General features: G+C 39.5%; 9 protein-coding genes, 4 long non-coding RNA genes and 2 pseudogenes across 45 annotated transcripts in view; 7 read left to right on the top strand and 8 right to left on the bottom strand.

Moving 5' to 3' along the window:
- HNRNPLL (heterogeneous nuclear ribonucleoprotein L like) overlaps positions 1 to 17,784 on the bottom strand; it is a 42,027-nt gene extending 24,243 nt beyond the window's left edge. For 2 of the 4 annotated variants that reach the window (XM_021087606.1, XM_021087608.1), the window contains exons 1-3: positions 17,245 to 17,781; positions 5,386 to 5,504; positions 1 to 108 (exon numbers count right to left, since the gene is read on the bottom strand). The exon at positions 1 to 108 is cut by the window's left edge and continues 130 nt beyond it. In XM_021087606.1, the coding sequence (XP_020943265.1) occupies positions 1 to 108; positions 5,386 to 5,504; positions 17,245 to 17,430 (413 nt within the window). In that variant the 5' untranslated portion in view covers positions 17,431 to 17,781. Of the gene's footprint in view, positions 109 to 5,385; positions 5,505 to 17,244 lie in introns of all 4 variants that reach the window. The other 2 variants (XM_021087609.1, XM_021087607.1) reach the window with 2 other exon arrangements.
- On the top strand, positions 17,960 to 68,559 carry LOC102164129. 3 transcript variants are annotated; one of them, XR_002342764.1, is made up of 6 exons: positions 17,960 to 18,093; positions 22,367 to 22,506; positions 25,701 to 25,837; positions 27,128 to 27,315; positions 58,905 to 59,056; positions 68,229 to 68,559. It is a non-coding gene; the product is annotated as an uncharacterized LOC102164129 (long non-coding RNA). The 3 variants fall into 3 exon arrangements; XR_002342766.1 differs by having other exon boundaries at positions 25,687 to 25,837; XR_002342765.1 differs by lacking the exon at positions 25,701 to 25,837.
- LOC100520555 lies at positions 79,669 to 81,318 on the bottom strand (annotated as a pseudogene).
- GALM (galactose mutarotase) lies at positions 88,293 to 153,593 on the top strand. Its single transcript, NM_214406.1, is given in 7 exon segments — positions 88,293 to 88,538; positions 98,307 to 98,461; positions 105,321 to 105,527; positions 112,955 to 113,036; positions 149,388 to 149,529; positions 151,340 to 151,514; positions 152,435 to 153,593. Coding segments are annotated over 7 exon segments (1,029 nt in total). The 5' UTR covers positions 88,293 to 88,348; the 3' UTR covers positions 152,513 to 153,593.
- Positions 162,328 to 171,685, bottom strand: SRSF7 (serine and arginine rich splicing factor 7). Of its 9 annotated transcripts, XR_002342763.1 has the most exons (9): positions 167,276 to 167,451; positions 166,092 to 166,272; positions 165,693 to 165,869; positions 165,063 to 165,510; positions 164,740 to 164,814; positions 164,541 to 164,651; positions 163,571 to 163,624; positions 163,004 to 163,039; positions 162,328 to 162,627 (listed from the first exon to the last, which is right to left on the bottom strand). XR_002342763.1 is itself a non-coding variant. In XM_003125210.5 (8 exons), exons 1-8 carry the CDS (start codon positions 167,301 to 167,303, stop codon positions 162,573 to 162,575), a joined length of 717 nt encoding a protein of 238 aa, XP_003125258.1. In that variant the 5' UTR covers positions 167,304 to 171,685; the 3' UTR covers positions 162,328 to 162,572. The 9 variants fall into 9 exon arrangements, 6 of the variants coding, with proteins under 6 accessions (XP_003125258.1, XP_005662656.1, XP_020943262.1 ...); XR_002342762.1 differs by having other exon boundaries at positions 164,740 to 165,510; positions 167,276 to 167,455; XR_002342761.1 differs by having other exon boundaries at positions 165,404 to 165,869; positions 167,276 to 167,440.
- On the top strand, positions 190,627 to 193,930 carry LOC100624062 (tetratricopeptide repeat protein 39B-like). Its single transcript, XM_021088421.1, has one exon. The coding sequence runs from the start codon at positions 190,955 to 190,957 to the stop codon at positions 192,710 to 192,712; it is 1,758 nt and encodes a 585-aa protein (XP_020944080.1). The 5' UTR covers positions 190,627 to 190,954; the 3' UTR covers positions 192,713 to 193,930.
- GEMIN6 (gem nuclear organelle associated protein 6) lies at positions 199,328 to 242,020 on the top strand. Of its 10 annotated transcripts, none has more exons than XM_003125214.4 (5): positions 199,373 to 199,905; positions 200,044 to 200,187; positions 203,204 to 205,048; positions 205,338 to 205,436; positions 241,330 to 242,020. In XM_003125214.4, the coding sequence occupies exons 2-3, from the start codon at positions 200,063 to 200,065 to the stop codon at positions 203,577 to 203,579; spliced, it is 501 nt and encodes a 166-aa protein (XP_003125262.1). In that variant the 5' UTR covers positions 199,373 to 199,905; positions 200,044 to 200,062; the 3' UTR covers positions 203,580 to 205,048; positions 205,338 to 205,436; positions 241,330 to 242,020. The 10 variants fall into 10 exon arrangements, with proteins under 10 accessions (XP_013851651.1, XP_020943256.1, XP_013851649.1 ...); XM_003125215.4 differs by having other exon boundaries at positions 199,375 to 199,671; XM_013996196.2 differs by lacking the exons at positions 205,338 to 205,436; positions 241,330 to 242,020 and having other exon boundaries at positions 199,359 to 199,472; positions 199,710 to 199,905; positions 203,159 to 203,848.
- Positions 228,710 to 229,686, bottom strand: LOC100519305 (annotated as a pseudogene).
- On the bottom strand, positions 237,954 to 312,260 carry DHX57 (DExH-box helicase 57). 3 transcript variants are annotated; one of them, XM_021087593.1, is made up of 24 exons: positions 312,163 to 312,260; positions 302,790 to 303,007; positions 297,030 to 297,188; positions 295,747 to 295,932; positions 294,614 to 295,452; positions 292,590 to 292,768; positions 290,879 to 291,000; positions 289,015 to 289,210; positions 287,861 to 287,985; positions 283,754 to 283,887; positions 282,017 to 282,071; positions 280,430 to 280,635; positions 263,956 to 264,072; positions 260,410 to 260,506; positions 259,201 to 259,374; positions 258,385 to 258,585; positions 256,961 to 257,237; positions 251,789 to 251,884; positions 251,625 to 251,708; positions 249,755 to 249,892; positions 248,778 to 248,852; positions 245,544 to 245,678; positions 241,449 to 241,649; positions 237,954 to 238,640 (listed from the first exon to the last, which is right to left on the bottom strand). In XM_021087593.1, the coding sequence occupies exons 2-24, from the start codon at positions 302,999 to 303,001 to the stop codon at positions 238,497 to 238,499; spliced, it is 4,152 nt and encodes a 1,383-aa protein (XP_020943252.1). In that variant the 5' UTR covers positions 303,002 to 303,007; positions 312,163 to 312,260; the 3' UTR covers positions 237,954 to 238,496. The 3 variants fall into 3 exon arrangements, with proteins under 3 accessions (XP_020943252.1, XP_020943251.1, XP_020943253.1); XM_021087592.1 differs by having other exon boundaries at positions 311,903 to 312,214; XM_021087594.1 differs by having other exon boundaries at positions 302,911 to 303,007; positions 311,903 to 312,189.
- On the top strand, positions 312,255 to 318,457 carry MORN2 (MORN repeat containing 2). 5 transcript variants are annotated; one of them, XM_003354856.4, is made up of 6 exons: positions 312,270 to 312,382; positions 315,115 to 315,173; positions 315,273 to 315,323; positions 316,292 to 316,398; positions 317,085 to 317,221; positions 318,220 to 318,457. In XM_003354856.4, the coding sequence occupies exons 5-6, from the start codon at positions 317,085 to 317,087 to the stop codon at positions 318,320 to 318,322; spliced, it is 240 nt and encodes a 79-aa protein (XP_003354904.2). In that variant the 5' UTR covers positions 312,270 to 312,382; positions 315,115 to 315,173; positions 315,273 to 315,323; positions 316,292 to 316,398; the 3' UTR covers positions 318,323 to 318,457. The 5 variants fall into 5 exon arrangements, with proteins under 5 accessions (XP_020943260.1, XP_020943258.1, XP_020943257.1 ...); XM_021087598.1 differs by lacking the exon at positions 315,115 to 315,173 and having other exon boundaries at positions 312,258 to 312,382; XM_021087602.1 differs by lacking the exons at positions 312,270 to 312,382; positions 315,115 to 315,173 and adding an exon at positions 312,458 to 312,558.
- Positions 322,042 to 399,578, top strand: ARHGEF33 (Rho guanine nucleotide exchange factor 33). Its single transcript, XM_021087591.1, is given in 19 exon segments — positions 322,042 to 322,392; positions 327,966 to 328,035; positions 349,168 to 349,278; positions 350,921 to 350,970; positions 360,179 to 360,343; positions 360,670 to 360,791; positions 362,754 to 362,896; positions 366,976 to 367,035; positions 369,499 to 369,723; positions 375,307 to 375,436; positions 379,675 to 379,807; positions 382,302 to 382,385; positions 383,475 to 383,558; positions 385,186 to 385,334; positions 386,312 to 386,476; positions 387,685 to 388,304; positions 388,307 to 388,488; positions 390,530 to 390,669; positions 397,554 to 399,578. Coding segments are annotated over 17 exon segments (2,607 nt in total). The 5' UTR covers positions 322,042 to 322,392; positions 327,966 to 328,035; positions 349,168 to 349,253; the 3' UTR covers positions 397,684 to 399,578.
- Positions 347,801 to 377,616, bottom strand: LOC110260027. The gene is made up of 3 exons (XR_002342758.1): positions 376,178 to 377,616; positions 367,470 to 367,566; positions 347,801 to 349,228 (listed from the first exon to the last, which is right to left on the bottom strand). It is a non-coding gene; the product is annotated as an uncharacterized LOC110260027 (long non-coding RNA).
- Positions 379,478 to 386,382, bottom strand: LOC110260028. The gene is made up of 3 exons (XR_002342759.1): positions 386,298 to 386,382; positions 383,946 to 384,082; positions 379,478 to 379,786 (listed from the first exon to the last, which is right to left on the bottom strand). It is a non-coding gene; the product is annotated as an uncharacterized LOC110260028 (long non-coding RNA).
- Positions 405,057 to 561,546, bottom strand: SOS1 (SOS Ras/Rac guanine nucleotide exchange factor 1). Of its 5 annotated transcripts, XM_021087586.1 has the most exons (23): positions 561,360 to 561,546; positions 496,429 to 496,554; positions 490,472 to 490,603; positions 488,326 to 488,490; positions 486,503 to 486,712; positions 482,902 to 483,045; positions 468,211 to 468,321; positions 468,038 to 468,136; positions 448,148 to 448,275; positions 446,698 to 447,353; positions 436,653 to 436,734; positions 435,764 to 435,886; positions 435,158 to 435,261; positions 433,407 to 433,629; positions 432,159 to 432,278; positions 426,799 to 426,961; positions 426,187 to 426,304; positions 422,068 to 422,240; positions 421,485 to 421,601; positions 420,201 to 420,465; positions 412,975 to 413,019; positions 411,144 to 411,262; positions 405,057 to 409,982 (listed from the first exon to the last, which is right to left on the bottom strand). In XM_021087586.1, the coding sequence occupies exons 1-23, from the start codon at positions 561,444 to 561,446 to the stop codon at positions 409,491 to 409,493; spliced, it is 4,002 nt and encodes a 1,333-aa protein (XP_020943245.1). In that variant the 5' UTR covers positions 561,447 to 561,546; the 3' UTR covers positions 405,057 to 409,490. The 5 variants fall into 5 exon arrangements, with proteins under 5 accessions (XP_020943245.1, XP_020943246.1, XP_020943248.1 ...); XM_021087587.1 differs by lacking the exon at positions 412,975 to 413,019; XM_021087589.1 differs by lacking the exon at positions 421,485 to 421,601.
- LOC110260029 lies at positions 491,098 to 492,820 on the top strand. Its single transcript, XR_002342760.1, has 2 exons — positions 491,098 to 491,218; positions 492,306 to 492,820. It is a non-coding gene; the product is annotated as an uncharacterized LOC110260029 (long non-coding RNA).

The following is a 576,716-nucleotide window of genomic DNA, read 5'->3' as shown; positions in this document are numbered from 1 at the left end:
GCTATGTACACGGGTTCATCTGCAGCAAACGTCACACATTCTTTGGCACTATCTATGTTCTCAAATTCCACTAGAGCCTGCCGTTTAAATGGCATCATCATCACATAGCTGAAAGGGAGATTGGGAAAGAATAATATAGCAAGTTCAGTTAACATTATTTCCCCAATCAAGTAGAAGCAGATTTTAATAAACATGTGTCAAATCATACAGACCAGTTATCTTCACTACCTGTATCCAATGCTAGTCAACTCTTAACTTGTCCAAATAAACTGTGGTATTTGGATACCACAGGTATCCACAGGTAGATGGTGCACATTTGAAAACTCCTCCTATGATTGAAAGCTTTTATCTACATCATGCCCTCCTCAAGCACAATGCTGTTAGTATTAATAATGCTATCCAGTTTATTTCTCAGGCTGCTATTCCAAGCAGTATTAGACAATTCTAGATACAGAAATCAACAGAGATTTAAAAATAAAAACAAAATTCGATAGAAGGTTAGTGTGTGGGACCCCCTCAACAACAGAAATACCACCTCTACTGAATTTCCCAAATAAGTAGGTGCCATACTAAGAAATCACTACACTTTCATTTGTCTTACTAAAAACAGAGAATCAAAAGATAAAAAGAAGCAACTACAAATGGACCACATTTCATATAAAAATCTCTAAGACTCTTAAATATTTTTAAATATTAAAGAATCTATAAAAAGGTTCACTAGAATGTGGTAATCATAGATGCTATGAGCAAGATGGTGAAGTATATACTCTTCATTGTATACTCTGTGGGAAGGGGAATATATTTTAATACATGAAATAAAAAATAAAGAAATGAAGGAAGAGAAGAGAAAAATCAGAACAGATCAGAACGGGAAACAAGATATCCTCTAGTCAAAGGAACAAGAACCTTAAACATATTTTAAAATACAATTAACATGCTTTTTATGACAACAGAAAGCCAGAGAAAAAAACATCAGGTCAGGTACTCAGTTACAGCGCTGCTTTTTAATCAGGCAGCCAGGCCATACAGCTATACTTCAAAAATTGGCAAGTGGTTTCTTATTAAGAAACAGAACACTTTGTAGCCTGGTAAATTATATAATTTCTTAGGAATTTCAGCTTCCTCATTTAAACAACTTGGAGAATTGTCAAAATTATATTTCCTGCATACAAATTTCTTGCTTTGCCTCATTCATCTTTATACTCTCAGAATCTAGAAATGAAGCCTGCATATGACAGGTATTTAATAAGTACTCGCTGGTCTATGAGACTTTATCAGCTCTCTCAACCCACATCACTCAAAATCAAAGAAGAAAGCATAGACACAGTAACTCCTGGAATTAAGTTTACCAAATATAAATGCAAGATACAAATTCCATAAGAGAAACATTCCTTTTAGAAACACAAACTCCTTGCTGAAGTTATAAAATCCTGCATACGAAAAAAAAACCAAAACAAAAAAAAAAAAAAAAAAAAAAACCAAAACAAAACATGAAACCAGGCCTATGCTGAAGGAATTACAAAATAAAAAACATTTTCTTATTTTTTTTGTCTTCTGTCCTTTTAGGGCCGTACCCATGGCATTTGGAGGTTCCCAGGCTAGGGGTCTAATCGGAGCTACAGCTGCCAGCCTACGCCAGAGCTACAACAATGCCAGATCCGAGCCACATCTGTGATCTATACCACAGCTCACAGCAATGCCGGACCCTGAGCTAGGCCAGGGATCAAACCTGCAACCTCATGGTTCCTAGTCAGATTCGTTTCCGATGTGCCATGATAGGAACACCAACATTCTCCTTTCAGTTGGTTTAATATAAGTTGGTTTAATAGCTAAATGATACCACCAAGTAAATACATTAATAATGCTCTCTGGCTCTTTGGAAACAGAAAAATTATAAAGATCAAAAATAAATTCTTTATTGGCCTATTATAACAGACTTATCTGTTTGTAGCAATAACTGCTTTCTATAACTTCAATAAGAAGTGAGCTAAAGGAAGAGTTCCCATTGTGGGTCAGCACGTTAAGAATCTGACTAACATCCACGAGGATGTGGGTTCCATCCCTGGTCTCACTCTGTGGGTTAAGGATCTGGTGTTGCAAGCTACAGCGTAGATCGCAGATGAGGCTCAGATCTGGCGTTGCTGTGGCTGTGTTTATAGGCCAGCAGGTGCAGCTCTGATTTGACCTCTAGCCTATGAACATCCATATGCTGCAGGTGCAGCCATTAAAGGAAAAAAAAATTAGGTCTCAAGAGTTTTGTTTTAAAATTTAAACTGGTATAGCTAAACCACTACCTAGCATCCTCTCCTTTAATGAGAGGGGAGAAAGGAGGGAAGGAAATTCAGTACAGATTTTAAAATAAAGACCAAAAAAAGCAATTTCATTATCCTGACACAATTATTCTCAATATCTTGTTATGGTTTCTCCTAAACTTCTCTGCTATGCATCTAGATAAGGATAAACTTACTATAAATTAAACTTGGTGACACATTTTTTTAACATGACCACTTTCTATGTAATCTTTAACCCCCCCCCAAACATACCATTAAAATAAATCAACAAAAAAATAAGGAAAGGTTCTATAAATTAAACATTTTGAAGGTAAATACCTACTTCACCTAGGAGGCCACCCAAGGTTCTTTCAGCTTTAGTAGCAGCCACCAGCTATTCAAGGTCATTTCATACAACTGAAACTCCTATTATACATATTTGCCAATTAAGCTCTTAATTATACATTAATTTGTTCCAATTATTTCACAGCTTTTCTATCCACAAAACCACTAATCTTGAGGGCAGAATGACATACTATGCAAATTAACTAAACATTCATACATGGGACACATTACCATGGACCAAGTATCAAAAACAGTACAGGGTCAGAATGTCTCAGCAAAAAAGAATCTGACTCGTATCCATGAGGATGCAGGTCCAATCCCTGACCTCCTCAGTGGGTTAAGGATCTGGCACTGCAGTGAGCTGTGGTGTAGGTCACAGACATGACTTGGATCTGGTGTGGCTGTGGTGTAGGCTGGTGGCTACAGCTCCAACTGGACCTAGCCTGGGAACCTCCATATGTTGTGGGTGTGGCTCTAAAAAAGCAAAAACCAAAACAAAACAACACAAAACACCCAAACAAATAAACAAATAGTACAGGATCTAAAGATGGACAGACTGCTCAAAAGTAATTCAAATTACTCACAAACTTCAATAAATAGTTCTATTTCTTTAATCAAGACATGCAAGTCATAGTCATATATAACATCAAAATATCAATAGTTATTATTCCCCTAAAGATTTCAACTGTATTTGCTCATCAACTTGTTTACTGACATTGCTTCAGTATTTCTTGACTATAAGAAATAATTTTAAGGGAGTTCCCTGGTGGGCTAGCAGTTAAGGATCCATCATTGTCACTGCTGTGGCTTGGATGCCATCCCTGGCTCAGGAACTTCTGCTTCTGCATGCGATGTGCACAGCCAAAACAAACAAACAAACAAACAAAGAACCCACCAAAAAAACTACCAACTTTAAAACCCAACAACTTTTAAAGCCCTAAATATATAAGAACAAAAGAAAAATAATCCAGAGATAACCATCTGTTTATAACTCCATGGGACAATGCACCACTTAAAAGGTCCTTACAGGAGTTCCCGTCTTGGTGCAGTAGAAATGCATCCAACTAGGAACCACGAGGTTGTGGGTTCGATCCCTGCCCTTGCTCAGTGGGTTAAGGTTCCAACCTTGCAATGAGCTGTGGTGTAGGTTGAAGACATGGCTCAGATCCCATGTTGCTGTGGCGTAGGCTGGTGGCTACAGCTCTGATTAGACCCCTAGCCTGGGAACCTTCATATGCTGCGAGTGCAGTCCTAAAAAGAAGAAAAAAGAAAAAAAAGTTTTGGCATTCCCATTATGGCGCAGCAGAAACAAATGTGACTAGTAACCATGAGGTGGCGTGTTCGATTCCTGGCCTTGCTCAGTGGGTTAAGAATCCAGCCTTGTGGTGAGTTGTGGTGTAGGTCACAGATGTAGCTTGGATCCTGAGTTGCTATGGCTGTGGAGTAGGCCAGCAGCTACAGCTGCAATTCAGCCCCTAGCCTGGGAACTTCCATATGCCTCAGGTGAGGCCCAAAAAAGATTTAAAAAAAAAAAAAAAAAAAAATGCCATGATGGAAGGTGTTACCTAACACTACTCCTTTTAAGAATAATTCTTCTCTGTTGGACATCTCTGATCACTCCTGCAACATCTATATATGCACCATCCTTTCATACTCAAAACTCTACATACATTTTTATAAAACTGAAGCAATCAAGGGATCTCAGCAAATATACTGAAATTTCTCTCCTATTTATATATTTTGACTTAGTCTCTGTCTCTGATACCTATAACATAAACCCCAAATATATCCATCAATGGAAAAAAATAATAAACTCTAGATTATCCATACTAAGAGAACAACAGCCAGGCATACTCCAATAATAATTTAGAAACTTCTGAATGTCTATTTTTGGCAGCAGATTCACTTTTCTAATTATTTTTTTCATAATTTAAGTCAATATTCTTAAGCATACACCAGTTATGGGAAAAGAAAGAAGGAGCCTGAGTAAATACAAAACACAAGAGGAAGACGAGCTAGGAGGATAAAACACTGACTGCTCATGATCTGCATAAGAACTCACAGCAACATAAACCTAAGTAAATAATGCCTACCTTTAATCTAGTCACTTTTTCCACACACCTTTTTTTTTTTTTTTGGTCTTTTTGCCTTTTTTAGGGCCGCACCAGTGGCATGTGGAGGTTCCCAGGCTAGGGGTCGAATCGGAGCTGTAGCCGCCAGCCTACGCCAGAGCCACGTCTGTGACCTACACCACAACTCACGGCAACGCCAGATCCTTAATCCACTGAGCAAGGCCAGGGATCGAACCCGCAACCTCATGGTTCCTAGTCGGATTCGTTAACCACTGCGCCACGACGGGAACTCCCTAATCTAGTCACTTTTTATTGCCAAATTATTACCAAATAATTCAAAACAAACAAACAAAATCAGTATTTAAGTACCACTATTTGAAACTCTCAAGATTAAAAATGTGATTAATTAACCCAGTGGTTTAAAGCAGAGTTAAGGAATCATGGACTCATTGGACAATAAGACTGAAGATGCAATAATCAAATTAATACACAAGCTGGTTGAGAAGTGAGGAGTGATGATTGATCTACAAAAATTCACCCATGCGTCATCCCTGAAAGACTTAAAAGATTTCAAAGAAATATAGTCATAGACAAATAATATATACCATGGTTAAATATCAAAGCTTGTAGTAATAAGCAAGCAAATTTGTTCCACCATACTGTTTTCAGAATCTGCATGAAGTCCCCATTGGTCTTACCATATTGTCCCAAATTTTTCCAGAGCCTCCACGAGGTCTGCTTCCACCACAGATTCACAGAGTCCTCGAACATGGACAACAGGTGAAACAGAAACTTTATGATGACTTCCACCTGCCTCCTAGCAAGATAAAATAATTTCTAATTAAAAACCTTAAAAGTCAAAATATTTCAGTAAATCCATCTTTGCATTAAAATCCATCTTTGCATTAAAAAGCAAATATTTTAAAAAATTGCAATCACAAGTTAGCAAAAGGACCTGACTAAAAAATAAAAATCATCTATTAAATGTTTGGTATGAACATTTTGACTTCTTAAAAGGGAGTATTTTCTCTTAATAAAAAGTACAAATAAGTTACTTAATATTTCAACTTCAACTTATATAATACTGTACATCAACTATACGTCAATAAAAAATAAGTTATTTCAACTTCAAGGAAATCTCAGAAAAAGACTTCAGCAGATACATCATGCTACAACTGGAAATATACTTTATCATCATAATTCCACAATTTCACTTCTATAAAATCAAAATCTCGAGTAGTCCAAATGAACAAAAAGTCTCAATTACAATTTTTCCTCTAATATAAAGATTATATATTTGGTTTTTCCTGGAATATAGATTAATATAATCTTATGTCCTTGTTTAATTGGCTACCTAGTCCTACTAAAAATTTTTTTTTTTTATCTTTTTTTGCCTTTTCTAGGGCCACTCCCACAGCATATGGAGGTTCCCAGGCTAGGGGTCGAATTGGAGCTGTAGCCACTGGCCTACACCACAGCCACAGCAACACAGGATCCCAGCCACATCTGCGACCAACACCACAGCTCACAGCAACGCCAGATCCTCAACCCATTGATTGGGGATCGAACCCGCAACCTCATGGTTCCTAGTCAGATTCGTCAACCACTGAGCCATGACAGGAACTCCTAGTCCTACTAAAATTTTAAGTTATTGATTTAGTACTCTTGACAAATTTATACAAGGTAATATCTTTGCTGAACAAACAGTGCTCAAAAATGGAAACCTTCCTGGACTTCTGTGTATCTTTGAGTATGCCCAGCTAGAAGTTTTACACAGTCTTAAACTTTACTCTAAAAGGAACTATGTATGAGAATTATCTTGAAAATGAAAACAGCTCTCATTTACTTACTCAACTTCTATTAAGACAAAGATCTATATTTACAACTAGCCACTGGGCATCTATCTCTCTTGTATCACTTCAGAAATGACTTCAATAGCAACATTAAGTATCCATCAGTAGATGAATGGATAAAGATCGAATCTGTAACCTCACGGTTCCTGGTTGAATTAATTTCTGCTGTGCCATGATGGGAACTCCCTTTTTTAAATAATTTTTTTAAAAGAAAGAAATTACTACCATGTACAATTCATTTATATATATAAGAAAACTATTATAGATAGATTTTTCTTCTAAAAGTATTAATGTTTTACCAGTAAAATTTAAGAAAAATTTTAAGAAAATTAAATCCCTTTCTAGTTATAGAGACAACAATTTTTCTTATCTTTTAATTTTTTTTTCTTTTTTTTGTCTTTTTGCCATTTCTTGGGCCGCTCCCGCGGCATATGAAGGTTCCCAGGCTAGGGGTAGAATCGGAGCTATAGCTGCCGGCCTACGCCAGAGCCACAGCAACGCGGGATCCGAGCCACGTCTGCAACCTACACCACAGCTCACAGCAACGCCGGATGGTTAACTCACTGAGCAAGGGCAGGGACCGGACCTGCAACCTCATGGTTCCTAGTCGGATTCGTTAACCACTGCGCCATGACGGGAACTCCTCTTATCTTTTAATTTTTTTAACAATTTTTATTTTTTCCATTATGGCTGATTTACAGTGTTCTGTCAATTTCTACTACATGGTAAAATTTTTCTTTCTTTTTCTTCCTTTTCTAGGCCTGCACCCATGACATACGGAGGTTCCCAGGCTAGGGGTCTAATCAGAGGTGTAGCTGAAGATGCAAGAAAACGGAGTTCCCGTCGTGGCACAGTGGTTAACGAATCCGACTAGGAACCATGAGGTTGCGGGTTCGGTCCCTGCCCTTGCTCAGTGGGTTAATGATCCGGCGTTGCCGTGAGCTGTGTTGTAGGTTGCAGATACAGCTTGGATCCTGCATTGCTGTGGCTGTGGTGTAGGCCAGTGGCTACAGCTCCAATTCGACCCCTAGCCTGGGAACCTCCACATGCCGCGGGAGCGGCCCAAAGAAATAGCAAAAAGACAAAAAAAAAAAAAAAAAAAAAAAAAAAAAAGATGCAAGAAAACAGTTTTGTGCCCTGCCAATAAAAAATGTCAGAGTTTGAAGAAAAAAATTAATTTAAATATATAAAGTAACCATGAGACTACTCTTACACTTCTCAAATCCAACAAATAAGTTCAGTCCTTTGCAAATACTAATTCAACCCTTGGAATTTCATTTGAACTGCTTATGCTGAGTCTTTTCTATGGTTAAACAGATATTCACTACATGCCACTACATTTGAAATGATTGTACCCGATGTATACCAACACCATTAGCAACCTATTCGCAGCCTTAACAAATGACTGCCTCAGTGGAACTCAACAACCAAAAGCACATTATCATCATTAAGCTCTTAAATATTACTGGGTAACAATAATGTAGAAAGCTCTAAATACCTAAAAACCTAACTTAGAGGATACACTTAAAGTATAAATAAGGAGTTCCCGTCGTGGCGCAGTGGTTAACGAATCTGACTAGGAACCATGAGGTTGCGAGTCCGGTCCCTGCCCTTGCTCAGTGGGTTAACGATCCGGCGTTGCCGTGAGCTGTAGTGTAGGTTGCAGCCACAGCTCGGATCCTGTGTTGCTGTGGCTCTGGCGTAGGCCGGTGGCTGTAGCTCCGATTCAACCCCTAGCCTGGGAATCTCCACATGCCGCGGGAGCGGCCCAAGAAATAGCAACAACAACAACAAAAGACAAAAACAAACAAACAAACAAAATAAAGTATAAATAAGTGTTACTCTAAAAATAATTAAACAATAATAAACTGCAAGAAATTAGACAGTCATCTCCATTGTTCCTTAGAAATCAGCTGGCAAAGGACTAAAAGCAAAAAAAAAAAAAAAATTGGCATAGGCTCTTCAAAAAGTAGTAGAAGATTTCAGATTGAGACTAAAGAGAAACAACAACCAAATGTAACATGGGAGCCTTCATTTGATAATAGATAAAAACTATTATAGGAGTTCCGTAGTGGCGCAGTGGTTAACGAATCCGACTGGGAACCATGAGGTTGCGGGTTCTGTCCCTTTGCTTGCTCAGTGGGTTAACGATCGGGCGTTGCCATGAGCTGTGGTATAGGTTGCAGACACAGCTCGGATCCCATGTTGCTGTGGCTCTGGCGTGGGCCGGCAGCTACAGCTCTGATTAGACCCCTGGCCTGGGAACCTCCATATGCGGCAGGAGCGGCCCAAGAAATAGCAAAAAAAAAGACAAAAAAAAAAACAAAAAACAAAAAACTATTATAAAAGACATCTCAGGGAAAATTGGAGAAATTGAAACATAGACATCATATTAGGTTGTATAATAAAATTATGTATTGTCTTAGGTACCATTATGATGATAATGACTATGTGATAAGAATACCCTTATTCTTACGAAAGCTGTGATAGTCAGGGTTGAACTGTCATTATGTCTGCAACTCACATTTCAAATAGTATGGGGGGTATGCATATAAACACAGATATACATATATAGAGAAAATCCCAAAAAGCAAAATATTCAAAACTGCTGAATCTAGGTAAAGAGCATATGTAATTAAACATTTTACATTTAAAAAGCTAGGAAATTGTTTCATTATATAAAATTCAAGACCTACAGAAAGGTATGAAGAATAAAAATATAATCATTAACTCACTACCAATCAGTTGAACACATCTTTTCCTATCTCCCTTCCCATCACGAATAATAACTTTCTTGAATATAGTGCTAAAAAACATGAGTATTTTTCAAACTGGTCTTCTTTACAAAGAAATGGATTACAGGACCAATTTAAAAATCTCTCCAAAGATCTGATTTTTATATATTATTAATTATATTTCCTAAATGAAAGAGATCAAGATATAAGTCCTTCTCTAAAAGCTGGAAGATGTTAAATGCAATCAATATGATACTTAGGGGAAGGCATGATTATCTCAACCCCAAAGCTGAGAACATATCCCATACCCTCTGTATTTCCCTTAATCTAACTCAATGACTGCCTTTCATGAGTACCTTGACACATCTCTATCTTTAAATTATGTCCCCTTTTCTTGAACTTAAAATTCTCTCATCCTTTCTGTTGTTTATTTTAAAAAGGAAAAAACCCTAGGATTGTTTCCAAATATAAAACTGATATACTAAAAATATCTTTTCAAACTATTATTTTTACCACCCCAAATATAAAACTGATATACTAAAAATATCTTTTCAAACTATTATTTTTACCACCCCTCTTCTTCCCCCTCAAATACTAACACATTTCTTCTATCAACATTTTATCTCTACCTATACTATGTAATGGTGATAAGAAATCTGAAATCAACAGATTATTTTACTACTCTAGAATCACCTCCTTTAAGTATCATACTATGCATCTGAATCTAAATTGGTGAATAAGTCAGTACTCTTTACTCCCATCTATATATTAATACTTTAATCATGTCTTCTAAAACTGAAGGAGTTTTTTTTAATCCTTTCTCATACAGAAGCCCAAATTCTTTCCATTTCAAATGTTTAGTTATCTAGGCTCTCTTTCAGTCTATTTATATCTGACTTTATTAGACTAGAAACAATATTCCAAATAAGTACCCAGCAAATGGAAACATGCCTACAATTTACATATACTTTCTTCATTACTCAATCCCTTCTTTAGGTAAACTGGGTCAACTATAACGGAGGTATTATTTGGTCCTCACTGCAAAGTATGGACCAATTATAAACTTCTAGCCCTTCAAAGCCTATCTCAAAGACAAAGTCCAATAATGCCAATCCTGAGTGCCAATTTTGACTACTGCAGATTGAAGACCATGTTCGACTAAAGAGAAGGGAAGCTCAGCAGCCTATAAGTGAAGTTTCTATCATCTCTCATATAACAGAAACCTGTAAACTCACAAAGGCCAGGCACAATGACCTCAGGCCTTTTGTTTTCCCAACATCTCCATGCATAACATGTGTTTAACAGCCATTGAACAACCTCTTCCGCCCTCCAACAAATACAGGATTAAAAAAGACCAACTTTGGAGTTCCCTGGCGGCCTAGAGGTTAAGGATGCGGCGTTGTCACTGCTCTGGCATGTGTTTGATCCCTCACCAGAGAATTTCTGCATGCCGTAGTCACAGCCAAAAAAAAGAGACCAAAAGAAAAAACACGACCAACCTCAAATTCAATTAATTCATCCCCCAAATTCCCCAAAACCAAACACACAAAGACCTATTCCAAGTGATTATCCTTAAACACCTCCAACAACAGGAAAACAAAATTCTTACTAACATGCATTCAAATTGGTCTCCCTATAATTTTTTCTTTTTTCTTCTTCTTTTTTTTTTTTTTTTTTTTTTTTTTTGGCTTTTTAGGGCTGCATCCACGGCATATGGAGGTTCCCAGGCTAGGGGTCCAATCAGAGCTGCAGCTGCCAGCCTATACCACAGCCACAGCAGCAAGGGATCCGAGGCCTGTCTGTGACCTACACCACAGCTCACCACAGCTCACGGCAACACTCAATCCCCAACCCACAGAACAAAGCCAGGAATAGAACCCTCAACCTCATGCTTCCTAATCAGATTCATTTCTGCTGCACCACAAGAAGAACTCCTCCCTGCAATTTTCTATACATAATGGCCTTTCTTTCTACTCCTCAGACCAGCATTTGCATCTTTGGACATTTACTGGCTCTATGATCTTATGCTACTTACTCAACCTTCTCTTTTTCCTTTTCAGGGCTATGCCTGTGGCATATGGAAGTTCCCAGGCTAGGGTCGAATCAGAGCTGTAGCCACGGGCCTATACCACAGCCAGGGCAATACCAGATCCAAGCCGTATCTGTGACCTACAACCTAGATCATGGCAATGCCGGATCCTTAACCCACTGAACGAGGCCAGGGATCGAACCTGAGTCCTCATGGTTTACTAGCCAGATTCCTTTCCACTGAGCCACAATGGGGACTCCTACTTACTTAACCTTTCTTAACCTCAGTTTCGCTTTTAAAAAAATAAGAAAACAAAATCCTCACCACTTAAAATTACAACAAATAAATTAGACAAATATAAAAGTCTAGCACAGTGCTAGATGTAGTTCTTGAACAAGGGTCCAATAAAAATTAGTTGCCACCTCCTATCCTTATCTTCATTTCCCTCTTCTACCATAACCTTCCTATTATTTGTCATGATTTCTTAAATCACAATTAAGTTTACTCTTCAGGCTGAGTACATCTCAGATTCTCCTGTCATTCCTCTTATGATGTGATTTTGAGTGCCTTCTCTATTCTGGTAATAATTTCCTAGATACATTAGAATTTATCTGGAGTTCCCCTCGTGGTACAGCGGAAATGAATCCAACTAGGAACCATGAGGTTTTGGATTTGATCCCTGGCCTCACTCAGTGGGTTAAGGATCCAGCATTGCCGGGAGCTATGGTGTAGGTCACAGATGCGGCTCAGATCTCATGTTGCTGTGGCTCTGGTGCAGACTGGCAGCTTACAGCTCCAATTAGACCCTTAGCCTGGAAACCTCCATATGCCATGTGTGTGGCCCTAAAAACACACACACACACACAAAAAGAAATAAAGAAAAAAGAAAAAAAAAGAAAAAAAAAAAAAGAATTTATCAACATAGTACCAAGAAATGAGTATAATGTTTTCAGATATTTAAAACTGTCCTCCCTTTTACTTGGGATACTTCATATAGACCAAGAACAAACTAGTTTAAAGGACAGCTGTAAACATCTTTTTATTCACACTATGTTTAGAGTTAACTAGTATGTTTTTTTCTTACTAAATTAAACTATCACATTTCTTTACTTGGTCTTTTTCTTTTTCCTTTTTTTTTTTTCTTTTTGCACACTCGCAGCATGCAGAAGTTCCCGGGCCAGGGATCAACACAGGCCACAGCACTGAACGCCAGATCCTTAACAGCTAGGCCACCAGGAAACTGGGTTTTGCCTACCCAGAACCCATTGCCCGTTCTTCTGGTTAAATGCAAAAACAAATAAAAACTCCTCAACCCCTTATTATTCCACTAGTTGTCTCAGTCAAACAGTCATGACACCCTAACTTCAGAGGCAGTCCACTGATTGGTTGGGGATAGCAAGACATAAAAAAATAGCTGATCAGAGGGGATAGATATGGGCTCTAGGGGAGAGACTGTGTTCTCTTTATTTGTCAGCTGTAAGAATGTAAGCCTAGGAGTTCCCATCGTGGCACAGTGGTTAACGAATCTGACTAGGAACCATGAGTCAGTTGCTGGTTCGATCCCTGGACTTGATCAGTGGGTTAAGGATCCGGCGTTGCCGTAAGCTGTGGTGTAGGTCGCAGACGCAGCTTGGATCCTGCATTGCTGTGGCTCTGGCGTAGGCCAGTGGCTACACCTCCGATTAGACCCTTAGCCTGGGAACCTCCATATGTTGCAGGAGTGGCCCTAGAAAAGGCAAAAAAAAAAAAAAAAAAAAAAAAGAATGTAAGCCTAGCTTTATCACTACACAGAGGAAATAGAGATGGAACACAGGAAGAGAGAATCTAGTCCCTATGACATCATCTAAATCCCTAGATCCTGCCATGCCCAAACTAATGCCACACTTGAAATTCCTAGTTATATGGCCCAATAAAGTCTCTACCCCTGTCCCCTTTTCATTTTATTTAAGCTCATCTGTGTTGTGGTATAGCTGTAATTGCAGGCTTTGGAAATTGTATTCAATACCATATAGAGGGAAAAAAATTAAATGACGCAGAATCACAGATTTTCAGATTTTTTTTTAATATACTCACTACTAAGAACAGCACCTAGCACATGATAGGGCTCAAGTATTACTTTTTAATAAGCTAAGAGATCACAGTGATAATCTAATCCAACCATCTCATGTGATAGGTAGCAAGTTGAATTCCAAAGAGGTTAAGTCGCAAAGCATGTTGGCAGCAGAGCCAAGACACCTGCTTTGGTTGAGCTTATGGCTCTATTAACAGCACTTTTCACTATATGTACTAATATGAAGAAATAGTCACTTGTTAAAACCCAAAAATAGGAAAACCTATTAACTTTTCATTTACATCCCAAAACTAGGCTTAAAATTGTCGCTCTAACAGCTTAGCTAAATGTGACATAGGACATTACTGTCACAGAAGCTTCAAGGCTCTAGCACTTACCTCCATGGTACACAACCTTGAACTTTTTTTTCTTCAGAACGTAGTTACTATGCTCACTGTCACGGTCCCTAAACTTTTACTGTGGGAGCTAAGCTAACAAAGAGACTTCATTCTATCTTCCATTCTACATTCATCCCAGTAAGTCATCATAATATTCCTACCATCTCTGTAATTCAGACCAAGTTTAACAGTATATCTTAAATTCAAACTAGATTCTCTACATAAAGCATATTCCTTTGATTGGAAATCCTAGCATCTTTATTTTTAGCTTGGCATTTTGCTATTGTACAAGTCTATTGATTAAAAGATGAAAAACTTAAATTTTCACCTCATCAGCAAACAAATCACTTTAACAATCTTTGATTTACCTGTTTATTCACCAGCAGAATAGAGTAAAAGAAAAACCTGGAAGTCTCTAAAGTGAATTAGCACTCCATAAATCTTTACTGATACCCATCTTTATAAAAGCAGATCTTTTCTGGGTAACCTACCAATTCAATTTCTCAGTTAATTTTGCCTAGTGAAGCGCTAATAGTTAGAAGTCAAGCTGCTTTCTTAAAAGCAAGGAGATACAGAAATGTACTGTTAATATGATCCTGAAGATCATGCCTGCTAAATTTAAGAACACAATTCACTGCACAAGAATAAAGTAACCGTATAAATACTCAGCATGATATAATCAAGCACTCCACAGACAAGTTTTGTTGAAGACACAGTCCAAAGAATTTGAAACAGTCTGGGAGTTTTTCCTCTTCAAAGTCCTAGAAGACACAAATTTGAAGGGTGTCTTTTCTCACACCTGAACTATAAACTCGTTTCTCCTTACACCTTAAGACATCATGATCATTCACAATGATTAATTCATTTTTAAATCGGGAGCATCTGTAGAAAGTTTTTCTTAAATACTTATACTCTTCTTTAAACATAATTATTATTAAAGCACTTAAGGAAACTTATGAAAAGCCAACAATGTAAACACCTGAAGTCTTACTGTACTTCTACAAACTTTCAACTAGAGTTGGAAAGATGACCCAGGACTGTACCTAATCTGTATTTACTTAAAGTTTGATCACAAATGTATTTCTTCTGGGGCTGGGCTGAGGCTGAGCCAAACTCTTTTCAGTTAGATGAATTACCATATTTCTGGATAATGATGCACTCTATAGAGAGTAAACTTCTATTCAGGGCATTCCTATCCTAGTAAAATTTTATTATGTACAGGTTTCCATAGTTGCAATGATTTCAAAATAGTACCCAAAATCACAAGAAGAAAAATGTTTTAAAAACAGGAAAAATAATCCTTCATTAGATTTCACAGTGCAGTATTGGTTCTACTGTTAAATAAAAGCAATTCACACAGTGGAAGCTCCCATCCTAGCTCAGTGGAAAGGAATCTGACTAGTATCTGTGAGGCCACAGGTTCGATTTCTGGCCTTGCTCAGTGGGTTAAGGATCTGGCCTTGCTGTGAAGCTGTGGTGTAGGTTGCAGATGCGGCTCAGATCTGGTGTTGCTGTGGCTGTGATGTAGGACAGTGGCTATGCTCAGAATGGACTCCAGGCTTGGGAACCTCCATATGCCTCAGGTGCTGCCCTAAAAAAAAGACCAGCAAAAAAGAAAAAAAAAAAAAAAGAAAGAAAAGAAAGAAAGAAAGAAACACACCGGCAGTAAGATAAAATTTGAATTTATAACTAATTCTGCATATATTAGTTTCTGCCTGGGTAATTTAAATGCTGTATTCCATTAATAACTGAACTACAACTTCAGGTATGGAAAGCATGGAAAGTTCAACTTTCACATTTTAAAGACTAACACAGAATAGTAAACTGACTTTCCCAAAGTCACAGAGATTATATGCCAGCTAAGACTCCTGACTCTCCCCAAGACCTATATCCACTGCTAGATACAATTAACTAAAGATGTATTAATTGTAAACTATTTTCTTCCCAACATCCAAAATAATATACTACTGGCTTAATAAAGTTTTCAAAAACATTTTTTTTTATAAACTGGTTAAAATATCTTTCCAAGACACTTAATGGAAGACATTTCATGCTACTGCACAAAAACTCAAGACTTTCAGCAGAAGAAATACAATGATCCAATGCATCTAAACATCAGTTACAATATTCTTGTTTCCAACTTCCACATAAGATTTGCTTTGAACTGAAACTTCCTAAGAAGAAATGCACTTCCTTTATTTATACTTTTAAGTTACATTTTGAATATTCCAAACAGCTAGGTACAAAAGTGGAAAGAAAGCAGTATCTAGCCATAAGAAAGCTTTGTTATTTAGAGAAAGAAAAGTTCCTTTTTTAAATGTGTTGCAACCTTACCCTATTTGGAAACTAACATGAGGGCTACTGACCGGAATTTTTTTTTTACAAAAAAATGAAAACAAGAGCTAAATAACATCTAATTTGCCTCTTGTAAAAGGTGAGAAACATCTTAAAATATATGTGAACAATTTCGTAAATTTCGGCTAAAGTGAGCTTTAAAAAAATCACAATTAAAATGTTTCAACTGTTAAAAGAACATCTAATCATCAAGACAGCTTAAGTGCACCAAAAAGAACAAAAATGTTTGCTTTGTTCCCTTAAAATCTCCATCCAACGGAAGCTGAGTTACCACTTGCTGTGAATAAAACGATTTTCACATTCCTTCTGCCTCCAGCTAATCTTTCTGATGAGAGAAATAAGAATCTAGGAACGTGTGTTTGATGCAGTCCTGAATTCAGTTCCGCTTTTCGTGGAGCGATTTGGAACAAACTGCCCGTGAAGAACTGAGGTGATTTTAAGATTCATTTTACTTGGAAGTAGTGGTGTGCGAACACCTACCAACATATTTTCTCACCGAAGAGCTAAAAACTGTACTGAGCAATAATCATGAAACTGGGGAGCAAAATATGTGCGCCAGGCCAGCCAAGAATAAAAATTTTCTAATTAAATCCTTGGAAGACGCGGAGGGGGGGGGGGGGCAGTGTGAACGCCGGAGCGTAATCTGTCACTTAGCTACGGTTCTCCTCAAAACCCAGGCGAAGAGAGCCCCGGGCGGAACCGACGCCACCATCCTGTGATCGGGACCGGCGCGCAGATGCTGGAGCAAGGGACTGAAGGGAGCGGGTCGTCGGACGCGGGCCACTCGCCCGCAGAGTTAAAACAAAGGGCTAATCGTGCACCCGAGTTCCCAGGAGCGGAAGCGGCAACGCCTCCCCAGCCGCCGGGCCCCGCGACCCTTCCCAAGTTCAGGGCCGGCAGCGGACTCGCGGCGGGGCCTGCGGCCAGGCCGAGCCTAGATTCGCGATCCAGGTGCTGGAAACAGGTAGGGCAAAGGAAAAAAGACGCAAAGAGAAGAGCCGGCGCTTCCCAACCTGGTCAGCGCAGCAAAATGGGAAAATGAGGCGGGCGGAAGGACTCGGGGCCGAGTCCCCGCCGCGGGGCCCTGCTTCCCGGGGAGCCGCCAGGCACCGAGGACCCGGCGCCGCGCTTTGTTACCGGCTGTGAGAAGCTCCGGCCGCCGCTGCCATCGCCCCCGCTCCGGGGCGTCGCTTCCCGGCGATTCTCGCCTTCCTCCGCAGAGTAGTCGATTTCTCCCTCCTCGGTCTTGAGGCGCTTGGCCTGGCTCTCGTATTCCCGGTCCTCCTCATACGTCTCCCTAGGGGAGGATGAGGAGGAGGACATGGCGGCGGCCGGAGAGACCGGCCGGCAGGCGTGTGGGGGTGGCGGCGGGGCGCGGGCCTCGGACGCCGCCGGCCAGTCCTCGCCACCCGCAGCGCTTCTTCAGAAAAGGTCTGTGCGGCCGGGCGTCCGCGGGGGCCGCGCGCCCTGGAGCCGGGTGGGTGCAGAGAGCGGGCAGGATGAAGGGGGCGCTCCAGGAGGAGGCTCCGGAGCGGCCGCTCCCCTTTATCACAGAGCCAACATTCAGCCTCTCCCTCTTCCTCCGTCTCCAAAGCCTGCCCTGGGGAGCGAATCTAAGGATCGGGACGCGACCGTTGCTTCCGGTCTTCCCTCCTCCCCTAATCCGCTCCTTGCCGCCCAGGCCGAGCCTCCACCCCCGCCTTCGCGGCCGCCGCAGAGGATCAAATCCAGCAGCACCCCGCGGGAAGCGCCCCCCAGCCCGGGCCTTGCTCTCTATTGGCAGAGGGAAAAGTCGACCAGGCTTCCAATTGGCTCTAAAGGCCGTTCGTCAAAAGCTGCCCACTGTCAGGCCTCCTCCCCCCCCCCCCACTCCGCGCCTTCAGAACTCGCCGCTGGCCTGCGAGTGACGACCGAGCAGCACCTGCAGCGCAACGTCCTGGAGCGGTTGCTACACCGCGGCCGTTAGCGCTGTTGGGCCAACCGGAGGTGAGGCGCGGGGCGAACCCCGGCGGGCCAGGAGGCAAGCAGTGGGACCGGGGCTGCGGGTGTTAACCGCCCTCCCGCTAATTTAAATGCTTTTATTACTTCTCTTCAAAAGAGAAAATCCCTACAGATGTACCTCACACAGCCCTAAAGCTCCGGGAGGTGAAGCGAGCAAAGGGCTTAGAGCCGTGAAAGTAGCCTTCTCCCATTGTTGTGTGCAAAATCTCATCCAAGTGGACGGATTCTCTCCCCGCCGCTAGGTAGATGTTCGAGAACAGTCAACATGCACTGAAGTGCGGGTCTAAAGAAGACGCTCCACACGGGCGACTGTCAGTTCGATCAGTTAGTACTCGTGGGTCTTCTGGACTCTTCTTTCCTGACAATTATAACGAGGGGTCTTGTATCAAGTCCCTGCCCCAACTAAATGTGCTTTAAACCTTCCATATAAAGTTTCATCCTTCATCTCAACCTTTTCCTTTCTGGGCGATCGATTTATTTCACATTATCATTTATCTTTTAAAAGACACGAAAGCCTATCAAAGTTGTCCTTTGGACCACACACAGCTTGTTTCCTCTGTGGAGCCCTGAGGCCTCCTCAAGCTTCTGGTTGCCGCTTTCCCCTTTTGAAACGGTGCCCTTTATAAGCTACCTATTAGGATATTCTGTTTTAAAAACTAGACGCGCTTGGAGACAGGAACTGGGCTTTTCTCATCTTTGCAAACCCAGTTCCTGTAACAGTCCCCAGCACAAGTTACATGCTCAACAAGGCTGAATGAGTGGGCCTTGGGAAATAAAGGTCCATTATCTTTCAGGAGAGGAACTGGCAAATCTAACGCAACCTAACTGCCTTCTGTGACTTAATCCTTGGAGAGTTGCCTGGGATCGAGTCATTTAAATGTTTCTGATATCCTTGGCGGTCAGATGCTTCCCAAAATGTGGCTCTTCCTTTCCTAATGGTGTGGATTGTTTCCTCCCCAGCCTATTCTCTCTCCTTTCCAAAGTTATTTCCTAAGGGAAAAAAAAAAAGCCATTTTTATTTATTGTTGACAGTGCTTTAATCTACAGTGTTTTGTACTTAACAATTTACACTGCCTGTCATTTTGGAATCCACTTGCAAGTTTTTTCACAACACGATACAGCTATGATCAAATTTGTGTGCGCCTACAGGTGTACACTGACAAAATAGAACTAAAAAACAATTCGAATTTTTTTTAATTACAATAAAATGGAAATAGAAGAAATATCAAGGAGGGAGCTGCAGAGCTGGCTATACATGAGGAAATCTGGACAGAACACGGAACAATAAGCAGAGCTAGAAGGCCTTATCCAAACTTTCAAAATATTTCACGTGATAGTGAAAATATTTAAATGCTCAAAGCCTGCTTCCAACCTATGAATTATGCCAGGTTAAAATGCAGCTCTCCCAGCAACCTGGCCTTGTGGAACCTTGCTGCTATATGCAGTATTTACTTCTCTAGCAGTAGGTTAGTGTCAATATGTACTAGTATTAAACTTAATTCTGGAGTTCCCATCATAGCTGAGCAGAAACAAACCTGACTAGCATTCATGAGGATTCAGGTTCGATCCCTAGCCGCACTCAGTGGGTTAAGGATCCTGCATTGCAGTGAGCTATGGTGTAGGTCTCAGACATAGCTTGGATCTAGCATTATGGTGTTGTAGGCCAGTGGCTATGGCTTGGATTTGACCCCTACCCTGGGAACCTCCATATTCCATGAGTTCGGCCCAAAAAAGACAAAAATAAATAAACTTAATTCTTTTTTCGATCCCTTCAAATCAAACTGTTTATTTATTTTTGCTTTTTAGGGCCGCAACTGCGGCATGTGAAGTTTCCCAGGCTAGGGGTCTAATCAGAGCTACAGCTGCCAGTCTTCTCCACAGCCACAGCAACGCTAGATCTGAGCCGCCTCTGCGACCTACACTTCAGCTCATGGCAGCGCCAGATCCTTAACCCACTGAGCAAGGCTAGGAATCGAACCTACAACTCATGATTCCTAGTAGGATTCGATTCCACTGCGCCACAGTGGAAACTCCTCACACTGTTAATTTAAAAGACTAAGAGTAGGAGTTCCTATTGTGGCTCATGGAAACAAACCTGACTAGTACCCATGTGGCTGTGGGTTTGATCCCTGGCCCTGTTCAGTGGGTTAAGGATCCATGCACTGTGGTATAGTCCAGCAGTTGTAGCTCCGATTCAACTCCTAGCCTGGGAGCTTCATATGCCACACCTGGAGTCCCCCCAAAAAATAAAAAATAAAAGACTGAGAAGAAAACTCTGAAAGCATGTTTAAGGGATGTAGGTCAGTGCATTGACTGTGAGTGACCTTTGAGCTTGTTACAGATGAGTTGTTCAGTGACAGTAAGTTCTTAGATATGGAAAAGGCTAACTACTCATTACTAGAATGTGAGAAGAGCTAAAGAAGGAGAGCATAAAGTTTATTCTGCATGATTTAATTTAAGGGAGATAAAGATATTACATACTTCCCTGTAGCCGGAAATGCCTTTGAAGCTCAGAAACTGGTCCCAAATGTGTGAAAATAATCAGTTATTTAACTCAACCTGAATCTCTTTTGCACTACCTTATATACAGCCTCAGGACTCAGGCCAATTGTCTGAATGCTTGATTGGATTGGCTGCTGTTTATTGGGGTAGGCAGCAGCCATGAATTCCCATTGACACAACTCAAAAGGGGACTGGGGGTTATGCTAGAGTGGGAGGTCCAGGGAAGGTCTGGGGAAACTCATAGTCAAAGTCCTTTATAATCTAACCCCAAATTGCTGTTTAGTTTTAAATCTCATTGCCAACCTAGCTAAAGTAAATTATAAGACATTGTACTGGGCGATGAAGAGACTAGAAAACTATATGAGCTGATTTTTGCCTTCTCAAAGCTTACAGTTTTAGTTGAGGAAAGAAGGCACATACCCAAGAGATAGGCTACAAGGCATAGCTAACATACATGTGACAGTAATAGCCACTTACAATATACCGGGCACTGTGCTAACCACTATAAGAGTCATGTCAATAAATTCTGACAGAGACCTCCTAACAGAGGTATTATTATTACTATGCCCATTGTACAGTTAAAGAAAGTCTAGAAGTTAAGACCTGCCCTAGAGCCACAGTTAGTAACTAGAGAGCCAGAACTATAACCCAAGCATCTGATTGCAGAGCCAGTACTCTTAGTCAAAAAGAATGATTTAAGTATTGTAGGGTTTTTGTTTGTTTGTTTGTCTTTTTGCCTTTTCTAGGGCTGCTTCTCGTGGCACATGGAGGTTCCCATGCCAGGGGTCTAATCCAGGCTGTAGCCGCTGGCATACGCCAGAGCCATAGCAATGCAGGATCAGAGCTGCATCTGCAACCTCCACCACAGCTAACGGCAACACCAGATCCTTAACCCACTGAGCAAGGCCAGGGATGGAACCTGCAACCTCATGGTTCCTAGTCGGATTCATTAACCACTGCGCCACGACAGGAACTCCTAAGTATTGCCGCGTGATGGTGAAATATACTGCCACAGATACACAGTTGGAATTTAGAGTCACTTATCATGATACTTATTCATTCCCTAATTTCTACCAGGACTTATATAGCTATAACTCTAGGAAGACATAAATAGATTATAATTATTACTTTTTTAATTGGCATAATGAAATTAATTTAGCTTCCATATGAAATTACAAATATAATGAATGCACTGTTGTATTCATTTTAAAATGTAATTTCTATAGACAAGACCTAGAAATCATAAGGAAAGTCACCATTGATGCATCATTTGAACAACTGGAGATGCAAATTATAAGATTTTCATACCCAAACTCAATTTTCAATATTGCTATTTCACTGAACATACAAAACTTTTGTTTGCTGCCTCCGCTTCTGCAAAAACCAAATAAAACTTCACCTTACTCCTGAGCAATATTTCCAAGGATTGGCACCCCAGAGGTATATTTTAATTAAGACATGTTTGACATGAACTCCAGGTTAGAACAAAGTCCATTCAGAGACAAATCAATTAGTTCCTATGAAAGTTTGTCAAATCCAGAGTATACTATTTGTCATACCACTTTCCTTGTTAGATGGATATCACCAAGAATGAGCACTATGGCTCTGTTACTCAAAAAACCCCTTAATTTTGATCCACATTTGGTTATGGTGAAAAGAAGCCACCGTTCCAGGAGAATGCGCCATGCAGGAAGTGCCTCAAGCACTATTAGCTCTCTGTGTATTCAAGTGTAACCACAGTGGTATTCTCTTTCAGATGCTGTCGTCAAGCACATCTGCTTTGGGGCTGGAACTACCACTGTATTTGGCCTCTTAAAAAAATAATTTGTGACAAATCTGCAAAAAGAAATACACTTACCCTAGAAGGATATCTGGTGTATGGCCAGATAATGACAGGTAAAATTCAGATTCTTGTTGTATGTTATAGCCACTTACCCTTAGTCTTAGAAATAATATTTAAATGATTTTCACCATTCTCTCTGACTCATATGGATTGGTAGTGTTTAGACATCTTTAAAAATAATTTTAATAAATAGAGTAAAATCATAGCATCTGTCCCCTGTTGAGAGTAAATAGAATTTATCAAAATAAATTTATCTTGCTTAGGAATATAGGTAAAATGAAATTAACTGGTGGCTAGCTGCTCACATTTAACAAAAAGGTATTCAGTGCTACAAATCACACCCAATTATAAGTGATCAGTAGCATGTAATACCTTTCCATTAATATGAGCTCTCAATTCTTTTCTTTTCTTTCTTTTTTTTTTTTTTTTTTTTTTTTTTTTTTTGGTCTTTTTGCCTTTTTAGGGCCGCTCCCACAGCATATGGAGGTTCACCGGCTAGGGGTTGAATCAGAGCTGCAGCCGCCGGCCTACACCAGGGCCACAGCAACATGGCATCCATGCCGCATCTACGACCTATACCACAGCTCACGGCAATGCCAGATCCTTAACCCACTGAGCAAGGCCAGGGATCAAACCTGCAACCTCATGGTTCCTAGTCAGATTTGTTAACCACTACGCCACGACGGGAACTCCAATTCTTTTCTTTTTTGAGTAAAAAAAGAAAAATCTTGGATATGGCCTATCTTACCCCATCAAGGAAGTTTCCATGGTAAGCAAGTTACCAATAACCCCTCATTCTTTCCTCATCTTTGATCTTGAGACTACTATAAAAATGACAAGGAATGCTAATGATAACATATAAACTAGGTTTTTTTTAGACCTTAGGGGTTTTTTTTGTGGGTTTTTTTTTGTTTTGTTTTTTTTTTTTTTTTTTTTTTTTGGTTTTTTTAGACCCTAGTTGTTTTGACTTTGCTGTCTTTAGCTTTCTTGGCCTGGCAATATCTTTGCATTCTTAACTATGTCAGGGGACGTTTTAATCAAATGGTACAGATTTTAGACAGATTTGTATAACTATTTCTCTTGTTGCTATTTACTTTCCTAAACCATTGCAGCACTTTCCCCACCCCCATCCCTAAGACCAGAAAAGTAATAGACCACCTTTAAGGCAGAAGAAAAGTATCTTGCCTTTATGTCTTTTTTTTTTTTTCCCTGTCTTTTTGGTAACCACAAGTCAGCTATTGGGTTTTGCCTAGACCTGTGCTGTCTTATACAGTGGCCACTAGTCCCATGTGGCTATTTATATTTTAATTAATTAAAATTAAATAGAACATAAAATTCAATTTCTGAGTAACACTAGCCACACTTAAGTGATCATTGGACACATGAACAGTTGGCTGCTGCATTAGACAGTACTGCATTGGACTGAACTGTAACATAAAGGATGAATGCACCTCATTTGTCCGTCTTCAAAACCTAAAACATTGCCTGGTACTTAGGAGACACTAACTAGGCATTTCTTGATCTGAATCAATCTTCTCTTTCACATAACTCAGGAGAAAGAAACACATAAAATCAAGCTTGTGAACTTTGCAAATTGTGTCTATTCAGGTATCTCAAAATCTGATCCATAATTTGGTTTACTCATCCATATTTGAAGTGAGATCATTTGTAAGATATAATTCTGTTTTTCAAACCACATTTGTGTACTGAATGTACCAAAATGTATTTTTTGTAAATCAACAATTGCATTAAATATGAGAAGGGCACATTTAATGAAAGATTTCCTATTGTGATTATTTTTCAAAAGTGAAAATTCCTTTCCTAAAGTGGGTAGTCACTCTCTTATTTATCTTTAAGAATACCATTATATGAAAATAAGAATTTTTACTGAATTGAGAATGAGGAAATAAAAATAGTTGTCTTTATAGGTGCTGCATTCAATGTTGAAAAGTTTTGTAGGATAAAGTTGCTATTACCAATTAGAAATAAATAAGCAGCACTGTGTAGCACTTTACTATGTATAAGGCAGTTTCCCATACTTTGCCTCATTTGATTCTCACAGAAACCTTATGAGGTAGGGCAGGTCCTTACTGCCTCCATTTGTAAGATGAAGTTTGGAAAGACTAATCTTTTTTCTCTAAGTTTCCATTTTCTTTTCATTATACCAAAGGGGACATATGAGCTATCTATGGTGATTTGATTGGAAATGGAACTTTTAATTTCTCTGCTGTATTTGGATGGAACTGCTTTCCTAGAAACATGTTTTTTAAAGCAACATATAATTTGTGTGAATTAAAACTGTTGTTTTACACATCTGATAGATATATATATATATACATATATATCACAACACCTGCTCAGAGAAGGCCAATAAATATTTGCTAAATAAATCAACGAAAAATAGGTGGTCCTGAAAATAAATTGAGCAGACTATATCAAAGTTCAGTTGCAGAGAACAGAATACACTCCATTTAGTTTAAGCTAGAAGTATTAATATAGTTGAAGAGAATATTTGAGAATATTAATGGAACAATACTAAAAAACACACCTCAGAACTAAGATACTAAAAGAGCTGTGTTTTGGAGTTCCCCCCTTTGCTCAGCAGAAACGAATCTGACTAGTATCCATGAGGATGCAGGTTCGATCTCTGGCCTTGCTCAGTGGGTTAAAGATCTGATGTTGGCATGAGTTGTGGCATAGGTTACAGACTTGGCTCAGATCTGGTGTTGCTGTGGCTGTGGCACAGGCCCTGCCTCAACTGTGAGCATGGGATGCCACATAACGGAGCTTCAGAGTAAGGGACTCTTTCTCCAAGAAACGAGGGGGCACAGTGTGCACAGGAGCATGGGAGCCACTGGCCCTGCCACGTACCGCGTCAGCCCGAAGCTCCCGAGCCACTGAAGGCTCAGCAAAGATGCCGGCTCAGGGAAATACCTGTTACTTCATGATGCGGCAAATGCACTGAATTAATAATTCATCCGTGGGGCTGTGTCCCCAGTGGACGGACTCCATGGTGCTGTGAACCAAGGAAGGCGGTAGGGATGGCTGCTCTCCCCGTCACTCCCATTTGGGGAATCTGTGTTCCCCATTTCTGAAATCTCAGGCCCTCCTGGGCTAGAGGTCCTCGTTCCTGCCCCTAGCCTGGGAACCTCCATATGCCACGAGTGCAGCTCTTAAAAGACAAAAAAAAAAAAAAAAAAAAGCTGTGTTCTTCCTCACTAAAAAACTAACAGCTTCAGAACTCTAGCACCACAGCTACTGTCTGGAAATTACCAGAATCAAGAAGCTGCCACTTCCACAGCCAGCTCCAGAATTTCACCATACTAACTGTAATCTGAACCAGCACAATGGATGTACCACCCATGCTTCCTGATGTTCACAAAGGTAATGACTGAACTGTGACACCTCTGGTACCTCTGCTATTATAGAAGAAAAATTGCCTCTATAACTATGCCTATTGGAAAAACAGAATTCCAGATCTTACATGGAATGGTTGATTGCTGAAACCTACATACTACCATGATAATAGCTGCCATTGAGTCTGGAGAATGTGATTTTTGGCTTACCAGTCCTCTGCCGTGCAATAAGCATACTTAGGAGTTCCCGTTGTGGTGCAGTGGTTAACTAATCCGACTAGGAACCATGAGGTAGAGGGTTCGGTCGCTGCCCTTGCTCAATGGGTTAAGGACCCAGCATTGCCATGAGCTGTGGTGTAGGTTGCAGACACAGCTCGGATCCCGCGTTGCTATGGCTCCGGCATAGGCTGGCGGCTACAGCTCTGATTCGACCCCTAGGCTGGGAACCTCCATATGCCGCGGGAGCGGCCCAAGAAATAGCAAAAAGACAAAAAAAAAAAAAAAAAAAGGAAGCATACTTAAAGCTTGAAAGAGGATGAAATGGCTGTTAGGTACAAGCTTGCTTATCTTCCACACTCACCTAAAAAAAATGAATGTTTGGTTTAAGTAGACTAAACTTTTTATGCTGCCATTTATAGAATACTGATTATTATAAATATATGTATAAATATATATGAATCTCCATGATGACAGAATAGTTATGGGATCAAATCTCAGATCTCAGGCAGTGCCATTTTAGCAGAACTTCTTCCAAGGGAAAAAAAAATTTAATGATTGGCTATTTTGCAATGCCCAGTAAGTTCATCTTCCCATTTATCTAGTAATATTACCCATTGTTTTCTAGGTTGGTGCTCTCAAACTTTAATGTGCAGATAAATCATCTGGGAATCTTAGGATAGTACAGATTTGATAAATTGGGTTAGAGCCTGCAATTCTGCATTTCTAACAACCTCACTGGTGATACTGATGCTCCTGATGTAAAGACCACATTTTGAATAGCGGCATTTTAGATAAGCCCTGTCCAACCAGGTTGCCCTGGGGTATGCTGAGATAATGATTCCCTTCAACTTTTGGGGCAGTTAGGTGAGGCCAGGTGCAGGCAGAGTCTCCAGGCCAGATGACTATAGCTTACGTCAGTGTGCAGTGCAAATATTAATATTTTCCACCCATGCTGAGATGTGGGAAACATTTGAATAAATGTTGGAATAAATATGTCCATAATTGAGTCTTGGTCAAGTATTGGCCAATATGTGTGCTCTTTTTGGAATCCTTTATTAATTACAGATAATTTTTAAAATATGAAATATTCTTGCAACAGATTAAGAGAACTGAAGATAGCTATAATCAACTTACATATCACCAAGTCAACTCTTCTGTTGAAGATTTGCAGTGAGAAAAGAAAGTGCTAATAAGCATATTATCTCAACCTAAAAGAAAAGTCCTAAGACGGCTTCAGCTGTTCCGCTAGTGACACCAAAATGGCCACAGGAAGGGAGAAGAAAGAAAGTAAGTCTGTATTATTGTTTCTGTAGTACGGTGCTTTTTGTAGAAAAGAAACGAAAATTTACAAAAATGGTATTTGGAAATGTTTCTGCAATGTGTACATCTGCGGTTCAGACATTATATATACATATATGTTTGGGAGTTTTGAAGGTTTGGTTTGGTTTGGTTTGGTTTTGTCCTGCAAACAGTAAGACAAACTCTAGTCCTTTTGAACTAGATAGGGCAACAGTCCTACCGAATCAAATTGAATTCTTTTCACAGGTGCTAACATTTCAACCACTTCTTAAACCCATTTTATACCCTCTATTTCTCAACCATTATCAACCACCTGGAGGTGGAACAATACAGTGGTAATTGTCCAGTGAGCAAGGAAAAGAGAGAATTTTATAACTACAGCCCTATATGGAGAGCAGTCTTATGTGCATTGTGGTATGTGGTTGAATGGTCAGGGCACCTTGGTTATTGTATACCCAGGAAAGGAGGGTAAAGAAAACTAGGATCACCAAAGATAAATTTCACCTCCTTCACAACTTTAAAAGGTTAACTCATTGCCAGTGACCTCCAGATTATCATGCCCCAGTCTTAGAGATTCAAATATAGGAAAGAGAAGAATGGATTAAAGAAGACAATTTAGAAATGAAATGGATTGAACCATCAAGTCTCTGTTGATTGCTATTTATTTCTTGGTATTTTGGAGGGATGAGTTATAATATGCCAGACTTCACAGTTCAATACTGGGACAGATACACTGACTTATGATTCAGCTGACAACATTGCCACATTGTGGAAGAATCTTATTTCTTAGACACCCACGGCTAAAAATTTCAGTTCTCTTCTTCTGCAGTTTCAGCTGTAAGTACAGCCACTCAGCTAAAGACTATGATTCCCAGCCTCCCTTGCAGCTAGGCATGGCACATGAGAAAGTTCTTGCAAATGGAATATGAATAGGAATGATGGTGCAACTTCTCCATCATGTGCTTAAAAAGAAATTATTTAACTTCTATGAGCTTTCTTTCCCTCCTTTATGCTGCAGTATGGATGTGGCACCAAGTTAACTTCCACTATGCACAACAGTGAAAGGGGTAGCAGAAGAGCAAGACTGAAAATCCTGGGATGATTTTTATGGATCAGCACCCCCCCCCATGTACTTCTAGACTGTTACATGAGAGAGGCGAACTTCTATTTTGCTTGCGAGCCCTATTTGGGGACCTCTTGTTTATGGTAGTTTCTAGCCTATACCTATCATATCCATGTTAGACCCTCCAGGGAAGGAAACTGGATTACTGGAAATCCCAGTTTGAAAAAATACTTTATATATTATTTTATATTTCTCAGCTTTTGTGCCATATGTATTCCCTAGTTATTAAAAATTCATCAATCAATTCATTGATTTTTAATGCCTTTGTGTCCCTGTTAAACTAAACAAAAACCAGTATTATGTTGCTCAAGAGTGCTTTTTCATCCTGGCTGAGAGGCAGAGCCATGTGTTTGTTCCCAGACCTTCAATATCTTGGCTTTTACAACCAACCTTAGCAGATAATTCTAGTAGAGTCTAATAGCAAGAGAAATCATCTTTAAATTGTTGAGTATAATGATAACTATAAGAACCAATCACAACATGAATGCTAATGGTTTTATGGGAACACACAGATTTCTATGCTATCATCTGCCCTAATAAAGTCAGTCACATTCAACTAGTCACTTCAAGTGTTATGACTCCTACCTGTCAGTCCATTCAACAAATGTCTTTCATGTACATTTTCAACCTAATGCTCTGGTGGATATGAAGATTAATAAAACACTGTCACAAACCTTTCCCCCTCAGAACATAAATATCAGTAAAGAGATATCTGCTCCTGAAATCATATTGTCTGTTCAAAAGGCTAAAACTGTGAGGTGTAATCCTTCCCCAGCACCATTACTTCCCACTTACAAAATTTTATAGAAACTGTAGTAAAAGCAAAAACTTTTAATTCAATTTAATAAACTTAATAATTAATGCACTTTGCCAAAGTTTACATTTATATGGTTCTTATACCAAATTTAAGAGCCATTAAAATGATAATACACTTTATCAAAGTTATTTTACTCGTGAGAATTTAAGTTTAATATAAACTAATTTAGAAGCCATGTATATGAAGATGTTTGTAACATTATGATATCTGAGAGTGGAGAAATCATTAGATAAACTATGATTGTCAAATAAAGTAAGAGATAATTATAAGAATCTTTTGACAAAAAGATTTATTATTTAATAGAAAGTTTTTAAAAGCATAATACAAACGAGTGTGTGTGTGTACAAAGGTTTCTCAACCTTGGCACTACTGACTTTTTGGATTGAATAATTTTCTTTTTAAAGGGCTATACATTGTAGTATGTTTAGCAGCATCCTTGATCTCCACCCATGAGACCCAGGTAGCACACACCTGCTTATGGCAGAGACCATCACAATTGTCTCCAGATATTTCTAACTGTACCATAGTGGGGAAGGGGCAAAATTGGCCCTGGTTGAGAATCCTTTTTTTTTTAGTCTTTTTGTCTTTTCTAGGGCTGCACCTGTGGCATATGGCAGTTCCCAGGCTAGGGGTCTAATCAGAGCTGTAGCCACCGGCCTATACCAGAGCCACAACAATGAGGGATCCGAGCCACGTCTGCAACCTACACCACAGCTCACAGTAATGCCGGATCCTTAACCCACTGAGCAAGGCCAGGGATCTAACCCTCTACCTCATGGTTCCTAGTCGGATTCATTAACCACCGAGGCACGACAGGAACTCTGAGAATCTTTATTAGATGAACTACATGTATAGCATATATTCTGTGTTCACAGTTATGTATACACAAATAGACAAAGCTGGAAGGAAATTTGGAAAAATTTTAAAGCCATTTTTAATAAAATGATGGAGTTTGGGAAGCTTTTAAACATTCTCTTTAATATTTTGCAATATAAATACTAAGAGGGCCAGAGTTCCCATGTGGCTCAGCAGGTTAAGGAGCCAGCATTGTCATTGCTGTGGCTCTAGTCACTGCTGTGGCATGGGTTTGATCCCTGGCCCAGGAAATTCCACATGCTGCAGACTTAGCACAAGAAAGAAAGGAAGGAAGGAAGGAAGGAAGAAAGAAAACCACTCTTGTAGGAGTTCCCAAGTGGTTCAGTGGGTGGGTTAAGGATATGACATTATCACTGCTATGGCACAGGTTCAATTCCTGGCCCAGGAACTTCTGCATGCCATTGGCATAGCCTAAGATATATATATATTAAGAGGGTCAAATAAAATTGAATACTATTATGATTCACAAATTCTTTTATGGAGCTGTAATCTTTAAAGATTATTGTACATTTTATTATTGAGATAATTTTAATCTCCTCACTATAAGCATATCATCAAAAGAAACTTTATTTAGAGGGCTGCAAAATCATTTTTATTAAAACCCATAAAGCCAAATTGATGTGTAATTCAGATGGGGAAGAAGAACAGAATGACTCGTTAATACTGGATGGGATTCTTATTCTACAGAATGTTTCTTGGACTTAGCCCATGTTCAGAAATACCACTGATTTCAAAGGAAACTTAATACAAGAAAAAAAAAATGAATTCAAAATTATTTCATCACAGATCCCCATCACTGGATTTGAGTAAGAACTTAATGTATGTTTGGCTTCAATGGAAAAGTATTGACAATATACTGAAAATATGTTAACAATGCTCAATTTTTTTTAATGTAAAAAAAATGTAATAGGGATTACAACATCTAACATTTACAGAATACTCGCAGCATTCATCCTCTCATTTAATGGAAGTGAGCATAAGAAATAGAACTTTCAGTTATGAACATGTGCTCAGTAACACGCTGAGTATAGAATATAGAACAAAGAGAGTGTAGGCTACTCTCTAGGTTTGGGAAAGAATAAAACCATTGTCAACTTTTATATAGCCATTCTGTTCCCTGTTCCCTTAGTAAAGATGATTAAAAACTACTTTTGAAAGTCTCAATGACAGTATTCTGAAAAGCAGTCTTTCTGAGAAGCGGATGATCCAAAGGACCTACACTTTGACATACACCCTCTCTTGTTCTGGACATAAATTTGAATCTGTAAACAAGCACAGGGTTGTTTGACTCTTAACTTAGAGAGTTATGCCTAGAGGCTTGGGGGATTTGAAAGTTAAGGAAGAAAAGAAAAAGATTATGAACGAGAATCTGGAAAGAGTAGAGCAGAAGGCATGGCCTCTCACCCTTCCGCCTCTACTCCATCCTGACCCACTAGGTCCTGTGGACTCATTAGGTCCCTCAAGTGTTTGAATCAGAAGTTGAAGAAACTTTCTCATGATACTTTGTCAGACTGGCATATAAAGTACTAATTTGAGAACCAAGTAATAAAGAACAGAATGGGCTAAGGCATTGTTTTCATTTCCAAATAGGTGGAGCAAAGCAATTATAGCAAGTACTGTATAGGATTCAGCAGCAGAAAAGCAAAATTTGCATGGTGGGTCCCAGCAATGGGTTGGTGCCTCCTTCAAACAGAGTTTTTTTTTTTTCCTTTTCAGGGCCATAGGAGTGGCATGTGGAAAGTTCAAAGGCTAGGGTTAAACTGGAGCTACAGCTGTCAGCCTGTGCCACAGCCATGCAATGTGCGATCCAAGTTGTGTCTGCAACCTATACCACAGTTCATAGCAACACCAGATCCTTAACCCACTGAGCGAGGCCAGGGTTTGAACCTACATCCTCATGGATACTAGTTGGGTTCTTAACCTGCTGAGCCACTATGAGAACTCCCTTTTTTTTTTTTTAATTTACATTCCTACTAACAGTGCATGCACAAGGATTCTCTTTTCTCCATATTCTTTTTTTTTAATGATTTTTTTTCTGTCATAGCTGGTTTACAGTGTTCTGTCAGTTTTCTACTGTACAGCAAGGTGACCCAGTCACACATACATATATACATTTTTTTTCTCGCACTATCCTCCATCATGCTCCATCACAAGGGACTAGATATAGTTCCCAGTGCTATACAGCAGGATCTCATTGCTCATCCATTCCAAAGGCAGTAGTTTGCATCTGTTAACTCCATGTTCCCAGTCCATCCCACCTTCTTCCCCTCCCCCTTGGTAACCACAAGTCTGTTCTCCAAGTCCATGGGTTTCTTTTCTGTGGAAAGGTTCATTTGTGCTATATATTAGATTCCAGATATTAGTGACATCATATGGTATTTGTCTTTCTCTTTCTGACTTACTTCACTTAGTATGAGTCTCTAGTTCCATCCATGTTGCTGCAAATGGCTCTTTCCTCCAAATTCTTGTCTGTCCTTGTTATCTTTTGCCATTTCGTGAATAATCATTCTAACAGGTAGTTTTTACTCACTGTGGTTTTGATTTGCATTTCTCTGATGATTAGCGTTGTGTTGTTGCCTACTTCACAGTTACATCAATGTCAGATCCGAGCTGTGTCTGCGACCTACACCACAGCTCACAGCAACACTGGATCCTTAACCCACTGGATCAAACCTGCATCCTCATTTATAGTAATCGGGTTTGTTACTGCTGAACCATGACAGGAACTCCCAAACAGATTTTGAATAAGGAATTTCCACCAGGAGAGTGGGCCACCATAGGAACATGAGCAGATTTATTCCTAAACACGTGCAAGAAAACCATTCACAACTCCCAAATTAACTGGTGAAGATTTTGTGCGGGTAAGTTTTTGAAATCTTTTAGGTGGACATATATTGTTGATGAGACTTTTTGGTTCCCAAAAAGGTGTGAGAATATTCAGACTATATCTGATTTACAAAAAATACCTTGCTTGTTCCCACTTTTATATTCCTTAGATATTCTTCACTTTATAAAATAAACATTTTAGAAAAAGTTGACTATTTTCTGATGGGTAAAACCCTATTTTCTCATAGGTGGCCATTTTAGATATAATTTATGTGCATAGTAACCACTATATTCCTTTCCAGTCAGGAAAATATTGGATTAAAAACTTTTGATAAAGAAGGACACCGAGGGCGTTCTCTTGTGGTGCAGCAGGTTAAGGATCTGGCATTTTCACTGCAGCAGCTTAGGTCACTGCTGTGGCGCAGATTCAGTCCCTGACCCAGGAACTTCTGCGTGCTGTGGGTGTGGCCAAAGTGAGGGGGGCATTGAGAAAAAGGCTAGGTCGGAGAAGCCTGGGCAGTAATAAGCCCGTAGGGGCACATCTACTCTGAAGTTATTCCTCTCCTCTTAGTCACTACCATGGTCTCTATCTTCATAGCTACCACATTTTTTTTTATTACTCATTGAATTTATTACATTTATAGTTGTACAATGATCATCACAATCCAATTTTATAGGATTTCCATCCCACAACCCCAGTGCCTCCCCCCAACCCCCAAACTATCTCCTTTGGAAACTGTGAGTTTTTCAGATTCCGTGAGTCAGTATCTGTTCTGCAAAGAAGTTCATTGCTACCACATTTTAAAGCTCAGATTTATGAAGCTTAAAGAATGAGGCTGTAGGATTTCCTGTTGTGGCTCGGCAGTAACCAACCCATCTAGTTTCCTTGAAGACTAGGTTTCGATCCCTGGCCTGCTCAGTGGGTTAAGGATCCAGCGTTGTCGTGAGCTGTGGTATAGGTCATAGACGTGGCTCGGATCCCACGTTGCTGTGGTGTGGTGTAGGCCAGCAGCTGCAGCTCCAGCTGGGATTCGACCCCTAGCCTGGGAATTTCCATATGCCATGAGTGCAGCCCTTAAAAATACAAAAACAAAAAACAGAATGAGGCTGTAATAGCATCATTTTTGCAGGTATTATGATCATCACACTAAATAAAAATTTACTTATTATTATTCCATGATTATTCTAAAAGCTTAGAATGTTTTCTATTGAGTGATGTAACCTCTGTTAGGGATCATGGTGGCTAGCAGATGGGATAAGATTCTGTTCCATCAGTGGTAACTGAACCTGTCTTGTTCTTAATAGTCTAGTTCCTTTCCCTTATACTAGAGCTCTTCTTTCATGTAAGAACCCAATCTAGGTATCTTAGTTGGGGTTGAACTCTCACTCAGGCCCATATTACCATCATCACAAAAATGTATAAGTGGCCAGGCCAGGCTAGCTAGAGTTCCCCATTTCCTTAGTGTCATTGCTTGTTTCAGAGATGTATATGTGACCTTAGCAAAACATATCAGAATCACCTTCAGGAGTTTTTTTGTCAGAGCTGTTGGAAAAGACTGCTCTTTTTGCTGAATTTGCTAAGCTGGGAGCATAAGCGTCTGGGACTCAGGAAACCCAGAAAGAAACTACAAGAGATAAGTAGAGCTAGGAGACTGGGAAACAGCCTGATGACATCATGAGCCCCCGGATCCTGTTATGTCTGAAGCCAGATCTATGTTAACTCCTCTTTCTTCTCCTACCATCTGCTCTTGAGCAGTAGCCTCAATTGCTCCAATCCCAGACCAATTTACCCAGCTCACCAGGAGTAAAAACTCCCACTATTTTCCCAGTCTTAGATTCCTAGGGTTTCCCTTCCAGGCATTGATGCCAATGAAACAACTGTTGAGACAAGAATATACAAGCACATGATTCATTATCTTTGTTAACTTTGACCAGTCAGAGAGAAAGATATCAGGTTGAAAGTACCTTGAAGCTCTCACAAGCCCACAGTGTCTAGATAATCCTTTTAACAAACAAATTATTTTCCTCGTAATATTACTCTTTTATCTGTGGTTATATCACTTCCAAAACATCTCTCCAAATCACTTCCCAAACTCCTTTCTGGATAGTTCCCCAGTGTTCAGATAGCTGAACTACCTGTGGCTTTGCCCCTACTAGTTGTTTACTTCATCTGCATGTGGTCTTTGTCACCTTCATAAAGAGGGTGTTCTGTTGCCAGAATAACTGTAGAAAAGAGCACATCACAAATTGAGTGAAGTTTGAATCACATCAGGTTCAGTAGTTCCCATTGCATTCTTTGCTGCCCTTGCTTTTGTGTTCGTGAAAACATAGGCAGTCTTCAGTTCCTACTCATTTCTCTTCTTGTTTTGTCTCCCTCTAAAGCTTCTAGCTGAGGAGTACCTGCTGTGGCACAGTGGGTTAAAGATCCAGCATTGTCTCTGCTGCAGCTCAGGTTCTATCCCCAGCCTGGCGCAGTTAGTTAAAGACCTGGCATTGCCACAGCTGTGACATAGGTCACATCTGTGGCTCAGCTTCAGTCTCTGCCCTGGAAACTTCCATATGCTGCAGGTATGGCCAAAAAAAGAAAGAAAGGGAAAAAAAGCTTCTAGCTGACATGTTCACTTTGTCCTGAATTTATTAATTTATCTTATTTTACTTATAATAGTTAATGTAGATAGCTTGTGTTCATCCTACATAATAGATTATTTCTGAGTTTCTCTTTTAAACCAAAATTGTTTATTTAACCCCTCCCCCAAACCTCCCAACTTGCTTGAGCCAATAAATTCTTCTTTTGTTAAAGCCTGTTTACACAGGGTTTCTTTCACTAGAAAGTGATTCAAGATCCCGCCACAATCTGCTCAACTAGAAAACCTTTCTTGGGAGTTTTTATTCCCACAGCCAATTATTGGGATGCCCACCACCATAATTTCTGGAATTCAAAATTAACTAGATAGAGGAAGAAAAACATGGCAGAGTGACCACATGCCTGAACCTCCTCTCAACAACCAATAAAATAACAATAAAGTAAAAAGGCACTACTCCCAACAAGTTAGAGAGGAAACAGAAACAAAAAAATTTTCAACAAACTTATGGAAGATGGAAAGTGACTGAAGTAATATCTAACTTAATAGAACAGAGAAAGTTGAAATCTAAGCATCTCAAAGGGAAATTCCAATGAATAATGAGCTAGAAGCTGAAAGTCTCAGTGTTTGGAGACAGCAAGTACCACAAAAGGTAGAAGTGAAGATATGACTCAAATTAATGGGATTGGTGGAATATATGTGTGGACAATGGTTGAACCTCTAGTCCCTTTCCAACTATTCCCCTTCCAACTTCAAGGAGTCAGATAAATATTACCCTTTCCACTTACCACTGCCCAGGAGAATGAAAGTACATACTCTGGAGAGATTAAGCCAAAAGGCTATAGAATTAGAAATTAAGCCACACACAGAGCAAGAACAAGTCATAGGGTTGAAAACTGGCATATAAGATACATAATGAACTGTAGAAGCCTCAGGCTTCCTACTCCCAGTGTGCCAGCAACCAAACATATGCCTAGTCCCAACCCCTGCCCAGTCAATTAAAGATTCTCCTCTAGAGAAACTAGACAGTCCCAATGGAGAGACCTCCAGTCACTGAGAGTAGAGGATCCCTCAATAAAAGGCTGGTTCACCACCCAATCACCCTATGCCAAAGTCTTTCAGGCAACAAACCTTGTTAATGTTTCCAGAGCTTCCAAAGAACTTTTTATGAGTCAGTCTCAAAAATTAATGGCCAGCCAAGGAATCCAGACATTTGAGAAAAAACTGCAACATGAAAGACATATCCCAAAACAAACAGAGAAAAATGAAATTCAGGTTTTGGAAGACAGAGAGCTTTTGACCCTGGGAAGAGTAAAGTCTAGTTATAATCATTGCTTGTAAGGATATTTGATCTGCAGAATTAGCACTACCATGCCCACAAAGTCTCATGTCAGCTAGGATTACATTCATTAGCAAGTAACGGAAAACCAGACTACAATGGTTTAAGCAAATAATTCATTTTTCTCAAATAATAAGGTGGAAGTAGCAGCCACAGGCATTGGTTCAGTATCTCAGTTATGTCAGAGATGACACCCCAATGATTTTCTCACTCTTTCCTTCATGGCCCAAGGTGGCTGTTGCACTTTTCAGACACCATTCACTGTTCAAGGCAAAATAGGGAAAGAAGGGGACAAATACGGTGCCAGCTATGTCTGTTGCCATTGTGTCGTCTTAATGGCCTACACATCACATACACCACCTCCACCGCCACCATTTTGCCTAGGACACTCCTATTGACACTAGGATGAGCTATTGCTGCCTTACCAAAATCAGGATTGTCTCAACAAGAAAGAAGAGGGAAATATTAATTGAATAGGTAAATAGCAGTGTCTATTGTAGTCCAATAAATCAAAATATACTTCTCTGGAATGTATACTTTTATGAAAATTGTTATGCAACATCTCAAAAGGACATAGTGATTTTTAGGTGGCAATGTATTGGAAGAAAGATCTGGAACAGTTCTTGAACCTAAAGATGGAGATTCTGGTATCTTCTAGACCACGAGAGTTTTAGCCTTTCTATAGCTGACATCACTTAATTGTCTTTTCTGTAATAAAGGCCAGGAAGAATCCACAGTGCCACAAAAATATGCAGCTAAGATAATAAATTAACATAAAATTTTTAGCCTTATCTCTCTAACTTAAATTTTGGTGTTTGACACACCTTCTTATGTATGGTGAATGTCACCTCTCCAAGAGCATCAAGGACAGAACCATCACAACTGCCATAAGAATTCTCGTAGGTGACTGTATGTAATTAATATCTACAATAAGTTCCAAACATGGCTATAAGAAATATACTGTAGGCTTAAATGTGAACCTGTCATTGTGTATCAGCAGCTCATACACTCATGTCCTACATATGCTGTGATAAAACTTTATTCGGCTATATCCTGCTAGAACTCCAGTTACAAACAGGATCTTTTCAGGAATCTTTGTTTTGTTTCTATCAACAGTGCCTAGAACAGCAGATGGACTATAGTAAAGCTCAATAAATATTTATTAATTGAATGAATGAATCTCCTGACTTCCTCTTCTTTCTTCCCTATTCTACCTCCTACCCCTTTTGCAGAAGGAAACCACACGTCAGGCACGTGAGTGTCTTTACTGCCAAAGACGAGAGTTGCCCCCTAGTTCCTATTCCATGTATAGTATTTTCACATTGTCCAGGCAGCAAACAGGCATTATCAATCGTATAGCTGAATGTCTAGAATTTTTTGTATTGTATCCCAAGAAATATGATGAAGAAAAATGATTTGCTTAGGCTTTACCTCTGCTCCTACTGCTTGTAAAAAGCATGTTGTCATGATTAAGAATGGATCCTTGGTGACCATTGCCATTGCAAAGCTCCTGTCCTCCTTATGTTTAAGTTTGATGGAGGAGGGGGCGGGGTGGCGAGGATAGACCAATTAAGAAACAGACCTAAAGCAGGATATTTTAAAATTTTGATGTAACCAAATCAAAATGGCCCTGTATAAATGCAGAAGCACTATTTTGAAAATAATCCAAGAAAGGATGCAACAGACACTCTTGACTTTGGCCCATCCTCAGCACTACTACTGAGACATTATTTACAAATTTAATGATGACTTTTGGGGGGTTTTTTTTTTTTTTTCTTTTACTTTTCTTTTTAGGGCCACACTTGGAGCATAAGGAAGTTCTGGAGCTAGGGGTCAAATTGGAGCTGTAGCTGCTGACCTACACCACAGCCACAGCCACAGCCACAGCCACACTGGATTCGAGCTGCATATGCGACCTCTACCATAGCTTGCAGCAGTACTGGATCCTTAACTCACTGAGCAAGGCCAGGGATCAAACCCGAATCCTGACAGACACTACGTCGGGTTCTTAACCTGCTGAGCTACTATGGGAACTCCAGTGATGACTTTTTTGGAACTGAGTATAGTGGCTCATGTTTAAATTTATTTATTTATTATCAATTTATGTATTTTTATAGTCCCTCCCCAATCAGAGTCTACTTTATACTAGATCAAGATCAACAGAATCAAGTCTATAGAAAGTAGAAATATCTATTCTCTAGTGTTTCTCACCTTTTTTTGTTTTTTATTTTTTTAATTGAAGTATAGGTGATTTATAGTGTTATGCCAGTTTCTGCTGTATAGCAAAGCGATCCAGTCATACACATACATTCATACCCTTTCTTATATTATCTTCCATCATGGTCTATCTCAAGAGATTGGATATAGTTCCCCGTGCTGTACAGTAGGACCTCATTGCTTATCCATTCTAAGTGTAATAGTTTACATCTACTAATCCCAAACTCCCAGTCCATCCCATCTTCCCCTTGGCAACCACAGGTCTGTTCTCTATGTCTGTGAGTGTGAGTCTGTTTCTGTTCTTTGGATAGGCTGATTTGTGCCATATTTTAGATTCCACAAATAAGTGATATCATGTAGTATTTGTATTTCTCTTTCTGACTTATTTCACTTAGTATGATAAGCTCTAGTTGCATCCATGTTGCTGCAAATGACATTATTTTGTTCTTTGTCATTGCTCAGTAGTATTCCATCGTGTATACTACCACAGCTTCTTAATCCATTCATCTGTCGATGGACATTTAGGTTGCTTCCATGTCTTGGCCATTGTGAATAGTGCTGCTATGAACATATGGGTGCATGTATCTTTTTTTTTTTTTTTTTTTGTCTTTTTGCCATTTTTTGGGCCGCTCCCGCGGCATATGGAGGTTCCCAGCCTAGGGGTCGAATCGGAGCTGAAGCCACCAGCCGATGCCAGAGCCACAGCAACGCGGGATCCGAGCCGCGTCTACAACCCACACCACAGCTCACAGCAACGCCGGATGGTTAACCCACTGAGCAAGGGCAGGGACTGAACCCGCAACCTCATGGTTCCTAGTCGGATTCGTTAACCACTGCACCACGACGGGAACTCCGGGTGCATGTATCTTTTTTAAAATTTGTAATAGTGATTTTAAAATTTTTTTCCATTACAGCTGGTTTGTATGTATCTTTTTGAATTTTAGTTTTGTCTGAATATATGCCCAGGAGTGGGGTTTCTGGGTCATACAGTAGTGCTCTATTTAGTTTTATTAAGAAACTCCATATTGTTTTCCACAGTGGTTGTACCAATTTACATTCCCACAAACAGTGTAAGAAGGTTCCTTTTTCTCCACACCCTCTCTAGCATTTGTTATTTATAGACTGATTAATGATGACCATTCTGACCAGTGTGAGGTGGTACCTCCTAGTTTCTCTAATAATCAGTGATAGCATTTTTTCATTTGCCTGTTGGCTATCTGTATGTCTTCTCTACAGAAATGTCTATTTAGGTCTTCTGCCCATTTTTTGATTGTGTTTTGTTGTTGTTGTTGAGTTGTATGAGTTGTCTGTATTTTTTTGGAGATTAAGCTCTTGTCAGCTGCACCATCTGCAACTATTTTCTCCCATTCCATAGGTTGTTTTTTCATTGTCTTTTTTTTTTTTTTATGATTTCCTTTGCTGTGCAAAAACTGTTTTTCACCATTAAGAACAAACAAAAACTCCTCTTTCAGTTAATACAAAAATGCCGGCTCCTACAGAAATCCATTTTCCTACTATTCAAGGAGATTTTATCAAGCTTTATTTTCTTTAGTTGTAATGTGAAAATTGCTGAATAGACAATCAAAATCTCTTAGTATTGGCTTTTAAACAGTCTCTTGGATGACTCAGTCATGAGGGTAGAAAGATACTCAGAAGATACTCAGTGATAGGTGGTTAAGTGACAGGATGCAGGATTCTGGGCCAGTAGGGGAAAGGGGCCTCCACTCCAGGTGGTGTCCAGGATCCTTCATGGTCACTGCTGTGGAAGGAGTAGTTTGGTCCTATCCGTGAACTCTTAGTGCGGATGTTCATTCCTCTCTGGCCATTTGGAGTATTGTGCTGCCGCCACTGATGGAGTTAAATGGCTTTGCCCATTTCCTTTTAGTCATGAAGTTTCCACACAGCTCTTTGTTCCAGCACAGGCCTCTATTTAATGATGTGCTGCTAAATATTTTACAACTGGCTGTCACCAAATTACCTCATGTCCTTAGGCTCTTAACTTCTCAGGGTACTCCCAAGCGTGTTTCTTTTGGATCTACCTGTTATTCTGGCTATGCCCCCATGGACCCTTTTGAATCTCTGGCTGCCATGAAAGAGAACTCAAAGATCTCATAGTGTTTTCTCTCTGGTCTCTAGGTAAGTAGCAATGAGAGCCTTCTGGGTAGCCAGAAGTGAACAGCAACTCTGGAGAGTTACACTGAGTAGATTCATGGTGGTTTCCCACCCCCACCTCCATAGCCCCCTTTTCAGGCAACACTGTCACTGGCCAAGTCAGAGAGAAGCTAGAAGAACAGAAAACTTTGTTTTCTCTCCTGACCTCAGTCTCCAGTAGCCACATACCCATGTTAATCAACTCTCTACACTTTTTCAACAAATAATTGTCTTTCATGTACAAAGTATTCACTGGGTATTTCAGGCAGTGTAATAGTGAACAAACCACTATCCTCATTTGTTTTTTAAGATTATAATTTGGAATAGAAGATGAGATGTATACACATAATATGATTTTTAATGTTGCCATCTTAGTTTTTAAAGATAATGAATCAAACCTCTTGTGTGGTGTTACACCTCAAATTCTATGCAAGCATCTCTCATAGCTCAAGAGCAGTTTGCATTTGTATGGGCAAATTGTAATTTCAAAGTATAGATGTCAATTACCTTTAAAAGATATATAGACAAAACATGAAAAAAATGAAAATGGTTCATTTGTTAGGGTAGTGAAATTATGAGTGACTTTTCCCAATTGTTTTGATATACATAACCATTATATAATGAGGTTTATTGATTTTTTTTATATATTTAAAAAGGGTAAAAATTGTTGTCATCAGCAACCTAGACCCAGAGACTTGTTCACAAGTTAGCTGATTCCTAGTTCATCTCTGAACTAATCTGAGAATCTGAAAATTCTATAAGGTCCCACAGAACACTGCCAGCTTTACTTGGTCATAGCAACATATTTTTTAACTATGTTGAGAGTGTTTTATAACATGAAATCTAGTTTTAAAATGGTCTTAGAAGTTCCCATTGTAGCTCTGCGGGTTAAGGACCCAACATTTTCTCTGTGAAGATGCGGGTTCCATGCCTGGCATGGCCTAGTGGGTTAAGTAAGGATCCAGTGTTGTTGTAAGCTACAGCGTAGGCCACAGTTGCACGTCCAATTCGACCCCTGGCCCACGAAATTCCATGTGCTTTGGGTGCAGCCATAAAAATAAATAAATAAATAAATAAATAAATAAATAAAAATAAAATAAAATGGTATTAAACCTTTGAAAAGTGATGGGCTCAAGTTACACAATTATACAAAAATCAGTTGCATTCTGTACACCAACAACAAAATCCTGAAAAAGAAATAAAGAAAATAGTCTCAGGAGTTCCTGTTGTGGCTCAGCGGAAATGAATCTGACTAGTAACCAGGAGGACGCAGGTTTGATCCTTGACCTCGCTCAGTGGATTAAGTATTTGGAGTTGCCATGAGCTGTGGTGTAGATTGCAGATGCGGCTCTGATCCTGTATTGCCATGGCTGTGGTGTAGGCCAGTGGCTAAAGCTCCAATTAGACCCCTAGCCTGGGAACCTCCATGTGCCTTGGGTACAGCAAAAAAAAAAAAAAAAAAAAAAAAGTAGTCTCATTTCCAAAATCATCAAAATTAAAATTATCACTTAGTAATAAATTTAACCAAAGAGGTGAAAGATCTGTACACTGAAAAGAATCTGATGAAAAGAAATGGAAAAGACACAATTAAATGGAAAGGTATCCTGTGTTCATGGATAAGAAAAATTAATATTGTTAAAGTGTCCATACTACCCCAAGTTGTCTATCTATAGTTTGAATGCAATACCCATTAAAAGTTCAATGACACTTTTCACAGAAATAGAACAACTAATCTAAAATGTGTATGGAACAACAAAAGACCCCCCCAAAGGCTACAGCTATCATACAAAGAAAAATAAAGCTGGAGGCATCACAGTTTCTTGATTTCAAGCTGTATTATAAAGCTATAGTAATAAGGGTATGGTACCATCATAAAAGTAGACACATAAACCACTGGAACAGAACCAGGAGCTCCCTCCTCCCAAAATGCTTATGTGGTCAATAATTGACGAGGAAACCAAGAATACTCAATGGAGAAAGGATAGTCTCTTCAATAAAGGGTATTGGGAAAACTAGATAATCATGTGCAAAAGAGGGAAGTTTTCTATTTCTTTCCTATCTTACCACCACTCACAAAAACTAACTAAAAATGGATTAAAGGAGATCCTGCCATGGCACAATAGGTTAAGAATCTAACTGTAGCAGTTCTCATTGTGGCTCAGTGGGTTAAGAATTTGACATAGTTTCCGTGAGGATGTGGGTTCAATCCCTGGCTTTGCTCAGTAAGTTAAGGTTCCAGCATTGCTGCAAGCTCCACAGGTCACAGATATGGCTCATATCTGGCATTGCTGTGGCTGTGGTGTAGCCTCAGCTGCAGCTCCATTTCTACCCCTAGCCTGGTAACTTCCATATGCCGTATGTGGCCATAAAAAGAAAAAAAATTTAATTAAAAAAATTTTAAATGGATTAAAGACTTACAAGACAAGTCCTGAAACCATAAAACTCCTAGAAGAAAACATAAGGATAAAGCCCTTTAACACTGGTCTTGGCAGTGATTTTTTGGATATGACACCAAAAGCAGAAGCAGCAGAAGCAGAAATAAACTGATTGGGACTACATCAAACAAAAGTTTCTGCACAGCAAAAGAAACAATCAACAAAATGAAAAGGCAACTTATGAAATGGGAGAAAATATTAGCAAACCACCTATATAATGAGAGGTTAATATCCAAAATGTATAAGTAACAGATACAGCTCAATAGCAAAATATAGTTATAAATGAGCAGAGTAAATAAATAGACATTTCTCCAAAATTCTTCTCAAAAAGATGTGCAAATGACCAAACAGATACATGAAAAGATGCTCAACAATACTAGTCATCAGGGAAATCCAAATCAAAACCACAGTGAGTAAAAACTACCTGTTAGAATGATTATTCACGAAATGGCAAAAGATAACAAGGACAGACAAGAATTTGGAGGAAAGAGCCATTTGCAGCAACATGGATGGAACTAGAGACTCATACTAAGTGAAGTAAGTCAGAAAGAGAAAGACAAATACCATATGATGTCACTAATATCTGGAATCTAATATATAGCACAAATGAACCTTTCCACAGAAAAGAAACCCATGGACTTGGAGAACAGACTTGTGGTTACCAAGGGGGAGGGGGAGAAGGTGGGATGGACTGGGAACATGGAGTTAACAGATGCAAACTACTGCCTTTGGAATGGATGAGCAATGAGATCCTGCTGTATAGCACTGGGAACTATATCTAGTCCCTTGTGATGGAGCATGATGGAGGATAGTGCGAGAAAAAAAATGTATATATGTATGTGTGACTGGGTCACCTTGCTGTACAGTAGAAAACTGACAGAACACTGTAAACCAGCTATGACAGAAAAAAAAATCGTTTAAAAAAAAAGGTAGTGTCTGATATATTGAGAGTCTCACATACCAAGCTCTTTGTGAAACTCTTTACATATATTAACTCACATAATCCTTGCAGCAATCTTGGCAAGTAGATACTCTTATTATCCCATTTACCAATGAAGAAAGTGAGACTAGAAGGTTAAATAACTTGCCTAAACTTACACAGCTAGTAAAGATTGTTAGGATCAGGTTTTCTTATATTGTGAGTAATAGAAAGCCATTTGAGCTAAATTAAACTCCCCCTTCTACACAAAAAGGAAACTTAAGATCAGAGGGGTGTTACCAGGAACTTGAGAGTCAAGAAGTAACATCAGACACTGGATGGACACGAGTCAGGAAATGGAAATCTGTTAGAGGCAGTGCGAATGCCCAGAATTTACATGAGGTTACTTTTGTGGTTGGTTCATCTCTCTCTTTCTCTCTCTCTTCCTTTCTATCTTCCTCCCACAAGGTTTCTTACTTCATTCTCTGCATATCTTCCTCCTCTGTTTCAGTCTTTTCTGTGGTCTAGGCATTTTCTCTGCTTTTCCATATGTGCATGGCAAAATATAGTTGCTCCCCAGCTTGCAAGTTTTCTTGTTCTAAATCCAAGTGGTCACTATTCTAAATATTAGAAGAGAGAATCCATTTGATCTTGTCTCTTCCTCTGATCCAATCAAATATTCCATTCAGGCTGTAGCATAGTACAAACATGAGTGTAGGGCATACTTCTGGGGGACTTCTCAGAGGAGGCAGCTGTGGTCTGGTCAGACTTCCTAAAAGATACATTCCCCAGTGCTTGAGACCAGGTTAGAACCCTGGTCTTTCTGACTCAGAGCTAGAGTTCTTAACTACCATATTAACCCAAAAGAAGGAAACTGAATGCTTACTGGATTTCCATGTTGTTAAAATCATAGCAGATAATGTATTTGTGATGTTTTATTTAGTAAGTGGGATAGAGATTCATTATAATATTCTATACACTTTTGTATACCTAAAATTTTTCATAATTTAAAGACAAGGCATCATAAAACATTGAGATTTTAGGAAAATATTCAAAAGGCGAACAAGAACTTTAATTTTTAGCAATATGATAGCCTCGCAGTATGGAGTCCAGTGTAACTCTCCCAGTAAAGAACATCTAAAAATACTGGATAAACTACTTTTCTAAAAAAACGCAGAACAGTTTTTTTGTTTTGCTTTGTTTCATTTTTTGCTTTTTAGGGCTGCACTTGCAGCGTATGGAAGTTCCCAGGCTAGGGGTCAAATCAGAGCTACAGTTGCCAGCCTACGCCACAGCCACAGCAACGCCAGATCTGAGCCACATCTGCGACCTACACCACAGCTCACAGCAACACCGGATCCTTAACCCACTGAGCAAGGCCAGGGATTGAACCTACATCCTCATGGATCTTAGTAGGGTTTGTTACCACTGAGCCATGATGGGAACTCCCACAGAACAGTTTTTTAAATGCATAGTTGACCTGGCTAGGATAGAAAGGAAATTCAGGAGTTCCCATTGTGGCTCAGTGGTTGGCGAATCCGACTAGGAACCATGAGGTAGAGGGTTCGATCCCTGGCCTTGCTCAGTGGGTTAAGGATCCGGTGTTGCTGTGAGCTGTGGTATAGGTCGCAGACGTGGCTCAGATATGGTGTTGCTGTGGCTCTGGTGTAGGCCAGTGGCTGTAGCTCTGATTGAACCCCTAGCCTGGGAGCCTCCATATGCCACAGGTGCGGCCCTAGGAAAGACAAAAAAATAAAAAGAAAGGAAGTTCAGAGGTGGGGCAGGGGGAAGCAGAAACAACCAAAAAAAGCAAGTGGTGAGTGTTTGCCCTGAACATCTGCTAACCCCTGGTGACCTAATACTTGAGCTTTAATAAACCTCTTGAGTATGAGGGCAATAGGAGAGAAGCATGAGTCCTTCACAAGATGAGAGATCAGAACAGAGACCCTCAAATAAAGCTAGAATGCTATGAAGATGACCCACTAAATGGATCCTCTAAGAAAAAATTCACCCAGGAGTTCCCGTCGTGGCGCAGTGGTTAACGAATCCGACTAGGAACCATGAGGTTTCGGATTCAGTCCCTGCCCTTGCTCAGTGGGTTAAAGATCCGGCATTGCCATGAGCTGTGGTGTAGGTTGCAGACATGGCTCGGATCCCGAGTTGCTGTGCCTCTGGCGTAGGCCCGTGGCTACAGCTCCGATTCGACCCCTAGCCTGGGAACCTCCATGTGCCGCAGGAGTGGCCCAAGAAATAGCAAAAAAGACAAAAAAAAAAAAAAAAAAAAAAAAAGAAAGAAAAAATTCACCCAGCAGTGTATGAAGGGAAGATCTTTATCTCTCTTAGCACTGAGATGCCCTAACCACAAACCATGTACTCACATAAATCCTAGGCATGCACACAGCCTATATGGCCCGAGATACCCCAAACTGAAAACTTAGCTACGTGGTCCTAGATTTTCAATGCTCCTAAGCACTTAGCAGATACAAAAAAATTTATCTGTGGTAGGACACATTTTAAATCTAAGCTTCAGAGAATTCCCACAAAGTTCCAACGAACATGATTTCATAACCAAAATCACAAAACATTTGAGAAAACAAACCATCATACTGAGAGTCATCGGAAACAACAAACAGCAAAATCTATTACAAATATCAATGAAAAGATTTATCTTTTTCATAAATAGGATATAATAAAGATGTCTGGGCTCTCCAAGGATTTAGAGATTCAGTTCTGAACCACATTCCCATCAGGTTTTTTTTTTTTTTTTTTTAACTTTACAAGTTTCTTCTAGTATTTAGATGGAAGAGCAAAGTGCCAAGTATAGCCTAGACACTCTTAAAGAACAGGTGTAGAGATTTGCCTTACTGAATATTAAGACATTATAATATTAACTGACTCACAGACTTTAAAAACTTACGGTTTCCAAATGAGACAGGTTGGGGGTGGGGGGATGCACTGAGGGTTTGGAATGGAAATGCTATAAAATTTGGTTGTGATGATCATTGTAAAACTATAAATGTAATAAAATTCATTAAGTAATAAAAAATTAAATTAAAAAACTATAATATTAAAGATTTTGTGGTATTAACTTAGAAATAACCAACAGAACAGACTATATAACCCAGAAGTAGACTTACATGTGGAGATCTGATATATAATAGAACTGGCATTGCAACAACTTACAGAAGCATGCATACCCTATGATTACATTGATACAAAAGTTGAAAATAGGTACAGTCAAGCAATATATTATTTAGGAATTACCTGGAAAAACTATTTTAAAAGCAATAAATTAGGAGTTCCCGTCGTGGCGCAGTGGTTAACGAATCCGACTAGGAACCATGAGGTTGTGGGTTCGATCCCTGGCCTTACTCAGTGGGTTAAGGATCCGGCGTTGCCGTGAGCTGTGGTGTAGGTTGCAGACGCAGCTCGGATCCCGTGTTGCTGTGGCTCTGGCGTAGGCCGGTGGCTACAGCTCCGATTCAACCCCTAGCCTGGGAACCTCCATATGCCGCGGGAGCAGCCCAAAGAAATAGAAAAAAAAAAAAAAGGCAATAAATTAAATTCAAACTTCGATAACCCCTTCAAAAAGATAGGACTTGAAAAAGATAGGATTGGAGAATTTCACATAGGTGCCATCAAAAGTGGTTAATCTCCAGTGTTGCCTGGTAGCTTAGTGGTTAAGGATTTGGTATTGTCACTGCTGCAGCTTGAGTTCAGTCTCTGGCCTGGGAACTTCCACATGCAGTGAGCATGGTCCCCCCAAAAGTATTCTGCTTCTTAAGCTGAGTGGAGAGTATAGAGGTGTTCAATTTATTCCAAATCTTTGCACTGTAAAAATTTGCTATGTATTTGAAGTTCCTGTCATGGCTCAGTGGTTAACGAATCTGACTAGGAACCATGAGGTTGCAGGTTCGATCCCTGGCCTTGTTCAGTGGGTTAGGCATCTGGTGTTGCCGTGAGCTGTGATGTAGGTTGCAGACTCGGCCTCGGATCCCGTGTTGCTATGGCTGTGGTGTAGGCCAGCAGCTACAGCTCCTATTGGACCCCTAGCCTGGGAACCTCCACATGCTGTGGGAACGGCCCAAGAAATGGCAAAAAGACCAAAAAAAAAAAAAAAAAAAAATTTTGCTATATATACTTTTTTATCTTTATAGTTTTAATTTAAAAGTAATCTGAGTTCACTTTTAAAATCATTAGATTAAAAATTGGAAATGGGAGTTCCCGTATGGCTCAGTGGGTTAAGAATCTGGCGTGTCACTGCAGTAGTTCATGTTGTTGCTGTGACACAGGTTTGATCCCTAGCCTGGGAACTTCTGCATGCCATGAATGTGACTGAAAAAAAAAAAAGTTTAAAATACATAAATAGTAGGGTTAAAATATACATCGCTATTGTATAAAGCTCATATAAGTTGATCTTATAAATACTAAGAAAGACATGTTAGAAAAATGGAACAGAAGTCAAGAGTAGACAAATTCAAACAAGAGGAAATATAAATATCAGTTAAACACATGGGGCAAACAACAACAACTTCCATCAACCTAAGTAAAAGTAAAAAAACAAACAAAAAACCCCTAAAATTTAGTATTTAAATAAATACTATCATCTCTCATACTTAAATGTTAAAAATATCATATCAGGGGAGTTCCCGTCGTGGCGCAGTGGTTAACGAATCCGACTAGGAACCATGAGGTTGCGGGTTCGGTCCCTGCCCTTGCTCAGTGGGTCTACGATCCGGCGTTGCTGTGAGCTGTGGTGTAGGTTGCAGACTCGGCTTGGATCCCGCATTGCTGTGGCTCTGGTGCAGGCCGGTGGCTACAGCTCTGATTAGACCCCTAGCCTGGGAACCTTCATATGCCGCAGGGGCGGCCCAAAGAAATAGCAAAAAGACAAAAATAAATAAATAAATTTAAAAATATATATCATATCAGGTTTGGGGGGGGGCTTTTTTTAGGGCTGTACTTGCAGCATATGGAAAAGCTGCAGCTGTCAGTCTATACCACAGCTGCAGGAACTTGGGATCCAAACCATGTCTGTGACCTACACCCCAGCTCACGGCAACGCCAGATCCTTAACCCACTGAGTGAGGCCAGGGATCAAACCCTCATCCTCATGGATCCTAGTTGGTATCATTAACCGCTGAGCCACAAAGGGAACTCCCATATCATATTAGGTTTTGATAGTACACTGCCGATAGGCAGGCAAATTGATACAAACTTGTGAAAAGCAATTTACCAATACCTATCAAGAGTCAAGGAGTTCCTGTTGCAGTGCAGCAGAAAAGAATCCCACTAGGAACCATGAGGTTGCCGGTTCGATCCCTGGCCTCACTCAGTGTGTTAAGGATCCTGTGTTACCGTGAGCTGTGATGTAGGTCACAGATGCGTCTGGGATCCCATGTTGCTGTGGCTGTGGCTTAGGCCAGCATCTGTAGCTCCGATTAGATCCCTAGCCTGGAAACCTCCACACACCACAGGTGCAGCCCTAAAAGGACAAAAAAGACAAAAAAGAGAGTCAAAGTGTTTGTATCCTTTGGCTAAATAATACCATTTCCGGTGATCTATTCTATAGAAATAATTCTAATACATCCACAATTTTTTTCTTTTTCAGCCAAACCCATGGCATATAGAAGTTCCTGGGCCAGGGACTGAATCCAAGCTGAGGTTGCAATCTACATCACAGCTGCAGCAATGCTGGATCCCTAAACTACTGAGCCATAGCAGAAACTCCCAGAAATATTTTTGTTACCAAAAGAATATTAAGCAGTTCCCTTTGTGGTGCAGTGGCATCAATGGTGTCTGTGCAACAGCAGGGACACAAGTTTGATTCCTGGCCCAGATAAGTGAGTTAAGGATCCAGAGTTGCCATAGCTGTGGTGTAGTTCACAATTCCGGCTTGGATTCAGTCCCTGGACTGGGAACTCCACATGCCACCAGGAAGAATAAAAAGGAGTATTTACTAAATGCTTGTGGCGCGTGCCAAGTATGGTGGTAAACTGTATGAAATAGGTAGTTATAATCCCCATATCACAAATAATTGAGTTGGACTAAGTTTCTTCTCAGATTGCTCAAACTGGAAGTGCAGGGGCCAGGATCCAAACCCAGGCAGTGTGATTCTACAGCCCATAATTTCAAGTGCCACACTATGCTATAGCATTGTGTCTAATTGTCAAAAGAAAAAAACTTTTTAATTATTCAATAGAAGTGTGAGACAATTATTCATGGGAAAAAAAGTGAATGGAAAAAAACTGGCAGCAAATTAAATGTCCAGTGACAACCCAAAAGAAAAAAAATCCAATGAAATTCAAATAGCAAAACAAAATATGGTATATCTATATGCAATAGCAAGGGGGAGTTCCCCTTGTGGCTCAGCAGTTAACGAAACCAACTAGCATCCATGAGGACGTGGGTTCGATCCCTGGCCTCTCTCAATGGTTAAGGATGCGGTGTTGCCTGTACGTTGTGGTGTAGGTCGCAGAAGAGGCTTGGATCCTGCATTGCTGTGGCTCTGGCATAGGCTGGTGGCTACAGCTCCAATTCGACCCGGGAACTTCCATATGCCGCAGGTATGGCCCTAAAAAAGACGAAAGAAAGAAAGGAAAGAAAAAATGCAGTATCATGTATTGCTGTTAAAATTAAACTAAGAATCAAAATCTTACTCATGGTGAATAAATAATATATAGATAAGCAAAGAAAAACAAATTCTTACTTCTATTTTAATTTAATATTAATATATTCACATTATCAAAACATCAAAAAAGTACTTAAAAATACACACAGTGGACAGAGTTCCTGTTGTGGCGAAGCAGAAACGAATCCAACTAGGAACCATAAGGTTGCAGGTTCGATCCCTGGCCTTGCTCAGTGGTTTAAGGATTTGGTATTGCTGTGAGCTGTGGTATAGGTTGCAGACATGGCTCAGATCCCAAGTTGCTGTGGCTCTGGTGTAGGCCGGTGGCTGCAGTTCCGATTCGACCCCTAGCCTGGGAACCTCCATATGCCACGGATGCCGCCCTATAAAAACAGAAAAGACCAAAAAAAATATATATATATACATATATATATAATATATATGCACACACAATAGAAAGTCTCACTCCCATTCTGTCCTAGATCCACTTGGTTCCCATCCCCAACCCTAACACAGGTCATCAGTATTAGAAGTTTCTCATTTAGCCTTCCAGAGGATTGTTTCTGGTGAAGGACAGTCGTTATTCTTTGTTCTCTTACATTTTTATATAAATAATAAAATACTATATACATTTTTCCAGTAACTTGATTCCTTCATTTATTGTAGCTTGAAGATCTTTCTGAATCAATACAAAAAGCACTTATTCTTTTTAATGGTTGTTTAATATTCCAAAGTATAATTATACCATATATTATTTAGTAAGACTTCTACTAATTGACATTTGTGTTGCTTCTAATTTTTTGCTATTACCAGAAAAAAAAAATGCTGCATCGAATGCTATTTCTTAGAATACCTCTAGAAATCACTATTAAAAGTGGAATGCTGGAGTTCCCACTGTAGCACAGCAGAAAGGAATCTGACTAGGAACCATGAAGTGGCAGGTTCAATCTCTGGCCTTGCTTAGTGGGTTAAGGATCTGGCATTGCCATGAGCTGTGGTGTAGGTCACAGTCAGGGCTTGGATCCTGTGTTGCTATGGCTTCAGTGTAAGCTGACGGCTGTAGCTCCAATTCAACCCCTAGTCTGGGAACCTCTATATACCTCGAGCGTGGCCCTAAAAAGCCAAAAAAAAAAGTGGAATGCTGGATTCCAAATGTATATCCATTTGTATTTTTTTTTTTTTTTTTTTGGTCTTTTCTAGGGCCATACCCGTGGCACATGGAGATTCCCAGGCTAGGGGTCTAATTGGAGCTGTAGCCACCAGCCTACACCACAGCCACAGCATCACCAGATCCGAGCCGTGTCTGCGACCTACACCACAGCTCACAGCAATGCTGGATCCTTAACCCACTGAGCAAGGCTAGGGATTGAACCCCCCACCTCATGGTTCCTAGTTGAATTTGTTAACCACTGAGCCACGACAGGAACTCCTCCATTTGTAATTTTGATGGATGTTGCCAATTCCTTATAGACTAACATCCTTATGCTTTTAAGTCTTCCCACCCAAGAACACACTCTGCCGTTCCATTTGTCCCAGGCCTCTCTTGTTAAGGACAATGTATTTTGGACACATTATCTTTCCAAAAGCAGTATAGATACACAAAACTATATATATTGATGATTTCTGTTATGTAAAAAAAGATAAATTATGTTATCGTTAATTAATCTATCAGTGCAGATGAGCCTGTGGTTTATTTAGGTTACTTCTGTATTATTTTTTATCCTTTTTTTTTTTTTTTTGGTCTTTTTGCTATTTCGTTGGGCAGCTCCCGCGGCATATGGAGGTTCCCAGGCTAGGGGTCTAATCGGAGCTGTAGCCTCTGGCCTACGCCAGAGCCACAGCAACACGGGATCCGAGCCGCATCTGCAACCTACACCACAGCTCACGGCAACTCCAGATCGTTAACCCACTGAGCAAGGGCAGGGACTGAACCTGCAACCTCATGGTTCCTAGTCGGATTCGTTAACAACTGCATCACAACGGGAACTCCTATTTTTTATCCTTTTATGCACTTTTCTTTCTTTTTTTTTTTTTTTTTTTTTTTTTTTTGTCTTTTTGCCTTTTCTAGGGCCACTCCCATGCACATGGAGATTCCCAGGCCAGGGGTCTAATCAGAGCCACCGGCCTACGCCAGAGCCACAGCAAGGAGGGATCTGAGCCACATCTGCAACCTACACAACATCTCATGGCAATGCCAGGTCCTTAACCCACTGAGCAAGGCCAGGGATCGAACCCACGAAAGGAACTCCCTTTTATGCACTTTTCAATTCCTTACTTTATTTTGTTTTGTTACAATGAACATTATTACTTTCTTTATGTGTGTGTGTCTTTTGTCCTTTTAGGGCTCCACCGCAGCATGTGGATGTTCCCAAGCTAGGGGTCTAATCAGAGCTATTGCTGCCAGCCTACACTAGAGCCACAGCAATGCCAGACGAGCCATGTCTTTGACCTACACCACGGCTCACAGCAAATGCCGCATCTTAACCCACTGAGTGAGGCCAGGGATCGAACCGGAAACCTCGTGGTTCCCAGACAGATTCATTTCCTCTGCGCTATGACAGGAACTCCAAACGTGATTACTTTCTAATAGAAGCTTTAACAATGGTCATCAGGCCCAGCCTTTGACCTTAAGTCTGCCAAGATGAGACAACTAAAGCAAAGAGTTTAAATGACAAGTCTAGAAGTTCCTTTGTGGCACCGTAGCTTAAGGGTCCAGCATTATCACTGAAGTGGCTTGGGTTGCTGCTATGCCTCCGCTTCGATCCCTGGTCGAGGAACTTCCACATACTGTAGGCATGGCAAGTAAACAAACAAACAAATAAATAACAAGTCTGGGGTCACAGTAAACTATTTATCTTATCCTCCCAGTGTCGGGGGGGTCCCTCCCCCCGTATCTTGCTGCTTCATTTGGCAACAATGAAGGTTTTAGTTACTTGCTCAAGTTTGGGAAAGTGAATTTCATAAACTCTGTTACTTTGGAGCAGAGCTTGGTTTAGTGCTGAGTTTTGATACAACTTTAGGCTATATTTTATTTTATTTTATTTATTTATTTATTTTTTTTGTCTTTGTTGCTATTTCTTGGGCCGCTCCCGTGGCATATGGAGGTTCCCAGGCTAGGGGTTGAATCGGAGCTGTAGCCACCGGCCTACGCCAGAGCCACAGCAACGCGGGATCCGAGCCGCGTCTGCAACCTACACCACAGCTCACGGCAACGCCAGATCGTTAACCCACTGAGCAAGGGCAGGGACCGAACCCGCAACCTCATGGTTCCTAGTCGGATTCGTTAACCACTGCACCACGACGGGAACTCCTAGGCTATATTTTAAATATTTAGTGACCATGTCCCAAAGGTAAATGTCTCCCAAGAAGGCCCATACATTGCCACAATGTTCCTGAAGACTAAGGTGAAAGCAGTTGGATCTGGCCAGCTCTTCCATCCTACATCTTCATTGCCCAGGCATCTACTTGGATCTTCAAAACTAATATCTGACGTGTACTACAGAAGAAAAAAAATGTTTTGAAGGCTTTTGCATGGCAAAATCTGGCCCAATTTTGTGACCCAATAAATACATCAGAAATTCTGCACTTCCAGGAAAGACATTATTTGAAAAGGTGAAGCATAGTGGAGGATAGGAAGCAGGTAGAACCAGGAATACATAGTTTTCTAGAAGCCTAGAAAGGAAACACAAATTTTTAGGGTTTTTTTTTTTAATTAAAAATCTCAGCATAGTCAATATCTGTTCAAAGAAATAAGATTTAACATCAAGAGTTCCTGCTGTGGTGCAATGGGTTAAGAATCTGACTGAAGCGGCTTGGGTTGCTGCAGAGTTCCAGGTTCAGTCCCCAGCCCAGTGCAATGGGTTAAAAGATCCAGCATTGCCGCAGCTGTGGCTCATATTCAGTCCCTGGCCCAGGAACTTCCATATGCCATGAATGCAGCCATAGAATTAAAAAAAAAAGAATAAGGAAGAGAGAAAGAGAAAGGAAGGAAGGAAGGAAGGAAGGAAGAAAACGATTTAACCTCATTCCTCAGGAAAAAAAAAAAAAAAAACCCTATAAATCCATGAAAGCTTGCCCAGAGGATTAGGTAGTTTAAGATGAAATTGTAAAGAGTGTAGATGAACAAATTCTCCCTTTGTCCTTAGTATGTCTTATATCAAGTGACAAGTTCATGAAAGACAAATAAAGAAGAAGCTATACCCTTGCTCTGACTTTGACCTTTCTCAAAGCAGAATGTGGTTTTGCTAAAATAAGAAAAGATTCTTATCAAGGTCATGTTGTACTTGGTTGTTACCTTACAAAATTTGGCAAAAGTTTTGTCCTAAATCTATCAGCAGTGCTGAAAATTCCCTAGAAGAATTTGTTTAAGTTGGTGATACCACTACTGATGCATAATCTCCTTTTAGGAAACTTTATGGTCTTGGGAAACCACAGTTTATAGACTTATAGATTTTATATTGGACAGTTTAAAGAATTTCTCAAGGGAGAAATTCTAATATAGAAACTCATTGAAGGAAAAATTTACAGAAATTTTCCGGTGGGGGAAATTTCCTATGTGGCATAAATGACTTCCCCTTCTTTACCCAATTCTTATAAGAATTCTTTTTTATAGACCAAAATCTTTTGAAATTCATATTTGGAGAAGAAGGAAAGAAGGAATAAAAGTCTTCAAATTCTGGGGAAAATAAAAAAGGACTACCCTTAATTATGCTAGGGACTCATTCTAGGCAAAAATGTAAGCAGTTTCCTCTCCTATTATACCTCTCAGAATCCTCTCCAACTTGTCCACTTTGTATTTGTTCAAACTCTTCTTCCCAGCCAAATTTCAAACATGGAAACATAAAAAAAACTTCATTATAATGATTTTCCTTTCCAAGGGATATTCACATTTCCAAAAAAATTTCTGAGGACCAAAAAAATCTAGAGACCAAAAGAGACACAACTCTAATATTGGTGATTTAGAGACTATAAGAGGCTGGTGGAGAAACATGGGAGAGACCCATACCAGCATTCCTGACCATATACACAGGTTCATTATATATACCACCTACTTAAGGTTAGTCCCAGATCCCCAAAATGCCCTAGGAAAAGAATCTTTATTATTTTTACCTTTAAATAAAGGAAGAAGGAAAATATTTAAATGGACAGCATATAAGTTTTACTTTTGTTTTTCAAAGCAAAAGATATGTTTAGGCCACAGCTCCAACTCATATTTCATTATTTCATTTAACATATTTATTTACATCCAAAATATATTTAATCATTAAAGCAGATTCATAAATTATTCATAGAAAAATAATAAGCAAAGATACTTGCTATACCTAATGTGTACCTCAGTACAAGAAATACTTAATCCTCCTAATTATAAGTCTTTTTTTAAGGTTACTCATCAGATCAATGAATTTTCCTCGATCAGGAACAATGAAAACCCTTGCTCACTATAGCAGATTGTCAGAGTTTCAATCTGATTTTAAAAAGTGAGGTGCATCTAGGACAGATTCATAAACTCTACAGGATTTTTTTAAAAATGTAGGTGTTCTCTTGTGGCACAGCAGGTTAAGGATCCAGTGTTGTCACTGCAGCGGCTTGAGTTGCTGCTGTGGTATGGGTTCTATTCCTGGCAGGGAACTTCCACATGCCAAAAGTGCAGCCAAAAAAAGAGAAAAAAAGATTAAGTAAAGAACATTAAGACAAAAGGTAAATGAAGGTTAGAAAGTAAAACCATGATATGGTTAACACATGAAAGCCATGCCACGAGGATTCTCCTGTAAATAAAGGTGGACTGTGTGTTTATTTTTGAGCTTCTAGCAGCCAAACAAGAGGAAAATTAGATCAGTTAGAAAATCAAAAGCCAAGCTGAAGTTGTAGTCACAGAGCACAAGATAAAAGGGTGCAGATGTTGTCAGATGCAACACCATACATTTATTTGAGCACTTCTATGAATCTGTTACCAAGGGCCAAGATGTAGAATTGCAGTAGGGAGAAGTCAAGATATACTTAGGAGAGAGCAAGCTCTGTACTAAATCTGGTGGCTTGAGGGGATTCATAGACCATAGTCGGCAAGGGTTAGCCTCTGGAGGATACAGCTGCCACCTGGCTCACCCCCATCTAGCAGGGAAAACTGAATATTTTAAGGTCCAGAGAAACCACCAGAAACTTCATACCAAAAGAGAATGAAAAATATTCATGATGCAAAATAAAGAAGATGGTGTAAAATATGAAAAATAAACTTGAAGGATTCACAGCATATTCATGGTTGATAATTGCAGGGGATGAAGCAGAGATGGGAATGCGGTGATGAATGGGGATCAAAGGTCCTTCATATAAATGTATTAGAGGATATTTTATCACATACACAGAAATAGACATAAAGACTAAAAACAAATATGCCTAAATGCTAACCATTCTCAATTCTGGGAAGTGAGAAAACTTTGTACTTTATATTTATCTGCATTTTTAATTCCCTTAAAAATATTTTTAAATAGAAGAGATTGCAGTTGGGTACACTGGTAAAAGAGTCTTAAAGAAGATGAGTTTTGAGGCAAACTGTAAAAAATGAACTCTGGATGGCTTCAAGGGAGAGTTGCCAAGGTCAAAGACTGAGCAGCTTTCTGTTTGGAAATAGGCCTTGTTTTTTAGAAGCTAGTTAGGGATATAAGGATTACCTGTGTGAAGCACCCAGCCAGCAATACAGAATCATGCAGACTCAAAGTTGTATCACTTATTACTAATAATGGAGAAAGCAAAAAGAAATTACTTCAGAACTAATAATTCAGAGTTTTTCATATGACTTGCCTTTAATTTTCCTCATTCATCATTACCTTTAGCTATTGTCATTGCCATGTGACTGATTCCCTTTGAAGGGTCAAGAAAGGAGGAAAGATGGAAGGAAGGAAAGAAAGAATGAATGAACGAACCAAAGAAAGAAAAGAGAAAAGAGGGAGGGAGGAAAGAAGGAGGGAAGGAAGGGAAGAAAGAAAAGAGGAAGGGTTGGAAATCCTGTGAAATCGGATTGTTATGATCATTATATAACTACAGATGTGATAAATTCATTTGAGTAATAAAAAAATGGAAAAAGAAAAGAAAAGAAAAGAGGAAGGGAGGGAGGAAGGAAAGAGAGGGAGAGGAGAGGGAGGGAGGAGGAGGGAAAGGAAGGAGACCGAAGAAAGGAGAGGAAAGAGATCAAATTTGTGTGAGCAACAAACTGATGGGCAGGATTATTGTGCATACTAGAAAAGAAAGAAAAAAACAGATAAGTCACAATAGGTTCCACAATATCATCTTTGAAAATAAGAAGTTTTATATTTTTAGTGACAAAGGTTACCCTAGAAGGATACATGGCAAGTCTCACCCATGATTAAAATATACCTGAACATTTTTTGGCTCTCTGGAGTTGTCTATTTTTATAAGTACATGGAGTACGTGGTTATAACAAAAGTCCTCCCCCTCATGTTCCTCAATCCTGTTTGTATCAACTCAAGTTCTTGATGATCACTTTTGTGTTGAGTCCTTCTTCTCAAGGATTCTTCATTATCTTAGTATCTTTGGGAACCACATATCAATTAACAGCATAAGCCACAGGACACCTGGCAATAGATTCTGTTACCACAGCTGCAGAACTCATCTATGCTATAAAATTGCATTTCAATTTTGTCTTTTAGAGTTTGAATGAAGTATGATTCCATTATGATGCTATTGAGCACATCTGTAATGTGAGCATTCACAATCCCTCCATGATAAGATGGCCCTTTTTTCCCCTGAACTGTCGAAGACTGAGATCTGTTGCCTGGTTTAAAACAACCTATAATATGAGGTAAGAGTCAGATGCTTTAAGTCTTGTAGATCAAAAATCGTAAAACCCATACTGGCCATATTCTTTGAAGAAAATGCCTTTATTTTCACTCAAATACTGTGTTAGTCCTTATTGAGGTATGTCTTTTGTAGACAAAATTTAAAAAGAAATTCTGATGCAGATAAAATGTTTAAATGAAGGGGGACAGTGAAACATTCAAATTGCTCTGAAACTAAATAATGGTAAATTGTATCAGCTTCCAACAATTATTCAGTTCTTATGAAAAGTATTTACCATGGAAACCACTGCTCTTAAATAGGTCCTGAGCTGTACACACACACAAAAAGGGAAGCACAAGAAAATTTGTCTACTAGACCTGCATTTGTTCAGTTTAGAGGCAATAAGGTAGCCTACGGTAATGTGATAATACAAATGTAATACATGTGCACCATGCTTTCCTCTCTAAAGAACACCTCAGATATACCATTTCATAGATGTGTTCGTGATGATGCAATCAGTTAATTATCTAGATCACCTTCCTGACATTTCAGAAAGGATTCCCAAACTAGTTAACTGTGAAATAATAGATCTTTAACAAATGGTATAAAAAGGTCCTTCCTCTCTTTGGATTACTGAAATGATGTTAAATTCTTGAAGGCTCTTCTATACCACAAGTCTCCTTCCGTATTTTATTTCTTCTTGTAAATGAAAATACGCAAAGGTCTTAAGGAAATAATCTGATATATAGACAAAGATATAAAAAACAAAGCCATACAGTATAGCACTACAATAACCTGTAAATTAGAGCATCACCTGGCTCTCGTATTCTTATTAGGGCAACCAAAGAGTAAAGGAGTAAGAGCATGGACTCTGGAGCCACACTGCCTGGTTTTAAACCCAGGCAATGCCAGTTCCTGGATGTGTGACCTCTTTATCTCTTAGTTTCTCAACTGTAAAATTGAGATGATCATAATACCTCTGTATAGAATTATTGTAATATTTATTCAAGTCAATGCATGCATAGAGCACATAAACAGTGAAGCATATGGCAAGTGCAATGGAGTGTTTGCTATTATCATCATCATTATTATTATTATGCACATACTATGATCTTGACACAAGTTCCTTTATATGGATTAGGTTGTTTTACCATTGCAGAAACCCTATACGGTATTATTATCTCATTTTACAAATGGAAACTCAGACTCAGAAAAATGACATAATTTGTCCAAATCACACCAACTAGTAAGTGGTAAAACCCACCATTACATAGCTAACTAAATAAATAAATGTAAGATTCTGCATCTGTTTTTACTAAAAAATTGGAGGGATATTTTCAAAGAAAGATCTGATATAAAACTTAGACTACATGGTTTACAAAATTTCATATTAGGGAAAGACTGGAGAGTAGTACAGCCCAGAGCATCTGTTACTAAAGTACAGCTGAGGTCATTGCTAGTGCTCCCTGGGAGAGAGAAACAACATATGTGAAGGTATCATAGGCAGAGAAAACAAAGGGTAATCTCAAATAGGACACGCAGGTCAGAAATCACATGGCAGGTTCATCAGATCATACTGTTAATATGCAGAAATGCAACCTAATGGCTTCTCATTTGCACATGTCTATACAGATAGTCCAGGACACAAATAATTATTTATTAAATGACAGCTATTGATTCTCTAGAAGAGGGTCATCAGCTATGACCATGTGCTAAATCTGGCCCACTACTTGTTTTTGCAAATCAAGTTTTATTGGAACACACCCATACCTATTTGTTTATGTATTGTCTATGGCTGCTTTTGAACTATAACAGTAAGAGAAGAATAGTTGTGAAGAATATCAGATGGCCCTTAACTTCTGAACTGTTTATTATTTGGCCCACTAAAGAAAAAGGTTGCCTGAAATTTCTGCCATGGGTCAGTGGTAATGAACCTGACTAGGATCCATAAGGACTCAGTTCAATCCCTGGCCTTGCTCAGTGGGTTAAGGACATGATGTTGCTGTGAGCTGTGGTGTGGGTCGCAGATGCAGCTCAGATCCAGAGTTGCTGTGTCTGTGTCTGTGGCCCACAGCTGTAGCTCCGATTCAACCTCTAGCCTGGGAACTTCCATATGCTGTGGGAGCGGCCCTAAAAAGACAAAAAAGAAAGCAAAAGAAAAAGCTTGCTGATCCTTGCTTTACAGCAAGGCAGGAAATGACAGCCTATTTCATATGTACAAGGTTTTAAAATCTATATATCCATGTGTATGTTGTATATGAGTATGTAGATTTTTAAAAGAAAACATCTTAATTAGAAATAGATATTTAAATAGAAGATGCTTATTTTTGTAAAGAACAGTCCTGCATGCCTAAGGTTTTTATAACTGTGATAGTCACATGTGTTTTATGAGAAAGTTTAGGAGGAAACAGTGAGCTCTGTCTTGGATAGGACGTACGGTGTACAGTGGTAGTGACACATCCAAGTTTCTACTTAGAATATTTGCTAGACATATAGAGATGTAAGTCTGCTGTCTGGGAAACAAGGCTCGAGTTATCATTCAAAAGGTGATCTTTTGGGAGTTCCCATTGTGACTCAGCAGATTAAGAACCTGACTAGTATCCATGAGGATGTGAGTTTGATCCCTGGCCTTGCTCACTGGGTTAAGGATCCAACGTTACCACAGGCTGCACGTTGCCACTAGCAGCACTGTAGGTCAAAGATGTGGCTTGGATCTGGCATTGTCATGGCTGTGGCATAGGCCAGTGGCTGTGGCTCTGATTTGACGCCTAGCCTGGAAACTTCCATATGCCACAGGTGCAGCCCTTAAGAAAAGAAAAAGCGATTTTTTTTTTCTTTTAGTTCATAAAAGCACTTGTAGGGAAAACATGAAAAGAAAAAACACCCTTTGACCCAGTATGTCACTACCACTTTTAGGTACAAATATGAAAGAAGTACTCACAAGACAATATATATGCAATGTACATTGCAAAATTGTAATTGTGAAAATTTGAAAACAAACTAAATTTTCATCAACAGGAAAAAGGGATAAATGAATTATAAATACAACTCATGTTAACCACAAAGCACTAGTGAAAACTGGTAACTTGAGGAGTTCCCGTCGTGGCGCAGTGGTTAACGAATCCGACTAGGAACCATGAGGTTGCGGGTTCGGTCCCTGCCCTTGCTCAGTGGGTGAACGATCAGGCGTTGCCGTGAGCTGTGGTGTAGGTTGCAGACGCGGCTCGGATCCTGCGTTGCTGTGCCTCTGGCGTAGGCCGGTGGCTACAGCTCCGATTCAACCCCTAGCCTGGGAACCTCCATATGCCGCGGGAGCGGCCCAAGAAATAGCAACAACAACAACAACAAAAGACAAAAAGACAAAAGACAAAAAAAAAAAAAAAAAAAAAAAAAAACTGGTAACTTGAACTAATCTCACAAAAAAGTTGAGCAAAAAGTCAGGTTATGAAGACTATTTAAAGTATATAATATAATAATATACAATAGCCAAGATATGGAAACAACCTAAATGTCCATCAACAGAGGAATGAATAAAGAAGATGTGGTAGGAGTTCCCGTCGTGGTGCAGTGGTTAACGAATCCGACTAGGAACCATGAGGTTGCGGGTTGGGTCTCTGCCCTTGCTCAGTGGGTTAACGATCCGGCGTTGCCATGAGCTGTGGTGTAGGTTGCAGACGCGGCTCGGATCCCGCGTTGCTGTGGCTCTGGCGTAGGCCGGTGGCTACAGCTCCGATTCAACCCCTAGCCTGGGAACCTCCATATGCCTCGGGGAGCGGCCCAGGAAATAGCAACAACAACGACAACAACAATAACAACAACAACAACAACAACAAAAAAAAAGACAAAAAAAAAGATGTGGTACATATACACAATGGAATATTACTCAGGCATTAAAAGGAAATAAATAACAACATTTGCTGCAACATGGATGGACCTAGAAATTATCATGCTAAGTGAAGTCAGTCAGACAATGAGACACCAACATCAAATGCTATCACTTACATGTGGAATCTAAAAAAAGGACACAATGAACTTCTTTGCAGAACAAATACTGACTCACAGACTTTGAAAAACTTATGGTTTCCAAAGGAAAGAGTTTGGGGGGTGGGGGATGCACTGAAGGTTTGGGATGGAAATGCCATAAAATTCGGTTGTGATGATTGTTGTACAAGTATAAATGTAATAAAATTCATTGAGTAATAAAAAAAATTTTAAATGAAGTATATAGTATAATATATAAATTATAAAGAATAATGGAGTATAAAGTATAATAGAGGTATACCACTATACATTTTGGCATAAGGCCAATAAGTTGAAATCAATATTTGTAATTATATCATAATTGCATCATAGTCTATAAACAATATTTTTTTCTTTTTTGGCCACCTCATGGCATGTGGAGTTCCCAGGTCAGGGATCAGATTGAGCTGCAGCTGCAACCTGTGCCTTGCAACCTATGCTGCAGCTGTGGCAATGCCAGATCCTTAACCCACTGTGACTGGCCAGTGATCAAACCTGTGTCCCAGTGCTCCAGAGACGCCACCAATTCCATTGCACCACAGTGGGAACTCCAACAGTAATTTCTTTAGAACAGTCAGATGCTATTTTTCTCCTGCAGCCACTGATCTCCCTATGTGTGATACTAAATAGACACTCATTTTCACCTGAGGTCAGCAGGAAAGCATTATCTAATTTTTCCCTAACACTTTTTTCCTTTTCTTTATATACTATATATATTTTTATTATGTTTGAAGCAAAAAATAATCTATTATAACTGTTGTACATGTCTTTGGAGTTTTCCCCTCTGGGTGAAACTTTGAGATGGCAAAATTGACATTCTACTTTAAATTTATCCTCATAAAAAGAATATTCCCAAATGAACTGTTTCTTGAACAATTCATGATCTAAACAGAATTTTAAAACTCCACATTAAATAGAGTTCTTAAAGATTATTTAATGTTTTTCTACTGGTTCATAAACAATTGTACAATTATTAAAATTATGATATAATCTAATCTCAATTATCCTGACTTACTATTTTTATGAGGGTTTACATTTACTGACTCAATGAAAATCTATTATTTTTCCAACAATTGTTTAGCAAATGCTTTCTTAATAGTTGTACTAGGAGTTCTCATTGTGGCACAGTAGAAACAAATCCGACTAGGAACCAAGAGGTTTCGGGTTCGATCCCTGGCCTCGCTCAGTGGGTTAAGGTTCCGGCGTCACCATGAACTGTGGTGTAGGTCTCAGACGCGGCTCGGATCTGGTGTTGTTGTGGAGAGCTGGCAGCTACAGCTTGGATTCAACCCCTAGCCTGGGAACTACCACACACTGTGGGCGTGACCCTAAAAAAGCAAAAAAAAAAAAAAAAAAAAAAGTTGTACTAATTGCTCCTCAGTTAGTAAATAGGAAATCCCTATTTATGTAGATATTGAAAAGTTCTTAATTTTTTACCTAAAAATAACAGGTTTCACAATCATCATTATTATTGAGACATATTCCTATTGCAATAGTAAATATATAATTTTCCTTCAATGACTGATAGGATTTCAACATAGAAAAGCACACAAAGAGATTTTTCACTCCAAATTATATCTAGAATACTAGACTATATTTGAAAAGCAATTTCCAGGTACTAACAATAAATACAAATAACATGTCTTGTTCAAGTAACTGGTATAGCTGCACTGATTAGCTATAAATTTGCCTACAAGATCATGTGATCATTGATCATGGCTTGATCAATCTGGGTGACAGAAATGAAGCAGGATTTGGCTGTTTGGGCTTCCCAAAGCCAAAACTGATTCTGAGATTATAGTGCTTCCTTCACTTTGAAAAGCTTAAAATATGCAAAATTTGATTTTGTTTAGGGATGTTATAAAACAAAATTCACTTGAATAAAATTTAAAGATCTTATTGACTGTATTCAGCAATTCATGAATCAAGCAGCATCCAATCCAGCAGACAGAAAGGGGCTCCAAGGAGCTGTACAAAATGAAAGACTTTTACAGGCAGAGGGGAGTGGCAACAAGGAAGTTGTCTTGGCAGAAAGGCAGATTGGTTATTGCAGGGTTACTTTCCAGGTGTCTCTCAGGCAGGTTTACCTAAGTAGTGCTAATCAGGCAATTCCTGGTGACTGGTTTAAGATTTCATTTCTGGGAGAGCTGAAGTGTAGTTAAATTGTAGTTTGGACACATGCAATTTAACATAAGTGACTCCATTTGGGGCCTGTTGTCTTTTTTTTTTTTTTTTTGGCCATGCCCACAGCACTCAGAAGGTTCCAGACCAGGGATCAAACTCACACCACAGCTGTGACCCAAGCCATAGCAGTTACAATGATGGATCCTTAACTATTAGGCCACCAGGGAACTCCCAGTTGTCTTGTTTTTAACAGGGATTACATGGATATGTATCACAATTATAAGAGCACGTCAGGTATGAATTTGGTTCTTCTGTGGGAGTAAAGCATGCAGGAAATAAAAGATACATAGGAGAGTTAATTATATTTGTAACGTCATTTCTTAAGCGAGATTTGAAACTTGAATGCTATATTTTTTTCTATCTTGTTTTTGCATGCCTCAAAAAGTTAATAACAAAAGAATTTTTTTAAAAAGCGGAGAACTGTGCTTATGAAGAAACTTATAAAGTTCTAGAAATCAGAAATATTACTGTCCCATTTACCAACTTTTTAAATTGGAAAAAGATTTTAAAAATAGGCATTTAACTTTCCTATAGAGAAGGAGTTATTGGTTCTTAAAGCATCCACTTAGCTGTTGATTTATTTAAATCTCAAAAAGATAAAAATAAACAGAAAGTTAACTGTATACCATTTTTTCCATTTTTAAAAATTGAAGTATAGTTATTATATGAAATATTATATGTTACAGGTGAAAAATAGTGATTCACAATTTTTAAAGATTATATTCCTTCTATAGTTATTATATAATATTAGCCATATTCCCTTTGTTGTACAATATATCCTTATATCTTATTTTACACATAATAGTTTGTACCTCTAATACTCATTTTTAATGGCAAACTGGTACAAAACATTTTCCTGATATTGTGATAGTAATTAAAGACAAAAAAAGTAGCTAAGAGGAAAAGAAACTTGATTGCGTCTGAAACCAAATGAACAACTTCCAAATCTGCAATCTTCCTGGGTAAGATCTCTACTTTAAGTAGTATGTAACCCAATATTGAAAGCTGTCTCATTAAAATATTTCCTTACTTCTGTTTGGACACAGTTTTTCTTTTCTCAGTATTATCTGGCACAAATTTTCTGTTTCTCTCCACAACTCCTCAAACCTCTGGTCAGAAAGCCCTGGCCCTAGAACTCCTTGGTAATAACTGTTTGCTCAATACCTGTCTCAGTTCCTGTTTTCCCTCTCATCTAGATACAACAGATACCAAGTAGAGCAGGATATGACAGTTAGAGGGAGTGCTGCAAACAATAATGAAAGCAATTACTCTGAGTCTTAAACCCATTTGCTCATTTCCATTTCTGTAGATAAATGATATTATCTCTTGCAAATAACACACAATGGGATAGAGTGTATACCAATACCAGGGTAAAAGGAAAGGCACCTGTCTCCGTTATCACTGTCGATCAGCAAATGTTTGGCCTCTTCAGGCCTTGGAGTTTTGTTTTGTTTTTTAATTAAAGACTTCACACCAATAAATATTTTAAGTTTGAATTTTGAGTTTTGTAACTTTAATTTATACCTTTGTAAATTTCGCTTATTTTCTTAAAGGCTGAAATATAAAACAGACAAGACTTAGGACACAGCATGATTCTTTAGGACAAAATGAGGAAAGGGATAAGGTGCTTAAAAATTCTACTTTCACTGAGTGTAGTACTGCCTTAGTTCCATCATAAAAAAAACTCTGCTATAGCAGATGAATTGCCTTTCATGATATATTTAGATCAAATTACCTACCCTGCAACTCATTTTTATAGTACTTTCTACTGACTTTCCAACCAAAAATCACTCTTTAAAAAATTTGTGCTCAAAGTAAATTAGTCATTGCCTAGGTCTGAGGAGCTGGGGGTGGGGATGAGAGTGACGGCTACTGGGTGGAGGTTGGGGGGGGTCACTTTTTAGGGTAATAAAAGTGTTCTGAACATAGATTTGGTGGTGGTTGCACAAATCTGTGAATATACTAACACCATTGGATTGTACACTTTATATTAGTTTTTTGTTTGTTTGTTTTTGTTTTTTTTCTGGCTGTACTTGTGGCATGCAGAATTCCTGGGCTACGGATCTAACCCAAGACACATCAGTGACAACAAGTCCTTAACCACTACACCAGGGAACTCCCAATTTTACACTTTAAATGGATGAATTTTGTGGTTTGCAAATTATTTCAATAAGCGTTTGTTTTTTTTTAAATATGTTCTTGAGGAGGAATCTGAAGGAGGGGAGTGCCATAAAGAGATGTCTTTTGGATTTTAGTAATGTCTTTGCTAAAGCTCCTAGGCCAGGAAATGACGATCAGACCTGAGGTTTTTGATCCAATATAATCGTAATGTTTTCTCTCCCCACTTCCCATCAAAGTCCTTCTTTTGTAATTTATCACACAAATAATCTAACCCTATGGAGCCCTGTAATAGACACTGGGGATTAGCAACCCCAAAGCCATTCACAGTGTCCACTTCTGCTGCTAGAGAGCAAAATACTGTTGGCCCTCTACATTACAGGTTCTGCATCCATGGATTCAACCAGCCTCAGATTAAAAATATTCAAAACAATAAAAATTTCTAGAAAGTTCCAAAAAGCAAAACTTGAACTTGCCATGTGCTGGCAACTATTTACATTGCATTTACATTGTATTTACAGCGATTAACATATCATTTGCATTTTTTAGGCATTATAAGTAATCTTATAGAAATTAAAGTATATGGGAGCATGTGTGTAGGTTATGTGCAAATACTACACCATTTTGTATAAGAGACTTGAGCATCCGCAGATTTCAATATCCAAAGAGATCCTGGGACCAAGTCTCCCAATGATTGTATTCCGTTTTCCATTTTTGCTACTAGAAGCAGCCATATGACTCATATACATATGTAAGCAGAACTCTCTCAGATAAAATTTCCAGGGAAGTTTTATTTCCAGATGAAAAGGGATAATTACGACTGACAGAGCCCTTTTGTTCCTTTTGTCCCTGTTGTCTCTTCCTACTTGCAGCTTAGAAAGCAGACATGCGGCCTGGAGATGCAATAGCCAGTTGGTGACGTGAGGGGACAAGCATGAGAACAAAAGTTCATAAGCTAAGGAAGGTTGAGAAGGAAGATTGAGAGTCTTGCTCCTTGTCAGCATTTCTCAGCAGCTGTACTAATGCTGGACACTCAGCTCTGGATTTCTTATTTTGTAAGAAAAAGAAAACTCTTTTTTATTAACACTATTACTCACTGTTGCAGACAGGTATCTTGTTATCTTGTTACTTGCAACCAAAAGCACTTTTGTTTGTTTGTTTGTTTGTTTTGTTTTGGTTTTTTTTTTTTGATTTTTAGGGCCACACCTGCAGCATATGGAAGTTCCCAGGCTAGGGGTCAAATCAGAGCTGCAGTTGTCTGCCTATGCCACAGCCACAGCAATGCTGGATCCAGGCTAAGACTTCGACCTACACCACAGCTCATGGCAAGGCTGAATCCCCAACCCATTGAGCGAGGCCAGGGATCAAACCCTCATCCTAATGGATCTTAGGTTCATTAACTGCTGAGCCATGAAGGGAACTCCTCAAAGCACTTTTAACAAGCCAATTATAAGACTTTTATATTTTAAAATTATCTAAATATATCAGTGTTATAGTGGATTTATTTTACTGTCCAGGGGCAGCTGCTTATACACAGAAAGCACCATTTATAGTTAATCTGAGTTTATGGAGTTTTCTTGTGACTCATCCTGTTAAGGATCCAATGAGCTTCTGCATATATATGTATGTGTATATATATATAGTTAATCTAGATTTAAATTGTTATAACTTTATTGAAGATGTAAATTTTCCACAAGCCTTGAAGTTTAATTTTAAAAATTTTATCTTCTGGGAACCCTCCTGCACTGTTGGTGGGAGTGTAAATGGGTACAACAACAATGGAAAACAGTATGGAGATTCCTCAGAAAACCAAATATAGAACTACTATATTATCCCATAATCCCATTCCTGGGCATATATCCAGACGAAACTTTCTTTCGAAAAGATACATGCACCCCTTGTATGTACCTTGCAGCACCATTCACAGTAGCCCAGACATGGAAACAACCTAAATGTCCATTGACAAATGAATGGATTAAGAAAATGTGGTATATATACACAATGGAATACTACTTGGCCATAAAAAAGAACAAAATAATGCCATTTGCAGCAAGATGGATGGAACTAGAGATTCTCATACCAGGTGAAGTAAGTCACCTGGTATGAAAAAGACAAATACCATATGATATCACCTATATGTGGAATCTAAAATATGGCATAGATGAGCCTATCTACAGAACAGAAACAGACTCACAGACATGGACAGCAGTCTTGTGGTTGCCAAGAGGGAGGTGGAAGGGGAGGGAATGGATGGACTGGGAATTCAGGGTTAATAGATGCAAACTGTTTCATTTAGAATGGATAGATAGGAGTTCCTGTCATGGCTCAGCAGTTAACGAATCTGACTATCATCCACGAGGATGCAGGTTTGATCCCTGGCCTTGCTCAGTGGATTAAGGATCTGGCATTGCCATGAGCTATGGTGTGGGTTGCAGATGTGGCTCAGATCCTGCATTGCTGTGGCTGTGGCATAGGCCGGCAGGTACAGCTTTGATTTGACCCCTAGCCTGGGAACCTCCATATGCTGTGAGTTTGGCCCTAAAAAGCAAAAAAAGCAAAAAAAAAAAAATTTTTTTTAGAGTGGCTAGACAATGAAATCCTGCTGGATATAGCACAGGAAACTATGTCCAATCACTTGTGATAGAACATGAAAGATAATATGAGAAAGAGAGTGTGTATAGATGCATGACTAGGTCACTTTGCTGTACAGCAGAAATTGACAACAATATAAATCAACTATAATAATTTTTTTTAAAAATTATCTTTATTTTAGATAATAAGTGCCATTCTAGAGATTTATGCAAAGATGAATAAAAAAATTGTTTCACAGATAAGCACTTGAGTTAGGCCTTAAAGAAGGAAGAGAAAAGAAAATTCGAGAAAGAATAATACATAAACTCAGAGGCATGAAAAGGCATGATGTGTTAGATGGGTGTGGGAGGCCAGAGAAGGAGAGATGAGGCTGGAAAGAAAATTGAAATACAAATTTTCAATCTTATATATAAGACTAAGCAGTTTAAAATTTATCCTACAGCAAACTGGGAAGCTCTTAGGAGTTTTGAAGGGAGTAACATGATTACGTTAGACCAACTTTTTAAAAATTTTAAATGCCTCACTTTATCTTTTAACATACCTAAAGGGCTCATTTATTATCAGCATTTCCCTGCTCTTTTTGGGGGAGAGTGGATTTTTTTTTTAATCAAAATTTGTTGATTTATAATGTTTTGTTAGGTTCAGGTATACAGCAAAATGATTCAGTTATACATACACACACAACACATATATTCTTTTTTCATGTTCTTTTCCATTATAGGTTATTACAAGACATTGAGTACAGGGGTTGCCATTGTGGCTCAGCAGAAATGAATCTGACTAGGATCCATGAGGACCCAGGTTCGATCCCTGGCCTTGCTCAGTGGGTTAAGGATCCAGCGTTGCCATGAGCTGTGGTGTAGGTCACAGATGCGACTCAGATCTGGCGTTGCTGTGGCTGTGGCCTAGGCCAGTGGCTATAGCTCCCATTTGACCCCCAGCCTGAGAACCTCCATGTGCCTCTGGTGCAGCCCTAAACACACACACACACACACACACACACACACACACACACAAAAGACACTGAGTACAGTTCCCTGTCCTATGTACAGTAGGTCCTTGTTGATTATTGTATATATAGTAGTCTGTATATGTTAATCCCAAACTCCCAATTTATCCCTCCTCCAACCTTTCCCCTTTTATGACCATAAGTTTGTTTTCTAAGTCCGTGAGTCTGTCTCTGTTTTGTAAATAGGTTCATTTGTATCATTTTTTGAGATTTTAATATGTGATATCATATGGTATTTGTCTTTCTAACATACTTCATTTGATATGATAATCTCTACGTCCATCCATGTTGCAACAAATGGCATTATTTCATGCATTTTTATGGCTAATATTCCATTATATAAATATACCATATCTTCTTTATCCAGTGATCTGTCAATGGACATTTAGGTTGCATCCATGTCTTGGCTATTGCATATAATGCTGCTATGAACATTGTGGTGCATGTATCTTCTCAAATTATTGTTTTCTTGGGACATATGCCCAGGAGTAGGACTGCTATTTTTGTTTTTTTAAGGAACCTCCATACTGTTCTCTGTAGTGGCTGCAATAATTTATATCCCCACCAACAATGTAGGGGGGCTCCCTTTTCTCCACATCCTCTCCAGAATTTATTTGTAGTCTTTTTGATGATGGCCATTCTGACTAGTATGAGGTGATACCCTAGCATTGTGATGCTTTAAACCAGATTGGACATTTAGCTAGTCATCACTACCAACAACTAACCAGTAAGTGGGAAATGAAGAGAAAACCAGATTGGCTATGGACAAAATAATAGGAAAGTCACTTTCTCTGCACAACAAAGGTAAAGCAGGCAATTCTGAATCAGAAGCACACAAAAAAAGCAGAGTAGAAAATACAAATATTAACTGGTTATATGTAGCCTGCCAGTGGAAGGCACTGAACCCATGGGACTTTAGAAATCTGGTTATCAGAGATAACTTCCACGTATGAAGCAAGTACATTTTGGAGGGCCTGGCCCCAACCCAAACTCTCCAGCTCTCTGCTCCAATCCTTGCTTATCAAATGGCCTTTGATTATTAATTCATCATCACTAGTTCTTCAATATTAGAGACTGGCAGTGGAAAAGAAAGGAAATAGAATGGGCTTTTATACATCATTCTTTTAAGAGTGTATCTAGAATTAGATCCTGGGGCTCTAACAAGACTGAGTTTCTTGCCTGAAAGCTGTGGACCGGACCCTGGTCTCATGGGTGAATCCAATCCTGGTGCTCACTTAGCCAGGTTTCTCCAAGTGACACCATTATTTCCCTGTCCTGCCCCTTCTATCAATGTCATGTCACACCACGGACTCCACTTGAGTTGAATAAGAACCTACATGGAAGCAGAACACAGTCTGGCCAGATGCATGCATTTCCTGTGCCTGCCCCAGGGGACACATTCCAGGTGTTGTGGCCAAGCTATCCACTCATGACTGATCCCTGAACCAATTCCTATCACCTGGTCCACGTCCTTCTGACCAACTCTTAAAAGTTCTGGCTGGTGGTTTTTATATCCCTTCTCCTACTTATTTCTCTGGTGCTCCCATTGGATTTGACCTTAGCTGACTCAAAAAGCCTTGGTCAAATCACCTTTCCTATTTTGGCCTGTCTCTTTCCACCCCTACCCTGAACTGAAGGGCTGCTTTCTTTCCCACCAGGCCTGCCTTGACCTTGCTGAGAAGACTTAGACCCACAGAACTATCCAGGGCCCACTCACTCCTCCTGTCAGAATAAGAAAATATTGGAATCAACCGCGCTAGGTTCAGCATGAGGTATGACAATCCCAGCGATTTCCAGAACCATTGTCTGGGCTCTTCTACCTCTGGAGTTGAGTTCAGCACAAAGGCAGGGAAACACTCAGCTGGACTGGTCTCTTTTCTGAGAAAGTAGCTGCTTTAGTAAGTAGCATCTGTAGACTGAAGCTTTTCCTACTTGGCAGCCCATATCTGCCCTGTCAGCTGTCACCATTTCCATAGCACTGATTATGGAATGACTGATGATACTGTGGCTGCAGCCACTCCCAACTCACAATTAAGTCATAGCAGCTCAGCATTTTCACTTTTAAATTACTTACCATTCTGAGGTAGGTATTGGAGCCAGGTAGGCCTGAGTTTGAATACCAGCCATACCTACTCAACCCCATCTTCTCTGAGTCTCAATTTTCTCAGCCATGAAATAACTGTTATACCTCCATAACTGTTATACCTCCCTCACAGATAAGCCACATAAAAACATCTAGCCTACTGACAATGTTAATTCTGATTCCATCCTGAGGCAGAATCTCCAAGATCCTAAAGATCTGTTTCACCTATGAGTCCTTTGTACTCAGTTGTAATTCTCCCTTGCCCTTAAGTCAGGAGAAGGTGGTAACCTCAGTCAGACTTGGGACTCTGACTGGACAAGCTTCTGGAAAGGAATAGTGTTAGGGTGGGCGTAACACTAAAGGAAATGCTTACTCCCTGGCTTTTAAACCTCAGTGGGCATGACAATCATTTAGGGAGTTTACAGAAAATACAGATAAAGAAGTGGGGTTAAGGATCTGGCATTGTCACTGCAGTGGCTCAGGTTACTGCTGTGGTGCAAGTTCAGTCCCTGGCCTGGGAACTTCCACATGCTGCAGGCATAGCCAAAAACAAAAACAAACAAACAAACAAAAAATACAGATACCCAAGCCCTTCCCTCAGTGACTGAGAGTCACTAAGTCACTGAGAGTCAGACTCAGCAACCTATATTTTAAATGTTTCCCAGAATATTCTAATATGCATCTACGTTTGAGAATTACTGCCCTATCTGGAAGTTTCTCTCTTCTTTTATCTCTGACCTAGTTATTCTGGTAGAGTGGGTGGTGGGGCCCAGTTGAGGGCTAGGTTATAATTAAAAAATATTTGGTCTTTGTCTCCAGTTCCTGGCTCAAAGCTCCCAAATCCTTGGAACTTCTTGAGTGATAAGATAAGCCTTGGGGTGGGGGAAGATGTTGGGGGAGACCTACACTAGATAGCTTCAGGATGGGACTGAGCGGAGAAAAACCAACCTAGTGATTAAAGGACTAGACTTTCAGCTCTATCCCTTGATCTCCTCAGGGAGGGGAGAAGGGTGGATTCTGAATTCAGCTACCAAGGGCCAGTAATAATCATGCCTAAGTCCTAAAAAACAAATTCCATGAGTTTCCAGGTTGGTGAACACATTCAAGTGCTGGGAAAATGGAACACTAGCAGAGAACTTGGAAGCTCTGTACCAATCCCACTCCCACCTTCGTCCCCTATAACTTGCTCTGTCATCTGTAGGGGAGCAAAATTTGCCACTACAAAATATCTCTTTGGCTTATAGGTTATTTTGAACTGAAAACTATCAAGGCCCAAAAGACTCAGAAGAACCTTTGACCTTCCCCCTAGCTACCTAAGGAATGTAGATAGAGAACAATTCCAGCAAGAGAAGTATCGCCCTAGGTAACTATAGTATGAACTAGGTATGATTGATAGGGAGGAATCTAGCAATGACTTCTTGTTAAAATTCCTCTTTCTGGAGTTCCCGTCGTGGCGCAGTGGTTAACGAATCCGACTAGGAACCATGAGGTTGCGGGTTCGGTCCCTGCCCTTGCTCAGTGGGTTAACGATCCGGTGTTGCCATGAGCTGTGGTGTAGGTTGCAGACTCGGCTCGGATCCAGCGTTGCTGTGGCTCTGGCGTAGGCTGGTGGCTACAGCTCCGATTCGACCCCTAGCCTGGGAACCTCCATATGCCGAGGGAGCGGCCCAAGAAATGGCAAAAAGACAAAAAAAATAAATAAATAAATAAAAATAATTTAAAAAAAAAATTCCTCTTTCTGTCTCATTGTCTTGGCATGGCCCAGCAAACATTTGTTTACTAACAAACATTTGCTTTCCCATCTCATGTCAATTGCCTTCCTCCCCTTTAAAGTGCCAAACCACTACCCCCAACATCCTCTTTTGTCTTTGACCAAAGATGGTATTTAAGTGAGGGCTTCCGTCATTTTGGTGAGTTACTCAGTTTCCCTGGGACTCTCCTATGTATACATGTTATTAAACTTTTGTTTGATTTTCTCCTGTTAATCTGTCTCATTTCAATTTAATTCTTAGCTCAACCAGAAGAATCTAGAAGTGTAGAGGAAATTTTTTTCTTCTATGACACTTCTCTTCTGTTTGGCTGATCCTGAGTTATATCCTTTATAATGAAGTGGTAAACATAAGTAATGTAATTTTGTGAGTTCTTTGAGTCATTCTACAATATTACAAAAGCTGAGGAGAGCTCATGGGAGTTCCCAAATGTGTAGTCAGTCAGGCAGAAGAATGGGTAGCCAAGGTATCCCATTTTCAGCTGATCTGTGCTGAAATGTGAGACTGAGCCCTTTAACTAATGGGATCTGACCCTACCTCTAGGTATATAGTGTCAGAAATGAATTGAATTGTTGGGCATCCAATTAGTATCATAGTATTGGTTGGTTATGTGGAAAAACAACACACAGTGTCAGAAGTGGTAACAGAAAAAACCACTACACAGGTGCCTAACATATTCTGTCTCTCCCTGACCTCACCCAGCCCTTGTATAACCACACTTCTTTATAGAATGTGGTTGAGCCCAGAAGAAACAGCCAATTTCTCTACAATTCTCTGACCTAAATTCAGTGTTAACTTTTTGAGGAGGAATAGCTGTGGAGCTAAAATTTTTTCTCTTCAAGCCTACTCAAAAGGAGGGCAGAATTTGCCTACAGGCTTCTGATGCACCGCTCACCCAGAGGGCAGCCTCCGAGTCAGCAAGCAAAAGGCCTGCTCTACAATAAGGTGAAAGCTCATTTGCTGGAATCATTTATGGACCAGCTGACTGCTTTGACTCTGGCTGGACCCCGCCTGAGCTAGTCACCTTTTGAGCCTAGTCATCTAGTGTCTGCCAGACCCCTTCCATCTAACTAGATTCTCTTCCCCATTCCTCTTGGCTATTTATCAGTGGTCAAGCCTTTCCTCCTGCCCCAAAGTCGCTGCAATAAACTTAGTCATTTCCACTAGCATGTGCCCCAGGGGTCTAGGTAAAGTCTTCTCTGATAAGCCTTCCTATGCTGGCCTCACATCTGAAGTTCCAGCTGTGGCTGCTGTCCTCATGTTTGTTGTTAAAATGCTATCCCCTCCCTTCCATGCCTCCTCACTCCTTCTTCCTAGAGAAACCACACAAGTTCATCAATTAGTATGACTCATCTTGGTATACTTGCTGGAGTACCTGAAACCATTGCAAAGAGGCCTCATTCTTAATCTTTCTTAAAATATGTGATGATATTTGACAGAGATTTCTTATTCACTACAAAGTTAACCTGGTAAATGATTGTCTCACACATCTTCAGGTAGAAAGACACAGTCAGTTTGGTAAGAGATGGCACAAAATCAAGGGACATGAACTGACCAAGTGCTTCTACTTTGAGCAGAGGCTCAAGTCCTCCATGAAGGAGAATCTTCCCCAGGACTAGAGAACTATACTGTAGAGCTGCCAGTAACTAATGGAGAGTACCTACCAGCTACAGGGTCATCCCAGGGACCTCACCTGGGTACAACCTGGTATAGTGCCCCAGGCAACTCCCAGTCACTAGGCCTAGCAAGTTCCTTACTGTAACTATAATGGATCAACACTAACTCTTGGAAATCCCTCCCTCCAAATGTGGTTTAGTCTCCTCTTCCCTGACAGAAATAGTCCCTGTCCTGGCCTGACTGATTTGGTGGTCTCCATATCTGTTATGGAAGCCGCTTATGTGAGGGTTGGGGGGAAATCCTGTGGGGCTTGGGCTCTTCCTCAGTTGACAAACCCATTACTATCAAAATGATTCCCACCCCACACCATCCACCTTCTGGGCATAATAATCTTCTCCAACTAGAGCTTGTCCAGACCTTGACACTTTGATCCTTGGAGTCTCCAGCACCACACTCACAAGTGCACCATCATCTGGAGTAAAATCCCTGTCTTCTTCCAGATCCCTGCAAATCATATGAGGCCTTTTAGTTCTCACTTTGGACAGTGCCTATAGAGTATTTGATACCTGTAGTCCCATCCCAGGTGTGTACTCATAGATATCTGGCTGTGATCAGTTCACACCAAAGGCACAGGCTCAAATTCTCATTATATACAAATGATGGGAGGAACAATGGCTATTAGCAGCCCTCTCAGGACCCTGGAAAACATATATTTAAATGCCATCAACTTTTAAGGAATAGCGGCAGAGTGCTACTTATTCTCCAATGTCTTCTCCTTTATACAACACTAATAGACTCCCTAGAATAAAGATTATATATTTTCCATCCTACCCTGAAATTTGATAGGATTATGGGATATGAAGAGAAGTAAAGTATAGAACTTTTAGGATGTGTCCTTAAAGGGAGGGGGACTGCCCTTTCTGCAACATTCCCTCTCCCTGACTCCTCTGCTCCACCATACTCCTCTAGATGTAGACGTGGTGACATACCTCCTTGGCCAAGTGGCCACACCCTACAAGCAACAAGTTAGAGGGAGTCTAGGTCCCGGAAGACCACATTGAGCAGAACAGCCATCCTAACCTTGGACCACCTGTTGAGATAAGCAATGGTGTGAGCCTGAGCATCCCTGAACATCCCTTTTGGATATGCCAAGAATGCAAGACCTTGACCGCTCTTTAGCCTACTGTTTCTGAGTTGACTTTGCAGTGGGCAGTTTGCAAGGGATAAAATAACATTTTCTCCCAAAGAGCAGTCTTACTTACTACTCACTATGAAAGTGGTAGATTCCAGTTAAAATACAAACTCAATATAGGTAGAGTATCCACCTTAGTCCCTCCATGTTGCCTCCATAGGTCTTAAGGGGAATGGGGAACTAGCAACAACATATCCATGTTGCTTGCTGTGCAGTGAGTAATACAATCTTTTGTCGCAGACTCTGGAATCTTGTATCTTTTGCCAGCATCCATGAAACAGTAATTTATTAGCTTGCAAGTAGAGTAAAACCACAGAATTTCACATACAAACCACTGGATTGTTTTTAGGAAAGAAATCAACTTGTATCTCTATTGAACCACTGTTACTTTGAATCTTTGTTACAGTGAGCCGAATCTAATCCTAACTAATGAAAGAGTAATTTTTCAAAGTTCTGATTTGAAAGAAAAAAAATACTACATATTGTCAGAAATTGATCTTTCAAGCTGAGCAAGTTATGATCAATTCAAAAGCAAGAAATTATAAAAGTGTTGGGACCTCTTGAACAAGTGGCATTGAATATAGGAATCAAGAGCACACTGTGGAGTTCCCTTCGTGGCTTAGCAGCTAACGAACCTGACTAGGATCCATGAAGATTCAGGTACCATCCCTGGCCTTGCTCAGTGTGTTAAGGATCTGGTGTTTCTGTGAACTGTGGTGTAGGTCACAGACTCGGCTCGTATCCTGTGTTGCTGTTGCTGTGGCATAGGCCAGCAGCTGTAGCTCCAATTCAACCCCTAGCCTGGAACCTCCATATGCCTCTGGTGTGGCCCTAAAAAGCAAAAAAAAAAAAAAAAAAAAAAAAAAAAAATTACACTGTGACTGATTACCAGATAATGGAAGGGACTAAATCAAAGCTTACTGAATCAGGCTGGCAAAATCATGGGAGTGAATTCTCCACATTCATTTAAGGTAATCTTAAAATGTTTCTAGAATGCTACTTTCTGCCAAGAATTATAAACTCGGAGTTCCCACTGTGGCTCACAACCAGTATCCATGAGGGTGCAGGTTTGATCCCTGACCTTGCTGAATGGGTTAAGGATCTGGTGTTGCTGTGAGCTGAGGTGTAGGTGGCAGATGCAGCTTGGACCCTGCGTTGCTGTGGCTATGGGGGACATCGGCAGCTGCAGCTCCGATCTGATCCCCTAGCCAGGGAACATCCATATGCTGCAGATGTGGCCCTAAAAAAGAAAAAAGCATTATAAGCTCCCAAGCCAGGGATCAAACCCATGCCACAACTGTAACCGGAGCTGTTGAGTGATCCTAGTCACAGGATTTGAGGATAGAAAGGACAATGTTTGAATAGTATTGCTTAGGACACTTGTTCATTTATTAGAAAGAGTCCCTTCACACATTGTGGATGGAAGAAGGCAAGAGTGTAGGACCGTGGCATGTGCTGGGTGTTGGCCAGAGCAGATGGGCTGGTAAGTCAGGAAGGGGGTAAGACCACCCGCTCCTCCTGCTGAACCACCGCCCCCAGGAACACACTCCCTATATCTTTCAAACGTGGAGATGATTTCTTGATCTCAAAGTATGGGGAACCAGGGTTAGCAGTCAGCTCCTGCCCTGTTTCAAGCTACAGGACAGCAGTGTGATTTCCTGCATCCCTGGGCTGGCATAAGATTATGATAAAAGTGAGGTCTTAGGGCACTGGCTTTAAAAAATATTGTGACCAGTCCAAGTCCAGAGTAAATGAAAATGTGATTCCTTAGAAAGAAACTGCATCTCCCTGTTTTTACTTATACCCTTCAATCAGTATTTTAAAAAATTAATTTTTCCCTTTGTTCTTAATTTTTAAAATTCCTACTCTGCTTTTTTTGTTTGTTTTTGTCTTTTTTTTTTTTGTCTTTTTAAGGCTGCACCTGTGGCATATGGAGGTTCCCAGGCTAGGGGTCCAATCGGAGCTGTAGCCTCCAGCCTACGCCAGAGCCACAGCAACACAGGATCCAAGCTGCGTCTGCGACCTACAGCATAACTCAGCAACACCAGACCCTTATCCACTGAGCGAGGCCAGGGATCAAACACGTGTCCTCATGGATGCTTGTCGGGTTCGTTAACCTCTGAGCCACATCGGGAACTCCAAGACTCCTACTCTACATAAAAGAAATCGCTTCACTACCACACCTGGGGCTCTTCCCACCCTCCTCTGGAGCCTTCACCACTCCTCCCTCTCCATCCTTACCCTGATCACCCCTCCCCTCTGCCCAGCACCTAAGAGCTGGGATCACACCGTGGGTGATGAGCAGTGGTACAGCCTCCCCTGGCCTTCTGTTACCAGGATGTGGCTTTGGAGAAGGCTGCTAGGATGCTTGCAAACAAGACATCAGGGGTCTGGGATGTGTTGATGGCAGAGTGGATGCCCTGTTTACTGTAGTACTCCGCCAGTGGGGTTGTCTGAGTGTGATAGGCCTCCAGGTGGATTTTCAAGGCCTTCTCATTATCATCTGACTGGCGATTCAAGGGTTCCCCAGTGATGTCCTCTTTCATGGGCTCCTTCGTGGAGTTGAACTCCTCGTGGTAGGAATGGCCACTCTTGGGGCGAATCAGTCTTCCTGTGATTCTCTGGATCAGCAGAGAGTCTGAGATGCTGAATTCAGTCACAGAATCAAGCTTCTCTTTCCTCTTCTCCATGAGGTCATCAAGCATTTCTGCCTGCTCACAGTCCAAGGGATGCCACCTGGAAGAAAACCATTTTTGCATGGAGGGGCCTCCAAATTCTTCCCAATGAGCTCCATGACATTTCATTGCTCACCAGTTTCCCAGCATCCATAGTTGACTTCAGCTTTTTTCCCAGCTCTGAGCGAGAAGCTACCATGGCCCTCAGCATGTCCCCAGTGGCCAAATGACAGACACAGAAGTTTTCAGCCAATCTGGGGTGCCTGAGTACCTTTACCAGCCCCAGGCTGCCCCAGCAACACAGCCTGGATGCATTTGGGACCCTCTTGGGTTGGTTCAGCCATGGGCACATTGGGAGCCGTGGCTGCCAATGTCTCTCACTCCTCACCCATGATTTTTGATATAAATTACCTGTTATGAGAAATGGAATCTGAATAAATTTGGAGAGCAAGTCCCTGATCTGCCTTGTCCTGAGACAAGGCAGGGATTAATGTGCTTCAGGCTAGGCTGGATCTGATCTAGCATTCTTTCTAGAATGTTGGTGGCTCTTGCCCTTTGAAAAAGAGCAGGGCAATTGAAAATGTTAAGAAATATTCAAGCAAGATTGCATCAATACCACATTAGTCGAGAGACCAAGATAGACAAAACAAGAATAGAAGTGAGGATGTGGCAACATCTGCTACTGAACCTACTAACAAAATGTTGAAAATTCTTCATGAGACAAGGTATTCTGATGTGTCCAAGTACTCTAAATGCTTGAACTCTCTGCAAGAATCCCCTCTGTATTTATTTTTTATTTCTAACTTCTAACACTAATAATATTAGCTCCATTACTTTTTTTGGTGGGCCCACATTGTTTTTACCTGTCAGCGTCCATTTTCTCTTTGGCAAATAGCATCCAAATTTTCCCTTGAGGAATCACCCCTCCCCACTCTCCCAGTCCATATTGTTGAGTGAGCCTGACTCCACCTTCCAAGTACCAGGTAATTGACTCAAAAGGGCACATGACCAAGTGAGATTCAATACTAGGACTTTTTGTTGTTGTTGTTGTCGTTGTTTTTGCTTTTTAGGTCCCCACCCATGGCATATGGAAGTTCCCAGACTAGGGGTCAAATCAGAGCTATTGCTGCTAGCCTATGCCACAGCCATAGCAATGCAGGATCTGAGCTGCATCTGTCACCTACACACTACAGCTCACTGCCACACCAGATCCTTGACCCACTGAGCAAGGCCAGGGATAGAACCCGCATCCTCATGGATCCTAGGCTGGTTTGTTAACCGCTGAGCCACGACGGGAATTCCAATACTGGGACTTTTATTGAAATTATTGAGAATGTGGAGTTTGGTTTATTTTAAGATTGTTATCATAAGATAATATAAGCCTGGGGATGCTAGAAATTATAGAAAAAGCAATCCTGAAAATAGGGCCAACACAATGGAAAACACAACCAAGAAGAAGAGAAATTTCAAGTCCTACCAACAGTTTTAGCCCCAATCCAGCCATGCCTGAACATGCCTAAACATCTCTAGATGTTCATTTTTCACTATGTTAGCCAATAGATTCCCCTTTTTGGCCTAAGCCAAGCTTGAGTTTGTTTATATATTCCAGAAATAAAAGAGTTCTGACTCTTGAAAGTATTGCTGTCACAAAAGACACCTCTAAGTGGCTATCTAGTCTATATAAAAGCAAAGGGTGTACTCAGGTTAGTTGTGGCTCCAGAATTTCTGTAAATCAGGGCCACAATCAAGTCAAAGAGAATGGATAAGGGGCTTATTTTGAAGATGCTTTATATAATTTTGCTTCAACATCTATTATTCATATCAAAGAATGGGGTAAAGAAAGGATCTCACCCTCCCAGGCCAGTCCCTTGGCACCACCACTGACTCAAACTCAAGAAACGTCAATCAACAATGTTTCCAGAGCATTATGAGGATCTGATCCATATCTGACTATCAGTGCTTATCAGAGGCATTTTGATATAGTGGAAAGTGCTCTGAGTTCAAATCCTAGCTCTACAACTTACCAAGCTAAGTGACCTTGAACTAATGGCCTAAATTTGGAGATACCTAGTTTGTTTTGCAATTTTTTTGTATTTGATATAAATGATATATCTTCATCCTTCTGCAACTGATTTGTTTACTTCTCCCTTAACATTACAATTATGAAATTCATGCTCGAGGCCCTGTGGAGCCCTAGTGCATTCATTTTCCTGTTATGTCATATTCTGTTACATAGATCTACCACAGTATTTCTATACTGATTCACAGTATTTTTCAACTGATGGATGTTAGGTTGTTTCCAAATTTTCATTCTTTTACATACTACTGCTGTAAATATTCTTATGCCTATATGCAAAATATCACCTAGGGAAAAAAATTATCTATGGGATAGAATTGCTGGGTTATGGGCCATTGTTGAGTTATGTGCAATTTGACTTCATTAGATATCGACAAGTTGTTCTCCAGAGTAGTTTTATCAGGTGAGACTTTTGGCTTTATATGAGAGAAGTTTCACAACCTTTCTAGCATTCAGACAGTCTTTAAAAAAAAATATTTTTTAGGAGCTCCTCCTGTGGTGCACCGGGATCAGCAGCATCTTGGAAGTACTAGGACGAGGGTTTGATCCCTGGCCTGGCACAATGGGTTAAAGATCCAGCATTGCCACACCTGTGGCTTATGCGAGACTGCAGCTCATATCTGATCTCTGGCCCAGGAGCTCCATATGCTGTGGGGCAGCCAAAAAATGAAAAAAAAATTTTTTTTAGTGACCTATTAATCTTTTATAAGTACTGAGATACAGCAGTGAAATTTCCTGCTCTCTTGGAGCTTCATTTTCTTGGCAGGAGGCATAACAATGCATTTTATAATGAATATACCATAGGTCCAGAGGGGAAAAGTGCTTTGTTTCCAAGGTCTTTGGGTGCCAAGGACTAACTCTTCTCCTTGGGCCCTTCTTTACCTACAGTATGTGAATACAATGTCCTCTTTAATCCAATGTAACCTAACTCCAGAAACTGATTTTTTTTTAAACTTGTAATTACCATAAAAGTTAGAAGATGAATATTTTTCATTGGTTTAATGTTTTAGAATTTAGTTAGTGCTTTGGAATCCATGTTCTCAGTTGATCACAATAATGGGCAGCATATAAGGAAGTAGTTAAATTCTCCTATTATTGCAGTCAAGCTGCCTGGGATCAAATCTTGGTTTCCTGACTTGATCTTGTTCTTGAACAAGTTACTTAACCTCTCTAAGTCTCCATTTCTGTATCAGATAATAGTGTCTGACTCATAGCTTATCATGGTGCTCAGTAAATTTTTAGAATATTTACTAGCAGTCAATTAATAATTGGATGGCCAATCCTGTGATATTATTCCCGTTTGTTTGTTTTTGTCTTTTGACTTTTCAGGGCCGAACCTGTGGCATATGGAGGTTCCCAGGCTATGGGTCCAATTGGAGCTGTAGCTGCCAGTCTACCCCACAACCATAACAACACGGGATCTGAGCCACATCTGTGACCTACACCACAGCTCACAGCAATGCCGGATCCTTAACCCACTGAGCGAGGCCAGGGATCGAACCTGCAACCTCATAGTTCCTAGTTGGATTCGTTTCTGCTGCGCCATGATGGGAACTCCATTATTCCTATTTTATAGATGAGGAAACTGAGGTTCAGAGTGATGGAACAAACTGCCCAGACAGTAAGTTCTGGTGCCTCTTGAACCCAGATCTTTTGGCACCTGAACCAGTTCACTAAAACATTGTATATATGAATTTATCATTTACTCATTCAATAATTAGTTATTGAGCATCTAAAACTGCCAGTCACTGTGCTTGGTGCTAGGGAATTCTAAAATATTTCCAATATGCCTGACCATCCTTGGGCAGGTCTGAAATAATAGCTGTCTTGAGGCCAGCCCCAGTACTTTGTTTCAGCCAGCATGGACTATGAATTGAATTTTGAAGATTTTGCTGAAGTTTTTATGCAGGATAGAGATGAACACTATATTACATTAGGCTGTAAACATCTTGAAGGCAAGGATATGTTTTATCTACCAACATACAGCCAGCACTTAGCACAGTGCCTGGCATATACTCATTGAATATTTGATAAATGAACAACCTGACCTACAGCTTAATTTTGTTTTGTTTCGCTTTTTGCTTTTTAGGGCTGCACCCACGATGACATATGGCGTTTCCAGGCTAGAGGTCGAATAGGAGCTGTAGCTGCTGGGCTCTGCCATAGCCACAGCAACATCAGGTCCAAGCCACGTCTGTGCCTACGCCACAGCTCATAGCAACTCCGGATCCTTAACCCACTGAGTGAGGCCAGGGATCAAACCTGTGTCCTCATGGATGCCAGTCAGATTTGTTTCCACTGAGCTATAATGGGAACTCCCACATACAGAAAAACTTAATCTATCTTCCTTAACAACTTCTCACTTGTCCCCATAATGCCTTCCCTTCCCCAGCAGCTCTTTCAAAATTATTGATGAAATAGCAATGAATTGAACTATGAAGAATTCTACCTCTGGTGAACTTGATAGCATTCTCCCAGGTACTCTTGGCTTCCAGATACAAGTAGTTTTCATCTGAAACCAAATGTAGTATTATTTGGGTTACAAAAAAATATGTAAGTCAAAATATTGAGCCAGGGAGCTGAGTAAACAGTAATAACAACAAAATGCATTCATGGAAAGATAAGGAATGATCTAAGACAGTGCATACTGAGCATCCAGTGAAGAGAGCTGACAATAAACACTGGAGTTCATAACAATGCAATGAGAAAGAAAATAGGAGAGTGGTAATGTACCAACCTGACCACAGAGAAACTGTTCTAGGTCTCTTTATTGACAGACTATGAGGATTTGGTTTCATTATTATGTATCAGAGAGCTTCCTCCACATAGTATCCAGTCAATAGCTTAAGGCTTTGGAGTCATTTTCATGGGCTTAAGGTCTGATGGATCTCAGGAGCAGCCCACCTGCAGTTTCTGTGTAGAAGGAGGTGGGGCTGAGTGACCAAGAGCCCAGATTTCTCATTCCTAACTCCCCTAACACTAAGCTTTGGGGACTAACCTCTGGTTGAAAAGAAAAATAGACTTTTTTTTTTGTCTCTTTAGGGCCGCACCCGCAGCATAGGGAAGCTCCCAGGCTAGGCCACAGCCACAGCCACAGCAACTTGAGATCCGAGCAGTGTCTGCAACCGACACCACAACTCATGGCAACACTGGATTCTTAACCCACTGAGCAAGGCCAGGGATCAAATCTTTGTCTTCATGGATACTAGTCAGATTTGTTTCCCTTGAGCCACAACAGGAACTCCAAGAAAAATAGACTTTATTCTTTAGCTGTCCACATTGATACTTCACTCTGGTTGAAAGAAAAGGTATCCACTTTAAGTAACTCCTCTTTGACATAAAAATCACAATTCTACTCCCTTTGCCTCATAACCTTACCCTCGCTCCCTATCCCCCAAATAAAAATAAATACCCCTTAAAATCTGACAATGCTTCATTCCCAAGATTACTACCTTGCTTTTAATTCAATTTGAGATGGAGAATATTTCCCTAGATTTAATCTGTTTCTTCTTCTTTTTTTTAAGTGCATGGGTAATCCTTTAAAGTATCACTGTTCAACTAGGAAAATAAGATATTTGGTCAGAAAAATCAAGATTTGGGAGTTCCCATCGTGGTGCAGTTGTTAACGAATCCGACTAGGAGCCATGAGGTTGCAGGTTCGATCCCTGGTGTTGCTCAGTGGGTTAATGATCCAGCATTGCCGTGAGCTGTGGTGTAGGTTGCAGATGTGGCTTGGATCCCACATTGCTGTGGCTCCGGCATGGGCCGGTGGCTACAGCTCTGATTAGACCCCTAGCCTGGGAACCTCCATATGCTGCAGGAGCAGCCCTAGAAAAGGCAAAAAAAAAAAAAAAAAAAAGACAAAAAAGAAAAAGAAAAGAAAAATCGAGATTTGTGTCTGACAGCTGACTTAGCACAAGATAATACTATTTAGGACAATATTCCAAACCCTCCAAAGCCAAAGGAAGATGAAATTAAGAATTGTAGCTCTTAGAGAGACATCATAGTATGTCTCATTTTCTACCAAGCCAAGCTACAAAACACCCACTAGTGACACTTGGCTTTAGCTATCCAAATGCATTTATTTATTCCTGTGACAACTTGAGCTTGGCAGAACACTGAGAACTGGTGGCTGAGAAAGGAAAATTCAGTCTTCCTGCTCAGAAAAATTCTAAGACATCCTTGTAAACACAGCATTGCCAAGAGGGCTTATGTATGAATCAGCCGTAAATGTTAAGTGGGCTGATGAGGGTTGCAGAGTTTATGAGAATTCTGATGAAGCAGCACTAAGAGTGTCTGTCAGTTATTGTACGAGTGTGGTGCAGTCTATAATTTGACTTGTTTAGGTCTTTTTGTTATTATATATTATGCTTCACTGAAGCTTGTTGCAAGCTCTCTTTTTCCTTTGCTATCAGAATTGCCCTGCTTCATGAATGAGAATTGAGGCTTTGTGGCAAGAATGTTAAATATTCCTTCAAACTCCAAATATGGAAAGGGCTGAGAGATGGTTATGTTTTATTAGCATCTGATTCCAGGAACATGATCCCAGTTCTCCTAATTTCCTAGTCATAGATGAATTTTGGTGTTCACCACGGTCTAGTTGGATCCCCTTTAAAGTACCTAGGAACCAGATCAAAGTGATGAGTATGCAGATGGTCAAGTAGAACGTTGTCAGGCTTCCAGAATCTTCCCTGTTCCAAGGCTCAGTACTATCTGGACAGATTTAGCAAAGAAATACATTTACTGTATTTTATCTGACAATATTATTAAGGCCTTTGGTAGCTCTATCTTAGTCCTGTACCATCAGAGGGGGGAAAAAAATCTGAGATTAGTCATCAAAACCTGGAGCAATACTTCTCAAAGTCTGGTCCCAGATAAACTACAGTAGACTAACCTGAGGAATCTGTGAAAAAAGTAGATTACTGAGTTTCACCCTCGACTCACAGAAACAGAAATTCCAGGAATGAACCTGGGGATATGCATTTTTGATGCTTTTGAGGCACATCAAAGCATTAAAGGATTATTTAATGTCTTTCTTCTCCCAGCAGTACATACGCAAAGCCTTTTTCTGCTTGTAGAAAGGAGATAATAAAAGTACAGTATCTGACATTAATGATGTCCTTAATAAATATTCATCCTTAATCCTTTCTTAAAGGAACTTTGGGCTTCAGGAACAAGAGTGGGTGTATAACCAAGGTCCTTTCCCAGTCCCCTGAAGGAAAGAAAGTCAGAGGCCACCTTTGTTCACCTCCATATAAACTAGGCCCTAATCCATCTAGACATGACCCTCTCCGGGCTAGCAGTCAGGAGAGCCTCTGGGCAGTGGCTCCAGCAATACATGTTGAGAGCTGTTTGTGTGGCAAGCAGAATGGATCTTCAGTCAGTGTGCAGAGAAACCTGCAATTATTTACCCCTTCTCTTAATTACTACTGTAATTCTTTCCCTTCTGGATCAAAGAGTTAAAAATCAAAATTCCACACACAACCTCCCACATTTCCACCCCCCTCCCCACTCTTCCTAATTTTAATCTCTGCATTTTCCAGCATTTTATCTGAAAGTCAGTCACGATTAATGAACAGATCACTGCACGTTGAGAACCTTGTGCCAGAAAACGGGGTAGAATCCAGCAGACTCAAGATTTGGGTTTAGAAAGACTACAGGCCCCAACATGCAAGTTCCCCTTTCAAAGACTACCATTCCCAACATGCAGTGCAGTCAGGGTTAGCAAAGGAAAAGAACTGGCTGGAAATTCCCAGCTTAGTAGGAAATTTTGCCTTGGTGCCACCCTCAGGCAAAGGAATGATTTCGAAAGGCCCCGGAGGATATTTTTCGCAGAAGTGGTCACTCCCTAAATCCCGGCAAGGAAGGGGAGGAGTCTGATCCCTGTCCCTCCCCTTCTCCAGTAAACTTCTGCCGCTCTAGGTTTGGCGGCGGGAGTTCGAGGGACCTGGAGCAACTACACACCCCAAGCTTTCCTAATGGTTTCAGTTACAAGATCCGTGTTTGGAGACCTCCCCTCGGGGGCAGGGACGGTGGAAAAGTTCCAGCTGCAATCAGACCAGCTGAGAGTGGACATCATCTCCTGGGGCTGCACCATCACGGCCCTGGAGGTCAAAGACAGGCAGGGCAGAGCCTCAGACGTGGTGCTTGGCTTTGCTGAATTGAAAGGTGGGTTGGATTCCGCCCCGGGCTGCGGAGGGGCCCCAGGCCCATCCGTTAACACCGCCTCACACTGGAGACTCGCGCTGCAGGGATGCGGGGCCGAAGGGAAGTACTGAGGAGTGCTTGGATCTGACTCACTCACTGTGTTGCGATCTAATGTTTGGAAAAAACGAACTGCTGTAGGACTTGGTCTCTGGTTGTACATTCAGGCCTTTGTCTTAATTTTTAGAAAGTCAGTTGAGGGTAAAATAAAACTGCAGCAACTCTGGAATGATCTTTGAACTGCTTGATCTCTGAGGGTGAGAGGAAAGTGCAGGCCGGAGGGGGTGTGGCTCCCAGTTCTTCCCTTGTGCCCTTTTTGAAGAAGGAAAAAAATTAAAAGACATGCGTCTTCTACTTCCTTCTTGTTTAGATTCTCTTCGAGGTCTGGTGGTTTCAGAAATGCTCCATAACATAAGCTCAGCAGGTGCAAACAGCTTATCTGCTTTCGTCTGTGGGTACAGTGTCCCGCACCCCTTGGCTGATCAATACCCATATTGTCAAGAAAAGAGTCTCTTTGTAACTGGGATGGATTTTATTTTGTGGGAATCTGTAGGCAATTAAAAAATGTGTTAATTCATTCAGACACTGTTGAATCAGTTATCTGATCAGCGAGAAAGACAAGGTCCCCACCCTCATGGAAATTGCAATTTATTTTTTAATTTTTTTTTCTTTTTTTTTTTTAGGGCTGCACCTGAGGCATATGGAGATTCCCAGGCTAGGAGTCGAATCGGAGCTACAGCTATGCCACAGCCACAGCCATGCCAGATCCAAGCTGAGCCTGTGACCTACATGACAGCTCATGGCAACGCCAGATCCTTAACCCACTGAGCAAGGCCAGGGATCAAACCTGAAACTTCATGGTTCCTAGTTGCATTCGTTTCCATTGCACCACGATAGGAACTCCAGAACTTGCAATTTAGATGTGGAGATAGACCTTAGCCAAAAAATTGCACAAATAAATAGTTACAACTGCACTTTGATCAGGGCAAAGGAAAATGGGCATAGTGCTTGCTATTTCTTGGCACACCTGAGTAGCTAGACAGAAAAGGAGGTCTGAAAGTTGGCAAAAGGCAAATGCTTGAGAATTAATTCTCTGCTCCTTGGTAGGGGCTTGGACAAAATTTGTAAGAGAGGAGGTTTGGGGTTTTCCTTCAGGTGTCTGGTTCTTTAGATATGTAACATGGCTCATGGTTGGAGATCAACAGAAAATTGAGAGTATTGGTTTTCCCTTAAGAGACTGAAATTGGCTTCCTATTTCCTTAACAAAATATATCACGAGTATTCCTGAGGATTCTATTCCTTGCCCTCTGGTTGATTGTCTTTTTTTTTTTTTTTTTGTCTTTTTTTGTCTTTTGTTGTTGTTATTGTTGCTATTTTTTGGGCCGCTCCCGCGGCATATGGAGGTTCCCAGGCTAGGGGTTGAATCGGAGCTGTAGCCTCTGGCCTACGCCAGAGCCACAGCAACGCTGGATCCGAGCCGCGTCTGCAACCTACACCACAGCTCACAGCAACGCTGGATCCTTAACCCACTGAGCAAGGGCAGGGACCGAACCCGCAACCTCATGGTTCCTAGTCGGATTCGTTAACCACTGCGCCACGACGGGAACTCCTGGTTGATTTCTTTAACTGCTTTGGAGCCTCCACAACTTGGCTTGGAGAAGATAACATAACCTTCAGCAGAATTTCTTTTGTAATTTCAGCAAGTTTATTAGAGGACACTCACTAGTAGGAAGCTGCAGGGGCTGGGAAAAATCAGCTTTACTTCCCCTTGCTCTCCACATCCCCTTCAGGTGTTCATATCTTCTGTCTTCAGAGTCAGAAGGCAAGAGAGTTGACAAGTGACAAAAGAGTCTTTTTTTTTTTTCGTCCCGTGCCTGTGGCACGTGGAAGTTTCCCTGGGCCAGGGATTGAACCTGTGCCACAGCAGCAACCCTGACCACTGCAGTAATAATGCTGGATCCTTAACCCACTGCGCCATAAGAGAACTCCAAAAGAGGATTCTTTAGAATCATTTTTTGCTGAGTCACCTCTCTCTGTTAGAAGCATAACCATCTGCTAAGGCCAAAACAGAATCACAAAGAGATAACTTGACCAGTATAAAATTGCCCAGTGGAGTTGAAGGAGAATTGGAGAGAGAACCTAGAATTTCTGAGCCAGTAGAGCATTGGCGATGATAAGCTTTGAGCAACTGACTTATCAGCATATTAACTACCTCCCCCATATGTTACACACACACATTCATACACACACTTCCTAATCATTTTATTCCTTTTTTTTTTTTTTTTTTTTGGGTCTCTTTAAGGCCGCACAGGTGGCATGTGGAGGTTCCGAGGCTAGGAGTCAAATCTGAGCTACAGCTTCCTGCCACAGCCACAGCCACAGCAACTCAGGATCTGAGTGGTGTCTGCGACCACAGATCACAGCCAAAATGGGATCTTTAACCCACTGAGTGAAGCCAGGGATCCAACCCACATTCTCATGGATCCTAGTCAGGCTGTTAACCGCTGAGCCACGAGGGGAACTCCCAACTCATTTTAATTCTCTTTTTTTTTTTTTTTTTTTGTCTTTTGTCTTTTTGTTGTTGTTGTTGCTATTTTTTGGGCCGCTCCCGGGGCATATGGAGGTTCCCAGGCTAGGGGTTGAATCGGAGCTGTAGCCACCGGCCTACGCCAGAGCCACAGCAATGCGGGATCCAAGCCGCGTCTGCAACCTACACCACAGCTCACGGCAACGCCGGATCCTTAACCCACTGAGCAAGGGCAGGGACCGAACCCGCAACCTCATGGTTCCTAGTCGGATTCGTTAACCACTGCACCATGACGGGAACTCCTCATTTTAATTCTGATTTAAGAGTCACATAGATCTTTTTAAAATTAAACTATACCTGATTTCGCAATTAAAGTATAGCTATTCACAAGCATAGCTGATTCTCCATTATGGTGTATCCCAGGAGATTGAATATAATTCCCTGTGCTATACAGTAGGACCTCATTGCTTATCCATTCTAAATGTAATTGCATCTACTAACCCAAACTCCCAGTCCATCCTATTCCCTCCTCCCTCCCCCTTGGCGACCGCAAGTCTCTTCTCTTGTCTGTGAGTCTATTTCTGTTTTTTGTTTATTTGTTTGTTTTTTATGGCTGCAACTGTGGCATATTGAAGTTCCCGGGCCACCTCTACTGCAGCTGGGGCAATGCCATATCCTTTTAATCCACAGTGCTGGGCCGGGGATTGAACCCACGCATCCACAGCCACCCCCTACAGTTAGATTCCTAACCCATTACCACAGCAGGGAATCCCTCTTTCTGTTTTGCAGATGGATTCATTTGTCATGTTTTATATCGTCATATGAATCTTCTTTTTGGAATTCATATGAATCATGTGCCATGATGACATGGCACCTGGGAAGCACCAGTTTCTTTTTTTTTTTTTTTTTAATTTAATTGGAATATAGTTGACTTACAAAGTTACTTGTACAGCAAAGCAAGTCAGTTATACATATACATATATCCATTCCTTTTGGATTCTTTTCCTATATGTTATTACACAGTATTGAGTAAAGTTCCCTGTGTATACAGTAGGTCCTTGTTATCCATCTATTTTATATATGGTAGTGTGTATATATCAATCCCAACTCCCCACCACCACATTTCCCCTTTGGTAAACATAAATTTGGTTTCACAATCTTTGAGTCTGTTCCTGTTTTGTAAATTCTATTGTATCATTTCTATTAGATTCTACATATTAATGATATTATATGATATGTCTTTCTCTGTCTGACTTACTTCTCTTCACCTTATTTCCACGTCCATCCGTGTTGCTTCAAATGGCATTATTTCATGCTTTTTTATGACTAAGTAATATTCCATTGTATATATGTACCGCATTGTCTTTATCCAGTCTTCTGTTAATGGGCATTTAGATGTTGCTTTCATGTCTTGGCTATTGTAGATAGTGCTACGTTGAACATAGGGGTGCATGTATCTTTTCAAATTATGGTTTTCTCTGGATATATGCCCAAGAGTGGGATTGCTAAGGTCATATGGTAGTTCTATATTTAGTTTTTTTTTTTTTTTTTTTTTTCGTCATTTCTTGGGCCGCTTCCTGCAGCATATGGAGGTTCCCAGGCTAGGGGTTGAATTGGAGCTGTAGCCACTGGCCTACACCAGAACCACAGCAACGCTGGATCCGAGCCGCGTCTGCAACCTACACCACAGCTCATGGCAACGCCAGATCCTTAACACACTGAGCAAGCCCAGGGATCGAACCCACAACCTCATGGTTCCTAGTCAGATTCGTTAACCACTGAGCCACTACGGGAACTCGTATATTTAGTTTTTTAAGAAACTTCCATACTGTTCTCCATAGTGGTTGTGCAGCACCGGTTTCTTATTAGGCATACAAGTGCTAATTTTGTGAGGGCATTAATACAGTTGTCTCTGTGAGTCTATAAGTCTTGTGGGAGCCTAAGTGAAAGAAAATATTATCCCCAAATGTTCTTAATAGGGAGAGAAAAAAAAATAGATCCCCTCAGATTACAATGGTCTAGCTTGTATTGATGGTATTGCTCTCCATGTCATGAACCTCTCTTGAGAAAGTTGAATAGCATTTTCTTGCTGGGATGCATCACCGGCGCCATTAAATGCCAGGTCAAATCAAAACATCTAAAATATCCTAGGTGCTAGATTAAGACAGACATTTTCAATCCTATGCTATAATTTAGATAATTTAATTATTTTAAAAGGAGCACAAGCTGTTTTCAAAAGAGAAAAAAGCCTTCAGAATATCAAATAAAGGCTTTTCTTTTTCTTTCTTTCTTTTTTTTCCCCCCGCTTTTTAGGGTTGCACTTGTGGCATATGGAGGTTCCCAGGCTAGGAGTCAAATCAGAGCTGTAGCTGCTGGCCACAGCAACACCAGATCCAAGCTGTATCTTGGATCCAGCGTTGCTGTGAGCTGTGATATAGGTCGAAGACAGCTCGGGATCCTGCATTGCTGTGGCTCTGGTGTAGGCCAGTGGCTACAGCTCCAATTCAACCCCTAGCCTGGGAACCTCCATATGCTGCAGGAAGCGGCCCTAGAAAAAGGCAAAAAGACAAAAGAAAAAAAAAAAAAGACTTCATATGTGTCACTACAGGAAGCATAATTGTCTCAATCAGAATAGTGTGAAATAGTGGTCTGCTACTTTTTTGATCAGTTCTAATCTATTAAAGCCCACGTTGGATAACTGAATCACCTTGTTGACAGCAGAAATTATCACAACATTGTAAATCAACTATACTTCAATGAAACGTTCAAAAATGAAAAAGTAAACAAATAAAACCCATGTTAAGTAGTTCCTACTGTGGAACAGTGAGTTAAGGATCTGGCCTTGTTTCTGAGGCAGCACAGTTTCAATCACTGGCCCAGGAACTTGCATGTGCCATGGGTATGGCCATAAAAAAAAAAGAAAAGAAAACATGTTACGAAATTGGTGACAGAAATTGTCTTTAAGAAGGACTCTGGGCAGTTGGGGTACAAGGATAGGAAGGAGGCTTAATTTTCACTGTATAGTCTTTTAAAATGTCTGAATATGTAAGTATTATATAAACAAACTGAGGTAAATAATTTAAAGCAATTAGATGACAGAGTAAGGGGTTATCTTAATATTACCATGCCCCAAAGAAGTTATGAGCCACGGGGAAGAGCTAAACATGGATAATCCCATGAGACATGGTCCTTTTGTAATTGCCAGGTTAGATGTGAATGGTCTCCAATTTCCCAGATAGATTATATAAACTACTTGGATGATGGCCGTGACTAGAAGTCAGAATGGTTCAATTTCTCCCTGGGAAAATGAGATCGGTAGAATTCTGAAGAGGCAAATCATATGATCTCTTAATTATAGGCTACAAAAATCAGTAGTGCCTCCTGTGAGATTTTTTCTGCCATTTTTTGTACTGAAAATACAAAAAAATGACAGAATATTTCTAATGTTTTCTTTCTTTTTTCTTTTTGTCTTTTGTCCTTTTAGGGCCACACCTGCGGCACATGGAAGTTCCCAGGCTAGGGGTCTAATTGGAGCTGTTGCTGCCGGCCTACACCATAGCTCACAGCAACGCTGGATCCTTAACCCACTGAGCAAGGCCGGGGATTGAACCCGCAAGGGATCGAACCCGCAACCTCATGGTTCCTAGTCAGATTAGTTTCTGCTGCGCCGTGACGGGAACTCCTTTTTTTTTTTTTTTTTTTTTTTTTTTTTTTTTTTTGTCTTTTTTGCTATTTCTTTGGGCCGCTCCCTCAGCATATGGAGGTTCCCAGGCTAGGGGTCGAATTGGAGCTGTAGCCACTGGCCTACACCAGCGCCACAGCAACGCGGGATCCGAGCCGCGTCTGCAACCTACACCACAGCTCACGGCAACTCCGGATCGTCAACCCACTGAGCAAGGGCAGGGACCGAACCCGCAACCTCATGGTTCCTAGTCAGATTTGTTAACCACTGCGCCACGACGGGACCGGGAACTCCTTTTTTAATGTTTTTTCATCTGCTTGTTCCACCTGCAATCATTATGACTTCTTTCAAAACCCGTGATGAGAATATTTGCTTATAAACCCCAGGTATAAATAACCTACCTATACAATCAATGTGATTCCTTCCCCTTCATCTGCCGCCAGCTACCACCAACGCCCAGCTATTACTGCCCATGAGAGCCATTATGGAAAGATTAGAAAAAAATAAACTTAGTGCTTTTAGAAAACTTGAGTTATAGGAAAGGGTGGAAGGAAAAGTGAAGAGTTTAGGGGCTGCAGTTTAATATTACAGATGCCCAAGAGTGTCCTTTTAGGAGCATTGAGGATTCCTAGTATGTTTTTTTTTTTTTATTCTATCTTTTTTTATGGCCACATGCACCTGTGGCATATGGAAGTTTCCAGACTAGGGGTCAATTGTGGTAACGTTGGATCCTTAACCCACTGAGCAAAGCCAGGGATCAAACCCGCATCCTCATGGATACTAGTTGGGTTCTTAACCTTCTGAGCCACAATGGGAATGCATATTTTTATTTTTATTTTTGGCCGCATCCACAGCATGCAGAAGTTCCCAGGCCAGGGGTTAAACCCATGCCACAGCAGTGATAGTGGAAGATCCTTAACCTGCTGAGCCACCAGGGAACTCCTTTTTATTTTTTTCTTCTTTTTGAGGACTCCTAGTTTAAATCTCTGCTTTGTCCCTTAAAGTTGTGTGACCTTGAGCAAGTTATTAACCTCTCTAGACCTGTTTCATCACCTGAAACAAATGGGCAAAGATTAAACATGCTGTTGGCTGTGAAGGCATCTGACTATAGTGAACAACTAATAATTTTAATCTCCTCTCCCTCCTTTGCCCCCAAATATCTTCCCTCATACCCTTTGACCTTTTAATTTCACTTTGTTAACACTACAAAAAATGGCATGGATATTCATGTCCCCATATTCATCTGGGACAACCAGCAGCCACTTAAAAATATATAAAATGTTTGGAATGCTTAAAGTGCTTGTCAGTTAAACTTGTGTTTGTTTTCCTCGAAAAGCAAAAAGAAAGTCATTCAAGGTATGGAGGTTTTGACTGAGAATTGTGGGCAATTTTATTTGAGACTTTATGGCACTCTTGCTAAAATCTGAGCTGTCTAAGGTGGGTGTCACAACTGGGCCCCTTGGGATGTTAGAGGAGTGGGAAGGGCCATACCCTGTGGTTAAGCATTTATATATATGTATGACTGGGTCACTTTTGCTATACGGCAGAAATTGGCACAACATTGTAAATCAACTATAATCAAGAGAAAAGTTACAAAACAGTATGTATAGTTTCATTCTCTTTATGTAGATTGTATATATGCTTGTGTATTTGTTTGTGCTTATATGTAGTTAATTTAAAAAACAAAAACAAGCAATTGGAAGGGTATATCCCAAACTCTTCCCAGTGATTATCACTGGGAAGGAGAGGAGTTGAGACGTGAAGGGGAGGGCTTCCATGTTTTATTCTTTATTAAAGTTACCAGATTTAGCAAATAAAAATACAGGACACCCAATTAAATTTGAGTTTCAGATAAACAATGAATATGTTTTATGTGTATGTCATGTATGATAATATGGACATACTTATGCTAAAAATTATTCACTATCTGAAACTCAGATTTAACTGGGAATCCTGTGTTTCCTCTGAAAAGCCTACTATCTCTCCCTCTCTCTCTCTTTTTTTTTTTTTTTTTTTGCTTTTTTGGGCCACACCTATAGCATATGGAGGTTCCCAGGCTAGGGGTCAAATCAGAGCTACAGCTGCTGGCCTATGCCACAGCGACACCAGATCTGTGCCACATCTGTGACCTATGCCACAGCAACGCCAGATCCTTAGCCTACTGAGTGAGGTCAGGGCTTGAACCCGCATCCTCATGTTTGCTAGTCAGATTCGTTTCCACGAAGCCACGACAGGAATTCCTGGAAAGCCTACTCTTTATACTTGTGTACTTAATGCTCATAATGGGATATTTTCATGCACTAATTTTATGTTTTGTTTTTGTTTTTTGCTTTTTAGGGCCATACCCGCAGCATATGGAGGTTCCCAGACCAGGGGTCAAATTGGAGCTACAGCAGCCGGCCACAGCCTCAGCCACACCAGATCTGAGCCTCGTCTGTGATCTACACCACAGCTCATGGCAACGCCGGAGCCTTAACCCACTGAGCGAGGCCAGGGATCAAACCCATAACCTCATGGTTCCTAGTCGGATTTGTTTCTGCTGCGCCATGATGGGAACGCCACTAGTTGTATGTTTTTTTAAAAATCAAAAGAAAAAGAAGCATAAGATAGTCTCTTTTCAAGATCACACAAAATATAATTTTTAGTTAAGAAAATTGACCTCAAAGCAGATTACAAAGCATCATGTATGTGTGAAGACTCCAGTTTTATATAGTAAGAAAAACACAGGAGTTCCCGTCGTGGCGCAGTGGTTAACGAATCCGCCTAGGAACCAAGAGGTTGAGGGTTCGGTCCCTGCCCTTGCTCAGTGGGTTGACGATCCGGCGTTGCTGTGAGCTGTGGTGTAGGTTGCAGCTCGGATCTCACGTTGCTGTAGCTCTGGAGTAGGCCGGAGGCTATAGCTCCGATCTGACCCCTAGTCTGGGAATCTCCATATGCCGCGGGAGCGGCCCAAGAAATAGCAAAAAGACAAAAAAAAAAAAAAAAAAAGAAAGAAAACGAAAAACACATGCAGAGTTCCCAACTGCGGCACAGTGGGTTAATGATCCGGCTTGTCTCTGTGGAGGTGCTGGTTCAATCTCCTGCCTGATGCAGTGGGTTAAGGATCCGACGTTGCTGCAGCTGTTGTGTAGGTCACAGCTCTGGCTCAGATTTGATTCCTGGCCTGGGAACTGCCACGTGCGCAGGGGCAGCCATGGTGTCGGGGTGGGGTGAAGCACATACACACATATACTAAAAGATGGAAGGATGGACATAAGAATATTAGCAGTCATTTTACCCTAGTGATGACATCAGGATGATTTAAGTTTCTTCTCTGTGTTTTAGAATGTTCTTTTAAATGTTCCTAAAGAACATGACTTGCTTTTGGAAGGGGAAAAGGTCATGTGCAAAACACCATTTTTCCTTGCCTCCTTGCCATTGTGGGTATGCCCAAGTTGTTAGTCCCTGCAGTTTCCCTCAGAAGAAGTGGTGTCCTCATCTTTGCTTTGAAGTTTTATAAAACAGTCATCCCATGTCCTTGCAGAGTACCTCCAAAAACATCCCTACTTTGGAGCAGTGGTTGGCAGAGTGGCAAACCGAATTGCCAAAGGAACATTCACATTGGATGGGAAGGAGTATAAGCTGGCCATCAACAACGGGCCCAACAGCCTGCATGGAGGAGTCAGAGGATTTGATAAGGTGAGTCAGAGGCATTGGACAGAGTCCTCACCTGGCACACTTCACTAAGTACCTCGAAGCACACCTTCTATTTTCTAGGCACAATCCTAGGCCCTAGAGCAAATGTATGGTAAGGTTATAGAGGAAAAAAGCTGCTCCTGTGGTTTGGAGAAGCAGATGTCCTGGCTCTATTCCAGAACCCATCCTTTTCTAGCTCATCTGACTGTAATAAGCAGGGGAGCCCCAAGTGAAAGGACGACAGCACTTGACTTAGAAAAAGCAGGGTACGCCTTTCTCACAGTTTTGGGATCAGAGAGTTAGGTTGCCCTTAGGCACAGAAAAGTGGGTTAAAAATAATACCCACCACTTGCTGCTCAAGGCATTTGCATGTACTGTTTCCCACTCTTACTGGAACCCTTTATTATCACCAAGTGAGAAATCTGAGGCTCTGAAAGACCACCCAACTCCTAAGTTGGAATGCCTGACCCAAAGCCCTCATTCCTGTACTACAACTGCTGGTGTCCTCCATGGCTGCCGTAGGTGCCCACAGACCAGTACACGCCTTGTATCCGTCTATGAGCCCCCTTCTCACATCCAGGCCTACCCTTCCCCTGAAGCGCCTCGTGCTTCCAAATCACTTCAGAATCTCTCCAGTTCCCCCTTTCCATGTTAAAACTCCATTCCCCAGGTGAATCCCTAGAAAACAGCTTCTAGAGAACAAATAGAAAAAAATAGCTTCTTCCTGAGGTAGGAATGTCTGGCCTCCTGATTCCTAGCTGGGTGGGGATCTGCAGGGTAATCCCAGTAACTCTTGTACTTGTCTAATTTCTGAGAGATATTTTGGTACTTAGCTAGCCTTTAAATTATACCACCCAGGTAATTTCCTAGAGAAGAGCCAGAGAAGACAGGAACATGTATGGCTGTTAAGAAGCAGAATTTTGGGAGTTCCCATTGTGGTTTAGCGGTAACAAATCTGGTAACAAATCCAACTAGTATTCCATGAGGACACGGTTTCAATCCCTGGCCTCCCTTGGTAGGTTAAAGATACAGTGTTGCTGTGGGCTGTGGTGTAGGTCGCAGGCACAGCTTGGATCCCACATTGCTATGGCTGTGGTTGTGGCTGGCAGCTTTAGCTCTGATTCGATGCCTAGCCTGGGAACTTCTGTGTGCCTTGTGGGTACAGACCTTAAAAAAAAAAAAATCACAATTTCTTCTTTTCTGCCTCTTATCACTGCCTGTCCTGTTGAAGGAAGTTGGTTACTCTCTGTTTCCCGTGCCCTACCAGCTTCCTGTCTGCGGCTTAGAGCCAGACTTCCCAGTATTCCCTTTTCCTCTGTGATGGGACTCCTCATGCCTGGAAGGCATGAAGGCAGAGGGTAGCCTTTCTCCTGGCAAAATTAGGACAGAGGTTCTCTGGAATATGTCAGGTCCATGGATAGACCCCAGCCAGAGGAAGTTAGGCCCAGCTCTGTTTGGCCAGGGGTCTTCAGAGGAGCTTCAGCACCTTGTTTTAACTTGGTCCTGCTGCCTCTGGTCCACTGTTGTATTTTGTGTGGTGTTGCTTAATGGGTATGCCCCGTAAGAAGAAACATAGCAAGACAGTAAGGATACATGTCCTTCAATGCAGTGTGTCTGCTGGGCCGCTTCTTTGTTTTTTTTTTTTTTTTTGTCTTTTTGCCATTTCTTGGGCCGCTCCCGCGGCACATGGAGGTTCCCAGGCTAGGGGTCTTTTCGGAGCTGTAGCTGCCAGCCCACGCCAGAGCCACAGCAACGCGGGATCCGAGCCGCATCTGCGACCTACACCACAGCTCACGGCAACACCGGATCGTTAACCCACTGAGCAAAGGCAGGGATCGAACCTGCAACCCCATGGTTCCTAGTCAGATTCGTTAACCACTGCGCCACGACGGGAACTCCTGGGCCGCTTCTTTGAATGCTGGAACATAATAGGATGGGGATCCACTCCAGCAGAATGAGAGCCAGACACACAAGTAACAGTTATAGGCAACAAGCCCCATGATACGGATGCTGAGGGTATGCTATAGGAACTGGGTATGGACAAACTAATAGCAACTACGGAGGCAGAATTTGAACTGCCCTTGAAAAAAAGAACACTTCATTTAGTAATTGGATGCTGGAGAGAATGTCTGTGTAACAGCCTGTAGAGGGGTGGGGAAATAACTGGAATATAATTATGGAGCTATTGAGAGTTTTTGGGTACTAGGGGTTTGTTTCTGTTTTTATTTTGTTTGTTTGGCTGCATCTGAGGCATGCAGAAGTTCCTGAGCCAGGGATTGAACCTGCAGCGCCGCAGCAGTGACAACACCGGACCCTTAACCCGCTGAGCCACCAGGGAACTACAGGGCACTGGGTTTTCATGTAGCAACATGAGCAGTATCACATGAACTTTATTTTGGGTTGTATTTGATCTCAACAACTACTGAATGATTACTAATTTGAAAGTACATGTTTTTCTATTTATAAAAACATTTTTTTTTAAAGATGAAATTTTCAGCACTTTTTTTTAAAAGATGCAATTTGAGTAAACTGACAGGACTAGAATTGTAAGGAGATCTTGAGATGCAAATTTGGAAATTTTCAGGAAATTTGGAAATTACAAGGTCAGAGAAATCCTCACATGAATAGCAATTATACTTTCCACAGAATTATTCGTACCTGATAAAATTGATTTATACAAAATCTTTCCGTTGTATCCTTCCTCTGAAGGAGAAAAACTAGGTTGCAAATGAAGACTATTTTATTTCAAATATTTTATTCCTAAATTTTCCATTTAGGGGATTTCTTTTTCTTTTCCTTTTTTTTCTTTTTTTTTTTTTTTTGCTTTTTAGGGCTGCACCCACGGCCTATAGAGGTTCCCAGGCCAGGGGTCAAATTGGAGCTACAGCTGCCGGCCACAGCCTCAGCCACACCAGATCTGAGCCTTGTCTGTGACCTATACACAGCTCATGGCAATGCCAGATCCTTAACCCACTGAGCAAGGCCCAGGGATCGAACCTGCAACCTCATTTTTCCTAGTTGGATTCGTTTCCGCTGTGCCATGATGGGAACGCCTCTTTCTCTTTTTTAAATCACACACATACCAGGCTTTATATTTTAAGTGTCTTAAAAGTTCAATATTTCCGGGAGATAATTAGGGTGTAAAATTAATTTTTTAATAAGGTCAGTGAATTTGTTTCAAATACCAGCTGCTTTCACTATAGGTGAAGGCAGAGACCTCTGTTCCCACTGGGCTTCCCTTCCTGGCAAATGCAGTCAGTGAGAGAGAGCCAGACCACGCAGGAGTAGATGGGCAGAGCCTGGGCTCGTGGGCTGTTCTTGTGGCCTACAGAAGTTATGATCTCCCAACTCTATTTATTTATTTATATTTTTATTTTGTCTTTTTTGGAGGGGGGGCAGTACCTGTGGCATGTGGAGGTTCCCAGGCTAGGGGTCGAATCGGAGCTGTAGCTGCCACCCTATGCCACAGGTACAGCAACACCAGTTCCGAGCCATTGGCTGTGCGCATGGCATGCAGGAGGTCCTGAGCCAGGGACTGAACTCTTGCCATGGCAGTGACCCATGCCACAGCAGTGACAATGCTGAATCTTTTCATTTTTTTATTTTTTGTCTTTTTAGGGGTGCACCTGCGCATCTGGAAGTTCCCAGATTAGGGGTGGAATTGGAGCTGTAGCTGCTAGGCTGCACCACAGCCACAGCAACACTGGATTCAAGCTGAGTCTGTGACCTACACTGCAGCTCATGGCAATGCTGGACCCTTGACCTATTGAGCAAGGCCAGGGATCGAACCTTCGTCCTCTTGGTTGCTAGTCAGATTCGTTTCCACTGAGCCATGAGGGGACCTCCCCAACTCTATTCAGAATGATAGTGTTTGGCCTCAACTCTGCTATTGAAAATGAAGACTGGAATACAACATTCACTGAAAGTAAGATGGGGGATAGTATAGACTGTCAGGCTACATTTGAAACCCAGCTCTGTCACTAATTACATATATGACTTTAAACACGATTTTTTTTTCCCCTTTAAACAGTTGCATGAAATGTGAAAGGGTTCTACTCCATCCCCTGGAATGTGGGAGGTGGAAGTGGGCAAGTTAACTGCGCTGACCTCAATTTTCTCATCTGCAAAATTGGAGTAATTGTATTAGCTGGAGCCATGTGAAATTGCCAGTATTTAACAGTTTTGACCTACAAAGATGGTAATTTCATTTGGTTCAACCACATCCTTACCTTATAAAATGATTTGTGTAAAGCACCAGGTCAGTGGCTGGTGAGTACCCAACAAATAGAGGTCTCATGTCTGCAAAGGATCCCTTTGCTAGTGACCCCAGAGCACCCTGCAGGAACTGGGGGGCCACCTCATCCTCTGATGGCATAGAATAAGGGAGCAGGCTCAGGATTAGACCACTTGATTCAAATCCACTGTCTTACTAGCTGTGTGACCTGAGACAAGCGATTTATTCTTTCTGAGCCTCCACTTTCTCATCTTTAAATGAGGGTAATGGCACTACTTTAAGTCAGCCCTGAGACAGATAATATAGCGTCTGCGAGTTTCTAGCAAAGTGCCTGGACTCATAATGGGCACTCAATAAATGTTGATTTTCCTTCCTCAAGTGTAATTTTGAAGCCTCTAAAGCAGAGTAGAGAGAAACTGCTGTTAATCCAAGATTCTTTTTTTTTTTTTTTTTTTTTTTGTCTTTTTGCTATTTCTTGGGCTGCTCCCGCGGCATATGGAGGTTCCCAAGCTAGTGGTCTAACCGGAGCTGTAGCCTCCGGCCTACTCCAGAGCCACAGCAACGCGGGATCCGAGCCGCGTCTGCAACCTACACCACAGCTCACGGCAACGCCGGATCGTTAACCCACTGAGCAAGGGCAGGGACCGAACCCACAATCTCATGGTTCCTAGTCGGATTCGTTAACCACTGCGCCACGACGGGAACTCCTGGGACTGATTTTTTAAGATTATTTTTTAAAATTATATTCGCAGATATTGCTGTGTGACATTTATCTGAATGGGAAGCCGTGATAAAATATATATATCAGAGTTCCTTGAGGGCCTAGCAGTTAGAATCAGCGTTGTCAGAGTTCCCATCATGGTTCAGCGGTAACAAACCTGACAGTATCCATAAGGACTTGGGTTTGATCCCTGGCCCCGATCAGTGGGTTAAGGATCCGGCATTGCCGTGAACTGTGGTATAGGTCACAGACTTGGCTAGAATCCAGCATTGCTGTGGCTGTGATGTAGCCCAGTGGCTACAGCTCCAATTCTACCCTTAGTCTGGGAACTTCCATATGTAGCAGGTGTGACCCTAAAAAGACAAAAAATAAAAAAAATGAAAAGATTCACCATTGTCACTGCTGTGGCATGGGTCACTGCCATGGCAAGAGTTCAATCCCTGGCTCAGGACCTCCTGCATGCCATGGGCACAGCCAATTATCTATCTATCTATCTATCTATCTATCTATCTATCTATCTATCTATCTACCTACCTACCTACCTAAGAAGGTGAAGAAAATATAGTAGACACATGTATAAATTTAGAACGAAAGAGTATGGGGAATGTGAATAGGTAAAGGAAAAAAAATTTTCTCTCAAAAGCCACTTTCTGTATAAAAGAAAATTTTAGAATAATTAAAATCTGGAGTTCCCATTGTGGCTCAGTGGTTAGCGAACCCAACTAGTAACCATGAGGTTACGGGTTTGATCTCTGGCCTTTCTCAGTGGGTTAAGGACCCAGCGTTGCCGTGAGCTGTGGTGTAGGTTGCAGATGCAGCCCAGATCCTGAGTTGCTGTGGCTGCGGCTGGTGGCTACAGCTCTGATTCGACCCCTATCCTGGGAACCTCCATATGCTATGGGTGCGGCCCATGAAAGACAAAAAAAAAAAAAAAAAAAAAAAAAAAAAAAGAATTAAAATCCAAGCTATTATTCAAACATCTTAAAGATTAGATAACCATTTCTCTTCCTAGAATAAGTCGTCTTTAAGTACATATTTAAAAATTTTTTGGAGTTCCCATTGTGACTCAGTGGGGAAAGAAGCCAACTACTATCCATGAGGATGCGTGTTCAATCCCTGGCCTTGCTCAGTGGATTAAGGATCTATCTGGTAGGAGCTGTGGTGTATGTTGCAGACATGGCACGGATCCTGAGTTGCTGTGGCTATGGCATAGGCCGGCTGCTGCAGCTCCAATTAAACCCTAGCCTGGGAAATTCTCTATGCTGCATGTGTGGCCCTAAAAAGCAAAAGAAATAAAATAGTTTCAAGAGTACTACATGGTGATTCACAATTTTTAAAGGTTATACTAAATTTAAAGTTATTATAAAATATTGGAGCTCCCATCGTGGCGCAGTGGTTAACAAATCCGACTAGAAACCATGAGTTTGCAGGTTTGATCCCTGGCCTTGCTTAGTGGATTAAGGATCCCGCATTACCTTGAGCTGTGGTGTAGCTCGCAGACTCGGCTCGGATCCTGTGTTGCTGTGGCTCTGGTGTATGCCGGCGGCAACAGCTCCGATTGGACCCCTAGCCTGGGAACCTCCATATGCTGCGGGAGCGGCCCAAGAAAAGGCAAAAAGACAAAAAAAAAAAAAAGATAAAATAAAATATTGGCTATCTTCCCCATGCTGTACAATATATCCCTGTAGTTTATGTATTTTATGTATAGTAGCTTGTACCTTTAATATAACCCTACCCCTATGATAACCCCACTGGTAGCCACTAATTTGTTCTCTATATGAGTCTGTTTCTGTTTTGTTATATTCACTAGTTTATTTTTCACATTCCAAGTTGTTTCTAAATATTGAAATGTGGCATTTAGCTTGGGCTTGGAGTGACTAAACAACTTTGAAAACACTTTCTTCCAGGTCCTCTGGACCCCTCGGGTGCTGTCAAATGGCATCGAGTTCTCGAGGGTCAGTCCAGATGGTGAGGAAGGCTACCCTGGAGAGTTAAAAGTCTGGGTGACATACACGCTGGATGGTGGGGAGCTCGTGGTCAACTATCGAGCACAGGCCAGTCAGACCACCCCAGTCAATCTGACCAACCACTCTTATTTCAACCTGGCGGGCCAGGTAGGTGAACTTGCCTCTGCTTACCTGCTATAGTGTAAAGTGTCATTTTCTCTTTTCCCCTGCAATGCGCTTTGCGGAATGACCTGGGCAAGAGGCTGGAGAAACTCAGTATGGAATTACTCTGGCAATGGGGTCACCCCTGTGATGAGGAAAGTCCCCAGCAAAGCTTCTGGCTCATAGTAGGTGTTCAACAAATGGAAGTTATAGGAAAATGAGTAAAATGTGCTGCCTCATGTGAACAGACAAGTCACTGGCTATTTTAAGAACTCCCTCTCATCTCACATAAATATGCTTATGTTTTCTTCCTCTATTCCACTCCTACCTGCTCCAAAAAATTACTTCCAATTAGGGCACTTTCCACCCTTGGATCCCCAAAAATGTGCTTAGCCCAGCTCCTTTAGATATGCTGCCAGTATTTGTCTTGCTCACATTGTACAGCCCACCCTGAGAATGGTGTGGAGACAGTGACAGCCCCTCTTAGGTAATTCCCTCTAAACTACCTCATTCCCTCCTAATGGTAGTATTTCAGCTGTTTGAGGAAGCTGTTACATGAGACAGAATCAAAAGCTTAGCTAAACTCTGTAGCTTCTGTCTCTGACTTCCTCTTCATCTGAAGAGTTTGTCATTGTTCAATACACCAGAATCACTTTGGCATCATTTCCTACCACAAGATGAAGTTCACAGCCAACTAGTAATATCTTGCACTTTTACACTTTTTAGGTGTTTGCTGATGATCTGCTGATTTTTTTCCAGGATCTTTTCAAATAGCATGAGTTAATTGGTTCTTACATCATTTCCAAAGTTCTTCCTTTGAAAATAAGAAAGGTGATTCTTCACTTCCTTTTTCGTTAACTTCAAGAACTTTCACCCTCCTTCTTGAGATCTTAAAGAGAGACCAAAAAACAAAAACGAAACAAACATGCCTAAACATAAGAGGTTATGCAATCATGGGCATAAAGACACCCAGTTTTTAAAATAAGTTCAGAATGAAACTTTGGAGAAATAGAACAAAATAATAATGGTTTTATATATGGGTAGTATGTCATGGTGATTATTCACTATTTTCCACATTTTTATCTACTCAAGACATCTTATTTTATAACCAGGGGTTGGTCTAAAGGAACAGATTCAGAAATAGAGAAGTTAGACTTGAAGTATTAGATCTGCCAACATGTTCAAGTGAAGGAGATAAAACGGGAACATGTGAACATAGAATCACTAAGGCTCTTTCTATTTACCTGAAAGGAGGACCTTCCTGACCAGAATTTTCCCCCCTTTCAAGCCTACAAGGACTTGGAGTGACAGGTATTTCTGAATTTCTTTCCAGAGGCTGAATGTTTTCCCAGGTCATAGACCTGTCCCACAAGGGTGGTCAGGGTCAACTCCCTTCTGTGTGCTGTCTCAGCAACTGCAGCTCAAATCTGCAGCCACTAGCTTCAGGCAGAGGGTGGGTGGGGACCACCAGCCTTTTGGAGCACCCAGGTAAGCGTTGATGGGCAGTCATTGGGCCTGGAGTCAAGGGGTCTCTCTGCGTTTTCAGAACATCTCTTGCCCTACCCTCCCTATGTGTCTTAAACCCTCCCCAGGGAAATAGCTCAAAATTGGATATTTAAAGTAGTCAGCGCATCTTATATATATTTTTTTAAATTTAATAAGCCGTATTTTTGTCCTACTCAGGGTCAGACTTTGACTCATTGCTTCTAAGTTTGAGTGTTAGAGGCCTAAGGGGAAAAAGGTATTATGTTTATCAAAGAATGGAAAAGGCATGTAGGTTGCACTTTGGTTGGGGTTTTTTTTTGGGGGGGGGGCTGTTCCTTTCCTATCTAACACAAAACTGGGAGAACTTTTTTTTTTAACTGAAACTTTGCTTAAAGAGCTATGAAAGCAGGCCTGGGGCAATTTGAGATGAAAAGCAATAGCTATGGTTCTTGTATGACTGAGTAGGTATGTCTTCAAGGACCCAAGTTGTTCCATGATTCCATTCTGCTTCTTTATGTTATGGCTTTTGTCCTCAGGCTTATCCTCTCATGGTCAAAAGGTGGCTGCCACAGCTCCAGAAGCCACTTCTTCATATAGTCACATCCAGAGATTTAAAAAAGGACTTGATCTGTTTTTCATATCTCCAATGTTCTATTTTTAAGAATAAGGAAAACTTTACCCAGAAGCTCCTCGGCAGACTTCCCCTCATATTTTGTTGGCCAGAAGTATGTCTTATGCTCCGCATAACCCAATCACCAGGAAGGGCATTAGACCACCCTGGTGGGCTCAGACAAATCAAAGTTTGCCCTCAGGCCCAAGGTGGGGGTCCTTTCCCTGAATATATCCTCACATAGGATAAATCAATGTCAGTGTTCTGCCAGGGGAAAGAGAGTTTGCTAATAGGGAGGTGAGATGACTTTTGGGTAGTAACCATAGTGTCTGTAGCATCCTGCTAGCAGTGATAAGAGCTGAATTAAGGCAGTGGTAGTGACAATGGACAAAAAGTCTTTAAAGCCCCAACCAAACCACAGTGAGCTCTATAAGTGGTTAATGTTACAAACAGCAGCAGCTAAGCAAAGTTAACCAAAGCAAACACTGAACTCAGAGATGGGTCTCAGTTCTGTCTGTGAATCAGCATGCCTTGCCAAGTTTTCATCAGCCTGGAAAGGAAAAGAATCCAACAGTAATATTCCATCAGAATAGATCATTACATTACTCCGTGTCAGAAGAGTCATATAATGAAAACTGTACTTCCTTTACTGAAGGAATGTTACTGCTGTTTAGTGATCCATTGATCAAGAGAGTGTGTGCCTAGTCAGTATTCCTTTCCTTCTCCTTTCAGCTTCTTCTTAACATTTTGGGGTTTTTTGTCTGTTTGTTTGGGCTGTACCCACGACACATGGAGGTTCCCAGGCTAGGGGTCAAATCAGAATTGTAGCCACTGGTCTATGCCACAGCCTCAGCAACCTGGGATCCGACCTACACCACAGCTGATGGCAATGCCAGATCCTTACCCCACTGAGCGAGGCCAGGGATCGAACCCGAGTCCTCATGGATGCTAGTTGGGTTTGTTAACCACTGAGCCATGAAGGGAACTCCCTTCCAAACATTTTGGACTCAACTTATTGGTGTGTGATTTTCATATTGAATCATTTTCTTCCTGCCCTAGTACCAAAAAACAGACAGAAAAATGAAATTCCTAAGAAGCTCCATTTATAATAGTAAAACAAAGAAATTCCTCCAAAGTCTATCAACAGGAAAGTAGATACACAAATTGTGATATAATCATAGAATGGAATACTACTCAACCTTGAACTGAGCATTGAATAGATAGAGCCAAAGAAACAGTTAGTCCCAGAGCTCTCTTAGGTGCTGGCAGTATCCTGAGGGATGATGGCAGTAGGGAGATGATGACATTAGGGAGAGCCACACAGAGAGGCCTTGCTAGGCAGGGGTACAGTCTCCTCCCATTTTGGACCTGCCTTCCCAGGTCAGATCAGGGACCAAACAAGTGTCTAGGATAGTGGGGGCTGAGGAGGTACCTCTGCCTCAGCCTTGTCTTCCACACACTCTTACCCCTGTCCAGCACTTATCTGCTGGGAAGCTACAAGAGAATCATAGTTCTTCAGAAACAGCCTCCTGGTAGTGTAAATAAACCAGTTTCTGTCATATGTAGACATTGATTCTCATGGCCTCTAAAATCGTGATCTTTTTCCTCAGGACAACTCCATTTGATGGTGTGGAGCTAAGTCTTCTGATGGTGGAATATATTTTCAGTTAACCCAGAGGGCTCTGCCTCTCTGCTTACTTTTCAGAAACCCCGCAGAGCCTTTAGTTTAGCTTTGCTCAGGGTTTCGTTGAGAAGATTGCTTCAGCACTGTTGACCTTTTGAGCCAGATAATTCTTTGTTGTGCAGGTGGGGAGGCTGTCCGGTGCATAGTAGGCTCTTTAGTAGAATTCTTGGCCTCTTCTCACAACTACTTCTCTGGTGGCCTTACCACCCCCAGGCATGACCATCAAAAATGTCTTGAGATATCTGTGGGGCAAAATCATCCCCAGTGGAAAACTGCTGGTTTGGTTTAGTTTTGAGCTTTCATTCAGCAAAAGCCCTCACCTGGTTTCCTTTCCACATCATCTGCTGTGAAGCTTTAAAATACTGCTATTAAGCATGATGGAGGACAATGTGAGAAAAAGAATGTATATATGTATGTGTGACTGAGTCACTTCGCTGTGCAGTAAAAAACTGACAACACTGTACACCAACTACAATGGAAAAAATAAAAATCACTTAAAAATAAAAAATAATAAAATAAAAATAAAATAAAATACTGCTATTAAAATAGAATCCTTTTTATTAGAAACATATATGTGTATTTTCCGGTTTGCAAGCAGCAAAACATGTCTTTACTGAACAAGAACCCTGGACAAAAACAGGGGCATCATCAGCCCAGTTTTACACCAAAGGAAATGAGATTCTAGAAGGTTTAGTGACTTCCCTGGGCCACTCATTGAGAACTGGAACTGGACCCTAGGCCTTTCTGACCACTCCGTGTACCAGCCTTTGACTCTACCAGGAGGGCATCTTTTTTTTTTTTTTTTTTTTTTTTTTTGGTCATTTCTTGGGCCGCTCCCATGGCATATGGAGGTTCCCAGGCTAGGGGTCGAATTGGAACTGTAGCCACCGGCTTACACCAGAGCCACAACAACGTGGGATCCGAGCCGTGTCTGCAACCTACACCACAGCTCACGGCAACACCGGATCCTTAACCCACTGAGTAAGGCCAGGGATCGAACCCACAACCTCATGGTTCCTAGTCGGATTCGTTAACCACTGAGCCACGACGGGAACTCCCAGGCTGCATCTTTATGGAGGAGATGGGACTCCAGTTCTGACTCCTGGGCTTCTGCCACGTGGCAGGGAGTAGGTCCTCTGGGTGGGAAGTAGGCCAGAGAAAGGGTGATGTGGGCCACCCCCAGTGAGCCTGGAGGTGATGCTTTGGCTGTCCAGCACCTGTGTTTACAGGTCACTGGCCCTTGCTCTTTTTTTTTGCCTGGCAAGTGGAGCGAGTAGAAGAAACCCCTTGCTAATAAGCCAAACTCCAAAGAGCTTTCAAACCCATTGTCTCTCTGACTTTTCACCTTCATAATTCCATTCAGAAAAGAAAATACCCTTGTCAGTTGAATCATTTGAAATGATTTTCTCCCATTCTGTAAGGTATCTTTTTGTTTTCTTTTTGGCTTCTTTTGCTGTGCAAAAGCTTGTAAGTTTGATTATGTCCCATTGGTTTATTTTTGCTTTTACTTCTGTTGCTGTGGGAGACTGACCTGATATCTATATCTATGAGTCCGCTTCTTTTGTTGTAATTTTTTAGTTTCTACTAAATGATCTCTTTGGAGTTCTCTCCCTACTTTATCCCTCTCATTGACATTGCATCCTGTTGACTTTGGTCTTTGAGAAAAAGACCTTTATAATAGATTTTTTTTTTTTTGGTCTTTTTTTTTTGTTGTTGTTGCTATTTCTTGGGCCGCTCCCGCGGCATATGGAGGTTCTCAGGCCAGGGGTTGAATCGGAGCTGTAGCCACCAGCCTACGCCAGAGCCACAGCAACGCGGGATCCGAGCCGCGTCTGCAACCTACACCACAGCTCACGGCAACGCCGGATCGTTAACCCACTGAGCAAGGGCAAGGACCGAACCCGCAACCTCATGGTTCCTAGTCAGATTCGTTAACCACTGCGCCACGACGGGAACTCCCTATAATAGATTTTTTTATCTCCTCCATTTATTCTTCTTTCTCTTACTGTCCCCTTAGGGCTGCAGCTCCTCAAGAATCTATCCTCAGACCTCTTCCCTCAAATTCTTTAAGTCTCTCTGAGACCTCTCATCCATGCCTATACCTGGAATTATTAACTATGTGCCAATGACTCTTAAATCTGCGACCTCTGCATTTCTCTGTGAAACCAAGGTTGAACCCACATCTACCAATATCAAAAAGACAGACATTCCCGCCTGTCTTATGAATACTTCAGAGTAAATCCAAAACCAAACATTATCTTTTGTCAACAAATCTTCTCTTTACTACTTATTAAGACTGATGTTTATGTCCCTCTAAAATACATATGTTGAAATCCTGACCTCCAAGGTGATGGTGTTAGGTAGCAGTGCCTTTGAGAGGTAATTACTGACAAGGGCTTAATCTCTAAAATATGCAAGCAACTTACACAACTCAAAAGCAAAAAAGCCAACAACCCAATGGAAAAATGGGCAAAAGACCTGAATAGACATTTTTCCAAGGAAGATATATAGATGGCCAACAAGCACATGAAAAAATGCTCAACATCCCTGGTTATTAGAGAAATGCAAATCAAAACTACCATGAAGTACCACCTCATACCAGACAGAATGGCCATCATTAATAAGTCCACAAATAACAAATGTCGGAGAGGGTGTGGAGAAAAGGAAACCCTCCTGCACTGTAGGTGGAAATGTAAGCTGGTACAGCCACTATGGAGAACAGTATGGAGGTACCTTAGAAAACTATACATAGAACTACCATATGACCCAGCAGCCCCACACTTGGGCATATATCCACACAAAACTTTCCTTAAAATAGACACATGCAGCCGCATGTTCATTGCAGCACTATTCACAATAGCCAAAACATGGAATCAACCCAAATGTCCATTGACAGACGATTGGATTAGGAAGATGTGGTATGTATACACAATGGAATACTACTCAGCCATAAAAAGAACGAAATAATGCCATTTGCAGCAACATGGATGGAACTAGAGACTCTCATATTGAGTGAAGTAAGTCAGAAAGAGAAAGACAAATACCATATGATATCCCCTATATCTGGAATCTAATATACGGCATTAAGGAATCTTTCCAAAGAAAAGAAAATCATGGACTTGGAGAATAGACTTGTGATTGCCAAGGGGGAGGGAGTGGGGTGGATTGGGAGCTTGGGGTGAATAGATGCAGAATGTTGCCTTTGTAATGGATTAGCAATGAGATCCTTCTGTGTAGCACTGGACACTATGTCTAGTCACGATGTAGCATGATAATATGAGAAAAAAGAATGTATACATGTATGTGTAACTGGGTCACCATGCTGTACAGTAGAAAAAAAAATAGTGTATTAGGGAAATTAAAAAAATTAAAAATTAAAAAATAAAATAAAATAATGATATAGAGAAAAAAAAGAAAAGAAAATACATCCTAGGGGTCACATTTGAAAGTTTCTTCCAAAAGTATTGGCTGCTATTTTGCACCCCTGTCTACCTAAATTAAATGAACATATTAATCATCATCATAAGTCTAGTGGGATTTCTAAAGTTTTTGCAAATGCTTAAAAACATTTCTTCAAGAGAAGTTATAAAGCAAATATATAAAATAAGGCTGAGCATTAAATCTTCTTTTGTTTCTCTTCTTTTTGCCTCTCAGGGTTCCCCAAATATATATGACCATGAAGTCACTATAGAAGCTGATGCTTTTTTGCCTGTGGATGAAACCCTAATCCCTACAGGTTTGTTAATTTAAATGTTTTTATAGGAGCACAGAGGTGTTAAGAATTCTACTGCAGTGTCTCAGGTTGCTGCAGAGGCACAGGTTCAATCCTCAGCCTGTCTCAAGGGTCAAAGGATCAGGCATTGTGTGGCATAGGTCACAGCTGCTGCTTGGATTCAGTCCCTGGCTTGGGAACTTCCAAATGTCACAGATGCAGCCATTAAAAAAAAAAAAAAAGGCAACAGGCATAAACTGAGATAGTCCCAAACACCCTGGGTCAGCTGGTCATCTTAGCTGATCATTAGACTCCAGAAGTTCTCCATGAAAATGTAAATCTGTTACTCCTTGGCACTTAGAGATAAATTAATCTAAGCATTAGCTCACAAATGCAGGACCCTAATGGAACATGATGTGGTTTTTGACAGAATAGGAAAGGGTGGGATGGGCCTTACCCTGAGGAGGACAAATGCAGCTGCATCACCTCTGAGACATCATTTGGGGGGTCAGGTGGAAGGGGAAGTCCAGCGTATCAAAAGGGAAGGTGAGGTGTTGCCAGAGCTGGATTTCATGGGTGGGTGGGTGGGTGGGTGTGTGTGTGTTTGTCTCCTGGATTAACTGGATTGAAATCATCTTGGTTATTATTATTTGGGATCAAAAATACCTTGGTTTATATAGGCAAATCCATAGAGATAGAGAGTAGATTGGCAGGTTGCCAGGGGCTGGGAGCAGAGGAGAATTGGGAGTGAAAACGGCTACAAGATTTCATTTGAGGATGTTGAAAAGATTCTGGAATTAGATAGTGGTGATGGTGCACAACCTTGTAAATATACTAAAAACTGCTGAATTGTACACTTTAAAAGTACACATTATAGTATTCATAATGTGAATTATATCTCAATTTTACAAACAAAAGAAAGAACCTTGGTTCATGTGTTACCTCCAGAATTGAGGGGTGTAGTTTTGTGCGAGATTGTATGTGCACCCTCGTCTATCTCTAGGGGACAGATGAGTGACAGCAAAATGACTGGCAGGGGTGCTGTTTTTTTGTAGTAGTTTATAGAAATTACCTTGAAGCAATTACCCCCCAATGCAGTAAATAAATATTCTTATTGTGGTTTTGTTAAAATCAAAGATCAGATAAATGTAAAGACACACTTTGGGAGTTCTCGTTGTGGTGCAGCGGAAACGAATCCAACTAGGAACCATGAGCTTGCAGGTTCGATCCCTGGCCTTGCTCAGTGGGTTGGGGATCCGGTGTTGCCGTGAGCTGTGGTGTATGTAGGTCACAGACACGGCTCGGATCTGGCATTGCTGTGGCTCTGGTGTAGGCTGGCAGCAACAGCTCTGATTAGACCCCTAGCCTGGAAACCTCCATATGTCCTAAAAGGACAAAAGACAAAAAAAAGAAAGAAAGAAAGAAAGAGAGAGAGAGAGAGAAAGAAAGAAAGAAAAGACAGACACACTTTCTGCATCAGCTCCTCTTCTGAAGGAAGAGCTGCCCTCATGCTGCCCCTGACTGATCAGGTCTCCTGCCTGTGTCTGACAGCAACTTTGACTTCTAGGATGTGTCACATGTAACTTCATAGCTCCTTTGTCACATGGCTTATGTCCTCAGGCCTGTGTTCAGGGTGCAGCTACTTGTGAAAAGTCAGGAAGCCCTGTCCTTTCTGTTCCCACCTTGTGTAAGGGTGCTACTACTTTAGTTGTCTAATAAAGAGCTTAGAATGATAGAATATGAACAATTAGAAGCCAAGGCACTATCTTGGTTTACATCACAAGTAATAAGTCTATTGACATTTTAATCCCCCTCCTATGATGCACTGAAAAAGCACATCAATTGTGTGGTATTCTGTTAAAAATGCAAAACCCCAGTCCATTCAGAAGAAAACATTACATGAACCCACCTGAAGAACAGTCTACAAAATAATTGACCAGTACTTTTCAATGATATCAACATTGTGAAAGACAAAGAAAGTCTGATTTGCTGTTTCAGGGAGATAAGGAGATATAATACCTAAGTATAACATGGAATCCTAGGCTGGATCATGAAACAAACAAACAAGAAAACACTTTAGTGAGAACACCGGTCAAATTCTAATGAAGTGTGTAGTTTAGTTAATAGTGTTATTTCAGGTTAAATGTCTTAGTTGTGATCATTGTACCATGGTCATGTAAAATGTTAACATTCGAGAAAGGTGGATGAAGGGTACACAAAGATATATTATTTTTGCAACATTTCTATGAGTCTGAAGTTATTTCAGGAGTTCCCATCGTGGTGAAGCGGACCAGGAACCATGAAGTTGAGGGTTCAATCCCTGGCCTCGGCTCAGTGGGTTAAAGATCCTGTGTTGCTGTGGGCTGTGGTGTAGGTCACAGATGTGGCTCAGATCTGGCGTTGCTGTGGCTCTGGCGTAGGCCAGCAGCAATAGCTCCTATTAGACCCCTAGCCTGGGAGCCTCCATATGCCTCGGGTGCAGCCCTTAATAGATAGATAAATAAATAAATAAATGAAAATAAAGTTACTTCAAATTTCCAAAATTGAAAAAAGAAAAAAAAAAAAGACCCAGGGATCTAAGTAAGATTTAATACTTTAAGGTTACCAGGCACTCGCCTTGCTTTAGGTAAGGGTTTTTGTTTTATTTTGGCTCGTTTGTTTGTTTATTTGTTGTCTTTTTAACCCTGCACCTACAGCATATGGAAACTACCAGCCTACACCACAGCTCACGGCAAAGCTGGATCCCTAACCCACTGAGCAAGGCCAGGGATGGAACCCAAGTCCTCATGGATACTAGTCGTGTTCGTTACCCCTGAGCCACAATGGAAACTTCTATTTTTGGCATCTTTATAACAATGAGGTTGTGTTTGTGGATGCTAGTTCAGAATTTTTAAGGGGAAAAAGAATGTGAGCCTGCCTACCAAGCAGCAACTTCAGTTAACAGCAGGAATTAGAAACTCTCATAGGGAGTTCCTGTTGTGGCTCAGCGGCAATGAACCCAACTAGTATCTATGAGGACTCAGGTTCAATCCCCAGCCTTGCTTAGTGGGTTAGGGATCCAGCTTTGCCATGAGCTGTGGTGTAGGTCGCAGACAGGGCTCGGATCCCGTGTTGCTGTGGCTGTACAGGCTGGTGGCTGTGGTGTAGGCTGGCAGCTATAGCTCCGAGTCGACCCTTAGCCTGGGAACTTCCATATGCCAAAAGTGAGGGCCTAAAAAGCAAAAAGAAAGGAAGGGAGGGAGGAAGGAAGGAAGGAAGAAGCTCCCATAGACAAGGTAACAACAAAAATAATTAGAATAATAATCCAAGATAAATGGATTAAAATTTTTTGGCTTCACAGTGTTGAATGTTTTCATGGCTCCAGGACTTTTATGTTTGTCTTGGTAACATGTGTTATTTTTTGATACTGATGTGGCTCAATTAATGGGCATAAGTGAGCTGGCACATCTTGTCCTAAATGTAGAATGATTACGTTAGAACTTAAGTTATTATTATTATTTCTTTTTTGTCTTTTTGTTTTTTCTAGGGCCGCACCTGAGGCACATGGATGTTCCCAGGCTAGGGGTCGAATGGGAGCTGTAGCAGCCAGCCTGCGCCACAGCCACGGCAATGACAGATCCTTAACCCACTGAGCGAGGCCATGGATCGAACCCGCAACCTCATGGTTCCAGTCGGATTTGTTTCTGCTGCACTACGACTGGAACTCCAGGACTGATGTTATTAACTGCAAGAGAAAAATATCAGCAGCTGCTATTTTGTGATTGATAAGGAAGAAAATAAACTAAGTAGCTTATAAATAGAGGTGATGAAATAAGGGCATATTCTTTTCTATATGTTTATAAAATTTTATGCTCTCCTGCTAAGTTTTAATCAGATGAAAATCACAAAAATACATAATTCATGCCAGGTAAAGATGATTTGTCATGACTGTAAGAGATAATTGTGGCAAAGCACAGTAGAGCTTTACATGCAGTCTAATGGACAGCATAGAACGCACATTCACCTCAGTTCTGTACCATAAGTGACTTTAGGATCAGATTCTATACCCTGTGCTAAATTGAACGCCTGCAAAGTTGAATAGACTATACGAGCTCTGGGCTCTCAGAGAGGCAAGAGCCTGTGTTCTAATCTTGGCTGTGTCATTAACTAGCTAGGGGACCTTCAGTGCATGTATAATACTTAGCATTTAATCTCCATAGACTCATTGCCCTTTCTGCAAATAGGAAGGAAGTTGAATTCAATCAGAGTTAATAAATTTTCATAAATCAGATCCATAAACTTTATTTTATTTATTTATTTTCATCTTTTTTTTTTTTTTAGGGCCACACCCATGGTATATGGAGGTCCCAGGCTAGGGGTTGAATCGGAGCTGTAGCTGCTGGCCTATACCACAGCCACAGCAACGTGGGATCTGAGCTGTGTCTGCATCCTACACCACAGCTCATGGCAATGCCAAATCCTTAACCCACTGATCGAGACCAAGGTTTCAAACCCATGTCCTTATGGGTACCAGAGGCTTCGTTAACCACTGAGCCATGATGGAAACTCCCATATATTTTATTTTAAAAAACAGTTTGGGAAATACCTGGGGTTGCCTAAATTTTCCTTTTGCCAGGCTAGAAGGCTGTTATAAATAGAGGGCTATTAAAACTAATTGGGAATGTATGTATGTTATATTTCAATTTCTAAAAAAAAAAAAATTTAACCATTGGTATAATAATAAGGAACAGAGGTAAATAGGCTAAATTTATTAAAAAATAAACCAGGAGTTCCCGTCGTGGCGCAGTGGTTAACAAATCCGACTAGGAACCATGAGGTTGCGGGTTCAGTCCCTGCCCTTGCTCAGTGGGTTAACCATCCGGCGTTGCCATGAGCTGTGGTGTAGGTTGCAGACACGGCTCAGATCTTACGTTGCTGTGGCTCTGGCGTAGGCCGGCGGCTACAGCTCCGATTCAACCCCTAGCCTGGGAACCTCCATATGCCGCGGGAGGGGCCCAAGAAATGGCAAAAAGACAAAATAAGTAAATAAATAAATAAATAAATAAACCAATAAAATTACCATTCATAATCACCATTTTTCATAAGAGAAAGAATGTTTTAACACCACAAAAGTAGGGAAAGTTTAATCCTAGAATTTAAAAAAGGCCCTTTAAATTGACTTTATCTTACTTTTTTTTAAAAAAGTGATAGCTGATTATCCATATATATATCTCAGTTTTCTGTGAACCAGTGAAATTTTTATCATAGACTGATGATTGAGTCCAATAATTGGTCTGTAAGGTTGCTTGTAACTTTTACATTCTGTGATTTTACTGCTATTTCCACCACTCTTCAAAATTGTTAGAACTCTATCACTAACGTAAATAAGCTGTAACAACTTCAGAGCTCATGAAAAATTTATAATTCTCTTTTACAAATCCATACATCAGCCCCTCCCACATATGTTACATCTGTTTGCCCAATGACTCTTAAACTGAAATTATACAGGTTTTTTTCCTTCCTCCTTCTCAGAAATGCTTAAGAAACAAATAATTGTATGATTCCTTTGGAACGTCCTCCAAAAATGGGTGGTAACTTCTACTCTGTCATTTAGTGATGTAATAATTCACACGTCTGGCCCAGTTTCAGCCAGGAGCAAATCTCTAGGAACTCATATTTTGTCTGACTCTTAACATTGACTCCAAAGCTCATGAGCAGATGGCTTAACTGAGACCAGTCCGAAGTCATTTGGTCATTCAGAAGTGCCTCCTATGTGCCTGGGCTTGCCAGGAGTTGGCAGTGGCAGACCCTGCCCAAATATTATTCATTAACCTGGAAAATGTCAGGGTAGATACAACTAAGAGACTTGGAATAGAAAGAAAGCACTGCCTGGGGGCTCCTCGATAGAGATGAGAGTGAAATAAAACCTGGAAGGGAAAGTAAAATTTTGCCAGGCAGCGAGGAGAAAGGTATTTTGGACAGAGATGAACAAGAATGGGCAGTACAGGAAATAGCGAGACTCTCTCCAGGGAAGAGCTGGGCTGCTGAAGCACTTGGGGCATGCTTTTCATCGCAGAAAATGGATGGGCTCATAGAGGTTGGCTGGGGCCTTGTCAGATCTGCACCAAGCTCTGGTACATCTGCAATCCCTGAGGTGGCCCTGGATTACCCTATGCTGACCTTAAGTTCAAGGTCACACAGGGCAGACACACAGGTGTACCGGATATTCAGCCAGAACTGGACTGTACTGAACCCCAAGTCCACTCTTCTGAGACATGCTGTAAGAAACCTGTTAGACAAGCCACACTCTGTTGAGCATTCTGAGAATTGACATGCAGTATCTAGAGACTGCGGTTATGTTGAATTGAGAAAAAGGAAGATACTATTTATCTGTGAGATGAGGTGGGGGTTATGACAATAGAATCTGGTATTTCAGAGAGGGCTTTATAAATAAAAAACCCACACCGCAACCCTGTAAGGTAGGTTCAGCTCATTTTTCTTATTTATCAGATGTGGAAACTCTAGCACAGTAGTTTCAGTAACTTACTGAGAACCACTCAGTTAAGGCGCCATGGAAAGCTAGGATTCAAACCTAGGTAGTCTTGTATTAAAACTCTGGCTTTTAACTAGACCTGTAATCTACAGACTTTACAGTGTGGTTAGATGGAAGAAGGGTTCTGGGGAGGGGGAAAGGAGAGAGAAAAAAGAAAAGTAAATGAATTTCTTGATTATATAGAGAGCCAAGATCACCATATAGTCATAAAATAGGAAGCCAGAAACTGAACAAAAAAGCTTTGGATGGTTGTCAGTTCTCATTTCTTCTGCCACCTTTTATACAGGTGGCCTCCCAGCTTCTCTCACTGTTTTCCTCCCCATTTCTCCTTCTCAATATATTTCTGCCTCTCTATAAAGAAAACAGAAAAAAAAGCTTGTTAGAACTGTATTTAAAAAGAGGGGAAAAAGACACAGAGGTCAAGTCTCCAGCTTTTATGGATGTAAATTTATACTTTATTTGTTTTCAACTCCTTTTTGTTTGCCCTTTATGAAAGCTGTAACCTGAGCTCTTCTCAAAGGAAATGCTGATGCAGATCTAAACTTTGGGGGTGTTTTTACCTTGGTTACAGACTCTCAGTAAATAATTTATCAGGTGATGGGAAAACCCATTATGTGAGAAAATAGCACCTTTTATTCTATAGTAGCTGTAATACTGTGGCTGAGGTACTCAGTAAAAAAGGGGACCTTCCCCCCGTGTGTGTTTTGGGGAGAGATGAAGTCCTGTCCTCCATTTTGCTTATTGTAGGCTTGCTGATTGGGCATTATTACATAGAGGAAAGGGATATCTCGATATAGCGTTTCAGAGAGCCCAAGCAAGCACCATACAATAAGATCCCCTTGTCTTAAACCTATAGCATCGGAGTTCCCATTGTGGCGCAGTGGTTAACGAATCCGACTAGGAACCATGAGGTTGCGGGTTCGGTCCCTGCCCTTGCTCAGTGGGTTAACGATCCGGCGTTGCCATGAGCTGTGGTGTAGGTTGCAGACGCGGCTCGGATCCCGCGTTGCTGTGGCTCTGGAGTAGGCCGGAGGCTACAGCTCCGGTTAGACCCCTAGCCTGGGAACCTCCATATGCTGCGGGAGCGGCCCAAGAAATGGCAAAAAGACAAAAAAAAACAACAACAACAACAACAACAACAAAAAACCTATAGCATCATTTAGATCTCTGTCTCAGGCAGGGCCCACAGATCTTGAGCAGCCTTGGGCACCTGTTTCAATCCTGACTTTGTTCCTGTTGACAATTTGGCAGGGGTAGAGGGCATATAAAATGTCTTCAGCCCTTTCTACCAATAAAGCATGGAAGACAACAGCCTGTACTATGTGGCTTCTTTGTTCTTCCCCTTTCTCTGCTCTGGTAAAAGGGTGTCTTTTTTCCAAAGCTCACTGGAAATGCCTCAGCAAGGGTGAGACATGGTCCTTCCTCACAGGTGCCTCTCTCCTGCATCAATAGAAGGTCTCTGCAAGACAGAGAGCTCCCTTCACCTGTAGACCAGGAGCAAAGTTGCCACTAAGCTGTCAAGACTGGGTTTGCATGTCAGCATTAGTGTAGCTTTGCTTCTTCTGAGCAATTGTTTTTCTCTACTTTAAAAAAAAAAAAAATGCAACCCCTATAGCATTAGCTGCTGCTTAGGATGGGCTCATACCCTGTAACTGGGGCATCTTCAAGTCATCTTGAGTATGTTTTTATGTTGTTGTCAGGGCTGTCCCTGTAGTTTCCCAGAAGTGGAACTCCTGAAAACCGTTTACTAGGAAGGACAAGTATATAGTGGTTGTCCACAGAGAGAGAACAGTCTAGTGCCAGATTTCTGTGCTGACAAGACAGATATATAGCTTCAAGACCCGAGTCTAGTGTCTTGTCCTGTGGCAACAAGAGGAAACCAGTCCCTGGTGCCCTGCTCAGGTACAAAGCCAGCTGAATTTGAGCAGATGAGAAAATTCAATCTTTCTGTTTCTCCAGGGATTAATTCATTCCCAGGGTTGTAAATAATACCTTTCATCCTTTCGTCTAACAGAACTGTGAGACTTGGAGGCGATCTGGGCCACCTGCCCAGCAAGACTTTATGATGTATACAACACAGTGCAGAACTAAGTGTGTTTTAATAGGCATTTATAGAATATAGATTTTTTCTTTTTTTTTTTTTTTTTTTGTCTTGTTGTTGTTGCTATTTCTTGGGCCGCTCCCGCGGCATATGGAGGTTCCCAGGCTAGGGGTCGAATCGGAGCTGTAGCCACCGGCCTACGCCAGAGCCACAGCAACGTGGGATCCGAGCCGCGTCTGCAACCTACACCACAGCTCACGGCAACGCTGGATCCTTAACCCACTGAGCAAGTGCAGGGACCGAACCCGCAACCTCCTGGTTCCTAGTCGGATTCGTTAACCACTGCGCCACGACGGGAACTCCATTTTTTTTTTTTTTTGTCTTTTTGTTGTTGTTGTTGTAGCTTTTTTTCTTTTAATTTTCTGTTCTTTACTCGTAATAGTAGATAAAGAATCAAGAAAGCAGAAATGAATGCTTTTATTAGTCTTTTGCATCTTAAAGTAACATTGTAAAATCCCATCTTATTCTCTTTATTGAGAGGAGATACCTTTTATTTTTATAAAAATTTACCCAATCTATTCTGTTCCCAGCCCATCTGTGTTCACTTGCTGTTCTTACTGCTCTTCATTTTTAAAGCTCCTTCTAAAATTACATGAAAGCAACCCCATTTTGACAAAATTAGAATTCTGGTAGAAAAGGCTTACCACAAGGCTGTGGAGAGAAGCTCAGCAAGACATTTGTATTTTATTTCAACCTCTCTGGATTCAACCTACAATTCATTTGATTTTATAATTACTTCCCTAGGGCAGATCTAAGTCTCTGACCTGGAGAAATAAATTCCAAAGTAGTCTTCTGGTTCAAAGGTGGTGCAAAGAATACTGTTTTTTGATCTGTGTGTTTTAATCTTTGTGGAGCTTCTTACAGAAAACTCCTTTAGACTTTATATAATTCTAAAATTGTGGACATAATATTAATTTCAACTCTCCATCATTATGCTTTCTATTTCCTTTTCATCCCACGTCTCCACTACACCCAATATTGTCATCAGGTCCCGCTGATTTTTTTTTTTTTTTAAGTAAGGCTTAATTTTTTTAGAGAAGTTTTTGGGTTTTTGTTGTTGTTGTTGTTGTTGTTTTGTCTTTTTAGGGCTGCACCCATGGCAAATGAAAGTTCCTAGGCTAGGGGTCGAATTGGAGCTACAGCTGCCAGCCTACACCATAGCCATAACAACTTGGGATCTGAGCCCCATCTGGGACCTATACCACAGTTCAAGGCAACACTGGGTCCTTAACCCACTGAGCAAGGCCAGAGGTTGAACCCACATCCTCTTGGATACTAGAGTTCATAACCCACTGAGCCACAACAGGAGCTCCTCAATATGTATTATTGATTATATGACTCTGTCTCCATCATTACTGACCCAGTGTAGGCTATCTTTTCTTCTCTAGATCAGTGCCTGGCTTATATTATGAGCTTCATAAATTTGGATCAGTGAATGAATAAATAAATCTGGACAACCGGTCTCTAACTGGAGGGAAAAAAATCTCTTTAGATTTGTCCTATATCTGGTTACTAAAGTTATCTATCTAAAATTAAAATCTTGGGAGTTCCCTGGTGGCTCAGCAGGTTAAGGACCTGATATTGTCACTGCTGTAGTGCAGATTGGATCCCTGGCCTGGGAACTTCCACATGCCTCAGGTGTAGCTAAAATAAATTAATTTAATTTAATGCAAATCTTACTTTGATATTCTCCAGTTTAAAAAAAAAAGGTTTTTGTCTTTTTAGGGCCACACCCCATGGCATACGGAAGTTCCCAGGCTAGCAGGGGTCGAATCAGAGCTGCAGATACCAGCCTACACTACAGCAGCGCCAGATCCAAGCCACGTCTGTGTCCTACGCCATAGCTTACGGCAATGCCAGATCCTTAATCCATTTAGCAAGGCCAGAAATCGAACTGCATCCTCATGATCACTAGTTGGGTTTGTTACTGCTGAACCACGATGGGAACTCCCTAAAAAACTTTTAGATGCCTTCCAGACGCATCCCCCGCTGTGTCTCACTCACATCTCACCCTGTTTTAATACCCACCTCCCACCCACAGGGACCACCCAATGCCCTTTCCTTGCTACATGTACCCCTACTCTTTTCAAGGCTCATACTTTCTCTTTAGAAATGTTTCCCCACTTCCTGGAAAGAACAGATTCTTTGTTGCTCTTTGCATTTTTGTAATGACGTAAACTGTTTAGAGCTTATGTGCCCACGCTCCTTTATCTTCCTCTCCATTAAGTCTACCCCAGATGAACTATCAGAATTTACTAGTTACAGATCCAAAGTGGGGAGCTAGAAGGGAGCTGCAGGCTGAGTCTCTTTGGCTTGGAGCTAGAGAACATATCTATGCTAAACAGAAAAATGAAACCAAGTAGTAGCCAATCTGTACATGCTATGAACGGCTACTCTTTCCTTTCCCTCTCCACCCCTTGTTAGTCTTTTTCCATCCTTCTCTCTTCTTTACATTTGTTTTAAACAGAGTGTATTAAAGCGGTACCGTATGATAACTGGGATTCAGCAAACCTGGATGCAGCAGGTGTGCTACCCACCAGCAGTGCTCTCAAGTCAACCACGAAAACCCTCTGGGCCTCATAACCTAAACTCTAAAATCTCATTAGATTAGTTACGTTAGTTGAACTCCAAGTTCCTGTCAGTTTCTAATAATGATTCAAAGACCACATGGAACCTCTAACCCAGATAATTTTTCTTGGCCACACCCATGGCATGCGAAAGTTTCTGGGCCAGGAATCAAACCCCGCCACAGCTCCACAGCTGTAACCAGAGCCACAGCAATGATAGTGCTGGATCCTTAACCCACTGAGCCATGAGGAAACTCCATAAGCCAGATATTCTTAGCCAGGGCAGGGTTCATACTTGTATATCTGGGAAGATGATGAAAGAACTTAAAGGGATTCATAAACTCCTGAAATTCTGTGTAAAACCTTGTGTGAGTTGGTTGCATCATCTTGGTCTACAGAGGGGTTTTCCAGTCTTTTTTCCTCTCTTGAGGTAACAATAGTTTATGGTTGCCTTATTATATATTATTGTATATAAGGATAGTCATCATTTTTGAGACTAGCAGTGGTATATTTTCTTCTTTGTAATCTTCAGGGTAGTTTAAAAATTTTTTTTCCTAATTTATCACCATTAAATTCCCTGAAGGGAGCTAGAAGTCTAGCTAGAGAAGGAAAATGGCAAACTAAGAAGAGTAACTTCTCCAAGGTCCTACCCGGAGGAGCTATAGCAGCCAAGACTCTGGGTCAGAAAACCAGCTTTTCTTTCTGCTTGATCAGATCAATGAAATTGTCTTGTAATACTCACCAGCCCTTGTTCAGTCAGGACTGCAGGCCTGGACATCAGTCTGTGGAGTGTGGGAGCAGGCAGGCATGCCGGCCGCTCTATAAGTGGGAAGCCAGAGCATGGTGTTCTATTTGAGTAACACTAAAAAAAGTAAAAACTGGTGATAATTGAATCTTATGGATTATTATTTACCCTGGAGCTGTTTCTTGTATGACAGACTCTCCCAGATGATGTTCAAGGAAGTTCAATACAGAAACTCCAAGGAACTCTCCTGGTAGCAATGAACCCCTCCAAGGGGATGCATTATTGAATCCCTCTCTACAAAATGGCCCCAAGAATGGCTTTATGAGGCTTCAGAATAACATCCAAAGCCACTCATGTTCCCTGCTAGAAAATATCACTGCTACAAGATTGGCAAGCGTGAGCCAGCATGGTGGGAATTTGGCAGGAAGAAAGCTCAGAAATTAGCACTTGGCTAGGTGTTGTATAATTCCTATGAAAATTCCAGACTAACATCAAGTAAGTTTGTCAGAAGGGGAGTTATTTTCTAGAACTCTCACTACCACCCTTGGAGAGCTGGTAGTTTAACACCCACCCTTCCCACACCCCAGGTCTGGACAGATGCCTGGCTCTGGTTCAAACCTGGTGCATAGCAATCCTTAGAGGTCGCCCCATTCTTAAGGGGATGAGAGATGACTGTGGGCTTTGCACCATGGGCCTGAGGCTGACTCAAGTCTCAGACCAGACTTGCTTTCAGTTCAGCTAGCATTTGTGGAACATCCACTGATTGCTAGGTGCTGCCTAAGGCACTGGCCATAGAAAGATGATCAAACACTGTCTGTGGCCTTGAAAAGCTTACAGGGAGTGGAGAATCTAGTGTAGTCAGGGCAGTGCTAGAATTATTGCCCTTGGGCCTAAGGGGAGCATAAAGGCAAGGATTTGAAGAGGCTTTCTTGAAAGCACCCTGAGCTTCAGGAAGCTTCTTAGTATCTGTGAGGATCTAGCCACAAGGAGAGTAAGAGTACTAAGCACAGAATGTGGGAGTGGAGTAGGCTATTAAGCCAAAAGCCACAGAGACAGTTGGGCAGAGTGGAGGCTAGGGTGAGACAAGGGAGGTGCAGCACTGGGGTGCAAAACTTAAGGCAGCACTCACTTTCAGGGTCCTGCAGGTACAGAGTCAGCCTCTGAGAGTGACTGTATCCTTAAATTTTGCACCCTAGCTCCTTGCTTGCCTCACCCTTGTCCCGGCTTTGTAGTTGAGTACAGTCATCATGGGCGTTCTGTGCCATCCTAAGGAGGAGCTAGGATTTTATCTTTAAATCATGGGAGACTTCGAAGCATTTTAAGCCAGGGAATTGACCTAGCGAGACTGGCATTTTACAAATACTAACCCAGCAACTGTTGTGGGTGGGGTTTGACTGGAGCCAGAGATGGATGAAGAGTCTATTTTAATAACCCGAGCAAGAGATGAGGAGGATCTAAATAAGATTTCAGATGGAAGAAATATAGTCTTATAATATTAAGAGGTAAAAACCAGGAGGCCTGAATTGAATATAGAAAATGAGGAAGCAGGAAGGCTGTGTGATGACGCCTAGGTTTCCAGGACAGCTTCTGGGCAGTAGGAATGGAGATAGTAAGTAGCAGGAATAGAGGAGGAGGAGGTGGGATGAGGGATGGGAGTGGATGGAGGAACTATGGATTTGGTCTCAGAGATATTTGAGATTAAGGTGCCTGTGGGGCATCCAGGTGAGGATGTCCAGTAAGCAGTCAGACAGATGGGTACAATGTTTGAGGAAAAATAAGAGTGAGAGTATATTGTAGATTAAGCCATGTGGATTTCCCAGAGAGGAACTGCAGATTGAGAAGAACAGTGGTCTGAGGGCTGAACCCAGGGGAATCTGAGGAAACCCCCCACCAATATTTAAGGTGCAAGAGAGGTTCACAATAAAGATGTCAAGTCAAGTTCCCCTTGTGGCTCAGCGGTAAAAATACCAACTAGTATCCACAAGGATCTGGGTTCAATCCCTGGCCATGCTCAGTGGGTTGTTGTTTCCTTGAGCTGCACTGTATGTTGCAGACAAGGTTCTGATCTGGCATAGCTGTGGCTGTGGTGTAGGCCGGCAGCTGTAGCTCCAATTCGACCCCTAGCCTGGGACCTTCCATATGCCGTGGGTTCAGCCCTAAAAAGACATACATACATACATACATACATACATACATACATACATACAGGTGTCAAGTCAGATGGGCAGAGGAAGAAAGCAAACAAGGAGAGAAAGTGTCTGAAAGTCTTGGAGTGACCGGCTGTGTCAGCATTCCAGATAGGTCCAGCCCAGGCAACCTGGGAAGCATGCCTGTAGTGGTTGTAGTGGCTGTCATTGCGGGCCCATTTTAGAGTGTGACGGTAGAATCCAGACTGTGGCAGTTGGGGGAGTAAACTGGAAGTGAGGCAAGAGGATCAGGGACAATAAGCCAATGAGTGGTTCCCAGCTAAGGCAACTTTTTTTTTTTTTTCCTGGATGCACCTGCACCCATGACATATGGAAGTTCTGGGGCCAAGGACTGAATCCTAGCTACAGCTGCAGCTCTGCCACCGCTGCAGCAACACTGTATTCTTAACCCACTTTGCCTCAGCAGAAACTCCCAGGGAACTACTGAATATGGAGTCCTGGGCCCACTCTAGAGATTCCCATTCATTTACTGCAATGTGGAGCAAGGGAATCTGAACTTATAAAAGCTACCTAAGTGAGCTTAAGAAGCCACTGGTGTTGAATCTGCTTTCTAAAAGCTCTGAAAGGAAGAAGAGGGTGCCTCCATCGGGTGGAGATGCAGGGTCAAGGAAAAGGTTTCTTTAGTGGGGGAGGAGCTGGTTGAGGACAAGTGAAATGTTTGTCAGGTGGTGCCAAGAATCTAGGTGAGGACTGAGACTGTGAATTTGTGGTGGTCTCACTTGGTGCTTTTGGAGGGTTTTCTCCAGTTTCTCTCAGCATCATGGAGTCAAGAGCAGAGAAAGTGGTTTGTGGGATGATCTCAAGTTGGATTTTGTCTGGAAGGAGGGGAGGAGAGGACAGGCTTCAAGGCAGGTCAGTAAGGGTGTTACTAACCAAGTGGCTCAGGTCATAGGCAGTGGATGTGATAAAGGATGTAATAAAGGAGCAGGTAATAAAGGATGTGAGGGCCTTGATGGACGCCTCAGGGACCAGGCACCATGGTGGCACTCAGGAGAGCAGGTCTAGTGGGAAGGCTAGGAGGCTGCAGACAGTGGCAGCAAATGCCTGGATACCATCTTGTTGGGAGCCTATGATGGAAAGATTCTCTGCGTGAAAATGCCTCCTGTGGGCCCAACAGTGAAGGGTAAAGTTGCTTCTCACCTGAAAACATCATGTAACAGTGTTTTAGCATTTTATGCCTCAGATGGCATGTAATATCCAGAAGCAGTGCTGTCCCCCCGCCCCCCCCTGTAAGTAAAATCAAAAAGCGCTCAGTGGAAAGGAAAAAAAAAAAAAAAAAAACCAACAGCAGTAGAATAAAGCCGCAAAACCAATGCATCGGCAGAGTAAAGGGGAAAAACTGCAGCAGAGACAAGCTTTGAGGTTGTGTGATCTATGAAAATTTATAGAAATGTTACCTTAAAAAAAAAAATCCCAAGGTACTTAACTTGCCAACCACTGGAATGAAGTCAAAATTCCCACCCAGGGTGTTACTTTTAATTATCATTCTCTTTATGTTGTTTCCTAAAATAATAACAGGCATTCTAGAGATGATTTACCAAGATGGCTTAATTAGGTGTCAGATGAGTACCTGTGCCCACGAGCCGGTTACTGCTGGCTTCCGTATGCAAATTTGACTGACTGTTCTGAACCTGACTAAAGAAACAGACGTAATTGGAGCAGCTGGGCTAGAAGCACAGCTGGGCCATCCCCATGGAGACCAGACTCTTCCTATTGCCCCAGCACTCCTCCCACCCCCTTTTTTTTTAATACTGAGATGAATGCACAGCACATGTGAGCCTAGGTCTGTCTTAGATGGTCTCCACATCAGTGCTTTTCACCTTTAATGTGCGCACAAAATCAGCTGGGGGCCTTGTTAATGTGCAGATTCTGACTCAGTGTGGGGTACAGCCTTTGGGTCCATGTTTCGAACAAGCCCTAGGTGATACCTGTGCTCATGGTCCTGGGTCCATGCTTTGAGTAGCTGTTGAAAAGGCTCTAAACTGCTTTGTGTAAACTCAAATGATGTTTGTTGCTTTTCTCCTTTTTGGCATCTATTTGCCCATTTGCTTGCCTCCCCAACAACCCTTGTCCTCCTGCTGCTCCTTAGCTACCTTTATTCCCCATCTGGCTCCACTTCACACTCTCAACTCTGGGCCTCTTGTCAGAAGCCATTCTTTAAAGGTCACTCTGCAAAGAGCTACTCTCAGCCAATAGACTTCCTAGGTAAGACAAGCTGAAAATTTGATTTAAAAAAGAGAGAGGAAAGAACTAACCAGATATCACAGTGTGTCCCTGGAGGGAACAACCTGCTTTGTTGTGTTTGTCACATGGGCTGTTGGACTTACGGCCCTGGAATGTCACAGATGGAAAGGACCTTATCTTCCTCAGCCACCACCCACACCTATTGAGTATTTGAATCCCAGAACTGTGAGCCTCACCACCACCTGGCGGCCTTCGGGACAGGGCACTCACTGCCCATCCTGGGGTAGCACGTCAGAAAGGCCTTCCTGACATTGAGCCAAAATCTGTCTACCAGAGTTCCTGTCATGGCACAGTGGTTAATGAATCCGACTAGGAACCATGAGGTTGCAGGTTCGGTCCCTGGTCTTGCTCAGTGGGTTAAGGATCCAGCGTTGTCGTGAGCTGTGGTGTAGGTTGCAGACGCAGCTCCGATCCCGCGTTGCTGTGGCGCTGGCATAGTCTGGTGGCTACAGTTCTGATTCGACCCCTAGCCTGGGAACCTCCATATGGCGCGAGAGCGGCCCTAGAAAACGCAAAAAGACAAAAAATAAATCTGTCTACCTAGAGCTGACCCCTACTTGGCTCAGTTCTGGGCCTTAGGTCCCTGCAGAGTAGACCTAGGGAATTAGGAGGACCTATCTTATCACCCTCAAGTCATTTCTTCTTGAGTCAGAACATCTCCAAGTCATCCTATGATGCCTGTGCTGCAAACAGTAACCAAGAACTGTCACCACCTCATTATAGTCTCTCTGTGACTCCCATCAAACTTACTGCCAACCACATCCTTTAAGTCATTTTCACACATACTGTGGCTCAGCTACTTCTCCCTAGTTGATAGTAATTGTAGTAACTAGACTAAACGTTTACGAGAGTGTTTAACATGACAATTGAGAATACCGGCTCTGGAACCAGTCTGGGCGTGAGGCACTGCATGAAGAACCATCTACATGTTAGTTACCAACCATCACCACCATCGTCATGCTCACTGTGCTGAGCACTTTCCGTATATTAACTGACCTAATCCTCATGACAGTGTCATGAGGGAAGGGCTGGTTTATCCCATTTTTACAAGTGAAGAAATAGAGCCACAAAAGACTATTTTTCACCTAGGGTTAGAGTTACAATCTAACCCTAAGCTGTGTCCTTTGGGGGTTTTTTTTGGTGGGGGGTTTCAGTTTCAGAACCCTAACTGTTCCTGTTATTCATAAATGCCATCTTGTAATCAGTGCTTTATCTCCACTTTATACTATCTTTTGGATTCCTGGTTCTGTCAAGTGTATTTGCCTTCTAGCTTCATGCTGTCTGTCGTATTTTGAGAATACGTTGTATATCTTCATCTAGATCATCCCCAGAACAGAGGCCATTTCGCAACTCCCTCTAACTGTTCTCTGAAGCCCAGATGCTTCATCACCCCAAGTTCCCTGAGTCTGTAGCCTTATGGCCCAGTCTGAGAAGCCTAGGGGTGGCCAGGAGGGACTTGTGTTTGAATGCATCTGTATTTGGTTCCTGGGGAGCTTGCTTCTTCCTTTCATGTCTCTATTCCAGAAATCTTCCCTGGACAGAGAGCTGCTTCTAAATTTTTAGCATGTGATATTGATCTTATGGGCAGGGCCAGATGCAAAGCCCAAATAAAACTCAGGTTCTGCAGAGCACACGTCCCAGAGAGGATAATAACCACATCCTGCAGTTAGTGAAATCGAGCAGGCCAGCCCTGCGTTTCAAGGCTGCCTGCCTCCAATACCACAATATGAACACACAACTTCTATGTTCAGACTAAACCATAGGAGGCTGAGCAGTTATGACAGATGTAACGTTTTTTGTTTAGGAGGAGCTTGGGGCAGCAAGTTCAGTTGAAGGAAGACTGGGGCGCTGTGCATCTTGAAACTTAGATTGTATGTTTGTCTGGGGTGATTTTCAGGAAGGGGGAACACTGATGGAGATCATAGAGGCCAAATCCCCCACATAATGCCATTTCTTGGCACTGCCACTATGTCAGCTGACCAGAAAGTCTGGACTGGTTTCTCCCCTCTTTCCTTTGCTGGTTCTGTTCTCTGATCCTGGACCATTGGTGTAATTTGGCTATCTGTGTTCAATTACTATCCTTTTCATGGTGTCAGGATATCAACTGACCCATCGCTGCAGCTCATCTTGGCTTCCTGTGAACTGTGACTGAATCTTGTGACTGTTGGGGGAGTGCAGGAGGCCAGGGGTCTCCCATGAGCCCAGGCTCCTGTTGTCTTGCCTGAGCTTGCCTAAGCTGCTCTGAAGCAGCAAAACAAGCAGATGGGAAAATTCTTCTGCCCCAAAATGTTCCCCTTTTGAAATCAGCAAACAAACCCTAAACACTGTCTCTCTGTGTGGTCAGGCAGAAGGTCTGTCCCTCTCCCACAAGAGCAGTTAGTGGCCATTGGCAGACTGAGCCCAGTGGATCCAGGAGGATTTGAGAAAAGTGGTCTTGATTCTCATAAATCACATCTGGTCCTAGCAGCGCACCTGCTCTTGGGCAGTGGGTGTCCCCAGGATGCCCGGAAAACTGATGGGGCAGGCAAGGGAGCCACAGCCAGAAATGGAAAGTACCTCTGACCTTAGTGAAGTGAGTCCTTGGTATGACCTTGAATGGCTGTTTGAAAGGGCTGGTTTTAACACATCATCATCAGGAAAACACAGTAGTTAAGGGCATAGACTCAAACCCTGACTGCTTAGGTTTAAATCCTCACCAGCTCCTGTGATTTTGGACAACTTATTTTACCTCTGCAGGCCTCGTGTATAAAGTGGCAAAAATAATTGGACCTACCTCAATAGTTGTGAAGATTAAATGAGGTAATATGTGTAAAGTGCTTAGAACAATTCCTGGCATTTAGTTAAGAGCTTTGTAAGTATTAACTATTATATTACCATCATCATCATCATTGACGCTATTTACTAAGTGTTAACATGTAGTAGATGCTGAGCTAAGCGCATACATGCATTAGCTCATTGAACTACACTTTGAAATACGTGTTTTTTTTTTATTTTTTTTTTATTTTTTTTGTCTTTTTGCCATTTCTTGGGCCGCATCCACGGCATATGGAGGTTCCCAGGCTAGGGGTTGAATCGGAACTGTAGCCACTGGCCTACACCACAGCCACAGCAACGTGGGATCCGAGCTGCGTCTGCAACCTACACCACAGCTCACGGCAACGCCGGATCGTTAACCCACTGAGCAAGACCAGGGATCGAACCCACAACCTCATGGTTCCTAGTCGGATTCGTTAACCACTGAGCCATGACGGGAACTCCCTGAAATATGTCTTATGCTTCAGTTATACCTCATTGGGAGAGGACAAGTAACGTGCACCAAGTTAAACAGTTAAGTTACTGGTGGAGCCAAGTTTCCCAACTCCGAAGTCTGTGCTGTTATGGCCCTCGGCCATTATCCATAATAACAGCTGTTTTACTAAGTACTTCCTTCGTGCTGCCTAGGAGCACTTTACATGCCTTATCTCACTTAATTTTCATAGTCTTCTGAGGCAGACACTTTTGTCATCCCCATTTTATAGATAAGAAAATCAAGATTCAGAGACGCTCAGTGACCTTCACAAATTTTTACAGCAAAGAAAGCCAGGATTTAAATCCAGGTCTGCCTGAGTCTAAAGTCCATTCTAGTGCCTATTGAGTGTGATGGCCCAGCGGGTGAGCAGGATGCTTCTGGGAGGCTGATAACGGTAATTGGTGATGATGACTCCTGATATCTCCTGCAACCAGGGGAACACGGTTTGCCTAATTAGCCCCATTTGCTGAGCTATTGTTAGGAGTAATTTCCACTTTCTCTCATATTTTATTTTCCTGCCATTTCTGTGAGCTATTGACTTGCTCACATTAAGACAAGTTTCTACGCCTTTCTACATGTTAGTTGGTTGCTGCAAGAATATGGAGAAATCATACGTGAACAGGACAGAAGGAAGCCCCGCTGTATTATGCAAAACCTTTGCCACATTGCTAGAGGAGGACTCTGCCAGGAGACTCCCAGTCTGCCTTTCTTGACCAACCACCTCAGGTTATGTGATTGCAACATTTCAAATATGCATTTAGGTATCAGGTCATGAGAGGGCAACTTGTTTTGTTTCAGAGGCAGAATATATTCACCAGCCTGTATCAGAGATCCTTTTTTTTTTTCTTTTCTTTTTAGGGCCACACCAGCGACATATGGAAGTTCTCAAGTTAGGGGTCAAATTGGAGCTGCAGCTGTCGGCCTACGCCACAGCTAGAGCAGTGTGGGATCTGAGCCTCATCTGTGACCTACACCACAGCTCACGGTAACAATGGATCCTTAAGCCACTGAGTGAGGCCAGGGATTGAACCTGCGTACTCATGGATACTAGTCAGGTTCATTTCCCCTGAGCCACAACAGGAACTCCAAGGTCAGAGATTCTTAACCAGGTACACATGGCTGGGCTTCAGAGGTTCTGGGAATACTGTGTGTGAGAGTGTGTGCATTGTCTTGGAGAAAGAGCCTATGATGTTTATAGTGTTCTCAAAGGAGTCAAGGACTCAAAAAACACTTTAAAAACCATTGCTATGGATTTAAAAATCACTAGGAGAGAACGTTTCAAAAAATAAAACAAAAATTCTTTTTTAATGAAAATGGCAAAAAAAGGAAAAAGAAAATGGTAATGCCCCCTGGAGGCAGGAATGCACTCTCCTTTAGTATTAATGTTTTATGCTATAATGAATAATTGTTCTCTCTGTTCTCTGTATTTCTAGAGAGAGAGAGAGAGAGAAACAGAGAGCACTATGTGCCAGATACTGGCCTAGAGATTGGACCTCCTTCTTAGCACTCTCTCAATTAAACATTATAGTATCTGTATTAGATACCAATACTAATTCCATTTTATAAACGGGGAAATTGAATCTGACAGAGGCATAGAAACTTATCCAAGATCAGTTAGTAAGTCTAAATCTAGATATCTTATATAGATTTGTAAATCAACATATAGGACAAATCATAGAAAATAATTTTCAAAGTAATATACTTAATATTTTTTAAAATATTTCTTTTTTAAAGGAGAAAATAATATTGGAGAAAATTTATTCCCACCTACCACCTGCACCAAATTTTTCTGGAAAGTCTTTGCCAGATTGCCTTTTCCTTTCTTTTCTCTTTTCTAAAATTATATATATATATATATATATATATATATTTTTTTTTTTTTTTTTTTTTTTTTTTTTTTGGCTTTTTAGGCCCACACCCATGGCACATGGAGATTACCAGGCTAGGGGTTGAATTGGAGCTGTAGCCACTGGCCTATGCCAGAGCCACAGCAACACGGGATCCAAGCCGCATCTGCGGCCTATACCACAGCTCACGGCAATGCTGGATCCTTAATCCACTGAGCAAGGCCAGGGATGGAACCCACAACCTCATTGTTCCTAGTCGGATTCCCTTCCGCTGAGCCACGACAAGAACTCCAAAATGATTTTTTTTTTTTTTTTTTTTGTCTCTTGAGGGCCGCACAGTTGGCATATGGAGAGTCCCAGGCCAGGGGTCTAATTGGAACTGTAGCCACCGGCCTACACCACAGCCGCAGCAACGCCAGATCCTACACCACAGCTCACAGCAATGCCGGATCTTTAATCCACTGAGCAAGATCAGGGATCAAACCCGAAACCTCATGGTTCCTAGTTGGATTCATTTCGGTTGAGCCATGATGGGAACTCCCCAAATGATTTTTAATTGTTATTGTAAACAGGACTTACCTGTGCTGAGGACTGTTGGGAAGGACTATGATTTTCTTCCTGTACTTGTGTTATTGGGTAGTGTGAAGATGAGGTAGAAAAGGGACCTGCCAGGAAAGAGGGCGCTAAAATTGAGTAAGCATGAAGTTTCAGTGACTCTTGCAGTGACCATCTATTCATCTTCTCAGAGTCAGGCACTAGGGCCACTAGGCAGGGAAAAGAGCTATTTCAGATGATGGAAAATTAAAAGCATTGAATTAAAATTCATCCCAGGTAAATTCATTCAGTCACACCATGAGAAGATTATGTCCAGATGTTACACAAAAAAACCCATTTCACTGTAGTCAGTGTTTGATTGTGAGTTCATAAGGACTAATTTACATTATACTCTGTTTCTTACGTCTTTTGCCCAAAAAATGATGTTAGCTAGGAGCCCATAGGATATGTGTGATATAAATGTCTTGCCTTTGCCTCAAATACTGGTGACAAGAGTCCACTCCTGTGAATGGAATGGAATGTTAGAGAATCTTATTTACAGTAATCAGGTCTACATCATCTTCTTGCAAGAATGAGGCAGTTGAAGTTGCTAGAGGGATAATCACATAACCACTCTTGTCATTCATGAGTGACAGTAGTTCATTCCTTTGCTTGTTCTGTCCTACACCTTGGGCAGTTAGCCAATCCTGACTTACTTAGCCTTTCAAGATTAGTCTGCTGTCACCACCTCTGGAAAACCTTTCCTAACCTCTGCTAGCTACATTAGGTGTTGCTTCTTCCTGCTTCATCAGGACCTTTGAATGACTCTCTCATTGCATTTGTCACACTCTCTGTAAGGTTTGTTTTTGGTTTGTTTTTTTTTTCTGTTTCTTTCATCAGAGTCTAGGTTCCCTGAGGTCAGTATAATGCCTGGTATATAAAACATACTAAAAAACAGGTGAACTAATAAATTTATATTTGCTTTTTTCCCATCCAAAAACAATTGCAAGGATTAGTGTTCTTAAGGTAGAATCATCTAAAAGGACTTTTGACTACATAAATAAGAGGAGGGGGCACATTCACTGCCTGTCAAGACTTGTCAAATAAGTGCCAAGAGGTGAAAACAATCCAAGGAAGTACACTAGTTATCTATTGCTATATAATCAATTACACTGACACTTTGGTTATTATCTCTCATTCTTTCTGTGGTCGGGAATTTAATTTTTCTTTCTTTTTTTTTTTTTTTTTTAAGGGCTACACCCATGACATACGGAGGTTCCCAGGCTAGGGATCACATCAGAGCTGCAGCTGCTGGCCTACGCCACAGCTACAGCAATGCCAGATCTGAGCCACATCTGTGACCTACACCACAACTCACAGCAATGTCAGATCCTTAACCCAGTGAGTAATGCCAGGGATTGAACCCACATCCTCATGAATACTAGTCGGATTTGTTACACTGAGCCACAATGGGAATTCCTATGGTCAGGAATTTGGACAGAGCCTATCTTATCTCTGTATATGATGTCTAGGGCCTATATTTGAAAATTAGAACTGGGGCTAGAGTCATCAGAAGGCTCATTCACTGTATGTCTGGTGGCTGATGCTGGCTATTGGCTGGGGATTTTCAGCTAGAACACCCCACAAGTGGCCTTTCAATGTAACTTGAGCCTTCTTACAATATGGAGACTGGGTCCAAGAGCATATGTCCTGAGGCAGAGTGGTCCAGGCAAAGCCACTTTGTATTTATAACTTGGCCTCAGATATCACATAGTATCACTTGAGCTACATGTTGTTGGTTGAGGCAGTTACAAAGGTCCATCTAGGTTTAAGGGAGGGAACAAAGACTCCATCTCTCAGTGAAGGAATATCAACATTAGATTGTAAGTAGAGCCTGTGGGATGGATTCATCCTGGTGCAGCCATCTTTGAAAAATGCAGTATGTCGCAAGGACTTATGGGGAAAAGGCCAAGTCCCTATAAGAATTGCTCATGTGAGGAGTTCCCGTCGTGGCGCAGTGGTTAACGAATCCGACTAGGAACCACGAGGTTGCAGGTTCGATCCCTGCCCTTGCTCAGTGGGTTAACGATCCGGCATTGCCGTGAGCTGTGGTGTAGGTCGCAGATGCGGCTTGGATCCTGTGTTGCTGTGGCTCTGGCGTAGGCTGGCAGCTACAGCTCCGATTTGATCCCTATCCTGGGAACCTCCATATGCCGCGGGAGCAGCCCAAGAAATGGCAAAAAAAAGACAAAAAAAAAAAAAAAAAAAAAAGAATTGCTCATGTGAGATAAGAGAAATGGACCAAGACAGATGGATTTCATGAAGGCAATGAATTTTTCCATTACTTCCAAAGGGCAGGTAATTATAACTCTGTCAGGAATGCAAATAGGGGAAGATTTAAGGCCTTCTGACAAAGATCTAGAGTATTAGAGAGTCCTATTTCCAATGCTCTTGTAAGAATGAGGCAGCTGAAGTTGCTGGAGTGACACTTGAGCTCTCTTCGTTGAGGTCCTCTGTAGACTTGACCTCACTCCTGACTCACTGTCTCTCTAGCATCCCTTTTGTCTTAATTCTTGATCATCTCATTATCCATATTTGTGATACCCTGACCTCTTAGCTTTTCGACATTCTTTCCCAATGATCTTGTCCTCTACCTTTCTCAGCTATTCACTCCTATGGTTTTTGGTTCATATCCTTGACTTTGTCATTACCTCTTACTGCAGACTTCTGTGACCACTGTTTAAGACAATCTGTTTCAGTTTCAGTAATTCATCATTGCCACAAGAACCTATATCCACTTGATCCTGCCTCCCTTTTACTGTTCTTCACCACCTTCCCCACTTACATCAGAAGTCCATCGTTAGAATCATCCCTTTTCACATGCTCACCTCCCTTGCTGCTCTTCTTTTTCTTTGTATTCTCCTAACAAACCTCAATGCTGACTAATCTTATGCCCCATATCCTCAATAGCTGCCACCATACAGCTACTAGTCTCACCAAAAACTCATGACAGTAACCTCGAGTGCTTCCTAAGTGGTACCTGCCGTCAGACTTTCCCTGAAATGGGGAAGCAGAAATGATGCCTCAGGCCACTCCCATGCCCCAGAGCTCTAACCCCACATCTTTGGACCAGAGCCCCTCATCTACTATGTGTTGCTGCTCAGACCTCAGTACACACCCAGCCAGCATTATTCAGGAGAAAAAGAAATCCTCTTTAGAAGACAGCTTCTCTCTGCCGACACTGCAGCTTTCTGGTGGCTTCAAAACTGAGGTCTGGTGATGTGACATCCTCTCTGAAGGCACCCTTTCCATTTCCGCTTCATTTTCTATACACTCAGCATTGCTGAGAGAGCTATTTTAACATCTTCCATTCTTAGCACCAAGCTCACGTATGCAGATAAACCAAAATAGAAAGAACTGCACATTTGTTTTCCAAATTCTTAGAAAAATCAAGAATACTTGGGGGTTGGGGGTAGAAGGGGCTGTAACCAAATCACTCCAGGGTTGGAGTTCCCATCGTGGCTCAGTGGTTAATGAATCCAACTAGGAACCATGAGGTTGTGGGTTCCATCCCTGGCCTTGCTCAGTGGGTTAAGGACATGGTGTTGCCATGAGCTGTGGTGTAGGTCGTGGACGCGGCTCAGATCCCACGTTGCTGTGGCCAGTGGCTACAGTTCCGATTCAACTCCTAGCCTGGGAACCTCCATATGCCATGGGAGCGGCCCAAGAAATAGCAAAAAAAGACCAAAAAAAAAAAAATCACTCCAGGGTGAGGTCAAAAGTGCCTGAGTAGGGACCTGGAGACTTTGACACTAGGGAGATGTGTCACCTTGGGCAAGTTCCTTTAACTCTCTAGGTCCCAGCCTCATCATCCGCTAAGCAAGGGCACTGGATGAGGTAATTCCTAAAGTCCTTTCTAGATCTTTCATTCTGACTTTGTCATAGGATGCTACAGTATTTATAGTTGCCCATTTTTTTCCACCTCTACTTCATTCATTCATCAGCTTTTCAGTCAAGTAGAGACTCTGCTTCATGTTCAGAGGGTACAAAAACTCCCTGCCGTCCTGGAGTTCATATTCCTTATAAATACATAGCTTGATATAATCCTATAGTTAGGCCTTACTGTGATGAATGGTTTGGGAAAATATGTTCAAGGTGTAATGAACAAAGTAGAAAGGGGGACTAGTTCTAGCTGTGGAGGTTATAGTCCTTCACAGAGCAAATGGTATTAGAGAATAAGCTTTTGTGTGTGTGTGTGTGTGTGTGTGTGTGTGTGTGTGTGTGTGTGTGTGTCTTTTTTAATGGCCCCACCTGCAGCATATGGAAGTTCCCAGGTTAGGGATCAAATCGGAGCTACAGCTGCTGGCCACGGCCACTGCTGCAGCAATGCAAGATCCAAGCCACCCCTTAGACCCACACCACAGCTCACGGCAATACCGGATCCTTAACCCACTGAGCGAGGCCAGTGATCAAACCCACATCCTCATGGATACTAGTTGGGTTTGTTACCACTGAGCCACAAGGGGAACTCCAAGAATAAGCATTCTTAAATGAGCTGGTGGACTTCACCAGAGTGTGATGGGAGGAAGAGACATAGAAAGATCATTCCAGTTAAAGAAAGGGTCCAAAGGAGTTCCCATTGTGGCTCAATGAAATCGAATCTGACTAGTAACCATGAGGAGGCAGGTTCGATCCCTGGCCTCACTCAGTAGGTTGGGGATCCGGTGTTGCTGTGAGCTGTGGTGTAGGTCGCAGATGTGGCTCAGATCTGGAGTTGCTGTGGCTATGGCATAGGCTAGCAGCTACAGCTCTGATTCGACCCCACCTGGGAACCTCCATATGCCATGGGTGTAGCCCTAAAAAGACAAACAAACAAGCAAATAAATAAGTTAAATAAATAAATAAATAAAAGTATCTCAGGTTTCTAAACAGTTTCTGTAAAATTTCCACACACAAACAAAAAAAAAAAAAGAAAGAAAGAAAAGAAAGGGTCCAAAGACATACTGAATCTGGGAGAGACATTCTGAGTTTTCCATATATCTGACCATTAGATATATGAGGGAGTGTGTCAGAACACGAGGCTGGAAAAGAATGATTTGGGAACTTTCTCTTTTTGTTCCCATTTGGCAAAAATCTCGTTTTAGGGAGTTCCCATCATGGCTCAGCGAAAATGAATCTGACTAGTATCCATGAGGATGCAGGTTAGATCCTTGGCCTTGCTCAGTGGGTTAAGGATCCGGCGTTGCCATGAGCTGTGGTGTAGGTTGCAGACTTGGCTCAGATCCCGTGTTACTGTGGCTGTGATGTAGGGCAGCAGCTACAGCTCTGATTGGATCCCTGGCCTGGGAACCTCCATATGTCATGGGTGCAGCCCTGAAAAGGAAAAAAAAAAAAATCTCACTTTAGTAAAAAAAAAATCCAAGAGTAATTTTTTTTTTTTTTCACCGCACCCTCAGCATGTGGAAGTTCCTGGGTCAGGGATTGAACCTGTGCCACAGCAGTGACCCAAGCTGCTGCAGTGACAACACTGAATCCTTAACCCACTGCGACACAAAGGAATGCCCCAAGAGTAATTTTTAAGTCAGAGCTTCTCTGCCATTCTTGAAATCTTACTCTCCCTTCACTCTGCTTTATGTTTTACATACTTTTAGCCCTTGTATTTATGCCATCCTCCTGAAAATGTTCAGGTGCATCATTTATCAAGTAATTCAATATAATATGTAGAGCAGCAAATAATAGAAGCCTTGTTTTACGTAGAGAAAAACTAAAGTAAATATTGATTTGTAGATTTACCAATATCAGGTAAACAGATGTGAAATAAGCCCTGGGTTCTTTCTTCATGAAAATTCTATGACTTTCTTTTTTCTTAAAGTCAGAAGAAGTAAGTAATCTTGACTGACCTGGGCAGTCACATCAGGACTGTCATAAGGGTTAGATTTTGAGTCAAATATGCCTTTGGGAGTTCTCATTGTGGCACAGCAGAAACGAATCTGACTAGTATCTACGAGGATGGGGGTTGGATCTCTGGCCTCGCTCAGTGGGTTAAGGATCCGGCATTGCCATGAGCTGTGGTGCAGTTCATAGATGCAGCTCGGATCCTGCAGTTGCTGTGGCTGTGGCGATGGCGGGCAGCTGTAGCTCTGATTCACACCTAGACTGGAAATTTCCATATGCTGCAGGTGAGGCCCTAAAAAGTAAGATAAAGAAATAAATAAATAGTCAAGGTGGGAGGTGATTGGTCACCCAGATGTCACAGAACGGTAGCACCAAGGTGGATCACTACCATCCAGGGTTTGGTGTTAGAGATCCAAAAAGTTCAGCTATTCTCCAGAACTGCTCAGAGTTTAGACTGACTGAATTCAGATGAAGCAGATGGTTATAAAGCAAGCTCTTTATATTGTGCCTCTAGCACCATCTACTGGGAAATGAAAAGTACCTATGATTCTGTCTAAGAAACAGCTATTTGTATATAGATGTAACCACCAAAACAAAAATACAAACTTTCTGGAGTTCCCACTGTGGCACATTGGGTTAAGAATCTAATTGCAAGTGGCTTGGGTCTCTGCCAAGGTAGATGCCTGGCTGAGTTTGATCCCTGGCCCAGCGCAGTGAGTTAAAGAATCTGGCATTGCCACAGCTGCAATGTAGGTCACAGCTGCTGTTTGAATTCAATCCCTGGCCTGGGAACTTCCACATCTGTGAGTGAGGCCATTAAAAAAAAATACAAATTTTCTAAATTATCAGGAACACAAAAACAAACACAAACCGTACAGTAAAAGAATTTTTAAAAAGCAAACTAGAATTTGTAAACACAGAAAGCACGTCATATAACAAAGAATGCTTAAATATACATATGTCAATGCCATGAAATGCCCCTATTAAAGTTTCTCAGAGTAAATTGCAAAACAAAACCCAACAGAATATTGTGTACCAAGCAAGTGACTCAGAAAGTTTGAAAATATAAGAATTAAAAAGCAAACCAGGAGTTCCTGTCGTAGCACAGAGGAAACGAATCCGACTAGGAACCATGAGGTTGCAGGTTTGATCCCTGGCCTTGCTCAGTGGGTTAAGGAATAGCATTGCTATGAGCTGTGGTGTAGGCTGGCAGCTGTAGCTCCGATTAGACCCCTGGCCTGGGAACTTCCATATGCCAAGGGTGCGGCCCTAAAAAGCCAAAAAGCCAAAAAAAAAGCAAACCAAGCAAGTCAAAGCCAAAGTAACAGGGGGATCTCAATCTGAACATCAGAAAAGGCTGATTTCAGGACATTTCTGTCCTGTCCAGTTACATAAAGGAAGACGCCTTATAAGGCTAATGGATGCAATTCAGGAAGTTCCTGTGTGGCACTACAGGTTAAGGATGCAGCATTGTTGCACTTATGGCGCAGGTTGCAGCTGCAGTGCAGGTTCGATCCCTGGCCCAGAAACTTCCACATGCCATGAGTGCGGCCACAAACAAAATAAATTCAATTCACAATGAAAGTTCACCAAAAAATGACTGTATTTAAGACCTTGAAGAAAACCTCAGGCAATTTCACAAAACACAGCCAATATTGACTTAGAGATGTTTTAACTCTCTTTTGCCAAGTGGCTGGTTAGCTTAGTTGGTTAGCCTGTGGTGCTGATAACTCTCTTGATAATTCTTGGATCAAAACAGAAATCAACCACAAAACTAGGGGTATCTAGAAAATAAATAATATAATTATTTATGTATAATAAATAGTATATTATTTATAATGAAAACTGCTACACACGATATAGTTAAAGTAATTCTCAGGAACATTTTAGCACTCTTTTTTTTTTTTTTTTTTTCTTTTTGTGTTTTCTAGGGCTGCAGCCGCGGCATGTGGAGGTTCCCAGGCTAGGGGTCCAATCAGAGCTACAGCCGCAAGCCTATGCCACAGCCACAGCAACGCCAAATCTGAGCCGCATCTGCGACCTACACCACAGCTCAGGGCAAACACTGGATCCTTAACCCACTGAGCAAGGCCAAGGATCGAACCTGCAACCTCATGGTTCCTAGTCAGATTCGTTAACCACTGACTGAGTCACGATGGGAACTCATAGTACTACTTAATATTAGTCAAAAATTGTGCAATTTGGAGTTCCTGGTTGCCTAGCATTTAAGGATTGGGTGTTGTCATTGCTGTGGCATGGGTTTGATCCCTGCATGCTTTAGGCACGGCCAAAAAAAAAAGTGTGAAATTATATGAATTAGGCATCTAATGCAAGCTATTTAAAAAAGAATAACAAAATATACTCAAGAGAACAAAGAAAAAATTAACAAAAATAAATCAAAAATTTGAACAAGGTCCTACTGTATATAGCACAGGGAACTATATTCGGTATCCTGTGATAAAGCATGATGGAAAAGAATATGAAAAAGAATATATATATATGTATATAAATGAATCACTTTGCTGTACAGAAATTAACTCAATATTGTAAATTGAGTATACTTCAATACAATTTTTTAATTAAAACATAGATATAGGAGTTCCTGTCGTGGCTCCGTGGAAACGAATCCGACTAGCACCCATAAGGACACAGGTTCGATCCTTGCCCTCCCTCAGTGGGTTAAGGATCTGGCATTGCTGTGAGCTGTGGTATAGATCACAGATGAGGCTCTGTTCTGATGTTGCTGTGGCTATGGTGTAGGCCAGTGGCTACAGCTCTGATTCGACCCCTAGCCTGGGAACCTCCATATGCTGAGGGGGTGGCCCTAAAAGAAAAAAAAGAAGAAATAGATACAAAAAAAAATTTTTAAAGAGTGAAAAAAGGTAGTACTCATAAACCCAAGAGCTGCTTCATTGGAAGAGAAAAAAAACTCAATAAAATAAAGCATTAGATAACCTATTCAGTCCTCAAAATTATATATGAGCATAGATAGGCAAATTATCAAAGACTGATCAAATTGAAGGAATTATAAATTCCTTCTTTCTCTCTCTCTCTCTCTTTCTTTCTCTCTCTCTTTCCTTCTTTTTTACAGCTGCACCTGCAGCATATGGAAGTTCCTTGGCCAGAGGTCAAATTGGAGCTGCAGTTCTAGCCTATACCACAGCCATGGCAACACTGGATCCAAGCTACATCTGTGGCCCACAGCTTATAGCAACCCCAGATCCTTAACCTGCTAAGCCACAATGGAAACTCTGAAAGAATCATATATTCTTTCTTCAACTCTTTGCAAATAAATATGAGAGTAATATGGTTGAAACTGGATAATTTTCTAGGAAATATATATTATTTACAATTGTGAGCCTGGAAAGGAAATCCAAAATAGACAGATTATCATAGAAAAAATAGGGGAAAAATTAGTGCATATGGAGTTGTCTAGTGAAATACCTAAGAATAAATTTAGCAACAATCTCCAAGATAATTTTTTTTCCAAGATAAGCTGGGTGAAAAAGGTCAAGGTGGAAAGAGGCTGTGTTTGTGAATGTGCATGGATATGCACTTAGATGCTTGGATATCCTTGTAGTATCTCTGGAAGGGTGCATGAGAAACAAGTAACAGTGGTTGCTTCTGTGAAGGAAACTAGATCTGTGGGGAACAAAGATAAGAGAAATTCTTTTCACTACGGAGTATTATTTTGTACCTTTTACATTTGTTATCTTTTAATTTGATTACATGTACAAGTATTACCTACTTAAGAATTCTTTTTGGGGTAGTTCCCATGGTGGCTCAGTGGTAACAAACCAGACTAGTATCCATGAGGACGCAGGTTCTATCCCTGGCCTTGCTCAGTGGGTTAAGGATCTGGCATTGCCATGAGCTGCGGTGTAGGCCGCAAATATGGCTCAGATCCTGCATTGCTATGGCTGTGGTATAGGCCAGCAGCTATAGTTCTGATTCAACCCATAGCCTGGAAATTTCCATATGCTGTGGATGTGGCCCTAAAAAAGGACAAAAAAAAAAAAATCTTTTTTTTGAAAAGTAGAACCAAGGCAAAGGAAATAGATGCTTTCAAAGGATGTTTTCAAGAAGAACATTGCTTAATTTCGATGTTCTCTTGTGGAGCAGCAGGTTAAGGATCTGGTATTGTCACTGCATCAGCTTGGGTTGCTGATGTTGTGCAGGTTGCATCCCTGGCCTGGGAACTTCTGGATGCTGCAAGCATGGCCAGAAAAAAAAAAAAAAAAAAAAAGTTACTTAATTCTTCCTAAAGCTGACTCTGGTCAAAGAGAAGGATTTTCTTGGTAGACAGTGGACACCGGCCAGGCCTCCATGTCTCCCTCAAGTACTTTGGATCCCAGGCACCCTTGCAACTCTGTGTGAATTCAAAGACTCCAGTCCTCACACACCAGGAAGACTGCATTTCTGAGCAGCAGCTCTGAGGTAAGGAGAGGATGTTCTCTTTTCCCCAAAGACAGGAGATTTGTGTTCCTTTCAATATTTAGGAACTCAGAGAAGCTGAGTTAAAGATAAAATACTTTATCTTTTTTTTTGGTCTTTTTGCCTTTTCTTGGGCTGCTCCCTCGGCATATGGAGGTTCCCAGGATAGGGGTCTAATCAGAGCTGTAACCGTCAGCCTACGCCAGAGCCACAGCAACACGGGATCTGAGCCGCGTCCACGACCTACACCACAGCTCATGGCAACACCATGTCCTTAACCCACTGAGCAAGGCCAGGGATCGAACCCACAACCTCATGGTTCCTAGTTGGATTCATTAACCACTGAGCCATGACGGGAACTCGAACAAATACTTTAAATGGCTAAAAGTTGGTTCTCTTTTTACTTATTTAATTCTGTTAACAGCAAGGTACAAGTTCCTGATTTTTCTTAGCTTAAGATTCCAGCCCCACTTTACATGCTGAATTCTCCTCTAAAAATAGCAGAAACCAAGTTCCTAAAACATCTCTATCTGATCACATGACAGGAAAAAATAACTCACCCAAGAGTATGTTGAACACTTAATGTTTGTACTTACCTTTAAAACATATAGTACAGTTCTGGGACAATACAAAACTTTTTTTTTTTGACCGCACCACGGCATGTGGAAGTTCCCAGGCCAGGGGTCGAATCCGCACCACAGCAGCAACCCAAGCAGCTGCAGTGACAATGCTGGATCCTTAACCCACTGTGCCGTGGGAGAACTCGAGAAACTTTTAAAGGGACTAAACTGTATCATCATCTAAGGCTCTGAAACAGAGTCCCTTTCCTCTTTCTCCCTCAGTCGATCTTCCTGCTAGAGAGGAACCTGGGATTCTTTGTATTTGGGGCAAAATCCTAGGACTAGGGGCTTCTCACTCCTAAGTGGGTCATACTTTTAGAGGGTAGAATGGGGTGCACCTCTGCTGTCATCTCTCCATAGGGTTTTCCAGCTGAGCTGTTCAGAGCCTGTGCTGGCTTTATTCAGTGTGAATTACATCATATACAGTTGATCCTTGAACAATGCAGGGGGTTAGGGGCACTGACCCTCTACGCAGTTGAAAATCCACTTATGACTTTATATATGGCCCTCCAAATCCACAGATTCAACCAATCAAGGACAGTGTAGTATTAAAGAACCTATTATTGAAAAAAATCCATGTATAAGTGAACCTGCCCATTTCAAACCAATGTTGTTCAAGGGTCAAGTCTATGTGTATATTTATAGTGTGTTTGTGTTTGTTGAGCTTCCCTCTGAAATCACAAATGCTGCAGAAATGGAGTGGGGGTTGAAAGTCAGTGATTTAGTCCAACTTATTCGTTGTCTTGATGGAAGAACCCCAGACTCAGAGGGGTGATTTCATCTCACTTTAATCTGCTTCCTTATCTCAGGCATTCTATCCTACTGCTACTGCTGCTGCTGCTACACACATACAATCACCTTGTACTTAAGCTGTTTCCTTCACATCAAATATTTTTCAGCCTTCTTCACCCATCAACCTAATATGACTTTACCTCAAGCCTCAGCTCAACCACTGAACCTTTATCCATGAAATCTCCTGTCTGCCACATCCAAAGCAACCTAGTCCCACTGCCTGTCTTCTTTCTTATGGCTGTGTCTCTGCTGGAGCACTCTTCACATTTTGTGGTTATGAGCTGCTTGTACATCCATTCCCTCCTTCAGAGTGTAAGCATCTTAAAAAGGCACTTTTCATGTCTCATTCATCTATGTAGCATCCCTGCCCATCAGAGTTCCTGGCATACAGTAGGTGCTTAATAATGTTGGTCTATCAAAAGAGTGACTGAGTGACAGCTCCTAGTCTGTTGCTCTGGATCTGACACATTCCAAGAATGTATCAACAGGGAGGAAGCCTTCCTCACATTCCCTGGGCTCTCTTAACTAAGCTAAATTCAAAATATTTGAGTATCCTGTTTGAGATGGCTCGGCCTAACATCTGGGGAAGAACAGACCTTAAAATTTAGGAAGAGAAAGAAAGGTGATAAAGCGAAATGGTACAATATTCAGAAGAATGGAAAACCCATATCATAGCCTTTTGGCAACCATTCTAGAGGACTGTCGAGAAATTCTCAACTCTAAGATATAATCAGTTGTAGAGTTCACCATTATTTTACATAACCATGGAGGGAAAGGAAAAAAACACCTCTGTCAGTTAAACCATGACATGACATGATTTCAGAGATTTTAAAATATGAAAATGAGTGTCTTAAATTGATGAAGTACAGCTGTCAATATCACAGGTTGTTGTTTGATATCAAGTTGTGTGGGTCTCAAACTCCTCCTCTTTTACCTGACTGGTTTGGACCAGATGAGCTCTGAGAACCATTCTGGTCCCAACACCCCTTGGGTTCTGTAACACCATGAAGGAACGGATGTTCTTGACTGGGCATCATTGGTCATGTAATAACCACCAAGATGGGGCTCCTGTCCAGGTTCCTTGTGTGTTTTGCCCTTTAAGAGTTGATGTCCTCACACTGCAGTGTTCTCTCTCAGGACTCACCACCCACCCACATCACTGTAAAGAGGCTTCTGAATGTCCCGCCTTGATAAAAACAAATATACTTAGAGGTAGAGGAATCTGGCTTACACACAGGAAGGGGCAGTTCTTGCCAACTAGAACTCCTCCAGGAATCATCCAAAGCAGTGAATCTAAAATTGGCTAACAGGAGTTCCCGTCGTGGCGCAGTGGTTAACGAATCCGACTAGGAACCATGAGGTTGCGGGTTCGGTCCCTGCCCTTGCTCAGTGGGTTAACGATCCGGCGTTGTCGTGAGCTGTGGTGTAGGTTGCAGACGCGGCTCGGATCCCACGTTGCTGTGGCTCTGGCGTAGGCCGGTGGCTACAGCTCCGATTCAACCCCTAGCCTGGGAATCTCCATATGCCGCGGGAGCGGCCCAAGAAATAGCAACAACAACAAAAGACAAAAGACAAAAAAAATAAAAAAATAAAATTGGCTAACAACAGAGTGGCCATACCTCCTAGTTTGCCCCGGACTGTCCCGGTTAACTCATTTGTCCCAGTGTTATTATTAACAGCCCCCCCATGGTTCAGGTCTACAGACTGATCAGGGAAATGCCTGGAAAAGAGTGGTTACCAGTGTCCCTTTGGCTAATAATGGCTCCAGATGGTTTGAGAACCACTTATCTCAGGGACACTTTAACCATCTAGTTAGCCAATGCCAGGTACTAATGCTTAGTTGTGAGCCCTGAGATATTTCAGCATTAAAGCAAAAAATATCACAAGGTGATTGACATTGTGGTTAGGACAACCATCACTCTTTATTCAACTTATCCTTTAATGGAAATTACATGTTTCCTTGACTTTTGTACCCTTTTTTTTTTTTTTTTTTTTTTTTTTGGTCTTTTTGTCTTTTTAGGGCTGCACCCACGGCATATGGAGGTTCCCAGGCTAGGAGTCTAATCAGAGCTGTAGCTACCAGCCTACGCCAACAGCCACAGCAACTCAGGATCAGAGATGCATCTGTGACCTACACCACAGCTCATGGCAATGCTGGATCCTTGACCCGTGAAGCGAGGCCAGGGATGGAACCCTGCAACCTCATGGTTCCTAGTTGGATTAATTTCCGCTGTGCCACAATGGGGAACTCTGACTTTTGTACTTTTTTCCTTCTTGAATTATTCTGAATGTTATGGCTACTGCAACTTGCAATCAACAGTATCTTACAATTAAGGAAACTCAATAATTTATTCTCCTTCTTTTCTGAGTGGGGCCAGAGATAGAACCTGCCTCCTCAAGGATACTATTCAGATTAGTTTCTGCTGCACCACAATGGGAACTCCTTATTCTCCTTCTTAAGATCATACAAATTGACATGCAGGCTGAAAGGATGGAACTAGTGGGTCTTTAAGATATAAGGATTTTATCTAGGCATTTATCACTCTTTTTTCTGCTTCTTCCCACCAGGAGAAATTGCTCCAGTGCAAGGAACTGCATTTGATCTGAGGAAGCCAGTGGAGCTTGGAAAACACCTGCAGGAGTTCCACATCAATGGCTTTGACCACAATTTCTGTCTGAAGAGATCTAAAGAAAAGCAATTTTGTGCACGGTAGGTACTTTTCATTTGCTGCCTCTTTGGGGAAGACTAGAGGTACCAACTCCTATTTGGGGAATTTTTCCTCTGACCATATCAGTGCCATTTACTATTGCCATAAGGGACCAGCTACCACATCCCATGTCTTTTCTAACTCTATTCCACAGGTGAATTTATCTCCCCTCGCCCCCACCATGCCATTATTCCTGTGCCCCTGCCTGGCATCCTGTCTCTCTTTGCTTCCTCTCTCTCCATCTCTGCCTGTTCTCTAAGGCCTAATTTTTATTAGAAGCCCTAATTCCTCCTGAAGAAAGTCACCTCTGCTTTCCTTGAACTTCTGAGCCTATCATCTGTTCTTGACTTGTGATTTATGCCCTGCCTGCTTCCATGAAAAACAGGAGGTTATGTTTCCTTTATGGCACTCACCACTTCCAGCCTTGTCTGACAGGCATCTGTGTCCACACTCTCTCTTTCTCACTAAATTCCAAGTTCCTCAGGCCATCTCATCTTTATGAATCCCTACCTCTACCCTAATGCCCAATCTGTGCTTGGCACTAGCAAATAATAAATGTTTGTAGAACCAATGGATTTTAAATAAAGGAGACAAAATGATTCAAGCTCTACTAGAAACAAAGAATTTCAAAAGCCTTCTCTCCCTCAGAGCCCCAACACTGAGGCCCTAGCTGTGTTTCTTCAGCTCAACCCTGCTTTCCTCTTCTATGCCTCTTATTCACATTTCTCTTCCCATGGCCATCATCTGAGGAGACCCTCCTGCCTTCTCTCCACTACTCCAAACATCTTTCCGGGCACCTCTTGTTGACTATACATTGTGGGATGTGAGACTCCAAGACTCAGCCTTTTGTCTATATCCCTTTAATCCCAATTATAGGACCAGGTAGGTACTCTCCCCTCTGTAGAGGCCTGGTTTAAAAAAAAAAAAAAAAAAAGTGAATCTAGCAGAAACCCACAATAGATCTATTCTGGCGGGGATGGGGGTAGGGAGGTCTGACTAAAGAGACCTGCCTGCTCCAGGGTGGGGAGCAGTTGAATTTAGAAAAGCATCTCTTCTGTTTCAAGACATAGCAGGTTGTCTCACCAGGCCAAGCACGGAGCTCCAACTCTTTATGAAAAGGAATCCCAGACTCCTAGAACCCTAAAATTGTCTCTCTCCAACCCGGCTGCCTCCAACACACACACACACACACACACCGACTGGGGTGCGTCTGTTTTGCCCCCCACACACACACACACACCCCGACTGGGGTGCGTCTGTTTTGCCACACACACACACACACACACACACCCCGACTGGGGTGCGTCTGTTTTGCCCTTCCCCAGAGAAGCGAAACTCAAGAGTGAGAAGTTGCTACTGGGGATCCTCAAAACCACATACTCATGCCTCACCTATGAGGCTGTAATAATTTCCCATCATGCTCTTCTTTTTCTGCTTTTTATGGCCACACCCACGGCATACGGAAGTTCCCACGCTAGGGGTTGAATTGGAGCTACAGTTTCCGGCCTACACCCCAGCCACAGCAACGCAGGATCCGAGCTGTGTCTGCGACCTATACCACAGCTCACGGCAATGCCAGATCCCAGACCCACTGAGCTAGGCCAAGGATCAAACCCGCATCCTTATGGATACTAGTTGGATTCATTTCTGCTGCGTCATAACAGGAACTTCCCCACATGCTCTTCCTTTGTCTCCTCCATATATCTTGTCCCTGCTCTGGCTGGGTCTTATTCCTGACTCAAAGCTACTTCCCAGCTTCTGTCAGCTTTTCCATCTTGGGTCTATATGTATGTGGTTTGACTTTACCCCTAGGGTCCATCATGCTGGAAGCGGGAGGGTCCTGGAAGTGTACACTACCCAGCCTGGGATCCAGTTTTACACGGGCAACTTCCTGGATGGCACGCTGAAGGGCAAAACTGGAGCAGTCTATCCCAAGCACTCTGGTTTCTGCCTTGAGACCCAGAACTGGCCTAATGCAGTCAATCAGGTAAGTCCACAAGCCAGCTTGTGGTGGTGTCATGTCCAAAGTCACACTAGATGACAGAGGTCATGATACTCAAGTCAGGTCTGTATGATTCAAAAGTCTCTGTGTGTTCTCTTCTCCAAGTCATCATAAACACAAGAAACACTTAGCCAAGTTACTTTCATGGCATTTACATGTTTAAAAAAAATTTCTATTTTATACCTTCAAAGTCTTCATTTGGTTTAATGTTTCTCCTTACCAATACTCATTTTCTGCAGCCACGCTATTAAAATGATCCTTTTAAAATGATCTTTTCTTCCTATTTGCTTCTTCATAACTTTCTTTTCTAGCTATTGCCTAGAGTAATACTCTTCAAAGCTCAGCCCAAGGTAAGATGCTTGCAGCTTGCACCAGAATGTAATCAACACCTCTTCTTTGTTGTTGTTGGTTCTTTCCTTTTTTTTTTTTTTTTTTTTTTTGCCTTTTCTAGGGCCACACCCATGACATATGGAGGTTCCCAGGCTAGGGATCTAATTGGAGCTGTAGGCTGCCAGCCTATGCCAGAGCCACAGTAATGCCAGATCCGAGCCATGTCTGTGACCTAACCCACAGCTCATGGCAACGCCAGATCCTTAACCCACTGAGTGAAGCCAGGGATCAAACCTGCAACCTCATGGTTCTTAGTCAGATTTGTTAACCACTCAGCCACGATGGGAACTCCAACACCTCTTCCTTCTTTAAGAAAGTCTTGCTGTGACAAAGTGTGCTTAATAATGTGGTTGATTTTCATTCTGGCTCAATTTCTGTATCTCATCGCATACCAATAATAAACGGCTCTTAGACTGGCAACTGGTTCACAGAACTGGCCTAGAGACCATTCCTGAATGCTTAAAGGTGCAACCCAGACTGGCAAGGTGTAACCTGTACTGTTTTCCCCTCCACAGCCCCACTTCCCTCCTGTGCTGCTGAAGCCTGGTGAGGAGTACAACCACACCACTTGGTTTGTGTTTTCTGTGGCTTAAGGAAGTGTTAAGTTATGACCTGTTTCAGGGGCAGGCTGGGAGCCCCTTCAGGAACCTGTCTCCTGTGCAGAGATAAGATGAAGATTTAGAAGCTTTAAAAGTGATCCTGTGAATTAAAATCACACATATGGTAGTTGTCACGATAATCTGAATTTCAATTTCTTTCCCAATGACTGACTCCAGGCCAGGTCTAATGGTCAGCTCTATTCTCTGTGTGGTGAAGACCCAACCAGCAATATCATCATCTAAGCCCTGACCCTAATCCAGAAGTGGTATCCAGATCCTTGTGTTGGCTCTGTCTCTCCACTCTGCTTCTTTTCACCCCTTTTTTCTTTGATTCTACTCATTCCTTCTTTTCCCTCCTCTTCTACCTCATACCACCTTGATCTGTGCAGCACTTTGGAGTTTTCAGAGGTTACTTAGCTCATTCAGCCTGCTGATAAGAGGAACCTCTCTGCCTCAATAAAAGAATGATGGAGAAGTGAGCCACCTGAGGCTTAGAGGTAAATGACCCACCTAAGGTCGCACAGCCAAGAAAAATTTAGCCTGGATTCAAGATCAGTCATGCAAATTCAAGTCCTTCTTTGCTTCCACTTCAGTCTTCCAGAGCATTCCCGGGGTCACTAATGGGAAAAGAGGGGGTCTGACCCTTACTCTGTTAGAGCTAGCCTTTCTTTCCAGCTATCACTTTTATAAGAAGCCCTAGTCAGAGTTTAAATGTAACTATCTTTGAGCCTTATAGTATGACTTAAAATACAAGATCTAAATATCCAGAAAAAAAAATCTGTAAATTTGATTCTCTGCCTTTGGAGTTCACTAAGAAAACCCAGCCCAGCCAAGACATGCGAAGGAAGCCGCTGGAGACAAGAACTGTGTTAGTGTGTGGAGAGGGCATTGCTGGGGATTGCACATTGCACGGAGACCAGATGTTGTATTAGGGAGTACGAGGCTGGAGTTCCCTCTTTTCCTAAACAATTGAATCATTGGTGATGGGTTTGTGTTGATGGTTTTTAAAGAAATGTATCTTATACTACTATATGCTAATAATCAACTGAAATAAAACCAAAATCTGCACCCAAAACACCTGGTTTCTTCACTCATCTTTAGAATTGGCATGGACCTTTGGGAAATGGGCCAAGTAGCTATGACATGTTCTGGATTCTAAAGTCTCATTTAAAAAAAAAAAAAAAATGAGGGAGTTCCTATCGTGGTGCAGCAGAAATGAATCCATTTAGGAACCATGAGATTGTGGGTTTGATCCTTGGCCTTGCTCAGTGGGTTGGGGATCCAGCGTTGCTGTGGGCCGTGGTGTGGCCACAGATGAGGCTCAGATCCTCTGTTGTTGTGGCTGTGGAGTAGGCTGGCAGCTGTATCTCCGATTTGACCCCTAGCCTGGGAACCTCCATATGCCATGGGTGTGGCCCTAAAAAGCAAAAAAAAAAAAGAGGTAATGTCCAAAATGTAGTATGTTCCTTAGGGATATCACAGTCTCTCTGGGGAAAACAAGACCAAGAGTAAGAACTGGATGATATAGATTTGCGCATGACAGAGCCGGAAGCCCTGAGCATTAACTTTGCTCCTGCCCTTTACTACATGAGTAAGCAATCTAATTTCACTTGGCCTCGGTTTTCTCACTTGTGAGGGAATTAGATTTTAATGATCTTTTTTTTTGTCTTTTAGGGCTGCACCCTCGGCATATAGAAGTTCCCAGGCTAGGGGTCCAAACATGGTATTCAATATGGAAAACATTGTACATAACTATGAGATTATTAAAGCCTTGTTGAAAATGCAAATATCAACTCAAATGCAACCTCCTCCCCCAAGAGTAAGTCTCCAGACCCCCAAGAGTCCATGCCTTCTTTACCATATACCCCCTACCCACAGCCAGACTAGTGCTAGATTATTCTGAGTTCTCATCTTTCACAGGTGAGCATTTCATTGACTTGACTTCAGTTCAATGACCTATGGATTCTTATGTTTCAAATTCATATGACATAGTTCTTATTCTTAGCTGTGAGACATTCATCTTCCAGTGCCCATTCATTTTGCCTAGCAAGGTAAGATGTAACTGCACAAACATTGCTATAAAGTCTAAACTAAGGTGGCATGCTGGGGAGGTCGAACTGTTGTGATTGTTAGGTGACCAATGACACTCCAATTTCAGAGGACTAAAGAAAGTTAGTGTCAATGAATAAATGGATTGTTTGCAAAGAGTAGAACATGAAAAAACAGGACTGGGAACAGGAGACAGAAGGGAAGCACAGCACACATCCTGTTCCCTAGATATTTCCCATTATCAGTTGTAATATTTTAAACAACTAGATCACAAGTATGCAAGAGGCAGAAGTTCCCATTGTGGTTGAGTGGAAATGAACTAGCTTAGTATCTATGAGGATGCAGGTTCAATCCCTGGCCTCACTCAGTGGGTTAAAGATCTGGTGTTGCCATGAGCTGTGGTGAAGGTCACACATGCAGCTGGTATCGAGTTGCTGTGGCTGGCAGCTACACCTCTAATTCGACCCCTAGCCTGGGAACTTCTATAGCCAAGTGTGCAGCCCTGAAAAGACCAAAAAAAAGCCAGAGTAATTTAAATATTACACCAAAAAATGTTTAATACAAAAAAAAAAGCAGTGAATAGGAAGTGAAAAAGACAGGAGATATATAGAAAACAACCAAGACAGGAGATATATAGAAAATGCCAATTACAAATCCAGCTGTATCATTAATTCTGTTATATGTAGATGGTTTAAATAAACCAAAAGGCAGTTTGTCTGGCAGAATTAAAAAGCAAGATCTAGCAACTAACTATGGTTGACTTTGAAGAACTGTCCGTACCACCACCATCCAATCAAAAATCCAGGTGTAACTGTGGTTAGCCATCATCATCTGTGGTCCTGCATCCATGGATCACAGTTCTCTAGTAGGTATGCAATATCTATTGAAAAAAACATCCACGTATAAGTGGACCATGCTGGTCACACCCACGCCATTCAAGGGTCAACTGTACATGCACCGGTAAGCTGAAAGTAAATGGATGGAAAAGATACACCACAAAAACTGTATAATCATAAAATAGGAGAAGTGGCTATATAAGTATCAGAAAAAAGTAGGAGTTCCTGTTGTGGCTCAGCAAAAATGAATCCAACTAGGAACCATGAGGTTTCAGGTTCAATCCCTGGCCTCGCTCAATGGGTTAAGGATCTGGTGTTGCTGTGCGTTTCTCTGTGGCTGTGGCGTAGGCCACTGGCTACAGCTTTGATTCGACCCCTAGCCTGGGAACCTCCATATGCCTCGGATGCGGCCCTAAAAAGACCAAAAAAAAAAAAGCATACTTTAAAACAACAAATAGTACTGGTTATTTTATAATGATAAAAACATTAACACACTGGAAAGATGAAATAATTGTAAATATACGCATGTAACAGAGCCTTAGATGCTTGGAAACAGTTATTGTGACCAAAGGAAGGCCATGTCTGGAGTAGTTCTGGTAAACATTCCTTAAAATTTCTTAAACAGAACATTAACTTTTTAAGAAAATGAGTGGAAGTTCCTGTCATGGCTCAGTGGTAACAAACCCAACTAGGATCCAGCAGGACAAGAGTTCCATCCCTGGACTCTAGTGGGTTAAGGATCTGGTGTTGCTAAGAGCTACAGTCTAGGTCGCAGACACAGCTCCAATCTTGAGTTGTTAATAGGCTGTTGTGTAGGCTGGTGGCCACAGCTCCGATTCAACCCCTACCCTGGGAACTCCTCGGCCCTAAAGAGACAGAAAAAGAAGAAATTTAAAAATGAGTATCTCTGAGCACAGCTTCCTCTACTGGTACTAATATAAACTCCTTTATCATAGAATGGTTTCACTCCAGTATAGGGTCGTTGGGTTAGAGATAGGATCAGAGAATCCCAGATGTATAATAGAATCTTCTTTTGAATCACATGTGAGCGCTGCTGATTTTCTTACTGTAATAGCAGTAAGTCAAGCCAGTGTGTCCAACAACTAGTGAACTGGGAGCTGGCTAACACCAGCCCCTTCAGCAGCAGTTTTCAATTCTGGCTATAGAAGAATCACTAAGGGAGATTTTTTTAGAATATTAATACCCAGGCAGGATTCACCCTTGGCAATTGCAATTACACTAGAATGTTCTTAAAGCTCCCTAGATGGTCCCAATTTGTAACTAGGGTTGAGAACCCCTGCCCTAGAGTAAAAGCTTTCCTTATTACTGTCTTATAATATTCATCAATACTTTAAGCTCAATGTGTTTAGCTAGAATTTGCTAACCACTGACCCACGATGGGAACTTTTTTTTTTTTTTTTGATTGTTGGCAGGGAAAGTATTCATTTTCTAGAATTCATATTTCTTGAATATATGTTATAAACTGAGGTAAGGAGTGGCTAAGTGGTTAGCGAATCTGATTAGGAACCATGAGGTTGCGGGTTCGATCCCTGGCCACACTCAGGATCCGGTGTTGCCGTGAACTGTGGTGTAGATCGCAGATGGCTTGAATCCCATGTTGCTGTGGCTCTGGTGTAGGCTGGCGGCTACAGCTCCAATTAGACCCCTAGCCTGGGAACCTCCATGTGCCACCAGTACGGCCCTAGAAAAAGACAAAAAATAAATTAAAAAATAAACTGAGATAAAAACAGTCTTGGAGTTCCCCTTGTGGTTCAGCAGGTCAAGAACTGGATTGGTATCCATAAGAACAAGGGTTCAATCCCTGGCCTTGCACGGTGGTTAAGGATCCAGCACTGCTGCCAGATATGGTGTAGGCTGCAGATGTGTCTTGGATCTGGTGTTGCTATGACTGTGGCACAGGCCAGCAGCTGCAGCTGATTCAACCCCTAGCCTGGAAAATTCCATATGCTGCAGATACGGTCCTAAAAAGACACAAAAACAAAAACACAGTTTTTGTATATATAGGCTTGTATCCTGCCACCTGTTCAGGCTTTAGTCACTAAGAAACCAGGGCATTCACAGAGGTGGACAGGACATGACCTTAGGCATCAGGCAGTCCTAAGAAATGGATGGCTTTGACCTTCTTCACATAGGTTAGACTGACTCGCCTGGGCTTGTAAGTTCTTGGGGAGGTAGGTAAGCCTGCACCCTTTCTGCAGACAACTTTCCGTGCAGAAATTTTCCAGTTCCTTCTGACCAGAACTCTGAGTTAACCCAGGTGAGATGATAAAAACCTTGCACTGAAGTTTCAGAGTGGGGCTGAGCATTGTAAACAGCAGCCTAAGGATGTAAATCCCCTGTATGCAGCAGATTCAGACAGGGGTCAGACTAAGAGATAGCTAACTTGAAAATGTGGGCCTTTAAATGTGGGTGATTAATTATAAAGGTCTCACAGAAAAGAGGTTCCAATTTTCCGTTGGTTTAATAGATCAGAGTTCACTGATCCATGAATTCACTTTTTATTCACCAAATATCTAAGTGTTAATAAGCACTAGGCAATGAAGAAACAGAACAAAGCTTGATACACACCATCACAATTTGTCTTGTGGTAGCATAGCTGCAGAGAAGTCAACAGGCAATTACAGTGTCAACAGGAATCCTACTATCAAAGGTCAGTGTGTTGAGAGCAAGGGAACCTAAACCAGACTTTTGAATACATGTCAGTTTTTCAGAATGGGAGGAAAACATGTATTTTACAATTAAACTATGCTGAGACATTTTTTTCAACAAAGATTAGTAAAAAGTCAGCAAGGTTGACAGCCCACTATGTAGTTACACCATGTGTACCAAATGGGCAATGGTACAGAAACAGGCACTCTATACATTCCCACCAAGGCAAACAGTAGCTAGCAAAAATATAAACACAAAGCCCCTCTGACCCAGCATTTCAACTTCAAGGAATTATCCTAGATACACATGGTCACATGTGCAATGTATTGTGCAAGGTAACTCACTGAAGTGCTGGAATAGTTAGCTAGGAACAACCGTCAGGTCCATCAACAGAGAAATGATTCAATTCCTATTACTCTCCTCAAAAACTCTAAGGAAAACAGTTGAGTCCCTTCCTAAGGCATACAGTCCTACATGATCTCTATATATCCTACATCCCCCTCCTTATGCCATCTCTTCCTACTGGCCTCCTAACCCTCCAACAACTCATACTTTAGGGCTTTGTATTACTGTGCCCTCACAAGTTGTGTCACTGACTCCCTCACTTGCTCAAATGTTGTCACTATCAGAGGCCTTCTTAGACCACCCTTCACACAACGGCAACCAATTCTCTATCCCTGTCTCTTTATTCTCCAGATAACTTATTACGCACCTGACATGTGTTCATTTCTCTCTCCAGAACTTAAGCGCCTTAAGACTTTGTTCACTTCTGTATTCCAAAGCCAGCAGTACCTTGCACAGTGAAGGGGCACAAATGTCTATTGCATACATCATGCAAACATCCAAGCAACTAAATAACTAGACTTTTTAAGCGCCATTTTTATTTATAGGAGTTCTGTAAGATATTAAATGAGAAAAGCAAGGTATGTATTTTGTTTTAAAAGTAAAAAGGAGGAAATGTGTGTATTTGTTCAGGCTATAACTGACAACAATGGTTGCCTTTGGGGAGATAACTGGGCAGCTGAGAGGAGTAGAGAGCCTTCTCACCCTTTACTCTTTGAGTATATTACCAAGTCAGAAAATGTAATGATATGGAAAATAGGTTGGGTCAGCAGCATGGGGGAAAAGGAAAAATTAGGTTTGAGAAATGGCCTTGCAGGCTTAATACTTAGCTACTACATTCCATGTGCTCCAGAACTATCCTTCTACCTAGCATCTTTTCCGCATTGAGTCTGAAAAGAAAATAGCTAAGTTATTAACTATGGTACAATGTGATGGGTAGGATCAAGGGTTATTTTGTTTTTTGACTTTTCCATAATGTGGTCTTAATGGAGCAACTAAGTGCCTTTTTTTTTTTTTTTTTTTTTTTGCCACACCTGATGCGTGGGGAAAGTCCCATGCCAGGGATTGATTCTCACAGCAGTGACACCAGGTCCTTAACTCACTTCACCACAAGAGAACTCCAGCTAGGTGCTTTATTGATTTAAAAAGCTAGGGCTTTGGGGAGTTCACATTGTAGCTTATCAGGTTATGAAGCCAACTAGTATCCATGAGGATGCAGGTTTGATCCCTGGCCTCGCTCAGTGGGTTAAGGATCTGGCATTGCCATGAGCTGTGGTGTAGGTTGCAGACGAGGTGTGCCTGAGTTGCTGTGGCTGTGGCATAACAGGCCAGAAGCTGCAGCTCTGATTTGACCCCTGGCCTGGGAACTTCCATATGCCGCAGAACAGCCCTAAAAAAGCAAAAAAAAAAAAAAAAAAAAAAAAAAAAGCAAAAAAAAAAGAAAAGAAAACCAAGGTTTTGAAACCATAGATTGAAACTTTTCCCATCTCCTAGCAAAAGAGCCCATTTCCTTCTCTGTGAGATAGGGTTTAACAGCACTAATTTGTTGAGGATTAAGTAACAATGTCATTTTGACTTTTTTACTAGAATGGTAACTCTAAACCAGTAAGGTGTGGGGGAAAAAAAGATTATCAGGCTTTGAAATTGCCAACTAGTGCTTTTCTTCCCACCCTTTAAATAGTTCTGGATGTAACAGGTTTAATATTACCATATCATAAACCTAGGCATCTTTGCCTCATTTCTTTGGCTTGTCACCACACTCCAAACACTCCAAGACAAGCCAGGCCCCCAATATTTGTCATTTTGACCTCCTTTAACATGTTGTCCCAGCTACAGAATTAGGTACAGCCCTCCCCTGCCAAGTTCTCCAAGCAATAGTTCCTCACTCAGAGCCAAATCTAATGAATTCTTTGGTCCTGTCCTACACTCTGATAAACTCTTTGCCAACATTTAAGTTTTAGAGCTTCCGATTCCCAATTAGCTTAATATATCCTGGAAATCACTGTTCCTTCAAGATAGCCTACACAAAGACAAAAACGACAAATCCACAGTACCATTCATTTAACCTGAGTTACAAACTGACACTATTTCAGGACCCCCCTCAGATTTTCTTCATCCTCAGGAGAGGAGACATAACTTGATACATAGCTTAGTCAAAGCCCAAGGGAGGACTACCGAAATGAAGTCATGAGTATGCAATACTTACCTCCCATGCCTAGGAGAGAGAATCAAGATAAAGATTCCATGCCCAAAGTACTTAGTGTCTGACATGTTCAGTTATCTACCAATCAATGCCAGGTTTAAAATTTAGAAGGAATGAGTCTGGACCAGCACTTTTCAAGTCAATCACATGATAAATTTAGCAGTCCCAACGCATAAAGACAGAAAAAAGGTGCACTGAACCAATGTTATCCTAATATATTGAACACAGGGGTAGTTAGCAGTCAAGGGTACAAAAGATGTTGTCCTACATACTCAATGTTCCCTCTCCCATTAAGGATAAATAAAATTTTCTATGCTTGTTTCTTAAAACCATTTTTGCTCCTACCCCTCCTCCATATCCTTTTTATCCTTTCATACTAATCTCTAGGATGAATCAGTAATCCATCCCAAAGGAAGATTAATGATTCCTACTCTTAGCTCAAAACTCCCACTTCCAAAAATTGATCAGGACTGTTTATTCTCTGCAGATTTATTGTTGAATAAACTTATCTTTATATAATACAGAACAATTAAAGCTGACCGAGTGCAACAAATAAGCCTGCTGATTACACACATAGCTTTATACCAACCATATAACACAGCCAGTAGTCAAAGATTCCAGTAACAGAGCATCCAAACTTCCAACATACTAATGATCATTCAGACCACTAAATAAGGCAGATCAGGACTCCCAAATTGCAATGCTATCCAATAACTTTGTTTAAAAGCATAAGAAACAGGCAGATAGCTGTGCCACCAGCAGTGATTTTTTTTTTTCATCGAAACTATAGAGAATACCTGGTAAAAGCTCGACTCAATATTAACTCTTACTGCCCTACTAAAGATATTTAAACAATCTACTGGCTGTAACACTCTACACTCTACCAGATGCTACCAAAAAATAACTACATGAGGTGCTGCTAAATATAGGTGGGATTTACAAAACTGGTATCTCATTAACATTTCTGATTGACATCTTTAATTACTTTGCACCAGCCTGGCAAAATAAGATAAAAAGTATGTTGGTGTTGGGGAAGTGAAAAACCTAGCTTGGGCATTAACAGCTCTCTGCTCAGAATAAGGCAATTCATTCGAAGGGACAAAAAACTCATTTGAAGGGTTGGAAAATTTTGCAAAGCTGGTTTACATGAAACTGTTTTGTCCCAAATTCAGACAATTCCTCAAAAACAGAAAAACTTTGGCATGAAATTGGTTAATGTTGAAAACATCCTAAACAAACAAAACTTCCTAAAAACGGAGCTCTAATTTGATGCCATCTAATAAGCCTGAAAACCTGTTACATTCCATACTTAAATAGGAGTCAGAAAACTTAAGATTCTCCAGCATCAAGTCCAACTACTTCTTATACCACATTAATAAACTCTGCTTACTTATTTCCTATCATGCTCACTTACAGCATATCAGCAGTCTCTAAGCCTGACACAGAAAACATCATTAGCCTGATAATACCTAACACCAACTCCCATAGATTTATTTAGGGACTGTGTCATGGTCATTCATGCCATTAAGTTCTTATCCACTTACCCAAACCTCTTAAGGGTAAAAAGCAATTTTCCAAGTGCATGTATTCTTGTCAATGATGTTCACACCATTAAACTTTGAATCTAGGTCTGTATTATGTTTAATACCAAGGTTGACTCCTGGAGCTTATCAAACTAAGGAGTATTAATATTGAACACAAATCAAAAATCTAGTTAGAAACATTTTATTTAAATGTGCCAAATAAAAACCCACATTTTCAGACCATAGGATGTTAATACATTCAACAAAAATTTATATTATCTTACTGCTGTGAATTTACAGAGTAATAGTCCAGATCCATTTTGATTAGACGGTTGAAATACCCTTCCCTAGGTTACACTTTACAGACATCACAAATCCCTTATAATAATGTAAACAAAATAACTTTTCCCTAAAAGGTGAACTTAAAAACTTTAGTCCACTCTTTCAGGACTTGCACTTCTTCTTGGACTTCCTGATGGGGAACGACTAAAAGGAAAAAAAAGACATGAAGTTTGGAACCAATTAGTGTCTACTGAAACTTAAATGTCTTCTCACATACATGTCAGGGCAAAACTCAGGTTTCAACAAATTCAAAGGTGGCCAAGGATAGTAAGTTACTACAGCAGATCTAAAAAAATTTCATAAGGCTGCTTAATGACCTCTTTGCTGAAATTATAAAACTTATAAAGCAACTACTTGAACTCTAGGTTATTTTGATTCTCTAAGAAACTGTACCTAATATTTTTATATAGCACCAATTCTCCAAAGAGCTCAAAGCCTTCAAAGTAGGCAGTAAACAAATTCTGCATCTGCAAGGGCCACACTTGACAATTAAGATTTGGCAACAAATTATTTAGCTTACCTTCTTTTGGGAGATGGCGATCTGGACTTTGATCGGCTGTCAAAACATGAGAAATTCTATTAAGAAAAAGTACTATCCAATCCCTCTTAAATCACAATACCAAAAAAATGAACCCCCAAACTGTTCTAAGCTTAAAATGTCAGGCTACAATTAAATTGAAAAAAACCTATCAAATTTTGCTAACAAAAGCAAATCTTCCAAAAACTGTTTTTCCTTCACAAAGTGAACTGCTTTATCATGATAATCTTTTACACCCTGCTTAAAGCACAATTATTTCAGAATGACTCTCCATGCATCTATAAGTTCTAACACAGGCCTCTTAATAACCCCAAATTCACCAACTTCTTCCTCACTGTAAGTTGACATGCCCTTGGTTCAGAAAGTCAGCCAGAAAAGGCCATGTAAAAATGAAGTTCTAAAGTTTGGTTTATTACTAAGGTACTGTGTCCTTCTTAACACGTAAGCTTAGAGCTAACACTTGAAATTTCAACAACTAAAAAACACTTTGAACTCTTTGGATATTGGTGCCATATAACTAGAAGAACATCAGTGAGATTGTTACCCTACCTGCTTCTTGGTCGTGAAAGAGACCTGGATCTTGATCTCGACCTGGACCGGGATCTTAACAAAAACAAAAATACGATTATACCAATTAGTCCATAGGAGTAATTTCCTTAAAACACCTACTGAGGACCTTATTAGGTAGTCTAGGAATAGAGGAGCTAGAACTGAGCAAGATGCCTTATATCAGTCTAAGATTGGACCCTCACATAGACTCTTGAACTTCATTTCTTCACGTGGTAAAAACTCAGTGAAGTCATGACTGGGTAAGGCTTTGTTCCTGCATCATCAACTATGATCCAGGACCACTAATGTGTCACACAAGCCAAATCAAGGTGACATATAAACATCTTGAGGTTCTGCAATCAAATTAATTGCATTTATCTAGAAAAGGTCCAGAGCTTTTTCAAATGGACTCCCAAGTTTTAGAATCCCTGCATTTAAAGTTTGCTATTACTGATTTGCACTAACTCCCAGTGCAATTCCGTACCACTGACTCAACATGAATAACATTATCTAGAATTTAATCAATTTCTATGACCTTTTAAGGCTTTCTACAAAGGAAATAAAAAAATACTGACATACCTAATTGGATTTCAACTTGTCCTTTCTGTGGCTAACCTAAATGTCTAGTTAAACAGTCTGGTTCATTGTTATCCTCAACAAATTTCTATGGTCTCAAACTCTCTTACCTATATACAACAGATATAATCTGACGACAGTCAAGTTTTCAACATGTTTAATCTGAGTGTTCACTGAAATGAACTGATTTGTGATTTGCACTCTCCTCTACCAGTCTCTGTAACTGCCCTTAAAAATCTTTAGTTGGGTTTTTCTTCATCTCTATGTGTATAATCCAACCTTTTTCTTATTTTCTGAGGCATTCCATTTCAATTATGTCCTCATGCCTCTCCATTGCTGTCATTAAGACGTGACAATCAAATACAGTTAAGGGGGAAAAAAAAGTGCTACATACTGGAAATACCTCGATCCTTTTATAGAACCAGACCTAGATCGTCTGAGTGAAGCTGATCTTGATCTACGAAGAGACACAGATCTTGATCGCCGAGGAGAGGCTGATCTTGACCTAAAAATTAAATCGAAGTACTTTAAAAAGTCCACCTCCAATTACTTTTCCTATTGCTTATTAAGGTGAATTGAACATCATCTCTCACCTCCTTCCCCTGCTCCTGCTGCGTGAGCGAGAGTATCGCCTACCCCTGGATCTCGAATGTGATCTAGACCGTGACCTATTTTTCAAGTCAGAAAAGAGCAAAATGTTAGATGGTAACTCATTTTTGGAGTTTGTGTGCCTCTGCTGAAATCAAATCTCAAAACTATTTAAATTTAGTGTCTCATTTGGAAATAAAACTCTGGGCCTATTAGCTGTCTTATTAATTTTTTTTTTTTTTACTACCTAAAAAAAGATTTGTTAAAAACTCAATTACATCTTAGAATTACATAATATAAAACACTGTAATGTGTATTTAAAATAAACCTTGCAAGTTTGCAGGTCGACCCTCTTTGGCCCATGGTCTAGTAGATCTAGACGATCTAGAAGTATCTATAGCCGATCGCTGCATCTAGATGTTTTCTTCAATCTAACGACGATCAAACTGACAGCCAAATGAGCCAGGTGAGGCTTGATTGACGCAAGAAGATTTTTCTAGTTGGGAATGTGGTCAATCTGGTGTTCCTCTTTCTAAACCGGAGGGGGCCCCAATTGTAAGCCAAATTTACTGTTACGGCGATCACCGTCTCAAATTTTCTGCCCTTTAAAGAATAAGGTGAAGCTAGGTGTAGATGACTCGAGGGGATCTGGCCTCTTATGCTGATCACCTCAAGGTCTAGGAGGATCTTAATTGTCGGATTTGCAAGGCGCCTCAGCATGATATCATAAGGCTCGTGACATTCTGAATCAAGGCGACTGACTCAAACGAAGAAACCTGAAAGGTTTTGACCAGGTTGATTATTAATATATTAACATTTCTTTAATTAAACAAAAATTGTAAAATACACCTGTACAATTAACATTCAAGTTTATAGAAAAACACTAGTTTCTGCCTTGCTAATAAAAAAATTACTTGATTAACTAGTACATCAATCGTTCCTTTATGAAAATAAGTACCTGCTTCTTCTCCGCCGGCTATAGCGATGACAATCATAAGCATAATGTCCCTTTTCGCCACACTCATAGCATCTATCATTGGGATCAAAGGGACGTCGGGCAGGTGGTCTATCAAAACGAGATCTCCGAGGCATGCCTGTTGATAGTTCAACTCTCACTCGAGAACCACAAATCACTCTATAAAAAAAGAAAAGTAACAAAATTCTAATGCTAAAAAAATGCTAAATATAAAACTTTACAACTGCTTTCTTTGCCCTCACAACCTTTGCTCTCCCCTTCCTGTCTTAATAAAACGATTGGCTATTTATCTAAAATCTCCTCCAGACTACATAATCCAAACTTAGCACAGGAACCGTCTCGCTTAACATTTTAAGTTTCATTAACTGACATCTCACTTACTTGCCATCCAGGCCTCGCACTGCATCTTCTGCATCTCTAGGATCTTCAAATTCCACAAAGGCAAATCCTGGAGGATTTCTGGCAATCCACACAGTTCTTAAGGGACCATAATAACTGAAAGCCCTTTCTAACTCTCCTTTGCCAGCACCAGTTCCCAGGTTACCAACATACACCTTGGTTTCTGTTTAAAAACGTAAATAAAAAAACGCATGTTATGCAAAATCTGGTTTAAGTTTGAATGAAACCTCTGCCTTAAAAGAGACCATCTTTAAGACTGTGCAAAGCATGTTTAATGCTCTACCAAGGACTGAATTTAATCTTAAAACCAGCAAAGCCTGTACACTTCTGGAAAGCTAAGCGTACGACAAAATTCTTCACATTCAAATAAGCGGGGAGGAACCTCCAAAACACAAGCGCAGCTGCGTGGTAGGATGTTCCGCCCCGGCCCCGCCCCCGAGTCCCGGCAGCCCCCGGAGCGCTGGGAGCGCGCGGGCCGGCGGCAACAGCGGCGTCGGCGGCGGGCGGGCCCCGGCGAGGGCCGGGTCGGCTGAGCGGGGCTGCGCCGGCTCTCGTTCTCCACGGCAAGCGCCCCAGGCGCAGGCTCGCCCTTGACTCCAGCTCCCCGCCCCAGAGCCATAAACTGCGCTCGAAAGAGCTAAAAGAGAAAACAAACCAGCCGCCAGACGAAAAGATTATGTCTCCATTCCCACTCCGCAATTCCACCGACTGACGAGAATACCCAGCTCGAAGCTGCCGGTTTAGCTCAGTCTTAAATTCACCCCTGAATTTACGGCACATCTGTCTGCTAAAGTGGCGGGAAAGCGCCAAGGAAATGCGCCACCATGGTCGTCAATGTGCGCAAAATGGCAGCCGAGGGCGGGGGGGGGGGTGGGGGACGGGCGGGCGGCTTAGGGAAGGGCAATAGCAAAACTGAGCGACAACCCGGCTCAGGCTGGGCGAGAGAAAAAGGCCCAAGAACTGTTCAAAACCCCAGCGAGACCTACCCCCGCCATCCCCTGTCTTTCTTGCACCCCGCCCCCGCCGCCTCCGGCTTCGTATGGTGTGCGCCGAAGCCGCCATTACGCACGCGGAATAACCGTCTCCCAACCGCCGCGCGAACCCCACGGCCTCTAAATACTCACTACACCCACAGAAACGTCTCTCACTGGGCCCCAGCCCCTTACCTCCTCCGTACCGCCCGTAGCGCGACATGATGACTGGCCCGCAAGCTCTGCTCCTTTAGCTCGCAGTGCCCACAGAACGAGTAATACAAAAGCTGCAACACACCCAGCGTCGCCAACGATCCCGGCGGCACTACGAGGAAGCGCCTCGGTTCGCACTTATATATGCGGCGGCTGGGTTCCGTTGCGCATGCGTCATCTCGACGTTCTGCGCGGCACAAAGGAGCTGGGCGGAAACAGACGAGAAGCCGCGCGGAGGGAACTGAGGGGGCTAAGACGCGGATCACGGGCGGAGGGATACGTTTCCATGGCAACTCCACGATCTCGTCCATAAACCCGTGGCCTTCCCTGCGTTGTCCCGCCCCCTCCCCTCCCCCTTTTCTCTGTGCCCTCCTCATTTTCCTTCCCTCTCCTTCCATCCTTTCATTTTCCCAGATACGGCCCCTCGGCCCTAGTAATCTTGTTACAGGTGCACTAGACCGGCCTTATGAAAGTCTGTAAAATTTAACCGCTGATGTTGCGCCGTCGCCGCCTTTCTGCTGGGGGACCAGGCCTAGAGTGATACTCATTGATCTTTGGGGCTCATCAGAGGTAATCGTGAGTTTAGCCAGGGAACCCCGGCGTTCTGAGTATTGGTGTCTACACCATAGGCCTCAAAAGGGGCAACCACCCCCAGGGACCGCCCGCCCTGCACCGACCCTCCAGCCCCCCTCAGAACCAGTCACCAATTTTCACCAACATGGTCCGAGTTCTTGGAGTCTGGGGAACAAAGGAATAGAGGGTTTTTTCACCCCATTATGCTAAAATTATGACAAAACCCTAAATCCTTAAATCATTTTGGTATGGCAATTCTGAAATTTGCATTTGAAGCACGGGGTAACATTTGTGCTTCCTTTCTAGTGCTTTCTGCTTTGTATTGTATCATCCCCTGAGTCTCAGTTCGTGAGGACTGGGACTTTAGAAGTCTTTTCTGAGTAGCAGCCTTGATGCTCAACCACTCTGTATATCAAATATCTGAAAATCTTTATGTTAGAATCGCTAAAAATCCAGTTTCGATTTTATGCAATGCATTTGCCAGACACCAACGCTGTAAATACATATTTAACTTCTTTTTTTTAACCACTTGTAAGAAAAAGGCATTACACTATAAACAGGATACACGAGTTGTAAATGTTCCACAAAAAAGAGGAAATTTTTAGGTATTTGTATTTTTTTTTCATCTGTTTTAACTTCACTTGGCGTGTATGTGTAGATGTGGTATACAGAGTATAGGAGAAAGGAGACTTAAATAAGCCTTTATTTGGGTGAATAAAGTATGGATTCTCTCAGGTAATGCTACAAATTTATAGTTTTTTTTTCAGTTTTCAAATTATGGAAGGAATCGGTCTATCTCTAGAAAATCTCTAGCAAGAAAATAGAAGTTCTGTACAGTTTATGTTTGTTTCACCTTATTGATTTTTCCTTATCTACTTATCAAGATTCTTCTGGAAAGGATTAAACAATAAAGATCTTTTTATATTCTTTATATAGAAAGAATATCAATTTTGTAAAGCCTCACTAATTAAACTTTATTCTGTTAAGAATTTAATGACAAAAAAAAGAATTTAATGACAATTACTGTTGGACAAAACATAGGTAATTTACTGAGAGTACTTATTATATGCATAGCTCCTAATAGGCCTCAATAAATATTTTTTCACTCTGAATACAAGTCTATTGTACAAAAGAGAATTTCTAAGAATATAATAATGTAAACAGTACGAAAAGAAGCAATTATCCAACCTATAACAAATTGCTTTCAAGCTCATTTAAGGAAAACCCTGATTGGCTTGCCTGTCTTTTTAGCTAAGTATTATTTATTTCTATTAAAGGAAGGCCAATTCTAGGCTGAGCTTTGCTAACCTGGTTGCTGTGAAAAAATAATAGTACTGTATACTGCTTTTGTACAGTTGTACTGAACACTTTCTTTAAGAGCATGTAACCAATTACATGTCAATATAAATTAGGGAGTTTTTTTTTTTAAGAGTTGTTTTTATTTCTGCTGATTCTTTTGAAATCAGTTTCACCTACATAAATTTCATATTAAATTAAGATCACATTCCCAGATTCAATTTGAATGTGAAAGTTACTTAATTTGATTCAGTGAATATTCTAGTATTTCCTAACATGACCTACTAAATAATTCTCAAGTTATGGTTATTAAATATCAACAATATTAGTTTATGAAGGGGGGTATGTCTTAATCCTTTCATTGCAGCTTTCAAAACGTATTTGCCTTTCCTAGGTTCAGTATTTCTGGAGAAACATTAAAGAAAAATTCACTTTTTATCTTACTTTATTCTCCATCTTAGTTTCATTTTTAAATCATTGTCAAACATTTTGGCTTAGGTGTGAAAACTTTAGAACAAAAACAAGTTTAGAGCTTTTGCACAGGTATCAGTTTTTAATTTAAAAATCATCTTTATATTATAAAAGTATTACCAACATTTATCTTTTAAGATGTATTTCCGTATGCACTGTGTATGTTTGTGCTGTAGGTCAATCTGAACAGCTGTATTCAACCACAACTTTCTTTTCTTTTTTCAACATTTCATAATCTTCTGTTCCCTCAAGAAGGTTGAGAAATTCTGGAAGGAAAAACTCTTAGTGGCATGTTTATACTACTTTTATATTGTATAAAGAAATTAACTTCTCACTAGCCAAGTACTGGACTGCAGTCAGTACTGAAGTATATAGGAGAGAGAGGGGAACTACTGTTAAAGAATGACAGGGCTTTGACCAAGAGTAAAACTAAGAAGAGGAAAAATGCGATGCAAGAGTGCCCCAATGATAGAAATCCAAATGGGTGGTTTGGGAGTATAAAGCAACTTAAGAGTGAGGCTTTCTGAGAAAAGACTGTGTTAAAAAGTGTGAAACTGTAAAGCCATCAAGCCCTAAACTAATCAATTTGTTGTTTCTTCTCTAAAGGAAGAATAGTAATGAAAGGGACTTGGTCAGCTTGATGTCTTAATTAGAGAGAGCTAGACTAGCTTAGAGTTTAGCACTTAGCACTGTCTTGGAAGGAGCAAACCTATGTTAATTAACCACCTCTCAGCTGTACTTAGACCATTGACTTTCCTTTGTTTGATGTTTTGCTACTGAGTTATTAGTCCCTGAAAATTAATATCGTCTACTGTAAATTAACAGACATAATTTTAGTTCAAGGGGGAAAGAAGTGGGGTGGACTGGGAGTTTGGGGTTAGTAAATGCAAACTATTACATTTAAAATAGATAAACAATAAGGTCCTACTGCATAGCACAGGGAGCTATATCCGATCTTCTGGTTCAGACCATGATGGAAAATAATATTTAAAAAAAGAATGTATATATGTATGTGCGTATGTATATACTGACTAAGTCACTTTCCTGTACAGTTGAAATTGGCACAAATCAACCATACTTTAGTAAAAAATAAAAAAATAATTTTAGTTCAAAAATCTTTTTTTAGGAGAGATGGTGTAGTGTAATGACGAAGAGTGTAAGTGTCACGGAGTGTGACAGAGTGGGGTTTGAAGCTTGGCTCCACTATTAAAGAGCTGACTACTTTTAACCAAGTTTTGAATCTCCTGGTACTTCAGCTTGCTCATCTGCAAAATGTGATTTAATAATAGTACCTTGTCTCAGATGTTAGTATTGGATGAGTTAAACCAAGTATGTAACATTGCATACTGTCTAGCACACACAGAGTGTTCAATAAATGTTAGCTGTTAGTAATAGGAGGAGAAGGAGCAGCAGCAGTTTGATTAACCTTTGCAGTTGCTAAAAATTTGATATGAGTTGGGCACTTGACAAAATTAAAGTTTCTGCAAAGCTGAGGACTAGACTCTGGAACATGGTTGTGATCAGCTTTGGACATGCCTGAGATATCTTTGTCTCTTTACTCAGTGATTTCAGTATGGGAAATTGCCACTTTTCTTTTTTGACCCAATCCACATAGAGGAAAATATTCTGGCACATGTAACATGCAAATACTTAGAAATTGTCTTCATGAAAAGTAAATTTCCACGAACCCCAAAATCAAATTCTGAAACTTTCTTAAGGGTTCTATGCAAAAGTATTTGCCTATAGAATGGGGAGATGTGTTTTCATGAGCAGTATGGAAATTGTCACTTTTTATTACAAAGTTTAGACTTGGAAGCTAATTTCTATAAGAATAGGTACACCTTTTTTAAAAAAGTGAATGATGGAGTTACTGTTTGGGCTCAGCAGAAACAAACCCAACTAGTATTCATGAGGATGCAGGTTGGATCCTTGGCCCCTCTCAGTGGATTAAGGATGGGGCTCAGATCTGGCGTTGCTGCAGATGTGGTGTAGGCCAGCAGCTACAGCTCTGATTCAACCCCAAGCCTGGGAACTGTCATGTGCCTCCCCTATGGCCCTACAAAAAAAAAAAAAAAAAAAACAAAAGAATGAAATCTACTTCAAAACCTATGGCAAATGGAAACATACACTACAACTCTCAGATAGTTATGTTTAGACTGCATATGAAAGAAATGGCTTGAAATTCAGAGGAGGAATTATTCATTTTTATTTTAATTTTTAATGGCCACACTCATGGGATATGGAAGTTCCCAGGAGCCAGGGATTGAATCCGAGCCACAGCAACCTACACCACAGCTGCAGCAACACTGGCTCCTTAATCCACTGCAACAGACTGAGGGTTAAACCCGCACCTTCACAGTGACCCAAACTGCTGCAGTCAGATTCTTAACCCACTGCACCACAGTAGGAACTCCAGGAAGAAGTTTTTAGATCACTAGTCTGACCATCTCATTTTTCAAAGGAGACTAAGAATTGCTGCATGATGAGTGCAGTGGTTCCCAAATCCTGCTGCAAGGACTGTCAGTTTGAGCATTGATGAAAATCTCTCCAGTCTCAGAAAAATATAAACTATTGCCAATCATTCTTTCTTGGGAAAAAATCTTTTCTTCTGTAATAATGTCATTTTTTTCTGTTAAAATGCTTCTCCCTACTCCTCTTTTTTAAGGAAAGGATGCTAGGAATCATTTTTTTAATCCCATGTGTTTTTCTTTTTTATTTAATTTTAATTTTATATTGGAGTATTGTTGATTTACAATGTTGTGTTAGTTTTAGATGTATGGCAAAGTGATTCTGTTATACATATACATATATTCATTCTTTTTCAGATTCTTTTCCCATATAGGTTATTACAGAATATTGAGTAGCTATCCCTGTGCTATACAGTAGGTCGTTGTTGATTATCTATTTTATATATAGTAGTGTGTATATGTTAATCCCACACTCCTAATTTATCCCTCCCTCATGTCTTGTCTTTTCTTTTTTGTTCTTTTTAAGTCTGTACCTGTGGCGTGTGGAACTTCCCAGGCTAAGGGTGGAATTGGAGCTGCAGCTGCTGGCCTACACTACAGCCACAGCAATGCAGGATCTGAGCTGCATCTGCGGCCCATGCTGAAACTTGCGGCAACACCACATCCTTAACACTATGTTGGGTTCTTAACTCCTGAGCCACAATGGAAACTCCTCTCCGTCGTGTGTTTTCTTGATTGAAAAAAGTTTGTCCCCTCCATTCCCTAATTTTTTTTTTTTGTCTTTTTGTCTTTTGTCTTTTTTGTTGTTGCTGTTGTTGCTATTTCTTGGGCCGCTCCCTCGGCATATGGAGGTTCCCAGGCTAGGGGTCGAATCAGAGCTGTAGCCGCCGGCCTACACCAGAGCCACAGCAACGCAGGGATCCGAGCCTCGTCTGCAACCTACACCACAGCTCACGGCAACGCCGGATCGTTAACCCACTGAGCAAGGGCAGGGACCGAACCCGCAACCTCATGGTTCCTAGTCGGATTCGTTAACCACTGCGCCACGACGGGAACTCCCCTAATTTTTTTTTTAATCTAGTTTTCCAAATTCAAGAGTCTAGAATCTATAGTAAGGAACAAAGTATGACTTTACCCAGTAAAAAATATAGAAAAAAAATAAGAAGAGCAAAAAAGAAATGTCTATCCTTACTAAAAATGCAAATTACAACAACATGCTATTTTTGTCAGGAGTGCAGTGAAATTGGCACTTACACTAATGAGAATGTGAGGAGTTCCTGCTGTGGAGCAGTGGGTTAAGAATCAGAATACAGGAGTTCCTGCTGTGGCTCAGTGGTTAATGAATCCGACTAGGAACCATGAGGTTGTGGGTTCGATCCTTGGCCTTGCTCAGTGTGTTAAGGATCTCGCGTTGCCATGAGCTGTGCTGTAGGTTGCAGACGAGGCTCCGATCCTGATCCCGAGTTGCTGTGGCTCTGGTGTAGGCCAGTGGCTACAGCTCTGATTAGACCCCTAGCCTGGGAATCTCCATATGCTGTGGGAGTGGCCCTAGAAAAGGCAAAAAACAAAAACAAACAAACAAAAGAGTCGGAATGCAGCAGCTTGGGTCGCTTGGGAGGTGCTGATTCAATCAGCATGGGTTAATGGGGCCAGTGTTACCACGGCTGCAACCTATGCCTATGCTGTAGGCTTTGGCTTGAAATCAGTCCTTGGCCCAGGAGTTTCCATATGCTGCATGTGCAGGCATTAAAAAACAAAAAAAAAAGTGTGAGATTTGAAGAGGTCAATTAGGCAATATGTTTTAAAATGATTAAATTATGTGTTTTTTTAGCTCAGCAATCCTCCTTTCTGGAGTTTATTCTAGGAATTAATCATAGATATGTGTAAAGATTTATATGCAAAAATGTTGGTAAGATCTGATTTATAATGTCAAAAACTGGAGCTAGCTTGAAATGAAACAAATTGGTTAAATGTTATGGCACATAAATTGGTTACATCTATTGTGGCCATTAAAAACCACATTGGGAGTTCCTGTCATGGTGCAGTGGAAACCAATCTGACTAGGAACCATGAGGTTGCTGTTCGATCCCTGGCCTCGCTCAGTGGGTAAGGATCTGACGTTGCCATGAGCTGTGGTGTAAGTTGCAGATGCGGCTCAGATCTGGCATTGCTGTGGCTGTGGCTGTGGCCAGCACCAACAGCTCTGATTCGACCCCTAGCCTGGGAACCTCCATATGCCATGGGTGTGGCCCTAAAACAAAGACAAAAAAAAAAAAAAAAAAAAAAAACCAAACACATTGTAGGAGTTTCCTGGTGGTTCAGCAGGTTAAGGATTTGGTGTTGCCACTGCTTCGGCTTAGGTTGCCGTTATGGCAAGGGTTTGATCCCTGGCCCAGGAACTTCCAAATCCTGCAGGCATAGCCAAAACAATAAATAAACAAATAAATGTAATTTGTCTTTTTTTTTTTAATTTTTTTGTCTTTTTAGGGCTACACCCGTGGCACATGGAAGTTCCCAGTCTAGGGGTCAAATCGGAGCTACAGCTACCAGCCTACACCACAGCCATAGCAACACAGGATCGGAGCTGCATCTTCAACCTACACTGCAGTTCACAGCAACACCGGATCCTTAACCCACTGAAGGAGATCAGGGATTGAACCCATGTCTTCATGAATATTGGTCAGATTCATTACTGCTGAGCCACAATGGGAACTCCCTAAGTTTTCTTGTTTTGTTTTCCTGTATTTTACAACTTTCCTGTAATTTTTTTTTTTTTAATAGAAAGCTTGGAGACAGGAATTCTAAGTTTGAACTGAGAATCACAATTTAGTACTTGTGTTCATTGGAACATGTGACTGTACCTGTCATTCTAGGCTCAGTATTTCTCAGGAGAAAATGAAGGTTTTAATGATGCTATCCATGGGTGGGTAGTGTTGTGAACGCAGTTTATGTGAGTTTGTTTTTTTAAAAATGATTTCTGCCTCCACAATCTTTTTTATTCCTCATTATTTGGCTGCAATAATGCAGCAATGCCAGATCCTTAACCCCCTGTGCCAGGCCAGGAATTAAACCCAACTGCTGGCACTACAGAGATGCTACCAATTCCATTGTCCTACTGTGGGAACTCCAGCTTTGGTTATTTTTTTTTTCCTTTATGATAAAAAATTTCTTTTATAAAATTATTATATAATTATATATATTATATATAACATTTAAATATATAAATAAATTATATAATATATTATATACTATGTATTATTATTTTATAATAAAAATTAAATGTAATCTTAAATATAGATAAATAAATATAAATATTTTAAGTGGAAGTAGTAATGGGGGAATTAAACAGGATAGTTAATATAGGGATAATCTAGCATTAATATGTACACTCCCAAACTGTTAACTGTTGTTGCCTCTAGGACATGGAATTTGTTTGATGATAGAGTGGAGCTTTCATTTTTTACCTGTACAGTGTAGCCTTCTGCATTGTTTGAAGGTTTTGTTGTGGGGGGGTTGTGTTTTTTTTTCTTTTTTCTTTTTTTTTGGCCACACCTGTGGCATGTGGAAGTCTCTGGGCCACACATCGAACTCATGCCACAGCAGCAACCTGAGCCACTGCATTCATAACACTGGATTCTTAAACTGCTCTGCCACAAGGGAATTCTGATTTTGTGTCTTTTTTAAAAAAACTAGTACTTTTTAAATAATACCTCAATATACCCCATACTTTTTTTTTTTTTTTTTGTCTTTTTGCCATTTCTTGGGCCGCTCCTGGAGGTTCCCGGGCTAGGGGTCGAATCGGAGCTGTAGCTGCCAGCCTACACCAGAGCCACAGCAACGCAGGATCCGAGCCGCGTCTGCGGCCTACACCACAGCTCACGGCAACGCCAGAACCTTGACCCACTGAGCAAGGGCAGGGATCGAACCCGCAACCTCATGGTTCCTAGTCGGATTCGTTAACCACTACGCCATGACGGGAACTCCCCCATACTTTCTATACCTTTTACACAACCTTATTTTCCTTCATAGCTCTTCTTACCTCTCACCTGTTCATTTATTCTGTAAGAGTCTCTCACAGTGTGAAATATACAAGGACAGAGACAATGTCTTACTCACAGATGCATTCCTACTACCTGGCATTGTTCTTGGCCTATACAGTACTAGGTTCTCAATAATATTTGCAGAATTAATGAATTCTACTAAGAAACTGTTTCAGCAACTTCACATGGTTGTCGCTCAATTGATATTTACAAATGATTTTCCCAAGGTTATACAGCTATTTCAGGCCCAAATCTGAACCTCTGATTCTCTCAGTCCACAGAGCTTTCTTCTGCAAAACACTGCCTTTCTAAAAGTAACCTGTTTTGGCTTTTTTACCAACTCTTTGAGAGTTGTAGTGAAACACTTATTTTGGTTTTTGTTGTTGTTGTCTGGCCTTGCCCACAGCAGGCATATGGAAGCTCCTGGGCCAGGTATCAAACCCATGCCACTGCAGCAACTCAAGACACAGCAGTGACTACACCAGGTCCTTAACTTGCCGAACCACCAGGGAACTGCTTTGCATGCTAAAAATGTGCCTGTGAAACCTGCAAAATATGCTACCATTTTCCAGTGGGACATCGTTGGTATTTAAAACAACAAAAACTCCACTTTAATCCTAGAATTTCTCCTTTAAAATTTTTTTTGTTGAAGTATGGTTGATGTACAATATTATATAAGGTACAAATGTACAATATAGTGATTCACATTTTGTAAAGATTATACTCTATAGTTATTATAAAATATTGGCTATAATCGCTGTTGTAGAATATATTTTATACCTAATAGTTTGTTCCTCTAAATCCCCTATCCCTATAATGCCCCTCCTCACTTCCCTCTCCCACTGGTAACTACTGGTTTGTTCTCTGTATCTGTGAGTCCACTTTTTTGTTATTGATACACATATTCACTAGTTTGTTGTATTTTTTAGACTCCACGTATAAATGTTATCAGACCGTATTTATCTTTCTCTGACTTATTTCACTCAGCATAATGCCTTCCAAGTCCATCCACACTTGCAAATGGCAAAATTTTCTTCTTTCTTATGGCTAAATGGTATTCTGTTGTATGTGTGTATATCTATCTATCTATCTATCTATCTATCTATATCATATTTTGTTTATCCATTCATCTACTTATGGACACAAGTTGCTTCCATATCTTGGCAATAGTAAGTAATGCTGCTGTGAAAATTGGGGTTCAGGTATCTTTTCAAATTAGTGTCTATGGGTTTTTTTTTTTTTTTGATAATATATCCAGGAATGGAATTGCTAGATCATATGGTAGTTCAATTTTTAGTTTTCTAAGAAAAACCTTTATACAGTTTTCCACAGTGTCTGCACCAATTTATATCCAACCAAGAGTATTCTAAGGTTCCCTTTTCTGTACATCTTCGCCAGCATTTGTTATTTGTGTTCTTTTTTCTTTGTTTCTTTTTTTTTTCTTTTTTTTTTGTCTTTTTATGCTGTACCCTTGCCATATGGAAGTTCCCAGGCTAGGGGTGGAATTGGAGCTGCAACTACCAGCCTACGCCATAGCCGCAGCAACATCAGATCCAAGTCATATCTGCTGCATACACTGCAGCTCCCAGAAATGCTGGATCCTTAACCCACTGAGCAAGGCCAGGGATGGAACCCGCAACCTCATGGTTCCTAGTCCGATTAATTAACCACTGAGCCATGACAGGAACTCCTGTTTGGGGTTTTTTTGATGTTGACTTATATGACCTGTTTATATATGTTGGATATTAACCCCTTATCAAGTCATGTCATTTGCAAATATTTTCTGCCATTCAATAGGTTGTCTTTTCATTTTGTCAGTGGTTTCCTTTGTTGTGCAAAAGCTTTTAAGTTTAATTCGGTTTCATTTGTTGATTTTTGCTTTTATTGCCTTTGCTTTAGGAGATGGATCCAAAAAAATATTACCACAATTTATGTAAAAGAGTTTCTGCCTGTGTTTTCCTCTAGGAGTTTTAGGGTATCTGCTCCTACATTTAGGTCTTTATCTTTGTATATGATAATAGAGAATGTTCCAGTTTCATTCTTTTACCTGAGCTCTCCAGTTTTCCCAGCACCACTTATTGAAGAGACTGTCTTTTCTCCATTGTATATTATTGCCTCCTTTATCATGGATTAATTGACCATAAATTTGTGGGTTTATTTCCAAGCTCTCTATTCTGTTCCATTGATCTTTTTTTTTTTTTTTTTTTCTTTTTACGGCCACACGCGGCATATGGAAGTACTCAGGCCAGGGGTCGAATCAGAGCTGCAGCTGGGGCCTACACTGCAGCTTATGGCAGTACCAGATCTTTAACCCACTGAGTGAGGCCAGGGATTGAACCTGCATCCTCACAGAGACAACATTTGATCCTTAACCGACTGAGCCACAACAGGAATTCCTGTTGCATTGATCTTTTTGTGACAGTACCATACTGTTTTGCTGACTGTAGCTTTGTAGTATAGTTGGAAGTGAAGGCGCATGATTCCTCCAGCTCTGTTCTTTCTCAAGACCATTTTGGCTGTTCAGCAGGGTCTTGTCTTTTGTGTTTCCATACAAATTTTAAAAATTTGTTCTAGGTCTGTGAAAAATGCTATTGGTATTTTGATAGGGATCATATTGAATCTGTAGGTTGCCTTGGTATTATGTTCATTTTAACAATATTAATTCTTCCAATCTAAAAATATGGTAGGAGTTCCTGTTGTGGTGCAGTGGAAACCCAAGCGGTGTCCATGAGGATGATGGTTCCATCCCTGGCCTCTCTCAGTGGGTCAAAGAACTGGCATTGCCATGAGCTGTGGTGTAGGTTGCAGACATGGCTTGAATCTGGTGTTGCTGTGGCTGTGGCTAGGCCAGCAGCTGTAGCTCTGATTTAACCCCTAGCCTGGGAGCTTCCATATGCCACAGTATAGGCCTAAAAAAAAAAAAAATTAAAAAATAAAAAATTTTGGTCTATTTTTTCATCTGTTTGTATCATCTTCAGTTTCTTTCATGAGTGTCTTAATAGTTTTCTGAGTCCAGGTCTTTTACTTCCTTGTGCAGGTTTATTTTTATTCCTAGATAATCTTACTGATGCAATGGTAAATGGGATTTTCTTTCTTTCTTTCTTTCTTTCTTTTTTTTTGTCTTTTGCCATTTCTTGGGCTGCTCCCGCAGCATATGGAGGTTCCCAGACTAGGGGTCTAATCGGAGCTGTAGCTGCCGGCCTGCACCAGAGCCACAGCAACAGGGGATCCGAGCCGTGTCTTCGACCTACACCACAGCTTACAGCTTACGGCAACGCCGGATCGTTAACCCACTGTGCAAGGGCAGGGATCGAACCCACAACCTCATGGTTCCTAGTCGGATTTGTTAACCACTGCTCCATGACGGGAACTCCTCTTTCTTTCTTTGTCTTTTTTTTAGGGCCATATGCGCGGCCTATGAAAGTTCCCAGGCTAGGGGTCAAATCAGAGCTGCAGCTGTTGGCCTACACCACAGCCGCAGCAACACCAGATCTGAGCCACTTCTGTGACCTACACCACATTCACGGCAATGCCAGATCCTTAAATCACTCAGCGAGGCCAGGGATCGAACCTGCGTCCTCAGATCTGTCCCCACTGAGCCATGACAGGAACTTCCTGGGATTTTCTTAATTTTTCTTTCTTTTTTAAACATTTTTTTTTTATTGGAGTATAGTTGATTTACAATGTTGTGTTAGTTTCAGGTGTATAGCAGAGTGATTCAGTTTTACATTTAAACACATCCATTCTTTTTCAGAGTCTTTTCCGGTGTAGGTTATCATAGGGTAGTGATACCTTGTTTTGTTTATTTTTATTTTTTTGGCCACACCCATGGCATGCAGAAGTTCCCAGGCCAGGGACTGAACCTGTGCCACAGCAGTGACGACACCGGATCCTTAAATGCTAGGCCACCAGGAAACTCCCTAAACTTTCCTTTCTGATCTTTCATTATTCTTGTATAAAAGTGCAACAGATTTCTGTATATTAATTTGTATCCTGAAACTTTAGTGAATTCATTGATAGGCTTTAGTAGTTTTCTGGTGATGTTTTTAGGATTTCTATCATGTCAGCTGTAAACAGTGATGATTTTACTTCTTCCTTTCCAATTTTGATTCTTTTTATTTCTTTTTCTTCTCCGATTGCTAGGACTAGAACTTCCAAAACTATGTTGAATAAAAGTAGCAAGAATGGGCATCCTTGTCTTGTTACTGATTTTTTTTTTTTTTTTTGTCTTTTTAGAGCTGCACCCCCAGCATATGGAGGTTCCCAGGCTAGGGGTCTAATTGGAGCTGTATCTGCTGGCCTTCGCCACAGCCACAGCAACACAGGATCCAAGCCACATCTGCAACCTACACCACAGCTCACAGCAATGCTGAATCCTTAACCCACTGAGCAAGGCCCACATCCTCATGGATACTGTTGGGTTTGTTAACGACAAGAATGCCTTGTTCCTGATCTTAGAGGAAATCTTTTCAGCTCTTCACCATAACGAATGATGTTAGCTGTGGATTTGTCATATGTGGCCTTTATTATATTGAGGTATATTCCCTCTGTGCCCACTTTTTGGAGTTTTTTTTTTTTAAATCATAAATGGATGTTGAATTTTGTCAAAAGCTTTTTCCACATCTATTGAGCTTATCATTTAAAAAAAAATGTTATGGCCACACCCACAGCATATGTAAGGTCCAAGGCCAGGCATTGAATCAGAGCCACAACTGTGACCTACATTGCAGCTGTGCCAATGCCCGATCCTTTATTCATTTATTTATTTGTTTGTTTGTGTATTTATTTATTTATTTTATTTTTTCGGGCTGCGCTCATGACATATAGATGTTCCTAGGCTAGGGTTCCAATTGGAGCTACAGCTGCCAGCCTACACCACAGCCACCGCAACGCAGGATCTAAGCTGCATCTGCAACTTACACCACAGCTCAAGACAATGCCAGATCTTTAACCAATTGAGCAAGGCCGGAGATCAAAGCTGCAATCTTATGGATCCTAGTTGGATTCGTTTCCGCTGTGCCACGACAATGGGAACTCCAATGCCAGATCCTTTAACTCTCTGCAGTGGGCCCGGGATCAAACCAAGCCCTCACAACAACCCAAGCTGCTGCAGTCAGGCTCTTAACCCCACTGTACCACAGCAGGAACTTCTATCATATGGTTTTTATTCTTCAATTTGTTAATGTGTATATAACATTCATTGAGTTATAGATATTGAAAAATCCTTGAATCTCTGAATAAATCTCACTATGGTATATGATCCTTTTAATGTATTGTTGGGGTCTGTCTGCTAATACTTTGTTGAGGATTTTTGCACCTATGTTCATCAGTGATATTGGCCTGTAATTTTCTTTTTTTGTGATGTCTTTGGCTGGTTTGGAATAGAATTTGGATAGTATTGTTCTATCCGGTTATATACCATGAAAAGTTTTTTATTGTATTTTTATGCACAAATACCCCTAGCCCCTCTTTCTTCATCCTTCTCCCATTCAGTGCAGTGGGTTCAAGGTTTCTCATACAGATAAGTGCATTACTATAAAGTTAAAATCCCCGTGATGGAGATAAGTTTGCTGTGCTAGTCTTCCTAGGTGTAGGGAATCAAATTATTTTCTTGACATTTGCTGGTTACACTTATTATAGCACAATATTGGAAGGCTGATTTGATTTTTGGTTGATTTTTGGTTGCCTCAGATTTCAAGGAGGCAGTATTGCTACAGTTAAGCATCTTCAAATGAGATGCTAGTGAGAACAACTTTTGCTTTCCATAGGAGCCTTCCAGCTTCCATGAAAGGAAAACTTTCAATATCTGTGAATTTTTGCTTTCAGACTAGGAGGAGAGTATACATCATTCAATACCTTTGACACTGCCTAATCTAGAATCATGGTAATGATATGTGTGCTTCATTTCATATTTTCTTCATCAAAAGAATGTATTATGTGCTTAACAAATATAAGCTACTATACTTAAATATAATACTATACTTATTACCAGGATAAAATGATAATAAAAGTATGAACCTTACTCTTAAGACCTAATAGGATACAAACACACAAAAACGTTTATATTTTAAAACCAAATTGATTTGGATTCCATTATTTCAGATTTAATAACTTTCTTGCTTCTTTCCTATTAACCATTCTGTTCTTTCTCACCCTGAGTTTTGCTCTAAGTCCTAGTCAAAGTTTTCATAAATCATTTCCCATTTTTCTGTTTCCTACCCCTAGTGCTGTTAAATTCCAAAGGTACTATTTCTTTCTTTTTTTTTTCTTTCTTTCTTTCTTTTTTTTTTTTTTTTGGCACGCTCCAGGCATGTGGAGGCTTGTGGCCAGGACACAAGCCACTGCAGTAACAATGCCAGATCCTTAATCTACTGTGCCATAAGAGAACTCCTTTCTTTATTATTATTATGTTTCTGTTGTACAACATAGCAATTCACAATATTTAAAGTTATATTCTGCTGATAGTTATTATAAAATATTGGCTATATTCCCTGTGTTATACTATATATCCTTGTATCTTATTTATTTTATACATTTGTACCTCTTAATCCCCTTCTTCTATCTTCCCCCTAACCCCTTCCCTCTCCTCACTGGTAAACACTAATTTGTTCTCTATATCTGAGTCTGTTTCTTTTTTGTTATATTTATTAGTTTGCTTTAGTTTTTAGATTCCATATATAAGTGATATTGTACGGCATCTGCCAAAGCTGCTGTTTCTGATAGTACACTTGCATTGTGTTAATTCCTTTAGTTATCTTCTATCTAGTTCCTTTGTTTGTTATTGGTTGGCCCAGGTCTTGGTCAGTCTGTTAGCTCTTTAAGTTGTCCTGAAGCACTTTTCCCTATATTTTTTGTTTGATAGTGGTGTTTTGCTCAGCCTCCTCCCCCCAGCAACAACAGTGGGAGGACAATCTGGTTAAATCTCATAGAAAGTTTTCCTAGGATGTTATGGCTCCTGATTTTAACCCCAAAGCTCAACTGTTCCTGCAGTTTTTCAAAAGATAACTTTCAGTGAGAGCCACCTTTTCTACTGTGGGTCTTTAGGGATCTTGAAAAAGTAGTATTTTTTTAAACTTATATATATATTTATTTATTTATTTTGCTTTTTAGGGCCACACCCGAGGCACATGAAGGTTCCTAGGCTAGGGGTCCAATCAGAGCTACAGCTGCTGGCCTACACCACAGAAACATCAGATCCCAGCTGTGTCTGTGACCTTCACCATGACTCACAGCAATGCTGAATCCCTAACCCACTGATTGAGGCATTGAACCCACAACCTCATGGTTCCTAGTCAGATTCGTTTCCACTGTGCCAGGATGGGAACTCCAAAAAAGTAGTATTTTATGTTCACTTCTTTTTTTCATCTTTAATAAAACACATTTATAGCCTACACACACACACATAAAATTTAGAAACAATAAAAAACATTCTTCCAAAATATCCTTTAACTTTTCACTAACTCAGATATAACATTTCTACTTAATATATAATTTTGATATATTACTGAATGTGGTGGACAGGAAAAACAGTCCCCAACCATTTGATTTTTGGCAAACCACTTAGCTTCACTTAGACTTAGTTTCCTCACCCGTAAAAGAAAAATGACAGTAATATCTCACAGAGTTGTGAGAATTAAATGAGATATTGCGTGCAAAGCCATACAGGCATTTTTTCTAATTGTAAGTAACATGTTGATTGCAGAAATTATATAAAATAGGAAAAAGTACAAATACTAGGCTATGAATTTTGTGAGAACTGGGCCAAATCTATCTCATTAACCATCATAAGCCTAGTACCTAGCATAGTGCTTATCATATAGTAGGTGCTGGATATTGATTAAATGTTATTAAATAAAAAAGAATATAAATGTTATCCATAATCTCATCACCCAGATCTAATCTTATTAGCAATATGATATGTATAGTTCTATTTTTTTTTTTTTTTGGCGTTTTAGGGCTGCATATGCAGCATATGGAAGTCCTCAGGCTAGGGGTCAAAATGGAGCTACAGCTTCCAGCCTATGCCACAGCCATAGCAACGCAGGATCAGGATCCAAAACACATCTGTGACCTACACCACAGCTCACAGCAATGCCAGATCCCTGACCTGCTGAGGGAGACCAGAGATTGAAGCTGCATCTCAGGGATACCAGTGGTGTTTGTTTCCCCTGCACCACAATGGGAACTTCTATAGTTCTAATTTTTATCTATTGATATATCATTTCTTTGGGGAAAAAGATGTATCATATAGTCTTATAAAAACCTTCTTTTCTTTTTCTTTCTTTCTTTTTTTTTTTTTTTTTTTCTAATGGCTATATCCAGGTGTATGGAAATTCCTGAGCTAGGAATTGATTCTGAGCCACAGCTGCGAACTAAGAACTGGTGAGGCATATGGAAGTTCCCAGGCTAGGAGTCGAATTGGAGCCGCAGCTGCAGACAACACCAGATGCCACCTGAATCTGCCACCTATGCTGCAGGTTGTGGCAACACCAGATCCTTAACCCACTGAGCAAGGCCAGGGATTGAACCCACATCTTCACCCACACTATGTCGGATTTATAACCTGCTGAGCCATAGTGGGAACTCCAAAACCTGCTTTTTAAAATTTAATAACATGTGTTAGCTGATTTTGCTTGTCAGCATGACTTGTTAATGGATACTCAGACATTTGGTCAAACATTATTCTGATTGTGTCTGCGAGGGTGTTTAATGATGAGATTAACATTTGAATGAGTAGACTGTGTAAATCAGATTTCCCTCCCTAATGTGGGTGGGACTTATCCAATCAATTGATAACCTGAATAGACTGAGCCAGAGGGAATCTCTCTTAAAGCAGGACAACTTTTCCTGCTAGGACACTAACTGAAAGGCTGACTCTTAAGTTTTGGGGCCTGCTGGCATCCAGATTGGAATTTATACCCTCAGCTCTTCTGGGTCTCCAGCTTGCCGATTTAAGATCTTGGTACTTCTCAGCCTCCAGAATTGCATGAGCCAATTCCTTATTTTATATATTATTTTATATGGATAGTTGGTATTGTTTCTGTTTCTCTGGAGAGCCCTAATATATAGTATTACACCATAAACAATCTTCTAAGTCATTAAATGCTCTATGATCATATAATGTTTGCATAGCATTCCACTGTATATATGGGTATCCTCTGTTGTAAAAAAATTTAGATTGTTTTCTTTTTCTTTTTTTCCATGCCCATGGCATGTGGGCATCTGGTGGAAGTTCCTGTCCAGGGATCACACCCACATCACAGCAGCATCTTGAACAGCAGCAGTGACACCAGATCCTTAATCTGCTGTGCCACAAGAGAACTGTTTTCATTTTTATATTATAAATAAGGCTGAAGTGTATATAACTTCACATCCCTGATTATTTCTTTAGAATAATTTCATAAGTGAAATTACCAGGTCAAAGATTATTAAAAAAATATAAAAGCTTCTAAAATATGTTGCCAAATGATTGCAGCTACTTATTCACCCACCAACAAACCTACAAGGATATTTGGTTCTCTGCACCTTCATTAACCTTCCCTAGTAGTCTAGTGGTTAGGATTCAGCACTCTCTCTGTACCTTCATTAATATTGGATGTTACACATTTTTTAATCTGCCAAGTTTGATTTTGTTAATGGATAGCTTATTTTTTAATTTGTACTTTGTTGATGTACGGTGAGATTGAACATTATGCTCAGTGGCAATTTGTTTATGTCCCTTGCTAAATTTTCTGTTGGAGTGTTTCTTCTGTCTTACTAGTTCAAAGGAACTCTTACTATGTTAAGGACTTTAGTTATTTGTATTCACTGTAAAATTTTCCAGATTCATAGTTTTAACAGTTAATTAATTATTTCATCTTGAATTTATCTCAATATATGCATATTGAAAACTGTCAGAACCATGTGATAAGTATTGATTTAGTTTAATGACTAAGTTCCAGTCATTATACTCTGTGATAAAGACGGATATAAAGATGAAGTCAGAAGACAGACATGGAGTTCCCATCATGGCTCAGTGGTTAACGAATCTGACTAGGAACCATGAGGTTGTGGGTTCGATCCCTGGCCTTGCTCAGTGGGTTAAGGATCTGGCATTGCCATGAGCTATGGTGTAGGTCGCAGACGTGGCTCGGATCCCGCGTTGCTATGGCCCTGGTGTAGGCTGGCGGTTACAGCTCCGATTAGACCCCTGGCCTGAGAACCTCCATATGCCTCAGGTGCAGCCCTAGAAAAGACAAAAAGACAAAAAAAAAAAAAAAAAAAAGACAGACACTCGAGGAGTTCCCGCTGTGGTGCAGAAAGTTAAGGATCCAGCGTTGTCTCTTCAGTGGCTCAGGTTCGATCCTTGGTCCAGCGCAGTGGCTTAAGCATCTAGCATTGCTGCAGCTGTTACATAGATCACAGCTGCGTCTTGCTTAGAGTTTACCTCTGGTCTAGAAACTTCCATGTGCTGTGGGTGCAGCCAAGAAAAGAAGAGGAAGAAGAAAAAGAAGAAGACAGGCCCTTGAAAAATATATATGTAGGTCTGTAACAGAGGTAAGCACAGCACATCGTGGGAACATAAAGGATGTTCACTTTTCTTGGACTGAAGGAAGAAATCAAGAGACCTTCCCATCTTCTACATCTCTGCTCGAATTTAACCTTATCAGAGAGGCCTTCCATGACTCCCCACTACAAAATAGCAAGTTCCTCCCACCTCATCCCTCTCTAAATTCTTTATTCTGCCCTAACCCATTTTATTTTTCTTCTAGCATGTATCAACAACTGACATGCTATTTATTCATTTATTTACTGTTTCTCTCCCCCACCATAATGTCTATCCCCTAAGAAAATTAATTCCGGGAGAGCAAATCTTTGTTTTGTTTGCTGTTGTATCCCCAGCACCAAGAATAGTGCTCAGCATGTAGAAGGAGCCCACTTAAGTATGTATTGAATGAGTGACTGGAAGGAAGGCTCTTCTGTGTTAGTGGAAGAGGTTTCTCTCATAGTTATCCTAGGCTGGCTGCCCCTCCCTTTACCTGTGCTTTATGCCGCCCCTGCTGCCTCCTTTTTATTGAATTGTTCCTTTCTGTATCTTCAGCCTCTCCCTCTCTACCTTACTCAAGCTCCCTGTCTGATCTTCCTGGCTCAGTAATAGCCTTCCCTAATCCAGTCTCACTAGATAGATCCTTCCAAACACAGACAAGCAGGTAGAAATAAAGAAGACTTTTGAGACAGACCATTTTAAGCAAAAGAATGAAGAGTTCCTGCTGTGGCCCAGGAGGTTGAGTATCCGACTGCAGCAGCTCCAGTCACCGCCATGTTGTAGGTTCCATCCCTGGCTTAGCACAGTCAGTTAAAGGGTCTGATGTTGCTGCAGCTGTGGTATAGGTTGCAGCTGTGGTTCAGATTAAGTCACTGGCCCAGGAACTTCCATATGCCATGAATATGGCCATTAAAAAAAATAATAAGATAGGAGTGTGTCTCGGCCTCTATTACCAAAAATTTGGGACTTCCAAAACAAAGCCGTGTACATTCCAAATCCCATTTGAAACAATTCAGTAAAGACTATATGCCAGACTATGGGGGACTAGGTACAGATAAATGTGTAGAGTATTTACTCTATATGCCAGATACTGTCCTGACTCTTTTTCGTGTATTAATTCACCTGATTCTCCCAACCGCTCTTTGGTAGAAGTACTATGATTCCCTATTTGCAGATGAGAAAACAAGGCACAGTAAAGCCAAGCAAGTGGCACATTAGGATTCAATCCTTACTGGTCTAACTTCGTCGTCTGTGCGTGTTACCATTTTATAACCTTAGGGATAAGCCTCGTTAAAGACATATGCCCAGGGTGATTTGGAAGACAAGAGAGAGGCACCTCATCCAGCAAAGCAGAATTGCCAAAATCTGGTCACTGATGGGTATGGGAGGAGAAAATAGAATCTAGGGTGAGTGATGGTATCAACCATCTAGGTGGGATACAAGAGAAGAGGGAGGAGGAGATGGTTTTGGGAGTCAATAAATAACATCACTTTTCCTTCCCTGAGTTCAGAACCAATGAAATATAGATGTAAGAGTTAGGCAGAAGGAAACCAAGATATGACCTCTTTAATTAAGTTGATGATTACTGTGACTTCAGAAGTGCTGCCAAGTGGGCTCACTAATGTGGCCCCCCCCTTAATTAAACAGATGGCACTGGTCCCACATGTAGCTAGAGAGCAAAAAACAAATGCTCCCTGTTTTTTTTTTTTTTTTTTTTTCCAGCTTCAAACTTTGCACAGGCTGGTTCTAAAAGAAGGAATTCAGAAAGAATAGAGGGACACCTCCCTAGTTCCCTCTGTCAACTCCCAGCCAGAAGTTGGCCCATTAGCAAGGAGTATTCCCTGGCAGAAAAGTCCCTTTATGGGAATATTAAGAATAGATAATAAGGGAAATAGGGAGAGGTTGGGAAAAGAGTATGGACTTTGAGTTATAAGATGAATAAGTTCTGAGAATCAAATGTATAATGGTGACTAAAGTGGTAACACTGTGTTGTGTAATCGAAATTTTCTGAGTACAACTTAGATGTTCTCACCCCCCCAAAAATCATCATGTTGTACACTTTAAATATCTTAGAGTTTCATTTGTCAGTTTTACCTCTATAGAACTGAGGAAAAAAATAGGAAAATATCCCTCCATTAACATCTCTGAAAATTTATATTATTGACTATATAAGTAATAATCCTTGAGGTAGGTGAAAAATAGAATCCCAATCCCCGAAGTGTTAGAGAACAATATACAAGTAAACCTGGTACAGAGAATTCATTATGGCTATATCTTTATGTCCTCTTAGGGAGTAGCAAACCTAGCAATTATGTGGCAGAAAGATGAGTTCACAACCTGCCTTCAAGCAATTCCTAGAAAGATGTTGCGGGCACCTGAATTCATTTAGCAACCATTTATTAATACCTGCTTTGTTCAAGGGGGATGTGCTAGAAATGGGGTAGGATGCTGAATAAAATACAAGGTGTGCCTTCAAGCTCCCAGGCTAGTGGTGAAAACAGGTGTATAAATAAGTACAATGCAGTGAGTTGAACATTAATAGAGACACAGAACACCATCAGAGTGATTATGCTGACATATTTAGGTAAGGTTTCAGAAAAGGTAAAGTTTGACCTGTCTTGGATGGAGAATAGGGATTCTTTTATGCCAGAGGTAAAGAACTTTGTCCTTGAGTTGACCCCGGCCCTCATCTAGGTTTCTCTAGCCAACCTTAATCTAGCTACTACTACTACAGCCCCAAGAATAATTTCCTTCCTAATGGGCTGCATAGCTATTCTGCTCAGAGCTGAGCTTTTTAGATAATTAACCTGACTTTTCAATGGATGGTTATTACAATTGCTAATGCTGAGGCATAACTAAATCTTAGGTGTAAAAACAAGCAATTCAGCTAAAATAATATCTTTGAAGCTGTCCTCTCCCATTAATTTTCATTCATATATAACTTATTTTCCCTCTTTTTTCTTTCTTCCCCCCTGTATAAAAATCTTCATGTCTTTCTTCTGGTTTTTTCTCTTTGATTATTCTCCTCTGTCTTACTTTCTCCTCTGTCTTTTAATATATAAAAATAAAGAATTAAAGTACATTTTAAACTATGTAATTGTAAAGCTTTGTAATAATTACTATTTAAGTATTGTGGTTATGATTTCTATTTTTAAAAATAATAATTGGAGCTATTTTATTATTATGCATACATTATTATGAATACATTGCTGTTTGGGGTTGGTTTTCCATTGTGCCTACCCCCACCCCACTGTCCTACCAAGATACTATAGTAATGCTGTGATAAAAACTGTAGCATTTGCGTTTTTTTCTTTTTTCTTTTTCTTTTCTTTTTTTTTTTTTTTTTTTTTTTTTTGTCTTTTTAGGGCGGTACCTGAGGCATATGGAGGTTCCCAGGCTAGGGGTCCAATTGGAACTGTAGCCGAAGAGCCATAGCAACATGGGATCCGAGCCACGTCTGCGACCTACACCACAGCTCACGGCAATGCCAGATCCTTAACCCACTGAGCAAGGCCAGGGACCAAACCTGCAACCTCATGGTTCCTAGTTGGATTTGTTAACCACTGAGCCACGACGGGAACTCCCTGAATTTTTTTTTTTAATTGCAACAATGTGAGGAAATCTTCCTAGTTTGCACAGCACTTTCCAGTCCAAAGTCCTATACAACTAGCCATAATATTTTATCAATACCTAGTTGTCTATTAAAGTATATGTAAGAATAGCATGGGATAGGTTGTCATTCCCATAACCTTTATTCTTCGGTCTAGACAGCTTATCCTTTCATCTAGTCTTAACTAGGATCTGTTCTAGTCTTAACTAGAGACCGCTTCTTTCCAGCCAGATTCTTGCCCCCAAGCCTTCCTATAAAGAACTCATTTTCTTTGTACAGCTATCATTGTATAGTTCTACAGCACAAATACACAAATGAATGATCTTATGAAAATGATAGATTGACGGGATGGTTAGCAAAAGAACTCAGTTTACAAAGGATTTGCTTCACAGTGTTCTCAAAGAGCGTGTTTTTTTTAGTACATGCCAGATGATTTGACCTTTGCAGAAATACATCTTCTAGGTAAATAAAATTATCTTTTTTCCCCTCTTTGTCTGACATAGATGAGAATATCCAAATGCTGCACCTCACAGCTATTAGTTTGTTTGCCTCCATTGTAATAGCGACAGCTCAGGCCGGGAAGAAGTGACCCCAGTCAGGAAGCAGGAGCTACCATTTTTGCAGCCCCAGATATTCCACCTCAGATCTATTTCCCATCTCTAAAGTGGGGAAACAAAGATGTCACTTGCTCTGAACAGAAGAGAAAATAATAAGGATGACTTTACATCATTTAGTAAGGGAGAAAATGATAAAGAGGAAAAGTTTGAAGACGCCTATGAAATGATCCCTGCAGCAACAACAATGGATCTTGTATCTTCCCTGGAAGAATGCACAACTGGATTGTATTTGTTTCTGAATAACAGATTCTCAGATGCCATAAATCTCATTTACCCCTGGTCGAAAAACAGCATATACCATGCTCTAATTTACAGCATCCTTATGGTTGTTAAGGCCATCCTGACTTTTGATCCACATGATATAGACATTGGGCTGACTGCGGCAAAGGAAGCTTTGAGAACCTGTAACAATTTCCGCAGAAAATCTCGGATGATGAGTTTGTCTCATCTAGTGAGTAAACAGGGCATAAAGGCTATCGAAGAGGAATTGCATGCAGAAGTCTGCTACGCTGAGTGTTTGATCTTGAAATCCACTGTAATGTTTATACAGGATGACAGTGTGCTTAGTTTACTTAAAAGTGGCATCAACATTGGGTTAAGTTACCAAATATACAAAGACTGTCAGCAGGTACTAACACAGATACATAATTACCAAAGCAAAACCTATAAACACCTGGTTGGAGGCATAAAGTTTGGACTTGGTGCATTCAATTTGATATTATCACTTGTGCCACCAAAGACACTTAAACTACTCAACATTGTTGGATACTCTGGTGATAGAGAGGTAGGCTTGTCTTTGCTTCATGAGAGTGCATCTGAATCCCATATAAATAATATCTTAAGTGTTTTGACTCTATTCTTTTATTACAATTATATCTCTGTAGCTTTTGGTGTTGAAAAAGGCCACAGTTCTGCTATAGAGAATCTCTCTCTAATCTACCTCCAGAAATTTCCAAACTGTGTCATACTTAAATTTTTTCATGCACGTTTTAGTATGCTGAAAGGAAGTTTTAAACGTGCCCAGTTAACACTGGAGGAGTGCATTTTTATTCAGAACGAATGGAAGCAGGTTCATCACCTCTGTTACTGGGAACTCATGTGGTGCCACATTTTTCTGCTGGAATGGAGGCAGGCTTACCACTTTGCTGATCTACTGTTTCAAAATAGCAGATGGTCCAAGGCAATATATTCATTCGCTAAGGCCTCACTACTGGCCGTGCTTCCTTCTGACTTTTTGAAATCAGTAGGTGAAGACATGAGCTCTCTCTTCTTAAATGTGGATAACCTGAGAATCAGAATTTTAGGAACTTCAGTGCCAATAGAAAAGTTTGTTGCTGAGAAGGGTCAGCGCTATGGTAGTACTCCTGGCTGGTTTACGGCGCAGCCCATCCTGGAATTCATTTATGCCTGGAGTGGTTTCCGAGTCATGAGCAAAAGGCTAGAACTTATTTCCACCTGGCTATCAATAATTGACAAAGGAGAAGAGCTCTTACAAGAAAATCCAAATAAAGAGTATGGAATTGATGACATAAGTTTACTAAATTTATTGAAAGGTCTGTGCCTAAAATACTTGGGAAAATATTCGTTGGCTGAGCACTACTTAAATCATGTCATTCAAAAGGAGAAATTGTTAAAATATGACCACTATTTGGTGCCATACTCTTACTATGAACTGGGTATCCTATACTATCTTAAAGGAGATTATGCCAACGCAATAAAAAGCCTAGAAAACATAAAAAACTACAAAGACTATTCCATGGAAGCCCGATTACAGTTTAGGGCTCATGTGGCCCTTGAGCAAATAGCTAAAGAGAAATGATTTAGACACAAACTGCGGTTTTGTTTCTTTATGAGTGAAATGTCTACAATCGGCAAGGTAATTAACAGCTACAAAAATAATTTCTTTGTGGAAGAAATCCAAGAAGAGGCAGCTGCTAAGAATGTGACCAGTAACAAGGAAGAAAGGAATTGGCTCTTACTTTTCTCTCTTTTGTTCTCTATACCTATAAAATGGAATGTCTTAGACTGGCAAATGGAGTGATGCACTTTCTTGAAAAAGAAAAGGCAAATGATGTACATTATAAAATTTTCTGGCTATATGTTATGAATTTATCTATTAAGTTAGACATTTTTTTAAAAACTCAAAAAATGTTTTTTTTAACATCTTACTAGATTATGTGCAGCTCACAAATAAAATAGGGAAAGTAGCTCTACTAGGAATTCCAGTGCCCTGAACATGTTTTTATTTAATTGTTAAAGAAATAAAAGAAAAAAGAGGAGTTCCTGTGTGGTGCAGGAGGTTAAGGATCCAGTGTTGTCATGCAGTGGCTCGGGTCATTGCTGTAGCACAGGTTCAATCCCTGGCCCAGGAACACCACAGGTGCAGGGGAAAGAAAGAAAAGAAAAAAAGACTTAAGGTCTTACTGACATTTCAAAACAGTGATGCACTGAATAGCATAGACTCTGAAAAGTTTTCCCTCATACACAATACTTTTTATTGGCTCTTTATACCAGAGAAGATATCTTCCCTTGTATGATCAGTGGTATATTTTACCCTTTCTCACTAGGAAGCTCAAATCTGGGCCTATAATTAGCTACAGAATAGAGAAGAAAGAGGCCTCTCTTCCACACACAGAAACCCTTTGAAGATAATTGGAGGAAAATAGGAGGATAGATTCCCTGGATAGAGACTGGGCTATTGGATGGAGAGTTTAGTTACTGTACAGTCCTCTCTTTAGTTGCCCTCCTTAAGGTATAATTCCTATTAAGATCAATTTTTAACATAATTAAACCTCTTGCATCTGTCCTGTTGCCACTGTTAATGGGCTAATTTGAGAGTAAACAGCAGCTGTAGGAATGGGGCTTTATATTGTTTTACCTGCTTTAGGGATAAAATAAATTCCTAATTTCCAGACCATTAGGTCTGGCTGAGTGTATTCTCTTTGCATCACCCTTGGAGATGGAAGTTGCTGGGAGAGTTTGGTTTGCTAGAACACATGGGTGAAATACATTATCTTTTTTTTCTTTTTGTCTTTTTAGGGCCGCACCCATGGCATATGGAGGTTCCCAGCCTAGGGGTCGAATCAGAGCTGTAGCTGCCAGCCTACACCAGGGCCATAGCAACTCAGGATCCCAGCTGTGTCTGTGACCTACACCACAGCTCACGGCAATGCCGGATCCTTAATCCACTGATCAAGGACAAGGATGGAACCCACATCCTCATGAATGCTATTTGGGTTTGCTAATGGCTAAACCAGAACGGGAACTCCTCAAACACGTTATCTTAATGCTTTGGGTGTCTGAACAACCACCTGGAGCACAATGAGGAGCTGGTATTTTAGATCTGGAAATGCTTACTTTGATAAATATATTCCTCATTAATTAAAAATAGTCTTTTAAGTGAATAACCATGCTTGAGTTATTCCCCATTATTCAATTAGTACAGAGTAATGGTTAAGAGGGCAGGCTTTAGCCTGATTGCCTGGGCTTGTATCCTAGTTCTGTCGCACCCATTTTACTTAGTGCTGAAGTTTCTTTACTGTTGCCTTCCTGTGCCATAAACACAAAGTGCTGTTGGAGCATTTTTTTATTCAATGATAAAATTTCTTATCTAATTTAGTAGATAAATATTTGGAGCCTGAGATACTGGAAAAAGTAAAAGGAAGAGGGGGTTATGAATGAATAAAAGAACAAAGAGAATTTCTGTTAAAGGCCTAGGGTCATAGTTCTCAATGTGACCTTGCTCAATACAATCAGCCGCTAAATCCTTTCATCTCTCCTTTGAAATAGTTGTTGAATCTATTCTTTTTTCCCCTTCTTTTTCTTTTCCACTGCTACCAGCTTAGGCTAGGACTTTTTATTTCCTAACTGGACTATTGCAGGTCCTTAGGAACTCAGTACTGAGCATTCTTTTTTGTTCCAAGGCAATTCCAGGGAAAAACTGAAATGGTTAAGTCTACTTCTTTTTTTTTGGTCTTGTTAGGGCTGCACCTGTGGCATATGGAGATTCCCAGGCTAGAGGTCGAATTGGAACTATAGCCACTGGTCTACACCACAGTCACAGCTATGCCAGATCCGAGTGCATCTTCGACCTACACCACAGCTCTTGGCAACACTGGATCCTTAACCTACTGAGCAAGGCCAGGGATGGAACCTAAGTCCTCATGGATACTAGTCGGATTCATTTCTGCTGAGCCATGACAGGAACTCCTAACTCTACTTCTTTTTTCAAATGAAAATAAAATATATGTAAAACATGTATATTCTTACCAGTTGGGTTTATTTCTTTGTTGAATAAGAAGAACTCAATGAAAAAAAAATAAATGCCTTTATTTTTAGCCAGAAACTTTCATGCTTTATATTTGTTTAGGGTTCACAAAGTCTCTTCAAAGTATTTTTATCTTAGGAAAACAATCCTATCTTCACTCTACTGCTAGGGAAACAAATCTTCCCTCTCTGTGGTGAACAGGGTTGGGCAGGGCTGAGCAGGGCTATGCTGGGTTTGACTGGGCTTGGCTGGATAGATAGTGAATCAACTTGGATATTGCCTCCTGAAAATTGAATTTCCATTTCTAAAGTGGTTCTGAGAAAATTTCCTCCTATTGCCACTGCTTTGTTCAAGAATAGAGGCTACATTTTACATGTATGTTTTATGCTGTATGTGAGCTATACCTCTCTATTTTTCCTCACATCCAATTTCTCTGCATCCTTTCTAATACACCAATTTAATCATGTCATTGCATCACATTTTTTCCATTCTCTTTGATCGATTTATTCACTTATAAAGTTAGTTAATATTTGAAAGTTCTTTGAATAGTGCCTGACACGTATTAGTTGCTATATGGTTACATAAGAAAAATTCAATTCAAATTGAGCATCTCACTATATACCAAGCAATGTGCTAGAGGTAGGGTATATGGTAGAAAACAAAACAGACATGAGCCCTGCCCAAGAGTTTATAGGGTTTACTAAGTGACTCTATGTCTTAGGCATGAAAATTGAGAGCTGATGGGATCTTGGGTCATCTAATCCCATATTTTCATTTATGGATAAGGAAACTGAAATCTAAGAAGGCAAATGACTTCCAAAATCATAAAGCTGGTAGGAGTACTTTCAGTGGTGTGAAGGAGCCAGTTTAAAATGGCTCAAAAGGAGCTCCTGTTGTGGCTCAGTGGTTAACAAATCTGACTAGGAACCATGAGGTTGCAGGTTTGATCCCTGGCCTTGCTCAGTGGGTTAAGGATCCAGCGCTTCTGTGAGCTGTGGTGTAGATTGCAGTTGTGGCTCAGATCCCGCATTGCTGTGGCTGTGGCGTAGGCCAGCGGCTATAGCTCCGATTAGACCCCTAGCCTGGGAACTTCCATATGCCGAGGAAGCCGCCCTAGAAAAGGCAAAGACAAAAAAATAAATAAAATAATAAAATAAAATGGCTCAAAAAAGCCTGTTGAATTTTTTGAGCCTGTTGTTAAATCATTGGAACCTTGAAATCAGCCAAGGTGGGAATAGCTACACCAAAGTTATCACCAAATGGTACAAATCAGGCTTTCTTTTTTTCAGGCAAACAGGTTTACCAGGACACTACAGATTTAACCAAATTGAAACCAAGGTTGCTAAAACTCCCTCCTAAAACTCCCTGCTCACTGTTTTTCTCTCCAGCCCACATCTCCTTTGATCAGATTCTGAATCTCATAGGTGAAGAATTTTTTGTAGGTGTTTCTTATTGCCTATACATCAAGTTCAAGGGCTACCTGATTTAGAAGCTTTTCTAAAAACCCCATTCCCAACCCTTGCCATTTACTATCACCTCCAGGTAGAATGATTGCTTACTTGTTTACAAGTACAAGAAGATATCAACTCCCCAAAGGCAAAACATTTTTTAAATTAGTTTTTGAATTCCTAGTTCTTAATAGAAAACATAGTAGGCATAGGTACACAATGTATGCTTGATGAATAAACAGACAAAGAATGGATACTTCTAATGGGTTTTACTTATTGAATGCAAGCAAGAACACTAAAAAAAAAATCTTAGGCCAAAATACTTTATTTTTTCCTGACCTTGCCTTTCATGAATATCCTTAGTAAAATTACCACTTCCACCCCCCCCTCATTTTTTAACCTACTTTTCAGACCCAACACTGTGAATTGAAATTTGTGATAGTTTAGCCAGGGCAAGGCAGGTTTATCTTTGCACTGTGTTAAAGAACAGCAAACAGTATAAGACTATTGATGATTTATTTATTTATTTATTGTCTTTTTTTGCCATTTCTTGGGCAGCTCCCCGAGGCATATGGAGGTTCCCAGGCTAGGGGTCGAATTGGAGCTGTAGCCACCAGCCTACACCAGAGCCACAGCAACTCGAGATCTAAGCCATGTCTGCAACCTATACCACAGCTCGTGGCAACGCTGGATCCTTACCCACTGAGCAAGGCCAGGGATTGAACCCGCAACCTCATGGTTCCTAGTCAGATTGGTTAACCACTGAGTCACGACAGGAACTCCAAAAATTTCTTTAAAATGTATTTCTTTGCTATGGATTTCCCGTCGTGGTGCAGTGGTTAACAAACCCGATTAGGAACCATGAGGTTGCAGGTTCGGTCCCTGGCCTTGTTCAGTGGGTTAAGGATCTGGTGTTGCCATGAGCTGTGGTGTAGATTGCAGACACGGCTTGGATCTGATGTGGCTGTGGCTGTGGTGTGGGCCGGTGGCTACAGCTCAGATTAGATGCCTAGCCTGGGAACCTCCATATGCCACAGGAGCGGCCCAAGAAATGGCAAAAAGACAAAAAAATGTATATATATTTCTTTGCTAAATTAAATGTACTCCAAAATCTAAAATAAGCAATTTTGGTCTTGGCAAGAGCTAAGTGCTTGCGTGTGTGCGTGTGCGCACAGGTTGAGGGAGAGGTAGACATTAGGAAGGAGCGGGGGTGGGGGGCATAGAGAATGTGAGAAAGGGACACCAATTGGGGATGAAGGAAGCACCTGGAGATGAGGGTAGGAGCTGACCAGGGAAAAGATAGTAGTCTTAAAATGCAAATAACCAGTTGTCACTATTTGGTTGTAGCTCTTTTTTTTTTTTTAATTTTAGGGCTGCACATATGTGGCATATGGAAGTTCCTGGGCTAGGGGTAGAATTGTAGCTGCAGCTGCTGGCCTACACCACAGCCACAGCAATGCTAGATGTGAGTCAAGTCTGTAACTTTCTCTGCAGCTTGCGGCAACTGCCAGTTCCTCATTAATTGAGCGAGGCCAGGGATCTAATCTGCACCCTCATGGATACTAGTTAGGTTCTTAACATGCTTAGCCACAATGGGAACTCTGATTGTAGCCTTTTGGACTGAATTTTTATTAGGTCAAATATTTTTCTTTACAGCGTAATAATTGGCATTTATATTAGCTCTTTGCAGACTTATGGAGGACTTTTTCTGGCAAAATCTAATTTAATCTACAAAAGCCACACTAATATAATCATTCAACAAGTGAAGGTGTGGGGAAGGATTATTTGAAATGACGACATTAAGAAACAATAAACTTCAAGGATTACATGGAACTCCAATCCCAAGTAGTAAGGGAAAAGCTGATTAACTATAGGTGTTTTCTATATTGTGTGTGTGTGTGTTTTGACTACACCTGGCATGTGGAAATTCCCAAGGCCTGGGAATGAACCCAAGCCATGGCAGTGGTCAAGCCAAGACAGTGACAACACCAAATCCTTAACCTCCTGTGCAACAAGGGAACTCCTTTATATCGTGGTTTGACAGTACCATTCCCCTAATTCAGTTATTTGTAAATCTCCCTTGGTGTTCACATTTGCAGGAACTCGACATTTCTTATCTTGTACCAATTTTCAGGATCACAGTCTGGGAAAAATTCTGGACCATTGCCAGAAACTAACTAAAATACATGACCAGAAATTTGTGGTGCAATCAAGTCTTTTGCGTTTTTCCACTCGGGGGTAGGAGAATTTATTCAACCCAATCTTTTGCTTTTCTTTCAGCTTCTGCACCTCCTACAGGACTGTATCAAGGGCATGTCTCAAAGGAGCAGGCATCTTAATTGCCTTACACAAGCCAAACAAGAAATAGCTTGGTTCTGTGGCTCTTTTCCAAGGCACTGTCACCTCACACTTCTAAAGCTTTAGGATTTACCTGGAGGGTTCATGTGCTTTGAATTCACGGTGAAGGTGGAAATCCAGTTCTACTCCCAAGGAAGGGGTGGCAAGAGTCTTTCCTTTTAAAATTTTTACTTTGAAATGTCCATGGTGGCAGCGAAGAGGTGACCTTAGCGAACAAGGAGGCTTATTATCATTACCAAAAAAAAAAAAAAAAAAAAAAAAAAATCAGGCCTTGCCTGCACTCTGAACGCTGCTTTTATCATTCCAATCCTCCCGGACTCTCAAATCTCTAAGTGTGACCAAGGCCAAGGACTACAAACCGGAGAATTCTGGGGGTAGGAAGTGACGACATGGCGCAAAGCACACTGGACTCCGCTCAAGAGATTCCTTCCTTCTCGCGTGGTTGCTCAGGGCCGGTTGGTGCCAGAAGTTTTAATTGGTATTTTCCTCGTTTGTCAGGATTAAATGTTAAGTATCACCTGGTTTGAGTACAGCTCTGAGAATCCTGCTGATACGGGCTAGGTCAGGGAATCAGCTCTAGAGCCTAGCTGCTGCCCCTTCGTTTACGCATCCTCCAAACAAATTTTAAATTGAAATTGTCATTTTCCGGAGGCCTCTCCCTGGCGGGATCCAGCGGAGAAACAGAACCAGAGAGGAAATGTGTGGGTATGAGAGGAGTTTTCTTTTTCAATTTTGACTAATAGTGTGTGGAGTGAGCTTCTTTGATCGAAGGAGAGCAGAGTTAAAGGGTCCGGGGTCCGAGCATCTTCAGATCGGAGATCAAAGCCAGCGCGAAGGTGATCAGGAATGGGATTGGAAGGTGAAATAGAATTGTGCCAGATGAGTTACCCCAGACGGGCCCGCGGCAACTCGGTGTCCGCTTGGCTTTCAGACTGAATAGTAAGTTTTAACTGTTTCCTTGATGTGGAATTTGAGGCAAATCGCAGGTGTTCTCTCTCGCCATTAGAGTGGACATCAGGGGTAATACGTTTGCTTGGATGGAACATATATGTTAATCCGAACTGGTGGTTGTTTTAGATCTAGCCAGCTGGCAGCCATGAATGAATGGATGAAGAAAGGCCCCTTAGAATGGCAAGATTACACTTACAAAGAAGTCAGAGTGACAGCCAGTGAGAAGGAGTATAAAGGATGGGTTTTAACCACAGACCCAGTCTCTGCCAAGTGAGTATGGGTCCTGCTTCCCAGAAATCCCCCTTTGTTCTGTGTATATGTTATTTCATACTAAGAAAGCAGAAAGGAGTTCCTCTCGTGTCTCAGTGGTTAATGAATCCAACTAGGAACCATGAGGTTGCAGGTTCGGTCCTTGGCCTTGCTCAGTGGGTTAAGGATCCGGTGTTGCCGTGAGCTGTGGTGTAGATTGCAGAAGTGGCTCGGATCCCCCGTTGCTGTGGCTCTGGCGTAGGCCAGCAGCTACAGTTCCGATTGGACCCCTAGCTTGGGAACATCCATATGCCGTGGGATCGGCCCTAGAAAAGGCAAAAAGACAAAAAAAAAAAAAAAAAAAAAAGCAGATAAATGAAAGGCTAATTATTCTCGCATAAGAATTTAATATCCTTTGAATCTAAGTACTGTTCTTATAGAATATGCTATTTATAGTATAGTATAGAATTCTTCTAGACCAGCCAGGTTCATAAAAATGGGACACTCCTTTTTTTTATTACATTCTATTGGAAAGTTTCAAATACATATAAATGTAATGAGAGTAGTATAATGAACACTAGCCTTATTCTCCCAGATATTTTGAGGCCAATTACAGAGATAATTTTTATTTTTCATTATTTGTTTATTTATTTTTATCTTTTTTTTAGGGCTGCACCTGCGCAGCATATGGAGGTTCCCATGCTCGAGGTCCAGTCAGAGCTGTAGCTGCTGGCCTGCACCACAGCCACAGCAACATGGGAGCAGAGTTGCATCTGCAGCCTACACCTACACCACAGTTCATGGCAACACTGAATCCTTAACCCACTGAGCGAGGCCAGGATGGAGCCCGCATCCTAATGGATGCTAGTCTGGTTCGTTAACCACTGTGCCACGATGGGAACTCCCAGAGATAATTTTTAATGATGTGCTCATAAATCCTTCATTATAGCTGTTAGCAGATTAGGACTCTAATAAAAGTAACCACATAACATTATAACACTTTAACAAAAGTGAAAATAACTTTAATATTAGCTAATTCTTAGTCCGAGTTCAGATTTTCCTGATTGTCTCCAAAGTTTGTCTTTTATCTTTGTACGGCCACACCCGCGGCATTTGGAGGTTTCCAGACTAGGGGTCCAATCGGAGTTATAGCTGCTGGCCTAGCCAGAGCCACAGTAACACGATCCCAGCCGAGTCTGCTGCCTACACCACAGATCACAGCAACTCCAGATCCTCAACTCACTGAGCAAGGCCAGGGATTGAACCCGCAACCTCATGGTTCCTAGTCGGATTTGTTTCTGCTGCACAACAATGGGAACTCCCAAAGTATCTTTTCATATTGGTTTATTAGTTTGTTGATGTGTCTCTTAAAAATCTTAATCTAGAAATTGTACTTTCTCTCTCTTTGGTTTTCCATATCATTTATTTGTTGAAGAAATGGAGTCTCTGGTCTTAGAGAATTGAACACACTCTGGATTTAACTCATTGCATTGTCATGGTATAATTAAACATGGTCTTCTATCTTCTATTTCCTAAAAACTAGCATACATATCTAGAGGTTTGATTAGAATCAGATTTATTTTTTGCAAGTCTACTTTAAAGGTGGTAATACAAACACACTTTATTTTGGAATGATTTTAGACTTACACAAGAATTGTAAAGAAAGCACAGAGAGTACCTATATCCCCAGCTTCCTAATGTTTGCAGCTTACACAGCAATTAAACACTTGTCAGAACTAACAATTTACATTAACTAAACTACAATCATTTGGATTTTATCACTTTCTCCACTCCTGACCTTTTCCTCTTCTGGTATCGAATCCAAGATCCCACATTACATTTAATCATCATGTCCCCTTAGTCTCCTCTGATATGTGACAGTTTTTCAGTCTTTGTTTTTCATGACCCTGACATCTTTGAAGAGTTCTGGTGTGGTATTTTGTAGAATGTCTCTCAATTTGGGTTTGTGTGATGCTTTCTCAGAGACTGTTGGTTGTAGGTTTTTGGGAAAAGTACCATGAAAATGAAATTCTCATCATGTTACAGCACATCGCATCATATTATATATCATTTTAATTAGATTTTTGCATTTATATTCATGAGTGAGATTAGTCTATATTTTTATTTTTAACCCTGTCCTCTGCTTTTGGTATCAAGGTATTATTAGCCTCACTAAATAAGTTGAGGCATTGTCTGTCTCCCTTTTATATTCTCTTAGAAGAATTTGGTTGGATAGAAATGTTTGATCCTTGAAAATTTTATAGAACTTCCTGGTAAAATTATCCGGGCCTCCCCCACCTACCCCCGCCACCATGGCAAGATTTTAAACTTGTTATTCAGTTTTTGTTAAAAATTATAGGACTATGTACTTTCTCTCTCTTTTTTTAAGTCAGCGGTAGAAATTTATATCTTCTAGGAAGTCTTCTGTTTTAAGTTTCAAAATTATTGGCTTAAATTGGTTCTTAATATTTTATACTATTAATTTTTGCTGCCTTTTTCCTAATATTATTTATATGTGCCTTTTTTTTTCTCTCTTTTTATTAATCTTGGCTGCGTTTTCTGAAATTTATATATCCTTTTCAAAGAACCAGCTTTTGGCTTGGATGATCCTCTTATTGACGCTTTTGTTTTCTGCTTGATTAATTTTGTGCTTTGTTATTTTCTTCCATCTGCTCTGAAGGGGAGTTATTCATTTTTTTTTTTTTTAAACTCTGAAAGTTAAATCTGTACCCTGTCTTTTTTCCTAATACACATTTAAAACATTTACAACTCCTTAATGCTTTAACTACATCCCACAATGATTAGCTTTAGCTGGGCAAAAGATTTAGATGTTTAGGACCCTCAGAGAATTTGTATTGAGCAAGTGAAAACACTTGTGGTGAGAGGATTAATTTAAAATGGGGAAGAGCATTCCCTATTATTCTAGTGACCTGTTGGGGGTTGATGCTGCCCCTTGTTGCATAGCTTCTCCCATAGTTTTATGTGTCTTTAGGTTTTTCTTTTGCAACTATGCTCTGAACTTACTTTTCCTCCAAAGTATTGTCCTCGTGAACTTCCTTGAAGATGGCAGCATGTCTGTGACCGGAATCATGGGACATGGTGTGCAGACTGTTGAAATTGTGAATGAAGGGGACCATAACGTGAGAGAGAAACTGATGCATTTGTTCATGTCTGGAGACTGCAAGGCATACAGCCCGGAGGATCTGGAAGAGAGAAAGAACAGCCTGAAGAAATGGCTGGAGAAGAACCACATCCCCATCACTGAACAGGGAGATTCACGAAGGACTCTCTGTGTGGCTGGGGTCTTGACTATAGACCCCCCATATGGTCCAGAAAATTGCAGTAGTTCTAATGAGATTATTTTGTCCCGTGTTCAGGATCTTATTCAAGGACATCTTGCAGCTTCCCACTGAAAGGCTGAGAACTGTAGGTGCACTGACTGAAATAAGACTTCCTCTTTTGGAAAGTCTTTGTTGTTTCTGCTGAAATAAAAGATATGGATCATGAGTGCTAATAAGTAAACCGGGCAGGATGGCACCTCAAACAAAACTGTAACAGGGACATCAGAATTACGAGTCTTTTCTTGTGATGGGGATACACCTCCATTTTTGTTAGACAAGAAATGTATTCGGAAAAGATGGAACATGTTAAATTTGTTATAAAATTCAAAGTTAAAATACAATCTCAGTTTTTGTTTTGTTTTGGTCTTTTTAGGACCACACTCACAGCATACGGAGGTTCCCAGGCTAGGGGTCAAATCAGAGCTGTAGCTGTCTGCCTGTACCACAGCCACAGCAACATGGGATCCAAACTGCGTCTGCAACCTATACCACAGCTCACAGCAACACCAGATCCTAATCCACTGATCAAGGCCAGGAATTGAACCTGTGTCCTCATGGATGCTAGTTGGGTTTGCTAACCACTGAGCCATAATGGGGACTCCCACAATCTTGTTATAGCCTTCCTTTGCACTAACTAAATGCATCTATTGTTTTTATTTTTTGCCTTTTCTAGGGCCACTCCTGTGGCAAATGGAGGTTCCCAAGCTAGGGGTCAAATTGGAGCTGTAGCCGCCGGCCTACGTCAGAGCCACAGCAATGTGGGATCCAAACTGCGTCTGTAACTTACACCACAGTTCACAGCAACGCCAGATCTTTAACCCACTGAGCAAGGCCAGGGATCGAACCTGCAACCTCATGGTTCCTAGTTGGATTTGTTAACCACTGAGTCATGACGGGAACTCCAAATGTGTCTATTTTAAAAAGGTTATTTTTTAAAGTTGTTTGTATAATGATGAAATAGTTTTTTTGATTAGACTATATGCTTTTTTGGTTGAGACTTGAAAGTTTTGATTGTTGGTAAAATCTTAACACATAAACCTTATAACTCTGAAAAGCCTTGAAAGTGAGCAGTGGCTGATATCTCTGAGGAAAAAGGTGACAGGTATTTTGCTGCTGAGCTCAACCCAGTTCTTTTGCCTGGTGGGTTTGGCTCAGACTTCTGAGTCACAGTGCTCTGATCCTACCACTTGGAAGCCAGTCAGAGAGGTTTCTGGCCCACAAAGGAACCCCAGATTGTTAGTTTAGGCTACTCAAAATGGCTATTCTCTTGCTGTCTGTACATCCTCATGGGTGACCAGTCTCTACTTCACCTACGCCTACTCATGTGAATGTGTTTACCCTCTGCCCCTTAGGCCAGAACAGCTCCACCTGCTAGTTTATTCAAGGGAAGCTAGTTTCCCTGGTAACTGATGAGCCAGCCCGGTGTCAATTCCTCCTATAAATGGTAGCCTCCTCCCACAGCTAGGGAAGTCTGTAGCCATATTCTCCTCACCCTCAGCCACACGTGGTGGAGTGTTACTTCAGGACCTTGCTTCAAATGTGTAAGATCTCCCCCCTCTACTAAAGCACTGATGTCGCTACTTCTGGGTTCTTTCTTTGGACTACAAGCTGCATAACAAGGCTTGCTGGGCTGTGGGGTGCAGAGCCACAGGGTCTTTGCGGGAGAACATCTACAGTGCTCACAGGGTTCCCACAGATTAAAACTTCAAGCCCCTTACTCCCTAGAATAGAGGTTAGGCAACTTCAGGCCCTTGTCACTCTAGGACTCTGCTTCAGATGTGTAAGCTCCTCTGCCTAGTAAGCTGTTGATATTTCTGTTGCTGTCTCCAGGCTTCTCTTGGTCTCAAGGCTGAGCATCCACAAGGCTTGCAGACCTGCGGGGTGCAGCCCAACAACTGACAAGGCAGCCAGGAGGCCGAGGAAACTCCCGTGAGTGCCAAGATGTAGGAAGTGAGAATGGGTGATGGAAAGTTGTGGGGGTGGGGGCTGGGGGAGTCCCAAGCTGGCTGCCCACTAACACATGGGGCCCTGTGGCTGCCGACTTCCATAAACGATGCTTTTCTCTCATTATATTGATGATAACCTGTTAACCTCAGCCTCTTTCAAGTTTAAAAGTAGCAGCCCCATAGGAAATTCCCCTGTGGCTCAATAGGTTAAGGATCCAGTTCTGGTCTTATTACAGCTGTGCTGCAGGTTGCAGCTGTGGTGAGGGTTCTGTCCCTGGTCCAAGAACTTCACATACCTTGGTTGTGGGGAAAAAATAAACAACAAACCTAAAAGTAGAAGCCTCATGATTGTGGTTCATCTGACTGCAGGGGGGTGGCTGTCGAATACAGACAAAATGCAAGGACCTGGGTTATCTACAGAAGACAGGCAGGCCCCTGACCCACCACCCCTAAACCGTTAAAGACACGGGCTTTAGGGATATTAGGGCCCGGCTTGTGAATTGGGCACGGCCAGTTACTCCGAGGGTTTGGTTGGAGTCTGTGGTAACGGCAAATTAGCGAGAGTGCCCTTGGGCTTCTGTTGCCAGCTGTGGAAGGGGGCAGAGCAGTGATCTAGTGGAGCAGGAGCTATACGCAGTCTGCAATCCATAACAGCAGATGGAATACAGAAAAGGCCTATCCCAGGCAATGGAGCAATGCAAAAACACTGTTCAGGGTCTGGAATAGCCATGTGTGACCTGTAGGACCCCCATGGACATCTTTAGTGACCAAGGAATCCATTTTAGTGGCCATGAAGCTCAGGAATGAGCCAAGACAAATGACCTATCTTGGTATTTCTGCCTCCTCGATGACCCCACTGCTGCCTGGCTAACTTGAAAGGGATGAATAGACTACTTAAGCAATAGTTGAGACAGGAAACTCGCTCTCACAACATGTGCATCAGGAGGCTGACTCAAGCCCTGCGAACTCTAACTGCATAGGCCAGGAGCAATCATCCCAGTGTTTACACCCTGGTGCCCAAGAGGCAACTGCTCTGCCGCCTCGGAGCTCAACTGCTGACCACCAAAGAATTGTCCACTCAGTCAGGACCATAAGTCACTTTTGTCCTTGTGACAGGTTCTACCCCTGGGGAAATACATGACGAAGTGGCCTTGAGACTGGCAGGGGCGTCCCCCATGGTTTAGGATTGCTGCCCCTTGGGGAGCAGGATGGAAACAGGACCTACAGATACCACTGCTCTTCCACCCGGCCTCACCCAAGTCTACTAACCTAACTAATCTGGACCCCTTACTGGAGAGAGACACCATTATATTGACCTTGTAATCTGTTGTCCCATTGCCTTGCTAGTATTTGGCCCTGGCTGTGGGGACTGAGGGTGGACAGGAAGTCTGGTCCTACAGGCCAGGACAGCCCACAGGCAGGGTGGTGTTATCTCGGAGTGCTCTCACTGCTTGTGTTTTTGGTTAATGGTCCTGATCTTCCCTATGTGGTGCCTGTGGACCATCTCCCACTTCATCCCTGGTCAGAAGAAGGAATGTGTTTGTGGACTGGGCAGCCACAGTGGCCTCCCTGTGAAATGAGTTGGGTCTATGCTGTTGTCGTTCTCCTGTGGTCGTCCCGGGAAAAGCTGACCCAGTAGATGCCTGGCTCCAAAAGTTTGCCCATCTCTTGCACTCTTGATACTCCAGACTGTGGTCTGTACTGCATTTGCGGCACTGGGGTTGCAGTGCACCTCTCCATACCTGACCCTAGGGATATCACAGAAGAGGGGTTGACCAAGATGTGAGGGTGGAGCAGGGTATGTAGGGCTGGAGTGTATGGTCCGGCCACTCAAGACGGCTGTTCTCTTATTCTCTGTACATGCCCCTGCGTGACCAGCCCCTGTTTCACCTATGCCCTACTCACGTGAATGTGTTTGCTCCCACTTGCCCCCTGCCCCTTAGGCCAGAGCAGCTCCACCTGTTAGTTTATTCAAGGGAAGCATCTGCCCTCGTGATGGTGGTTGACCTGAGGGGCGCCTGCCTTGGTTGCTGGTTTCCCTGGTAACTGATGAGCCAACCTGATGTCAAATTCCTCTATAAACGGTAGCCGCCTCCTCCCCTGGGTGTGGAATTCTGCTGCCACATCCTGCTTGCTGTTAGCCACGCACAGGATGCTGCTCTGGGATGTTGCTTCACATGGGTAAGGTCCCCCCCCATCTGCCAAAGCACTGATGCCATGGTTTGTGTTTTGTTTTTTTTTGTTTGTTTGTTTGTTTTTGGACTCCAAGCTAGACAGCAAGGCTTGCATGCCTTTGGGGTCCAGTGCAATGGGGTCTTTGCAGGGGAACATCGACAGTGACCCTTGGGTTCCCATATCAGATTTAAACACCAATCCCCTGACTCCCTAGGACAGGGGTTAGCAAACCATGGGCCCTTGGGCCAAATCTTGTCTGCTGCCTTCTTTTTTAATGTTTTATTGGAACACGGTTGTACCCACTGGTTTTGTGTGCTTTCTGTGGCTTCCCTTGAGCCATATTGGTAGAGTCGAGTATTAACAAACTATATGGCTTATATTTATAGAAAAATAGGGTAGGTTTTTTGTTTGTTTGTTTGTTTGTTTTTAACCATACAGCTTGCCCTAGGAGATCCTTGAACTAGTCTATCAGGGGTCAGAGTGTCCTTCCAAGGCAGGTTTGACCTTTGTTTTATCCCTTGTCATCCATACAAAAAGAATCTTGTGGTACTTGAAAGAAATACTTTAGAATATTCAGGTTTTAGGGGTTCTTTGAAAGCAGTTTGATAACATAGCTGTTATTTTCTGCATAGTTGTAGAGTAATAGGATTACCTACTGCTTCTCGCACTTTGTCAAAATTCAGAATCAGCTGGAGGGCTTGTTAGCACAAATTAGTAGCAGGGTTCAGCAATCTATTCTGATTTAGTAGGGGACCACAAACCTGCACTTGTAACAAACTCCCAGATCATACTTGCAAAAGCAGTTTAGAAACTTCGGAGAATAGAAAGTCCTTCGGAGTTCCCGTCATGGCGCAGTGGTTAACGACTCCGACTAGGAGCCATGAGGTTGCGGGTTTGATCCCTGCCCTTGCTCAGTGAGCTCTCATGTGGGTCGCAGACGCGGCTCGGATCCTGCATTGCTATGGTTCTGGCATAGGCTGGTGGCTGCAGCTCAGATTGAACCCCTAGCTTGGGAACCTCCATATGCCACGGGAGCTGCCCAGGAAATGGCAAAAAGACAAAAAAAAAAAAAAAAAAAAGTCCTTCCTGGGAATTCCCATTGTGGCTCAGGGGAAACAAACCCGACTAGTACCTGTGAAGATGCAGATTCGATCCCTGACCCTGCTCAGAGGGTTAGGGATCCGGTGTTGATGTGAGCTGTGGCTGTAGCTCCCACTCAACCCCTAGCCCAGGAACTTTGCAATGCCACAGGTACGGCCCTAAAAAGCAAAAAAATAAAGTCCTTCCTCACAACTTTGAAGTTCCATGACCACAGAAGTGAAATGTAGCCCACAGCCTTTTTCCTTGTGACCAGAAGGTGCCCCTTCACTGACTGTCTTCAGCTCGCAAATAGGGGAAGGGGAATAAGAACCAGTTAAATGGAAATACAGGAAATTATCCACAGCCTTGGTCAGGACTGAGCCTTGACCCATGGGCATTGGTGTTGGTAGATCTATTTGCTGTCAGACTCATGAGCCGGAGACAGATTTTCTTGGCAACTGAGTCTTCTGATTGTTTAATTTGTCTTGTGAACAAAACCTGAGTGCTGAAGAGAGTGCTTAGTCTGGCTCAGCCCTGGAAGCCTGCCTGCTTAGGGAGTTGGGCCAGCCAGTTGCCCAGCTAAGATTCTCGCCAGGAGTTTAACTCGCCTGTTTCCGATCCCTCCTCTGGTTCCAGATTCCAGGGGGTAGAATGGGGGGTGGGGTGGGGAGTAGGGGTGGAGGGAGAGAGTCTTCCCCAAAGCTGGCTCTGCTTGCTGCTACCTGGAGGCAGTAGCTAGGACAGTCTTAGAACATGTGTGGTGCCAAGAATACTTTTTTAGAACAAAAGGTTATGACTTTCACAGAATAATTTTTGATCCCTTTGGAGCAAAGCTTCCAGCTTCTGTGCTGTCTTGCCTTCCCACTGTTCACCTGACTTCCTAAATCTCTCCACCTATTCCTAAATTTGCTATGGTGGACATTGACTATTTTCTGTGAATTGTTTTCAATAAAACTAATTAAAAATTTAAAACGATCGTAGTTTTTTGAGAACTGGTGGCATTTTCATAATGCCTCTTTTCCTTTTTTTGTGTGTGGTGGGGGGCACGTCCATGGCATATGGAAGTCCCCTGGCCAGGGATCAAAACTGTGACATAGCAGTGACCAGAGTCCCTGACGTGACAACACTGGATTCTTAACCAGCTGCACCACAAGGGAACTCCCATAATGCCCTTGAATTAGATTCTAGAATGCTAGGGACAAAGCTAAGTATTACTATAGTTGTGGGATAAATCAGCAGTGAAGGACTATAATTGCACATATCAATTGCCCCCATTGCCAAATACAACTGGCTTTTCTAAAACCGCTTGAGGAGTTGTATTGTGGTGCAGTGGGTTGAGGATCTGGCCTTGTCATTGGAGCAAGTCGGGTGGCTGCTGTGGGTGGGGCCAAAAATAAATGAAACCACTTTGAGGTTAAAATATCATAAAAAAACACTTACGGGTTTTTTTGGGGGGGTCACATCTGCAGCATATGCAAGTTCCCAGGCTAGGAGTCGAATTGGAGGTACAGGTGCTGGCCTATGCCGAGCCGCATCTGGGATCCATACCACAGCTCATGGCAATGCCAGATACTTAATCCACTGAGCAAGGCCAGGGAATGAACCCACATTTTCATGGACAGTAGTGGGATTCGGGATTCATTTCCACTGCACCACAATGGGAACTCCTTTTTTTTTTTTGTTTGTTTTTGTTTTTAAATGGCCGCATCCAAGGCATATAGAAATTACTGAGGCCAGGGATTGAATCCAAGCTGCAGCAACTGCAGATCATTTAACCCACTGTGCTGGACTAGGGATTGAATCCTGGCCTCTGCAACAACCTGAGCGGCCACAATCAGGTTCTTAACCCACTGCACCACAGTGGGAACTCCAAAAACTACATATTTAATGAATACAACTTGATAAGTTTGGAGATGAGCATACACCTATGAAACTGTCAATATCGCCTTCAACAGTTTTTCCTGCCTTCTTTAATATAAATTCTGTGCTGTCTTGCTGTCCTACTGTTCACCTGACTTCCTAAATCTCTCCACCTTCTAAAATTGCTATGGTGGACATTGACTATTTTCTGTGAATTGTTTTCAATAAAATTAATTAAAAATTTAAAATGATTGTAATTTTTTGAGAACTGGTGGCATTTTCATAATGTCTCTTTTCCTTTTTTTGTGTGTGTGTTTTTGGTTTATTTCAGACAACATTATGTTAAACAACTTTTATTAAAAAATTATACCATGACCCAAACATTCTTTTAACTTCTGCATATTACAGTATTTTAAGTTTTTAAATAATTGTAATGAATGTGTACAGTTTGTTTCAGTAGTTTTAATATTTTTATTTAAGATAATGTTGTATTATGGACTAAGACTTATAAAATAGTCCCTTAGGGAGTTCCCCAGTGGTCTTGTTTATGACTCCATACTCTCACTTTTATGGCTGGGGTTTAATCTCTGGCCTGGGAACTGAAATCCCATATCAAGTCGCTGCAAGAAAAGAAACTACCACTTTTTGGGAGTTTCCTGGTGGCTTAGTGGTTTAAGGATCTGGTGTTATCACTGCTGCGGCATGAGTTCGATCCTTGGCTTGAGAACTTCTGCATGCTGCAGGCAAGGCAAAAAAAAGTCTCAAATTTTTGACGTGTTATTTTTGCTATGATAGATTATGGTGCAAAGATGTATTACACATCTTTATTCCTTTTATCAAAAACTAATGCCGGAGTTCCCGTCGTGGCGCAGTGGTTAACGAATACGACTAGGAACAATTAGGTTGCGGGTTCGGTCCCTGCCCTTGCTCAGTGGGTTAACGATCCGGCATTGCCGTGAGCTGTGGTGTAGGTTGCAGGCGCGGCTTGGATCCCGCGTTGCCGTGGCTCTGGCGTAGGCCGGTGGCTACAGCTCCGATTGGACCCCTAGCCTGGGAACCTCCATATGCCGCGGGAGCGGCCCAAGAAATAGCAACAACAACAACAACAAAAAAAGACAAAAGACAAAAAAACAAAACAAAACAAAAAAACTAATGCCTAGAAATGTATTATGTCAAAGAGTATGAACACATGTAGGTTTTCTTTTAATAGTTTGTGTTGCTTTACATTGATCAGAACAGTAATGTGTATATAAATTTCATTATACCCTTAGAGTGTTAATATTTTGTATAATTTTACAACTAAACACAAAATGGTGTTTTAACGTTGCTTTAATTTTTATTAACACTTCCCCATGTGTTTATTTCCAACATGGGAACTGTTTGATGTCTTTAATTTTTTTGGCTGCACCTGTGGCATATGGGTGTTCCCAGGCCAGGGATCCAAGCTGCTGCAAATCCTTAACCTGTTGTGCCACAAGAAACTCCTGATTTTTTAAATTTTATTTTAAGTGAGAATTGCAACCATTTTTAATTTTTATTTATTATTTTGCTTTTTAGGGCTGCACCCGAGGCTTAAGGAGGTTCCCAGGCTGGGGGCCAATCGGAGCTACAGTTGCCGGTCTACGCCAGAGCCACCAGCAATGCAGGATTCGCGCAGCGTCTGCAGCCTACACCACAGCTCACAGCAATGCCAGATCCTTAACCTACTGAGTGAGGCCAGGGATCGAAGCTGCAGCCTCATGGTTCCTAGTTGAATTCGTTTCTGCTGTGCCATGATGGGAACTCCCTGATTTATGTTTTTAAGAAGATCCTTCATTTTTAAGAAGGGCCTTTCCCCCCATATTCTCATTATCTTGTCATATCTGTTTGCGTTTCTCATTTTTGCTCACATGGATATACATGTTAATGAGCAACTATAATTAGAGACACATTGCTTCTAACTTACTTTCACATAAATTTAGACTTTCAGAGAATTTGTGAGAATGGGACAAAGATTTGCCATATAGTCTTTATCCAGCAAATGTTAACATTTTACCTCATTTACATTTTCTGTGCATGTGTATGAACGTGTTCATTTCCCCCTGAACTGTGTAAGAATAAATTGCAGACCCAATGGAAATATGGGGAAATTTTCTTAATTGCCGTATAATTATCAAAATCAGAAAACATTAATACAGTAATGTGATTTAATAGAGACATTATCTAAATTTTGCCTATTGTCTCAGTGTTCACTAAACCAGGAAAGACTTACTTGGATTATGTCTTGCATTCAGTTGTCAAGTCTCTTTAGTCTCCTTCCCTGTGGAGTAGTTCCTTAATCTTTTATTTGACTGTCATGACACTGACATTTGAAAATACAGGCCAGTTATTTTGTGGTATATCCCTCAATTTGGGTTTGTCTGTTACTTCCATATGATTTAGTATGATACGTATTTTTTGGGTAGGAATACTCTGGAAATGACAATTCTCAGTGCATCATTTCAGGAGGCATATGATGCTGATTTGTTCTATATTTGGTGATGCTAACTGTGATTCCTTGGTTAAGGTGGTGCCTTTCAGGTTTTGCCACTGAAGTTTTTTCTTTTTGTAATTATAGGCATCTTTATACATATTTCTAAAAATATCTTTATTGAGGTATTAACAAATAAAATTCACTTCAAGTGTATAATTCAATGATTCATAGTAAATTTAAAGTTGTGCAACCATTATAATCTAATTTTTTATTTAATTTATTGAAGTGTAGTTGATTTACAATGTTGTGTTAACGTTTACTCTTTAGTAAAATGATTTAGTTTTATATATATGCGCACACACATAGTTTTCCATTATGGCTTATCACAAAATATTGAATATAGTTCCCTGTGCTATACACTAGGACCTTGTTAATCCATTCTATATATAATAATCTGCCTCTGCTGATCCCAAACTCCCAGCTCTTCCCTCTCCCTTCGCAACCACAGGTCTGTTCTGTCTGTGAGTCTGTTTCTGTTTCAGATAAGTTCATTTGTGTTATATTTTAGACTCTGCATGTGAGTGATTTATCATTTAAATGACATTTATCTTTCTCTGTCCGACTTCACCTACTCTGATAATCTTGATATCTGTCCATGTTGCTACAAATGGCATTATTTCATTCTTTTTTATGGCTAAGTACTTCATTTTATTTATAATCACATTTTCAGGAGTGTGTGTGTTTTTGTATATGTATGTGTGAGTATGACTGGGTCATTTTGCTGACAAATTGGCACAACGTTGTAAATCAACTAGTCAAAATTGTCAACACTGATATGTCTAATAAAGCTGTACTAAATAGCAAATGCTGAAGAGGCTGTGGAGAAAAGGGAACCCTCCTACACTATTGGTGGGAATGTAAATTGGTGCAGCAAAAATAGAGAATGAGTTTCCTTAAACTAAAAATAGGGCTGCCATATGATCCAGCAAATCCACTCCTGGGCATCAATCCAGAAAATCCTATAATTTGAAAATATACACACATTGTCTAATTGTTAAAACATTTCCACCATCCCCATAAGATCCTCTATCCCATTTGTAGTCAATTCCCTTTCCCACCCTCAGCCCCAGGTAATCACTCATCTACTTTATGTATATTTTATTTTTTTTTTGTATATTTCATATAACTCATACAAAATACAGTTTTTGTCTTTGGCTCCTTTTACTTACTCACTTATAAAATATTTAAGACAACAGCCTGTGTGTTGTTGAACCACAACTTACTAAAATAATCCTGGAGTTCCCGACTTGGCTCAGTGGTTTACGAATCCGACTGGGAATCATGAGGTTGCGGGTTTGATCCCTGGCCTTGCTCAGTGAGTTAAAGATTTGGCGTTGCCGTGAGCTATGGTGTAGGTCGCAGACGTGGCTCGGATCTGGCATGGCTGTGGCGTAGGCTGGCGGCTACAGCTCCAACTGGGCCCCTAGCCTGGGAACCTCCATGTGCCGTGGATGTGGCCCTAGAAAAAAGACAAAATATTCCACTAAATCTTGAAATTGAGTCCATGTTGTAGGATATAAGTGTCTTTTAATTACTGAATAATAATCCATTATGAATATACTATGTTTTATTCACTCACCAGTTGTTGGATATTTGGATTGTTTATGGTTTTTGGCTGTTATGAATAATGCCCCTGTGACAAGTCTTTAGATACATATTTTCATAATTTCTTGGGTGAAATACCTAGGAATAGTTGCTGGATTATATGATAACTATATTTTTAAAAATTTTATTGTATGTTTGATTTATATGATTTCTGCATATTTTTCATATACTTTCTATTGTTTTATCACAGGATATTGAATATAGTTCTCTGTGCTATACAGTAGGACCTTGTTTATCCATCATATATATAACAGTTTGCCTCTGCTCATCCCAAACTCCCAATCTTTTCCTCCCCCAGCCCCTCTTCCCCCTTGGCAACCACAAGTGTATTCTCTTTTCTGTGAGTCTATTTTAGTCTTGTAGATAGGTTAACATGTGTTGTATTTTACTTTTTTTTTTTTTTTTTTTGCTTTTTAGGGCACCGCATGTGGCATATGTAAGTTCCCAGGTTAGGGGTCAAATCAGAGCTGCAGCTATTGGCCTACACCACAGCAACATGGGAACTAAGCTGCATCTGCGACCTACACCACAGCTCATGGCAATGCTGGATCCTTAACCCACTGAGCAGGGCCAGGGATTGAACCCATGTCCTCATGGATACTAGTTGGGTTCATTACTACTGAGCCTCAAAGGGAACTCCACAAGTTGGATTTTAGATTCCACATATAAGTGATACCATATGGTATTTATCTTTCTCTGTCTTACTTAGTATGATAATCTCTAGGTTCATCCATGTTGCTACAAATGACATTATTTCATTCTTTTTAATGGCTGAGTAATATTCCATTGTGTATATAATATCTTTATTTAAAACAATTTTTTTTCTTTTTTTTTCTTTTCCCACTGTACAGCAAGGGGATCAAGTTATCCTTACATGTATACATTACAATTACATTTTTTCCCCCACCCTTTCTTCTGTTGCAACATGAGTATCTAGACAAAGTTCTCAATGCTATTCAGCAGGATCTCCTTGTACATCTATTCTAAGTTGTGTCTGATAAGCCCAAGCTCCCGATCCCTCCCACTCCCTTCCCCCTCCCATCAGGCAGCCACAAGTCTCTTCTCCAAGTCCATGATTTTCTTTTCTGAGATGTTCATTTGTGCTGGATATTAGATTCCAGTTATAAGTGATATCATATGGTATTTGTCTTTGTCTTTCTGGCTCATTTCACTCAGTATGAGAGTCTCTAGTTCCATCCATGTTGCTGCAAATGGCATGATGTCATTCTTTTTTATGGCTGAGTAGTATTCCATTGTGTATATATACCACATCTTCCGAATCCAATCATCTGTCAATGGACATTTGGGTTGTTTCCATGTCCTGGCTATTGTGAATAGTGCTGCAATGAACATGCGGGTGCATGTGTCTCTTTTAAGTAGAGTTTTGTCCGGATAGATGCCCAAGAGTGGGATTGCAGGGTCATGTGGAAGTTCTATGTATAGATTTCTTTTTTTTTTTTTTTTTTTTTTTTTGTCTTTTTGCCATTTCTTGGGCCGCTCCTGTGGCATATGGAAGTTCCCAGGCTAGGGGTCTAATCGGAGCTGAAGCCGCTGGCCAACACCAGGGCCACAGCAATTCGGGATCTGAGCCACGTCTGCAACCTACACCACAGCTCACGGCAACGCCGGATCGTTAACCCACTGAGCAAGGGCAGGGATCGAACCCGCAACCTCATGGTTCCTAGTCGGATTCGTTAACCACTGCGCCACGACGGGAACTCCTAATGTATAGATTTCTAAGGTATCTCCAAACTGTTCTCCATAGTGGCTGTACCAGTTTACATTCCCACCAACAGTGCAGGAGGGTTCCCTTTTCTCCACAGCCCCTCCAGCACTTGTTATTTGTGGATTTATTAATGATGGCCATTCTGACTGGTGTGAGGTGGTATCTCATGGTAGTTTTGATTTGCATTTCTCTTATAATCAGCGATGTTGAGCATTTTTTCATGTGTTTGCTGGCCATCTGTATATCTTCTTTGGAGAAATGTCTGTTCAGGTCTTTTGCCCATTTTTCCATTGATTGATTGGCTTTTTTGCTGTTGGGTTGTATAAGTTGCTGTAAGTTGTCTTTTTGTTTTCTTTTTGGTTTCCTTTGCTGTGCAAAAGTAAAACAATTTTTAAAGTATCGTCGATATGCAGTATTCCTTCAACTTCTGTTGTACAGCAAAGCGACCCAGCCACCCATACACACACATTCTTTTTCAATTTTCCATCTTCTAATCCAAGAGACCAGACACAGTTCCCTGTGTTGTACGGGAGAACCATATCACCCATCTATTCGAAATGTAACAGTTTGTATTTACCTACCCCAAAACCCCTATCTGTCCCTCTTTCCCCACTCCCTCCTGGCAAGCACAAGTCTGCCCTCCATGTCCTCCATCTGTTTCTGCTTTGTAGGTAGATCGTTTGTGCCATGTATTAGACTCCATATATAAGTGATATCATATGGTATTTGTCATTCTCCTTTTGACTTAACATCACTTAGTATGAGAATCTCTAGTTCCATCCATGTTGCTGCAAATGGCATTATTTTGTCCTTTAACTCAATGAATTTTATTACATTTATAGTTGTACAATGATCATCACAACCCAATTTTATAGCATTTCCATCCCAAACCCCCAGCCCATCCCTCCTACCCCCAACTGGTCTCCTTTGGGCAAACATTAACTTTTTCAAAGTCTATGAATCAGTATCTGCTCTGCAAAGAAATTCGCTGTATCCTTTTTTTTTTTTTTTTAGATTCCATATATAAGTGATAGCATATGATATTGGTGTCTTACTGTCTAACTTAGCATGATGATTTCTAGGTCCATCCATGTTGCTGCAAATGCCATTATTTCATTCCTTTTTATGGCTGAGTAACATTCCATTGTGTATAGGTACCACCTCTTCTTTACCCATTCCTCTGTCAGTGGACATTTAGGTTGCTTCCATGTCTTGGCTGTTGAAAATAGTGCTGCAATGAACATTGGAGTATCTTTTCGAGTCATGGTTTTATTTGAATAGATGCCTAAGAGTGGGTTTGCTGGATTAAATGGCAATGCTATTTTTAGTCTTTTAAGGAATCTCCATACTGTTTTCTATAGTGAGTGCACCAATTTACATTCCCACCAAGAGTGTAAGAAAAAGGGTTCCCTTTTCTCCACACCCTCTCCAGCATTTATTGTTTGTAGACTTTTTGATGATGGGTATTCTGGCTGGTGTGAAGTGGTTCCTCATAGGTGTTGTGATTTGCCTTTCTCTAATAATTAGTAATGTTGAACATCTTTTCATGTGTTTTTTGGCCATCTGTATTTTTTTTTTTTTTGAGATTTGTATGTTTAGATCTTCTGCCCATTTTTTGATAGGGTTGTTTGTTTTTTTGGTATTGATCTGCGGGAGGTGTTTGTATATTTTGGAGATTAATCTTTTGTCAGTCACTTAGTTTGCAGATATTTTCTCCCATTCTGTGAGTTGTCTTTTCCTTTAGTTGAGGGTTTCCTTTGCTGTACAAAAACTTTAATTAGGTTCCATTTGTTTATTTTTGTTTGTATTATCATTACTCTGGGAGGTGAATCTGAGAAAATATTACTGTGGTTTATGTCAAAGTGTTAGGCCTATGTTTTCCTCTAAGAGTTTTATAGTATCCAGTCTTATATTTTAGGTATTTAATCCATTTTGAATTTATTTTTGTGTATGGTGTTAGGAAGTGTTGTAATTTCATTGTTTTACATGTAGCTGTCCAGTTTTCCCAGCACCCCTTATTGAAGGGACTGTCTTTTCTCCATCGTATATTGTTGTCTCCTTTGTCAGAGATTAGTTGACTATAGGTGTGTTCATTTAATTCTGGTCTTTCTATACTGTTCCACTGATGTGTATTTCTGTTGTGCCAGTACCATACGGTTTTGATGACTGTAACTCTGTAGAACAGTCTGAAGTCAGCCTGATTCCTCCATTTTTCTTTCTCAGGTCTGCTTTGGCTATTCTGGGCCTATTTTCAAATATTTTGTTGTAATTGGGTGAAAAATGTCCTTGGTAATTTGATAGGGATTTCATTGAATCTGTAGATTGTTTGGGGCAGCAAACAGTGATAGTTTTACTTTTTCCTTTCCAATTTGGATTCCTTTTATTTATTTTTCTTTTCTGATTGCCATGGCTAGGACTTCCAAAACTAAGATTAATAATAGTGAAAGTGGACATCTTTGTCTTGTTCCTGATCTTGGCAGAAATGCTTTCAGCTTTTCTTTTTTTATTTTATTTTATTTTTCTTTGTCTTTTTGCTATTTTTTTGGGCCACTCCTATGGCATATGGAGGTTCCCAGGCTAGGGGTCTAATCGGAGCTGTAGCCGCCGGCCTATGCCAGAGCCACAGCAACGCAGGAACCGAGCCGCGTCTGCAACCTACACCACAGCTCAGGGCAACGCCGGATCGTTAACCCACTGAGCAAGGGCAGGGATCGAACCCGCAACCTCATGGTTCCTAGTCGGGTTCGTTAACCGCTGCGCCACGACGGGAACTCCTGCTTTCAGCTTTTCATCATTGAGAATGATGTTAGCTGTGGGTTTGTCATATATGGCCTTTGTTATATTGAGGTAGGTTCCCTCTATGCCCACTTTCTGGAGGTTTTTTTTTAAATCAGAAATGGGTGTTGGATTTTGTCAAAAGCTTTTTCTGCATCTATTGAGAAGATCATATGGTTTTTAATTCTTCAGTTTGTTAATGTGGTGTATCTCACTGATTGATTTGCAGATATTGAAGACTCCTTGCATCCCTGGGATAAATCCCACTTGATCATGGTGTAAAATCCTTTTAATATATTGCTGGATTTGGTTTGCTAGTATTCTGTTGAGTTTTGCATCTGTGTTCATCAGTGATATTGGCCTGTAGTTTTCTCTTTTTGTGATATCTTTGTCTGGTTTTGGAATTAGGGTGATGGTGGCCTCATAGAATGAGTTTGGAAGTGTTCCTTCCTCTGCAATTTCTTGGAATAGCTTCAGAAGAATCAGTGTTCACTCTTCTCTAAATATTTGATAGAATTTTCCTGTGAAGCCATCTGGTCCTGGACTTCTGTTTGTTGGAAGTTTTTAAATAAGTCTGTCAAATGATTGGTCTGTTCATCTTTTCTGTTTCATCTTGATTTAGTCTTGGAAGATTGTACTTTAAGAATTTGTCCATTTCTTCTAGGTTGTCCATTTTATTGGCATATAGTTGCTTGTAGTAGTCTCTTACGATCCTTTGTATTGCTGTGATGTCCCATGTAACTTTTTCATTTCTAACTTTATTGCTTTGAATCCTCTTTTTTTTTTTTGATGAGTCTGGCTAAGGGTTTATCAATTTTGTTGATCTTTTCAAAGAACCAGCTTTTAGTTTCATTGATCTTTGATTTTCTTCGTTTCTATTTCGTTTATTTCTGCTCTGATATTTATGATTTCTTTCCTTCTGCTAACTTTAGGTCTTGTCTGTTCTTCTCTCTCTGGTTGCTTTAGGTGTAAAGTTAGGTTGTTGATTTGAACTTTTTCTTGTTTTCTAAGTTAGGCTTGTATTGCTCTAAACTTCCCTCTTAGAACTGCTTTTGCTATATCCCAGAGGTTTTGGATTGTTGTCTTTGTTGTCATTTGCTTCTAGGTATTTTTTAATTTCCTCTTTGATTTCTTCAGTGGTTCTTCAGTTCTTTAGTAGCATGTTGTTTAGTCTCCACCTGTTTGTGTTTTTTGCAGTTTTTTTCTTCTTGTTGATTTCCAGTTGTATAGCATTGTTGTCAGAAAAGAAGCTTGATGTGATTTGAATTTTCTTAAATTTACCAAGGCTTGATTTGTGGCCCAGAAAGTGACCAATCCTGGAGAATGTTACATGTGCGCTTGAGAAGAATGTGTATTCTGTTGCTTTTGGGTGGAATGTTCTATAAATGTCTATTAAGTCTATTAAGTCCATCTGGTTTAGTTCATCATTTAAGGCCTGTGTTTCTGTGTTGATTTTCTGTCTGGATGATCTGTCCATTGCTGTAAGTGGGGTGTTAAATTCCCCTGCTATTACTGTGTTATTGTCAGTTTCTTACCTTAAAAGGTTGTTAACCAGTTGCCTTATATATTGAGGTGATCTTATGTTGGGTGCATGTATATTTACAGTGTTGTATTTTCTTCTTGGATTGATCCTTCAATTGTTATGTAATGTCCTTCTTTGTCTCTTGTAACAGTCTTTATTTTAAGGTCTATTTATTTCTGAGTATTGCTACTCCAGCTTTCTTTTGATTCCCATTTGCATGGAATATTTTCTTCCATCCTCTCACTTTCAGTTTGTATGTGTCCCTAGAACTAAATTGGGTCTCTTGAAGACAGCATATACATGTGTCTTGTTATTGTATGCATTCAGTCAGTCTGTGTTTTTACATTTAAGGTAATTATTGATATGTATATTCTTACTGCTATTTTATTAATTGTTTCGAATTTGTTTTTGTGGGTCTTTTTTCTTCTTTTCTCTTGTGGTTTGATGAGTATCTTTAATGTTGTATTTGGATCGCTTTTTCTTATTCATGTGTGTATCTATTGTAGATTTTTTGGTTTGCAGTTACCCTGAAGTTTTGATAAGGGAGTCTATATATATATACACACACATATATATATATACACATACACACACACAAGATTGTTTTAAGTTGTTGGTCCCTTAATTGCAAGTGCATCTCCAGTGTCCTGCATTTGTACCCTCCTTTTCTCATGATTTCCGATTTTGGTAGCATATTTGTGTATGGATGATTTCCTATTATTACTAGATGTATGCCTTTACTGCTGAGCCTTGTTATTTGTAATATTTTTGTTTCTAGTTATGGCCTTTTCCACCTAGAGAAGTTGTTTTAGTATTTGTTTTAAAGCTGGTTTAGTGGTGCTGAATTTTCTTAGCTTTTGTCTGTAAACCTTTTGATTTCTTCTTCAAATCTGAATGAGAGCCTGATGGGTAGAGTAATCTTGGTTGGAGGTTTTTTACCTTTCATCACTTTAAGTATATCATGCCACTCCCTTCTGGCCTGCAGTTTCTGCTGAAAAAGCCACTGATAACATTATTGTGATTCCTTTGTATGTTCTTTCTTTTCCCTAGCTGCTTTCAATATTTTCTTTTTTTGTGAGGTTGATTAATAAATGTCTCTGGATGTTCCTCCTTGGGTGTATTTTATATGGTACTCATTGTGATTTGAGTGAGTGATTCTTTCCCCATGTTAGGGAAGTTTTCAGCTACTATCTCTTTAAATATCTTTTCTGAACCTTTCTCTTTTCTTCTGGCACCCCTATAATAGGATGTTGGTGTGTTTAAAAGTTGTCCCAGTGTTCTCTTAGACAGTCTTCATTTAATTTCAATGTTTTTTTCTCTTCTGTTCTACGTCAGTGATTTCCACCAGTTTGTCTTCCACGTTTCTTACTCATTCTTCTGCCTCCTGTATTCTGCTGTTGTTGTTTCTAATGAATTTTTTATTTCAGTTATTGTATTTTGCATGTCTGCTTGCTTAATCTTTAAATCTTCTATTTCTTTGCTCAGTGTTTCTTGTACTTTGTCAGTGTTTGCCTCCAGTTTATTTCCAAGATCTTGAATCATTTTTACTATCACCAGTCTAAAGTGGTTTTTTATTGGATGTTGGTAATCTCCAGATCAATTAGCCGTTTTCCTGTTTTTTTTTTTTTTTCTTGCTCCCTTATCTGAGTCATAATTCTCTGCCTTTTCATTTTGTATAGATTTTTGGTATGATCTCCTTTTTGCAGACAATAGGGTTATAACCTATCTCACTTCTGATGTCTGTCCCCTTTGTGGCTGAAGTTGGTGTGGGGACTTGCTGCAGACCTCCTGATGGGAGGGACTGGTGCCTGCCCACTGGTAGGTGGAGCTGATTCTTATTCCTCTGGTTGGTGGGGCTTTATCTCTGGGTGGTATTAAAGGCAGCTGGGTGCCTGGGGGGGGGGTGTTTTTGGGCAACCTGTTTGCTGATGAGTGGGGCTGTGTTCCCAGCCAAATTATTATTTGGCCTGGGGCTTCTCAGCCCTGATGGGTAGGGCCAGATTTTTCCAAAATAGCCACTTCTAGAGGAGCACATGCTGATGATTATTCCCAAGACCTTTGCCTTCAGTATCCTTCCCCAACAATGAGTTACAGTCACCCCCTGTTTTCCCAGGAGATCCTCCAAGAACTACAGTCTAGTCTGACCCAGATTCCTATGGAGACTCTGCTTTGCCCTGTGACCAAGTGCACATGAAAGCCTTTCAAGAATGTGGTCTTGGTTTACCCCAGTCCTTTGGAGCTCCTGTGTATAAACCCCGCTGGCCCTTAAGGCCAAATGCTCTGTCAACTCCTCCCAGTGCCAGATCCCCAGGCATGGGGACCTGACATGAGGCTCAGCACTCTCACTCCCTTAGGTGAGTCTCTGTGATATAGTTACTTTCCCATCTGTGGGCCACCTACCCAGCTGGTATGGGGTTGTTTATGTCCCATAATTGCCCCTCCTACCTTCTTGATGTTGCCTCTTCTTTGTGTTCTGGAGTACAGTATCTTTTTTTGGTAGTTTGCAGCCTATTTGTTTGAAGGTTATTCAGCAGTTTGTTGTAATTTTGTTGCTTTTATGAGAGAAGTTGAGCTCCAGTCCTTCTACTGGCTGTTTTAATCTCATCTCTGCTTCTTTTATCTTGTTATTTGTTTTTTCTGTATTTGGAAAGTTTTCAGCCATAGTTTCCTAAACTATATTTTTGATCCTCTTTTTCTTCTCCTTATGGAATTCCTATTATGCATAGATTGGCCCACTTTATATTAACCCATAGATCTCTTATATTACTTTCATGTTTATTCATCTGGTTTTCTGTCTGCTGTCCTGATTGGGTGATTTCCATTATTCTATCTTCCAAGTCACTTACTTGTTCCTCTGCATTATTCATTCTGCTCTTCTGTGCCTGTAACTCAGCTTGCATCTCTATAAATGAATTTTCTATTTTCTCTTGGCTCCCTTTTATATTTTTATATTTCCTTTCTAATGTAATCTGCATTACTGTCCATACCCTCTTTTAATTCCTTCAGTGTTTTCATTACCTCCTTTTTGAACTTGGTGTTTGTTAGACTGCAGAGGTCTATTTCATTGTTTGCTCCTTCAGGGGAATTATCTTCTTCTTTTACCTAGGAATGGTGATCCCTGAGGTGACTAGAGCTGCAGGTGGTGCCTGAACATGGACCCCTTTGTAGTGATTGGCTGCGTCTACCTTGGGAGTCTGAGATGGCTGTGGTGGTTTGCACGTGGTTCCTGTAGCCCGTGCAAGGTGCGTCCCACCACCCGAGAGCCTTGTGTGTGTGCAGAGAAAGATGTTACTATGTGGTCCCGCCTCTACTCTCACCCTCCCCAGCAATGTTGCCTTGCTTCTCCTTTGGGCCCAGGCCTCCTCCCACTCTCCCTTATCTGTGGCTCCCTTATCTCCCGAGACTGTGGCTCACTGCTCCTAGCATCCTTTGGTTGTCTCCATACAGCCAACCTTAGCCTTCTCCCCAGGACTGGCCTCTGAATCCTACATCTCAGAGCTCAGCCCCTGCCTGAGTATCTCAGGCTGTGGTGTCCTGGGTGGTGGTATGGATGGTCTTTACAGCTCTCTCTCTGCTATGCCTTCCTCTGTCTGGCTGCGGCACTCTTCTTTGAGGCTTTAATGGTATCCTCTCCCAGCTGATCTCTCCATCAGTTAGGTGGCCTCTCAGGATGTGGTTTCCTTTCCTTTTTCACAGCTCCTTCTCAAGAGTAATGGTCCTGTGCAGATTCCTTTTTTCCCTTCTTCTGTTTTTCTTTTGTTTTGCAGTTATGTGGAGGCTTTCTTGCCCTTTATGGAGGTCCAAGGTTTTCTGCCAGTGTTCAGTAGATGTGCTGTTTGAATCATTCTACACGTAAATGAATTTTTTTGATGTGTTTCTGGGAGAAGGTGAGCACCATATCTTATTCCTCCACTATCTTTTTTTGGTTTGTTTTGTTTGTTTCTTCTTTTTAGGGCTCATCTGCAGCAGGTGAAAGTTCTCAGGCAATTATTAATATGTATGTATTGCCATTTTACACCTTGTTTTCCTGTTGATCTCATTTCTTCTTCTTTTTGTTTTTCTTTGAGTGGCTTGAATTTCTTCTGTTTTGTTATGTTCTTTTTGGTTTTTGTGAATCTATTGTATGTTTTTGATTTGTGGTTGCTTTTTCTCAAGCCTGTTAACCCTTTCCTTTATCTATCTGTTTTAGACTAGTAGTTATAAAGGCTCAGATACATTTCAGAACTCTCCTCTCCCATTTTTTTGATGTCCTTTTTTTACATATTCATGTTCATTTTTCACAATTCATTGTGGTTATCCTCACTTTCACAGAAATTTTTTGACTTTTTTTTTAAATCAGTGTATTGACTTATATAAGTGATTTATTTTCCAATTTTGATATTCTCTTTTCTATAGATTCTTTCTTCTTAGAGAAGACCTTTCAGTATTTCCTTTTGGATAGGCTTAGTGTTGCTGTATTCTTTTAGTTTTTGCTTGTCTGAGAAATTCTTCATCTCTCCTTATATTCTAAGAGATAATTTGCTGGGTAGAGTATTCTAGGTTTTAGATTTTTCCCTTTCAGGACTTTGAATATATCTTGCCACCCCTTCTGGCCTGCAATATTTCTGTAGAGAAATCAGCTGATAGCTTTATGGGGGTTCCCTTGTAATTAACTTTTTTTTTCCTCTTGCTTTTAGAATTCTCTTATTTATTTATTTATTTATTGCCATTTTTATTATAATCTCTTGGTGTAGGTCTGTTTGGGTTTATCTTATTTGGGACCCTCTGTGCTTCCTGTACCTGGATATATGTTTCCTTCTTTAGGTTTGGGATTTTTTCAGCCACAATTTCTTCTAATACATTTTCAAGTCCCTTTCTCTTCTCCTTCTGGGATCCCTATTGTGTCTATATTGGCCTTCTTTTTTTTTTTTTTTTCGGACTTTTTGCTATTTCTTGGGCTGCTCCTGCGGCATATGGAGGTTCCCAGGCTAGGGGTCGAATCGGAGCTGTAGCCACCGGCCTACGCCAGAGCCACAGCAATGCAGGATCTGAGTCGTGTCTGCAACCTACACCACAGCTCATGGCAACACCAGATTGTTAACCCACTGAGCAAGGGCAGGGACCGAACCCGCAACCTCATGGTTCCTAGTCGGATTCATTAACCACTGAGCCACAATGGGAACTCCTGGCCTGCTCTATATTATCCCATACATCTCTTACATTGCTTTAATTTTTTTTTCCATTTGGGTTTCTGTGTGCTGTTCTAATTGGGTGATTTTCATTATTCTATCTTCTAGATCACTTATTCATTCTTCTGTATTATTCATTCTGCTATTTATTGCCTTTAGTTCAGCTTTCATCTCTGTAAATGAATTTTCTAATTTTTTGGCTCCTCCTTACAGTTTTTAGTTCCTTTTTACAGTAATCTCTATTTGTTTCAATAGCCTGAAGTCCTTCAGTATTTTCATTATCTCCTTTTGAACTCAGTGTGGTTTTGAGTGAAGAAGTCTGTTTCATAGTTTTTCAGGAGAATTTTCTTGATCCTTTAATTGGTAGTGGTTCCTCTACTTCTTCATTGTACTTATTTTTCTTGCTCTATGAGTTTAGGAGAAACAGTTATTTACTGTTGTCTTGGAGGGCTGCTTTTATGTGGGAACATCTCTCTGTAGCCTGTGTGGGTTTAATATTTTTTGGTGCCGAGGGCTGTCTTTAGTTTGGATGCCTGCAATCTCTTTCATCATTGTTTGCTGGCCAGTGTCCCCTTGATGGGAGATGTGACTGGTATTGTGACCAGGGCCTGCACTGGATATTGAGCAGGGCCTCCTCTTTGCTCTGTGGTTGTCACCTCCCACTGTCAGTGGCAGTGTCTGCTCACTAGTTATTGGAATAGATGCCACCAGAGCTGTTTCTGAGCTGCAGTATGAGGTAGGCAGAATTGGAGCACTCCCACTGGGAGAGGAACCACTGAGTATTTTCCACTTAAGCTGTTTACTGGTGAGTGTGCTCTGTTGTATCACCTTTCACCTGTTATGCAGTCTCACAAAGTGCACTGTAGTTGTCCCTGCCCTTGGCCCCTCATCAGCCATGGGAATGCTGGTCATCAGCTCTTGTGTCTCCTTGTTGTTGTTTTCACAAGGCCACCAGTGCAGATCCATTTAATTCAGGTCCCAGGACTTCAGTAGTAGCACATCTGAACCAACTGGGGGAGGTTTAGAGGCAGCTCGGACCCTGGCCCGGCCCAGCCCCTGTGTGCACGAGCCCACAAAGACCATAGCTGCTTAGGCCAGACCTGTCTCAGCTTTGGGATCATCCACTGTCCATTCAGATGTCCTGCAGACACTGAATTTACAAGGCTGGCAGCACTGGTGTAAATCCATGACTCATGCAGCCACAGGGAGAGATTTCAGCCCTGCTTCCTAAGTTGTGTGGCTCTTAGGGCTCAGCCGTGATTTCAGCCCCACCTCTGTGTGTAGGCAACCCACTGGCATTGGCTTCTGGGCCTGGCAAAGGCAGTGGCTGGGGCACCCTCTCCCAGAGTCCATGGAGGCAGGTGCCTATGTGTGAAGAAAGAGGTTGTTGTGGCAAACTCCCCCTATCTCCCACCGCCCTTTGCACACCCTTAACCATAGTACTTTGCTTCTACGGTGGGCCTGGGCTTCTACTGTGACCACTCCTGGATGTGGCTGTATCACACTCCAGCCCCTTCAGGCTGTCTCTATTCCGCCAGCACCATGTCTGTCCTCTAAACCCTGAGTTCCAACAGCTAGCCCTCACCTGTACCAGCAGATGTGTCTCAGGCTGGGGTGCACAAGGTGGTGCTACGGACCGTCTGTGTAGTCTCTCTCTGTTCTGCCTATCAATGACCAGTTGTTCTGTTCTCCTCTGAGCTTCTGAAGCTCTTTTCTCATCTTGGCTGATCTTCCTGTCGGTGAGGGAACTGCTCCTCTCCTTCACCTTCTTCCCAGGGGTGCAGGTCTTGTCCTGCTTCCTCTTTTTTTTCTTCCTTTTGTTTTACCTGGGTTATGTGGATACCTTTCTTGTCTTTTCAGGCGTTTGAAGTTTTCTCCTAGTGTTCAGTAGGTGTTCTGTGAGAATTGTTGCATTTGTAGGTTTTTTTTTTTTTGCGCTTTTCTAAGGGCTGCACCTGTGGCACATGGAGGTTCATTAGAGCTGCAGCTGCTGGCCTAAGCCACAGCAACATCAGATCCAAGTCACATGTGCAACCTACACCACAGCTTATGGCAACAATTGACCTTTAACCCACTGAGTGAGGCCAGGGGTCAAACCCATATCCTAATGGATACTAGTCGTTTGTCACTGCTGAGTCACAGTGGGAACTCCTTGTGGATATATTTTTGATGTATTTGTGGGAGGAGGTGAGTTCCATATCCTACTACTCTGCCATCTTGATTCAATCCCTGCTTAATGTTTAACTTTTTAGTAAATGGTTAAACTATTTTCCAGTGTGGCTGTGCTATTTTATATTTCATCAGCAATATGAGGGTTCTGATTTCTCTGCATCCTTACCATCACTTGTTATTGTGTGTGGTTTTAGTGGTTTCTACTTTCTTTGCATCCTTACCAGCACTTGTTATTGTGTGTAGTTCTAGCAGTTGTGATATAGTATCTCATTGTGGTTTTTTTGTTTGGTTGGTTTTTTTTTTTTTTTTTTTAGCCATATTACTCATGTAATCAAACATTAGGACAATCTTGGAACAGGCAAGCAAAGTATTAAGGCTGAATCATGGCTGCTCAGCTAACTGATTTCGGCCATGGCTTGTCCTGGACACTGTGAGACAGCACAAATACCTTATGCAGATGGTTCAGTAGCAGAATGGCACTTGGTTTGCTCTTAATAGAAACAACATAAATGCAATGGACAATTTAGAGACAGCTGATGGCCTTATTTGCATGCTGAAAACCTGGTTGTGTTCCTCTAGTCCGCACACCTTTCTCTGTGCAGTCTGTTGATGCGTAAACACTTAGTGCAGGATTCAGTCAGTGGGATCTAGGCCCCTTGGGCTAACCGAAATAAATTCTTGGTCAATACTGCAATACCACGGGGTATGACTGATACAAAGGGCCATCCTGAGGGCAGACTTGCGAAGCTGAGCAGTTCAGACACTGAAAGTTTTCGCCTCTTAGTTGCCATCCAGTCATGTAGATCCACTCCATAGTATGATCCTTCCCTATAATTTCACCATTGCACAGTGCATCCAACTCATAAGAACTTGGAAATTTTAGTATTAAGCTTAGAAATTTTTTAATAGTCCCCACAGTTACACGTGTAGAACACCGAATGAATTTCTTCATTAAACCCTTTACTGTATTGTCCCCTGACTGTCCATTATTTCTTAAACAATCTAGACATAGAGCAATTTGTAGGTCACTTTTGTGATAGTCTTTATCATCTTGATGTTCATCACCTTCTTCATTGATCTACTTCAGGTGTGTCAACTTCTTTTTTTTAAATTTTTTAATTTTTTTAATTTTTTAATTTTTTTTTTGCTATTTCTTGGACCGCTTCTGCGGCATATGGAGGTTCCCAGGCTGGGGGTCGAATTGGAGCTGTAGCCGCCGGCCTACACCAGAGCCACAGCAACGCAGGATCCGAGCCGCGTCTGCAACCTACACTACAGCTCACGGCAACGCCGGATCGTTCACCCACTGAGCAAGGGCAGGGACCGAACCCGCAACCTCATGGTTCCTAGTCGGATTTGTTAACCACTGCGCCACAATGGGAACTCCAGGTGTGTCAACTTCTAAAGTATCATCTTCATTTTCTTGAGGCTTATTCTTCTTGCAAAATTCAGATTCATGGTCAAGTTCTTGTTCTTGTAGTCCAGGGACCAACTTAAATATAATTTCCTCTAATGTGTTATCCAACCTCAACATTTCTAATGGATTTGTCTCATGAACCTGACTGCCACACCTTGGACAATCATTGCTGCCTTCAAAGTGCCGGACAAGTCTTAACAGAAAGTATGGAGGCATTCCATCACTGTGGTTGGCTTGATCAGATACCCTTTACATATATAGCAGGTTTGAATGGATTGAAATCTTTTACCAAGTGTTTGCTTTGGGCAGCCATTCATGGTTAGGTAGGGCAGGCTCAAGCAGTTCAGGCAAAGAGGGGTATTAAGTGGATGAAAGTCTGATCCCTGGAACTGGTGTGGAGTTCCCAACTGGATGTCCCAAGGCATGAGAACCAACATCCAGACTTCTTATGTGATTGCTTGTCATCACTCTTTTTGGTGGTTCTGCTATCCCATATCTTCTTCCATGATAACCCAAAGCCGCTGCTCTTCTCCCACCAACGCGCTGGCCTCAGTGTGAAGGAAAGTGAAAGAGAAACAGGGCCCGCTGTGCCCAGTCCTGGCGCCCCATCTGCCCTCCCTCTGCAGGAGGGAGCTGCCGGCTCTGCGGGGCCACTCAGCTTGGCCCAATAGAAACTTACTTTTCTCTGTTGACTAAAGATGTTGTGTGTTGGTCAGTGTTTATTAAGCCATTTGTTTCTTTAAAATGTTTACTAAAATTTTTGACCATTTAAAAAATTTCATTGACTATTTGAGTTTTAAGAGTTCTTCATATATTCTGAATACAAGTGCTTTACCAGATATGATTTGCAAATATTTTTTTTCCCAGTGTGTGGCTTGTCTTAGATTTTCTTAATTATATATATATATATATATATATATATATATTTTTTTTTTTTTTTTTTTTTTGTCTTTTTGCTATTTCTTTGGGCCGCTCCCGCGGCATATGGAGGTTCCCAGGCTAGGGGTCTAATCGGAGCTGTAGTCCCCGGCCTACACCAGAGCCACAGCAACGCAGGATCCGAGCCGCGTCTGCAACCTACACTACAGCTCATAGCAACGCCGGATCGTTAACCCACTGAGCAAGGGCAGGGACCGAACCCGCAACCTCATGGTTCCTAGTCGGATTCGTTAACCACTGCGCCACGACGGGAACTCCCTTAATTATATTTTTGAAGTGCAAACATTTTTTAAAATGAAGTACAATTTATCACATTCTTTTTTTTTTTTTTTGGTCTTTTTGCCATTTCTTGGGCTGCTCCCGCGGCATATGAAGGTTCCCAGGCTAGGGGTCGAATCGGAGCTGTAGCTGCCAGCCTACGCCAGAGCCACAGCAACGCAGGATCTGAGCCGCGTCTGCAACCTATACCACAGCTCACGGCAACGCTGGATCATTAACCCACTGAGCAAGGCCAGGGACCGAACCCGCAACCTCATGGTTCCTAGTCGGATTCATTAACCACTGCGCCACGACGGGAACTCCCATATCACATTCTTTTATGGATCATGTTTTTGATGTCATGGCTAAGAATTATAACCCAAGGTCACAAAGATTTTCTATCTTTTAAATGTTTCAATTTGCTTTTAAACTTAGACTTATACTCCATTTTGAGTTAATTTTTGTGTAAGCTCTGAGGAAAAGGTCTAAATCTTTTTACATGAGGAGATCCAATTATTCTAGCACCATTTGTAGAAAAGATTTTTCTCCATTGAACTGCCTTGACACGTTTGAACATGAGTGGATCATAAATTGTAAGTTTATTTCTGAGCTTACAGTTGTGTTCCATCAATCCATTTGTGTGTCCTTAGTGTAACATTCTATAGTAATTAGTGTTAATTAATCTTTTAAAAGATTGTTTGACTATTCTGGCTCCTTTGGCATTGCCATATTAACTTAGGATGAGACTGTCAGTTTCTGAAAAAAGTGCCTATGGGGTTTTGATAGGGACTGTGTTGAATCTATACCTCAGCTTGAGGAAATGTGTCATCTTAATACTGAGTTTTCCATTCCATGAACTTGGAAGGTCTCTTAATTTATTTACATCTTTAATTTTCTTACAGGGTTTTATAATTTTCAAAGTACAAGTTTTGTACCACTTTTGTGAAACTTATTCCTGGTATTTTTTTAATGCTATTGTGAATGGAATTGCTTTTTTTCTTTCTTTCTCTTCTTTCTTTTCTTTTCTTTCTTTCTCTCTTTCTCTCTCTCTCTCTCTCTTTCTTTCTTTCGTCTTTTAAGGGCTGCACCCATGGCATGTGCAGGTTCCCAGGCTAGGGGTCAAATCGGAGCTGTGGCTGCCAGCCTACACCACAGCCACAGCAACATCAGATCTGAGCTGTGTCTGTGACCTACACCACAGCTCATAGCAGTGCCGGAACCTTAACCCACTGAGCAAGGCCAGGGATCGAACCTGCAACCTCATGGTTTCTAGTCAGATTTGTTTCTGCTGCACCACGACAGGAACTCCTGGAATTGCTTTCTTAATTTCGTTTTGAATTTTTGGTTGCTCATGTATAGAAATAACTCATCTTAGTGCATTGATCTTGTATCCCGTGGCCTTGCTGAACTCTATTGTCTCATATACACTGAGTTTCTCTTTATTTACTTAACATCACCCAATACATTTTGAAGAGTGAGTAGGCCATACATTTACTCCCTACAGATATGCAGAATTTGCTCTCAAGGCTTAAAGAAGCACATCTAATTGCTGAATGAGATAAAGAGTCTTGAAAAGCAGAATTAAAAGGTTTGGTTGAAGTCATAGTACCCTTTCTTTCAGTCTCAACATTGAGGCATCCAGTTTCCTTAGAACCTTTGGGGCTCTTGCAAAGGGGTAAATTATGTAATCAATTGAATTTATTCTAGTAAACTTTATTTCCCTCTTGTCCTATGTCCCTGTTTATCTTTGTATCCTGAGTTCCTAAGGTGAGTGGCATATAGTACCTGATTAAATAAGTTGGTTGTAGGAGTTTCCTGGTGGCTTCATGGTGGTGTTCCCTGGTAGTTAAGAGTCAGGTGTCACTGCTGTGGCTCTGATTACTGGCATGGGTTCAATCCCTGGCCTGGGAACTTCCACATACTGCAACCCCCCTCCAATTGGTTATATTGAAATTATGAGCACAAATGTGGGAGGAATTTCTGCAACTCTAATATGAATTTCAAACTAGCCACATAGCACACATTAGTTGTAAAGTGGACAATCGACCTTCCTGTTAACTAATCAGATTGCATGCTTTAATATTAATCCAGTTTTAGCTATTGTGGGAAAGCATGGTTTATGATTTCTGAGCTAGAAATAATGGGGACGGCTAGAGTTGAAATGGGAAAGTGCACAAGTGAATTTGAGACAAAAGGCCGGCATTAACAGAAATGTCGGTGAATTATGGATTGTGCTGGGTCTATAATTAGTAGGGTAATTTCTTCATATGGGATAGTCCCTTGGTGTCCATGGTATAGCATGACCTCTGATTTGTAAAGATGTCTGTCTTATAAAGCATGTAACACATTTTTGACATTCAGTCTGGTAAATCTTACTAATAATCAAGGCCTAAGACAAACTTTTTTTTTTCCAATTCAGACTATGGAAGAAGGGTTACTGAGTGGAAAATTATATAGTTCCTAATTAGGTTTCATGTTAAACATTTTACAGTCATACACCTATAGTGCTGTATACTCCCATCCCCCCTTTTATTAACTGTATTTGTATTTTAGCTTATTGGCCAAAGTCCACTAGGTTAGACTCTGTGCAAATGACACAAAGATAAGGTAAGGGTGTGTGTCTGTATGTGTGTGTATGTGTTTTAGACATTTTAATGTAAGCCTAAGCATGAGAACTTGAGTTATTCTGTGGAAAGTGCTAGCAGTATTACTGTCATATACAAGTCATATTTGCAAAAAGTATGTTTTGGAGTTCCTGTTGTGTAACGATAACAAACCTGACTAGCATCCATGAGGCTGCAGGTTTCATCCCTGGCCCCGCTTAGTGGGTTAAGGATCCAGTGTGACCGTGAGCTGTGGTGTGGGTTGCAGATGCAGCTCTGATCTGATGTGGCTGTGGCACAGGACGGCAGCTGCAGCTTTGATTCACCTCCTGGCCTGGGAACTTCCATATGCCACGGATGTGGCCCGAAAAAGAAAAAAAAAAAAACCCAAACATACTTTATTCCTTTATTTTCACATTTTTAAAACAGATGATTTTTTTTTAAAGTTTAATGGCAGAACATGTTCATAGATCTTCTACCCATCTGTGCATGAGTTTTCTCATTTGTACATGACATTTTCCTCAAATTCTTGAGTACTCTGTATTTATTAATAACATGTATTCTTTCTTTCTTTTTTTTTTTTTTTGTCTTTTTAGGGCCACACCTGCAGCATTTGGAGGTTCCCAAGCCAGGGGTCGAATCGGAGCGGCAGCTGCTGTCCTATGCCACAGCAACACTGGATCACTGAACTACTGAGAAAGGCCAGGGATCACACCAGCGTCTTCAAGGATACTAGTCAGGTTAGTTACTACTCAGCCACAACAGGAACACCTACTATACCATTTTTAGCAATGTTGTATTTGTAAGATATCAGGGTCATCATCCAAAACACCGATTCTCATTGTTGGCAGTTATAGGATTTGGCTGAATTTCCAAGGCCACCCCTGGGTAGTGGCTTTTGCAAACAAACCCTTCTCATACTGGCTTTTGTTGCCATTTTTTTCCTTTCTCAAAAAGTTGAAATAGGGAGTTCCCAAGTGGCTCAGCGGAAACGAATCTGATTAGTAACCATGAGGTTGTGGGTTTGATCCATGGCCTTGCTCAGTGGGTTAAGGATCCGGTGTTGCTATGAGCTGTGGTATAGGTTGCAGATGCGGCTCGGATCTGCTGTGGCTGTGGCTTAGGCCGGCGGCCACAGCTCCAATTCGACCTCTAGCCTGGGAACCTTCATATGCCCTGGGTGTGGCCCTAAAAAGCAAAAAAAAAAAAAAAAAAAAAGTTGAGACTGAAGTGCAAACCCAGCCAACCAATTCTAAGCCATCCTCCTCATAGCTGTCTCACTGGCACTGTGTTCTGGCTTGTTTACCCAAGCAGCTGGGTTAGGAACTGACTCAGGAGTGGACCTGGGGCTGGTCCACATTGGGCAAAGATGGGGCACAGAGGCCAAACTGTGGGAAAAAGTTTGTTTGGGTTACTGTCCTGTATATTTGTAAAAGAGTGATTCTACTCTTTCCTGGTGGTTCATATACAGGGCTTGAGTTCTCTGAGAACTCTTTCTGGTTTTAGATATTTTCATATGTAAGATTTAAAAATACCTTAAGGATTAGTGATGGCTGCAAATCCTATTTAAGCCCAATCTCTTTGATATACCATTTGCGAGTGATAACTTAGAAGTGGTAAGAAGTCTCCGTGTTAATGACTCACTGTAGTTAACTGTTCACATAGTCATTGCAGTTTAGACATGGAAGAAGCCTGTCTTTCTAGAATGGTCTGCAACTAGCTATTTTTATGTTGTTTCTACTCAAGGCACTCTGTACTCTGAGCACTCAAATGTTGATAAGATACATGATCAAGCACTAATTTCTGAAAACAACAGCTAACTTTGTATTTATTATTTTAAGCAAACCTCCTTGCCTTTGGGGAAAATAAACCCTAGGAATTTATGCTTATTCTAGCAAGATTTAGGAGGAAAGAGTCACTGTCTGCCTAGGCTTGTTTCACCTAATAATGGCAGTGCAAGCATATTCTGCTGCCCCAGGAATCCGTTATTGGTGTGGCACTTGGGTGACACCCACAAGACACCCTCAGAGTGTGACGCCTGAGCTCACCAGCTCTCAGCCCAGCAGTTGAGAAAACACAACACAGAGTGCTGTCCCCACAGAGCCAGCCAGGGCTACATCTGACGACCACATCCTTAGTCCTCCTTTGCTGATATTTGGTGTATTTTATTTTATTTTATTTTATTTTATTTATTTATTTATTTTTTATATTTATTTATTTATTTTTGTCTTTTGTTGTTGTTGTTGCTATTTCTTGGGCCGTTCCCGCGGCATATGGAGGTTCCCAGGCTAGGGGTTGAATCGGAGCTGTAGCCACCAGCCTACACCAGAGCCACAGCAACGCGGGATCCGAGCCGTGTCTGCAACCTACACCACAGCTCACGGCAACGCCGGATCGTTAACCCACTGAGCAAGGGCAGGGACCGAACCCGCAACCTCATGGTTCCTAGTCAGATTCGTTAACCACTGCGCCACGACGGGAACTCCATTTTTTATTTTATTTTATTTATTTATTTATTTATTTATTTATTGTCTTTTGTTGTTGTTGTTGCTATTTCTTGGGCCTATTTGGTGTATTTTAATTTTAAAAAGTACTTTCACAAGATCTTATTTTCTGGTCTCTCAAGGAAGATTTATGATAGTCTCTTAGGACCATTACCCAGAAAGGAAAAAAAAAATTACTGTATGCCTACAGATCCATAGGCTGCATACTTTGATAAATGATTTCAACTGCTCAGATAATAGAAAAGGAGGATACAGACCAAAGTTCATTACTTGTAGCGGGGAGGAGTCTGAGTCGTGGTATTCAGATATGGAACTCAAGGAGGAAGAAGACAAAGCTGATGTTCTATCATTCTGACCATTTCTGTCAGAGTGTTTAGCTATTTCCCTTTCCTGAGAACTTCATAACTAGAGTATAAAATAGCAGTGCAGACTAATTTCATAGTGAATATTTCATTAATATTGTTTCCTAACTAGATTCCAGTAAAAGTAAAACAAATATTTAAGAAATCATTTATAGAGTTCTCCATAAAGTTAACATTTAATGCTGACCATCTTGTTGGGGCTTAGAAATTGTTTCACCTTAAAATATTATACTGCATTCTGACTGTAATCACAAAGGTGTACTGCTATTTCCTTTCTTTCATAATTTCAGTGATCTTAGTAAATTTAGTTTTGGGTAAGAATTTTCTCAGGAATGCCTTTGGCCAAGGCTTCTCAACCTGCTTCACATTCTGGCATATCAATACAGAATGATAACATTTGCGCATTTGTGTGTGGCCGCAAGTAACCAGCCCTAGCATATGCTGTCTCAGCACTCTGAACGGAAAGACCTCAAAGCTGCAGGTCTGCTTGGGCAGATGGCTTTAGCTAGGGCAGCCTGAACTCTGCTGTAGCACCAAGAGTCAAACTGGTTTAAAAAACAAACTTGTTTAAAGGGTTAGTGCAGTTTTCTACATTTTTCTTAAATGTCCCATTAGTGAGTTCTGTAATATGAGCCTTATTTCAGTAGCAAGTCAGAACTTGGATATTGTAGGTGCTATGCATGTGTATGTTTTTATTTAGAGTGATGACATGAATTAATGCCTTTAAAAATTACTGCTTGGGGAGGAGTTCCTGCTATGGCACAGTGGGTTAAGTAAGAATCCAGCATTGCCACAGCTGTGGTGTAGGCTATAGTTCTGGCTTGGATACAATCCCGGGCCTGGGAACTTCGATACACCACGGGCACGGTTGAAAAAGAAAAATGCTTAGGAGTTCCCTTGTGGTGCAGTGGGTTAAGGATCTGGCATTGTCACTGCTGTGGCCTGGGTTAGATCCCTGGCCCAGAAACTTGTGTATGCCACTGGTGCAGCAAAAAAACAAAAAACTGCTTAGAGCCTAAACTCTTCAAAGTGCACTGAAGCTTAAACACACTTGATAATGACCATTTTGGACAGCCAAGGAGGTTTCCTAAAAACCTAATTAAAATAATACCTTGAAAAGTGAACATCCTTCAGAGGTAGTTCTGTTGAATTAGTAAGAATATTTTTCCACTCAGCTTTTTGGGATTCTTCTTGGCCTTGCTGATAAATGTCTGGGGAAAGTATAAATGTATTCATATTTTTTCCAGAATGCTAGTGGCCCCATTAACCCAAGCGGTGGTTGAAAATAAGCAGTCACATGGAAGGTATTTTTATGGCTATAAATCTTGACACTAGCATGGCAACCTCTTCAAACGCAGCCAGGCCAACTCTGTTCTGAGAATACCTTGAATGTGAAATGTGACCATTAGATGTGGGTGAGTTCACAAGACAGAGTAAAGATTCCCAAATAGAAAACCTACAAGAGAAGGGAAACACCGGAACTGCTCTGCTTTTAAGAATACGAGTGTTGGAGTTCCTGTCGTGGCACAGTGGTTAACGAATCCGACTAGGTACCATGAGGTTGCGGGTTCGATCCCTGACCTTGCTTAGTGGGTTGAGGAACTGGCGTTGCCGTGAGCTGTGGTGTAGGTTGCAGACAAGGCTCGGATCCCGCGTACCTGTGGCTGTGGTGTAGGCCGGTGGCTACAGCTCTGATTAGACCCCTAGACTGGGAACCTCCATATGCTGTGGGAGCGGCCCAAGAGATGGCAAAAAGACAAAAAAAAAGATATGAGTGTTATGGATAAAACCTGCTCAATTTTAATAACAAGAGCTCAATAAGTTTGTTTTTTTAAGCTGGACTTTAATGAATAAAAATAAAAATCCCTCACAAATGAAGTTTATATAATGGCCTATAGCTGAAAAGGAGATTTAATTTTTCTTGCTCACATGATTATTTTCCTTCTCTGTTCTGACTTCTCTCTACTGAGCCTCTACAACAGAAAAGAACAACTGGTATTTCTCCTCATGCCCCATAACTCACTCTAGTAAAAAGCAGGAGAAATAATACATAGATTAAAACGGAATCTACTAAACATTCACTTTTGTATTATCAGATGAAATTCATTCATTCCACGACAGTCACAGAGAAAGACAGGCAAGTTGGTTTCTAAAGTCTCAATCAACACTCCAAATTGTGCTGGGAGTGCCCACTACTTGGTTAGAAATACTTATTCTGGAAAATCTCCCTCGAGGTGTGCCTGCCCTGGGCTCCTTCACCAGGGCAGCCCCAGCTGGAGCTGTAGTTCGAGGTAGAGGGGCTGCTGCTGTTTCCCAGGTGAGCAAGCAGGCAGGTAAGTAGCAAGCACTCTCCCAAGACTGGGCTTCATTGTGTGGTGACAAGTTTCACAATCATGCTGATGATCCGTGACCCTCGAGGACAGGTACACAGATCTATGCTTGGGTTTTTAATCTTATCCTGGAGGAGCTGGTCAAGTTCACAACGAAGTTCCTTTACTAGTTCAGCCACCTAAACAAAAGTTGCCATGTAAACAGGGGAGGAAAGATTATCAAAGGAAATTCTCTAGTCAGGACTATCATTATTCTAGGTTTCTATTAATTTTATCTATTTTTCTTTTTAGGGCTGCACCTGCAGCATATGAACGTTCCCAGGCTAAGGGTCTAATCAGAGCTGTAGCTGCCGGCCTATACCACAGCCACAGCCGCACCATATCTGAGCCGTTTCTGCGACCTACACCACAGCTCATGGAACGCAGGATCCTTAACCCACTGAGTGAGGCCAGGCATCAAATCCACATCTTCATGGCTACTAGTTGGGTTCTTAACCCACTGAGCCACAACGGGAACTCCTCTGCTGTTAATCTTAATTCCATGGGAGGGGAACTAAACATTTTTTCTAAAATTTCTAATAATTTTTTCTAATAATTATAGAAACATTCACTCAATGTCAGCTCTGTAATATACTAAATGGGGTCCATTATAAAAAGGTTCCTCTATTACAAGTCAGAGGTATAGCCTCTATGTAGTGTTCTCCATATTAAAGCTTGGTTAACTTTTACAATTTGCTCTGAGAGAATAGAGAATTAAAAATGGTGGATATTGGAGTTCCCGTCATGGCACAGTGGAAACGAATCCAATGAGGAACCATGAGGTTGTGGGTTTGCTCCCTGGCCTCGCTCAGTGGGTTAAGGATCTGGTGTTGCCATGAGCTGTGGTGTAGTTTGCAGACTCGGCTCCAATCTGGTGTTGCTGCGGTTGTGGCATAGGCCGGCAGTTGTAGCTCTGATTAGACCCCTAGCCTGGGAACCTCCATATGCCAAGGGTGCAGTCATAAAAAGACAAAAGCCAAAAAAAAGGGCGGATATTAGGATTTCCCGGCCTAGCAGTTAAGGATCCAGCTTTGTTACTGCTGTTGCAGGGTTTGATCTCTGGCCTGGGAACATGTGCATGCTGTGGGTGTGGCCCCAAATGGTGGATATTAAACCAAAAAAATATCTTTAAACTTGGGAATTTTATGCCTTTGTTGTGGGGGTGGGGAGTGGAAGATAGGCCCACATTTTTCATGGCATTTGGCTTATGCTGATGTAGTGCCATGGTGGGGGTGCCTGGCCAACATCTGTTTGGCTCTTCTGTCGATCGGTAACCCTGCAGTGCAAACTCTGATCTAAATCAAACAGGCTCATGCCATGCAACCTCCCAGAGTGAACGGTAATCCAGGCATTAAGAGTCTATGACATCCCTTCAGTGACAGGGATGGTTTAGGAGAAGTTTGATGGAACTTTTGGGAAAGAAGTGTTCTGTCTCCCTTCTGGACAATGTGCTGCACGGATGTGATGCCAAGAGCTACGTGAGCATCCTGCTACCACAAGGCCAGCCAGGCTTCTGCTATTGCTAAGCACCTGAATCAAACCAACCCTGCCTGGCCCTCTTGACCTATACTGTCCAATATGGTAGCCACTAGTCCCATGTGGCTAATCTCTTGACCACATGAAGTGTGGCTGGCCCAGACTGAGGTGTACTGTGAGTATAAAATACACACCAGATTTTGAAAGCTTATTATGAGAAAAGAATGTAAAAATCTTAATTTTTTATGTTAATTACTTATTGAAATGGAAACTTGAGGTGTTTTAGGCTATAAAATATATTAAAATTAGCCACCTATTTACTGTGGTTTTTTTTTTTTTTTTTTGGTCTTTTGAGGGTCACACCCATGGCATCTGGAGGTTCCCAGACTAGGGGTCTAATCAGAGCTGCAGCCGCCAGCCTACGCCATGGCAACGCCAGATCCGAGCCACGTCTGTGACCTATACCACAGCTCATGGCAACACCAGATCCTTAACCCACTAAGCAAAGTCAGGGATCGAACCCAAAACTTCATGGTTCCTAGCTGGATTTGTTTCTGCTGCGCCATGATGGGAACGCCACCTATTTACTTTTTAAATGGGGCTAGTAGAAAAATTAAAACTACATATGTGGCACACATTTCTATTGGACTGTGCTGCTTTAGACTTTAAAGGGAATTTCTTGGTATGTTTAACTGTAACGTCTATGAGTTTGTATTTCTGCTTCATGAAATACTTTCTAACAAATGCAAATGTTAAAGTGAATTTTTATTTCTTAAATATACTCCCTGTTAGGAGTTCCCATCATGGCTCAACGGACTAGTATCCGTGAGGACGAATGTTCAGTCCCTGGCCTTGCTTAGTGAGTTAAGGATCCAGCATTGCCCTGAGCTGTGGTGTCACAGATACAGCTCAGATCTGGTGTTGCTGTAGCTGTGGTGTAGGCCAGTGGCTACAGCTCTGATTTGACCCCTAGCCTGGGAACCTCCTTAGGCCACAGGTGCAGCCCTAAAAAGACGAAAAAAAAACAAAAACAAAAAACAAACCATGCCCCTTAAATGTCTTCTAGACATAGTGAATAAATGAGATCTGGGAATAAAAAAATTCAGACCCATTATCTTCACTTTTTTTTTTTTAACTGATAGTTGTAGAATCAGCGTCACTTTTTTTCTGTTCATTTATAGTTTGATTTCTTTGAACATATATTTGTATAACAATTAAGCTTCACCACCTCACCCACAGTTTCTGTCCTAAACCGTTTATACTAGCCATCCTGGGTTCCTCTCCCATGTGCTGCTTCCTGAACTCTTAGCAAGGCTCCACCCTGCCTCACCACAGCCTCTTTCTTTCCTGCAGACCCATCATTCAACCTTAATCATCTCTGCTGTCCTTGGTCCTGAAGGAATGCCCTATACTTCGTACTATCAAGGCTCCCCCATGGCCTGAGCTCACGGGATAGACTCATCATCCCTTACCTGATGGGAAGCAGCTGCAAAACGGATCCAGCCATCATCCAAGGAGACGACAAACTCTCCCCTTTGGAGCTGCACGTTCACTTGGCCTCCTCCGAACAAGACCAGCGGGTACACAGACACCATGCTGCAGTCTCGGATGAATACCCGACTAGTTTTGATCTTCTCGTGGTACACCAGGTAAGGGCTGTCAAAGTGTCTGACCTGGAACGTATGACAGTGATGTCACTGGCAACATAAGGGGAACTCCGCCAGTCCCATGGATTTAACTGTCACCTGTCCAATGACTCCCAAAATGATCTTCAGCCTGTACCTTTCTCCTGAGCTCCAGACTTGTATGTGCAACTGCTTACTTGATGTTTCACCTGGACAGTGAACAAGCACCTCAGATTTCTTGTGTGCAAAAGGAAATCTCGATTTTGCCCTCCCTGCGGTGTTTACCTTCTCCCATTCACCCAGTTGCTTCAGGCCCAGATTTTGAGCCATCCTTGATTGCTCTCTTTCCTTCACTCCATCTACATCATCACTAAGCCCTGTCAGCTCTGTTATCAAAATACATGATGAATTGACATATTCTTACCGCTTCTACAGCTACCACCTCGTACAAACTCTCATCTCAAATAGACCACAGCAATGGCTTCCTATGTACTTGCCCTTCTGTGTCTTGACAGTTTCTTTTCCATTCAACAGCCACAGTGATCTTTTAAAAATGATCTCTCAGGAGTTCCCGTCGTGGCGCAGTGGTTAATGAATCCAACTAGGAACCATGAGGTTGCGGGTTCGGTCCCTGCCCTTGCTCAGTGGGTTAACGATCTGGCGTTGCCGTGAGCTGTGGTGTAGGTTGCAGACGAGGCTCAGATCCTGCGTTGCTGTGGCTCTGGCGTAGGCCGGTGGCTACAGCTCCGATTCGACCCCTAGCCTGGGAACCTCCATATGCCGCGGGAGCAGCCCAAGAAATAGCAAAAAGACAAAAAAAAAAAAAAAGATCTCTCAAAACTCTCCAGAGATTTCCAAAGGGTGAAAATCTCAAATCCTTATCATGGAGTACAAGGTCCTACATGACCTGACCCGTGCCTGCTTGTCCCAACTCATCTGCCACTCTCACCCCTAACTATCCCCTCCGCTTGCATGGGCCGCCTTCTTTAGCATCCTGGTCTTTGCACTAGTTCCTCTGCTTGGAATGTTCTCTCTTCAGATATCTGCATTACTTGCCCTTCACTTCATTTAGGATCTTCTCGGTGGTTTTCTCAGGGTTCTTCCCTGACCATTCTGTATAAAAATAGCCCGTGGGGGGAGGGAGGGATAAATTAGGAGTATGGGATTAATAGATACCCACCACCATAAATAAACAACAAGAATTTACTGTATAGCACAGGGAACTGTATTCAATATCTTGTAATAACCTATAATGAAGACAAATCTGAAGCTATACACCTGAAACTAACACAATATTGTAAATCGACTACAGTTAAATGAAAAAAAAGCCCTTCTCCTGTCACCCAGTCTCTTACTATTTTCCTTTATAACGCTGGTCATTAACCTGAGATTCTTTATTATTTCTTGCCTGTCTTCTCCAGTAGAATATAAGCCCCCTGAGGGCAAAGACCTTGTCTCCCTAGCTCATGCACTGGCACAGAGGAGGTGTTAGCAGATATTAAATGGATGCATGAATGACTTGGATTCACTGCAGAAATGTCATTGTAAACTCAGAGGTAACTCAGGCTCCTGGTTCCTAAGTACACATGCAGCTGAGAGGGCAGGTGGGCTGACCTCCTGGTCCTCAAATTCTAAACTTAAGATTTTTTTCATGCTTTTGCTGACACTTTACTCAGTAGTTCCAGGGCTTGACCAGTCCCAACACTTTAAACCTCTTCCTCCATTCTCCTTTCCTCCTCTGTCCTTCATCTCTCCCAAAAGCTTTATTGGGCATCTGCTTTCAGCTATGCTGGTAGCTAGGCACCATGCAAGACATCGAGAATGTAGCAATGAATAAAACTCAGTTCCTAACTTCAGGAATTTCACGATTCCACTAATGACACCCAACATAAAGCATACAATAGCGTGATAAGTACAACAGTGGACAAATGTGCACTGTACGGTGTAGGACAAGTAAGTAGCCACTTGGGGAGGGACACTGGGAGAGTGACACGTAATGGGAGCTTGAAGGGCAAGTAGGAGCCTGATGGTGAAGAGACACTGCCATTCCAGCATGGAGAACAGTGTGACCTATGTCACAGCACTTGTCTGGCATTGCTGGAGCTAAAGAATGGCAGAGGGAAAGAGCTGGAGGGGAGGGGACATGGTTTAAGAAGGGCCTAGATGTGAAGGGTCATATGAGAGTTTACGGCAGACTATATAGACAAAGAAATTTTTTTTTTTTTTTTGTCTTTGCTAGGGCCGCACTTGCGGCATATGGAGGTTCCCAGGCCAGGGGTCTAATTGGAGCTGTAGCCACTGGCCTACGCCACAGCCACAGCAACGTGGGACCCGAGCCACACCTGCGACCTACACCACAGCTCACAGCAACGCTGGATCCTTAACCCACAACCTCATGGTTCCTAGTCAGATTTGTTAACCACTGCGCCACGACGGGAACTCCTTTTTTTGTTTGTTTTTGTGAATAATTTTTTTTAAACAAATTGTTTTATGTATTTTTGTCTTTTTGCCTTTTCTAGGGCCACACCCTCGGCATATGGAGGTTACCAGGCCAGGGATAAAATTGGAGCTACAGCTGCTGGCCTATGCCACAGCCACAGCAATGCGGGATCTGAGCCGCATCTGTGACCTATACCACAGCTCACAGCAACTCCAGATCCTTAACTCACTGAGCGAGGCCAGGGATCAAACCTGCAACCTTATGGTTCCTAGTCAGATTTGCTAACTACTGAGCCACAACGGGAACTCCAAGATGAAGAATTTTAAGCACGGGTAGGACATGACCTAATATATGTTTTGTAAAGATAAGTCTGACAGCAGTAGTGTCAAAAGTTGGAGAGAGCACCAAGAGTAAGATGAGTACCTCAGGCCAGAAATAGATGTTTGGAGTTTGAACCAAAGAAATGTCAGTGGAGGTAAGAGGAACAGGCAAATCTGAGATGTCAAAAAGGTGGACTTTCTGGGTCCTGGTGACCAACTATATTGACATCAGGAGAAAAGAAGGGTCTACGTGACTCCAGTGTTCCAACTTGGATGGTGTCATTTCACCAAGACAGGGAACACAGAAAAAAAAGAGTGAATTTGGAGATAATGAGTTTGATTTTTCAGCTTTTGAGTTGGAGGTGACTAGAAGGCATCCAGATGGTGATTTGAGCAAGAGAGCGCAGGAAAAAAGCCCAGGACTAGAGAGAAACAGATTTGGGGTCTGTGTCAGCATGTAGGAGGCAGTTAGAACCACGACGCTGTGCTCTGGTGGTTCTGGAAGCTATGTACACCAGAGCAAGAAAATAAAGGCAAGGCAGAATCACTACTGCACAGCAAGGGAAGAGAATCTAGTAATGGGGACAGAGGTGGATGGATGATCAGAGGTAGGAAGTCAGCAATGTCAAATACTTCATCAGTCATGAATGATGAGAACCAGGGAGTTCGTTCCCTGCATTTGACAACTAGGATATTCTCGACTTTTGATGAGTTTAGTGGAGTGGTGGGGCAGAAGCCTCCCAGCAGTAGGCTGAAAGAAAAATGAGAGCTGAGGAAGTGGAATCAGCAAGTAGAGGTCCTGCCCTCTGAGACATAGACACTGTGATAGGATTACATCATGACCTCTTAAAAGGTCATCACTGCAAAGAAACAACTTGATCTGAAAGCAGGCTTAATGGTTCAATTTCCAGTATGTTGGTGTTTTTCTGCCTTGCCCAAGTCAGAAGTGCTCCTAGAGACAGCAAGTGATAGAACACGGTTTGGCTGAACTGATGGGACTATTTCTCACTCCAAGACCTGTCACATGTAAATACACTTGACCCTTGAACAACAAGGGTTTGAACTGCATGTGTCCACTTAAACTCAGATTTTTTTCAATAGTAAATACTACAGTACTGCACAACCCACAGTTAGTTGAAAAGCAGATATGGAAGCTGACTGAGTATACTCAGCCGTTCTGACCTGATAGTTCACTGATGAAGGGTGAATGTGTACATATCCATCGTTCTTGGTGACAAACTTCAACTCCTCTGATTTTGGTTGCATTCTGACAGCTCCGGTACTGGTCTTCTGAAATTTCCCTTCTGGGCTTTTCACCTAAACAGGTATTTGTAAGAATAAATATACCGACATGTATAATACATATTTCTGGTTTGTATCCCCTGACACAAAACCAGTCTTGAATGCCTTTGCTGCTGCTTTCCTCTGTTTCCTTAAGTTTCCTTTTGGAAGCAGTATAAGCGCACTTTCTTTTCTTTCTTTCTTTTTTTTTAAGGGCTACACCTGAGGCATATGGATATTCCCAGGCTCGGGTTCAAATCAGAGCTGTAGCCACTGGCCTACACCACAGCCACAGCAACACGGATCTGAGCCACATCTGCGACCTACACCACACCACAGCTCACAGCAATGCTGGATCCTTAACCCACTGAGGGAGGCCAGGGTTCGAACCCATGTCCTCACGGATACTAGTTGGGTTTGTTAGCACTGAGCCATGACAGGAACTACCTATTTTTTTTTTTTTTTTTTGAGCCACGAAGAAGTGTGGATGTAAGTTCTAGTGACTGTACTACACACCAGCCATACAGGAGAGAAACCATGTTGATATTTCAGATCTGCACTATTGATCAAGAGATCCAGTTGGCAATGTTGGGACCAGGCAGGAATCTCCTGACAATTCTAGTCCAACATTTCCAAATGAATTTCCTTCAAAACCATGAAAAAGGGGTTCCCTGGTGGCACAGTAGGTTAAGGATTAGAGTTGTGCAGCTGTGCTGCAGGCTGCAACTATGGAGTGGCCAAAAAAAAAAAAAAACTGGAAAAAAAATTCTATGAATAGCAAATTATTCAATTTGAAAAAAAAAAAAGTTTATGCACGTAAAGACCTGCATGTTTAACGTTAGACTATACAACACAGGGTATAATATTCCATCTTATAATAATCTATAATGGAAAATTATTTGAAAAATAGAACTGAATCACTTTGCTCTCTATATCTGAAACTAACAATATTATAAATTAACTTTACTTCAATTAAAGTAGGAAAAGATCTATAATTATATGATTAAGAAATAATTAACATTAGTATTTAATAAATATCAATTTAGTTTTCTGATTTATATCTATAGAAATGATTTTATAGAAATGGAGAAAATCAAACACTATAAATTAATGTATGCATTAAAACTAGTAAAAGATCTTTCTTTTTTGGTTGCCCTGTGGCATATAGAGTTCCTGGGCCAGGGATCAGATTTGAGCCGCAGCTGTGGCTGTGTTGGGCTGAGGACTGAACCTGTGTCCCAACACTGCAGAGACTGCTGATCCCATCGTACCACAGCAGGAAACCAGGATCATTTTCTATAATCTATTTGTTACTTTTTTAAGTGAAGTATAGTTTTATTTACAATGTTGTGAATAATTAACTTTTCAAACTTAATATATTGAACATTTTTCCCTTTTAACTACTCTTTTCCTAAAACAATTCTCAATGGAAATATAGTATTTCACTGTAATGATATATAATAATTTAACCAGTGAATTTCCTATTAGAATTTTAGATTTCTCATTCTAGTGCTGTTTATAATTGCAAACATTCTCCTAGCTGTATCTTTATGCATATATGCAATTATTTCCTAATAATATATCCTTAGAAATGAAACTGCTATCTAGAAAAGGGGTATCAATTTATATTCTGAGCAAGAGTGAGAGTGTTCATTTTTAAAAATTTCTGTCACATCATAATCACCTGAAGTCCATAGTTTACTTTAGGGTTCACTTTTGTTGGACATTTCATGGGTTTGGGCACACGTATGACACGTGCATCGTTACGGCATCATGCAGAGTATTTTCACTGCTGTAAAGTGCTCTGTGCTGTGCTTATTCCCTGAATTTTCAATTGTTTTGCTCTAAATGATTTTTTTTTTTTTTTGTCTTTTTTGCCATTTCTTGGGCCGATCCCACGGCATATGGAGGTTCCCAGGCTAGGGGTCTAATCGGAGCTGTAGTTGCCAGCCTGCGCCAGAGCCACAGCAACACGGGATCCGAGCCGTGTCTGCGACCTACACCACAGCTCACGGCAACGCTGGATCGTTAACCCACTGAGCAAGGGCAGGGATTAACCCGCAACCTCACGGTTCCTAGTCGGATTCGTTAATCACTGCGCTACGACGGGAACTCCCTTTTTTTTTTTTTTTTTTTTTTGATCTGCACTGATGGCATAAGGAAATTCCTGGGCCAGGGATCAAACCCAAGCAACAGCTGCGATTTGAGCTGCTGCAGAGAAAACACCAGGTTCTTAACCCATTGTGCCACAGTGTTAACTCCTAAATGATTTTTTAAAGTAAATTTCAAATGGAGTGAAAAGCATGCAAGTATTAAATGAAAATGAGCCATAAATGAATCAACAGATGTCAACTGAGCATTTAACAAAAAGTTAAATGAGGAATGTTTTGGTATTCTGACAAATTCACATTCTAAGCTTGACAAGGACTGGATAATCAAAACTCCAGTAGAGGTCAAACAGCATATTCAAAGAGAAGGGTCACAGGTGGTCCCATGGCAAAGCACTGACTTGTTTTGATTTTGTTATCTAATTTTAGTCCAAAGTAGAGGGCATAAGGGAAATTGTAGTAGATCAAGTTTCTATCCAACATAGGTTAGTTATGCACAGACTGGCTGTCAGTGACATTTATGTCCATTTTAACTTCTGGAGTGTCACAATGTCAAGGATTAAAAATGTTCCTTATTTCATACAATAAAGGTTTTTAAAATTTATTTTTAGGGCCACACCCACCACATATGAACGTTCCCAGGCTAGGAGTCAAATCAGAGCTGTAGCCGCTGGCCTATACTACAGCCACAGCAACACAGGATCTGAGCTGCATCTGCAACATACACCACAGCTCACGGCAACGGCAACAATGGATCCTTAACCCACTGAGCGAGGTCAGGGATCGAACCTACATCCTCATAGATAAGAGTCAGATCCATTTCTCCTGAGCCACAATGGGAACTCCTATAATGAATGTCTTTGAATTATGTATCTAAACACATCTGGGGAACTGAAGCATTAGAAATGTATGCTAAGTTTAAAAGGCAGTGTATGTGCATATTTTTTAGATGATTAATGTAATAACTTACATGCCTTGGCTTCAAAAAAAACTAGAAGTGGGAGGACCCGGAAAAATGTTTCCTTACCTGCACTACATTTGGATACAGCGCAGCACACAGCATTGCTGATATCAACTTGGGGTTCTCAGCATTTGAGTTTGCCTAAGAGAAATAACAGCATTAATCTTATAAGTAATGTAGCTATTTCTGTCTGTGCCCTGGAATTTTACTATTATTTCTTTTGGTTTCTATCACTTTACTAGAAAATTATTTCTAAGTAAAAAAAAAAAAAAGTCAAATCTACCAGGCCATATCCACACAAGACCTATGCAAAGAAGCCCACACTAACTTTCAAGATCTCTGCAAAGCAGCTAAAACCCAGTGTTCCTAAGGATCAGTGGAGAGAAAGATTCTGGTTTGTGAAATTCTGTTCACAATTTCCAGAAAGTACTAAACAACACTTGTACAGAGTGGCATCAGATTCGTCTTGAAGTGTCCTTCCTATAGTTATTATATAAAAAACTGTCCTTGGTTGGAAAAAGGTCTGACTTAAAACATTACTGAAAAGTCCACTCTCTCTCTGATGGACTTGCCAAGAACCGGTGTGAAATTTTAAAAACAAAACCAGATGCAACAATTAACAGAAAAACCCTTCTGTTTTATGAGCGTTAGCTGATATTTATCTGTGGAAAGAAGAAAATCAAGAATGCCACTAACCCACTGCTTGTAAGCCTTAAGGGAAGAATGCCTACAAATGTTCCTGAGATAATATGCTATGCACGTGATACTTAATGAGAAATAATTTTTTTTTTTTTCGGTCTTTTTAGGGCTGTGCTGGCAGCATGTGGAGGCTTCCAGGCTAGGGATCCAATTGGAGCTACAGCTACTGGCCTACACCACAGCAACTTGGGGTCTGAGCCGCGTCTGCAACATACACCACAGCTCACGTCAATGCCAGATCCCCAAGCCCCTGAACGAGGCCAGGAATGGAATCCAACACCCCATGGTCCCTAGTCAGATTCACTTCTGCACCACACGGGAACTCCTAACCACACATTCTTTACCTCTTCGCCTGTGGCCTCCAAGATACCATCTCCTCCTCCTTGGGCCCTTCTCTCAATGTCCCTCGCTCTGAGGCCCTCCTTTACAAAGCCTATATCTGATAACAGTTCAGTGAATTGTCGTTTGAGGCTGGCCATTTCCTGAAAGAAGTGGAAAAAGCCTTTTAAGCAGGGGTATCAACACATCAAAGGTAAGAATGACTACAAAACAAATTACTTTAATGAGGCTCATATGGGTTCATCAAACAGGTATCATCTTACCTGTTCATTTCCAGAAGGGCTGCTCTCTTACACAAATCAGCAGACAGACTAAAAAACTGTTTCGTAGAAGTTTACAAATTTCAGAAAACCCATCATGTAATTCTCTCCCTCTCTATATATAATATATAGATTTTAGGGCCACACCTGTAGCATATGGAAATTCCCAGGCTAGGTCAAATCGGAGCTGCAGCTGCCAGCCAATGCCACAGCCAAAGCCACACCAGATCTGAACCACATCTGCAATCTTACACCACAGATCACGGTAACACTGGATCCTTAACTCACTGACTCATAGGTCACTGTAAAAGCTAAATATATCCTAAAGAAAAAGTATAAATTTAGCAAAAAATGTCATTTAAAATTATCTTACACTTAAAAACTTCTACTGATGCATTTTATTATCGCGCCTTACATATAAAATACCCTTTAGACCAGTGATTCTCAAGCCTGACAGCATATTAGAATCACTTGGGAAACCCAACAAAAAGGAAAACAGATGCCCAGGCCCCACCTCAAAAGCTCCAGATTTGTAACTGGCCCCGGGGAAATCTGGGCATTTTTACTTATTTTAAGCTTCTCATGTGCATCTAATGTGTAGCCAGAATAAAAAAATCATTGCTTTTGTTGTACTTAGGATAAAGCTCTAGAGGCTATGTCTTCTCAAACTCTCTCACTGCAGTACACATAAAAGTAGAGGAGAATGAGGGCAAATACTGGGATGGTTTTGAGATCTCTTCATTTTGAATTATCAAATTCACTCATTCATGCATTCAAGGAATTTTACTGAACATCACCTGTGTGCTACATACTAATCTAGGCACAGTATTGAACAAAGTAAGTCTCTGATGGAGCTTATGGGGTAGAGAGACAAACAGTGGTAAGTACTAAGAACTTAATTTCATATTCTATTCCAGGACATCTTCTAGTATGAAAATAAAGTCCTTTCCCCTCCCCAGACTTAAAATCTCTGAGTAAAATAGCTTCTTTGTAAAGATAGGCACCAATTATTATCTAGCTTTTTATGCCACTTTGGAAGGAGACCTAAAACACTGTCACAACAAAAGACAGAGCCCTGTCTAATGTTACACAGGAGATAATAAACTTTCCTCTTGGGTACTCATTATTGACATAGTAGCTGCAGAAGGACAGAAGAATTTAAAAATCTGGATCAGTATTCATTCTTTGGTTTTAGCAAGAAGATAAGGGGCTTGGTCATAGACCGATTTGAAAATTTGATGAAAGCTGTTTCCTTTCTCCAGAATAATGCACATATGTATAAGTGTATGATTTTGCATAAAATTTCAGGGGGTTATGGATCCAGGTTAAGAATGTTTGGTATAACTACTGAAAAATCTGACTTATAGCAAGCAGTAATCCTCAGCATGCCTGTGTTCCCCTAAATTCGCTGGAAAGAGGAAAACGGGTCAGCAGACAGGGGCAGCATGGAAGTCCTGTGTTCAGGAGTCTTTTACACAGGAGGTAAAGACAAGCATAGTCCAAATATAACATTTTCAGTGTCAAGGCAGGACAGGCAAGATAAAGCTGCAACACCCTGTGGTGTGCTACAACAATAGAAAATGAATGAAAATAAACTTCCGCCCGAACAACTAACCTGAAGAACTCTTCCTGACAAGAAGTTTTGTCTGCAGTAATTATAACTTGCACGCATACCTTCTTTTGTACTCAGCTGCCATCCCTAAATTTTGGAAAAAAAATGTACTTAATCTTTAGTGCAAACACTGGTGATAAACCTCAACTATTAGATTATATACTTACCTTATATGCTCGTAGAAGGGCCAGATAATCACTGTTTGCAAATGCAAATTCTAACTTTTTCTGGTTAGCTTCTTCTTTTTTATCCCAGGGAGATACCTAAATGAGGAAAACCAGGTTTGAAGGACACATTTTATCTGAAGTTTCACATGGCACTTTCCTACTGCTGAAGCCAGGTGCTTCGGGAAGTGTTCTGTATGGAACAGAGCACACAGTGGGCAGCGGGTTAAAAGTAATTGTGGTATAGCAGAAATTATCGCAACACTGTAAGTCAACTATACTTCAATAAAACTTTAAGGCTTAATCTCCAAAGCACATCATTTATTTTGTCGTTTTAGGGCCGCACCTGTGGCGTATGCAGGTTCCCAGGCTAGGGATCAAATCGAAGCTGCATCTGCCGGCCTACACCACAGCCACAGCAACATGGGATCTGAGCTACGTCTGCGACTCACACCACAGCTCATAGCAATTCCAGATCCTTGATCCACCAAGTGAGGCCAGGGATCAAACCCGCATCCTCATGGATACTAGTCAGGTTTGTTACTGCTGCACCACCATGGGAACTCCCAATAAAACTTTAAAAAATGAAAAAAAATTATGGTGGTTAAGTGACACCTCATGGTCTTGTCCTGTAAGTCTATCACCTAAAATAATTACTAAAATAATTTCCTAGTGCAAGATGTCATCAAAGAGCCACTGATTCTAAAAGCTACATTTAAAATCTAAGATTCTGTTAATTGTGGTATCTTTATTTCATAGATTCTTATTTTTTATACTTGAGTCTCCCCTATTTCTATACCCATAATTCATGGTTTTTTTTTTTCCACTTTACAAATAATGTTTACAGGTCCTCCTTTTCCCTACAAATTGGTAAAATCAGCTGAGAACTTAATTTTCACTGACTTCTGCTACAACATACGTATGTACTAAAGACACCAGCATGAGCTGCACTAGCTGTATCACATGGAAAATCATTCTGGTGCTTCCCTTTAATTTTTGTATATTTGAACATCTTTATAGCTAACACAAAATTTTATTTTCTACTTGAAAATAAAATTGCTTTTTAGGAAGACCAGTGGGAAAAGGATTACATTCTGGAATTATGTTTACAGAGCTCCGCAAAGGACAGGTGCTTAGTTTTAGCTAAGGATGACATCAATATATCCAATGAAGCATTCCTGTATTCCAATAAAAGAAAACAGGTACAAGAGAATATTTAGATGATTTGAGAGACAGGCAATGGAGGTCTTGCTCACAGCAATATCCCTAAGCAAGTTATATCACCTAGTCTGGCCCTTAGTTTTGTCATTTGTTAAATGAGGGGGGCTGAACTAAGATCTTTTTGCATATTTGTGAGTTTTCAATTCCATTAAGTATAACATTAAAACTGAAGAAAATTATTACCTCCATCTATTTCCGTGAGATAAACTGAAATAAAAAACAAAGGCAGGAGTTCCCGTCATGGCTCAGAGGAAATGAATCTGACTAGCATCCATGAGGACATAGGTTTGATCCCTGGCCTTGCTCAGTGGGCTAAGGATCCAGCTTGCCGTGAGTTATGGTGTAGGGTCATAGACACAGCTCGGATCTGGTGTGGCTGTGGCCAGCACCTACAGCTCTGATTTGACCCCTAGTCTGGGAACCTCTATACGCCACAGGCGTGGCCCTAAAAAGACAAAAAAAAAAAAAAAAAGGGTAGAGTGACTACCCAACAGCTGAATATTCATTCTCCACAAGGCCAAATGGACTACACTCCGGGACAGAGCATGTGTGTGGCCATAAAACAAAACTAAAAGGAATGAACTAATACAAAGTATGTTCTTTGACCATAATGGAAATGAAATTAGAAATCAATAATAAATTAGGACACTCATAGCTACATGGACATTAAACAACACATGCCTAAATAACCAACACCAAAACTTATGGGATGCAGCCAAGGCAGTCTGTACAAGAAGATTTATATGTCTACTCTATATAATAAATCAATAAACTAAGCTTCCACCTTAAGACATTGGAAAAAGAACTAAGCCTAAAACAAATAGAAGGAAATACAACAGAAATTATAGAGAATAGAAAAAATAGGGACAATTAAACCAAAAGCTGGTTCTCTGAAAAGATCAATAAAATTGACAGACCTTTAGCTAAACTGATCAATGGGGAAAAAAGGCTCAAATTACTAGAAACAGAAATGAAAGCTGACATTACTACCCTACCCTCAGAAATAAAAAGGACTATAAAATACTATAAACAATTGTTGATAAATTAGGTATTTTAGATGAAATGGACAAATGCCTAGAAAAATACAAAATGATCAAGAAACATAATCTGAATAGACCCATAACAAGTCAAGAGACTGAATATGAAAAAAAACCACAACAAAAAACCTGCCCATGGGATTCCTTGGTGGCTCAGCTGGTTAAGGATCTGGTGGTTTCACTCCTGTGGCAGGGGTTCAATCCCTGGCCTGGGAACTTCTGCATGCCAGAGGTGTGGCCAAAGGAAACTACCCACAAAGAAAAGCCCAGGTGGCTTCACTGCTGAATTCTACCAAACATTTAAAGAAAAATTAATTCCTCACAAACTCTTCAAAAAAACAAAAAAGAGGGAACACTTCTCAAAACATTATGCAGCCAGGATTACTCTGATGCCAACGTCAGACGAAGACACATGAAAACTATAGACCAATATGTCTTATGAACATAGGCAAAAAAATCCTCAACACAGTGACAAAAAGAAAGTTGGAGGCCTCACACTTCCTGATTTCAAAACTTATTACAAAACTAGAGTCTCGTATTTGGAATCAAGACAGTGAGGAATTGGCATAAGGATAGACATATAACTTAATGGAACATAAGAATCTAGAAATAAACCCATATATCTATGGTCACTTGATTTTTGACAAGAATGCTAAAACCATTCAATGGGGAAAGAGTAGTCTTTGCAAAAAATGGTGCTGGGACAACTGGATAGTCACATGGAAAAGAATGAAGCTTGACTCTTATACTATATAGAAAATTTAACTTGAAATAAACCAAAAACTAACAATAATGTTGAGATCGAACTACAAAACCTCTTTTAGAAAAAAACAGGAAGAAATTTTCATGACTTTGAAGACAACAAAAGCTCAAGCAACACAAAACTAGATAAAGTGGAAGTCATACGAATAAAAACTTCTGTGTTCCAAAGAACAGATCAAGAAAGTGAAAAAAGAAACCCATGGTATAGGAGAAAATATTTGCAAGTCACATATCTGGTAAGGACCTTACATCCAGAATATATAAAGAACTCTTACAGGAGTTCCCGTCGTGGCGCAGTGGTTAACGAATCCGACTAGGAACCATGAGGTGGCGGGTTCGGTCCCTGCTCTTGCTCAGTGGGTTAATGATCCGGCGTTGCCGTGAGCTGTGGTGTAGGTTGCAGACGCGGCTCGGATCCCGTGTTGCTGTGGCTCTGGCGTAGGCTGGTGGCTACAGCTCCGATTCAACCCCTAGCCTGGGAACCTCCATATGCCTCGGGAGCGGCCCAAGAAATAGCAACAACAACAACAAAAAAAAAGACAAAAAGACAAAAAAAAAAAAAAAAAAGAACTCTTACAAATCAATACTAAAAGGGCAAATAACCCAATTTTAAAAATGGGCAAACTATTTAAATAGAAATCTTTTTTTTTTTTTTTTTTTTTTTTTTTAGTTTTTTAGGGCTGCACCTATGGCATATGGAAGTTTCTAGGCCAGGGGTCGAATTGGAGTTGCAGCCGCCGGCCTACACCACAGCCAAAGCAATGCCAGGTCTGAGCCACACCTGCAATCTACACTGAAGCTTCTGGCAATGCCAGATCCTTAATCCACTGAGTGAGACCAAGGATAGAACCTGCATCCTCATGGATGTGGTCAGGTTCTTAATACACTGAGCCACAATGGGAACTCCCTAAATAGACATTCTTGAAATGGGCAATTAGCCATTAGAGAAATAAAAATCAAAACAACAAAGTCATCCCCCCATAGGATGGTTACAATAAAAAAGTCAGATAATAACAAGCGTTAGGATGTGGAGAAATTATAATCCTGATAAAATGCTGGTGGAATATAATATGCAGCTACTCTGGAAAAGAGAATGGAAGTTCCTCAAAAAGTTAGAGTTAGTACTAAAAAAAGTATTTGACCCAATAATTGTACTCCTAGGTATACAACCAAGACAAATGGAAACATACATCCACATAAAAACTTGTACAGGAATGTTTATAGCCAAGAGTGGAAACAATCCCAAATGTTTAGATAAACAAAATGTGGTATACCCATATAAAGGAATATTATTTGGCCAGAAAAGGAATGAAGTACTGATACATGCTATAACGTAGATGAATCTTAAAGCATCATGCTAAGTGAAGAAGCCAATCACAAAAGAACTATTATATTATTTCATTAATATGAAATGTCCAGAAGAGGCAAATCTATGAAGACAGAAAGTTAACTCTAGCCTAGGGCTAGAGTGGATGAGGGGATTGGAGGGAAATAGAAGAGTGATAGGCTAAGAGGGTTTTTTAATGAAGTGATAAACATGCTCCATAACTATGGTGACGACTGCATGATACTAAAAACTATCAAACTATACATAAATGGGTGAATGATATTTCAATAAAGCTGTTGAAAAACTAAGTCCAGGAGTTCCCACTGTGGCACAGTGGGTTCATGATCTGGCTTGTCTCTGTGGAGGTGCTGCTTTGATCCCCAGCCCATTGCAGTGGATTAAGGATCCAGTGTTGCCGCAACTGTGGTGGAGGTTGTAGCTCTGGCTCAGATTTGATCCCTGTACCAGAAACTTCCATATGCTGTGGGTGTGGCAGGAAGAAAAACAAAGTCCAGTGTATTTACTGTTTTTTAAAATCATGCAGGGGCACTTTTTGCTTGCTTGCCTTTTGATTTTTCTATAATGAACGGAATAAAGCAAACATATAAAAAGCACATTTAGATGATTTAAATAAGCTGATCTCTAGTACCTAATCTTTATTTAGGGCATGGATTTCTTTGAGGATTAGATAAAAGTTACCGTCATTGCGCCCTGAACAATTCGCATGTAACATACAAGAAAATTTTTAGGGGGCTTGCATTAACCCTGAAGCCCCCATAGTCCCTTAGAGACCTATTGACTCCAGTTTAGATGATGCTGTTTACTTACAAAAGGAGACTTAAACGCTAAACTGGCGGCAATGGTGAGAGCAGGATCCAAACAGCGGAAGATAGACCCAAACAGCATTAGTTTGCCGATTCTCACATCTACGGGCAGAGAGGCCAAGTGATATCCTAGAGGGGTCAGTTTTTCATCTGGAGTTAAGGCTCCCAAGTCTCGCAATCGGATTTTCGAGGCACGGAGAGAGTCAGGGTGCGGGGGTTCAATGAGCCGAGAGAACACAGATTGGAGGTTATGAGTGCTAAACATCTCTAAAATTTTAATTCTGAAAAAAGAAAACAAAACAATAATTTGTCAATTTTATTTCTGGTGGGATGACACAAAGGAGTAAGCTTCTTCCTTGAATGAAGATAATTTATAGTGTTCTAAATACATGCTTTCATAAACAATAAAATAAAAAAAAAGATCTCTTCTACTTCTCCTAGTAATAAATTGCAGAAATACTTTCAGATTCTGAAATTTACTGAGACTCAGATTAAATTCTCTCTATAAATTTCCTAAATACTTCTTTTTATAACAGTGGGTTCAAATCATGAAATAAAGTTCAAATGACCTTTCTCCTCTCTTTCCCACATCTGAGACTGCATAGTAATTGTTAATAAAATTAATCAGCACGGTGTCCTACCTTGCGGTGGCTCTTGAAAAGCTGTTTTAAATTATGAACTTAGGGAATTCTAAGAGAAAAATCTAACCTATATAAAATTATTTCCCTTAGAATTTCTTTTTAATTTGTGAATCTATAAACCTACCATTTTACATTTTTACTGATGCAGTGGAAGGCTCTCAAAATATACTACTGGATCAAAGAGGAGCTATAACGTCTTTGTACAAGTAATTTTTTTCCTTTGGGTTAACATTTTATGGGCATATTCTCTGAAAATAATGACTTAGTCAAAGGGCATGGATAATTTCTATAATTCTTATATAACACTATGCAAATTTTCAGAAAGGCTGAACTAAAGGTTCTCCAGGTTCAGTGAGTTTAATCATTCATTCATTAAATCTTACTTTATGATATTTGTTCTTATTTGTTCATTAGGTAAATAATAGTGTTTTCAAGTTGCTTTTGTTCACTTTGTTCTAACCGATAATGAGGGTGTAGAATTTCCCCCCTGATGATTTAATATGGGGTTGCCCTAACAGAAATTTCTTTGTAAGTTAGATTACTTCCCTGACTTATGATTCTATTCTTAAGCTCATTTTAGACCCACCCTCTGCAATGCAAGAGGTCTTTATGTGTGGAAAGTTAAAAGGAATGGTAAAGGCCACACTGAAGGGCTCTTTCTTTGTAAATGAATGAGTTCATCCAAGTCCACTCTTAGCAAAACATCTACTAAGAAAAAGAAAACACCGAACTTAGGGTGAGAAACACCGGGGACTTTTGGAAGCAGAACACAAAGATCAAGATGTACCTTAGACAGAGCTGTTCCAGTGGCACTCTTTGTATTTCTGGTAGCTGCTGCTTTAGAAGTTGGTGATTGAAGTGATGGCTGGTGAATAAATGGAAGCATACTCCAGACGTGACACGACCTGCCCGACCTTTTCTTTGCAGGGCATTGGCTTGAGAGACAAAAGTATCCTCTAAACTTTCCATCCCTTTACTGGCATCATATCTATAGAGTAAAAGAAAATTAAAAGAGAGTTACTTTATAAAATAAAGTACCCAAGACTTTACTAACCATGGACAGAATGGATGAACCATCCTACTTCTGTAGAAGGACAGTGTCTCACGTGTTCTGGGATTGTTGAGTCCCTGGTGGGAGCACCTAGTGCTAATTTAAATACTATCAAATGCTACTATATGCAGTTCCTTTATTCAACTTTTAAAAAAATTGTTTTCCATTTTAAATTATTGTTGACAAATACAAGTTATATATATTTAAGGTATACAATGTGATGTTTTGATGTATGTACATTGTGAAAAAATTACCAATTCTTTGGTAATTAACATATATATCACCTCCGTGCCAACTCTTTTTCATTCAAGTACATGTAAAGCATATGAGAAAAAGAAGAATAATTATTTCTAAGGTAAAACTTTAAACTTTCCACCTCTGTTTGAATTTAAAGTTCATGCCCTAGCTAAGGAATCACTCAAATATCCACAGTTTTTATAAAGTACTTTTACAAACAGTAATCCATGTAGCTTAATAGCATTAGCCTTTAATAGCTGTGTTGCATCAAAGGGGCATCTTTAGCCCCTCTCTTAAGTCACCAAAAGAGAATACCTCTTTTCTTTCATTTTCCCAGAATCGATGACATAGACGACATCATCGATGGTTATGGATGTCTCAGCAATGTTGGTGGAAATTATAATCTTAGTTACACCCACAGGAGGTTTTACAAACACAGCCTGCTGCTCTTCACTGGATAAAGATGAATGAAGTGGGTGAACAACACATCTGAAAGAAAATAAAAACACATTTAGTGTTCTAGCACAAAACACTGAAATTGGGTTGTAATGCATGAATATCTATTAAAATTAACAATATGACTCCCCAAAGCAGCAGCTTTTCCACAACCTGTTCTCAAAGCCCAGGTCTGCTAAATGGGAAGGTTCTTTCCAACCCTCACAAAATATTTACTCAGTTCTATGAACTAAAAAACCTGCATCAGCTTGGGAAAAACTAGAGTGTAATTCAGTGGTAAATAATCAAGAAGACTAAATAGTTGATACTCTACAAGTAACAAGCCTGGAGCACACGAGCCAGCAAAGAATCTTTTTTTTTTTTTTTTTCTACCTTTAAATCCAAAGAAAGAAGAGAGAAATTATGTATGCTAAGAAACTTCATTCTTAAATTTCTAGAGGGTAATTCACCTGCCACGTAGTTATCCCTTTAGATATGAAGACATACTCAGTGTGTTTTACTACTGGTATAGGAACCATTGGAAATTATTTCTCTTGAAATGATAACATTTCTCTGTTATTAACACTGGCTTCTCCAATCCCCTGTATTTGGAAACTGAAATTAACTGACCCTCAAACAATATGGGGATTAGGGAGGGCCAATCCTCTGTGCAGTCAAAAATCCATGTGCAATGTATAGTCAGCCCTTTGTGAATGTGGCCCTGTGTATCTGTGGTTCTGCATCCATGGCCTATGTAATACTATAGTATTTACCACTGAAAAGCATCTGTGTATAAATGGACCTGTGCAGGTGAAACCCGTGTTGTTCCAAGGTTAACTGCACATGTGTAATTTTGCTGAGTCACCACACTATGTAAAGAGAAACTTTTTTTTTTTTTTTTTTTAAATGGGATGGAAATGGTTGATTTCGTGGAACAAAGTGCTTAGGCTGGTCCTAGCTGGCATAAACAAACATATTCATGAGGGGTGACACCAGGGTTTAAAGAGAGTGCTGACCATCAAAGAGACCTTTCTAGTTACTTATATAACTGAAACAGATGATTAAAGATATAGAAAGCAATTAACTTACCGATTACTACGTCTGTTGTTAAAAAGAGAATTAGACTGCAGCTGTTCATAAAGCATTTTGATTTCCGCTAGTCCCGGTAAAAATACAAGTATAGCACCTGGGTATATAAAAAGAATCAATCTGATAGATGCAAAAAAGAAAAAAACTAATAAAGGTTATAATTTTAAATGAAAAATTAATAATGTAATAATTTGTTATTTTTTTTTACTGTCAATTTTCCTTTTTTGCAAAATTCCCAGGGAATTAAATAGATAGGAAACTCTTCAAATATATGTTCTGACTTAATATCTGAAATGAGTGAGGAATTACATATTTCTACAACAGAAAAAAATGTGATGTGTAGAAAAATATAATGCCTCATGTCATATGAGAATCATTAGCAAAGCTCTTTAAACATACTTCTTCAGTGTGCTGGCCAGTTACATTCTGTTTCTGTAGAAAGGGATCCTTCTAATCTTATAAGTCAGGAAAACTCTTCTATTAGTAAATAAAGTCATAAACATTTTATTGGAAATGAGAAAAAGAAACTATAATTGGCCAGCCAAAGAGATATGTGTGTTAAATCAAATTCATCTATGTATTGAAAAGGCAGTACATTAACTAACCATGCCATAATAATGGTTTGTGGTCTTTAAAATTTTATGTTAAAGAAAATAATCAATGATAACTGATTACAGTATATTTTTGTGCCAAGAGCAGTCACTCAGCGATAGCCACCTCCTTTTGTGCTTGATTCAGGGAGGAAATTGACATAGTTCTCACTAGACCCTCCTTTAATCCCACAAATATTGGGAGTCTTTGTCAGCTCTGTGCTAGGTACACAAAAGAAAGATCTGCCCACAAGGAATTCATGACCAATTATTTATCACAATTATTCTCCCCACTAAATAAATAAGGAAACTAAATTATATTATAAAAAATTGAACTCTGAGGAGTTCCTGCTTTGGCCAATGGGATCGGTGGCAGTCTCTGCAGTGCCAGGATGCAGGTTTGACCCCTAGCCTGGGATAGGGGGTTAAAGGATTTGGCATTGCTGCAGCCATGGCACAGGTCACAACTGAGGCTTGGATCTGATCCCTGGCCCAGAAACTCCATAATGCTGTGGGGCAGCTAAGAAAGAAAAGAAAAAAAATTGAAATCTGAAGAAGGACAAAAGATACCTTTCCTTTTTTTTTAAGTGAGAGTTGCAACATTTATTTCACATCCTCTCTCTTTCTCTCTCTTTGTTTTGTTTTTGAATTTTTTTCTTTTTGCCACATGAGCAGAATGTGAAAGTTCCTGGGCCAGGGTTCGAACCTGTGCCACACAGCAGCAACCAGAGCCACAGTGGTGATAACACAGGGGCCTAATCCCGCTGGGCCATCAGAGAACTCCCAACATATCTTTCAGGGCTGATTTTAATACTTCACAGTTTACAATGAATGTGTACATACATTATCTCATGAAATCCTTGTAACCAAAAAAAAAAAAAATAAAAAAAAAAAAAAGGAGTTCCCGTCGTGGCGCAGTGGTTAACGAATCCGACTAGGAACCATGAGGTTGCGGGTTCGGTCCCTGGCCTTGCTCAGTGGGTTAACGATCCGGCGTTGCCGTGAGCTGTGGTATAGGTTACAGACGTGGCTCGGATCCTGCGTTGCTGTGCCTCTGGCGTAGGCCGGTGGCTACAGCTCCGATTCAACCCCTAGCCTGGGAACCTCCATATGCCGCGGGAGCAGCCCAAGAAATAGCAACAACAGCAACAACAACAACAACAACAACAACAAAAAAAAAAAAAAAAAAATCCTTGTAACCACCCATTAAGAGGATGATCAGTACCATTAGGGTGACTCAGTAACACAGGGGTTAAGGATCTGGCATTTCCGTGAGTTGTGATGTAGGTTGCAGACGCGGCTTGGATCTGATGTGGCTGTGGCTGTGGCTGTGGTGTGGGCCAGCAGCTGTAGCTCTGATTTGACCCCTGCCTGGAACCTCCATATGCTGCAGGTGCAGCCCTAAAAAGCAAAAAAAAAAAAAAAAAAAAAAAGTAAAATATATGGATGGAAAAACATTTGTCTGTATTTTTACGTGCCTTCTGATGTGATCTGCTCTCATGGCTTGGCAATTTTTTTTTCTTCCTTGGCTGCCCCACAGCATTATGGAACATCTGGATCAGAGATACCGTTGATATTCACAAATACATCATCAAGCGCCTAATCACTACAGTTACTGTGCTTTGAATTCAGGTAACATTTCTTTTTTGCTATTACACTTGATTTTTTTCAATCAATAGTATTTTCCTTTGGGATGAAATGAGACATTCAATCAGTGATGATGTATTAGCCAACACTGGCTACTTGCCAAGGAATAGGAAACAAAGCACTTCAATATGTGGCTCATATGTTTCTTTAAAAAGACCACATAATGATTAAAATCTAAGCAGAAGAGGGCAGTCATTCCCATTTCTCTTGAGCGCATAACATAATTTTCTGATCTATGATTCCACTTAATGATCACCCAATACTGGCTGCATCTATTCATGCAAACAAACACTTACTCCATCTCTAAATACTCCAGGCACTGTTCTAGGGTCTAAGGAATATAGTGGTGCACAAGAAACCCTTATTCTTAAAAAGCTCACACTCTATTGAAGGAGACCGTCAGCAGCAGAACTAAAATTTTGGATAGTATTAAGTGCTATAATGAAAATGAAAGCCATTTTTGAATGTTATGTTAGAGTGTGGGGTGGGGCAGGGTGGGGTTAAGACAACAGATAGGGTAGTCAGAGAAGACGTGATGTGAAGGGTTCAGTTAGGAGAAGATCTGGGGCATTCATTCTGGGGATAAAAGACTGCAAGTGAGGGGAAAAGGCCTCTGGGACAGGAAGACAGTGAGTAAGGGGAAGGCAGGGGTTGCTCAGGAACCTAACAGTAGTACTAACAGTGATAACAATGATGATGACAAATACACAGAACAACTATAATATCATTGTCAGGGGCAGTGTATACTGGGCATTAACTCTATGCCAGGATGGTGCTAAGTACTTTATATACGGTTTCTTCTAATCCTCAAAATAGAGGATTTATTACTGTCGTTGTTTCACAAGCAAAGAACCTGAGGCATGGAAAGGACAAGGACTTTATCCAAGGTTAAGAGCTCTGGAGTAGCAGAACAGAGAAGTTCACCAGACTCTCCCAATCCCACCACCCTGTGAACTCCACGTGCAGAGTCTTCATGTGATTCAGACATTCATCACCAGACTCTCATTTAGCCAGAACCGAGTGTTGAATACGTGGACACCTGGGCATTCTTTTCAGTTTTCTTCCTTGTGGACTTTGTATTGCTAACATAACATAACATATGGCTCAGTGGGTAAAATTTCCTCAAAAAGTAAAAGGTAGAATTTCCCCCTAAAAACCCCAATAAGCACCTATACCTACAACTGGGAGTGAAAAGGCGGGGGGTGGGGGCAAGGGCTCCAGGAAGGGAGGCTGTCCCCACAGTCCCCACCATCTCAGGAAGGAGGATCCCTTCCCATCTCATCCATAAATGATGACTGGCTGCAGTTACCTGGAGGGTAGGAGTGCTTTCCGTCCACAATCCACTCTAATAAGGCCTCGATCAATTCAAGATTAACCTTTTCAAAATCCATGATGGACATTGTTTTGATGACCGATTTGCTGACCCCTGAAAGAAGGTAAAAATCAAAGATGATTATACCTTATTCAAGAAAATATGCCCGGGAACTAGATGAGAGTCTTGATTTGATTTAATAACAGACACCCAGGAGTTCCTGTTGTGGCTCAGCAGTAATGAACACGATGAGGATCCATGAAGATGCGGGCTCAATCCCTGGCCTCGCTCGGTGAGTTAAGGATCCAGCGTTGCCATGAGCTGCGGTGTAGGTCGCAGACTTGGCTTGGATCTGGCATTGCTGTGGCTGTGGTGTAGCCAGCAGCTGCAGCTCCAATTTGACCCTTAGCCTGAGAACTTCCATATGCCACAGGTGCAGCCCTAAAAGTAAAAAGAGACAAAAACGAAAACTCCCCCCTCCCCCAGGTGTTCATATTTAATGTATTGAGATGAACTTTTTTCCTTCAGTCTCTCAGAAAATATAGGCTCACTAGAAGTACTTTATGCTTGAACAGTGAACCAAAGAGCAGACACCCATCCTTGATGGAAAGGCCCAGTGAGACAACTTTTAACTTTCCTCTGTCCTTCCACATCTGTATCTTTCACACATTCATTGACACTTTAAGTTCTAGAAACAAGATTTGAAGTCAAATATTTTTTAGAAACCCCTTCTGGATTCAAATAACTTATGAATGAGGTTCAGTGAAAGTCCAGGTAATAGTAACTATGAAAATCAATGCAGAGAGACCACAGCTTTTGGCAGCATCTTTACAACAGTAACTTTTTTTTTTTTTTTTTTTTTTTTTTTGCCATTTCTTGGGCCGCTCCCGTGACATATGGAGTTTCCCTGGCTAGGGGTCTAATCATAGCTGTAGCTGCCAGCCTACACCACAGCTCACGGCAACGCCAGATCATTAACCCACTGAGCAAGGGCAGGGAATTGAACCCGCAACCTCATGGTTCCTAGTCAGATTCGTTAACCACTGTGCCACGACGGGAACTCCAACAGTGACTTTTAATCCTTAGGTTCCTTTGAGAAAATCATAAAAATTATGACTCTTCCCTGAAAAGTGATTTTAATGGCTTTACCAACACCCCTGATGTCTATGCATATTCCCTCAGGTAAGGGTATACAATCTTTTTTTTTTTTTTTTTTTTTGTCTTTTTAAGAGCCACACCCATGGTATACTGAGGTTCCCAGGCTAGGGGTCAAATTGGAGCTGTAGCCGATGGCCACAGCCACACCAGATCTCAGCCGCGTCTGCAACCTACACCGAAGCTCACAGCAATGCTGGATCCTTAACCCACTTAAGCGAGGCCAGGGATCAAACCTGCATCCTCATGGATATTAGTCAGATTCATTTCCGCAAAGCCACGATGGAAACTCCTTACAATCTTCTAATTCATCTGAAATCTAGTAAAAGATACAGTTCCTTGGTTGTGCTATAAGCCTCAGGGCCCTGCCCCCTCTTTTTGTCTTTTCTAGGGCCGCACTTTCGGCATATGGAGCTTCCCAGGCTAGAGGTCTAATTGGAGCTGTAGCCACCGGCCTATGCCAGAGCCACAGCAACGCTGGATCTGAGCTGCACCTGTGACCTACACCACAGCTCATGGCAACATCAGATCCTTAACCCACTGAGTGAGGCCAGGGATGGAACCTGCAACCTCACGGTTCCTAGTCAGTTCGTTAACCACTGAGCCATGACGGGAACTCCCAGCCTCAGCTCTTTTAAAAATAAACAGCATGTGCTTGGGGAGACTGTCTTTCCAAAGATGGCTGCCCTTTCCTTCGAAGTCTTTCTAGTGGCTCATCATCTGAAACAGAGTGTAACTGGAGCAAAATAACTGCAGTTGGTATCAAGTAAGGGAAGCTTCCTATGCTATACTGAAAAGGTTGAAGATGCGGAAAAGCAGTTTCTAAGCAATGTTGTTCTGGCAGAGTGAACCTATGTTGGTAAAAAAAAATGAAAGGAAGGAAGAAAAAGGCTATGTAAGCAAGGCTATGGTTGGGTGTGGGCGTGGAAGGCAGGGCAGGAGTCATTTTTATTTACCAAGATTCCAAATAGCCAGACTTTTCAAAAAGAAGACAGAATCGGCTAACTGAAAAAAAAGAGAAATGAAAATCATTAAAAAAAATTTTTTTTAGCTTGGCAGGTTTTTACTAATTACATTTTTAAAAGAACTGATTCTTTTATTTTTTTATTTTTATTTTTTGGCTGCCCGAGGCATATGGAGCTCCCAGGCCAGGGATCAGATCTAAGTCACAGCTATGAACTAAGCCATAGCTGTAGTCAATGCCGGATCCTCAACCCACTGTGCTGGGCTGGGGATCGAACCCATGTCCCAGCACCCCCAAGATGCTACCGATCCTGCTGCACCACAGTGGGAGTTCCTACTATTCTTTTTAACTAGAAAAAGTTTTAAAACTTGAGCTAGGAATTGAGAGAACACTATAAATCAACCATAATAGAAGAAATAAAAATAAAAAAATTGAGCTAGGGAACGTCATTTAATTTCATAAAAGTGAAGACAGAATTGAATCAACTGAAGTCTTTGTTTTACAGGGAAAGGGAGACTTGGAGATGCTAAGTGATCAGCCCAGTGTCATTCAGAAGCCAGTGGCGAAGCCAGGTTTCCCAAACTCAAATCCTCAGAAAAGAGTTCTCAGAGGTGTTTTCTGAACTTGGGCAGCTCTGTGCTTGAAATTAGAAAGCCTATGGCTTAGATATAGTCATAATTCTTAAAAGAAACTCTGTAATTTCAAAAGAGAAACCAAAGAGATTTTCCTGTTGAATTATTTCATAGAATGAGGGAAATAGGAATTGTCAGCTGGTATGATGTATAGAAAGAACACAAACTTTTGAGTCAGACATTTTAATGAGAATCACAAATCTACACTTAAAAGCCAGGCATTATGCTGTGGACTTGTATTGTCTTATTTAATCTCCTAAATAATCCTATTTTATAGATAAGGAATCAGGTACAGTAAAGAAAAAAACTTGAATGTAACTGATTTTATGAGGGCCTGGGGAGCTGAACCCAGGTCAGTAAGATAAAAGTCTATGCTCTTAACCTTACTTCTCAGGATGTTGGAAGATTAAGTCAGATAATGTTTGGGAGCATACCTTCCCAAATAGCAGAACAAATGGCTAATACCTGAATTCCTTGATGATTACCATCCTCCATGCAGGACTGAGACTTCAGCGGAAGAAGCAAAAAAAAAAAAAAAAAAAAAAAAATTTCATTTGCCTTTTCTGCTGTAGAAGTAGTAACAGGGGTTAGAGATTCTAACTCCTTGAAAGGCAAACACTTTTTATTTTTGGAAGGGCTAAGAGGACCTGGGGTGGCAGTCCAAGGAAAAGAGAGCAAGAAGGGCAGCTGAGAACTGCCCAGGCTTTAGGAAGAAAGCAAAAGTAGAACCCCACTGAATGTATGAAAGGCTATCATGGAATAAAGCTGGGTGGGGTTGGGCATGGGAGGAGGGAGCACCTATCCACATGCATAAAAATGCTTGGCATTTTTTAGGGCAGACCCTAAAAAAAGATGTTATTTTCAAGGGGCAGTAAATGCTAAAACTAATGGGTGAAATTCCGAGGATATTACAGGGTATTTATTTCTTTTTTCTTTTTGGCCACATCCATGGCATGAGTAAGCTTCCAGGCCAGGGACTGTAGCTGAACCACAGCAGTAACCAGAGCCACAATAGTGGTAATGCTGTATCCTTAACCCACTGAGCTACCGGAGAACTCCTTTTTTTCTTTTTTTTTGGGGGGTGGGGGACATTTAAATAGTCTCAAATCTCTCTCCACAACTGACTTATTAACCGCGAAGGGAATAAACAGTAACTTCACAGAGGAGAAATGTAGTCATCATCTTAACCAAATAATCTAAGAGTTCCCTGGTAGTTCAGCGGGTTAAGGATCTGGGGTTGTCACTGCTGTGGCTTGAGTTTAATCCTTGCCCGAGGAACTGTTGCATGTTGCAGGTACAGCCAAAAAAAAAAAGTCAATACCGCCAATAATGGGACAAACCAACATCAGGTGCTGCCTGATAATGATGCACTGGGAAGGACTCAACATTGTTTCTGTGGTTTTCTAACCAAAAATGCATAATGTAAAATTAATCATGTGGGAACTAAATTAGACAAACCCAAATGGAGGGGCATTCTACAGAATAATTGGTCCAAACTCTTTAAAAATGTAAATCTTAAAAGAAAAATAAAGGCTGGCAAATATTTCCAGATCAAAAGAGACTAAAGACACAATAATGACTGAATGTAGTAAGTAATCATGGTTGGATCTTAGACCACTTAAAAAATAGCAATAAAGGACGTTATTGAAATAATTGACAAAATTAGAAATATAGACTGTGGATTAAATAGCAGTATTGTGTCAGTGTTAAACATTTTCATTTTGATGATGTCCTGTTGTTATGTAGGATATCCTTGTTTGTAGAAAATACTTACTGAAATATTAGAGGTTAAAGAGCATCATGGAGTTCCTGTTGTGGCACAGTGGTTAACAAATCTGACTAGGAATCAGGAGGTTGAGGGTTCGACCCCTGGCCTTGCTCAATGGGTTAAGGATCCCACGTTGCCATTAGCTGTGGTGTAGGTTGCAGATGCGGCTCAGATCCCGAGTTGCTGTGGCTGTGGTGTAGGCCAGCGGCTATAGCTCTGATTTAACCCCTAGCCTGGGAACCTCTATATGCCGTGGGAAGAGGCCCTAGAAAAGGTAAAAAGATGAAAAAATAAATAAATAAATAAATAAAATAAAAAAATAAAAAGCATCATATCTGTTATTTACCCTCAAAAGATTCAGGGAAAAAGTATATACATGCATACAAAGCAAATAATAAAGGAAATGAAGCAAAACATTAACAATTTGTGGGGTCTGGAGGAAGATAGCAGAGTAGTAGGATGTGAGACTTACCTACTCCCACAAATTCATTGAGAATGCACCTACATGTGGAAATACTTGCACAGAAAATTTGCTAAGCACTGACAAAAGACCTCAGTATTATGATAGTGCATGAAAAACTTCAGGAAACTGTATAGGACAAAAGAAAGAAGAAACAAGAGAAAAGAAGCAAGATGGGACCTGGAAAGAGGAAAAGCGCTTGCACCCTGGGAAGTACCCCCACCAGCGAAGAGGTCAGCCAGGACAGAGGAGGAGCTTTAGAGTTCTGGAGGAGAACACAGCAATCGGTGTGAAGCAGTTAAAACACAAACAGTCCTCCACAAGCGGTCAGTACTACGGCAACTGACAGCCAAATGGCAGTGCCAGCAAGTGTTGGGAACTAAAATTCTGGACTTAGGAGTTCCCGTCGTGGCGCAGTGGTTAACGAATCTGACTAGGAACCATGAGGTTGCGGGTTCGGTCCCTGCCCTTGCTCAGTGGGTTAACGATCCGGCGTTGCCGTGAGCTGTGGTGTAGGTTGCAGACGCGGCTCAGATCCTGCGTTGCTGTGGCTCTGGCGTAGGCCGGTGGCTACAGCTCCGATTCGACCCCTAGCCTGGGCACCTCCATATGCCGCGGGAGCGGCCCAAGAAATAGCAACAACAACAACAACAAAAGACAAAAGACAAAATAAATAAATAAATAAATAAATAAAAATAAAAAAAAATAAATAAAATTCTGGCCTTAGATATCAGCCTCGAAGAGAGAGCTGGGGCTGGCTATGCGGGGAAAAAACTGAGGTTGGCCACACAGAAACAGCCTGGAGGGACTAGAGTATAGGGAGACAACACCTGAGGGTGAAAGCTGAGGCAACCCAGCTGGGCTAAGAGGCTAGGTGCCATTGTTTGGGGGGACTGGAGGGAATGGGCGGGATCCATTGCCAGAGCCTTGTTCCCAGCACTCGCTCTCAGGCTGCAGGACACTGCTTCAGCCCTAGGAGTCACTTAGCCCCAGAGGTTGCCTAGCAACAGCTGGGGAGCAGCCCCGCCCTTAGGGCTATGGAGAACGCAAAACAGGAGTAATAACCTGGGGAAACAACATAAGCTCCTCAGCTCCTGCTGGTGGCTCTTGCACTAGCAGCATCTGTTTCACACCAGGGGAGTTGTGAGAGGGCCGCCAGTGCACGTTCTCTGAAGGGAGTTAGCTGCAAACTACCTGACCAGGAAATGCACAACTGGGAGGCCCATTTGTCCACATTCTAATCCATGGCAGTTATAGAGAGCACTCCTGCCAGAAGCCGGGGGGGCGGGGGGAACTGCCAGAAGTGCACATCCTGCAGCTACAGAGAGAGCCTGTTAGCAACAGGTTGGGCACAGCTGCTCACTTGGGGCTACAGAGAGAGAAATCCCTAGAGTGGCCAAATGAGGAGAGTGAATGCAGAATGATGCCTGCCCCCACAGCTACAGAGAGCTCCCTGGCAAAGGAGCAGCTGCTGACATTACCAGCTACAGGAAAATCCTGAGAGCTACATGTTAGTAGCAGGGGTCACAGAAGCCACTGCTGCCCCAGCATTCTACAAAAGCAATCCTGTGAACTGTGAATCATTGCCACTTTCCTAATAGACCCCACCCCTAACAGCCACCCAGTTCCAGGAGAGGTAGAGTGATACTGCTACTCCCATCACTTGCTCTGGTTACATGTGAACTGCTATGACTCCTGAGAACTCCAGGACTGTATCTACATACCTGCTGTCAAGGGGATGATAAACAGAAGAGGAGACATTATGAGACAACAAAGAAGTAGCTTTCAGACAAAGGAACAAGACAAAAACATACAAAAACAACTAAATGATGAGGAGATAGGCAATCTACCTGAAAAAGAATTCAAGTGTTGATTGTAAAGATGATCCAAGATATTGGGAAAAAAATGGAGACATAAATTGAGATGTTAAAGGAAATGTTTAATAAAGAGGTAGAAAATATAAAAAGCAAGCAAACTAGACGGCTAGCACAATATCTGAAATGAAAAATACACTAGAAGGAATCAATAGCAGAATAACTGAAGCAGAAGAATGAATAAATGAGGTGGAAGACAGAGTGGTGGAAATCACTGCCACCAAAAAGAGTAAAGAAAAAAGAACGAAAAGAACTGAGGAGAGTCTAAGAGACCTCTGGGACAACATTAAACACACCAGCATTCACATCATAGGGGTTCCAGAGGGAGAAGAGAAAGGGTCAGAGAAAATATTTGAAGAGATTATAGCCAAAAATTTCCCCAATATATAGGAAAGGAAACACTTAAGCTGAGGAAGCACACAGAAACCCATACTAGGATAAACCCAAGGAGAAACACAGTGAGGCACATACTAATCAAATTAACAAAAATTAAATAAAAGGAAAAAATACTAAAAGCCGCAAGGGAAAAGCAACAAATAACATACAAGGGAATCCCCATAAGGATAAAAACTGATTTTTCAGCAGAAACTACACACCAGAAGGGAGTGGCAAGATCTATTTGAAGTGATGAAGAGGAGGAACCTAGAACCAAGAACTCTACCCAGCAAAGCTCTCATTCAGATCTGATAGAGAGATCAAAAACTTTTCAGACAAACAAAAGCTAAGAGAATTCAGGACATTCAAACCAGCTCTACAACAACTACTAAAGCAGCTTCTCTAAGCAGAAAAGTAAAAGCCACAATTAGAAACAAAATTACAAATGAAAAAGCTCACTGGTAAAGGCAAAGATAACATAAAAGCAGGAATTCACCCACTGACAAATATGATATCAAAACTAGCAAGCATGAGGAGAGAACAAATGCAGAACACTGAAAATGCATTTGAAATTAAGAGACCAGCAACCAGAAACAATTCTGCACACATATAAATGGCTATATCAAAATACAGCAGGAACCACAAATCAAAAAACTATAACGGACACACACATAAAAAAGAAAAAACAATCCAAACATAACACTAAAGATGGTCAGCAAATCACAAAAGAAGACAACAAAAGAGGAAGGAAGGGAAGAACTAAGACCCAAAATAACAATCCAAAATTAAGAAAATGGCAATAAGTACATACTTATTCATAATCAAATTGAATGTAAATAGATTAAATGCTCCAACTAAAAGACATACATTGGCTGAATGGATACAAAAACAAGACCCATATACATGCTGTTTACAAGAGCTCCACTTCAGATCTAAGGATACGTATGGACTTAAAAGTGAGGAGATGAAAGAAAGTATTACATGCAAATGGAAATAAGAGAAAAGTGGTTAGCAATAATCATATCAGACAAAATAGATTTTTTTTTTTTTGGCCTTTTTAGGGCTATACCCATGGCATATGGAAGTTACCAGACTAGGGGTCAAATCAGAGCTATAGCTGCTGGCCTAGGCCACAGCCACAGCAACACCAGATCCGAGGCGAATCTGCAAGCTACACCACATCTCATAGGTGGATCTTTAACCCACTGAGCAAGGCCAGGGATTGAACCTGCATCCTCATGGATACTAGTTGGAGTTGCTACCACTGAGCCACAACAGAAACTCTCAAAATAGATTTTAAAATAAAGAAGGTCACAAGAGACAAAGGACATTACATAATGATCAATCTGAGAAGAAGATACAACAATTGTAAATATATATGCACCCAACATAGGAGCAACACAATATATAAGGCAACTGCTAACAGCCGTAAAAGGAGAAATCGACAGCAACACAAGAGTGGTGAGGGACTTTAACACTCTACTTACACCAGTGGACAGATCGTCCAGACAGAAAATCAACAAGGAAACACAGGCCTTAAATGGAACACTAGAGCAGATAGACAACTGATATTTATAGAACTTTCCATCCCAAAGCAATACAATATACATTCCTTCTCAAGTGCACATGGAACATTCTCCAGGATAGATCACATCTTGGGCCAAAGAACAAGCCTTGGTAAATTTTGAAAAAATTGAAATTATTTCAAATATTTTCTCTGACCACAATGCTATGAGACTAGAAATAGACTACAAGAAAAAAACAAAAAACAAAAAACAACAACAAAAAAAAACAGCAAAAAACACAAACTCCTGGAAACTAAACAATACGTAACTAAACAACCACGAGATCACTGAAAGAAATCAAAGAGGAAATCAAAAGATACTTAGAGACAAAGGACAATGAAGATACAACAATCCAAAACCTATGGGACACCACAAAAGCAGTTCTGAGAGGGAAGTTTATAGCAATACAATCTTATCTCAGGAAAGAAGAAAAGACTCAAATAACCAAACTTACACCTTAAACATCCAGAGAAGGAAGAACAAAGTCCAAAATTAGTAGAAGGAAAGAAATCATAGAGATTAGAGCAGAAATTAATGACATAGAGACAAAAAAACAATAAAGAAGATCAATGAAACCAAAAGCTGGTTCTTTCAAAAGATCAACAAAATTGATAACCTTTAACCAGACTTATCAAGAAAAAAAGGGAGAAGGTTCAAATGAATAAAATTAGAAATGAAAAAGGAGAAGTTACAACAGACATCACAAAAATACAAAGGATCCTAAGAGACTGCTATAAGCAGCTATGTGTCAATAAAATGGACAACCTAGAAAAAATGGACAAATTCTTAGAAAAGTACAACCTTCCGAGACTAAACTAAGATGAGATAGAAAAGATGAACAGACCAGTCACGAGCACTGAAACTGAAAATGTGATTAAAAAACTTCCAAAAAACAGAAGTCCACGACCTGATGGCCTCACAGGTGAATTCTATCAAACATTCAGGGAAGAGTTAACACCTCTTCTGAAACTCTTCCAAAAAACTGCAGAGGAAGGAACACTCCCAAGTTCATCTATGAAGCCACCATCACCCTGATACCAAAACCAGAAAAAGATACCACAAAAAAAGAAAATTATAGGCCAACATCACTGATAAACATAGATGCAAAAATCCTAAACAAAATATTAGCAAACTGCATCCAAATATATATTAAAAAGATCATACAGAGTGGAGGACAAGATGGTGGAGGAGTAGGGGGACACGCTCGCCCTCTCCCACAAACACAACAAAAAAAGCACATCTACAGAATAAATGACTCACACAGAACAGCAACCAATCGCTGGCAGAGGAACCTAAACTCCAATAACGGCAAGAAGTTCGTGACATTACTGGGCAGAATGGGAAAAAAGAGGAGAGTGAGAGAAGGTGAATCCGAGTGGGATGGGCGCTCCCAAAAGGGAACTGAGGAGGAGAAAGGGATTCCGCACTCTGGAAAGTCACCTACTCGGGGGAAAGATCAAACTAACTGGAGGAATCACCAGATGCAGAGAAGAGTGTAGCAGTAAGTTGGAGTACTGAAAAGCCAATCAAGAACTGAAACCGCAATCAGAGAGCAGTCACTCAAATAAGCCAGCATACAGATTTAATCATGAACATGCTTCAAACAAAATAAAATTAAAAAGAAAAAAATAAAAAAGAGTCATCAAAACCATAAAATGTGGGCAAGGGATGTTAGGAAATAAATAACCCTTTTTGTTTGTTTGTTTATATGTTTCTCTTAATTTTAATATAGTAATGAAGTGTTTGAACTTACAGGACCATCAGGCTAAAACACACAATTATGGGAAGGGGTTAGCATATTTAAAAAACAGGGCAACCACAAGCCAAAACCAAATATTGCATTTGCAAAAAATGAAAAAAAAAATACACTCAAGCAGATAATAACAGGAGACCATCCAACCAAAAAAAAGAAAGGAAGAATGGAGAACCATAGAATCAACTGGAATACGAGGTTCAAAATGGCAATAAATAATCATCTATCAATTATCACCTTAAATGTCAATGGACTGAATGCCCCAATCAAAAGACACAGAGTGGCTGAGTGGATAAAAAGGCAAAAACCTTCAATATACTGCCTACAAGAAACTCACCTTAGGACAAAAGATACATATAGATTGAAAGTGAAAGAGGGGGGGAATATTTCACGCCAATAGACATGACAGAAAAGCAGGAGTTGCAATGCTCATATCAGACAAAATAGACTTTAAAACAAAAGACATAAAGAAAGACAAAGAAGGACACTACTTAATGATGAAGGGATCCATCCAAGGAGAGGATGTTACTATCGTCAACACATATGCCCCAAATATAGGAGCACCCAGATACATACAACAAATATTAACAGACATAAAGGGAGATATTGATGAGAATACAATCATAGTAGGAGACCTTAATACGCCCCTCACATCAATGGACAGATCCTCTAGACAGAAAACCAATAAAGCAACAGAGATCCTAAAGGAAACAATAGAAAAGTTAGACTTAATTGATATCTTCAGGACACTACATCCAAAAAAATCAGAATACACATTCTTCTCAAATGCTCATGGAACATTCTCAAGAATTGACCACATACTGGGACACAAAGCTAACCTCAATAAATTTAGGAGCATAGGAGTTCCCATTGTGGCGCAGTGGTTAACGAATCCGACTGAGAACCATGAGGTTGCGGGTTCGGTCCCTGGCCTTGCTCAGTGGGTTAAGGACCCGGCATTGCTGTGAGCTGTGGTGTAGGTTGCAGATGCAGCTCGGATCCTGCGTTGCTGTGCCTGTGGCGTAGGCCATCGGTTGCGACTCTGATTAGACTCCTAGCCTGGGAACCTCCATATGCCACAGGTGCAGCCCTAGAAAAGGCAAAAAGACAAAAAAAAAAAAAAAAAAAAAAAAAAATTTAGGAGCATATAAATTATCTCAAGTATCTTCTCTGACCACAATGGCATGAAATTAGAAATCAACCATGGGAAAAGCAAAGAGAAAAAACCTACTACATGGAGACTAAACAACATGCTACTAAAAAACCAATGGGTCAATGAGGAAATCAAGAAAGAAATTAAAAACTACCTTGAAACAAATGATAATGAAGACACAACCTCTCAAAATCTATGGGATGCTGCGAAAGCAGTGCTCAGAGGGAAATTTATAGCAATACAGGCCTTTCTCAAAAAAGAAGAAAGACCCCAAATTGACAACTTAACCCTCCACCTAAATGAATTAGAAAAAGAAGAACAAAAAAGTCCTAAAGTCAGCAGAAGGAAGGAAATTATAAAGATCAAAGAAGAAATCAATAAAATAGAGACTCAAAAAACAATAGAGAAAATTAATAAAACCAAGAGCTGGTTCTTTGAAAAGGTAAACAAAACTGACAAACCCCTGGCCAGACTCACTAAAAAGAGGAGAGAAAGAACCCAAATAACCAAAATTATAAATGAAAAGGGAGAAATCACAACGGATACTGCAGAAATACGAAAAATCATAAGAGAATACTATGAACAACTATACGGCAACAAGTTTGACAATCTGGAAGAAATGGACAATTTTCTAGAATCTTACAGCCTGCCAAAACTGAATCAAGAAGAAACAGACCAACTGAACAGACCGATCACTAGAAATGAAATTGAAGAGGTCATAAAATCACTCCCTACAAATAAAAGTCCAGGACCGGATGGCTTCACAGGTGAATTCTATCAAACATATAAAGAGGAATTGGTGCCCATCCTCCTTAAACTCTTTCAAAAGGTTGAAGAAGAAGGAATACTCCCAAAGACATTCTATGATGCCACCATCACCCTCGTTCCAAAACCAGACAGAGATACCACCAAAAAAGAAAACTATCAGCCAATATCATTGATGAATATAGATGCAAAAATTCTCAACAAAATCTTAGCCAACCAAATCCAACAACATATCAAAAAAATTATATACCATGACCAGGTTGGGTTCATCCCAGGTTCACAAGGATGGTTCAACATACGCAAATCAATCAGCATCATACACCACATTAACAAAAAAAAAGTCAGAAATCATATGATCATCTCAATAGATGCAGAAAAAGCATTTGACAAAGTCCAACATCCATTCATGATCAAGACCCTCGCCAAAGTGGGTATAGAGGGAACATTCCTGAATATAATCAAAGCCATTTATGATAAACCCACAGCAAATATAATACTCAATGGGGAAAAACTGAAAGCCTTCTCACTCAAATCTGGAACAAGACAGGGATGCCCACTCTCACCACTGCTCTTCAACATAGTTTTGGAAGTCCTAGCCACAGCAATTAGACAAACAAGAGAAATAAAAGGCATCCATATAGGAAGAGAAGAGATAAAACTGTCACTGTATGGTTACATAGAAAACCCTAAGGACTCAACCCCAAAACTACTTGAACTGATTAATAAATTCAGCAAAGTAGCAGGATATAAGATTAACATTCAGAAGTCAGTTGCATTTCTGTATACCAGCAATGAAATATTAGAAAAGGAATACAAAAATACGATACCTTTTAAAATTGCACCTCACAAAATCAAATACCTCAGAATACACCTGACCAAGGAGGTAAAGGACCTATATGCTGAGAACTATAAAACCTTAATCAAAGAAATCAAAGAAGATGTAAAGAAATGGATTGGAAAAATCAATATTGTAAAAATGGCCATATGGCCCAAAGCAATCTACAGATTCAATGCAATCCCTATCAAATTACCCATGACATTCTTCACAGAACTAGAACAAACAATCCAAACATTTATATGGAACCACAAAAGACCCAGAATCGCCAAAGCAATCCTGAGAAACAAAAACCAAGCAGGAGGCATAACTCTCCCAGACTTCAAGAAATACTACAAAGCCACAGTCATCAAAACAGTGTGGTACTGGTATCAAAACAGACAGACAGACCAATGGAACAGAATAGAGAATCCAGAAATAAACCCTGACACCTATGGTCAATTAATCTTTGACAAGGGAGGCAAGAACATAAAATGGGAAAAAGAAAGTCTATTCAGGAGTTCCCGTCGTGGCGCAGTGGTTAACGAATCCGACTAGGAACCATGAGGTTGCGGTTCAGTCCCTGCCCTTGCTCAGTGGGTTAACGATCCGGCATTGCCGTGAGCTGTGGTGTAGGTTGCAGACGCGGCTCGGATCCTGCGTTGCTGTGCCTCTGGCGTAGGCCGGTGGCTACAGCTCCGATTCAACCCCTAGCCTGGGAACCTCCATATGCCATGGGAGCGGACCAAGAAATAGCAACAACAACAACAACAACAACAAAAGACAAAAAGACAAAAAAAAAAAAAAAAAAAGAAAAAAGAAAGTCTATTCAGCAAGCATTGCTGGGAAACCTGGACAGCTGCATGCAAAGCAATGACACTAGAACATACCCTCACACCATGCACAAAAATAAACTCAAAATGGCTTAAAGACTTAAATATAAAACAGGGCACCATCAAACTCCTAGAAGAAAACATAGGCAAAACCCTCTCTGACATCAACATCATGAATATTTTCTCAGGTCAGTCTCCCAAAGCAATAGAAATTAGAGCAAAAATAAACCCATGGGACCTCATCAAACTGAAAAGCTTTTGCACAGCAAAGGAAACCAAAAAGATAACAAAAAGACAACTTACAGAATGGGAGAAAATAGTTTCAAATGATGCAACCAACCAGGGCTTAATCTCTAGAATATATAAGCAACATATACAACTCAACAGCAAAAAAACCAATCAATCAATGGAAAAATGGGCAAAAGACCTGAACAGACATTTCTCCAAAGAAGATATACAGATGGCCAGCAAACACATGAAAAAATGCTCAACATCGCTGATTATAAGAGAAATGCAAATCAAAACTACCATGAGATACCACCTCACACCAGTCAGAATGGCCATCATTAATAAATCCACAAATAACAAGTGCTGGAGGGGCTGTGGAGAAAAGGGAACCCTCCTGCACTGTTGGTGGGAATGTAAACTGGTACAGCCACTATGGAGAACAGTTTGGAGATACCTTAGAAATCTATACATAGAACTTCCATATGACCCCGCAATCCCACTCTTGGGCATCTATCCGGACAAAGCTCTACTTAAAAGAGACACATGCACCCGCATGTTCATTGCAGCACTATTCACAATAGCCAGGACGTGGAAACAACCCAAATGTCCATCGACAGATGATCGGATTCGGAAGATGTGGTATATATACACAATGGAATACTACTCAGCCATAAAAAGAATGACATAATGCCATTTGCAGCAACATGGATGGAACTAGAGACTCTCATACTGAGTGAAATGAGCCAGAAAGACAAAGACAAATACCATATGATATCACTTATAACTGGAATCTAATATCCAGCACAAATGAACATCTCCTCAGAAATGAAAATCATGGACTTGGAGAAAAGACTTGTGGATGCCTGATGGGAGGGGGAGGGAGTGGGAGGGATCAGGAGCTTGGGCTTATCAGACACAACTTAGAATAGATTTACAAGGAGATCCTGCTGAATAGCATTGAGAACTTTGTCTAGATACTCATGTTGCAATAGAACAAAGGGTGAGGAAAAAATGTAACTGTAATGTATACATGTAAGGATAACTTGATCCCCTTGCTGTACAGTGGAAAAATAAAAAATTAAAAAAACTGAAAAAAAAAAAAAAAGATCATACACCATGACTAAGTGGGATTTATCCCAGGGATGCAAGAATTCTTCAATATCTGGAAATCTATCATGCGATACACCACATCAACAAACTGAAAAATAAAAACCATATGATCATCTCAATAGATGCAGAAAAAGCTTTTGACAAAATTTAACACCCATTTCTGATAAAAACTCTCCAGAAAGTGGGCACAGAAGGTATGGATAATGGGGTCCTACTGTTACAACACAGGCAACTCTGCACAGTCTCTTAGGTTAGAACAATATTAAGGAGCGTATGAAAAAAAAAAAAGAGGATTTCCCTTCGTGGTTCAGTGGTTAACGAACCCAACTAGTACCCATGAGGCTCGGGTTTGATCCCAGGCATCGAGCAGTGGGTTAAGAATCCAGTGTTGCCATGGCCTGTGGTGTAGGTCACAGATGCAGCTTGGATCCTGCGTTGCTGTGGCTGTGGTGTAGGCCAGCAGCTACGGTTCTGATTTGACCCCTAGCCTGGAAACTTCCATATGCCGAGGGTGTGGCCCTAAAAAGACAAAAGTCCCCCCCCACAAAATGTATGTGTGTGTGTGTGTGTGTGTACACACACACACACACACATACATGGCTGGGTCACTGTGCTATATAGCAGAAGTTGAAGGAACACTTAATCAACTATATTTTAATAAAACATTTTTTAAAAATTTGTAAATCAGCGTAAAGGATATATGAGAGTTCATGGTAGTCTTACAAACTTATAATACTGAAATACAAACTTATAAAATACTCAAGAATATACTTTATATTTTACTACCTCCCAATTTTTCTATAATGAACACATTTCTTTTATAATCAGAAAAAAAACCACTGATAAATAAAAAACACTTTCAATCTAAAATATGTTGGAACTGTTATTTTTTTCTAAGATTGTTCTGATGAATTAAAGACACATTAACTTTAAGAGCCACATTTTTCCTCTTCTGGATCATGAAGGGAGAAAAGCTAGTTATCTTTGTCATAACAGTGATATTCCCCCAGGAAGCAGGTTACCTTTATAGCGGGCCAGGAGCTGCTTAAAATCTAACTGCTGATCAGGCAGCGCGTCTTTGACAGAGTCCTGATCCTGAAGGTGCAGGGAGAGCCTCAGGTCCTCCTCCACCTCCTCAAAGGCGGTTCGGTTGCGCCTCGCCCTGAGCTTTTCCTTTGACATCTGCTTCGTGGAGCGCGCGTACGGGCTCCCATCCTGTAACACGTACCTGGGGAAGGGAGACGAAGGAATGTGTGTGTGGATGTGGGTCTGCTGGGAAGGAATGAAAATAGTCACCTATTTTACATGCTCATTCAGCAGAATATTGCTCTGTTTCTGCCCAATTCATGTGCTATTCTTCCACCAGACCAGGATTGTTGGTGGAGAGTGCACTGGAATGCTTTTGGTTCTGTTTAAAAATAATTCTGGAGGCAGTCAGTTTGGAAAATTGAGAGAAAAAAGATGAGCAAACTAGCTGAAAGATGATTTCTCCAGATTCGTATTCCACGTAAGTGGGACAGGACCCACAAAACAATAATTTTAACATGCTCCCTAAGTATGCTTACTGCACACTAAAGTTTGAGAGCCACTGTTTTGGGGTTTTCAGCTTGAGAATATTGTATCATTAAATAAATAGAGAATTAGGAGGGGGCTTATTAGGAATAGAAGAAGCAGTGAAAAGGAAAATAATTCTGGTTGAGTTTAACATGTGAGACATCAAAGGTGTTTTCATTCTGGAGCTCAGAGGTCAGGAATGGAGATGCTGATCTGAGTGTTCCCAGCACAGAGGTGACAGCTGAAATCATATAAGTCTGAGAGAGCCACAGCAGAGTTTAACAGTGAGATGAAACAAAGACAAAGCCTTGAGGAATCTTCAAGGTCAAAGCACAGGAAGAGGAAGAAGAGCTTTCGAAGGGGAGAAAATCTCTTGGTATCCAATAGACATTACTATTTCCTACCCAATACTGAACGTATACAGACATCTTAACACTCATATAAACTACAAACTCTTTGAAGGTAGAATAATGATAATAATAGCTAACATATATAAAGCATTTGCTATATGCCAGGCACATACAACTGATGAACTGACATCCATACATCGTTATCACCCAAAGTTTAGAGCAGGGGTTCCAGAGTCATTACTCTTAATATATAACACAGCCTGTGAAATTAGATAATTTATATAACAAATATTCACTGAAAGGGGAAAACAAAATGTCCATACAGAAAAATCAGAGGAGTTCCTGTTGTGGCTGGAGTTCTGGTCATGGCTCAGCAGAAACTAATCTGAATAGTATTCATGAGGATGCAGGTTCGAGCACTGGCCTTGCTCAGTGGGATAAGGATCCAGTGTTGCCATGAGCTGTGATGTAGGTTACAGACATGACTTGGATCTGGAGTTGCTGTGGCTGTGGTGTAGACTGGCAACTGCAGCTCTGATTTGACCCCTAGCCTGGGAACTTCCATATGCCTTGGGTGCGGCCCTAAAAAAAAAAAAAAAAATTAGACAGAAAACTAATACGGTTATTAGTGTCCAGGCACATAAGATAAAATAATAATTCTGTTTTTAAGGACTTCTACCAAGCCTTAATTAATGCCTTCTTTACCTTGTCACAGCAATTGCATCTTCCAGAAAATATTGATCAACAGGAAATGTACGACCTAGAAAAACAAGAAAATAAAACTGAAAAGTCTCAGAATACCTGTTCATCTTGAGATTGTTTGTGTACGTAAAATTCTCTTAAAACAAAGCTTAGCACAAAAAGGTACTATTTATTCTGTGGTCTTAAAAGTATCCAAAAAAAGCTTTCGATGATAGAAATTTGAAGGGATAGATTCAGGTTAGTAAATAAAACAGAAAAGTATAGCTGGACGATCATTTGCTAATAAGACTTTTTTTAACCTTTTTTTTTTTTTTTTTTTTCTTTTTGGGGCTGACCTGCAGCATATGGAGGTTCCCAGGCTAGGGGTCCAATCGGGGCTACAGCTGCTGGCCTACACCACAGCCACAGCCACACAGGATCTGAGCTGCATCTGCGACCTACACCACAGCTCACAGCAATGCCGGATCCTTAACCCACTGAGCAAGGCCAGGGATTGAACCCACAATCTCATAGTTACTAGTCGGATTCATTTTTCCTGGGCCTCATTGGGAACTCCTTTAACCTCTTTTTAAAAAAAAATCTGGGAGGAGTTCCCGTCATGGCTCAGTGGTTAACGAATCTGACTAGGAACGATGAGGTTTCAGATTTGATCCCTGGCCTTGCTCAGTGGGTTAGGGGTCCAGTGTTGCCATGAGCTGTGGTGTAGGTCACAGACGCAGCTTGGATCCCACATTACTGTGGCTCTGGCATAGGCCAGCGGCTACAGCTCCAACTGGACCCCTAGCCTGGGAATCTTCATATGCTGCGGGTACAGCCCTATAAAGCAAAAAAAAAAATCTGTTATACCTTTTCCACCCCACCCCCTCACAGGGAACCTTTAAAACATCAACAATTGTATTCTAGTCAAGCATACAATTTCTTCCTGAAATCTATTGTTAATAAGCTCTATAATAAGAACAAATGGTACTTTTATTTTTATTCATCAGTCAGTGTTTCCAAATTGTCCCTTTATTTATTGTTTTGGCTGCACCCACAGCATCTGAAAGTTCCCAGGCTAGGGATCAAATCTGAGCCGCAGGCGCAACCTACACCACAGCTATGGCAACACCAGATCCTTAACCCACTATGCTAGGCCAGGAATTGAATCCACATCCCAGCAGTGACCCAAGCCACTATAGAGACAACACTGGATCCTTAACCCGCTGCATCACAGTGATAACTTCTCCAAATTGTTCCTTTAGCAATCAGTTACAAAAGGTTAAACCAAAGCCCAAAGTGATAAATTAATCCCACAGTGAAACTTCAAGTAACAAAAGAAGACACAGAATATTCAGCTTCACTTACACCCAGAGTGGACTAATACCCAGAAATTTAGCAGAATCTAGCAATGAACAGATATAACTATATATTTAACTATACAAAGACACAACTTCTCTCTTTATGATAGATTACTATTATAAACTCATATTCTGATGTATTCTGATGTTAAACACAAGGGAATACCAGAAATCCTAACAACCTAGACTTTTAAAAAAGCATATATATTAAAACATCCCAGTAAATGAATATAATATTACCTCTTTATTAATTTTATTATCTGGTTATGATTTTATTTGTTATAATCTAATCATTTTCTCCAGAAAGAGGTGTAAATACCTTTGCATTTATATCTCAAATGAACTTTAAAATAATTATATTTGCTTAAAGGACAATACATATTTAATGATGCATTTTAATCACCTGGTATAGTGATAACTGGGCAGGAATTAAAATATTCTGAAAAGAGCTCAGCGTTTAAAGTTGCACTCATCAGAATAACTTGAAGAGTTGGTCTCTGCAACAAAATGTCTTTCAAAACTAGCAGCAAGAAGTCACTAGAGGAAATAAAAGAAATACCTGAGGATCAAACAAATTCAAAACATGAAACTTAATAACTTTTGACACATTTCAAGCAAGTCTAAGACCTATGTGAAAAAATTTATAACACTCATGGAAAGATGTGTTATGTTCCCAGATGTGAATGTTATGAAGATATCAATTTCCTGCCAAATAAACTAAATTTTTTTTTGTCTTTTTTTTTTTTTAGGGCCACACTAGTGGCACATGGAGGTTCCCAGGCTGGGGGTCTAATCTGAGTTGTAGCCGCCGGCCTATGCCACAGCCACAGCAATGTGGGATCCAAGACGTGTCTGTGACCTACACCACAGCTCACCGCAATGCCAGATCCTTGACCTGCTGAGCAGGGCCAGGGATCGAACCTGCAACCTCATGGTTCCTAGTCGGATTCATTTCTGCTATGCCACAATGGGAAGTCCAAAGTAAACTAAATTTAGTGTAATAACAATCAAAATGCCAACAGGGTTTACCATCACATTTGGTAATTCTACTTCTTGATATGTGCATACACGAAGAGGCATATACGATGATTTTCATTATAGTATCGTTTGTTAATACTAAATCAATGGAAACTACCTAAATGTTTATCAACCAAGAAATGGTTCATTATAACAACATCATCCATTCCAAGGAATAACAGTTAGGCAGAAAAAGGAATAAATCTAGATACAGACATGAAAACATCTCCAAGATATGCTGCCAGTGAACAAAACCTGAGCTGTAGAATACGTACTACAGAACAGCGATGTTCTCACTGGTCTCCCTGTTCCAGGCCTTGCTCCCCTGAAATCCGTTTTCAGTACAGCAGACCAATAATCCGGTTCAAATGTGAATTTGACTGCACTACTCTTGCTCAGAATTCTTCAGTGATTCCTACCAAAGTCCTCACTAACAAGGTCCTATGTGACATGACCTCACCCCCACGACCCATTTCGTATTGCTCACCACCACCCCCAGTCACTTGGCTCCAGCCACACTGTCCTCATCGCCGTCCTTGAGACATGGACCTCAGGTCCCTTGCACATATTATTAATCTGCCTAGAAAGGGCTTCTCCTGGACATTCACAGACATAGCTCACTCGCTCTCTTTGAGTCTTTACTCAAAATATACCTTTTCAGTTAGTTAGGCCATCCCTGGCCACTGTGCTTAAAATTTCAAATGCTTGCCTTCCATGCATTTCATATTACCCTTTCTCTCCTTAGCACTTAACAAACTTAACTTTATTTTTTACTCCCTTATCTTGCTTATTGTTGGCTCTTTCACGAGAATCTAAGCTCTATGAGGATAGGGATTTTGGTTATTTTGTTCTATCAGGTAATACTTCAGTATCTAGACCCTGGGACATAGTAGGTGGTCAATCACGATTTGTTGATTTACTAAATGAATATGTAATTTGTATAAGGAAAAAGTTCAGGAGGTAAAAGTACCTCTTTCTTTTTTGGGGGGGTGGGGTTGTATCTGCAGCATGTGGAAGTTCCTGGGCCAGGGATCAAACTATGCCATAGCAGTAACCAGAGCCATCGCAGTGACAACGCCAGATCCTTAACCTGCTGAGGCACTAGGGAACTCTAAATGTACCTATTTCTAACAAAGTAAACACATTTGTCAATGTACAAGACATATCACCAGTCTGATCACTGTAGTTATTTGTGGGGAAGGGACTGGGAATGGTTTGGGAATGTTACAAGGGACTTTCACTTTATCTATATTATCTGAAAAAAAAATTTTTTTTTGGCTTTTTAGAGCTGTACCCGTGGCATATGGAAGTTCCTAGGCTAGGGGTCAAATTGCAGCTGTAGCTGCCAGCCTATGCCACAGCCACAGCAACACTGTGGGATCCAAGCCATGTCTGTGCCCTACACCACAGCTCATGGCAACACTGGATTCTTAAACCACTGAGCAAGACCAGGGATTGAACCCATGTCCTCATGGATGCTAGCTGGGATTGTTACCACTGTGACATGGCAGAAACTCCAGTATTATTTGAATTTTTATTTTTATTTTTTAAAAGTATTTTTTATTTTTATTTTTTTTTTAGGGCTGCAACTGCGGCATATGGAGGTTCTCAGTCTAGGGGTTGAATTGGAGCTACGGCTGCTGGCCTACACCACAGTCACAGCAACATCAGATCTGAGACACATCTGCAACCTACACCGCAGCTCACAGCAATGCCGGATCCTTAACTAACTGAGCGAGGCCAGGGATCAAACCCTCAACCTCATGGTTCCTAGTTGGAGTCATTTCCACTGCGCCACGACAGGAATTCCAGTATTATTTGAATTTTTAATGACAGCATATTCTTGTACTAGTTTTCTTTAATGAGCTAATTTAATTACATTTATGACTATTTTGTTTTTTAGGGAAAATAAAATAACAGGCAAGTGCTTAAGTAATTTATGGTACATCCATACTTTAGAATTTCCTCATCTAATTATTAGTAATAATTTCAAAGACAGTTCATGCTATCATGTTAACTATTAGATCAAAAGCAGCACACAGGAATTCCCATTGTGGCTCAGTGGGTTAAGAACCTGAATAGTATCCATGAGGCTCTGAGTTCAATCCCTGGCCTTGCTCAGTAGATTAAGGACCTGGCACTGCCATGAGCTGTGGTGTAGGTTCCATATGTGGCTCAGACCTGGCATTGCTATGGCTGTGGCACAGGCCAGCAGCTGCAGCTTTGATTCAACCCCTAGCCTGGGAACTTCCATATGCCGCAGGTGTGGCCTTAAAAAAGGATTAAAAAAAAAAAAAAAAAGGAGTTCCCGTCGTGGCGCAGTGGTTAACGAATCTGACTAGGAACCATGAGGTTGCGGGTTCGGTCCCTGCCCTTGCTCAGTGGGTTAACGATCCGGCGTTGCCGTGAGCTGTGGTGTAGGTTGCAGATGCGGCTCGGATCCTGAGTTGCTGTGGCTCTGGCGTAGGCTGGTGGCTACAGCTCCGATTAGACCCTTAGCCCGGGAACCTCCATATGCCGCAGGAGCGGCCCAAGAAATAGCAACAACAACAACAACAATAAAAAAGACAAAAGACAAAAAAAAAAAAAAAAAAAAAAGAATTTATCTTAAAAAAAAAAAAAAAAAAGGCAGCAAAGCAGCACACAAAACTATATAATCCTAAGAGTGTTTCTGGAGATACACCTTTTTACCACATTTCTCCCTGAACTCCCAATATACCCCCAGAAGAAAACAGACCAAATTGTAACATGTAATTAGCAATTTTACAGGGGACAAAATTCTTCTTCTTGACATTTCTTTAGTATTGTCTAAATGTGTTAGAATAATGTTATCTCTATGATCAGAAAGTTTATTAAACATTTGAACCAACACACCTATAATTTTTCTATATTAAACCTTTTATGTATATTTTTTACTGATCTTGGTTCCCCAAACAAAGCATTGTATTTATTCTGTTATGGTACTTATTTCAATTTGTAGTATGTGCTTGTTTACCCGTTCATTATTTGTTTTTCCTACCAAACCATAAGAGATAAAGGGGAACCATGTTTGTTTACTACAGTATCCTCAGCAATTAACAGGCCACTTGGCACTTAATATAGGCTCAATAAATACACGAATGAAAGATAGGACTGAATAACTGACCAAAGGACCAGAGAAGGAAGTACACATTTACCAATCCATCAGCTAGAGCATGAATTACATCTGTTATTCCTGGTAAGTACAGTGCCCAGCTCAGCATGGAGGCCAGGAAGGTAAGTGTCTCCTGTAAGATGATGTCCATCTAATAGGATGACTCTTTCAGTGATGAGCATGCGCTTTCCTGGCATTTTTAGTGTCACAGACCCTGGAATCAGGCAAGCAGTTCCTCTTCTCTAACTTAATTAAGCCTTTTCTGTGGCAATTACCATTACCAGCTCAAAGGAATTAAATTGGAAGCAGAATAAAATTCTTTCAGCCACATCTTCATTTTATGTGTGATTGTTATTTTACCTTTCTTCTGTCCTCTCATGAACTTCGTCAACAATGATATGGGTGACTCCTTGGAGAGCTGTGTCTCCCTCCAGTCTTCTTAGCAGCACTCCCGTAGTGCAGTATAACAATCTGGTGGCTGAGGACTTTCACATAAAAAGAAAGCTTTCATGAGATTCTTGAAAAAAGGAAACACTTTCCTGGTAAAGTCATTTTTAATAAGTAGGGATAAAGAATATTAAAAACACTAGCAGTTCCACTTAATATAAACCTAGACACTAAATGCATAGTTTCTTCCTAGCAATAACAACAAAAGCTTTTCTACTTCACATCGAAATTTTAAGACCCAAAAAAGGATTCAGGGAGTTCCCGTTGTGGCTCAGTGGAAACAAACCTGACTAGTATCCATGAGGATGCGGGTTCGATCCCTGGCCTCACTCAGTGTGGGTTAAGGATCTGGCATTGCTGCGAGCTGTGGTGTAGGCCAGCAGCTGCAGCTCCAATTCAACCCCTAGCCTGAGAACTTCCACATGCTGCGAGTACAGCCCTAAAAAGAAAAAAAAAGTATTCAAAAATTATTATAAATCATAAAAACAACAGTGAGTGATGAAATCAATTTTGAATTTGGTTGTTCCTTCTTTGGTTTAAGTCCCAGGTTTAAGAACAATGCAGCACTTGCTAGAATACTTCTGCCAATAAAGAATAAAAGTTCTTTATAGAGGATATTAAGTATACCCAAATAAAGAGTTTAAGCCAACAAATTTTCTTTTTTTTCTTTTTTCTTGTCTTTCTGCCTTTTCTAGGGCCGCTCCCGCAACACATGGACGTTCCCAGGCTAAGGGTCAAATCGGAGCTGTAGCCGCTGGCCTACGCCAGAGCCACAGCAACGAGGGATCCAAGCCACGTCTGCAACCTACACCACAGCTCACGGCAACACCGGATCCTTAATCCACTGAGCAAGGCCAGGGATCGAACCTGCGACCTCATGGTTCCTAGTTGGATTCATTAACCACTGAGCCATGATGGGAACTCTGAAAACCAATGTATTTCTGAAAGGACTTCAGCCCTATTGAAGTATACATCCCAACTTGCCTATGACTTTCCAGACCCCAAAGGCTCTTTATTCTTGAAAACTATAAATGTCTGTCATTGAGAGGTAAGCAGAACATACAAACCTTGACACTTTCTAACCGGATCTGGTATCCCACTGTCAGACCCACTCTTTCTGCTCTTTCTTTAGCCACACGTTCGGCAACAGAGATGGCAGAGATTCGTCGGGGTTGGGTACAGACGATGTTAGCCACCTTCTCAGGTGGCCCATTCAGAGAATCATCCAGAATAAACTGTGGAATCTGTGTGGTTTTCCCACATCTGTATGTGAAAACAAATAAGTCCTAAAATGAGAGTTTTTAAGTGCTAGTTAACTAAAGAAGCAATTGTATGCAATGAGGAAAATGAGAAAGCTAATTAGAATCAAAGTTGTTCAGCTTTATCTATCTTCTAAACCAGCCTAATGACTTTGACCTACAGCTGATTACTCCAAGGAATTTGCACTCAGATTAACAGGGCAATCAAATAATAGTTTATTATCATCTGCAAAACTGTATTAACATTAGGTTAAGGTCTATAAATGCTTCTAGGAATGTGAACTCTACATAAAGAAATAAGAATATTATTTTATGATTATTAAAATACTTAATATTTTTCCCTTCGATGTGGCATTGTTTTGGTTATAATTGGACTGAGGTTAAAAAGATAAGAAGCTTAAAAAAAAAAAAAGGAGTCCCCGTCGTGGTGCAGTGGAATCCAACTAGGAACCATGAGGTTGTAGGTTTGATCCCTGGCCTTGCTCAGTGGGTTAAGAATCTGGCGTTGCCAGGAGCTAAGGTGTAGGTCGCAGATACGGCTCAGATCTGGCATTGCTGTGGCTGTGGCATAGGCCAGCAGCAACAGCTCTGGGAACCTCCATATGCCTCAAGTGCAGCCCTAAAAAGACAAAAGACAATAAATAAATAAGAAGCTGGGGACTTCCCATTATGGTGCAGTGGAAACAAATCCAACTAACATCTATGAAGATGCAAGTTTGATTCCTGGCCTTGATCAGTGGGTCAGGGATCTGGTGTTGTTGTGAGCTGTGGTGTAGGTCGCAGATGCAGCTTGGGTCCCGAGTTGCTGTGGCTATGGCGAAGGCCAGCAGCTGTAGCTCTAGCTCCAATTCAACTTCTAGCCTGGAAACTTTCATATGCCACAGGTGCAGCCCTAACAAGCTTAAAAAAAAAAAAAGAGATAAGAAGCTGGAAGATACAAAGTTACCACTATACCTGTGAAGCCAGACACAAATGTAATTATTAAATTGAAGACTCTTAAATATAGAACTAATTAAGTCCGCAACTTGTCCCTGCTAAACAGGTTAGGATAACATACGGAGAGCATGAAACAGAAAAAAATTATGTACTGTAAGTTGTTCTTAAACAAAAGCTTTATGGAAATCAGAATAAATTTAGAAGATGAAAAGTTTCAAGCTAAATGTTCTGGAACTAACCTTTAAATTTTTTTTTTCTCTTTTTCAGCTGCCCCCACAGCACAGGGAAGTTCCCAGGCCAAGGACTGAATCTGAGCCACAACAGCTGCGACCTACTGCAGCTGCAGCAACGCAGGATGCTTAACGCACTATGCTGGGCTGGGGATCAAACTGGCAATTCCACAGAAACAAGTTAGATCATTACCCCCTGCACCACAGAGGAAACACCAATCCTTTAAAATTTAAAGTGGGCCTTTTGCCTTAATGTTGTCTCAAGGCATAGTTGTACAATGTCCATAAATTCCTAAACTTCTGAGCTTTCTTTGTTTTTTGTAATTTGGTTCTACTGGCTACAGTCACCACATTATTTGCCTCTGTGAAATATTATTTAATATTTGACAGGAAAAAGCATAAATAATACCAGCTACTGGTTTTTAAAAGTAGAACTGGTTATGGTAACCAGGGCACATACCATATTTATAAATGAAAGCTACATTATGAATAAATTGCATTCTTACCCAGTCATACCACTTACAACAAGCACTTGGTGCTTGCTCAACAATTTAAGAATGTTTTCTCTTTCTTCCCAAGCAGGGAGTGATTGTCTTTCCTGCAGAATTGACTGGAACTGTCTGGAAGCCTAATAAAATAAAAGATACAGACATCAGATGGGTTACTTTGAATCACCTTCCACAAAGCTGTAATGTGGAATCCCATAGTTAGACCTATCCTTTCTGCTCTTCTGCAATTTGTCTAGGGACAGAAATTGCACATTTGTTGGAGCTGGATGCTGGCAACTTTAGTCAGAAGACTGTTCAGAGAATCAGCCAGAATAAGCTGTGGAATCTATGTGGTTTTCCTACATCCGAATAAACAGAAGGATCTTATAAAAGAAATAACTTCTCTGGCTTAGCACCCATCTAGCTCTTCAGGCAAGAGTCTCTACACCAGCACTGTTCAACAGAACTCTCTGTGCTGATGGAAATGCTCTATATTTATGTTGTCCAATATAACAACCACTGGCTACATGTGGCTATTATCACTTGAAATATGGCCAGTGCTACTCAGGAACTTTTAAATTTTAATTAATTTAACTTTAAATAGATACATGTGGCTAGGGGCTACCATACAGGTTGGCATAGTCCTACATAATATCAGATTTTTACCAACATCACTAAATAGCAAGAGCATTCACTAAGGGTTCTTTCTGGCCAACCACCACATCTATGTATTTCAGTCTGATATCTAATGGCCAATGATATAAACATTGTACTGTACACTAAAACTACAGATGTATTTTTGAATAAGTTTTATACTAACATTTACATTAACACATACACTTTCTGCAGTAACTTGATCATATAAATTTACCACCTCTAAACACTGTTAAAACTGAATATGCAATTTTTTGTTTCTACCATCTTATTATTTATGGTGTGATTTTTAAATTCAACCTGACATTCTAAGGGTGTGGTATCATATATGCAATACTGTTATACCGTGTCAAAAATCAGCATCACAGAACTTTAGAACTGGAAGGGTCCTTATACAGCATCTAATCCAATCCCCAAACTGGTAAGCAATTTGTCTTCATCCTACACCCAACTCGGCCCTAACAGTTCACTTATGAGTTCTTTTAAAATAACCTTCATGTGACATGGAGTCCTTTCTTTAGCAAAGGGGAAAGTCACTGTCTAATGAAGTAACAATGACAAAAGAATTATAAAATGGAGAAAAAGTTAAAGCTTGAATAAGGCAAGTTCATTCATTTTAACACTACTACTGCTAAAGAACTTAAAATGCACCTTCGTTTTGGAAATAGAATTAGTTTGAATCCCTGTGTTGCCACTTACCAGTTATATGACCTTGGGGAAGTTATTTATGAGTCTCTGAGGGGTGTACGAGTTCTTCCTTATCTTTCTCCTTTTCTACACAGATATTTCTAATGTACTCACAGTATTGCTTTTCCTTTCACTTATCAGATTTCTAGCACAGTACCAAAGCCACAAAATAGCTAGTATATATACGTTTCATTTTCATCAGCCATTAGATTTCCGAAAACTATCTAGAACATGCAACTGAGTTTGCTGTGGCATGCAGAAACTTTGACCAATCAGAGTAAAAGAGAACCGAAAGTTTACTGGGGAGGGTAGCGAAAGAGTCCTACCTCCTAATCCCTCATGCAGACATCAGAGAGGCAATGCTAGCCCTTTTCTCAGAAGACCCTACCTGTTTTATTCGGAACTGCTTGCAGATTTTAGCATTTTCGGCATGTACTGATTTTGCCTGCCAGTCATATCTTTTGGAAATCTTTTTCTTAAGGTTGACATAGCTTTCATTCTCCACCATAACTGGTGCAGGACCTTCATCCTCATCTGTCTCCTCCTCAGGTTCTGATTCTTTTTCAACTTTAAGGGGATAAAAGGAAACATTTTTGATATGGAGTCCTTTCTTTAGCAAAGGGGAAAGTCACTATCTAAATGAAGTAACAATGACAAAAGAATTATAAAATGGAGAAAAAGTTAAAGCTTGAATAAGGCAAGTTCATTCATTTTAACACTACTACTGCTAAAGAACTTAAAATGCATCTTCAAATAAACTTTAACCTAGTAAAAGTGCTCTTGGTTAAACCAAATCAAAAACAAAAAAGAGAAAATCATGGCGGGGTTCCCACTGTGGTTCAGCAGAAACGAACCGACTAGTATCCATGAGGATGTGGGTTCAATCCCTGGCCTTGCTCAGTGGGTTAAGGATCTGGCATTGCTGCAAGCTGTGGTGTAGGTCACAGTCATGTCTTGGATCTGTGTTGCTGTCACTGTGGTGTAGGCTGGCAGCTAGAGCTCCGATTCGACTCCTAGCTTGGGAACTTTCATTTGCTGCAGGTGTGGCACTAAAAAGCAAAGAAAAAAAGTAGACTCCTTACATTCAGTAGACCCTTTACATTAACTGAGAGTTTCAAATATTTGCAAGTGTTCCTAAAATTCCACGACACAAAATAACCCAAACGTCTATCAAATGATGAATCAATAACTAAAAAGCGGTATAATGGAATATTGTTCAGTAATAAAAAGGAATGAAGTACTGATACATGCAACAACACAGATGAACCTTGAAAGCATTCTGGTAAAAAGAAAGAAGCCAATCAAAAAAGCCACATATTTATTTTAAGATTACCTTTCCATGAAATGGCCAGAATAGACAAATCCACAGAGACATAATGTAGACTCATGGTTTTTAGAGGTTAGGGGAAGGGAGAAATGAGGAATGACTTGCTAAAGGTACACAAGTTTCTTTTTGGGGTGATGAAAATGTTCCGAGATTAGACAGTGGCCATGGTTGCACGACTCTGTGAATATACTAAAACCCACAGAATTGTATAGTTCAAAAGGGTGCATTTCATGGTATGCAAATTATATCTTAATAAAGCTATTATCATAAAAGAAAAGCCCATGACACAACAGTTTGTCATTTCTTGAGGAATACATCTGAATTCCATGTGCTAGAACTAAGTGCAATTTGGGAGCAAGTCAAGGAGCCAGTGAGTGAACCCAGCCGGCTGTCCAGCATCCACATCTCAGTGCGTTTCACTGTTCTCTACCTACTGATGTTTACCTAGGAACTTTTGTGATATAATAAAAACTTGTTTCTCTGAAAGAAAGATGGCAAAAAATAAGAGATAATCCCATGGTAAACTCTGAATGGGGGAGTTACTTGTGGTGTAAGAATTTGTACAGAAAACCTGGATGTGGAGAAAGCCAGAGGCTTGTACAAACATTTCCCTATTTGAGGATTTAGGGATTCAACAAGTGAGCCCCTTCCTAATTAATGTTGAGGGTCTCATGTACCAAAAGCAGGAGGGTATGGAGAGTGGTATAGAAAGAGAAGTACCTCTAAAAACTCATCTGAAAGTAATCCCATATACCATTTTAGAAGTAAAGATATGAAGCCAAATGGATTAAAAGAAACAGATTTTCTGGAACAATGCTTTAAGGGTCTTCTAGCCCTCAATTCCCAGAATAAACTTACATATAACACTTTCAGGAGTTCCCATCATGGCTCAGTGGCTTAAGAACCCAACATAATGTCTGTGAGGACACGTGTTCGATCCCTGGCCTTGCTCAGTGGGTTAAGGATCTAGCATTGCCACAAGCTGCGAGCTCCTAGGCCAGCTCTTAGAACATTTGACTTCTTCAATCCATCATTCCAAATGCCCTCCTCCAAACCACCTTCCACCTGATCAATGCCTTACATACCTTCTGGAATTTGACTTGAAACAAAAGAATTACTTGGAATCACTGGTTTACGGCAGACAGGATTATTTATTCTGGTCCCGGAGGACACTGGCAGGAAGTTCACAGGAGGGACGCTGTACTTATGATGGGTATTTGTTAGCAATTTGGCTATTTCTGATTCTTCCTCTAAAAGGGTCAGCAAAGAATATACAACAGGTTCTGAAGTTTCTGCAAATGTCAAGGCCTTGCCATAAAGGAACTCAGAAATATGTAAACGACAAGCCAGAGGTAGATTCTCATTGATGGAATAAAATGCCACAAGGGGAGCTTGGTAGGGGTATTTGTGGTCTTTAGAAAACCGAATTTCAAGTTCATATAAAAAGGATGCATCTTCATTAGCATTAAGATGAGAATCATCTACATTTCTTTCTGCTCGTCCAACAATTTGATTTGGGGGCACTTCATGTTTGAATTTGCACTTTGACCCAAATTTACAATTTCCTTTGAGGTAAAATTTGCAGATTTCAACCGAAGTCTCCTGTATATTTCTGGTACTTTCTTTTCGCTTGGATTTGCAGAATTTACTTGTCAAATATTCCAGTTCTAATCCAATGGTCCAGACTCGGTTCTGAATTCTTTCTATAAATTTTTCTCCACAGATTGACTTGAGAGCAAATGCCTCCTCCTGTCGCTGTTCCACACACTCATCCAAGCTTATGTGCGAAACTGCCTCAGGGACCTTCATCCTCTCTCCAAATGTCTCTGAAAAACACTCGGTGAGGAGATGCTCCAGTGATGCCCCCACATCTCCATCACAAATCCTTAGGGCTGCCTGACAGTGTTCAGTGTGGAAACCATACCTGCCAAGTGCAAAATATGACAAAAAAGATGGAGTGTTATCAAACCACAGAAGAGAATTTCACTGAAATACATTTATGCGAAGTTATACCTATACCTAAGCACAATTTGTATTTTGCAAAAGTGTCCCTGATAATACTAACTTCTTCTTGATTCCCCTATCCTAAAAGAAAGGATGTTAGGCATATATGTACTGCTGGAACCCACACAACGGGAAAGTATTCAAGGAAAGGTAGTTGTGTTTCTAATGCAATTTTCATTTTCCTTCAATTCTCCCATAAATGATAAAGGCAAACCTGGAAAGCTTTTGCACTGCAAATGTCGAGACTGTAAATTCTGGATTAGGAGGCTCCACCAGGCCTGAGCCAGCACATTCCAAAGGATCAGCGTCGGGAACAAGGGAAGCTTCTCGTCCAGCTGACCAGTACTGCTCATCATCACAATCAGGCTCATCATCTTCTTCCTCCCCAGAAATGCCTCTTCTGGCAAAAGTAACATTTTCATATATTATCTATTAATTCCTTCTTACTTCAAAGAAAAATTTTGTAAGAGTCTTAAGAATTCAAGGAGCCAAAGGATATAGGATCCTGACCGCTCTTCAGTCACTGATTTAATTTTTTATTGACTATTAATTTAATATCTTGGCAATTAAGAGTATTTATTACCTGCCGACTACTACATTAAATGTTTTATATGTACTAACTCTTTGAAAATCTTCCCAATAACCCAGCAAGATACTACTGGAATCTCATTTTTTTTTTTTTTTCCAGATGATCAACTAAAACTTAGAGGAGATTAGTAACTGCCAAAGGTTATTTGGTAAAGCACAACTAGAGATTTTAACCAAGGATGTCTACCCCAGAGCCTATGTTCTGAACCACAAGAAGCCTTGGCTATGCTCTCTCTCTCCTCATTCACAAAAACCATCGAGATATACATATATATGTGTGTGTGTATATGTGTGTGTGTGTGTGTGTGTGTGTGTGTGTATTTTTTTTTTTTTTTTTTTTTGGCTTTGCTGCATGACCACCTTTCCTAAATCTAAGACAGGCAAGCATCTTGTAGGTATGATAGAAACTGAGCTATTCATGACTGACCAGTCATTAATTCTGGCAAATAGAAAGAATCAACTTCTACAATGAAATCACAAAGCAAAACAGACTTAAAAAAAAAAATCTTTCACTTAGGCAGATGATCATGAGACGTGTAATCATAACACGTCATCTGATCATTCAATACTTGCTCCTAGAAGAATACCTCTGCTTGGTCACTACAAGGTTTTATCTAGAAGGTTAAGATAACCTTAAGCAATTAAGCAATTACTCAATCCATATTAGCATTGTCCTAGAAAAAATAAAGATGAAAAGGTGATCTGTACTACTGCTCACAGATATGCAAAACAAACTCACTCTAAAAATGTTGCTGAATAATTATTTTTGTATTTCCCCGGGTCACTTTCAACTAGTTATACAGCCACAACAGGATCAGTATGAATATAGTATTTCAAAGACACATAGGACCCTCACACTGCCAATTCATCTTCCTCAATATAACAATTTACTCAAATAAAATGATTTACTCAGATCCAGCATCTGCATCTTGTTCTTGCAGGTCTCGAAGAAGAGCTTTCACTTTTTCTTGATTCTCAGTAGTCATATGCAGAGTCTGAAGGGGCACTTTGGCTTCGGGCTTCCATTTGGGACGTGCCTCTCCTTTTCTCATGCTACTGTTAGTGGGTCTGCAAAGGACACAAGAACAAAATTATACATTTACCTGCAATCAGAACTTTGACACTCCCCAAATACATACAACATGACTGGACTGTCAAGTATCTACAAAGGATGACAATGAATGTGAAGAAATTCTCTATTTTCTACAATATATACTAGACTTCACTATACTGAAACTGCTAGGGAAAAAACCTGACCAGATTCTTGATCACTAAATCTCACTACACTAACTTAAGAATCCTCTGGAGAAAGCAATGCTGTAACTCCTGTACTAGAGGACTTTCAAAAGAAATATGTTACATACAAACATAATATATTTCATTCTATTTGAGCTATGTGATCTGAAAGCAACCAAAAGTCCTATCTTGTGAAGATTAGGCCCTATTTTATTTATTTATTTATTTATTTGTTTGTTTATTTATTTATTTATTTATTTATTTGTCTTTTTGTCTTTTGTCTTTTGTTGTTGCTGTTGTTGTTGCGATTTCTTGGGCCGCTCCCGCAGCATATGGAGGTTCCCAGGCTAGGGGTCGAATCGGAGCTGTAGCCACCAGCCTACACCAGAGCCACAGCAACGCGGGATCCGAGCCGCGTCTGCAACCTACACCACAGTTCACGGCAACGTCGGATCGTTAACCCACTGAGCAAGGGCAGGGACCGAACCCGCAACCTCATGGTTCCTAGTCGGATTCGTTAACCACTGCGCCACGACAGGAACTCCTAGGCCCTATTTTAGAAATGTTTATCTAAATCATTATTTCCTGATTATAAACATAATAATAATACATGTTCACTGTAGAAAAGTAAAGAACAAAGCAGAAAAGAGAAGTCATCGTAAGTTACATAATTCTTCTTCATATACTTTTTGTTTTGATTTGTTTTTGCTTTCTAGGGCTGCACTTGCAGCATAGGGAAGTTCCCGGGCTAGGGGTCAAATCTGAGCTGCAGCTGTCAGCCTACACCACAGCCACAGCAACGCCAGATCTGAGCCGAGTCTTCGACCTACACCACAGCTCATGGCGACGCCAGATCCTTAACCCACTGAGCAAGGCCAGGGATCAAACCCGCATCCTCATGGCTACTAGTCAGGTTCCTTACTGCTCAGCCACAACAGGAACTCCTCATACACATTTTTAATAAAACTGTACAGCGTACATAATCTTTTATATCCTTATCAAAATAAAACTGGCATTTCTTCCAAATTAAATATTTTCCTACAACATAATTTTTTAATGGTTACACACAGATATAGAGATACTAGAATTTATTTCCATAACCTTTCATTTTTGGAATTTAGACTTTTTTAGGGACATTTTAAAATATTTAAAACAATAATTAGTTCTAAAGGTTAACTTCACTCACTAAATTCTTTTCTCCACTTGGCACATTTCATTATCTATTTTCACAAATCCAAGGAAATGGTAGAAATTTTCTATTTAAAATCCAACATATTATTGAGACTTTGAAAAGAACCACACATGAACACTTGCAAAACTGGGTAGCAAAGGAGAAAATAGAAAAGATTGTAGTTTTTAACCATTTAGTTGCAACTTCTGAAAAGAAATGTTATCCCAAATCCATCATTTCCCCTTTTTGTTTCAAAAAAATTTTAATCTATAGAAATGAACACTATCTAGATTTATCAGTTGTTAACATCTGCCATACTTATATGTATGTGCACACACAGTTATTACGCCCTGCTCTTCCTTTTCTCTCTATATACCCATATATATGCCTGTACATGTGCTCCCCCATATATGTATATGCATGTTCTATTGAACCATTTGAATATAAGCTGCAGACATCATATTACTTCATAAATACTTCTTAAATTCTTCAGTATGTTATTTCCTAAGAGAAATACACTTTTATGTAACCATAATACAAGATATTTTATATTGATATCATCTAAAATATAATCCATATTCAAACTTCCAACTGACTCAATCATGTCTTCAGGTTTTATGATTGTGTATCTAATTAAAAATGACATTTAGTTATCTTTTTTTCAAACTCCTTTAATTTAGAACAGTTCCCCAACCTATTTCCTGACACTGGCTTTTTTGAAAACCTCAGGCCAGCTGTCTCACAGCAATTCCCACAATTTGAGTTTGTCTGACTACTTCCTCATGATCAGTTTAAAAAAACAAAACAAAACAGAGAGTGGGGGAAGAACTTGCCTATGCTCCTATCTCATCCACCACTTATCTGTATACCCCTGGACTTCATCTTCCTCATTGTAACCAAGGATCCTAAAGTCAGTCCCTCTGTTTGTACACTGTATACCGATCTCTTTAACTGCCTCAAAGAAATCATTCCAGCACTTATCTCCTGCTGCATCATCAGTTCTTCATTCTCCTTTGGATCGCTCCCATCAGCATATAGACGCGCCATATAACATCTACCACCTTAAATAAATAAATAAATAAAGTCCTTCCTTTGACTGCACATCCCCCTCAAGTTGTTGTCCTATCTCTCCCTGCTCCTCTGCCCTGTATAGCAAAACTCCTCAAAAGGGTTATCTAAATCACTGTCTTTATCTCCACTTTCTTTCTTCTGGTCTCTGAAGCACACTCCAATCAAGGTTTCCTTCACACCAACCATACCAAACCACAGCTCCCGTGAAGGTTATCCATACTATACACATTGCCACATCTAGTGGGCAATTGTCAGAACACATTTTCCTTGACCTATCAGAAGCATTTTTTATACAACTTGTGTATCCCTTTAAGTATATAATTCAATCTGATTGGATACTCCCCTAAATACTTTTACTTTGACTTCTAGGAATCACACTCCTAGAGTTCCCATCATGGGTCAGCAGAAACGAATCCTGACTAGTATTCATGAGGACACAGGTTCAATCCCTGGCCTCGCTTGGTGGGTTAAAGATCCAGTGTTGCCATGAGCTATGGTGTACATTGCAGACGTGGCTCAAATCTGGCATTGCTGTGGCTGTGGCGTAGGCCGGTGTCTACAGCTCTGATTCGACCCCCTAGCCTGGGAACTGACATATGCTGTGGGTGAGGCCCAAAAAAGACAAAAAAAAAAAAAAGAAGAAGAAGAAAAAGAAAAGCCTAGAGGGCTCAGGGCTCAAAGTTAAGACCTCTTCCCTTTGTACTGTGGCATCCAGTCCCACAGCTTTAGATAGCAGCTCCATTTATGGAGAACTCACACATTGACTTCTCTAGTCCAGATCTTTTTCTTGAGTTCCAGACTTAGGGATTAAATTGTCCATGACTTTTCCCCTTGGAGAGTACCTTCTAACTGTTCTTCCTGCTTCTATCTGATGTTCCCTGGTAGCCTATTTGCCACACAACACACTGAGGCAGGGCTACCGTCTATGAGTGTGCAGACTGTACATTGTGCAAAGGCTCCTGAAGTTGGGGAGGAGGGGATGACAAGAGCTAAAATCCAGTCGTAGTACTCCGTTTGTCAAGACAGGCATCCTGGAGCTATAACTGCCCAGAGAAAGGGGCACCTTTTTCTAATTCACATAAAGGGATATGCTGAACAGCTGTAACTCTGGCCAGAGTGATTGATGTTACACACTCTTGCCTCAAACTCTTCAGTGGCTTCCCAACTTACTCAAAGCAAAAGCCAAAGTCCTTATGGTGGTATATGAAGTCCTATACAGTGGAGACTCTCAAATCTAACTGTCTATCTCTTCTTACCCATCCATGCTAGCCACATGGCTTCGTCGCTATTTCCTAAATCTTCAAAGCCACTCCCTCCTTAGAAACTGTGCAGTTGCTATTCCCTCTGCCTTGAATGTTCTTCCATCAGATAGCTTCACAGCTTACTCCTTCACTTTCAATTTCTTCCTGCTCACATGACACCTCATTAGATAAGTCTTCTCTGATCACTCTATAGAAAACACCAAATATTTAAAAAACACCAGCAATCTGTTTTGGTATTTTCCATCCCTCCTTTATTTTTCCCTATAGCACTTACCACCTGACATATTATTCTACCTTTGCTTATGGTCTTTATACCTCAAACCTCCTTCTATGAAGATAAGGACAGTATTTTATTCATTGCTGTAATCCTGGCCCCTAAAACAGTGTCTGGTGCATAGTAGGCACTAAGTGAACATTTGCTGCATGAATGAATATCTAACATTCTAAAAACCTATAAAATCAATGTTTTCAGAAAAAATGAAACTACATCCAACTCAGCAGTTAAGTTCTAAAGTCAGCAGCTAAGGTTTAAATTATTCTAGATTTCTTAAAAGGTGTCCAATTTGAGACTGATATATGAGCTCTCAGTATGTCTAAAGTGACCATTTTCTCTTTTTTTTTTTTTTAATTTCTAAGGTTTTTTTGCTTTTTAAGGCTGTACTGGTGGCGTATGAAATTCCTGGGCTAGAGGTCAAATCAGAGCTATAGCCACTGGCCTGAGCCACTGCCACAGCAACACCAGATCCAAGCTACGTCTGTGACCTACATCACAGCAATGCCAGATCCTTAACCCACTGAGCAGGGCCAGGGATCAAACCCACATCCTCATGGATACTAGCCACAACAAGAACTACCGTGTTTTTCATTTAGAATGGAAAAAAAACGTAGATTCTCTGGTTGCATGCCAAATAAACTATTTAGTTATAGTAGAGACCATGTATGAGAAACATATTATTTTAACTGTAAAATTACATATTCAGTGTATCAAGAGTCTTAAACTACAAAAAGCACTTGGGAACTGAGACTGAATAAGGGACTAGCACATTCCTCTCTCCATATCTTGCTCACTAAGGGGCCTAGACCATTTAATGGCAAATTCAAACTACCTAAACACTATTTTTATTTTTTTTTCTGAATGCAAATAGTTACTTCATTTAAATTAAAGGCATATTTGATGCAATTAAGCTTTAGGACTCATCTATATTCCTTCCTAACTAATATAACCTGAGAAATATCCCCACAGAAGGGTGTGTATATGTATGCGTGTGGATATGTAGCTTTAAAAAAGTCTCTCCATCTCCAAAAATTCCAGTAAACAGCTCACAGTGTAGTTTAAGAATTTTATATTTATACTGCATAACACTTAGCAGTAAAATCTTTTACTTTCAATAAATATTCATTAGAATTATCAGAATTTATTAATTAACTAAAAGCTGAATCTCAGAGAAACCTGGCTATGACATCTGTCACTGATCATCACATGAAGCTCTAATGAAGATCTGGCTGATCTCGCTGGAAAACAGATAATTCATCAACTAGACAGAGTACAGTCAGGTCTCATTTTGGGACCTTCAAACTACAAGACCTAAGAAATACTTAAAATAATTTTCTTCACTTTCATCATTTCCAATATTTACTTTCCTAGTAATATTGGTTACAATAACAATATTATGCTCAATTCACAGAGTCATGCAGAAATTAAAGTTAACTTCAGAGTTCCACCTCTGCTCCAAAGAAAAAAATAACTGTTATTTGCCATCATGCCTTTAGGAAAGTTTACAAAGAAGGGGACTATAAAGTTTTAAAACAACAGGAACAATTAACTTGATCAGAATTACTTGGCATTTTCCCTCTTCTCTTAGCCATCTTGTTCCATAGATTAGCAACTGATACTGTTTCCATATTTGAATATTCAAAAAGTGTAATGACCTGGATGAACGCCTTGATTCACTGAAGATACAAAAGTCATCGCCATCATCCCAAATTCTACTTGACGCCTTTCTATTGCCACCAATGCCACCGCCACCACTGCCACCCCCGTGAGATTTACTAGCATGACTTCTGCCTCCTCTTCCTCCTCTGGAAGACCCTTTTCCACCTCCTTTGCCTGGCTTGCCTTTTCTTCTTACTGAAGAACTCATTTTCACCTGCAGGAGAAAAAAGTGATACAGACATTATAAAACTTGATAAGTACCAAATTCTTTTGTGGTACAGTGGGTTAGGGATTTGGTGTCGTCACTGCAATGGCTCAGGTTGCTGCTATGGTGCAGGTATGATCCCTGGCCTGGGAACTTCCATATGTTGGGGGCACAGACAAAAAATTAAAAAGTTAAAAAAATAAAAGCCCTGACAAGTATAAAAATCCTTTGTTTGTCAAAGTTATAGATACAGTCTATTTTAAAGAAAAAAAGGAAAATGTACACTTTAAAAGGGTCAATTTAGGACATCCATGGTGGCGAAGTGGGTTAAGGATCCAGCATTGTCACTGCTGGGGCGTGGGTTCAATTCTTGGACACAGAACCTTTACATGCTATAAGCGTGGCCAAAATGGGGGGCAATTTAGGGAAAACAAGTTTCAACTGCTTTACAAAATATTTACAAGCACGTTCCCCTCAAGATTAACATTTAGTGACTTTCTCTGACACAGATTTCTTAACAAGGATGTGTATCAGAAACACATGGAGAAGTTTCAAAACACACATGCCTAGGCCCAATCCTATACTCTGATTTGGATAGGTCTGGTATAGGGTTTTAAAAACTCTAGTTGAGGGGGTTCCCTACATGGCTAAGTGGTTAATGAACCCGACTAGGATCCATGAGGTTGCGGGCTTGATCCCTGGCCTCGCTCAGTGGGTTAAGGATTCAGCATTATAGGAGTGCAGGTCACAGACGCAGCTTGGATCCTGCGTTGCTGTGGCTGTGGTGTAGGCTGGCAGCTGTAGCTCCAATTCAGCTCCTAGCCTGGGAACTTCCATTGCAGGTATGGCCCTAAAGGGAAAAAATAAATAAATAAATAAAAATAAAAATAATTAATTAATTAATTAAAACTCTAGCTGAAAAGAGATGCTTTCTTTCTTTCTTTTTTTGGCTGCACATGCAGCATATAGGGGTTTCCAGGCCAGGGACTGAACTTGTGCCACAGCAGCAACCCAAGCCACAGCAGTGACAATGCTGGATCCTTAACCCACTGAGCCACCAGGGAACTCCTTAATGTATTTAACACATAATTTGATAAACAAAATTTATATTTACATATACACTTTTAGAAACACAGCTCTGGCTCAGAGTTGCCTGGAGGGAATAAAAGTGTAGAGGTTTTGCATGTGATTGAAGTTAAGCTGTTATTAGCTTCAAGTAGAGCCTTATAGCTAAAAGATATTTTATGTAAGCCTCATGATAACTACAAAGCAAATATCTATAGTGGATGCATAAAAGATAATGAGAAAGGAATCAAAGTGTACCACCTATAGAAAAATCATTAAATTATGGAGTTCCTGTTATGGCTCAGAGGTAATGAATCTGACAAGCATTCATGAGGCCACAGGTTCAATTCCTGGCCTTGCTCAGTGGGTTAAAGATCCAGGGTTGCCATGAGCTGTGGTGTAGGTCACAGACACGTCTCAGATGTGGCATTGCTGTGGCTGTGGTGTAGGCCAGCAGCTATAGCTCCGATTTGACCCTCACAGGTGCAACCCTAAGAAAGACAAAGAAAGAAAAAAAGAAAGAAAGAAAGAAAGAAGAAAGGAAGGAAGAAAATCATTAAATCACAAAGGAAAACAGCAAGAGAGGAAGAAAGGAACAAAGGCTCTCAAAGAAACTGGGAAATAATGAACAAAATGGAAACAGTAAGCCCTTACCTATCAATAATTATTTTAAACATAAATAAACGAAATTCTCAAAAAACAAAAAACATAGAATGAAAAAAAAATCAAAAAATATAGAATTAAAAAAAAAAAAAAAAAAACCCATAGAATAGAGTTCCTGTCGTAGCTCAGTGGAAATGAATCTGACTAGCAGCCATGAGGACAAAGGTTTGATCCCCGGCCTCACTCAATGGGTTAAGGATCCAGCATTACTATGAGCTGTGGTGTAGGTCACAGACGTGGCTTGGATGCCATGTTGCTGTGGCTGTGGTATAGGCTAGTGGCTACTGCTCCAATTCAACCCCAAGCCTGGGAACCTCCATACACCACAAGTGTGGTCCTAAAAAGACAACAAAACAAAACAAAAACCCAAAACATAGAATGTCTGAATGGATATAAAAACAAACCCAACATATGCTGCCTACAATTGAATCACTTCAGCTTTGAAGACACACATAGACTGAAAGTGATGGGATGGAAAAGATATACTGTGTACATGGAAATCAAAAGAGAGGAGGGGTAGCTATACTTTCTTCAGACAAAATAGACTTTTACGTCAATTACAGTAACAAGAGACAAAGATCGTTATATAATGAAAAAAGAGTCAATTCATCAAAAGAATCTAACAATTCTAAATTTTTATGTACCCAACATTAGATTACCTAAATATAATAAGCAAATATTAACACAATTAGGAGTTCCCTTGTGGGACAGCAGGTTAAGGATCTGGCATTGTCACTACAGTGGCTCAGGTTGCTGCTGCAGTGCAGATTCAGTCCCTGGCCTGGAAACTTCCACGTGCTATGGGGATGGCCACAAAATATTAAGGTAATTAATTGAAGAGAGAAATAGACAGGAATACAATAATAATAGGGGACTTAAAACCCCTGGGTTTCTGATTCTCCAGACAGAAAATAAGTAAAGAAACAATGTACTTGAACTACAGTTTAAACCAAATAGATCTAACAGATATACACAGAACATTCCACCCACCAGCAGCAAAATATACATTCTTCTCAAGTGCACATGGAACATTCTCCAGGACAGATCATATGCCAGGCCATAAAGCAAGTCTTAACAAATTTAAGAAGACTGAAATCAGATCAAGTATCTTTTCTGACCATAATGGTATGAAATTAGAAATCAATACCAGAATGAAAACTGGAAAACTCATAAATATGTGGAAATTAAATAACATCTTCCTGAACAACCAATGGGTCAAAGACGAAATCAAAAGGTAAATTTAAAAATATCTTGAAATAATTGAAAGTGGGAATACAACACATCAAAACTTATGGGATGCAGCAAAAGGTATTCTAAAAGAAGTTTATAGCAAAAACGACTACATTAAGAAAAAAAAGCATCTCAACCTAAATTTACACCTCAAGGAACAAGGAAAAAAAGACAAATGAAGCCCAAACTAAGCCAAACTAACTACACCCAAACTAAGTCCAAAGTTATTAGTATGCACTATAGAAGCACCAGAAGGACAGAAGAGAGAGAATAAAAAAGAACAGAAATAATATTCGAAGAAATAATGGCAGAACATTTCTCAAATTTATTGAAAGACAATAACCTACACATCCAGGAAGCTCAAAAGACTCCAAGAAGAATAAACACAAAGAGATCCATAAATAGACACATTACACTAAAAATGCTGAAAGTTAAAGATAAGGAGAAATCTTGAAAGCAGTAAGAGAAAAACTACTTGCTACTTACAAGTGTAACTCCAATAAGGTTAATAGCTGACCTTCTAGCAGAAACAATGAAGACGAGAAGGCAGTGACAAAACATATTAAATACTCAAAGAAACAACTGTCAATCAAGAGGCCTATATCCACAAGTTCTCGTTGTGGTTCAGTGGCAACGAACTGGACTAGCAGTATCCACGTGGATGGGGATTCAATCCCTGGCCCCACTCCGTGTATTAAAGATCTGGCGTTGCCGGGAGCTGTGGTGTAGGTTGCCTATGTGGCTTGAATCCCATGTTGCTATGCTGTGACATAGGCTGGCAGCTGCAGCTCCGACTCAGCCCCTGGACTGGGAACTTCCATATGCCACAGGCATATCCCTAAAAAAAAAAAAAAAAAAAAAAAAAAATCCTATATCCAGTAAAGCTATCTTTCAAGAATGAAGGTGAAGTAAAAACTTTCCTAGATAAAATCAGAGAATCTGTTGATAGCAGACCTGATTTACAAAAAAATACAAAAGGAATTTTTTCTACCTAAAGTAAGTGACACTCAATGACAATTAGAATCCACATAAAAAAGGAGCATCAGTAAAGGTAATTATGCAATAACAAAAAAAAAGTATAGGAGTTCCCGTCATGGCGCAGTGGTTAACGAATCCGACTAGGAACCATGAGGTTGCGGGTTTGGTCCCTGCCCTTGCTCAGTGGGTTAACGATCCGGCATTGCCGTGCGCTGTGGCATAGGCCGGTGGCTGCAGCTCCGATTCAACCCCTAGCCTGGGAACCTCCATATGCTGCGGGAGCGGCCCAAGAAATAGCAGCAGCAACAACAACAACAACAACAACAAAAGACAAAAAGACAAAAAAATAAAAAATAAAAAAAAAAATTTAAAAAATTAAAAAAAAGTATACATGCACAGTTTCTCCTTTCTTCTCATAACCAATTTTAAAAGCAATTGCATAAAGTAATACATATATGATATAACATTGGGCTTACAATATATAGAAATGTAATATATTTGCTAATAACAGCACAATGCAGGTTAGTGGGATCATGGCTGTACTGAGATAAGAAAATGACTACTGATAGTAAAATACTAACTATAACAACGTACTATATTATTATACATATATATTATACTATAACAATTGTATAGTGGTTAATGAATCCAACTAGGAACCATGAGGTTGCGGGTTCGACCACTGGCCTTGCTCAGTGGGTTAAGGATCTGGCATTGTCGTGACCTGTGGTGTAGGTTACAGACGCAGCTCGAATCTGGTGTTGCTGTGGCTGTGGCGTAGGCCAGAGGCTACAGCTCTGATTCGACCCCTAGCCTAGGAACCTCCATACGCCGCCGAGGGAGAGGCCTTAGAAATGGCAAAAAGCCAAAAAAAAAAAAAAAAAAAAAAAGGAGAGGAGAGGAAAGGAATACAGCTTTATGAGAGTAATATTTCTATATATTACTGAAATTGAACTAGTATAAATGTGAGACTGATTCTGATGTTAAGATGTATATGATAAACACTAGAGAGGTCACAAAAAACCACAAAAACTCAAAAAAAGGCAAAAAAATAATTAAAGACATTAAAATACTGCATTACAAAATATTCATTTAATGACTTTAAACAAAAGAAAGCAGTAAATTAGAAATACAGAAATAAAACAGATATGAGACATATAAACAACAAAAAGTAGAAAGGCAAATGTAAATACCACGATATCAATAATAACATTAAATCTGAATGGGTAAACAATTCAATCGAAAGACAAAGTATCCGCCTGTATAAAAAACATGATGCAACTATATGCTGTCTATCTCTCACTTTTTTTTTTTTTTTTGCCGTTTCTAAGGCCGCTCCTGAGGCATACGGAGGTTCCCAGGCTAGGGGTCTAATCAGAGCTGTAGCCGCTGGCCTACACCACAGCCACAGCAACTCGGGATCCAAGCCGTGTCTGAGACCTACACCACAGCTCATGGCAACGGCAACGTCGGATCCTCAACCCACTAAGCAAGGTCAGGGATTGAACCCGCAACCTCATGGTACCTAGTCGGATTCGTTAACCACTGAGCCATGACGGGAACTCCTATCTCTCACTTTAAATTCAAAGCTATAAATAGGTGAAAAGTAAAAGGATGGAAAGATAAATCATGCAAACAACAACCACAAGAAAGCTGGAGTGGCTATACTAATATCAGACAAAATAGACTATAAAGCAAATGTGTCTAATAGAGATAAAGGATAGCTCATAATGATAAGAGTCAATCCATCAAGAAGATATGTTATAAACATATAAGCACTTAATAACAGAGCACCAAAATACATGAAGCAACTGACAGAAATAAACACAGAAATAGACAATGCATAATAACAGTAGGAAACTTCAATACCCACTTTCAAAATTGGTAAACAACTAGACAGAAGATCAGGAAGGAAACAGCAGACCTGAAACACAGTATAAATCAACTAGATCTAAGAGACATCTATGGAACACTCTACCCAACAAAAATATACACCGAAATTAGTAATAAGCAGGAAAATAATTGGAAAATCACAGATATATAGAAATTAAACTAGTTCTCTTGATACTCCATTCTTCAAAATCCTTCATAATTACACATATTTACTGTTTCTCCTATGTTTATCACCTAACTCCTCCTCTCAGAAAGCTCTATGAAGGCAAGGGTCATATCTATTTTGATTACTATCATACTCTGATACAGTGCCTGGCATGTAGTAGGAATTCAACATGTATCTGAGGAATGACTGAAGCTTGAATAAATGACTGATGTGAAAATGGAGATTAATTGATTCATTCATTCCAAAAATATTTACTGAGCACTAATTATGTGCCAGATCCTAGGGGTACAACAGCAAAGACAAAATTCCTCCTTGTGAAGCTTACCTTCTAGAGGGTAGACAGAAAATAAACAAATAAATATACAATATCTGTTAAATGCTCTATGAAGAAAAAGAAAAACTGAGTCTGTTTTTTTTTTTTTCCTTTTCTAGGGCTGCACCCGCAGCATATGGAGGTTCCCAGGCTAGGGGTCTAATCGGAGCTGTAGCTGCTGGCCTACACCAGAGCCACAGCAATGTGGGATCCGAGCTGCATCTGTGACCTACACCACAGCTCATGGCAATGCTGAATCCTTAACCCACCGAGCAAGGCCAGTGATTGAACCCGCAACCTCATGGTTCCTAGTCAGATTTGTTAACCACTCAAACACGATAGGAACTCCTGAGTCTGTTATTTTAAATAGAGCAGTCAGGTAAGAGTGGTCATCTCTCTGAGATCATATCTGAACAGATACCTGAACATATTGAGAAAATAAGGCATTAAATATTTGTGAAAAGAACATTCTAAACAAATTCGATAATAGATAAAAGAGGAGCCAAGCCCAGAACATCTTCAATGCACTGGGTTGAATGAACAGAAAGCAGTCTGGTGGGTCTGCAATGCAGTGAGGAAAGGAGATGAGGTCAGATCAGACAGTGGAGAGGGCCATGTAAGTCCTGGGAAGAACTTTGAGTTTTATTCTAAATATATAGAAAGTCACTGAAGAGCAGAAGAAAAGCTTGATATGACCAACTTTGGTTTTAAAACGACTACTCTAGCTGCTACGTGAGAATAAAAAGACTGTATGGAGGTAAGGAGAACCAAGAGGCCAGTTAGTAAACTACCGCAATTATTCAAGCTGGTGATTAAAAACAAAACAAAAACAAAAATAGTGGGCTGGACTAGGATGGGAGCAAGTAGAGCTGAAGGGTGGTCATAGATTCTCCACATATTTTAAAGGTAGATGAATTAGATGAAAGGTATGAGAAAGAAGTGTCTAGAATGACTGTAAGATTTTAGAGCCTAGATTAACTAGGTGAATAGGGGTTCTGTACTCAGCCATGTGATCAGAATGGGAATATTGGGTAGGAAAAGATAGGGAAAGAGTCAAAATATCAGAACGGATGTTACATTTGAGATACCTTTTAGATACTCAAATGGACATATGTAGAAGGTAGTTGGATATACAGGTCTGTATTGAGGGGAAAGATAAGATTATCTCATTTAATTCTCTAAAACACATATAACGTAAATATTATTTTCTAAGTTTTATACAAGAGGAGACTAGAGTACAGATAAATTATATGACTTGTATAATGTCACCAACAATAGAACCAAAGTCTGGAGCCAGGGTCTGAAACAATCTATTTGACTCCAGGAGTTCCTGTTGCAGCTTAGTGGGTTAAGAATCAAACTAGTATTCATGAGGATGCAGTTTCGATCCTTGGCCTTGCTCAGCGGGTTAAGGATCTGGTCTTGCTGCAGAATAGATGCAGATGTAGCTGAGATCTGGTGTTACTGTGGCTGTGGCATAGGCCAGCAGCTGCAGCTCCAATTCCACCCCTAGCCTGGGAACTTTCATATGCTGCAGGTGTGGCTGTAAAAAAAGAAAAAAAGAAAAGAGAAAAAGACTCCAAAGCTGAAATTCCTTTTCCCATACCTCTTTCTTACTCTCCACAAACATGTACCGTGTATCTTCAATTCAAAATTTAACATTAAGCCAGCCCCCCTTTGATTTGTGCCTGGGTTTAATTTATAAAGGTGACTGGGTGCCAACACAGAGAGATCAATACAATGAAAGAAAAGTTGAATGTTACTTACAGCTCCTCTAGAAAGGAGAGGCATGCCATGCCACGGTGGGTCAGGAGGCAGAAAGGAACAAGGGGAAGGCACAGGCCACTGCCTTTCTTGGGGTTTCCAAGGGAAAGGTGAGGCAGGGCGGGGTAAACAGTTTAGAATTAGCTAGTTCGAGTAATTCCTACAAACTCTAAGGCTTAGGAACTGTCCCTGGTTGCCTGGTACCTGGCCCAGGGCTGATTTAGGGCAAGGGAACTATTTGGCTTGGTGGTTAGACAAAGTGGGTGGAAGTAAGGATGCAGGATTGGTTGGTTTGCATTTGAAGGTGTGCCCACAGGTTATTTGTTAATTAGCTATCCCTGGGAATGGGAGCTTCTTCCTGGCCAGGTAGGGCCATAAGATGCCAAAGCATCATAAATCCATTTAGCTTGGGAAGATTCCAACTATCTTTGTTCACCGTGAACACAGGAACCTAAGTTTGTCTGGAAAAAGTATCCTTTGCTTCACACACAGGTTTGGCTGCCAAGAACAGAATCACCAAACAAGGCACTGAAAACTGACTACACACCACTCCCTGCCCAGGCAAATCTTTGACTGACTCCATACATCCAGCTCCTTACAGATACCCTGACTCGGTACCTTTATTCCAGCATACTTCGTAGCCAATCCTCTCCCCCAAAGAGCCACAGACTAGAGACAGAGACAGGAAACGGGGCCTGAACCCCTCCAATCCCCTTTATCCTGCTCGGAACATGAATTCACCTCCTCCGACCCCAGCCTGAGCGTGAACAACCCCAGCTGCCCACCCCCGGCTGGCCCAGTCCCAGGTTGGATCCTGATGCTGCAGACTCACCGGCCCCAGTTAGGCTGGATCCCACCGGGCCGGGAGGATCCTCAGATCCTGACCGCTCCGGGAGACGGAAGCCGTAGAAGGGTCGGCACACTGACAACCAGGGAGACGAAGAGACCACGCACACGGCCATACATTCCTCGTCCGCGGAAGAGGAAGCCGTCCTGGGCTCGCAGCGCTGCTTCCCGGGGCGGCTGTCAGGACCTAAAGCCCAGCGGCCAGGAGGCCCACCAGTGAGCCGCCGCCACCCACTGGGACCTCACCTGGTGTGGCTGCGCGGCCGCCCAGCTGCAGCAGCAAAGCCCTGGCGCCTTCTGATTGGCTCAACCTACATATTCACTTCCGGGTGAGAGGTGCCTGGTCGCCCTAGCAACCGAGTCGTAATCAGTGCTGGGCCACCCCTTCATACCCTCTGGGCCACCGAGCTGGCGGCCCAAGGGGAATCGCAGAGTCCTGAGAATCTCTCCAGCACCTCTGTGTCAAGTGAGTGTCCTATCCTCCCAACGCCCCGGACGGAAAAGAGCCCCTTTAGGTAGAACTCGCACTGAATGTGACCTATTTCCTGAGCGTCTACAGTGCGGGTGAGGTGGGGGCATGGCGAGCTCCTGGTGTGGGAATCTGGAGACCTGGATTCTCATTTGGCTGTTGTGACATCTTAGGCAAGTGCCAGCCTCTCTGATTTCTGTTTCCTCTCTGGCCAGATGGTCTCGATCTCTTAGGTTCCCTTCCGCTAGCTCCAACATTCCAAAATTTCGAATGTGAAACCATTTAAGGGTAATTGTAAACAGTTCGGTTTCTTGTACGAACATGTTTAGTGCTCTGCTTAGTAAGCATTTAGCGAATCCTCCCAAGTGCCACGCATTCACTAGACTTTCAGTTTCCACCTGTAAGTACTAAGCACAGAGCTGAACAGTAGGGTGAGAAATCCCTGATCCTGACCCAGAGGAGTAGGGTGCGCGAAGAGACCCGGGCACTAAAACGTTATTTTCATAGAACCCTAATACTACCGTAGGAACAGGCCCAGAGTGTTATGGGGGCTCCTAGAAGAATCTGGGGGTGAGGAGAGATATGAAAAGCCTTGTCAGGTGATTTCTCTGTTTTTCTTTATGCCTCTTTCTGGGAAAATTTTTCAACCTTGTATTCCAGTTCGCTAATTTACTTGTCTATGGTATTCATTCTGCTATTCAGCCCTCCTAAGGCATTTTATATCAACAACTACATTATTGTTTCCTAGATTGCTAATTGAATATTTTTTTCATGAGCATCTGCTCCTTTCTCAAGGCTGCTATACCTTCCCTTTCTCTCTGATTATGTTATAGTATTACAAAGTCTTATGTCTATTGTGTTTATTTACTCTTCCTCAGAGGGGATGAGCTTCTAGCCTTTCTCAACGGGCACTCACATTAATTTTTAAATTAAAAATATCACTTCTCAGGAGTTCCTGTTGTGGCTCAGCAGTTTAAGAATCCAGCGTAGTGTCCCTGAGGATGTGGGTTTGATCCCTGGCCTTGCTCAGTGGGTTAAGGGTCCGGAGTTGCCATGAGCTGTAGTGTAGGTTTGCAGATGCAGCTCGGATCTGGTGTTGCTGTGGCTGTGGTATAGGCCGGCAGCTGCAGCTCCAATATGACCCCTAGCCTGGGAACTTCCATATGCCGCAGGTCCTGTGGTAAAAAGAAAAGAAAGAAAGAACAAATCAGTTCTCTTGTCCCATGCATACAGATTCTGATTCAGTTGGGTGGAGCAGGGCTTAGGAACTTGTAAAGCATCCCGGATGATTCTGATGCATGAGCCACACTTTGAGTAACATTCTTGTAGTATTGTCCTAGAAGTTATAGTTTACTTATCTTTTCTGCATATGTTTTCTTCAGTATTGAAAAAAATAAGTTTCTAATGTTTTAGTCCACTCAATGTCCCAGGGCTCTGAGGCATAGATTCTACCCCATCCCACCCCCACCGTCCAGGCCTGGGGTTTTCATTTGTCCTTTTTTAACCTGGTTTCCACTCCAATCTCACTCTGTTTGGACTCCCTTCCCTCCCCTACATCTCTTCATCTCCTCACTTACTATCTTTCTTAATGTTCTATTTCCTCTTACTGCCAAATCAGATATTGCTCATTCTACCTTACTTCTGTGAGACAGTCAACAATCACAGGCTACCCGAGAGAAATAAAAACATATGTCCATACAAAAAGTTATACATGAATGTTCATAGCATTTTTCATAACAGCCAAAACTGGAAACAACTGAGCTGTCCATCAACTGATGAATGGATAAACAAAATGTGTTATTTTCATACAATGGACTATTTGTTTTTGTTTTGTCTTTTTAGGACTGCAGCCACGGCATGTGGAGGTTCCCAGGCTATGGGTCAAATCAGAGCTGTAGCTGCTGCCTACACCATAGCCACAGCAGCACCAGATCCCAGCCACATTTGCGACCTACACCACAGCTCACTGCAATGCCGGATCCTTAACCCACTGAGCAAGGCCAGGGATTAAGCCTGCGTCCTCATGGATACTAGTCAGATTCATTTCCACTGAGCCATGATGGGAACTCCCTACAATGACTATTTGGCAATAAAAAGTGATGAAGTACTGATACATACTATAGTATGGATGAAACTTGAACTAAGTAAAAGAAGCTAATCACAAAGGACCACATATTGTGTGATTCCATTTCTATGAAATGTCTAGAGTATACCACCACATAGAGACAAAAACTAGATTAGTGATTGCCAGAGGCTGGGGTAAGGGGTGAGGGGTAGGAATTAGGGTAATGGAGAGTAAATGCTAATGTGTACAGAATTTCTTTTGGAGGTGACTAAAATATTCTAAAATTAAAGTTCCTATTGTGGCTCAGTGGAATGAACCCGACTGGTATCCATGAAGATTTGGGTTTGATCCCTGGCCTCGCTCAGTGGGTTAAGGATCCAGCATTGCAGTGAGCTATGGTGTAGTTCGCAGACATGGCTCCGATTTGGTGTCTAGCAGCGGCAGTTCCAATTCAACCCCTGGCCTGGGAACTTCCATATGCTGCAGATGTGGCCCTGAAAAAAAAAATTCTAAAATTAGATTGTGGTGACAAACAATTCTGAGTACGCTAGGAAATATAATTTTGTATAATTTTAAAGGGTAACTTTTGTAGTATGTGAATTGTATATTAATAAAGCTGTCATAATAATCAAACAAATGAAAATAGAACTATTTATTTCCTAAGGACCCTACACTAGACTATGGAAATGCCAAGTAATCATGATATGCTTGTGATCATTTGAAGTAAGTCTGTTTGGTTTGCTCTTTAAGCACATTTGTTATAGGTTTTATGATGTAAAAATATTTAAGTTTACATAAATTTTCTGAAATCTTTTAAAACAGCTCCAGAAGTATTTAAGATAAACTTTATATTTCCAAATGGGGACAAGTATGGTAAGCATATATTTCAATTACTTTTTCTATAGAGACTAAAATTAAATAGCTTAAGAATACAAAACAAAGACTGTCACACTTTCTAAAACTACTATTGAGATATTAACTCCATTAAATAAATAACATAGAAAGAGTAATAGATGTACAGGTTTTAAATCTAATTTTTTTTTTTTTTTGTCTTTTGTCTTTTTAAGGCTGAACCGTGGCATATGGAGGTTCCCAGGCTAGGGGTTGAATCAGAGCTGTAGCTGTCGGCCTACACCAGAACCACAGCAACTCAGGATCCAAGCTGTGCTGCAACCTACATCACAGCTCACGACAATGTCAGATTCTTAAGCCACTAAGCCAGGCCAGGGATTGAACTTGCATCCTCATGGATGCTAGTCGGGTTCGTTAACCACTGAGCCACAACAGGAACTCCACAGGTTTTAAATCTAAACTCTAATGTTAAGTGCATATAGTATGCCTTGGAAACCTATGGGAGGCCCATAGCCATATGTCAATCTTCCTGCCCTTGAGTCTCAATGATTACAAGACCTTTTAGGTCCATGGAGCTCCTCATTTCTAGTCTCATTGGTTTCAGTGCTAGGGAGCCAAAGAGACCCATAGGGATGCAGTTCTGATAAAGCCTGAACATAAATTCTTTCTTACTTAGTCAAACAGCATTCTCATTTATAATCTTCAGGATTTCTCTCTTGTTTATTTATGTATTTATTTTTTTAGGGCCACACCTGGGACATCTGGAAGTTCCCAGGATAGGGGTTGAATGGGAGCTGCAGCTGCCAGCCTATACCACAGCCATAGCAACGTGAGGTCTGAGCCGTATCTGTGACCTACACCAGAGCTTACGGCAACGCCAGATCCCCAACCCACTGAATAGGGCCAGAGGTCGAACCTGCATCCACATGGATACTAGTCGGATTTGTTTCTGCTGTGCCAAAGGGGGAATGCCCTTCTCTCTTGTTTAGATGGGGACTGTACAAGAACATCTTCTGGAGTCTTTGAGAGAAATGGAATAGGTATTCATACCACTCCTAATGGGATTGTCTACACAGGAAGCTGGAAAGATGACAAGGTATTGTTGTTTTGAACACTGATGGTGGATAAATAACTCTATTGGTTAAATGACTCCAGGAGCTTCACCATTAATCAAAAAACACATATGAGTAGACAGCACAATAAAAATAACAGTGATTATATTGAACATATATTCACATATGAATAGCATTAAATTTATGTACCATCATCATCATTTTTCTCATTTCCTATGCATTGAGCAAACCAAACTCATTACATACTTTTTTCTCATTTAACCCTCATAGCAACCTCATGAGTTAGATACCATTAATATTTCTGTTTTACAGTTGAGGGAAATCAGGAAGTTTCTACCCAGCAAGTAAGTGATGAAACCAAACTATGTTCTTGAGTCTGCTTGAATACAAATACTTGTTCTTAACAAAACTTCTTTGTGCCTTTCCTAGGCTAACTAAACTGGTTGTCCTTTAAGGTTTTTGATATATTCAAGATATCTTGAGGACACCTGATATTATCATCATGCCCCCCCCAGGTGTCCCAGAACACTGACTTGGTGGGCTTCACAGAGAGATGCATAAAAATGTTGTCTTATTTTTGTGGAAATAAAGGGGGATACAATGATAGAGTAAATAATGACTAAGTGGATGATAGGCATATGTATATTTTTGAAGTGTTCTAGGGAAACTGAAGGTTAGTTACTGAGGTCATTTCCTTTGTTACAAATAGATGAATGGTTTTGGAAGACTTGAACATTTTTCAGGAGCAGTATATGAAGGACACTTTAAGGACAATATGTTTCACGGATTGGGGACTTATACATTCCCAACTGGGGCAAAGTACACTGGAAATTTCAATGAAAATAGGTAAGCTTAAAAGAAGTCACTGTACCTGTAAAAGATTCTTCTTAGGCACATTTACTTAAAAATTTAGTTAATGATAAATTTCATTTAACTAAATGTATTTAGTTAAAATATGTTTATAATGTATTTTGGAAGAATTGTTAGGTAATATTTTAGGGGGAAAAAAAGAGAGGCTAAAGCCATCATGAAACTCCAAAAGAAAATATCATTCTTGGTGATAATCTATTAGATATTTCATTTATTTCCTCTTGACTCCTCTATTCCTATAAAGCTTTTTGCAGTCATACTGGAAATGGAGAGCTTGTTGCAATTACTGGGAAAATTTAGGCGTGAAATTATTTTCACTTGAAATGTCTTAATAAACTTTTTTTTTTAGTTTTAAATTTTATTTTTTTCTTCTAGTTTGAGATATAATTCACATTCAGCACTGTATAATTTCAAGAGGTTCAGCATGATGGTTTGACTAACATATCATGAAGTGGTTATCACAATAATCAAATAATAACCAAATCTGTGATGACAACATATAAACTTTTTTCTGCTGATGTTAATAAAGGGAGAAAAATCTAGCCCATGGGATAAATGTCTGTTTGGTTATGTGAAGTGCTTTTTCACCACTCCAAGGAGTCCAGAAAACACCAGCATAAAGCATAGCACCTCAGACATAGTTGAACATTGATAAATATTTGTCGAATAAATTGGTGAACTAATCAAGATAACTAGTATAAACTTTTCATCTTTTGACTGTGTTGGTTTTGTGTAAACTAAGCATTTGTGATCCTAAAATCTCAGACACCAAAATTTGTATAATGAAAATATTTGTTTGGAATAATACTATTTTTTGTAGGATATTAAAGTGGGATGCCAGGTTTTAAAGCAAAGTTTGAAAGTGGAAAGATACAATTCCTTAGCTATAGTATGTAATATACTAGACAGTCTTACATCTGGATTGCAAATATTTGGTTTTGGTTAATGAGCAGATTTTCTTTTTCCTGTTTCAGGGTGGAAGGTGAAGGACAATATACTGATATCCAAGGACTAGAATGGTGTGGTAACTTCCATTTCAAAGCTGCTCCAGGCCTGAGACTAAAGCTGCACATGTAGATGTTCTGCAGTGATCTTTTAATGTAGTAATTCAAGCTTTTAGCTGTAAGGAAAACAACTAAATCTGTCATCTGAAATAACTTCATACACTACCTACATATTATAATTTTGCCAATAAAACCATCACTCACTTACGCCTTTTTGAACTTTATTTTGATCATCTTATAATTAGTTTAAAATAAATTATATGAAAAAATACCTTTTACTGAGACTCAATTGGGAGTTTGCTCATTTTAATAAATATAGCTGAACTGTTCAGATCTTGACAAAGTCAATTTCCAATCCTGTACCTAAGTTTCGTCGTCTTTAAAAATGTATCTGTGTGTTAAAGGAAACTATCAAGAAAATGAAAAGACATTTCACAGAAAGGGAGAAAATATTTGCAAATCATATATCTTTTGTTTTGTTTTGTTTTGCCCTTGCCCAAGGCATGTGGAAGTTCCTGGGTCTAGAAAACCTATGCCAGAGCAGTGATCCAGGCTGCTGGAGTGACAACAAATCCTTAGCACAAAGTGCCATGAGAGAACTCCTGCAAACACGTATCTGATAAAGGTTTAGTTTCCAGAATATATACAGTACTCTTACATATAAACATATAGACAACCCAATGTAAAAATGGGCAAAGGATTTGAATAGACATTTCTTTGAAGAAAATATATAAATGTCAGATAAGCCAATGAAAAGATGTTCACATCATTATTCTTTAGGGAAATGCAAACTAAACCTACAGTAAGGTCACAATCACTGATTTGTATATATTGAAAAGGACAGATAACAAAGAGTGGGAAGGATGTGGAGAAATTAGAAATCTAGGAGTTCCCGTCGTGGCGCAGTGGTTAACGAATCCGACTTGGAACCATGAGGTTGAGGGTTCGGTCCCTGCCCTTGCTCAGTGGGTTAAAGATCCGGCGTTGCCGTGAGCTGTGGTGTAGGTCACAGACCACAGACGCGGCTCGGATCTCGCGTTGCTGTGGCTCTGGCGTAGGCCGGTGGCTGCAGCTCCGATTCAACCCCTGGCCTGGGAACCTCCATATGCTGAGGGAGCGGCCCAAGAAATAGCAACAACAACAGCAGCAAAAGACAAAAGACAAAAAAAAAAAAAAAAGAAATTAGAAATCTAAAATACTTCTGGTGGGAATGAAAAATGGTACAGCCACTGCGGAAAACAGTTTCTCAAGAAGTTGACATGTAATTACCAGATGACCCAACAATTCCTAAGTATGCACCCAAGAGAACTGATGTATATATGAATATTTATAGCAGCATTATTAATAGCTCAATATTGGAAACAACCCAGATGTCCATCAACTGATGAATTAATAAATAATATGTGGTATAGCTGTACAATGGAATACTATTCGGCCATAAAAAGGAATGAAGTACTAACACAAGCTATAATATAATAAACCTTGAAAACATTGTACTAAGTCAGAGAAGCCAAGCACAAGGGACACATATTATATGGCTTATTATGTGAAATGTCCAGAATAGGCACATCCATAGACAGGAAGTAGATTAGTGGTTGCCAGGGGGGGAAGAATTAGGAGGTGTTGGGTTTCTTTCTGGGGTGATGCAAATGTTCTAGAATTAGTGGTTGCACAAGCTTATGAGTACTAAAAATCATTGAATTGTTCATATTAAAAGGGCAAATTTGGAGTTCCTGTTGTGGCTCAGTGGTTAACGAATCTGACTAGGAACCATGAGGTTGTGGGTTTGATCCCTGGCTTTGCTCAGTGGGTTAAGGATCCGGCGTTGCCGTGAGCTGTGGTGTAGGTCGCAGACACGGCTCAGATCTCGTGTTGCTATGGCTGTGGTGTAGGCCGGTGGCTACAGCTCAGATTTGACCCCAGCCTGGGAGCCTCCATATACTGTGGGTGTGGCCCTGGAAAAAGTCAAAAAGACAAAAAAAAAAAATAAAAGGGCAAATTTTATGTATGTAATGTGTAGGGGAGCAAAATTTGCCACCCCAAGATGTGTCTCTTTGGCATGAGGATAAATTTAGGGTGATGATTTTTAAGAAACAGAAGACTCCCGAAGTCTGTCTTTTTACCCCCCAACCCTTAACTGCCTAAAGAATTTAGATAAAGGTTCCATTCCCAGAATAGAAGTATCCCCAGAGATATCTGCAAAGAATTTAGGCTACGTGTGGTGGGGGAAAATCAGCGCTGCCTAGAGATTGGAGTCCACTCTGAGTCTCACTGTCTCTGCATGGCCCAACTTTTACAAACTTGCTTTTCCATCGCCACTTGAATTGCCTTCCTCCCCTCTGAAGTCCCAAACCATTACCCTTAACATCCTCTTATGTCTTTAGCTGAAGATGATATTTAGGGTGAGGGCTTTGGCCATACCCATGTTAGTAAACTTTTGTTCGATTTTCTCCTGTTAATATGTTTCATGTCCAATTTAATGTAATGCTTAGACCAGCCAGATGAACCTAAAAGGGTAGAGAAAAATTTATTTCTCCCTGACATAAGTGAAATACATCTCAATTTTTAAAAAAGTAGACCAGTGTGTGCTCACATATTCTACACCTAAAAATCTTTTTTACCATTTAGATAAAATAATTTTAAAATTACCAAAACAGGGAGTTCTCATCGTGGCACAGTGGAAACAAATCCGACTAGGAACCGTGAGGTTGTGGGTTCAATCCCTGGCCTCGCTCAGTGGGTTAAGGATCCGGTGTTGCCGTGGGCTGTGGTGTAGGTCTCAGATGTGTTTCGGATCTAGTGTGGCTGTGGCTGTGGCTGTGGCTGACAACTACGGCTCTGATTAGACCCCTAGCCTGGGAACCTCCATAAGCTGTGGGTGCGGCCCTAAAAAAAAAAAAGACAAAAAGCCAAAATTAAAAAACAAATGAATAAAATTACCAAAACAGTACATTATAGCTACAAATTAAAAATTACAACAAAGACTCTAGTGTTTTGTTGAAATTCTTTTTCTAAAATTGACCCCCTCAAAATAGTAAATGCAATAGGTAACTTCTGTATCATATTTCTTCCTTCAAAATCTTATTTTTTTTTTTTTTTTTTGTCTTTTTGCCATTTTTCCGGCCGCTCTCGTGGCACATGGAGGTTCCCAGGCTAGGGGTCTAATCGGAGCTGTAGCCACCGGCCTACACTAGAGCCACAGCAACACAGGATCCGAGCCGCGTCTGCAACCTACACCACAGCTCACGGCAACGCCAGATCCTCAACCCACTGAGCAAGGGCAGGGACCGAACCTGCAACCTCATGGTTCCTAGTCAGATTCGTTAACCACTTCGCCGCGACAGGAACTCCCCTCTTCAAAATCTTATGAAGGAAGAATCTTATATTTCTCAATGCCTCACTGCCAAAAAAAATTTTTAATTTTTTGTTGTACTCCTATAAATCTAAGTTGAAATATCTTAAAATATTGAAATTAAGATGGTATTTTTGACAGTTTCTCATAATAATAGCTTCTAATTTCAAAAGACCCTATTACAAGTCTTCAAAGATACATTTTAAAAATTAGACATTTTTGGATATGTTGCTTAGCATTAACTGGTATGATTTTAATTTTTTTAATTAAATATTTTTATTGTACTGGAATTTGTAAAGAGATAAATAGTAACAAGGTGAGAGTTTTCAAGGACCAGGACACATAATGCAAACTCAAATCTGGAAAATATAAAAAAAAAAAAAAAACTGCTTTCATGCAAACTAAATTTTCCCAACATTTTTCTTTGAATTATTTAAGGTAGCAAGATATATACTTTGCTTTTAAAATATTTAACTTTTTATTTATATATAACTTTTTAATGCTCATCTTGAATTTTCTAAGATACTAAAGTCATCCCTCTTAAACAGTTTTTTACTCCTTGAAACTAAATGCAGTTCAGTTATTTGATTAGTTGATGCTAGAATTTGACCTGGAGCTTATATAATTAGAAGAGACACTAGTTTTCCTCATTTAAAAGCCTAGTTAGCATATGACAGTCTCCTTTCTGGGGAAGGCAAACCTCTACTGCTTCTTTTTATAACCTTTAAGTTAATTCAGAATCCAGATAAGCCTGGATCCGAGGATGATATAACCACAGCAAGCAACATGGGGTAAGTATGTGCTTTTATGTATTTTAAGAGGCATTGAGAGAGCAAATATTTTTATAAGAGAAGAAATCTCATAAATCCTTACTAATTTAGATTCAAAATATGCTAACCTTTATTTAAGGAAGTCATTTAAAGAAATAACTTTTTATTCAAAAGTTAGTTTGTAAAATATCATTCATTTTCTTGCTTAATTTTTATATGATGTCATAATCTGCCTTTGCAGGTTGTCAACTAATGAAAACTGAAGAGTTTTGTGTATTTACATATTTAGTTGAAGCTGAATTAAATTTTGAGAGCAATTTTAAAGAAAGGATGACTGAATTCTTGTTTTATAAGGCAGATAAATCCAATATGTCTCTTTGGGATAAAGAATAAAGAATGAAAAAGATTAGGAATAGAGGGAGGTTAATTTATGCCTTTTGGATTATAGAAAAGGGATAGAGGATTCTATGAGTTTACTCTTCTTTATAGAAAAATATGTGCTAATTAATTATATAGGAACATTAGTGAAAAGCCTAAACCCCTTGTGGGGTTTTGGGGAGCGTGATGAGAAGAATTGGATTTCACTTGAAAGCTTTCTATACTTTAAGTGAGAATAGGAATCCATTATCAGTAGTATTGGAATTATAGGGGTTTTATATGCTGAAATAATAGTATTCTGAAAAATATAGAAATTGGTCTTTGTATAACCCTTTTGTCTTTTTTTATAACTCCTTTCAATAAAAAGTTTTATTTGCTACAAATGGTATAGCTTTTTAACTGAACACTTCTGAAGGATTTAACACAAATAATCAGAAATTTATACTAAGAAATAACTTTTTGGGCACATGTTTATTCTAAATAGTTTCTGTGAATTTAATTAACATCTACATTTTTGCTAATACCATGGGCTCTGAATATGCAATGTAAACCAACTTGAAACCTCAGAGGCTTTTGAAAGGAAAATGATCATATTTTTTTAACTTTTAGTTCAAATATAAAGGTTAATAGATAAGTGCATTGTATAAATTTCACAAACATTTGATGGATTTGATTTGGGACAGAACTGAGATTCCTGGATTCTCTTTATTCCCCCTCCCCCTTCCCTTCTCCCTCTGTCCCTCCCTTTCCTCCCTCCTTTTTTCTTTAATGGCTGGAGTTCACCTTTTGGGGGGTCAAGGATCACTTTAAGAATTTTTAGAAAACAGCCCACCCTCTCTGCATAAAAAGGTAAATCACACCAAATTTTGCACATAATTTTAGGAGGTTTACAGACGGCCTGAAGCACAATCTGTGAACCCCAGGTTAAGAACATTTGATTTTGAATTTTAGGACTAGAGTATGAATTGCTCAATATTGTTATTAGCTTCTGGATTTTTATAAAATGTAAAAACCTTTTAAATTAATGATTCCTGCTAATCTTCTCTGAGAGACAATGTTGAACATGCTGATTCTCCCACTGACCAGCTCTCAACACACACACACACACACACACACACACACACACACACACACTTACATGAGAGTGAAACAGTTTAACCAATATCCATAGTTTGACAATGATTTTACTGCTGCTTGTCCTCAGTGACTTGATTAATCACTTCCATGCTTTCAAGAGTGCCAGAAATCATCTTGGGAATCATGGAAGGGAAAAAACCTTCATTATTTCGTTTATTACTCTCAGTGCCCCACATTAAGATGAACTAAACCATAAATTGCAAAGCATTACACTCTTCTGATTGGTAGGTTCATGATTATTTTGTTGTCTGCTCCAGCCCTTACTGAGAAAAGAGAGATTAGTGGGTATTACCACCCATTTAGACCTTCCTAAATAATCAGAAAAATAAAAAGAGAAAGTAGCAGCAGATCAGATGCTCAAATTTGTCCGTTGGAGAAAATCTCTACAATTTATCCCCTGAGAATAAAGAAGTAGCTATTCAGGATTTGGGGGAGGAGGGTGTTATTTATCCTAAAGCTATTTGAAAACGTAGTGACTTTATATGAGTCTATGTCAGCCCTTTCCATTTTTGAGGGGGCTATGCGGACAAGGTTTTGGTGAGCAAGGAAGAAACAAATATTAAAACATTCTATGCTCTTTAGAAAGCCTCCCTCTTTTAAATTTTCACTATGTTTCTTATGGAGTGGGTGGGTGGGAAGGGTGGGTAGAGATTATGCATAAGGTTGGGTAAAGGAATAACTGGGGAGAAGTGAAATACCCTGCCATCTGCTATTTACCATACCTGGCAAACAGCATCTGGTATTTTACCACTTGGGCAAAGGTTAAACAATGGGATAGAAGAGGTGGTTGCAATTCTTTTCTGAGTTGCTTTTCAATATTCTTTCCCCATCTCCTAACAGAATTAGTTAATGTACCCCCAACTGACTCTGGCGAAAAGAAAAGTTAAGACTCTGCTAAAATTGTGGAATCAATAAGTTTATTATTACAGCATATTCAGCCTCCTTTTAGTTTCCCAGTTTAAATAAATAATTTTAAAAATTCTTTTGTGGATAGATTTTTTTACTTCTGGATCAGGGAATTCCAGCTCAGTTCTTTTTCCTGGGTAAAGCATACGTTTAGCTCATGCAGAAACCTTTGAAATATTGCTTCTGTCTGTGCCCTCCTTTCCTTTCTAACAGTTGCTTCCCTAATTCAGGCCATCATTACCTTTTACTTGGATCACCAAGGGTGCCCACTCCTGGCCTCTCTGCAGCTGGTCTTTCCTCCTCAGTCACAAGAGTCATCTTATTACTTGAGATGTCATCTGGTTATCCCTTGCTTAAAAGCTTTCAATGACTCTTTATTCTCTCTACTACAGAGCAGGCTCCCAAGAAGATATTCACCACTATCTGTCTCTAATCGATCTGTCTAGCCTCCCTTCTACTCTGCCCTTGATTCTCCCTGGGATCCATAAAGCCACCTAAATCCACCTAAATACTACCTCAGTTCCTTTGCTGATCCCCTTTTTACCATTTTGACATATTCAAAGCCCAGCTCAAGTCTTATCTTCTTTATGAAATTTTCTCTAATCTCCACAACTGGAACTCATCTTTTCTCCTCTGAAAGTCTTAGGCATTTTATACTTTTCTTATTGCATTTATTCTAATCCATCATAGACTCTTAGTTATTTGTACATCTCATCTTTTCTATCAGACTTTAAGCTCTTTGAAGCAGGAATGAAGTCATCTTTATATTTCCCCCAGCACCTGGTACCATGCTTTTTACATGGTATGTGCTTAATAAATGTTTGTTGAGTTGAAATGGACTTGCTTTTCCTATAATTCACAAAAAAGCTAAAAATTTAATTTTAGCCAAAATTCCTTTTTTTTTTTTTTCTCTAATAGAGTGGCCCTATTTTCCAAATTCCTCTCTGAGGAGCTCAAATGAGTGTATAACATCCAAAACATGGGTAATGCAAGAGAGAAAAGGTAAAAACAAGAACAGGAGTGATACACTTGAGGCTTCGGAAGAGTGGAGAATTTGGGTTAATATATATTGTAGAAAGCTCACATAGGATCAAAGGAAATATAAGAACGCTTTTAAGAATTAAAAATGGTTCTCAGTTCAAGACAACTTTCTAGGAGACCAGCATATCAGTAAGGGTGGGCTCATTTGTATATGATGGAGAAACAAAAATAATAGTGGCTTACATAAGCTTGAAGTTTCTCTCTTATGCTAAAAAAAAAAGGTCCATAGATAGGCAATCCAGAGCTATCCACGTAGTTCCTTGGTATGAGAGACCAAGATTCCTTCCATCTTACTCTTCTGCCGTCCTTGGTGACTTACCTCTTGGTCCAAGAAGATTGCCAGAACTCCATGTATCTCATTGGTGTTCAGTCAGCAGGTAGGAGGAAGGGGAAGAAAAAGACGTGTTCTCTTTTTAAGGAGACTTCCCAGGAGTCACTCATATTATTTCTACTTGGAACTCATGGGTAGAATCTATGCCCGTGGTGCACCTACCTGTGAAGGAGAAGGGGGAATATTTATTTCTTAACTGGGTTAGTAAAGAAAACCAGTATTGGGTGACAACTAGCAGTGACTGACTGAGACAATAAGGCCTTAAATTGCCTCTCATATTCCTCTAGGACAAAGAACAGCATTTGCACAAACAAGAATCTTTTAAGAAAAATTTTCTGTAAAGTTAAAGGGGGGAAAAAAGAGCAAGCCGACCTGGGAATAAATATAGATTCACTTAGGATAAAGGCCAGGGACCTTGAAAAACATGTCAAAGGTGACGAAGTAAGCCTTCGTTCCCACCCACTGCCCACTCCTGAGTCCCAGCCCCTGCCCCTCAGCCTTCATCTCCCTTAATCCTCACATCCGCACTGTGAGGTGACTATTATGACTGCTATGTCAACTACACAGACCAAGAAACTGAAAGTCCAGAGATTCAGAGACCTCTTGGCCAAATTGCCCAAGAGGCTTCAGATAATGAAAACAAAACAAAACAAAACAAAAACACACAGCTGGTTTGAAACCTGCTGTAATGCTCACAGAAAACATGTAATTCATTGAGTGTTCTTCTAATGGGTTTGTACTTAATTTTGACTGCAGAGCACCTCAGTTAGCCCCTCCAGAAAAACCCATTACAAGAAACCCACTTAATTTGTCACTTAATGGAGGTGATTTCATTTAGGAAAATCTCTAGATGTTTGGCTTTCATTATTTTCAGAGCAAATGAACTGCTTTGAATTCGTCTGATTCAGCAAAGCCCCTTAAGCCATGTTAGAGTATTCCAGCTATGTTTCTAAATACATAAGAATTTATTTTTATTAGTCACCACAAAAGTACAAATACTGAGGTCATTGTGCCTACCCAAAGCCAAGTGAATTAAAAATTTAAAAAACTAAGGAGTTCCTGTTGTGGCTCAGTGGTAACAAGTCTGACTAGTGTCCATGAGGATGCAGGTTCGATCCTTGGCCTCAATCAGTGGGTTAAGGACCTGGTGTTGCTGTGAGCTGTGATGTAGGTCACAGACACAGCTCAGATCTGGTGTGGCTTTGGCATAGGCCGGCAGCTACAGCTCAGATTTTACCCCTAGCCTGGGAGCTTCCACATGCCGTGGGTGCAGCCCTAAAAAAAAAAAAGAAAAAAAAAAAAAAGAAGAAGAAGAAAAAGGAAAAAAAAGAAAAGAAAAAGCTAAGAGAAACCAAACTCTTTACTTTTTACTTTATGTATTTTTAACTACTAGAAATTTTAAACAATCAATTGCATATATAATAAAAACTTTTAGTAGAGACAGTATAGGAAGAGTTCCTGTTGTGGCTCAGCAGGTGAAGAACCTGACATAGTATCCATGAGGATGTGGGTTCAAGCCCTAGTCTCACTCAGTGGGTTAAGGATCTGGTATTGCCATAAGCTGTGATGTAGGTCACAGATGTGGCTTGGATCCAGTGTTGCTATTGCTGTGGCATAGGCTGGCAGCTGTAGCTCTGATTTGACTCCTAGCCCGGGAACTTCCATATGCCACAGGTGTAGCCACAAAAAGAAAAAGAGAGAGAATGAAAGAAAGAAAGGAGGGAGAGTAGGGAAAAAGGAAAAAGGATAGTATAAATTACAAGGTACCTGTCATTACCAATGATATTTTATTTTTTTATAGAACCTCTAAAGAAATCAGGAAAGCCTCACAAAACATGGTATGATGTCTACTGGTGGAGAGAGGCCCCGAGGTGAGTTAAATTTGCGAAGAACTTGTTACTAGTAACAACATAGATAAACTGAGAGCTTAGTTTAAGCCATTGTATTTAGACTTTACTTAGTTTAAATTAAACTAGTACTTGTACTTTATTCTTGAAGTGAAAATATTGTAAATTATTTTGAACAATTTTATAACCCTTCCTCATTTAAAAACAAATAAATGAAAATATCATGGGATTCCTTTACCAGTTAGCAGTCAGAGCTAACAGCCACCTTACAAACCAGCCATGTTACATCAGACTTTTACTGCATTTATGAATGTTTACTCATGGTATTGAGATAATAATGAACTATGTTTTATTTTGGATGTCTTTGAGGATTGCAAAAAAACCTTAATAACAACATCTACTTTATATTCAACTAATATATTCTGGGTCCCCACTTTATAGTAGGCTTTGTGACATAATAATTACGTGGGATTGGTAAGTCTTATCCTCATTTTACAGTTGAGAAAACATAGGTTTATGAAGGTTAAGTAAGGTTCTAGGGTCATAAAACTAAGTGACAGAACTGGAATTTGAAGCTAGATGTTTAATGCACTTAAGAGAAAAGTCCCATAGTTCAGAACATTATTTTAAAATTTCAGATCTAGAAGGTGCACATTGTAAAAGAAACACTTGATCAAGACAGAAGAGTATAAGTAAAAAGTGAAAGTCCATCCCCCCCCACCCCATCCCTCTTTCTAAGCATGACCACTCTTAGTAGTTTGGCAGAAAACCTTCCATATCTTTCCTTTTGTCTAATACAGTTTTCACTGTGTCACATTTTCTGTCTACTTAACATCAATGAATAGAGAAGGCTGAATTTACTATATATCTTTACTAGCATACCTTTAAGTAATAACTGAAATGCTTATTCAGCTAATGATAGGCATCTAGCTATAGAGATTCAAAGAATAGAACTCATTCTTTCTAGAGTTCCCTGGTGGCCTAATGGTTAAGGATCCAGCATGGTCACTGCTGTGGCTCAGGTTTGATTTCTGGTCCAGGAACTTCTGCATGCTGCGGGTACAGCTAAAAAGATTTTTTTTTTAAATTTTTTTAGAATTACAAAAAAAATTCAATCTTTCTTTCCCAGGGACACATAATATAGTGCAGTGGTTCTTAATTTTGGTTTTGAGAGAGAAAATATGGACTCTTTTGAGAGTCTGATGCAAGCTCTGAAACTTCTCCCCAGAAAAAAAGGGAATCCATAAAATTCTGCCTATAATGTGGAGGATTCATGGATATTCTGAGAGTATACAGACCCCTGATCTTGTAGAAGTAAGACTTTAAGTTAGTAATTTAACATAAATACTATAATAGAAGTGTGGGCAAGATGCTATGGCAGCACAGAAAAGCAAGGACTTTACTGAGACATGTCAAGAAAGGGAAGGGTGATACTTGCACAGAATCTTGAAAGACACGAAGAGTTTGACAGCAAGCCCAGGGTGGGGGAAGGGTGTCCACTGAGGAAAGGACATATTTAAGATCCTAAAACCTGGAAAGGACAGGGAACCACAAGCCTTTGTGATAGGAGCCCCCGGTGTACATGAAAGTCACTAAACATGAGTTTTCAGGCCTAAGTAGAGGCCAGAGAATGAAGGGGGTTGTCTATTGTGTTAGGACATTTGAGCCACAGGGGTCACTGAAGGGTTTTGATCAAGATTTTCATTGGTAGGTGAGAAGTCTATAATTAACGCATGGCTAAATGAATGATCATGGGACTACTAAGGTGGATGATAGAATAAGATGTAAAAAGGAGATGAGACCATTTGATTCAGATTTGTTGGAGGATCACTGATGAAATAATATGCTATTAAAAAGATACGTTGCTAAAATCAAATGGAATTGAGTGGAAGGTCATTGCTTTTACAAAGGAAGTTGGGAAGCTGAAGCTCTGAGACTGTGTTTGTAAGATAAAACCCCACGTCTGAGCAGTACACCTGCCCCTCACTGCAGTGGGTCCCATGCACAGATGAGCTAGTGTTGGTGCCTCAGGGCGTATGTATTACTCCTGGTCTGCCTCACCCTCTCGCCTCGAATGTCCTCAAATAACTCCTGATGGACCATTTGGTTTCCTATCGGCTCTGCAAAGAGTAGGAAAGAGAAAGAGGATAAAATAGGTCAGGTTCTCAATTTTTCTACACTGAGCATGTATTGCTTTTATAGTTATTTTCGTAATTTTGTTTTAAATTAATGTAGTACAAAGCCAAGGTTACAAATAACGTCACAGCTGGTTCATTTCTATTTGTACTTTACTTGATATACCTACGTAAATATCCAATATTAGTCGATACCTCCTACTTCTTGGCAGTGGCCTTATAATTGAGGTAAGACTATAAAGTCTCAAGGATAATTCACTTGATAAATGTTTATTATTTATTATTCATTAAAAATTACAGGAGTTTCCTTCGTGCCCAGTGGTAATGAACCCAACTAGTATCCACAAGGACCAGGGTTTAATCCTTGGCCTTGCTCAGTGGGTTAGGGATACAGCGTTGCCATGAGCTGTAGTATAGGTTGCAGACTTGGCACGGATCCTGTGTTGCTGCAGCTGTGGTGTAGGCTGGTGGCTACAGCTCTGATTCGACCCCTAGCCTGGGAACTTCCACACACCGCAGGTACGGCCCTTGAAAAAACTCGTGGAATGAAAAACAATATATACTTAGATGCCATAAAGGCTTTGAGGACTAAACTTGTACACATATTATATAAGCCATTTTGTGTGTATGAGGAATCATAAAACCTTTTTAAAATACAATAAACTTTTGGTCCTTGTTAAAAGGTAGTGCTCTGAAAGATTTCTCAGTCTACATGTTTAGTTAGTGAACTTTTGTTAAAACAAAATTTACAATTTAGGTGATATTGCATTGATTTTTTTCCAGTTTGCCTTTCTAGCTCATAGCTGGTTTTTTTTTTTTTTTTAATGCATCTCCTTGCTATTAATACAAATAAAGTTCTGTGCTATTCTTTTTTCCTCAGCTTTATTGAGGTGTAATTGACAAATAAAACTGTAAGACATTTAAAGCATGCAACATGATGATTTGATATGCATATACATTGTGAAAGGACCCCCCCCAATTGAATTAATTAACACATCGACTCACATATTTGCCTTTTTTTTTTTTTTTGGTATGAACATTTAAGTTCTATTCTTTCAGCAAATTTCATTTATACCATTCAGTCTTGTCCTCTATAGTCATCATGTTATCACAGACCTTCTTCTTCATCTTTTTATTTTTTGGCCACACCAGCAGCACGTGGAAGTTCCCAGGCCAGAGATCAAACCCCCGCCACAGCAGCAACCCGAGCCGCGGCAGTGACAATGCCAAATCCTTAACCCACTGCACCACAAGAGAACTCCGACCTTACTCTTCTAATAACTGAGAGTTTGTACCCTTTTACCAACATCTCCCTATTATTTTCTTCAGGGAAAGAAGTTATTAACCATAAACATTCTCTGGAATTTAATTAAATTCAACTGAAATTTGAGTTGAGCGCCCCTTGCAAAAAGTTCTCCAACTTTTTACAGCAGAGGAATGTAACCAAATGATATAAATCAATGTATTTTAAAACTCTAACTACTTTTGCATGCCTCCCATGAAACATCTGAATATTTAAAAATATGTAATAATTTTTAAAATTGCTTACCATTGAGTAAACTTGCTACTATAAAGAGATAATCTATGTTTACCCTGAGGCTGATCCCGGCCCTGGTGGAGCTTATAATGTTGTGTGGGAAACAGAGACAACTGCCTATAAATCCCAACAGGAAGACAAACTAATAATAAGGTATGAGAATGTAGTAGAAGAGGCGTCTACTAATGATGACTGGAGGACCAAAGCAGGCTTCACTGAGGAGAGGCTTGAAGTGAACCTTGACGGATGAGAAATATTTCATTAGCTAAGGAAAGATATTTGAGGCACAGAGGATGGAAGGAACAAAGGTACACAGGCAAGTGTATGATGAAACGCATGAACTGTGATCATCTTCACATCTGTATCATATATACTAACTACTATAAACTTTTATTTGAAATACTATGAAAAAGAGAAACAAATCAAGTAAGTTCAGCTAGTCCAGTCATTAGCTATTCTAAGCAGCAAAATCATATAAACTAATGTCTAACTGGCTATAGGGACATGGCAGGAACCACACCCAGACATAAAATTAAGGTCCCGAAGAAAAGGCAAAGCTGAGTCAAGAGACCCAGGGCAGGCTAAAAATCTGGCACTTATTCAGATGGATTTTCTTTCATTGTTCAACATTTGAATGGAAAAGAAGCGGATTCCTCAGTGAAGGGAGAGTGGAAAGGGAGGGAGACTCCCAAGGGTAGTACACTGTCTCCTGTCCAGGATGAAGAACAGTTCAGCTCTGCTCTCATACTGGCTACGGCACTCAGCAAAACAAAATTCCTACAAGAAAACCATGGAGTTCCTGCTGTGGTGCAGTGGGTTAACAATCAGCTTCTCTCTGTGAAGGTGCTGGTTCAACCCCTAGCAGGGTTAAGGACCCAGCATCGCTTCAGCTGTAGTGTCGGCTCCAGCTCTAATGCCCTGGGAGTGGCCGAAAAAGAAAAAAAAAATTCTACAAGAAAACCAGACTCACCTTTCTAGGAAGGCTTTTTGGCAACCATTTGTTGCTATTCAAGCCTGCATCTAGGATATCCCATCACACCCATCCAAACACATTCCCTCCCCCCCGCCCCTGCCAGGATGCTTATCAAAGCATTCCTTTCAACCACACTTGATCCTTTCCTTGAGAGAATTCCTAGTAAGCATGGTTTTCTCCCTCCTACACCTCCAAGGCTCTTTCACCACCTCTGAGAGATTGGTGGAGGCACAGCTCCTTAATCTAGCTCTAACCCCATTTTCAGGCTCAAAATTACCAAACATCCAATTGTTGGGGCTCCCTCCCTTTCCACAGCTGGGCTGAGGTTGCTGCCTTGGAGGCAAGCTTTTTTTTTTTTTTTTTTTTTTTTTTTTGTCTTTTTGCCATTTCTTGGGCCGCTCCTGCAGCATGTGGAGGTTCCCAGGCTAGGGGTCTAATCGGAGCTGTAGCTGCCAGCCTACACCAGAGCCACAGCAACGCGGGATCCGAGCTTCGTCTGCAACCTACACCACAGCTCACGGCAATCCACTGAGCAAGACCAGGGACCGAACCCGCAACCTCATGGTTCCCAGTCGGGTTCGTCAACCACTGAGCCACAACGGGAACTCCTGGAGGCAAGCTTTTGATTCTGGCTCCTGAAGTGGTAACCAGGGTCTGCATGGTACTCACCTATGCGCTGGGTGCCTGGGACCACAGAAGAAGTTTAACATATGGTCCTTTTAAATACAGACCCCTCGGGAGGATCGAGTGTTTGCTTTTCCTTCTATCTCTCTCAACAGGCTAGAGCTTCCTGCTTTATTCTAGGCAAAATTGCAAAGGATAGTAATAATTGCTACCAGAGACTTGTAATCATATTAGAGACCGAGCTAACCAGACTCTTAAAGAGGTTAAGAAATTTTCTCAAGGTCAATCAACTATGTAAATCCTAGAGCTAGGATTTGAATCCAGATGCTCCATATGTCAGAGCTCAGGTTCTCCATCCCCAGCCCCTACTGTCACTGAGCTTGGCTCTCAGCGTTGCTCTCAACTAAAGTGTTAGCTGAGAACAGAGTAAATCTAGCATGTTTTTTTTATTTTTATTTTTATTTTTTTTTGTCTTTTTGCTATTTCTTGGGCTGCTCCCTCGGCATATGGAGGTTCCCAGGCTAGGGGTCCAATCGGAGCTATAGCCACCGGCCTACGCCAGAGCCACAGCAACTCGGGATCCGAGCCACGTCTGCAACCTACACCACAGCTCACGGCAACGCCGGATCGTTAACCCACTGAGCAAGGGCAGGGACCGAACCCGCAACCTCATGGTTCCTAGTCAGATTCGTTAACCACTGCGCCACGACGGGAACTCCTAGCATGTTTTTTTTAAAAAAATAAAAATCTCTTTGAGTTCCTGTTGTGGTGCAGCGGAAGCGAATCCAACTAGGAACCATGAGCTTGTGGATTCGATCCCTGGCCTAGCTCAGTGGGTTAAGGATCCAGCATTGCCATGAGCTGTGGTGTAGGTCACAGATGTGGCTTGGATCTCACATTGCAGTGGCTGTAGCGTGAGACAGGAAGCTGTAGCTCCGATTTGACCCCTAGCCTGGGAACTTCCACATGTTGTGGGTGCAGTCCTAAAAAGCTAAATAAATAAATAAAATAAAATTTTAAAAATAAAGAAAATCTCTCAAGATCCAAAGGAATAAAGCCATAAAGTTGATGACAGTGAGGTTGTGAGGTTGGTATATTTGGGCAGAGGACCTGACAACCTTTTTATTCCACTTATTTATGAGGCCTGCTTCACTGAGATTAAAATCATATTATCAAATTCCATAATTATCATATTTGTATAGGAAATCAGAACTCTGTAGTGAACTATTTTATTATCTCTATTGGAACAGGAGCTTATGACTTAGTCAAGTCAACATCTGGATTTCATTTTCTTTATTTATGAAGTGACAGAGTTTGGATGGCTGATCTCTGTGTAATCTTTCAGTTCTGATCTTCTTTACCACATAGTTTATACTGCAAGTCACTGGTAGGTGTGGTTTGGTTTGGTCTTTCTAAACCATGATATTGGTTCTTTCATTTATTCCATACTGTTTTATTTGGGTTCTATAGAATAGAATAGAACCCAAATAAGGTCTAACCCTATGTTAGACCTTAGGGAATGTATAGTGAGTAAAAATGCCAAGTCCACATGAAGCGGAGATGACAGGCCAAGAAGATCAAGAAACAAATAAATAGATAACATTGTCATTTGGTGATAAATGGCTGTATAGAAAACTGAAGCACTGAAAGGGAGGCAGGCAATGAAGGCTGGGTCCTGGTTTTACATGTGTGGTCAGGGAAGGCCTTTCTAATAAGGCGACACTGAATCAGAGACCAGGAGCCTTGGGAATGTTTTTTCCCTTAATGTATGATTATGAGATATTGTAAATTTGAGAAGACATGAAGCTGCCAAGAGATAAGAACAAAATAGGCCCTGGTAGAGATGCATAAGAGCTTGAATTTCAACTTCACTTTTCCCCTCATATCCTGTGGGTCCCAGGATTTTCACAAATGAGCTTTTCTCACTTCTGTGATTCTCAACATTCTATATTAACACTTTAATGACTTTTCAAATGTACCACATCTACTTATTATATAATTTTTGCCAGTGGGGATTATGCCTATTAATAATAAATTCAAAAGCCTATCAAAACTGAATTTACAGGATTTTAGGAAGAAGGATTTAATTTGCATGTAAACTTTGCATTCAGATTTACAGCAGTTTTCTCTTCGGCTCACAACCTTAAGCTAGAGGAAGGACCTAACCTTAAGAATGTGTGGGAAGGAGTTAAAGATTCAAGGGCTAGGCTGGAAATATGGCTTTGGAAGAGGGTAGATGTGGTTTGGTTTGTTTGTTTTTTTTCCTAATTCTTAGACCTTGTATCTACTGGCTCATTCACTGCCTACCTATTTGTTTTGGAGACCAGGAGCATGGATCCCCAAGAAGACGAGTGGTAGACATTACAGACCAAAGGTGGGTCCCCAGTGTTCAGAGGAAAGAAGTGGGCAAGCCCCAGGCAGTGAGGTTTCTAAGGTGTGTTCCAAAATGAGTTGAGGAAGATTGGATTGTCTCTAAATCTAAAACATTAGAATCTAATATATAAATAACAAGGCTAAGCCACTGCAGATCATCTTATTTTAGACCCTATTACTCTGAAAATGCCTTTAGGGCTTAGATAGAGCATTAAATCTTTGTCCTACTGCCCCAGCCTGGGGGGGGGGCAATTTCTCCAATTTCTTTCTCTCTTAATCTCTACCTCCATAATGATTGATTGCCAGGTTGTTTGGTAAGAGAACACTTAACAAGTAATTATTAGTAATTAGCACCTAATTAATTAGGGGAGGACGATGTGCTAAGTAGTTATTACTGACAGTGTTTAGCAGATTTATCACCTGAGTCAACAAACTTTTACTGAGCTTCTACTCTATCTAAGAACATAGAATGGGCACAAGGTATACTAAGAAGTAGAAAAAAGATAGCCTCTTTTCTCAAGAAGTTTATAATCTATTCAGAAAATGAGGTTGTATACATAAGATAAGTAGTAGCAGGAAATCAAGATTTTGGTTCCAATTGAGTTCTACAGGTATTCCAAGAAAGGGCTAATTTCCTATTGGATTGAAGGGAGAAAGTCCCAGAGAGGGAATGGGCCTGAGTTAGACTTTGGGGAATGAGTAAGGATCTGACAATTGGAGTAGCATGAGGAGGGCAGCCCAGGCTGCAGGGAAGGTGAGAGACTAGATAGAGATGCAAGAGGTGAATAAGAGTCAGGAGGCTGAAACACATTCCTCGTATCAGAAAGAAGGTTGGAGAGGAAGGACATTGTGGAGGACCTTGAGGTTAGCTGCATAGTTTATTAAGAAGACAGCTATTCAGTGTATGAACATGAGCAAGAGGTGATAAAAGTGATTTCTTTAAAGGAAAATAATCTAGTAGCACTTAAGAGTGTTGAGAAATGAACTAGGGTGCTCCTATAGATGTTTAGGAACAAAGCAGTCAGGTTGAGCCACAAAGGTGGTAATAAAAATAGAGGAGAAAATTTAAGAAACCACCAAAAGAAGGACTCAGAAGGATTTCACTACTGGTGGATCATAGGATGAGAGGAAAAATCATTGCAAGGACTGAAGCCTAGGTCAATGGTGGTGCTAGTGATGGAGCCTGGGAAATCTGAAGGGGGTACTTGGATAGGCTAAAGATGACTGATGTGATTCAAACAGGCTGAATTTGAGGTGACCATGGACCACCCAAGCTTGTCTTGATTTCCAAGTCCTTGAGTTCACTGGGAGGTGGTGAGAAATTAGTCATTCTGAAGATTGGGTTTTACTCTGTTCTCCTTTTTAGCACTTCTGAAAGTGCCAATGGCAGATCAAAATTGGATGTCATTTCATCCGAACTAAGAAAAAAATTATCCCAGGAGTGTCAGCAGTAACCTGGTTTCCCTTCTCACCTAAAATAGGCTGTTAGTGGTTACTGCTGCTCTGTTTCACAAGGTACAACTAACTTAGCTATGTAACTCAGATCTTGTGAGTCCTGCCACTGCCTCTGCTTCCTGAGGACTGGTTAGGGGTTTACAAATTAGGGTCATCCCCAGGGCTGGAGGGAGCGCTCTCTGGAGCTCAAGACTCCTTCCCTTGCACAATTCTCCTGGGAGCTTCTCTGCCCTTCACTGTCTTCCTGCTCTTTCATTCAGGACTGACCTAGTGAAAATAGAACAACAGCCATTTAATTTTCTTTTGAAGTGGGTATATACCTTGTATTCAGGTAACACCGTGTCCTCTGCCTCATGCACAGAGTGTCTCTGGGAGATTCTTAACTTCCACTCAGATGAATCCAGGGACAGACCCTGTTTAAATGGTTGAAATTAAAGTGAGTCAAACCAGGCCAAGAAAAGACATGGTGAACATCTCCTTCACCAGACCTACAGCCCATGAAGCATCCCAGCTCACAAAATCAAATTCTAACACCTATGTCTGCCAATCAAGAAGATGAATCAGAAGAACTTCTGGAACTAACATGGTCTGAAACTTCTGATAAGTTTTGATGTCTTAAATGAAGCATTCTTAAACTTAAAATAATTACCTCTAGCCAATGGATGTGTGTGTGTGTGTGTGTGTGTGTGTGTAACATGCTGGTGTTCTTTTTTTCGGATTGATGTGGACACATAGCAACTCAATAAAATTACTCTACCTTAACTGATATTATATTATTATTATTCTGCATCTGAGGCATGCAGACATTCCCAGGCCAGGGATCAAATCTGAGCCGTGGCTGCGATCTATACCACAGCTGAGGCAATGCTGGATCCATAACCTACTGTGACCCAGCTGGAAGTCCTTAACTGATATTGGATAGAGAAAATAAAAAATTAATGTGCTGATGTAGTGGAGGTGGGGGGAAATTATTACTTCATATTTGCATGTGAAGAACCTCTGTGTGCTCTCTGAGCTACAGAATTGCCCGCTCCCTGTACTCTGCCCCTCTTCTCTTGGGCTCTGGGCACTCTGAGATTGCTGGCAACCTTGGAACATCAGTTATAATTAATTTTGGTGCAGGGCCATTTGTTCTGAAATCTTACTTACTCTCTCTTTGTTTGTCAAGCCTAATGGTGGGCACAGAGGATATATTTCTGCAAGTGAAATTCTGCTTAATAGAATAAAATAGGAATATTTTTCATAATAAAAATCACTTCTAGGCTAAACTCCTTCTATATTTACCACTGAATATTTTTTTGCTCATGTGAAGCACATGTGGTAAAAAGCATATTTATCTTGTAGTCTATTAAATGAGAATTCAGTTTACTTCCACAAACACTTGTTGAGCACAAGCTCAGAGAGGGTGGGGCAAGGTGCTGGGGATACAAAGATGAATAAAACATACACTCTACTTACAGTCTGGTGAGGGAACCAGCATTCGGGCAGTTTACCAAGGATGTGATGATGGCCTTGTGACCTGATTCAGTGGTGGGGGCCACCACCCTTTTTCTAGCAACACCTACATTTGAGAAAAGGTCAAGTAAGAGGCTGCTTTGAGGACCAAGAACCATTTTCAAAATAAGAATACTTATTATTTGGGATGTCTGGTGAGAGTCCTATTTTAATTCTTTGGTTTATTACCTTTGTCATCATAAATTGCTATGAATTCAAGGATGAGATGATTATATATATTAGGGGAAGTGGGTATAAAATGTTACAGTATCACTGAGGCATCCTTATTTTAAACACCTGCATATAAACCTATGTTTTGTGAAAATTGCTTTATCTCCTTATTTGGATTCGCAGGGTCACACTGTGCACTTTGTGTGTGTGTGTGTTTTACATTATATTGATTACCGAATTATATTAATAGATTTCTAAGCATCAAGACATTTTTATAACCTAGAACAAACTGCTGGTCATAGTGTTGTATTTTTGTTCTCTGATATTTCATTTAAAATATTAGTATATTTATTCAGGCTGTATTAGAGTAGATTTGGTAACAGAACCTCCTAGAACAGATGTAGTGATTTACATACATTGTTTTTTTTTTATTCTGGATTAAATAACACAGTTATTGTTATTTATAGAAATTTCCAGGAGTTCCCGTCATGGCTCAGTGGTTAACGAATCCGACTAGGAACCATGAGGTTGCGGGTTCTATCCCTGGCCTTGCTCAGTGGGTCAAGGATCCGGTGTTGCCGTGAGCTGTGGTATAGGTTTCAGACGCGGCTCGGATCCCGTGTTACTGTGGCTCTGGCATAGGCCGGTGGCTACAGCTCTGATTAGACCCCTAGCCTGGGAAGCTCCATAGGCCGCAGGAGGGGCCCAAGAAAAGGCAAAAAGACAAAAAAAAAAAAAAAAAGAAAGAAAGAAAGAAATTTCCAGTGATATTATCTAGGATTTTTCCTTTTTTTTAATTCTTTTTTTTTTTTGTTCTAGGATTTTTTCTTATTTGGGGGATAGACACTTGACATCCCCCTTTCAATATCTTCTAGAGACAGCCATTGTAATTTACAGTTTTTAAAACAAAGTTCAACAACATTTGTTTTAAAACAAGTTTTTAAACCAAAGTTCAACAATCTTTGTTTTCCTAGAAAACTGTCTATTTCACGTGGCTTTAAAAGTTATTGGCAATAAAATGCACATAGAATTTTTAAAATAATATTTCATAGCCTCTGAATTGGGGTTATATACTATTTTTTGCCCTACTCTGTTTTCTTTCTCTTTCAGTCTCCCTATCTCTCATCAGACTTGTCAAAACCTTCTCATTCTACCAATCCATTGCAACTATTTTTTCAAATAGCTATCAGACCCCACAAAAAAACTGATAGATTTCTTTTTAAAAAAATTTTATGGCCACACCCACAGCATATGGAAGTTCCTGGGCCAGGGGTTGAATCGGAGCAATAGCTGCCACCTATGCTGCAGTTGCAGCAATATCAGATTCTTCAACCCACTGCACCAAACCAGGGATTGAACCTACACCTCCACTGTAGTCAGATTCTTAACCTGCTGCACCATGGCGGGAATTCCGATAGATTTTTAATGACACTAAAAGTAGTTTTTTATATTATAGTCCTTTGCAATCCTGTGACATGAAGTAGTTTATTTAAAGATAGACAACAATAGAAAGAATGAAGGTCTTACTTGGAGCTACTTCCTTAATTGTTCAGAGCTACAGTTTCCTTCTGTATAAAATGGATGGCAATGAGTCCTGGCCATTGCACAGCATTGCCACAACGATCAAGTGAGGGTGCTTTGAAAAATACGATGCAGGTACAAACAAGGTCATGAAATATGTCATTTCATGAAACATAGGCTGCTTTTAGGCTGGACGGAAAAAACAAACAACTGTTTACAATATTTTTCAAAGCACTTTTCTACATCGCAAAGATCATATAGACGTTCCTCCCTGAAAACAGTTGCACGATTTGTCCTGATGAATTACTTCAGTTTCAGGGGAAAATAATTCTTCATCACCCTCCCCCAACATAAAAGTTCTCATTCTACTAAATTAGAAATGTGCACTAAAGGCCCATTCAATAAGGACACCGGAGTGGAAATTAACTCAAGTCTACTTTCAATTAATTTCAATTCCCCAAAGTGCCAAACTTTCTTTTTTTGTCACAGCAGTAATTGGAAAGTAATAGACAATCCTAAGTTTTTGTGGTATTATGCCTGCATTTGTGTGTGGGGTACACATTCTAGGTCAGGATGGGGGAGGGGCAGGAGATTTTTCTGTATTCTTTAGGCTTCTATTAACTTTATTAATAGTGTTAATTTTATCACTTGACTTAATTTCATAAAAATCTGGTTATAACTCTTTAGGCTCATGTTTCAACATTCCTATTTCTCTATAATTTTAGAAGCTTTTTAAAGCAGCAGAATCACATTTTAAAAGGAAATCCTTCCCCCAAAGCTACGGGTTGTGAATTAGATGAGAGCAGAGAGACTGGCTGAAGGGGATGGGAAGGGGGGCCCAGAACCCACCAGCATGGTGACTTTCACTCTGCTCCCAAGGCAGGCTCAAAAAACCCTGAGGGCTTCAAAATACAGACTAAAACCATTGCTCTAGGTAATGATCAGACAAACAGGCTTTTTCTAAAAACTTACCAGTATTTTCTCAAGGGTCTGCTGTGGCCTAGATAGCTGTTTTTAGAGGCTAGCATTGCTATTGTAAAGGTGGAAAGAAAGAAGGAAGGCTGGGGAGGAGTAGCAACATGTTAACTTGGTTCCAGCATCTGATTTATTCAAAGGTAGGCAGTGACTCTGCGACTATGAAGGGCAGGGTAAAGAATTACTGGGCTCAGAGAGCAAAGGATTCCTATAGACAATGAAGCAGACTACAAGTAAGATCTCACAGGAAATTTCAGAGTGTAGTATAGCTGTTTCCAGAAAAAGTCATACTCTCCTGCTATTTTCCCCTTTTCAGATATATCTTTCAGTATATATTACTCATTAATATGGTCAACTCTTCAAACCAGTAATTCTCTTCTGTAAATCTAGCCTAAGTAAAATTATCTTAAGAGGAAAAAGCTATATTAAAAATTCATTTATTACAATGAAAAACAGAAAATGATCCTAATATTCAATACTGGCAGGGGGGAGAATAATGATTCCTCAAACAACAATTTTTCATTAATTAAATATAATGATTTTGAAACTATTTGGAGAAATCCAGGAGTAGATCCATCAATTCTAAAATCACAGAGGCCTGAGTTCCAATCTGACTCCATTCCCATTTCTTTCCTTTTTTTTTTTTTTTTTTTGGTCTTTTTGCCTTTTCTAGGGCCGCTCCTATGGCATATGGAGGTTCCCAGGCTAGGGGTTGAATCAGAGCTGTAGCCATCAGCCTATACCAGAGCCACAGCAATGTGGGATCTGAGCCACATCTGCAACCTACACCACAGCTCACAGCAACGCGGGATACTTAACCCACTGAGCAAGGCCAGGGCTTGAATCCACAACCTCATGGTTCCTAGTCGGATTCGTTAACCACTGCGCCACAACGGGAACTCCTCCACTCCCATTTCTTATCTGTGATCCTGAGCACATTATTATCTCATTTTCCCAAGCCTCAAAATTCTCATCAATAAAATGAGGATAATGATCCAAATTAAACAAGATCAATATGAGGATTCAATTAGATGTGACAATATAAATAAAATATGACTCGTAGTGCATGGCACATAGCAGCTGGTCAATAAATATTCATTCCTTCTCCACCACTTCTTATATCGCGCATGGAAAGATACTTATTCCCTATCAACAGATCTGTTGACAAACAAGGAAAATATAAATTATAAAGTTAAAAAGTTGAGTACACCAATACCTTTGAAGAAACTGAATAAAGTTTAAAGATCTACTTTTTAAAAAAGGCACCAAGGAGTTCCCGTCATGGTGCAGTGGAAAAGAATCTGACTAGGTTGTGGGTTTTGATCCCTGGCCTCACTCAGTGGGCTAAGCACCTGGTGTTGCCATGAGGGGTGGTGTAGGTTGTAGATGTGGCTGGGATCCTTTGTTGCTGTGGCTGTGGCTTAGGCCAGCAGCTGTAGCTCCGATTGGACCCCTAGCCTGGGAATCTCCACATGCCTCGGGTGAGGTCCTAAAAAGCAAAATAGCAATAATAATAATAAAATAAAAAATATTTTAAAAGGTACCAATACCAAATGTTTTCATAGCTATGCTCTATTATCTTTCAATGAACAGATAATTCCAATTTAACTGAAAAATTTCTAGATTATAGTAAAAGATAAAAACCCTCCAATCATTTTAAGAAACCAGAATAAACTTTTATTACCACCCCCCAAAGTAAAATACCCAAACCCAAAACATCCTCTACTGATCAAAATCACTCAAGAATATAGATCAAAAAATGTCTAAATATTAACAAATAGAATCCAATAGACTATAAAAAAAACTATATCCCATGACCGAGCAAAAATTCCAGGAATGTAAGGATGATTCAACATCAGGGAATCAGTATAATTCATTACAATAATAAATTAAAGGAGAAAATGGCAATTCTATCAAAAGCTGCTAAAAGGACTGATAAAATACAGAAGCCATTCCTAACAAGAAATTTTAGTAAAATAAGACTATAGAAATTAGTTAAGTATGATGTAGATTATTTCTCAAAGATAGAAAATGTTATTGTAAATAACTTTAAAGCCATTTGCATTAAAATCAGAAGATAGATAATGATATCCACAGTTACCATTGTTAGTAAACATTATTCTAGAAGCTCCAGGAATACAATAAAATGCAGCAATGAAATAACCAGTATAAAGTTTAAAAATAAGGATAAATTATCAAGACATATTTATTTTAAAAATATTCCATAATTAATAAAGGAATTCAGTAAGGTGGCCAAGTAAAAAATAGATATGCAGAGAGAAAGAGGATAGAAAAACCATCTAGGGAAAACTGGAAATGGAAAAACTGACTTTAACAATAGCAATAAAAGCTATAAAATACCAAAGAATAAATTTTCAGGAAAAATATAGGAACTTTAAGAGAAAACTATAAAATCTGATTAAAAAGCTAAAACAAGATTCAGACAAATAAGGAAGTATATTGCTCCTCAATGACAAGATTTGATGTAAGAAAAATACCACTTCTCCTGTACTAATATATAAATCAATTCAATTCCAATGAAAATGTCAATATTTTTTGTAATGGGTAAGATAATCATGCAACATATTTATTCCTATGGGAAAATGTGTCAGGAAAAGCAAATTAGAAAAAGAATAATAGCTGACTTGCCTCACCAAATATCTTTAAGACACTAAAGAACCATATAATTTGTAATTCTGGAATAGGAATAGATAGATCAGATTGAACAGAGAGTCCATAGCAGAGCTCAGTATATATGGGAATTTAATACGTCACAGAAATCGTATTTCAATTCTGTGGAGGAAAATGATGATTTATGTAAAAACTGGTACAGCTACAAGTGGCTAGCTATCTAGAAAATGGAAATTGAACACTTCCTTAGCCCATATATAAAAACAAATTTCTGGAGTTCCCATCGTGGTGCAGCAGAAATGAATCCGACTAGGAACCATGAAGTTCTGGGTTTGATCCCTGGCCTCGCTCAGTGGTTTATGGATCTGGCGTTGCCATGAGCTGTGGTATAGGTCAAAGACACATCTAGGATCTGGCATTGCTGTGGCTCTGGGGTAGGCTGGCAGCTGCAGCTATGATTGGACCCCTAGCCTGGGAATCTCCATATGCCGCAGGTGTGGCCCTAATAAGACAAAAAAATAAAAAAAAATTTAAGTTAAAAAAATTAAAATAAAAAAATTCCAGATAAATTAAATACTTAATCATAAAAAACCTTAGAAGAAAATATAGGAAAAAATATATAAACTTTAGGGCTGAGGAGAGCTTTTAAACCAACTCAAGAAACCTAGAAATAATTAAGGAAAAATTTATTTGTCTTCAAAAATTAAAAACTGTCTCAATAGTAAATGTGTTTAGGAGTTACTGTTATGGCTCAGTGGTTAAAGAACCTGACTAGCATCCATGAGGACCCGGGTTTGATCCCTTGCCTTGCTCAGTGGGTTAAGGATCCAGCGTTGCCACGAGCTGTGGTGTAGGTCGCAGACGCAGCTCAGATCCTGTGTTGCCGTGGTTCTGGCATAGGCTGGAGGCTACAGATCCAATTCGACCCCTAGCCTGGGAACCTCCATATGCCCCTGGTGCAGCCCTAAAAAACAAAAAGACAAAAAAAAAAAAAGTAAATGTGTTTACAAAGTCAAAAGACAAAAAGACAGATGGGAAAAGTATTCATAAATCATGTGACAAAGATATAATCTATATAATGTAAAAGCCCTTATTAAGGAAAAGGCAGATGACTCTCTTAAAAATATGCAAAGCAGGAGTTCCCTGGTGGCCTAGTAGTTAAGGATCTGGCATTGGCACTGCTGTGGTGTGGGTTTGATCCCTGGCCAGGAACTTCTTTGTGCCATGGTATGGCCAAAAAAATATGCAAAGCAGTGGAATAGATAATCACAGAAGAGTAAATCTAAATGTCGAGTAAGTACATGTAGATATGCTTAATAGCACTAGAAATTAGCAAAAGTAACTATGAAATATCACTTGTCACCCATCAGACTGGCAAGAACTAAAAAGTGTTAACATCCACTATTGGCTGGGATGCAGGAGAAAATCTCCTTATGCAATATTCCTGGAGGAAATGAGAATAAATACAGTCGTTTTGGAAAGCAGCCTAGTCACATCCATTAAAACCCCCCATAATAGAAGTTACTATTGCGGCTCAGTGGGTTAAGATTCCAACACAGAGTCTGGCCTCACTCAGTGGGTTAAGGATCCGGCACTGCCGCAAGCTGTGGTGTAGGTCACAGATGCAGCTCAGATTTGGCATTGCTGTGGCCGTAGTGTAGTCTGCAGCTGCAGCTCCAGTTTGACCCCTAGCTAGGTAAATTCTGCATGTCACAGGTATGGTCATAAAAAGGAAATAAATAAATAACACCACTCCCCATAATAAAAGCACCAATATATATGGCTCTGTATACTGAGATGTTTGTTGTAGCACTGTTTGCACTGACAAAATAATGGAAATAAAAGGAATGTCTATCAAAACAGGAATGATTAACACAGGTCATTCCTACCATGGAGATCATGCAGCCACTAAAAATGATTTGTTAGAACAATACCAATTAACTTGGAAAGACGTATTAAGTGAGAGAGATGATGCAGAGAGGTACAGTGTGAACCTACATGACAGTCCCACCACATATGTGTATATATAATATATTAATATATTATATAATTAATATAGTTTAATATATAAATAAATATATATATATTTGAATGTGGTTCTATGAGGATGGAGAAAAAAATGGAAGAATACCAGTAGATTAACACTGGCTAGACCTTGGGAGAAACACTCCCCTCCACCCAAATGCCCAGAATAGAAACAGCATGAATAATAATGATCCAATTTGTAAAAGAAAGTAAAACGCTTATGTGCTATTGTAGGTGAAAAAGTAGATTAAAAAAATTATAGGTAGGCTCCATTAACAATCAGGTAAAACATCCAAGAGAAAAATGACTGACTGCCAATAGAATCAAATGATTGTGATCATTAAGTAGAGGCATTATACTTGGTTTTCCTACTCTATATATTTTCTAAATTTTTTTATGATATAGTTTGGTTGCTTTCATAATTAAATAAATTAAATAGGAGTTCCTTGGTGGCCTAGCAGTTAAGGATTTGGTGTTGTCACTGCTGTGGCTTGGGTTCAATCCCTGACCAGGGAACTTCTGCATGCCATGGCTGCAGCCAATTAAGAGTAAAATAAAATTTCCAATGTATTTTCTAGTAACCATACACCTTTTATTACTACTTGAAATCAGCAACTATTTGTACATACATGAGCTTGATGATATCTTAGCTTGGAAAATGCATACATTTACATTTTATCCATGATATATGCAGGGATTTGGGGGTTTGTTTTTAATTAGTTGCAGATTAGATAAGTAAATCCCCTGCAGTTAATTATCTACAAAAATCCCATTAAAGATATGACTTCTGTATTTCAAGATTTTCTTCTCCAAATAGAAACAGAAATCACCTCTAACAATTATTTTCAAAGCTATGTGGCTTTGAGCAGGTCACTTCTCTTCCCATCCCTAGGCCTCAGTTGCTTCTACAAATGAAGAAGGATCAAAAAATGTTCTCATTGCCTTTTTAGCCCTAACATTCTGTGACTTAATTATTCAGCATGGAATGCATTAAATACCAGATTACTTATCAATTGCCAAGGAGTAGAAACTTTTCACCTTAGTAATGCTTATATCAGCTATCAAAGAGATTCAGATAGCTAGGGAACATGTCTTACCTTGACATAAATTTCATGCTCACATGAAAAATGTCCAAGGCTCCAAGTAGCATATGGTCTTCACTTTGGGCCTTTCTTTGTATCTCTCATTTATACCGTGTAGCTATCGACCAATGCTTTTTCACCCATGTGTACCTTTCAGACTGTGCCAATTTATCATTTTGCTTCACAGGCCTCAACCTGTGAATAAAACATCAATTTTACTTTAAGAGGTACATTATATGGGATAAAATGCACCCAGTCAAATATTCATTTTGATGAGTTTTGACAAATTTTCACACCTGTATAACCACTACCACAATTAAGCAATAGAATATTTTCATCCCACTTAAAATTTCCCTGAGCTTTTTCCCAGTTAAACGCCCACCTCCTGCCTTAGGCAACTACTGATCTGCATTTTGTCACTATGAATTAGATACGTCATTTCTAGAGCAATGAACAAAGCTTTCTCAATCTTGGATAGCATTAATATATTTTGATTGTTTCAATCAAGTTTCTTAGTTGCAAAGCAATAGAAAATAACTCTGGCAGATTTATGCAGCAAAGGAATGTGTTGAAAGGATGTGGGCAGCTCATAGAATTGCTGGAAGACTGAAGAACCAAATTTGGGATTATGCAGCCAGTAGCAATGCCCCAAATCACATAGTACAGCTGTTCTGGTGAGGAAAGCACCAAAAGCAGCAGCTTCAGTTACTTCGACTGCCTGTGCAGGGTGGTTACCAGCACTGCCCTTGTTGCTGCTGCTGTCTTTGGAATCCTTTATATTTCTAAAAAAGCAGAAAGTATATCAAGTATATATGCCTTAGGAAATTCTTCTGCAACTGCCAGTCTCAATTGGGGTGGGCAGATGGGAAAGTGGCATCATGTGCTCCTCATGCCTTAGCTGCCAGGAAGGCTAGGAGAACCTGGCATTGTCAGCCTCTATAAGCGGAGGCCTCTGATCAAGACTCATAAGGTCAGAGAATTCCCCAATCATTGGAAACAGTTAAAAGTCTAGATGGAAAAAAAAAAAAAAAAACAGGACCAATGTTCACAATACTGACTATTTTTGCTTGTTAGATTGCATCCTGTGTCTAATGGTCACAACAGCCAGGTCACATTTGACAAGCATCTCCTGCTGTAAAGAAGTTTACCATATGCTGAAAGTGGGGACAAGGCCATCAAGGAACTTAATGTTTAATTAAATAGAAACCAATATATTAGCCTTCATATTTGTTCAAGTTAATTTCCATTTCCCTAAACTATTCCCCACTAATAAAATCAGTGGGTTTAAATTAATTGATTTGACTCCCCAAAGAATATAGCATATTAAAAACTACCATAATTTTAAGTAATGACGCTTATACTTGTTGACAAAATATTTACCTTTGACTTTGATTGTTTTTCTTTTTCTTTTTTTTTTGCTCACTCTGGTGGCATGCAGAAATTCCCAGGCCAGGGATCGAACCCAAGCCACAGCAGTGATAACACCCAGATCCTTAATCCATTAGGCCATCAGGGAACTCCTACCTTTGAATTTTAAGCGAAATATTTATTTAATATTTTCACTCCTGAAATAGCACATACCACCTGTTGACTCTAAGAGCTGTGTTCACTTTAATTTTAAAAGTTAACACCTCTAGGTACTGACACATCTTATTTGACTCATATGAGAAAGGGAAAAAAGTAGCAGAGAGAATTCTGTATTTAGTAAATCCTAATTTACTGATTTTGGGTGTCATTGCTGTGCATACGTCAACTGGATTATTATTCCTGATGGTGTAACAACACAATTCCTTGGTGTTTCAGTCAACAAGCAATTCAATTGTCATTTGAGAAAGAACTATCCATCCTGGCTTTTGAACGAAAACCTTCTTTTCTTGTCATCCAGTGAAATCTAAGAAGCTCCAGCATGAAAGTTTGGAGAAAAAGTGCCAGCAGCTTAAAAGATAATCTGGCATCTCCAGTGCTTTGATGTCTGGAGGATACTGTGTTTTATATAGCAAAACCTAGGTCTCCATCTGAAAAGACTGTCTCAATAAATGTAAAATAAAAATTCTAAGTAATAAAAAAACAAAGGCATTAAAAAAAAAAGTTAACACCTAAAGTAAGTACAGTCACTTTACCTGCTCCCTGCTCTCCCTTACTCTTGATTTCAATTGACAGGTCCAAGGAGGAGGGGATGGCCTGATCCAGGGACAATGAAGATGCAATGTTGAAGAATAAGCTGGAGGAGAGAAGAAACAGGCACCATGGAAAAAACCAAAACAAAGCAAGGTTAGATTTTTTCCTGCGTCTCACTCTCTTTAAGGCTCAGGATTTAAGAAATACGAGTTGTAGTTTTGTCTTGCCCTTGTCTCAAAACATGAGAACATGTTAACTTGACAGTACGCATTTCCGCATCGTAATAGAATGACAACGAAGAGCACAGACCTGGTGCTGGAGAAATAGGAAATGCTGTATACATATACATATAATTTGGTCTGAATAATTATCTTATTTTTCTTAGCAATAACTTTAGGACTGACTCAGAATATTATTATTCTATCTGCTGAATTAGGCCAAGATACATATTCAACTAACAGACACACAACACCTCCAGGCTGGCCTAGAAACATAAGGGCTTTCTCTTTTAATCTTTACCATGTAGAATCAACCACATAAAAGTAGGTTCTGTTATTATCTCCAATTGACAGGTAAGGAAACAGTCATAGAGAATTCAGGCTACAACCACCAAGTGTCGAAGTTTGACCTGGGAGCCTGGTCTCTGTGCCCAAGTTCTGATTCTTATATTAATATATTAATATCTGATTCTTAATTAATATATTCTCCATTATATTAGGCTATTGGAACATAGCACAAAATGGGCTAAAAATCTTTTCTCAAGCTTGTGTGGGGAATATTGGTAATCTCAAACCATCTGCATTTTACAGGGACAGCCCTTAGTGTATATAAATTCTGGGTTGAGGTTATATATTACTTATGAACTTAATACCAAGGCTGTTCCTCTAAGAAAGGATTTCCTCTACCTGCATGTCTTAGGAGAACAATATACACATCCATACAACCAAATATTTGCAACCAAGGGTTTCATCTGTAAATTGCTAGATACATACAATGTGACACAAAAGAGATGTAACTAAATGGATGAGCAAAGGGCTGCATGTTTTACATGGATTGCCTGGTCTTCAGGGCCAACGAATATGATTCCAAAAGGTATAGTCTAGGCCAACCTTTTTCCTCCCTAATAGTAGGTTTTCATAACCTACTATTTCCTCTGTATTTGGCCTGTGTTTGACAGTGTCTAGTGTTGATAATGCTGTTTTTTGTTTTGTTTTCCTGCTGCACCCTTCTCAGACCCTTTGCATTGCCAACTCCCTTTTATCAGTCCTCCTACCCAGGAGGACAGAAGATTCCTTTAGCTGATCTGGGTGGTGACAGAAGGGCAGAGTTCAGAAGTTTAGGAAGGATCAGAGGCAGGAGAAGGAAGGGATATCTTACACAGGCCTCCTGAGAACAACAGAGTGACAACTGGATGGGTGCCTTCTTGACTGTGGAACTATCCCCTCAGGTAACCTTCAGTCAGCCCTGAGAATAAGAGAGAGACCCTTCACGGGCATTCCCTCCTGGCTAATTAATGATCCTTCATCATTCAGTTTGACTGAGAAACCGCCCCATTAGGGTATAAGCGTTGTTAACTAATACAAGAGTTATCTCCGGTAGATATGTTTGTCATTAGGATGTGATATAAAATCATCTACGCCAATCTATCTTCTTGGTGAATCTTGGTGAAGCATTGGTTTCTTGTCATGCAGGCACAGATTTAGGCTCCACTAAGTCCCCTTATTCCCGCATGTGTCTGAAGAGGAAAGGGACGGAATGAGTTGTGTTGATTAAACAAAGCTCTTTCTCCCTACAGGAGAGAATGAACATAAACCGATGAATAATCCTTCCACACAGATTTACCAGGTAAAAGCACAGATTGTTTTGAATTCTCCTGTGTATAACAATGACGACTATCCTTTACATATACATTTTCTTAGCACTCACAACAGCTTCTACACGTATCATTGTATGTGTTCACTTAAGACTTGGAGACAGGCAGGAGAGAGAGTGTCATTCACACTGTACTCTTGAGAAAAGTGATGACTGAGGACAGCTTATCCAGTTTATAACATACAGCACACTTCTCCCACACTGATGCTGCTTTTTCTGCCTGTTGCCACCATCAGCATGGCCATTACACTGCAATAACCTTTCCATCAGAGAAAGGGACAGAGAGAGATCTATTTTCCTTAGTTCTCATTTTAGCAGGGAGAACTGAGAATAAAAGGGGTTTAACATAGAAAATGGTCAAACATGATGATGGAAAAAATTTAAGCTCTTTTAAACAATGGGAATATTTTAATTTACAAGGGAGATAATTGTTCTACACAACACTGTAATAGGTTTGCAACAAGAGTTACACTGGGCTGCTTTGACTCTAAATAGTTATTTCTTTGGCTTCTATCTTCTAACTGCAATTTAAAGTAAATTTCTCTTCTTAATAATCATAGACTTAATTTTGACAAAATGTGTAAATAAAAGCAGCTTGGGCTACGGGAAACCTGTGCTCCTCTCTGGGGTTAAGGCATTATTATCTGGAATACATGAGAGTGAAGGAAGAATTGACAGGGTTTGGTGGGAGTTGAGAGAAAAAGTGATTTCAAAGTAAGCTCTAAGGTTTTAAGCTGTGGTAACTAGGAAAAAGAATGGTTTCCCGGGAGTTCCCATTGTGGCTCAGCAGTAACAAACCTGACTAGTATCCATGAGGATGAAGGTTCGATCCCTGGCCCCACTCAGTGGGTTAAAGGTCCAGCGTTGCCATGAGCTGTGGGGTAGGTTGCAGATGTGGCTCATATCCCGCATTGCTGTGGCTGTGGAGTAGGCTGGCAATTGCAGCTCCGATTCCACCTCCAGCCTGGGAACCTACATACAGTCTTCCGAATAGAGATATAGAATCTGGAGGAGCAGAAAGTTTAGGAGAAATGGAATTTAGATTTGTTGAGTTTAAGTGACAAAGTGAAAATAACAGCTAGTTCCCAGAAATATCATGTCAGAGATCATTGCTGTGGACCCAATTAGGGCACGCTACCACAGGATTATGAAACATTTTAATCATGTTGCTCCTAGAACCAGACCAGCAACTAGAGGGGGTAAAGGAAACAGCCTCATTTCAACTTAGTGCCTATTTATTGAGCATTAACCATGTGCAAAGTCTAGTGCTTGGCCTAATGGGATGTGCAACAGACATTCTCATTGATTTTTAAGTGTTCTGAAAAACGCATACAATAAATAGCTCATACAAGGTAGGCTGCTGGAAAAATTACAGCAGAGGCGTTGGTAAAATTCTCTGGGAGATGGACAAGGGATGAGTTAATATTGACTGAAGGATTTGAACCAGGCCTTTAAGGACAAGTTGATCATCTGGTAAGTGGATATGGGGAAGGGTATTTCAGACAGAGGGACAAGCTTGAACAAAGGCCTGGAAACTGAAGCGAGTCTTCACTCAGTGCTGATTTGATGCCTCCCTCGTCCGTCCAAGGCCTCCAAGTGTCTTCCCCGCCTGCCTCCTCTCTGTTAACGTCTGACCTGTGTGTGGCATTTGAATGAGTGTGACTATCTCTTTAAACTCAGGTATGATTTAAAGTCTATTATAGATTTTATGTAGGTCACTCCCTGAATGTTGGCTAAATATAGCTGCAGTGGGGTTGGCCTCATTCTCTTACGGTATCACAAATCCAAGTACATCTGTTCACAGAGGAACAAATGAAGCAGTAGAAGTAAAGTTGGCTTAGCTGACCTCTATGATGCTGTGACTATAACCCCATCCTAGTTTTAAGAGAATGCTTCCTAAGACCCTGTCTGTTTACTCCAAGCAACATTTAACCAAAAGAAGTTGAAGGAGGAGAAGTAAAGAAGAAGAGGAAGAGGAAGAGGAAGGAGGGATGCAGGGAGAGATTAACTATATTAGATACAATCATACTAACAAGGGAGAGAAAAATATGAAAGTTGAAGCAAAATGTGACATTTCAGCCATTTTCTATCTCCTTGTTTTATTTTGTCAATAGACGTCCCCCCATCCTGATCTGACATTATAGTAAATATTAACTTGTTTATTTTTTAATTGTCTGTCTCTTTGTCTCCTTCTCTAGAATGTAAGCTCCAAGGGCAGGGATTTAGCACATTTTGCTCTCTGTTGTATTCTGGAATATACAAGTATAGTGCCTGGAATATAGCACATATTCAATAAATATTAGTTGAATGAATGAATATCGCAAGATCTGTATATTGCTTTGAGCCAAGAGGTCCAATGCAATCCTTTAGTCTGGTGCCAAATGGTGTTTGGGAAATTGTCTGGTTCTTTGCAAAAAAAGAAGCGGTCTTTACTTCAGACTCTAATCAAAATAAACTCAAAAGTGGGTTAAAAGATTAAATACTAAAAAATAAAACCATAGGGAGTTCCCAGTAATGAGCCCAACTAGTATCCATGAGGCACAGTGGTAATGAATCCAAGTAGTATCCATGAGGCTGCGGGTTTGATCCCTGGCCTTGCTTAGTAGATTAAGGATATGGTGTTGCCGTGAGCTGTGGTGTAGGTCACAGATGCAGCTCAGATCTGGTGTTGCTATGGCTGTGGTGTAGGCCAGCAGCTGCAGCTCCAATTCTACCCCTAGCCTGGGAACTTCCATATGCCACAGGTGTGGCCCTGAAACAAAAAGACAAAATAGGAGTTCCCGTCGTGGCTCAGTGGTTAACGAATCCGACTAGGAACCATGAGGCTGCAGGTTTGATCCCTGGCCTTGCTCAGTGGTTTAAGGATCCGGCATTGCCGTGAGCTGTGCTGTAGGCTGGTGGCTATAGCTCCCATTAGACCCCTAGCCTGGGAACCTCCATATGCCGCGGGAGCGGCTCAAGAAAAGGCAAAAAGACAAAAAAAAAAAAAGAATAAAATAAAACCATAAAAGTTTAGAATTAGTGAATATCTATTTTGTCTCTGGATTTCAAATATCTTTTTAAGTGAAAAACCACTGGAAGAAATCACAAAGGAAAGAGTTAGCAAGTTCATCACATCACAATTAAAAATTTTCCCAAGAAGTTCCCTAGTAGTTAAGGATTACTACTAGAAGTGACCTAGTAGTTAAGGATTTGGCTCGGGTCACTGTTATGGCTCAGATTTGATTCCTGGCCCAGGAACTTATTTATGCATGCTGTGGGTATGGCCAAAGAGAAAAGTTTTCCCAATGTAAAAATATTTTCAACGAATTCAAAGATCAATAACCAAATTGGGAAAATTTCTATAAAAATATTACACAAGTTCAATGACATATAAATAGTTCATAGAATCAATAAAAAGGAAACTTCTGAAACCCCAGTAGAACATAGGCAAAGAACACAAACAGACAATTTACCAAGTAAAATTATAGCTGGCTAATAAATGGAAGGAAAGGTTGAAGCTCAAAGGAACAATGATTAAAACAAGGAGCAGTGCTTGCTTTGGTAGCACATATGCTAAAATTGGAACGATGCAGAGAAGATCAGCATGGTCCCTGTGCATAGATGACACACAAATTTGTGAAGTGCTCCATATTTCAAGAAAAACAAAAACAAGGAGCATTATTTTTTGACTACCTAATTGGCAAATAATAAAATAACTAACTAATAGTATCTAGTTCTAATGAGTGTGTGTGTAAATTGGTGGAGGCTTTTATGAAAATTATTAGTTAAAATGCAGTAAAAGTGTTAAAATGTTCATACCCCTAATGGGCTCCCTATTCTTTGGTTGGATGTGACCTCCTTGGTAAGAGTAAGATACAGTGACCTAAACAGGTCACAGAAGCCAACAGGAGAATGAGTTCTGTCATCTCCCAGTTGATTCCAGGTAGAATGACTGTGGAACAGGTGAATCAGTGTGGATGCTCTGACAGCTCCTTTGCTTAGCACACTCCCTTTTATTTGTCCTTTGTCCTCTGTGCATAGCCCTCTCTCAAAGTCCGACCCAACCTCTTTTCCAGAGCTAGACTGTGTTGCTTCAGCCTTGATTACTTCATTTTGAATATGTATTTTTAAAATTATGATTCCATTAACACAAGAAGCAGGGGTTGGGGCCCCTCAATTAAGGCAGCAGATATAACTGCACAGCTTAGCTCTAGCTCAACCCTCACACTAATGGTTTGAACTCCAGCTGTGTTTTGGGCTGACTTGTAGCCTTAGGAATGTAAATACTTCAGTTTCCACCATGTATATTGCTTATGGTTCATATATCTGATCCAAAACATGTTTTCCCAAATACACTAATTTAGGACACTGCACATTATACAGTGTGTTTCCAAGGATATACAAGCATATTATTATAACTTTTCAAATCCTCTGGTCAGATATACTTTGTATACTTGTTACTTAATTGAATATATTGTCTCTCTCCAATACAGTAGATTTCCATTTGGGTTTAATACTACTAAAACATTTTAACACAGTAATTTCATATTTAGGAGTTTATACTAAGGAAATAATCTGATACACACATAGAGCTTTAAATAAAAAACATTGTATTTCAATGTATTATTTTATATTAAAAAATTATAAATACAACATAAATTTCTAACATGGGTGAATGGGTAGGAAAACTCTGGCATATTTGTAGGACAGAATATTATATAAGTTCCTGTCGTGGCTCAGTGGTTAACGAATCCACCTAGGAACCAAGAGGTTGCGAGTTCGATTCCTGCACTTGCTCAGTGGGTTAAGGATCCAGTGTTGCCGTGAGCTGTGGTGTAGGTGGCAGATGCGGCTCAGATCCCACGTTGCTGTGGCTCTGGTGTAGGCCGGCAGCTACAGCTCCGATTAGACTCCTAGCCTGGGAGCCTCCATATGCCGCGGGAGCAGCCCAAAAAATGGCAAAAAAGACAAAAAAAAATTACATAACCATTGAAAATAGTATAGCCACTTAGAAAAAATTTTGAAGGCTAAGGGAAAGGGCTTATAAAAATGTTAAAGGCAAAAGGGAAAAAAAGGAGGGCAGAATCAAAAACATCTTTAGTGTAATTTCAACAATATAAATATCTGCATTTATATTCATAGAACAAAATAGAAGGAAACATGTCCAAATGTTAATGGTTATAGTAAAGTAAAGAAATTTGGGGTAGCTCTTTTTTTTTCTTTATTTTTCTCTGTAGTGGAAATAATTTAAGAAAATGAGTTATATGACCAAAGAAATTCTAATGAAAAAATGATGGGAACCAGTCCTGCAGTAATCAGTTTCATCATCAAAACTGTCATTGAATGTTTTCTAGGCTTTGTAAGTCCTGTTTGAGCCTCAATCTCTTTTTACCACTGAGGAATGTTTCTTTAACACCAGAGATGCTAACTCTACTAGACCAGGGGTGCATAGAGGGATGGCTAATATACATTTCCAGCACACTAAGCTTCATATCAGCATTGATAGTGCCCTGTAAGAATGACTTTAAGGATCAGCTTCTGCGGGGAGTGTAGAGGAGTAGACTTGGGGAATTTATCCTTGACCGTTCCAATGACTTGCCTACTTTGTGTTTTAAATCACTACATTGAATGGATTCCAGTGAATTAATCCATTGTATTGGATTAATAAAGAGGCCTAAAATTAGAAAGCTGGCAGCTGGCAGCAAGACCATGTTCCTTCCATAGCAACCCTGCTTTAGGGGGAAACCAAAGCAAGTACCTTGGCATCCTTGCCATCATGTGCTACTTCAAAATACTGGGCTTTTGCTCCTATAGAGAGAGTCTTTAGTCAGGTGTGGCAGGCATTTGGCATACTTTGTAGCGGTTTCTCAAGTCTTGGCGTTATGACTTTGCAGAGTTCTCAAGGCACAGGCCCAGTCCTCTGAATTTGCCTCATCATAGTCTTCTCACCATAATAATGGACAGAAAGGAAAGAGACGTCTGTGTAAAAAACAAGTCAGAACAACTCACATAATTTATGAAACTTTAGTTTGAGGGCTCTTTGGTGGAAAAAATAAATTGGAAGACATTGACCAAAATTCAACTTGAGAAGAGTTAAGAAGCCAAGAAAGTAAAGGAAATTGAGAAACAGACATTAAGAGCAGGAAATAGGAAGAATTCGGACCCCTCTCCCCTATTTCTTTGAGCCTAAGATGCCCTCTGTGGTACCGTAGGCTTCGAAGTACAAGTCTTCCCTGAACCTGCCTCCAGTGGGAGCCCGCCTCCAGCGGCAGGATGGAGGGATCATAACCTCTCTAGAGCAGCTTCATGAAAAAATCAACGAGATGAGGAACGTGTTCAACTCGCTGGAGAACAAGGTAGACACCCATTTCTAACCCTGGGGGTGGGCTGTGGGCTGTCAAATAAGAAAGCAGAAGAGACAGCAGAAAAAAGATGCTAAGTTCATGTTTTCAGAGTATTTTTTATTCACAAAGGAATGGCTGGTTGGTACCAGAAAACCAGTCTGTAGCACCTAAAGATTTTTAAGAGCCCCAAGTATATTAAAAGTGACATGTTGTCTCAGGTGTGTGGTTGTACTCACTACGGCAGCCCCTCTCTGGCTGATCAGTGGTTGTGAAGCTGTTTATAAGGCAGTAGCGTTACTCCCATGGCAGGTATCTAAGGGGCTCAAAGTAATATATGGACAGGAAATGGCTCATAGCTCAAAATGCGTTCAGGATTCCCAAAGTCCCTATAAAGTGGCTATTAGGGACATGTATTGAGAGTTCTTAATTTTTTGATAGCTGGAGTTCTATAGGTGAAGAAAAATCCTTTCCCCTAGAACCCTGCCGCTGCCTTTAGGCTCCTGGAGAAAATTCTACACCTAAGGGAGCAGGTGATATGAAAATGAAACCTATTTCTGTTGGAATGTGGTTCCCTTTTTTTTTTCAAGCAAGAAATATGAGTGAATATTGGGTTTCCTTCCTTCAATTTAAAAACCTGCCTAGGAGTTCCCATTGTGGCTCATGGGTTAAGGATTTGACATTGTGTCTGTAAGGATGCAGGTTTGATCCCTGGCCTCGTTCAGGGGGTTAAGGATCTGGCATTACCACAAGCTATGGTAGGTCACAGATGTGGCTCAGATGCAGTGTTGCTGTGGCTGTGGCACAGGCCTGCAGCTGCAGCTCCAATTTGAACCCTAGCCTGGGAACTTCTATATGCAGGTGTGACCCTAAAAAAACTTGCCTATATTTTGTTTTGATATTATATTGCCATCAATTTCATTTTGCTTGCAGAGGATGAATTCATGTAATGAAAATGACCAGATCAAATGTAGTTGATCTGATGATTTAACCCATCCTGATGACTGAATTAGGACATATGCTAAAATCTATCACAGAGATTATTAAAATTAAAAATGACCAAAACGAAAAACAGATTGCTTACACTCTTTCTAATCTTTCAGCTCTGAACACTTGACAGGTCCTATAGTTTTTCTCAAAAAGACCTCTTATTTCCCCTGCCTCCTAGCCGTTGAAAGAAAATTTCACGAAGTACAGTGAACCACAAAACCATATTTTGAAAATATGGTATAAGAGAGTAAGTCATTTTATAGTTGGAAGTGCCGTTGCAAGTTGGAACCATTTGGATAACCAGATTCAAAAAATGTTAAGGATACTCATTTGAAGAAATTTTGTTAAGGTACTTGGACTTTAATTTCCATCCCTTTAAAATAAGTATACTTGGTGGGTACTTTTCATTACAGAATAAACCTAAAAAAGTTCTGTTTAAAAAAAACAATCTGGAGCTAAGCATTCCTCTGCTTAGCAGAGTGTAAGATCATAAATATCAAGAAAGTAATTTTATTATCTTATGGTTATAATTCTTAACTTTCCGTCTGTTAAAATGTTTTTTTTTTCATTTGTTTAATAAATAAAACTGAACTATAGAAGTGCTCCATTTTCTCCACATTTCTGTTTGTGCTTAACTTAAAGGGGGAGGAGAATTAAAATTGCTACTGATTTGCTACTTAAAGGGGGATCTGCTACTCAAAGGGGGAGAAGAATTAAAATTTCTTGAATAACTTTTATGGACCAAGCATACACCATGGCAGTCACCTTCCTACATTTATTCATTTAATTCTCTGTGAAATGTTATCACAGCTATTTTATGGATAAGGAAACTGCTACAAAGAGGCTAGCCAACTTGCCTGAGGTCTTTGTGTTTGTACAGAGTGCTATCTGACTCCAAAATTGACACTCTTGCCATAGTAGGAAGTTGACAGAAGAAAAAATCCATGTGTATATTTATATACAACCAGGTGTGACAGCCAAAGATGATTCACATCGTTATCAGCATGCTGAGCTTCTATCACTACCATCTACCATTGCAACTATTTCCTGACAATGGAAATGTCATTATCTTCTTTTCCATGATATCATCAAAGCACATTAAAAAAAACAAAAACAAAAACAAAACTTCTTCCTTTTCAAAGAAATATTCAGATCTGCTTATTTATTTCTCTTTTTATCATTTTGGTTTTTTTTTTTTTTTGTCTTTTTTTTTTGAGGGTCACACCCACAGCACATGGAGGTTCCCAGGCTAGGGGTTTAATTGGAGCTGTAGCTGCCAGCCTATGCCACAGCTATAGCAACGCCAGATCCAAGCCACATCTGCGACCTACACCACAGCTCATGGCAACACCGGATCCTCAACCCACTGAGAGAGGCCAGGGATGGAACCCACAACCTCATGGTTCCTAGTCAGATTCATTTCCGCTGCACCAAGAGGGGAACTCTTCATTTCAGTTTTTTAAGGAAAAAAATAACTGAATTTCTTCAACATTCCTTTATTCATGGGATTCAAAGAGTTACTAATCAACACTGTCTTTCACATGCATATGTTGCTTTTCAAGTAAATCTCTCTTTAGTCAAAGGTGTTAGAATAAATAGCAGCTTGCAGGAGTACTTGTAAACAATTAATTCCTTGCTTCCTTGTCACTATCAAGCTTCAGTATATGTGATATAAAGAAGACCTTCTTTTCCCTAGATGAATGGGACCAAGGTTGCCTTCAGTTGTCTAAACTTTAGTCTACCAGTAAATGAGGTCTGTGCAACGTTCAAGAGCCTCGTTTCTCAAACACAAGAAACATCCAAGGGATGGGTGGTACCATGCATAATAATTCAGAGCAAACTGAATTTATTCTTTGTGTGTTATTTAGTTGCAGGCCCTAGCCTCTGAACTCAAAACTGGCTTCACAGAAGCAATGCAAGAATTGTCAAGAATTCAACATGGAGAATATGCTTTGGAAGAGAAGGTTAAGAGCTGCAGATGTTCCATGGAAGAAAAAGTTACTGAGATGAAGAATTCATTAAACTATTTCAAGGTGGGCCTCTCTTCTCTTTCCCTGCTGAAGAGATATTCTGGGTCCTTGCAACAGGAGTAGAAAATTTGCCTTTTTGCAAAGCAGCCAAATGTAAGAATTTCTCTCTAGCCCTTTCGCTAATTTTCATGGAAAACTATTTCATGTTTCACTTTCTTGGATTTCTGTGTTAGAATTAGAAGCTGCAATAGAAGTAAAATTCTTGTGTCTCATTCATTCATTCATTCATTTAAGAAATATGTGTTAAAAGCTTACTGTGTATCAGATATTATGTTACATACTTTCACTCCATATACCAGATTATATACATATTGATTCTTAATTTTTAGGAAGAGCTGAGCAATGCTATGTCAATGATCCAGGCTATCACTTCCAAACAAGAAGAAATGCAACAGAAAATTGAACAGCTTCAACAAGAAAAGCGAAGAGAATCTCGAAAAGTGAAAGCCAAGTGAGTGTCTTACCAAAAAAATTGACCAGGAGTTCCCTGACAGTGCAGTGGGTTAAGGATCCAGCATTTATCACTGCTGTGCCTCAGGTCACTGCTCCAGTATGGGTTTAATCTCTGGCCTGGGAATTTTTGGAAAAAAAAAAAAAAAAGTTTAGGAGTTCCCGTCATGGCGCAGTGGAAACGAATCCGACTAGGAACCATGAGGTTGTAGGTTCGATCCCTGGCTTTGTTCAGTGGGTTAAAGATCTGGTGTTGCTGTGAGCTGTGGTGTAGGTTGCAGACATGGCTTGGATCTGGCATTACTGTGGCTGTGGTGTAACCCAGCAGCTACAGCTCTGATTTGACCCCTAGTCTGGGAACCTGCATATGCTGCAGGTGTGGTCCTAAAAAGCAAAAACAACAACAACAAAAAAAAGAATTAAAAAAAAATTTTAAAAAAATTTTGACCAAAGAAAAATCCATAAGCAATGGCTTATACAGAGGCACCAGGAACATCTTACCAACTATTGGTGTATAGCTGGCTGACCACTGGGCTCCAAGGGTCAACATGTGATGGAAGTTATGCAGCATAAAATTTGGTTAATACAAAAAAGGAATGATAACTATCATGCAGAAAATACACTTAATACAATAGGAAGTTAAATGAAAATGATGTAAAATGGCATGCTGAATTTGATTTTTAACTGTAAAAATATGTAAAATAACAACTAGAAAGATATATTTAAATTATGACTGTTGTGTAAAGATAGTGATTTTCCTTAGTTTTCTGAAATTTCTCTAACATTACTGTTATTTTACTTCAACCATTGCAAATAATTTTTTTTAACCACATGGGATTTTTCTTCTTTCATATCAATTTGTTCCCCCTTTATTTTTTTTTCTTTTTAGGGCTGCATCCTTGGCATATGAAGGTTCCCAGGGTAGGGGTTGAATTGGAGCTGTGGCTGTCAGCCTACGCCACAGGCACAGCCACAGCCATAGCAACACAGGACCCGAGCTGCGTCTGCGACCTACACCACAGCTCACAGCAATGCCGGATCCTTAACCCACTGATCGAGGCCAGGGATGGAACCGGCAACCTCACGGTTCCTCGGTGGGTTCGTTTCCACTGCGCCACCACAGGAACTCCAAAATAAATTTATGTTAACAATATCTTAACCAAGTTGAATCAAGTAAAGTTTCACCACTAAACACACATAATCTTCATTGTTATAGGTTTTGATATTATCAAATTTTTTTTTTTTTGGTCTTTTTGTTGTTGTTGTTGTTGTTGTTATTGTTGTTGTTGCTATTTCTTGGGCCGCTCCCGCGGCATATGGAGGTTCCCAGGCTAGGGGTTGAATCGGAGCTGTAGCCACCGGCCTACGCCAGAGCCACAGCAACGCGGGATCCGAGCCGCATCTGCAACCTACACCACAGCTCACGGCAACGCTGGATCGTTAACCCACTGAGCAAGGGCAGGGACCGAACCCGCAACCTCATGGTTCCTAGTCGGATTCGTTAACCACTGCGCCACGACGGGAACTCCGATATTATCAAATTTAAAATAGAAATATAGCAATAATATTTGTATGACCCCGGAGAAGTGTTTATTGTTTTCAGTTGAGGATCTTTTCCTTCCTGGTAGTTTTGTGTTGCTTTGTGGAAAATGTAAATCATCCCTAGCAAGTCGTCATTACTGCAAACCCTGTAAAAATCTGGACACAGGGAAGCTAGTAACAGACAAATAAGAGTGTATACATTACAATTAGAAGGTAATTTGTAGATATTTGAATTTTTTTCTCCAGCTTTAGTTATGAATTATGTTAAATCATGTGAACTGCTGGCATTTCACTGTTTTTAATTTATAAAAAGAGCAACACTGTATGGTTCAACACAATAGTTGAGACATTTTCCTAAATTATTCTGAACTGACTTTCTTCTTAACCCCTCGTGTATTAAGACTCTTCTCCCCTTCCCTAGGAAAACTCAGAAAGAAGAACATGGCTCACAGCCCGGACCTGCTCAAGCACAAGGAAGTCCTTTCCGTTCCATCAACATCCCTGAGCCTGTTCTTCCAAGTGAAGACTTTACAAACCTTCTGCCTTCTCAGGCCTATGAAAAAGGTACAGTTCACACATGGTGTTGAATTAGCTGAGTATTTTTTCCTTGGTTCCTTGGACTTTAGTAACATTGAGAATAGGCTCACAACTTCCTTCCCTATTAGAGGAAAATGGGATATTGCTCAGATTTTTTCCTTTTATAACTGGATCTAAGAGACTGGGAAAGTCGACCCAACTTTAAAAGACTTTCTTTTGGGGGAAAATATGAATTTGGATATTCTAAATTTCAAATGGATTAAAAATTAGAAATTGTACAATATTACTGTACCAAACATAGGAGAAAAAATGTTTTAAAAATTATTCACTCTAGGAGTTCCCATTGTGGCTCATCTGGTTATGGACCTGACATAGCCTCCATGAGGATACGGGGGTTCAATCCCCGGCCTTGCTCAGTGGGTTAAGGATCCACTGTTGCCAGAAGCTGTGGCATAGGCTGCAGACGCAGCTCAGATCTGGTGGTGTTGTGGCTGGGGCATGAGCTCCACTTTAGCCCCTATCCCAGGAACTTCCATATGTTCCAGGTGCAGCTGTAAAAAGAAAAAAAAATTCACTCTAATGAATTGTTTTATTTTCTACTTCTTAATTCTTGTCTCTCTACATAGACATAAAATTGTGTTTTCTTTTTTTTTTCCAGCAAAGATTTCACTAATATGAGAAAGTCATATCTGCCCTAACTGGCAAGCAGTGAAAAATGAGCTGGTGTTTGTGGACTGAAATAGCCGCAGTCACATCCCTTATCTGAGAGATGATAGAATAGATGTTAGAAAATAATTGCATAGGGCAGGGCTGAAGAAAACTGGCTTCCAAGGGATGTCTGTAACTATGTTCAGTTACATCTTTGCTGCATCTTTGTATCCGCAACAACTTACAGCAAAGCATCTTATATACAGGAGCATGAATTGTAGATACTAACAGTGTTTAGACGAATTTTTCTCTTTTGGGGGGTTTTCATGTACAAAGTCTCCAAAAGAGGCTCAGTGATGATTCAACCAATTGTTAGCTCCTCAAGGGCAGGACTGGTGGTTTTCTGTCCTTTTGGCTTAAGAAACAATGTGGCTCACGTATTCATAGGCAATAAATATGCTTTGGATAACTGAATTTAAAATCAGGGAGTTCCCGTTGTGGTGAAGCGGAAATGAATCCAACTAGTATCCATGAGGATGCGTGTTCAATCCCTGGCATCGCTCAGTGGGTTGGGGATCTGGCGTTGCCATGAGCTGTGGTGTAGGTCACGGAAACAGCTCGGATGGGGCGTTGCTGTGGCCATGGTGTAGGCCAGCAGCTGTAGCTCTGATGCGATGCCTGGCCTGGGAACTTCTGTATGCCTTGGGTTTGTCCCTACAAAAAGTGAAAAAAAAACCGTAAATAAAACAGCTTTTTTTTTTTTTTTTTTTGGTCTTTTAGGGCCACACCTGCAGCATATGGAAGTTCCCAGGATAGGGGTTGAATGGAGCTACAGCTGCTGGCCTACACCACAGCCACAGCAATGCAGGATCCAAGCTGAGTCTCCGAACTACAACACAGCTCAGGGCAAAGCCAGATCCTTAACCCACTAAGTGAAGCCAGGGATCAAACTCATGGATACTAGTGGGTTTCATTACCACTGAGCCATGATGAGAACTCCTCAAATGGCTTTTAATTGGTATTAACTTCAAAGTACAGATTTGCTTTTTTATTTTTACTGTTCTTTTTTTTGGCTGTGCCCACAGTGTGTGGATGCTCCAAGGCCAGGGATCAAATCTGTGCCACAATAGTGACTTGAGCTGCTGTTGTGACAATACCAGATCCTTAACCCACTGCACCACAAGGGAACTCCTGCTTTTTTATTTTTAGGTGGTACCCATGTGAGTAGTTATTTTAGAGACTCAGTAGGTGCAGCCTGGGAAAATTCACTTGATCCATCCAGGGAGTGGGTTTATTGCAGGTGGCTCTTCTTTTGAGCACGACCTAAATGAGTGATCTTATTAAGGAAGCATACAGAATGGGATTGGAAAGCAAAGGTCAGATCAGTGCCAAGTCTGGAGCAGATGATTATATTCACAAGATAAAAGATTAAAAGTTGTATTTGCAAAGTGCCGAGATGGATTTAAATTAGCTGTTTGGTAGCAAATTCTCCATCCTTCCTTGTTATGTAGGTTTGGCTTATACAGTTTAATTCTACAGAGTTGCTACAGAAATTTTGGAATAATGTACCACAGTAAGACCTTCTGGATACAATCTGGTGGTAGGTTATGTTAAAACTCAGGGTCAAAGGATCAAACTTTTAGAAAGAGTTAGCTTACTCACTATTAATTATAAAGTGGTGCCACTGTTATCTACTGACCCCCAATTCAGTATCTTAAAATGGCAAACATTATGTCAGAGTTTGTCTGAATAAGGAATCTTGCACAGCTTAGCTGGGAGCCTCTGGCTCAAGGTCTCTCATGACATTGCAGTCAAGGTGGCTGTTCCACGACCCATTCATCCTTCCCCCATCCATTCATTTACCTACTCTTCCCTCCATGCATTCACCCCAGGGACTGATTTAGGAGGTGGGATGTCACAAAACAACAAAAATTCCTACCCTCATGGAGCTCTTGTTCTGAAGGAAGCAAACAATGAACAAGTCAAACAAACTATGTAGTATGTTAGATAGTAATAAGAAGGCAAATAAGGAAACACAGGTGTAATTTTCAAGAAGGTGCCAGGTAAAGACCTGAAAGAGGTCAGCATGTTTGTTTATGGATAGAGGAGGTGGCAAGAGAACAGCCTCAAGGTCCTGGTAGGAATATAACCGATGTGTTCAAGGAATAGCAAGACCAGTGGGGCTAAAGCAGAATGAATAGGGAGACAAAAGGAGATGAATTATTATTACTTTTTTTTGTCTTTTTGCCATTTCTTGGGCCGCTCCCACGGCATATGGAGGTTCCCAGGCTAGGGGTCTAACTGGAGCTGTAACTGCCAGCCTATGCCAGAGCCACAGCAACGAGGGATCCGAGCCGCGTCTGCAACCTACACCACAGCTCACGGCAACGCCGGATCGTCAACCCATTGAGCAAGGGCAGGGACCGAACCCGCAACCTCATGGTTCCTAGTCGGATTCATTAACCACTGCGCCATGACGGGAACTCCAGGAGATGAATTTTTAAAAAGAAAGAGGACAGCAGACGGGGCGGGGGGGGGGGCAGATATTTCAGAGCCTTAAGATCATTCTCAGACCTTCAGCCTTTGCACTGAAATGGGAAGCCACTGGAGGGCTAAACAGAGGTGTAACAGGGTCTGACTTACATTTTAATTAATTAATTAATTAATTAATTAATTAATTCTTTTTATGGCCACACCCGTGGCATATGGAAGTTCCCAGGCTAGGCATGGAGTCAGAGTTGCAGCTGCCAGCCTACACCACAGCCACAGCAATGCCAGATCCGAGCCACATCTGTGACCCACTCCACAGCTTGCAGTACCACCTATTCTTAACCCACCGATCGAGGTCAGGGATCAAACTGGCATTCTCAAGGACACTATATATTGGGTTCTTAACCCACTGAGCCACAACTGGAACTTCTAATTTATAATTTAAAACCATCATTCTGGGAGTTCCTGCTGTGGCACAGTGGGTTAAGAATCCAACAGCAGCAGCTCAGGTCACTGTGGTGCCTCAGGTTTGATTCCCGGCCCAGCAAAGTTGGTTAAGGATCTAATGTTGCACAGCTGTGGGCTCATATTCAATTCCTGGCCTGGAAACTTCCACATGCAGGGGTGGGCAGCCAAAACTAATAAAAGCATCCTTCTAGCCCTGCTCAGTATTACTATCCTCACCAGCATAGTTAAACAATAATATAGCTCTTACTGTATGCAGTTTAGAAATATTATCTGATTTCATTCTGATGATCATCTATGAGGTAAATACCACTTGTTATATCTTTTTAGAAGTAGAAAAATAGCACTTGCTACACTATATTGTAGGTTTTCTCTCTTTTTACTGCTCTTGCTCCCCCAGTAAAATGTATGCTCTGTCAGTCTGCCCTAGTCCCTAGCTCATAGAGGGGGCCAGTCTGTGATAGTAGAGTGAATATTGATTGAAAGTTTTCCTTCCTCTGCAGCCCAAGAGTCCAGATCCATGCATGTAGGAGACAGTAATGTGAAGGGAATGATGGGTCCTGGTAAGTGGCTCTGCTTTGCATTCTCTTTTCTTCTAGTAATTCCAGGCTTTCCCTTCATCTACCTTTCCCGCTTCTACTCCCTCAGTCCCAAAGCAGGCATGAAAGAACTCAGGCAAGACAAAGCACTATGGTAACCAAGAGTCCAAAATACATGCTGGCATAGATCAGTGACTCAATGAAACCCAAAGAGAGAGAAGGGGTAGGAAAGCTTAAGACAAAACCAGAATTCCTAGTTCCGTTGGGCTCATTTCAATTACCAATGAATTAACATTTGCTGAGAGCTCCCAGGTGTAGGCAGCATGACATACATTTACTATGGACCACACATTTCATAGTTTATGCAATTTAAAAGTTATTTAAGAGATAATCCACCAGAATTTTCTAAACTATTTCATCTTCCCTCCTTCCCTTCCTCCTGTCTTTTAGAAACTTACCATCATCAGAGTCAAGAAGGACAAATTCTGAAATAAGACATTGTCTTTGGCACCCTTCTTCCTCCTCTGTCTGTGTTTTCTTTCCTGGCATGCTCTCCTGAAAGGAAGCAGATATGAGGAATCAATACATACTGCTATAAATTAATGACATTATTTTATAAATTTATTTTTTAAATGTCCTTATCTAGTAGGGATTTTAAACAAAGGGTAAAAACTGTATAGATTAGAAACAGAAAGGTGATACAAAGCCATCCTGAAAAAGAAAAATGGAGCTGGAGGAATCAGGCCATCTGACTTCAGACTATACTACAAAGCTACAGTCATCAAAACCATATGGTACTGGCACAAAGATAGAAATATAGATCAGTGAAACAGGATAGAAAGACCAGAATTAAACATATGCACCTATAGTCAACTAATCTATGACAAAGGAGGCAAGAACATACAATGGAGAAAAGACAGTCCCTTCAATAAGTGGTGCTGGGAAAACTGGACAGCTATATGTAAAACAATGAAATTACAACACTTCCTAACACCACACACAAAAATAAACTCAAAAGGGATTAAAGACCTAAGAATAAGACTGGATACTATAAAACTCTTAGAGGAAAACAGGCCAAACACTCTCTGACATAAACCACAGCAATATCATCTCAGATCCACCTCCTAGGGTAATGATAATAAAAACAAAAATAAACAAATGGGACCTAATTAAACTAAAAAGTTTCTGCACAGCAAAGGAAACCCTAAACAAAATGAAAAGACAACCCACAGAATGGGAGAAAATCTTTGCAAATTAAGTGACTGACAAGGGATTAATCCCCAAAATATATAAACACCTCCTGCAGTTCAATACCAAAAAACCAAACAACCCCATCAAAAAATGGGCCAAAGATCTAAACAGACAATTCTCCAAAGAAGACATACAGATGGCCAAAAAACACATTAAAAGATGTTTGATATCACTAATTATTAGAGAAATGCAAATCAAAACTACTATGAGGTACCACCTTATGCTGGCCAGAATGGCCATCATCAAAAAATCTACAAACAATAAATGCTGGAGAGGGTGTGGAGAAAAGGGAACCCTATTACACTGTTGGTGGGAATGTAAATTCATGAAACCACTGTGGAAAATAGTATGGAGATTCCTCAGAAAACTAAAACTAGAATTACCATTTGACCCAGCAACCCCACTCCTGGGCATCTATCCAGAGAAAACCATGACTTGAAAAGATACATGTATTCCAATGTTCACTGCAACACTATATAGAATGGCCAAGTGATGGAAACAACCTAAATGTCTATCAACAGAGGAGTGGATCAAGAAGATGTGGTACATAGGCACAGTAGAATATTACTCAGACATTAAAAGGAAGGAAATAAATGGCATTTGCAGCAACATGGGTGGACCTAGAAATTATCATGTTAAGTGAAGTTAGTCAGGCAGTGAGACACTAACATTATATGCTATCACTTGCACATAGAATCTTAAAAAAAAGGACCCAATAAACTTTGCAGAACAGATACTGACTCACAGACTTTGAAAAACTTATGGTTTCCAAAGGAGATAGGTTGGTGGGTAGGGGGATGGGCTGGGGGTTTGGGACGGAAATGCTATAAAATTGGGTTGTGATGATTGTTGTACAACTATAAATGTAATAAAATTTATTGAGTTAAAAAAAATAACTACTCTCTGAAGAAGAGAGACTCCCATGGTGCTTCTAGGCTTTTCTGGAGATAAGCTCCTGTAAATGTTTAGGTTGACAACTAATTATGCATCTTTCTCATATACATTAAAATAAATAGTATTTGAAAAAAATAAAATTACAATAAATGTACATGCTGAAAAAAAAAAAAGAAAGAAACAGAGAAAGGTGATCCTTTGCAACTGTGGAGACTCTAATCTTTGATATATATTTAATCCTCGAAGGATAGCTGTACTCAAGCAGAGGCATAATACTGAAGAGTTAGTAACAAACACAATTTTTTAAAAAATCAGAACTTGACGGCAGATACTGTTTTTCAGGAATGAACCCAACAACTCCAGAAGCAGAAGAAAACCTTAAGTCTTGCCTCTCGGCTGATATCCAACCCAAGGGCCATATCCCATCTGGTGTGTGGAGGCAGCCTAAGGATGGTAAAGAATGGGGCGAGGAATACGTCACGAAAGACCACCCAGATAAACTCAAGGAAACTGTCCAGGGCAGACACAGCTCCTTGGAAAATGTTTTATGTGAAACCTCTTTAGCTGGTAAGTTCCAAGGGGAAAAGTAGGCTGAAAATGTAAAGAAGAGAAAACCTAAGGGCTGGAATCCTTGCATCTTAAATGCGGTGGACCTATGAGATTACCCAGCCTCAGGTTTCCTTTGGAGATGAACGAAAGTCTTTAGAGGTGAAGGGACTCACTGGAGGTCACATGGCCACCTGGGTATCCATGACATTTGGTAATGTAGTGCTTTGAAAAAAAGGCATAAGGCTAGTGGAGAAGAGGGCAGAATTTTGTGGTCTATTTTATCAATGATATAGAATGTTTAACATAAGAATCTTGTATCAGAAGTCCGCCAACAAAATGTTAAGTACTGCAGTGGGGTGTGTTCTCTCTTCCTCCTTTTTTCCCTCCTTTCCTTCAAGTCACAGATTATCACTGGGTACTTACCATATCTCAGACAATGGCATTTCCCTCAAACTGTTGTCAAAGGCAATTATTTTGTGGCTGCTCCTGTGGCATACGGAAGTTCCCAGGGCCAGGGATTAAACCCATATCCTCACAGAAACCTGAGCTGCTGCATTTGGATCTTTAGCCCACTGTGCCACAGTGAGAACTCCTGTGGGAGGTAATTTTTAATTTTTTAAATTATCAAATATATGAAAAATTCAATAATACTAAAAGGTTTATTATGAAGACCAGCAGCAACCACTTTAAATTCTTTGGACAGTTTTTTTCTGGAGCTTGCTTCCATATTTTAAAAAGAGATTGTGAGATGTTCAACATTGTTAATTATTAGAAAATGCAAATAAAAAACTACAATGAGGTACCATCTCATTCCAGTCAGAATAGTCATCATTAGTCTAAAATAACAAATGCTGGAGAGAGTGTGGAGAAAAGGAACCCCTCCTACATTGTTGGTGGGAATGTAAATTGGTACAACCACTATAGAAAACAATATGGAGTTTCCTCAGAAAACTAAATATAGAACTACCATATGATCCAGCAATCCCACTCCTGGGCCTATATCTAGACAAAATTATAATTTGAAGATACATGCACCCTTATGTTCATAGCAGCACTGTTCACAATAGCCAAGGCATGGATCCAACCTCAGTGTCCACTGATAGATGAATGAATTAAGAAATGGTACATATATACATTGGAATACTACTCAGCCATAAAAAAAGAACAAAATAATGCCATTCACAGCTACATGGATGCAACTAGAGCATCTCATACTAAGTGAAGTTAAGTCAGAAAGAGAAGGACAAATATCATATGATATCACTTATACGTGGAATCTAAAATATGGCACAAATGAACTTATCTACAAAACAGAAACAGAGTCATAGCATGGAGAACAGACTTGTGGTTGCCAAGGGGGATGCAGGAGAGAGTGGGATGGACAGGGGATTTGGGGTTAGTAGAAGCAAACTATCATATTTGGAATGGATAGACAATAAGGTCCTACTGTATAGCACAGAGAACTATTTCCAGTCTCCTGGGATAGACCATGGTGGAAAATAATATATAAAAAAAGAATGTATATGTATGTATGACTGAGTCACTTGGCTGTGCGGCAGAGATCGGCACAACATTGTAAATCAACTATAAAAACATAAAAATAAAACAAAGCAAAAAAAATAGTTTATGTTGCTATTTTTTTCTATCAGTATTTAACTGATAGTTAATTTACATAGAGTAAAATTCAAAAAGCTTAAACTTGGGAGTTCCTGTTGTGGCTCCGTGGGTTAAACCCAACTAGTATCCATGAGGAAATGGGTTCGATCCCTGGCCTCACTCAGTGGGTTAAGGATCTGGCAGTGCTGTGAGCTGTGTGGTGTAAGTCACAGGTGCACCTCAAATCCCGTGTTGCTGTGGCTGTGGCTAGGCCTATAGCTGCAGCTCTGATTCAACCCCTAGCCTGGAAACTTCATGAGCTTCATGTATAACCCCAGGAAGAGGAAAAAAACACACCTAAATTCATTGTCCCTCAGGTCATGATACACAGACCTGGATAACATAATAAATATATTAGTAATTCTAATAGAAATATTACCCCAGAAAGTTCTCTCATGCTCCTTTCCAGGCAATACCACTCCCTGAACTTCACTCTGACTTCATCGTAAATTAGCTGTGTCTGTTCTTGACACCATATAAATAGAACATGACCATGTGTAGTCTTTTGTGTCTGGCCTCTTTCTCTCTACATAATGTGTTGTGTGTAATTCATTCAGTAGTTTATCCCTTTTTATTAATCATACTGAATGAATTTATTATAATTTGTCCACTCTGTTGCTAGATATATGGATTGTTTCCAGTGTAGGGCTATTATGAAGAAAACTGCTATGAATATTTCTGTATGAGTCTTTTTGTTTTAATTTAATGTAAGCCCTCATTTCCCTGGGTATATACACAGGAGTGGACTCTCTAAATTATAGGATAGGATTATGTTTAGCTTTAAAAGAAAATGTCAAGCAGTTTTCCAAAGTGGTTGGAACATTTTATACTCTTACCAGAAAAGTATGAAAGTTCCAGTTGCTCCACATCCTTCTCAATATTTAGGATGGTCAGTCTTTTAAATGTGAACCATTCTTATGGGTGTGTCCTGGTATCATATTGTAGTTTTAATTTGCATTTCCCTGAGGACTAATGATGTTGAGCATCTTTTCATAGCTTATTGGCTATTGGCATAATTTCTTTTATGAAGTACCTATTTAGGTCCTTTGTCCACCTTATAAATTGAGTTATCTTTTTATTCTCTATTAATAGGATTTCTTAATATATTTTGGGTATGAGTGCTCTGTCAGGTAGATGTGTTGAGAATATTTTATTACATTCTGTGGCTTGCCTTTCACTGTTAATAGTCTTTTGAGGAATAGATGTTTCTAATTTTAATGAAGTTCAATTTATCAATTTTTAACTTTTAAAAGAGTTTGTGACTGGGAGTTCCCTGGTGGCCTAGTGGTCAAAGATTAGCCCAGGAACTTCTGCTTATGGTGCAGGAATGGCCAAAAAAAAAAAAAGCTTATGACTTACGTATACTTGTAAGAAATTTTTGCCTATTATAATGTTATAAAGATATTCTAGTATGTTTTCTTGTAAAATCTTTATAGTTTTAGATTTCACATTTAGGTCTATGACATGTTGAATAAACTTTGATGTGTGGTGTGAGGAAGGAGTTCAGAGTCTTTCCTTTTCTGATATGGTTATCCAGTTATTTCAACTCCATTTATTGAAGCTGAATTCCTTTCCATATTGAATTGCATAGAGTCAAGTGATCATAATTCTAGACTCTATAATCTTTATTCCAATTAGTAAAGAATTGACATTGTGACAGTATTGATCTTCCAAGCAAAGACCATGGTATGTGCTTCCCTTTATATAGGTCTTCTTTAACTTTTCTTAGCAATGTAACAGACAATACATCATTTCCTTTTTTTTTTTTTTTTTTTTAAGCATTTTCCCTAGAGACCTCTGTTATCCTCCTCCATTCTGGCGCATCACACTGCTGCCCTCCTGGGACTTCTCGGTTTTCCTGGGAATTCTCTTCAAATTTCTATGTTAGATTCCTATTGGGGATTTTGGCAGGGGCGGGGGTTGCATATCCTTCTTGGTTTCTTGGTTTACTTCTTGTTTTGATGGAACGAAAAGTAGTCCAGTAGCTTCCACATAACTGATCATTTAAATATAAAACCATGTTCCACCATGATTATGAATCAATTGTTTCCTTGTCTTCTAACTTCTAATGTTGCTAATGAAAAATCCAATACCAGTCTAATCCCCAGTCCTGATTGTTTTTCTCTCTGATAACTTTTAGGATCTTCTCTTTACCTTTGGTGTGCTAAAGTTTCACAGCAATGTGGTACACCTTACAATGATGTCAGAGTCTTTTTCATTAATTACACTGAGGGCAACGGGCTCTTTCCTCTGGAAATATATCCCTGGTATTTCTTTCTATTATTTATTTGGTAATATCTTCTTATTCATTTCTTTCTTTTCTCTGAAACTTCTACTAAGGTGATGTTGGATCTCCTGGATTGATTTTTTCCACTATTGTTTTTTCCAATATATCTTCTTTCTAGTTTTTTTGGAGGGGTGGGGTGGATAGGCAGAAGATTTCCTTGGCTTTATCTTCTAGTCTTTTTATTTTTTAAAGAAATGCCAAAAAGTTTCTTTTTTGGATTATTCTTTTTTAAAAAAAAAACAGCATCCTGAAATTATTAAATGCCAGAATTTTTTGGTAACTCTTTGAGGACATTTCATTATAAAATTTTTTTAAAGTTTTCTTTTGTTTCTTTCACTCTTTCTACTTTATTCATTGTTCCCCCCTCCTCCTTTTAAAAAAAATACGTGTAAATACTTTTTTCTTCTCTTTCTTTAAGGTGTAATTTTTTTTTCTTCCTTTTTTTGGCCACCCCACGGAATGTAGAGTTCCCAAGCTAGGGATCAGACCCGAGCCATAGTTGTAACTTACACCAAAGCTGTGGCAGCACTGGATCCTTAACCCACTGTGCTAGGCCAGGGATTGAATCTGCACCCTGGCACTACAGAGATGCCCCCAATTCCTGCACCACAGCAGGAACTCCTATGGTATAAGATTGATTCAAATGTCTGAGGATTCTTAGCTAATTATTTGTATTCAAGAAAGAGATCCTAAATAAAAAGAAACTTGATGGGAACTCCCTTATGGTGCAATGGGTTAAGGGTCTGGTATTGTTACTGCAGCAGCCCAAGTTGCTGCTGTTTGGTGGGTTTGATCCCTGGTCTGGGAACTTCCATGTGCTTGGGTGCAGTCAAAAAGAAAGAAACTTGAACATTCTGTATTGGTCTAGCTTATCCTATAAGTGGGCTTCATTATCCGCTAATCAAGTGGCACATTAACTTTTTGATAGGTGATCTCTTTTTTTGGCTGTGCCTGCACCTGTCCAAGCTGCTGAAGTGACAACACCAGGTCCTTAACCCACTGCATCACAAGGGATCTCCCAATAGGTGACCTCTTTATGTCAGTGTTTGAAGATCTTTTTTGCTTGGGCAGTTTAGATCCTCCAGTCTGCTGTCTGAACAATATAAATCTGGCTGCTGGCATATCGGGACATGCAAGAGGAGGGGCTGAGGGGAGTGACACTGTTCAGTCTGCAAGCCTGTCTGAGTCCCTTTGTTCTCAGTTTAGCATCTCAGTTCTGCCCTTTACTATGTCGGATGCCTTTAGCCCAGACACCAGAGCCTGGGCTTCTCTAATTTTCCTCATTTCACATGGGATGGAAATGAGAAAGCCATCTGGCATAGGGTTGGGGACCTAGCGGTTCAATTGAACTTTGTGTAGACTATTTCTTCTGTTCAGCATTGCCCATTATTTGTACTTTCTGTGATGCCTGGGTGCCTCCAATCCGTGAGACTTTCTGCTTCTTGGCAGATTTCCCATCTGCAGATGAAAACACCAAAGTGTTCTGTGCCCTTTATTCTGCTAAAGTAATAATCATGCCTCTATTCTGTTTTCCATCTTCCAAAGACTTGAGTGTCGCTTTATATTGCTTTCAATATCTTTTTATTGCTTTCTATCTTTTAATAGGGTTTCAGGGAAGAATGGTTAACAAAAATCCCCTCCTTGCTTTGTTTTTAAAGCTAAAAGACAGACTGTGGCTCTAGAACTGCTTGAATCAGAAAGAAAATATGTCATTAACATCTCTCTGATCCTGAAGATCAAGGCAACATTCCAGGGGTCAGATGGAAAGAGGAATTCCAAAGAGAGAAGGTATCCATGTATTCATTGCCTTTGCTTTTCAGATTGATTAAAATTTAAGGTAAGTTGTTTACTGTTTCCACTTTGGGAATTCTGGGACCTGTAAAGTGTTCCAGAAATAGTCTTTGAAAAGAGACTAAGCAGTGACAGCAGGTCACAACCCCTGTCAAGTCTCCAATATAGATTTTGAGCAGATAAGAAAATGAGAGTAGTCTGGGGCTTTCAGTGTCCCTGATGTGTCTGTTACAAACCTAAAAGGGGAATAAAGGCTACAGTGAGAGAGGGTGTTCCTGTCGTGGCTCAGTGGTTAACGAATCTGACTGGGAACCATGAGGTTGTGGGTTCAATCCTTGGCCTCACTCAGTGGGTTAAGGATCCCGAGTTGCTGTGAGCTGTGGTGGAGGTTGCAGACAAGGCTCAGATCCTGAGTTGCTGTGGCTCTGATGTGGGCCGGTGGCTACAGCTCCGATTCGACCCCTAGCCTGGGAACCTCCATATGCCATGGGAGTGGCCCCAAAAATGGCAAAAAGACAAAAAAAAAATTTAAAAACCATCAGACCATCCTCAGTGAAAATAAGATTATGGTTACTTCCCATATCCATGATAATGCTATTTACATTAGTTATTTCCCAAGCTAACCCTTTTTTGTTTGTTTGTTTTCATAGCCCAAGAAGAGAAAAGCTTCAACTCAGTATTCTTAGTGCGAATATGAAATCTCTGGTTCTAATTTTTGCACTGGTGCCCTTTTCCTACCTGGCGTTAGATTTTCATCCTCCTCCTTCATGTGCTGTTTCTTCTTTTTTCTAAGCTTTCTGAAGCCTCCATGTGTACTTTATTTAAATAGACCAGCTGAATGAAACAGAAAACAGAATGAGATTATTCCTCTTCCCTATTGGTGTTTTTCCTCCCACGTGAAGATGAAAATACATTTATTAACATTTACTCTTTCCCATCACAAACCACAAACCTTTAGCACTTTCCACCCCATTGAAAAGTCACCTTGGCGTGAAAAATACCATACATCACAACTACAGATCTGATGCTCAAACCTCAGGTTGCCACGTCTTCTCAAACCTGTAAAATAATATGTTAGGTTTTCCTTAGAAAAAAGGTGAATCACTCAGGAGACTCCTCAGGCTGTTTCAAGCCAGCTCAGCCCCAGGCCTGGCTGGAAAGGCCAGACGCTGCAGGGGCACAGCTGCCTGCTGAAGCCAGAGAGGAATGTGAGGGCTGCTGTCCAACTGTAGGAGGATGGTAGAAGTTGGAGTTCTTGGCTTTTTCTGGTCTGATTCACCCAGATAGAGCCACGACCTCAGGTTCAAACAGTCCTGTCTGAACCCTTGTTGGGAGGGCAAAGTCAGGTGGCAGGACTGCCAGTTAGTTTTATAAACTAAGCTACAGGGCCAGGGCCACCAAGAACTTACCGAATTTAAGGCTGCATACTTCAGATCACCACCAGGTGGCAAATGTTTCAATTATAGATCTTCTCACATCTAGTTACATCTTAAAGCTGAAGATCTGGAGTAATTTTGACCTAATACTGGACTGGCACCAATTTGTTATTAATCTAAAACTAAAACTCTATTTTCATTGATTGCTTTTCTTTCCCATTGCTTAAGTACTGTATTGTGGGAATTGAAATTACCCTGAAGGCTTTAGAAAGAATAAACTACTCATGTTGCCATAATCTCACCCCTGGTAAGGAACAGAAAATAGGTGAGCACTTAACACTTTTGTCTTAATGAAAAAGTCACTTCTGGGAGTCAGGTCTGGCTCTAGGTAAAGTAGTGAAATAAATTATGTCTCTGCTTCTTGTCTTTCTCCCTCCCCTCTCCACTTCCTAGCTCATCTATCTCCTCCACTCTTTGCCGATTTCAAATATTATCCTTATGAAATGAAAAAAAAAATTAAAGCATGTTTTCCATATTTGGTACAGAATCTACCACAATCATTGCTCTTTATATAACTGACGTGCTTCCATGAAACTTGATGGGAGCATTAGCCTTTTCTGACCCCACCCTGAAACCTCACACTGTTACCCCAGCGGACAGAGGAGGCACCTGGACCCCAATAGAGTTACCAGCTGTTCATCTCGGCAAGTACACTGGTCACAGCATAGCAGAAGACTTTCTTGAAAGAGAAGGGAAGGGAAGGGAAGAAGGGAGGGAAGGACAAAGAAAGGACAAGAAGAAAGGGAGTTCCTGTTGTGGCTTAGCTGTAAAGAACCCGACTAGAATTCATGAGGATGCAAGTTCAATTCCTGGCCTCGCTCAGTGGGTTAAGCATCCAGCATTGCCGTGAGCTGTGGCGTAGGTTGCAGATGGAGCTCAAAGCTGTCGTGGCTGTGGCTGTGGCTGTGGAGTAGGCTGGCAGCTCCAGCTCCAATTAGCCTGGAAACTTCCATACGGTGCATGTGTGACCCTAAAAAGCAAAAAAAAAAATAAATAAAAAGATAATCCAAGACATATTATACAACCTGTACTGAAAACCCATCACAAAGTCAGATCTCACGAAGGTGCCCTAATATCTCTCAGTGTCACACTATATTACCCAAAGTCACTGTCAGCCTCAGGGTGGGGCAGATGTGTCACATCCAGCGCTGTCACTGGTACAGTGTTTCACTCTTTCAGTTCGCTCAGTTGTGCTTTCCTCCATCAGCTGTATGGTCTTTTCCCAGTTGGACTGTCTCCTAGCCAGCTTCCGAACTCCCTGTGGTCTGGACAGGGATTACTTAGCTCTTCTGTGCCCTCTGTACCAGCCTAAGAGCACAGGTCAGGGGGCTTTACTCCTGTGCTTAGAGACCAGCTGGCTCCACACCCGTGGAAACTCTTGGCTCAGGAGGCGGGGTGGGGAGTGGCAGAGGGGAGTGGGAAGAATCCTTGCATCTTTCCATGGGATGCTGGTTCTCCTACTCCAGCATTTATGTGTCTTCTCTGTGCTACAGCCATGGGGCAGTTTTCTTTGCTTGGAGATGGGTTGAAAAAAACCTCCTCTCAAACTGGCTTCCTTCCTATTGTTCTTAACAAAAGTCCACTTGTTTGGGATTGAAAAAAGCATCTCAATTGTCCACTGATTTACTTGAGTAGACCCTGAGGAAATAGCCAAATAAGTTTGGCTCTCAGCCACTAGCAAGACATCATTTTCATCTTTGTTAAACTTGAGTCTTGAAAGCACAGGGGGCCTACTCTCAGTTCCTCTCTTACCAAGCTAGAGCTGAAATCCTTGCTTGACTCCACAAGACTCCACTGTTTCTTCCTTCTTCCCTGTAGGCCTCTGAGCACCCCCGTCTCCTTCCTCCCATGATTCTCTTTCTGCCTCTCCTCTCCATCCCATCCTTCACTGACTTTTCTCTTCTTCCCTTCATTTCTTCCGAAAAAAATCAGACACACTGAGATGGGGGGAGAGGGATGTGAATGTTAAGGGGGCTCAGGGAATCTCCCGGGATTAACAGGCCAGGCCTAACCTGTAGCCTCCCTGACAAGACTCCACTCTTGCCCAGATTCCTCTTAGAAACTGAAGGAGAGGGGAAAAGAACACTTTAATCCCCTGAGCTTTCAGTTGCCAGCTTTAAACAAAAGCTTCCTTCCCTAAAGCACAGTCTACTACCCAGAAGCTAAGAATAACCAAGTGCCACCTTCGAGCCGTCCCCTGCAACATGAATTAGAATGAACTATATGCACATGAAGTGGGAATAACTTTAAACATTGAAAAAGATTGCCCTTAAAATTTCCATGGTCACATAAATAAGAGTGTGCCAGCTGAGCTTTAAAAAGGCCATTCAAGAGATGCACTCCTTACTAGTTCAATACACATTTGTGTGGGAGCCATCAGCAAAGGGGTCTCTTTATGTCTTTATGGTCTGACGATATCTGCTGTGAGGTCAACAATGACAAACTTTTTTTTTTTTTTTGTCTTTTTGCCTCTTCTAGGGCCGCTTCCCGCAGAATATGGAGATTCTCAGGCTAGAGGTCAAATCGGAGCTTTAGCCGCTGGCCTACACCACAGCCATGGCAACACCGGATCCTTAACCCACTGAGCAAGGCCAGGGATCGAACCGGCAACCTCATGGCTCCTAGTCGATTAACCACTGCGCTATGACAGGAACTCCAAACTTTTTTTTTTAATCCGAGATACAGACCTGTGACTCAGAATATTTTCAATGGGAAAATGGGTCCCCCTCCATATATTCTTGTAGAGCCTTTTCTTTTGTACACCTGGTTTGTGTGATCCTCTCTCTATTCTGTTTCAAGCCTCTTCCCTGGCTCTTTACGGTACCTTGTCCAGCAGCACCTGGATTTGCTTCATGCTCTGCAGGAAAGGGTCTTGAAGTGGCCACGCCAAGGAGTCCTGGGAGATTTATTCCTTAAGTTAACAAATGATGAGGTAAGGTTTTTTCTTTAATTCCTTTAAAAACTTGAATTTATGCACCTGTGTCTCCCTTGTCTGTTTCTCTTAATGAAGAATCTAGAATCAGGGAGTTTCAGAGTCAGGGGAACTCCTGAGATCTAGTCTAACCTTCTTGTTCTAGAGATAATGAAATAAAGTTCAGAGAAAAGACTTGGCTGAAATCACCCAGCTATCTAGACACTTATGGATCTGTGTCTAGAACCCAAGTCCTTTAACTTCCAGTTCATCACTGTCCACTGTACTATAACTGCCCCATTGAAATGCACAAGTGCGTGTGTGTGTTTGTATATAAATATATATATGAATGTACGAGTGCATATGTGTGTTTGTATATAAATATATATAAATGCACTAATATATACATATATGCGTATAAATATATGAAGGTTCGTATATAATTTCATTTCTTTTTTTGGCCACGTCCACGGCATGTGAAAGTTCCCAGGCCAGGGATCGAACCTGCACCACAGCAGTGACCCAAGCCCCTGCAGTGACAATGCTGGATCCTTAACTTGCTGTGCCACAAGATAACTTCTAACAATTTCATTTCTTTAAAAAGAGATTTTTAAAAATGTGATGGGCAGCTATTTGTCTGGAATGTTTTTGTTTTGTTTGTTTGTTTTGTTTTTTGTTTTGTCTTTTTGCTATTTCTTGGGCCGCTCCCGTGGCATATGGAGGTTCCCAGGCTAGGGGTCGAATCGGAGCTGTAGCCACCGGCCTATGCCAGAGCCACAGCAACGCGGGATCCGAGCCGCGTCTGCAACTTACACCACAGCTCACAGCAACGCTGTGATCGTTCAGTGGGATTGTTAACCCACTGAACAAGGGCAGGGACCGAACCCGCAACCTCATGGTTCCTAGTCGGATTCGTTAACCACTACGCCACGACGGGAACTCCCTGGAATGTTTTTGTTTTCACATCCCTTGGAGAACGGATGCTAAGTTTTGAAATCTCTATAATGTTCTTCAAAGAAAATATTATCCAGACCACAAGTTGCAACCTCGGATGCTTACTGGCCCAGACAATGACATTAATGAGTGGAGGTGAATACTGAACTTACTACAGTGTGGACTGCTGGGAAGTCGGCTTAAGTGGAGCACATATGCTTTTCTACAATGAATAGTTACTCGGTTTTATCCAATTATTATGCAGGGAAAAAGGACTAGGGTTGCCTGGTCTTCTGACATTTTAAGGGGGAAATCCAGAATTTTTTGTGAAATCTTATTTCTTATTTTAAAAATATTGTATGAGCTAATAAAAATTGGTCTGCCAAGCCAGATTTTGCCTGCAGCTAACCTCTGTATATCAGTGATTCCCAACTGTGATTAATAACACAAAGTTTACAAATTATTTACTTGTATAGAGTGGATGTAATGCTAATCCTTTAATAGCCCTTTTACTAATTTGTATTCAGTATGCTTTCTTGGGCTGAGCATTGTTATGTTTTGGGAATATCACTCCGGAAGGTATTTTCCTAAGGGGATATTCCATAGATGAATATGTACTCAGTGGAAAAGTTGAGAAATACTGGTCTATGAGGTGGGTTGGACAAAGTTCCTCAGTTTGATTTAGATGGCTGGAATGAAAAGAAATTTTTAAAATGTGCATTTTTATCATTTGAAAATTTAAATTTTTTGTCTTTTTAGGGCTGTACCCACGGTATATGGAGGTTCTCAGGCTAGGGGTCCAATCGGAGCTATAGCTGCTGGCCTACACCACAGCCACAGCAGTGCGGGATCTGAGCTGTGTCTGCGACCTACACAATAGCTCGCGGCAATGCCGGATCCTTAACCCACTGAGCAAGGCCAGGGATCGAACCCGCAAGCTCATGGTTCCTAGTCGGATTCATTAACCCACTGACCCACGACGGGAACTCCTAAAAATGTTTTTTCAACTTACATGGCCCCTCTCCTCTGCTTTGGTTTATCATCTCACTTTCTCTCATTAAAGCAGGGCTGTTGAGTTTTGGTTTCCAAGTCCACAGGGATATTTTCCTTAAAACCAAAAAGATCTTTTCACAGGTGATTTAAAAGCCTAAAAGACATTAATAAACACATTAAATGATTAAAATCTCTGGGAGTTCCCGTCGTGGCTCGGTGCTTAACGAATCTGACTAGGAACCATGAGGTTGCGGGTTCGATCCCTGCCCTTGCTCAGTGGGTTAAGGATCCGGCGTTGCCGTGAGCTGTGGTGTGGGTTGCAGACTCGGCTTGGATCCCGCATTGCTGTGGCTCTGGCGTAGGCCGGTGGGTACAGCTCCGATTGGACCCCTAGCCTGGGAACCTCCATATGCCGCAAGTGCAGCCCTAGAAAAGGCAAAAAAACAAAACAAAACAACAACAAAAAAAAAAACAAAAAAAACTCTGAAAAGCAGTACTCCTTTTGATATACATGACTCTATAAACATATTAGTTGTTATCATGCCTGTTTCCAGATTCTTACCATGCCTTTTTGTGTTTGTTTTTCAAGAATAATTTTTTGGATTATTATGTTGCTTACTTGAGGGACCTGCCTGAATGCATCTCTTTGGTTCATGTGGTTGTTCTGAAGGAGGTAAGCTAACTCTGTGTACTGTCCTTTGATTACACTGTTAACTATATGATGTTGCTCATCCACCCAGGAGATGCAGCACATGCACTCTGAGCTTTTCTCCAGGCTGGGGAATGGCTTGAACAGAGGCACCGACACTCCTCCCTGGGGTTAAAGGAATCCAGCCATGGATGAGTGCCTTTGCTTTGGTCTTTGCCCTGCCTTACTGACCTTCTCTGTTCCATCCCACTGGAAGTATAGACAAAGTAAACAGGAGTTTTAAGCAGAGATCTTCAGACTGCAAGTTGCAGTCTGGAGGGGTTTGGAGTTTTAAAGCCTCTGAATATTAAACTCAAGTCATTCTGTGTTTGTCAGCTTATAAGATTATAAAATGGCTCTAGTCATGTTGCTTTAAGTATTGCTACCACAGTGATATATTAGGTGCTCAATAAGGACACATGAATATATACCAATTCTAGTTATTTGAGGTGAATAGAAAGGAACTATATCAGAAGCTCTAAAGCTAAGAGTTAATCAAGTTTCATAAGAGGTGAGCACTATTCACTTTCTACTTTAACTTCTTACTGCTCCCAACCCAGGATAGTGCCTGCCACCACGCAGCACCCAGCAGATACTTGAGAAAGGGAAAGGAAGGGAAAGAACATGTAGAAAGTCCAACATGTTCCTGCTGCCTTGCCAGCCAACCGGTTTCTAATTATACTCCCTTCCCCACTCTCATGAGGCTCCAATCCACCCTAGTGCCTGTTAGTAAACCACTGTAAAGATGACTTGAAGAACTTTATTATTGAATTTAGTCAACTCAAATATAATTTATTGAGTGCCTACTGTGCTGAGACAGTATTGGATGGTAGGGAGAAGGAGAGGGTAGTTTGGAAAGTTGAGTAGATTAAAAAGAATCACATGATATGCTGCCTGTTAGACAGGAGTTGTCTCCTTGAGCATGCTCCTGAACAGGTGGCCTCTCCAATGACAGATTGATGCTCCATGACACTCTGGGAGTAAACCCTTCATACTCTGGTGGAACTGACTCTGGGTTTCTGCATCCAGAGCTAGAGGGACACTGAAGCCTGACTCCAACTTTCTTTCATCCAGGGTGATGAAGAGATTAAGTCTGACATCTACACACTGTTTTTTCACATAGTCCAGCGCATCCCTGAATATCTGATACATCTGCAGGTAGGCATGGCTCGCCAAGACACCAAACTGATTTTCATGCTAAACAATTGCTTTTGGCTTCTAGATGAAAGACATTGCAAAGTGTCAAGGAATCAGTAATTTTCTAAGCGTTTATTTAAATGACCTAGATTGTTATGATTATGCTCTTATCTTGTGGTATGAGCTAAAATCTCAGTCTCTCAAAATGTTTGGCTTGTGATGCCCAAAAATGAAGTTCTATCTTCATTTACCAGCAATTCACACCTCTGCTGCCAAGGATCTTTCTGTGGAAGCTCCTGTTAGACTCTGGGTACCCATTCAGCCCTTCTACCTTGGTTCTACGGCCTTTTAAATGCACTTCCCCACCCCTGGGCATCTAAGAAATAGCTTTATAACCTCCACACGTACCTGCTATCCTGACTACTTTCTCTTGGCTTGGGTCCAAGGGTCTACCAAACATTGCTTATGTCTTGTGTCACAGAAGCAGCATGGAGACGCTGGTAAGCTGACTTCTTCACACCATTTTCCTACAGGGCTTGTAACACCTTGGAGGCAGTAGAGTTGAGAAACAGACTCATCAACACTGCTACTAGCCCCTCTTCTTCCCACTGCCCACTCGTTCTGGTTTAACTGCTGACTGATCCTCCTAATTAATTCAGGGACAGCATCTCAGAAATGCTTGGGATTTGTCTCATGTAGAAATAGCCCAGTATTGATATTAAAAACTTTCAATTGTATATGGCTTTAGATCTTAAAATCATTTTCTCCCAATAATTACCTAATCTTTTAAACACTCCCATGAAATAGGTATCATCATTACCACTTTTCGGATAAAGAAATGGAGAGCCAAAGAAGTTAAGTAACTTGCCCAAGTAGAGGCACCTAGTAGGTGAAAAAACACAGGCCTGAAATCCAGGTCTTGAAAGCAGTGTGTAAATAAGTAAACAAGAGTCCTTGTTCTACTATCTGACTTGAGTTCAAATCCTGCCTTTGCTACTCATTAGATGTGTGACCCAGTGAAGGTTATTTAATTTCCCTGTGCCTTGATTTCCTTAGTTGTTAAATGGAGGTAATAACTACCTATCTAACTGGGCTGTGGTGAAAATTAAATGAAAAAATAATGTAAAGGGCACAGTGCTTGGCAATAGGAAGCACCCAATAACTGTTAGCTTTTTCAAATCCAAATAGCATGCATGCATGTTCCACTACAGCACAAGAGGCAATGTAACCAGAGGGGCCACTAGGCCAGGCTTGATCATAAACATCCCTCTACTTCCAGCCTTGATGCCTGACATTCTCACCATTGGTCTGACTCCTTTGGGTCATAAGTCATTGTTTATAGACAGTGATTGTTAGAATGGCTTCATTATCTCAGAGACCTAATTAGTATATCCTTCTAATTTTTCATGTGGAATTACCTTAGGTTCAAATTCAATTCAAACAGGAGCCATTAGTGACTATTATTTTCCCTTCATGTGATGGCCAAAGAGAATAGCAAGTTTGACTTTTCAGTTTATAATTATATTGGCCATTTGTATTATTTGATTAAATGGCTACCAAACTCTCAACAGAACAAGGTAAGGTAGAGAAGAGACGAAACAATTTTCATTCTAATCATGCAATGCTGCTTTCTTTTTTCTCCATCCAGAATGTCCTGAAATTCACAGAGCAGGAACACCCTGACTATTACTTACTTCTGGTGTGTGTTCAGCGCCTGCGAGTATTTATCTCACACTACACCCTGCTATTTCAATGCAATGAGGATTTGCTTATTCAGAAACGAAAGAAGCTCAAGAAGTAAGGTTCTGATGGTATGGTCCAGAGGGTTGATCAAAGGTTTCTGAGAAAAGGGATACAGACGGTCAATGTGAGTCTCTGTCACAAGTAACCACGTTGTATGTAAAGTAGCTGAAATTCAGTGATGGAAGCACAAGAGAAAAAGGGAGGAGAGAGAGATGGCCAGACTGGCTACAGGAGGGAGGTACCTACCTGGTGGAAATTACTTTTGAAATATAAGCACTTTCACACCAATACTTTGCAGAACTTCTATTACCTCATGTTGCTAACCGCCTCAAAAAGAGTTGTTTCACTAAACTTGCCAGGTTTGAAATTGCAGTTTAAAGGCGAGAATGTGAATAATTATTAAACACCTATTGTATATCAGGCACTGTTCTGCAAACTGAATACACTGCAAAGAACAAAACAGATGAAAATCTTTACCACGTGGAGCTTACTTTCTAGACCTGGATAGCCAGTTAATAAGTTAGATGGTGATAAGTGCTATGGATAAAAATAAAGTACGGGAGGGGGGTGGTTGAAGGGATTTCACAATAAGGAGAAACAGGGAGGACTCAGTGAAGAGAATCTGGGCTGCAGAGGGAACAGAAACAACTCAACACAAAACTTCCTAATGACCTGGATTTCTTTCAACCTCATCCCAACCCAATGAGGAAAACAGAATCATTTTTGCGGGTGCTTTATACCAGAAAAAGATGCTATCTCCCAAGCCAGGGCTCCTCTAATGGATGCCATCTCCTCAAACTCCCCTTACCCCCAAACTCAATTAATCAGTATCTCTGCTCCTGCCCAGCTTGCACCCTATTATGTAAGCAACCTGGTTTGTAAAGAGCCCTGGAGAGAGAGAGCGCGCGAGAACTTCACAGCTGAGCTGCATCTGAGGATACTGTCTCTCTACCTTTCTTGGTATAACGTGTGTATTCGGAGAGCCAAATTCCCACTGTATACCCTAAGAATTATTACCTCCATTCCGTTAGGTCATCCATGGCGAAGCTGTACAAAGGGCTGGCTTCCCAGTGTGCAAATGCCGGGCAAGATTCTTCTCCCACTGCAGGCCCTGAGGTTGTCCGTGACAGTGGGATCCACTCCGAGGAGATGCTGCAACCCTACCCTTCTGCTCCCAGTTCTGGCCCTGCTGTCACGTAAGCACCTGTTGCTGTAGAAAAGTTAATGACAGTGCCCTTGGGTCCCAGGCAGTCTGTGTGGGATAGCAGGTGAGCCTGGATTAAAAGTATGACCTACAGGACTCCTTCCTCCCTCTTGCTCCATCTGGCCTGTATGTGGCAGACAAGCAGCTGACCCAATGCTTGGATCCCAGAGGAAGGCACCAATGTTAAGTTGCAGGCCCAGAGGCCGGAGATTACTCCCAACAATTTTACCACACATAACCATCCTGGACCTACAGCATGAGTCTTGTTGGGTTTGGACAATGATACAGTGGAAGAGAGTGCCATAGACAACAAGAAGGCATTTTACAGCTCCTCAAAAAGGGTGGGAATACACTTATAATCTCCAAAAGATATAGGAGAGAAAAAGGGAATCCCCGTCAGGGGTCCAATTAAGTCTGGGCTCCTAGGGTGAGAAATAGGCCTGAGGTGATGTGCAGAGAATGTTGAGTGCTTCCCAAATCCCCTTGAAGCTTCTTCAGAAAGGGACTTCTGAGGTCCTTTCAGAGTGACAGCCTTTTAATTTTGGCAATGTTTTTGCAGGTGGAAGTTTGAGACACCTTATACAGCATACTTTTTGGTCACAAGGAATTTTTTTAGCTTTTTATTATGAAAAATCTCAAATATACACAAAAGTAAAGTGTAGAGTGAACCCCACATATCATCCAGATTCAACAGTTACCAAGATCGTACCCCCCTCCCCCATTACTTCATCTGGGAACTTAATTATTCTTAAGCATGAAGATCCATGAGTTGAACAAGTGTTGTTTCCATTATTTTACATGACTCTGCTAGAGCAAGAAAGGGAGAGAAGAGGTGCCTTGGGCTTTGACCTGTGGTGGGGAGGGTCTGCGCTTCCACATGGTGAATGATGAGCATCCTTGGCCTACCAGCCATTTCTATGCAGTGCCTCCTTGCTCAATCGGGTACTTCCAGCATCCCCTTCAGAGACGGTCATTTTCACTTTCCCACTTGGAGTATCAGGGCTCGTGGAAACTCCTTAATGCGGGAAGCCCATGACGCTTCGTAGGTAATACACACAGGCTCCTGGGAGGGCGGGGAGGTGAGGGGCTGGTAGTCTGCACCTAGGCGGAACGGTGTCGCTCCCATCCTCGCGCAGTTCGGTGAGAGGCCTGCCCTAGGAAACCGTAAACATACCTCTTTTGTATCGCTTCCCTTTAAAGGCATTTGATGCCCCCGGTGAAGAAAAGCCAACAACAGCAAAGCTTGATGGAGAGCATGCAGCCCGGGAAGCCCAGTGACTGGGAGATGGAGGGCAGAAAGCACGAGAGGCCCGAGAGCCTCCTGGCGCCGGCGCAGTTCTGTACCGCTGAGCAGGACGTGAAGGCGCTCGCCGGGCCCCTGCAGGCCATCCCGGAGATGGACTTCGAGCCCTCGCCCGCGGAGCCGCTGGGCAACGTGGAGCGCTCCCTGCGCGCCCCGGCGGAGCTCCTGCCAGACGCCCGCGGCTACGTGCCCGCGGCCTACGAGGAGTTCGAGTACGGCGGCGAGATCTTCGCGCTGCCCGCGCCGTACGACGAGGAGCCCTTCCAGGCCCCAGCCCTCTTCGAGAACTGCTCTCCCGCCTCTTCCGAGTCCAGCCTGGACATCTGCTTCCTGCGGCCCGTCAGCTTCGCCATGGAAGCCGAGCGGCCCGAGCATCCGCTACAGCCCCTGCCCAAGAGCGCCACGTCGCCGGCGGGCAGCAGCGGCGCCTACAAGCTGGAGGCGGCGGCGCAGGCGCAGGCGCACGGCAAGGCCAAGCCGCTGAGCCGCTCGCTCAAGGAGTTCCCGCGCGCGCCGCCCCCGAGGGCGTGGCCCCGCGCCTCTACAGCACGCGCAGCAGCAGTGGCGGCCGCGCGCCGCTCAAGTCCGAGCGCGCCGCGCAGCCACACGGCCAGGCCGCCTCCGCCCGTGGCGCGCCCAGGACCTTCTTTCCCCAACAGAGGTCCCAAAGCGAAAAGCAGACCTATTTGGAAGTAAGGAGGGTAAAGTAAAACCGAACCCAAACCCACACCCACACCGTCGGCAGCCCCGGGGATAGATCTCCAGGGTACAGCCTGGGCTCACCTAGCGTGGAGGGGAGGCAGGTTGGCCAGGCTGGGGAACCGAGGCCGGGCTGAGCGAGGAAGCCGAGGAAGAGCCTGGGTTAAAGGCTTGTTTCCCAGTGGCTCAAGGAGGACAGTGTTAGTGCCCATTCTGCAGTACCGGGACGCAAGGGCCTGCAATACCTATTCAAGTAGGGTGGCAAAAAGACCTGGACGTCTCTTAGACCGGCTTAAGATGCCCCGCCAACCCCCGAGTTAAAGAATTAGAAGTGTTTACTACCTTCCCGCTTAAGCTGTAGCACCTCCCAGTTGCACTTCACTTGCAAAGCACTGCAGGCAAACCCTTGGGCCTCCTTCTTCCTCTGCCTCTTAGACACACCCCTTATTTACATGCTCAAAATAGTGAACCATGTGTGCCAGCCGCTTCTCCCAACCTGCAGCCCTCTCCCCCTCATTTGTAGCTAGTAAGGAGGCAAGTTGCCTCCACTCATTGATGAGTTCCTGCAAAGCTAAGTTCATTTCCGCTTGTTTTCCTTTTGCTTGGAAAAGGGTGTCACGTTACGTTTTAGGCTCTAGTGGGAGGAGGACAACACAAGCAGTCAAGGAAGCTTTGACTCACAAACACCTTCTTTGGCCTCTGTTTAGATGTCTAACCTTAGTGTTGACGAGCCTTGGGGCATTTAAAGAGGTGTTTAACTATGTATCTATGAAAAGACATATTCCTGAACAAATACTTGATTTCTCCGCATGTGATTGGAACAGAGGCAATTTCTGATTAATCAGAGTAAAAGAGGCTTTGACCTGTGCCCCCATCCTTCCTGTTTAACATTTTAGAAGTGGTGGTTAGGGTTTACAGGGCAGCTCTTGAGGATACATCTTGAAATGACAGTCCCGGACTGCCTTTACCTGCGCTAAGTATCTCTTGCATCCAGCACTAGGAATCCTTTGCCTAGGTGAGAAATAGTTTTCCCTAGGAATGAGGGCCCTGCGTTCAACCTGTTCTCATTTCCAAGTGAGTAGGAAGAGATCCAAGATCATTGACTCCTTTCATTCATTCATTTTTCAACAAACACTGAGCACCTGCCTCGCATGAGTGTCTGTGCTAAGTGCTGAGGGTTCAGAAGTAAATGGCATCCAGTCCCTGCCCTCCAAGGCTTAGCACAGGAAGGAGATACATAAACAGAATTATAATAAACTGTGCGAACACAGAGGAGGGTGTTTAAACCCTCCTGAGGTGATGGTGGTCAGAGAAGTCTTCCTAGATTGAACGTCTGCCATTAGTTTTAAAAGCTGCTTAGAAGTTGGCTAAATGATATGCAGAGTAGAGGGGGGAAAAAGAGGCTCATAGGCCTTTAAAAAAAAAAAGGCAGGGTGAGTTTTTCCTTTTCAATTCTGTCCCGGGTGGGAGTGATGGACATTAGGGCAGAGGACCATGAAGAGCCTTGGAGTCCACCTGGACTCCAGAAATCAAAGCCTGTGTCTGGTTCCCGAGAGGGCGGAAACACCTGAGTGCTCAGCTAAGGTTACTGAGGTTCCCTAGAACTCACATTTCCTCTGCCTCCGATGTTCGACTTTGAACTTTATAAAATTCTGTTAAGGTCCTAGACAAATCAAAGTTAGGCATGTGTCAAAGTTTAAAAGCTCATTAACAGGGGGAGTAGAAAGGAAACAATAGTGCCAAATAGCTTTGTGCTTCTGAACAATTCATTTAGCTTCTCTGTGCCTCCCGTTTTCTCACCCGTAAAGATAGACTACTTGCCTTGATACATAGAAAATACTTCTATATGCAGTAGGAAATTATCCTCTTTTCAACTACTGATTTCTTAATTAGCTTATGTTTGCTTTAGTTGGAACAGGGTGCCTGCAAGTATTAGTCTTCTGGGGTGGGAGAGGAAAGGACAAGATGAAAAAGTGTCCCAGAGTCAGGATCAGTATTACCTTAGGAAAAGAGTAAAAATACATCCCTCTTTTGTGTTTTCAGGAGATGCATTTAGAAGACGCCACCAGATTCTGTCCAAAGGAAGAAAGAGAAAGCGAACAGACATCTTTCAGCGATCAAAACCCCAGACAAGACCAGAAAGGGGGCTTTCGAAGCTCCTTCCGCAAGCTCTTTAAAAAGAAGTGAGTAGCCCTTAGCCAAGACAGCATTGTAACTCGTTTCCCTGTGGGCCGAGTCTTGAGGTTTTAACAGTAATAAGTGTCAAGTAGCCTGGTTTCACACAACTGCTTCAAGCTCAGTGCCTGCACCCAGCAGCCATGATTCCTGCCAGGTGAAGATGTTTCTCATTGTAATCTCCTAGAGTGAAGGCAAACTCCGCTGTCCTCTGCCGCTTCTGTCTTTTAGCCCTACTTCTTTGTCCCCAAAGTCATGTGTCCTGAGAGGGGTGAGCAGAGGAGGCCCCCCTGGGAAACCCCCTTTGACTGGGAGGAGTGGGATCCACTCTTGGAGGTGGCCGTAATGGGTGCGCCATCAGAATCTCCTCGCCTGCGGAAGGGTTTCTAAGGTGTTGCAGCACTTCTGCCTGTAGTAATCCTGGTTGCTAGCGCATATTTGGGGGAACTGCAGCCAGTGTTTTCCCCTGGCAGAAATGACTGAATGGATTTGGCTTGGGTCCTAGTTAAAAAAATCACCTTAATGGAGTTGCCATATTCCATTGGAGGCAAAAACAAGGCATTTCCCTCCCGTGGTCCTTCTCAGATTCTCAGTCCTTGCTGTGTGGACTCACCCACCTGTCATTTTGGCCAGCACTTATGAGCACTGACTCACAGATTGGGAGACAAACCCCAGCATGAAATGTAACAAGAAAGAGCTGAGTGTTAGCATTTGAAGGTAGAAGGATCTCCAGTCCAGCCATCGCTTGCCTAGGAGACTGTCAGTGTCTCTATACTGGTCCTCCAGCCTACTTCCTGAGAGATTCTTCTCTTAGATTGCGCCTGCTACTTAGTGTCTCTTGGTAGAGAAGGTTCTTGCAGTTAGTTTTAAATAAGTCTTTTCTATTTTAGTGGATGGAAAAGTTAGACACTGTCGCTGAGGTTGGAGGGTTGCTAATAAGTGACCAAGCACAGGGATATCACTTTCTCCATGAGGGTAGAGGTTACTGGCTGATTTAGATAATGGTCTTGATGGAAGAATTGAGGGCAGGTGGAAGTAAAGACTTTTTTGGTGGTTTGTCTAATTCCTCTCCTAGAGAGAGGGCAGTGCTGAGATTAGTAGAGCTCTGGTTGTTGGTTCCAGCCTGTTGTTACTGGAAGAAAAGGGGAAAGGAAGAAAAAGCAACAGTACCTCAGGGAGACAGCCCCACCCTACTGAGTCCCCTTTCAGTTTTGCTAAAGTAGCTGCGTGCACACATGACTGTTCCTAGCTCCCCTTTATTCAGGGGATAATCAGGTAAGAATTGTATCCCTCTCTCTAGGATCACAGATATAGATCCTTCCTGATCCAGTACCTACTGTCAAGTTTGACAGGGTGGAGGGACCTGGAGGCAGATAACTCTCCAGTCTGACTTGGGATTTAGGCTTCTAAATCCTTCTAAGGACCTTTGACTCCTAAGGGCACCACTTGAGCCTATCTTCTTATTTTCATTTATTTTATTTTTAAACCAGAGTATTTCCCAAGCAAACAGTCACATTTTGCCCAGTGCCATTTATAATGACTGGGTATTAGCTGTTGGAAAGCAATGAGTCACAGACCCACCACTGGTTCCTTTACAAATTCCCTTTTTTCAGAGGGATATAATAAAACACTCTGCCAGTTACCTGAGGCAGAGGGAGGGACCTTGTCCCCTCTGTATCTGGGGGGCAGAGCTAGGAGCAGTGGGTAAGAGGAAGGACTTTCTGAAGATGCGGCTGCCTGGAGCTGGAGCTGGAGCTGGCTGCCTCACGAGGGAGTGGGTTCTCTTGAGGAGAAGCTCGATGGCCCTGGTCAGGGGTGCTGTGAAAGGGATTCCCACACAGGGTGGAGGATCATCGCCACTCGAGTGCTTCCTAGTCCTGAGATTTGCTCTATCTTTGGTTTGACTTTGTTGTAGATAGGTCTGGGTGATCATATCTTTTTAACACCTGAAACAAGAAATGAGTGTGGCCTTGGGACCTATAATTGTAGAGACTCGCCATGTGGAAGGCCAGATTTTGTCTTTCTGTAGCTGTCCACAGCCCTTGGGTCACTGCTGAGGACTTGCTGTGAACTCTCCAGATTCGTGTTGGTTAATTGCTTTTGGCTCTCTTGCAGCTTTTTGGGATCCTTTCTAGAGGGCCAAATGGATCCCCTTTCTCCTAGATTAGTTCCTCCTGCATCAATTCTATTGATGCCGCCAATCCTGGCACTGCCTTTGTATTTAAAATCTGAAGTGTTAATATGGATGGAAGTAAGAGATGGTGCCACACCGGTGGCTGCTCTCTCTGGCAGGCTGTCCTGGCTTTTTACATCTTGGTAGGACTGTGAGCACCATCATGTGATGCTTGCTTATCGCCTTGTGTCCAGGGTGCCATGGGGGGCACTTAAAGAAGCAGCTTGAGTGGCTTCCCATGAGTATTTTCATCCAGGAACCGTGGAAAAGTTTGTTCAGTTATGGTAGAGAAGAAGGGCAGGGAGGCCCCAGCATAGTATAGAAAGGTCAGTGGCTATTGACTTGGTTGAGAACACATGATTCTTCTCATTCGTGAAGCAGCCTTTATGTTATGCATGTACTGCGTGAGATGCTTCTAGGAACCGTGAATGGCTTGGTTGGTCCCAGCTGTTATGTGGGAACTTGTACTCTGAAGCCAGGCATGTGGACAGGTACAGGGAGGAACTGGAAAGGAACATTTAGCCCATTCTCCTCCCATGTGTCGGGAGGTCAGGCTGGCAGCAAGCCTTGTGACTTGAAGGCGTGGTTAATCCTGGGTACTGGAATCATGCCAGAGGCTGGCCTCAGAGGTCCCAAATGGACCAGCGCCAGAAAAGCTGCCTGTGTCACATCTGGGGCTCGTTGCCTGCCTCCCCCACAGCCCCCTGGAGGCTTGTTCCTGTCTAAGCTGACACATTTTTTGTATCCTTAGGGGCTTGTTTGGCTGGTGGCCCCACACACCCAGAATGCTGCTTCGGGATGAAGCTAGGCATGGAGCCAGATGCAACAGAAAACCTGAGAAAGGGTTCTCTTCCCTCTGAGGCTGGGAGGGCCGAATGCTCATACCCACAAGGATTCAAAAGGCAGAGTCAAGTTGACATCATAAAAAAAAATTCTGAAAAATGTCCAAGATATTTGGGGAAAAAGATGACGCTCTGATTGTTTCTATCTCAGGCACATGTATCCTGGGTAGCTACCAGGTCACATGTCCCTGAGAGCTGCCCAGAATTGGTCAGAATAAAGACTACATCTTAAAGTTGGAGAATGTTAAGTGATTTTTAAATTTTTAAATGAGGATCCTTGGAAGCCAGGAACAAACCTAATGTGATAGGCTGATGCTGGACTGAATCCTTGTCCCTTGACCAGGATGGAAAGGCAGACTGTCCCGTTCTACAAGGATCTTCCTGCAGGCTCTCAAAAACTTAAAGCTAGCCTGTCCTGAAGTCTGAGACACACACTACTTCATCTTTATATGTAAATCTTGCACTTAGGCTAAGAACTAGTGATTGGGTGTATGTGTGGGGGAAGAGGGCTACATCGGGGCAGTTTAGGGGCAGGAAATATAGAAGCTCTCTTTTTATCCTCAAATATAGAGGGGGTGGAAGACAAAGAATATAGCTTCCAAATGATTAATTCTACTTTCTCCCCCATTCTTTTCCTGCTTAGCATTTTGTAACTTACACGCCTCAGAGTGTCTCCTTCCCCGTTAGCACTCCCGCTACCGAACCCATGGGAATCTCCATTTTCTTAATCGCATACTAGAGAGAGAGAGTGTGCTTCTGCAGGGCCCCATGTAATTGTCAGTGAAACTCCTTTTGTGTCCTGCCAGTTGTTTTTACATCTGCCCAGCCTTGGCTGTGGAACAGATCATGTGGTAGAATGCAGGACTACTAAAGAATCAACGGATGATCTTACCGCCACCTCCTTCTCTACCTCCTTAAAGCCTGTCTCAAGTTCCCTCCCTATTCCCTACCCACTTTGGGGTTCTCTCTCAGTTCCCACTTCATTTCCTTATATGACTTTAAAACGGAAGGAGATGGTTGAAGGGATAACATTTTAGATTACATAAACCTGGCTACACATAGGTCATTTGAAATCAGCCACTACGTTAAGGGTCTTCAGTAGGAGCTTATGGTCCAAATGTAAGAGTAACCAAGCTACAAGGTTTAGTACCTAGAACATAGTAAGCACTCAACAGATCCGCATTAAATGAATGCTTGTTTGTCACCTGTTGATTACCAGGGCCAACTGACTTGGCCAAAAGGATGGGTGTTTCCCTGCTCCCTTGCTTCTCCATCTACGAATCTCCCAAAGCTTTCACGATAGATGATATTTCTGTCAGAAAACCAATCCTTCTTAGGTCAGAGGGTCCTGTAGCACTGATTCTAACCCTCCTCCTTTCCCCAGCTCCACACAAACTTTAAGGCTTATTGTAGCAAATCTGCACTTGTATGGCCACCCAACTTGTTATTTTCTTTGTCTCTGACAGTTGCATGGAAGGAAGGTTAGTGACAGGTCTGTTCTCTTCCCATCAAACACTTGGGATGGCTCTGTGTTGTAATGGCCTGGCAGCTGGCAAGTATTTGCCTGCCTGTTCCTTTATGTGTGCTCAGGTCTGCCCTGTGGCCAGCCCAGATGGCCCCAGGAGCTCAGGAGCCATTTCTGTTTTATAGTGAAAGGGGATAAAAGCAAATACACTAGCCCTTTTGCCTAGATTCTGCAGGTTACTTCCTAGTCATCTAGGTCACTATTACCCTAGAGCCTAACAGCCATACCTTTGGAAGGGTCCCAGAGTTGACGCCGTAAGCACCACCCATGTAAATGTTAGAAAGAGGTCAGTTAAAAGTATCTTCTAAAGGATGAAAATGAGCTTTTAGTCATGGCTACAGTAGAATGCTGGATTTTGAAAATGATTAGCAAGTTAGCCATTAGTTAATTGTTAGTTAATATCAAGAAACATGGAGCCACTCACACACCTGCAGACACCGAGAAGGTGGTTTGTGAGAAGATCAGTTAAAAAAGAAAATAACTAAGCTGAGTTTGTGGACTTTGAAAACTAGACAGGGCGATTTTGGCATTTGTTTCAGAAATGGGAACGCAACTGGTGAAGATTTCTGTGGTCCTTGGGGCTGGTGGTGACATCAAAGCTTTCCCATTTCCAGGTAAACATGAAAGAGCTGCATGTTGGAACCATCAAAGTATGACATGGTGGGTTTTGGAGAGATCAGACGTAGCTAAGAGGGGAAATGTAAGATAAAAATTTTAAGTTTTGATGAATGATTTTCTGATGAGAAACTGTCACGTGGGAAAACAATTTAGAAGAAACCCTAGCTGGATTCAAATCTTGCTTCCTACTTTGTGCCCCCCAAAATATGGGTATTCCTGGTCTTCTGGAAAACAGAAGATATGGGGAAGGAATGGAATGGGTAAAAATCTGTCTTCCTAATATTTTGGGCACAAGTGCCCTAATCAGGGATGGTTTGAACTGGAGAGAGCTGGGAGTTCTGAGAGAAGGCCTGGAGTTTTAGGGGGCCCTGTGGAGGCTGTTGCAAGGGGGCTTCTGAAAAGGAAGAGGACTGTTCACGATACCCCCAGCTGTCATCTTTTTGATGAATACCCAGATGTTCTGGGATGGAGGAGAGAATAGCTTTTTCTCTATGCACTGAGATATAGCAGAAAAGGGCTCCTTACTGACCAATGGAGAAAGTGTGGTAGGCAGCTATGGCTTCATCTGTGATTTCCAAGTATCAGGGCAAAAAGTAAAAAAAATCTGAACAGGCATCAGGATTTTAGTCTTTTGTGTGGATCTAGCTTCTCAACTTGAATAATATAAAAGAATATTTGAGTCCTGCCCAATTAATCCAGTAAATAATAGAGTCATAATTAACTTATACCAACCATAAGGACACTCGCAGCAGATCAATAATAGTGAAAGAACTTATCCTTCTTTTGTGGATAGTGCAAGCATGCCTGACTGCCTCAGCATACAGAAAACTTGTTCAGTTGTGCAGGAGCTTTGGAGCAAGAACTTCATGTCCAATGTCACTGTCACACACCTGGCATGAAGTCTTTTGATGCTGGTTCTTAGTCACTGGGCTAGTTTTACCCATTCTAGCTCAGAGTTTAAGCTAGCTAAAGGGCCCCAGTTTAGCTTATCAGAGGTTATTTCCAGAAAGCCTCCTCCCTCTAGGGACTTCAGACATGAACAGACTGGAGAAGGTGCAGAGCTGGAATGGATTACCCAACTGGCTTAACCAAGAGAAAGGAAGAATACACCCTCAACTGGTGACTCAATTGGACTGTTTGAGTTATTGCCTCTTGATTGGTCTCCTATGTGGTGGTGGTTGAGATAATAGAATCTCCTTAATCTGACTACTGTACTTATTTCTGCATTCTACCAAATGTAGCGTATGTGTGCGGTTGGCTTCAATAAATTTTTCATTTAAAAATGAAAATAAGCAAAAGCAAGAGTTTGTAATGTAATGCCCAAATTAAGTAAACGCCCTTGATAACCTTGGTCAAGAACAATGAATCCCATCCCTTAAAATGTAAGGGCCTTGGTAATTTGTGGCATAGTTGCTTGATTGAATCAAAATAGGATTTACTGAATTTTCCAAGCCTTTATTCCCTAAGCCTTTTACTATGGTATCACACAGTTTCTTACATTGACATACACAGTGGTCACAATTGTCCCCAGAAAGCATTAGAAAAGTAAACTCTTTATGTTCACTGCAAATCTTAGTTACACATGTTCTGAGTCATGAAATTCAAGGGAAGTAAAATTACTCCATGTCTAGGAGGCAACTGTTTTACAAATGCAAAACAATTTGGATAGATAAAATATTTGAAAACAATTAAAACCAAATCAACCTGTACTTTATCTGTGTGCTGAGATTTTAGGTCCAGTGGATCAGAATACAGGGAAAAAACTAATGAGAATCCCTCAATGGATCCTTCACCCACCAAACAAGATTTCTTCAGAAACCGACTTGCTCTTGCAAATGACCTTGACCAAGGAACAGCTGTGTAAAACATACTTAAAGTTGTATTGTCAAGTGGTAAGATGAGGATAAAAAGCTTGTATATATCTGTGTAGGAGTCTATATATATATTGATGTATAAATCCCTGAGGAAAACTAATATAAATACACATGAAACTAAATCAACATACAAGACATTGAAGAGATGAAGATTAGTCTATGGTTGAGAGCTGGCCTTTTGAACCTCAACACTTGGGAAAAGGGAAACGAAGACTTTTCACAGCATTACAGAAAAACACAATAAATTTGGAGGAAAATAAACGTTTGTAAGAACAAAAACTTCCACCTTGAAGTCATTCCCCCAGTATAATATTGAGCATGTTCCTATTTAACATGGATGTGAATTTTGTGCTTCCTAGGTATTTAGCTTATTAATTCATCCCAGTGTTCTTAGACTAATATACACAATGTTAGGGGCCAGTTCTGTCTTGCCTATGTCTTCCCGAACCCCCAAGGCAATACATAACATTCTTTAGGCAAAGAGGTCAGTTCACAGAATTGCATTTTACATGTTGGAAATATAAGTTGTGGAGAATTTGTGTTTAAACCATGACACAGAAGGTTCAAAGCTTAAAGACATATAGGTCTCCAAATAGGAAAACAACCTTAAGAGTAGTATTCCTCTTGTTCTATGGTTATGAAAATCAGTTTCCTTTCTGGAAACTGGGAGGCCAGAGAAATTATTTTCCCTTTTGTGGGTTGTGCTGCAGATGTTTTATTGAGTACTCAGGATTCAGAGGTCCATTAGTGATCCTGAGTGTCACACACTCATGACCAGATAGACTGGGAAAAAAGCACTGATTTAGCCACATCCTCTTTAAAAGACTTTCTTCAGTCTGTAAAGAAAAGTGGCAACAACAACAGTGGTTTAATGGCTCACACACAGTGGTTGCTACAGACACTAAGTCAGAATGAAAACTTAGGGCTGGCAATGACCTTATTCTGTTTTCCAGAAGTGAATTGTAAAGAAACGAAGTTCTTAGAGCTCTGGCAGAGGAGTCATTGCAAAGAAGCTTCTCTGGCTAGGGGGTAATAAATTTGCTCTATTTCCGCATAGGTATGCCGAAGAGGGTCCACATCCTTGACCTGCCCCAAATGTCAGAATCATGATAGAAAAAATTAGGTTTAAACCATTTGTCTCTACTTCTAGGCAGTTACCTATAATTAGGGACATTGGTTACTATTCATTCAGCATCTTGACACTCTAGCTGACTTTTCCAGAGATTGTTCCTCTAGTTATGGACCGTTTGAGAGAATAGGAGAAATTTCACTTCTAAAAATTACAAGTTTTCTTCTCCTTGTCTGATGACTAATTAGGAACCCATCTATTAGTATTTTGAACAGTAGGAGTCTGGAGCACTTCCAGGATCACTGCCAACTTTTTGGAGTTTCCAATCTTGAAACCAAGCTTTTCATTTTCCTGAAACTAATGAAGTCCTTTGAAATTAGATTTCTATTGTCAGGTCAAAGAAGTTTTGGGGGCAGTGTTCAAAAACAGTGTGAAATTGAAGTAGATGTGAAAAGTGAAACAGAAGACACAATCTCTTAAAATTTCCTTCTCCTTTATATTGTTTATCATAAAAATGATCAATTATTAGGATGGCTTCAAAAATATCATACACCTCCCAAATTTTCATTTGAATAACATCATTTGAGAAATCTTGATGCTACATCTGTAGCACAACTCAATTTAATTATATTAAACTAGCCTAGAAAACTGGGAATAATTAATGCTGCTCCTCTCTGGGTCTCTATCACCTGACATCTGGATTTTTTTCTGGTAGTTTTCTAACTGCCCCCATCAGTCCCACACATCTTCAACGTATGAATATCCCCAAATATTGCTTTGTGTGAAACTCAAATTGTTCTTATTTGTCTACTGTCAAATTCCAAACGACTTGACTTGACATTCAAGGTTTCTTTCTCTCTCCAGGACAGCTCCAGGTTTTCTCCTGGACTGCCATCTCCCTCTTTGCAGTCCTGGCGAACTACTGTACCTCAACTAAGCTGGGCTGTTCCTCTTTCCTGGCAAGCCATGCACCTTGCTCAGGCCCACTCTTGCTTCATGCATTTTCTCTGCTAATCTCCAAGATCCAGTTTAAACTTCCTCATCTTTCTGTGGCCTCTTGTGGTGTAACTTATCTACCCTTTGATATATGAGTCTTGTCTTCCTAACAAGAATGTAAGTCTCTGTGAGGGGAGGAACTGTACTGTATCTTTTAAAATTCTTTCCACTCTAGAATAGTAGGTGCTCAGTAAATGGTTAATGGTGGTGCTCTAACAGAGAGAGGCTACAGAAATTAATTTCTATTCATAATTTGACAAACAGTTTCAGGGTTGTTACTCTACCTTCTTGCCTTTCCTTTTTTTTTTTTTTTTTTTAAGAAAAATATCAGTCACAAAGGAAATAAAATACAGTTGTCTTCGGAAGCAGTTAAAGGCACCGCTGGCAATTTCACAGCATCTAGCATCAGAAAACACTTCTCCATTAAAAAGAAAAAAGTTCACCATTCTTTTCTGTGTTGTCCTGGCTCATTTAATAATCTTTTTGGGTAGTACAGTAAATTGACAGAGGAGATAGGATCTTTAATGACATGGACTAATGATATCTAATGTAATGTTGCACAAGGGATGAAGTCAGGGTGGGAAAGAGCTTGGCAGTTGCGGAAATCTTTTGCCTCCAGTCTTCCAGAGCAGCACAGTTTACACAGGAGAGCACAGATAGCTTCTGGAAGTGTTTGGGTTGATAAACAAAAAGAAGCATTCTACCAAAAGATGAAGTGGATATTTTTGCACAGGTTAGGAGGGGCAACAGGTCCTTTCTGCATCCTTCTGGGGTCTGTATTACAACCCCAAGCAAGGACTGTCCTGCTTTTCTGATTCCAGAGCTGGAACTTTGGAGAACCAGGGATTTATGGGCTAACACTCTGGGGTTCTATTCAGTGGGTTATTTCATAATATGACAAACAGTTTAAACTATTCGAGGCTTAAAATTAGAGTGTCTCTTGCTTGCTCAAGAAAACCTTTTGAACAGTGCTCCTGTAGCACCTCATGTCACATTCTCTCATCTGCTTCAAATCCTTACTGATACATTATCTTTTCTCCATGAGGGTATTTATAAACATGCAGGTTCCTGGGTACTATTTCAGTCCCACTCCACTGGAATAGTTCAGCGTGTGGCCCAGGAATCTGCATTTTAAATGCACTCAGGTGCTTCTTGGTCCACTGAAATTTTAGAGCTGTTATCTCTTAGATCAATAAATTGAATGGTTTAGTACGTTAACCTCAGCACATGTATTCTGTACATAGATTAAATTTTAGGATAGAATAGATTACACTTACCTTGTTGCTATAGAAAACTGAAAGTTCATCAAAACCCAAATGAATCTTTCTGAATTATTTAATTTACCATCTGTAACTTTTACTATCATATACAGTAAGATTTTGATTAAAAATATACACATCAGTGTTCTTTATAATAAATTGGTAAAATTGTATATTCCAGGTAACCAATTGCGTGCAGTTAGAAACCTGATAAAATGAATGTCTTATATTAAGTTGTATAATAAAACTAAGTCTAGTTTTCAGACTAGACCTTCTCTTTAAATATCACCACTAATAACTTTCTTCCTCAGCCGAAAACAGTAATGCTTTGGGAACACTTGGGATTCTCATATCCTGAGAACTGATTTAACTTAAAGATGTGCATGGCCCATTCTCAGCCTGTGAGTATCCCCATATTTATGTATGGGCCAGTGGGTCTCACGTGGTGGGGAGTGGTGGAGGGAAAAGGAAAGGTGAGATACAGTTTTTCAAAAAGGGAAGTGGGTTGAAAAAAGGTTGAGAAAACTGATGGAGAGGCATCTATATGTTTTAGGGGAAAAAGTTAGAAATTGATGTGTGACCCTAGATCTAAATGTTAAATATATAAGAACATGTAAGGATATGATATAGGCAGTATGTAAATAAATATTATTTGGGGAGATTGTCAGACATTCAAAATAATTAATATTTTTGTAGCTAAACCAAATAACTTGTTTTCCAAAATTGTTGTTTTTGATGAACTTGGTGCATAATCTTTAATAAGTCATTAAACTTATTAACTATAAAATAGAGATATTTTTAGTCCTTTTTCTTACCTCAGTCCCTTCAGAGACAGTAGCATTCAGTGCTCTTAATTCTTGGCAGGAAAGCTGAATGTGTTGTTTCTTCCTCCTGTATATAAACCTCTGCATCTGACGATGGTGGATCCACTGTGGAGGGCTGTTTGGAGACTGTTTCTAAGTGTTGTTTCCGATAGGTCACATCCCCTCTTCTATCACATTTTCCTTTTCAGCTGGGGCAAACCCTTCAGCATACACACATGCTCCTCTTTCTCCCCCTTTAGCAAAAGAAACCTCTTGATCATTCTAGCTGTGTCTCAGTTGTTTCCTTTTACAGTAAAACCTGAAAGAGGACACAGCCCCACCCTTCTCCTCATACGCCTTAAACCACTGGGCACACAGCACTCCCCTGAACGCTCCTGTCAAGGGCATCGATGACTTTCCCCCTTGTAAAACGAACAGTACTCCCCCATCAAACAGCATCAAACAGCGTTTTACATGCAGATCACTTTGTTCCTGTGAAATGATGTCTTTACCAGGCCTCAAGGACACACCTCATTCCCAGTTTTCCCCTTCATTCCTTCCTGGTCTGTTTATTGGTTCCTCCTCTCTCCACCTTCTCTTAATGTTACAATGCCCCAGGGCGCTCCTTTGCTTAGATCTCTTTCTATCCAGTTTGTACACATCTCTTTGGTGATCTTATCCAGTCTCTTGGCTTTAAAATGTCGTCCTTATGAAAGTCACTTCCAATTTCCTATTTTCAACCCCTGACTCTCCCAAACTCCAGACTTAATCTCTAGCTGCCTCCTTGCACCTCTCAGATGTCTTAGGTGCTTATTGAACTTAACATGTCCAAGCCTGCTTCAACCAAATCTTCCCCACTTGAGTAACATTATCCTTCCAGTTGCTCAGGCCAAAAATCTGGAAGTCATCCTTGACAATTCTGTTTATTAAACCCAAGACTTAGTCTATCAGCAAATTAGCTGTTTTCCAAATTTATTGACTCCAACCTCTTCTCATCACCTTCTCTCCTGTCGTCCTAGCCAATCTGCTTTCTATTGGGCTAGCCTCCCTAGTCCCACTCTTGACCCTTCATTATTCTCAACACTGCAGCCAGTGTGACATCCAGAGTGATCATGTTAAAATGTGCAGGTCATGTCACTCCTCTGCTCAAACCCCTCTAAGGAGCCTACTTCAAATAGAACCCAAAGCCATTACATGAAACCTATTCTGCCTCTATTCATTCCTCTCCAGACATAAATAGGCTCAATATTCCTCAGATATATCAAGAACACTCCTGCCTCTGGGCCTCTGCATTGACTCTGTGTTTCGCCATACCTCCTTCAAGTACCTTTCTGCGTGAGGCTAACTCTCACCATCCCGGTTAGATTTCACTTCCCCTGCCCCTACGTTCCCAGTCACCGTGTCCTGCCTGCTTTTCTGTTCATAGCAGTTACAGCATTCTAACATATCATATACCTTTGTTCTTATTTCTTACTGTCTACGTTTCCTCACTGGATTGTTAATCCTACGGTGATACTGATTTTTATTTGCTTTGTTCATTGCTATATTCCTAACATCAAAACTGTACCTGAAACAATAAATATTTGTGGAATGTTTTATAGTCAGATGGGCCCTAATCAAATCTAAAAGCAGGCGAGCTTTGAAAATATATCCCTCAGAAGCACTTACCCTGTGAAAGGCATTGGGTTTTACACATCTTTAAACCTCACAGTAGTCCCACATAGTAGATTTATTAACCTCATATATTGTTGAGAAACAGAGACTCAGATTATTTAGATAACTTCTCCAAAGTCACGCATCTTTTAAGTCATGGAACCAGAATGGGAATCACATAGCACCTCTTCTGCTCTACCACAATGACTTTTCCTTTTCTTGCTGACTCTTGAAGATAAAGAAAATAGCTTCTAAAAAAGGGCTATAGTTTTCTTTTTGCCTTCAGTGAGAACCAAGAGTCCTAAAATAATAGAACTGCCAGAAACAACTTTTTTGGAATTGTACCCCAATCAAATCCCTCCTTGCCTGTGCATCTACCTGCAAAAAGATAGGCTCGGCTGTGGGCCAAACCCTAGAGACTTAAGTGCCCTGAATCTGTGATAAGCTAATGACTAAAATAAGTAAACAAGCAAACTACCTGGTTAAAATTAAAAGGAAGTGACATTTCAAGAGCAAATTTGGAATTGGGTTTGACGAGTTAATGTTAATGTTATTTTCCTATAGCTATTAAACTCATTATCTAGCATATACTCAATAATACATACTTATATTTCACGACAGCCTACAAATGGATTTTGTACAAACTGATGACTTTTGTCTTTCATCCAAGGGTACAACCCCCCCCCACGCCCCGAAACCCACCAATGGAGTTCCCGTGTAGTGCAGTGGGTTAAGGATCCAGCAATGTCATTGCAGCGGCTCCAGTTGCTGTTGTGATACAAGTTGGATCCCTGGCCTGGGAACATCCACATGCCATGGGTGCTGCCAAAAAACAAAACAAAACAAAAAACCACCAATGAATATTTACCTTTCTTGAAAGCAGTCCTCCAAGTACCAGGAATCAAAGCTGAGTCAGTGACTCACTGCTCCAGACCTCAGTTGCTTCAGTTTTTATTTTAATCAATTATTTTGGCTGCACTGGAGGCACGTGGAAGTTCCCAGGCCAGAGATCAAACCTTGCCACAGCAGTGACAATGCCAGATTCTTAACCTGCTGTGCCTCATGGGAACTCCTTCAATTTTTAAATAAGGATATTAGATCTCTAAGGATTCATCAGTTTTCTTTCTACAGTTCACCATGAATGACCTCACATTTGCATAATTCTTTACAGTGTACAACTGTAAGCTGTATCTTTTCATGCTAAGCCTAGAAAGAATTCCTGAATGTCAGGCTGCCATGTTCCAGCAGGCCTCAGCAAAAATTGTCAAGGAACTATGGTATCTTAAAACTTTTATGGACTATAAGTGCCTCAGTCCTCCCTCTGCAATTTCATCCAGGTGACATCCAAGGTCACCACAGTATTAATTTTCACCTCCAGGGCCTCCCTCTCCCTACAGTCATAGGGCTTGATACAGAAGGAAGTACTAAACTTTTATAATAGTGTGATTCAGGAAAAAGCACCTCCAAAGCAAGACCATGATTAAGAGCAAACTATTTCTCTGGAAAGTATGAGCTAAAAATGAGAGTCACTAATGACATTAAAATACTGCCCTCTAAAATAAATACATGCAAAAACAATACACTTGTGGGCTATGTAAGGCATTTTTATTATTTTTCGGTTTATCTTAGTAATGCCAGAAAAATAACAGCCATTATTTTCACTTTAAATGCAAACTGAGTACTGCTGCACAGAGTACAAAAATTACCTACGAACATGGTTAGGTACAAAGGCTGTATTAGATGTGGAGACCGAACTTTGTTTTTACATCAAAGTAAGACTGACAGAGCAATTTTTTGGACAATTATTTTAGCAAATAACCATGCTACTAAACAAAGGCAAATACATATATACATATATATGTATATATATATATGCATATATATACATATATATATAAAATATATATATATACACAAACATGTTTCAACTGAAGTTATACATGTCACTTTGACAACAAAGGCTTCTTCTCTGGTGGGTTTCACCAGATATTTGCACCCCCAAATCCCCTGCCCTGATCCCACCCCCAAATGCTGACTTGATCTGAAGAAAAAAATTAGAGATGTTCTTAATTAAAGGCACATTTGGCAGCTACTGAAAGTGGCATGCATCTGGCACAGGTGCGCTCTCCCGAAAGCCACACGACTTCCATCTGTTATGCATCTTGTTTCTTTGAGTGGTAGTCCAATGTGATCCACCTTTAGCTAACTTGCTTTATAATTTTGCAGCAATTGGCTACTTAATGCACTATTTTCATTAAAGGCAAAAGGGAAATTTGCTCACAGTCGACAGAAAATGCACTTTACGGTGTCCAAAATGGAAAATAAGGCATGAAATTTACAAAACAAGTTACAAGTGCTCTCGTTGTTTAGATTTATCTTATAGATTTCATGCTTTTCTTAGAGCTCAAAAAATTTCACTGGCTCATCTATAAGGGATTATGAAATGATTTTAAGTTAGTAATGAGATGTTTCAAAAGAAAAATATTGAATAAACTAAGTCATCTCTTTCCCATATAAGTAGTTTTACTGCAGAACATTCTTTCAGCCAAACTAGTATTAACTTGTTGGTGCTTATTTTACTGGTAAAGATTAAGTGTGCAACAGAACAGGACCTAGACTTGTACAACAGTCATACAATATAGGTTAAAAGAATAAGTGAACCTATCCACAGCAGCAGAATACCAAGAAATAAATGGTTAAATTTCCCTTTCTAAATCGGAGGGGAAAAAAAAAAGGTTTTCCTCAATATGTACAACACTAATAAGTTGGGACACCCCTCCCTCCATTTCCATTATTTGTTTTACTGAGCCACTTAAAACTCTGAGTTTAAGCTGTCATTAAGAGACAAATGATGAAGTACATGACTAAAGTGAGCTAAATTTGAGAATTGAGATCATAAAAAGATCATGATCATAGATTTTTGATGTATAAAAAATTAATTTAGAACCGTAATATAGCCTCCAGCTGAAATAGTACTTGTTCACTACACTCTTAACTATAGTATAATTAGTATGGCATGCTCTCTGCTAAATTCAGATCCATTAACACATTCTTGAGCTGTTAGAGCACAGTAACCTACTAAACACATAATTTGATACCCAATGACATTTAGTTAAGCAAACTTTTGATGTTTGTATATTTCTTGATAATTTGTAGTCTTAAAATACATTTGGAGGTCTGGGAAGCGTAAATAACCCATCTTTCAATAAATTTAGACACACTTATCTGTTCCTGTTTTTAAAAGTACTTAGATGTGAAAAGTTTCCCTAATATATTGGTTATCAGCCCACTTAGGTAAATTCAACCGTGAAATATTTTCTTCACTTTATGATCCAAAGATAATGAAACGTCTAAGAGCACTTCCATTTCTTAAAGAAATGTTCCCTATTTAGGAATATGGTTTAGAAAAAGGCATGCTGCCTTGACTATCTTGTCCTGAATTCAAAAGCAGAATTTTATGGTGATACTTTTCTCAGCCACTTCTTGTCCCTAGATTAGGTATATTTTAGTTACTACAAAGAATAAATTTGTCAGCTTGTTAATGTTTCACATGTGAAGAAGGCAAGGATACAGTTTTCTCACCTCCATTTAAGGGCATCCAGTTGGAATTTTTCTAATCAGTTACCGCTGCAGAAAATGTTTTTATCCAAGTTTTACACTTCAGAATAAAAATATCCTCTATCCACAATGTATATAAAGCTGATGCACAGTGAAGCGGTCTCCTAGAACCACCAGAGTAGAAGAATGCTTCCCTTTGGGAGAACTTCAAATCTGAGTTTTTCTTCTTTATACAATCAGGCGGGCTGCAAAGAGGTCATTATCTTATGGAAGGCTAACACACTGGCCAGAGAGATAGTGAATGGACTCCAATGTGACTTTTCTTAGGTTCTCATTTGGAGTGAGGGTGGAGTAACTAAAAAAAAAAGAAGTGTGCATAAGACCTATAAAGGGAAATCTTAGGGACAATGAGGCTGGTCTAATAAAAAGTCATGGAAATTCTGGAATGTGTATTGATTAATTGTAGCAGCACTAGTAAGTAGGCTTAGATAAATTCGTGTTGAATGAATGGTCTTATGAACACTGCATACAAGAGTGTATTTGAAATTAATTTTGGGGGAGAATTTTAAAAGGAGAAATTTAACAAAGAGAAAAGTGGCTACCATAATAAGAATGGTACAGATATTAAAAACAGAAGATTCAACTCTTAAATAAATAAGAAAGGATATGATAGGATGGATTGCTTAATGATGATGCAACCAACATTCTGGTCTTAAAGGACTATATACTGTACTAATCTGGTGTACTTTTAATGCTCTAATAAGTATCACAGAAAGCTATTAAAGTACTAGGTTTCCACCATGACGCAGCACTTCTAAATGGCATGGTTAACAGAATTGCTGAAATGTTGCTTCATTATTCAGAGGACACATGCAGATACTGATGAACCGATGACTCTCTAAGGATAGAATACTGCACACTTCACATATGTTATAGTGGAGATTAATAACACTTTTTCTCTTTAACAAGTAGCATGCATTTCAGTCACAGTATTTGTTAGACTCAGAAGATCAGTACATAGGCTTAATGAATAATCTGTATTATGTTATTAATGATGTAGATAGATGTTCTATTATGAGCAGTTCTGATAGAGCAAAGACCTCAAGCAAGGTAGAATGTTTAATATAAAACTTTAACAAACTGTATACATGTTGCCTAGGAAATTAAAAACCTTACAAAGCTCTGCTTAAAAGATATCCATCCTATTCTAACCAAATATTTTCCTACATGCCAAATGTCATTCTTTAAGATGAATACATACATCTAGAACTAGAAACCAAGGCGTACCACAATACGTGCTTTTATGCTTAGTGTTTGTGTGTTTGAACTGAAAGAAATAAGAATCAACCATTTTATCCAGATAATAATTTAATATATGCCAGCCAAACAAAGTATTTGTATCTTTATTCAATTAAATTAAAACAGACCTGCCAGGTATATTATATAACATTCACTATATACACATGATTTAGGCAATGCAAGGTAATTCTCGATATGCTCATCACTCAACTATTAGTAAAACATGAACGGTGTCAATGATGCCCAGCAAGTGCTCCTTTCACACTGGGTGACTGCATTTCCAGAGTGGTTAGAGGGACAGCTACAAGCCATGACATGGATTACCAGTAAACTTTGTGGGAGAAGGGGGGAAAATGACAATCTAGCACAGATTAACAGTCTCCTAAGTGTAAATCATATACTCGACAGTTACATTTTTTAAAAAGTTCTTCTGTCAGTATTAATGACATAAAACTTCTCTTGTTTGAAGGCAACACCACCACGTTTTGTTTGTGTAGGGAAGGTGAGTAGGGAAATGCTCTTAAAATTGGTATAATTACTCTTAAAAAAAAAAAAAGTACCTCTTTGGTGAAGCCTCGGTACCCATTCATTTCACTGTAATTATCTGTAAACAGGACTGTAGTACAGTGCTGGGCCTTGATTCCAACAAGTCAGGTACCACAGCCTTTCCTCACAGTCCTCTGAATGATTTTTAAGAAAATATTCTAAAGTAGGACGAGTAAAAGCAAAGGAAAACAAAGGAGGGTTTGAAGATCCCTGTTTAAGATTTTTTAAAAAGTGCATAATATTTTGAATTACAAAAACTGTCATCATGTGGGCCTGTTGGACACTAGACTGTGTTTTCCATCCCTTTAATGAGAAAGATCACTTCACAAAAAGAGGACTCCTGCCTACTGGCTGGAAAAAGTCCCTTTACTTGATTTTCAGGTGCAATCAGTTGTCCACTTCCTCTAGATCAGTCTTTCCATATTCTAAACAAACACCATTTTCATTTTATAATTTTGTCTCGGTTAAGTTCATTGTCTTATACTGCATCTTGAAGTAGAGTCATTAGTGTTTGGAGCTCTCATTTTTAACTCCTCAGTGCTGGCACATTCAGTGCATCCATTGCCAGCAATGGATTTGGGGTGAAGAAAATGGACATCCCGGTACAGAGGAGTTCAGGAAGAATGGGCGTTCTCCAACAGTGGTGGTCCATCTCTGTGCATGGATGGGTGTGTGTGCTCCCTTTTGTAAGTTTTTGGAGGGAGTTTGGGGATATGTTGAGAAGTGCTTTGTCGTGGAGGAACAGGTGGCCCAGCAATGGAATGAAGGTCTACTTCCTGTGTCAATGGTGGTGATGGTAGATGCCTTCTGGTGCCGTGAGGAGAAGGTGTTTGAGGAGGAGGTGGTGTAAAGGGGGAAGGGCTATTTGGGAAGAAGGCATTACTATGGTCACTTTTTTTGCCCAAAGGGGGAGGTTGGAGATGTAGTGGTGAGCTTGAGAAAACATCAGGTGTCCTCACAGGTTCTCGTGGTGGTAGTAAGGGAGGGCTTTCAGGAGGGTCTGATATAGAGGTCCGGTCTGATATGGAATATCGTGGTGAATAGGCTTTTGATGTGGGTTGCCTAGGAGGAATTGCTGGGGGGCTGTCCAAATGCTTAGACATAATCTAACATAAATGGAAAAAAAAAAAAAAGACATGCATTAAAAATTTATTTAGCACCATGAATATATTAATAATTAAGCTGGGGTTTTCAAACATGCTATTGGAAGAACTCTAGGTGTGGATCAGGGAGTTCTGCCATAGGTATTATTTATTTCATTAAATTAATTAATTAATTTAGTCTTTTTAGGGCCACACCCGTGGCATATGGAGGTTCCCAGGCTAGGGGTCTAATCGGAGCTGTGGCTGCCGGCCTACACCAGCCATAGCAAGGCCGGATCCTTAACCCATTGAGCAAGGTCAGGGATCAAACCCGCAACCTCATGGTTCCTTGTTGGATTCATTTCCTCGCGCCAGGACAGGAACTCCACCATAGGTTTTAAATTGGAGGTTGTGGCAATTCATTCATTAAAAGAAAATTTTTCCCCTCAAAGTTTTTATCTTATTTTTTGTAAAATTTTGTAGTTTGCTACTGCTTACCTATCACTCAGTAATGTATGATCACTTCTGATTTAACCTAAGTTACCTACCAATTTTTACAATTTTAAACTTACTACATTAACATTTCATGATATTCTGCAAAGAATATCTTGACTCGCCCAGGTGCTCTGACCTCTGGACACTTTGAGACCACTGCATCATGTTAACAGGTGGCAAACACAGAAATTCAAACAGGTAGAAAAAAATAGCTATTATGAGCCTTTAAGGTCTCTTCCAACCCAAAATCTTCATGAAAATCCTATTTAAAAGCATGTCAGATTCACTATTAAGGACTCAGGTAATGTTTAGCACTAAGATACAGTTTCATTCAGAATGTGTTTCATATAAAGCTTCAGACCTCTTTCCTCTCTCTCTCCTTCTTTGTCTTTTGTATGTTTTTAAAGAACTGCCTGAGACTACATTACTCTTACATTATATGTTAAATTTGCTTTTTTGCGACAGTACCCATAATTTAGATTTACAAGGGTTTTGAAAATCATCCCCAAAACTGCTTTCAGAAGAAAGGAAATAAAAATTACTGCCTGTAAATCTGTATTTAATCCTTGTTTAAACTCTGTTAAAGCCCAAATACTGTTAACCAAATCCAGTTAAAACTAGACACAAGCAATTGATTATAATGTAACTATAATGATTCTGGTTTCCAGATAACAAGATTTTCTACTTTACCTTAGATGGCGAAGATTCCGCTGGGGCAGATTCTGGTCGTCTTCGTGGAGGAACAGGAGGGGGGACAGGCACTTCATCAGTGCTCTTGGTTAAGCTTATAGATGATACTGAAGCAGATCCTGTAGGATGTTAAATTTTTTGAAAAGTTCACAGGAATTTTATTTCATCTATTAATCCTGAAAAGACTTGGAAACTGCTTATATTTATTAAAAGAAATGTACAGAAGTATCAAAAGCAGTTCAATACATCAACACCCAAATATTATTTCCTTTATTAAAGCAAAATGCTATGAAAGCATGCAGAAATCCTTAGCAGAATTTTCAAGAAAAAAAAGCTGCCTAAAATACTCTGTTACTCTGCTTCTTAAACAAAACAATGTTCCCATTGTTAATAATCTATTACTGGAATTTTTTATTTGGGTCCCAGTCTTGGACTTTTGAGAGAGACAGCAAACTATTAAACACCTTCAGAATGGCAATTTTTTAAGCATTTACGATGGGCTCCTTTTTTTCCCTTTGACTTTATTAGTACAGAATTTCCTTGCCTTTACTGGATAGTCCTTGGGAATAGTTTCTGATCTTAACCAGTGTGTCTTCCAGCAATCCTCTTCAAGAGTGCCAGGGAGAAAATCTAGTGTTTGGGGAAGGGAGTCGTTCCTCATTTTGCTTAGGGATCATCTCTCCTTGGCAGGGAAACAAAGTCAGGTACATCATACTCTAATCCAAAAACTGTAATTGTGATGGAGCTATTTAAGATGACTGAGGCAGTGCTGATAATAAAAACAGGAAATTACACTAGAATCTAGTGAACCTGGTTTAGGAGGAAGTCGATGAACTGGCGCCACTAACTGGAACCTATCTTACAGACATTTATGATGACAAGGATAGGCATATAAGTAACTGCACTTTGAAAAACATTTATGTAGGTTCTTGACTAGTTTATCAGCACAAAGATGTGAAAAAAACACTTAAATGATCATTCATAATTATATTTGGTAGGTTCTTTTTTTCCTTTAAGCATTGACAATTTTGTTAATTAAATGTTATAACAGTATAGAACTTAAAAAGAGTACTTTGTATACTGATTTTACCCAAATGAACAACATTCTGATCACCTACCTTTTTTCTTAAGAGACTATACAAGTTAATTTAGTTTTGTAAGTTAACATTTCCCATTGTCCATATTTTGAAATCATTTATATGAAGGACAGCAAAAAAAAAAAAAAAAAAAAAAATCAATTAACTTAAAATTTATGGAGTAAGTTTGGTGAGTTGTTAGTTTACTTTTAAAATTAAAAGCAAATATCTACATTGGAACTTTATTTTGCTTATCAGTGAAGAATATTTAGGTTACATACTTTAAGTAGTTACAATGATAAGACAGTTCTTCTAAAGTCAAATTACAGTCATTTGTCTGCAATCTGTGCTGTCCCCAGACTAAGTGTATTTTGTGACTTAGACACTGCATGTAGCTGCCAACATTCTCATATGCGCATGCATACTCTTGCATTTTTTTTTAAGTTGAGCATTAAAACATATTTAGAACTCCAGAGTTGGAAAGGAAAAATGGTTAAATGTGGAAGCCACTCATATAATAATGTTCTTTTAAAAGAGAAAGTAGGTTTTACAAAAAGCATGAAAAGTATATAAATTTAATAAGCAAATCATTTATGATCAAAAGATAGCACAAGTGAAGGCCTCACTTCTAAGATGCTGCAAAGCAAGGTACCAATGCTGCCAGACCCAAGAAGAACTTTAGCAGGAAAGGTTACATTTGGTTTAATTTTTAAAGCCAAAGCAAGAATTATGCGTCTTAAACCAAATATACTAACTTGGGCCATGGGGCAGTGTAACTTGGATAAAGACGGTATCGCTGCCTGTGAAAGGAAACAAGAAAAAGTAGATTTTTTTTTTCATTTATATATTCAACTCATCTGTAAAAATGTATTTATGATAAAAATGTTATTTTTGTCATTATAGTTTTAAAGAATGGTAGAACAGTTTAGCAAAAGCTCATTACTACTTACTTCTGAGAAAAATAAAGAAACTGCATTAATAGCACTGGGAATTTTGAAGATTCCTTTTAGACTTACTACTTGATATCTTAAATTAAAAACATTCATGGGAAAATACAATATCCTACATTAGCAGAAGGTTTTTAAAAATGTATAAACCCAATCTGAGCAAAGAATTCCGTTGGACAAACAGAAATATGTAATATATATATATATAGGATTATTTTGAAAACCCAAACTTGTGAAATAAGTAGAAAGTAATAAATTGATGTTTTAAAAATTGAAAAATAAAAGAGAAATTCTTACTAATATTATTGTTATATACCTTTGACAATGTTCTTGGGGCTTATGCTCTCATCACGAAATAACTACTGCTTTGGATATTACCAAACGACCTTGAAAGTGATATAGATTTTTCCTTCTATATTTCTGAACACTTAAATCCATTAACCATTTAGTGCTTAGACACATTTTATATAGGAAACTCTCTGATAAATTTAGAATGTCTAATGTCAACAATACCTTTAAGAAAAAAAAAATTTGAAAATCATAAAAGCCAAAGCCCCAAGAGCATTAAAGTAGAAAAACTGAGACAAAGGCTATATGATCTATACTGGTTGTAAACCAATGTAGTTGTTTAGGTTACACTGCCTCATATTACCAACACATTGAACAGTTAATGTCCAAGAGACTGAAACAATCCTACAGCATTAGACTGAGCTGGTTTTTAAAAATTCAGGTTTCTCTCTTGTTTTTGCACAACTGGAAATCACTCAAATAATCCGGATTACTGGTTTTTCTAGCTTCTTTGGTCAGAATGAGGATGATTTTACATCCCAGGTTTAGTTGGCAGGACTGTTAATCTGATTGCTTATATAGATACAGTGGTATTACTTCCCAGACAGTGCCAATTTCAAATAATCTATCCTGTTATCTCCTTTCCATAAGTACTGATATTTATTTGGAGGCCATGGTTACCAAGGGTAGCAATCCAGCTAATTCTAGTAAGTTATCTCTCAGAAGATTAAAATTCATCTTTATACTTCAACATTAAATGATGCTGCAAAGATTCTCTTCACTAACATAACGGGTTAAACAGGAGGAGGTCCCATTGTGGCAAAGTGGAAATGAATCCAACTAGTATCCATGAGGTTGTAGGTTCAATCCCTGGCCTCATTCAGTGGTTCGGGATCTGGTGATGCCATGAGCTGTGGTGTAGGTTGCAGACGTGGCTCAGATAGCTCATGGCTGTGGCTGCGGTGTAGGCTGGCAGCTGTAGCTCTGATTTGACCCCTAGCCTGGGAACTTCTATATGCTGTGGGTGTGGCCCTAAAAAGCAAAACAAAAGCAAAAACAAACCCCAAATAGGTGTTTACTACTTGTGTATTTTCCACTTTTCTTGGAAATAAATATGCCTCTTGAAGATAAGCCTTGAGAACATGGTTGTATACTTAGTACAATATAGGAATAAAATCAAAACACAAAGCTCATGGAGTTCCCTTCATGGCTCAGCGGTTAACAAACCTGACTAGAGTCCATGAGGATGCAGGTTCGATCCCTGGCCTCGTGCAGTGGGTTAACGATCTGGTGTTGCTGTGGGCTGAGGTGCAGGTCGCAGATGTGGCTCAGATCTGGCATTGCTGTGGCTGTAGATCCAATTTGACCCCTGGCCTGGGAACTTCCACATGCTGTGTGAGGCCCTAAAAGACAAGCAAACAAAAAAATCCCTCAAAGCTCATGATAGCCACCAACTGCAGGTTCTTAGGAAGAATGATTATACCTATGCATACACACTTGTGCACACAGATATAGATTTGGCTTTGATCATATTTAAATACAGCACAGAGAGATTTATGTGTAAACGTGGGGCACTTTCCTGATTTGTCTGGAAAATGCTATTAAAAAACTTTTTTAAAATTACACATTATATATCTCAGGAAATATATACTAGGAATTCTAGTTAGCTATGAACTGAACAAGTTTATTGATAATGACTTAGGAATGAAATCCAATGAAAAAAGTAGTATCAATTTGTTAAGCAAAAATCCCAGACAACAGGTCAGTGTGGCTACACATTAGATCCCCTCAGGGAGTTTTTAAAAAACAAGGGTGCCCACATGCCAATGCCAGTCTAATTCAAGTGTGGCCTGGGCATATATAGGTATTATTTTAAAGCTCCCCAGGGCATTACAATGTACAGTGGTTGGAACCACATTTTTTTTTTTTTCTTCTTCTTAATGGCCACACCCATGGCATATGGAAGTTTCTGGGCCAGGGACTGAATCTGAGCCTCAGCTGCTACCTATGCCGTGTCTCTGAGTTCTTCCATCCACCTGTGCCAGGCCGGGGATTGAACCCATGCCTCTGCAGTGACCTAAGCCACTGCAGTCAGATTCTTAACCCACTGTGCCACAGTGACCACTGTTGAAGATAATCTCCAATTTCTAATTGAGTCATTCTTAAAACAGGAATAAGCATTTTCCTGTAGGAAAAAAAACGGTATAAATCAAGGATAACTTCTTAAGCTCACAAAAGCCTGTTAAATGCAAATGTATTTGAGATCAAAAACCAATCACCTGCAACAACAATTTTCTATAAAGAAAAGCCTTACATTCCACTTTGAAATGCTAAGAGTACATTTTTTTCTTGTCAAAGCTTTCCCTAAGAAGGGATGGGGCTAAAGCTCATCTGTAGCACATAGACCAGGCTAGACCCCTGACTCCCATTTATCACCAGGCAACCTTCAAACAGGAAGGTACCAAGAGCACACTCCATCCTTCTCTCTCCTTGCTACAGCAGCAGATGAAAGGCTGGGCAGTCTTTCCCTCTTTCCTGGCTACTGTCATAATCACCTCAGAGGTGGATGGACCTGGCCATGCCAAGGTGTGGAGCAGGGCTCTGAATGTGAGGGTGTATGCAGCAGCACTAAGTAGATGGCCAACTTCTTTCCCTCTCTGTGTTCACCACAAAGTTCCCATGACCATCCTTGCCCAATCTGTGGTATCTGTGTGTAAACTTCTACAGCATTTATGTCTCCACCACTCATTTAGCATTTTTTTTTGCTAATAAATCAGCACTTACACATCTTCTCTAGTGAAGCTTATAATCTGAGAGATGAAAAAAAAGAGAACCATAGCATTTAACAATGGTTAAGCATTTAACTGCAGTTTTCTTTGTATTGTGTACGTCTTTTTTTTTTTTTTTTTTTTTTGTCTTTTTGCTATTTCTCGGGCCGCTCCCGCAGCATATGGAGGTTCCCAGGCTAGGGGTCGAATCAGAGCTGTAGCCGCTGGCCTACGCCAGAGCCACAGCAACTTGGGATCCGAGCTGCGTCTGCAACCTACACCACAGCTCATGGCAACGCTGGATCGTTAACCCACTGAGCAAGGCCAGGGACAGAACCCACAACCTCATGGTTCCTAGTTGGATTTGTTAACCACTGTGCCACGATGGGAACTCCTGTACTGTTTACTTCTTATCTCTCAGTTTGATTGTAAGCCTTACCACAGAAGAAGTGTTAAGCGCTTAGCAAGAAAAGAGATATGTCGGGAATGCCCTGACAGTCTAGTAGTTAGGACTCAATGCTTTTTCTGCTGCAGCCTGGGCTCGATCCCTGGTCTGGAAACTGAGATACCACATCAAGCTGTTGCATGCCGTGGCCAAAAAAAAAAAAAAAAAAAAAAAAAGATTACAAGAAATGAGATGTGCAACAGATTTGGACAGAAAAAATTTTTGTTTTAAAATTATTTTGAAAAAAAATCTAAGAAGCAATAAAGTACTATTATAACATTAAAAATTCTAGTTGATTTTGCCTTTTGAAAGACTTAAGCAATGGAGGTTTCTGGGCTTTTTATTGAGTAAAACATGTTCAGATGACTTAATGCACAGCAGCTCTTTCCTGCCAGGCCCTGAAGGAAACAAGGAAGTAGGTATTCAGTCTAGTGCAACACAATGACCACCAAGCTGGGCATGCTAGTGACCCCCACCCCCTTAACACTAGCAGATTTGTTAAGCAGAGTGGGGTCAAAAACAAATGAGGACCTCTAAGATACACAGGGCACTGATGAGTTTTAAGTACAGAATAACTGAACATACACATGGTTTTATATTATGCTGGCTTACTTAATTTCAAAATCAGCTATTTTCTATTTTTACTGAGAACAAAGGAGGAGTGATAGGGGTTTTCTTTAACACAAAGAAAGAGAAATTGAGAAAGTCCTCAGGGTTAAGATTACAAAGCCTAACTCCTGGTATGATGGTTTCTTCTCTTGTCCAGCTATCATAATGTTATTCCGATGCCACATATGACAAAAGCACTGATCTAGAGCACTGCATTCCAAAATGATTCCCTTTTCCCTGTTTAATTATTTAAAGATTTATCACTAGTAGGGAATGTAATAAGCTTTTCTCCTGTTTTTCCACCTCTTCCACTTTTAGCTACTTAAACTAAGAGAAATAGAATTTGTAATTGATGGCTTCTGGTGATTTCTATAATTCATTTATGTGAGAATCTTTATATTATAGATCACAGCCATCTGCTCTAGGAAAAAACACTGCAAACAGTTATATGGGTCAGAATAAATAATGACTTTAAGTCAGTTATACTTCAAAAAATGCTGGTTTTATTTTTTTAATATAGGATGTTGACAAGTTGGGAAAAATAGATAGGAATTTTTTTACCTATTATATTTGAACTTATAAAAAACATCCGATAGTCTACTATATGCATGACTCCATAATCCTCCTGTAGCCAAACAAAGCCAAGATACAGTAATTCTCAAAATAAATACACTTTAGATGGTAAAAAGTTAAACAGACTGCTTTGTAACTACAAATATATGTACAGCACAGGAATAAATAAATAGGATTTATATATTCCGGATCAAATCTCAAAATAACATACCTCCAAAGAATACTTTTTTTTTTGGTCTTTTTAGCTGCACCCATGGCAATATGGACATTCCCAGGCTAGGAGTCCAATCAGAGCTGAAGCTGCCAACCTATACCACAGCCACAGCAACACCAGATCTGAGCTGGGTCTGCAGCTCATAGCAATGCTGGATGCTTAACCCTGTCTGAGCGAGGCCAGGGATCAAACCTGCATTCTCATGGATACTAGCCATGACATTAATACTGAGCCATGACAGGAACTCCTCCAAAGAATACTTTTTTAAAAAGTTAGATTCTTGGGGGTTCCTGTCATGACACAGTGGAAACGAATCTGACTGGGAGCCATGAGGTTGCAGGTTCGATCCCTGGCCTCACTCAGTGGGGTAAGGATCCAGCATTACTGTGGCTGTGGTGTAGGCTGGTGGCTACAGCTCTGATTAGACCTCTAGCCTGGGAACCTCCGTATACCGTGGGTGCGGCCCTAAAAAAAAAAAGAAAAAGTTAGATTCTCTGAGTTGGAAGAAACCTTAAAAATCTAGTTTGGGAATTTCTGTTGTGGCTCAGTGAGTTAAGGACTCAAAGTTGTCTCTGTGAGGATGTAGGTTGGATCCCTCGCTCAGTGGGTTAAGGATTTGGTGTTGCCGCAACCTGTGGTGTAGGGTGCAGATGCAGCCTGGATCTGGTGTTGCCATGGCTGTGACCTAGGCAGCAGATGTAGCTCCAATTTGACCCCTGGTGTGGGAACTTCCATATGCTGCAGGTGCAGCTGTAAAAAGAAAAAAAGAAAAAAAAAGGAAAAAAAAAAAAAAGGAAAAAGGAGAGATCTAGTTTGATCTAGAGGGCGCAGAAAAAGTTTTTTTATCTAAAATGAGAAAGTTCACTGGCAGACTGAGATGACAAACTAGGATTCCTAAACTCCTACATCAGTGATTTTCAAGCTCCCCTCCAATAATGACGTCATGCTGCCTCTCAGTACTGGATCTTATTATGTCAAACACTAGAGCAGAAGTTGAACTGTACACTGAGCTAGACAGACAGCCAATGGGAAGACCATGTGGAAATGGTTATGAGAGTTAACCTTCATAACCTCATAAAGACAACTGGATTCAAGTTTTGATTTAATAATGAATAAATGAAAAAAGGTTGTGTGTTCTTAGCAGAGCTTTAAAGATCCATATAAAAATGATTAAAAAAATTAATGGAAGCAGGGTGCTCTAGATACAAAAAGTAGCCTCTTCAAAGGGCTGTACAGTTTGGTAGCCGTTAGCCATATGTGGTTTTTAAGCATTTGAATGTGGCTAGTCTAAATTGAGACATGCTGTAAGTATAAAATGCATACTGGATTTTGAAAATTTAGAACAAAAAGGGAGATGTAAAATAACTCAATGAGTTTTTATATGGATTTCAGGATTTCATGTTGAAACGACAACATTTTTGCATATACTGGGTTAAATAAATATTATTAAAATTAATTTAACTGAATTCTTTTTGCTTTTTAAAATGTAGCTATAGAACATTTAAAGTTACACATGTGGCTCACATTATACTTCTATTGGACAGCACTGATCTAGAAATAGGAAAACGATGAGCAATAGTATGCAGTCTGTGAGATTTGTATGGTTGGGCTTGAAAGCATAGGAGTGTATTAGCAGGCACTATATACCATCTGCTAGATGATGTAGACTAAGAAAGAGTTAAATAGGAGTTTGAATTTGATACACTGCACAGTTAGAAACTACAGAGTTTGGTGGGAAAGGGACCACGTACTGAGTAGTATTCAAATACAATTTTGGAGGCAGCATTTAAACTATCACTGACATTTCATGTAGGTTTTAGGTGTTATCCTTGTTTCCTCTGGAAGCTGGAGATGCCTTTACAATTTATCAACTGAAAACAAATGCTCAAATGAAGTTTCAATTATCAATTTCATCACCAGGTCTATTATTAAAGTATAATACATTTAAAGAAAGCTTTTCTAACAGATTTTTAAAAAAAACTCTAAGTTGCTGAAGTTTAAAATTTGTTTTATATTTTTACAATAATTTTTGACTTATCTACAAATTTACCAAAAAAAAATGTATATACAGACTTTTTACCTCTAGTGCATTTAATACTAACAATTACTTTAAAGCACTTAAAACTTGAGCACCTACTTGAGTGAAAAGGGCTTGAATGATCAGAATCAAATACGCTGCAAACATCTGTGGTACTAGAAGCACCAGAAGCAGGAGGAGGTGTTAACGGTGTTCTTGGAGAATTTGGTGCAGATGCTGTACTTTCTGTTTCACTTTCAGGGATCCTACTATAACTAATTTTCCTTGGCTCCTGCTGCAGAGGTGTGGGATGTCTCATGGTACCTGGTCTTGGGTTTGATGGACGAACGCCAGGAGATTTTAGGGGATAGTTGTATTTTTTTGGCTGCAGACATATCAAAAGAAACACAAGTATTTACAACACCATAATGGAAAAGGTTTTTCTATTCATGCCTAGTAAAATTCAACAAATATCTAGGAAAACCACAAATCACTAATAAAGAAGTTACATAATAAATCAAATCAAAGCATCCAAATTAAAAGCATTAGCATTCCATTTTCACAAAGCCTTGGCTATCTAAATTATTAGGTAATTAATTTCTTTAAATAACTGAGTCTTAGCCCTATAAATATCAGAGTATTTGTTATTTTGATATTTTTAGATGGAAAGCTTTCTAAGATATGTTGTCTATTTCTCTGGCTTTATTTCCAATTTGCTGTTTTTAATCCACCTTTTAAAAAACTGTTTAGGCCTTGAGAAATTTTCTTGTGAGGTAATTTCATAAGCTTTAGATCACAGACATTATGAAAATTTTCTTGGTTACTTAGAAGCCATTTATGTTTAGTTCTTGATTACTGACTTTCTTATGAATAACAGAGATTCTATTCAGAACTGTGAGATGCTAATACTGTACATAAATTTGGCCAGACACTTATAAGTAATAAACAATGGAAACTTTATTTCCCTCCCCAAAGTATCTTTAGCCAAACCTGTTATTTTTACAGCTAATGATTCATGGTTAAAAGTTCTCATAAGCCATTATTTAAAAAAAAGTCTTAAGTATATATATTTATTATAAGTGAATTAATATAAATTAACCAAATTTTCTGCTCTTAAAATCTTGAACATTTTGGGGTGGGGGGTTAAAAAAAATCTTGCATGTTTGTGCAACTTCTTCATCTATTATATTAGGATTTATTCACATTAATATTAGTGTCCATTTACTTGGAACTAAGTGGAATAATCCTGAGCATTTTTATTAAGCACTTATTCACTATTTTTATCCATTACATGTGTACTTCATCTCTGAATGCTTTTACAGAAAACTATAAACCGCCAGATATACATGACAACTGCAAAAAAATACACAAATGTGAAAGAAAAATAAATATATGAATGCTTACAAATCTTGGGAGAGGTTTAGGGTTTCGTGGTTCTATTTCTAGGGATTTGTTGAAAAGATAATCTGTAAATTCTTTTTCCATGCTACTTCCCATTGGATTCAAGTTTTCAAAGAACCTCTAAAATGCAAAGAAATAAACAACTCTTAACATTAAATACTTTAAATTCAGTTTGAAACTCATGAAAACAATTTAAGATGGAATTATTTAAGTTTTGTTTTCCTTTTTCTCTTCTATGAAATAAACCTGCCTCTTATCAGGTATTTATAAACTTAATCAGAAATATGTATCCTTGGAGCTCCCATCATGGCTCAGTGGTTAGCAAACCTGACTAGCATCTATGAGGAAACGGGTTCGATCCCTGGCCTCACTCAGTAGGTTAAGGATCCGGCATTGCCGTGAGCTGTGGTGTAGGTCGCAGACTCAGCTTCGATCCAGCAATGCTGTGGCATAGGCTGGCAGCTTCGGCTCTGATTGGACCCCTAGCCCAGGCACCTCCATATGCCGCAGGTGGGGCCCTAAAAAGACAAAAGACGAAAGACAAAAAAATAAAAATAAAAATGTATCCTCAAATAATTCAACTTACTTTGATATCTGATTCTACTCGTAAACAATAAGGCTGATTTTGGTACTGCTGGATCTCGCCTGTTATTTCTGCCACTTTCCTCCTTTTGCTAAAGTTTATAAGCTCTTTTCCATGCCTTTTTAGGACCTCAGGGTTGCCTTCTTCTGTTTTCAAGATATTAGTTAGATAAATTCCTAGAAGATATAATGAAATTATTTCAAGGATAAAAAAGGAAAAGGCTAGTTTTCTTCTTTCTCAGTAATTATAGGCATATTATTACACTGTACCATCTCAATTACTATAACCAAAGAATTAAGGAACAAACAACAAGCTAAGTAAATTTTTTTAAGTATCAAAAAAATATATGTATGTATTAAATACTTCTATGACATGTTTTATAAATACCTAAGAAAAGGGGAGGCCAATTTTAACAAAATTAATAGACTTTTAGGAGGAATAATCTATTTTCCATCCTCCCTCCCCAAACCATATGTTATTTGACATAAGTCATGGTTTTGTAAAAGCACTTTAAGAATAACCCATCACTAATGACACATATTTTTGACAAAAGAAGAAAATAGTAAGTTCAGAGGATTGTATTTTCTGCTTACTCAGCTCTTGAGGCAACCTCTGCAAGAGGTTATTAGGATTTGTAATTCAGAGGCTGTACTGTTTGGATAGGCTTACTCATGAAAATGTGGAAGGATGTTGCAAGCCTATCAAACACAGGACTGCATAGAATTTACGTATATTCTGGTCTTCAGTACTTTGAAAATTATGGCAACCTGTAAGGGAGCTCCTGTTTCCCTATCATTGCAGGATGTGCACTGATGGGGAGGAGAATGAATAAAACAACAGGCACTTTAGTTCTTTACACAGCTTTCTGGTACCAGGAGCATTTTAGTTCCTTTCTGTTCTAGCATAAAGGTTCTGAAGCCGGCTCTGCTGTTTTCCACTTTTGTGATGCTGTGTAAATTGTTTAGCTTCTCTGTGCTTTGGTTTGCTCATCTGTAAAATGGAATGGCAGGGTTGCTGTGAGAAATAAATGAGTAGATTTATGTACTAGCTTAGAATAGGGCCTGACAAAAGTAGATGCTTAATTAGCTATGGTTGTGATTGCTGATGCTGTTTCTATTTGTGCCCTATTCTCTTATCTCTGCCTTTTCTTCTAAAATACTGACTGTGATGCTTTGGGGGAAAAAAGAGCGTGAATATATGAATTCATTCACTCAGTACACATGTACTGAGTCTCTGCTGTATGCTAAGTACTATAGATATAAATATGAGTAAGACACACAGTTCCTGACCTCAAGAAGTTCAAGAGCTTTGAATATGGGTTACTACTACAGCACCATCTGGTAAGTGCTATACTAATCAGTACCAATGGATAAGATGCTATGAGAGCTCTGTCTTGAGCTACTGGGAGTAGAAAAAGCATCACGGATTAAAATATGCTTAAAGTAAGTATCAAAAAATGAATATAAGTTTAATAAGTGGAATAAGATAGAGGGGCATTTTAAGTGGAGCAGCCATGTGTTTGAAGGCACTAGTCTCTGGTGAAGCTTGGAAGGCATACTCAGAAATGCTGTGTGGTATGGCTAGACCTTAGCCGTTTGGTGTAATGGTGTGTGGGATGGAGGAAAAGTGGCAGGATATGAGGATAGGCACAAGTTAAGGGATTAGTAGTTCTAATTCCTTTCCCATCATTGCAGGTTATGCACTGGATGAGAAGAATGAACAAAGAAATAGGCACTTCAGTTACAATCATAGATCAGTGGTTCTAAAATGACTTTGTGGTAAAGGCAAACTTTTAAATACTAGAATTTTTGGCCATATTCTTGGAAAGATTAAACGACTCAAAAATCAATAGTGAACAAATTAACAATAATGAAACATGATAAAATCAATGCCTATTTGGTTCTAGAGTATCCAGTTATTATTCACTTGGCTATTTCTCAGCAACTCGGCAACCTTGGCCACTCCTGATTATATATTCATGAGACAAAATGATCGTATGTTCTAGTAAGCATGGGCTCTTTTATTTTCCATATCTGCCTATCACTGGCTCATTTACTTGCAGTCAGTTATATTCTATTCTACACTAAGTTGCATAATTCACATAACCTTCAGTGTGACAAACGTCCATAATAGTACACATATTTCAAGCAGCCAAAATCAATTTTCCATATTGGATACAAACTGATGGCCCAACTGTGAAGAATTTGTGGGTAGTAGCACCTGTACTGGAACATAAAGAACCTTTTTTTAAAGAGCTTAACTTTAATCCAGTGAGAAATTAGGAGATTATTAGAATCGCTACCTTTTAGAATGATTATTCTGGCTGTACTGTGAAGCTAGATGGGATAGAAGAAGTAAAGACTACAAGCAAGAAGCACAGTTAACAGAGTAAAAGTGGTCCTAGTAAGATGACGAGGACTATCCTAGGGTCTACAGGGATAGAGTGGGGTGCATAAACACTTAAGAGGTAGACCCTACAAGAACTGACTAACTGGTTTGGGGAGAGGGTGCACAGTGGTAAGGAAAACTCTCACTTAAGAGTGTCTGAGTGACTGAAAGGGGTAGTGGTATAATGACTGACACTAGCAAGATGGGGATAATAAGTTATGGGATATTGTAGGTTAAAAAGGATACTTGAATAAAGTTGTGAAAATGCTAACAAGTAGCATCTTAGGAGAGTTCAGGATAAAGTTTGGAAATTATTTTATGACAAAGTAATGAGATCAAAAGGACAGATGATTAAAGAGATGGTGTTCAAACTTTGTTGATCATAAATTATATAGGTTAAAAAATGTTTAAGCATGCATCGTCTTTCTCTCTCCACACACACATACACACAGAATAAAAAACCAGTGCAAATATGAATACAGACCTGAATATTATATGCTATTAAAGCTAAATTTCTTCCTAAAAGATCATTTTACCTACCCTGCTCTGGAGGCAAGGAGAGGAAAAGCAGAGCATTATGACAAATAGTGAAGAGGGGTGAGGTTTCACCTCTTTGCTGATGCCTTCCCAAAGGTTTCCAGGAAGTGTGGCTGCCCAGGGTTCTAGGTTCCCATAGCACTTTGTTCAATCCCAGTTTACATGTTTCTACCATACAGTGTGATATTTACTACACCGTACTGTAATTTATTTTTTCTGCTCTTTCAAGGGAGCTTATTGAGGGTAAGACTATTTTTTATTTGTCTCTCTATTCTCAACACCTAGCCCTGGGCCTGGCACACACAGGCATTCAACCAATGTTTCTGAAAAAATTAAAGCAGGATATTATTTCAGAATAGAAAAGAAAGCATTTGCAGAATAGACCAGTACACAAAAAATATGGGAAAATACATGTTAATTGAAAAAACATGAGGACATAAAGTTTTGTGCAGTATAACTTAAAGCTATACAGAAAATATACAGAGATGAAGAAAAGGCTAAAAGAAAATACACCACATACTAAAAAGACTAAACATCAGATATGTAATTGAGGTCATTATTTTTGTAAGCACTTAGAGGAACACTCATCAGTGCATATATACAAGTAGAGAAAAGAAACCAGTGTCAAAGAAATACTGAGGATATAAAATACAGGAAATAAATTATGGAATAAGATAGAGGAACCTACAGGAAGGGAGAAGATTTAAACGATAGATGTTGGAGTCTTAAAAGGAAAAGGCCCTTCCTTCCTCTAGTGCAGAATGGAAAGAAAAAAAGGGTAGGCAAAACTTTGATGTGTGGAATGTATGTGGACCCAAAGGCACGTGCACTATAATTTTTAGCCATGTGAAACTGTTTATAAGAAGCATGAGTATAAATATGGGTAACTATGGCCATGCCTCTTCTGAAAGTGCCCAGATTACTAAAATTCAATGAAAAGATTTCTATGAATATTAACAGAAGCATTATATAATATTGAATGGCTGCCCGATATGGATATATAAATTGGAATGTACATATAAGCTTGATCTTAAAAAGTCCTAATAGAGAAAAATTCTAAGGGGATTCAGGTGATAAACATTTGTTAAAAAGTTATTTTCTGCTGGTATATTAAACATGTGTATACTCAGTCATTTAATTAAATAACTGTCCTGTTTTATCCAGAAATATGATAAAAATTTAAGAAGAAATGCTCACCAAAGAAAGGCACACATGGTGGATTAATAGACCTGAGTTTTGCCAAATATTTCTTATAGTGATCTTCACTTAGTTCATGAGCTTCTTCTAAAATTTTCTTTTGGCGACTTGGTATTTGCTACAACAAGAAAAGTAATATTTAGGAAGCATAAGCTTACAAAAGGAATCAAAGGTTTTGCCAAAAAAAAAAAAAAAAAAAAAGCCAGGCTAAGAGTAAAACCCAAACACAACCTTATTAGTTTGATTCTAAGAATAATATTGCTTCAAAGAGACCATCCTCATAGACCCTAATACAAAAGTGTGTGTTTATTCCAGTTTATCTTGCCATTCCTCAATTATGTGAGCATTTAATCGTATGTTATATTACAAATTATGTGCTGAAATCTTTTTCTTCTTCTAACATAGGCTAGGACCTGTGAATGCATTTTAATGAGACTGCTTCATTTAAAAAGAGCAACCAATTCACTACAAAATTTAGATAATTCTATCATTTCAACTGTTACTAAAAAAAGACAGAGGAGGCACTTAAAAATTAAAGGTCACAATTCTTAAAAGTCTGATTCTTAGAACAGGGAATGGAACTTCATTTAAAAAACACCTATGCACACCTACCTCGAAGGTGTGGTCTAGTCTGTAAACAGGTGATGAGTTCATAGCACTGACAACCTCAAGTACACCATTGAAATTGTTCAGCTCTTGAAAGACTTGCAGAATCTCAATTATTCGACTCACCACAGCTACCCTTTCTTCTAAGTTTTCAGTTTCTACAATACATCTGGGAATCAAAGACAAAAAGTGAATTTAAAAATCTGGAGTTTTCACAATGAAGATACGACATAAATGATTTAGCAAATAAAATGGAGCAGAGGACAGCTATAGTGTAACTACAGAAAGTATATACTCAGAATTGTAGATAAATAATAGGTGACTGGAAGGTAATGAAATGCCTTCACAGGCAGGTGTGCTGCCCTTCACTGTTTTCTACACTGATATAATCAATCATTTTTTCCTACTATATCTGGTGGATTCTTTCTCAGCATTAGAATTCACCGATCAGTCTATCATCTTCTTGAATATATGCTAGTCTTTAGATGTGGGTGTGTTATAGAGGAATTTATTCTCAAATTCAAGAATTCTCTGCCTCTTATTCTTCATCTAATTCAAAGATCTTAGTGATTAATTTCCTTCTTTGATAAACATAAATAATTAGCTATATTTCAAAGAATAGGCTCTTTAAGTAAGCACTATTATGTTAAAAAGTGAAAGTATTTTATAACATTAAGAATAAAATCTTAAAAATTACTAAGAATAAAAAAGTCAACAAAAACAAAAGCTGTTTACATTTAAATACCAAGAATCCTTAGAAAGTATATCTATCCAATTAAATAGCTAAAAGGAAGCTGTGCTCAAAAAAATTCCTCAGTGAGCATTTAATTCTCTATTTCTAATATTTGAGAGATTTTTATTTACTAATGACTTATGAATAAAGAAAAAATATCTTAAATTTGGTTTTCAATAATGTAACATTAAATGATTTATAATCTAAGAAAAAAATGACACATAAATGAAATAAATATAAATCAATATTAAACATCAACAAAAATGTAAAGTTGCAGATTATGTTACTCTCTGGTGAGGTTGATCTAACCTTACAAAAAAAAAAAAAAAAAAAAAACCATTGCAAAACTTGCAAAATACATTTGCCTTATCAAATTAAATACGACATGTTTATGTTTAAAGCATTAGCTAATCTCTACAAATAACCCACTGGGCCCAGCATTGAACCTGTGCCTCCACAGCGACTTGAGCCACCACAGTCAGATTTTTAACCCACCGCACCTCAGTGAGAACGCCTACATCTGTTACTGAAATATTCTATTTATTTATTTATTTATTTATTTATTTATTTATTTATTCTCTTTGTAGGGCCACACCTGAGGCATATGGAGGTTCCCAGGCTAGGGGTCTAATCAGAGCTACAGGGGCCAGTTCACGCCACAGCCACAGCATCACAGCACCACAACCACAGCCACAGCAACGTCAGATCCGAGCTGCGTCTGCAACCTACACCACAGCTCATGGCAAGGCCAGATCCTTATTGACCCACTGAGCAAGGCCAGAGATGGAACCCGCAACCTCATGGTTCCTAGTCGGATTCGTTCCCACTGAGCCATGATGGGAACTCCTGAAATATTTTAATTGATATTAACTAGGTATATAAACCAAGATCACTTGAGGAGCTTTTGTAAAAACCAGGTAGGTCTGGGGTTACTTATCCAGAAGTGACTTCATTCTAATGCACTTCTATGGCTAAGAATCAATGTCGCAAATGAATAGGAACCTCTTCCACTGAAAAGGCAGAAATTGGAACCCTTGTACAATGTTAATGGTGAGAATGCAAAAGATGTAGCCGCTATGGAAACCAGTATGGAGAGTCCTCAAAAAAATTAAAAAATAAAACTATCATATGATTAGCAATCCGACTTCTAGGTATTTATCCAAAAGTACTGGAATCAGGATCTCAAAGAGGTATTATTAGCACTCCCTTGTTCACTGCAGCACTATTCAAATGTAGAAACAACCTAAATGCCCATTTACAAACGAGAAGATAAAAGAAAATAAGAAATGTACATACAATGGAATATTATCCAGTCCTTAAAAAAAAAAAAGGGAAATCCTGTATTATGTGACAACATGGATGAACACTGAGGACATTATAAGCTAGTTGTAGAAAGACAAATGATTCTGCATATATGAGGTATCTAAAACAGTCACACTCATGGGAGCAAAGAATAGAATTATGGCCGCCAGGGGCTGAGGGAGGGGGAAACGGAGTTGCTAATCAATATGTATAAAATTTCAGTTACACAAGATGAATAAATTCTAGAGATCTGCTGTACATTATGCCTACAGATAATACAATACTGTATCTGTATACTGAAAAAAAATCTTACCACAATTACAAAAGAAAAAGGAAGAAGAACAGGAAATGGCTTTCTTCTCAGTAATCTATTAAAAATGAAAATGGTCTGCATGTCTTATGAGTTATGTTTCCTCTTTACAGACATTAGTTTTGATTGTTATGATGGAAAACAGTTTCTGCATATTGAAGTTATTTGACTTGATAAAGAAGTAATCAGGAAGCAAATTCCAAAGTTTTATTTTTTTGACGTTAAGACGTAACATAAAGAGAAGGAAGTCCCAACTTTCAGACAACTTGTTTTCTTTAGGAATTGCTTTCTGGGTCTTTATCTACAATCTAGCTCATGTTCTAGCCATTCCTATATGTCACTGATCTTTTTTTCTGATCATGTGATCTGCAGAAATGTCATATTGCCCTTACAAAATAATGGCCAACAAATCATAAAACTCCAAACTCTGGCTCCAATTATAAAATGGTATTGAGATTCTGGACTTCTGAAATGATAGTGTAAGTTCAGTTTACTTGCTCTTCACTGAAACTGGTGAAAAATTATACATATAACTACATATAAAGTGCCAGCAGTCTCTGGAAATGGCCCTAAGAGCAAATGGCAAATAAATATCTATTAAGGAAAATTTACAACAATTCAGTAAGAGAGGCAAGAGTCTGTGGTATATGAAACAAGACTTCTTCCACTCTTCTTCTTCCCAGAGAAACTTGAGGGAGGGGGGGCAATTAGCCCAAACAGCCAAGAGCACAGGGCTCCCTATGCCCCTGGCTCTGAGCTGGAGGGCTTTCTTCCCTGGAGGAACAGGACTTTGGCACTTCTCATGCTGCTGGCAGATGCGAGTTGCTAAGGCTAAGCCTGAGGTGAGTGCAGCTGATAAAATGGGGACTCCCTTCTGCCTAACTCCTGCATAGAACAGAGGCTCTACCTTGAGTATGGCATGCTAAGAACACTGGGAAAATAGCCCTTCTTGGTTCCTGGGGCAGGAGTTCCAACTCAGGAGAGGCAAGCTAAGAGGACCTCAGACTCCTGTGCGGGGAGATGCACGTACACACCCTCACCCAGCACTCAACTCCTACAACAGGAATGTCTCTCAGAGAAGCTTGCCATTGTCCACAGCTTCAGAGTCGGGGCCCACACAACTCCTTGTCTCCTGTCGTTTGCAACAACGTGTGGAGAAGTTTAAACCTAAGAAAGCTCTCAAGAACAATAAAGGTGGTGGTAAAAGGCAATTAGGAGATTCCTGGATCTAATGAAGATATAGTCTAGACTGTTGGCCATTTAGTTTGCAGGAGAGAATTGAGGAATAGACAGCTGGAAGGAGCCCTCCATGGGTCAGAATGTATCAGAGATCTCAGAATACATTCCTTCAATAATCACAATTTGATCGGCTTAGTTTGCAGAGCAATTTATGCCACAAGGGAACTGTTGAAAACAACAGGGCAGTCAGCTGGCAATTTGTGGAGTTTAAGGCCTGAGCCTGGTCAAGGAAATGGAAGAAAGTCCTACCTATACCCTGCCTTTCTAGGGTGACTGTAAGCATACCCAAATCTGTACCTCCCAGAAGAAGAAGGGGGGAGGTGGGGGAGAGCAGGATTCACTAAAATAATCTAGCTAATTGCTAAACAAATAAATAAGCAATAACAATAATAAGCCTTGCGGGGTAGGAGAGGCAGTACTTTAAAAAATAAATAAAATGTCAAGCTTCATTAGAAAAAAAAGCTGGGAATAGTAAGACAAACAAAATATGTTAGATTTAACAAAAAGAAATTTCAAAGTAGGAGTTCCTGTTGTGGCTCAGTGGTAACAAACCCAATTAGTACCCATGAGGATGCAGGTTCAATCCCTGGCCTTGCTCTGCAGCTTAAACGATCCGGTGTTTCTGTGAGCTGTGGTGAAGGTTGCAGACATTGCTCAGATCTGGTGTTGCTGTTGCTGTGGCTGTGGCGTAGGCTAGCAGCTACAGCTCCGATTTGACCTCCATCCTGGGAACTTCCCTATGCCGTGGTTGCGGCCCTAAAAGAACCTCCCCACCGCCCCACGTGAAAAAAAAAAGATTTCAAAGTAGCCATTCTGAATATGTTCCCAGAACTGAAGATTTAAAAGTAAAAAGAGGTATGATGACAATGTGTATCAACAGAGAGTATCATAAAAGACACAAGCATTCATAAAAGAAACCAAATGGAAAATCTGGATTTGAAAAGCATAATAATTAATACAAAAAACTTGCCAAAGACTCAATTGTCGATTTGAACTGGCAGAAGAATAAACTTGAAGATAGACGTATTGTTTAAAAATTGTTTTGTTTAAAATGAAGGCAAAATAATGTCTTTCACAGATTAAAAAAAATCTGAAAGAATTTGTTGCTAGCCAACCCTCTACACAAGACATACTAAACCAAGTTTTTCAGGATGAAAGCAAGTGACCCCAGATAGTAATAGGCATCTACACAAAGAGTACCAATAAAGGTAAATTATATGATTATAACACTATCAATGCTTATTTTTTCCTCTCTGCTTTTTTAACTGATTTAAGAAGCCACTGTATAAAATAATGTGTATTTAATATATTGTTGGGCCTATAACATATAGGAATGTAATACGTGTGAAATATATGTCCAATAACTATACAAATAGTAGCTGAGAGCAAAGTTGTAACAAGCTAAGGATGGAAAATGAAGAGGGTAAAGTGCTAATTGTAACAATGTAGTATTACATGTTAGTTACATGTAATAACATATTTCAGTACCACTAAAAGGGGGGAAGGAAATAGAGCTACAGAGGAGTAACATTTCTATACATCACTGGAATTCTGGTATAAATCTGAAGCTAATTTTGATAAGATGTATGTGACAATCCTAAAAGCAATCACTAAAAAAAAAAAAACCCAACTTTAAAATGCTACGTTAGAAAATTATCCACTCAATGAAAAAGAAAGGAGGAACAGAGGAACAACAAAAAGACATGACATAGAAATAGAATCACAATGAAATTCATTACATAGCTGACAATTATGAAATGTAAGACAGTCAGTAATACTTACTTCTCAAACCACAGAGTGAGATTAGTGGTATGCCGGATCATTTTCAGAAGATTAGGAGAATTAATTTCTTTGTCTTCTTTTGTCCACACACTTCCAACTAATTCTGATGGCTGCACAGCTCTAAAATCATCAAGACATAATTTTACACGATACTCTTCCCTTTAGTGTACTATTTTATTAAGTAAATGAGATAAAAGATTTACAACAAAAACATTTTAATTTTGCATTTTTTTCTACAGATTTAAAACATTTTTAAAATGCATGTACCTGTGTACCTTTTTAAATTGCTTTATAGTAGCATTTTGCTTTGGGCAAGATCAGCATTTCTTCATAATATCTTTCCCATCACTTATAAACTAACAAATTAGGGTAACAAAGCAGTTTAGGATAGTTCTTTTAAATAATGACATGTTACAATAATCGGCAGTCCAATGAGGGTACAGTAACCATTGCAATTCATAAATCTTCCTTTTTTTCCCCTTTTGAAGGAGAAAGGGAAAAAAAGGAGAGGGGAAAATCCTATCATCAAAAGGCCTTAGGTAAGAAATAAAATAGATTCTAATACTGATTTGGGGAATACTGTGATATCCCAATATCCTAATAGTGATGATCTTTGGTGGGAGGAGATCTGTAAATTTAGTTCCCTTTTGCATTTATTTAAAAAAAATAGTTTGAAATTCTAAATAGTCCAAGTTTAAAATTTGAAACAGATATTTTTTGATACAGTAGTTGTATCAATGTACCAAAACTAAAAAGTTATAAATGGCCATGACTTAAGTTCATAATGATAAAGGCAGTAGCTAACTCACTGAGCCTTTACACTGTGCTGGGCAAAGTATTAAGCACTGTAAATATATGAACTATTTTGCACTTCACAACAGCTACAGGGATAGGTACAATCATTAGCTCCATTTTACTCTTGAGGCAACTTAGAAGCAGAGGATAGAAGTTCCACAAGAAGGTTAAAGTTGTCCAGGGATACCAAGCCAGCAACCAGTAAAGCCAGGATCTGAACTTATTAGCTTTACCAACTAGGGGTGACCAGAGAAAGAGAAGATGTAAATCCAGACAGAGCAAAGGGGATCAGGGACTGAAAGAAGAGAAAACTTCCATATATCCTATGTTATTACAAGATACTTCATGTACTCATTTGTGTCTTATGACAATTCAGTATGGCAGAAATCAGCACTTTATTTTATAAATAACTCCTTTGAAATTATTTTTCAACTTGAATATCAAATTACATACCGATACAGATCTGATTCAAGTAAAGTGAGTTGTCGAGCAATTTCTATTGGGTGTAAGGTGAGCAGGTCAAAAGACTCTATGTGCCCAGGTCTGCTTATATGCCACTCAACTGTGGGAGGTGAACTCTGAAATGTAATATTATGACCTGGTCCATTGTCTCTTGCAATTTTTTTCCTTTGAATTATTTTAGTGATTGATTCAACCCATTTCTTCATTGCTTTACCTGAAATAACATTACATTAAAAATAACATTGAAATACTTTATTGAATATTTCTTTAATAAAAACAGTTTAGGGAGTTCCTTGCTGGCTAAGTGGGTTAAGGATCTTGCATTTGCCACTGCTGTCGCTTGGGTTGCTGCTGTGGTGCAGGTTCGATCTCTAACCCGGGAACTTTTGCATGCCACCAGCATGACCTAAATAAATGAATAGTTTAAAAATCATTTAAGTGATACCTGACTATATCTTTGCTACAAAAAGTTAAAATGGGAGTTCCCTTTGTGGGAACAAATCTGACTAGGAACCATGAGGCTGTGAGTTTGATCACTGGCCTCGATCAGTGGATTAAGGATCTGGTGTTGCTGTGAGCTGTGGTGCAGGTCTCAGACGCAGCTCGGATCTGATGTTGCTGTGGCTGTGGTGTAGGCCGGCGGCTATAGCTCTGATTCGACCCCTAGCCTGGGAGCCTCCATATGCCGTGGGTGCGGCCCTAAAAATACAAACAAAAAAAAAGTTCCAATGATCAAAATTTAAAAAAAAAAGTTCTCCTTTACCATTTCTCTGTTCCCTATCCCAATTTCATTTTTCTTCATGTGGGTAACCACTGTTAATAGTTTGGTATGTATTCTTCAACATCCTTTCTAAATAAAATTAGAAAGTAATTTATTTGTAGAAATTTTCACCTCTATTGTTCTAAATTTCAGTTCAAAATATTATAATCTTCCCTCCAAAAGATATATCTTACAATAAGATTTATAAGGATAGGTCATATAACATGAGCCATTAATCTGACAAACACTGCACTTTATAAACAAACAGTGCCAGAGGACTGATTCCTTCATTTTGTGTGAGTTTTTGATGTGGCTTTGTTTTGTACTGTATGTGAAAGTACTATTATTTAACACTTAATTTCCTGATCCTGATTTAGAGTGTACAATGGAAACAAGTTCGTTCAGGACATCCTTAGACCTATGCAATCATAGAGTCTTTAAAACTAGAAGGGAAACTCTGAACATCATCAAGCCTAACTTCTCATGTTACTGATAAAGCAAATTAAGTCTAAAGAATCAAAACGATTTTGGCCAGAGTCATTTATGTGATGAGTGGCAGTATTCGGCAGAGAACTCAGTTCTCAGTTCAATATACTCCACTGCCTCTCTGATGTGTTATGCACTATTCACCTAATTGTGTCCCAGTCAACCTCCATCATGGTGTTATAATGCACAATAGTTCCTAGTTGGTCATACTTTCAGCTGCATAAGGAGAGCATAAGTTGAGATTTTTTTTTTCTATCTTACCTTCCAAAATAATCAGTAAGCTGATTTACTAAATGAAAAATTCATTGTAGCAATAGGGTGATTATAGAGCAATCTGTGGGTCAAAAATGTTTGATGAAAAATTTTAATTTCTTCAGTTGATTATGCTGGTACTATTATAAATACCTCTTAACTACACTGAGCAGTATTGATAGTCACCATATTGTTAATTTTATTACATATGAAACTAAGGCACTTAAATAAAAAAGAAACATACCCCTTACTGTTCCAATAAATTCCTCCATTCGCTGCAAAAGATCTGCATCTCTTTCAAAATCATAGAAGTGGTGCTCTACCCAGTGCCGACATACATTTAATACTCTATGGCATTAACACAGAAGAATAACTGAAACATGAGAACTTAAGACATAAATTTTTATCACAATGAGTGGGATAAATGGAAACAGTAACTCTCACCAAATTAGTAATTGCTGAATAACAGGGCTTGAACTGCAGGGCTCCACTTATACTGGGAATTTTTTTCATTAAATCTATACTACAGTACTACGCCATAGGCAGGTAGCTGAATCCATGGATGTAGAACCACAGATTTGGAGGGCTGACTGTAAAATTATCACAGATTTTCTACTTTGCCAAGGGCCAGTCCCTCTAACCCTTACTTTGTTCAACCTGAATCTTACGAGCAGCTTACCACTTTCAAAATTCTGTTAATTAAGACTTACACAGTAATTCCTGGTAATTCCTCTTTACTTCACTAATTTTACAAGTTATTTCCTCCTCGCTTAGGAAAGATCCTTATTTACTTCAACTCTGAAACAAAAGTTCAACAAAAACTTATTTACTTCAGTTATTTAATGCTTACCGCAGTTGTACGGGCTGTATATATTCTTTTCTAAACCTTTTTAGTTCTGCACTCAAGGGCTGATCTCCATTTTCTATAGCTATGCGATCAGCTTCTGTTGGCTCAGGCTCTGGAATTTCAAACCTAACATAAAACAGAACAAACTAATGAAAAGATCAGTTATATCAAATCATACAAACAGAAAACTACAAACCTTTTCACTAGTTAACACAATCAAGAAGCACTGTAAAAAATCACTAAGGATATATATATACATCAGTGAAAACAAGTGAGGCTTCTGTAATGTAAAGGTTAATGATTTTAATTTTCTAAAAAAATAAATACTTGTCAATATGGATAAAGCTAATTAGAAACATAATAAAGTATGTAAAGTCTAAAAATAAATGTGATTATAAAGTTAAGGGAATGATGTTTACTTTTGGCTTGTATAATTACTCTAAATCACTGAACATAAAACATTTTAAGGGCAATTTATGAAAAGGTGATTGTTCTTTGGGTGGATGAAACACTTTTCTTGATTATAGTACCTGTTCACTCCATTTTCCTCAACATGTGGTATATTTGAAAAATTCTGTTTAGAACATCTAAATCACTAAATGATTGAATTTCCAGAGCCTAAAGTCTACATTTTTATAAAGTTCTTTAATTTGACTCTATAAATTTAAAATTTCACATCCTGAGTTTCCAAGTAAAAAAAATGCCTACTTTGTATTTAAATAATCAAAGCTAACATATCATTATAAAATAAATGGTCATCTAAGAGATTTTTTTCTTAAAGTATTCATGAACTACAATTTAAACCTCATTCGGTATATTTCTAAGAGGCATATCTTAGATAAATCTCATTTTTAAAAAGAAGAAAGAATTCAAACACTTTAAATTGACAGACCTTTCTATTATAAGACTCAGTAGTTCTTGAGGTTTACAAAAGGATCTGTATGTTGTAAGAAATGTCCGAACAAAATTGGGATCTATGAAGAAAAAGGAAAAATATCTTATTACAGTCTTTTATTCAGAATGATCATTTACATTTTCAAAAGAGATTAGCCAGTTTTAAAAGCGCCAATATTTTGACCACATAGAATGCTCTGGACTTTGTAATGAACTGCTGGCTTTAGTTGCTTCCTAAATTAGTGGAGAAACCACTGGTACTAAAATTTCACATGAGAGTTCCCTTTGTGGCTCAGCAGTAATGAACCTAACTAGTATCCATGAGGATGCAGGTTTGAACCCTGGCCTTGCTCAGTGGGTTAAAGATCCGATGTCGTGAGCAGTGGTGTAGGTCATAGACGCGGCTTGGATCTGGTGTTACTGTGGCTGTGGTGTAGGCCTGTGGGGTCGGCTGGCAGCTGCAGTTCTAATTAGAGCTCTAGCCTGGGAACTTGCATATGCCACAGGTGAGGCCCTAAAAAGCAAAACATAAAAAAGACAAAATTTTACATCAGGAGTTCCTGCTGTGGTGCAGTGGGTTAAGGATCTGACTACAGTGGTTCAGGTTGCTGTGGGAGTGCCAGTTTGATTCCCATGACCCAGCATAGTGGGCAGTGGGTTAAACGATCCGACGTTGAAGCAGCTGAGGCATAGGTCATAGCTATGACTCTGACACAATTCCTAGCCTGGAAATTTCCATATGCGGTGGGTGCAGCCATAAAAAAATTTTTTTTTTCCCACATCAACTTAATTCTTGACCTCTACACCCTCTAACTAGCTGATCTTAAACTAATCATCAGCCACAAAGAATACAAAAGGAAGAAAGGCAGAGCATAACAGCAAGCTTCTACCTGCCACCTGGATCTCCGGGCATCACCAGTTGGTTTATCTCCCTTGTAAACAGAAAAGCCACAGCAATAACCCATTACTCTTCCTGCCATCTAGACTAGTTTATCTAGGACTAGTTATCTAGATTTTTCATGTTAACAGAGCATATAACTGGAAATTGGATCTTATAATGCTATAGATAAGTTAAACATAGTTTCTAAATTGTTTTATTTGCTAGAGATCTTAATAAACTGCTAGAAGATACTTACAAATACCTGTAGTTATTAAAACTGTTAAATGTGCAAGAATATGTTGACTTGGCTCTATTCACAACTTTTAATTACTTTTATTTCAAGTAACACAATGAACATTCAATCATAAGAGCAGGAGTCTTCAACTCCTTCCATGAAAGAACCTATTTTTTGTTCACATCTCCATGTGAACCTACTGGAGAGCTTACTCCAGTCTCTCCTTGACAGTATTCTTCCCCAGGTTGGCGAGAAAGGCTGCTGTCATCAGCACAAGAGACCTGGGCTGTCATCTGCCTACAGGGGATGTGGGGTTGGTATGGGGATAATCTTCCCATAATGAGGGAAAAAACACTTCTGTTACTCAAATTTCATCAAGGTCCACATTTAGTTGTAAGAGTCTTTAAAAAGGAGGAGAGAGAGTTCATTAACTTGAGTTTTTTTTCCTATTTCACATCACTATACACTGGTAAGCTCTAATGTGGTGATGAATTTATTGAAAGTAGCAAACACCTTTATTTTTGTTAGACTACACACTATGGATTCTTTATTTACAGAATGTTCCCCCTGACAATCCTGTGGCATGTGGAGTTCCCGGGGCAGAAATCAGATCTGAGCCACAGCTGGGGCAATGCTGGATCCTTTAACCCACTGTGCTGCGCCAGGGATAAACCTGAGTCCTGGCACCGCAGATCCTGTTGCACCACAGTGGGAACTCCAATAAGAAGTATAATATCTTTTAATAGCACAGGATTCAGCATGAATCAGAATTCATTTCTTTGGGAAATATCTATTTAGTCTTATTCTAAGAATCACCCTGAATTTAGCCTTAAAGTAAAATAACTATAATTAACTTCCCCCCAATCAGACTGATGGATTTATCATAAAATAGAAATCTATTTCCAATCTATTGGTATACGTGGTCAGCAAGATAATAAATTGATTTAAGTATCAGACAACCTTGAATTTAAGAACTTTTAAGTTAAGAAAAATTTACGTAATAAAAATTATTAGTTTTAAACATTCTTCTTCTCCTTTAGCTTTATACCTTCTGAGACTGGAGTGGGTTTCTGATAAAAGTAATTTAAACAGATACAATCCTTTAGTAATTTCCTCTCTGTTGGTATTTTATTGTTTGTCTTCAGTTACAGAGTTCCTCAAACGTTAAAGACTAATGTCTCAACCAGAAGAAAAGATTTTAAAACAGAAGGCTGTACAAGATTTTAAAACAGAGATTTATATCGGTTTCATCACAATCCTCCCTTTCAAGAATCTTCTTCCTGTTCTGCAAATCTATTTGTAAGGTGAGGCTACTCAAAGCATCATGTGTTTAGGAAGCAAAAGCAACGGCCACTGTAGAGAGACTGAGCTGTCTCTGCTGGAGAGGCCAGGCCCCTAGAAGAGAGTGCTCCAAATATCCCTGAGCTGTGTTCCAAATTAAGGGTGACCTCTCCCTTTTTTAAAAGAAAAGTTTACTTTAGTCTAAAAGTCTAAAATCAATATCCAGATCCATTTATTCTCAAATTCCACCTATATCAAACTAAAAAGTTGTGGGATATCAAAGACACTTTTAAGTTGAAAAACAATAAAAGCAAGTTCTAAGGGTATTTAAAGTATGTTTTAAGAAAACTGGCTATTTTAAAAGGCAAACTATTTTAAAACAGCCATTTCATCTTACACCAAAACTTCTGACTGTTTCAGTAGTTTCATAACTGATGACAATGCTGGGACAGTCATGATGTGCCTTAGTGCCACATCAGTAAAAAGGGGATCACATTGATTCCTGATGACTATTATGTAACGATTTCAAAGAGCATTCACATAATTCATTCCATATGATTTCTGTGAAGTGAGCAGGGCTGCAAATGTTTTTCCCTTTTTACATATGAAAAGTGACTAAGAGTTATCTAAAGTCACACAATAGAGTGACAGAGATGGAACCAGAGTCTAGACTGTGTGATTCTCAATTTATTTACTTTTTTTCTACCATATCACATAACCTCCCTGGATTAAAGGATCCATTAAGGTTTCCACAGCTGTGAGATCTAAATATAAAGAATGAATCCATGAGTTATATATAATGATTATAGAAATTTACATAAATGATTAATTCAGAATGTAGCTGTAAAACTGCTAATCTTGCGTTAAAGGCACTAAAGTCATTGAAAAATTAGCAGTCTAATTGTGATTCTGTAATTCTTGTTAAGCCTTCTTCCAGATTTTAGGAAGTAGCAGCTGTACCTTCCTGTACACTGTATTCAGAAGAGGAGTTTCTGAAGCTGGCGGTGAAATAAACACTCCCACAAGCATCACTGTTGTATTAACTTCTAAAGTGACTCAAGTTTGTTTGCAGCTTGATTAGAAATAAGAGCAGTCTTGCCAAAATAAAAAACCAGCAGAAGCTAAAAATAAACCAAGAAAATTTGGCATAAGTTTAATTACTTTCAAAAAACATCTTAAAAGGATGCATGTATTCCCAGGCTTGCATCAATTTAGGCTCTGTTTTTAGTCTAAAGCAGTGGAAAATTGCTAATGAATGAAAAACTTACATTAAGAGAAGACATAACATCTGTACTTGAAATTTTATACAAAATTCCATATTCCAGAAGCTATTTTTATTTCTACTGATTTCTCCATTTCAGTGATAGGAACATACATAATGTCACATTAACCACTGGAGACCTTTATATCTGGAGACCTTTATCTTACTGATGATACAAAAGACTAAGATAATTAGATATTTTGAAAGTACCCATCAATCAGGACAGGTTATATAACTTTGTGGGGAAAAAAATGTACCAAATTATATTTATCAGACAATGGTATCAGTTTAAACTGCCTCTCTTGGTTGTGTAGCAGCAGTTATCTACCTATATTATAAAATAGTATTTCAGAGACAGATGGAAGGCAAATGCATTGAAAATACAGAAGCCAGGCTGATTTGGTTTTAAAACATGAGCACAAATATTAGTGGAGAAAATGAAAATCAACTATTTCTGTATTCTTCTATTTCTGTTTATTGCTAGTGGATGTAATTCCACAAACCGTTGTCAAACATAACCCCTAATGGAGTTCAATATGAGCAATGGCAAGGAAAGTCCTCTGTAGTTTTTTTCCATCATTTTATTAGGTAACATTCTTTTCTACTCGACTCTCAAGATTATTTGCACTATGTTCACTGGCTGCTCTGCTTCCCTCTGTCTACACAACCTCTCTATATGTACAAATACCTGCCTACTCTACTATCAAGTTTCTGGTCTAAGCCCAGGTTATTTCGAATATGAGCTGTAGGTATTATTTTCTGCTGGCTTTCTAGTGGCCTGTGTCCTTCTCTCTAAAACTATTCTCTGACAATATTTTATTACCCAATTATTCATAAATCTTATGAACGCAGAATATATTTAATGTCCAGAATACGAGCATACTAGATTTGGGGTGATAAATTCAATCCTTCTTTCGAGACTTTTTTTGGGCAAGGTCAATTAAATTTATGAAATATTTACTACATAAAAGAGTTATTTATGTAAAGAATACCCTTCCCCCAATCACTATAGTGAAACACTGTTAATCAGGATGTCTGTTCATGTGATAATTCTCCTTTTAATATAGCCATTCAAAAAGCTACAAGAAACAATAAGCTCCTCAACAAGGATTTATAAACAATTACTCTTGAATTCCTTAAAAAAGGAAACAGACGCTATGCTGACGCACAAACACTTAAAAAAAAAATCAGAGAGTTTAAAAATAGAACACTGCCCTATAGATCAAAAATTGTTCAAGTTTTTTTTTTTTTTAACGTTACTACACCCAAACTGAGCTTATATAGGACACAAACTCCAACGAAATCTAGTCCAGTGTTTTTGCAAATTTTCTATATAAGGGCACAAAATAGCAGTAAATATTTTAAAGGAAAATATCAACTAGCTTAAGTTTTTTCAATACCATTTTCTTTAAAAGAGAAGTTCACCAAGCATGGGAAACACTTTTCCCACACTTGAGTATGAAAAGCTGTTATTTGCATATGTCAGCTTCCTATCTCAGTCACCTCATTTCTCTAAAAGAGACTATCAAAACCAGATATACCATCTCCAAATATTTCTTTACCCATGTTGTTTTAAAGTCTCAATAATTAATTTGTACTAAATTATTTCCTATAACTCTAACAGAAGTGAAATTCCTACTCTCATCTCATCTTTACACACACTGCTTCGTGCTTTCTTACTGCAGGTAGAAGTCTCTTCACACCCTTGCCAAATCCAAAGTGATCTAGAAACCCCTTCTTCCTCCCACCATTTAAGATGAATTCCAAAGTTCTGATGTAGTCAATGAATTACTGTATGTTCAGAAACACTGGATCTGAGACTATAAATTAGGTTCCACATAAGATCCTGTTGCAATCTTTTGACCAACACTTAAGCACTTTCTAATTCACCTAATTTTACAGAGCAAACACCACCAACAGACTGGGTTTTGTTAAAAACTAAAATATCTAACTATAGACTAAGATCTGTGGATTAAAATGGAAGTTAGCTATAATTGGGATTTATTACCTATTTCAATACCAAAAACCAACTCTGACTATAGCTTCATAGTAGATCTGTGTTTAGCCATAAGTGAACCAAGTCATTTATATTACTGGCAATCAAACCAAGCAAATAATTCTCTTTATTTTTATTATTCAATTCACATAATTAAAAATACTATATTCTAAAAATGAAAAAAAAACCACCTTGTATGAGTCAGTGTAACATGGCAGAAAGAATATACTCTATTAAGAGTCAAGAAACCTAACTTCTAGTCTTTATTATACAATTAACTGATGATATGACTTCTGGCAAATCACATAACCTTCAGGGGTCTTGGGGTTTGTTCTATATAATGAGGAAGTTATCATCTGAGACCTATAGCTCTGTTCATAAATTATGTTAAAACACTTGAGGGACCAAGTTGGCTGAAGCCAAAGTGAGGTCTGAATTAAGTAAGGTTAAATCAGTTTTCTGTTTTCTATGACAATGTCTGACCAACCCATAATCTAAAAAAAATGTCTGCAGCAGAAACACTGTAAACCAACTATACTTTAATACAAAACATAAAAATAAATTTAAAAAATGAAATGAAAAAATTTTAAATGTCTGTTAAGTAGTGCTTATTAGCTACTGGATTTTCTATGTACTGCAGCCAGTGTCTTTTATTATAATTCTATATAATGTAATAAAAATACGCAATTTAAATTTTAGCTCTTGTTTCAGTGTAAGCCACAACTTGCACTGTATGATTCCTGATATAAATACCTACCGACCAAATGAACCAAAATTAAAAAGAGCAGACCAACAGTTCTTAAAACAAATGGTCAGATGATCTATTATTATTGTAGTGAGGACTCAGAGTTCATTTGAGCCGGAAAAAACCTTAAAAATTGCTTTCATGTTTTATAAGTTCACACATGGTCTACTTAAAAACACATTCTATATTGCCCATAATAATTCTGTCACAGACCTCACAGAAGAGTCTAAATAAGCTAATAATTAATGTTTATTTGTGTATGCTATAAACCACAACTCATGAAAGCTGCTTATGGATTCCAGTTACACTAGCAGTATATTTATGACAAATTATTCAATTACACTTCAAAATAAGATAGAAAGGAAAAATGTCAAAATAAAAAACAAAAAACAAAAAAACTTGGCTACAATACTGCTAAAGCCAATACTGGCTTTTGTTCTTCAAGAAATTAATGAAAGGAATTTTTTAAAAATTCGCACATTTAAAAAAAGTAAGTAAAAGACCTTATCGAAATTTGAATGCCCTTTGCAAAAGTTCTGTAAATCTAGAATTTTAAGCGCTGTTTTTTTGGCCAAGCCTGAGGCATGCAAAAGTTCCTAGGCCAGGGACTGAACCACCACCACAGCAGTGTTTTTACTTAACTAGAAGTAAAATTATTTAAAACACCATCCTACTCAAAAGCTAAAAATTAATGTAAATAAGAGCAACTATCAAAAGTAATTTATTAATTACACCATAGAAAAAATAGTGTTGTCTACAGATCCGGCTAGCATTGTGTACATTAAGGAGAAGAGACCACCAAGACTAAAGAAAAACTATCAGCTATGCATAAGTTTTGTTTATTTTAAAGTGCCTTTATTCAAAAGATAAACAAAACGCTCAGTTCCCCAGAAAATAAATATTTAATTATAGTTCTTTATAACTGCTTAATAATCATAATTCTGTGAAATAAAGCAAGCAGTTTAAAAAAAATTTTTGAAATCTGAAAATGTTTTCCAAATCAAATACCACTGACTTGTGACAGTAAACACTAGCAGTTTTCTTTACCATTTGCCACTTATATTACTCCACAGGAAAAAAAAATAGTAGAGCTTCTGTCTCACAAATATAGGTAAAATACCAAGGGTTAATTTTACTCTAAATAGTCTAAGAACTCAAAACAAAGGTAATTAAAATAAAATGATGGACACTTTAAAATGCTTATACCAAAAAATTCTGAAAAATCTTTTAAGACACAAAAATCAGAATGTGGCAAGAACAATTTGAATTTTCATAAACTTAAAAATTTCTTAAGTAGCAAAAGAAATAACTTTTGCAACCACAAACTTAAGGTAATTTAATAAAACATTTTTGTAATTGTATTCTAGAGCTTAAAGAAGTTGATGAAGACCAACTAAATAGGTTATATTAATTACTAAAAATTGTATCTCTCAAAATCAGTAGGTCATATTCATTACTGAAAGTTGTACCTCTCAAAATCAGTTTTATATGTAAAGAAAGATGACAGAATAACCTATTTCATTTTCATGTAAAACCCTACACAGCTTATTTACATTTCCTGTACTTTGATTTATTTTTTATTTTGGGGTCAGTAAAATGAATACACTGTCCACAGAAGTTTCAAGATGAAAAATCACTAGTAAAACTGCAATCCCTAGAGTCTTCTTTAATTATATCCAGCATGTTTCGGTACTGCCTGCTACTACCAAATGGTAAATCTTAAAATAAATACTCTTACATATTTTGAATGGATATCACTTTTCTGTTGGGATCCTAAAGATCCTGAGGCTTGGCCTTACTTGACCAGCCACTGCCCAACTAAAGGTTAACAGTTCCCAGGGAAATTCCTGATTCTTGCCTCACCAAGTCTCAGGAAATGTCGGGGTTGAATGCATTTTTCAATATTTGCTTAGACTCACACATGGTACCTTTCTTGCCACAAGCTATAGCACAGATCACATATGTGGCTCAGATCCCATGTTGCTGTGGCTGCGGCATAGGCTGCAGCTCCAACTCCAATTCTACCCCTAACCTGGGAACTTCCACATGCCACAGATGTAGTCGTAAAAAGAAAAGAAAAAAATTCGGATACTCAATAATGTAGCACTCCTAACATTAATTAATAATATAAGCTACCAAACTGCTTTTAAAATTAGCCTATGGAAAACTATTATTTTACCATGGATAAGGCTAGCAAAAGAACTACCAATTAGAGGCCAAATAAAAACTAAAAACAAAAAACTGGCTTATTTACCCCAGAGACATGTGGAGATAATGAAACAGATTTGTTTTGTAGTGTTTTGATATTACTGACAAAAATATTCTAAATTTTTTGCAAGGTGGCCTTGATAACTTCTAGGCCACGTAAGTGATTCAGAATGAACATTTAATAAATTGAACAGGTTAACATTATCAAATACCATTCATCGTTGTTACAGTGGATTTGTTAATGGATATCTTTTAAAAGTTTAATCTAACTGGTGCCAGAATAGTTTCCAGAGAGAATTGAGAACCCTTTGTAGGACTTTAAAAACTGGAGGAATTTCCCAAGAAATACACATCTCTTGGAGCCAGAATATATTTAAACAAAAAGTATGGGGATAGAGGTTAACTTACATATTCAACTATTTAAGAATTGCATTTATAAGAGTTATGCTTGATTTCATATCTCTTTGTAGTTAAAGTATTCTTTGAAAATAAGTTTATATTTATAAAGAGCTTTAATGTATTTTATTTCATTTATTCTTTCCAACAATATCTAAGGTGGCTGTTGTGGTACTGATTTTTGAGATGAAAACTAAGGTTCTAAGGCCTTAACGAACTGTGATAGAATAAGGGTATGAATCTAAATTCAGTGCTCTTTCCACCGTATTTTACAACAATCAAACTTCCTACTATGTAGGGAAGTTGAACAACACTTTGTTGTTCACTTGTTACTTTAATAGAATAAAGTTACCTATAATAAATGCATCATTATATTTGTTCCTTACCTCTCAAATATTATATGCAGCCAATTTAGAAACAAACATATCTCAATCCCTCAGCCCAAGCCCCTATGTTTGTCTCTAAAATGCCCGCTAAGAAGGTGAAGTTGTTTTCTAAATAATATCACTTCTAAAAAGTAAAAAATACTGAAAACCTAAATGACTCCCAGGATTGTTAAATTTAATAAACTTTAGGAATGGAAATTAAGAAAAAGCAATGCTGTGCATATTTGTACTACCAGCACAATTTTGGTTATGGATGTATATTAAAATTTTTACTGATTTTATAATCTCAGTAATAAGAGAGATAAAAAAAAAAAAGAAACAAAGGAGAAAAAAGATTTTTAGACCCTAATGATCATGATTTACCACTACTTTTAGTCTTAATTTTGCCACTAACTGGGTAAATTTAGCTCAGTAACTTCATTTATAACTGGTTATAAAGTTTAAAAACAACATATGTAAACGTGGTAGAAAAAAATATAAAATTTCAAACTAAAACAAAGTGAAAGTATTTTAAATCAGAAGAAGATGAACTCTGATAATGCGGAGGTCTTTTGTTGTTAGTCTGATTTCTATTTTAGGCACAATGACCTGTGCAGCGAAGAAAAATCAGCCTGAACAGGAAAATAAAAGTGATAGGCAAGTTCATATTTCTTACCTGCGTACATATGGTATGTGAGCCTCTCTATAAGTTTAATAACAGTTCCTGCTTTGATAATTGGAATTCCAGCTTTGGGCTGCATGTTTTCTTCAAATATGATATTTTCTTCAGAGTCAGGCTCTGCAAATCTATAAACATCAGCACTAGGAAGCCTCATCTGCTCCTCCTTTTCTTCCTGTAGCATTGTCACATCAAGCATCCTTTCCAGTGTACTCCGGTACTGTAAAGATATCAACGCTGCCATCCAATTGTTTTTCTCTTCAGCTGACTTGGCAGAAAATATTACACTATTTTCATCTTTTAAAATTATTTCAAAAGCATGCTTGTACTCACTGGTGTCATCTTTGTCATTAATTTGTACCTTTCTCATAAAAAACTTTTCTTTAAGACGATATTCTGCATTGCTAGCACCAGGAAGTCTTGGCTGCCCATGATTTGATTTACAGCAAATCATTAAGCCATCAAAGAGAAATATGTGTCTCTCATGTTTGGCTCCTACACGTGTAAGAGTTCCTTCCATTATAAACTCATTGCAACACTGTCCAATGTCTTTTCCCTCCCAACCATCAATATTCTTCTGAATCTCGTTCATTTTCTTGATTGCTAGTTGTTTCCCCTTCATTTGTTGACTATAAAACCGACATGCAGATTCACTGGGATAAAGGAAAAAACAGTTAGTACACAGAAGACAGGGAATCTATAATTCATGTAAATAAATGGAAATGCAAAAGTATATTTAAAAACATTGCATTGAGAAGGTTTTCACTAATTCTCCAAATATGTTAGTGTTAACAGAACTGCACAATTTTGGAAACTAAATCAATACCGTAGAGACATTTTTTTTTTTTAGTGCTTTAAAAAGAACAGTTGGCTATTGACAAAATTCTCCCCTATAAATTTAGCTACAGAATGATTATTTCTACTACGGCTATTAAATACTTAGAATGACAAATATTAAAAAAGTAGCCCAATATAGTGAAAAAAAAAAAGAGATTAAAGTAATTTAAGAGATTAAAAATTATCTAGGAATGCTTAAGTGGACAATATCTAAAAGCTAAAAAACATGCACACATAATAACTAGGAAACTGGAAGTATATTATCTGAATTAATGCCTTGAGTTACAAAGTCCCTAAAATAAAGAACACTACTAATTTTATTTTCAGAGATTGACATAAACCTACCCAATACATTGTATTTCTCCTTTAGCTTACCAGCTGATTCTCAGGAGGTCTTGTCTGGGAGTATGCAAGGAAAATGCACAAATATGAAAGGTTTTTCAAACAATAACAAATTCTCTTGGCTTTGATGTCACTTCCTTTGAAAGACCAAGCTTGTCACTAACACTATTTTCTTCATTGTTTACTTGAGTAGGGACTAGGATCCCTTAATTTATACCACAATATTCAGGGTGAAAAGGAAGATAATTTAAAAAGTGAAATTATTCACCTCAGTCTTCGTTTTGCAAGACTTTTAGAACATATTTTTTCCATACCACTCTGAACATTAAGCAAAGCTGTTATTGCTTGTTTCAAACATTCCTTGTCTTCTTGATCTTCACTCTTCTCTTCTAACTGCTGCAAAGTAAAAAATGACAAATCTGAACAAGCAGAACAGTTCTGTACAAAAAAATAAGCCTATTTTATTTAAGGATAAAGATAACATTGATTCAACTCTTTCTACTGTAATACATTTTAAACGTCATAAAATATACTACTCTTTTAAAAAGTCTTCCTATGTATTACTATCCAAATCAACATCCCACCAAGTTTTCCATGTTAAAAAAAAAAAGGAGTAGAAACAGTGTTAAAAGACATCATATCTTGTGATAGGGAGTAATGTGCAGTTTCTCAGATGCATACTACCAAAAAGAAATGAGGAGGAAAAATTATCTTTTAACTATCATAGGACGTGGCACAGAAGTAAACACACAGGTGAGTCTTTTTTGAAGTGTGTAATTTGCTCTTAGAATTCTGATTCCCACACTACTGCTGTAAGCAATGGGATGCTATGCAAGATAAATATACAGAGAATGAAGCAACATAGTGGAGAGGAACCTGAAGACACAAAACCTAAGATAAAATTCAACTCACTTTCGGTGTGATCTTTCAGGAAAATTATATGACTTCTGAGCCTCATATTTCTTATATGTCAAATGAGGCTTATAAAAAGCTTCCCCAATCTATTTTATGGCGTTGTTATTAAAAATGAAAGCATTCTGTAAATGTACAGTGTAAGTTGTTTTCTTTGCAGTTCTACTACATAATTAATGTTACTATCATGAAGAACCTTGTCAATATTCATATGTTAAGATTTTGAATAAAACTAGGATCATACATGTTAGTAAAACTCAAGCACGTTTTCAATCAGTGGCTAAATATATTACATACGCTGGACAGAAGAGTCTGTTTTTAACAAGGACTGAGTCATCAATAATGGCTAATTATCATTGCGACAAGGTGGTGGTAATTCAAAAAAGCAATTGAGTTATGAATGACAATAGGTGACAATAATTCAGTAACCTTATAAATCTGTTTGTGGCTACCAAAAAGGAAAAGTTAAGAAACTAACATATTTTTTCTGGCCATGCCTGAATGTGGAAGTTCCCAGGTCAGGGAGCGAACTCACGCCACAGTAGTGACAACACTGGATCTTTAACCTGCTGTACCACCAGGGAACTCCAAGAAGTAACATTTATTAATAAAGCTTTCATACAACATTTAAGAACAGTTACTGTCTATCATAAAGAAAAAGACTTGAGAAAATCATAAAAAATTCAAATTTACAAAGGCTTACTTTTCAATGAGCTTCATTATTCATTAGTACTTTTTGTTCTTGAGAGTTCTTTTTTTTTTTTTTCCTGTCTTTTTAGGGCTGCACCTGCCGCATACAGAGATTCCCAGGCTAAGGGTGAAATCGGAGCTATAGCTGCAGGGCTACGCCACAGTCACAGCCACATGTGATCTGAGCCCACCTGTGACCTACACCACAGCTCATGGCAACGCCAGATCCTTAACCCAGTGAATGAGGCCAGGGATTGAACTGGGGTCCTCATGAATGTCAGTCAGGTTCGCTAATTGCTGAGCCATTACAGGAACTCCGAGAGTTATTTCTTAAAGAATAATAACACATTTCTTTTTTGCTTGAACTGATACAGATTAGTTATATATACACATACATATGATGTATATTGATGACCTATGAAAAGTAAACATATTCTTACTCAATGCTCCAAACCATTTTTACAAAAATAACTTATTTAAAAAAATGGTTTTTTTTTTTTTTTTTTTTTTTTTGGCTTTTTAAAGCCACACCCATGGCATATGGAAGTTCCCAGGCTAGGGGCTGAGTCAGAACTACAGCTGCCAGTCTACGCCACACCTTAGCAACTCGGGATCCGAGCCTCATCTGTGACCTACATCATAGCTCATGGCAATGCTGGATCCCTGACCCACTGAGCAAGGGCAGGGATCAAACCTGCATCCTCATAGATATGAGTTGGATTCATTTCCACTGTACCTCAAGGGAACTCCTTAAAATATCCTAATACTCAAATATTCTAGAAGTAATAAATACCATATTATATCTATTTAATTCTCAGGTTTTATTATCCAAATATCTTATATCCATTATTTAAAACTCACCATGCTTTCCACTATAACAATAATCTGCACTCTTTAGAAAAATATTCAGTCTCAACTGTGTTAAGTAAAACAAAAACCCATTCACAATAATTTCCAACATAAAAGGGGGTGTGTGTATGTGAGACAGATTCCAAAGGATAAGAGACTTAAAAACAGACACATTTAAAAAAACACGTCAATATCTTTTACTCAAAATATTTTTCTTCACTATGGCCAGCTAGATTAAAGAAAGCCAAAGGCCATATTATTCATAAAGAAAGATACTAGGTTTTTACTTAATGGATACCTATCTGCCTCTCATATGGCAGAATTTCTGGAATGAAATGAAATGCTACCATTAACTTTAAAAGGTTTAGGTTTCAAAGGCAGCAGTCAATCTAACACTGATAGCAATATTAAGAAAGGGCAAAATTCTAAATGATGTAGTGAAAGCACCATTAAAGAGTGAACTATTTCACTGAATTTTTTTCAGAATTTAATCACTCAGTATTCAAGTGGATATCAAGTAATTTTTTAAGTCCTGAGTTGACACAAACAGTAGAATATTACTGAATCCTTTATATTTTGACCTTTGATATTTTTTACATTATTAATTCAGCCACACATACCTAAACTTATACGTAAACACAATTCTCTTTTTTTTTTCCTTTTGTCTTTTTAGGGCTGCACCTGCGGCATATGGAAGTTCCCAGGCTAGGGGACTAACTGGAGCTGTAACTGCCGGCCTACACCACAGCTCACAGCAATGCCAGATCCTTAACTTGCTGATGCAAGGATCGAACTTGCATCCTCATGGATACTAGCTAGGTCTGTTATCTCTGAGCCTCAACAGGAACTTCCACAGAACACAATTCTAACACACATAAAAATAACTGTGAAAGTAACAAATCCATTTAGACATGCATTTGACTTTCTATTCTAAAAATGTTTCAAGTTTCTGGGTCATTTGTCTACCATTAACTATAGAGAATTTCACATATAGAATATACTGGTATCTCAAAAATATTTTTAATGTATTTTAAAATCACATACCTAAAATCTACTTCAAAAACTGTAAAACTTTACTGTTGAGAAGATTGTTTTTAAATGTAATATTTACCTACATAGCATTAGTTAATCATCTAAGACAAACTTCAATGTAATAAATGACCTTTCATATAAACATCTTTGCTTCTTTTACTTAACACAGCTGATTTAAACTGGGTATTGATGCTGAGTGATTCAAGCTAACTATTATCAAAAAGAGTGGCTTAGGAGTTCCCGTCGTGGCGCAGTGGTTAACGAATCCGACTAGGAACCATGAGGTTGCGGGTTCGGTCCCTGCCCTTGCTCAGTGGGTTAAGGACCAGGCGTTAGCATGAGCTGTGGTGTAGGTTGCAGACACGGATCCCGCGTTGCTGCGGCTCTGGTGTAGGCCGGCAGCTACAGCTCCGATTCGACCCCTAGCCTGGGAACCTCCATATGCCGCAGGAGCGGCCAAAGAAATAGCAAAAAGACAAAAAAAAAAAAAAAAAAAAAAAAAGAGTGGCTTATTATTGTTACAGAAACAAAGCAGTGGCAATTAGTATATAAATGAAACTCCTTTTGTTACCAGTGATATTCAACACCATGCTTTTCATAGGTGCCTACTTAACGACATTATGTATTAACAACTTAATTTTACAAACCCAATTAGTTTTATTAGTTTATGAAATTATATTTAAACTCATCCAGAGTATCATATTCTAAATCACAATGGTAAGTCATATGATCTAAACAGATGATAAAATTTACACTTTCAAAAGAAAGGAGCCACTTCTACCAGATTTTTTTTGAGAGAGTCCTTTAGAAATATGTAGAAGGAGCAATAGTCAATATGGTATATTGCATGTCCAAAGAAAATTCTGAAAGATAAATAGGATTAAATTTAAGAAGCTGTGAACTGCGATCCTTTTTACAACCAGTCACAAAAGATCACAAAAGGCCAAATAAATGTATGATTCCATTTACATGAATGTCCAGAATAGGCAAATCTATAGAGAGAAAGTAAGGCAGGGGTAGTTGTTGGGAGATTTGAGGGGTGTCTCTAAGCGGTACAGGGTTTCTTTTGGGGATAATAGAAATGCTCTGAAATTGGTTGCATTGATGGTTGCACAAATCTTTGAACTTATTAAAGGCCAATGAATTGCACACATTTTAAATGAGTGAATTGTTTAGTGTGTCGATAAAGTTTTTAAATAAAGTTGTTAAACGTTTCAATAAAGTTGTTAAAGCATGTTAAAAAAAAAGAAGCTGTGAACTGGAAAAAGATAATTCACAATGGTATTCAAAAAACAAATAAAACTCAAGATTGGTTTACACATTAAAAAAATAATGTGTTGTACCTGATGCATTTTGAGTTCAACAATTTATAAACATACAATGGCTCCTCTCATTAAAAAAAACCAAAAACTTGAATTCCTATGCTTTCCTTTCTAGGAAATTAGTTTTCTCCAACATGAAATAACATAAAATGAAGGAACTGTCATTTACTTGATGATGGAGGCAGGCAGGACCAGAACCCAGAATTTTCAACTCTCAGTCTGGTTACTTTTTCAATATACTACCCAAAGAACTGAAATGACTTGAAACACCTGTTTAGAAAATAGTCACCAAATAAAACCTAGCCCATTCAAATAGATCAACTGCATGGCACAAGAATGACAAAATATACAATCAAGAAATGCACATTATGTACATGTATGTGTAACTGGGTCACCATGCTGTACATTAGAAAAAAAACTGTATTGGGGAAATAAATAAATAAATAAATAAATAAAAAGCTAATTCCCCCCAAAAAAGAAATACACATTATAATTGTCTAAGATATGGAACATAAATACTTATCTATCTTAAACTATGTGTACATATATGAGTTCATCACATAATTTGAGAACACAAGCAAAGATGGGAGTCGTGAAGTAAATTTCATAGCTAGTTCCTTCCTTTCCCTTCAAAAGTTATTTTTTGAGTTAAAATGATTTCAAATATGCAGATAATTCTCCAACTCACAATATTTCTACCAGCATATATTAATGATATTAACAAAATTCAATCCTCTTTTACTTAACCAGCATAATTCCTCATTTTCCCCCAAGATAAGTGGGCAGATGATCATTACCAAGGTGGTATATATTAAATGGAATAAATAGTACAATAGTGTAAATAGTACAGTTCTTTCATAATTATAATTTAAAAGAAATCTTTATTAGTCAATAGTTGAAAATATTAAAATGAAATCTTAAAATATAAATTATAACATGACTCATAATTCACTATTTTTTTCTATTTACAGCCACACTTGTGGCATATGGAAATTCCTGGGCTAGGAGTGAAATTGGAGCTGCAGCTGCTGGCCTACACCACAGCCACAGCAACGTGGGATCCATGCCCCATCTGTGAGCTATGCCTCAGCTTGCAGCAATGCTAGATCCTTAACCCACTGATTGAGGCCAGGGATCAAACCCACATCCTCATGAACACCATGTCAGGTTCTTAACCCACTGAGCCACAATGTGAACACCAAAATTTTCAACATTTCTGAGCAAAGTCACAAGTTTTATTGACATAATTAAAATTAAACAATCTTTTGTATACTTCTGGAAACTATTTTGAATATTAGTAGTAGCTGAGTGAAAAAAAAAAAAAAACTCTAAAAGAGAAGCTCTGTAGGGGAAGCCAGTTAAGTATCAATCGAATATTAACAAATATTTAGCAGTGAAAATATGATGATGAACAAGCTAAATCTGGTGCCTGATGTTAGAACTTAGAGTGTGAAAGAAAAGGCAAATGAATGACAAAGTGCTATCTATGATGGGGAAAATAGAGGGCACTCCAGAAATACAAAGCAAGAACTCCTAACCTAATAAAGGGAGAAGATGGCAAGGAAAGCTTCCATAAGAAAATGGCTGAAGCCTTGAGGATAAGAATGTTTACGCCATGGGGAAAAAAAGGTACAAAAAATTAGGGAGAGGAAATAGCATGTGTAATTCAAAGGCTTATTTAGGACCAAGATTGAGAGACACTGGCTGAAGAGTAGAACCTGGTGGGTGGGAAGGATGGGAGTGGGGAGAGGTGATGAGTCAAAATATTGGAGAAGTCAACAAGGACCAACTCAGGACTCTAGGCCTTATTAGAAACTAGGTCATTAACCTGGGTCAATAGGGAGTTATTAAGGGTTTTAGTTAGTGACTAATGTTGATCAAATTTGCATTGTAGAAAGATGGCTTTGGTTTGGTTACCCAAACAAGAGCAAATTGTGGGGGAAGAAGGGATGGGAAAAGCAAGAGAGACTAAAGAGAGACTTGTGATAACCCAGATGAAATGATCATGGTCCTCACAGAGTACTGAGAGGAAATGAAAAGAAGATGAATCCAATGGTGACTAAGTGGATGTGATGTGGAGAACAAAAGAGTTGAGGACTTCCAGGTTTCTATTCTGAGTAACCAGATGATACCGGGACCATTTCACTGAGTGAATGAGGACAGAAGGATTAGCTCTGCTGGGAAAGATAAGAAGGAGTTTTCAAGAGAGTATATTTGAGTTGCTTACACAATGAATAAGTCGAATTGTTCAATAGACCGTTGGACAATAAATAGCCTACATTTTCCTATTTCCTTTTCCTCTTCATTAAATCTCTTTAACCTTATAAAGACCACCATAAATTCCTGATTTTCTTCATGCTGCTAAAAGCAACTTTTGGTGTGACACATTTATTACTGATGGCAAAAGAGTCACTGCTTTTTCTAGATAAACTTCATGAGTAAGTGATGGGATGAGAGTGGGAGAGAAGGATGTGATGGGGTTCAGGACACACAACCTCCCAAAGTGGAACCTTGGCATACTGACTATTTTAAGTTGAAGGAGTTTGAGAAGACAGCAGAGGGGAGGTCAGAGGTCAGAGGGAGGACCTTCCTGGTTCTGTATTCCAAGTTTAAATAGTCAATATGCCAGGGTTCTTGGGTCATGTAAAACTTATACGAAATAAATTTGAGTGTTTTTCTCCTGTTAATTAATCTCTGTCAGTTTCCTTTCCAGCTAGAAAGACTAAGAGGGTTGAAGAAAAGATTTTCCTCCCCTAAAGGTGCTTGGGAGCTGATTTAAAAAAAAAGAAAGAAAAAAGGCTTACTTTAATGGAGAACACTATGGTACGTAAATGATATCTCAAGAAAGCTATTTTAAAATAAGTAATAATTTAATACTTTTAGCTAAATATTTGCTCTTGAACTTTCTATATATCTTTCAGAGTAGAATATCTTCATTCTTAAAATGGCTTTCATGATTTTAACAGACTGATGATAAGTTCAATTTCCAATTTCCATGTCAAAGAAACCATATGACAATATTTTATGGTTTTAAAAAGTAAATGGCAACACTGAAATATTTATAGGAATACCTAATCTACTGAGAATTCAAATAATAATTTTAAAAATACATTCAACCAAGAGAAAGGAAAACAAAAAACATTAATTTTTTAAATTTGATTTTTTTCTTTTTATGGCCACACCTGCAGCGTAAGAAAGTTCCTGGGCTAGGGGTTGAATCAGAGCTGCAATTGCTGGTTTATACCACAGCCACAGGAACATCAGATCCAATCTGCATCTGTGACCTATGCCACAGCTTTGTGGCAATGCCAGATCCTTAACCCACTGAGTGAGGCAAAGGGATTGAACCCTCATCTTCATGGACACTATGTTGGGTTCTTAACCTGGTGAGCCACGGGGAATACCAAAACATTTATTTTTGATTCAGTGACTTTAATGTTTATAATTAAAAAGAATTTTAATACTAGCTAAAGTTTATAGTTGGACATTTTATTAGAGGTTTCTTAATTTTATCAAAATGGGTACTTCAGGAGCTCCTGCTGTGGAACAATGGGCTCAGCAGTGTCTTGGGAGTGCTAGGACACAGGTGTGATAACTGGCCCGGTACACTGAGTTAAGGACCACCATTGCTGCAGCTGTGGGCTTAGGTCACGACTAAGGCTTAGATCTGATCACTGGTCTGGGAATTCCACATGCTGCAGGACAGCCAAAAAAAATCAATAAAATGAAAGAAAATAGGTACTTTAAATTTTTACTTTAAAAATTTATGAAATACTTAAAAGTAAAGAGTAGAACAATCAATATCATAATGCTTCATCTACATTTGGCAGTTCCTAAGATTTTGCTAAATTGGCTTTTTATACCCCCTTTTATTTTTCTTTGCTGTTCAGGAAAATTAAAATTAATATAAACATTTAAACTTATAATAAGAATTAAAACTGCCCAGGAGTTCCCATCTCAGCAGGTTAAGAACCCGACTAGTATCCATGAGAATGCGGGTTCAATCCCTGGCCTTGCTCAGTGGGTTAAAGATCCATTGCTGGGAGTTCCCGTCGTGGCGCAGTGGTTAACGAATCCGACTAGGAACCATGAGGTTGCGGGTTCGATCCCTGGCCTTGCTCAGTGGGTTAAGGACCAGGCGTTGCCGTGAGCTGTGGTGTAGGTTGCAGATGCGGCTCGGATCCTGCGTTGCTGTGGCTCTGGCGTAGGCTGGTGGCTACAGCTCCGATTCGACCCCTAGCCTGGGAACCTCCATATGCCGCTGGAGCGGCCCAAGAAATGGCAAAAAGACAAAAAAAAAAAAAAAAAAAAAAAAAAAAGATCCATTGCTGCCACAAGCTGTGGCATAGGTCATAGATGTGGCTCTGATCTGGTGTTGCTGTGGCTGTGGCATAGGCCAGCAGCTGCTGCTCTGATTAGACCCCTAACCTAGGAACTTCCATATGCCACAGATGCGGTCTTAAAAAGGGGGGAAAAAAGTTTCTCAGTATCTCTGTTCAAAAGAATGATAGAAACAGACAACGATGAAAGTATTAATTACTTATTAATAAAATAATTACCTATTAAATATCAGCATATAAGAAGTTTTAAAAACTTTTTAAAATAAAGAGAAGAAATTAATAAAAGATCTTACACCTTAAAAAAAAACAACCCTGTAACATAATTGAAAGGCTAAAATTGTAAGTGAGTAATGTTAAAAAGCTCCTTTCATTCTTTTTTTTAATCTTTTTAGGGCTGCACCTGGGGCATAAGGAAGTTCCTAGGCTAGGGGTAGAATCAGAACTGCTGATGCTGGCCTATGCCATAGCCACAGCAATGCTGGATTCGAGCACATCTATTACCTATGCCACAGCCTGTGGCAATGCTGGATCCTTAACCCACTGAGCTAGGCCCCCATCATCATGGATACTAGTCAGGTTCTTAACCGGCTCAGTTACAATGGGAACTCCTGGAATCACTAATTTTATTTTTATCATTAGCTTTTTAAAGAAAAGGAGTTTGGTGAATTTCTGGCTAAAAAAAGGAAAAAAAAATGGATACCATAAAATTTATTTGATGAAGTCACAACACAACAGCAAAAAAAAAGAAAGAAAAAAGGGAAAGAAGTTTCTAAGTATTACTATTGTGTTTTCAGATTGAAATAATCCTGGTTAATTGTAAAAAGTTTTTAGAATTCCTGCTAATTGGATTAAATCTGTGTACTATTTTTGTATTGGGAATATTTTAAGCCCAAGCATGTCATCTAGGTGAGGAAAAAGATGAAAGACAATTTAAGAACAAGTAAGCAATTTTTAAAAAGTCAATGCAACAGATTTTTAAATATGCCCAATATTCAAACTGTATTTTAAATAGGATCCAGCTATTTCTATCTTTAAATTTATCAAGATTTTTTCCTAACATTAGCAGCTCTCTTGCCTACCTTAGAATCTAAATTGTATGTAGCCCTTCACTATTTTCCCTCCTAATGTTACAAACAGCAAAGCATAACAAATACTGAAGAAGAGCTATAAAAATGCAAGAACTTATAGTAATGGTGGTGGAGTGAAGAAGTCTTGAGAACCCTCTGAAGATAACAATTATTCAGTCTGAATAAAGTTCTAAAAATATTTATAGGCACTGGAAAACATCTAAAAGGAAGCATAAGCCAGAAGCACCATTGCTCTTGAACAACAGCAACTAAAAAGTGTTCACTTGTGAGATAAGGGCTTCCCATGCTGACAGTGAAGATGAACAAGAGGAAAAGAGTAGCTATAGGGTGGAGATGAAAGACAGCAGAGTTTTAAGAGGAAACTGAAGGGGGAAATCTGGAAGTGAATGAACTGCAGAAGGGTTGGGACACAAAATCTGAGAATAAACTCTATCCAAATAAATACCTGGCTGACTGCATCACAAGACTTGAAGGAGCCTGGCAAAAAAGTAGGCAGAGACCAAAGAAGAATCTACTCTTGAAAGAGAGTATAATGGATGAGTTCTGCTTTTCTTAAACTGACTTTATTTCCCAACTCTACACAGCTCAGACAGCAGAAAACTGAAGGATTACTGGTTTAATGTGCCAGGGGATAGAGCCTGAGGCTGGCAGAATGGCTGGAACTTAAGAGGGAATCTCTAGCTGTAAGGAAACCACAAGGACTGGGCCCCCCAAATCTGAACTCTATCTCTGCCCAGTCTGACTGTCAAGTCATACATGTGTAGGGAAGATATAGAAGGCAAGCTAAAAAGTCAACATAAGGAAGTCCTAAAAAATAAACAGATATCAGCTGCTGCACAACACAGAAGAGACAAATTTGCAGTTGAGTCCAAAAAAGTTAACTGCCTATGAGAGTAAAACCCAAAAAACCAAAAGAAAACAAAAACAGTCTCCCCAAAAGAACCCCCCAAATCCTCAACAGAATCCAGCATTGTTAACTAGCAAAATCAAAAACAAAACAGGAAAATGTGACCCATATTCAAGGAAAAGATGGATTTAATAGAAACTGATTCCAAGTGGCCCAGATACTAGATTTAGGAAAGACTTCAAAGTAGGCTTTGTGATCATATTCAAAGAATTAAAGGAAAACATGGTCTTACTGAGTGGATAGACAGGGAATCTTTAGAAACAATAAAACCAAATCCAAATGGAAACTCTAGAGTGAGTATAATAACTAACAATTCTATTGACATAGTAATAGAAATTACCAATCTGTATAACAAAGAAAAAAAAAGATTTAAGAAAAATGAAGTCTCAGAGATTTGTGCAACAACATAAAATAGTTCTATTTCCATATAACTGAAGTTCCAGTAAGAGAGGAAATGAGAGGAAAATGGCAGGAAACACAATAATGTAAAAGCAAGTTAAAACATGAAAGACGAAGAGTTCCCTTTGTGGCTCAGCAGTAATGAACATTACTAGTATCCATGAAGTTGTGGGTTTGATCCCTGGCTCTGCTCAGTGGGTTAAGGATCTAGTGTTGCCCTAAGCTATGATATAGAGGTTGCAGATACAATGTGGATCTCACATTGCTGTGACTGTGGTGTATGCCAGCAGATGCAGCTCTGATTGGACCCCTAGTCTGGGAACTTCCACATGCCATGGGTGCAAGCACTAAAAAAAATTAAAAAAAAAAAAACAAAAAACCTGAAAGGTGAAAGGAGTTTGTTATTTTAAATAGGAAATTAACCCTAAAAATGTTAGGATAATCTCATCTATGATATAAAATACCTTTCAAAACCATCTCTCTGTTTTTATCAGAGAGAAAAATCACCAAAACTGTAAGTATCTTTCTTGGCAGTTCAGTTGATTTAAAATTTTAAAATTAGAGTAATACAATAGTTAGCTATTTTTCTATAATGGCTCCTGAGTTACACTATTCTATGTTTAACTTCAGACATTCAACATCTGTGGTCAGATACAATACTGTTTAGCTTACAGCTCTGAGCCCATGGTTTCTGGAAAAGAATTTCTAAATTTAGAAAGCTAGTTCAAAGGAATGGAAGCTAGACAGACCTCTGCTAGGTTTATTTTTAATGATTCTCAGAGAGAAGTTGTTTGCTAATCCTCTTATTGGTGGTATTAAGACATCAGCTCATAGGCAGTATAAAGAAATGGTCTGAAGCATACATACAGCAATTACATCAAATGCAGAACATGAAAAAAAGTACATAAAAAATTGTCTAGAATAGATGATGCTTGATACTGTCCAATTCCCAAACTGGAAAAGCAGCAAACCAAAGCCATTAACAAAGGCATACAAGATATTAGTTGTGGTGGTCTACAGAGTGTACTTCTTTACCAAGAGCTTCTGGTACACTATATGAAGTCCACTAATGTGTGTTTAAGGCAAATGATGTAGTGCAATCCATATTTGCCCTTTCTGATTTGTTTTACATAGCACTAAAAATCAAAAACAAACAAAAAAAAACTACTCTGAGAGAAAAAATATCTCCTATTTTTAACATTTCTCATTTCTTGATCCTTCCTTTTTCCATTCATTGCACCTTTCAGTTCTAAGTTCTATCTGTAATCCTTTCCCACAATTCCTGTACTTAAGCATTTAGGACCAAAATTTTTTTAATATTTATGATATTAAGGGGAAAAGTTAAGGACTATTTTTCAAGTCAGTTAGTACATAGACTAGGCACATTAGAAAATTTAATGTTAAATTTTAACATACTATATTAAGTGTCTAAACCATGTCAGTATTCGTTAAAGTCTTTAGTGTTTTTATTTTCTAAAGTAAAGCTTATAATCGAGGTAAACACCACAATGTTACAATGAATTAACATCAACTACAAAATTTACTATTCCATTGGCTCTTAATTTAGTCTTATCTAAAAACACAGGATTGTTGTGATGTGTTAAAATTAAACCTCAACATGTTTCTCTCACTTTCCTACTCTTGTACTTTTCAATAGCAATGAAACCTAAGAAAGGTACAGAGGTTTTAAATGTAAAAATTTTCTACTATCTTTTAAGAGAAAGCTTACATGATAACCCCAACCTCAGTTATGTACATTTAGTCTCATTAAGATGATTATTATTAATTTTATCTCTGCTTATAATCTATGTATTTGAAAAATACTACAATTCTTGGCTTTTCACTAGATTTTTGTTGGACTAAAATCAAAATTAATTAATTAATTAATTTATTTATTTATTTATATTTTTGTTTTTTAGGGCCGCTTCCCGTGGCATATGGAGGTTCCCAGGCTAGGGGTCCAATCGGAGCTGTAGCTGCTGGCCTACGCCAGAGCCACAGCAACTCAGGATCCGAGCCTCGTCTTCAACCTACACCACAGCTCACGGCAATGCCGGATCCTTAACCCACTGAGCAAGGCCAGGGATCGAACCCACAACCTCATGGTTCCTAGTTGGATTTGTTAACCACAATGAGAACTTCAAAAAAAAAAAAATACTTTTATAGGTTTAAGAAAGCTAATATATTATACACTGGAGAATCAGAAAACAAAAATGAACATAACTTTTATAGTATACCAAAAGCTAACTGTAATGGGTTGAACTGGGTTCCCCTCAAAGTCTTAATCCGTGGTACCTATGAACATGATCTTATTTGAAAACTGGGTCTTGGCAGATATATTCAAGTTGAGATGAGGTCAGACTGGATTAGGCTAGGCCCTACATCCATCAACTTGGTATTTTATGAGAAAGGAAAGAGAGATTTGGATGCAGAGGTAACAGAGAAGAATGTGAAAATGTGAAGAAAGTGATGTGAAGAGGGAAAAAAAGGCTGACGTGAAGGCAAAGATCAAAGTGAAGGTATCTATATACCAAGAATTTCTGTGATACACCAGAAGCTAAGAAAAGGCAGGAAGGATTCTTCCCTGTGTTGCCTTGCCCACATCCTAATTTCAGACTTATCTCTGGAACTGTGAAAGAATAAATTTCTGCTGCTGTTTTCAAGGGACTCAGTCTGTGGTGCTTTGTTCTAGGAGACCTAGGATATTAATATAACTAATGCACAAATAACAATACATATTTAAACCTGGTTTCTTTAATTGAAGGAGACTTATGTTTCTCTAAGGTTATATAGACTGGAAAGGGAATAAGTAATTCTTTCGGGAAGTGACTAGTTCATAATCATCCTGGATGATTTTTTTCTAACATTTGTCTGAGTATACCTTAAGGGGATAAAATACCTAAACTCAAAGAAAAAGTTTACATTTTTGTTGAATTAACAATGGTACTGATTTGCTAACTATCAAAATAATAGTCAACATATTTATTTAGCCCCAAAAAACTTGATATATTTAATAAAGCAAATTAAACTTTACACAGAAAATCACATTACTGGAACAATGAGGTTTTCAAAAGAATACAAAGGAAGTTTTTTTTGTTTGTACTTCATAAAAATGAACTTTAATATGAAAAAAGTAATCAAAAGTTCCAAAGACTTGAAAAAAAGAGTAGTTTTCCCCCAGTTTCAGTAGCATTAAATTCTTATACTTTTATTTTATTTTATTTATTTTTTTTTTTGTCTTTTTGCTACTTCTTTGGGCCGCTCCCACAGCGTATGGAGGTTCCCAGGCTAGGGGTCCAATCGGAGCTGTAGCCCCCCTGGGCTACACCACAGCCATAGCAACGTGGGATCCGAGCCGCGTCTGCAACCTACACCACAGCTCACGGCAGGGACCGAACCCGCAACCTCATGGTTCCTAGTCGGATTCGTTAACCACTGCGCCACAACGGGAACGCCTCTTATACTTTTAATAATTAACTCATTTTCTGATTTTGTAAAGTTTAAGGCATTCTGATTTTCCAAAGTATATGTAATTATATAATATTTACAGTTAAAACTATTCCTCAAATATAAGGCATGTATAGAAATTCTAAGGAAAACTTACTATATTTTTGCTATCCATTTTTTTAATTCTTTTTTTTTGGGGGGGGGCCTTTTTAGGGCCTCATCCACATAGCATATGGAGGTTCCCAGGCTAGGAGTCCATTTGGAGCTGTAGCTGCCAGCTTCCACCACACTCACAGCAATGCAGGATCTGAGTCATGTCTGTGACCTACACCTCATCTCACAGCAATGCCTGATCCTTAACCCACTGAGCGAGGCCAGGGATTGAACTTGTGTCCTCATGGATACTAGTCAGGCTCATTAACCACCAAGCCATGACGGGAACTCCAATTTTGCTATCCATTTTTAAACAAGCATTTATTAAATGTCTAAGTGCCAAACACTACTAGGCATGAGAATTCAAAGATACATGGGACTCAGTCTAGTGACAAGGTAGCATGTAGAAATGCAACAGGGTTCTATAAAGAGGCATGAGAAGAATAGAAGAGCTTAGTCAAAGGATTAGCCTAGGGAACCAAGGAAAACTTGACAGAGAACATGTGAACAAACTATTTGCCAAATAGGAATTTCTCAGATGAAAGGGGAAGGTAGAAGAGAAATTCCAGGGAAACAGAAAAAACAAAACAAAAAGATAAAGAATTCTGAACATATCTGACATATCTAGGGCTGCTAAGAAATTTTTTATGCCTAAAGCACAGTTAAGTAACATCAAATATTGAGAGACAAGGCTGGAGAGATGCTAAAGAATTCAGACTTTGTGTCCCAGTTCATAGGAAACCAACTGTACTTTTCAAACTGGGAGTTCCATGAGATACAAAGTCTATAGAGGAAACTGCTACAGTAATTTAAGCAAGATATGCTAAGGGTCTGGACAAAGGCAACGTCAGGAGAATCAGAGAAAAAACTGGATTCCAGAATCATTTCTGGAGTCAAATCATGATGCTCTGCTAATAAGAGAGAGAGAGAGAAGAATCAAAGATAGGTTGGAGGCTTCTGGCGAACGGATTTGAGCTGATCAACAAAGAAATGGAATACAGGGGGAAAAAAAGTACATATTTGGGCACGCAGGAGAAAGGGGGATGGTAGTGAAGGATAAGAGGAGTAAAATGCTAGTTTAAGAAAGCTGCAAGACAAGAAGAAAAGTCTCTAGTAATGATAATACTCAGTATTTACATTCTCTACTGTATATGAAGTACTTTTACATACATTCTCTTGGTTGACAGAATAACCAAGTGTGATAAGCATTTCCTAGAAAAGAAAACCAGAGCTCAAAAGCTGAAGTGACTTCTAGGCCACTCAGCAAGTAGACTACCAGGCTGGAATCAAAGAAGAAACTTGAGACTCCTAGCTAGTCAAGTGAACTTTCAAAAGCTGCTCCACACCAGAGATAAATTATGGCTCGTTTCCAATTGTCACTGATGTCTTAGCATTTTGCTCCTTCCCATTGCCCTGATTTTATTTAATCACAATTGAGTCCAAAATCACTAATTTCACATTGGCACCTGAAGTAATTTAGTGAGAATCATGTTGTTGGAAAAGATCTTAGACTCTTAAGAGTTAGAAGGGCTTTTGGTTCATCTGATGGATGAATTCTCTGATAGTTTCCTAAAGTAACCTTCAGAAATATATTATCTTTTTAAAGGATTCCATGGTCTAATTAATTTGGAAATTAAACTGCTTTAGTGCACAATTCCATAAAGCCTTTAATATTCTAATGTACACTGAAAACTTCTTGAAGTATAATTAAGGACACAGTGTTTCTCAAATATATTTGACCACTGAATTTTCCCCAAAACTTTTAATTAGAGTATCTCATGGGACTAGCATTCCATAGAATATACTTTGAAAATACTGCTCAATGAAACTACTTAAGCAACATACCAACACAAATTAAATACAATAAACACTAATAGTACATTAGTGCCAAGGGAATGAAAAATACAAAGAAATACTGCTAATTTTGCAATGAAATTTAGGCAGTAATATTAACTAGGAATACACATGCTTACCAGTGGAAATCTTTTAAATTTATGTTTGATACACTATAAAATAAAATTTCTAAAACCGTAACTTACAATTTAAAGAAATTTAATTGTTTATACTTGAGGTAGTAAATAATTTTTCTTATATTATTGAAATGGTTAGGTTTTACAGCCTTCTGAACCTCATCAAAGCTATCTGTTCCTTATTAGTTAATGGGTATTTCAAGGTATCATATGGTCTTTAATCCTTCAGAATTTCATTCCAGTTTCAGATTTAAAATCCCATTATACCATTATGAAGGAGTCTATATAATAAACTTTTTTTTTTTTTTTTTTTTTTTTTTTTTTGCTTTTTAGGGCTGCATTCACAGCATATGGAGGTTCCTAGGCTAGGGGTTGAATTGGAGCTGTAGCTGCCAGCCTACACCACAGCAACAGCAACTTGGGATCTAAGCGGCACCTGTGACCTACACCACAGCTCACAGAAACACCAGACCCCCAACGCACTGAACATGGGCTGCATCCTCATGGATACTAGTCAGATTTGTTTCCGTTGTGTCACAATGGGAACTTCTATATAATGAACTTGTTTGCAAATGTCCCCTTCTGAGATTATGGTCTGTCGTAATGAATTCTTTATAAAGAATGATTTTACACACAAATGCTTCCTCTTGATTATTCTCTTAAAATAATTATCCTATATTACCAAAGACCATAAATGGTATTCTGATTGCAGCCTAGAACAGAGAGCTAAGAGCTCTGCAATTCTGCCTGGTGAGTAACTTCCTTAGTCTTCCTAATTCAAACACTCCTACTTGAAAACCTAACAGAACTGCAAATTATTACAACGTAGAGAAACCTGGGAAAATGGAAGGAAAATATAAGGATGAGAGTTTCTCCAATTTACTAAATTCAGAGGTTTTCTATTCATTCACTGATTCATTATAGAGTCCATTTCACCATGTACTCTTGCAAACTATAAATCTGATTTCTAGTAATAATTTCCATAACAAACTCATGGTATTAAAGTTTTTAATAAAAATTCTTTTAAAAGCTAAAGAAATAATAGTGTTAATGCATATCTTATTTTGTCTTTATGGTGCTAGTTCATCAAAGTTAAACAGACTATCTTTATGATGTCATCCATTATTTAACATATTTGAAAAAAATTTGGTGTTTTTTAGGATACATTATCCATAATCCAAAGTAGACAGCATAAGTATACATAAGATATTTATAAGTAAATCATGTTGAGCTACACTATTGAACTATAATTTATAAAGACAAAGGTTCTTTTTTTCCTTAATTTCAGTGCATAATAGGAAAAGGGGAAAAAAGCAAAACCCTTTCTTTTTGGTAAGTGCTTTTAATTTTTTTTTTTTTTTTTTTTTGGTCTTTTTTCTATTTCTTGGGCTGCTCCCGCGGCATATGGAGGTTCCCAGCCTAGGGGTCGAATCAGAGCCGTAGCCACCGGCCTACGCCAGAACCACAGCAACTTGGGATCCGAGCCGCGTCTGCAACCTACACCACAGCTCACGGCAATGCCGGATCGTCAACCCACTGAGCAAGGGCAGGGACCAAACCCGCAACCTCATGGTTCCTAGTCAGATTCGTTAACCACTGCGCCACGATGGGAACTCCGCTTTTAACTTTTTAAAATTTTTTTTAAATTTTATTTTTTTTTGGCTGCTCCCATGGTATGTGGAAGTTCCCAGGCCAAGGATTAAACACATACCACAACCCTGGACCAAGCCACAGCAGTGACAATGCTGGATCCTTAACCTGCTAGGCCACCAAGTAATTCCTGGTTAGTTCTTTTTTTTTTTTTTTGGTCTTTTTAGGGCCACACCCTCGGCATATGTAGGTTTCCAGGCAAGGGGTCCAATTGGAGCTGTAGCCGCAGCCTACGCCAGAGCCACAGCAGCGCAGGATCTGAGCCACGCCTGCAACCTATACCACATCTCAACGGCAACACAGGATCCTTAACCCACTGAGCGAGGCCAGGAGACGAACCCACAACCTCATGGTTCCTAGTCAGATTCGCTCACCACTGCACCATGATGGGAACTCCATGCTTTTTTTTTTTTAGGGCTGTACCTGTGGCATATGGAAGTTCCGAGGCTAGGGCTCAAATTGGAGCTACAGCTGCTGACATACACCACAGCAACGCAGGATCCAAGGCACATCTGCGACCTATACCACAACTCACAGCAACATTGAATCCTTAACCCATTGAGCGAAACTGGGGATCAAACCTGCATTCTCATGGATACTAGTCAGGTTCATTACTGCTAAGCTACAACAGGAACTCTTGGTAAGTGCTTTTTAAATTGAGTACTTTGAACTGTATACAAATGGGAAATTTCTAAAGTAATAAAAAGCAGTTATGCAAAAAAAAAAAAAAAAAAAAAAAGGAGTTCCCGTCACGGCATAGCAGAAATGAATCCGTCTAGGAACCATGAGGTTGCAAGTTCGATCCCTGGCTTTGCTCAGTGGGTTAAGGATCTGGCATTGCTGTGAGCTGTGGTGTAGGTCACAGACGCGGCTTGGATCCTGCATTGCTGTGGCTGTGGTGTAGGCTGGCAGCTGTAGCTCTGATTTGACCCCTAACCTGGGAACCTCGATAAGCCATGAGTGTGGCCCTTAAAAAAAAAAAAAAAAAAAAAAGCAGTTATACAGAGACAGTTGCAAACCAGAGTTACAAAAATTAGGTGATTAACCTTTCCCATTACTTTGCCCTTATTCCCCACATGTGGTCCCTCTTCTAAGTCCCTGAATCCGATGAGGTCCCCAAATGGAGACTGAATGCATAAATCCAAGGTTGTTTTCAAACAGTCGATCACATAAACAAAAAGTAAGGACATAAGATAAAAAAATAACTGATGATTACTTTAAAAGTCACTACTAAAACTGGAGAAAATATGCCACTCTTTTGCAGATTCACATTTGCTTTTTAATTAAAAAAAGAAAATAGATACAGAAATATTCATGAGCACTCATAATAATTCACAAATGAACTGGTAAAAAACTTCATCACATTAAACTATTTAAGTAGCAGTGAGAGTTTTCTTACCTTCAAAAGTTCGAAGTAATGTAGACAGTGGTAAACAGGAGCTAGAAGCAGCCGGGGTAAAACATACTGAACAGCTTCTTTGAAACCTTCGCCTATTGACTAGAAAACAAAGTGATTTAATTTTTAAGTTTACTTTTCAGATATCATATATCTCCATCTAAAAATTACTATACCTGTAAATAAAGTGCCGCTCCAGGCTTTGATAACTGACTAAGGAAATGATCATGAAAACCAGGTCGTAAAATATCTCGAGCATATGATTCATATGGGTCAAATGCCAGTTCCTTAGAAAATAAAGAAGGTAAAACATAAATAATCTTTCTCCAAGGTAAAGTATTTAAATAACCTCCCATGGTAAACACAGAAAAATTAAATTATGGGCACATCTATGCCTGCACAATTATATATTTATGTAAGGTCTCTAAACAAAATAAATGGCTATTAAGTTTAATAAAAATAAACAATATTCTCAAGTGAGAGGCTAAATCAATTCTTTCTGGTGAGTAATGCGACTGTTATGTTATTACACCTCTCATGAAAGAATTTCAGTAAAGTATTATCAATTAACATGGTCATAGAATGGGGGAACCTTCTGAAAAACAAAGTTTAGCCTGAATAATAAAGAACGCAGATATCTATAACCAGGTAAAATATAAACACTTGGAATACTGGTGCCGGCCATTCATAGTCTCATGGTTATTTTTTAGTGATAGACTGAATTTCATATTCATCTAAAACTTACTCTTTCCATGAAACAAACAATTTAATGCAAACTGTCAAAAAATTTTTACCATCATCAATCATTAACAAATTTAATGGTTATAATCTACTGGTTTTCAAGATTCCTGAGGAAAAAGAGAGTAGGTGTCATGATTTTAACAAGATTTTATCAGGAGGTAGGATCTCTACTCTCTTCCATCCTTTGCCCTATTCCAGGTAATAATTAAAAAACAAAAAAACCTCAAAACTATTATGAAAATGGTGTTCGAGATTCTAACAAGAGTTCATTTCTACGAAGGGTAATTCGAGAAAGAGGAAGAGGACATCTAGTGGAGGACAGAAGAAGATGGATTTAAAAGTGAATGACGGAATTGATGTTTATTTTTAAATTACCGTTGTTGTTTCTGATTGCTTTTTTAAGGAAAGACTGAGTAACAGAAACACAAAATCGTAAATCAAAGACTTGAATTCTGTTCTTTGTAAAATGAAATATGGGATATGAAGTTACAAGTCACCCTAAATCCCTGAACCATTTCAATTCCTTCAAATGTTTTCTCAACTGAAAATTTCTATAATAATATATCAATGGAAATTGCAGTACATTGTAGATTTTACAGGGATGGATAGTAGGTTTTCAACAACAATAGGAGGGAGTCAGGAATAGAGTGGACTGGAGAGAAAAGGAGTAAAAATGTGATTAGACGCTTATATTTTAAGTCTCTTGAATTCTTAAACTTATCATACAGAGTAGATGTTTGCCTTCCTCCCTTTCCAAACTCTATTACAGAATTTTTATGACAATTATATACATAAAGTCAAGGCTACACAGTGTAACTCTAAAGCTTAACTTTAGAGTCATAGAGAACCAGGTTCCACTTCTGATGGAACTACTTATTAACTTTGTGATCTTTTACAAACTATTTAGTCTTAGCCAAGTTTCCTCACTGGAAAATGCGGATAATACCTACTTCAAGGAGATGTTTTTAGAAAATGAGCTATCATATGTAAACTTCTTATAATAGTATATACACATAGTAAACACTGAATAAATGGTATCTAGTATTATCATTCTAAAATAGCTAATTTCAAGACAGAAAAAGTGACAAGTAACTGGGAATCCAAACTTTCATAGTTTTTATTCTTGAGGATAAATTTGTAGAAGGGCAAGCATTCTAAAAACTCATGTATAAGTTAATAGGTGATAGTATGACCACCTAACTAGTTAAATGCAATACTTATAATATGCATTAAAAATTATCAATAAATCTATCACAATTGTGTATTAACAATTTAAAAATACACACTATTCTAAACATAGGAAAGTACAGAGGACAGCATATCTATATTCACCATCTAGCTCAAAAAAGCTCAACATTTTATAATACTTCAGCTTTTTTAAAAGGAATAAAACAACACAGATATTTAATCCTCCTAGGCTGCCTTTCAGAAGATAATTCTGCTCCTGCTTATCTCCAGGGGAAATCACTGTTCTGAATGTGATTTTTATAATTTCCAAGTATGTGTTTATATCATAATTATAAATGTATCAAAAGACAAAGCAATGGTCTCAAATTCGACATAAATGTCATAATGTAAACATACACCAACAGTGTATTCTTCTGCAATTTGGTTTTTACAAAGTTATTTAATACCAGCATTTTTAGCAACATGAATGGACCTAGAAATTATCATGCTAAGTGAAGTCAGCCATACAACGAGACACCAATATCAAATGCTTTCACTGACATGTGGAATCTGAAAAAAGAACATACTGAACTTCTTTGCAGAACAGATGATGACTCACAGATATTGAAAAACTTATGATCTCTGGAGGAGACAATTTGGGGGGTGGGGGGATGTACTTGGGTTATGGGATGGAAATCCTGTGAAACTGCATTGTTATGATCATTATACAACTACAGATGTGATAAATTCTGGTTTTTTTATCACATAAAAAAACAAAAAGTTATTTTAAAGATTTATCCAATTTGATTCATATAGTTCCTTACAGTTTATTTATTTCAAACTCTATGTAATATTCTACTATATAAATATATCTTTGTTTAGGCAAAAGATAATTTAGGTTCATAGGCAATTGTAAGAAGTAACATGGAAAGATTCTGTATGCACACTACCCAATTCCCCCGAGTGGTAACTTCTTGCAATAGTACAATACAGTGCAATATCACAACCCAGCCATTCACCACAAGTATCTCTCTTGTTGCCCTTTTATAGCCACAACTTCCTCCCTCCCATCACAGCCACCTCTTTAACACCCAGCAACCACTAATGTGTTCTGCATCTCAATAGTTTTTCATTTCATGAAAATCATATAAAAGGAATTATACAGTATGCAGCCTTTTGGAATTGCTAGATCATATGGTAATTCCTTAATTTTTTAAGGAACTGTCAAATTGTTTTCTACAGCAATTGTACCATTTTACATTCCCACCAGCAAAGTATGAAAGTAACAATTTCTCCACATCCTCATCAACACTTGCTATCCCCCCGTTCCCCCCATTTTTCTAAATTCTAGCCATCTTAGTGAGTGTGAAGTGTTATTTTATAATGGTTTTGATTTGCATTTCACTTATGACTAAAGATTCTAAGCATCTTTTCATGTGCTTTTGGCCATCTGGAGACTTTTTTGGAGAATTTCTATTCAAATTCTTTGCCCATTTTAAAACTGGGGTGTTTGCCTTTTTGTAAGAGTTCTTTATATACACTGAATATATCGGTGTGTATCAGATATTATTGGATAGATGACCACAAGTATTTTCTCCTGTTCTATATGCTGTCTTTTTACTTTTATGTCCTTTGAAGCACCAAAGTTTTAAATTTTAAGTCTAAATTAGTATTTTTTTCTTTTGTAACTCATGCTATTGGCGTCATATCTAAGAATCCTTTACAAAGCCAAGGTCTATGAGTTTGCTAATTTTAGCTCTTACATAAGGTCTCTGATCCATTTTGAGTTTATGTTTATATGGCATTAGGTAAGGGGTTCTTTCTTTTGTGCTTCTCATAACTTCATGGGTTTTTTTGTGAATATGTTTTAAAGTTTTAATATCTTCTTTTATGATTTACACTATGTGTTCTTTTTTTTCTGTGTTTTTTAAGAAAACCTTCTTACTTCAAGTGATACATATGTTCTGTATTTTCTTCTGAATTTCTAAAGTTTTGCTTTACATTTTTAGATTTAAGCTATTGAGAAATTTTGTGTATGGTGTGAGCTAAGTTTCCATATGGACAACCAATTTTGACCCAGCATCATTTATTAGTTTGTTCTTTCTCTATAGATTAAAATGTAATCTCTGTCACATATCACGTGTATATGCACATTTTTTTTCAGAGCACTCTATTCTGTTCCACTAATTGTCAATACTACTCTCTTATTTACTCTGGTTTTGTAATACGTCTTAAAATCTAGTAGGACAAGTGCTCTCGACTTGTTATTCCTCAAAATTGTTTTTTTTTTCTTTTTCCATTATGGTTTATTAAAGGATATTGAATATAGTTCTCGATGCTATTGGGCCTTGTTGTCTCAAAATTATTATTTTTATCCCTTCACTCTTCCAAGTGAATTTTAGGATCAGCTATGTACTGGATTTACAGATTATTTGAGGACAGTGGCATCAATACAATACTGAGTCTTTCCATCCATGAAAATGGAATGTATTTCCATTTAGGAATCTAATTATTTTACGATTTTCTTAACAAATGTTTTGCACATGTTTATTAGGGTTATTTCTGAATACCTTTCAGTTTTGTTTCTACAGAGAATGGAGATTTTCTCCTTTAATATTATACATTCAATGGGTTGGAACTGAGCATAGTAATGCTATCAATTGTTATTATTATTACTATCGTCTTTTGTCTTTTTAGGGCCGCACCTGCGGCATATGGAGGTTCCCAGACTAGGGGTCAAACTGGGGCTGTAGCTGCCAGCCTATGCCACAGCCACAGCAATGCAGGATCTGAGCTGTCTGCAACCTACACCACAGCTCATGGCAACGCCGGATCTTTAACCCACTGAGCAAGGCCAGGGATCAAACCCACAACCTCATGGTTCCTAGTCAGATTTGTTTCTGCTGCACCATAATGGGAACTCCCCATTATTGCTTTTTGACTCTTCCTCTGGCATGTAGAAGTTCCCAGGCCAAGGATCAAATCTGAGTCAAGAAGTAAACCCAAGCCACAGCAGTGACAACACCAAATCCTTAACCACTAAGCCACCAGGGAACTCAAAATGCCACCAATTTTTATCTGTTCCATCTTTTATCTGGCGACTATACTAAACTTGCCTAACAAGTTCCAATACTGTATAAATTTTCTTAGATTGCTATATAGACACCATGTTGACTACAAATAGGACAGTTTTGTCTCTCCTATTCTGTTTTTTGACTAGTACCTCTATTAGAGTGCTAAATTAGTAGTCCTAATGGCATTCTCCTACAGCTTAGTCATTAAGTACAGCTTTTATAGCTTTTGATAGACATCCTTTAAGAGATCAAGAAAAGTCCTATCTACTTCTACTTTGCTCAAAAAAAATTCCTGAAAGGATGTTTAACTTTATGTTTTTTATTTGTTGAGATTTTAATGTTAATGTGAAATATTACATTAACTTTCTTAAAATTTTTAACTGCTTAAGAGAAAACTTCCTAAGATATATCATACTAGTTACAGTGTTATACTGTATTATAAACTGGTGAATGAACTTTGCCATTTTTGTCAATATGTGAGGGTTGTTCATATTTTTTCTTGTATTACTCTTATCCAGTTTTGATAATATTACATAATCCTGATAAACTGAGTTCCTTTTTGTGTCCCTATTTTTAAAAAATTAGAGTTGATTTACAATGTTCTGTCAATTTCTGCTATATAGCAGTGACCCAGTCATACATACATATATATATATATCTTTTTTGCATATTATCTTCCATCACATTCTATCACAAGTAATTGGATATAGTCCCTGTGCTTAACAGTAGGACCTCATTGCTCATCCATTCTAAATGTAATAGTTTGCATTGACTAACCCAAAACTCCAATAGCTAAATGTCTAGCTCTTCTTCCCAGCCTACTTCCTCCCCCTCAGTAACCACAAATTTGTTCTCCTGTTAAGTCTGTTTCTGTTCTGTAGATAAGTTCATCTGCACCATATTTTAGATCCCACAAATAAGTGAAATCATATGGTATTTGTCTTTCTCTTTCTGACTGACTTCACTTAGTATGAGAATCTCTAGTTACATCCATGTTGCTGCAAATGGTTGTTATTTCTTTTTAAATTTTTTTTTTTTACTTTTTAGGACCACATCCGAGGCATATGGAAGTTCCCAGACTAGGGGTCAAATTGGAGCTGCAGCTACCGCCCTACACCACAGACACAATGATGTGGGATCCAAGCTGCGTCTGTGACCTATACCACAGCTCACAGCAACGCTGGATCCTTAACCCACTGAGTGAGGCCAGAAATCAAATCCACTCACTCATGAATACTAGTCAGATTCCTTTCTGCTGAGCCACATATTTCTTTCTTTTTTTATGGCTGACTAGTATTCCATTGTGTATATGCACCACATCTTCTTAATACATTCATCTGCTGATGGACATTTAGGTTGGTTCCACGTCTTGACAATCGTTGACCAGTGCTGCAATGAGCATAGGGTACATGTATCTTTTTGAATGAAAGTTTTCTCTGGATAGATGCCCAGGGATGGGATTGCTGGATCATACAGTAGCTCTATATTTAGTTTTCTGAGGTACCTCCATACTGTTTTCCATAGTGGTTGTATCAATTTACATTCCCACCAACAGTGAAGGAGGGTTCCCTTTTCTCCACACCCTCTCCAGAATTTGTTATTGGTAGACTTATTCATTGCAGCCATTTTGATCAGGGTGAGGTAGTACCTCTTTGTAGGTGTGATTGCATTTATCTAGTAATTAGTGAAATTGAGCATTTTTTCATATGCCTGTTTGCCATCCATATGTCTTCTTTGGAGAAATGTCTCTGTAGCTCTTCTGCCCATCTTTCAATTGGGTTTTTTTGTTGTTGTTAAATTCTTTGTATATTTTGGAGATTCAGCCCTTGTCAACTGCATCATTTGCAACCATTTTCTCCCATTCTTTAGATTGTCTTTTCATTTTTTTAATGGTTTTCTTTGCTGTGCAAAAGCTTGTAAAATTTGATTAGGTCTCATTGGTTTATTTTTGTTTTTATTTCTACTGCCTTGGGAGACTGACCTAAGAAAATATTTGTACAGTTGATGTCAGAGAATGTTTTGCCTATGTTCGCTTCTAGGGGTTTTATGGTGTCTTATCTTATGTTAAAGTCTTTAAGCCATTTTTGAGTTAATTTTTGTGCATGGTGTGAGGGGGTATTCTGGTTTCATTGATTTACAGGCAGCTGTCCTGTTTTTCCAGCACCACTTGCTGAAGAGACTGTCTTTTCCCCATTTTATACTAATTTCTCCTTTGCCTAAGATTAATGGACTATAGGTGTCTGGGTGTATTTCTGGGTTCTCTATTCTGTTCCATTGGTCTCATATGTCTTTGTACCAATACCACACTATCTTGATTACTGTAGCTTTGTAATATTGTTTGAAGTCTGGGGGAGTTATGCCTCCTGCTTGGTTTTTTTCCCTCAGGATTGCCTTCGCAATTCTGGGCCTTTTATGGTTCCCTAAAATTTTTTGGATTGTTTGTTCTAGTGTGTCCCTATTTTTGATCATCCTTATGAACCTATTTTATGATTTTCTTTCTTTTTCTCTTTTTCTTTTTGCTTTTTAGTGCCATGCCTGCAGTATATGGAAGTTCCCAGGCTAGAGGTCAAATAAGAGCTGCAACTGCTGGCTTACACCTCAGCCACAGAAATACAGGATCCAAGCCGCATCTGCGACCTACACTGGAGTTTGCAGCAACCCTGAATCCTTAAACCAATGAGTAAGGCCAGGGGTTGAACCTGCATCCTCATGGATACTAGTCAAGTTCTTAATTTGCTGAGCCACAAGAGGAACTCCTATAGTTCTAAACTGAGTGGAGCCTTTTGCAGGGGACAATTTTTAAGAGTAAGATTAACTGTTTCTTGAAGACTGGTAAAACTCGTAGCACCAATGTATGCCTCAAGTCATTTGTTGAAACACAGAGTTGATATTTTAATGTTTAATGGTTTTTAATTTAATTAGGATATATGTTTCTTAGGTCAGTTTTCCTATTTAAAAAAATTTTTTAAAGTTAATCAGTCCATCCAAGTTCTCAAAAATTTTAAGTGCATCTTAGTATTCCTACATGATTTCAAAATTTGCCATCTGGAGCTCCCATCATGGCTCAGCAGAAATGAATCTGACTAGCATCCATGAGGATGCAGATTCTATCCCTGGACTTGCTCAGTGGGTTAAGGATCTGGCTTTGCTGTGAGCTATGGTGTAGGCTGCACACTCGGCTTGGATCCCAAGTTGCTGTGGCTAGGATGTAGGCTGCAGCTATAACTCTGATTTGATCCCTAACCTGGGAACCTTCATTTGCTGTGGGTGCAGCCCTAAAGACAAAAAAGCAAAAATAAGAATAAAAAAATAAAAATTGCAATCTGTAGTTATAACTCTTTGTTCCTAATATTTACGCTTTTCCTTTTTTCTCTTTTGATCAACATTACCAGAAGTTTTGAAATATCTACTGTATGCTATCTAGTTCATTAATTCTGTTCTTCTATTACCTCCTTTCTGTTGTTTCTATTATTATTGTCTCTCAAATTTACCTTATCTTTCCTGTTTCCTAGGTTGAAACCTTTACTCATTTATTTTTAGTTATTTCTACTTTCAAAAATACTTGTCTAAAATTGTAAGTTTCTCTTTATGCATTGCTTTAGCTTCATCTTACAAAGTTTGTTTACATAGTACTTTTTCACTTTTGTTCAGTTTTAAGTATTTTGAAATTTTCACTGTCATTGCCTCAAACTCACAAGAGAATTAGAAACTCATTTTTAAGGTTTCCAATTTTTTTTAAAAAAATATATTTACTGTGTGAGAGTTCCCATTGCGGCACAGCAGAAATGAACCTGACTAGTATCCATGAGGACACAGGTTTGATCCTTGGCCTCGCTCAGTGGGTCAGGTATCCGATGTTGCAATGAACTGTGGTATAGGTCACAGACCTGGCTCAGCTCCTGCACTGCTGTGGCTGTGGTGTAGGCCGGCAGCTGCAGCTCCAATTTGAGCCTACCTAGCCTGGGAACTTCCATATGCCACAGGTGTGGCCCTAAAAAGCCTATACGTATCACTGTGATTGCAATTTCAGTCAGAAAAGACATTTTATATGCTATTATATGAAATTTAAGACTTCCTTTTTAATCTAACACTGTAGCCCACTTTTGTAATATAATTTACATCTTGAAAAGAACCTAGAATCATCCATATATATGATCAAACTTAATCATGTTCCTATTCAAATCTTCTATAGCCTTAATCTTGTTTTGTTTCTGATAGCGATATGGTATAATTTCCTACCATAATGGTGTATTTTCCCATTTCACCTTGCAATTCTGTCACTCCTACCTCTTGTATTTTGAGGCTTTATAACCAGGCACATACACATTGTTATAGCTTCATGATACTGCCCCTTTTCCTATTTAGGTAGTGTTCCTCTCTACTCTCACTAACATTCCCCCTGCCCAAGCTTACCTTTTTTAATTATATCAATTGATATTTATATACTAGCTTCCATTTATTTGCTTTTATGTTATGATTTTTCAATCCCTTTATTTTACATATTTCTGTGGTTCTGTTCTGTGTACGTCTCTTACAAGTTACATAAAATGCACCTTTAAAAAATAAAAAATAATTATTTCCTTTAAAGAGGCAAGTTTCATCCGTTTACATATACTGCGTTAGTAGTATAGTAGTCCAATGTAGTTGGATTTCTTTGTATATTACGGTCGGCCCTCTGTATCTGTGGGTTCCTCAACTGCTGATACAGAAGGCCAAATGCACTATACAGTTTCACATGAGGTTACTTGAGCAGACACAAATTCCGACAGGGGAAGGGGATTCCTGGGAACCAATTCCCCATGGATATGTGGGGTGATGACTCTATTCTGTTTTCATTATCACTATTTTTCTTTCCTTTATTATTCTTTCCTATCATCAGTGGAAATGATAAAAAGTGTTCCTATAGTTCTTACATGTTGTAAGCTACAGGTAGTATTTCTATTCTTTTAATGATCTGCCTAAATGTTTAAAAAAATCAAATAGTTTATTACCTATAAATTTTTTTCTTAATTTTTATTTTATTGTTTTCTTTTTTAGGGCTGCACCTGTGGCATATGGAGGTTCCCAAGCTAGGGGTCAAATCAGAGCTGCAGCTGCCGGCTTACACCACAACCATAGTAATGCCAGATCCAAGCCACATCTGAGACCTACACCACAGCTTGTAGCAATGCTGGATCCTTCACCCACTGAGCAAGGCCAAGGATTGAACCCACATCCTCATAAATACTAGTTGGGTTCTTAACCTACTAAGCCAGAAGAGGAACTCTCTAAATTTTTCTTTTCTCCTTTTTTTTTTTTTTTTTTGCTTTTTAGGGCCACACCTGTGGCGTATGGAGGTTTCCAGGCTAGAGGTCCAATCGGAGCTATGGCTGCTGGCTTACACCACAGCCACAGCAATGTGGGATCCGAACTACACCACATCTTTGAGCTACACCATAGCCCATGGCAATGCCGGATCCTTAACCCACTGAGAGGCCAGGGATCAAACCCACAACCTCATGGTTGCTGGTAGGATTCGTTTCTGTTGAGCCATGATGGGAACTCCTAAATTTTTCTTAATTTTAAAGACAGTTTAAAGTTGTTCTTATCTTCTGAATACAAGCCCACTTTAAGTGCCTAGAAATTTAGTTTGTAATTTAAAAAAAATAGTTCCGTTTTTAAAATATTCAGTAGCTTATAAAATTTACCAACATATTCCTCACTGTAAGATCTTATATTCCTTGACTTTTCTCTAAGTATAACTTCCCCTCTTGTTAAAGAACACCCTTTAATACTTCTTGTAGTGAGGGCCTATGGGTAGTAAACGCTTTTGGTCATATATGTCTATTTTTATTTGTTTCTCACTTTTCCCTCTCATTTTTTGTTAAACTGAGGTATAAGTTATATGAAGTCCACAATTTAGTGAATTTTTACACATGCATACAATGTTTCTGTGTAATCACCACCCAGAGAGAAAAACAAAAAACCAGCATCTTGGACAAGCTTCTTCATGTTCAAGAGTCAACCACTACTATAACAACCTCTATTCCCAAAGATCTGTTTTATTTTTGAACTTCCCACAAATGAACTTATATAGTATTTTGAGTTTTCCCATTTCACTCAACAGTATCTTCCCTTTTTTTGGGCCACAACCACCACATGTGGAAGTTCCCAGGCCAGGGAACCTGTGCCACAGCAGTGACGAAAGCCTAAGGTAAAAACACCAGATCCTTAACCTGCTGAGCCACAAGAGAACTCCATGTGGTCTTTTTAAAAAAATCAGTAGTGGAGTTCTCACTGTGGTACAACAGGATGGGCAGTGTCTCTGCAGCGAAAGGACACAGGTTCAATCCCTGACCTGGCATGGTGGGTTAACGGATCCAGCGCTGCCACTGTTGCAGCTTAGGTATCTGATCTCTGGCCTGGGATCTCCATATGTTGCAGAACAGCCAAAAAAAGGGGGAAAAATCAGTAGTTCATTCTTTTTTATTGTCAGAGAGCATCTCACTGTGAATACAACACAAATCATCTATCATAAATAAACCTGCTTTGAACATTCTTGAATATGTCTTTTGGTACATATGGGCATTCATTTTTGCTTGTTATATACCCAAGAGTGAAACTCTTGGATCACAGGGTACACTGTATCCTCGGCTTTGATAGATATGCCAGTTTTCCAGAGTGTCTGTACCAATTTACACCCCTTCCCCCAACAATGTAGAATTTCAACTGCTCTAAAGTTTTAAACTGCATTTCTTTGCTAATGATGATACTGAACATCTTTTCTTTTAGGAAGTACCTAATCAGGTCTTTAGTCTGTTATTGAAAAAAACAAAGCTGTCTTACAGCTATTTATCTGTAGGAGTTCTTTACATACCCTGGATATGATTCCTTTCGTTAGCTATATATATTACAAATATTGTCTCCCAGTCTATAGCTTGTCTTTTCATGCTTAATTTTGTCTATTGATGAACAGAAGTTCCTACACTTAACGAAGTCCAATTTATCAATCCCTTCTTTTAAAGTTAATGATTCTGTGTCCCGTTTAAGGAATCTTTGCCAATTCCAAGGTCATGAAGATCTCTAATATTTGTCTCTGTAAGGTTTATTATTTTAAATTTTGTACTTTTTTTTTTTTTTTTTTTTTTTTTGTCTTTTGTCCTTTTAGGGCCATACCCGTGGCATATGGAGGTCCCCAGGCTAGCTGTCTAATGCGAGCTATTGCTGCTAGCCTACACCACAGCCACAGCAACGCAGGATCTGAGCCGTGTCTGCAACCTATACCACAGCTCATGGCAACGCCAGATCCTTAACCCTCCGAGTGAGGCCAGGGATCGAACCCGCAACCTCGTGGTTCCTAGTCGGATTTGTTTCCGCTGCGCCACGATGGGAACTCCTGTACTAACTTCTTGAATAAAAGCTTAATTGGGCAGAAAATTCTATTTGTCTTAATACTGGGAAGATTATCACTCAACTGACTGCTAGCCTCTATTGTTAAAAAAAAAAACAACAAACTTCCTATCAGTCTAACTGTAGTTCTTTTTCAGGTTACATTCTCTTTTCTTTCTCACAGCTTTTAAGACTTTCTCTTTATCGTTGATGTTCTATAGTTTTATTACAATGTTTTTGGCTATGAGTTTATTTTCATTTATCCTGTGCTATATTTGGAATTTATTTTTGATCTGAAATCCTGTGTCTTCATCTCTGGAAAATTCTCAATTTTTATCTCTTCATATATTACTCCTCCATCATTCTTTGCCTGTAACTCCTATTAGATGTATATTAAAAACCTTTTGGTTTATCATTTTTAACTGGAATTTAATATTCTTATCTTGGTCTCTCTGTGTCATAGTCTCAGTGAACTCCTCAATTACACAAACAGCTTTTATTTCAATGCCTATATATTTAATTCCCAATATCTCTAATTGTTTCTTTTGATACTTATTTCATTTCCTCTTGTTTCCTTTCCACCTGTTTTGTTTCACAATGTTTTCTTTACAAATGGATCATATTCCTTCATGTATCCCTTTGAGCATCCAAGTTTTAAACTCTTTGTATTATACAAAATTAATTTTGTGCAAATTGATTTTGTACAAAATTATAAGAAATCTATTATACAAGTTAATTTCATCTGGAATGAATTCATATTCTAATAATTGACTTTGTTAGATATCATTCTGAGCATTAATATTTGTCTTACATTTGGAATTTTGTATATATGAAACTTCTTAGAGGGAGGTTTTTAATTTTTGGTTTCCTTTTCTTCTTTCTCATCTCTTTATGAACACTTTTCCAGACAGGAACTTGCTCTTAAAACGATTTTTGGATTTTAGGCTCTGTAATCATACTGGCTTATTATCACGGAATGTTTTGTTAAATTTTGAGGTTTAATTGTTTTAAGGTAGTGTTTTTGTCTTCCAACCTCCAGTCTAAACTTTCTATAAAACCTTATAGGCAGCAGGTTGGCACATTTCCCCAGTATCCTATTATAATCAAGGTCTTAGAGCAAGAAGTCTTGCTCACTTTCACAGAGTACATTTAGTCTTCATCATCCTTAGGAGCTAAACACTCAGCTACCAGAGGTCACGACCTTGAATGTATATTCCATTTCTGATCTTGTTTCTTCTTTTTTTCCTTTCTTTTTTGGGGCTGCACGTGTGGCATATGGAAGTTCCCAGGCTAGGGGTCAAATCAGAGCTGTAGCTGCCAGCCAATACCACAGGCACAGCAACACAGATCCTTAATCCACTAAGAAAAGCCAGTGATCTCTCTCTCTCTCTCTCTCTCTCTCTCTCTCTCTCTCTCTCTCTCTCTCACACACACACACACACACACACACACACACACACACACACACACTGCCAAGGACTGAATCTGAGCTGTAGCTGAGACCTACACTGCAGCTGCAGCAAGGTCAGATCCTTTAACCTGCTGCACTGGCTTGGCCAAGGATCAAACCCACACCTCTGCAGCAACCTGCTTCCCTGCAGTCAAATTCTTACCCACTGCAACACAGCAGGAACTTCCCTTTTTTCTTTTTATACATTATGATTTCAATTTGTTTGAAGCAAGACTGAGGGGCTGTAGTGAAGCTTAAATTTAGCATATTATTTTCCTGAAAGTCCTAATTTTTTTGTTAGATAAACTAAATTCTGAGTTATAATAAAAGATACACATTTTAGAAACTGAATAAAAGCAAGAGCTATAAATTTCAGAATGACTATCAAGGATAACTTATTAGGACTGACTCATTTATTTCGCAGTTGAAATATTAAGGAGGAAATCACCATTTTTCTTATCCCTATATCTGAATCATCTAGGTCCTGGATTTTATTTTCCTGTTCACTTCATCCCTCCTATTCTAAATAATAATGCAGTTAACATATATTGAGTAGCTGTATGAAGGTGGTTAACTAAATACTTCAGGTATATTATTTATCACAAAAATCCTGAGTCATATTATTATCCTATTTTACAAATATAGATATGGACATTTAGAGATGTGAAGTAAATTGCTTGTGGTTACATACAACTAATAAGTAGCAGAGTTTAGAGTGCAACTCAAGTAGTCTGACCTCAGGTCCAAGTTCTGTGGCCTTTTCACTGATAGAGCATTCATCATCTTTTCTTAGCCTTGCTATACAAGATAGTGAATTAACCGTCAGCTATAAATGCTTCCCTCTGTGGGATCTGCTATTTTATAATGGACAAGGCTACTTTTTCTAAGTTTTGTAAGATTAATAGAAACAAATGTTGACAATGACCCTTTGAGAAAGGGGCAATACAGTTGTGTAACTGGCAGTTACTATCTGTTAGCTGGAAACAAGAATTAAGATCCCAATTTTAACACAAATGAACAGCCTTCCAGGTGCAGATCTTTTTTTGGTATATAATTAAAGCACTTACCTCTGCTAAGTCTTCAAAGCAGCTTCCTACTAATGGGTGGGGACTACCTTCATCTGTCATTTCTACAGTATCTTCTATATGGCCCAGTAACTTTACACTAAGTTCATGTATATCTACTATACGACTAAATATATTTTCTACATCCTGTTGAGAGGAAGAACACATTAATTCAGTTAAGCCATAAAATAAAAACAAATTTTGAGCCAATAAGTCATTTTATAATCATGAAATTTAACATGGCAGATACAATAAGAAGACTTAACTTACAAATATAAGTAAAAGGCAAACAATTCCTTTTGCAGTAAAGTAAAATTTGCAGGTACATTTCTCTAAGTCTTAAACTTTTTGGTCTCAGGACTCCCCCATACTCTTAAAAATTCTGAAAACTCCAAAGGGCTTTTGTTCGCTATATTAGGAATTATTTCCTATCAATAATTACTATATTAGAAATTAAAACCAAGACAATTATAAAACATTTAATTCATTTAAAAATAACAATAGGAGTTCCCTTATGGCATAGGAGGCTAAGAATCTGGCATTGCTATTGCAGTGACTCTGGTCACTGCTGTGGTGCTGGTTCAATCCCTGGCCCAAGAACTTTCATGTGCTGCAGATGTGGCCAATAAACAAATAAACAGTACTTGTATTAAAAGTAATTATATTTTTCTAAAATAAACTTAGTGAGAATGGCACTGTTTTACATTTTTTGCAAATCTCTGACACCTAGCTTAAGAGAAGACAGCTGGCTTCAGGTGTATTTTTGCATTCAATCTGTTGTGATACATTGTTTTAGTTAAAGTACATGAAGAAAAATATAGCTTTATAAAGATATGTACTTGGAAAAGGGAGGAATATTTTAACAGTTTATTCAAGTAATTGTGAATACATTTTTCTTTTTCTGTATACTTCTTCTACTGAGATTTAAGTCACTTATCATAAAATTCTCCCATGTATTTATTCATTTATTTTTGGCCAACATGCATAAGTTTCCAGGCTGGGGATCGAACCTGAGCCGTAGCAGTGACAATGCCAAATCCTTAACCACTAGGCCAGTAGGGAACTCCAATATTTGCCCTTTTAAAGTGCACTATTCAATGGTTTTCACATATTCACAGACTGTTCAATCATCAACATCAAACCCTAGTACATCTTCATCACCCCAGAAATAAAGGCCGTATTCCTTAGTAGCACTTCCCATTTTTCTCTGCACACCCACTCTGGTCTCTGGCAACCACTAATCACCTGCTTTCTATCTTAATGGATTTGCCTGTTATGAGCATTTCATATATATGGAGTGAATATCAATTCATGATAGTATACAAGTCAATTAATGGTAGCTTCTTAAAGGTTAGTTGCAATGTGAAATATTAAATGAATTTTGTACTGCTACATTAAAATCCACTGATCTATTTTGAATGAATGTTTTATTCAAGTGTGATTTCATAGTGGAACTGCTAGGAAGTATGACTAGCTTACAGTTCATATTATATGTATTATACGAAACTACCAAACTCTTTTTCTAAGTATTTATATACCACATTACCTTCTCAGAAGCAACATAGGGATCTTATACTCCCAAAAGCAGTTGCTCCACATTCTTTTTTAACATTTGGTATTATCAGTCTTTTCAATTTTAGCTTTTTTAATGAGTGTATAGTAGTATCTAATTATGGTCCTAATTTGCATTTTCCATATGACTACTAATGAGCATTCCTTTTTTTTTTTTTTTGCTTTTTAGGGCTGCACTTGTGGCACACAGAAGCTCCCAGTTCTAGGGGTTGACAGGAGCTACAGCTGTCGGCCCATGCCACAGCCACAGCAACTCAGGATCTGAGCCGTGTCCATTGACCCACATCACAGCCCAGGGCAACACTGGATCCCCAGCACATTCTTTGATGCACTTTTTGCTCCTTGGTATATCTTCTTTTTATAGAGTGTTCAAATTTTTTGCCCACTTAAAAATATCAGGCTGCTTTTCTTTTCTTTTTTTTTTTTTTTTTTTTTTTTTGTCTTTTTGCTATTTCTTGGGCCGTGGTATATGGAGGCTCCCAGGCTAGGGGTCGAATCCGAGCTGTAGCCACCAGCCTCCACCACAGCCACAGCAACTCGGGATCCGAGCCACGTCTGCAACCTACACCACAGCTCACGGCAACGCCGGATCCTTAACCCACTCAGCAAGGGCAGGGACCGAATCCGCAACCTCATGGTTCCTAGTCGGATTCGTTAACCACTGAGCAACGACGGGAACTCCGAGGCTGCTTTTCTAATTACTGAATTGCAAAAGTTCTTTATATATTCTGAATACAAGTCCTCTTTAGATATTTCAAATAGGTTCCACCAATCTGTGGCTTATATTTTAATTTTGCTAATAATGGCTTTTGAAGAGCAAAGTTTCTCATTTTAATGAAGTTTAATTCATTAATTTTTAATTTTATGGTTCTTGATTTATGTGTCCTAAGAAATCTTAGCCTATTCTTTTACCCTTTTCTGGGTTTTGCGTGTGTGTATGTGTTTTGCCTTTTAGGGCCACATCTATGGCACTTGGAGGTTCCCAGGCTAGGGGTCTAATCAGAGCTGTAGCCGCTGGCCTACACCACAGCCACGGCAATGCAGATCCGAGCCGCATCTTCGACCTATACCATAGCTCACAGCAACACCGGATTCTTAACCTACTGACTGAGGCCAGGGATCGAATCTGAAACCTCATGGTTCCTAGTCAAGACTTGTTTCCGCTGTGCTGCGACAGGAACTCCCCTTTTCTGTTTTTAAACAACTTGATTGCAGTATAATTTACATACTATACAATTCATCCATTTAAAGTGAACAATTCAATAGTTTTTACTACTTTTACAGATTTGTGCAACTCATACACTACTCTTTTATAATGCTCACTCACTGTCATAACTTGAGACCCCATCTCAGCCCCTGCAGTGAGCACCCCTTCGCCATCAACCTGTGTAGTTACAGTTCTAGAAGTTACTACAATACAATTCCCTTAGAAAATCTTAACTGTCCTCACTTAGCATTTCTCCAGGACCCAATAAGGTTGGTTTGATTACTACTGTAAAATCTGTAATCCCTTCTCTAATTTTCAGTGTTAATGGCTGCTTCCCATGTGCTCCCCAAAATACTGTTGCCATACTTCCATTATGGTAATTACCACATGGTATTGCAAGATTGGCTTTTGTCTTGACTAGACTAAAGTGAGATAGGAAACCGTTTTTTTAGTCTTTGCATCCCCACTGCCAACTATGGCACTTAATAGTTAGTGCTGATAAAGCACTGGCTCAGTGATGCAAGTGAGTCAAGTTAAACACAGAAATCTTTCACAAGAGGTTTTATTCTCTGGAGTACATGGAAGATTCTATGAATTCATTTGTACTTATACATTCGGTCCATTTAAAATTTTCTTTTAATTTCTGATGCTTTATTTATTGATACTGTTGTAGCTACTTTATGTTCATAGTCACAATGAATTAAATCCTACACTTTAAAAAAAATGGATCGTAAACAATCATGAATGATACAAATTCAAATTTGAGGGGACATAAAAAATTACCATCACATGCAAGGATATATACATTTACACAATTATACTTACATTAGCTGAAAACAATTTTGAGTTGGAGACAAAGGGTTCTCTAAAAACTTTTATAATTAAATTTAGTTCCCTTATGTATTGTCGAATTTCTGCCATAAATGCTTTTACCAAATCATAATAAGTTTGCTCTCCTGAGGTGGAAGGCTCTTCATCAGTTAAAGACAATATATTTATATCTTCTACATCTTGATGAAACATATCCATCAATACCTACATAGTCAGAGATATATTTTTTAAAGTGTAATATACTCAAATGTGAAGTTAAGCACCCTAAGTTATTTGAAAACAGTTCTTAAATAATAAATAGCAGACACACAATTACCTCTTCTTGGATATAATGCCACCACCCTCTACACAGCTTCTCTAAGATAGAATTCTACATCTGTATCACAAACTGCCTCTTCCAAGTTCTCTGTCAATACTAGTACCCGTCTAACTTGTTTCTAAATCTTGTCTAACATACTACCTCTAATTTGTTTCTAAGTCTTGTCTTGGATTTCTCTCCAACTTAGCAGACACCCCTGATATCACCACCTTATTCCAGGGCCTCACATAATTTATTATTTGGATTAATTCTCACAGTCTTCCTGTTGGCCTCTTTGCCTATATTTGCTGGAGATCAATCAAAACAAGTCCTATTTTGCTTTTTTTTTCCAAGAAGTCTAATATTACTACTCATCTTTCCTCTCCTGTAAACTTCTACATCATTATCACTACAACGCAATGAAACAGTCTTTTGTCTCATATTACTTTCTGCTTGTTTTGCAAATATAAGTACCCCTTCATCAACTCTAGAGACTTGTTTTATGCTTCTCTTGCATTTCTTCCCTATGTGAGCACATAATATGTACTCAGAAATATTTTATCAATTCATTTAAAAGTATCAATATATTTTATTTCTTGAAAAATAACTTTAACAATCAAATACTTATTCATTACAAAACATCAAAACATTTGACCTCCAGATCAGGTGATTTTTACTCTACACGTTCACATCTGAAATAACAAATGATCTACAGCCATACCACCCTGAATATGCCCAATCTCATCTGAAAGAACAAATAAATACTAAACTATATCTTAGCGCATTCAGCAATCAGAAAGAGTATTCCAAATCAATAATAGTGGGGGAAAAAAAGGAATGAAATGCCTCATCAGAAAATATTCTCTTTTCTGAAAAGTCATTTTTATAAAATAAAAATACTGACACAATAACTAAGAGCTCTACACTCAGATATAGAGTTTGAGTCTAGGCTTTAAAACTCCTCAGAAAATTCTGGACCGATTTCTCTGTGAACTTCAGTTTCCCTTTTATAAAATGCAGATAAGAACATTTACCTTAGAGGGGTATCATAACGAAAAATGAGTTAAGTCACATATATGCTTAACTTTCAATAAATGTTTGCTCTTATCATAGTACTACAATACAAGTGGTATCTAAAGAAAGCTACGCATTGAAATAAAATGCCCCAGAGTTTAGTATTTTTATATTTTCAAAAATTGTTTTCAAGTAAATCCATAACCTTCTAAGTCTTCCAATCCCGATACAAATTTAAGAAATTAGCTAATGCGATTATCACTATTACTAACCCTACATGCACCAACACATAAAAGAAAAGCTACATGACATGTTTAAACACATTTTAATACTAAACATGTAATACTTAATTTCCATAAAGTGATATCTTGAGTTCTTGCTATTAGATTACTAATGGTATGCCCTAACATATAATATACAATTTTATTCCGCACAGTAGTTATGTTAGCATCCAATAAGTCAGGTACAAAAGTTGAAGAACAAAACATACAGATCAGTATCCTACCTTATCAGCACACATTGCCACTTTAATATCTTGTTTTGTAATTTCATAGTGCCGTATATTTCGCACATAATTCCCCACCAGCTTTAAAATGTCTGCAGAAATGTATTCTAATACTGCTACTATGTAAACAGAAACCTGGTGGTCAATTTTATAACCTAGGACCTCCTGAAAAATTAAAAGAAAAGCACGTTTAAAATTATTTACTATAAATTTAACACACTGATTAAAAAATTGTATACAGTTTAACTATTATTGAGGCCTGTAATTATCAAAAGCATTTAATTTTAAGTGGTTCCTCTATGAATTATATATATATATATATATATATATGTATATTGTGATTTGAAAATGTAAGCTAAGAAAAAGTAGGGCAAAATTACCTTTGAAAATGTAAAATACTTAAGAAATACAGATAACTAAATAGATAATTCCTAACCTAGGAAGGGGAGCTCAAGTTTAGGGGAGGGGAGAAATGCTCATTGTTAACTAACTCAGAATACCTGGAATTAACTAAGACAAAAGAGGTGTTTTGTTTTTTGTTTTTTTTCCTTAATGCAGAGTAAGCGTTATTATATTATTGGTATCTGTGAATATCTACTATCCTTATACCTCTATCCTCCTATCCAAAGGAACCTGGGCCTCCCCAAACCCTAGTAGTACATTCCGGGTATCTGGGTTGTTTACATTGAAAAAAAATTCATGCCACATGCCCTGCTAAACAATGGTGGTTATTAAGAGCACATTAAACAGTCATATTATTAGACTTCAAAGAGAGTATGGGCTTTTGTGGGGCTGACCAGTTTCTACATGGAAATAAATTCTATTTTCTAAACAATCCAATTAAGGGGAAAAAAAAAAAAAAAACCCTGCAAAATAAAGCTTACTTATACATAGTATAATAACTTTAACATTGAAAATCAACTGTAATTTTTTCTAAAAAGAAGTTTACTTATAAGTTGGAACAGGTTGCATTTATTTTTAAGAATATATTAAAAACTATTGTTTATAGTGATATGGATGTATTAATAAATAGAAGTGATATCCACAATTAGACCAGAAAACTCAACATTTAGAACTGTTAATACAGCATGCACATATCCTAATGTTAACTCTCTCATAATTCAATGTATAGCTATAAAGATTATGAAAAGAGAATTATAAAGAAGTATGCAACTACTAATAGCTTAGAATTTTCTTCAGACCAGTTTGTAAGATATGGTCAGATATTTGTATTCAAACAACGAAGGACAAAACACTGCCTTTTGACAGTCTTAACCATCCAAGTGTTCAGCTTTAAATCTTGGACAAGATCAAACAGACTTGGATTGCCTAACACATCACTTAGAGCCCTTGGACTAAAAGTTACCTACTCACTTTCTGTCTCAATTACCTCATCTACAAAGTGGGGACAATAACAATTAACTTTGTTGAATAATAAAACTTAGATAAGCATTAAGCATTCTGCAAGTATTAGCATTTTGTATTACAGTATGCACAAAATTATTCTTATCAGAAATATTAAGGTTTTAATTATTATAATACCTCTATTTCTGATGTGATAGTTAAGTTTGCTCAATGTATTAAACAAAATAGAAATAGCATTATTAGAGTTTCCAGCAGTTATTTTTTTCTATTAGTTCTGGAGAGATTCAACTGACTGACAGACTAATTTAAATGATAAGTAGGACTAGACAGTTTTGATGATCTTTACGGAATTTTTGTTCAAAGATTACACATAGCCCTATTGCAGTCTCAGAGAGGTTCCTACACATCTACTGATATGAAGGATTAAGATCAGAAGGATTTATAGGGACCCTTAGGCTTAAGCAACAAAAACAGGAATTTTACAAATTCTTTGAGATTCTAGTAATACCTGAGAAGAATAAAAATCCACAATTATGACTTTTCTGAATCCTTTCAATTTGCTTTATTCTTATTGTTTGTATGGAATTACTTTAAATCATGCTGCCCAACTTATACCTTCCGATTATAACATCCCTCCCCATGACAAATTCCTGGAAAAATTTAAATGAGAGAATGTCACTCTTCAGTTGACTCTATTATCCATAAAATATATTCTTTGTGTTTGAAAATCATGGGTTTTACTTTACTTTTAAAAGACAAGAAGGTAGTATTTCAGCTTTACCTTTAACAAAGGATGAATTTTTTCTACTGGGAGAGATAAAGGGTTTCTTCGCTTCCTCTTTTCAATAGCCGACTGGGCATCAGCTATTGCCCACTTATCAATTGGATGAGGGAAACTTTTTTGAACTCGTTCCTTGGAAAATAGGAAAATAACAACCAAGCAACAAATACATTAATTAGTACTCTTTGCTTACAATTTACTTTTAAAGTCAAAGAATACCAACAAGCAGGCTTTTCACATGTGGTATAATTTATACTACAAACACACTTAAGCTAAAAGAAAACTGTAATTGCCAATGTACTAGTTTCTTAATTGGGCAATTAAGAGACTAAATGTTCCTTGTATTATCTAGGAGGAAAATCACATTTTGAATTTCAACTTCACTGTGAAAAATAAATCTAATGACAAGAGTAAGTAGAAGCTACTTAAAACATCGTCTATATAAAATTTCAAGGAACAAGAACTAAGCTCAAAAAGCAAATATCTCAATCCAATTCTCATTTGGCTTTTCTTTCAACACCAATTACAAGCAAAAATAGCACCGGCACTTGAAACTTTTAAGAATTTTTTTCTTTATCCATCATGTACTTGACTTCAAAACTATTTACAAATCATGGAAATCAAGGGTTTACATTAATAACTAATTTTAATACACTGTGGCTTATCACTAGAGTTTGAATCCTCCACGAGTCATTAGTTTTTGAAGTTTCTTTTTGCTTTTTAGGGCCATACCCACAGCATATGGAGGTTCCCAGGCTAGGGGTCAAATCGGAGCTGCAACTGCCAGCCTATACCACAACCACAGCAACGTGGGATTCAAGCCATGTCTGTGATGTACACCAAAGCCTGTGGCAACGCCAGGTCCTTAAACCACTGAGCGAGGCCAGGGATTGAACCTGCATCCTCATGGATCCTAGTCAGGTTTGTTATTGCTGAACCACGATGGGAATTCCACAGGTCATTAATTTTTAACCAAGTATTTCATACTTCCCATACTTCCCACACTTCCCACACTTATTTCATTACAATTTCCATTGAAAGTTTAAGAATTCGTGTTAATGTTAAAGCTGAATTTCCCTATTTTAATAAACTAATGTAATTCACTTGTGAAAGTTCCCAGGCCAGGGATCAAACCCAAGCCACAGCAGTGACAACCCAGGACCCTTAACCTGAAGAGCCATCAGGGAATTCCCATGCTCTGAAGATTTTAAAATCCACTTTTAGGATGTCATAATTAAAACCAGCAGAGGTCACTCTTACATAATTTTAACACATTATGAATAGCTCTATAATTAGATAGTAATATGTAAAAACTACTAGATCATTTCTGATGATAAATGAAAATTAAAAGTTGTGTCAACTGTTATTAAAATGGAAAATGAAAAAGGGATTCCTATGTGATATTCTGGGCGGGGGGGGGGGTGTGTGTGTGCGGAATGGAACGTTGATTCCTGGACATGTTAAGAACAAATTTATAAACTGACAATAGTTTAACCTATTCAAGTTTAATAAATTTTCTCATCTATGTTCAAGGCTAAGTCAGCTGCCAAATATTAGAGTGATCACTTTAATTCTAATGAAAGAAATTTAGTTAAAAATGGAGTTTACAGGAGTTCCCGTCGTGGCACAGTGGTTAGCGAATCCGACTAGGAACCATGAGGTTGTGGGTTCGATCCCTGCCCTTGCTCAGTGGGTTAAGGATCCGGCGTTGCCGTGAGCTGTGGTGTAGGTCGCAGACCTGGCTCGGATCCCACGTTGCTGTGGCTCTGGAGTAGGCTGGCAGCTACAGGTCCGATTAGACCCCTAGCCTGGGAACCTCCATATGCCGAGGGAGCGGCCCAAGAAATGGCAAAAAGACCAAAAAGAAAAAAAAAAAAAAAATGGAGTTAACAAAATTTTTCAAGAGCTCACTTGAAAAGCTATTTGCCAGGATACTTACCCTCACACAATAAAGGCAATACAAGGCCCAAAATATTGGGGTAGTTCAGCAAATGAAAAAGGACTTTAACCAAAAAAAAGGAGGAGGAAAGGGTGGAAATGAATACTCAAAACAAGATTATTTTTTTCCTTTTTCCAAGACAATACTATAGACTTGCTAATCCAAAAATGACAATTAAGAGATTAAGGACTAACTTTATCATGAGTGCCAACTAAAAATTTCATACTGATAGATTTAACCCATGGTTAATAATTGAATAGGTATTACCATGATTACAAACCTTACAACAGTATGGCCCTATGGCTTGCTAACTTTTTTTGCTGGGGGGACTTCAATGCATAGTAAGAAATAATAAATTCCAAATCTTTTACATCATATTACATCCTTATACATCATATACATAGTAAACTGAAAAAAGTATCATAAAGCAAAACCTTTTATTACTATATGCAATGCACTGATATTTCCTACTCATTTATAAAAATGCTAGTTGGGCAATGCTCTAAAGTGACTTTATGACTTACAAATGGGTCATGACATAGTCTAAAAATCACTGGTGTAGGCTGTGGTGCAGCAAGATCAGCGGAGTCTCTGTGGTATCAGGACACAGGTTTGATCCCTGGCCTGGCATGGTGGGTTACAGGACCCTGCATTGCTGCAGCTGTAGCAAAGATGGTGGTTGTGGCTCAGATCCCATCTGTGGCCAGGGAACTCCATATGCTGCAGGGTAGCCAAAAATTAAAAAAAAATAAAATGAATAAAAAGTACTGGTGTATAATGGTGATAGAAAAGCAGCAGAATAGAACAGAAGCTGAACTAAATCTAACAATTCTAAATATACTTAACATAGATCTTTGAAAAAAATATCAGGAGAGTTTATAGAAGTAAATTGTAGGTAGGGATTGAGGTAGAAGAAAAAGAAGACAGAACGGTAATCCCTTCCCATCTCAATTTTATCCACCTAACTACATGTTTATCTACTGCTTTGAGAAAGAAGGGGAAGGAAAATCAGGCATGATTAAAATGAAGACAAGAAAGGGAAAAAAATGATGAAGAATACATTTTAAAATTACTTATTAGTGTATTACTGGAACTGCATATTTGGGAGGAAATACCAAAGGTCAGAATGTATGGGAAAAGACTGGTAGCAACAAAAAAGATGCCTTGAATGTAGAAAGGCAAAATTGAAAGGATTACTTTATGGGTTGTGGTGGCAAATTTAATTACAATCTTAGAGCAAAATAAATTTTTTTACAATTATCACATACACAATAGAGAGATATGTATATATAGCCCCAGGAGGCATGATTAATGAAAGATTAATGAATTAAAGTATGTTACTCTGCCACTTTCAAGATTAGTAATTTTGTTTGAAACTCAAAAACTCCATTTGATTAATAGTTAATTTAATATAAAAGATATAGAGCTAGGTTTGAGATTCAGCTTGGTCTCATTAGCAGAACTTTTCCTTTACATAATAAAGGTGTCTAAACAGATAATCTTATTGATTGATTCCAATAAAAATTTTCTAGGCTCTATCAAAATTCTGACAAATGCACTTCAGTACAATATTCAGACCCATAGGTACTTTTGAAGCAACTTTACTAAAGATTACAAAGATTCTTCAGGATAAGAAGGAAAAGGAAAAAAATGAATGGAAAAGGAAAGCAAACTTCATGTCTAGTCCAGCCACCACCACATGGCCACACCCTGCTTTTATAAGTATTTTACTTTAGAAATCTTATATTCTAACAACTCTGTCTCTGATGCCAATCCCTTCCTCTAATTCTCTCATTTCAGGTATTCTATTGTTATTAGTTCTCCAATTATTAATGGGAAATCCACCATTCTGTTCTCTCCATATTTTTCCAACCTACCTGTCCTCTCCTACCTGGCAGGGTAGTTTGGTGGAATGTATGCCCAGAAGCTTAGACTTTCAGGGTTAGAGTCTTGGCTTCACTACTTATCAGCTGTAATCTTAGGCAATTTACATAACCTCTCTGTGCTTTAAGTCTCACACTTAATCATTCAACATATATTTCCTGAGTGTCTTTTCAGTGCCAGACATTGTTCCAGGTGCTGGGGATTTGGTAGTGAACAAGACCTTATATTCTAGAAAGAGGAAAAAATAGCACCATCTTCATGAGGTTATTAAAAACTTTAAATGAAATATAAACACAGAAGTGCTTAGACAGGACAAGATACTACAGCAAGCACTCAAATATTAGCTGTTAATAAATTTCACTTTTATGTGAGAAAAAGAATGTGTATATATATATACATAAAATAAACTGGGTCACTTTGCTGTACAGCAGAAATTGACAGAACAATGTAAATCAACTGTAATAAAAAATTTTTAAATTAATCAAATTTTAGGAGTTCCCATTGTGTCTCAGTGGTTAACAAATCAACTAGCATCCATGAGGATGTGGATTCAATCCCTGGCCTCACTCAGGAGGTTAAGGATCCGGCGTTACCGTGAGCTGTGGTGTAGGTCACAGACAAGGCTCAGATCTGGTGTTGCTGTGGCTGTGGAGTAGGCCGGTGGCTACAGCTCCGACTGGACCTCTAGCCTGGGAACCTCCATATGCAGCAAGTGCAGCCCTAAAAAGACCAAAAAAAAAAAAAAAAAAAAAATCAAATTTTAGGTGAAAAAAATCCAGTAAATTTCACTTTCTTCCTGGAGTTCCCAATGTGGTGCAAAGAGTTAAGAATCCAGCTGCAGCAGGTCAGGTCACTATGGTGGCTTGGGTTCAGGCCTCTGCCCAGCACAGTGCGTTAAAGAATCCAGCATTGCCACAGCTGTGGTGTACATCACAGCTGTTGCTTGGATTCAGAATCTGGCCCAGGAACTTTCATATGCAGCAGTGTGGCCATTTAAAAAATAAAAAATTCACTTTTTTCCTTATTCAATTTGATTCCCCGATGCTCTTTTCAGCCAGGCTTCCTATTAGATATAACTACATATCAAGCTTCCTATTGGATATAACTATATATCAATCCTTCACCCCTCAGGGGAACAGAGCAGAAGCTGGGGTAGATAGAGATATACCTCCTCCCCAGTCACTGTGTATTGCAAAATCATTATTACATTCTACTATGCTGTGTCTTGAAAAGGGTTCCACTATTGCTATTACCAGTTTCCACAATTCTCTTGCCCTACTGTTCTGCCACTGCATATCCATGATGAAACACCATTCAATTCAATTATATTTTTTGTGACCACACTTGAGCCCTGCAAAAGAAATGTCACACAAACTCAGATTTTGTACACTCCACATTCAAGGTCATTAAAGTCAAATGCTCCTTCACCACTACCAGGACACTCTTCTTATATTTCCAATTCTCTCTCCCATTTTCTATAGTTGGTACTTCAAAACTTCTTTCTTCTCCTCTTAAACTTGACTCCTTCAGAACTCGATTTAATGGCTCTTGTTCAGAAAAAGTAACCTAAGCCCCAAAGCCTGTGTTATTAGTTTGCCCTTTTTTGGTGTGCCACACATCCTTTACTCACTGTACATCACATTAAGTTATTGCCCATAAACCTATCCGTATCTCCGCTAATCTATAAGCCTTAAAAAGACAGGAGCCGTGTCATCTTTGTAAGAGATCATAGGCTTCTCTCCTAGATTTTTAGATGTTTTCTTCCCTTCCAAATGATGGGAAGGGGTTCAATTCCTACCTAAAATACACATAACAACAGAAGATCAAAGGACAAATTAAAATGTTTTTGAAATGACAGGTGGCTTTAAAAAACAAAGAAACACTTGGAAATATTCCACTCTTAAAGGTGTATTTGCCATCCTAGCTGTAAAAGAAGTAGCACTTTAGTAGTTAACAAAAGTTCATTTTAGATTAAAAACAAAACATGGAATAGTCTGACAGCTAAAACATAGACAAGGTAGCACATACAATATAAAAGTTAAAAATTTTTAACTTCTTTGAAACTCTTCCACCCCCAGCATCACTGACATTAAAATAAACACACATATTAGATATAAGGCAAAATTTATCATACCTCTACATCTGAAGCACTTCGGGGCTGAGCTTGGCACAGCATATTTAATAATTGCAAAATTAATTCTTCAACATACTGAAGAGCATCATCACTAGACTCAAGAGTAGGATGAACTTGCCCCTGAACCTATAAACAAAAAGCATAGTAACTAAAATGTAGGTCTGTTTCATTTAATTAAACAAAATATTTTTCTTTTAAATGTGTGTTTGTACGCAAGAACATGATCTGGCTTACAAATATAGATTTCAATGTTATGACCCAAGCCTGGAATTTTTAACCTTTTTCCCAGCCATGTGCACCATACTTACTTATTAACATGCTTCTGGAGATTCAGATACTTAATTCCATCATTTCAGTACTTTTTTATTAAACCATGGTTACCCTAGGGTGTGGGAATATAGAGAGGGAGGGAGAGGCTGAGCTGGAGATAAATGTATGCAGTGTATATGGTTTTTGCCAAGAACCAGTAATGGTTAGAACATTTACTGCCTGGGCAAAACTGACCTCCTATGGGTCTGTCTCTTGTCTAACTCAATCTTTCCTACTAAATGATAAAATCCAAGAGTGATATATGCCTTGTCTTATTTATCAAAGTAACTTTAGCAGTCTATATGCAGAGCATGTAATACAAGCTTGATAAATGTCTGTTGAAAACAGTCACCCTATATCAAAGGACACAAAAAGGGCACTTTTCACAACATGGGACTATCTAGGCTTTAGGAAGATAACTTAGTGGTCATTCATAAATGCCTAATAATCTTTGGCTTATCTTCCTTGACAATTTCTTTGCAGGCATCTCAAGTCACAATCTTTGTAACTCACATTTTAATAACCAATATGTTAGTCTTTACTTGCATCCCGTTTGTCACTCACTATGGGTCAAAACTATTCCTTACTTTTAAAAATGACCAAAAAATCAGCTCCAGGAGACAAACAATACATGTTTCAAAACATGCTCAATTCTCCAAAGGATGATAGAGCACTCATCGAATGAACATACACAGAATGTACACAATGAATGAACGAGAGCATTTAGTATTGTCTGGCCTACTACACACACCTCATTACCTAAGAAGATATAACAGCTTCAGTGTATGGGAAAATTTTTATAATGTGTGTACCATATGATGAATTTTTAATATATATTAAAAGTACATAGATATGTATAAATATATATGCATACATGCATTTATAATGCTTTCTAAAGAAAAATATTTTGGAGGCAAATAATATGACAATTCAGAGCTGAGTGAGAGGATGCTACATCAAGTCATGGGGTCTAAGACAATTTAGTATTATTTCACAGATGAAGAAACTGAAGGTGGTGCAACGGGATGGGCAACATCTCTGTAGCACCAGGATGCAGGTTCAATTCATCAAAGTAACTTTGGGATAAAAGGTTGCCGCAGCTGTGGCACTGGTCACAACTGTGGCTCAGATCTGATCCCTGGCCTGGGAATTCCATATGCTGCAGGGCAGCCAAAAAAGGAAAGAAAGAAACTGGGCTGCCAAAGGCTTAAATCATTTGCCCAAGTACTTTTGGTCATCTTTGGTATAGCAACTACCAACCTGATTGTAACTGATCTGTTTATAAATCTCTCCACTCTATTAGATGACTGAATGGTTGTACAGTTAAAATAATGGATGCAGCATGGACTAGAACACAGAATTCATTTTCTCAGCTTTCTATTCACCAGGCCATCACATTCTGACTAATGTGTATAAGTAATGAACCATGTAAACTTACTGCTTCTCAACACTAAGCATGATTTAAAAACAAACAAACAAAAAACCCCCAACAAAATAAAACAAACAAAAACACAGGAGTTCCTGCTGTGGTGCAATGACTTAATGACCCAGCTTGTCTCTGAGGAAGTGCCAGTTTGATCCCTGGCCTGGTTCAGTGGGTTAAAAGAGCCAGTGATGCTGAAGCTGTGGCACAGGTCACAGATCCAGCTCAGATTCGCTCCCTGGCCCAGGGAACTTTCATATACTATGGGTACAGTCGAAAAAGAAAAAAACAAACAAACTGGAACTTGACAAAGGTTTTATTTTTATGCACTGAATTGCATGCCCTCATTGGCTTAAACTATATTCTTAAGACACCCTTTACTTTTTTGGTTGACTCATCTTCTAGCAGTGAACCCTGACACCACATGGGTAGTTCACAGTCAAGTCCTTTTCTTTTTTCTTTTATTTTGGCTGTGCCAGCAGCATGTGGAAATCCTGGGTCAGGGATCAAACCTGCTGCCGTGATAATGCCAGATCCTTAAGCCACTGCACCACAAAGGAACTCCCCCTTTTTATTTTTTAAACTCTTTTCTTAATATCAGTGACACAATCTATTCTGTTTCACTTATTTTTTTGTTCCTTTTTCCATTTGTTCCTTATAGAGTTCCATATCTTCCTCCAATCCCTCAAAAATGTGGATTCCATTCTTATCTGCTCCCTTTTTCTGTTCTTTCCCCCAACTAATCTTAATCACTTCCACAATTTTATCACCTTATGAATGACTCCAAATCAATCTTTAGTTCTGATTTTCTCGTGTTTTGTTTTGTTTTGTTTTGTTTTCCTTTTTTGCTCACCACCCTCAACACAGCATATGGAGTTTCCAGGCCAGGGATCAGATCCAAGCCACAGCAACACGAGATCCTTTTAACCCACTGTGCTGGGCCAGGGATCAAACCTGTGTCCTAGCACTGCAAAGATGCTACTGATCCGTTTGTGCCACAGCAGGAACGCCTCCTGAGTTTTACACCCACAGTCCAAATTACATGCTAGGTATCGCCACCTAGCCTACCAAAATCTCAACTATAACATGAGAGAGAAAAAGGAACTTACTGTAATAGTTGAAAAAGAAAAACTATATCTTACACATAGAACTGTATCTCACAAATGAAAAACACAAGTATAGAGAGCCCTTGGTTTGACTAAGATGTAGTCCTGGAAAGCGTAGCTATGGTTGGGGTTATATTCCTATTCAAGCCTCCAGCATCACATAAAATATAGCTACAGACTTACAAAAACCACAGAGTTTCAGAATTAAAAGGGACTTTGAAAATCATTTAACTCAGTGCCTCTATTTAGTGGGATGATAAAACGGAGACACAATTCTTGCAGATAACTGGTAATGTTTAACCTGAGCCTCCTGGTGTCTAAGCCAAAGCTCTTTCTACTAGACCCTTGGCTGTCAAACCTGGAGGAATCTGGGGAGTGTCCTATCAGCATAAACTGTATCTAGTTATATTGTGGCCTTCTGTATAAACCTTGGCTTGAAATATGTGGTCAAACTTTTAAAAAACATCAGCCTGGAGTTCCCGTCGTGGTGCAGTGGTTAACGAATCCGACTAGGAACCATGAGGTTGCGGGTTCGGTCCCTGCCCTTGCTCAGTGGGTTAAACGATCCGGCGTTGCCGTGAGCTGTGGTGTAGGTCACAGATGCGGCTCGGATCCCATGTTGCTGTGGCTCTGGCGTAGGCCGGTGGCTACAGCTCCGATTGGACCCCTAGCCTGGGAACCTCCATATGCCGTGGGAGCGGCCCAAGAAATAGCAACAACAACAACAACAACAAAAAGACAAAAAAAAAAACAAAACAAACAAACAAAAAAAACAAAACATCAGCCTGTCTTAAGTGCAAACACAGCACTATAAATCTTATAATCTGAAAAGGTAAAATGATCATTGCTTACATAAAGTATCCCATGTTTTCTAAAAATTATAAATATACTAAAAATCTACGTAAAGCTAAAGTGCTGAAGATAATAAATATTAAGATAAAAATATTTAACCAAGAATTCTAATTAACTTAAAAAAATATCAAATCCCTTTGAGGAAGTGGTTTAGGTACCCGGAAACACACTTTAGAAAACTTTAGGAAAATGTAAATCGATCAGAGTATATTTTTTTAAACATTCTTTGTTTTTCAAAGAAATTCATGGAAACAATAGTACTTCATTAATATAAGTCCATCTTCAGCTGTTCTTCAATTTACACTTTATGCTGAAGCAATTATATATAATTTGCAGTCTGCTGAAACATGGGGTACAGGAGTTCCTGTCGTGGCACAGAGGTTAACAATCCCGAATAGTATCCATGAGAACTCGGGTTGGATCCCTGGCCTCGCTCACAGGGTTAAGGACCTGGCATTGCCGTGAGCTGTGGTGTAGGTCACAGATGTGGCTCGGATCTGGCATTGCTGTGGCTGTGGCATAGGCCTGCAGCTACAGTTTCAATTCGACCCCTAGCCTGGTAACTTCCATATGCCGCTGCGGCCCCAAAAAGACAAAGCAGACAAACAAACATGGTGTAGTTTCACTCACACTGTTCTCCTCATCTAACATTCATTCTTTTACCCTTTCTTACCTATTTGACTTTCAAAACCCATATCTCATTTGGGAAGACTTCCTTGTTTCTCATCTCTTTCTAAAGCAGAATGAATCTCATTCATTTAACTGATTTATCGAATCTATTAAATATCAGGCCCTCTGGTAAGTGCTGGATACATAGGGATCAATCAAAAATAGTCTCTGTTCATATGGGCCTTAAACTCTGCTCTGTGTTAATACTTGTACTAGGTACCACACTTTTGTTATCAGGTTTATCCTTCTGAATTATAATTAACATATTCCCTTATCTGTTTTCTCTACTGATGCTCTGATTGGGCAAGGCCTTGTTTATCTACTTATAGAATCATTTCCCCTTTGCTTCTCACTCTAAACTCCTGACATTCAAGGAATACTCAAAAGTCTCTGTCACACAGGGGTGAATGGAATAAGCTATCTCTTTCTTGGAATTAAGGGTGGTGAAAAGGGGTAGTGGTAAGGCTACAGAGTTTGGTTGTTTTTAGAAGCATAAACCCTTAGAGCAGAAACCATTCAACATTTAAAGGCAGTCAGAATTAAAATCAATGTTTATTTTATTATGTAGAATCAAATGAACTGCATATAACAAAACGGTAAAATGCTATGGTTTAAACAAAAAAGTGATATTGCTTATAATTCATGAACATATAGTTAAATTGTTAAGTCCTACTCCTTGCATGATACATAAAATATTAGAAATTCACAGTTTTATTGACTGATAGTTACTAATAGCCAAATAAAACCTATCAGGTAAATAAATCAAATGAAGAATTAGGCTTAAATAGAAAATAATGCATAATGCAAATTGTTCATCTGAGTTTCCATACATTAACCTGTATCCTTTCTTAAACCTGTCCAATTAGGATCACAAGGTTCATTCATACAAGAGATGAAGAAATTATTTTAATTCCTTAAAAACAATACTTTGAAACCTGACAGAAAAACATGGGCAATGAGAAATGTTTAAAGACAAGCAGGGAGTTCCTGCTGCGGCACATGAAGTTAAGGATCTGGCATTGCTGAAGATGTGGCTTGGGTCACAGCTGCAGCCCAGATGTGATCCCTGGCCTGGGAACTTCCATATGCTGCAGGTGTGGCCATAAAAAATAAAATAAAGACAAGCAAAGCACCAATTTCTGAAGTACAAACTGTGCTCTTTATTCTTTCAAGGAAGATATTGTTACGAGATTTCTTTAATGAGCAGGTTTTCTTTAGTGTAGCATTACATTTCCTAAATAGACAGGATTAAAAAAAAAAAAAAAAAAAAACCACTTCTCTTTTATGAGATAGTGTTTCAGCTAAAGTGTTCCATTCCATCTAAATGGTACTCAAAGACATTTGATAGATCAAATGATGCGAATTATTCAAGCCTATACAGAATGGGTTACACTGCCAAATCTTATGAAAGGCTTCAGAAGCTATCTATGACTAAGGGTGTGTGTGAGAGCAATTATAGTATGCACTTAGAATTGGGTTTAGAGTAGATGGTGGGGAGGAGTTTTCCTTTACATGCAGTTTTCAAAACATCATTTTATACTTAGGTCTACTGACAAAGAAAACTTCATATACTTCTTTAAATGAACTTTAGGTAATTTAAGTAAAATAAATACAAAAACATCACTAAAAAATTAATGATAGCCATGAATAAGAATTTTATATAATCATGACAGTAATTCTTTTGAGGTATAATCATCATACTCAATTAAGATATAATCATCATATTCAATTAAAGATGCCACCTATTGAATTTTAAGACTTTCTTAAGGGCTGCCAGCTTCTATCTTAACAGTTCATTTTGTCTCAAGTAATTTCAAACGAATTGAGAAGCAACTTTGTTGGCTATTATTGTCAGATTTCATGGAATCTGGAAAAGCAAAGGGATTAGGTCTATATCAATTCCTAGTTGTTTGATACACCAGTCCTCTAACTGTATTCAGGAATCCCTTGGGTAAACTGCCAGAAAATACAATGTTGAATTCTGATGAATTTTTAATATTTAATAGCCTTTTCTAGCTACTGACTCTCAAGAATTAAAAAAACTTCTAAATTGTACTTTGTCACATCTTCAGCCCAGATATACTACTTTTATTTTAAAATATTAACTGGAGAATTTGAAATAAAATGGTAATCCTCAAAACCATAGCAAATAATAAAGATGTGGATTAAAAAAGCTTCTAAATTGTACTTTGTCACATCTTCAGCCCAGATATACTACTTTTATTTTAAAATATTAACTGGAGAATTTGAAATAAAATGGTAATCCTCAAAACCATAGCAAATAATAAAGATGTGGATTGTTAAATCTCTTTCTCAGTGTTACAATTATTTCGTCAAAAAACCATGTTTTGGGTGCTTATTTCTCCTCATCCTGAGGTTTATTTAAAAGGTAAAGCAAAAAATCCTTTGTTTAAAAAAAAAAAGCAGCAATAATAAATCAGAGAATGCAAGTCTTTTCCAAAAACAAAACTGACAGAAAATATTTTCTCATTTCTTAGGGCCTGTTATCAGCCTTTAGGTCCATGTATATAACAATCCCTCCCCCCACCCCCAGGCTCCTCTTATTTGCTGGTGACACTAAGATTAATGAGGACATGGCATCTGCCCTGAAAGAGTTCAGCTCACAGAGAAGCTAGACATGTAAACAAATGACTCAACAGAGGGTGATGAGGTTAAAAGGGAGTTATATTTAACACCCCCCCAATAAAAAATATCAGAAGTCTTTATAAGTAAAACACACTTGAACTGAAGTATAAAGGATGAATAAGGCACAAAAGGCAGCAGATAAGGAAGCAGGCCTTTTTACTGAAAGAGGTAGCAGATAAAAAGACACAGAGACCAAGAAAAAATTATGTGTAGGGAAACTCTAAGAGCTGGACCAAAGAGCACATATAAGAAAAACTAAGATTAGAAAGGGCAGGCTTGGGTGTCATTCTAAGAAGCTGGAAAGTGATCAGGGAAGAAAAAAAAATCACTGAAGGGTTTTAAACAGATATTGACATAATTATATCTGTTTGCTAAAGAATCTCTCTGGCGTTAGTATGAAGGATGAGTTAAAATGAAGATGAAATTGAAGAAAGCAAAGCTAGATGGAAGGATGCTATATGTTCTGTAAAAAGGCACAATGAAACAAGGCGAAACAGAGGAAGATGTTGAAGTCAGGAGGCAGATTTGGATAGGTACTTTGGTGGTAGTGGGGGCAGCAATGAGAAAATCAATAACTAGGATAGGAAATATTATAAGAGGATAATATTTTCAAAAAGATAAAAAATTCAAGTGTAACACTTAAAGTTCTTGTGCTATATCTAGGAAAACAAAGTTGAAATTGTTTTTTATAAAGTGGTTATTTTAAAATTTTTATTTAATTTTATTTTGGTTGTGGAGAATGATTTGCCCTAGTATCGTTTCAAACACTCAAGTAACAAAACAATCTAACTATTGGGTGTTTATGATACAGATAAATTTACTTATTAACCTACTAGTTGTCACAACTATAGGGAGTAAAGAGAACTTATACAATGACTATTTGCAAATAACTTAGTCAAATTTTCAAGACTGTTCTTTTTTTAGAAATATTAAAAGATCAACGGTTACAATAAATTCATTGAAATAGGTAAAATTTATTTTATGACTACTTATTACACATTTTGGTCATGTGGCAAAATATAAATAAATCAGAAATCTGAAAACCTATGCATATTATAGGTGTTTTGAACTACCACATATGGCAAAAAAAAAAGTGTATGTACAGAAATAATAAAGATAACTTAAATTTTAACTATATTTTAAAAATAAAAGTAATGAAAAATTATACAGCTAAAATACAGCAAAAAACTCATACGAACTAGAAAAAATGTAGTTACTAAAAAATTACACCTTATACTACCTAAAGATATTTTTGGAATAAATTTTTAACTATAATAGGAGATACCTGTGCACAGTAAATTTTCAAAAAGCATACCTATATATTTAACTCTTTATTCAAAAAATTGCAAATGACAAAATATGCCTGGGACATCCTATTATAACTAGAGGGCAAGGAAGCTCTCAGAGATGAATGGGTCATGAGAGTTCCTGTTGTGGCTCAGTGGAAACGAACCTGACTAGTATTCATGAGGACGGGGGTTCAACCCCTGATCCTGCTCAGAGGGTTAAGGATCAGTGCTGCTGTAGCTGTGGTGAAGGCCAGAGCTGTAACTCAGATTTGACCCCTAGCCTGGGAATTTCCATATGCCACACCTGCAGCCCTAAAAAGAAAAAAAAAAAAGTGACAACAAAAAAAATGAATAGGTCATAATAAAAAACATAGGAATAACATTGTAAGTCAAGTATACTTTAATAAAAATAAAAAAACTCCACAGGAGTATCATGAAAGAGCTTCTCATTAGCAAAAGATGTGCTAATTCAAAAACCAAATCATCTGTAACTGAATGTAATAAAATAAAAATAAAAACCAATGAAGTCAAATTTATGCTAAAAAAAAAAAAAAACACCCTCATTGAGCAACACTGAAAATAACTGGAATACCAATTCTTTATCCTGAAAGAATTAATATACATTCTTCTTTTCCTGTCTAAACTATATGCCAGGATAATCAAACTGCCCTTGATTGAGGAATTTTGATGAGGAATTCTTCCTCATAGAAGGATTCCAGATAAAAATGCAGAAGGAACACAGAGTTAGAAAACAGCCCACTGCAACCTGAATAACATAAATTTTCAGACATCAACCATTATATATTAAACTATTATATAAAGAGTTTGTGTTTATAGAGAAAGGCTCAGGCTGTCACCTCCCAAATCACCCAATCAATCTTAGCAGCACTAAAATTGTGACCAGAATGATGCAGTATAAAGCACACAGCACCAACTGTGAAGTATTCTTGTCCCCCCCAAAAAGCTGAAAATAAATCTAATGAAGCTATAAAGCCAACTTCTATTAATAGAATTTATGACAGATAATAGGAACAAGTTTGATATTACCACAAGAGAGTAAACACAAAAAAGGAAAATCAGGACAAATGACCTAATTCCTCCAACAAGTCAACTGGGGGAGGGGGAGTCTGGAAATTAAAGATATTTAAGAGCTATAACAACTACCTATAATGTGCACATCTTAAGAGGCTCTGATTCCAATAAACCAACTTCAAAAATGACACTTTTGAGACAAATGGACACTTTTGAGTTTTGATAAATATTATTTAATGGCACCAAGAAATTACTGTTAATATTGATAACTATGAAAATAGTTTCAAATAATGCAACTGACAAGGGCTTAATCTCTGAAATATACAAACAGCTTATACAACTCAACAGCAAAAAAGCCAACAACCCAATGGAAAAATGGGCAAAAGACCTGAATAGACATTTCTCCAAATTAGGTATACAGATGGCCAACAAGCACATGAAAAAATGCTCAACATCACTGATTGTTAGAGAAATGCAAATCAAAACCACCATGAGATACCACCTCACACCTATCAAAATGGCCACCGTTATTAAGTCCACAGATAACAAATGCTGGAGGGGGTGTGGAGAAAAGGGAACCCTTCTGCACTGTTGGTGGCAATGTAAAGTGGTACAACCACTGTGAAAAACAGTATGGAGATACCTTAGAAAACTATACATAGAACTACCATATGACCCAGCAATCCCACTCTTGGGCATACATCTGGACAAAACTTTCCTTGAAAAAGACACATGCACCCACATGTTCATTGCAGATTAAGTCTGATTTTTTTTCTTTTCTACTTTTATAAATGAAGTAAATTCCATACTATTTCATCAAGAATTTAACTGGTTACTTTATGGAAGTTTTTAACTTTTATGGAAACAATGAGTTAATGAATATGGGAGAAATTCTATTCTTTCATTTTCATTAAATATAAACCAATAAAATTGAGTTGTACTGGTTTTCTCATATAATATCATTTTAAAATCTGAAAGTGGACCCCAAATTTGTTCAATTTGGAGGGGAATAAAAATCTGTATTTGAACCTATGTATACATATTTAAGAACAAAAAACTCTGCAATTTTATATATAGGTTCTTTCTATTCATCATAGGAAATCCTTGATTTTTTTGAAATATTTAATCTATATTACACATTTTTTGGAGCATTTCTGATTTTTAATTCATAAATAGCATCTGACTACTCAAGAATTTCTGGATTTCAATTAAAAACATTTATTGAACACTCTTCATGAAAAATACTCTCCTAGGTTATATAAAAAGACACAGAAAATGATACCTATTTACGAGTTAACAGGAAAACTGAAGAAGTAAAACTCAAAGCATATGTAATTATAAAATCTTAAGTGCTGGAAAAGAAAGAACCAGAAGTAACTTTGTAGCCTAAATTCCCATCTAAGGTGGATGTCTTACAAAGTAGCTTGAAAATACAATACATTATATCAAAAAGCTGAGAAGGCTAAGAGTAACCATACAACTAACTACTCATTAGTAGCTTATTACATACTATTAGCTTTTTATATTTTCAGTGCAAGTTAGGGCCAATAAGCATTACAGTCAAAGTGTAATTTTGTCTGGTATAATATGTTGACAGATAACTTGCCAAAGATGAGTTTGAAATTTTTGCCCAGATGGATCCTATTTCTAATTTTAATGTTTGCTCTAGGGAGAAAAGTTAGCCTGTGTTGATTTGATTAATATCATGAACTGTTTGGTTTATTCCATTTTATTATTTATATCTAAAATGTACTAATACAAATTAAACTTGAATTAGGGACTTAAGCCTTAGCTATTATGTGGCCAAGGGACAGGATAGTTGGGTACTTAACAAAACTTGTTAAAAATCCCAATTCATATGGGAGAAGAGCAACATGCTTCAAGCTGCAGAAGGAAGAAAAATAAAAACTACGATGTATACATCAAAGTTAAGACTACAGACCATGTTTTGCCCAACAAAATGTATAGTAGCTCATCTTATCTCTCTCCTCTTAAACCTCCTTCACTCATGCAACAGATACTTGTTGAGCAGCTCACAGGCTAAGCAGGATAGAGGGCACCTACAGAAAGTAGAATAAGAAAAAGCTCTGGTTCTCATAGAATTTACATTCTTTACTCTATTAGATTTGTGTTACTGTTTTCTTTTCCCTCATTTTCCTCTACATATTTGACAAAGAAAAACCATATCCATGTCAATGACAGAATAAAGAGAAATAGAGAAAGACAAAAAAGATATCTGAAGGCATTAAATTTTACTCTAACTATTAGAGAATAGCTAGAAATCAAGCTAGATTTTAAAGCTCAAGAAAGAGGTTAAAGCCAAAAACTTGGATCTGGAATTCACTCACTCACTCACTCACAGTTCAGGGGTGGATAAAATCTCCCAGTACATGGTAGACAGAGGAGCAATCTTGGGTGGCAAATACATCCAAGCAGCAAACAGATGAAGATGAGGCCAAATAAAAAACAGTGTCCAGGAGCTTTAAATGCTGTAAAACTCAGAATATTTTTTTAATGTGCAAACAGCACATAATCAGTGACCTTTGAGGGAAGAATATAAATAGAGCAGCAGGAGCAGAAACTAAACCACAGACAATTGAGGAATACATATTAGGAGAGAGAGGGGAAAAGGGTCCCTCAAGCACCCTGATCTTGGAAGAACTTTAAAAGAAGAGAAGAAAAGATATGGCTATAGTTTGAGAAGGGATGCAGAATACAGACGGTAAAGAAACCTGGAAAATACCCAATTCTAAGTCAATAATTTATTACTCTTGATACTTCGTACATTCTGCAGCAAGGCATTTTACCTATGTTGATAAAGGTTTAAGAGAAGATTATTGGCACATCTTGCAACACACTCCTTACTCAACACTCGTATGCCAAAGCCTAGCATATTGCTTGACAAATGCTTTCATTCAGGACATGTTTCTTGAGAGCCTACTATGTCCCAGATAGGCTTTGGGAATATAATGGAAAGACAGCCTTGACTGCACTCATGTGGTTTACAACTTCAGTGAATGAGAACAATACTCAACAAACAGTAAATTATTATAAGCATATGAAGAAAATAGATGGTTTTATGAACAAAAATAATCTAAATTAAATTTGGAAATCCTCTCTGATGGAGTGATATTTAAACTGCTGTCTAAAGGACGAGCATGGGCTTCCTGCAACTGCTCCCAGAATACACTTATGTCACATCTCCATGCCTTCTCGTTCTTGCCCTCTGCCTGGAATGTCCTTTCCCTTTAACCCTGTCAGCTGAAATCTTAATGATCCTTTTAAGGTCCTGGTATTATCTATCAATTCACTCAGTCTCCCAGTTAGGATTAACTGCTGCCTTTTCCAAGTTATTAAATTTTTGTTAATAGCTGACCACTGATGTACACTACAGTACACTTATTTCCCTCAATGAACTGAAAGCTCTTGGAAAGCAGGGACTATGTATTTTTCATGAATTTTTGTCTACAATGCATTCTTACTGGGGCACAGTTTATGCCTAATGGATGTCCTGTTCCTTGCTCCTCTTTCTCTTCTCTCTTTTTCTGCCACACCCACAGCACAGAGAAATTTCCAGGCCAGAGATCAAACCTGAGCCATAGCAGTGACAACACTGAGTCCTAACCACTGGGCCACCAAGGAACTGCCCTGTTTTATTTGTAATAAAGGCTTAGTGGCTATCTAATGAGTATGTTTTCCTTCTTTCTGTTTCTAACCAAAGCAAATATTATACACATAATAAAGTGACCAGGGATAAAACTGACAAGCAGAGAATATAGGAAGTATACTGAAGTTAGACTTTTCCAGTTTTTCTACCCATTTCCAGCAGTTGCAACAAAAAAGGAATAGTCCCTAAGCCATGATGGAGTAACAGGCCAGAATTACCTTCTGGCTTTATTTTTATCTTTTTTTAGGGCCACACCTGCAGCATATGGAAGTTCTCATGCGAGAGGCTGAATTGGAGCTGTAGCTGCCGGCCTACACCACAGCCACGGCAATGCTAGATCCCAGCCACATCTGCAACCTACGCAACAGCTTACAGCAACCAGATCCTTAACCCACTGAGCAAGGCCAGGGATTGAATTCGCATCCTCATGGACACTAAGTCGGGTTCTTAACCAGCTTAGCCACATGGGAACTCCATCTTCCTACTTTAAACAGCTAGAAAACCAGACAAATATATGAAACAAGGATTTTCAGACAATGGGGAACAGGCAGCTCAGGGCTGTGATGTCTGAAGAGAAGAGAATTGGAGGTATGCTCTATAACTACCCACCTTCTGCCCAGAGGCAGTTTTCAGATCATTGAGCAGGGAGAGACTGGAACAAAAATTCAAATAGTGCCCAGCAATATCCTTAAATTAAGGAGACAGAAACAGGAACTATGGAGGTCAAGGTGGCTAGAATTTGTGGGGCAGGGTACTAGAATGGTAGGGACTGCACAAGACAAAGCAAGCTAAAGAGATCTGCAGAGTTCACTCAAAACTTTGAATACTGATATGCACATGTGAGAAGAAAGTCCCCAAAGCCAGTAAAGAACCATCAAAAGCAGTAAACAAAACAATTTCTGGAGTTTCCACGAGACTGGGTTTAGTTCATGTTCCTACCAGCCAAAGTTAAAAGAGCTCTTAATACATGGGACATCAGGAAAAGTTTTCAAAAAAATAATGCATTAGCAGTAAAACTAACAGTTGCTTTGGATCTGCTCTAACAAAGCTTAAAGCAAGTCTCAAAAGTATCAAAATTATCCTAAATAATTACTTGTCAGAACAAAATATAACACTGTTTTTAGAAATACAAAACCCAGCACCCAACAATGTAAAATTCACAATTTCTGACAACCAATCAAAAATTATCAGGCATGAAAAGGAGGAGGAAAATATGACCCAAAAGCAGAAGAAAAGTTAATCAATTGAAAGAGATGAACCTAGAGATGAACAGGTGATGCAATTAGAAAAGACGTTAAAATAACTAGTATAAATATGTACATAAGCTTGAAAATCTAAAGGAAAAATGTGAACATGAGGAAGAAAAAGATATAAAAATACCAAAATAAAATCTCCAGAGATAAAAATATAATATCTGAAAGATACACTGGATATGGTTAACAAGAGATTGGGTGGTGCAAAAAAATACACAGGTGAACTTGGAGATACAGAAGAGAAACTCCCCAAACAAAACAGGGACAGGAGGTGGGGTTGGCGGGGGAGAGGGAAGGTAAAAACAAAAGAGAAGACCCTCCGTGACCTGTGGGACAATATTAAGCAGTCTAACATGTAAGTAACTGGACTTGCAGCAAGGGGAGAGAGACAGAAAAAAATTTTTAGGAAAGAAGGGGGCTCCACTTTGGGGGACAGTATCTGAGCGTCATGCTCACCAACACCACTTTGGCAAATACTGCACCAAAGTAATTAACTGTCTATGTTTTATTAAGATCAAAGAAAGATGGTTTGCTATGGACCATTCATATCCCCAGTTTTTATTCCTTAACTATGATTAAAACTTTGATATCTGATGTAAAGAAGTCTTTTTCTTGTATTTATCAGTTGCGGGAGGCATTAAAAAAAGAAAATAGTTGTTTCCTCTAAACTAGGGGTCATTCAATACATTTTTATTGAAAGCCTACTGTATGTAAAATACTATTCTAAATGTCAGAGATTCAACAGAGAACAAGACATTCAAAGCCCTTGCTCTCACTGAGCTTATATCTTAATAAGAAGAGGGTTCCACCATTTGTTTTTTTTTTTTAAATAGCATCTTATTTTTGAAACTCAATCTACTGAAATGAGACATCAACTATACACAAGTCAAAGGGAAATTACAAATGCAACTCAAGTACATGTAATAGTCTTTTTTAGTATATCTAAACTTTCCTATGAATTAAGTGTTTTGTTACTCAAAGTACATGAAACACTCTACTTACACACAACTAATGAATGTTTCATATAAGCATATAACCAGTGGTTAATTCAGAAATATTATTCCTCCCCCAATAAAGCCAGGTCTCTATCCTATCTACACCATATGCTTTGCAGGGTAGGTGAGAATAACTATTCCTATTACTGGCTTTCTCGGAGAGTGAATTTCAAATCACTCTAAGCAATTTACAAACCAACTTTTGAAAATTAACTCATAAAGTGGAAATTGACAACATACTTAAATGGCAATTTAAGCTTTTCTTCTTAAAATAATACTTTACAATCTAACTGAAGCTTTAAACATATGAAATGATCAAGTTCAAGAGAATCAAGAGAAATGCAAATTGAAGAATCAAGAAGATAACATTTTACTCTAATTAGCTTAGCAAAAATTAAAATCATCAACAATATCTATTGTTGATAGGAATGCTAGGAAAAGGTTATCCTAGTACCTTGCCAGTAGTAACTGGTAACAGAGGTTTTGAAAGTAGTTAAGTAGCCAATATCAAAACCGAAAATATATTCTATGGCCCAGCAAACATACTCTAGGGAACTTATCATAAGGAAATAAAAGGATACAAAAACTAGAAGAAAGTAAACGTCCATCAGTAAGGGAATGTTTAAATAAATTATGGAATATTACTGTTACAGGTTATTTTCTGTTGTATTCCCTAAAATTTCATATGTTGAAGTCCTAATTTCTAGTACTTCAGAATGTGACTGAATTTGGAGTCAGTCTTGAAAGAGGTAATTATGCTAAAACTAGGGTAGGCCCTAATCCAATATAATTGGGGTTCTTTTTTTTTATTTTTTTTCTCACTTTTTTTTTTTTTTTTGTCTTTTTGCTATTTCTTGGGCCGCTCCCACGGCATATGGAGGTTCCCAGGCTAGGGGTCCAATCGGAGATGTAGCCACCGGCCTACGCCAGAGCCACAGCAACATGGGATCCGAGCCGCGTCTGCAACCTACACCACAGCTCACAGCAACGCCGGATCCTTAACCCACTGAGCAAGGGCAGGGACCGAACCCGCAACCTCATGGTTCCTAGTCGGATTCGTTAACCACTGCGCCACGACGGGAACTCCGGGGTTCTTTTTTTTTAGAGCCATACCTGTGGCACGTGCAAATTCCCAGACTAGGGCTCAAATCGGAGCTGCCAGCCTACATCACAGCCACAGCAAAGTCAGATTCAAGCCACATCTGCAACCTACACTGTAGTCTGAGGCAACACTGGATCGTTAACCCACTGAGCAAGGCCTGGGATGAAACCTACATCCCCATGGATACCAGTCGAGTTCTTAACCCACCAAGTCACAATGGGAACTCCTGACTGGTGTTCTTATATGAGGAGGAAGTTTGGATACAGACATACACAGAGAAAATAACCATTGATAAACCAAGGAGAGGCTTCAGAAGAAATACCACCCAGCCAACACCAGGATCTTAGACTTCCAGCCTCCAGAGCTGTAATAAAATAAATTTCTTTTTTTTTAAGCCACCTACTATATGGTACTTCACTATGGCAGCCTTGGTCAACTAATACAACTATACAGTCATTAAAAAGAATAAATAAGAGTTTTGCCATTTAACAGATTTCTATAAGGTAAAGAACTTATTTTTGAGTAAGACGTAAGATTTTAAAGTACAGGAAATGAGCAAAACACCATATATACACACACACATACACACTTGTATGTAGATATAATGTACTATAAATTCACATTTGTATGAGAACATGACAACATGGGGATAAATATGGAATAATATAACCTAAATTACTAACATAGGTTAGAAGGACCTGGCAGGGCAGAGATGTGGATAGAAGAGGGAAAAAAAAGAATGAACAAACTACCCTCTCCCTCTCAAAAAAAAAAAAAAAAAAAAACCTACTAAAAATAATTGTCATAGTTACACACTTTTGTTACATTTTATGTATATATGAAATAAAATTTAGATTTAATTACATTTTTTCATTTTTCATTTAAATAAAATGAAAAATAGCTTTTCTGCTATGTGTACATTAGCCACGGGAAAGACAATATTCAAAGTTCTTTCCCACAGAAAATAACTACACACATCAAATTCCAAATACATGTCAAGTGCCAAGTTCATATCATCTTTCATTTATTTTGCTTTAAAAATAATGAGTATGACCTTCCCAAACAACTTTTTTATTACTTTCTGTGATAAAAGAGTTCCCAACAACAAAACAACTGACTCAAGAAAAGAATCTCTGGTTTTTTAGTTCTTCTTCAACCATTTTCTTAATCTTCATACTCAAGAGGCTTCCAAATATGACAGAAATTCCTTATCAGTGATGTCCTGACACAGGTAAGAACTCTTTATAAAATTCCCATCTTTTCAACCAAGTGCTCCCATTCATTCTATCCTGGTTTAAGTTTTGAGGCCAATCTAAAAGGCACCTATAAAGCAGGAATCACAATTTATAATACCAACAGATGGCAGCTTATTGACACAAACACCTTTCGAATAAGATTCACCAAGACTGCCCATAACCTCTATTTTTTCTTTCTTTTTAGGGCCACACCTGAGGCATATGGAAGTTCCCAGGCTAGAGGTCAAATCGGAGCTGCAGCTGCTGGCCTGTGCCACAGCCACAGCAATGCGGATTCAAGCCACATCTGTGACCTGCACCACAGCTTGTGGCAATGCCAGATCCTTAATCTACTGAGTGAGGCAAAGGATCAAACTAGCATCCTCATGGATTCTAATAAGGTTCTTAACCCATTGAGCCACAATAGGAACTCCGCCCTCTGCCCACTTTTCAATCAGATTGGTTGAGTTTTTTGTTATTGAATTATATGAGTTCTTTACATATATGTCAGAGTCCTTATCATGCATATGATTTGCAAATATCTTCTCCCATCCAATAGGTTATCTTTTGCTAACCTTTCCTGTGTAGAATCTTTTCAGTTTAATGTATATGATTTGCAAATATCTTCTCTCATTCAATAGGTTATCTTTTGTTAACCTTTCCTGTGTAGAACCTTTTCAGTTTAATGTAGTTCCTTTTTTAAAATATTTGCTTTTGTTGCCATCATCTGTGGAATCAGATCCAAAAAAAAATCTCCAGTGTCAAGTAGCTTACTGCCTATGTTTTCTTCTAAGAGTTTTATGGTTTCTGGCCTTACATTCAAGTTTTTAATCCATTTTGAGTTAAATTTTGTATATGGTGCAAGTCAGTGGTCCAGCTGGATCCTTAATCCACTGCCCTGGGCTGGGGACTGAACCTGCACCACCACAGACGAGGCTGGATTTAACCTTCTGAGCCACAGAGGGAACTCCTAGGGCTCTCTACCTGTTCCACTGATTTATGAGTCCACTTTAATGTTAATACCACGCTGTTTTGGTTATAATAGCTTTGTAATATATTTTGAAACCAGGAAGTTGTGACGTCTCCAGCTGTGTTCATTCTGAAGATTGCTATAACTATTTGGGATATTTTATGGTTCCTTCCATTAAAATTTCAGGATTATCTGCTCTACTTCTATGAAAAAAGTCATTGGAATGATGGGGATTAAAATGAATCTACACTGGAGTTCCTGTCGTGGCACAGTGGTTAACAAATCCAACTGGGAACCATGAGGTTGCAGGTTCAATCCCTGGCCTTGCTCAGTGGGTTAAGGATCTGGTGTTGCCGTGAGCTGTGGTGTTGGAAAAAGGCAAAAAGACAAAAAACAAAACAAAACAAAACAAAAAAATGAATCTATAGATTGCTTTGGGTAACATGGACATTTTAATAAACGTTAAAATTGTTCCAATCCATAAGCACAAGATATCTTTCCATTTATAAGTGTCTTCTTCAATTTCTTGAATCAATGTCTTTTTTTTTTTTTTGGTCTTTTTTAGGGCCACACCCACGACATATGGAGGTTCCCAGGCTAGGAGTCCATTCAGAGCTGTAGCTGCTGGCCTACACCACAGCCACAGCAACTCGGGATCTGAGCCGCGTCTGCGACCTACACCACAGCTCACAGCAATGCCAGATCCTTAACCCACCGAGCAAGGGCAGGGATCGAACCCGCATCCTCATGGATGCTAGTCGGATTTGTTAACCACTGAGCCACGATAGGAACTACAAATCAATGTCTTATAATTTCAGTGTACAGGTCCTTTTACCTCCTTGGTTAAATTTATTACTAGGTATTTTATTTTTTTGATGCAAGTGTAAATGGGATTGCTCTCTTAATTTCTCTGATAGTTCACTGTTAGTGTACAAAATGCAAGAGATTTTTGTATATTAATTTTGTACCTTGCAACTTTACTGAATTTGTTTATTCTAACAGTTTTTTGGTGGAGTCTTCAAGGTTTTCTATATAATCATGTCCTCTACAAATGGTGACAGTTTTACCTCTTCCTTTGGAATTTATTTATTTATTTATTTATCTGGTCTTTTTGTCTTTTCTAGGGCCACACCTGCAGCATGTGGAGGTTCCCAGACTAGGGGTCTAATCAGAGCTGTAGTCGCCAGCCTACATCAGAGCCACAGCAACACAGGATCCGAGCTGCATCTGAGACCTACACCACAGCTCAAGGCAATGCTGGATCCTTAACCCACTGAGCAAGGCCAGGGATCAAACCCGCAACCTCATGGTTCCTAGTCAGATTCATTAACCACTGAGCCACAATGGGAAGAACTCCTTTCTTTGGAATTTAGTTGCCTTTTATTTTCTTTTTTCTTGCTCTGAACTTCTTATATTGCTCATTGCTCTAGACTTCCAATATTATGTTGAATAAAAATGGTAAAAGTGAACACCACTGTCTTGTTCCTGATCTTAAAGAAAACACTTTTAGCTTTACCCTGTTGAGTATCATGTTAGTTGTGGGTTGTCATATATGGTCTTTATTATATTGAGGTATTCTCCCTCTATACCCACTTTGTTGAGAGGTTACTTTTGTGTTTTGTTTTTGGTTTTTTTTGCCCTTTTTTGGCCACACCCACAGCACATGCAAGTTCCTGGGCCAGGGACTAAAACTGCACCACAGCAGCAACCCAAGCTGCTGCAGTGACAATGCTGGATCCTTAACCCATTACACCACAAGAGAACTCCTGCTGAGAGTTTGTTTTTTTTTTTAAATCATAAATGCATGTTGAATTTTGTCAAATATTTTTTCTCCATCTGTTGAGATGATATGATGATCTGAATGATCTGAATTTCATTACGCCTGAGATACCTTTGAGACATGAAATTAACAATCAGTTTAATATATGGGTAAACAAGTCTGGAATTTTATTTTTAATAAGTTTATCATATTGTGCTTCTATCTTATCAAAATAGCAAGTAGTAGTTAGATATTAAGTCACTGTTAAAATTAAAATGTCACAAGAAAGCAAATAAAAATTTATTTTCCTTCCTAGATATACCATACCATCCAGCAGAAATTAGAGACATTTTAAGGCTTTGAAAACTGTAGCCCACTAAATGGTTCCCTTACCCCACTAATTCCATGATGGGAGGTAGTAAGGCTATAGGAGGTATGAGTGTAAAACAAAAATGTCAGAAGTGGCTTTTTTCCCCCAGTGGCTTTTTTCCCCCTACATATGTCTACTATTCTAGAACATGGCTGGATGTCCCTAGCAAAAAAAGAATTCAAATGTGACAAATTTGAGTGACTCCTGGGCTCAAACGTGATGAATATATTTTCATGGGGAAGCTCTGAAAGAATCATGAAAAGCATCCTATGCACAAATGATTGGGTATAGAGATCATCTCAATGCAAGAGAAGAAAACTGTATCACAGAATGATAGATTTGCTTCAAATTTTCTGATAACTAGCATTAATCAGTATTTATTATCATATTTATACCTTATAAAAATGTTTCCTTATATAGAATTAGTATATCTTGGTTTCATAAATATTAAGCAACGAGAAGAACAGTAGAACTAAGTACTTAATCTCCAAAATACACAAACAACTCATATAACTCAACAGCAAAAAAACAAACAACCCAATTGAAAAATGGGCAGAAGACCTCAACAGACATTTCTCCAAAGACAACATATGGATGGCCAAGAGGCACATGAAAAAATGCTCAACATCACTAATTATGAGAGAAATGCAAATCAAAACTACAATGAGGTACCAGCTCACTCCAATCGGAATGGCCATCATTAATAAGTCCACAAATAACAAATGCTGGAGGGGGTGTGGAGAAAAGGGAACCTTCCTTCAATGTTGGTAGGAATGTAAATTGGTACAACCGCTATGGAAAACAATATGAAAGTACCTCAGAAAACTAAATATAGAACTACCATATGACCCAGAAATCTTACTCTTGGGCAATATCCAAACAAAACTTTCATTCAAAAAGATGCATGCACCACTATGGTCACTGTAGCACTATTCACAATAGCCAAGACATGGAAACAACCTAAATGTCCACTGACAGATGAACAGATTAAGATGATATGGTACGTATACACAATGGAATACTACTCAGCCATACAAAAGAATGAAATAATGCCACTGGCAGCAACATGGATGGAACTAGAGATTCTCATACAAAGTGAATTAAGTCAGAAAGATAAAAACAAATACCAGATGATAGCACTTATCTGTGGAATCTAAAATATGGCACAAACGAATCTATCTACAGAACAGAAACGAACTCATGGACATAGAGAACAGACCTGTGGTTGCCAAAGGGGAGGGGGAAAGAGTGAGACGGAAAGGGAGTTTGGGGTTGGTAGATGCAAACTATTACATTTTGAGTGGATAAGCAATAGGGTCCTACTGTACAGCACAGGGAACTACATCCAAGCTTTGTATCAGAACATGATAGAAGATAATATGATAAAAATGTGTATATATATATAAAACTTGATCATTTTGCAGCAGAAATAGAACATTGTAAATCAACTATAATACAATTTTTTTAAAAGAGCAGTAAAGTTGTCAAGTGGTAAAGTATGCAAAATAAAGTACTAAGTCTTATGACTCAGTAACTTTACATTTTTCAGTTCATGAAACAAATCCATGGGATCTTTATACTAACTTAAATAAGACCTGCTATTTTATTGGAGACTGCCAAGGGGGGAAATAATAGGAGCTGCAGCCAGAAGACCTCATCTCAAGAGGCCTGATTTTACCTGTATGTATGTATATATGTATGTTTGGTCTTAGATAAGTCAAGTTTCTCACCTGAAAAAGGCAATATCATTACCCATCTCCAGAGGACACTTGATGATCAAATGAAATCATAGAACTGAAAATACTTTAAATGGTAAAATGCTAAATAATTATGAATAGTTATTAGTTACATTACCACATGCAGCAAGGTACAAATTATAGCGGCTGACCATAAAAAATAGATGAAGATTATGTGTACTTAACCTCATTAATCTGATAAATTTCTCTTTAAAGATATACCAACAAAATTCAGTTTATCTCACTTTGCATTATATAATCCCATATATCAGTGGTTCTAACCTAATGCGTAACGATTACCTGAAAAGATTCTTGCTTTTTTTTTTTTTAATTTAGCCTTCTAAGCCTCATCCCTAGAGATTTTGATTCTGATTCAGTAAGCCTTGGGTGGAGCCATGGAACATGGTATTTAGTTTGTACATTTTGGTAAAATAGACATCAAATTTACCATTTAACCATTTTTAAGTATACAATTTAATGGCATTAAGCACTTTCACTGTTGTGCAATCATTATTGCTATCCATCTCCAGAACTTTTTCATCAGGCCAGACTGAAATTCTGTACCCATTAAACAATAACTCCCCATTCCTTCCTCTCCCAGCCCCTGGTAACCACTTTTTGCTTCTATGAATTTGACTACTCTAAGTACCTCATATGAGTGGAGTTATAAATTTATCCTTATGTGCCTGTGTTTTTTGCTTAGCAAAAAGTTTCCAAGGTTCATCCATGTTGAAGCATGTATCAGATTTCATTCCTTTTTTTAAACTAATTAACTCCTAATAATCAATAAGACTATTTTTGGAATTCCCGTCCTGGCTCAGCAGTGACAAACCTGACTAGCATCCATGAGGGTGTGGATTTGATCCCTGGCCTTGCTCAGTGGGTTAAGGATCCGCTCAGTGGGTTAAGGATCCGCATAGGCCAATAGCTACAGCTCTGATTCGACCCCTAGCCTGGGAATTTCCATATGCCACTGGTGAGGCCCTAAAAAGACAAACAAACAAACCACAGACTATTTCTTAGACCAGTTTTAGGTTCAGAGGAAAACAGAAAGTAAAGATTTCCCGTATACCCTCTGCCCTCATACATATAGCTTCCTCCCTTATCAACATCCCCCTATCAGAGGGGTACATTTGTTTCGACTATATTGACACATCATTACCACCTAAAATCCTCATATTACATTAGAGTTCACTCTTGGTTCTGTACACTCAAGAGTTTTGACAAAATGTGTAATGCCATGTATATATCATTATAAACAATACCACACTGAGTAGTTTTACTGCCCTAAAAACCCTCCATGCTTGGTTGATCCCTTCCTTCCTTCCTCCCAACCCCTGACCTTTTTGCTGTCTCCATAGTTTTGCCTTTTCCACAATGTCATATAGTTGGAGTCATATGTAACATTTTCAGATGGGCTTCTTTCTAACAGGCATTTAAGGTTCCTCCATGTCTTTTCATAGCTTGATATACCATTTCTTTTTAGTGCTAAATAATATTTAATTATTTGGATGTACCAGTTATTATTATTTGGATGTATCTCTCTACTCAACTACTGAAGGAAGTCTTGGCTGCTTCCAAGTTTTCCCAAGTATAAATAAAATTGCTATAAAATCCATGTGCAGGTTTTGTGTGGACACAAGTTTTCAATTCCTTTGGGTAAACACCAAGGATTGAAACTGCAAGATATATGGTAAGAGTAAATTCAATTTTGTAAGAAATCACCTAGCTATCTTCCAAAATGGCTATACCATTTTTCATTCCCACTAGCAATAAATGAGAGTTCCTGCTGCTTGACATCCTTGCCAGTATTTGCTGTTGTCAGTGCCAGATTTTGAGCATTCTAATACGTATGTATAGTTCTCATTATTGTTTTATTTTTGCATTTCCCTGATGACATTATGTGGAGCATCTTTTTTTTAATATGCTTATATGCCATCCATGTATCATCTTTGTTATGGTGTCTGTTAAGGTCTTTGGCCCATTTTTAAACTGTATTACTGTTGAGTTTTAAGAGTTCTTTGTATGTTTTAGATAACATTCCATTATATTTTTACCAATCTATGGCTTGTCTCTATATTGACAGTGTATTTTACAGGGCAGACTCTTTTTTTTTTTTCTGGCTGCACCCACAGCATGAAGTTCTCAGGCCAGGGATCAAACCCATGCCACAGTTGTGGCCATCGCCAAATCCTTAATCCACTGCCACAAGAGAACTTCTCAGACATTTTTAATTTTGATGAAATACCAGCTTATCAGTTATTTCTTTCATTGATTATACTTTGGTGCTGTATCTAAAAGGCTTCGCCAAGATCATCTAGATTTTATCTGTCCTCTAGAGGTTTTATAGGTTTGCATTTTACATTTAGGTCTGTGATTCTTTTTTTTTTTTTTCTTTTTTTTTTAATGGATTGAATCCTAGTCACAGCTGCAACCCATGCCGCAGTTGTGGTAACACCAGATCCTTTAATCCACTGCACCAGACCAGGGATCCAACCGGCACCTCCACTGTGATCCAAGCCACTGCAGTCAAATTCTTAACCCACTGGACCATAGTGGGAACTCCTGTCATTCATTTTGAGTTAATTTTTTGAAGGGTAAAGCCTGTGTCTAGACTCATTTTTCTTTGAGGGGATGTCCAGGTGTTCTAGCATCATTTGTTGAAGAAGTTATCTTTGCTCCATTATACTGTCTTTGTTCCTTTATCAAAGATCAGGTGACTATATTTATGTGGGTCTACTTCTGGGCTCTCTATTCTGTTCCATTGATGTATCTGTCTATTCTTTCACAAACACCACACTGTCTTGATTTCTATAGCTTCACAGTAAGCCTTAAAGTTGGGTAGTGTGACTACTCCAACTTTGTTCTTTTCCTTCAGTATTGTGTTAGCCTTTTAGGATCTTCTGCCTTTCCATATAAACTTTCAAAATCAAGTCATCAATATCCATAAAATAACTTGCTGAGATTTTGATTGGGATTGCATTGAATCTATAGGTCTAGGTGGGAATAACTGACATCTTGACAATTTTGAATCTTCCTATCCATGGACATGGAATATCTTTCCATTTATTTTCTTCTCTGATTTCTTACATCAGAATTTTAGTTTTCCTCATATGGATCTTAAATAGTTAGATCTATAACTAAATACTTTGATTTGGGGGCACTAATGTAACTGTTACTATGTTTTCAACTTTCAATTCCACTTGTTCATTGTTGCCATATAAGAAATGAATTAACTTTTGTATTCTAACCTTTTATCTTGCAAGGTTGTTATGACTGCTTATTAGTTCAAAGAAGTTTTTGGTCCATTATTTCAGGTTTTTTTCTATAAACAATCATGCCATTTGCAAATAATGATGGTTTTGTTTCTTTTCTCCCAATCTGCATTCCATTTATCCCCTTTTCTTATCTAACTGCATTAGCTAGGACTTACAGTATGATGTTGAAAAGCAGGGCTGAGAGGGTACATCCTTGTCTTGTTCTTGATCTTAGTGGAAATGCTTTGAGTTTCTTAACATCATGCATGATGTTATTAGTTGTAGGATTTTTGTCCATGTTCTTTATGAAGTTAAGGAAGTTGCCCTGTAATCCTTAGTTTACTGAATTTTTATAAGAGTTGGATTTTGTCAATTGCTTTTTTTTCATCTATTGATATTACCATGTGATTTTCTTTTTTCTTCTTTAGCCTAATACTGTGAATGGTTACATTAATTGATTTTCATTCATTTCTTTTTAAGGCTGAATAACATTCCACTGTATCTAGATAACATATAGTGTATATCCATTCAGCCAGCAATGAATTTTGAGTTGTTTCTACCTTTGGCTCTTGTGAATGTTACTATGAACACTGGTGTACAAACGTCTGTTCAAGTCCCTGCTTTCAACTATCTGGGGTAAATACAGGCATACCTCATTTCATTGTGCTTAGCAGATATGGTGTTTTTTAAAAATTGAAGGCCTGTGGCAACCCTGCATGGAGCAAGACTTTTGGTACCATTTTCTCAACATCATTTTTAAATTAAGATATATACATTTGGGAGTTCCCGTCGTGGCGCAGTGGTTAACGAATCCGACTAGGAACCATGAGGTTGCGGGTTCAACCCCTGGCCTTGCTCAGTTGGTTAAGGATCCGGCGTTGCTGTGAGCTGTGGTATAGGCTGCAGACTTGGCTAGGATCCCGCGTTGCTGTGGCTCTGGCGTAGGCCGGAGGCTACAGCTCCGATTCGACCCCTAGCCTGGGAACCTCTATATGCAGCAGGAGCGGCCCTAGACCCAAAAAAGACCCCCCCCCCAAAAAAAAAAAAAAGATATATACATTTGCACTCTTAAAAGACCACAGTATGATGTAAACATAACTTTTATAAGCACTAGGAAACCAAAAAAGGAAACCAAAAAATTCATGTGACTTGCTTGATTGCAATATATGCTTTATTGCAGTGATCTACAATGTCTGTGCCTACAAGTGGAATTGCTGGAATATATGGTAATTCTGTTTAGTTTTTTGACGAGCCATTATAATGTTTTTTGCAGCAGTTGTACCATCTTACACTCCCATCAGTAACACAAGAGGATTCCGATTTCTCCATATTCTGCTAAACAATGTTGTCTGATTTTTTGATAATAGCTATACTAATGGATGTGAAGTGATATCTCACTATAGTACTCAACTGCATTTCCCTAATGATTAGTGATGTTAAGTGTAATTTTTTTTTTTTTTTAAGCAAATACCACTTGTTGATTCTGATATAGGTGGCTGGTCAGAAGACCCTATTTTTCCTAAAATACTGATCCTATATTAGGCATCCCTTAAAACAGGGAAGAACCGAGCAAAACACTGAATCAAAAAGCAGTTTTCAACAGAAGCCAACTTGAAAGAGCTCCCAATAGCTAAAGCTGGAATGACTGAGAAATAAAATAAGTAAAAATAATACTGTATTGGGGGGAGGAGCAAAATGGGTAGGAAACTAAGGGTACAAACTACTAAGTATAAAATAAATAAGATACAAGGATATATCATAGAGCACAGGGAATTAGCCAATACTTTCTAACCTCAAATGAAGTATAATATATAAGAATATAGAATCACTTTATTGTTCGCTTGAAACTAATATTGTAAATTAACTATAATTTTTTTATTTTTAAGAGTCACACCATCAGCATATGGAAGTTCCCAGGCTAGGGGTTGAATTGGAGCTGTAACCACCAGCCTACGCCAGCCACAGCAACATCAGATCCGAGCTGTGTCTGCGACCTACACCACAGCTCATGACAACACCAGATCCTTAACCCACTGAGCAAGGCCAGGGGTTGAACACACATCCTCAAGGATACTAGTTGGATTTGTTTTCAATGCACCACAACAGGAACTTCAATATACTTTAATTTTTAAAAAAGTACTGAATTATAACCTAAAGAATAAAATAAATATCCAGAGTTTCCTACTACAGGCCAGTGACTGTCTTCTTTACCTTCAGGTTCCTTATGTGCCTGGCACTAGCAAATACTCAGTAACTATAACCAACTTATGTAATCTTGGCTTTCATTTCCCCTTTTTTTTCTGTGATCTGAGTTTCATTCCCTTCATTTTAACAATCTATTTACAAATATTCTTTGCATGAACACTAAATGGAGACTTCTAAACAGCAAATAACACATTTGAAAAGAGTGGTGCCTAGGACCAGTTCAACTCAAAAAACTCTATTAAGGATCTTTAAATATGCCAATCTAGGGAAATGTCTAATTTAATTTTTTCTCCATGACCATTTTCCTTCTTCTGGACAGATAAGTATAATAATTGAACAGATAATTGTATTTTGTTTATAAGAATCTATAGCTTTTATCCCATTTTACTATGTTTAGTTTGTGTACCACAACACTTCTCAAACTTCAACATCCACATGTCACCTAGATGTCTTATTAAAAATACAGATTATGATTTAGTAGTTCTAGGGTGGGAATTTGGCATCAATAATGCTGGTCCAAGGAATGTATTTTGCATGAGGGTACACATGCAACTGTTCTATTTTGCTAAAATTTTTGCTCCTTGAGGGTAAGGACCATTTTTTACCTTTATGTTGTAGTTTCAGAGAGTTGGGTAGCAGCTCAAGTATAACACTATGAATGAGTGAATAAGATTATATATACAATGCATCTAACTCTATGTTTTACCTACAATGCCAAATTAAAAATTCCAACTGTCTCATAAGTATAAATAATTCTCTTTAAGTCCCTTAGTTCCTTTCCAACCCTTTTCCACTTCAGGGAAACCTAACTTCATCCATGAACAGAAAACTGAACTTAATCACAACTAGCTCATTCCCAGCGGTATACAAAAAATGCTAAAAATAAAAAAAAGCTTTCCTTGTTCCACATGTCCCCTAGTCTCCTACTCATTTTCTTTGCCTTTCAGGGGTAGACTCCTCAATGAACTCTCCATAGTAATTTTCTCTATCCAACCCCTAGGCTCTTCTCCACCTAGATCTGTCAGAGTCACGAGGGGCTGCCATTCTGTAAAGTAGCCAGGGCTAAACCCCTGACCTCATCAGTTAGCCACTCCCACCACTTGAAACCCCTTCACTTGACTTCCAAGGCACCACTCTTTCCTAGTGGTTCATTTCAATGGACACTGTCGGTCTTCTCTGCATCTTTGGTCTTCCAAAGCTCAATCCTTGGCACTTTTCTCTTTTTTATCCACTATAACTCTAAGTGATCCAGTCCATATCATGGCTTTCCCAACTATTTACTGATAATTCCCCAACTTTTTCCCAAATCTTAACCTTTCCCCTGAACTGAGATATCTAGTCTCCTATACATCTCCACTTGAATGTCTAATAATTCCCTCAAAGTTAATAAAACCAAAACTGAAGTCTTGGGTCTCACTCCACCCTAAAATGACTTCTTTTCAAATTTTACTCATCTCAATAAATGGTACCTCCATTCAGTCAGCACAGACCAAAAATACAGCAGTCAACCTTGATTCTTCTTTTCATTCATCCATATACATTTAACCAATCTATGTGCTTTATCCAAAATATATCCCAGTTCTGACAACCTCTTACTACCTATACTGCTAGTCCACATGACCATCACCTCATGCCTCCAAGCTAATTACTTTGGTCCCTTCTCTTTTATTTTTCTTTTTAGGGCCGCACCTGCAGCATATGGAAGTTCCTGGGACCAGTGGTTGAACTGGAGCTGCAGCTGAGGCCTCTACCACAGCCACAGCAAGATCAGATCCAAGCTACACCTGCGACCTATGCCACAGCTTTCAGCAACACTGGTCCTTAACCCACTAAGCAAGGCCAGGGATCAAACCTGCATCCTCAAGGACACTATGTCAGGTTCTTAACTTGCTGAAACACAGGGGAACTCCAGATTTGGTTCATTCTTGCCCATGAACAGCCTTCTTCCACCACAGAGTGACAGGAATTACAATTTTTTAAACTAAAAACTGATTTTGTCCTTTGCTTAAAATCTAATGGTTTACTATCACCAAGTATGTAAGGCCCTACAAGACATGATCCTTTTCTCCTTCTCCCAGCTTCTCTCTTACAATTCTTCCTCACAAATGGAACACTCTAGTCATGCCAGTTATCTCGATCTTTCTTACACACACTAACCTTGTTCTCCTTCAAGATCCTTTTGCTAACTCCTCCTCTAGGATGCTCCTTCACCAGATTTTTACCTGGCTGACTCCTTTTGAATATTCCTGTCCCTTCTCAAATGTTACCTCCTTGTGAGGTCTTCCCCGACCACTATAAGTGAAAGAACACCTCCTTGTCTCTCAGACATTCTGTATCCCAATCTGCTTCATTTTGTTTATTATACTTACCCTTTTCTAAAACCACAATAGTTCTTTGTCTATTTATTTGTTTGCTTTCTCCTACTAGAATCTAAGGTTCACGAAAATAGAGACTTTGTCTCATCACTTTCCATCTCCCTCATATCTAGAATACTTCTTGCCATTTTATTGGTTGGTTGATTAATAAATAAATGATTAAGAAACAAAAAATGCTACACAGATTTATAATTAGAGAAGTCAATATAAAATTTTAAGAAATTAAAGGAAATCCAAAGTTTGACATGAATTAGACTTATTACAAAACCATTGCCAAGAATATAAACTCCTTATAAGCATCAAAAAGTTCTCTTTATACTCTGAACACAAAGCATTTACCTTATACCCTTCTATGATTAAACTGATTTTCTAAAGTACAACCAATGTTAAGTGTTTTTTTTTTTTTTAAGTGCCGATGTGGGGCATATGGAAGTTCCCAAGCAAAGGGCTGAATCAGAGTTGCAGCTGCTTGCCCATACTACAGCCACAGCAAGGACAGATTTGAGCTATGTCCCTCAACCTATACCTCAGCTCATGGAAATGCTGGGTCTTTAATCTACTGAACGAGGCCAGGGATCAAATCCACATCCTCATGGATCCTAGTCAGGTTCATTACTGCTGAGCCACAATGGGAACTCCTAAATTATATTTTTTAAATGGTTGACTGTATAACATACAAAAAATAGATAAAAATCTCAGTAAAAATCTTACTCTTACCTTCTCTTAAACAGAGAAAAAAGAGGAAGAAAGAAAAGAACAGTTCAAGAAAATATAAAGAAAAATGAACAGTAGTTTTAGCAATATGCCCAAAACAATTGAACAATTAGATAACACAGACAATAACTTCTGATAGCATTCTAGACAATCATCCCAACTAAACCTGACTTGAATTATATTTTACTTTTTTAGAAATTAAATACCAAAATTTGTTCCAAATGATGAAACTTCTAACAAAGCAACATTTATACTAGGAATATAAAGCTATTTTTAATATACTGTTTTTAAAAGCAGAAGTTTACCTCCTTCATAATATGTTCAACTAATTTCTTGCTTTTAATTACCAGAAGCACAAAGCGAGGAGTTGCTTTCAAATTATGAGCACAGAACTGAAGCCTTCCCTATGGGGTATTCCAAGTACCACCAGGTAAAGGTGAATTGTAATTCTACTCAATGCCTCTCCCCGCCACTCCCGAAAAAACATTTTTAATCTTTCCTTCTCATCTGTCAATATAGTGAATATACTTAAATTCTGCTTCTATATTTTTAAAAGGGATAAGAGTTTCATTGTTTATTTAAATTTACTCTATTGAAGTAAAATATTGAAGTTGATTTGCAATGTTGTGTTAATTTCTGCTGTACAGCAAAGTGATTCAGTTTTACATTAACATATTCTTTCTCATATTCTTTTTGATATTAGAAATAAATTCAGAGAAGTAACACCTATCCTTCTGAAACTATTCCAAAAAATTGGAGAGGCAAGAATACTCCCAAACTCATTCTATGAGGTCACCATCACCCTGATACCAAAACCAGACAACGATACCACAAAAAAAGAAAATTACATGGGACTTCCCATTGTGGCGCAGTAGAAATGAATCCGACTAGTATCCATGAGGATGTGGGTTTGATCCCTGGCTTGCTCACTGGGTCTAGGATCTGGCATTGCCATGAGCTGTGGTACAGGTTGCAGACACAGCTTGTATCCTGAGTTACTGTGGCTGTGGCACAGGCCAGTGGTTGCAGCTCCAATTCAACCCCTAGCCTAGGGACTTCCACATGCTGTGGGTGTGGCCCTAAAAAGGTAAAAAAAAAAAAAAAAAAAAAAAAAAAGGTAGAAAGAAAATCACAGCCATTATCACTGATGAACATAGATGCAAAAATCCTCAACAAAACACTAAAAAACAGAATGCAGCAATACATTAAAAGGATTGTACACCATGATCAAGTGGGATTTATACCAAGAATCCAAGGATTTTTCAGTATATGCAAATCAATCAGTGCAACACACCACATTAACAAAATGAAGAATAAAAACCATACGATCCTCTATATAGATGCAGAAAAAGCTTCTGCCAAAATCTAACACCCATTTCTGATAAAAACCCTCCAGAAACTGGGCATAGAGGGAACTGCCTCAACAAAATAAAGGCCATATATGACAAACCCAGAGCTAACATCATTCTCAATGGTAAAAAGCTAAAAGAATTCCCACTAAGATCAAGATGTCCACTCTTGCCACTACTATTCAACATAGTATTACTAGAAACTACTATTCATAGTTTTGGAAGTCCTAGCCATGGCAATCAGAGAAGAAAAAGAAATAAAAAGAATCTAAATTGGAAACGAAGAAGTAAAACTATCACTGTTCACATATAACATGATGATACTATACATGATATGAACAGAAAATCCTAAATACGCTACCAGAAAACTGTCAGAGCTCATCAATGAATTTGGCAAAATTGTAGGATACAAAATTAATACACAGAAATCAACTGCATTCCTATATGCTAACAATGAAAGATGAGAAAGAGAAATGAGGGAAACAATCCCATTCACCATCACATCAAAAAGAATAAAATACTTGGGAATAAACCTACCTGAAGAGACAAAAGACCTGAACTCTGAAAACTGATCTGATGCTGATGAAAGGAATCAAAGATGACACAAACAGATGGAAAGACATATCATGCTCTTGGATCGGAAAAATCAATATTGTCAAAAGGACTATACTACCCAAGGCAATCTACAGAGTCAGTGCAATCCCTATCAAATTACCAGGGGCATTTTTCACAGAACGAGAACAAAAATATTTTAAAGTTTCTTTGGAAGCACAAAAGACCCAGGACAGCCAAAACCATCCTGAGAAAGAAAAATGGAGCTGGAGGAATCAGGCTCCCTGACTTCAGACTACACTACAAAGCTACAGTCAGCAAAACAGCATGGTTCTGGCACAAAGACAGAAATGTAGATCTGTGCAACAGCACAGAAAAGCCCAGAATGAAACCCACGCACCCACAGTCAACTCATCTGTGACAGAGGAGCCAAGAATATGCACTGGAGAAAAGACAGTCCCTTCAACAAGGGGTGCTGGGAAAACTGGACAGCCACATGTAAAACAATGAAATCAGAACACTTCCTAACACCGCCTCACAAAAATAAACTCAAAATGAATTAAAGACCTAAATAGAAGACCGGATACTGTAAAACTCTTGGAGGAAAACAAAGGCCAAACACTCTCTGACATAAACCACAGCAATACCTTCTCAGAGCCATCTCCTAGAGTCATGACAATAAAAACACAAATAAGCAAATGGGTCCTAATTAAACTGAAAAGTTTCTGCACAGCAAAGGAAACCCTAAACAAAAAGAAAAGACAGGAGTTCCCGTCGTGGCGCAGTGGTTAACGAATCCGACTAGGAACCATGAGGTTGCGGGTTCGGTCTCTGCCCTTGCTCAGTGGGTTAACGATCCGGCGTTGCCGTGAGCTGTGGTGTAGGGTGGTGTAGGTTGCAGACGCGGCTCGGATCCCGCATTGCTGTGGCTCTGGCGTAGGCCGGTGGCTACAGCTCCGATTAGACCCCTAGCCTGGGAACCTCCATATGCCGCGGGAGCGGCCCAAGAAATAGCAACAACAACAACAACAACAACAACAAAAAAAAAAAAAAAGAAAAGAAAAGACAAAGCACAGAATGGGAGAAAATCTTTGCAAATGAAGTGACTGACAAGGGATTAATCTCCAAAATGTATAAACACCTCCTGCAGCTCAATACCAAAAAACAAACAGCCCCATCAAAAAAAGGGCAGAAGATCTAAACAATCTCCAGAGAAGACATACAGATGGCCAAAAAACACATGAAAAGGTGTTCAACATCACTCATTATTAGAGAAATGCAAATCAAAACTACCTGAGGTAGTTTTACACTTTATACCAGCCCAAAATGGCTATCAAAAAGTCTACAAATAACAAATACTGGAGAGGGCATGGAGAAAAGTGAACTCTCTTACACTGTTGGTGGGAATGTAAATTGGTGCAGCCACTGTGGAAAACAGTATGGAGAGTCCTCAGAAAACGAAAAATAGAATTACCACTTGATCCAGCAATCCCACTCCTGGGCATCTATCCAGGGAAAACCATGACTCAAAAAGATACACACACTTCAATGTCCATTGCAGCACTACATACAATAGTAGACAATGGAATAGTCTACTATTCCAATAGTCAAGACATGGAAGCAACCTAAAGGTCCACAGACAGAGGACTGGATAAAGAAGATGTGGTACATATATATACAATGGAGTATTACTCAGCCATGCATTTGCAGCAACATGGATGGACCTAGAAATTATCATGCTAAGTGAAGTTAGACAGTGAGACACCAACGTCATATGCTATCACTTATATGTGGAATCTAAATAAAGGATACAATGAGCTTCTTTTTTTTGCAGAACAGAAAGTGACTCACAGACTTTGAAAAACTTATGGTTACCAAAGGAGACAGATTGAGGGGGAAGGGGTGGGCTGGGGATTTGGGGATAGAAATATTGTAAAATTGGGTTGTGATGACTGTTGTACCACTATAAATATTTTAAAATTCACTGAGTTTAAAAATATAAATAAATAAATAAATCATAAAATGACCGAAAATACTGAAAAAAAGAAATGAAAAGCTGAGCAAACAGAAAACAGTATCTAAAATGGCAGGCTAAGCCGTAACACAATAATTATACTGCATGAAAATGCTCTAAACATACCAATTAAAAGCAAAGACTGAAGAATGGATTAAAAATATGACCTAACCATGTGTTACGTATATGACAGTCATTTCAAATATAATGATATAAGCACATTAGGACAGAGGGGTTCCCTAGTGACTTAGTGAGTTAATGATCTGATATTGTCACTGCTGTGGCATAGGTTTGATTCCTGGCCCAGAAACTTCCACAATCAAATATATATATGGACAGAAAAAGAAATATCATGCAAGCATTAATCAAAGGAAAGAAGAATAGGCAGTGTTAATATCAATAAAGTAGACTTCGAAACAAGGAAATTTACTGGACAGAGAGAGACATGCTACAATGATGAAAAGGTCAATGCATCAAGACACAGCAATCCCAAATGTGTATCCCACCAAACAACACAGCTCCAAAATATGTGAAACAAAAACTTACAGAACTACAAAGGGAATATACAAATAAATCCCCATGGTCATAGCTGGACAATTCAATACTCCTTTCTGAACCATTAATAAAACTAAAGAGAAAATCATAAAGAATTAGAAAGAACTCAACAACTCCACTAGAACTGACAGACATTTATAAAATATTCCATAGAACAGAGGAATACATATTCTTATTAACTGCCTAAGCAACATGAAACAAGATAGAATATATCCTGAACTACAAAACAAATCTGAACAAATTTAAAAGAACTGAAGTCATAAAGATCATGTTCTCTGATTACAACAGAATCAAACTAGAAATCAGTAACAAAGATAACATGAAAACTAAACCACACACTTTTATCTAAATAATCTACGAATCAAAGATGAAATCTCAAAGAAAATTTAAAAATACACATATAGGAAAGTTCCTTCATGGTGCTGCAGGTTAAGGATCCAGCATTGACGCAGCTATGGCGCAGTCAGCACCTTCAGTGTGGGTTCAATCCCTGGCCTGGGAACTTCCACATGCCACAGGTGCAGCCAAAAACAAACAAACAAACAAGAAAACATGTATAACTAAAGGAAAAAGAAAATACAACATATCAAAATTTGTGAGACACAGGTAAAATAGTGCCAAGAAATTTATAGCACATTAGAAAAAAGGAAACGCCTCAAATCAACATCTTAAGCTCCCACCTCAAGAATCCCCCAAAAGAACAAACTAAATGCAAAACAAGAGAAAGGAGCAAAATAATAAAGATATGAGTAAAAATCAGTAAAATTTAAAACAGAAAAACAATAGAGAAAATCAATTAAACACCTGATTCTTTTAAGAGATCAAAAATTGACAAACGTCTAGCAAAACCAACAAAGGAAAAAAAAAAGACATAAATTAACAACATAAGGAATAAATCAGGAATGAAACATAAATATCACTATAGACTCTGCAACTACAAAAAATTTAAGGCAAACTATGAATAACACAGGCATAAATTGACTATGTAAAAGAAATGGACCGATTTTTTCACAAAACAAAACTACCACAAGTTACCCAATATGAAATAAATAATTTGGATAGTCCTATATCCATTAAATAAATTGAATTTGTTATTTCAAAACATCCAGTAAAACCCTCCAGGCCCAGATGGTTTGTTTCACAGAAAATTATAGCAAACTGTTTTTTTTTTTGTCTTTTTGTCTTTTTAGGGCCATACCCGCAGCATATGGAGGTTCCCAGGCTAGAGGTCCAATCGGAGCTGTAGCCACGGGCCTACACAAGAGCCACAGCAACTCGGGATCTGAGCCGCATCTGCGACCTACACCACAGTTCACCGCAACGCTGAGCAAGGCCAGGGATTGAACCTGCGTCCTCATGGATAGTAGTCAGGCTCGATAACCTCTAAGCCACGATGGGAACTCTGCAAACTTTTAAAGAAGAATTAAAATCAATTTCCCATAATCTCTCCTAGAAAACAGAATTGAAGGGGAGTTCCCTGGTGGTCTAGTGGTTAGGAGTCAGCACTCTCACTACAGCAAACTGGGTTCAACCCCTAGTCTGGGAGCTGAGATTCCTTATCAAGCCACTGCACATCACAGCCAAAAAGAAAAGGAAAGAAACTAGAATTGAAGGCAACATTTTCAAATTCATTTTATTAATCTAGTATTACCCGGATAGAAAAAAAGAACAGGTAAACACAGTACAAAAAAGGAAAACTACAGACCAATATCCTTCATAATTATAGATCCTTAAAATATTAGCAAACCAAATTTGACAATATACAAAAACAGTAATATATGATGACCAAGTAGTTTTCCAGGGATGCAAGTCCAGACCAATATTCTAAAACTAACCAATGTAATCTACCACATTAAAAAGCTAAAGAGAAAAGTCACATGATTCATCTCAATTGAGGTAAAAAAAAAAAAAGTATTTGACAAAACTCAACACCCATTTATGGGGGAGGAGCCTTTCAGAGAAAGAAGAAAGCACAGGAACTTCCTCAGTTTGATAAAGAGCATCTATGACTACCTAGAGTTAACATATACTTGAGAGTAAAAGAATGAATGCTATTTTTCCCATAAAATTGGGGGAAAAAACATAATGTATACTTTCACACACTTACTGAACATAATGGTTGAAGTTCTTGCCAATGCAAACAGATTTGAAAAGAAATAATAAAACCATCCCTACTTACCAATTACATGATTACCTAGGTTAAAAATTTCCAAAAACTACAAAAAAACAACCACCCTCCTAGAATAAATGAATTCAATAAGGTTACAGGATACAAGGTAAACATGTAAAAAATCAATTGTATTTCATATAATGGCAATGAATACACAGACACTAAATAAAAATAGAAACAACCCATAAACAAAATGTTATTACGTGCAAATCTAACAAAACAAGCACAAGACTTGTATGGTGAAAATGGCACAACACTCATAAAGGAAATCAAAGATCTAAATATAAATGGAGACATTATATATTCACGGAATGGGACACTTCACACAGTAAGGATGTCAGTTCCCCTACTCCCTCAAATTAATAATAAGTTTAATACAATTGCTACCAATATCCCAAGCAAGATTTTTGTAGATATTGACAAAATTATTCTATAATTTATATAAAAAGGAAAAGAACTAGAATCACTAAAATAATTTTGGAAAAGAATAAAATGGAAGGGAACATTCTATCCAATTTCAAGACCTGTGATGTAGCCAAGATAATAAAAACTACATAATACTGGCAGGGAGAGACAGACACATGGAACAGAGAGAGAACCTAGAAAGAGACCCACAAATATGCCCAATTTTTGACAAAAGTGCAAAAGCAATTCAATGGAAGAGGGACTGTTTTCCAACAAATGGTGCTGGAGTAAATGGTGCTGCAGCATAGGCCAAAAAATGAACTTAAGTCACACACCTTATGCAAAAGTAACTCAAAATGTATCATGGACTTAAATGTAAAATGTGAAACTATAAAGCCTTTAGGAAAAAAATACAGGAGAAAAATTTCAGGATCCATGGATATGGAAAGAGTTGTTAAGACCTGACACCAATACATAAAGAGAAAATATTAATAAAATGGACTTCATCAAAATTTAAAACTTTTGGAGTTCCCATCGTGGCTCAGTGGTTAACGAATGTGACTAGCATCCACGAGGATGTGGGTTCGATCCCTGGCCTTGCTCAGCAGGTTAAAGATCTAGTGTTGCCGTGAGCTGTGGTGTAGGTTGCAGATGTGGTTCTGATCCTGTGTTGCTATGGCTCGGGCGGAGGCTGGTGGCTACAGCTCTGATTCAGCCCCTAGCCTGGAAGCCTCCATATGCTGCCAGTGCGGCCCTAAAAGTCAAAAAATTTAAAACTTTTGTTCTGAAAAGGACTCTGGCAAGTGGATAAAAAGACAGGCTATGGGAATTCCCATCATGGCACAGTGGTTAACAAATCTGACTAGGAACCATGAGGTTGCGGGTTCAACCCCTGGCCTTGCTCAGTGGGTTAAGGATCGGGCGTTGCCGTGAGCTGTGGTGTAGGTTGCAGACTTGGCTCGGATCCCGCGTTGCTGTGGCTCTGGCGTAGGCCAGTGACTACAACTCTGATTTGACCCCTAGCCTGGGAACCTCCATATGCCGCGGGTGTGGCCCTTGAAAAGGCAAAAAGACACACACACACACACACACACACACACACACACACACACACACACAAGACAGGCTATGTAGGGGATAAAATATTTCCAAACCATATAGTCAACAAATGATTAGTATCCAGAATATATAAAGAACCCTAAAAACTCAACAGTAAAAGAGCAAACAATCCAACTGGAAAACGGGCAAAGACATGAAGAAACATTTCGCTCCTATGTAATATGACATATATCTCAAGTTTTTGTTTCAACAGTGTTTATAATGCAAAAAGACAGAAAATGACCTCAATGTTTCTTAATGAGACTAGTTAGATAAATAATAGCATAACCAAACAACAGAATACATCTATAGAAAAGAATAAAAGTGATAATCCTAACCACTATGCTCTCCAAAATATACTGGAAAGGAGAAAAAAAAAGCAAAAGTACTTAAAGAATATGCAAGAAAGAAAGAAAGACAGAGAAGGAGGGAGGGAAGGAAAGAGAGAAAAAGAAAACAAACAAACAAAACACACTTATAATGAAAAAAAATCTCTACACAAGAAACTTGAGGAGGAGTTCCCGTCATGGTGCAATGTAAGTGAATCCTACTAGGAACCATGAGGTTGTGGGTTCAATCCCTGGCCTTGCTCAGTGGATTAAGGATCTGGCACTGCCATCAGTTGTGATGTAGGTCACAGACGCCACTCGGATCTTGCTCTGCCACAGCTGTGATGCAGGTCAGCAGCTGTAGCTCCGATTCGACCACTAGCCTGGGAACCTCCATATGCCTCAAGTGAGGTCCTAAAAAGCAAAAAAAAAAAAAAAAAAAAGGAAAAGACACCTGGGGATTTGCTATTGTGGCTCAACGGGTTAAAAACCCAACACAGTCTCCGCGAGGATGCAGGTTCGATCCCTGGCCTTGCTCAATGGGTAAAACATTCAGCATTGCCCCAAGCTGTGGCAGAGGCTGCAGATGCTGCTTAGATACAGCATTGCTGTGGATGTGGTGAAGGCTGGCAACTGCAGCTCAGATTTGACCCCTAGCCTGGGAACTTCCACTTTACAAAAAAACTTATAAATTGGTTACCCCTGGGTAGAATGCAAGAACAGTGGAGGAGAGGAATGGGGTGAAAGATTTTTACTGTATAATCTTTTGAGCTTTGAATTTTATGATTGTTCTGTCTAAAGTAATTTTTATAAAGTTATGGTTTTTAATTTAAAAAAACAGGACACTTTCTATATTTGTCAAATTCCATGTTGAAAACTATAATAACTAAATAAAAAATGTAAATATAAAGAACATTTGAGTAGTTCCTGTCATGGCTGAGTGGAAATGAATCCGACTAGCATCCATGAGGATGCAAGTTCAATCCCTGCCCTCGCTCAGTGGGTTAAGGATCCAGTGCTGCCATGAGCTGTGGTGCACTGTCGCAGACTGTGGCTCAGATTTTTCATTCTGTGGCTGTGGTGTAAGCCAGAAACTACAGCTCTGATTCTGACCCCCTATGGAAGTCTGGGAACATCTGTATGCCAAAAGTATGGCCCAAAAAAGACAAAAAAATAAAATAAAGAACATCTGAAAAAATTACCAGAGTAAGACAAAAATGAGTTTATAAATTAACTATATTTTTAAGAATTTGCTACTATGGATTATTAAGTGCTGATGAGTTTAACGGCAAACATGTAAGTATGTAATAATGTAAGGTAGCAATGAAATTAAGAAAGCAATATGAGGGATGCCCTGGTGGCCTAGCAGTTAGGGACTCAGTATTGTCACTGTTGTGGCTCAGGTCACTACTGTGCCCTGGGTACAATTACTGGCCTGGGAATTTCTGCATGCCTCAAGTATGGTCAAAACACACACACATACACACACACACACACACACACACACACACACGGAAGCAGTCGTTTTATGGAAATTTGATATTGTCAAAATGCTTAAGGTACAAAAGACTTTTTTAAAAGACTTTTTCTTTTTTTTTTTTTTTAATGGCCACACCCACGGCATATAGAAGTTCCCAGGCCAGGGACTGAATCTAAGCCTCAGCTGCAACCCCAGCTGCTGCAGGTGGACTGTGCCACACTTTTAATGGAAGTTACCTTTTCAATATTATTTCAAATTTATAAACTGATTGCTATTCCTACAGAGTATTATTTGTTTTGACTCTGAGAACACATTTTCCCATAATGGAGATTTTAGAACCTGAAAGCAGGAAAGGGAGGGAGGAAGTGAGAAAAGAATAAGAGCATGTTATTCCTCTTTCTAATATGTAAGGTGACTTCAGTTAAAATTTTCAATTATATAAATGTCACCTTTAATACCAATGTCTCAACCTTCTCTTCCTATCCCTTTTGTCATGTTGTCCTAAAAGCCCCAATGCAACACTCCCACAAAGTCCAATCCCCTCCAAAATATACTGTATATGCTTAAATAACCCATGGTTCGCCTTGCCACCCACTAGGTCCTTCATCTCCCAGAAAAGGAGTGATTCCAGTTTACAGATGTTAAAAGAAAGACACTCTAAATACATTACAGTAAAGAACATGCAGCTTAAAATTCCCTACAGGTAGAGCTGACCATGGACAACTCGGAGGTTAATCCACATGTAATTTAAGAATTGCTCCTCCATACCCACAGTTCCTCTACATCTGCAGATTCATCTAATTACCAACAGTGCAGTACTGTAGTTATTTACTATTGAAAAATATCCATGTATAAGTAGACCCATACCACTCAAACCTGTGTTGTTCAAGGATCAACTACACTTGTGATTTTATGAAAGAATATATTTGTTAACCTAAATAAAAGTACAATTGACAGAATTTCAGATACTACTACTTCAAAAAATGAAAATCTTTAAGAAAAAATTTAGGAGGACTTCTTACCCTAGCCTTAGATCCCCAAAGTTATTTTATGTTATGGATATGTACATATCAACAGCATAGTTAATTCAAACATTTATTTAATAATGATTAAAAAGATTTACACATTTTTGTGTTTTGTGTGTTTTGTTTTGCTTTTTAGGGCCACACCCATGGCATATGGAAGTTCCCAGGCTAGGGGGTGAATCAGAGCTGCAGCTGCCAGCCTACACCACAGCTCACAGAAACACCAGATCCTTAACCCACCAAGCAAGGCCAGGGATCAAACCCCTGTCCTCATGGATACTAGTCAGGTTCGTTGCTGCTGAGCCACAATGGGAACTCCTGTTTTGTTTGTTTGTTTTTTTTTTAGGATACTATATTCGTTCTTTGAGTATCTATTTTTGGAACCATCTTATCATTTACTATACTATAAACCACCTGGATGTAAAATCTTAGTTATCCTTTCACAACTCTATAAAGCCAATCCCAATGTTTTGCATACAGAAGCTCCTCAAATGTTTCTTGAATTCAACTGGGTTCTCCAATGGAACAGGGTAACAAGAGTTCTGAAAGTACCTTCTGCTTGGTAAGTCAAAAACTACTTTTTAACTAAGAATTTTAAAAACCAAATGCTCAGACATAATTAATTTAAACCAAATACAAATTATTTTCCTGTGAAAATTTTATTTTACATATAGCACAATGGACAAATCCCACAACATAGATCTGAACTTTACTGTAATTATCAGTGCTATGTCCCACTGGCAATTTTCAAAGTCTTACAAGAGTGCCCCAGCACAGAGCTAATCTGTATAGACCAGAAGAGGTTTCTGTTGTTTGTCTGGTTGTTTTTTTAGCTCCCAAAGCTCTGTCAAAACACCGTGAAAACACAAACTGGGTAAAAGAGACTTCAGTTACTACAAACACTCAGGAATAGTGTTTAAAAAAAAAAAAAAAAGTTCCCATTATGGCCCGGTAGCAACAAACCCAATAGTATCCATGTGGATGCGTGGAGCCCTGGGCTTACTCAGTGGGTTAGGGATCCAGCATTGCCATGAGCTGTGGTGTAGGTCGTAGAAGTGCCTCAGATTCTGTGTTGCTGTGGCTGTGGTGTAGGCTTCAGCTATAGTTCCAATTCGACCCCTAGCCTAGAGAACCTCCACATGCTGCAGGTGCGGCCCTAAAAAGCAGGGGGAAGAAAAAAAGAAAAACAGCTTAGCAAAGTCGTTAAACAAACACACTAATATAGCCTTCAATAATCAAAACCAAAACCAAACAAAAAACAAAAGAAGGAAGAAAAGAGCAAGCTGTAGGGAAAGAAAAGAAATCTAATTTCAAGAGTTATGAAGTCCCCTGTGGCACAGCAGGTTAAGGATCTGGCATGGTCACCGCAGTGGCTCAGGTTAACTGCTATTGCACAGGTTCAACCCCTGATGCCTAGGAATTTCCACATGCCATAGGCATGGCCAAAACAAAAACAGCAAAGTATGGTGCATTCAAAGGAACAAAATTAACTGAAAGAAACTATCCTCGAGGAAGATCAGGTATCAGAATAACCAGATGAAAACTTTAAAACAGACTTAAATATGCTTCAAATGCTTAGAAAAAAAAAAAAGATCAGTGCCTAAGGGATCTACAGGATAACAAAGAGGCAGGAGCATAACATTATAAAAATCCCAGGAGAAGAGAGAAAGGATCAGAAATAACATTTGAAAAAATGATGGCTGAAAACACCACAAATTTGATGAAATACATTAATCTATGAATCCAAAAAGTTCAATAATATCTAAGTAGGATAAATTCCAAGAGACCTACACAGAGACACACCATAATCCAACAGCCCAAAGACAAAGAAATAACCTTAAAAGCAGCAAGAAAAGCAACTCTTCACAAACAAAGGGTCCTCAATAAAATAAGATCAGCAGCTTATTTCTTACCAAAAACTAGGGAGACTGAATGGAGGATGGCATATTTAAGTGTGGAAGGAAAAAAACTATCAAATAAGAATTCCACATCTGGCAAAATTGTCCTTCAAAACAAGATACAAATTAAGATGCTGCCAGATAAACAAAAGCTGAGGGAGTTCACAGCTATTAGACCTGCCCTACAAGAAATGCTAAAGATAAATCCTTCAAGTTGGAATGACAGGACACTAAAGAGCAACTCAAAGCTACATGAGGAAATAAAGGACTCTAATAAAGGTAAATACACAGGCAAATATAAGAACTAGTATTAATGTATATTTGGTTTCTAACTCTACTTTGTATTTCCTACAGGGTTTCAAAGACAAACGCATAAAAAATAATTACAAGTCCATGGGCATGATATTGGATACACAGCATATAAGGATGTAATCTGTGATGACAACAGCATAATGGATAGGACTGTACAGGAACAGAGCTTTTCTATGTTACTGAAGTTAAGTTCATATCAATTCACACTAGACTGTTACAAATTTATGACATTAAATGTAATTCCCATGGATTACCATAAAGAAAATATCTAAAAAAATATACCAAAATGAAATGAGAAAAGAAATCAACATGGTTCACTACAATAAACTAGGTAGGAGAAGGAAAGAAGGAAAGAAGGAAGGAAGGAAGATGTAATGGAGGAAATGAGAGACACAAAATAGGTATAAAATTTCACAACAAAAAAGCAAAATGATGTCAGAGCTCCTTCATTATCAGTCATTACAGATATGGAAGTTCCCAGGCCAAGGATCAAACCTGCACCACAACGCCTGGATCCTTAACCCACTGAGCCACCAGGGAACTTCTAAATTTAACTGGATTAAACTTTCCAATCAAAACCACAGATTGGCAAGATGGATTAAAAAACATGATCCAACTATATGCTGCCTACAAGGACTAACTTTATGCCTCAAACTACAAACAGATTCAAGGAGAAAGAATGGAGAAAGATGTTTCACAGAAACAGAAAGAGTGCTAGTGTGGCTATTCTAAAATCCGACAAAATAGGCATTACATCAAAAACTGTTACAAAAGACAAAGAAGGACATTATATATGGGAAAAAAAGGTCAATTCATCAAGAGGATAAAACAATTTTAAACATATATACAAAAACAACAGACCTCCAAAAGATAGGAAGCAAATGTTGATGAAATTGAAGGGAGAAATAAAAAGTTTTACAATTATAGTTGTTAGTTCAATACACCAATTCCAATAACAGAACATTCAGATAGAAGGTCAATAAAGAAGTAGAGGACTTGAACACTATAACCCATCTAGGCCTAACAGACATATATAGAACACTTCATCCAATACCAGCAGACTACACAATCTTCTCAGGTACAAATGGAACATTCTCCAGGATAAGCCGTATGTTACACCACAAAACAAAGACTCAATACATTTTAAGACTGAAATCAAAGAATCTTTTTTGACCATGACAGAATAAAGACAGAAATCAACAACAGCAGGAAAACTAGAGAACTGTTCACAAATGTTTAGAAATTAAAAGACATATTCCTAAACATCCAGTGATTCAAAGAAGCAGCCCTAAGGGAAATAAGAAAATACTTTGGGGTGTTCCCAACATGGCTATGTGGCATTGAATCAGACTAGTATCCATGAGGACGCAGGTTCAATCCTTAGCCTCACTCAGAGGGTTAAGGATCTGGCATTGCCGTGAGCTGTGGTGTAGGTTGCAGGCACAGCCTAGATCTGGTGTTGCTGTGGCTATAGTGCAGGCTGGGGGCTACAGCTCTGATTTGACCCCTAGTCTGGGAACCTCCATATGCCGCGGGTGTGGCCCTAGAAGGACACATACACACACACAAAAAAAAACAAACAAAAAAACTTTGAACCAAAGCTTATAGGATACAGCAAAGGCAGTGCTTAGAGGTATAATTTATGGCTGTAAATTATATGTTAGAAAAGAAAAAAGATATCAAATCAGCAACTTAACTTTGGGGGTAGAAAAAGAAGAAATTAAACTCAAAGCTAGGAAATAATAAAAATTACAGATAAATGACACAAAGAACAGAAAAACAATAGAATCAATGAAATGAAATAGAAAGCTGCTTCTTTGAAACAATCAGCAAAAGTGACAAACCTTTAATAGACCAAGAAAAAGAGAAGACACAAATAACTAAAATCAGAAATGACAGTAGAGACAATACTACCACCCTCACATAAATAAAACAGATTAAAAGGAAATACTATGAACAATTGTACACCAACCAGATAAGGTAGACTAAATGCACAAATTCCTAGAAACACACAAATTAAGTTAAACCAACCCAAGAAGAAATTTAAAATCTTAATAAATATATAACAAGTAATGCCACTGACTCAGCAATCAAAACCTCCCACCAAGGAAAACTCCAGGACTAGACAGCAGCACAGTTGAATTTTACCCACTATCTATCTAAAGAATTAACACCAATTCTCTCAAAATGTCCCCCCCCCGCAAAAAAAGAAACAATCCTAACTCATTCTGTGAAGCCAGCTTTACTTTAATACCAAAGGAATATAAAGACATGGCAAGAAATTACAAATGAGTACAAATGTAAATATCCTTAACAAAATACTAGCAAACTGAATCCAATAGCATAGTAAAACAGCACTGTGATCAAGTGGGAATTTTCCCGAGAATGCAAACATAGTTCAACATTTAAAAAAACAAATCTATCAATATAATTCACTACATTAATAGAATGAAGAAAAAAATATACATAAGTACTCAATTAACTCAGAAAAGGCATTTGACAAAATCCAAACATCTTTACACGATAAAAAACATTCTTAAAACTAGATATGAACTTTCTCAACATGACAAAGGGCATGCGTGAAAAACCCACAGCTAACAGTACACTTAATGGTTAAAAACTGAAAGCTTCTGCCTTAAAATCAGGCATAAGACCTGGATGCCCACTTTGCCATTGCTATTCAAAACTAAGCTAAATGCTCCAGCTGGAGCAATCAGACCAAAAAAAAAAAAAAAAAAAAAAAAAAAAAAAAAAAAAAAAAAAAGGCATTGAAATAGAAAGGAAAAATAAAACTATTTCTATAAGCAGATAACATAATGCTATATATAAACTCCCTAAGAAGTCATAAGAAAGTTACCAGAGCTAATAAATTAATTCACCAAACTTGCAGAACAAAACCACCATACAAAAAGCCCGCAATGTACAATATGAAAAGGAAATTAGGAATGTAACTCCATTTAGCAACTAGAAGAATAGCATCTAAAAGAATAAAATACCTAGGAATAGATTTAACTGAGGAAGTGAAAATATTTTACCCTGAAAACTACAATGTATTGCTGAAGAGAATTAAAGACCTAAACAAATGGAAAGACATTCTGTGTTCATGGGTAAGAAAACTTAATACTGCTAAGGTGCCAATACTAAACAAAACAATCAACAGCTTCAATGCAATCCCTATCAATAGTCCTTTTGCAGAAATGGAAATGTCAATCCTTAAATTCATATGGGATTGCAAGGAACCCTGAGTAGCCAAAACAATCAAGAAAAAGTTGTAGGATCACACTTCCTGATTTCAAAACTTGCTATGCAATGCCACAGTAATCAAAACAATGTGGTACTGCCATAAAGACAGACACAGTGATTAATGGAATAGAATTGAGAATCTAGAAATAAATCTATATATCTATTGTCAACTAAGTTTTGACAATGATGTCAAGTCTATTAAGTGAGGAAAAACAAATCTCTTCAACAAATGGTACTGGATCAATTGGATTTCCACATGCAAAAGGATGAAAGTGGACACTTAACCCACACCAAGTACAAAATTTAACCACAAATCAGTCAGTGGCCTAAGCATAAGATCTAAAACCATAAACTTCTTAGAAGAAAACTTAAAGGTAAATCTTCATAATCTTGGATTTGGTGATGCTTTCTCAGATATGACACCAGAACACAAGCAATGAAAGAAAAAAATAACATAAATGGAACTTCATCAATATTCTAAATTTTTTGGAAAGGACAATACCAAGAAACTAAAAAGACAGCTTTTTGGTTGTGTCTGAAAGGGAGAAAATATTTACAAATAATTTATCTGGTAAGGGTCTAATAACAAGAATATAAAGAGATGGAATGGAGTTCCCTTTGTGGTGCAGCAGAAATGAATCCAACTAGGAACCATGAGGTTGCGGGTCTGATCCCTGGCCTTGCTCAGTGGGTTAAGGATCTTGTGTTGCTGTGGCTGTGGTGTAGGCCGGCAGCTGTAGCTGTGATTAGCCTCCTAGCTGCGTGGAGCCTCCATATGCCGCAGGTGTAGCCCTAAAAAGCATTAAGAAAAAAAAAAAAAAAAATGGGCAGAAGATCTAAACAGACAATGCTCCAAAGAAGACATACAGATGGCCAAACAAACAAACAAACCACATGAAAAGGTGTTCAACATCACTCATTATTAGAGAAATGCAAATCAAAACTACCTGAGGTAGTTTTACACTTTACACCAGCCCAGAATGGCTACCAAAAAGTCTACAAACAACAAATACTGAAAGACAAAAAAAAAAAAAAAAAAAAAGGAGTTCCCGTCGTGGCGCAGTGGTTAACGAATCCGACTAGGAACCATGAGGTTGCGGGTTCGGTCCCTGCCCTTGCTCAGTGGGTTAACGGTCCGGCGTTGCCGTGAGCTGTGGTGTAGGCTGCAGACGCGGCTCGGATCCCGCGTTGCTGTGGCTCTGGCGTAGGCCGGTGGCTACAGCTCTGATTCAACCCCTAGCCTGGGAACCTCCATATGCCGAGGAAGCGGCCCAAGAAATAGCAACAACAACAACAACAGCAACAACAAAAAGACAAACGACAAAAAAACAAAAACAAAAACAAAAAAAACCCAAATACTGGAGAGGGCATGGAGAAAAGGGAACTCTCTTACACTGTTGGTAGGAATGTAATTGGTGCAGCCACTGTGGAAAACAGTATGGAGAGTCCACAGAAAACGAAAAATAGAATTACCACTTGATCCAGCAATCCCACTCCTGGGCATCTATCCAGGGAAAACCATGACTCAAAAAGATACACGCACTCCAATGTCCATTGCAGCGCTATATACCATAGCCAAGACAGGGAAGCAACCTAAATGTCCACGGACAGAGGACTGGATAAAGAAGATGTGGTACATATGCACAATGGAGTATTACTCAGCCATAAAAAGGAATGAAACAATGGCATTTACAGCAACATGGATGGACCTAGAAATTATCATGCTAAGTGAAGTCAGACAGTGAGACACCAACGCCATATGCTATCATTTACATGTGGAATTTAAAAAAAAAGATACAATAGCTTCTTTTTTTTGCAGAACAGAAAGTGACTTACAGACTTTGAAAAACTTACGGTTTCCAAAGGAAACAGGTTGAGGGTGGGGGGTGGAAATGCTATAAAACTGGGTTGTGATGACTGTCATACAACTATAAATGTAATAAAATTTATTGGGTTTTTAAAAAAGAATATACAATCATCTAAAATCAAACAAAAATACAAACAACCTAGGCAATGGATTTGAACAGACATTTCTCCAATGATATACAAATGGCCAGCAAGCACATGAAAAAAATGATCAACATTATTATTAGTCATTAGGGAAATACAAACCAAAACACAATAAGGTATCACTTCACACTAATTAGGATGGCAATTAAAAAAAAAAAAAAAAACAGTTAACAACAAACAGAAAATAACAAGTGAGGATATAGAGAAACTGCAACCTTTGTGCATAGGTAGTAGGAATGTAAAATGGTGCAACTGCTGTGGAAAGCAGTTTGGCAGCTCCTCAAAAAGTTAAAAACAGGAGTTCCCATCATGGCGCAGTGGTTAACGAATCCGACTAGGAACCATGAGGTTGCGGGTTCGGTCCCTGCCCTTGCTCAGTGGGTTAACGATCCAGCGTTGTCGTGAGCTGTGGTGTAGGTTGCAGATGCGGCTCGGATCCACGTTGCTGTGGCTCTGGCGTAGACTGGTGGCTGCGGCTCCGATTCGACCCCTGGCTTGGGAACCTCTATATGCCGTGGGAGCGGCCCAAGAAATAGCAAAAAGACAAAAAAAAAAAAAGTTAAAAACAGCACTGCCAGATAACCCAGCAATATCACTTCTAGGTACATACTCAAAAGAATTGAAAATAGGAACTCAAACAGTTCATTGTACACCAATGTTCATTTCAGCATTATTCACAATAACCAAACAGTGGAAACAACCCACATGCCCATGACCAAATGAATAATAAACAAAACATGGTATATGCATAAAATGGAACATTACTCAGCCTTTTTAAGGAATTAAATTCTGATACATGCTACAACATGGATGAATCTTTGTAGACATTATGCTAACTAAAATAAGTCAGAGACAAAAGGACAAATATGTATTATCCACTTATATAAAATTTCTGGAACAAGTTAATTCATAAAAACAAAAAGTAGATTAGAAGTTACCAGGGGCTGAGGAAGGGGGAAGGGGGAAGTTATTGCTTAACGTGTATAGAGTTTGAGGTGATGAAAAATTTTGGAAATAGATAGTGGTGACGGTTGTATAACACTGTGAATGTAGTTATTAGCACTGAATTGTACATTTAAAAACAGTTAAATAGTTAATTTCATGTTATACACATCTTTTTTACCACAATAAAAAATTAAGGGAAAAAGTTATTAAATGTAGGTAGATAAATCAGAATCCTATCAAAGTTCTTAAACAAAACAGCTGTGAATGCAATTATCAGTACGGCATTCCACTACAAACTATTGGGCCATATGTAGAAATCAATTTACTTGCAAATGATTTAGATTATGAGTAAAAGAGAAAATGAGACTTGTATATTTAGTAAGGGAAATGTTTGTCTCAGGAATTATAAAAGAATAACTGGAATTTAAATTAGCTTATTACAAAAGTCTCCATTTATTTAAAACTCAACTTTTTTAAATCCAAGGTTTACTATTTTTTTAACACTGAACCAAAATTTCTGTATTGTAGGATTGACCCCATTTGCGATTGGAGTGCTTTAACACATATGGGCAGATTACAGATTTCTCTTTTTGTCACCAGATACAGGTGTCATAAAAGCAACAGTTATGTTTTGTTTTTTAATTATGTCCATAATTCTCGCCGCTTAACAAATTTGATAAATAAAACTAAACCAGCCAAAATCAGCAGAAAAGCAGCATTAGAGAAACTCTTCAAAATCTTCCCATTACAGCTTTAAAATACCTATTTTAAAAATATTATCTGAGCAATTCATCATCCTAAATTACTTTAAATTACTTCTTTTATCCAGTTTATACCCCTAGTCCCAAGTCCAAATGAGAGGTTTCCAGAATTTGACTTTATGAGTAGTTTCTTTTACTGATTTGTGTTTGTCTACCTGAGGTAGCCCAGTCTAGAAAGGAACGTCAACAAGCACTCATCCTCATAACTGGATGGTTGGATTACTCAAGGTACTGCTGTAGTACTTGAAGTACTCCTGGTTTACTAGTTCATATAGTAATAATACGGGTATCATTTGCATTTTCTTTCATCTTTACTGCTTTGTGGTTCTGTACATTAAACGTTTAATTATGAAATAAACTTGAATATGAAGTGCAAACTTTGGTAACTATTAAAGCAAACTGAGTACTACTGATATCAGTGATAATTAAGTTGTGATTTTTAGAAGGCACCTGTAAAGCAAAAGGGAAAATGCACAGAAGACTTAGACAATTCTCCAAAGAAGACACAGACGGCCAGTAGGCACATGAAAAAATGCTCAGCATCACTACTAGAGAAATGCACATCAAAACTACAATGAAGTACCACCTCACAATGATCAGAATGGCCATCATTAATAAGTCTACAAATAGCAAATGCTGGAGAGGGTATGGAGAAGACAGAACCCTCACACACTGTCAGTAGGAATGTAAACTGGTACAACCACTATGGAAAACAGTATGGAGAGTACTCAGAAAACTGCATATAAAACTATCATGTGATCCAGCAATCCTACTCTTGGGCATATATCTGAATAAAACCACAATTCAAAATGAGACATGCACCCCTATGTTCATTGCAGCACTATTCACAGTAGCCAAGACATGGAACCAGCCTAAATGCCCATGAACAGATGAATGGATTAGAAAGATGTGGTACATACACACAATGGAATAATACTTAACCATAAAAAAGAACAAAATAATGCCACTGGCAGCAACATGGATGCAACCAGGGAGTCTCATACTAAATGAAGTCAGAAAGAGAAAGACAAATAACCATACAATATCACTTATCTGTGGAATCTAACATATGGCACAAATTAACCTATCTATAAAACAGAGGAGACTCACAGACATGGAGAGCAGAATTGTGGTTGCCGAGTGGGGAGGGAGTGGGATGGACTGGGAATTTGGGGTTAGTAGATGCAAACTATTATATTTAGAATGGATAAGCAATGAGGCCCTACTGTATAGCACAGGGAGTATATCCAGTCTCTTGGGATAGACCATGATGGAAGAAATATAAGAAAAGGAATGCATATATATGTATGTCTGATCACTTTGCTGTAGAGCAGAAACTAGCACAACATTGCAAATCTAATTTTAAAAAAATTTTAACTAAACAAAGCAAAAGGGGTTTGGGGGGAACAAATTACCCACCTGAAGTGGGGGAATACTGTAATTCAATTATCCCAAACTAGGCATCTTATAGCCACAAAAACGACCCTGGTTGGCTATGAGAATGAGCCTCTAAGATAAGTGACTGAGGGCCCCAGCTTCCACACTCTGAAATCCATCACTGTACATGAAGGCCATACTTCTCACTGGCTGTTCCCAATCAAAGAGCACCACAGGTGGAATTTCTGCTCACAGAAGGTTAGGAAACCACCACTGTTTCTGAAGCGGGGTGGTTGGAGCCTCAGCCTGGCGCAGTGAATTAAGGATCCAGCATTGCCCCAGATTCGATCCCTGGCCTGGGGAATTTCCATCATGGTGTGGGAGAAGCTTCCCATCCCCCCCAAAAAAGAGCACCACAGGCATACTAAGGCAGGCCCTAGTCCTGGGTGGGAGATGAGGAATTCCTATGATAGGCAACTTTCACTTAAGGACATCCTGATGCCTTAGTGAACTTTCCCTTAAAACTGTAACACTTTCTCCCAATTTCCTTCCTTCCTTACCTCTCTCTGTCACTTGAAGTAAGACTTGCATCACAGTGTGACAACTCTCCCTGCCTCCTTCCTCATTTTCTCTCACAAGCACGTCTAATAATTTCATGCATGCTTAATCCCATCTTGGCATCTGCTTCTCCCTTGAAGCATTACACATTAAAAAAAAAAAAAAAAAACTAACCATTTTAAATGAATTATTTCTAAAATATATTAAGTGCTTCCCTATTTATTAAAATAAGGTAATACCAAACACGACAATTCCAATGCTTTTTGACTGGAAGCTCTCAACTAAGACTAACCCAACTCATTAGTAAGTATATTCTTGAAGGGACAAGCTTAGAACAACACTCAATTAAACAAATGTGTACTAAGCACCTACTACTACATGAGAAATGTGCTAAGCATTATAGAGAATACAAAAGTGAGTAGAATCCTATTTTCCTCTCAAATAATTCCCAATATAGAGGAGAAGAGAAGGCAGAGATACAAACCATAAAGGGCAGATTGTCAGAGTTCCCACCATGGCTCAACAGTAAGGAACCCAACTAATAGCCATGAGGATGAGGGTTCAATCCCTGGCCTCGCTCAGTGGGTTAAGGATCTAGTGTTGCTGTGGCTGTGGCGTAGACTGGCAACTGCAGCTCTGATTCAACCCCTAGCCTGGGAACTTCCATATACCTCGCTGTGGCCCTAAAAAGACAATAGTAATAATAATAATAATGGGCAGACTGTCATTAGGCACCAAAATTGAAGTATAAAGTACTAAAGACATTAGAAGATTAATTTTACTTAGGGGATGGAACTGTAGTAAAAGCCTTTGCAGAGGAATTAGCATTTGAAATGTACATTAAAAGACATCATCAGAGATTTCAAGCTGTACTTGCCTGAAATCAATGAGGACAGTCCAACAAAGACTCCTTCCATGCTTTCCATACTTGGCCACCCCCAAAATGTAAATCCTCCTATCACAATTCTCTCACACCCTCTCATTTTCCCAGAGTACTCAGGGTTTCTTAGTTCCTCTCTGAAAGTGCTCCTCTCCCACTGTTCCCCCACTTTCATCACTATTATCAACTAGACTCCTAAGCCAGAATCTTGAGAATCAGTTTTGACTCCCTTCTCTCTCACTACCATGTCATTTAACCACCAATCTACCTCTAAATCTAAAAATATGTCCACTCTTCTCTTTATCCCTACAGTTCCTTCCCTAGTCAAGACCACTATCATCCCTTTCATGAACTGCTGTAAAAGTCTCTCCTGATTTGCCTTCCTGCCTATAGTTCTGCTGCCGTTTAATCCGTGCTCCACAGAGCAGACAATGATCCTTCAAAATTCATACCTAATTATCAACATCCTACTTAAAACCCTTCAGTGGTTCCCCACTGCTCACATGATAAAATGCAATAATTTGGTTTACAAGCTCCAGCCCCACACTCTAGACTTGGGCCACTCAGAACTCCTAAGACGCTGAGCTCCTTTTGGACTCCAAAGACTCTATGAACCACAATCCTAGGAACACACTTCCTCCTTATCCTCACTTGGCTAACTCCCGTTTCCACTTAAAATGTCATTTCCTTGGAGTTCTCCTGTGGTGCAGTGGGTTAAGGATCTGGCATTATCACTGCAGCATCTTTGGGTTGCTGCTGTGGCACCGGTTTGATTCTTGACTCTGGAACTTACACATGCTACAGACGCAGCCAAAAAAGAAAAAGAAAAAAAAAGGAAAAAGGCACTCCCTTTACTCCCAAAAATAAACACACCAGGATACTCTCCTAGCTTCCTATTGCCATCCCAAGAGCATTATTTCTCAACAATTTCCTTTATCTGTGCTATCTTTTCATTAACTACTACCTTCAAAATTCTTACTTTTTGGAGTTCCCACTGTGGTACAGTGTGTTAAGAATCTGACTGCAGCAGCTCAGATCACTGCAGAGGCATGGGTTCGACCTCCAGCCCAGCTAAGTGGGTTAAAGAATCCAGTGTTGCCACAGGTACAGTGTAGGACAGGATTCAATCCCTGGTCCAGAATTTCCCTATACTATAGATGCAGCCATAAAAAAAAATAAAGTAAAATAAAATTCTTACTTTTTTATGCAGCAGAACCCTTTTGTCAAATGCAATTCTACAAAGAGCCCAATAGGTAAAAGAGCTGAGCTTCGCAGCCCAATCCAAGGGGTTTCAAAGCCCTCTTCATTCAGCTTCCTTCTCTCCTAAGGCATTTCTCCACTAAAATCTAAGGTGCAAAACAATTAGAACACCACTGTTACTGCCTGCTGAAAGGAAGCAACGCAGTATAGTGCAAAGAGTTGTCTTTGAAGCTAGATGTAGGTTCAAATCTTGATTCTATGCTAGAGTTATAAAATCTTGAGCAATTTGCCTCTCTGAGGATCCATTTCCTCATCTGTAAAACTCTAAGGCTGTAAAAATTACTACCTTAAAAAGTCAATGGGTGGAACAGAGATAAGTATGCAAAGTACCAAGCATAAAAGACAATACTGGTATGAAGCAGGAACTCAATAAAATACTTTTCCCTTAAGAATGAGAACAAGGCAAGGATGACCACTCTCTACTTTGATTCAACACTGTAATGGAAGCCCTAGGCACCCCCCCCAAAAAAAAAAGAAAGAAAGAAAGAAAGAAAGAAAGAAAGATCAGACTGTTTCTATTTGCAGATGACATAATTATGTAGAAAATTCTATAGAATCTATAAAACAACTACCAGCAAAGTCAAAGGATACAAGATCAATATACGAAAATCAGCTACTCATAGCAAACATACTCATAGCAAACAGAAAAATAAAATTTTAAAACAATAATGCTTCAGTATCGAAAAACAAAGTATTTAAAATTACGAGTTCCCATCGTGGTGCAGTGGAAATGAATCCGACTAGGAACCATGAGATCAAGGGTTTGATCCCTGGCCTTGCTCTGTAGATTAAGGATCTGGCGTTGCCGTGAGCTGTGGTGTAGGTCGCAGACGTGCCTCGGATCCTGTGTTGCTGTGGCTGTGGTGTAGACCAGTAGCAACAACAACAACAAAAAAATTAAACTTAACCAAAGGCATAGAAGACTTCCACACTGAAAAGTACAAGGTATTGCTGAGAAAAATTTTAAAGTGTAAATAAATGGAGTCATATACCACATTCATGGATCTAAAGATTTGATTTTTTTTTTTTTTTTTTTTTCCTTTTTGCCATTTCTTGGGCCACTGCCGCAGCATATGGAGATTCCCAGGCTAGGGGTCAAATCAGAGCTGTAGCTGCTGGTCTACGCCACAGCCACAGCAACACGGGATCCGAGCCCTGTCTGCAACCTACACCACAGCTCACGGCAACGCCGGATCGTTAACCCACTGAGCAAGGGCAGGGATCGAACCCGCAACCTCATGGTTCCCAGTCGGATTTGTTAACCACTGAGCCACAATGGGAACTCCTAAAGATTTGATATTGTTGAGATGTTAATTCTTCCTAGTGATATACTGATTCAATGCAACCATAATTTAAATCTCACCATGATTTTTTGATAGAAACTGATGTGATTGTTTAAAATTTATATTGAAACAAAAAAACCTAGAAACAATAAAATAATACTTTAAAGAACAAAATTGGAGGACTTAGCCTACCTAATTTTAAGACTTACTATAAATCTACAGTAATCAATAGTGTGGTATTGGTATAAAGATAAACAAAAGATCAATGGAGTAAAATGGAGTCCAGAAAATATATATTACCTATTCCATATTTAAATAAACATTTATATAAATATATATTAATTTGATTTTCATAAAAAAATCAATACAAGGAAAAGTTGCTTCAACAAATAGTTCTGAAATAACTAGATATGATCATAAAAAAAAGAATCTCGATTCCTATTTCATATGATACAAAATAATTTGAAATGGTCTATAGATTATGTAAAAGCTAAAACTATAAAGCCTTTAGATAATAACACCAGAAGAACATCTTCATGACCTGGTGGCAGGCAAGGGGTTCTGGGACACAGATAGCAAAAACTTTAAAAGAAAAAAAAAACCTGATAAATGTGACTACATCAATAAGCAAATATTCAATAAAACATATCAGATAAAGGGAGAGTAACCAGGATATACAAAGAACTCTTACAACTCAATACTGTAAAGAAAACCAACTCATTTTTTAAAATAGGCAACAGATTTACACACACTGTCCAAAGGAAGATATATGAATAACCAATAAGAACATGAAAAAGTGCTCAATATCATTTGTCACCAGGATAATGTAAAGTAAAACCACATGAGATACAACTACACACCCATCACAATGATTAAAATTAAAGGCTAATAACACCAAATATTAGCAAGGATATGGAACAACTGGAACTCTCATACATTGTTGGTGGGAATGTAAAACAGTCCAACCGCTTGATAAAAAGTCTGGGAGCTTCTTGTAAAACTAACAGACATTTACTCTATGAGCCATTTCTCCTAGTATTTACCCAGGAGAAATGAAAACATTTCTATGATACAACCTGTATAAGAACATTCATGGCAGCTTTATTCATAATAGCCCCAAACTGGAAACTTCCCAGGTATCCATCCACTTGATAAACAAAGTCTCACACATTCATATGATAGAAAATAGGACTGAATTCTGGATAAACACAACCTCAAAAACCTTACCAGGAGTTCCCATCATGGCGTGGCTCAGCGGAAACGAATCTGACCAGTATCCATGAGGACAGAGGTTCAATCCCTGGCCTTTGCTCAGTGGGTTACAGATCCCCAGCATTGCCATGAGTTGTGGTGTAGGTAGCAGACATGTCTTGGATCTGATGTTGCTGTGGCGTAGGCCAGCAGCTACAGCTCCAATTCAATCCTAGCCTGGGAATCTCCATATGTCGTGGATGCGGCCCTAAAAAGACAAAGAATATAAACTGTATTTTTCTAGTTATATGATATCCTACAACAGATAAGATTAATCCTTGGTAGTATGAAAAGATCAGAAGAGCAGTTGCTTCTGGGAGCAATGGGCAGGAATTAACTAAGAAAGCATATGAGGGAAATTTCAGGAATAAAAGTAATATTCATTTTCTTGGCAGAAGCTTGGATTGTATTCATTTGCCAAAACTCATTAAACGGTACAGTTAAAATCTTATCTTAAAAAAAAGTCATAAACAAATACTGAGTTCTAAGTTAATGATATGTATGCTGAAGTGTTTAGGAGCAAAGTGTACTAATTCCAAATCTTACCTTGAAATCCACCAAAAAATAAGATGGATTGATGGATGGATAAAGGCATGTGATAAAGCAAACAGTAAAAATGTAAAATTACACAATCTAGTTGATGAGTATATGGGTATTCACTACGTAATTCCTTCAACTTTTCTGTATAGTTAAAATTGTTCATAATAAAATGTTGGATGCAAAGTTTGATTATAAGACAAATCTCTTCTAAAATAAAGTGCAAAGTTTCTTCCTATCTATAGCTGTAATAAAAAAAAATACATTATGCAGAGAAGCTGCCACTTTTATTATTTGGTTAGAACAACCTCAGTACTGTGATTTCCTAGACATTCCTGCCACTGCTGGGTTCATCTTCCTCTCCACTACTACAATACACACCAAAATCCTTGTGGACTTTGTCATCAACCATGTATGCAACCAATCATTCAACATACTAACTTCAGAACTCCTGTTTCATCTCCCTCATCTCTGATATATCTTAAAACACCAAAATATAATTATCATCATCTCTAATCATAATCCCTTATCTTCTCCCATTACTCCCCTCCTCTAACTCATCAAGGTTTCTAGTCCATGGAGTCCTCATTTAAGCCTCCATTATCTCTCTTATAGCTTAACTTTCTATCTATCATCTGAAATATCCCTATTCTCTTCATCTCTACTGGACCCACCTGAGATCAACCATCCTTCTACTCATTTACCTGAACTGTTAAGTGCTGCTAGAGGAAAATTTCACAACCACTAGAGCAATGACTGCTATTCCAAATTTATAATCTCCACATTCAGCACTGCTCAGCAATTCCTATTTTACTGGTTGGCTCTTTCTCCAGACTCCACAGCAGCAATTCCAAAACTTGATGATGCTTCTTAAACTCCTTACTCATTTCTCTTTCTTCACTCTATGTAAAGGATCTTGCCTTTCATTTCATCTTGAAAATTGAGGCTACCCAGCATGAACACCCTACTCCCCAACCTACAAATCCACCTTTTTCTCATACCCTCCCACCCCAGAAGAAAGGATGTCACTCCTGACAGAGGTAGCACATCGTCATCAATACTGCTTTTAAAAACGCAGATTCTGTTACCCAATTACACTTTCCAAACTTTGGTTTTCTCTCGTATAAAACAAGTACAATAATAGTATCCTCTAAGAATTAGAGAATACAGAGTTCCCATTGTGGCACAGTGGAAAGGAATTCGACTAGTACCCATGAGGACCCGGGTTCAATCTCTGGCCTCGCTCAGTGGCTTAAGGATCTGGCATTTCCATGAGCTGTGGTGTAGGTCCTCATGGATCAGTATCACCATTCGGTATCTTCACAAGCATTCTCTATCACCTCTTTCCCCAAACACTACTAACATAAACAAGTTTTCATCACCTTCAAATAAAAAACAAGTGTCTTCTCCAACCTGAATCTCTTCTTTTGCCATAGAAATATTTCTTTTCCCTTCATTTCCAAGCTTTTAGGGAAAAAAAATGCAAAAAAAAAATTTCATCTGTCCATGCTATTCTTTTTCCAAGCTCTATGCCATCTTCTATTCTCACACCAAAACTGCTCAGACATAAGTGACCCCATAGCTGTCAAATCTAACACTTCTCAGGCAACTTTTTTGACTTTTGTATAGCCTGACACAGTTAATAACTCTTTTCTTAAAACTCCTTCCATTCTCAGCTTCTCAGACACTGAGGTCTCATTCTTTCTACCTGACTCTTTCATTTCCTTTCCTCACTCCTTTCCCTCTGCTCTCTTTCTCCTTTATTCTCCCAGTTCTGATGTCGAGCCTGTTTTATTTTTACTTCTAATCATTTTCAGTAGGTGGCTTCATCTACTTTTTTTTAAAACCTCCTTTGAGATACAAATGACATACAATAAATTACACATATCTGAGCTATATAATCTGATAAATTTTAATATAAGTATACTGTCCTGAAACTACTAGTACAATTAAGACAAATGAACATAAAATCCTCCCCCCAAAACAAATATGACTTGCTTTTTGTCACTGTAGATTAGACTGTATTTTCAGAACTTTATATAAGTAGAATTATACAGTACATTGGTGGTTTTTTTTTGGAGGGGGAGTCTGGCTTTTCATTCAGCTTAATTATTTTGAGATTTAGTAATGTTGTCATGTACATCAATAGTTCACTCCTTTTTACTGCGAAGTACTAATATTCCAACGCATGGCTATATCTCAATTTGTTTATTCATTCACCTATTGATGGACATTTGGGTTGTTTCCATTTTTTTTTGCTGAACAGAGCTGCCACAAACATTCATGTGTTAAGTCTTCATACGGATATACACTTCTATTCTTATGGCTCTACTTACACATCTAGAAGTCCCAAATCTGTTTCACCAGATAACAACCACCAACTGGCAGTTTCACAATGTCACCTGGATAACCCAAGGACTTTCAAATCAACAAGTCCAAAACTCATCTTACTGTGCCACTCTCTCCACTCCAATGGGTTCTCATTTTCTATCCTGACTAAGACACTCAAGCTAGAAACTTGAGAATCTTCCTGCTCTTACAACTTCCTCCAATCACTCAATGAGTTAGAGCCTGTCAATTCTGCCTTTTAAACATCTCTCAAATAAAACACATCCCCACATTTCCATCCTAATTCAAATGCACCCTTAATTCAAACACATATCATCTCTTGGCTGGACTATTAAACTAACTTTCCAACTTTTCTCCTTACCTTGGGTCTCCTTTTCCAACTCATTTTCTGTTCTATGGCCAAAGTGGATTTTCTAAAACTGGAATGTGACATTACTCCCCTATTTAAAATTCTTCAATGACAACTATACCCTCAAATAAAATTCAAACTCCTTAGATTAACATACAAAAAATTCTTTATAAACCAGTTTCCTCTCCAAACTCATTCCCTGCAATTTTCCATCATGTTTGAACTTGGTCATTACCTTTTAATCCTTAATGCTGAGGGCAAAACTTGGTTTATAGTAAGCATATTATACTTATGCAGTAGATAGGGTAGGACAGATGCAGTGAGACTTTCTGGGCATTTTCTGGAAAAATGAGAGTCCAGTCTAGTTGAAGCATAAAGAATATAAAAGATTACAAAAGGCAATCCATTCAGAAAAGCAGGATGAAGCCAGATCATTGATCACGATCAATTCTACACTAAAGAACATACAGTTCAAGTTCCCTTGTGGCACGGTGAGTTAAGGATCCAGTTTTGCCACAGCTGAGACTCGGATTCAATCCCTGGCCTGAGAACTTCCAAACAGAAAAGAATATACACTTCATTCTATGCCCCCGAAAGATATCAGTGGTTTTCTGAACAAGAGCATGACACGTTCAGAAGTGTCCTATAACTTCTGAAATTTGAAAAATAGATAAAGGAGAGGGTGAGGGGCAGTGAACTCAGTAAGGAGGCTATATCAGTAGTCTGGGAGAGGAGACTCAGGGTACTTGAAGTAGGAGGGAAGAGGTTAAAAAAGAACATGTCAAAAGGAGATGAATTCACAAGCTCTGCCTGGGCGTGGACAGTAATAAGTCAGAGATGACTCCAATGTTTTGAACCAGTCAAATAAAACTATTAAATCAAGAGGAATTTTTTGTTTTAATTCCAGGTGGAAAGGAGGGAGGTGATGATTTTGTTTGGATTTTCCCTACCCATTCATTCAAATTTAAGTGTCAACTAGGGGCCAGGCATTGCATGCATGGAGAATAAAAAGAAGATAAAATATCATCCCAGTTCTCAAGGACCATTTAATCCAGCTGGTGGGAAACTTAAATAGGAAAAAAACAGGAACTTAAAATTAATTGTTAAGAAGTTCCCATCGTGGAGCAGAGGAAATGAATCCGACTAGGAACCAAGAGGTTGTGGGTTCGGTCCCTGGCCTCACTCCGTGTTAAGGATCCGGCATTGCCATGAGCTGTGGAATAGGTCATAGATGCAGCTCAGATCCTGCATTGCTGTGGCTGTGGCATAGGCTGGCAGCTATAGCTCTGATTTGACCCTTAGCCTGGGAACCTCCACATGCCCCCGGGTGTGGCCATAAAAAGCAAAAAAATAATAATAATAATAATTAATTTTAATTGTTAAGTGCTAGACCAGGGTGTTAAAAGAATACTTAGACTAAAAGAAAGACTATCCAACTCAGGCATGAGGATTTTAGAAAAGATCCAAGGTCTACTGAGTCCATAAGGCTGGGCCAGGCAAAAGGCAATCCAGGTGAAGCAAACAGCACCTCCAAAGAGCCTCAGGTAAGACAACACAAGTTGATGCATCTGCAAATAGTGTAAGTCTAAAGGAAGAAACAGAGATATCCACATGAAAATATCTAACAAGTAGATGAAAATGCAGATTTTGAGCTACCAAGAGCACATATAGATATGAAATATATTTTCTTTTTTTTCTTTTTGCCTTTTCTAGGGCCGGTCCCAAGGCAAATGGAGGTTCCCAGGCTAGGGGTCTCATCAGAGCTGTAGCCGCCAGACTACGCCAGAGCCACAGCAACTCAGGATCCAAGCCGCATCTGTGACCTACACCACAGCTCACGGCATCACTGGATCCTTAACCCACCGAGAAAGGCCAGGGATAGAACCCGAAACCTTACGGTTCCTACTCGGATTTGTTAACCACTAAGCCACAACGGAAACTCCGATACGAAATACATTTTCATCCTCGTCTTTGGTGACTTAGAAGCATCTTTAGCGGATATTTTAAATAAGAATTGGAAGAATCTTATATATTAGCTAGATTGTATACACTTCCACCTCCCCCATCACTTCTATTGTCATGCAAGGATATCTCTGCTTAAAGTCAAATCAGGTTTATGTAAATAAGAAAAGAGGACTGGTGGGGACTGTAATAAATCGGAGAGAAGCCTTGTCTAAAGAGGGCAGCCATTTATTCAGCTTCAGCAGTTCACTGCTTTGCTTGAATGCTAGCCCAATGTGGAGAAATCTTCCTATCCTCCAAGAAAAGCTCAAGACTCAGACTTTATGTAATATCTCCTATTTTAAAATATTGGCAACTAATTACATTAAAAATAAAACAACACTATGCCAGCCAAACAAAATGCTTCTGTGGACAGTTTTCAGCAAGGGCCATCAGTGTGGCAGAGTTAGAAGTCGCCTGCCAACTCCTACAATGTTCTTTTCAGTACTTCATAGGACCCTCGACCAATAGGGTTTCATGGTGATTCCCCTGCAATAGGAGAGAGGCTTGCTTCTAAGCAAAAGAGACCCAAACTGATAGTACTTTTTGAGTTCTTTTATATATTTTCAATAATTGTTCTGTCTCTTCCCCACCTAACCCCTACTTATAGTCAGGATACCTGCTTCTAGCATCACTGAGACCTATCCTGATCTATTACAAGCTAGGATGTCAAGCTTGCAGGTAAAGCAAAAGTAAACGGAGTGAGAGCCTGACAGGATTTCTAATGAATAAAGTATGTAAGGTACACGGCATTTCTTTGGTTGTCTTAGAAAACAGTATCACAAAGAAGTTTGTGACTAGTCAGACACCTGAGCAAAAATGTCAGTAAATTATATCTTAAATATAAGAGCACATTCTGCTAACAAACTAAATAGTTTCCATTGTAAGGTACCCAAGAGGGGGAGAGGGAGAAATGGGCAAAAGGGAAAGTAAAAGTTGCTGGCCTTTGAGAAATATCAGACATCTCGTAAAACACAGTTCTTAAAAGTACAGATGTTTGGAAGAAAGGGTACACTATAACCTCAACTCTCAGTTAAGAACTAAAAATATTTTTAATGTGATAATCTGAAACACTTTTTGAGTAACAAATGGAAATTTAGAAACAGTATTAAGACACTAAAGCTATCCTTACATTTACAAGAAAAAGTAAGAGGAAAACAAAAATACTCCGGCAGTTTTTATATTCATTCAAACGTCAGTTTCTATTAAGTCACAACGGTGCCTTAGAAGCTTCCAAAATATAACATTTCCTAATTATACTAAAACATGTAAAAGTACAGGTCACGGGGTATATAACTTTAGATAAAAATGGGGCAAAGTCGAAGAAACACAGAAAGGTTAAAATTTCTAATCGAAAAATGCAATGACAGTAGAGGAAGGGAGTGAGAGGGAAAAGAAGAATTGAAGAACGAAAGTAAGGAAGGAAGAAAAGAGTGGTATGCGCACCCACCCCTGTTAATCGGACGAGTTCGGGAATTCGGGGGAATGAAGAGTGATTACAGAGGCCATGTTCCTGCTGGCAGGAGAGCTCTGCAATTACTTACAGCGAGCATTATGGCCAGAGCATTCTCGGGCCCACTAGGACGAGTCGACTGGACACCTAAAGCCGGAGACTGACAGCAGCTCCGGGAGAAGACCGAGAAGACGAAAAAGTGGCCTACTTTGACCTCCACTGAAAAGTGAGGCTCCTCCAACTCACGTCTCTGAATCGGGGGCAGGGCATTAACCTCTAAGCGGTTGGATTCTTCGGATAAACTCTCCCTGGCTCCCTGCGGCCTTCCCACACAGCGGGTGAATGTCAACACCAAGAGCCAGCGAGAGAGGGGGAACCTCTCGGCGCGCGCCGTCCTTTCTGCGAGGTGGTGAGACCGGGAAGAAAGACGGCCCCGCGCGCGCCCCGCCTCCCCAACCCTTCTCCAGCCCCAGCGCCCTCGCAGGGGCTGCAGCCGGGAAGCGGGGTCCCCCGCGCTCCTCACCTTTTTCAGCGCAGGAACCAGCAGCCCCCGCCACTTGGGCGCGTTCTCCTCGCTGAAAAACTCGTACGGCAGCTGCTGCGCCTGCATGGTGCCCCCGGGGCGCCTCTGGGCGGGGAGAGGGGTGGCGGTGGTCGGGCCGGGGAGCCGCGAGAGGGCGAGCTCGCCCCGCGGAGCAGGGCCGCAGCCCCACCGGACGGCCCGGCCCCCTCGGGGAGCCGCGCGGCCGGGCTAGCCTCGGAGAGGGGCCTGGGGGGCGAGGCCCGCGCCCGGCCACCCACCCGATACGGGCACCAGCCGCGGAGAGCGAACGCAGCCCGGAGGCGGCGGCGGCGGCATTCCGCCCCACCGCCCCGGGGCCAGGCCCCCTACCCCTCCCCGGCCTGCCGGCGCCGCCCGGGGCTGGCCTCTGCCGCTGCCGCCGCCGCCGCCCGCCCGCCGAGGCTGCGCTCCCGGGCCCGGCCTGGCCCCGCGGCGGAGCCGGCGGCTGGGGGAGGGCGGGTGGAGGGACGCTCCGGCTGCGGCGCCCGCTCCACGCAGCGGGGACCCCCAAAACGCGAGCGACCCGGGGCGGGGCGGAGCTGGGCGCAAGGTCCAACAGGGGAGGGGAAAGGCCCGAGGTCGTGGTCGGGGAATCTGGCTGCCCTGAGGTGCCGCCGCGGCCGCCGCCGACGCTAGTGTAGCGCTCGAGCTTCCTACTAGCGAACTGAACCTGCTCGCTACTGAGCATGCGCCGCCGGGCAGGGCCGGTTCGCTCCGGGTTTTCCGGCTCCCCAGCGAAGGAGGAGGGAAGCGCGGGCGAGGGAGGGCGCCCCGCCGGGCTGTGGCGGCGCCCCCGAGGGCTGCTGGGGAGGAGCGATAGGGCCGCCAAAGGTCGAACCCTGGACCGACTGGAGCCCGCGGGGTGGGGTGCGCGCTGCAGTGAAGTGCACCCCACTGTATTGTTGGGCTGAGGGATCCCAGCGCTCTCTTGGTGTCCCCGGGCCTTTCGTTTTGGAAAGGAGTATGTGTGTACTTTGTTCCCGAAAATGAAGATAAGGACTGCCCAAAGCATGCAATGTATAGTAAACAGACTGGACAAAAGATTGGTGCCTGTCGCACGAAACCTACAGCCTGATATTTATCGGATAACGGAAGTGATGACAATGTTTGCAATTGGTCTTTCCACATCACCAAGAATAAAATACGTGTCATGTTGATTTTGTGAGCATGTGTTTAAATTCAATATGTTCATCTTTCAGACCCACTTCAAATATGAACTTCAGTAACCACTTACCTCCAGTGGAAATTGACACCTCTCCTGCAGCTCCTGGAGCCCAGAACACTTTATTCGGGTCCCTTTTAGGGCATTTAGTTTATCGTGTTTCGTATCTCTACAAGGCTCTTTCAACTAGATAAACTCCTGGAAGGCAGATCTTTTTCACGAGGGACTCTACACAGAACAGGCACTTGGTGAATGTTCATGGAATGCTAAAGGAGCATTATATATAGTGTTCCTCCATCCCAGGGATGCAGGTGTTTTTACCAGGAGGCTGGCACCTCCTGGTTTATTTTACCATTAAGCAGTTTTGAGCATAATCTCTTAATCCTCAGCAGTCCTATTGTTTTTATTTCACAGATGAGAAGACAGTTTAGAGAACCAGCCTGGGCAGAAGTTAGTGAACCCTGCTGTTCCAGTGAACAATAACCAGGATCACATAGATGAGAAATGTTTGCAGTGGTTCTCAATTGCCACAGGACCTCTTTGAGAATCTAAAAGTCTTAGGTCCTTTTTTTAAAAAATACACACACGACTCGAATTTTAAAATTCTCCACATTTTGAAAGTCCTCTGGGTAAAGAAGAGGTAAAATAACTGTAGCTTCCAGAGGAGTTGGGGACAGAAGAAAGAGTCTGAGAAAAAAAACCACAGTCATCTTCAAATCTCTGCAGTACTTATATGATATGTGGTAGTGTTTTATGTGATTCCAAGTGACTGAATTAAGATCAAGCCTCTGCCCCAAATCATTCCTTGGCTTCCTATTGCTCTTAAAACACTTTCTTCTTTCTTCTTTCCCTCCCTCCTTCTTTCTTTCCCTCCCTCCTTTCTTTCTTTTCCGTTGCACCACAAAAGAGCTCCTAGAATACTTTTCAGACTTCTTACCATGGCCCACGAAACCTGCATCTAACTCCTGTTTACATTCTCAAACTTTTCTCACCATTCTCAAAGTTGGCTCACCACATTCCAGTCACACTGGCCTTCTGTCTTTTCCTAGAAAACACGAACCTCTTTCCTGCCTCAAGGGCTTTGCTCTTCCCTCAGGCTGGAATTCACGCTGCTCCTAGCTGTTCACTTGGCTGGTTATAAATATCACCACCTCCAAGAGGCCTTCTGTGATCACACTAAGTAGTTCCCACCTATACTTTTCTCCAATAAGTTTTGGCTTATTTCCTCCCAAGCATAAATCAGTCTCTATTTTGTGTTTTGGTTTCCCACCACCCCACCCGCCCCCACCATCTGGAATATAAACTCCAAGATCAACGATGTCTTCACTCTAGCTCCTCATTGTATCCTCAAGGACTTGGCATATAGTACGTTCTCAATAAGCATTGTTGAAGCAAAGAAAATGAGGGGAAACTTCCAGTAAGGCTACGAAATCGGAGTTGTCCTAAGAAATGGGCGATCTTAGGGGGTGTGCAAATAAAAAGAGTACCTTCTCCCACTTGGGACAACGGGGAGGGTGAAGAAGTTGGACTTAACCTCCAAGGTCCCCTTCGACTCCGAGTCTCTGATTTGACTGCAGAGGCAAACAAGGCCTGAAAACATGGATTACACACTGGCTGGGCAAGCTTAACGGCTAGGGTAGGTATGGGGGTGAGTTTTGGCCCCAGACTGAGAGCAAGCAGCTGGAAACTGCAGAGAGGTCTCTCAGCTGAGACACCTAAGGGGGGTGGTGTAGGGCTCGTCCCAGATAAGGTCAGGAAGCAATCGAGGCTGTCTATACGGTTTGCTTATACTTCTTGGGCCAAGTCGAAACACTTATGGGCGTGCTACGAAAGAAGACGACCGTGGCATAGTCAGAAACTTGCTAGTGAAGACGCCAAAATCCCCTGGGCCTCGCAGCATCAACCGCGACTGTTAGCTCAAGGCGCAGGCGCATACGTTCTGTTCGCGCCCCACTTTGGCTCTAAAGAGCCAGGAGCCAGAGCGGACGTGACGCACGCGGGCGAATCCAGACGAACTAGCCGAGGCCCGAGGGGGGCGTGTCCAGGCGGGCTAGCCGAGTTTTGAGCGGGTCGAGTCAGAGTTAGGGCAGCAAGGAGGGAGGCGGGTAGCAAGTTCGGGTTGGCGGCGCGCCCCCTGTAGGTGGGAGTGTAGCACTCTGCGCTTCGCCCCGCACAGCAGCGGAACGGAATCACAGGGTTCCCGGCCTGGCTGCAGCTACAGGGACCTTCGTGAAGCAAACTTCAAATCCAGTTACTCCCTGGTCAAGAGTTTCCACTGCCTTCCCAGAATAAAGTCCAAAGTCCTTAGGTTGGTATTCACGGCCTTGCACAATCGGGCCACTACTTATCTTTCCAGCTCTATCTCTCACTCAAAATGAACTAGTATTGCCTCCTATAGAAACCATCATTTCTGTCTCTCATTTCTCACATATTCATGCTCACCGTGGAACTTTTATCCACGCCGTCACCTCCACCGCATATGCCACCTACTCTCTGAAAACTTTTTCAGCCCGCATTTAAGGATTCTTTCCCTTAAACTTCAGAGTCCAGTATGCATAGGAAACAGCAGTTTCAGTCATCGATAAACTTAAGATCTCTTGCAGCAGCATATCCTCTCTTCATGCTTTCCCTGACCCTGTCTTTCTTCCCAATTACGTTTCTCCAAATAGTATGTCCCCAGAAAATCCAGCAGAGAAAGTAGTGGCTGATAAAACCACTGGATACCCATTCTTTATCACTTTTGGTTAATACTTTAGTTAATACTTTGATCCTTCCCTTCTTGCAAATATGACGGGGAGCAAAGTAAGTAAAATTAGAAGAAATGATTAAAAGCTCTTCAAGATATATGGGATTATTGATGGCACTTCTTTTTCAAGATCCCTGCAGAGTCCTTTTTCTCAAAAGTCTCTTTCTAGTTGATTCAAGTCGTAATGTCTCCTCAAACTGATTGCACCCCAATCCAATGCAACTTTCATCAAATTCCCAACAGTTTGTCATGGAATTTGATAAACTGATTCTAAAATGTATGTGGAATAGAAAAAAAAAAGTTCTTCTGTAAAAAAACAGGTAGGAGAACTTGGCTTAAGAGATATGGAGACATTATATAGCTAGAGTAATGAAAACGTGGAACAAACAAATTGGAACAAACAAACCATAATAGAGGGTCAAATACATAGAAACTTGATTCATGACACAGCAAGCATTGCAGATGAGTGAGGAAAGGATATACTGTACAATAGATGAAACAGGCACATTGATAAAATACATGCAGGAAAAAAATGAAATTTACATCCCTACCTCAACCTACACAAAACATTTCCATGTGAATGAAAGATTTAAATGCAAAAAAAAAAAATTTATAAAATTGTGAGAAAAATAAAGAACATCTTTATGAGGTCAAAGTAGGAAAAAAATTCTTAAATAATATGCATAAAAACACAAACCATAAAGGAAAATATTGATAAATTTGATTTTATTAAAATTAAGATATCTGTAAATCAAAATATGCCTTTAGAAAAGTAAAAGGACAAGCCATTAGGTAGGAGAAAGTAGTTGCAACTCACAAAACCAAAAAGAACTAGTATCCAGAATAGGTGGTTTACTTTAGAGGAAGTAATGATGGTTAGATGTTCACCTCACTAGTTATCAGGGGAAAGTAAGTTAAAACCACAATGAAATATTATTTCATGCCCATTGAATTAGCAAAAACTTAAAAGCTGAAAATACTAAGCTACTAAAATTCTTACCCATTGCCATGGAAAAATAAATGAGTACAACCACTTTACTTTTTAATTTAATTTTTATTTTATATTGGAGTATAGTTGACTTACAATGTTGTGCTACCTACAGGTATATAACAAAGTGATTCAGATATACATATATGTATATCTGAATGTATATATGGTTATACATACATATATACATATACATGTATAATCATATACATGTATAACCATTCTTTTTCAGATTCTTTTCCCATATAGGGTATTACAAAATATTGAGTAGAATTCCCTGTGCTATAGAGTAGGTCCTTATTTATTATTTATATAGTAGTGTGTATATGTTAATCTCAAACTCTTAATTTATTTCTCCCTTGAGTACAACCCACTTTATATAAACCATTTCTTCTCTTAAAATGTGAATATAGATATGTCCTATGTAAATTGACATAGATTTATTTCCATAGTGCATATATATATATATATATATCCCAGAGAAATTTCCTTACTGCATAGTTTGTTATAGCATAAACAGTAGCCACAGGTATAAAAAATAATTATGAAATAACTCAGAGCAGCAAAATTGAAAGAACCACCATTTATGCTCCTCCCAAAACTCACATGTTGAATATCAGTCTGCAATGTGATCGTCTTTAGAGGTGGGGTGTTTGTCTGTTTGTTCGTTTTAGGGCCATACCTATGGAAAGTGGAAGTTTCCAAGTTAGGGATCAAATTGGAGCTGCAGCTGCCTGCCTACACCACAGCCACAGCAACACCAGATCCGAGCTGTGTCTGAGACCTACACCACGGCTCATGAAAACATCCAGATCCTTAATCCACTGAGCAGGACCAGGGATCGAACCCATGTCCTAATGGATATTAGTTGGCTTAGTTATCACTGAGCCACAGTAGGAACTCCTGAAGGCAGAGTTTTGAGGAGTAGTTAGATCATGAAGGTGGTGCCCTCATGAATGAGGTTAGTGCCAAAAGAGCCCACAGAGAGATCCCTCTCCCTTTCCACCATGTGAGGACAAGAGAGAAGACAGTTATCTATGAACCAAAAAGGGGGCTCTCACCAGACATTAAATCTTTGGATGTCTTGATCTTGAACTTCCCAACCTCCAGAACTGTGAGAAATTTCTGTTTATGGTTTTTGTTATAATAGCCTGAAAGAGTTAAGATATATATCAACATAGGTGAATCCTTTAAAAATAACACTGGTATTACAGAAATGCACTTAAGAAATAAAATCTGCCTGCTCTTAATTATAGATCAAAGTTGGAAAAGTCTAGAAGTAACCACAAGTAGACAGCAGTTTAAAGACAAATCACATGAAACATCTATCCCGACTGCCAGTTTCCCTTTTCTCCTTCTCTCTCCAGCAACAAAAGGCGAACATGTCTAAAACTTCTCAGATAGGAAAGGCAGCTGAAAAGTGAGAATAAGAGCTACATTTTGGCGTGAATTCAACTCAGTCAACTCAAGTCCTTTATTGCTCTTTGTTACCTCAAGCAAGTTACTTAAAACAACTTGTATAATTCATGTCCAGAGGAAATAACCTCATCAGTCAAGTACCCACTGTGTAAGGAGTTCAATATCTGGATACAAGGAACAATGGTACGTAATTCAAAGCTAATCAAAAGTTAATTTTTAAAAATAATTTGTCATTTAAAATTTCAAATACAGTACATTCATATGATTCATAAAGTGTTTTTCATCTGCCCATCATCTGTAGTGCTTCCCCCACCCAATTCCTTAGCAGGTAACCATTTTTTATTAATTTCTCATATATTCCTCCAGTGTTTCTCGATGCAAACATGAGCAAACACAAATATAAGATTTTGGAGTGATCCTGTGGCACAGTGGGTTAAGGATCTGGCATTGTCCCTGCAGCGGCTCTGATTGCTGCTGTGGCATGAGTTCAGTTTCTGACTGGGGAATTTCCACATGGCCAAAAAATATATATAATATTTTAACAGAAAAATTTCAAAAACACTACAAAGATTCCCATATACTTTTCATGTAAATTCTCCAGCTTTTAACATTTTGTCACATTTGCTATATCCTTTCATCTCTGTCTCTCTCTTTGTCCTTGTCTCTTCAGGCCCACATACAAACTATATATACACACATACATAGATATGCATATAATATTTCTTCAGAATTACTTGAGACCAACTAGCATACCTCATCTCCCTTTACCCCAAACAGTTCAGTGAATCAGGGTATATTTCCAAAGAACAAGAACTTTTATTTACATAACCATAGTAAAATTATTAAATTCAGGAAGCTAACATAGGTGCAATACTCTCATCTAATCTATGGGCCTTATTCAAATTTTGTCGATTGTCCCTATAACGTTCTTTTTTTTTTTTTTTTTTTTTTTTTTGTCTTTTTGCCTTTTCTGGAGCCGCTCCTGCGGCATATGGAGGTTCCCAGGCTAGGGGTCGAATCAGAGCCGTAGCCACCAGCCTATGCCAGAGCCACAGCAACACGGGATCCAAGCCACATCTGCAATCTACGTCACAGCTCACAGCAATGCCGGATCCTTAACCCACTGAGCAAGGCCAGGGACCGAACCCGCAACCTCATGGTTCCTAGTCGGATTCGTTAACCACTGAGCCACAATGGGAACTCCGGTCCCTATAATGTTCTTTATAGAGATTGTTTTTCCTGGTCTAGGACCCAATGCAGAATCATTTTCTGCATTTAGTTTTCACATCTCTCTAGTTTCCCCTAATCTGTAAGAGTTCCTCAGTCCTCCTTTGTCTTTCATGGTATTGCCACTTCTTAAGATGACAGGCCACTTTGTCTTATAATAGCCCTCAGTCTGGGTTTGTCTGATATTCTTTCATGATAAGAGGTAGGTTTCTGTATTTTGGATAAGAATAGCAAATAAGTGTGGTATTCTTCTGAGTGTATCACATCAGGAGGACATGATGACAGTCTGTCCCAATCAATAGTGATGCTAATTTTGATTACTTGGTTAATGTGGAGTCAACCAAGTTTCTCCAATATAAAGTTATTTTCTTGCTTTGTAAATAGTAACTTGTACAAATGTGTTATTTAAAAGAAACAGCTTTTTTGAAATATAATTCACATACTATCCAATTCTTCATTGAAAGTGTTTAAATAGATGTTCGTATATTCATAGAGTTATTTAACCATCACTATAATCAATTCTGGAATATCTTTATCACAGCAAGAGAAACTTCATATCCATTAGCAGTGATTCTCCATTTCTCCCCAGCCTCCCCCATGTTCAGGCAACCAATAATCTACTTTGAGCCTCCATAGATTTATTCATAGAGTTCAAATAAATGGAATCATAGGAAATGTGGTCTTTTGTGATTGGCTTCTTTCACTTAGGGTAATGTCTTCATGGTTCCTTTATGTTAGAGCATATATTAATATTTCATTTTTTATTATTGAATAATATTCCATTATATGGAATATACATTTTGTTTATCCATTCATCAGTTGATGAACATTTGGGTAATTTTTACTTTTTGGCTATACTGAATAATGCTATTATGAATATTTGTGTACAAGTTTTTGTGCAAACATATGTTTTCTCTTCTCCAGGGTACATGTCTAGGAGTAGACTTGCTGGAATATGTGGTAACCGTATGTTTAATCTTTTGAAGAACTGCCAGACTGTTTTCCAAAGGGATTGTATCATTTTACATTTCAACCAGTAATGGAATGAAGGTTAGAATTTCTTTATATCCTCATCAACACTTGCTATTGTCTTTTTTATTATAACCATCCTAGTAGATATGAAGTAGTATGTCATTGTTCTTTTGATTGCATTTCCCTGATAGCTAATGATGCTGAGTATCTTTTCATGTGCTTATTGGCCATTTATATATCTTTTTTAGGGAAATGTCTATTCAGATCCTCTACTCATTCTTTAATTGGGTTATTTGTCTTTTTATTACTTATATATTGTAAGTGTTCTCTATATATTCTGGATACAAGTCCCTTATGAGAGACACAGTTTGCAAATATTTTCTTCCATTTTATGTGTTGTCTTTTTACTGTATTGATGTGTTCTTTGACAAAGGGTTTTTTTTGTTTTGTTTTCTTGTTTTTTTTGTCTTTTTGTCCTTTTAGGGCCACACCAGTGGCATATGGAGGTTCCCAGGCTAGGGGTCAAATCGGAGCTGTTGCTGCCGGCCTACACCATAGCCATAGCAATGCCAGATCCTTAATCCACTGAGCGAGGCCAGGGATCAAACCAGAAACCTCATGGTTCCTAGTCGGATTCGTTTCCACTGCACCACGACGGGAACTCCCCTTTGACAAAGTTTTTAGTTTTATTAAGTCTAGTTTACCTATTTTTGTTGCGGCTACTTGTGATTTTGTTATATTTAAAAAGGCTTTGCCTAGCCCAAAGTCATGAAGATTTAGGTTTATGATCTATTTTTGAGTTAATATTTGTGTATTGTGCTAAGAAAGGGTCCAGTTTCATTCTTTTGCAGCTGGATATCTACTTGCCCCAGCACTGTTTATTGAACTATCTTGATGTCATTTCTGAATATTAATTGACATAAATGTCAGGGTTTATTTTTGGACTCTGAATTCTATTTTATCAACCTATTTATCTAACTTTATGCCACTGCTACACTGTCTTGATTACTGTACTTTGTAGTAAGTTTTCAAGTAAGGAAGTATGAGTCCTTCAAATTTGTTCTTATTTTTCAAGATTGTTTCGGCTATTCGGGGTCCCCTGCAATTTTTTTGTACTTCTGCTGTTAAATGTATTCCTAAATACTATATTCTTTTTGACCCTATTGTAAGTGGTTGTTTTCTTAATATTATTATCAGATTGTTTATTGACGATATATAGAAATAAAATTGATTTTTTATTTTATTGGATCATCATTGCTGACGGTTAATTATTTTATATTTATCTTATATCCTGCAACATTGCTAAGGTCATTTATTGTGTCTAAAAATATACACACTTACATTCTCATTTTATTAAGAAATTGTAGGAAACACTGTTTTGCACCTTTTTTCTACACTTAATGATTTATCTTAGAAGTTTCTCCAAATACATACATAAAGAACACTTTCATGTTTTCATAGTATAGAATTCTATTAAATGGATTATAATAGTTTATTTTATTGGTCTTCTTCTGAGGGACGTTTGGGTTTCTTCCTAACCTTTGATTACAAATGGTGGTAGAGGAGTTCCCGTCATGGCGCAGTGGTTAACGAATCCGACTAGGAACCATGAGGTTGCGGGTTCGGTCCCTGCCCTTGCTCAGTGGGTTAACGATCTGGCGTTGCCGTGAGCTGTGGTGTAGGTTGCAGACACGGCTTGGATCCCGCGTTGCTGTGGCTCTGGCGTAGGCCTGCAGCTACAGCTCTGATTAGACCCCTAGCCTGGGAACTTCCATATGCCGCAGGAGCGGCCCAAGAAATAGCAAAAAGACAAAAAAAAAAAAAAAAAAAAAAAAAATGGTGGTGGAATAAGTAAAATCACTTTGCTTGTATTCAAGTATATCTGAGGATAAATTCCCTGAAGAAAGATTGCTGTGCCAATGGGCAAGTATATTTGCAATTGTGGTAAATATTGACAAACCAGAGAGCTAATTATTTGATGTTGGGGTGCTAATTAGGAATGGTATAGTAATAAGCCAAAGGAGAAAAATTTAGCTACTTAATAGTGACTATTCTTATTATGTTAATATCTATAAAGACTATGAAACAGTGTTTTGAGTTTCTCTGATGTCATACCTCATGCCTTGAGGTGGTAATATCTTCTGAACTATATCAGACAAGTGATTTTTTAAATACTATTGTCTTATTCCATGTTCATTCTGTAAAGCATGTAGCTTAATTACAACACACAAATTTATCCCACAATAAATCTGCTGTCAATTCTTTGTATTTCAGGGCTGTTACCCTGCTGAGATCTCAGATGATCTGCCAGACTAGTGGCAGACTAAATTTTATTATATAAGCACACATGACCTACAGAATGCCTGTTTTTTCCAAAAATATATATAAAGCAAATATTAGAACAAGTCAAGCCAATTGGCCAGTTGGCATTTTTTCAAAACTGATGCTGTTTACAAGTTTTACATCCATATCATTTTTTGGGTCCATATCATTTTTTAAAAAGTAAAAAAATTGTAAGGAAGCAGCACATAATTTGTTTTGTATGTAACACTAATGCTAACTTGTGGTAGACACAGAGATGCCCTGTAGCTCAGATGCCTCTTCAAGAAAGGACTCCTTGACCACCTGCAAGAATCGTGCAGTTAGCTGATAGCATGGAGCTCTTAATTCCTTCTAGTCTCCTTCAGTTTTTGAGCCAAGGTCATACCCTACTTGAGGTGGCCCCAATCAATGACTCAGCAAAATAGTGCAACAGGAGACTGGCAATTTCCACCCAGTGCAGAACTCTTCCAATGGGCAGTCTTTGCTCTGGAACTCCCCAATGTCTCTGCATTGCCATCTGATGGCTTGTCTGCCCAATCCAGCTTCCTCCTTTTTCCTTTCACAGATGTTACTCCTGAATGAACCTCTTGCACTCTTCTTCTCAGTTTCTGCCTACCCAGCAGACCCAACTGATACATTTGTATATGCAATTGTTTCATAGGACATCAACTGATGTTTTAATCACAATACTTCCATATAAGCTGTTGAAATTCACTGATTTTAGAAATACATTTATAATTTTCCAAACTGATTTCTTTCTTATAACATATATAGAAATTAACATAGCTCTGAATCTCTAAGAGCCTGCAGTTTACTGTCAGATAGGTTTTATTCTTTAAACAGAGTTTACTTATGATAAATATAGCTAAAGCATCCAAACTTCCTCTGATCTATTCTTCTTTGACTGCGTCTGACAGAGACAATCTCTTCATTTTTGCCCAATAAACTATTAGTAACTCCAGAAAAAGAGAGAGAGAGAAAAAATAACATATCCCATCTTTCCTTGTGCAACAGCTGATTTCCCAAATCTTTGAAAATTATAACTTATACATGCATGGTTTATGAAGAGGATGCCAGGAACAGTTTCATAAGGATTATATTAAAACTTTCTCTCCCTGAGGCAAAAGTATTGCTGCTTCAGAATTGTTTTCTTCTTAACCTCCTCTGTCTAAAAATGAACAAATTTGCCTTGGTTTATGGTGTGTATAGTTTTTGTTTTCTTAACTCTAATGTATAAGTTGAAACAAAACAATAAAACCTTGAAATGAAAAACAACAACGACTTCAGAAGAATTAAATTTTAATTTGACCAGCTAATCAAGCAAAAATAGGTTTTGTTTGTTTGTTTTGTCTTTTTTTTTTACTATTTCTTGGGCCGCTCCCGCGGCATATGGAGGTTCCCAGGCTAGGGGTCTAAATCGGAGCCGTAGCCACCAGTCTACACCAGAGCCACAGCAACGCGGGATCTGAGCCGCATCTGCAACCTACACCACAGCTCACGGCAACGCCGGATCGTTAACCCACTGAGCAAGGGCAGGGACCGAACCTGCAACCTCATGGTTCCTAGTCAGATTCGTTAACCACTGTGCCACGACGGGAACTCCTTGTTTGTTTTGGTCATGACCATGGCATATGGAAGTTCCCAGGCCAGGGATTGACCCTGCACCAGAGCAGTGACGAAGGCTGCTGCAGTGATATAATGCCAGATCTTTAACCTGCTGCACCACATGGGAACTCCAAAAACAGGTGTTTTTATCACTGAGACATCAGGGAAAGCAGTTCTCATGAAGTAGTTTGTTATAATATTCCTTTTGGTTGTTTATTGATTTTAGTTAGGCGAATGTGGAATCTATTCTGAAGATGAAACAAAGATGAAAAGGACTGAAATGGAACCTGTGTGCCGAATCGGCCTAGCAGTTTTCGTTTCTTGTAAGTCTGTTCCTGGTTCTTATTAACTTTTATTGTCATTTGGAATGGGATTTTAAAATTACATTTCTACCTCATTATTGTTGGGTTAAAGAAAGCCCTTTTTAAAAAATATATTTGTTTTCAACCTGGCTACCTTAACTTTTCATTAGTTTCAATAGTTTAATTTTTAAAATTCGGTGTCTTGGATTCTCTAGGTTTATAATCATTTTATATGCAAGCTATGATGATTTTGTCTCTAGGCTTTTCAAAAGGTGGGAGGAGAGGGACCCAGGCAACTCCTGGACCCTATAACCACTTTGCCTTGACCAAAACTGGGAATGCTGCCATCACCAATGTTGAAAGCTGCTGAATCAAGAAGTCATCTGCCAAATTAAGAAGCTGCTGCTATAGTGGCTGGCTCCAAAACCTTGTCCCCTCTGCCACAATCACCAGCAAAGCAGACACTGTGCACACTGCCTCTGCACTCAGATCCAAATCAGTCTCACATGAGTGCTTTGGTTTGATGGGACCCAAATCACATCTTGAGCCCTTGCCACATTAGAGACTAGAAATTGGACTTGTTTGGCTTCTATCTGTACATTTATTCTAGAGTGTACCAATATGCAATATCTGCCACAGATAAACTTTTGCATATCTAGAAAGTTTCCTTCTATTTCTTTTTTTTAAATTGTGATAAAATACGTATGCATAAAATTTACCATTTACCTTATTCTTCTTTTCTTTTCTTTTTTGGCCACACCCATGGCATGTGGAAGTTCCCGTGCCAGGGATTGAATCCGAGCCACAGCTATGACCTTAACTCACTGTGCCAGGCTGGAGAACAAATCCACATCTCCACAGCAACCCAAGTTGTTGCAGTTGGATTCTTAACCTACTGCTCCACAATGGGAACTCCCTCATTGAACTTTTTTTCTTAAATTTTTACCTGTTTTTGTTTTTGTTTTTTTGGGGTGGCACCTGCGGCATATGGAAGTTGCCAGGCTAGGGGTAGAGTCGGAGCTACAGCTGCCGGCCACAGCCACAGCCACAGCAACACCAGATCCCAGCCGCATCTGTGACCTACACCACAGCTCATGGTAACACCGGATCCTTAACCCACTGAGTGAGGCCAGGGATCGAACCTGAAACTTCATGGTTACTAGTCAGATTCATTTCTGCTGAGCCACAATAGGAACTCCCCATTTACCATTTTTAAGTGTACAGTTCAGTAGTGTTAAGCATATTCACATTATTGTGCAACCCCAAAACTCTCTTCATTTGGATAAAACTGAAACTCTCTACCCATTAAGTAACTAGTCCCCATTTTCCCCGTTCCCCAGTCTCCAGTAACTATCAATCTACTTCCTGTTTCTATGAATTTAACTTCTCTAAGTACCTTATATAAGTGGAATCATACAGTATTTGTCTTTTGTGACTGTCTTATTTCACTTAGCATAAAAAATTCAAGAATTCAAGGTTCATCTTGTCAGAACTTTCTTCTTCTTCTTTTTTTTTTTTGGCCACCCTGCAGAGACTACTGATCCTGTTGCACTATAGTGGCAATTCCAGAATTTCCTTTTTTTTAAAGCTGACAAATTATTCATTGTACGTATATACCACATTTTGTTTATTCATTCATCTGTCAATGGACACTTGGCTTCCTTCTACTTCTTGGTTATTGTGAATAATGCTTCCATGAACATGGATATGCAAATATCTTTCAGACCCTTCTTTCAATTACTTTGGATATATATCCATCCTTCTATTTCCTTTGATCTAAGAGCTTTAAAATAGAAGTTCCTGTTATGGCGCAATGAGTTAAGAATCTGACCATAACAGCTCAGGTCACTGTGGAGGCAAGGATTTGATCCCCAGCCAGAGCAGTGGGTTAAAGGATCTAGCTTTCCTGCAGCTGTGGCCTAGATCTAAGCTGGGGCTCAGATTCAACTCCTGGCCCAGGAACTTCCACATGCTGTGAGAATGACAATTAAAAAAAGAGAGAGAGAGAACTTTTAAAAAGGAAAGAGCTTAATCTGTGACAAAAGAAACAAGGATAGACAATGGAGAAAAGACAATCTCTTCAATAAGTGGTGCTGGGAAAATTAGACAGCTCCATGTAAAATAATGAAATTAGAACATTCTCTAATACCATATACAAAAATAAACTCAAAATGAATTAAAGACCCAAAGGTAGGACCGGATACTATAAATCTCCTAGAGGAAAACATAGACAGAACCCCCTTTGACATAAATTGCAGCAGTATCTTTTTGGCTCCCTCCCTTAGAATAATGGAAATAAAAACAAAAATAAACAAATAGGACCTAATTAAACCTAAAAGCTTTTTACACCAAAGGAAACCATAAACAAAATGAAAAGACAATCTACAGAATGGGAGAAAATATTTGCAGATGATGCCACTGACAAGATATTACTTTCCAAAGTATGCAAACAGCTCATATAGCTCAATATAAAAAAAAAACAAACAACCCAATCAAAAAGTGGGGAGAAGATCTAAGCAGACATTTCTCCAAAGAAGACATAGAGAAGGCCAATAGGCACATGCAAAAATGCTCA

The sequence above is a fragment of the Sus scrofa genome, chromosome 3 (assembly GCF_000003025.6).
Source record: "Sus scrofa isolate TJ Tabasco breed Duroc chromosome 3, Sscrofa11.1, whole genome shotgun sequence".
NCBI lineage: Eukaryota > Metazoa > Chordata > Mammalia > Artiodactyla > Suidae > Sus > Sus scrofa.
The sequence above is the reverse complement of the archived record's forward strand: the minus strand, read 5'-3'. Positions and strand labels throughout refer to the sequence as shown.

Excerpts from the sequence above, each read along its gene's own strand:
- DHX57 (XM_021087593.1), bottom strand. The coding sequence starts at position 303,001 with ATGAGTTCTTCAGTAAGAAGAAAAGGCAAGCCAGGCAAAGGAGGTGGA. Across the intron at positions 287,986-289,014 it reads TCCGGTTAGAAAGTGTCAAG|TCCTCAGCCACCAGATTGTT; the intron begins GTTTGTATGTTC and ends TTTATGTGAAAG. Across the intron at positions 241,650-245,543 it reads CTTCATCAGTGAACTATCAG|GTCAGACACTTTGACAGCCC; the intron begins GTCAGAACGGCT and ends CATACGTTCCAG.
- SOS1 (XM_021087586.1), bottom strand. The coding sequence starts at position 561,446 with ATGCAGGCGCAGCAGCTGCCGTACGAGTTTTTCAGCGAGGAGAACGCG. Across the intron at positions 490,604-496,428 it reads GAAGTGCTTCAGATGTAGAG|GAACGAGTTCAAAAAAGTTT; the intron begins GTATGATAAATT and ends CTATTTTCCAAG. Across the intron at positions 435,887-436,652 it reads CTGAGTCTTATAATAGAAAG|GTTTGAAATTCCAGAGCCTG; the intron begins GTCTGTCAATTT and ends GTTTTATGTTAG.
- SRSF7 (XM_003125210.5), bottom strand. The coding sequence starts at position 167,303 with ATGTCGCGCTACGGGCGGTACGGAGGAG. Across the intron at positions 163,040-163,570 it reads CTTTCACGACCAAGAAGCAG|CCGATCAAAGTCCAGATCGC; the intron begins GTAGGGTAACAA and ends ATGTTTTGACAG. Across the intron at positions 162,628-163,003 it reads TCGCCATCTCCCAAAAGAAG|TCGTTCCCCATCAGGAAGTC; the intron begins GTAAGCTAAATA and ends TTTTCCTTTTAG.
- GEMIN6 (XM_013996193.2), top strand. Across the intron at positions 200,188-203,158 it reads ACAGACCCAGTCTCTGCCAA|GTTTTTCTTTTGCAACTATG; the intron begins GTGAGTATGGGT and ends ATGTGTCTTTAG.
- MORN2 (XM_021087601.1), top strand. The coding sequence starts at position 317,085 with ATGAATGGTTTTGGAAGACTTGAACATTTTTCAGGAGCAGTATATGAA. Across the intron at positions 317,222-318,219 it reads GGAAATTTCAATGAAAATAG|GGTGGAAGGTGAAGGACAAT; the intron begins GTAAGCTTAAAA and ends TTCCTGTTTCAG.
- LOC100624062 (XM_021088421.1), top strand. The coding sequence starts at position 190,955 with ATGTCACTTGCTCTGAACAGAAGAGAAAATAATAAGGATGACTTTACA.